Consider the following 525,540-nt stretch of genomic DNA (forward strand, 5'->3'; position numbering starts at 1 on the left):
TTAAGTTGTGATGTGAGACCTGTGAAATGTTTCCAAGAGCTTTATACCTTCAACCTTAGAGGATGAAATGCATTTGAGAATATTCAAAAATTTCACAGTTGAGAACACTAAATTCGAAAATTTACATGCAGACTCTTAAGATTTTTTTATTGATACTAAAATTAGAGAACTTTTGTTTTATGAGCTTGCAGCTCATTCTCTTGAGACCCTTAATGATTTTTTTTTATAAATATGCTTTGTGAATGTGTTTATGTGTGGTGAAGGTGGTGAAGATATTTTTATGCTATCTTTTTAATTTTTTTTGTGTTTTTTCGAGAATTTTAGCTTCACAAAAATGTAGAAAAATCGAATAGGAAATGATACCTACACTTTTTCTTTTAAATATTCGTCCTAATTGAATTTAAAAATAATTCTTATTTTTTTCGAGAATGATATAAATAACATTTTTTTTATTATTATATTTTACTTTAATAAAAAGTTCTGTTTTATAAGTTTAGAGAAAATTTCTTTCTTTTCTGGTTCATTTTATGACCTCAAATTTAATTCATCCAATTTACTTTAATTACTAGAATCGCATCTTCAGCTTCAAATTTTAGTGAAACTTTTCATTATTTGACTTTTCAGTGAACTTTTGAGCAACCTACCTCTGTGAGTATGTGAAATTGCTCCACGTATTTCGTTTTCGTTTCATTTTTTGTTTGCGCTTCTGTGCACTGTTTTCTTGTTTGTCAAGGGGGTGTTTGTCGACTCGCTGAAGTTTCTCACAGAAATGCCTTCGGGACTATCTTCTTCACCACACAACCACCTCCCTCCCATCATATGCTTTGGCTGTTTTGCTGACTTTTTCTTTCTACCATCTCGCTTTACTCTTTTCAGCTCAATTTCCAGGTGACGGTTTAAGTCTTCCATTTCCTCGCATTTATGATGGCTTTCCTGCTGATATGCATAATGTAATGTTACAGCCTTCAAACGATAACGTCTTAATGGTCATTTATTTATCGTGCACAAAAATAAAGGATGGAAGAGAAATTGCATAAAATGCTTTGCAGTGGAGGCGCCGTGTTTAACAAAATTCGAGAATTATTTTCTTTTCGTTCAGTTAAACGATCTTAGGCAACGAAATAATAATTTAAATATCTATTATTGTGCTTCAACATAGGATATTATAATTATTTGTAATATCTGTCCTCATTTTTAGCATAATAGTATGATATACATATATGTACACGGAAAAAAATAAATAGCCAAGATAGACACAAAAAATATTTCTCCCAGCTATTTGGCGTTAGAATATAATAATGTCCAGGGTAGAAATGGATTATGTCTCTCCCGGACATTTATAATTTCTAGCTCAGAAATTTTAGAGAAAAATCAAAACATTCAAAAATTAGGTTATGGGATGGTGTTGTTGACTTTCACTGAAGAAGTGCAATTTTCCTGTGGACTCATTTACAATACCATCTCTTGATTTTTCGGAAAATCTCAGTTTTCCCGTGGATTTATGAAAATGACCATGTTTATGTGTGTATTGTGCATGTTCTGTTCATTGGTGGTTCCTTCTGTGGATTCATTCCCATTGTTTCTCAGATTCGCGACGATCTCAATGACCTTCCCACGGAATTTCCTAACATTTTCCTGGACATTTTCATCCCGGTTGGTTTCCTAGGAGTCACTGGAGGTTTTCCTGAGTGCTAAATTTAGTGAAATTGAGCATAATGAGAGCTTCCCAGACAGAGAATTTAATCATCAGAGAACTGAACTTTATTCCCTGATTTTTCAAGATTCTAGCTCCTACCATTCCTAAGGATCTGTCTAGGTAGTCTTACAGCTATTCCCTATAATCACATAAACCAATTCAATTCTCTATGGGAAGAAAAATGATAAAATTTGGCAGGTAGATAAAATTATTTTCTTCCTGACAATAGAACTCTAGTAAAAAATTATGCGTGGTAGAGACATATAAGAATTTCTGGCTTGGATATTTGTCAATTTCTGTACCGTACAACTTTTTTCTTTCCGTGTAGATACAACATACATATCCCTAACACAATACAGTTAATCAATCGAAAAAATGGCCGACTCTCGAATATATATTTCGTCGAAAGAGATATGCTCATCAAGTGGGGGCATAAATTTCAATCCTCTCATCTATAAAATAGTGACTGCGTGATTTTTTTTTATCAACGAGTGGGGTGTGTGCAAAAAATTCGCACAGAATCACCCACACGAGTGGATATAGAGCTATTATAATTTAATGAGTTGGTGCACATTTTTCGATTTATCGGTATAAAACCGCCAACAATTAAATACCATTTTATTCTGCATTATGTCGCGTCGTGGGTGAGTGCATTGTGCTTTTTTGCGATAACAATTGATCTCGGGGGTGGCCTAATTGGTGCATTGCTGGTGCGCCCTTAAGTGCACAACCTGCACACGCTGGGGGTATTCATGGTGCGCCGCAAATTTTATTGGACTTTCGTGATATGGTGCAATTATTCAGATATTCCGTGCGCTCGTGTCCCAATCAAAATTGCCCCATACTAAACCCCCATCTCCCCTCAACTTTCACAGCCGCACGCTTTACTCTCACTCTATGGTATTATGCTATATGATGGGAGAGAACTCAGAGGTAGTACAGAAAATGGTAGTCCTGAATAAAAAGATAAAATTCACTTAAGTGCAGCAACATAAATTCTAAAGCACTGTGTGAGTTCTTCTTATAAAGCTCACTAATAATTTCTGGAATTAATTTATAAATCTATATAGGGGGATTTTAAATTAAAATAGTTAACCGAAATGTGCGTGTCTGCTTGTTAGAAGCCTAACTAAATTTTTAAATTCCTATTTTCGAATTTCTTTAAGGCCTTCCTCAGGTTTACGATTTACAAACTAGATGTTTCAGATTCCGATCATCCATTTGTTTTATACATCATCAGTTAGATACCTACATCAACAACTATAGCGAGAATATTTTATATTATTTGTCAAAAATAAAACAATTACCTAACCATGATTACCATGGCCTTCGACGAAGCAAACTTTCAACGGGGGCAAGTCGGAAGTTAATTTTCTACTTATTGTATTTGGTGACCGAATCTCGCGTTGGAGCCTGAAACACTGCCATTAGTAATTCGATTCGGTTCACTGTGGCTGACACCACCCACCCTTGGCGTCACGGTGGAATTATTCGCTTGAGCTTTTCGCTTGGAGGGGTGACTTTCACCCCTTGTTGAGCTTGATGAGCCAAAGTGCCAGTGGTGTTCTGCTTGGTTATTGGCATGGAAAAGCCCGCCGGGCTTCCACAAGGGTTTGCGTGTGCCGCTCATTTGGGTGGTGGTGGTAGAGAGTATGCCGGTGGGAGTTTGAGTGAGGACACGCAAACTGGGTGATTTTGCCCAAGCTAATACAAACACGAAAATCCCCTCAAAATCTACCAAATGCTTTTCCATTTCCTCCCCACCCAACAGAGAATTTTCCGCCCAATTCGTGCCGTCTCACCATTTTCGGCACTCTGTGGCCTGTCGAAAATGACTTTTGGCTCAATTTGAGCGCCAATTTAGGAGGTATATAGGGAGGAGGGCGTATACCCCCAAACACTGCATACTGTTTGCCGAATTAGTGCTGAAAAGGCAACCTTTTCGCTTCAAAAAATGTTTTTAAAAATGCAAAGATACTTTCCATCAGTTTGAATTCATGGGTATATCTTTACCCTGTCTTCCAGGAAATTTTCTACAAAATTTTCCCTCGCATTGTTTTTCTTCCGGGCGAAATAGCACAACTGGGAGGCATTCGTCACCCACGCCCACATCACCCCATCCACCGACCACAGACAGAGCTTCCTGCAGGCATCCTCAGGGATCGCTACACACATCGCACAAGCACCCGAAGCACTCGAACCGTGTGTGTGTGCAAGCGTTGGGATTCCGAAAACGTGCAAAGTAGCAAATCCCCCATCATAGAGCTTCTCCAGCGTGACACGAGCACGCTCTGCAAGATACCCCCTTTGTGCTGCTCCAAAACGTCGCACACGTATTTTATTTGCTATGGGATTGCCACGTCTCCGGGTCGAGAGTGTTGCTGTGGGAATAGGAAATTGCCAGCTTAGCCATTTATAGCGCGCCAGTCAGATCCTCAACCAGGTGCTCTACCACACCACTCTCATCTTTGCCACCTTAAACGGGGATTGGTCTTCCTCACATGTTGCCACATGTGGCATCCTCCGTAGTACTTTGTTCTCTTTCCAGCTTGACTTTTACGGTATGTATTGTAAACGTGAACTTATAACAGTTCTTATTTAAAAAAATATTTTTCTTATTGCGGTTAAAGAAAGTATGTAAGTACTTATATCACCAAAAAACTTATAAGTAAAATTAACTACGGTTTTCCTATATTAAAGTAGCAAAAGAAAAGCAAGGAATAAGAATAAAGGATCAAAAATAGTATTTACATAGAATAAAATCGGAAAAATCACATAAATTCCACCCCCTTCATCAGCCCTTTCAAATCTCTAATCTTGTTTTTCATTTCCCTTGTTCCTACCAATTCTGCCCCGCCCCTCTCTGGATGGGTTATTAATTGCTTGAGCTTCTTCGCGGGCTTATTGAATGATATCCGGTCGCTGAAGAACCACAATTTCAGCTCGAGTCGACGAAATATCTGCCGGTGAAATTTCTGCGAGGCGCGTGCGACGATGGCAAGTGTTAAACGAACCATTTCACGTTTTGTGTAATGCCACCCATACAGGAGGTTGAGGAATGATGCCGCGTGCTGACAGACGGGGGTTGCTATAGTAGATGGTATGGGGGATGGCGCGTGCTAAAAAGGGGCGCTTCGAGGAAATTGGAGACAGTCACGTGCGGTCTGACAGTTTTGTAATTTGTGAGCAGAGGGGTGCTATTGGGGTGTGAGACTTTTTCCTCTTGCTTCACATAACTTCCTCGGCGCCTCGCATCCACTCAATTGGGAGAGTCAACTCTGCGGGTCTAATTTGAGCTCATAATTCAATATTTGTCTCATGGAATTCCACCCCCGGCGGCACCCATTCAGGCGCAAACCAACTGTGAAATAAATGACAATTATTATTTCGACCGCCCCCATGCCAAAGTGCGCTAAATCAAACTTTCACAGTGCATGGATATATGTTATATATGTAGGTAGGTTGGTACATATAAAAAAATTCAATAAAATTTTCATTAAAGTATTTTTATCTCATAGTTCATAACAATGACGACATTTTCAGGCTTGAAAATATTTCAAAAGTTTTTTGACAAAATTCTCTGAATATCATTTATAAATAAAAATTATGTAGGATGATGCTTACAAGTTCACTTAATTGAATTCTAATAATATCGCATCGAATTAATATGTAATAATTTAAAAAAAAATTACAACGAAAACGACAATAATAAATTTTCTTACAATACAAAAAATTAATTTCATTATGAGCAAAAGTGAAAAAAAAAAATCAACGAATTTCAATCTCTGCAAGGGTAATAAACAGAAGCCATTGATTGAATTTGCTGATTAAAATTTTTAAAATATATATAGTGAAAAAGAGTGGTAAGCATTCGTTAACTATATAAGTGGGATCTACTGAAGGAAAATGATTGGAAAATATATACGTAATACGTATTTGTCGGACAAAAACGTGCTGTCTTCGGATTTCACCCCAAAGCATTGAGGGTGTGTTGGAAAACTTTTATCTGTGGCGGGGGTGGTAAAAAAAGTCAAAAAATCAATTCTTGCCCTCGAGACTGTGGCACGAGCGAAGGATGCTGATAAGGAGACCAAACAAGTGTTCCGGAAAATGGCTTTTACTCTCGGCGCACAAGAATCTGCCCGGGAATATTTCTCCAGGGGTAGATCATATTTTTAGTGGAGATTTATGGGAGTGGTATGGCGGAGAATTTGCACCCGACTCGCCCCCAGTGGCCCTCGGTGGAGGCCACCTTTTGTAAGCCACCCACAAAACCCCCACTCAAGCTGTGGGAGACAACGATTTAAACACGCCACGAGATACCACACACAGAGCACCCCCTCCTCACAATTCGCCTTTTGCCTCTCCGGACTAGGAGATGGCTATCGCAAGCAGGGAGTATTCCGGCCGAGCCCTGGCTATTGTTATAGAGTGTGTGTTTGATATATAAAGTAGACGAGTGGATGATGGCGTACTGTTGACCCTGTAGATAGCTTTAGCACGCGTTGCTAATGCCGAGCGCGTTCAGTGGGGATTTCCACCGACGATAGAATGCCGGGAGTTAGTAATATCACCACGGCATACCTCAAAGTGAAGTGAACCTTTAACGACTAAAGAAAAATTTGTAAATTATTTTTTCAAATCGAATTAATTTCCTTAGAGTTATAAAGCAGAATTGAAAAAAAAATTAATTTGAAGATATATCCCAGAAACTGAATGATCTAAAAATTCCTCGAATTTTTGTAAAATGATTTAATTCTTGGTCTTTTCTTAGGGAATAGAATGTAGGCCCAGCCATTCATATTAAAAAAAAATTAAGGAGATTGTAGAAAAGCATGTTTGTTTAGAGAAATTTTTAAATTCATACATAGTTTTACGTAGATTTTGGCATTGAATAATTAAGTATCAAATATGCAATGGAATGTGAATGGATAAACTATATAATAATATGCATAGGTTACCATGTGAAGATATAAAATCCGGAAAGGACAAACTGTGAACTCCCAACTCTCGGTGTTGTGGCTTTAATGCCTCAGCTCTACACCCCCAGTGTGAGTGTGAGCACGGAGAGTGGGCGGCGATTTGTGGGGGTTTGGGGTGAAAACAGCAAAGTTCCACTGGGTGCTGTCGCTCCGAACTGATGCCAGGGATATAGTATGTATGTACGGCTATAAGTGTGCTCTTGTGGAGAGTATTATCTAGAGCGGATGGATGGAAGGACGAGGGCACAATTTCACGAGCACACCAGTGTCGCACAGAGCAAATTCCACACAGTTCCACTTCAGAGAATTAGAAGCAATTGCAAAATTTAAATTTATAGCTTAGTAATCACTACGCGGTATTGAAATTATTTCAAAGCGATTTAATCAGAAGGTTAGCTTTGAACAAATCGTTTAAATTAATGTTCCACAGGAGAAATCGTTAAAAGTACAAAATTTTTGCTAGTCATGTGGGTGGAGATTATTGAAGATTTTTTTTAAAATCTTTGTTGAGAAGAAAAAGGGAAATTTCGAACATATACCATGAAGGTATTGGAGGTCCTAAAAATCCTCCATTTAAAAACTCTTTGAAAATACTGCTGCTTTTGCTTTGAAAATCATGAACTGTAGCATCCGCACCCGTAATAAGTGTACATAGTTCACATACATATACGACCGGATGGTGGATGGAAGTGGGCGTCCGGAGTGCGGGTAGAGCCAAATTGGGGGCGTCTATTTGGCATGGTTGGCAAGCGGAGTGTGGTGCCTCATGGTGAGGAAGAGTACCGGGGGGAAAATGGAATGCTCGTCGCCACCACCTCGTTTATGCCTCATCCGCACATGGTGAGGGAGCATGGAATGAAATCCCAACCACAGTCTATACATGTGCCACTAAATCCACAGTCATAGATAATACATAAATATGCTGTGCGCGCCCGAGGCGAGAGGCAAACGTGAATATTGTGCGGCAATGGGAGAACACCCCCCAACCACACCACCACGATATTTTCGCTGACGTACACTCTGCAGGGGCAGCTCGCAGCCGATGGTCAGATCATGGTGAATGAATGTGTGTCAGAGTGGTGTGTGTGTTGCCTCCGCGCTTTTGCCATTGCGAAGCCGATGACGGAAAAAATTGGCGGGGATGCTACTGCACAGCATTCTCCTCGACCACATGCATTCATATAATAATATGCATACCAGACAAAGCGCCGACCGTCAAATTTTCCATTTGATCATATAGTTTTGAAATGTCGACAGTTGGGCAAAGCCCAAGTCCGTAAATTAGAACATATTTGTAGAATGAATATGATGCATACCTTATCTTATTATTTGCTGCTAGAAATAAACGGACTTAGGAATAATATTACTCAACTGATTGAAGAATAATGACGTCATTTTTCATATTTTTGGTTAAATATTTGGTGACTTCTCCCAGAAGATCGCATTAGAAAATGAGCAGTTTCCTTGGAAATTTCTTCTAATTCTTTTTCATTTCAATGCTCCACAAAAAAAATACGCGCATCCAGTTTACTTACTCAAGTGAACCGTTTTCCCATACAAGAACAGATAAACTCCTTTTATGTATTCAGTATGGTTTCAGTCGATATCATGGGTTAGTGTGCTTAGTGTTAAAAATTCCATTTTAGCACAAAGCTTATGCATGCTCAACTTTTGCCTCAGCGTGAGATTGGATTAGGTATTGAATTGCCGTGGATTTTCCCCATTCACTGAGGTTATATGTGGACAAGCGAAAATTCACATAGAACCCCAAATATGTTGGGTGTATGAAATTGTGGGTACGCCAAACTAAGTCGCTGTAATTGAAGAGTTGTATGCAATTGATGTGAAAATCCAACTAACTTATCCGATGCGCATCGATTGGAGTGCGAGCACTGCTGGGACGTTTTGAGAGATTTTCCCGTGGAAATCCACTAAAGTCAATTTCCAGATCCACCTTTTTTCTACTACCCACCTCCATCCACAACATATCCCCCACTTAGGCTCCATTGGCTGCAAAAGTTGCTCCATGCACAAAACTTTCCTTCGTCTGCAATTTAATTTGCAGTTTCACCCGCACGAGGATTTTCTGAATTCGACTTGGCGGAGGGCAGGGATATTGATACAATTGTGGAGATTCTCTCCAACCCTAAGGAAAGGGAGTTTATACTTGAGAAATATAAGACATATCAATACTGGATTACAGGAGAAAGGATTTTGTGTGTGAGAACATTCCAGCTCGATACGGCCTTATGTGGAAATATTTAAACAGTCTGACATAATCTACGATTCCTTTAGGATTGCAAAGAGATTTTAAGGAAATCTCAATAATTTGTTTGAGTGCTTTTGGATATCACCTAAAATATCCTACCCAGAAGTTCTTGAGATATCTTAATATCAAAAGATGAAAGTTTTCGATTTGAATAATAAATCATTATATGGGAAATTTTCGAATCAATTTCCACTATTATCTGTATAGAATATAAAAATTAATTAGAAAATTTTCGATTTTATAAAATTAGATAGTCTATTTTTAACATTTAAGAAATGTGATGTATTTTCCAACCCTGTTCAAATACATCTGATTTCGAAAAAAAACTAGAGTTACATTTTAAATTTTAAAATTTCAAATTTTTATTCTTTAACATTTCTAAAAAATTTCTGCAGTGAAAAGAGAGTTTTCCAATGTTTTTGTAGCTTTTGAGAATAAATCTGCAACCCCATTTTCACCCAACGTTCCCACTGAAACGCGCGTGGGGCGAGGTTGGATGATTCAAAAAGAGTGTGGAGCTTTATGCGCTGTGCTATTCTCGCAGCAAACATGGAAAGGGATGATGAAACTTGGGGGTAGAACGTGAAGCCGTAAAGTACCATGTGAAAGTACCGAGAAGTCTGAACAGAATAAAAGCACAAGAGATGAAAAAAATTCAACTCAGGTGTTGGCAACCATTCATTAGGAATTCCATGAGATTTCCACCCACACAGAGTGTGAAAAAATGACGAGAGAAATCTCGGGGGATTTTTTGAGAGGCTCTGGGGGTGCATAGAAGATGAAAAATTAAAGAAAATGCTGAGAAATTGTATGCGAAAAATTGATTTCTTGAAAAAGTTAAGAATTAAAAATTATTATAATAGAATTCACGTGAAAAGTGTAAAGAAACATTTTTACAAAAAAATATCTATCAATGTATAGACGTCAGTAAGGTAATGCTCTTAAAAAATTACTAATATGATTTTAAATTTTTTCAATATTTTTTGAACTCCTGGATCTCATAAAACTCCTATAAGAGCTAGAAGAATGCGATAAAAATTGTCGCGAGAGCTTTTGCAAGAATGCATCTGGGCGTAAAGGTAAAGCGTTAAGTTCGGGGATGTCAGACGTCTGATTTAGCACCCGAGTGCACTCCTCAAATGGCCATATAGACGCATTTTCTTAATTGCCACAGAGAGTGGCGCATGTGTTGTGGCCCAACTTGACGGTATGAGGAGCATAATTCAGCATGAAATTATACGTCTGGTGCCATCGTTTGGGAACTTAAATGCTTTCTGTATCGCACAGAAAGCCACCAGCAACATCAGGTGTTTCAAGAATTCCAATTTATCTCTCTCTCTTCCTTCCTGTTCTCGACATCAAACAGAAGTGAGCGCATTTTCCAGACGTGTGTACTGCAATCAAATAGGGTGTTTTCTACCCTTTCGGGTCTTCTGTGATTAACAATTTTGAGAGTGAGTGAAAACTAAAATAAGAGTTTTGGACCAAAAAAAGAAATTGTCATATAACAATTGGGCAATATTTTGAGGTCTCTAATTTGAAAATTGGGATAGTAATGACGTCATAGTTTACATTTTAGAACAAATATTTCCCCGCTTTTCTTGCAGTAGATCCAATTGGAAAATTAAAAGCCTCTTTTGCGAATCAGTGTCCTTTCAATTCTCTACTACACGTATTCCAATTATTAAATCCTTTACATTTTTTTTTCAGTCTTCATTCTCGGAATAATTCTTATTTTCATCGAACGAAGTTGATTAAGGAAATTAAATTATTATAGAATCTCTCCTTTTGCAACCTCTCATAGAGAGGTTCAATGGGGCGCGAAAACTCTGCATTAGATGGCCCCTACGATGAAATCACGCTGACTATATGGCCTCGATAATAAATCAATTCCTCTGGTGAGCGTCGGATTTATTAGCCCGCAGCTACAAATTTCATCACTCTGGCACACATACAGCCGGGTGCAAAAAGTGGGCCGGGAGTTGATGCCGTGCAGAGAGTCGAATGAGGGAGCGTGTGCCGGGTGAATTGGAGGGTGGTTCTGCGAGCTGGAGATACGAAGCGAGGGACGCTCAAGGGGAATAAATGATGCTGGGCGGCTATTTCATCGCCCACCAGACAAGAGCAGCTCTCGGAGGAAAGACCGTGAAGCTCATGGGGAGGAATAAATGGAGTGGGTGACCCTAAAAAGGGTTCCTCATATTGAATTTCTTTTGCCCATGTTGTGATAGATTCTTTTAAATAAAAAATATGCAAGAGTTTTTGAAATTATTTCTAAAAATAAAATGACAAATCTTTTGGATAGTCTTTGGACTAAGTTTTCTCACCAAAAATCTACCCTTAAGTTTGCCTTTTTAATTGCGATAAGTTTTCTAATCCGTTTAAGATCAAAGTTCTTAGAAGAAATTTAGTAACTCCAAAAAATATCTGTTAACTGCTTGATGTAATGCTAAACTATAACATTCTTTCACTTCAATACCAGACCCCTTGGATTGTGCTTTGTGTGGTCGTTGCCAGAGTTTCATGTTAAGGGATGGGGTAAGGGTAGGTGATGCTCGGTCGGAGGGCTTCAACCACTGACACAACGCAGAGCAGTGAAGGTGACTGGCAAAGGGTAGTGGCGAGGGGTAGGAAAGGAGATATAACAAGGCGAAACAGTGGATGAGGTGGAAAAAGTCGGGAAAAGAATCCACAGTGGATGGCCTCGGGGGGATGGGATGGCGCAAAATGTGTCGGGTGGGAGTGCTATTTTTCAGCATGGAAGATTTATATCGTGTGGGCGGGCGGGTAAACGCTCTCGCTCCGTGCTTGGGAGATGGATTGTGAGACGTCACTCCTGATGGGTGAGTGCTCCGGGGCGATTTCCCGGCCACACACAGTGCTCAATTGGTAAACCTCACCATCGCCTGCCAATACATCCAAATGCGATGATGCTTCCTTAATGACGATCAACTTCTCGACGAGCAACTTCTTGCACCTCGCACCCCCGCGCGTACAACGGAACAAAGACAGACAGTTATTAATAATATCTCATTGCAATGTGGAAATCCTCACCCTGTAGGCGCTTTTGCGTAGCATAGGGGGTTAGAAATGGCAGAAACTCAATTGAGGAATCTAGTATCCCGGATGTGCGAGTGGGTGACACCCCACAATTGTCTACAAGACCCAATTTGTAGCCAATCTGTTGGACGATGACGAGACACACATGAGTCAACTAATCCCAATGTGGCTGCTTGAAACTACCACCCACCTATCCATTTGGTGGCAAGTCAAGTGGCAAGATTATGATAATGGAGTTAGAGGGGAGAAAATACATGTTTGGTATGCCAGAAGCTATTACAATATTGGAAATAATTTTTCACAACTGTAACATCGGGTAAAAATCAGGATTTTTTTACACTTTAGAGAAAGGTGTAAAATATTCGCTGTACTAGGAATTCGTTTGAAAAATCATGATTTTTTCAGAAGTTTTAGGAAAAATTTGAAACTGCAATTGGGACTTTCAGATGCTGTGTACCCATTAACGACATTAGACGTTTATTCTGAGTAGAAAATTTCTTGTTAAACTCTATGTCCACCCCAGGTTTTGGATTTTCCTAAAACATGAAAATTTTCTCGTTAATCCCCGACACTTCCCAGCACATTCTTCCCACATATTGAATGTAGGAACAGCCATACAGGAGTTTTCTGGGGCATCTCGAAATAATTTGTGTGATCATAGGCGAAAGCCATGAGGAAACTGTTAGCATGAAATGCCGGTGTGGTGACTGGTGAGAGAGCCCCTAAGAGTTTGGGTGGGTGGGCAAAAGTTTCCCTTCTAGAAATGTGTTACCTAACTTTCGTCGCCAAGTTGGAGACTCCTTTTCTGCTTAACCACTCTCTCTCTGGCTTCTTGGGATGCCGATGAAGTTGTCGAGAAGATTTACACGTGAACGGGTGGCCTTCTTCCTTCATCTGTAAGCTCCCGTCTTCGCATCGTATGTTTTTCAAGATAAAATCGTCAATCTTATACATCGATATTTTCCCACTATACCAGCACATATGTATAACATTAAGCAACACCATGTGCTTTTGATTACATAATATGATTTGAAGGGTTAAAATATTGAAAAAAAGATAGATCCCTGTATACATAAATATGTAATACATTTATAAAGCATTTTAATCTTGTAATTAGAAAATCTTAAATTTTCGTTACATTTTTTTTGCTCACAAAATTACACAAAAAGTTTTCTTTTGTGTAAAGAGTTAGACTAGCTTATAAGAAAGTCCTTTCGTTTTGGGGACTCTGAATGGCGTGATGCGGATAATATTTGTCTGTCATCTCAAGGAGAATTCCATTCATCGCCATCTTTCCCAAAATACCCCTTCATCATCATCACGAGAGCAAACTTTGAAGTGGATGTGGCTCTTCAGGGCGAGATCATTGCCTGTAACCGGAACTCTGACAAAAATCCCCCACCTTCGGGGTAACGTTTTGTGGGTGAAAAAGCGCCCATTCATCCATTATGGTGTGCTTTTATATACCAAATATATACCACATTTCAGCCCCATCTCTCATCTTCCGGGCCTTCGCAGGCAAAAGATTGGGAATCAGATAGCACATGTACGCTGAACAAATATTCATGAAGAAGGATGTGAAGATGGGACAAAGGAAGAAAAATTCTCGTGACGCACACGCTCGATTGGCGTTTAGATCACGCTCTTTGTACCAAAATACGTACCTATTGCCAATGTTATAAGGGCCATTGAGAATAAATTCGTGTTGCTATAATATTTTTTGTATAATTATTTTAAAAAAAGTCTAATTTTAAAAATATACATATATTTCGTGCAAACAAATAAGAGTTTATGATTTAGAATAATTCCTTTTTGAGTATTTTATTACTCTACTTCTTAGCATTTAGCATTCAATATAAATATTTGATAAACACATTTTTCCTGAATTTTTGAAATTGATTGATCTTCCCATAACTCGTTAGTGTACAATTTTTCTTTCCAAATGTTCCAAATCTTCCAAATAGATAAAAGTTCTTAGAAGAAAAACTTTTTAGTCAACTACACATTCGGAAAGAGCGAGGGATGAAGCACCTCTTTTCTGTGTGGAAGAGGGTTAACAGAGTTCTGCTGAAAAAGTTGGTGTTAAATCGACGCAGAGTCCATGGTTTGGTGTGCAGAAAATTGGGCAAAGAGTGGAAAATTCAGTAGAAAAGTTTGATGTCATGTGTTGGGGTTGGGCAACATGCAAAAAGTCTTACATATTTGCAACACTGCGAGAAAGTTGTGCAGCTGGGGAGTTCTGTGTGAATGGGTAATTAAAAAAAATACCCAACTTCCTCGTCTGCTGCCCGCGTAATTTAATCCTTGGTCTCCTCGTCAGCGTAGCCAGGCCACCGCACTGAGTGGGTACAGTGTGGGTGTCTGTTGGAGCCTCACTGTGTGGAATAGTGCACGGTCTATGGAAGCTTGGGTGGCAGGATCTATTATAGATGCATATTTCATGGTAGCGGAAGAGTGAGTGCTCCCGCATAAATAATGCAAGGCTGCCGCATGGTACTCTCTGTCTTTCATCCCACCTAGCCGCAATTGTGCTGCCAGTTCCCTTAGCAATGGGTGGGTGGCAAAAAAGCACCAGCGCTGAGGGAGAGAATCACGGGAGCTCTTAATGGATGGCGGAGGACGGAGATTTGAGCACAAAAAAGGCACCTGGGTGGCGGGAACTGCCGCGAGACAGAGTGTCGACTTACCCTCCCGTGCCATTTTCAGGCAACGCCAAACAAAGCGAGGATGAACTATGTAAGTGTGGGAGTTGCACAAAAGCTCTGGAAGACTCGCTTGCAGAGGCGACAACAAATTCACTTCTTCCTCCGCAGCTGCAAGTAGGAAAACAGCCCCATCCCACTGCATCCCGTCGACAACAATGACGCCAAGCTCCTATAGGATGAGGAGGGCTATACACAGAAAATTCCCCAGCAATGTGATAAATGAAACTTTCCACTATCTCGGTTCACATCAAAGTGCACGACTTCAGACAGAGAATCTCACAAATCTGAGATGCAGCTTTTTCTCTTCTTGTGACTTTCTGTCGCCTCACCCTCAACCCACAAACTTTTGGCGGCTCCTCAATCAATCATCGACCGATTGAGACGTGCTTTCTTCGGTCATCCGGAAAATGCTTTCCTCCTTACAATTTGGAAGATATCCAGGGTGGATAATCGAGTGGCTTAAACTAACTTCTCCAAATTTTTCTTTAAAATAGCCAACATAGTGCCAAAATCAATTTATTGTAATTTTCTTTATTAGATCTCAAATCATAAAATTTTTAAAATTTATTAACCAAATACTTTACCTATAATATAACGTCTAAGAACGTCAAGGTTCAACCATATTCGCTATCCCCCTTCTGCCCCTTTTCTCAATGGATAGTGTTCTTTAGCGGTAAGTCAAAGCTTAATTTATGGAGGTCCTTCTCAGTTGTGGTTTACTTCATAAATTAAAACAACAAAAGGAAATAGAAGGACCATAACTCAATAATATTGAGGACAAAGAAAGACAAGAAATCTTCAAAAGAAATTCACGGCAGACAAGCAATACTTTATAGAAGCGGGGCAAATAGAAGTGATGACTTTTTTCATCGCGAGAACAAGCAATTTTTTTTAGGGGTGACCCTCAATGAAAATTGATGTCGCACAAAGGGGAGCAATTTCAGTTGACGGTGTAATTTGAATTAAATTTGCCGCAGAGGAGCGTTGTCTCAGGAGAAACACATCAGTCCCACCCTCACAAGTTAATTGTGTGTCTTCACGGGCAAAGTAGATGGTAAATCTTCCCCATGGGAGAGTCACTTCTTTCCAAATAAATCACACAGCATCCGTGAGGTGGTACTTACTTTCATTTTCAACCCCTCCAGCTAGCCCGAGAGATCCCCACACCCTCTGGTCCATTTGCCGAATTAATAGACAAAAACTGGCGCCACAGACGACTTTTCTGCGTCACCCTTCTTGTGTGTTTGTTTCTTTTGGTTGGAATTTTTAATTAATTGCCACCTCAGGCAAAATTAGATGGGAGAGATGGCTCGATAATTCTGACTCTTGCTCCTTTTCCTGCAAAAATAAGAGACAATTACTTGAATATTGGATGTCAAAGGAGACTTTTCCTCCACTACCTTATTTTCAGTTATTTTTTTGTTTTCCTTTTACACTCTTTTCCATTGACAAAAAAATTAATCAGTCTAACAAACTTTTCTTGACTTGAAACATTTCAACTGGTTCAAAAATCCCTTTAGATTTCGAACCAAATAATAATTTAAAAATGAAAAATTATTCATTAATTAATAGTAATCAAGGTGCAAGCTTCCATAATAGAAAATATTTTCTGGGAGTAATCGATAAGAAAGGTAAAATAAAGAGAAGAGAATGATAAGAAAGTAAATCTGAAAATCGAGAGATCTCCTTTACAACGCTCTGTCTCAAATATTCCAAAAGAAACTCAATCCTTTTCAAGAAGAGGAAATGAAATGCCGTGAAAATCTTCTTTTTTGTGTCACTTTAAAATCTCCGCAAATCTCGTGGCAACGCGGCAACGCGGCAAACAGGCGATGGGATGGGAAACAAAGCGCGCCAAGAAGCAATGAAAAGAACCCCTCAGTGGGTGGCATGGGAGAAAGGGAAATAATCAATATGTAAATATATGTGAACGATGCCGGATGCGTCGAGATGCCACCCCGTCGATTTCTATCTCATCACAGTCCCCCCCGTGCGCCCCATCAATATCTCGTTGTGCCGCACAATTTCGCTGTACTCGGCACGCCAAGTCGAATTCCGTGTGCAGGGTGGCGAATAATAATGAAGATTTTGGTACGGTGCGGAATGGGGTCTGTGTGTTTTCCTTTAATACCCCCATAGCGATGGAATAATAAAATTTCGTGCCAGTACGCCGCAATGGCATTAAGAGTGGCACCGAATCACTCGACGGCTGATCTTGGGGAGAGTGTCGTAAAAAATTTCACTGCCGCAGAAATCCCCACACGGCTGCCGAGGCACGTCCTCCGCAGAAGTTGACGGGGATGAGTGGGTGGGTGGTGTTCTGAAAAGCACCGAGCACGCAGGGTGGATTTGAGGCCTGACAGTGGATTTGTGGTGTCGACAAGTGCAAAAGCGGGAGAAAAGTTGAGCTTTAAGCCAATTAAACTCAAATCAAACTTTCACACCAACGCATCCATGACAATAGACTGCGTCTATTTATTCGCATTGGCATTGGGGCTCATCCGCCCATCTTTCAGTTCGCCCCTATTCAGACACTTTTGCGTCGGTTGGAGGGATCACTCTCTAAGTGGTATGACTCCCAAGTTTTGCCCTAAGAAATTTCCATTCTATCCTTTATTGCGTTTCGAGCTCTGTTTCCGCCTGAAAACCATCCGCATCAGCTGCAGTCATGCAGCCAAAGCCATTCAGCAAGAAGATTGAGAAAAAATTCTCAAGTAGGAACGACGAAGAAGATTTTGAACATACCATACCCCCTGCCTTGCTATTCATGCAGATATAAGATAAAAAGTAGAAATAGAATGATGTGAAAAATTGGAAAATGATGTATGAGTTTTGAATTTTATTGTTAACCGTTTATTTTTCCAAAAAAATAGAAAGTATATTGCGTCCTTAAACACATTCGATCTTCGGTTTAATTGCCCAAGAAAACATTTAAACTTGACCGACATTTAGGCTTTAGTCTAATCGAATGCAAATCATCAAATATTCTACAAATTTCGCAACTTAGTGATTTCAATGGGGTATGGAGGGAAAATGCAATAGAAGGAGAATGAGAATGTGTGGAAACTTCAAGTCCGCCCCAAGAGTTCCGTATTGACATTCTTGAGAACATCATCTGAGACGCCCAGAGCGAAAGTTGAACTCATCCCTCATGAAACCGCACAAATCCGACCACCAGACCAAGCAGCTCTTCCTATCCAGTGGAAAATCCTTTCTACCCGCACTCGCATGGTAGCAATTCACCCACCTTCTTCCGCCCCCCTGCAAGGGAATCATGTGCAAGCGCCGCACATTGCAGAAACTTTTGCTCTCGAGTTGAACTTTAAAGATTTTTTTTAGCTTAAAAAAAAACTTGCTGTTAAATTGTTTTATACAAAATGATAGAATCTAAATTATGAATTATTTAGAAGAAATGAGAGATATGTTGTACCTTTAGGAATAATATTATGTTTTCTTTTTCGACTATAGAAATATCCCAAAATCTCTCTCTAAAATCTACGCGAAGAATGCATTTGAATATTTTAACTCTGATATTTGAGAGATGCATCTTGAGGTGCGGCATGGGGGAGGCGCTTTGCCGTACATAGGGTAGTCATCAGTCGCCTCTGGAAGTAACTTTTCCCACCCTCAGCAAACAAGTCGGCACGATGGTTTGCCGAGATAATGGGTGGGTGAGGAACGTTCCGCGAAATTCTGTGAACTAGTATTTTCACATTGAAGTGGTAGCGACACTCCATTCCCATCGCAATGGCTTGTGGATCCAGAAAACTTTTCGGAGACAATTTCATCCTGCAACTTGTAAATATTTTATTTTTAATATGGCTTGTCTGTGAAAAGCAATTTCCCACTTCCAAACATTTTTGACGGTAATAATCAAGTTAATTTCAGCATTTTTAGAGCATTAAAAACATATTACTAGATTTTCTTTTTAAACCAAACTTTGAGCTTTTGAATTAACTGTCCCCAGTTAGGACCATTTAGATATTATTTTCTCATAAAATTCGCATTAATATTTCAATAAGATTTTTTTCGTACAGAAATGTATTTTTAAAATTTCTTAAAATTCTATGACGACAAAATATATTATCAAGGACTCACAGGATCGTTAAGATCGTCAAGATGCTAAAGTAATATGATAGGAAAAATGCCGCTTAAACCGCTTAAAGATTAAAAAGAATCGCTTAAAGATTAAAAGAAAAGAAAAGAGACATTGAAAAAAATCCAGATCACTAATTTGCGAAGTTGTAAATACTGAAAGGATACTTTCAGCACCACATAAAGAACCTATGGTATTTTACAATTAGTTTTCTCAAGTTCCATGCTATACTTTTAGGTGCGATTTTCGTGTGGCTGGAAAAAAACCATGAAAAACATTTCCATGAATTTTATTTAATTCGCCCCTCTGTGCATGAAAATTGTATTTGGGCTGAGCTTTTCGGGGGAACTAAAAGCGGATGGGTGTGGACTTGTGCTCAATAATTCAGTAATTACCACAAATATAAAATGGCTCATAGAGATTCCGTCGATAAAAGTTTTATGACGACGGAAGATGTGTCGAATGTGGCGGAGGACAAAAAGCACTTGAGTGCCGTGCTATATGGTCAGGGGGTGAAACATATCAAAATCATAAATATTCCATAACTGTGAATTGGACTCGGTGGAATTGAAATGTTTCCGTCACTTCCAACCAATTCAACTTTATGGCTTTGTACCCACTACCACCGCATATTATATAAACCCCAGGCGATATTGTGCTATATGTGTTCGCTGAAATTGTGCATGTCACCATCACGGAATGGAGAGAATTTTCCACCATTCCCATGGCTAAAAGTACACGCTTTTGTGCGTCTTCGCTGCTGTGTGTCGTTTCCAGCCAAGCCATCCGCAGCACGAAAAGAGATGAATGGATGAGGAATGTATGTACGTTATGTTGGGATTAATTTCCATAGATTCCCATTTGACTTTTCTAAAGCGCTTCGCGACAGCACTAAAAATTCAAAACAACCAGCATTTCCCATCGATGTCATCCATAAAGTTTAAAAATATTTAAGCACCCTTTAGGATACCAGGTACTTTAGTCAAAAACTGACTCTAACATATCCTCCTTGTTGACCCAGTTGACCCGCCATTAGCTCTTCATACATATCGAAATATTTCTTTGAAGGACTAAAAGAGCCGAAATTCTTTGTCTCTAATCAACTTTTGCACATAATCATCAATATGGAGGGCTATATGGCTTATGCTTGACCGGCAGAAAGCGAGTAAAACGGGCCACAACATAGCACGCTTGATGCTTTCAGAATCACCATGTGGGTGTTATAAGCTCACTCAGTTTGCAAGTGAGGAAGAAAATTTCACTCAAACCCATGGCGTTCCATTTACTGACCAATAATCCCGATCCCAAATGTTTCCGTAAAGGGTTGTAAAGTACAGTAGAATATGAAATTCAAAATTATTCAATTAAAAAAAAATAAAATCTTGCATAAAATGGGATTTTTTTCATTTTATGTAAATCCTCTTGGAAATAGAATTTCAAATTAAATAGGTAAATAATTTCTGTGAGAAAAATATAATGGTAATATAGCTAGTATAACCGAGGAGCAAGACTTTATCTACAATCACTTAGCTGAAAAAGCTGACAGTGCTGAATACAGAAACCAAAATTGTATTTGACTTCTTTTGGAAAAATTACTAACCCTTTTTGGGTGGGATTCCTCTCTCAACCACATTTATTACACCCTCGTTTCCCCACAGATGGTCTAAGAGAGGCCGAAGCTATACATTCAGTACATATCTGTATAACTCATCAGAAGTCCTTGTGCAGGATGTTGTACCATAACCATCATCCTCATTCTCATGAACAGCATCGTCGACTTTATCCCACCCACGCAATCGTCTTTCCGAAAAGAGGAAACTCAAATATTTGCCAACGACTGCCATGAGGAATCTATTGTCCAGTCACCGAAGAAAATCGAAAGAATTCATTGTCCTGGCATTTCTTCCGTGACTTTAGTTACTTTACACATACACACAATTCCGGAAGTCAATTTCATGTCCTTTGGAAGAGTGGAAGGATTAGAAAGAAGAGAAAAAACTAATCCTATAATTAAATAGATTAACTGAGGTGGTGAGACTGAATTGAAGTATATCAGTAACAAATGATTTTTATTGTTGTGATTGGGATATGTATTGCAACCTTTCTAGACAATTTTTCCACAAGTTCTTTTTGTAAATTCGTTGGTGTTGCGTGAAAACATTGTTAACGCCCTTATGAAATTCACTGAATCCCTCAAACGTGAAAAAAAAATTGTAGGAAAATCAAGAAAATCGTATAGGAAGATGGCATTCCACACTAGAATTTATCCACAATTCCTCAATTATGTTTTATTTTAAAATATATCACTTTAAAGAATATTTAATCTAAACTAGACAATTTTCTCCCATTTTACACTACCTCCACAAAAATGAGGAGATACAAATTGCGCCACTTTTCCACTTCATCTTCCGGAAGGTGACACAAAGTGTGTGGGGAAAATTTGGAAATCCTCACCTCCCTGGGGCTTCAATATTCTCAATCGGCAGCTCTCTCTGGCTCTGGCATGTAAGAAAAATTGAGTGGGTGGGCCTAGCCCAACACAGAGAAGCTGTGCCAAAAAAGAAGATGGGATGGAAGACATTCAAGGACGGCTTTTTTTAAGCGCACAGAAAGAGAGCAGAAAGGGAGAGAGAATGAATTCCTGATGGAGCTTCCCATTCTTCCGGGGGGTATGGAGAATATTTTGTGCTTAGGTATACCAAAAAAGCAACACCTCTTCAATTTGGCGCCTGGGGATGTGATTATTTCGAGATTTTAGATTTCATCGCGAGCTCGTTCGCCTTTTATTTCACATCCCCGCGTACCATTTGGGATCCCACACCCCCGTACCCGTGGGTCCCATGTGGGTGGTGAGGAATGTCACAATGTCAATTGCGACACTCGAGGGAGTGCGCGTGGGTTCACCACCACAGCGCGGGCGAGACAAAGAGGCACGTACCGAGAACAAATATAAAATGTATTATGTTTCGAGGCGGAAAAAAGCGTGTGCTCCCGAGAGGGTGGGTGGGTGGTAATACCGCAAGACAATAAAAATAATACGACAACCGAGCGAGGGGGTGGCATGGGTGGGTGAGAGTGACGGAGCTGTTTATCATTGCTCATATCGTGGTGATGAATGAGGTGGAAATGTGAAAGTCGTGATGGAAAAATTGTTTCTGGAAATTGGATGGAAGGAGCGCGCACACGAGAAATTCCCACCCCACCATTCTGTGTAGAGTACCCATCCGTAGCACCAATCCTAAAATTCACGCGAAGAGAAAAGTATTTTGATGTGAATTGAAAGTCATCGTTGCTTGTTTAAATTCTGTAAATATTTTTCGGGAAATTCGTGTAAAAAGGTGAATAGAAAATTTTAGAAAAGCTTTTAAAAAATAAATGTTTATAATTTGTACTGTAGTAACGGGTGGGAACCAAGCAATTTTTATAAAATCCTGAACTTTAGGTTTTGGTTTTTGGATAAAAAATCAATCTTGAGATCTCAAATTGTTCCATTTCTTCTTACGAATTTAACAAACTGATTTGTCAAATTAGATAAAGTTAGATCAGACAGACTTTCAAGTTACATAACTTTTTTTTATGTGAACCTCTAACCACTCCCTAATCATTAAATTAAATGTGATTTATTGTTTCGGGCGTTGGAGCACTTCTTCACGTGTAATTTCATGAGTTCGTTTACTCAACTTGCCACCCCGCCCGAAATTGTGTGCGTGGGACTTTTGGAGGACGCCTAAATTTACGATGGCGACACTAAAAGTGGCCATCAAGTGCTGAATGGGTCAATGTCGTGTGACTGTTGATTGTCAATCTGAATGTATGTACCCATTGCCCACTATACATAGTATATAGGATTTTGTAATATAGGTATACATATACAATAGTATAGGCAATGGTATGTCGGACCCAAATTACGGCTTTCGACCATCCCCTCACGTGAGTGGACTTTTGGGGCGCTGATGGCCTGACACTTAATGCCTTCACCTTTTCCCCATGGGGCTTGCCTCAAGCTGTCACAAAAGCCCACCCACATGCCAGAACCATCGCCCCACTGAGCCATTATCCGCACTGCCGCACGAAATTTCCATCCTCCGGAAAAAGCTCTCTGAATGACACAAAGCCTTGACCAAACCACCCCCTCGGGTAAATCCCAAAATGCCACCACAACTGGAGGTAAGTCCTTTAGCTTTCCCATACCCTCTTATAGAAGTTTTCTTCTTCTGCGTATAGCTTTTCTCAGTCGAAGTTTTTTATTCTCTCAGAAAGTTAGAATGTTACAGAAGAGAGGCAATGATAAGACGCTGAAACAACTGAAACCCATCTGAAGATACAGATAAAAATTTTACAATACAAAAAAAAATCAACTTTTAGGGAAAATGGTGAAAATTGGAACATTACAAAATGAAGTAAAGCTATATTTTAATTGAACAAAAGAAAATTTACATAAACTAAACTAATCCTTCAGTGTTTTTTCACTCAAAAGCATGCTTTTAAGAAAATTTCGACAGTTTTCAATTTTACAAATTATTATAAAGAAATCGGTTAAGGTAGACACTAACACAATAGAATAGAAACACAAAATCCTCCCAGTTCATTCGTATGAATAAAAATTTCAAAAATTATCCATATCATTTCCGTAAAATTTTTCAAAAACCATAAAACGAGGAGACATTCTTTTACAGAGACGTTAAGAAAAATTTCAACATCCTGAAAAGCTCAATACACCGGATTTTGCAACCAAATGCAGCGGAGGAATCATTAAATAGAATTCCGCAATAATTTTCTCAGCTGCATGAAAATGCATGGGGCAATGGGTGCAAGAGAGGTTTCCGCATTGAAATCCCGAGGGCAAAAGTGGGAGGACGCATGGTGCAAAAAGTGCCTTCCGTACTGGGTGGGGGTGAATGTGTGGCGTATGGGTTAAATTGGCGCTCGGTGAAGAAGGGCAAACCTCATGGTGTTGGTGTACTTTGGGGGAGAAACTGCTTAAGTTACCACACTGTGGAGCAATATACATACATTCAGCTATGGTGCTTATATGTAGCAGACTATAACCCTCAGCATATCTCCGGAGCTCACCCCCAAACACACCAGCTCTGCTGAAAGAGCTTAAAGCTCATGCCACAGTGGAATGGGTGGAAGGCACTCTGACTCTCTGACATACCCAGAAAGCACTCCGAGGCGCTCGACCCTCTTCCGCCCCGCACAATTCATTCTGGGTTGCTTGCGGGTTGCCTCTTTTGTCGTTGGGAGTTTGGGGTAGAGGGAGGGCTCCGTATGGATGAGTTTTCCTTTCCGATGTGACTACGGATGGGGCGGGTCGAGGGACGAGATGGGTCGTGCGGGAAATCGCCCTCAACTCCAACTCGAATGTCTATATACGCCCGTGTTTCTGGGGTACAATTCAGACCAAGCATTTCTCCGACCTCCTCATACCACTCTCGAGAGACTTTCCACACAGAATGTGTGCTCCAACATCCTTCCAACTGTGCCATGTATGCTGTGTATATGACTGGCAGAGTTGGCAAGAAGCAATGATGAGTTTTTACAAGATTCAAGAAGAAAAGTTGATTTTATGCTTTTTATGCAAAACAGATTTTTTTTAAAATAATTTATGTATGTTATTGTATAAATATGCTTAAAATCTATGCAAAACCGACGACAGTCTCAAGAAGAAATAAAAGAATGAAAAAAATGGTAATAAATGTTTTTATATCTATCAATTTTAGAATAAATTATATTAAACTTTATATATTTTACAGATAATAAGTTTTCAATCTTTAATCTTACATTGCACAGAAGTATTCAACTCTAATGGCGGTAGAATGTGCGAAGGCGAGGCAAAGAATACGGAGCAAACAGAAGTGAATGCTGCTGAACGGAGAGTGTGCCAAATGGGGGGAATGACGAGGGTGGCTCTGATGGTTGGATTTTCCTCGAGTGCTATGTGCTATGTTCGGGGGACCTATGTATTTGCACCCCACCGCCCTCAGAGCTTCCCATCTATGTATAAACACAGTACATTTCCGCCTGTGAAAGTTGAATTGGCGGCAGAGTGTGATTTTCTCGGGAATGGAATGAGAGTGGGTTGGGTTATGCTGAAATTCTCCGTGGTGAGGGATGAAATTGCTGTAGTGGTGTACTTTCTAATGGTTGGCTCGTCGTTGGCAATCCACTGGATTTTCCGAGGAATCCTCTTTTCTCATCCTGCTTCAGTAAACCTCCACCAAACCTCTCACCCTCCTTGGTAAAAGTTGAGAAAAGACCTTGCAGCATAGACACGACTTTACCGCGCGCACATTTTATTATTGAGTTTTCCCGAAAGACACAGCACAATTCTCTCGATAGAGTGTGAAATGGGTGTTGAGGGGGTGGTGTATGTGGGGGAATAAACAGTTCGGGAGAAATTCCTCCTGAATCTTCTCACACAACTCGCAACCCTGCCGTCACGAAAAAGGCGTCTATGCGGGGGAAGTGAGCGTGAGTAAATAATCATCAGAAATTGCTCACTTTCAACATTAAACAATTAAGGTAATTAAGAATGTGTATGGATGGAAGGAAGGAAAAAACGATAAACAATTCCTTCTTCTTGATGTTTTATATTGCCATCTTCTACAATTAAATGCAATTTTCATCGAGGGTACAAAGCTACTATACCCTCTTCCTTCCCAGCCTCAGGGAAAATGATGAAAAATTCAATTTGCACACACAACTCTAAAGCGCACTCCAGGCTTCGTGATGACTTTCACACCGAGAAGCTAAAAGAATAATTAATTTTATTCATATCACCCCTCATTCTATCGTTTTGTCGCTTTGGTAGTTTTATGAAAGTGAACAATTCAAATTGCTAATTTAATTTTTAAATGATCTTTTTCATGTCTGGAAGAGAAAAAATCAAATTAATAAAATTTTCTTTTTTTTATTTTTCGTAAAGCTTAATGTTATTTTGAGCGAAACAAAATTAAATTTTTATATAGACTAATTCAAAAGGTTCAAAATATGCATTCTCTTAAAAACCTGCTGATAGGTATTTAATTCACAATGAAGTTTTTTCTTTTAGTCGCGAATTTTTTTATTTTGTCTTAAATGATATACTCTCGAATGTGAATAGATCACACCTTTTATATCATAAATCATAATTTTGAGATGGTGTCACACCTTGACAATGAATTTTCACGCATTTCGCGAAATAAATGAGGCAATCAACTTTCATTTAGAATTTTCTAAGGGATTTTCTGCGGATAGAGAGAAAATATGAAGGAAGCAATCTATACCCAAAAGGAAGCTTGTGGGTGGCATAGTATCTACTACAAGCATCAATGAGATTTTCAGGTATGATATCAAAGTGTTAAAACAATGGTATATCATCTCTATGTTCCTCTTAGTTGGGTGTCTCCCTTTGAAATGTGTTCCACGCCACATGGTTGAGATTGAATCTCACACATCCGATTCCTTCCAAATGTTGTAATTGAATGAATGCGGTTGAATCGTCTCTGAGTATTCCTTGGAATAGAGCTATAAGACATTTCACTACTTAATTGGTCGCATCGAGTCGCTACCATTTTGTGGGGTGAAAGCGGAGAAGACAGGAGATTGTGGTGTATATGTACATGTGTAGTGTACATTCTGTGAAATTATATATATACCATTTATACATATCTTTCCTCCCTCTGGGACACTGTATGTAATTACAGAGATGTCGTCGACGACTCATCAACCCTCAACTTTATGGACACACACAGCTCTCAGGACAATAAAATATCTTGAAAGAGAGTACTCTGGGAGTCACCCGAAACCTCTTTTCCCTTCTGCACCGCATCCAGGACACTCAGCAAAAACTCTGGCACAAGGATATATGGAGCACTTGAGTGCAGGGGAGTGTATCGTGTGAAATGATGTCTATGTCACAAAACTACAACCCATTTCGCCCACTGAATCTTTTCAGCTGCAGACGTTGTAGTGTGTATTGAGCATTAAGCTCCTTTTTGGAGCTTCCCCGGGCGAATGTTCAGAAAGATTCGGGGATTTTAAATTACTCCACAACACAACCACAGCACTTTATATTTACAATTTCAATTCGTTAGTGATTATGGGAACCAGAGGAAATCACTTCAAACTTCTCCATTTTATTTATCTATCCGTTCAGTGAAATTTCCCACTATTTCACTAAAAGAAATGAATTTAATGCTTTTGGCCTTTCATGAATCTTTTAACTAATTCAGGATTGAATTTTATATAGACTTTTATTGATTCTAAAAGCTAAATTACTTTTAAAATTAATGTACCCCTAGATATAGTCTTTACATGCGTGTCTTCCTACCAGAAGTTTAGTTTTTTAGCATTAATCCGTTAAAAGAATCATTCTTCTTTTCATTTTCTTTAATCGTATTTTTCCACCCACTCCCAGGCAAATTCTCTTATACAAATTGCTGCACTTTTAGAAGATATTTGCATTCGTTGGCTTGTTAAAAATTCTTGTTATTTTTGCAAAGTGCATCTTCCATACGGATGAGTTTGAGAAGTGGCTCACCCGAAATATTTCTGCTCATCTCCATCACATGAATATTCTAGAGGTCAATGAGTTCGAGGGGAAAGTGAAACGGTCCCTGATGGAAATCGAGCACATTTACAGCACGGTGTGTTGTCTTAATTACTCCCGAGGCGCTCGTGAATGTCTGTCTGGCGTGGGTGGCATAAATTTCATCAATTCGATTTTGATTGAGTTCCATTGCGCTAAAATGGGAGCGGGTCATAGAATTATGTGTGTGACACGCTCTACCGCACTGTGAGTGAATCTCAAAACCAACCCTATAGTGGGTGTGCGGATATACCCTCTACCCTCGGAAAACCCATCCATTGTCTCAGCGACGCTCATTGTTTACAGACGGGATGACGTGTCACGAATACAGGAAAAATTGCCACCGAGAGGCGAATGGAATTAAACTTTCCCATCATTTATCATTTGAGCCGGTGGTCGGTGCGACAAACGAGCTCGACTTTTCCAACATGAGAAGATGGGTAGGAGGATATACTCACCCCGGGTAAGAACTACAGGTCACTCGATGGCACACCCTACTCGTCTTTCACCAAGCACGCGATATAAAATCCTCCCTTTTGGTTACTTGTTCATTGGAGTTGATTGACAAGAAGTTTCATAGATAAAAATATTCAAAATAATAATACACACCCTCAAGACTTTACTCGTAAAAGTTAATGATGTTTTTTAGTAAAATATCAGTAGAATATATTTTATGTAAAAAAAAAGTTTGTAGTTAATGTCAGTCGACAATATTTTGCATTAAATAATTTCTCTGCATTCCCTTTCTTCGCGAACTTCATTTAGGAAAAAACTGAATTTTTTATCCGAGTTGAAAATATATAAATTCATTCAACTCTGTGTGTGCGGGCGTGACCCTTCCAAAGTTCCTCGATTGTGCCTCGCGCCTTTTGATATCTGATGGTCGAACTGTGAGTGCAAAAAGCAAACAGGGGGTAGCTTCATTAAATCACCCCGAAGGGCAAACCGCATGCCTCATTCCACGTTAATCACTCCCCCAGACTCGTGCATGCTAATTCCAAACATTTCCAGCGGAAAGAGGGACATACTGCTCTTACATCAACCCTTCACTACAATCCCTCAATCACATTGTACCCTTCTTGATTTATCTGATTGCACAGACTGCATAATTGAACTGCTTCGATTGTGGTTTGGATTGAATTCAAAAATTGTCACAACTTCGATGTTTTTCTTTTAAATTAGAATCTAAAAGTCCATGAAAACCTTGGTGGAAAGTAAATTATAATAGAATTTTCAAAATCAATTTAGACCTTTTGGACACTTAAAAGTTATGAATTGGGAAAAATCAATTTTTATTCTCTTAATTCACTTCAATACCAGTGAATCAATATTTCCACCCCCAGAACTGAGAGTTTTAATTTCATATGGAACATTGAGTGTTGAATGACAATTTGTCTGTCAACACAATCCTCTTTCGAAGTCTGACCGAATTTAGTCAGAAGGGAGCTCCGCATTAATCCCTAGAAGCCGAAATTTCGTTCTAAGGATTTGGCTTTTGGTTGTTTTCCTCCTATAAGCTTCCTATTGTGCTCTCAACGAAAAGAAAATCTAATTTTGATTTATCGGTTGAGAATGCAATCGCCACGTGAAACTATTATCCGATGAACGTGCTACATGTGAAATGTCGAATTGTAGGGTCAAAATTTAACCTTCAGTGTATGGCAGGGCTGTTGGCTCCTGTTGGGTCTTCATCAGGTCAGGCGCTCATTGAAAAATTTAAATATGGAAAATACGCAAAAATAATTTTTTGAGAAACTCCAATTCATTTGATTTAATCTAAATTTCTTCATTTTTCAATTTGTATCTAAAACATTCTAAGGCAATGAATGTTTTTTTTTGCACCCAGTTCTTGCTCAGTGATTGACTTTTAAATAACTCAAGAAAATACTTTGGGATTATTCTGAATGAGGAGCAAATTGGAAACTAATAATTATGAAAAAATCCTTAAGATTTTGTTAAGTTTTATGTGGTCTGTGCCAGAAAAATAATTTCAAACTAATTTGCACTCCCAATCGGCCACCCCTAAAGTCTCAATGATGAAAATCTCATATTGTCTTCATCATGTCACCAACCCTGATTTTCCATCTCAGGCATATAGTCTACCTCACACCTCTTACCCTGCCATGTGGTAAATGGTCCCACATTGAGTTGACAAAGAGCTCCGGACGTCGTGTGCCACAAGAAGTGGAAACGGAGGGTTCCAGAGATGATTTATGCTGATACACACGACACTCATACAAATTTAATGGCCGATCCAAGGAAAAATGCTGTAATTGTGTCTATATCTTTTTACTGTAACATGCGAAAGAACACACTCACAGATTCCAAAAGGGAGGATAATTTCCCAGAAAAATTCTAAAATATGTAGGTGTAAAATTCTTATTTATTATGTATTTATTTAATAGGGGATCCCTGGTGATCCCTCTAAAAGTTGTTAAAGAACAAAAAAAGCTCTGATGAATTTCTTTAAAAATCAGAACTTTTAACTGCTTTTTACTACAGCGCAAAGGTTTGATAGGGTCCTTTTAAACTAAGAAAAAGTTTTTATATAAAAAAAAATTCTACCCTTCAAAATACCTATTTGAAAGCCTCTCGAATGTAAATATACTTCTTAGAGAGGTTGGGGAATCAAGCAATTGGTGTGACACGTGGCTGGCGTGAAAAGCAAAGCCTGAATTATTGAATAGTGCGAGTGAGGGAAAAACATGAGATTTTCTGCCCTCTGATTCCAAATATCAGTCAATGGATGAGCCACCAAGACATTTTCACCCTCTCACGTCTTAAGCATATTTTATCACTTGTGAAATCGGGTGTTTTTTGTGTCCCATTCTTGACTCTCATCCCACTCCGCTTAAGCGGAATATTATGCACACCGAGGGTACATAATGGATTACCATCGTTACGCTGTAGTGCGCCAATATGCTGAGAAAAAAAATCAATTTGCAAAATAGCCATACTGTGATACTCTTTTCTGAGGGGTTTTGGCTGCCACTAAAGTTTCCACTCATTTTCACTCCTTTTTGTGTTTTCCATCATACCTAATTTGTACGTTATATTTTCTTTTCATCCATAAGACGTTGCTTTACCAACAATTAGTCACAACATTAAGGTTTTCGATATATGTACAATATAATAAAAGGATATCTTTTCTTTAACCGAATAGCTAAAAAACAAAGTTAAATTAAATTAAAGTAAAAGAAATACCAACTAATAAGAAGATATTACATTAAATCACAATATATGAAATTAAATAACCACCCACATTCATTTTAGAATCTCCCCATCTTGATTTTTCCATATAGTTGTTCTTGTTCTTACATTGCGTATAACCTTTTAAGAACAGAGCAAGTGGTCGGTTTACCTAGCTTTTTTTTTCTTATTCAATTTTACACTCCATTGCCATAAATTGGGGATGAAAAGAGCCCTCATGCTGGTTTTCCGAGAGACTTTCAACCCCTTTTATACCCTTTCAAAACTGCTTTACTGTTTAGAAGAAAAACCACACGAGAAATTGTAGCTAAGAACCACACTGACGAAGAAGGTAATTTTTTAAATTATTTGTCGTCATCATACAACGCTCCAAAGAAAAGGGTGCTTAAGGGCTTGTGTCTAAATGAACTCTCTATCAATTTTCTCCCTCCCTGAATGACTGTGTTGAGAAAAAATCCGTGAAATATTCACGAAATTAGCTGGCCAAGGGTGAAAATTACAAAATACATCAAATTGATTTTCATGCGGGGGGTTACTAAACCCCAACCCCAACCCCGTTTGGTATGTGAATACTTTAGATGGCAGAAGAAATCCTGTGGGAAAAACGATGTGCTTCATTTACGCTCGACAAATTAATTTGGTGGCCGTGCGTCCACCCTGGAATTCCATTAATAACACGGAGAATCACCCCGGTACACCCACCCTCCAATCCCAAACCCCATGGCGCCATGATGACTAATTGAGAGTCACAGAGTGTGACTGAATTGTGGTGTCGTGGTGCTAGTGTGGGCGGAACTCACTTCACTACGGTGCAATATATCATCAGCCATTCAGCAACTTCCGGTGCAATGTTGGAATGCACCGAAATCGACCGACACTAAATGGTCTCGACCAGTGTGTGCACTGCAAATGGACGCGATATGCGTGCAACTAATGTTGTGTTTGCACTTGAGCCCAAAATATAGCACAATCATATGATAATAAATCTCCCATGAGAATTGATGAGAGTCGCATGATGCCAATGATGGTTGGAATTGTAAGTCATCTGAAAATATGAAATTAAAGTTATACATATATTACTTAAGTTCATAATGTAGAAAATTTCAAGACTGCTTGACCGATTGGATCTCTTCGTTTCTGTCCTTTATTGTAGAACTATTTTTTTAAAAAAGAAAAGTCTGATGGCATTTAAATGGAAAACTCTTTCCCATCATGGCAAATTGAACACCTTAATATAGTAATTTATTGAATTTCTAAAGACGTCTCTATTTAAAAGAGAGCCTCCCAGGGCTTTCTTACTTTCAAACAACTGCGTTCCTTTCAGAAAGCTATCAGTAAATCGGTGGCGTGTTATTAAATTACTTTCCACTCCTTCCATCAACGATTATTCTAAACGTCCATACGAGTCAGTATATCCTTGAGCTCCCTATCGATCAGAGACAAAGGGTGGTGGGTGATGAGATTAACGAGAAAATTTCTTACAGCTCAATTGAGGATGAGTGAGACTCGAATATCGTGTTTGTCACATACTCAATCACTCTAACTCATCTAGCTGATAGTTGTAGGATGTAACCTTCTATTTCTAAATATGGGAAAAAATGGGAAGAATATATTTTACTTGACTAGTCTGATCTTCTTTGAATATTTCTGAAAATTTAAAAGAAAAAAATTGCATTCTCTAGATTTTAATATGGTGATGAAAATTAGATTTTTGATCAATTTTTTTTTTCGCAACGAATTAAAATTTTTGATAGGACCTTTTTCCACCAATCTTCAAACGATCGCTTGTCTTACTAAATATAAAATTCAACCTGCACTGCATTAAATTTACAGGATGATTGAGCAATTTCCTAAATGATTTTTCCCACCTTTAAAGTTATTATATTACATACAATACCTGTATAAGTACTAATGGAAAATAAGTGCTGGGCCCATTCTGTATCATGTTATTTTGATGACTGCGAAAAGATGGGGTTTGGAAGCCACAGAAGAACCCCACTGATGGTTATTCGAGTGTGTACATAAAATGCTAATGCATCCCGTGGAAGAGGGAGCCTCAAGTCACATACCCTGTCCAGTGGTGGAGAAGGAGTAATTCCCATAAGCCGATTACTCACAGAGGTGTTCTCCCCGAAGCAAAATTTGCCGGGCATGGTGCTTTGCTGGGGAAAAGCGGAACTCCGGGGTTTGGGGAAATGATGTCGCTGTGACCAAGAAGTGGGTGGAATATACTGTGGCTTCGTAAAATGGAAATGGGGACATTTTGTCACCAATTGTTTCCACTGTCTTTGTCCTCTGTCTTCATGGTGAGTGCCTGAGACACACCACAGGAGATTTATCACCTCCTTCTCCATTTGCTGTCCCACGGAGGACCGAAAGAGGCGACAAATGACATCATTATCTGCCTTCTTGACTTTCATATCCATCCCCCTAAATTTAGTCCGCCACAGAGCTTAAGAGATGAGATGCCTTTTTCACATGATTAAATGGATTTGTCAAAATTCCATTTGGAACCACAAGGACTCACTAATGAGAGCTCAATTCGATTATTTCGCCTCAATTTCACCGCAGAATAAGCCGCGCCAATGGAAATTGGATACGTGAGTGTGCCTTTTTGTGTGCCACCCTCTCACAAATACGGGGGGGAGGACGTGATGGCAAGTCGAGGTAAAAAGCATCGTTTGCTCGGTGGCACCCCCATATTCCCAGATCCAAATGGAAATTCTCCTTCTGGCGCAACCACAAGTGGAGTGAAAGTGCCTTTAAAAATTCATGCGGTGAATGATTTTGGCAGCAGTGCTCAAAGACGATGGGCGGGAAGGTCGAGTTAGTTAGCTAATGATGTACCTACATATAGGAAAAGACATTGATGAAATTAATTAAATGTTTGATACCAAAAAAACTCTAATATTTTAATTATAACAGGTATTGTTCCTTTACAACAATTACCTACCTATAGAGCATTTTATTAAAGGCCCTATCTACTTTTGCTCTCTTTTAAGATTTTTTTAGAATTTCTTCTTTTTTTCAGTATAAACCACCTACATAAAATGCCACACATCATTTGCTATCTCAACCTTCCCTGTGGTCTTTCACCTTACTTGGGGTGAGCCACGAATGCGATATTTGTGCAAAGTGTCAGATTTTCTGTGATATTTCCATGGAAAGGCCACTTCCATGGGGTGAGGGTTGTCAGCAAAGGGTAGCCCTGTGAGTCCCATGACCGGCCAAATGAGCGCCACACTGGGGAGTTGCTTGTGTGACGAGGGTAAGCTCGGACAGTCATCGACGTCACTGCTGTCGTGCCATGGCTAAACGAGGAGGCGACTTCTGACCAACACACATAGTGTGCGGATGTTGGGGCGATTTGTGCCACATAAAGAGTGAGAGAGAGAGAGCTTGGCGCATTGTGTGTCCTCGAGCGCTCACCCATCCCACCATACCACCGGATCTCGGGATTTGAGGCGCACACGAGCACATTTCGAGAGCTCCGGGGTCGATGTGGCTTCACCCTCATGGTTGCTACGAGATTTTCCCACCCGTTCTCGCCCCCATTGATATGCCAAGAGTGGATTCTCATGCGAGAAATAGGGCCTCATAAGCTGATTGTGTAGAGATTTTCTCCTACCCCCAAGTCAGGAAGAGATGGGATAGGATTTTCGTCAATATTTTCCATCCCGAGCTGTGCATGACTTTCACGACAGAAAAGTGGCTGAGGCGAACTGAATGGTGTGAGTAGTATGGAGGAAAAATCGAGAGATTTGAGATGCTACAGAGGAAGTTTACGATGTGGATATGAGAAATGATCTTAGGACTCTTTTGAAGTTCAGTGGTGCAAATATAGAAAAGTAACTAAAATTAAAAATTAAAAAGTTAGGAGATAAGTTAGAAAATAATCCTTCTTTTATATTAATAAAATATAATAAAAATAATTTAACTAACAAACTGTAGTGTATTCTAGTCATGTATTTTACAGTGTAAATAGTTGTAACGGATTTTGTCACTTTTGAAATATATATCGTGAAGTACAGACGTGTGTTTTGGGGCTCCTGAGCAACGAGGCTGGGATTCTAATAAATACATATAATTACAGGTACCTAGAATAGACGGTACACATGGCGACGAGGATGGGATTCTAATAAATACATATAATTACAGGTACCTAGAATAGACGGTACACATGGCGACGGAGGAGAACAATGAGGTTAAGGCCACCCAGCGCAAAAGCCGCGATGGACCCAATTTGGGGCCATATGACCCCAAGAGATCATGGGAAAGCTACCGTGAGAGGCTAGAGATTTGGTTTGAGATGAATGATATCACCAAGGACTCCAAGAAGAGAGGATATTTGCTTACGGAGATTGGTGATGATGTCTACGAGACTCTGAAAGGACTTGTGATGCCAAAGAAGATCCTGGACAAAACCTACGAGGCATTGGTCGCAGTGATAAATGAGCATTATGGGCCAGAAAAGAATGTAATTATGGAGAGATACAACTTTATGAAGAGAGTTCAAAAGCCCGGAGAAAGCGTATCTGAGTTTATTGCCGAAATTTCCAAACTCAGTCAGCATTGCCAATTCCAGGAATTGGAAAATATGCTACGCGATCGTATTGTTTGTGGGGTATTAAACGAGGGATTGAGAAAGAAGTTGCTCTCTGAGAAGAAGCTTACCTACAAGACGGCATGTGAGATGGCACGCGCTGATGAAACCGCGACCAAAGGTGTTGAAGAAATGAAAGCGGAAGTTCCTACAGCAAATGAGGGACCTGTAGTAGCCAAGATTTCTCAAAAGACGTGTTATAGATGCAAGAAGAAGCATGATGCAGCTGACTGTTGGTTCAAAGATAAGGATTGCCGGAAGTGTGGCAAGATTGGACACAGTGCGGCAGCTTGTCGTAGCAAGGAGACAAAGCAAAAGAAGGTAAATGCCGTGGAAGAACCTGAAGAGTCAACTGAAGGGGAATTGGCCTCAATTAATCTGATTGGAAAGGCTGGCCATAAAGTGGAATTGCAGATTGAAGGGCGGAAGATCTGCATGGAGATAGACTCTGGCGCATCGAACACAGTGATGTGCTGGGATCAATGGAAGACCCTCAAGGTTCCAGCAAAGTTGAAGTCTTCAAATCTCAAATTGCAGACTTGGCTAAAGAGAGGAGTGGAGATTGTAGGACAAGCGGTGGTTCTTGTGAAGTTGGCGGATAAGACTGTAAATTTGCCACTAATAATCACCAAGTCCGGCGGAAACTCTCTTTTGGGCCGAAATTGGTTCCAACCGTTGGGAATTTTCATTCATATTCCAATGATTAATGCGATTGAGGAAAATAAAGTAGAGGGGTTGTTGCAAAAGTATCAAAGCGTTTTCCGGGATGAATTGGGATCACACTCTGAGATGAAAGTCAGTCTTCAATTGATTGAGGGGACCCAACCGGTGTTTTTGAAGCAACGAACCGTGCCTTTTGCTCGACGAGAAGCGGTTGAAGAAGAGATTGACCGGCTTGTTAGCCAAGGAGTGCTGGAGCCAGTGCAATTCTCTGAATGGGCTACTCCAATTGTCACAGTACGAAAGCCAGATGGATCGATCAGGATTTGTGGGGATTATAGGGCTACTGTAAATCCAGCTACCAAGACGAATGCATACCCACTACCCACAGTAGATGAATTGTTGGCAGGAGCTTCGGGTAAGATTTTCTCTAAAATTGATTTGACACAGGCTTACCAACAATTGCTGGTTGATGATAAGACAGCAGAAATTCTCACGATAAACACACACAAGGGCCTGTTTCGAGTGAAGAGAATGCCATTCGGTATATCTGCTGCTCCAGGGATTTTCCAGAAGTTTATGGAGACTTTGTTGGCAGGTATACCGGGCACGCAAGTGTATCTCGATGATATCCTTGTGGTGGCCCAGAATGAAAAGGAGCACAGTGAAAGGATTGAAAAGGTCCTACAGAAGTTGCAGAAGGCAAATCTGACGGTAAAGAAGGAAAAGTGTCGGTTTGGTGTCAAAGAACTCGAGTTTGTGGGGTACAAAATCGATGATCAAGGAATTCATCCCACACGAGATCATGTGAAGGACATAGTTCAGACACCACCACCTCAGAATAAGACAGAGCTGAAAGCATTTCTGGGCATCATAAATTTCTATGGGAGGTTTATAAAAGACAGGGCGTCAGTGGCAGAATGTCTGCATCGGCTACTGGATGATGGAGCCGAATGGAAGTGGAAAGTTGAACATCAACGAGCCATGGATGAGTTGAAGAAAGAGCTAAGGTCAGAGGCCGTATTGATACATTATCGTATGGATCTACCACTGATCTTGTGTTGTGATAGCTCACCTTACGGCGTAGGTGCAGTCTTGGGTCATGAGACACCAGAAGGAGAGAAGCCAATTGCCTACTTTTCACGAACGATGAACGACACCCAGAGAAGATATGGACAGATAGACAAAGAGGCGCTTTCAATCATCACCGCAGTGAAACATTTCCACCAGTATATTAGTGGCAGAAAAGTGAAGATTTATACTGATCATCGCCCATTGTTGGGAGTTTTCAATCCTAAGAAGCCCATTCAAAGTACATTATCCCCTAGGATGACAAGATGGTGCTTGACGTTGGCATCATATGATTACGAAATAGAATACAGGCCCGGAGAGAAACACCAAAATGCTGATGCACTCAGTAGAGTTCCAGTGAGAGAAAGCTTGAAACTCGCGGAGGAAGAAGAATCTCGTGGGGAGATTCTAATGCTACAAGATGACGTCATCCCTGTTTCAGCCGTGGAAATTCAGGAACACACGAAGAAGGACAAGACACTGATGCGTGTGAAGAGGTGGATTTTGGAAGGATGGCCCGACAGATGTCCTGACCCTGAGTTGAAACCCTTCTTTATGGTTCGTAAAGAATTGTCAATCATGCGAGATGTCCTGCTGAGGGGGAATCAAGTCGTAGTTCCAAAGACGCTCCAAGAGAGACTGCTGAATTCACTTCATGCTACACACTGGGGCATGGTGAACATGAAAGCGATAGCTAGAAGCTACATGTGGTGGCCTGGTATTGATGCGCAAATAGAGACCAAGGTCAAGCAATGTGAGCGGTGCCAAGTGGTCCGAAACAGTCCGCCAAGAGCACCACTGTGTTCAGATGAAGAACTGCATAAACCATGGGAGAGGCTACATTTGGATTTTGCGGGACCTGTGAAAGGAGTGACTTATCTCATAGTAGTGGATGCCATGTCAAAGTGGTTGGAAGTGAAGATTGTTCGATCACAATCCAGCAAGGAGGTCATACGCATTCTCAGAGAACTTTTCGCGACACATGGTGTACCCTCTGAGATATACACAGATAATGGTACGGCGTTTGTGTCTGAAGAGATGAAGAAGTTTCACAAACAAAACAACATCCGTGGTATTACAATATCTCCTTGGCATCCTGCGAGCAATGGACAAGCAGAGATTATGGTACAGAAGGCGAAAAAGGCTCTGGCGAAAATTGAAGGGAATGATATTAATTTGAAGTTGGCACGTTATCTATTTGCTCAGCACACAACACCAAGTAACGCAACAGGAAAAACCCCTTGTGAGCTATTGATGGGAAGAAAGCTGAAGTCATGTTTGAGCAGGATACACCCGGAGGAAATCAAAGGGGAAGGAAAAGAGAAGAAACAGCCAAGGAAGTTCCGTGTGGGAGATGCAGTGTATGTGAGAAATTACTCTGAGGGCAATCAATGGGTTCCAGCTTGGGTGGCAGAGGTCACTGGACCTGTCTCATATAAAGTTCAGACTGAAAATGGAACAGTGTGGAGACGCCATGTAAACCAGATGATTGAGCGCCTTGTGAAGAATACACCACCACCGGAAGACTTCGGAGCGACTTCAGGACAGCAGAATGTAGAAGATGAGCCTGACGATGGAGAACCATTATCAGAGGAGGAAAACGATTTTGAGAGTGCCTCTGAGAGTATTGTAAATACTACAGCAGAGTCACCGGAACCGGAACCACGACCCCAACGAGAGCGTCGTCTTCCGGCATACTTGAGAGATTATGTTTTGAGTTAAAGGGGGAAGAGGTGTAGTGTATTCTAGTCATGTATTTTACAGTGTAAATAGTTGTAACGGATTTTGTCACTTTTGAAATATATATCGTGAAGTACAGACGTGTGTTTTGGGGCTCCTGAGCAACGAGGCTGGGATTCTAATAAATACATATAATTACAGGTACCTAGAATAGACGGTACACAAACTTTCAAAAAAAATCCTTTTTAGTAAAAGATCGAAAATATTAAAGATTAAAATTGAATAAAAGGATTATTAGCAATGTACAAATCGCGTCGTCAGAAGATGATATTTCACTTATGGATATTCTGTATGGCATTAGATCTCATAAAAGGTCACTCTTATCAGGTCCTCCCTTCCCTAGAGGTTTAAAGATGTGCAAAAAGATGATGAATGCTTGTAGGTATAAGAAGGTCGTCAATAGAGATCTCGGGTGAATTTTCAATCTTCCAGAGTGGGTGGATAGAAATTTTTCATGTGAGAAAAGAGCTGACGGGCCTAACTCAACTGTGTGTGAGGACGATTAGGTGTCGGGGAGAAATTTCTCATTTGAACCACGTGGACTAGGATGAGGGAATGTGAAAGTAAGGGAATTGACCACTCTCTGTGCCCTGGAGCACCACCTCACACGAAGTAGAAATCAGAAGCAGAGCTGGGAACTCCCCTACCTTTCAGAGGACGTGCACATAAATCTCACTTGTGGGATGTGTTTGTGTGTCCCTCAATGGCTGCTCCGGAGAAGGGTCACACGAGATGCCCAAACATGGGACAGCTCACAGAAACCATTTCCATTCTCGGAGTTTGTTGCTTATGGCCAGAATTGTTAGAAACATAGAATATGGATGTTAAAAAAGCTTTTTCAAGTTCCGATTAATTTTTTTTAAAAGCTCTGTAAGGAAGGTCAAGTTCAAGACATCAATATGGAAGCAAGATATTGAGGTCTTTAACAATCAAACTCAACAATTTCAAAATCACAATCTCTGAATATTTTAGGATTTTGATGTGGAATTTATATATTCTCAACTCTGTCCTAAACTATCTCCCTATGTGAATGAGGGTGTGTAGTAAGAGGAGCCGAGAATAGCCCCAGGGGAGAATGACAACGACATTCCACCCCACATCATCCCCAAAACGCCACTCCCTGCGGGTTCAAGAAGGTCCGGAGCGTGTGTTTTGTGTATTACATGGGCATCACCACTAGAATTTCATCCACTTACCACCGTACGATCCCCTCCCTGGGGTGGCTCCCACCCATTGTGCCCATATTTATGTCGAACTCAACTTGACAGCATCGTGCCCACAGACCTCGACAACCCAGAATCCACTCGGCAACCATGAAAATCTTTACAGTCAATCTGGGGCATGAAATTGTTCTGAATGCACTCGATGCCATGGCAAAGTGTATTCAGAGGGGTGAGATTAATAATTACACGGATATCGTTCTGGGTGCAATGATAGTTTGGTTTTGGCAGCAAGCAACAAAATTGTGCCAAAAGCATGAATAATTTGCCTTAAAGTCATTCAATTTGAACTGCTTCAGCTTTGTTGGATGCTGCTGAAATTAATACATCGATATGTATTAAAGTATTAACTCACAAAACCTTTGATTTGACTTTTAGTTCTTCAAATACATTTTGTCGGTTAGCATTACACAGACAGATAGTTGATTTTCATTAATATTTCCACTATATTTGTCGACAATCGAATATATTTGGTTGCCTTTTGATGCCGCAATTGCTTGCAGGATATACCACCCGTTGCTACACAAAGCTCTATAATTTGCTATATGCACGTTCTATCAGTAGCGGTAGATCCTTCATCAGTATTCGTCCTTCCATGCCATTCACATCGACTGACACGGACAAGTGGCCCTGATAAGTAGCATGTGGACATTGGAGTGTACACACGAGGGTTGCCCGCAAACTCCGGCCATTGTCGATGCTGCAGCACATGGAGCACCGGAGCAGCATGAGACGACATTAAACCCATCAAAGCACATCAGCATCAGGGTTGATGTGTGTACTCCCAACCCCCAAAATGGACACCCCGAGAGAGCTTGTCGGCCTGTCTTTTGCGTCCGCACCATGCGAATCATCCATCCGTGTACTCGCTCCATTCAGCACGATGAGCACGCCGAAATGCTTTACGCTTGCCTGGCTTCAGTGGCACAATTCGGGCCACTCAGACCCCCCAAACCACTACCCAAATGGGGTAGGGTTTGGGGTGGAGAGAAAACCCACACGATGGTTTCGACAGAGAGTTTGGACAGAATTTTCCACACTGCAATCTCACACGAGCCAGTTCACATCTCCGCAGAACAAAGGGAATGCCATGCCAACAAAGCACAGATGTGACTCCTCTGTGCTTTGTCTTCCTGGGTGAGATGATATTCTTCATACATAACTATATACATCCATGTAGTTAGAAGAAATGGCAATATAATTTAATGATTAGCTTTTTCTTATTTTATCTAATCTAATGCATGTTGATAAACCTTCAATCAGGTTGAAGGACAATTTTCTGTTTATGTATAGGTTGAAACTAATGTTGACGCAAATTTACCTACTTGCGACTCAGAAAAAGACTAATCGTGACTCAAGTGTCTTTTCGCGACTCAATTTTTGCCTAATGTAGACTCAGTCTTTACCTAATGTAGACTCAGTCTTTGCCTAATGTAGACTCAGTCTTTGCCTAAAGATGACTCAGTTTTTATCTACTGTTGACTCAGTCTTTGCCTAATGGTAACTCAATTTCTTACTTATCTGTACTATAAAATGCCTAATGTAGCCGCGAGTTTTAACTTAAGGGCACGTTAAAAAAATAAGACAACGAATATTTTAAGCGAGCAGAATCTTATTAGTGGAATCTTGATCTATTAAAGAAAGTCTTTTTATTTGTTTGTGGTACATTAATTCCTCCGCAACGGCTGGGCCAATCTCGATGAAATTTGGTATGGGGGTAGAGGGGACAATACGAGTTGCAAGCGCTATATGGGATTTAATGATCACATCCGAATCGCTTAATTATATAGATACATCAATTCTCTTTTTTTAAGAAAATTTTATTGTGAATAATATATTTGTATAATACATATTGATTGAGTTAAAAATTTTTAAGCTCAATCAGAAATGAATAAAGGGAGTTGGTGATATGATTTATGAACTACAGCCGACGGCATTCCCTCTTTGTATTGATTTGGTAGGTAATTGTACAAATATACAAAAAGGTCTGGAGACAATCTTGAAGTATAGGTAAGGTGATGCAATATTGCACTCTGCCAGGGTTATGGAGTGTTATTCCACGAAAATGAAAAAATAAAATGAGGAACTTTAATAAAATAAATATGTGATGTACCTAAAGAAACGAATAATTGGAACACTTTCAGCCTAATAATTGATTTGACAAATATTATAGGTACTAATTTTATTAATTAATTTTTTTTTCAGTTATAAGTCAATCATAATGCGTTTTAAATAAAAAATTCATACTTTTTTGCGAAGTTTTGAGTTTTGCGCTCTAAATGTTGTGTGAAATTGATAAGTGGCAATAAGTCCCTTAGAAGTCCAATCGTTCTCTTAATAATTTTTTATTCTTATCAAACTTGGTCTTTTTTGGTTAATATAATGTGTTCCTATTTATTAAAGTATTTTTCCATGGAAAATGAATTTTGAATATATCTTTATATTTATACCTAAATTTACATATGTATATAGTTCGAATATTACAATGTAGAGCACTGAAGTGTTCAAGGAGAACAAAAATGTGAAATAGTTTTGGGGGTTTAGATTTGGAAATTCCGACCATTAGTCTGGTAAATGGTGCCAGATAGGGGAGACCGGGGTAAAAATAGTCAATTTGCATAAATCCTTATCTGCAGGATTCCTCAAGGGCAAGAAAATTTCCTCGATACGTCATTCTTATAGGAAATTTCCTGGCCTACAACTTTGTCTCAGACCACTTTTCTCTATCTCCACGGGAAATATGAGTTTTCGAGCTTTTCCTAAACCCTTCCGCTTCTGACTATTTTTAAACGCGGCGGGTAAATATAGTCACCAGTAGGCTAAATAAAGTCGGCCGAATTTTCCGACATTTCCAATGATTTTCCACCTGAGAGATTGATAGTAGTTGATAGCTAAACTTCTCACCTTTTGATCCGCGACAAGGAATTTCACTTTTATACGCACTAAAACAGAGAATTTTGCGATTTTCTCAAACACGCCATTTTGCAACAAATGAATAGAAAATATGCCAAAAATTTCGATCTCCCATATGATTTACATGGGATGACTAGATCTACCCCAAGGGGTATGTTTTGATTCAAAAAATTGTAGAGAAAAATCATTAAAAGTTATTGAAAAATACACCTTGGCAACGTTTTCTGCACTAACCCAGCTAGTGAGAAAAAATATCAGATTGGAAAATTGCTGAAGGAAAACTTCGGAAAACGCGTTTTTCTCAATACGCAAAAGTTTGGGAAATGAGCCAAAAATCTATTTTCATTTTTAACTCCTAAAGTACTGATCGCATAACCTCCAAATAACTGTCAAAAATTATAGGTTGGTAGGGCTTTCCACCAGAATTTTTTCCGATTTTTCCGATTAATAACTTCGGAGAAATTGGCATTTGAAAATTCGAAAATGACTATTTTTACCCCGGTCTCCCCTATCCTTTTGCAGTTTGAGGCAGGGAAAAAAGGTTTGAAAATCTTTTCAAAGGTTAAATTTACCTGAAAATAAGGCAGAACACTTTGTATGTCATTACATATCGACGCTCCCGAAGATTATGAACCATACTCCTGTATTGTTTAAAAGATATGAATATGGTACATAATCTTCGGGCACGTCGATATATTTTGTATGTATTACATATCTACATAGAAACTATTATTTACAAGTTCCATCTCTTTATACCAAGCTGACAGTGGAGTTTTTCTTCTCCCATGCCCCCTCGGCTCATCTTGATGCTGTACTTTTTGGTGTCGTGTCATTTGAGGAGGTGTCATTCGGGTACCTGCAAAAATTCGTAAACTTTGGGGAAGTGTAGGGTCAAAAAGAAATCGCAGGTAGGCAGTCCCTCAGGACCGAGTCTTTTGAGTAACTAAAGATTTTCACACAGTGTCTTTTGGGGAAGTATGGGTTAGGGATTAATGTCCCAGGCAGCAACTCATTATTAAGTACTTAAGCAAAGTCATTAAGAAATGTTATAAATTCAATTCTTTTTTTAATTTTTCGGTTATTATCTCACACAGATCTGTAGGATTTTTTTTTAATTTTCGCGAAATCTGTTAAAAAATAAAGTCAATTCTCAAAAAAAATTCTTAATATTTCATACAAAAAATTGTGAAATTTTTCCTTCAATCAACTCATCTCTTTTTTCGGAAATAATTTCTTTGTCCCAAAAAATTTTTAGTTGCACATTTTTAAACTTTGAATTTTTCAACATCAATCATGTTTAGTGTTAGAAATTTTGTTCAGCGAGAAAAGTCGGAAAATATTTGAAAAATGGTACCTACCTTTAAATAAATTTAAGAATGAAAACAACTGAATTCAGTAAAAAATATCACAATTTTAATTTTGAGAAAATTTTCAGGAATTTTTGAATAGCACGATCAATAAAAAAATTAATTCATAACATTGAATTTATTGTGATTAGAGTCCCGGTGACATTATTTTAGTAACAATAAAATGTTTATTTTATTAATATAAAAAACATCACAGCTAAAAAAAGTTAAAATATTTCTCGGGAATCGGTCGAGATTGATCGAGATTCGAGAAATTCCTAATACATTTTGTTTAACAAAATGTGACTTTATTCACAAAATAGAGGTTACTAGTCAACTCGAGCCCCCAATCACGTGTGAACAAACTCCATTTTAAGATATAAAATGGTGGCGTAAATTAGTAGGGGGGTGAATAGTAAGGTACCCCGAAAAATGTTTAAAATAAAAAGTACCCGTTATCTGACCCTTCAGCAGGTAGAAAATCGGAAAATATCAATTTTTCTGTGGGGGCGCTATGAAGGGGGGGGAAGGGTGGGGCGGAATCCCATATAGCGCTTGCAACTCGTATTGACCCCTCTACCCCCATACTAAATTTCATCGAGATTGGCCCAGCCGTTGCGGAGGAATTAATGTACCACAATCAAACAAAAGGACTTTCTTTAATAGATCAAGATTCCACTAATAAGATTCTGCTCGCTTAAAATATTCGTTGTCTTATTTTTTTTAACGTGCCCTTAAGTTAAAACTCGCGGCTACATTAGGCATTTTATAGTACAGATAAGTAAGAAATTGAGTCACCATTAGGCAAAGACTGAGTCAACAGTAGATAAAAACTGAGTCATCTTTAGGCAAAGACTGAGTCTACATTAGGCAAAGACTGAGTCTACATTAGGTAAAGACTGAGTCTACATTAGGCAAAAATTGAGTCGCGAAAAGACACTTGAGTCACGATTAGTCTTTTTCTGAGTCGCAATTAGATGGAGCCTTTATGTATAGCAATACATATATAGTATTTTATCAATATCCTTTCAACTCCCTCAAACATTCAACTTCTAAATTGAGTCACTGACCGCAGGTGGGTTATAGTTACACTATACCAAAAGTTAAGTTTATTCCTCTTCCGGTTCGCAGCAAGTGCAAACTTTCCAAGATGATTTTCTTCCTTTGCAAGATTAATTTCCTACCCAAACTGCGACTGAATGAAGTTCGAGAAAAGTTTTCTCGGAGAAAATTGTAAAATTGTCCCTTTAGTCACTTCCTGACCTCCTTTCCGGTCGGCAGATGCTGGGGCGGGGACTTTTTTGAAAAATTGCAACCACAGACGCGCCTCTCGACGTCGTTGGAGTAGTAGAGGCAATAAAATTCCACCCCAAAGCACCCGACCCGGAGCTGCCTCCACCCACGCTCACGAATAAATATTCCCCAGAGTCACTTTTTTCCTGCCATGGTGATTTTCACATGCTCAATTTTCATAAAGTCTCTGCGGCACAGAGAAGTTGGTCGACGACGGGAGCACCGAGTCGGAAAGTTTTCACACGGACTCGTGTGCGAAAATGAGAATGAATGTGCTTTTAGTGCGGGACGAGTGGGTGGCTTTTAGGAGCGAAAGTGTGCGCCAATTGCAAAATTAGTGGTGCGAAAGTGTTGAATGTCTAACCACAAATTTCACATGTGCTTAACTTCCTTGCCACCCTCACCAAAATGTTCCCGAAGCCATATATGAGGTGCCAAGAATTTTAAGGAGAGGTAGAGCGAATGGGGTGGAGGAGGAGCTTTGAGGAAGACGCATCTATACACCGTCGGGGTGTCTTCATTAGGAGCATTTCTCGGATCCATCGTGTGACTATCCCGGATCTCAGTAGCGCATTTTCACCCTTGTTGTGTGCTGCGACGGCAGCACAGGATTTTCTCGACACGCTCGCACATTTCTGTGCTGATTCTTTCCGGTGTGGTGGAGCTTTATACCCAACCATTCCACAGATTTCGTACCAAATGCGCGACGACAGAGACGTCGTCATGTGGGGAGCCTGTGCCACCCATCCGACCCCGAAACCACCCCCGCGGGTAAAGCACTTTGCCGTGAATATTGCATGACTCGCTTCCCACTTTGCAGACGTCGCTCGTTCCGTGCTGGAAATTATACGTATAGCTCGAGGGTGGCCACCACACCCCAACCCAACGTGCTTGAAGTTCAGAAGGGAGCACTCGAAGCACTCGCACCACACCTCGACTTTTCCGCCACAATTGCTCTTTTACTACGCGTAATCAAAATTCAGGGGTTAGAAAATTTAAATTAAACAAAATTAAAAGCTTTGTTGCACACCCCCTCAATCAGGAATTAATTGAAAGCTACAAGCATAACTAGGGGAACGTGGCCCAATTCGGACCCCCTAAATTCTGTTTCAGAAGGATTGAAAAAAGTCATATTAAAATGAATTAAATCTTCCCAAGTTTGGTACCATTGGAAAGGTCATTTAATAGGCTAACTTTGTTCCATAGATGCAAACATTCTAACTCTTACCTGTTCTGAGAAATAATGTAATTAAAAAAAGTTGCTAAAATTGCACTTTTTCACCACGGTGTTCTAATTGCGACCCCCCGAGTGTTCCAATTGCGACCCCCTGTTTTTGCCGTAATTTGTGGGTTTTTCACTAGTAGATCACTTTTATCACTACTATAAATAGGAAAAACACCATGAATTACCCGGAAAAGCTGGAAAATCAAGAATTTATTTTCAATTTTCCCCACATTTGTTTTGACATTTCGCCCTCGAGGTGACTACACACACTTTCACACACACCGACAATTGCGCACTCACTGACGTAATTCGCAGAAAATCCACGAAAATTCTTCTGAGGAATGCGTAAATTACACTAACTATACTCCCCTTTGGCTATAGGAACATTTTCACCGCGAAAAAACTTTCAATAAACGTGAAAAAATATTGATTTTCCCGAAATCAAAACACAGCGCGGTCTGTGTGAGAGAGACACTTCCACACCACTACACGCATGCGCGACTGCTTTACCGTGGTGAATGGTGGAAATAGACGGTCCGAATTGAAACATTTTGGGGGTCGCAATTAGACCATTCTGCATGTATTACATTTTCACTTAATTACTTAAAATACCTAAAATCTTTCAAAAAATTGTAAATCAAGTAATAAACTAGACCCTCTAAGCTACAGAAACGCGGCATAATATGAGACATAATAGTGGGAAAAAAACTCATATCAACTTAGTTTCTAAAATCAGAAAATGTCGGCCAAGTGCTGAAAATGAATTTTGATTTTTAATTCGTCCTGTTGTGTACCAAATTAATTTATTTTAGGCGCTAACATTACCTTACTATAATATCTTCATAATGTAGTGAAACTAATTTTATAATATTTCGTCATTTACGAGAAAAAGGGGCGGTCGCAATTGGGCGGCGGTCCGATTTGGGCCACGTTCCCCTATATATTCTAACTTATTAGTGACTCCATGTTCGTTCTTTTAATAAGTTCCTAGAAACTTTTTTTTCTTATTAATTGGGATTTTTTTCAAGTTCTAAGGTATTTTATTTGGCTTTTTATAAGTTTCAGAAGTTTTAAAAATTTTAAGCTTTTTTTTCTTCGAAAATTAGCATATTAATACCTATACCTAAGTATCAGCCTATACAAACTGGATCTTTCAGACTTGAAAAAAAACCTTACGGGGTTATCACACTACAGCATTAAAGGCTTACATTAAATTCTGAGCAAATGGCTCAGTCTGTGATCTTAAATTATTTAAAAAATTGTAATTATTGATTAGCAGTAGGAAACAAATTTTATACAGAAAAAAGACTTCCTTTCGCAGTTTTTGAAGAAGAAAATCTGATGAAAGATAAAAAAAAAATATAATTCGAGCTTTTAAGCCTCTTCTAGCAATCAAATTAAAACCTACGCTTCTTTCTAATCGTAAAGTCAACAATTTCACTTATTTAATATTTTACATTAATTGAATTCAATATTTAAGAACTCTTCTGGATCATAAAAGCTCTCTGGGTTTTATGGTTCTCTCCGTGGCAGCCTCCATCTTCAAATATTAATCCCGGGAGCTTTAAAGCTATACCTTCTGCGACTGTGACGATGAGCGCGGGAATCGCTGCAAGAATGCATTCCGAGAGGGAAAGAAGTGCGCCGTAAAAGGGCTATCAACACCATTTTCAGAAGCATCAAAAGGTCATAAAAGTGTGTGAGTGGTGTAGAAAAATGGCGTGAAATTCGCTGCGACGCCTCGTGAGTTCACTAATGGGCGTAATTCAGCAGCACCAGCAATTACCACGAACAGTCTGAATGTGGGAGAGGGGGATGAGTGGGTGATCCTGTGTGGGTGGCAAAAGTACACACGCCAAGTGCCTCGCTGTGCCATAAATCGCGCGCTCGAATTCCGACTGTCTGAGAATTATAATTCATGGCTTCGAGGCGCCACCGCCGTTTATAGAGCTGCTCATCTCTATTCAAATAGACGCCCCATGTGATGAGGCGGGTGACTTTTCCCACTTTTCCTCACACAAAAACGTAAATTTTGGCAGCACGAGGTGCCTAATTTGTGAACTTTATTCGTTATTCCGATGGTTTCAAATATAAATTCTTTTGAATTATGATGCAAAAATTTTACCTTTTTGGAAAATAATATTTTATTAAATTATGTTTCTTTTATAAGGAAATTATTATACCTACCCTATATACTTAATTATACACTTCTAGAATTATTTTAAGTTATTTTTAAAACATTTTAAACACAAATATTTTTCAATTTTTTCTGCGAAGAGAAAATCCTCCTGCGTAAGAAAAACGGAAAACCATCAAATTGCTTGAAGATCCTTGATCTATTTTTTTTTTCAAATTGAGAGAGGATTTGTTCGTGTAATACTGGTGAGAAGTTTGAGCTGATGTAAAAATTCCACGAATTTTCCTAAATGTAGCAAATGAAAGGGAACCAGAATGATTCATGAAGAATACGCCATGGGTGGGCGTTGTGGCACGTGTTCTTATCATCGCAATGACATTTCACCCACCTATCGCACGGGTGGGTGACACGCCTGTCTATTCTGTGAGACTGCCTTAGAAGCTAAACCACGGAAAATGCCTCAAGGAAAATTTTTGCACAAGGGGCTCACCAGTTCCAGAATAAAAAGAAGGGAAAACACTCCGTATATAAAACGAAATTGAAGTTTATTAGCCACATATCAAAATTAAGTATTAGGAATTAAAAACGAAAGAATCACAGCTAAAAATTAAATACAATAAGGTACAATTTGAAGTGATCAGTACCTAAAAATTTAAAAATTATAATAAAAAAAATTGTCTCTTATCTGGAAATACATCAATCTTTGAAATTAATGTAGTCTGCATTGCCATAAATGCATCATAATGAATGTAGAATTTTGGCATATCATCATGAGGCAGATTCACAAGGAATTTCCAATAAGTTCGAAATGCGTCTGATTATTTGCAGATTAATTGGAATACGCTGGTGGCATTTTCCAGCACAGAACAACTCTCATTTCTGCACGACGGAAACAGTTTGATTCTGTATTTGAGCCCGTCACCCCAATTTCCGTCCCCGCGGGTGGTTCTCCAAATGCGCTCTTTGGGATTCTGGTATATTGTAGATGTGAAATTGGGCGGGGGTGCGCTGAATGAAAAGGACGGGAGAGCATTTCGGTGTTTGCTGCTTTCGAAAGTTCATCACGTCATGGCGACATCCGGCGTCTCGTGCACCGAGCTTTCTCGTTTGGGAACAAAGAGATCTTCACTAATCCGCGAATTCAACAATTGGTCCATATATCACATCTCTCATGGTCGTACTCGAATGATAAATTGGGAATATTCTCGGGGGATTTCGTTATGAGCAACGCGAATCTTTTTCGCTTTCATAATGCTGAAAAGCATCCCCCTTGGTGCAAAATCAATAATCTCACCCTCGATTGACTTTCTACACAGCATGAGGGGAGTTCCTTTAGAGACCATTAACTCCATGCATTTTGGACAGAGATACTTTTTGTGGACATTGCCAGATTGTTTATTCCAAGAGCACAAAGTTTCTCAATAGAAGAAAACTGCACTTAGGAAGCTCTTGAGAAATTGAGACGGTATCCGTAAAGTCATAAAATCTTCAAGATTTGGTTGAATCTTGCTCATTGCTTAAATAATTAGTTGGTGTTCCACTTCGTGGCCAACACCAAGTATTGTAATCGTCGGATTTTCCGACCACCTCAGATCGGGCTCAAATTTGGTATGAGCACGTTTTAGACATCCCACATTCCAAAAATGGTGGTGGAAAATTTTTGATCCGGCCGGCCGGCCTGCCGGCCTCTGCGCCAAACTTTGCTTTATAACTCGAGAACGGCAATAGATAGAGACTTCCGGTTTGAAGTTTTCTATAGAAATGTGGGTGTAAATTTTCATTTTTTCGCATTTTCAAAATCCAAGATGGCCGCCGTCCGCCATTTTGAACTATCATCAATGACTTCCCTTATAGCTAGAAGTCTGAAATTTTAGTATGTTGTAGAGCTCAGTGAGACGTTTTCATCGATAATTCATACTTGACAATCGGTCAAGCCGTTTAGCAAATATGGCGGCCTAAAGCAAAAAGTGTTTTTTTGATATAACTTGAGAACGGCTTAACCGATTTTGACCATCTTGGTATCAAATGAAAGGTATTGAGAAGCCCTACAACTGTCTAGAACATTCCAAGTTCCAAAAACAGCCGCAAGAGGCGCTAAAATCAAAAACAAAAATTGCCTAACTTTAAGGGGCAATATCTCCCAACATCTGTTATCGTTTTCCTTTAAATTTTGATATGTTGTGGCCTGACTCAATATCTTTCACCAGTCCGAAAATGAAGAAAATCTATGTCGCCGTTTAGAAGATATCGCAGTTTGAAAAATTCTTGAATTTGAAAAGTTCTAAGAGCCATATCTCCTGCACTGCTTGGCCGATTTTGCTCATCTTAGTATCAAATTAAAGATTTTGCAAAACTCTATAACTTTCTAGAACATCAGAAACCTCTAGAACTATTCCTTCGGAACAAAAAATGCCAAAAACTGTTTTCGCAAAACAAAAATCTGCCATTTTGTGTTCTGGAGGTGACCTTGAAAATTATTGAAATTTATGTTAGTTTATAGTCTGTTTTAATGCCTTTCCAAAACTAGTCAAGAAATTTCTGTAGGTCTTATAGAACCAGAGATATGACCATTTTTATCCATCAAATTGTCGAATTTTACAAAAAAATCAAATTTGTCTGCTAATTCTGCTCACAAATCGCATTACAACGCATAAACAAACTTCTACACGTTGTGGGACACCAACTCTTATAACTGGACGCGTTATGATTGACTTTTTAAAATTCTGATCGTACTTCCTAATTTTTGCATTCTCTCTCAAAATTATAAATATAAATATTGCTTACTTAAAGTAGAGTGAATCCCCATTTTACTTCCTCTTTTTTAGACAAATCAGTCAGTTTTGAATCTATTTAGCCTATCAAGCTTCAAATTGAACATTCCGCTTTATTGATAACTTTCAACAACAACAAACAACACCCACACTAACCAATGCCACCCTTATTGCATCATTATGCCAAATAATAATTAAAATATTCTGAATCATGTGATCAATTCATGCACTTCATGCATGACATACCACTTATGCGTAAAAAATATTGAAATATGTATTGCATTAACTTCAAATATATACATAGGTACACTACAGGTGACATAGGTGATAGTTCAAAATTTTGTGATTTTCATTATTCATTGTTATTTTTATTACACGATTAAAATATGTATATAAATTTATTTAAAAGACACTTTTATATTAAAAGTTTTCCATACAAATTTTCCATTTTTTTGTTAATTTCTTTGAAATTACAAAACTTTTCGATTTAACTAAACTTTAAAATTGTTCTTATGATTTTTATACCATCAATTAGTTGAATTTTTGGCTATATGGATCCGGAAGGAATCCAACAGCCGTACAAAATTAAAGTGGAGAAGAAGAAGAATTAGTTGAATTTAAAAAAAAAGAAAAGTGTACACAATTTTTACAAAATTAATTGCACTAAACTATAAAATTCAACAAATTATATAATAGCTCACAGATCTAATGTGTCCCACGCGTTTGCCTTTCCATGGGTTTACTAAAAATTTTCATGCGGTATGAGAGGGTTGGTCGGGATGCTAAAAACCCCAAATAAAATTCTATTGTCTGACAAAATGCGAGCTGTATACGGGGGCGGTTTTTGTGAAAATTGTATGCGCTCCACAAATGGGGTCGGAGAGCTCATCAGGGGGTAAATTACCCTAAATTTCTCATAATAGGTCTTAAAGCATTGATATGATTGATTATAAGGTTTAAAATTTAATTAAAAATTAGACTTTATCAAATTATAGTATTATCTTACTATCGATCAAAACTTGAAAAGTTTTTACAATCGAAAATTCCTTAGCTTCAGCATTACCATGTTACAGTATGAGGTCCAAGGAAAAATTATAGTTACCTGCATAGGGTGAGAGTGGTTTAAATTAAATAAAATAAATGAAAAATTCACCACAAAACGAAAAAAATGAAAAGTGAAAATGCACAAAGCTTTATTGGCCCCTCGGCATGTGCAGAGAACGCGAATTGCGCAAAATTACAGTGAGAGTCGGGTGTGTCGGGGTGGAATTTAACACCCACTTAATTTTTCCCACCCAGCTGGTGCTGTGATATTATAAAACACTGCACACTGACCACAATCCGTCGGAAATGTTTCTGCTCGCCCACCCATCCTGAAACCAATCCACTCGTGAACAACAATTCACGTGCCAGCAAGCTCAAAGCCATTTCGTTGCCACAGGGGCAATTGCGTCAATAAACAGCCACGGTTATTCCACCGAAAAGAAATCGCTCAGGTGACACAGCTCACTCGTGTTATTTACACCATTTCCAGCTGAAAAGGGGGCCACTTTAAAAGGATTCACATTTCAGTGTGAGCTTTATATAAAAATGACTTTTCCTATTAATCACACAACACGAAAGTTTTCAATAAATTTTCTTTTCTATCACTTTTAGGAAATGTCTTAACTATTATGATTTCTCACATGCAATTTCTGCACGTCTCTTGAAAATAGAATAAACGTTTGATTTTTACACTGTTTACACGTAAAAAAAATGTTCTAACAAGCCAAATGAAATATCATTAACAATTCAGTATAAAAACTTTTCAAATATACGCTATATGCTAAAAAAAACAATTCCCTTTCCCTGGCTAGAACATTTGAACCCGAAATCTATAATAATTTAATAGAAAAAATATTAAAAAAAATATGAAAAAATAGCAATTTTGTATAGAGCCTCAAAATAGGAATAAGGAGGAACTGATCTCATATGCATTTTGCAATTGATAATGGTCCTCTCTAGATCCGTATAAAGATTCATACGATCGGTCCAACCGTTTCGCATATCTACCCTTGCAACAAGCAGACAACTTCCTTTTCTAATTTCAATTGTCGATAAACAATTTAAACTACATTTTTGATGATATTTTGAAAATTATTTTTTTCGTTTAATTTAGTAAAACTTCTACAATTCTGAAAAAAAATTATTGAGCACAAAACGCAAAAGTTGAGTACAACACAATCGGGGAAATTAGCAAAATGCAAGGCAAGGGAGTGGAAAGAATAAAAATCCCACGGAGAGAGAGGATAAAAATTTAATCATAATACCACAAACATTTCCATTTCTGGTTCTCATGGCACTTTTCTCGGGGAAAATGCCGCACTGTGATGGAGAATGGCGCAGAGTTATAAGGCGCTACTGGTGCGAGCTCTCTATCTGCGAGAGCTTTTCGGTGTGGCATGAAAATGGTGGAATGGGTTTTGGATGCCACCCAATTTCGGCAAAGCGGGGGTGCTTCGTGACAGTGTAGTTAAGCTGGAACGGATGCCGGCAGCCATGCGATGAACGTGTCGATTGAGTGGCTCCGAGTGTGGGAGCTTTTGGGGGAAGCAACATCAACAGAGGCACACCCGCACAGCAAATCCACCCCCGAAACACCCCCCACTCGACCAAGTTTCGCAGTCAGAGGCACTGTGGCACAAGTGTGCTTCTGTGTTGCGCCATATGTACACGCTATCTGCGGGGGATTGTGTGTGGGTTGGAGCCACTGGAGCTTTTCCACCGAGGGAGGTGATTTGGCGTAACGTGACGGGCTTTGTGCTTCCATCCCTCACACGATGGGAGCATCATCCCTCGGTGTCTGATTTGTTCATTAGATGAATTCAAATTTTATAGATAAAATCATGCATTACGATGAAAATTGTAATAAAAAAATCCTTTCCGTTTTTTCCATAATCTTTCATATTAGCAATAATTTACAAGAAAAATCTATAAAATAACAAAGTCAAAATTTTATAAGATGAAAAATCAAAAAATCACAATTATTAATCTATTCTTATAACCACAAAAGCAACTCTGTTGTTGAAGTGCCAGATATGCCTGGGTTATGGGGTCGAACATACCGCCACACATTCCCATTGTAAAGCACATCAAACTGGGGGTGAGTGAATTTCCACAACCATCCACAATATATGTATGTATACAGATATATAATCTATACGTATAAAACCACGACGATATAGGATGTCGTCGCTGTGAGCTCTGAATAGTCGTGCTTGTTTACGGTGCCACATGCACGGAAAACCCCAATGACGGCGACATTCTCGAGAGCACCCTACAAAGTCTATTCACACCGGAGGTTTCCATCAATGTGACTTTTTCCTCAACCCATTACATATCTACGAGGGTAGTACCGACTTTTATTCTTACACCTGAGAGGTAAGTTTAGAGAAATTGAGAAAATTACACATACAATCGCTAACAAATAGCACAGGGTTGAAAAATTTACATTTCAACAAATTTATAGGTGTTTTTGAATATTGCAAATTTCCTATCATAAGAAAAGGAATCTACAATTTAATACAACTAGTCATTAATCTCGTGAACCATCAAAGTTCAAAATTCAACACTTGGTTCAACCAAGAAAATTTGTATTTATAACGCTAGATTTTTCACATTTTTAATGATCTTAGAATGAATTCTAAATGAATGAATTATAGTTTTTCCGAAATTGCGTGAAGGACCTTTTAACATGCTTGGTACAATGTTCAGAGTGCATGAGTAATACAGGAGGAGAGATGACAAAGGGTCCCTTGTAAACCTCCCGCAGATTTATTCACCCCCCTTACCCCGGGTGGTTCTGTGAATAAATAGAACACTTTGGGGGTGGAAAATTGGTGCTGCCACGTGTAGAATCGGATGTGTGGGGCGTTTGATGCCATGTCAGATTGTCGTTTATATACCTACATATACCTTTTGGTGTGCTGTACGTGTACACGGATGTGCATTCAGTATTCCAGAGGATAAATGACAAGCATATACGGATTGGTATTGATTTGTAATTTGATTTTGGGACAAAGGTGAGTAAATATCTTGTGTCGTGTCTTGCATCAATTCAAATAATAATTGAGCGAACTTCTATCTAACTTTAAGAATATCAATTGATTGCCATAATTTTATTATATGTATGTAATAAATAAATATCACAAAAATTAAATTTTGTCCATATACACAATTTCTTAAATTAAAAAAGGGAATATCTAGCTAATTATTATCTATAGCTTACTGTCCGACGTCCACCCATTAAATCCAAAGAATCCCACAGGAAGTTATATGTTCATCTCACCGGTGGTTATAGTCTCTTCGTTGCAGGCTTTGAAAGCAAGGAATTGAGATTTCCTGACTGAAGATTTCTATGAAATTTATTTTATCACAAAATATGTTTCAAGATTTTCCTTAAATGATTTAAAATTCAAAAGTAAGATCACCTATTTTCAATTACCTTTACTTACTAAAATTCCCTAGAAGGGTTATCTTTTCACACTTAATATCATCCATAGTGTATTTTTTTACGATGATGTATTGTAGCTTTTCAACAAAATATGTGTGATCTTTCCTAAAACTTGCAGTTAATTTTTTTTATGAAAAAAGTATTCAACGCTATTTTCAAATATCCCTTCGGTTATTGTGAAAATTATGCAATTAACTCTCATTATATGTTACCTTTCTTTACCGACTTTTCCTTTCCGTCAAATTAACTTGCAACACCTCGCTAGTTTCTGCGTGAATGCAAAATCAAGAAAAAAAACTAAAGTAAATATCAAACCTATTTTTTTTTTTTTTAGTTTTTCCAGAAACTATGTTGAAAACTTTTTTATGTGAACTATAAAGTTTCCATCCTGAAATTTTCTACAGCACCCTCCTTGGAGAGTGTGTTGAACAAACTCCTTGTCGGGCAGTTGGGGTAGGAGAGCACGTCTGAAATGATTTTTTTCCAGACACTCGAAGCGTGTTGTTGTCACAGAAGTAGAATATCTGTGTGAAAGGACGTGGCATGCGAAAATAGATCCATCCGAGGAGAGCAACAAAAGCAACAAAAGGGAGCAAGATTGGCTCTCGCTCTGCCAGGAATTGCGACCCTCGGGGTTCCACAGCAAGGACTTCTTGTGTTCTCCATAAAAGAGACGAATGGCACTCCGAGTGGGACAATAAATCGATTCCGGGGAGACTAAAGTGGTCAGAGCACGAGGAAGGACACAAAAAAAATTGAAAATGGACAGAGGTGGGAGGACGCACCCCACTCTTTGGGGCAGAATCTGCTGCTCTGGCTCCACTTTTTTTCGTGCCATACTCTGGCCTGTGCTACGAGAAGTGGCGTCTGGCAGTATGAGCAAACATTTTTTAATGCGGACTTCCGTCCAAGAGGGTGGTGAACCCACCCACTTTGCTCTGGCACGAAGGACAAGCAGGTTTGAGTGGCTATAGCATTTGGGTTTGCTTGGAAATTTGCTCCTACCCCTGGGTACACCATAGCAGCCTTCCTAGCAGCATATTCGTCGCCTCTGTGCACAGCTCTGCTATGGTCTTCCCTCTAGCACGGTACAATTTTAATTTATGGCGAACAATCACCGCACAAAAAAATCCGAGAAATTCAAATTTCTCCGCATGTTGAATTGCGAGCACCCTGAATTTCACTCTGTGAGAGTTCAAGAGAAGGAGGAAAAAAGCAAAATATATATAATGAAAAAGCACATAGAGAGGTTTCTCAATCTCTACTTTCTAATGACGATAAACAACAACAAAAATTATTCCTATTTTAAGGAATGAAAGTGAGCTTTACGAATGAGAATGTACAACAGAAATCCCCAATGAAATTGTTAAATTCCATTAAAATTAAAAATTAAAAGACACCAATTGAGGATTGATTAAAGTTTGAAAAAAAATTAGGAATTTCAACTTAAAAAATGTCGCAATATAGAAAAGGCCAGAATGTAAATTGTTTTTGGTTAAATCGCGTGAAAGGGCGAAAAAGTGGTTGGTCAATTTTGCACACAGCAATGTATTTTGTAGGATAACACATAAATATTTATTAATACTAAAATATTCACCGAAAAGTGTACTAATTGAAAACACACTGACAACCCCAACATTCTATGCAAAATTCCTAAAACGCTAAATTGTATTAAATTACATGGCACATTGTGGTGGATAGAGGAAAACAAATGAGTGTGTTCAAAAATTTATGGGAATCTGCGAACGTTGCGGGGGAGAGAATAAATGTTTAGGCATGTTGGTCACTTTTAGCATGAAACAGTGAACCCCTCGTCAGGTTGGTGCGGGAAAATGCACTAATGGTCGGCAGGTTTTTTTTTAACTATACATGCACATGGTGCAAATTTCTCTACACCGCGTCGTGCGGCTTGATTGATCGGGCGAAAATCAGTGCCAACCCCACATAAATGGGAATGGGGTATAGCGAACAAAAATCCGATCCATGTAATCCAATCCAATCAGCGAAATCAGTGATCAGTTTTGCCTCTGACGCTCCCATTACTGCAAATTAAGCAACAGGGGATGAGTTGTTAGGACCATGCGAGGTATTTTAGAATAATTTTTTTGGAAAATAAATTTTATTGCATTCACTCGTTGAATTGTGGGAATTATTTATGTAATTAATTTTGAGTGCTTATTACAGAATTCATCAGGTCCCTAAAAAATTGAAAAATGGAATGGGGTAGGTTCAAAGACATTAATTAAGTAGGTAATAACTTCAGTCTTTTAAACTCTATTTTCATTAGTTGACGGGTGGAAATTTCAATTTTTTTATAAATTAAAAAAAAGTGGATCAAATGTATTAGCTAAAATCTATAGCTTCATCTAAAATCTTTAGATTATTTTAACCCTGATTTAACCCTTTTATTATTAACCTTTTAGAAAATATTCGCCGTTCTGCTGGTCGTTAGGGATTTTTTTTCACTTCTTAACCCATCCATAGCCGCGCTAAAGCGGCAAACGCTCCGAAACGAAACAATGGCAATTCCGATTGCCACTTGAGTCGGCAATCTGTGTGTACTGTACACCCCTTGATTTTGGGGCGGTAGAGATGGAAGTTAGCGAGGGTTGATTTGGCGAGTGGCCTCAAGTGCGGAATTTCCACTCACCCCCCAATGACGAGCATTCACTGGAAAAATATACGTCTCCCGTGCGCACACTTTCACCCATAGCTAAATCCAATGATTGATGATGGTGTTGGATGGTGTGGCGAGTAATGTTCACCAAACCCAATACGAACCCCTCCCCCTACTAATATAGCCTCGTCCCCACAAAGAGTGAGTCTCACTATTTCATGGTCCCATTTTGGCACTCTTTGCTGCCTCTGCTGATGATAATGTGTGCATAGAGAGTACTTTTGTGTCCTCCAAAAACACACGCCACACAGACTACAAACAAAATTCCACCCACACTTGACCTCGTTTGTGGTAGGGGGTTGTTGTGGGGGTGGTGAATACACCAACTAAAATGGGAAAACGGGAAGTACACCCACTTTCAGGAAAATAAGGGGTGAAAAGTCGTGATTGATTCCACTTATTTCTCCCACCCTCGTAGCTCGTTTGCCGCCGTGTCGCAAATCACGAGTAATTATTTTCCACCAAACAATTCTATTCAGAAATTCGCGAGTTAGAACGGTTAAAACAGTGAGAGGGAAATTGCACAGAAGAGTGAGTTTTAATAAAAATCTAACATTAAAAATACACTAAATTCATTATAACTTGTAAACGAAATACCTATGACCTAGGTAATGTGAGTATTCACTTTAAAATAGAGCCCACGTGCATTCTTGGTATGAAAAGAATATTTGAAAACCTATTTTTTACCTTTGCAAAACTTAAATTTTTCTAACTTTTAAGTTCCAAAGCCTTTTGCTTAAAAAAATTTCGCTAACTACAAACTCTAATCATTCAACAACACGAGACGACCAAGACGCCAAATAAATTAATGCATGAATGCCTACGAGCTCTATGCACCTTCCACAGTTTGCTTCCTATTAATTTGCAGAAACAAACAAAAAGACCATTTGATTGCTTAGAACGATAAGAATGGCGGAGAAGCCAAAGGGAGACAGATATAATTTATGCTGATGGTGACACGTGGTGTGGGTTAATTGTGAATATTATTAAATTACTCTTGCGAAGTGAAATGAAATGGTGCGGTGTAGTGAGAGATGAATGAAAGTCTTTTCAGAGGGAACATGAAAATTCAACCCCATGAATCCTCGCGCCAGAATATTCATAGCGTAGTACCTATGCTGCTGCTTTGAGGCTCCACCAGCAATTCGCGTGGTTTGTTTTACCCTCGTGGGTAGCATACCTCTTGTAGCACCCACACCTCAATGTTCGCACCATGATGCGAAAGTTCTATTTAGTATAGTACCTACTGTGAGAGAACTGAGAGTAAAATTGTAGGTTCGCTAAAATCTTTCCAACATTTTACTTTAAAATTATTTTTCCGTTCACAAGAAAAATACTTAAAAATCATTTTATTCCAGATTTTTTTTTAAAGAACGTGCATAATTGTTAAACTATTTTCCAATTTTGTCAAATTCCAAAGACCAAAATTGAAGAAAAAAAAATTAAAAGCTCTAATAATAAATCTTTTTAATTATTAATTTTTTTTAATTAACGCAGCTTGAATTTATCTTAAGTAAAATAATTTTCATTGCATCTCACTTTGGACGATTGCCTCAAAAAATAACGTTCAAACAGAATGCCGCCAGCTAGACTCACAATTTCACAGCAAGAAAGGACCTCCATGCTCATCCCCCGCGGGTAGTGCGTCATTTGACTTGACGTTATGTCTCCCGTCTCAGGATCAGTGCGACAAATAACATCTGAAGTGGCAAAATGCTCTCCATTCCAACCCCGTGATTCATTATTGAGCGCAGTTTTCCCAGCATTAAATGGAAATAATTTACGGGCGCATTCACTGGAAGCACTCAGCACTGAGATTTCGTGAATATTTGATGGGTGAGTGGCTAGAAATTCACTGGGAGTGTCACTTGTTTTCCCCACAATATGTGGTTGCTGAAGATGAAATCATGCGGTGAGAGAATTCCACGATCTTTGCTACTCCTCCCTAACAATTTTCCCAAGAAAATTATCTTGCATGCATTTAGCATTTACTCGTGATTTTTTTGTGATAGCACGAGATGTTGCAAATTTAATTAACATGGGATTAGTTTTTTGTGTCCAACGGAAGAATTTTAGTTATTGACTTTATTTGTTTGAGATAATAAAGTAAAGACAAATCTGGTACAATTTTAGGATAGTTCATCTCTCTTTCATCAGGTATGCAAAATAATTTTACGTAAAAAATTGTTGGATAGACATCAGAAACGAGATTACATTTTTATTATGAAAAATTTTCTAAAATTATTTCATTGGGAAGAACCTTTTAATGAAAAAAATTACCAGCTGATTTCCGGTAACGAGTTATATTTTCAATTCGCAAACGAACAAAAATTATTTTGATTCACTTTGCACGCAAGAAAATACAAGACATTCAGCTTTAATTGATTTAAAATTTTCAATTAAATGTGATAAATTTCTGGTCGTGAGCTTCGGCTTCCAAGTACCATGCGGAGTGATTTCAATTGCACCGTTAAATCCTTCTTTTCCCTCTTGCATTTTCCACAACGAGAGTTTGGAGTGTTTGGGGGGTAGGTTAGGTAGGTAGTTTGGGGCGGAGAATGCTGAAGCACCGAATCCAAATTTATAGTGCATAACAATTCCCAGGAATGGCAAGGAAAAATGAGAGCAAACTCTTCCACACAGTTGGGATGCCCCCACACCATCGTCCCACAATCATCACGGTTTCGGAGCGAAAGCGAGAAGCACCCACCGGGGGCAACAAAAAGCGACGCCCGGGTGCGAGAGTGTGGGACAAATTGTGCAGAGAACGACGACAACGACGGTGCTTGAATAAGTGAACGGATGACGACCACCACCCCAAACCCGGGTCTCACCCTCGGGCCCACATAGAAAACGTTCGCAGACACTCTGGGTGTGCTCCACATGCACTCCATGATGCAGCAGCAGACATGCCGTGCGCTTCAGGGGATGGATGCCATATACAGCTTTGTTGGACCCACACCATTGCACATTCAACTGATGGAGTTCCGAGATTTTCCCCGGAGGATTGAGAATCGATCTTTGGGACGACTTTCCACCACCTCTCCCTATGTCTGTGGCATCTCAAGGGATGTCCGGACTGTGGGCGGACAATTGCAATTGTTGCCACTTCCCGATGAATTGAACCCTTTCGTTTCGCTTTAAAGCACTCAATTGTCTCTCTCTCCCTTTGACTTCCTGAGTGATTTTTTTTTCTTAAAAATGGAAATAGATTAATATCTTTTTTAAATGTAGTATTTCAAGACTTTTTTTTGTTGTACCGTTAAATCCGTTAAATAGAGCATAAATATTATATACATTATGTAAGTAATATATTCTGGATCTCAAAAAATCATCAAAATTTTATAAAATTCTAAAAAAAAAACAAAAAAAACACTTGATTTTAAAATTCTGTACTTGTTTGTAGGAAAATTCCTAAAACTTAAGGTCTCAGTGATTTTGTATTTTATGGACTTTTCTGGCAGTTTGTTGATTTTTTTCAAAAAGAGCACAAATATTTTTTCTTTCCAGAAACGCCTCTTCAAATTAAAACTCATCATCAGGCTCTAAAAAGAAACTAATGTTAAAAAAATCTCAAATCTATTATTTTACAGCTTTTACAGTAAGTACCTAACTATCTACATTTTTTAAGAATTTTCAATCACAACGTGTCTATAGTAGAAACGATCAAAAAGTCTAACTATTTTAAAACACATTAAAAGACTGCAATTTTCTAATTCGCATTCTAATAATGTTAATACTTGAGTTCATGAGACAAAATCCTTATAGTTTGGTGACAGAACAGAATTAACCCCAACCAAATAATTTCACTCGCCTTTGCATAAAAACTTCCCCGAATTGTTTGTGATTTGGCCGAGAGATTAAATTCATTCTGCCCCTCTCCATTTACCCAGACGCACGATTGTTCGATTTTGATAAACTTTTAATTATTTTGCGGAGAATATTTTTCCCCGGGCATCTGGGCATTCGAAAAATGTTACTCTGCTGGAGGATGAAGGTCCGCAAATTGTCCCTCGTGCTGGGACTTTTTAATCTGACCCCTTTGGACGGGTTCAGGACCTTTTGTCCCTTTTTCATCTGCAAAAACACTCACAGGCACCCCCAAGCAGACCCCCGCACTGTGAGAGATATGGCAGAGCATTTTGGGTATGAAGAGTGTCTCTACAGCGTATAATATGGCCACATACCCATAAAACATCCTCGACATGGTTACCTCAGGAGCAAGGAGGTGGCGGGAACTGACGGGGATGACCTCCCTTGCTGCTGACAATTTGGTCAGGTGCAGGGTGAGAGGGGCAGAGGCCGTAAGAGTGTCGAGACACAAATTGCACAAACCCTATGGGGCCGGGGAGTCAGCTAGAGGGAAAGTTGGGTGAAGTATGGAATGGGAGGCATGTGTGCTGGTGCCGAGGGGTTAGTATCCTACCCACAATTTACTCTCATACCATTAATATATGTAATACAATAAGCTACTTTTAGAAGCTTTAAAAAAACTGATACAAAAACTTAATTTCAATGAATTAAGCGCTTTTAAAAGCCTTTAAAAAAATCACATTGTTGCATAAAAAAATGAATAGGTTCAAAGGCAATCTTAAGAGTTTCCTATCAAAGATAATATATCCAGAGAAAAGTTTTAGCATTGTGCAGTAAATGGGATTGAAAAATGCTGATGAAAAACTACAATTTGTCGAAAGCTTATGAGAAAATGTAAAAAATATTTTTTTTTCATTCATCAGAAATATTTTCAATTTTTTTAAACTCTGGGGTAATTTTTCTTCTCAGATTTTTTTTTTAGAAATGTGATATTTCTAAAAATATTTTTGATTTGAACACCCCTTGGATGGTAAACCTGGATCGTGTGTGCCACTAACAACACACTCGGTGCTATGTATATGCTTTTGAATCCACAGCAACTTCCCTTCAGCAAAGCGAACTCGTTGGTCCCATGAGGGCTTCCCTCTCTAGAGGGTTGGGGGGGGTGTTTTATGCGCATCATGAACGTGTCGTCTCCCACGTTCACACACAGCTCTCGATATATCGACGGCAACCCATTGATGGGCGAGACGAAGTATTTCTCCCTCAATTTCATTTCCCACCCATTTCAGTACACACGGGGGTGGAAATGACGACAACGAACACGACAAAGGTGGACGGATGGATAATTCCTTTTTTATTTCTCCCACCCGCTACCCGATATCCTCTCTCTGATTTGGACGTGATGGACTGGAACACATTTCCATCTGTGGTAATTCCCAAACAGAAAAAAATGCGTGGTGCCTAAAAGGGGTTGCTCGCTCGAAAATTCCCAGCGCATCTTCTACTGAGGCGGGGAGACCACTATGCTCCGTCTGTGTATAGACTGGGATTCCCTTCATAGGATTACGCCTCTGATGATCATTCTGAAGGGTTATTTAGCATATTTTTTGTAGAATGAAAATTTTCAGCACAATATTTTTGGGGTTGGTTCAATTTGGCTTAGGTTTGCTTGTAAATCATCCACGTGGAAGAAATTTAGATGATTTGGAACTCAATATAGGATTTAAGGTCTGTAATTATTCTTAGAGAGGGCAAGATTAAAGTTCGTAAAAGACTATTCGAGTTAAGATATTTTTTTTAAGTTTTATGCATAAATCCTTAAGGTCGTCCCTTTGTCTATTTAATACAGAGCTTTTAGAAATCCCATAAAACGACTGATTAGCCCCTCCAAGAGGGGAGCAATGGACAACACCGAAGTGCTATGGGAGAAGGTGGGTGAAATAGCGTATTTGCCGGAGTCCATAGTGACACCCTCAGAAATTGCTTCTGTGCTCGTGGAGAAAAAGTCCCTCCAATTTCGTGTACATGCCAGGCAAACTTCTCTATGCTGCCACTTTACCCAAATTGAACTTGATGTGATTTGATTAATTATTTCGAAGACGTATCGGGTGAATAATTAAATCTTATCTCACGCTTCCAACATTTTTTGCTCTCGCATATACTTTTTCACACAATATGAGCAAAAAAGGGGTATACGTGAAAACTTGTCCAAATGGCCATCCGTGTGCAAGAAACCCCCGAGGGGATCACATCGTTTGCCATCATTAGTGTGGAGCTACTTAGTGCACAAATTTGGCAATTTTGTCAATCACAGTCAATGTCGCACGATTATGAGGTTCTTCGCCAATTTTCGATGTAATTTCATGTAAACGATCCTCGTTATGAATATTGCTCATCGCGGCACCGAAGGCACATATCTCAGCGGAAGGTGAATGGAAAAGGCGAGCCCATATACCCATCAAGTGGAGCACTTTTGGGGATAAAAACAAGATCACGCTTTCCACATTCCCAGAAATTACTCAGATCTCAATTATAACTTTTCTGTACTAGATTAATTACATATTCATTTTTTATCTGCAAGAATCCGAATCAATTTTTAAAAATTAAGATCAACATTATCTCCTCAACTTTTGGGGTGAAAAGCTACACCCGCTACACCCCATAAGAAATAAAATTTAAAATTGTCTTTTGACCAAAAATAAAGCTCATGATAGATAGTTAAGAACAGGGCCCATGCGAAAAAGGATATCTGTGTGCAAAATACCTCGCGCAAGTTAAGTAGATTGAAAAAGACACGAAACAACCCGCCACTCGATACCCTCATCCCAGCCGCTGAGTTATTAAATTGCAATCAAAAACCCTAATGGATCGTAATGGATGAGCCTCAGCTCAGCATTGCGCCCTAATTATTGGGTGTGTGGCGTGTTTTCTTCTGCGATGCCGCGCACTAACAAGCCCTCAAATCGGGGAGTCTCTCAGAAGCAGCGCGGACGACAGTGCTGTCCAAATTAGCCTCAACCGCGCGGAGCATCCTCCCAATTGCATTTCAGCCCATCCAATATCATTAGCAATGGCCACAAATTTGCCCTCATCTCGTCAAAGAGCTATGGCAATCTTTGTACCATGCCGCCCCGAAATGCACGCGAATACAGCTTGCAGCATCTTGGCAGTCAGTTTTGCATGCGCCCAATTGAGCTCCTCGCGTATGGCAAAAAAAAACGCCAAAATTTCACACCACACTCGAGGAAGCGAAAATTGCAGCGATCCTCGGAGTGAGAATGACCGCGAGAGCTGCGCACCGAAGTACTTGTGAGCACTTTTTGCCTTGTTAACATTCCCTGGCATGCGCTTTTTTTCCATCTCTCCTCCAGAAGAGCACTCAAATGCATCTTTCACGATTTTTCTTCAACCAATTACATTATAATAAACTCATTAGCAAAAAATCGCGAATACATTAAAATACCAACAAATCAAAAAATGGTAATTTTTTTTACAGAATTTTTTGGTTGAAAATTTGTTTTGCAAATTGAAAATTATTTTATAGTTTTAATGGGGAAAAAAGTTCTTTTCCAAACAAAATATAATATAAGAAGTAAAAAGCCAAGTATCATAAAAGTAAGTCGTAAAAGGCAGATGGATGCGTGGAGGGAAATAAAGCAATTTTTTAAAGTTATTCCACGCTAATTACTTTACGATCCAATATTGGCCAGTTATCTTAAAAATTGGCCTTAGTTTACATAAATGCTTCTTGAGCTTTGGAGTAATTAAAATTAAATGTTTCGAATTATTTTGATTTTAAAAAAAATTTCCGATTTTTTTTTGTTGCAGTCAAGATTGCAAATTTTTTAATCGAAAAATGTGTAGTTTTAAGACTTTTTACAAAATTGTTCAAAAGAAGATTTAAATTCTTAATTTGATAACTGCTTCACATTTAGAATTTCTTACGCATTCTCTGTGTACAAGATGTACATAGAATATATCTAAAATCTTGAAGATTTCTCATAAAAGAGCCCTTTATAAATTACAATAAATGCCAAAATATATGTATGCAATCTCAAAAAAAATCTCTCGCAGGCAGATCTTGGATATATCGCAGTAATTTCCCTTCAAATATTCACAAAGAAGCGTGCATATAGTAAAAGCTCCTCAAAATAAATGCAGAGGCTGCACTAAAAATCGCATAAAGCCGCTTCTGCACACTCAGAATACAAATTCACCGAGAAGGCATCATCATCCCACCCCATCCAACCCAGTCGCGTGGGTGAAATCCGCTTGGATTTGGTAAAGCCGAGAGAGAGAGGGTGCCATGCGGCTGAGGGGTGTGAGTCCACCATGGAAGCATGGCAATGCGCGATTCCTCATCCCCTTTGCGCGCCCGGAACTCAGTGGCGCGAGAAGAAGCACAGACAAATTTGTGTGGATGCGAGGAATTACACGCGCGTCCTCCCGCTCTTGCAACTCGGAGCGGCACGGCGAAAATTGATGGTTTCCCCACGCTGCGCACTCGAACTGCCTCGACGGCCCCATTATTATCATCATTTTCGCGTTCACGAAGCTGCCAAGTGTTGGGTCCCGAGACGGCGGGTGCAGGGCGGCAGGTCCTCGCTGCGATGCCACCATCTCACTGCGGCAGAATGAGCATAATTTCGAGGCAAACGAATGAATGGATCCAAAAAGGGCTAATAAATTTTTTACATTGACGCTTTTCCATTTTTTTTCTTAATACTCTTTAGATCTTTAGAAATCTCAGTTCATCTGATTTGATTCAATATTCATCTTTTGAGCATTAAATTAAATTGAATCAAACATTTTAAAAGGGAAAAATCGTTATGAACATTTATGAAACGGCTGAACCGATCCTGGTATTATTTCGCATGAGTTAACGGGGCAAAATTTCTTTTCTTCCTCTCCTTAAGACTTCATACAAATTTTTTATCGGGGAGGTACATTTTATCTTTATTTACTCCTAAAATTTTATAAAATTCATCAAAACTCAACGGATGTACCTAAAAATATGTACTGACAACCCCTTCATTGTCTCTACTTCTCTACCTTCTTTTTGCCTTCTTTTGTGTCCACTTTGCGTCTTTCGAGGCCAAAATCTCGCGGCACGAAAGACGCAGCTTGAAAAAAAGACCATGACTGTCGCACAGATCAAGGGAAGATAAATGAAAATAGAAGTCCGACCGCACAGAGAAGTTCAGAAATTAATTATCCCAGCAATTTATAATTTGAATATCTCTGTTAAGAGCAAAAAATTTACATGATGCCCAATACCGCGGGGATTTTTATTCGTGTCCCTCCAATTAATTTATTCCAACCAGCAGTTCTCCTCCTGCTTTCTGGGCTACTCTTAAACCGCATGAGATTAATTAACACATTATGTATACACAGGATTTCGAGCAGCTCGTCGAATATGTGATTGATTAAATTTCCCAAGTATAGACAGTTACGCAGTGCTTTTGCATTTTCGAAAAAGCACCACACATCCTCATGGAATAACATAAATCTTCAATTTAGGGGTCAAGAGGTGGTGTGAATAAACAATAAAAATCTTACTGACTTTCGTTTAAATGCCTTAAATGTATTCTCGAGGAAACTTCTCCTGCAGTTAATTCTCCAAGAATGAAACAAAATCAGTGAGTTTTTGCAATTGATCTTCGCAGCTGGTGTAAGCAATCTTCTCAATGGCTGGTTTCTTGGGGATAATTAGGCGAGGAAAGGAACCATCGATGATTTCCCAATTGAGACTCTTGCAGGTTTCAGTGACAGCATCCGGGCTGTGATTTGTCATCTCCGCAAAAACATTCTCGAAGATTGAGCTATATGCCCTCCCAATGAGATTTATCGTTTCCACCTGAACCTTCTCCTTGAGCTCACCCATTACCTTCGCAATGGGCTTAGACCACTCGAATGTGATAGCTCTGTAGAATTCAACATTCTTATTGGACCACAGGCATTGGAGGACTGTAAACATACGTTCAAGCTCTGCATTTCCAGATTTGATATTCTGCGGGATACGCTTCCATAAGAATCTGGCTTGACTCCTGAAATAAAGAGGAACATCCTCAATGTCTTTTAATCCTTCAAAATATTAAGAACATTTTCACTTACAGCTCATTCTTGTACAAATAGGCAGCAAATAGTTCTGTGTACAACTGGAGGGAAGCCACACCATTGGGAGCCTGCAAAATCCACTAAAATGTTTAGTAAACAGCCTTAATTTGCCCAAATAGATCAACAAACCTCCAATTCTTGTCTCTCCAGGGCAGCTATTTGCTGATCTATGTTTTCCGGTAGCATTTTTCACTTTTCTTAGCGTAATTTTTCCTAAAATTGACTTCACACAAATTTTCTTGGAGGTTTTGTTGATGTCTCCCCAGAAAAATGACAATTCCGAAATGATTTTCCGAAAATATGCAGATTTCTGAAAGCGGCAACCCGAAGTTTGAGATAAATGCAAACTCTTCTAAATTGTAATTGTGATTCTTAGATGAACTATGCAATCAAAAGTAATCCACTATCCTTTATTTCACCAGATTATGCGATTAAAAAGATAATAATTAGTTGGTTTGGTATATTAATAATTGAGATTATTTTTTATGATTTTTTCCAACGAAAGATTTAAATACGATATACTTTTCTAATGGTAGGAATGTGAAATTTTTTTCATCAAAATCATTACAGCATAATGTTAACGGGCTTTCAGCATATTTTTTCAATATAAAAAGAAATAAATATAATCTAAAATCCCAGATTTTAGATTACATTACACAGATTAGGATCTGAACTGAGCATTGCAAATTCTAAAGCAAATTCATTGATTACAATAGCAGTGACATATTACTTCGACAGTCTCCCAGCTAAAAATGTCAAAATAAGAAAAGCGTTCCCCGTCAGTGTCCAAAAAATTGCAATTTTTGCCCATAAATAGGCCAAAAAATAATAAAATTGTATGTGTAATCGCATCTTGGGGGCTCAGGGCATCGTTTAGTGTATCATACGTGTGGGTAGTCCGTGGTTGTGGGCAGAAAAATGACCGTGAATTTTTCCGGCACATTACAACAACAAAAACAATAGTGTGGGGCATTTTTTTGTACGCTCGCAATCCGAATGATTTATGAATGAAATAATATAGGACATTGCTGAAAATCAATCGTCGAGACCTGTGTTCACCAGTAAACGGGAGGAATGTCCACGAAATGCGATGAAGAGTCCGAGAAAGACGCTGAGAAACACAATGACAGCGATATTGGCGAGGAGGACGAGGTTAGAGGGCATTTTTATTTGCAAAATCGCCTCTTATTCGCGGGGACTCGCGGTGGCACGCTAAAGCTCTTTATTCCATTTTCCAGAAGGAAGAGACGCGCTCACTTGTGCCATTTAGCAACAGCAATGGAGCCGTGCTGGGGCGCACAGTCACCCTGCAGATGCTCCTCGCTGCAAAGATTCTGCAGCCTGGCAAGTCCGCAATGACCATTGAATATCTCGTAAGTTTGTCTCCCGTTTTTTTTCTTCTTTTCATTTTCTCAATAATGGATAAGCTATAACCTCCTTTCTTGCATTTACACACAAAAACAGGGTCAAAAGTTTGTGGGCGACCTGCTGCCGGATGGTAAAATAAAGTCCCAGGAAACGGAGACGGTGTTCTGTTCTCCTAGCGCCTGGGCCATCCACTGCAAAAGGATTATAAATCCAGATAAAAAGTCAGGATGTGGATGGGCGTCTGTGAAGTATAAAGGGAAGAAATTGGACGCCTACAAAGCTGCCTGGGTGCGGAAATGTCAATTAAAGAGAGGCACTTCACCGTGTCCAGGTAAGTCCTCTATTACTTACTTTCTATTAATTTGCATTTTTATAAACCAAAAAAAATATGAATCAGTAGAAAGTTTAAGGATTGGAAGAAATTACTGCAATTAAAGTGTTTTACAAAGCACGAAAAATTAATTGAAACCCCACATAGACGATAGAATTGATACAAAAAAAAACTTGATGAAAAACGAATCTTTAATTACCAATCAATTAATCTAAAAGAAAGGATGAAATATATTAGAAATAGACAATTCAGGAGAATTAACTTCTAAGGTTCGATTTGTGGTGTAGATCCTACATTTTCAATTAAAGCGAAAACTGTTCATCCATTTCATTTGACCACGGAATTGCTCTTGCAGATAAAGAACTAAGAATAGTTGTCAAAGAGAGGTTTTAAATCAATGGACCAACTAATTTTACCACCAATTGATTCAATAAATTAGGACACTAGTTGTATGTTTTTTTGTTTAATAGCTCACAAGGCGCGATTTTAATTATCGTGGCTGAGACCGAAGCATATTGCAGAACACGTATCATTTCAATCTCAATTTGTAAAAATTTTAATAAAAAATGAAGGAAAGAGAAAACGAGGCGTAGTTAAATAACAAAAAAAGGTTTTTTTGAATGTCAGAAGTTGAGATCTTATGAGATCTTATTTATGAAGGATTTCCAACGATGCTATTAGAACCAATAAAAAACTTCTGTAATATTTTTTTGTATTTATTAAAATTAAGATTTTTCGAAAACAAAATTTTCGTTTTTCAATTAATTTATATAACATTCAATTTCGCTATCAGAAGCATCAGAATGAATCACATTTCATCAAAACGGCCCAATACCATTACACTGGAGTTTATATTTTTATTGATAAATATTTTTTTTATCATTCTTTTTGTTCATTTTTTATCTCAAAAGTAATACAAACTAATTTTCAAAAACGTTTCGAAACATTTCAAAGAAATGAAAAGAGAGCAATAAAATGATTTTTAGGATTGACAGATACCAATGAAAAGCGAGAATTTCATCTTGGGTGTGTTTATTTATGTAATTATGAATGTCTTCATAAAAATTCTCGAGCATGAAAGGTGAATACGTGGTGGTGGAGATGAGTTGCGATGTGTGCTGAAGAAAACGTGCGAGAAGAATGCAATCATTCATGCGAATAATTTGAGCGAATTCACTTTGTCAATTTCATTTCCACATCGCTTTGGTGGATTTTTAAGTGGATATTCCAGCCCCATTCTGTGGTCTTGTTCGTGAATATTTTAGGTGTGTAGTTTAGGGAATAATTTCTCACAGACTATTTCTCACAGACTAGATGCCGTGTCTGGGGGTGGGTACACGTATGTATGTATATGCACGTGGGGAAATATTTAATTGAATGAATGTGATTTAGTAGAGAGAGCTTTTTTTTCGGGGGAAGGAGAACGAAGGGAATGTGAGAGTGGGGAATTGGAGGTAACCATTAGTCAGTGGTGTAATTGATAAATTGATTCTGTTCAATAAATAATTCAAAATTTCACATTTAAAAAATATTCTCCAATATAAATGAATGATTTACAAGAGCGTAGGGTAATTAGGGGAAAATATTATTTATTTATTTAATTTTATTTCATTAGGTGCTTTTTTTCATTTCACACCGTATAATTCTTGGTCAGTTCACTGGTTGAGTTTTTTAACAGAGAGAGTTATATACATAGAAAAATGAAAATATATACAAAAAAAAAAAATTAGATTTCATCAATTAGTTCAAGAGATTCCAAGAATTTTATAATTTTCATAGATTCCACATTTGAGTAATTCAGTGCTTTAATAATATTTTTTGTGGTATTTTTTGATCCAAAAATTTGTTTACGAACTTTGTCTAATTTATGACAATAACTCTTTACAGATTGACAATGCAGTTTCTTTTGAGATAATGTTGTCAGTAATTGAGGGGAGGAGTGAAGCGGCCTTGGATTCCAAGTCTGCTCTTTCATTCCCTAAGACGCCCTTATGACCAGGTACCCACAGGAGAGTAACATAGCCATTGAGTTCTATTAGAAGATTTCTAATTTTCCTTACTGTAGTTGACCTGTTTCCTATATTTTGGACTGCCAAAATCACGCTCAAGGAATCTGAGGCGATTATATGATGAGGAAAAATATTTATAGATGAATGAAAGGTTTCTTTAATTATTGAGAGTGCTGCAAGTATAGCTTTGGCTTCCAATAGATAGACTGAGGTTTTACTGTGACATTTGGAACTAAGAACTAGATCATCAGAGGTAGTGACTGCAAAACCTCTATTTGGACCAGATGCTGATCCATCGCTGTACAAAACGATAGGGTCATGAGAAATGTCCTTACAGATTCTATCAAAATATGTGTTAATTTCATCAGGAACCATGTCCTTGTATGGGGTTGAAACGAAAGAGAGATTAATGGATTTATTATCCAATAGCCATGGTGGATTGCTTTCTATAAAATTATGTTCAAAGGTGTTGAAATCCTCAAAGACCCGCTTGCAAAGATTACCTCCTACTGCGAAAAAGCTTCTATTGCTATTTTTTTCATCGAAATTGATCAGATCATTATGACCTGGGATTTCAGGAGAACACAAAGTTCTTATTGCATTTTTTGTGCAGATAAACTCAAAACGTTGTCTTAAAGGGGGAACTCCAGCTTCACATAAGATGCTATTTGTAGGTGATGTTACAAACGCTCCTATGCTGAGCCTATACCCTGCATTGTAGACACTGTTGAGTGAGTTGAGGTATGTTTTAGCAGCAGCCGATGAATAAATTTCACATCCATAGAACATCTTTGAAAGAACCGTGGCTTCATGGACTGTTAATAAGGCATCTCTTTGAGAGCCCCATGTGACTCCAGAAAGACATTTAAGGACATTTAGTCTTTTAGAACAATTTGTTTTCAATTCCTGAATATAATCTTTGAACGATAATTTTTTATCAAGAGTAATTCCTAGGAACTTGTATTTGTCAGTTGATTTAAGAACATCTCCATTTAGGGTAAGAGTTAGCTGAGGACATTTATGTTTCTTGCAGAAATGCATCGTCATGGTTTTGCTGGTGGAAAATTTAAAACCGTTTTCGTTGGCCCAAGTACTCATTTTGTAAAGACATTTTTGAATTTCAATGAGGCGTGTAAAATTGTCTAATGTGGAATTGTAAATGACTATATCGTCTGCGTAGACCAGAATTTTAGTAGGATCATCTTGTGGAAATAGTTCGAATACGCTGTTTATGGCAACTAAAAAGAGTGTGACCGATAGCACTCCTCCTTGGGGAACGCCGTTGGATACCTCAAATTCATTTGATGTTATACCATTTGCTCTAACTTTTATTTTTCTAGCTTGAAGATAGAATTTAATAAATTCAAGGAGATGCCCCTGAATTCCCCACTTGATGAGCTGTCGGATGATAACTCCATCCCATACGCGATCATACGCTTTCTCAAGATCGAAAAATACTGCAGTGACATGTGAACGTTTATCAATTGATTCAAAAATATCTCCTGTTAACTTAGCAATAGAGTTACTTGTAGATCGGTTTTGCCGGAAACCCAATTGATTTTTGTTTAATAGATTATGTTGTTCTAAATACCAAATGAGGCGAAAGTTGAGCATGCGCTCAAAAACTTTCATATCGCAGTCACTTAAAGCAATTGGGCGATAGTCAATGGTTCCTTTACTACTTTGTTTTGGAATAGGAATAACGAAAGCAGAATGCCATTCCAGTGGGTAGCATCCTTCTTTCCACATACGATTAAATAGGTTTAATAGAAAGCTTAATTTACGATCTGGGATGTTTTTTAGCATTCCGTAAGTGACCTGGTTTGGACCACAAGACTTTCCTTTGCTATGGTTTATTGCGCGTTTCAGCTCATCAAGTGAATAGTCTAAATTGAGTTCAAGACATGGTGGATATAAAGGTACAATTTCCTCTATTGAATTTATTATTTTTGTTTTTTGGGCTAGCTCTTTATCACTGAGAGACTCATTAGATGAAACGCTGGAAAATTTCTTACAAAGCAAGTTAGGTATAACCTCTGGATCCGATGATTTTCCGAAACTGCAATCTACTTGGCGGATTGGAGGACTATGAGATCCTCGCATCGCTCTAATTTTGTTCCACATTTCTTTGGAGGTAGTGTGTATACTAATAGTAGAAACATAAGATCGCCAAGACTCAGTTTTAGCTTCCTGGATTTTATTTTTTAACAGTTCTACTTGAGAGAAGTAATTATTTTTATTTTCAGTAGAAGGATGCCTACGGAAGCATCTCAGGGCCTTTATTCTGCTTTTTCTTAGGTTTTTTATTTCTGCATTCCACCAGGGGACAGATTTTTTGATGGAGTTAGGATTTGTTTTAGGAATCGACTCATTTGCCGCATCATTAACGTTTTGAATAAACGAGTTATAATCACTTAAGACTGAATTGGTTTCACAGAGATCATTGGTTTGAAGAATTGTTTGGAATTTGTCCCAATCTGCAGAACTTTCAACCCATTTTTGATTTTTTGTTATTTTATTAGGAGGAGAGTCTATATCTGTTATAAATATCGGGAAATGGTCACTAGCATGTAGGTCCTGAGATACTTCCCAAATAAGCCTGGAGGCCAAGGAAGGATCGCATAGGGTTACATCGACAGCATTAAATGTTCCGTGAGCAACTGATAAGTTTGTAGCCGATCCGTCATTAAGTAAGACCAAATTGTTACTAGTTATTATGTCTTCTAACATATGTCCACGGTAGTCAACTTTATTACTGCCCCAAAGAGAGTGGCTAGCGTTAAAGTCCCCCATGATCAAGTAGGGGGGAGGAATTTGGTTAAATAGGTGTAAAAGTTTTTCTTTAGGAATAAAAGTACTTGGGCTAATGTAAATTGAAACTAATGAAATTGGGATATGCCATGATATACGAACAGCGATAGCTTCAATTTTGGTTTTAAGGGGGATCCTGTGAGAATTCCAACCATTTTGTATGAATATAGAAACTCCTCCACTCATCTTAGGATTACTGGAGGTGTTAGAATGATAGGCTGTGTAACCATTTAAATGTGGATAATGAGGATCTTTCGGGTTAATTTTTAAATGTGTTTCTTGAAGAGCAATTGCAGTCGGGGATTTTGATTTTGAAATTAAATCGAGTTCTGATTTCCGAGGCCAAAAACCTCGACAGTTCCATTGCAAAAAAGAGCAGATCGGGACTGGAGTAGGATGTTGACTATTTGAGACGGAATTCGATTGAGAATTGTGTGCAATATTTCTTGAATTATTGGCCATAAAGTGTTTTACATAGACGAATCACTGTGAGACGGTGAATCGTCGCCAGGAGATTTATTTTCAGGTGAGGGGGATGAATAGTCCATGTCGTCGTCGAGTTCGGAGTCCGGTGGGGAGGGACAGTATTGGGGGTCAGGGGGGTCTGAGGTGTGGGGAAGGGAAAGGGAAGAGGAAGGAATGGGGGAGGGATGGGAAAGGGGAAAAGTGATTTGGGAGGGGGGAGTGAGATTAAGTTCTGTTTCGGCAAAGCCGGTAAAGCCAGTGGCTTGATCTTGTGGGTTGTGTGAGTTGTTGTCATTCTTGAATGAATTGTAGTTTTGGCTAATTTGATGGTGGTTTGGTTCAGTAGATGGTGTAATGTTGGCGTTTGAAAGGGAGTTTTGATTGTTTGAGTTTTGAGAAGGAGATTGTGAGTATGAGCTGATTTGTGAACTTGAAAGTTCTTCTGCCATGATTTTCTTGAAAGCTTTGGGTGTGATTTTCTTTTGACGTTGAGGCTTCGATACCGAATTAACATTTAACTTCTCCTTAGATTTAGAGATCATTTTGGAGTTTGGGTTTGTACTTGTCAGGGTATTGCTTGATGAAGTTGATGGTTGCTGTGAACGGATGACTATTTGGGAAAAGGTAGATTTTTCGGCAGATCTCCCCGAAGAAAGGGAATTATGGGTTGGCTTAGGAGCATTGATTGGGGAAGAAGAAGGAAAAGTTCCTTTCCTCCTCTGTAGTTCTTCTCTGGCGAGATTATACGGGATTCTCATCGTCACCCTGATTGCATTTATCTCCCTTTCTTCAATGAATTTGGGGCACAATTTGTAGGAACTTGGGTGTTCACCGCGGCAGTTCACACATTTCGGAGGAAGACAAGGGCCGTACATGTGGTATTCTTCGGCACAAAAGCCGCAAGTAGGTTTGTTTTGTTTCGAATTGCAGCGCTTTTTAGTGTGACCAAGCTTCTGACACACTGCACAGCGGAAGGGAGATGGAATATAAATTTCTGTTTTCACTGTGAGAAATCCTACTTTCATTTCGGCGGGAATTGTGGGAGAGTCAAAAGTGAGCACGTGCGTAGCCGTGTCCACCCAGGAATTGCCAACTTTTCTCTTCAACCTTTGAACATTCACAACCTTTTGTGCTGATAATCCCTCAATTATTCTCTTTATCTCGAGTTTCATTATTTCTTTGCATCGTATTATTGCATGGGATTGGTTTAGAACCCCATTCTCGGAAACACTGACTGGTTTATTATCAGACCCGATTGTAGACAAATTTTTGAGAGCATTCAATTGTTGTGCGTCACGAGTTTGCAAGAGAACATCTCCGCTTGAGAGCCTTATAGAGACCTTGAAATCATTTTTAGAGATCTTTTCGAGCTCATTTTGGATGTCGAAGACGTCCAATTCCCTGATCGTGTCCCCGCCAAGGACGAAATATTTCTCCGTATCAGACGGATGGGTGAAAAATGAATGTTTTAGAGCTTTATATCCCTTTTTCTGCGATTCTTGGAGAGTCGGCATTTCGCCACGATGTAGCACGTTGTAGATATTAAAGTCTGGTGGAGGGCCGGGGCCCCCCGATGTCTCACTCATCTTCTCACTATCAAATGAACTACCACTAAAGAGTTAACTTATCTAATGAAATGAATTTAATTTGAACTTTTAATAAAGAAAAAAAAATGTGATCAAAAGAGTCACTTGGAAAAAAAATCGCTCTGTGTAATCTCGCACGTCTGTATAGCTTGAGAGTCAGCACAGTACTGGGGGAAAATATTGAATATGGGGAATATATGGTATTTTGGCCACAATGCTAATTTGATATTGAAATTGCAATACATATTAATGTTGCGGAAAATGAACATATTGAACAATTATATTTAGGTCAAAGTCTCTAAATTCATACCCAGCGTCAATTGATTGCATATTGAAAATTGGATGCGTTGTCTCTCTGACAAAAGTTCTACAGCAAATATAAATACGGCATATGAGCAAAATGAATCGCTTTTTGCTTCTCCTCATATGCACAGAGCATGATGACCTTTTTGTGCCTCAAATGGAAAATATCTTCTCTCCATAAATTATTTCACCGTTCTTTTGTCACCAGAAATAAATGATATATGTTGAGAACGAGAAAGAAAGAAAGAGTCACTCCCTCTACGTATGTACAAACTATTTAACTTGTGAAATGACTTTGCAAGAAAAAAAATCATACCTCAAGTTTTATTGTAAAATTTCCATGCGAAAAAGGAATTTGAATTTTCTAAATAATTAAATTCCTTTTTGATTTAACGGTTATTTATTTTTCAGATCCTGACCCAGAACCGGAGAAAAAGGAAGAAGTTCCAGAGCCAATAAAAAGAATCCCAGTCACATTTAATACAATAAGTGATCGAAATATCGTACAGTAAGTTCCTTAATTTATTAAAGGAGTTTATATGTTTCTGTATGGGAAAACCCATCATCCGTTCTTTTTTTTTTAACATCTTTAGCCAAATCAATAATTTTCAATTTTTTTTAGCGATGGCAATACCCTCGTGGAAGTTGTTCCATTCTCCATACTCGGACGCCCACAGCCCTTCCTTGTGTCCGTGTCTACGTCTGCCGTACTCCTGCTGGACTTCCACTGTCACCTAACCAACCGTGAGGTTTGCGGCTACCTCGGCGGTACATGGGATCCCCAGGCACAGCGTCTCTCCATTACGCACACCTTCCCTTGCCGAAATTCTCGGCATGATCGAGAAAAGTCCGGAGATGTGGAGATTAGCATACAGAAGGCAATGTTGGAGAAGAATGTGAGTCTCGTTGGGTGGTATCATTCACATCCAAAATGCGGCCCCTATCCCAGTCTCCGTGACTGTGATGCCCAAATGGATTATGAAATTCGCATGAGGGGTCCCACTGAAGCATCCTATGCCCCGATAATTGGAATTATTTGCTGTGAGTACATGAAAATTTTCTAGCTCTTTAGTGTGAAAAGTTAAATTTAATACTTTTATCGCATAGCTCCCTACAACGAAGATAATCCAACAATGGAGTCTGCAATCGTGATGTATTGGGTCATCCCGCCGCCAGAGAATAAGACCTCAGAGTACGGACGCCCAATGCAAATGTCGTATTCCGTGACACAAGATGAGGAGATGACAGAAGACATGAAGAATGAAATGCTACAATGCATTGAGTACTATGGACAGTTTGACAATGAATTAATACGATTTAGTGATATCTATCGCGATGAAGTGACGTACATTGAGAAGATGAAGGTGACACTGTATCCGAAGTTTGCGAGAAAGCAGGATAATCGGGAGTTTTGGAATTGGGTGCGAGTGAAGGTGGGCCTAGAGGAGGAGAAGGAATTTGTTGTGCCGAAAACGGTGATTGATCAGATGCTTGAGAAGCACCAGGAGATGCTGCGGAATGAGCAGCTAAGGCGAGAGGCTGAACTAAAGTCAAAGGATGAGGGTATGGAGAAGAATTCACATGAGGAGAGTGAAATGAAGGGAGATGGAGAGAAGGAGGAGAATAAACAAGGTGGCCTCAATGCCACAGATAAGACTGAGATGGATCCCAAGTTGGACACAAAAGCTGACAGGGATGATAAGCAAACGCCACTTTTGTCGCAAATATCGAGTCTGCAGGAACAACTCAATCTACCAAGTGGACTAAATATGAACCCTTCAACATTGGCTACAGCCTTGGTTATTCCTCATGTTGCCGGGAATAGTAATATGTCCAGCAATGCAAGTTCGGCCACAAATACCAACTCCTCCCCACGCGATAGTCCCATTACAATCCCATCGAGCTCAGCGAGTCCGGCAAAGTTTGAAATACCAATACGAGCAAGTCCCTCGCCAGCTAAATCTGATGCTTCATCCTCCAGGACACGCAATTCCCCAGCACAGAGTCCTGCCAAGTTTAATGTGAACGATGTTCTCCGGAATAGCCCTTGTCGGACGCCAAACAACCAACACGTACCACCCGTATCAACTCCAGTATCCTCTTCAACTTCCTTGAGGCACGACAACAATCCTCCAGCCGGAACGAGCTCTCTCAAATACGACAGTGGAGGTCCTGCTGCAGCTGCTGCCAATATGAATGAACTCTTTGCAGCGAGTCTAGCACAATTGGCCAAGACTTTACCTCCTGGTTTACTAACCAATGACTACGCAGCTCTCTTCCAGCAGACACCGGCCAAGATGGCCAATGACTACTACTCCATGGCTGCAGCAGCAGCCGCCGCAGCTGCCATGGGGAATGGCAAGGGTTCCGGAAGTTCCCGCTCCAATAGCAATCTCAAGGACCTCATGCAGCAATTCAATAAGAATGATCTCAGCAGCTACATGATGCAGTCACAGTACAATCCTATGTTGGGCATGACACCACCGAGGCAAGAGCCCAAGGCGAACTCTGCTGCATCCACATCTTCCAGGAGCAATAGCAAATCATCACGATCGAATCAATCAGCCAGAACAAGTAAATATCTCGATTCTCAGGCTATTCCGGCAACGAGTAAGAGTCAACAGCAACAACAGCAGAGATTAGCAGCTGGGTATGAGTCTCTAAGAGCAGCTGAGGCCAATCGGCAATTGGCGGACTTTATGAAGTCTACGGAATACGCTTCGCTGCTCCTCCAACAATCCGGAGCTTTAGGTTTTAATCCAGCCCCCACGCCACCTACAACGTCATCAGGGAAAAAGTCTCGCTCAAAGGCACAATCAACAGCTTCCGCAATGCCATCAATGGCTGATCTGAGCTCCCTCCTTCAGGCAACGAGCAAAATTCCCGATCTAAGTAGCTTCTTCGGAGCTACAGGAGCTACGAAGCAGTCAGACTTTACGCAATTTCTGCAACAAACTGTTGCGCCTCCCGTGACCTCAATGGCAAGTAGCTCAGCAGCTAGTAGGAAGGCTGCAGCGGATTTGTCAAGTTTTTACGGGAGTAAACTTCCGGATTTGACGACCATCACACCAGTATCGTTGCCATCGACAAGTACAGCAAATAATCTCACGAATTTACCCCATCTGCCCTCAATGGCGGATTTTTCGGCTCTTTTCGCGCCAGTTTTGGGTGCAGGATCATCCGGCAAGAAGGGAGGAGGCTCAAGTAACTCTATGCCAACGAATGACATGCTGGGTACTCTCCTACAGGCGGGAAAGATGAATGATATCAATTCACTGCTATTTCCAGCGAGCAATGGTAGTGGAAAGATGACAAATATGTCTAATTTATCAAGTTACTTCTCTACACCGCTGGGTGCTGGAAAATCAGATGCAATGTCTCTGTATCCGAATATCTCAGCCACAGCTACGACATCCACGGCAACGTCGTCAAGGCGTCAAAAGCAGGAGCAACGGCAGCAGGAACAGCGACAGCAGGAACAGCGGCAACAGGAGCAAAGACAGCAAGAACAGGAACTGGCGGCTCTGTATCAACACATGAAGTACCCAGGACTTCCGGATCCACTGTCAAAGAGCACCTTGGCTGCCAATAACATGTACATGAGCCCCTCGGCGGCACTGCTGAAAATGCAGCAGGAAGCTCTCAGTGCCATGATGATGAAACCCCCCAAGAGCACCTCAACGTCGTCATCAACATCCTCAACGGCCACCTCACGAACACCAGATATTCTTAGCATTCCACCATCAATGTCACCCATTCCTGAGAGACTCCTCACGGCTACCCCGTCAAAATCATCGGCATCATCATCCTCTAGCCGCGGCAATAGCCCTCATATGTCCCCCAATCCCACCAAGTACAACTTCAGTGCCGTGGATTTGGCAATATCTGCTGTACCATCATCCACTGGGGCACCCATGAGGACCCCAACATCCTCACCGCTCATGGCTACGGATCTATCTGCTAAGAAGCTGTACAACCCATCAAATTCATACGGTACTGCACCAGTGAAGAAGCGCATGGAGTTCTCATCAATTGCCGATCTCGTGGCGCCGCCACCGACAAAAATGCAAAAGATGGATGAACAAGGACTCTCGGACGCAGATGATTCGGGAATCCTCAATTTATCCAGCAACTGTAAGTGAACTGCTTTCCTACTAACAATTTAGTTCAATCAACATTCCACACTACAATTTTGCACACGATACCTAATGTTGCCAACAATGATATTTTTGATGATTTCAAGATGGCGGCATTTATTTGACATAACCTCTGTTTTTTATTTTCAAAATCGAGGATATTTTTCAGACTTATTTTCATTTTTCTGGCAAAAAAATAACAGTTAAGAGGATTAAATGCACAAGAAAGTTAGAGAAAATAAAAATCTTTAAAAAGAAATGAAAATTTTGTAAGAAAATTTAATTTTTTTCTTCAATTTAAAATAAATTGTTGGTGGAAAATGTGGTGTGGTTTGTTAGAAAAACTATCAAAGGAGAATCACCTTAAAAGTATTATTCAACAGGATTTAATGGCAGAATTAATGAGACAATTGAAAAGATTGAAATGAAAAGCCTAAATAAGATCAAGACAGTATGTTTTCTAATGTTTAGCAATTCAACTAACATTTTCCTATGTATTTTTTTTGTTTAATTTAATCCCACAACTAAACATAATGAGAATAGAATTGAGATTTTACTATTTTTTATACGAATTGTGTTTGAGAAACGAATAATTGTGATTTTTATTTTTTAATTTGTGCTTTTTATGGTTTTTTGTAGCCTTAGTTCCTTCCTATTTTTTTGTATTAGAATACTTTAGAAGTACCTACTATTTTTTTTAACATAAAAAAAGAAAAGCATGATAAGATGAAACTATTGCACAACCAAGTGACTGCGAAAAATAAATATATTTATTAGTATAACGATACTAAAAAAGAAAAATCTGCATTCATTCAGTCTGAAAAGTTAGAAATTATCTGAATATTAAAACAAAAAAATAGTTTTATGTAAAATAGAGATTTAGATGAAGAATAAAAAAAAACTTTGCCATAACTCGAGAAAAAAAAAGATTTTAAAACTCAAGACGGATTTAAAAACAATAAATGCGAAATAGTTTATCCATCGTATAATCCTTTATTTTATTAAGTTTTTTTAATACAAATAGCATTACTAAATCGACTTACACGGTACATTATGTATCTTCTTCACAATTTTTACCGTGAAGAATCCTATTATAGACAATGGTGTGAAAACCAGATAAAAAAAGCCTGAATGGTTTTATTAAAAAATCTCTAATTTATTAACCTAAAAAATAGAAAGAAGAAGGAAAAAGAAAAAAACATTTATTTGACAATTTACTTTAGAATAAAATGAAGAATTAGCATTTTACAGTGCAGTGTAATGAATTAGGAAAAAGAAGATTTAAAAAAAGTGACAGAAAATGTTAGAAAAAGAAATGCAGCTCTTAAAGAAAAAAAAAAGATGAAAAAATTGATTTAAGAAAACAAATATAATTATATATTTAATAATATACATTTTAATGTGTGTATTAGCAGAAGAAAAAAATTTGCTGCCTGTAGCAAATTTTAGAAATTATTAATTCGTTACGAAATAAGATTCAATCTACAATTAAATAATGCATTATAATTTTAATCAATTTGACTAATAAAAAAGAAATAACATTTAGAAAAGTATGTAAAAAAAATATATAAAAAATGAAATTTGAAAATTAAAAAAAAAGAGTAAGAAAAGCTCTAGAAATAAAAGAAATGACAAGAACACAACTAATAAATTAAAAAAAAGAATAAAAAGAGAACATTAGGATCATATTTAGTTTAAAAAATAAAGTATCTATACTACTAGTTGATAAAAGGGAATAGAAAGTGAAACGGACGAACAGAATTTACATTTTAAAAGGAAGAAAGAAAAAAAAACATTGACGTTTCTTTGAGCTAAAAAGAAAAGAATAGATTATCGAAAAGAAAATTGGAAAAAGAAATGACAAAAATTGATGAAAAAAGAAAAGATATCTTGAAGAGTTTTATTTATTGATGACTGTATGTAAACGATAGTATAATGTATACTGAATGTATCTCTTTTATTTGATTTTTTTTTAATTTTTACATATTGTAGAATGATGAGACGAAAAAAAATGAACTACTCTTGCTATTTATCTTAATATATAAAGCTGAAATGTTTGTCTGTCTGTGGCACATGAACTCCTCCTAAACAGCTGGGCCGATCTTGATGAAATTTGGTATGGGGGTAGAGGGGGTCAATACGAGTTGCAAGCGCTATATGGGATTTCGCCCCGACCTCCCTTTATAGCGCCCCCACAGAAAAATTGATTTTTTCCCACTTTCTACCTGCTGAAGGGTCAGATAACGGGATTTTTTATTTTAAAAATTTTTCGGGGTACCGTATTATTCATCCCCCCTACTAATATACGCCCCCTTTTAATAGCTTAAAATGGAGTTTGCTCACACGTGATTGGGGGCTCGGGTTGACTAGTGTATTATATATTTTTAAAAAAAAAAGTATTTTATTTAAGAATTGGCACATTTTCATGAAAAGCAATTAAATCTTCCCAAAATTGATCTTTTTTGTTTCTTTCCCAGTTAAATAAAAACTTCTCAGTGATAAAATTCTCAAGAATTTCTTTAATTTTATTTAATGAAACATACAATAAAATGCCAATTTGCTTGAAAATAGAAAAAAAATTAGATTATTACAAAATGAAGCAACAATAAAAAACGGAGACTTTTTTCTCACAGAGCATAAAAAAAAGTTTATTTTGCAAAATGAGAAATGAAATTATATTTAAAAAAAAATAATAGAAAATTCTTTCGTTTAAAAGAGGTAAATTACGAAGAGAAGCAAGAAATAGGGGAAATCAAATAGGAAGAAAAAATGGAACTTATAAAATGAAGAAAAAATGAAACATTTTTATCATAAAGAATATTTACGAATAATTAAATTTATTTTTTGTAAACATGTATTGATTGATTGATATTATTATTATTGAAATATATAATTATCAATAATTAATATGAAGAAAAATATCACCATGTTTTAATTTTTTTGGAGATAATGGGCAACTAGGCTAAAGCTTTTTTGCCCCCCCCCCCTCCCCGTTTGATATAAATTTTCTAACGTTTGACATTTATTATGTTAGTAAAAAATGTCAAAAGGAACGTCAAATTTTAAATGACATCAAAGGTTAGAAATTAACGTCAATCGTTAGAAATGTCAAATAATCTTTTTGAATCTATTGTAGTTCCTTCGACTATTTTTTCTTATTTTGATATAACACCTTCTGAATGGCTACATATCTGCGTACCTGCGAAATAAGATCCCAAATAAGATGCGGCCGCGGTTGCCAGGGGATAGCAGCCGTCACAGTAACCGCCGATTTACGCGTTCTCACATCAAGAGCAGATTAACATTTGCTGGATTATAAGTCGAGCGCTAAATTAAATATTTTTTTACTTCAATTTCAAAGCATAAAATCAGCATTAAATTGACGAAACACATTTGAAAATTTATTAATTATGTAAAATATCAATCACAAAAATCAGGACAGATGCAAGGCAAGAATTTTGAGTGATGTGGAATGCTGCTTCTCACTTGGACGGTGTGTAGCGAGGATGGAGATTGTTGCTTTCAGTCAGACATTTTTTCGGCCCGGTCGACTGCCTCCGGTGGAGTAGTTTAGCAGGAGCCAACTGATCAGGAGGCAGCTTCAATTGGGGCGTCGATGAATCCACAGGCTTGCGAAAGCCCACCTTTGGGGTGCTCGTGGTGACGAGAGAGCGCCTCTTCTTTGCCCCACGCTCCGGTGGTGTCACATTTTCATCCACATTGATCTTCGGTGTTGGCCTAAGAGCCTTTAAGGGTCCAACTGTTGTTCGGGGTTTTACATCACCCCCACGAATCTTTAATGGTTGTCCACGGAAGTTAGGCGATGGGAGAACACGGCCCACGGGGTACTTCCACTCGCGAGCTCCTGGAGTAGCTACCGTGGTTACGGATCGACGCCTCCTGCTTCCAGAATCATCCTTAACTGAGAGCGTAGCACGTGGAATATCGCTGGAGAAGGAGTTGCGACGCTTCAATTGACCACCCTCAGTCTTGGAGGAGTCCTCCTTGTTGACATACACAACAATCATTGATTGATTCTTCTTCTCCATCTGCGAGGCATCCTGGACAATGCTGACATTGTGCTCACCGCACATTACCATTAGTTTCTCCATGAAAGACTCATCAGCCGGGGCAGAAGTTTTCTTTTCCGGCATCGCAGTGTCTTCTGCTAATTTCTTCTGCCCTTTATCGATGCTAAATGTATCTTGACGTAGAATTCCTCCTCGGTCATTCATAGATTTTTCCTCGGATTTTCCCGTAATGTCGAGATCATTCGATGTGATTCTCATATTAAGGACATCCTTCATGCGCCGTCTGAGATCTTCGACTACAGCTGAGGTCTCCAGGACACTGTTGCAAGTTGGGAGTTTTTCTGGGGACGAGGACACCTCGGTGTTTTGTGGTTGTTCCTCTGCGGCATTTATTTGCTCCAGAATAGGTATTTTTAGATTTTCCAGACTATCTTCGTCATTCTCTTCAAACAGTGGTGGTGGGGCGAGAGACATGAGATCCTCCTGCACCTCAGAAGCAATTGAGTGCCACAGAGATGGTTCCGGGCTTTTCATCTTGATTTTTTCCACAGTCACAGACCGACTTTTTCTCTCATCGCTCCCCTTTTCCGTGGCCACGGGTGCAGATTCCGTACGTTTCCTGATGGTTGGTTTCGATGACATCCCCGGTAGCTTTGAGGACATATGCACAAAGGCATTGTTGAGCACAGAAGCTGGTTCAATCTCGGATGTATTCGTAATTGGGGAAATGTCACAAAACATGAAGGTGTGATTGATGCTACCGGGACTCACAGAGTTTGCGGATTCCTGCAGGAAGATCTCCAAATCACTCAAGTTCGTTGTCAGGGATATTGCGGATGTTGTATGCCGCAGACACTCAAATGGATCACTGTGCAATTTTGCTTCTGTTAGCATCTTCTCGAATGGGTCTCCGCCGATACTCATGCGACCTGAAAAGATAAGAAACGGGGCCCCTTTGTGAATTTCAGGGACTTTTTTTTCAAATAGCGAGGAAACCGTTACCTTCGAAATTTTCCACAGGGGGCAAAAGTGGTGCTGGCATGCTCTTGGGAGCTGCAGCATTCTCCTCACTCGAATTTGTTAAATCAATAAAGTCCATTCTCTCTTTGCATTCACTCGAAATCACAATTAAAAGGAATTTTCTTAAGTTTTTTTTACAATTTACAATTTTTTTCCAACAAGCTCCTCGAATAAGCGCCGTTTTCTGATATGATTTGACTTTTCGAAAAATTATGACATTTCCTCGACATTTCCAGCCATTCCATACGTTGAATGGTTTCGTACGAAAGAACAAATACTTTAAAAGGTTTCTTGTTTTAAAAATAATGTTTGTTTTTGATGAAAAATCCAATCAAAATTCCTTAATTTCTAAGGAAATTCAACAGTTATTTTATGATTCTTCCTCAAACGCTCCTTACAGTGAAAATGTAGAATTTATTAATGAAAATTTAACGTTTAATTGGCAAAAAATAGCGAAGTTATGCGATCCAACAGGTGAAAAGGATTTTGATCAAACAATTTTTTTTTTATCTAAAACTGTTTTCTATTTTAGATTTATCCTACGAAAACTGCAAAAGGATCATTCCTCTGTACAGAGAAGTATGGAGAGAAGCTGAACAAACCCTAATCCAAAGAATTTCACAAAAATCACCCACACTCATCCCGCCAAAGCAGTATTCTTGGACAGGCCGGAGTGATTTTATTGAAAGAATTCTTCATGATTTCGTGGAAGGATCATCCTCACGCACTTCCACAGTCGAAGCAACTCTTGTCCTTTCTTCAGTCATTGAGTTTGCACTGGGAAATGTATTTTTCACGGTGTCCGGAAAAATGCCACCTCATTTACTGCGAGATGTTCTCACAATGAAGGAATTGGATGAGGTGTTTGGTAAGGAAAAACTTTTCTTCCTGCAAATCCTCATGGGAACACCGAATGGGATAAATTTACGAAATATCGTTTGGCATGGATTTCCAGCACCACAAGAAATACCACCCTACTACCTCTGTGTTCTTCTTATGCTTATTTTCTCACTGGGAAATATTCTTATTGAGAAAAATCTTCAAGTAGTCCCGAGGAAAATCCCGTACAATCCTATAGAAATGGCCAATCGAGATATTGTTCTCGAAGTACCTTGGAAATGCTACAAAAATGAGGAAATCCTAAATTTCTTGAGAGTATCCGATCTCATTTCTATGCAACACATTGTTTTCTGGGAAGAAATCCTAGAGAACTTTCACAGAGGAAACTACGCTTCTGGAATAATTCTCATCTTGCCGCAATTTGAGCTTATTCTCAGGAAAATCTATGGAGAAGTCAATGATGTGGATATTATGGCTCGAATTGGATCATATTACATCATCCTGGATACATTCATGGAGGAATTCCTTCCAGGAAATGAGAAAGTTAATCAAATTCATGAAATTTTTTGCCCAGGAACTCTACATCTTATTCATGACCTCTTCATGGCGCCCAAAGGACCCAGGATACGCGATAAAATTAGCCATGGAGAATTGTCTTTGGAAGAAATCAATGATAGAGATATCCTGGATAAACTAATTACGCTGGGACTTGGAGTTTTATCCCACATTCACGTGATAAAGGGAATACAGCATCCAATGAATAATCTTTTCACATTCTTGCGAGACTACCGAAGTCAATTTCATCCCAACGGGCGACTTTTGATTGACTTAAACAACATCCCATTGAAGTTAAAGGAGATGAAATGCATCAAAGTTCCGGAAGATTTGGATTTTGAACTCTCCTTTGGGCAACAACCTGTTCCAGAAAACAGTCTAAGCGCAGAGGAGTTGAAAATATTCTTTCGTCCTCCTGAAGAGATTGAAATTGTTGGAATACTCTCAAAAATTCTCACAAATGCCCTCTGTGCTGCTACAAATTTCCACGAAGGACTCCAAGAGCGTCTTTTGATGTTCAACGCCAAACTTTTGCGATCCAAAAGGAGAGAAACTCTCATTAAGTGCCTTAAACTTGCACCTAAAATCTACAGTTGGCTCCTAGATCTTCACCAAATGGTTGAGAAAGTCTTCCTCATGCTGCAGAAATATTCAGCAAGTTCTGAAAGTCCCAATGAGATTCTCCAGGACAATAAGCTAAAGAGGTAAGATGTCTATTATGTATAATTTATTACATTATTATATTTAATATAATTCAATATTACAATTTAAAATCTCCTCACTCACCAGACTCTTACGCAAAATACAGAAATATTCTGAAAATCTCACACAAACCACGCAAGTGTCCACCAATGACTGGATTAAATCATCCACAGCAGTAGACAGGTCCGTGGAAATGTTTGGAAAAGTAATTGTCCTTCTTAATCGGTAATGTTACGCAGAAAGGAATTGTGTGGTGGATAAAATCACTTATTATGGGGTCTCAAGTGGGGGCTCTGTGGGGAATGCACTTACGAGCCCACCTGTCCAGCACATTAAAGTATCTATGATCGTCATTCAGCCTTTAGGCGTTTGTGCGTCGGCGGAGGATTCTCCTCACTACCCTGAGAATTGGAGTCCTCAGAGAATGGCATGCTGGACACAAACTCCTGAGAATCACTGACCATCGAGAAGCCTTATTGTAGTGAAAAAGCAATAAATTAGCAATTTTCTAAGGAATTCAGCTTGAACAGGCAAGAAAGTCGAAAGAAACCAACTCACAAGTGTTTGAATCTTCCCCAAAGCCTCTGTGCTCAATTGCCTTGAGATTCTCCTTATTTTCTCCCTTTGTAATCTTCTTCTTCTGCTCACTACTGGAGATGGGTACCCATTTGAAGATCTTCATTGTTGTTTCACCAATTGTGACCCATTTTTTCTCCCTACCCCCAAAAAAAGATGAAATGGTAAAAAAAGGAAAAGACACGCCATTGTCTTTCTGAAAAATAAATGTATTTTACCAGTGCCTAACTTTATCCACAGCCTGCATAACACGCTTAATGTCATCTTTGGCCCGGCTCCTGGTCTCGGCGCGCACAGAACGAGACATTTTCGCCACTCTAGATTATTAATAAACGGGCGACTTTTCAACAAACAGCAAAAATGTCAGAAAACTTCTTCCAATACAATCTTCTTCTTCTTCTTCTATATAATAAAGAAAGGATTTCTACACCGTTGGTCCGATCGTGATGAAATTTGGTACAGAGACTACTGATACCAGGCGGTTTTTACCAACGACATTCATTTCCCCCCCAGAGCCCCCCTTCGTAGCGCCCCCATATAAAATTCATGCTTTTTTGACTACTTTTTGAAATTGGCGCGGTAAAAATTTAGTTCCAAAAGCCACCACTACTATTTTTGGTACATTTTGTATAAGAGAAAACGAGACAGTGCACGTCACTGATACTGTCTCCCTCCCACATTCAGTTTTTCGCAGTTTTCTCGCGTTTTCCACCGAATTTCCCAGCGAAAGTACGTTTTTTGTGACCAGGAAGCGACGCCGCGTCGATTGGCGTCCCCAGTTCAAAACTCTCAAAATCCGCGCCAGAAAAAGTCGTGCAAATTCCCTAAAAAAATCCGGCGAGTTGCGCCACCAAATTTTTACTGAACGTACTTTGGGCCCCCCTGAGCCACCCGCCAACTTTTGGCGCCCCAAAAATGAGTTTTTCCATGGAAATTTAATTTTTTAAAATTTTTCCGCACAACTACAAACAAACGTCACGCACACACTCAAAAAAAACTCACCTACACAAAAATGCCAGAGTGAGAGGAAAGTATTTTTCTCATGCCATCTCGTAACTATCGAAGTGTCCAAATGATACCATCCCACTCTTGGAGTGCACTACATTGTAGTTGTGTAGTTGCGCTAGGACCCATCGATAGACTGCAAGAAGGAAATCCAGAAGAATTCCACGGACAATATTCAATATTCCTCATTGAGTTCCATGATTTGTGATGAAAATGTAGAAAAAATTGTAAAGAATATTCTTTGTAATTTTATCCAAGAAATTGGAAGATTATTTTCAATTTTCAAGTGAATAGTTTGAAAACTTTATTTTGTAGACCGATTCACCACGCTGACTGAGCCGGACAGAGCAGTCCATGAGAGTTCCGCGGAAATTTCTCCACAGTGAAAGTCATGCGTCACTGGGTGACTAGTTTCCACGAATTGCTAATGAAGTCGACGCGAATGTTGTGAAAAATCACTAATTTTTCAAACTATTTGTGGAGTTTTTTAAGTCTATTTGGTGATTGTGGCTTTCCTGGTGACTGTGGTGCAAGAAAGGACTCATTAGCACAATGCCGAAATGCGATCTCAAAACAAAATACATCCCGGCCGTGTTGGCTTGGGCGGTTTTATTGAGCACAACTTTCGTGTTTTTCTACTATCCGTAAGTTTCCCTGCTGCCAGCCAATTTCCCTTCATTTCAATAATTTCATTCACAATCTTCGCGATTATCTACTCACTGGGCGCATAAACCGTAACCATTGATTCTCTCCGTGTGTGCACCACCTCAATCGGGTGCAATCTCATCGTTTGAAGCACACACTTTTCTGCCCATCATGCAGCAAAAAGGGGAAAATTCCCCTGAAGAAAAGCGTCCGGCAGTACCCGTGGAGCCACATGGCGTAGAGATTTTTCACGGAAATGCTAAAGAATTGGTGGAGAAATGTCTTAAGCCCTCGACTCCGGGGGTTCAAATTGACGGATGGCGGTGACCTTGTGACTCTCCGGAGAGTTTGACATGGAGCGACGAGAGAACCCTTTCGTGTCCTCAAATCACCAGCATCTTGGCATCCGGATGATGAATAACACGCACGCAACGAGTAATCGATAGCCATAAAAATTCCCACACCATGATAATTTTCATGAGTTTCCCACGAAAAGAGAGATAAATGCCATTGGTTGCGGCTGTCTGACAATTTTCCCTACAAAATCCAATTAAAATAAAATTCAATTGGCCAGATTAAAGGAGCCACCTCCACTTCCATGGGGGGCTTCTCGTCTTATTACCCATTTATTACAACATCTCTATCAATTTATGATTTCATTGAGAAATCACTTCAAGACTCTGTTGATCCTGAAGTGATGTAGTACTGTTTGCTAGCTTTTGAAGAGCTCAATTTCTCCAAAAATATTCTTTTTTTGCATAAATCCCCTTAGAAGAAATTAAAAGGAATTAAGGAATTAAAATTAAAATTAAAATTCACGTCCTGCAATTTTATATTCATTTATTTATTCTTTCATGAGTTGTCCTAAAAGTTCTCGTGGCTATTGGTCACTTTTGCATTCCTATAATCTCGCCTATAGTGACTCACCGTGTTGATAAGAAATGTATAACATAGAATTCCTTTGATACATGCATTAAATTCAATCAAAATGTATAAAATTTATTAAATTAATATTATTTTGTGATAAAAAAATAAAATCTACCAATTGAATCCTTAAACCCTTTAAAGAAACCTTAAAATAGATGCAATGCGTAGAGGACATTATGTAGTACCTAAATGCATCATCCAGGGATTTTATGTCAGTATCAAAACAACCAAACATTTGGGAGCACTAAACTTTAACCCTGAAATCGTGCAATCAAAAATGATTTTGCAAAATCTACACGCGGCTATACAAAATAGTTTATTCAACAATTTTCCGCTTCTAGAACCCTTAATCACTACACCCAGGAAGCTCAGTTCAAAACATGTTCCAAATAATACTTTCTCATGCTCACTGACACTGAAAAAGTTCACTAAAATAGACAATTTGAGTTATATTGAGAAATCATACGTAATTTGAGCACTAAAGCAGCATGAATAGCATTTTGTAATAATTCCTGAAAATTCCTCTTCAACACTTTCGCTATATGTTAGTGTTTCCATTGTTTTTCTCGTCACAGGTGTATTGTGAAAGAGTTTTTTTTTTAAGTAGGTACATCTCACAACTGCGGAGCGAAAAGTAAACACACTACAAAGAGAAAATCATAACTCCATATCAAATGTTAGGATTGAAAGGAATTTGTTGGACATAAGAGAGCATTCCTAATGTTCGCATAATTGCATGTGAGAGAATTTGCATCGGTGGGAGCTAAATTAACTTTAGGCGCATTCTTTTTCGCAACTTCATCTCCATTGTCGTTGGGAGAAAATAATAATTTTATGAATTCTTTTGGTGAAATTATCCTCTAAAGCATATTTTCTTTATTGATGAATTTTATTTAATTTTTTGGAAGTTATATAAAAAAGCAAAGAAACATCAAAGTTAGGAAAAACGAACGGCAAACGATTGAAAAGTATTATCAGTCATTATGTAGTTAAAAAAAAACTTTTGAAATTTTTAATTATGTTTTAGTAACATCAATTCCCATAAAACCTCAATTCATAAGTCGTTCTTGACCCTTCCTAAAAATTATAATTTTTTTTAATTGATAATATTATTTTCCTAATTCCAACTTTACAACAATTTGAATTCAATTCAATTCAATAAAATTATTGGATTAAATTCGTATCGCAGAAGTAGGTACTTTTAATTTCGGTTAAAGAACACAGTTTCAATGTTTCTTTTCCTTCAGCATAGAATGATGAATGCTCTACTGAAAATGAAAGTTCTGTAAGAAATATTTTTCACAGTCAGAAATTAGACATGAAATTTTGGGTTGAACAGAAATTATGATTAATTAAATATATCGAGAGGAATAATCTTAAAATTACATCTCATAAATGATTCACTTCTTGACTTTTTAAAGTATAATCTCAGAATTTCCCCATCACTTTCTCAACAATATCAAAAGCGCCAGCACAGTGAGATTTTTTTTCTTCTTCAAAACAGATTGTATGGCGTGGTGTATTAATATTTTGTTGTTTCTATTTTTGGTTGTCTTTCAACAACGTGCGCGCAACCTGAATCGTTGAAAATGATCAATTAAGTTGCCAGTACTATGTGTCTCGATTTCCGTGGGTGCCAGCTTATCAGGGAGTCATCACATTCTTCGTGATCGCCAACTTTACGCTGGCATCATTCATGGATCCGGGAGTGATACCAAAAGGTGAGTGACCTCTTTAGGGAAATACAAAAAAAATTGAATTATATTTATAATATGTAAATATTGCACCAAGATCATCAAAACATAACACAAGTAAGTCAGTTCATTAAGATGGGATTTTATTGGGACCTGTGTGTCTTTCCCCTTCAATCTAATTTTATATAGCAACGCATTTTCCCCTTGGAAATGATCCGAGAATTTCTTCTGTCTATACAGTGTCTGTACATTTCCCTTTTTCCAGCTCTTCCCGACGAAGACAGAGAGGATGAATTTCGTGCGCCACTCTACAAGAATGCCGATATTAATGGAATCACCGTCCGGATGAAGTGGTGTGTCACCTGTAAATTCTACCGACCACCCAGATGCTCTCATTGTTCTGTGTGCAATCAATGTATAGAGGTGAGTGAAATTTTCGGCTTTACAATCTGCTCCTCTGCAGGGTCGTGTACCTATATAATTTTCTATTAATAATACATAAATTTTGTCAGGTGATTCATTCACACCATCAAAATTAATCTATTAAACATTTTGTGTTTAGTACAGTCGCTCATATGAGAAGCACACTTCCAGACATATTTATGGCAACACCCAATTCATGTCATCATATAGACATGACAATTTAATAGCCTATAAAATTCGTTAGTCGACATGGTCTAATGCTATTATCGAAATATCCAATAAATATCTCGGCAATCAATTGGATGTTTACTTCAATTGACCATATTGGAGGGTGTTGGGAAAGGGTCAATTGAGATTGTTTCGAAATTTGATTTGTTGTCTCATTGTCGGCGTAATATTGATTTCCCCTGAAAGATTTGTTAATATAAATTAATAGACATAAAATAGAGAGTAATCTAACTCAAAGCTACAAGTGAAAGTGATTAAAAAATGTCTGTGGACAATATTTTTCTTTCTTGAACTCATTGTATTCAAAATAGAATAGAATTTTTAGACGTCGATTTAAAAGCAATTTATTAATATTAATGTGTAAAAGCACAAAGACAAGATTGGCCTTATTTATGGGGTGAGTGATAGTCTGTAACCTTGTTTAGGATTATGCGTCCGATAAGAAATTTGCAAGCTAAAAATTCAGATAAAACCTTCGTTGTTTACTTTATTTATTTTATGCTGTTTTATGTAGGAATTTGAAGCGTTTTAAATTCTCATTAATCGTCATCATGTAGGTATATTTAATTTACATTTTGCACGCACATAAAATGTTATTATCCACTACGTGCTTTAACCTATATTTTTTTCCCAAAAGGTATCTACCTATAAAAATTGATTTCAAAAGGATGAATTATATTAAATTTCAAATTAAATTTTTGAATTTATTTGGGGCTTCAATGTTATTATGATTAATTTAGCGAGAGAGAGAGAAAATATTTCGTGAGAATTTTGAAATTGGCTTAACAGGATTACATGTAACCATCTCACTGAAAATGTTAAAATTGCTTTTCAGAAAATGGATCATCACTGTCCATGGGTCAATTCGTGCATAGGTAAGAAAGAAATCAATAAAATTATATTGGAGGGGGTTTCGGTCAATTCGAGAGATGATTCGATTGGGAGTCAAGGTTGTATTGGGGTATCGATGAAAGTGGAGGTTATCACAATACACCGAGAGATGAATTGATAAGGAGCCCCCTCTTGTAAAGAAATGGATGCGGCGGCTATAAATATTTGTGCCCGCCCTTTGCAACCAATATTTACCAAATTGAATGTTTTTCTTTTTTTTTATTTGTGCTATCTCAAAATATTAGGTCGCAGGAATTACCGGTTTTTCTTCTTCTTCCTAATATCACTATCCATCCATATGTTGAGCATCTTTACACTGTGTCTCATTTTTGTACTGCACAATAAGGAGAGACTGGCACAGGTGGATGTGATTGTTGCCCTCGTGCTTATTGCCATAATCATTGTGCTGGCAATTCCTGTGTTTGGTCTCACGGGATTTCACATGGTGCTCGTATCACGGGGACGGACAACTAATGAACAAGTGACGGGGAAATTTAAAGGTGGCTACAATCCTTTCTCCCAAGGATGCTGGCACAATTGCTGCTATACTCTCTGCGGACCTCAATATCCCAGGTGACTCTCTAATTATCTCTTTGTATAAATTATTACAGGAAAACTCTCTCCCATGTGTCACATAAACTGATTGCATTTGCCCAGAAGAATTCATTTTTGCTATATAACATACATATTTTCTGCTAAAACGAACATGAATTGTTTGTTTCCACTTTTTAATTCGACATAATAGAAAAATTTGTTATGGGCAATACGAATCTCATGCACTCACTTTACTGTATTTTTCACATTTTACACTATGATTTTTACATCTCATAGAGAAGCAATACAAGCAAAAATAAAGTGAAGTTGCATTTTGAGCAATAGAAAAGCAAATTGTAGAGAAAGGATAAAATTTCCTGCGCGAGAGAAAATGTACGTATTGTGCTCTATTGTATGAAATTCCGACGAAATCATCGTGCTTTCCAAGAACTTTACAAAGAGTGGATGATGGTAAATAGGTGGATGGGGGAGAAATTGTATACGACAGTCTGTAGCTTTTTTTGCAGTACTTGTCAGTGTTGTTGCGATACCTCCCCTGACTTTGTGTTGTGAACTGTGAAAATTTAAAGCAAATATGAAAATTGATTTGTGGTTTTTCCTCATTTACTATGTTTTTGGGTCGATGGGCATTCGCGAGATTGCTCCGTACGTACAGTGTGTGGGGGAGAAATCATTTTAATGAATTTGTTGATATGTATAATCGTATTTTGTATGCTATCTATTACATTAGGTATTTGTCTCTTATAAAGTATTTTTTTTCTCATGATAATATTTCGTTTTGCATTTATCGAAATTAAACAAATTAATAAACATTTTAAGGAGCTTCGTCGCTTTCGTCACTTTCCAAAGGAAAATCTCTCATTCTGTAAAGGATGCAAAAATATGTAATGTCGACGTTTTTTTTTCACGAGATATAAAACACAATGGTGACGTCATTGTTTGTATTTTTCGATAAATTTTGCAGTTTTTCCGAGCTGATACTAGAAGAAGTAATTGGGACGTTTATTTTATTGTTCTTCATCCTTTAGAAAATTATTTTATAGTATCCTGATTATTTCTTCAAATAAAGAGTTCCCTCTCTTTCCAAAGATTAATTAAAGTTCACACTTTATATTATCGATTGATTAAAGCATACAAACAAAGACTGAGAAGCTTCCAAACTTTAAAATAAATTGCGACCGATTATTTGCTGTAAAATTTTGTACCAAGAAAATCTTTCTTTCTCAAAATTGTGCCCAAAGATAAAATCAATAGATAAAAGTATCGTAGTTCAAAAAACCACGATATGCCACTCTTGTCATACGAAAAAAAAATTATCATAAGTTGATTAATATCGCATTTTGTGGATTTTATGATGGAAGACGAGAAAATAAAGTGCTCTAATGGGAGCAAAAAAAAAATGAAATTTCAATGAAATTTCGGTGTTTTGTCACTCTTCTCGTATTCCACATAATAGTAATTCAATTAACACGGACACTTTTCCGAGAAAAAAAAAATTATCTAGATAATGGAAAAACTCACGTGTTTTTTGCTCTTTGTGTTTCTTTTTTCATGAATAATTCTTTTCGTGAAGCTTGATGAAGCCGCACAAATATGCAGCGAGGCGATCGAATAAGGAGAATCAGATGATCAGTACAATAACGAGCGATGGTCAGGCAAGAGGCGGTGGTGGTGGCCAGGGTGCTAGCGGCGCAGGATCGCTGCAACAGCAACAGCAGCACCTCTATGAGAGGGATAATCGACATACACAGGTAAAAACCTATACGGACCATGGAAATGGGCATGGGATGCGTTCTGGTGGAACTACACAGTACAGCAAGGTGCGTAATTAGCTAGAGTTTTCTCGCTTTTGCGCGAACATTTTTCCTCCCTTTTCTGTGTAATGTGGCTTTCATTTTTCTTTCTATTTCACTGCATTTTTCGAATCGTTCGGACTTTGCAATGCTCGCTCCTGTTTTTTTTTTGTTACTTACTTTTTCCAGCTTTTTTTCTTCTCTTTATGACTCTGTGATATCCCTCTGTACATGTTGCGTGTTCCTTTCCATTTGTAACTAATGCGCCAGGTTAATATTTAATATGGCTTTGGGCTTTGATTACTACTTTCTTGCCATCACCCCCATTGGTTTTACCCCAATGCAAATTAACTCCACAATACTGACTAGAATCACATTCACTGGCAATTTACTCAAATTATTGTCATGTAGGGCTTTTCTGTACTTAAACTGTAGGGATTTTATTTTTCTTTATTCACAAAACTCATTTATGCTGCTGGTTAGAAATGCTGCTGCCGAAGAGCTTACAAGGGCTTATATAGATAGTTGAAGTTTCTTGCAAAAGTTTTTTTTTTTGAAAGTTCACTGAAAAAAAATCTGTTAGCGCAGACAAGGGATTTAGATTTCATAATAATGTATTTGAAGACGCGAGCTACAAAAGTAGATTTGTTGCTTCTTTCGCATTATATTCTTTTGCTGCCACAGAGCTTTCCATTGAGAGTTTTTTTCTCTGCGATTTTACCCACAGACTTCTTGACACTATTTTTAATTGGATGAAAGTGTGGGTGAGAAAAAACTACTCATAGGGAACTGCTGTATATTATATATTTTTTTCGATTCTGCTTCAGCCGCTTGTCTCTGACACCTTTTCATTTTCTAGTGCCATAAATTAGTTCACACTATCGAGAAAAAAAAAGCGTACAGAGCTATATAATAAATTGAAAATATTTTTTACACACACAAAAAATCTCACCAAGCGTAAGGTAAAAAATTTCACGAAATTTTTATAATTTATTATAAGCTTTACTATTTTTATTACTCTTGGTATATAAGTATAAGATATAAATTTTTTCTCAATATGAAATTAGAGATAAAAAGAAATAATCTCTTTTGTACAGAACTGAAAAAAAAATCACAAAATTTTATTATTTTTACTATTTTTGAATCTATTTTTCTTCTTATTTCAATTTGTCTCTGTGGAGAAGGTTCTTTTTTGTGTTTTTATTCATTTTGTATTTTTTTTTTACTTTTTGTATTTTGTTTGTTTTGTTTTTCTATAATGTATATAAAAAAAAGTTTGTCATTTTATGTTGCACTTTGTGATTTATAATAAAAGGTGTGCATGAAGAATCATCCTTCTAATGGATTATCTCCGTGTTCTTCGAAAAATCTACAGTTGTCACCCGGAAGGGAGTGCTCAGACACGGATATGGAGCCGCAGGCGTCACAAAGTCAAGATTGCGAACCGACACCACCGCTACAGAGACACGGATCCAAAAGCAATTTCTTCCTTCCGCCCATTGATGGTGGGGAATCCCCTCGACACATTAGGATGTATCATCCACGGCATAGTCCCCATCCCAGACAGAGGTGAGTACTTTTTTTTTACTCACATGCCTCCCCCTTTTTTACATACATACATACCTACCCCCCACACAGCTTGTGGTTGTTTGAACTGGCGCAGTGATTTCTCGGTGGACTTTTTGTCGTGGTTTCCCATGGGGTTTCCTCCTGTGGAAAGCAATGATGGGTCTTCTATTTTTAGAGACGGGTTTTTTTGCATAAAGTTTTAGTGCTTTTTTGCGTTAAAACTCTCGGTATGCAAATTCATTAACATTAGAAAAGTTCCAACATTTTCGGCTTTTTTTGGGACTTTTGAATTTTTCTCCAGTAAGAGTTTTTTTGTGAGAAGATTCTCCGAAAAATAAAACAGTCAAAATAGGATGATAATAACAAAATTAATTAGTATCTGAATTTAAATTCAAAATAAATTAAATGAAAAATCGAAGAATTATAATTTCCCTTACTCAAACAAGAAAAGGATTTTTTAAATATTTTATAGAGGTTTTATTGACAAAGAATTTATATACTAATATTCTGCTTCCTTCCTTCCTTTATTCTAAATTCTTGTAAGCTCAGGGCGATGAGAAAAAGGTTATGATGTCTTCACATAAATAATTTCTTTGAGGTCCTTACACAATATACCAAAACAGAATTTATTCTTGTAGAAAAATATTTCTTCAATACCACGTTGGCGCATGATACTAAATAATTCACAAAAAAATGGATAAAAATGCCATATTTTTTTTTGTAAATGAATTTTCCAATCAGTGGAAAATCAATCAATTTCAAAGTGTGGGCGTATTTAATGCCTGAGTCCATGAAAACTATAGAAGGAAAATATAGAGTTCATGGGGCAATGTCAAATGAAGAGGAAACGAGCGTAATTTGATCTCTTCACGCCTCTTTCGCAATACAATCGAAACTTTGTTACGCTCTTCCACCACCATATCAATTCAATCAGAGAGAAATTTTGTGTTAAAATAGAGATGAGAATTGTAAGGAGTGGAATTGAAAGTCACACGAGAAAGTTTTCTACATACAAACACACACAAAAAGTTTCTTCCTAAATTAATAAAATTTTCCCAGAGAAAATCATCAGTCTGGGGGTCTATGATAAAGTATATCTGGTGGGTATTTGTACAATGTAAATAATCCCTTTTGCCTTGTGCCGGGAATGGTAAATAAATTTTCAAACTATTTACCGGAATTCTGTTTTCTGAACTGAATACTTTATTGACCAATAGATTCTACTATAGCCCAAGTAAGGAACTCACAGGGATCTTATGTTAAAGTATTCATTTACCCACTCCGCATGGATTGATTGAGTTACGTGTACAAAATTAATTATTGCGGGGTGCTAATCAAATTTCAAATACAGTGGCAGATGTCAATTTAATCTTGGTCTACAATGAAGTGAGATAATTTAGCTTTGAAATAAGGCTAATATGGGAATCATTTGTGATTGATCAGAGGAAGGGATTTGTTTACACCTATTCCAATTAAATTTGGTATTACTTTTGATAATCCATGCATAAAAAATTGAGGAAAACTTCACCTGAATATGCAATCAATCTTCTTATCAACAATATTTACTTTTAAATACTCTTCAAGTGTTTCGAACTTTATTAACTTTATCTCAATAACTTTTCATGCAAACAAGTTGTAAACAATCATGGAGTTATTATTATTTATTCCATAGATAATTAGGCACTTTTTTGCATATCGCGCCGTATAATTTGACAATGAATTTTACAATATATTGTAATTTCACAGATCTCTTTCATACAAAAGAGATTAATTAACAATTTTTTTTTAATTTTAACTCAAAATGTCTTAAAAATTAAGACATGAGAGATTATGATTTTACATATAACCTGTGGTTTCTGAATCTGAGGAGGCGTCAGATATATCAATATCTGGCGGCTCTGCATCTTCTTCGGGCGGTGGAGGGGTAATGGAGATGGGAGATGGGATAAAGGAGCATGAAGGGGATGACTTTGATGAAGAAGAAAAGCCCATGAATGGGTCTGCAACATGATGATCGGATTTAACCGGCTGAATTTTCGACTGTTCTGATGTGGCTAACTGGTTAGTGGAGTTTTCCTTGTGTTGAATGGATGAGCTGTTTCTGAGCGTATAATTGGGGTTTGTTGAGAATACCTTTTTCAGGTTGTTGACTGTAGCGGTGTGAATGTTTCGTTTAAACTCTTTCTTCGTCACTTTGGGTTTTTGTCCTTCTCGTGATTTTCTCTCTCGGTTGTTTGTAACGAACATACGTCCATCAATGTCCTTTGCATGATTTTCAGTATCGATGTCTATTGGTTCCGCCGAAGATTCAACTGTCTCAGCATAAGATTTTGGTTTCAAATCATGGAGTTAAATACTGGTTTAAAATAAGTAATTGCGATATTTTTCTTTAAATTGCAACAAAATTGCTAAAAATATTATGTTCTTGTCTAAAAGTTATGTTGAAAAGAAAAACGGGAAGAAAAATAATCAAACAACATATACGGGGAAGATGTTTTGGTGCAGCCAAAGTCCCAAAAGGGTCGCGTCGTAAATCTTCATTTAAACTTTACCATAAAAGTCGTGCAAAAGTTTTATATATAATAGATATTGGAAAGATGCTAGGATTTGCATCAGCACAACAACATTACATGATATACATCAACTTTTTCAATATCTCCGGAACCAACGTTGATTTACATAGTAATATATAATATTATACTTGGAAGAGATAATCGTAAAAGTGAAGCACACAAAATGCTACATATTCCCAAGTAAAATGATCATTTTGCCGTAATGTTTGTGGGTGCCTTTCGCACAGAGGAACTAAGTTGGGTAGGTGCGATGATGAGATGAAAGTGAAAGGGATTGGGAGTTTTATAGAAAGAGAGAAGAGACAATGAATTATGCATAAGTTCTCTCTCTAGACACGCAGAATATTTTGATACATAAAACTTAATTTATTTTCTCTCATGAAAAATGGAAAGATGAGAAAAAAGCTTTTCCGTTGAATTTATTTATTATTCTTTTTGGGATTCACTTTCTACCCCCAGGGGGCTTGATCCATCACGAGGCTATACACCGGATAGCTTGTCGCCGGAACAACAACCGGGACAGATGATGGCGGGGATGCAAATGCAACCGGTGAGTCAGCAACAGCAGCAGCAGCAGCAACAAATGGGGCCACGAGGGACGTCTGCCACACCAACGATGCAACAACGAATAAAGGCATTGGGGGTTGCAACCCCTTTAGCTATGTCTAGTCCAGTGAGGAGGTGAGTGGACAATTCTTTACGCTCCCAGGGTGAAAATAACCACCCCAAAGAACCTGTGGTGTGTGTATGTCTCACTTTCTATCTCCAAATATATCTCCTCGAATATCCCAAGGTGGACATATTGTAAATTTGATGACAATGTGGAGAATGAGGTGCGGGGAAATACCTCAAAATATCTCAACTGAAATGTTCAAAATGGACCACACTATTGATTTCTTTCTCCTTGGGTAAACTAAATATTTAACTAAGCCTCTCCTATGCACACCCACACAAAATCTCCTTTCCAAAGTCTTTCAAATAATATGCTAATTGTAGGTGGAAGAACTTTTGCTATATAGGTAGCCTCTTTGTAAGTCAGCAGTAGATATACATACATAGTTTATATTATTCCCTGTAGGATAAGAGATTGGTATAATTCCCAGGAGGTTACCAAAGAGATTCGTTGACTAGTTTTTCCTCTAATGTCGCTACGTATTGCGTATGTTTTTGTAAACATGAGAAGCAGGTTCAGACAATGTTAGAAAGTAATATTTTATTAAAAAATAAATTGTGGAGTACTTAAATTAAATTACATTTGAAAATGTTCTTCATAAAAAATTTATATGTGAAATAGGGAATAATTGATGCTAAATGAAATTAAATTACGGTTGGAGCCCAGAGAATTTGTGCATTTTAAGTAGTTTTGAGTAGCCTATCAAGGGTTACTTTAAAGTATCTAAATAAGGTGGTAAATTAAGCTTGAATTGAAGGGTCATATGCTACAACAAAGTAAATCTGCTTTTTATATGATGCTAAATATTATTAGAAACTAATAAATTGTTCTTTTGCATTATCCAAAGATTTTTAATAAGGAAACTTTATTTGTGATTACAATTTAGATCAAATCCGGGTACACCAACCCAGCCCCGTCGTCCTGATTTTATCAGTGTGAATTCCTCAATGTCCAATCAAGTGGGCGCCACATACTATGACTTCCCGATGCAACAGCAGCCGCCACACCATCAGAGTCTTCCGCCGCCGCCCGTGACGCAGCAGCAGTCCTATCAGATGGTCCAGCAGCACCACAATAATGGCCAAATACGTGCACAGCCAGTATATGGGAGTCCACAGAGGAGATTCCTCTCTGAGGGTGAGCTTGTGCGACAGGGGGCTGAGCTCTCATATGCTCGCACAAATAATACTGTGGATAATATTCGCGAGTTGGCGGGAAGTCCACAAAGGGGTGAGTTTTTTTTTATTCCTCCAAAATATCCAGCAAAATAAAGCAACAAGTTATTCATAAAAATTTTTATTTTTTTAATTATTAATTCTGCAGGAGTCTACATGTGGAAGGATACAAGTCCAGGGTATGGCAACTCATCGAATCCACCTGGATTCCCAGGTGTTCAGGCGACACAGATGAATATGCTGAGGCAGCAACAGAGTAACCAGCAAATGATGCAAATGGAGCATCATCGATCGAATCCAACAAGCCCGACGCAGCAGCAACAGATGCAGTATGCATCTGGGCAGAGGTATCCACAGACAATGCCAAATAACATTCAACCCACTTCCGGTGGCTACCATCCAGCACTACGGGGTGGTGTTCCTGTTTTCCCGCCACAGCCATCGCCGCAGGTGAAGCGAAAAGCCACCCCAACGCGCCCAATGTCCTTTGTGCGTGCCCTCGAGATGACGGACGCCATGGAGATGGCCCAGAATACGAGTGATATTCAGCAGCAGCAACCAAATCAAAATGCAAGTAGAAACAATGGACCCATCCCCCATACGGGCAATCAGCAGCGCTCAACAACACCCACACCCGATCGCGCAAGTGTCTACGATATGAATTATGAGATCTCTGTATAACACAACGTACCGGGGCGATCTTATCACGGCACAACCACCAGCGTTCCCAGTGGCAGCCAAATGCCAGCATGTGAATTCACGACATTTGGCTACACTAAGAAGAAGTACTAAACATCCTCGTCCCTTTCCCTTCTCGCATCAACCATTTATGTGTGAAAACAATGTGCACCTGTTGTTGACCTCCTAGGTGAGTCTTTGATTTCTCTAATATTTTATTTTCAACACAACAAAATGTGAGATTTGGAGTAAAGAAAGCTCCTTAAAAATTTATTTAAGGAACAAAATGAAGTTTTTCAGTTGAGTACTCAGAGAAATAAAAGTGTTTTGATTCTCCATTTGATTTTGAATGCAAAATGTGCAATGAAACATCTACTTTTAATAGTTGAATCCTAAAAGTAACAGCAACAACCATAAAAATAGAAAATTTGCTCTATAAAAAAATGCTAACCAGTTGACAATCTCCTGTGCTCAACAATGATGAATTAAAGTGTAGCATTTCATACGGAAACACTCAACATTCACGACAATCAATGCATTTTAATAAAGAAAGCCATGAAAGGGAGTACAAAGGAATTTACCCTATTTTGTATGGGAAAATAATTCATTTGTTTAAACAATCGGGACGTAATTTTGTAGAGGAAAAAAAGATAATAAGAAATTCCCAAAGAGTCCTCCTATTTGCTAATGAGACAAGCTGAGGAAAGCAGGGAAAGTTTTGCCCAAAAATACGAATAAAGACGTCACAATTGCAATTTTTGTATCTTTTAATGCATAAAACATAAAAATAATTTGTCAAGAATCTTAGACGAAGCAGTAGTACGAATGCTTCAGGAATTGAAAGAGATTAAAATTAAAGTGGTTACGTCATTGTTTGAATTTTTAAGCAAATGTTTGCCAATTTTTCTCATCCAGTCTCAGTGAATAGTCACCTTGGTAATTTATTTATTTTTTATTCTCTACACGTCTCAATTGATTCATACAAACTCGGGTTAACTTCTTTTTATTATTATTCTACATTAAAATCGTTAGAAATTAGATGCTGCATTTTTAGTATTTTTAATATTCTCATTTTTCTTGCTTTACTTTGATAAACGATGGGGGGAAATTTTAATGAATATTAGGTAATATCAAATCAAAGACTCATCCTGTTAAGAAAAAAAATGGTACATCAGAGAAAAGGAAAGATAAAATGCTAGGAAAAAAATGAAAAAGTGAAAAGGTTGCTCCTGTTGAAAAGAAGAAATTTTTTGTAGCTACTTAGGTTTAATAATATACATATATATTTTTTAATTGATTGAAAAGAAATGAAGTTAAAAACATTTTAGAAATGAAAAGAAAATATAGCAAGAAGTTTTTTTTTTCTTTTTCTTTTAGATAGAACCTTTAGGCAATATACAGTGTTTAATTTTTTTTAAATAATAATTTATACAATTTAGATAAACAAAAAAAAAGATAAATGTAAATGATGGCAAAATTGTATATGTAATTAATTATATAATTTTTATAAAATCGGGAGAATATGTGGGTAAATCGCGAAAAATGCTATATAGGCAGAAGATGAAGAAGAAATTGTAGATTAATTGAATAGTTTAAAAAAAAGAAATAATTCTGCATTTAAATGTGAAAAAAGGGAGAAAATAATTATTATAAAAAGATGTATTTAAGGTGGGAAATTTTCTCATAAAAAAGGGGAATGAGAACTTCGATAGAAATTTATTGTATACCCACTTTGTGGATTTTTTTTTGAAGAATACTTTATATGAAGAAGAAGAAAAAGTAGGTAGAAAATCACAGTGAAGAACAATTTGTAGGAAAATTAATTTGCTGATGAGAAGGTAAAGAAAAGTGAAGAAAACAAAAGGGGGTAAAAATTAAACGTATAGCATTTTCGTGTTTGTTAACACTGATTGTTTTATATGGATTCGTGACTACTTAATTAACACACTACATGTGAAAGAGGAGAGAACGAAAAATGTAAGCAAAAGAGCGTTAAAAAGTGAAGAAGGTTTTTAGTGATTTTATTTTTTTAGGGTGCATAGGGGAAAGAAGGAAAATTTTTAATAAACCTATTAATAATATCTTTTTTTTTAAAATAATATATTAGTATAATCAAATGACTGACATCACAATTTATGTGACGAGTGTGAGGGATTTTTTTTCTCTGATAAATAGGGAATGAAGAAGTAAGAATATGGGTTAAAAAGGAAATTGAGGAAAATGCGAATTTCTTAGAATCCAATACATAATACCGAAAAATCACATTTTTCTCTCATACTAATAGAGAAAAAATAAAATCATTCTTCATAGAACACGGTTCAGATTGTTCTTTTTTTTTTAATTTTCTTTATTTGAACAATATTTTTATTTTACAACATAAAAATATTTTTTAGACGCTCATATAGAATATAATAGAATTTATATTTTCATCATTCCGTTAATAAAATGCAAATTACAACTCTGAAATTAAAAAAAATACGGCAGCAACATAAACACAACTAAAACTGTAATGAATTGAACGAATTAATATTGATAAAAACAAAGTAAATTTAACATGATTTTAGATAAGCTTTTTTAGTCATTTTTTGACAAAAGCTTCTCTCGCAAAGGACTTAACTTTCAAGTCTAAAAGGGAATGCAAAATAGATGAAATAAAATCGTAAAAAATAACAGAATTTTTTTCTTTGATAAAATATTCGTTTTTGTAAATATACATATATTAAAGAAAAATTAATTAATTCCATCCTTAATTTCTTTATTGAATTCGTTCTTAATGAAATCAATTAAAATATTGGAAAAATTCTAATTCTAAAATATTTCTCATTGTTTTTTTTTTTCAAATTAAAAATATTCTCTAACTAAAACAAAAAGAACTAAAAAGCATACAAAGCTTGAATCTTTGAATGCTTTTTAGTTAAAATTTTTCTAGTCTTATTCTTTGAGATGATGTTAAAGTGGATGATGAATGTGGTTATTTTATGTCACTAAAAAAATTAATTTGTTTGTAATATTATATCTTATGATTTTGTTGAAAAATAAAGAAACAAAAGGTAAAACAGATACAGACCTCATTAAAAATATATTCCTTATCCGCCCTCCAAAGTTAGAAAATCTATATAGGCATTCACATAATTGATATTTTTCATTTTTTATTCTTTTGTTGTTACAAAGATTTATTTTCTTTTGTGTAAATAAAAAAAAATCACACGAGCACTAATAAAAAAGTATATTAGGATTTATATAAAATTAAAAGTGACTTTAAGTGGAAATAACATTAAAAAAAAATTATAGAGAATAGTTGAAAATTTTTCTCGTGAATTTTTGTTGTTTGTTGTGCTTCAAAATGAGAAAAAGGGAAATATTGTTAAAGAGAAGATTTCGCAAGAAAAAGAAAAATAAGAAATGCGAGAATATTCACTGCCACTTTGTGTGTTTGGAAGAAGAAGAAGAACAAGAATGTGTAATGGAGATGAAAATGTAATCACGTGAGGAAAAGGCAAAGAGTAGAGTCAGACAAAATCGTAAATCATTGCGCCCAAAAAATTCTCCCAATTTCTGCCAACACACAAAATGTGAAAAAAAATGTAAAAGAAACCAAGAAAAAAATTCATGAAAATAAATGTACAAGTTAAGCAAATTGAAGTCTTAGTAAATCATTAATTTTTTCCATCCCAAACAGAGTACACGACTAACTAAATGGATTTATTAAACAAAAAAAAATATAAAAGGAATAAACTTAGAAATTAAAGTCATTTTATGAATCATCTCATGAATATTCTCTTGTAAATATTTTTCCCAAAACTAAATGTTATTTTCCACACAAAAAAAATCTCCTTTTTTGTATAAAGATGAAATCATTATAAAGAATATACAATATACATTATAGGATATTTATTGAAAGAAAATTTCATTGAAATACACCGAAAGGGAGTGGATAAGATTTATGATTATAATATTAAAAAGAAAGAAAAAGAAAATGAAAACACAACCCCAATTTTAAACAATTTTCACAAAAAAAAATCATTAACTAAGTGTAAATTAACATTTCAATAAATCATTGATGAAAAGATCTATTCAGAATGTTTGGAAATAATTCCTCAGGATGTTCGTGGTGAATCCACTTTGCGAAGAATTTTTTTCATCAATAAATACATCGGTCTTGACCTTTTTCGAGGAAACAATCTGGATAATGCGTATCTTGTAAAGAATAAATAAAAACAATAAAAACTCTATAAAGGAGAGACCCAAGCCGCACAAAGTATCGGCTGCTGCAGCTTAAAAAAATAATAAGCGGCGGCTGACTCAAGCCGCTTAAAAATTTGGCGGCTGGGGGCTCTGGGACTCACAGAATCAGGAAAGACGAAAAATTTCCCAGTTAAGATTTTTTGCTCAAAAATGTATTTCAGCTCAAGGAGGCAGCGGCGGTGGCTTAAAAAAATAATAATTTTCAAGTTTTGACAGCGGCGACTAGGAAAATTAGCTCTGCGGCTGGCTCAAGCAGCTTAATATTTTAGCGGCTCTCCCAGCCTGCAGGGTTCTGCTCTATAGAAACTGATCTTATCACTTTCGACTAGATTCAGCTGAGAAAAGCTAGCAAAGATTTACTAAAATAAATGCACATAATGATGTCACTATTGGCTGATGCTTCAACTTAGAAATTCTTGATTAACACTACATACAATTTTAATGGTCAAGGATTATCCAAACTCCTAAAGTTTCATTTTATTAGTCAAAAATTCTAGGATTTGGCAGGGATAGTTGAAGCAAGGGTAGTTGAAAAAAAAAACTTTCATGAGTTCAACTAATTTTCTTTTGCAAATCTCTTCAAGTGGAAGTTAAAAAAATGAGAATACTCCAATTAAAGCTGCTAAAACTTTTATGCGCTATTCATACCATTTAAATAGAAAGATAATAGGTAACGTTTTTTTTTGTTAAGAAGAAGATTCTTTCAATTTATAGCGCCTCAACTTGAAGGGAAAGTTTTTCAATTGCAATTGTGCGCTCGATGGCAATGCCACCCTCTCACTTCATCGTACCTTCACAGCTTCATTCGTTGAAAATTATTTCCAAAGAAGGATTGAATTTCAAAGGAGTACTGTTCTCATGTCTCCCTCGTTTGACTTCCTCCTCGCTCCCTATGTCCTGGGGTTTCCTTTTGTGCATATCATTTCACTCCACGCTGTGTCACTATAGAGAGTTTTCAATTTCTCAAAGTGTCCTCCACAAAGGAAAAGAGTGGAAAAGAAAAAGGATACACACCATCACTTAAAAATTCTACTTTGACTTTATTTTCCAGATTTTCTTTTTCTATAATAATATTCTAATGTTTTCTGCGTGACAAGAATATCGTAATTTTATGAGGAAACAAAAAGAATACAAATGAAATATTAAAAAAAAAGTTTTGGTTTATCGAATGTGATTTTTTTTTTGGATTTCTCGTGACAAATATAATTTATTTTTTGTTTGGATGAAAAATACAAAAATTATAATATAATTCTAATGAGGAATACCTAGAATATGAATACATTTTTTTCACTGGTTTTAGCCATCATTAAATAAATGATTCACCTATAAATGTAATATTTTTACGTCTTCTATTGATGAGTTTTCTTCAATTTATTTTCTTTTCTTTTTTTTCAAAAGATATATCGCCTGTCTATATACGCAATGTTCATGTCTATTATAGTGGAGGATAGAAGCCTATAAGAAAAATTCTCTAACTTAATATTTACTATTTTTATGAATAAATTATTGTTTCTTCTACATACTTCCTTTTAAATGTATTTCGAAATTTTATTCGTAAAAAACTGCATTTTCAAGTCCATTCCCATCTTGTTTTTTTGCCCAAAAAAACAGCAGCAGCTCTTATTATGGATTTTAAGGGATTGAGAGTATTCTCGAAAATTTTCCTGCTTCACTGAAAGGCTCTAAATTCTCAAAAGAATAGCCTCCAAAAAGGAAACAGAAAATGTTTCGAAAAAAAAATTAAGATTGTATCTCAAAAACTATTGGATAAATTCGTGGATTATTTTAAAAAAAATTGAGAAAGTCAGCAAGATAAAAATTACTCGGAATTCGTATTAATGTTCCATTAAATGGGGCATTTTCTTAAATACAATTTCCCTTTCATCAATTATTTTCAAAGAAAGTAAGACGAACACATTTTTTTCACTCCATTCCAAATCCCTTGTTTGTGTATTAAAGAAAAAAAAACAAACAGCGGGGAAAGAGTGAGAAATCCACGAGAAAATGTTCACATAATTATTTATAATTATATTATGTATACTTCACTTGGGCTGATCCATTATGCACCTTTCATTTCTCACTCTTAAGGATTCATTTTTTTTGTTTGTTTAGCGCTACAGTAAAAGAAAACGATTTATACGATTAAAATAATAAAGAATGATCCCCAAAAAAATCATTGGAGATTGATGTTGAATTTTAGACCCGAAGAATTTCGCAGGCTTTATTGTAGCAAATTGCAATCCAGTCTGGTTGCGTTGCGCCCCACTGAATTTGATTTACCTCCCCCTCGGCAGCTGTATACGCGAGAATGGGGTCCTCAATTGCACGTGGCATCTGCTGGATGTCCCAGATTAGTGCTTGATGGTCATCACCAGCAGTACAAATGTGGCAGGAGCTGTAAAAAAAAAAAATGAAAATTTAATTTCATAAAATTTGGGCACGTCTATTTCATGCGTCATCTGCCTCGTACGTTTCGATTTTGTTAATTAGGTGCTAATTTCTAATCAAATGCTTTTGTGAACCATTTGATGCTTCCCGGCTTCGCACCAAAAAAAATCACCACCCACAAGCATTGCAATGACGCAAAATTAATTTCCAATTTTGTCCCATAATAAACACCCACACTCGGACGAGAAGAAATCACTTCAAATTAATGGAACCTCCCTCAATTTTTTTTGATCTTTTCGTTTGTCTCATTTCATATAAATGCTTTCAATGCGTAATAGAATAAAGTTGTTATCTAGTAGTGACAATTCTTCTTCATAACACATCTCTGTGGCCCTCAAAGTATTTGCGTGCTATTTATAGAGCTAAAATGATGAATTTCTTTTTTTTCCCGCAGCAACATTTTATTGTTGACCCCATTTTGTGGTGTCTTCACTGCGATTTCTCAAGAAACTGCGACGTCCCAAAAAAGCGTAGAAGACAAAGAAACAAAAAAAAAGAATTACCCACCTGTGGGGCGCCCATGCAATTCCATTGACACACGCTCGATGGTTACTTAGCCGTGCGACAGGGGTGCAGGGTACACGTACGTCCAGGATTATCACTTCGCATGAGTCCATGGCAACGGTGGCCAAGTAGTTAGGGTCCTGTTTATTCCAGGCCAGTCTCAGAAGAGGTGTATGTGCTGGATCCTGCAAAAGATCCAAAGAAAAGGTAAATAAAGTATAGCTTGCGTGTAAAATTGCGAACAGGTACTGTAGGTAAAAATTCTCAAGATAATTCGTGCAATCAATATTAATTGATTACTTGGCAAAAAAAAATATCCCTCCACCACATCTAACTCACCTCGTAGATGATTGTAGAGTGCTCCAGATGCCTCAGATCGAACATCCTCACTGATCCATCAGCTCCAACGGATGCAAACATATCCCTGCCACCTCCTGCTCGGGAGAATGCAATGTCATAGACCTCCTTGTCGTGGGCAATAAGTTGTGTCTTCACATGCCCCGTGACCATGTTAACGCGTCCAATTGGTTGCCCCGTTTCGAGGCCCCAAATTGTGCAGGTTGTGTCAATGGATGATGTACCAACGAGATTGGGATCCACTTCGTTCCAGTCAAAAGACGTAAGTGGTGCACAAAAATCGCTATTTTTGTTATTATTTAGAACACACTCGAGCCTCGAATCGGGTTCTCCGGCACGCCAGACGCGCAAATAGTCCCCACTTGTTGCCAACAAATCCGGATAGATACCCTTTGAGTCGGGTATCCACATGATTTTTGTTGTGGGATAGGGATGATCGAAGATACTCTTGGCCGTAAATTCACTCGTCTCCTCGTCAAGACTTATTATTTGCACTTTGTTGTTGTATTCTTCAACAAAACTCCCCAGAGCCAGTCGAAAACGCTTATCCGGCCGTACGCTCCAATTCATGGAGTAGAGAGGCCATGGGGCGACATATTTGTAGATTTCTTTTCGCTTTCCCGATGTCGACGTCATCTTAGTGAGTCCCTGGAAGGAAGAATGTAACCCAGAACTTAGGGAATTCATTCCTTTTTTCAGCGCACCCAAATCTTCCTGCGAAAATCTTTGGTTAGATCCCCGCATTCATCCCCAAAACAAAACACCCATTGAATTCCCAAAATTCAATCTCAATTGCAAGCAATACTTACCTTATATTACTAATTAGTGGAGATTAATTATATTTTCGTGGAATTTCCGTGTGAAAAGAACGCAGAAAGGGAGAATTTTCACGCTAGGGTTTGTTTTGTTGCCATATTTTCTCGGCAACACCAAAACACACACTTTTCACACTTTCAACCCGCAATTTTGTCCAAAGTGCTCATGCAAATCCACACACCGGACACCGGGGGCCACATTAACGAGGATTTTCTTTTCTTTTCTGTACAATTTACGTGATTTTTTTCAATTTTTCCACACAAAAGAAAACAATCACAAAAAGATTGACTTCCCATTAAACGAATGCTTAGGAAAATTTGATAAATCTCCCATGGACATGACATAGGATATTGTATGTTCAAAAAGTTTTATTCTTTTTCATGTTTTTCAAACATTTTACTAAAAAAAACAAATGAACTTATGTTTCACCTAAAACATATTAATGATAAGAATTTATAGAATTTATGCTTTCTGTATTAGTTGATGCGATTTAATTAGTATTTTTTTTTAGATTTGAGTTCAGGAGAGAAATTCTTACGACATATTTCGTACGAGAAACTCCGCAGAACAATAAGGAATCATCATTTAGTGGGTTTGATACTAATAGGAAGAAAAAGAAGAAATTGCCAGCGCCATTTCACTTCATTGTCACAGTTCATCTGGTCAGTTCTTCATCAGTGCGAATTTGTGCGATCGTGAGAAAAGAGAAGCTGAAAAGTGTAATAAAAAGTGATATTCTTAGTGAGGAGGTCTTCAACTTGTAGTCCTCCATTGAAATTCTGTGTTTTCTAAGGTGTAGCAGCACCAAAATCCATCAATAATCCAATTTCTTGCGTATGGCAAATTTGGTGGTAAGTGGACATTTTTTCACATTCCATTTTGCACCCATTTTGTCGCATAAATCGAGAATTTTCTTCGAAATTCTACATTTTAAGCGTCATGGCCACGCATTGGGATGCTTTTTAAATAAATTCAGAAACCCCTATTAAGGGAAAAATGCCTCAATGGCCAAGGTTTCTTTGTGTCCCGGAGACGTCACGAGGGCTTGGCTTCCCACACAAATTTTCGGGGAGTCTCTTGTCTCGCATCGCATTTTCAGCCCGAGGCACTTCCTGTTGCCATGGGTTGAACTTTAACCGCACACTTGAGCGTGTTTCCACCTGATAAAATACCTCCGGTTTGACGTCAGTCTGCTGTGAATCCAATTAAAAAAAATGTGCCTCTCCCCTATGGCAGAGAGAGAGCTTGTTGAATGCTCCCGGAAAGTCTACAGGGGGCGTGCACCACTCAAGATATCGTACTTTTAGAGGGGTAGAGAAAACGACAAAGAATGAAGGTTTTCGGTAAGGAGGGGTGGGGGGCTTCCGGGAGTTCTAAATTTAAGCCATTGGCCTCCATGGAGCGTGCTAAAAATGGAAGACAGCAGCAGACTTACAGACAGAAATTGGCAAAAAGACGCCGCTGATGTAGTGGAGAGGAGGTGGCCAAAGAGTGGCATGAGGAGACAGCAAGACGATACCCAATCCATGAGTATGGTGTTAGAAGAAGAGGCCAAAGAGAAAGAGTGGAGAAAAAAAGCGTGCGTGGAAAGTTGTTTCATCGCCACAAATCGATTTTAAGCATCATTTGAGGGCAACTTCTCTCACTTATACTCTCTCTTTGCTTGCCCGAGAGAGACGGAGAGAGTGGAAAACCCCAACAAGGAAAATCCCATGAATTGGATAACGTTGTGAAATCCTTTGATGGTTTTTTTAAGACTGCCAGCCTGCTGGAGGACAACGCACCGTGAGTCATTGAAATCTAGGATGAAGGAGAAAAAAAAATTGAAAAGCAGACAAGAGGGATCGCGGAATCCGGTATTTGGGCACATGAAGAGAGGAAAAGGCGTGCGAGGGATCGCAAGAATGTCGGTGTGAGATGAGAAAAACCCGTTCATAAGGCCAGACGGTGAATAACCCTCTCAATGCTCAACCCATCATCCCAAGACGAAGAACAAGAAATTCAGCAACAAAAGGTTCGGCAGTCGCCAAACTCTGCTCTCCATCAATTATTCTTCTTCTGTGTATTCTCCGCTGATTTGGGGCCCTTAACCTTTCCTATACAAATGCTACTGAAATACATCCACGCGCTCTCGATTGGACCCACCCTGTTGAGTCTCCCTCTGGCAACTTGGAGATGGAGGAAAAAAAATAGTTTGGCCATCGGAGAGGCAGTGTAAAAAAAAAATATAATACAATGGGAAAACCCTCTTGAGGCCGTCACTTAGGGTGTGTCGTGTGAGGAAAATTGAAAAGCAACAAACCTTCTTTTCTTCTATCGAGGGCGTCCTCCAAACTACTGTAAATCAATATTACTTCGTAATCTTTCTCACATAATCAAAATCAAAATTGGCGCTTTGAAGAGATAAGACATTGGTGCACAGTATCATTTCAAGCAGCCATTGGATGATTTTACAAAAAAAAAAAAAATAAATAAATAACCCCTTGCCGGACTTCTTAGGCTCCCTATTATCTTTAACAAGAGTCTTAAGAATTCTCTGCTATATTTTACAAATCCCTTAATTCTTTGACGATTAGGGTTTTTTTTTTAACTTGACAATTAGGTTAAAGTCAGTTTTAGCACATGAAGCCAACATAGGAGGTTGCTTTTTCCTTTGTACGAAAGTGTATAAAAAGAAAAGTTTTAAAATTTGTCAAAGATACTTCCCATATTCCATTGGGATCACAGATATTTTTTAAGCATAATAAGTACAAAGGTATTGCCAAATTTTCAGTTGGATCTGCTAAAGAAATAATTCCAAAAGTGCTTAAATTTGTTGCTAAAATTAATTCTTCACGATAGCATTCGCAGTTTATGATGTCATTTTAACTTCGTTTAGGAGTTTAAAATGCGGAGAAAACAAGTTTTTGAGCTATTTTTTCTTTGGACTATTGTTGCCGAGAGAAGTTTCTTCCATATCTTTCCGCATAGAATTTGCGGTGTGACGTAAAAAGCACTGGTATTCATACACACTATCTTATCTATACCAGAAAATTTTACGTTCCTCTTGAGAACTTGTGTTGATCGTTGCAATTATCGCGACAAGTTCTTTTTTTTGGAAAATTTTTATACTTGACGTGCAAAATTCTGGGACGCAATTCCACTCGGATTAATTTACTAGCTCCTCATGAAATACAAAACTATCCAAAAATATTCAATGGCAAAAGATAGAATAAAGACTTTGTATTATGTGTGTGTTTAGCATTTCGTTTTTTTTTTTTCTTCTTTTTATGTGCCTTGGCAAGTAAAGATTTTTGGGGGAGATTAGTAAATACTCAAAATTCTTAAACAAGCTTTGAGTTTCTTGGAATATTCTGGCAAAAAAAATGCGATTGTTCTCATTAGTTGTGAAAGAAAAAAAATTTGGCAGTACTTAATGGCTCTCAATGTCAGAGTAAAATGTGATGAGAATTATTTATATGAGTTTAGGGGTTTGGATAATTTAATGAATGAGCAAACTGAAGAACAAAAAAAAAACATAATGAAACATTTTAATGAAATTGTCACAAGCTATGACGACCAGAAGCGTCTGTGTTGGAAGAAAATGAAGGAAAAATTATATTTTGCCTTGTATGTGTTAATAAATAATTTTATTGCACAAGAAATTGTAATTAGATTGGCTCTGTAGCTATATACATGCATATACCAGAGACGCCTATGTATACAGGCTATATACGATGAGAAGCCAAACTAATTAATTCACTTTTATAGATTTATTAATGCCACATAATAATTAATCAAGAAACATGGTAATAGCATTATATTCCATTGAAAACTCCTCACAGCAACATGATGGAAAATGAGAAGAATTGTCGCTTGTCGTGCAAACATATTCATCAAAATTAATTACTGGAAGCGCTCTTTTATATTTCCTTTCATATAAAAATAATATTTCTATCCAAAAAAAAACTGTCTTCTGTGACCTTCCAAGGTGATACAAATATTTATTTAAATACTATGTATTTTGTATTATAGGAAAAAAACAATATAACTACAAGACATTTTAAAGCTGCATACCAAAAAACTAAATAAATTGCCTTGAAATGTTTAAAGATCGCTTAAGTAGTAGATAATGCGTAATGAAAAGAAATTGAATGTGAATGTAAAGAGTAAGGTGTGTTGGAAAATGTCTATTCATTGTCACGAAAATCAATGAATTTCTGAGAAATATTGTATATTATGTAGTTTTTAATATTCTGTTTCTTTTTCCTTACACTTCACATTATATATAAAGGATGATTCACGAAAAATTATAGAACATTTGAGAATAGCAATGAATTCTTCGAAAATAGTCGCACATAGAGAATCCTGAGAAATGTGGGCAATGAAAATGTGCACGTTCTTTGCATGGTATATGAAAGTAATTTTAATGGTTTTTTACGCAACTTTCATTGATAAAATCATCGTGCATGTGTGCTGATAAAGGCAACCAAGCAAATGGGTGGAAAGTTATCAGCATGGAAAATGTTTAGGCTATCAATAGAGTCTCCATTGATGAACACACGAGGAAAATTCCTAAAGCTTCCAACATTGATTTACAGCATAGAGAAATGTCGCCTTTAAAATTGTTGCTCTCATTCTCGGAGTTTCTGGGGCGTTTATACTGATTTTCTCCTTCTCTCACATATTTTCCGTCGTTTACACCCTTAACTTGTTATAAAAATTTTTCAGGGACATCCAAAAACTTTTCGTGATGTTGCTGTTTAAATTGCAAGTTTCTTATTCATAAAATATTTGTAAGGGTGAATCGGGGGTATTTAATATGCACGTAGAGAAACTTTTACAAAGAGAGTTTGTACTAAATTAAAATTAAAATTAATTTTAATTAATTAAAATTTTCGTTGGAACAGAAATTAATATTCTTTATAGCGCTAAAGAATATAACAAATGAACAGGAAATTGATGCCAATAAAGTGTATATAATTGGAATACTTAAATCCTCATTAAATGATTTAATTGATATTTTGTTTATATACATTGAGATTGGGTTTTAAACACTAAAGTGGATGATGGGGCTTTTTGAGGCTATGGCATCATTTCTAAAATAATTTCTTATTAGCTCGGAATAATAAATTATATTGGTATATTTAATTGTTTTTAGCTTTGCTTTTTTATATAAATATAAAATATACAGAGATTTCAGTGTTCATATTATAAAATTTTAAGAAATCTGGATTCTATTTTTATCCTGATAGCCTTAAACGAATTATTTTGCTATTTATAGTATATACGATTTAAAGTCAATTGCTTTACCTCCACATATTACTTTTCTTGGAATTTCTTCGTCCTTATGTGTGGGAGTTCTTCAAAGACGTTGTTGGTGGGTGACTCTAACGTAAAGTAAAATAAATTTTGAATTTATCAAGTTATAATGTTAAATTTTACGATATTTCCAAAAGCGGGTGTGTATTCCTCAAAACATTGCATAGACTGATATCATTTTATCATTAATTTCATTTTCGTAAAGTTAAAATTATTATGTTCTACGGAAAATAAATATTATCTCGCAACCTAATGTACCTACCTACTGTAAATGTTATTGATAATGTGTGGTAGTATTTAGCCAACACGTCGTAAAATGTTAGATATTGCAAGTAAAATCTTTTAAAGTTCAATTAGCATAATTATCATCATAGGTGACACATATTTCGTATATAGAATGTATTGAATTGGGGGTGAGATATAAATTTGCGTCATTATAGATGGAGAAGGAAATTTCTCGTCTTTCAGTCATCAAGTGCATCCTTTCAAATGTAATCCAAGGGATCACGAGGCACAGCGTATACCTATATAAAGAAAGACATTTTTCGTTTTGAATAGTTGATGAAGTGAACAACGCAAATTGTTGAAGGATATTAATAGATAAAATGTTTCTATATATAATTTAGAAAAGTGGTTTATATACGTTCTATTTGTGTGTGATATGGTAATTACGTATTTATTCTGTAGTCATGTATAATTATATTGCAGCAGACAACAGCATTATGTGGAAAGTTGTCGGATCAAAATTCACACCACAAGTTTAATATAAATTGATGTATGTATGTATCTATATTACGTTGAATGAGTGATGTACAATTTTTGTTGAAAATAAAAAGAAGTTACATTTCAGACAACAAACCACTTCATTCAAGTTTAATGTTGTGAGTGTGATGAAACAAGAATAATTATTAGAATGTGTCATATAGTTTAGCAGGAAATGTGGTATGAAATTTGTTAATGGATAGTAGAATTTTCCTATAATAAATATCACATTCCCTTTCACAGATCTTTTGATTCTATAAAATGATTTTCTTGTGACGGGAAGTGTCTCTCATGACTCAATTTGAGAGATATCACCTTGTTCATGAACTTATCTCGTGATGGTTTACCATTTTCACTTCACACATAACACATCACTCACTGTAAATTGAGACACAAACCCAAAGTGACGACTGGCAATTCAATTGAATTAACATTCCATCAAATTATTGTATACATACTGCATTTTATTCTTATAGCAATCATCAAGTATTTTCTTGTGTCCTTCAAACTAATAAATAATGAAGTCAACTCAGAGAATTTAATCCAAAAATATTTTTATTATTAATTGGAAGAGTGAATTTGTTTAATATCGCTTTTTTTGCCAAAATGGATCTCAATAAATTAATTTAGACGATTCTTTGACTTCAAAATTGAAATTATTATTCTTTTTTTGTTTCTTATGTCTTAAACTGTTTGTTAAGTAGAGTTTTGGTAAGGTAACAAAAAATGAGAGCAACAGATTAAAAGAATAATATAATTTATTTTGTGATTATGTGTGGTACGTGATAAAATTGGCAATGCGAGAGAAGAGCGAATGTAAAATGCACGTATATTCCATTAAAAATTCACACCTTTTCAATGTGAAGTTATATGTACCTACCTACATTGAGAATCTACTGTCTGGGTGAGAGGTTGTGCTATATGGGAAAAATTTATTGCCTTTAAATTGATTACCCATGCTGTGCAAGATAAAATACATACGCATTCAAGTCAGTTGGTGGATACACGCTATGCTTGGTCCGAAAAAAAAAGCTTTTAAAATGTTTTAAAAATTTTAATTCCAATTTTATCATAAATTTTACATCCTTTTGCAGATTTACTTTCCTGATTTTATCAGATATGAAAAAAATGTTTACTTATTTACATAAATATTTAATCGAATCTTATCAAAATGATAATTGGATTCCTATTTACACAATTAGAGAATTTTAATTGTAAAGTACCTATATGCAACAATGTAAAATTCATTCATGCAGTTCGTATAATTTGTAGTAAAACAAAATTTATACGTACATAGAGAAATTCATTGAGATTAATTACGATGAGAAAACAAAATTATTTTTGTTTGTAAAATAAATACTAATTCATTAAGAGATTTAAGGTTTTTAGAATAAATTATTCATAATACAAAATGTTCAATTAAATTGTTAGGCAAAGTTGCTAGGTATCAACGTGAACTTTTGCCCTATATTAAGCATAGTATTAGAAATAAGGTTAATACGAATTATTGTCTCGTGCAAACAATGTTTTGTAGTAATAGTCCTTAATTTTCCAATTCGTTTATTTAATCATCTCACAATAATATCATCAAATTAAATTGTCAACTCTGATGAACTATCAAGAAAAGTAATTTTACTTTTATCTTTTTGGCAGATGTTTCTCAACCAATTTTCGTGAGTTGAATGAATTTTGTCGCAAGTTCAGCATGAAAAAATATATATCCTTCCGTGGCAGGTATTCGATTCGTGCAAAAAGTGTAACGCAGAACAGTCATAAACAGAAAACACGAAAAATTGAATTGGTTTTGATGTACTTTATTCATATTATATTAACTTTTGTATAAGACTTTCTTCTTTCTTTTTTTGTGTATAATACATACTACTTCGAACGTTTATGCAAATGACACGTGGAAGCAATTCAGCAATACTTGAATCTGATTAACCTCGAAGAAGGGTTTTTTTTTCCTTTATGTGTCTTCCTCGTGTATTTAATCAAACATGATATAGGTACTCTTACAATGTGAGGTCTATGATGTGTGGCGTTTAAAGTTCTGTCTTGTTGTGAGATAAAAATAAAGCATAACTGAAATTTAATCCATTTTCAGGCACGATTTCTGTATCAAATGAAACATACTACCACTACTAACTGTGTATATCCTCAGCATAATAAAACATTGCAAATTAAGAGATAAGATTATATTGTTCAAGGGAAATCCCCGACGTTTTCGCATAACGCTGACCTAGTGAGTTGTGTGGAGAGTAGATGGACAAGAAGACGCTGAAAGTGTTTCTGAAGTGTGTCATACAATCATACCATAAGCAACATCGCGAAAGTTAAACATTTGAGACGTCAATATTTAAAAAAAAAAGGAGATGAAACAAAAAATATATTAGGCAGCAATATAATCATGTGATAATGTGTATTTTGCATGGCGCCAACATTTTTATTTATGTGTGTGTTGTCTTTAGAAACAAAATATAATGGTTTATATACATATATTTATTTATTACAATATATATGGCTAAAGGGTGAATCATACAGATGTGGAAGAATTTGTGAAAAGTAACAATATGTACACACAGACAGAACTATCCACAAAATAATATTTCATGATGGTTTAATTATTATCAGTCAGCAAATATTTTCCATTGAAAATATAGCTTTATCGCAATTTCTAGATCTCTTGCACTACATAACTTTCGTTTCTTCCTTCACATTCTTTAACAAATAGATAGTGTCGCTCTTTGTTTATGTCTACTCGTCAACCAAAAGTGCTTGTTTATGTACTGAACATTTACTCCTTCGTGTCTCACAAAACTTCTTGCAGAATGCAATTTTCTTCATTTCGAGAAAGAAGGTCATAATTCCCACTGCGACAAAACATGAAATGCAAAAATTGATTTTAAAAATATCCAGGGCATGGTTACAATGTTGAACCTACAATTTTTTGCGATAGTATCAAAAAAGCTCAAATACAAAATAAATTATTAACCTATAGTTCCCAGAAAGCTACAATTAATTCCCTTAGATTATTGACTTGGGCTGACATTGAAATATGATCAAAGAACGTTACAATATTGGAAAAAAATCAATTGTCTATACATACTTGTAATTGTTTTGACGTGATAATATGATGTGTCGTTGTTTTTATTTATAAAAAAATCTTTTTATAGTTTATTTTTATTACTAGTTAATTAGGGATCTTGAATAGACTAAAATGTGCAAGATAGTAGAGTAAAGAGTTAAATATTTTGTACCTTTGAACCAATTTGCCAAATATTTATAATATTGCAATTTTTCATTTAATTTTAATTCCATCGTAATTAGAATTGTGCTTTTGATCTTAAAACGCTACAAGAATATTTTTCATTAAGTCCCATTTTACCATTATACATATTTTGTATTAGAAACAATGTAGAAAACAACAAGCCAAGTACAGAGACAAGTTGAAAGATGATAAATCATTGTCAAAAATCATTCAGCTAGATTAATCCAAATTAAGCTTGACCGATTGTTAATTTGTTAACAAAGATGATATATTCTGGCACAGTGTCTGAGATAAATATATACATATGTATGTAATATCCCATCCCTATACAAGGCACGTAAATAGTCGATATATTTTGACGAGAGTCTCGATGCTTATTAGTGGAAAAAGCACTGACTATTTAGCTATTCTAAGAAGAAAAATATCGTGTTGATATGTGTAGTTGATTTAAGGAGAGAAGATATGTGTCACACCATGTTCAGTCTCTCTTGTCAAGTAGCACTGAAAAGTCCTTCCAAGTATTCACTCAAGCTCTAAAAAATATTAGTTGTTAATCTTGTGGCTTTTACAATTGTTGATTTGTTTATGCAAACGATTTATTTATTATCGTGTCATTTGGATACAATCAAGAGGTATAATATGATTGTTTTCCTGCATCAACTGCAGTGACGGTGTGTTTATTCTATAAAATAGCATTCTCTGTAGCATATATACATAATGCTTGTGTGTATGTAGTAGATGATAAAATGCACATAACAAACTTATACTATTGAGAATGATTTTCTATTAATAAGAACTAGTGGGAAATAAGTGGTCGATCACTGAATATTCTGAGAAGTGATTTTTGTGTATATTACATACATACACTGAGCATAGTGAAATATTTAGCATAAAGTCAGAGAAGAGATCCACACACAAGGTCAAGGGTAGATAAAACACCACTGCTGTCTCATAGAAGCAGTGTGTGAAGCTTTTACTCACAAATTCATCTCTATGATATGGACACTATATAGAGATTTTTCATTTTATGTACTGATCACTGAGTTGTTTAGATACCTAGATTGAGATTGCAAGGAGAGGTGTACTATTGTGGTTTTATATTCTCACAGAGCAACAATATAACTTCTTACCGCCTCCTCCATGAAGGTGGTTTTGTGATGTGAGCTGAAAATATTGCAAAGTGTGTGTCTGTTGCTGAAGGAGAATTGGGGGGTTTGTTTCAATGTTAATTGAGTGACCTAAAGTTGTTTTCTCATCAGGTGGAACAAGAAAAGTCGTAAAAGTCACTTATTGCCAGTGTTTTCTCTCAACTGGACGCGCTCTAAGAAAATTAATATTGTGTACGATTGCTTTCAACAAATTGTACAAAAAGCAGTAAGAAATATTCAAATAAACATAATGTTTGTATTTTTAACAAAAAAAAAAAAAAACTTTTCCACCGTGGGGATTTACTTATTTTGCGAAAAATACTGAAATGTTGAAAATAGTGAAAATAAAATGATAAAGGAATGGTAATAAGTGTTAAAAAAAAACTTCTTGACATTTGTGAGTGTTGTGATAAGGCAAAACAAAATTTATTCCTAACATTAACAGTGTTCAAATAAAATACTTTGTTAAACCGCAAAGTTGCAGCAAAGAGTACTTAAATAAAATATACATATATTGCATTAAATCATGTAAATAAGGTAGAAAAAAGATTCAGAGTAAAGATTATAATTATTTAAAAGTCATTTAGGATATTCTTGGCTCATGTTTAAGTCGCAAAAGCAAACCATTAGCCATAGACTTTATTTATTTTCTTGGTTCACAGAAGTATTGCTGTGCCAAAAATGCCACAAGTCTCACAGTGGCAATGTATGAGAGACACTTCTTTGGTGAAAAAGAAAAAAAAAGAGAATATTTAGAGTCTCGCAAGTGACAGATAAAGATTAAAAACGAACCAAATTTCAAAAGATATACAACATTTTCTTGTTTGGGGGGAAAAAACGAAATAAAAAATATATAAAAAAAATTAAAATAAAACAACTCACATTGAGTAATTTACAGTGGTTGTGTGATAAGCAAAAAGCCAAATCTTCAAACACCCACACTATACATTTAGCTCTCACCTCTCTTACTCTCTGTTTACGCGTTTATTATTTATTAGTATTTTGATTTGATACACACAACATATTTTGGACTGCACCACACCAACTGTTGAGGGAGTTGCGAAGTTAGATACACACAGATAAGAGATGCTGACAGGCTATCTTATCTCATATTTGATGATTTCACAGGTGAATCAGCTTAATTGGGGGGCTTCGGTCTATTAGTTGCACTGCAACTCTTCCTCATTGCGGATGTTACGTGTTGACTTGTGCAAAAGTGATCAGTGTGTTGAGTTCCTTTAATTAATTAAAAATACTATCTAAAGTACCTACCGGATTCAATGGAGACATACGAATGTACAAAATGCTAAAGTTAAATTTTCTTTCCAATGTAGCGAAATATTGCTCGTTGAAAATTAATCATTGTTACATTCTCTTCAGGCTTCACATTTTGTAATTCATTTAATGGAGAACCACAAAAGACGCAAATACATGACGTCTGACTATTAAATAAAATTCTTCTATAAAAGAATGTGATGACAATATGATGCAAATCTATTCATAAATTATTTCCAGTTTGATTCAAAAATTATCAGTAATAACTACCAAGTTAAATGATATAAATCTTTGTCTATTTCTTTTTCTTGAAAGGAAATTCTCAATTTATGCTATGAAATAGTCAATTTGATTGAAATGTATTGTTAAATGAGTTAAATACTTATATTTAAGTAATGTCTCTTTTTTCATTGCAGTCAGTTCGAGTAGTCCCTACATCTATGGAGTTTCAATTAGATAGCGGCGAATACTGCCAGGCCCAGCACAAATAAAAAGGATTGAAGAAAAAACATCATTAAAACATTTATTAAATTGTCTAGTGACGTAATTCGATAGACACAAAAGAAAACGTAGCGTTGTGTAAAGTGGAGCAAGCAAAAATATTAAGGGTGTGATCTTGAAAAATAGAAGAAGAAAAAAAAAACTTGCGCCACGCAGAGATTTTTTGTTATTGTAAGGAAAAAGAAAAGAAAAAGTGATAGTGTTATTTTGTGTATTAAACGAAAGAAAGGTCGTGTTTTATTTCTCCAAGAACCTGCAGTATGTCAAGGAAATAAAGAGAAGATAAGACGAAATTATTTGGTGCATATCAGAGGATAAAACAAGGATTAAAAAAAAAGAGTAATTTCTTCTCACATCCTCATTATTTTGGAAACGAGAAAAAGAAATTGAAACATCAAGAAGTCACAAAATTCGGTAAGTTATCATGTCTATAAATAATTTTTTCTCCCTCCCCCTTTCCATGCAAACACGTCCAATTTTATAATTTTGCAAAAATAAGAAATATGTATTGATGGCAGATTGAAAGCCAAAAGAGATTGAGTGATGAAAATATTTTTTGACACGCATTTTATTCTGTATATTTTTGGGGCAAAATTTATATTTTTCCTTGAATGTACAAAAAAAAAGATGTGAAGGAAAGGAAAATGGGAAAATCTGCAAATTTTTATTCAATCTGCTATCACATTATTTACTTTAATTTTCATCTCTTTCATTACTACATAAGACTATTTATGTGATGTAGATTTGAAAATTAGCACTGTTTTTTTTTAATGTTTGCTTTTTTAATAGAAGGTCATTGGAATATTATATTCTATATTGTGCAAACAAGAACATTCATAAAACAAAACTTTTATTTATTGAAAAATCATTTGGTCTTTTAAATATATTTTCTATTATTCTGATTATCCCAAAAGACACCGACTTTTGAAAGCCCATAATATCGCAACTTTAGGTATTCTTCTTAAACAAGTTGTAAAAAGTATTAGATTAACTTCTAAAATCATTTTAAAGAAAATTAATAAATTGTCAAAGATATTAAATTAAATTATATTTTCCAGTGTTTGCCTCTTAACAAATAATTAATTTTTACCCATTTTCTCTTTCTCCAAAAGGTTCACCGTTTAAACAGACTTCTTGTGGACTATAAAATGCGGTATATATTTTTAGTAGAAACGGATTGAGAGAGAAAAATTCAATTGAAAAGAAAACGAAGATAGGAGATTGTTCATTTATTTGCGCAAGAAAGGCAGTTTCTTTTGTGAACTCCTAAATACACTAGAACAAGCATAGAACATAGAATCGCAAACACAATTCATATTTAAACATTTCTAGAGTTTTCTTTCTTAATATTTTTTTTGTAATTGTGTATTACTTGTGATAGGTTTTTTTTTTTCGTATATCCTTTATCGCTGTAATTTTATATAATTCTCTCTATACAATTTTCATCTTTTCTCTTATTTAATACAAGAAAAATTAATTGTACATAAAAAGAATTTTTTTTAGGTAGACAATTTTTAATGACGTCCCATTAATTGCAAAGAAGAAAAGAATATATTATTTTTAAATTTAAATCTTTATATAAAAGTGCAAGCCAGGGATTTTTTTTAAGTTAGAATATACAATTGAAGGAGTCTTTTTTATATATATAAATAATAATTTCTCAAGTCAACAGAGTGAAACATTTTCCGTGTCACTCCTTTTTTTCTCTATAAGAAATCTATTGTGAAAAAAAAACAAACCATTAGAAATCTTTATTGGTGGAAAAGCAAGATATAGAGTTATATTTTTTTTGAGAGAAAGATATTTCCCACGAGAGTGTCTCTGAAAATAGATAAAGGCACATACATACAGGCAAATTATTCGCGAATTTCCTGGGGTTTAGTGGAATGAGCAGCATCATGCGTCAGAAGGATATTAGACCAGCACCAGCCCGGATTGAGTTCAAGGGCATGAAATTTCTCATCACAGATCGACCATCGGATCATACAATTCACTCCTATATTCTTGTAAGTATTTCTTTTTTTCCTTTTTTTGTTTGAAAAAGAAAAAAACACATTTTTGTCTTTCACATAACATTTCTTCTATTTTTTCCCCTTGTGTGTTCTTTATTGCCCGTGGTTTGCGTGAGAAAATGTGTTTTGGTGCCAAATTGGCGGTAAATCTCATTCACATTTCTTTTCTGTTTACTAAAAGCCATCACTTCAACGCGCGCGTACATTGACAATTTTAATGGGAAATTATTGGATGGAGTCAGAAAACAATAACATTCTTCCTGGGAAAATGATAATTGTTGGCAAAATGAAACATCCATTATATCATTCTTGCTTCCAAGAAATGATAATAAAGATCTCTCTCACAGTTTGTCTTCATTGGGCTATGTTTATTTTGAAATCTTGTTTCCTGATATTTGAGAGTGGTGTTTAAAATTAAATTCCTAGTAGTTTATATCTTAATTGTATTTCAATTGTGTAGAATTAAATTTTCACCTAGGTGTATCTTAGCATTGAATTTAATACTTGAAATAACAGTGGCGTAGCCAGGGGGTGTTTGGCTGTCTGAGTACCCAAAAAGTTCAAGCAGATAAGATTTTCATTGTTAAAATTCAAAGAGACTAGGTAGGTATTTCCAGACAAAAAATTAAACTAACAAGAAAAATTAAATGAAACTTTCAAGTGTTATTCAAAATGGTAAACGTTAGAAAAGTAATGTCAAATTTTAGAATTTGATAAATACAGTCAACTACATCTAATTTCAATACAACAGTTTTACTTTAGTAACCTGAATCTTGATAAACTTCGACTTGTTAGTCCGTCTTCTAAGCAATTTTTAGTTTCTTTTTAATAAAAAAAAAGAAAAATTATTTTCTTAAAATACCCTTTTATATAAATTTCTAATCACGCCTTTAGGGTTAAGTATGTTAATTTGCATAAAATAATTATTACATTATATGAGGTAATTTTATAAATAAATCTGATTTATTGGAAATTTACCGCCCTGTTAATTTTATGTTAAAGGAAAATGCGTTTAAAAATGAGTCTTCTACACAGAAATACTTTGAAAATACCCTACTTTAATCTTTAAGCTTAATTCTCTCGCCTTTGACTTCATTAGTCAATTCATTTAATGAAAAATTCTTAGGAAAATTGTTTATTAAAAGTTATCAATATTTTTGAAAACAAAAAAAAACTTCAATTTCCTGCCAAAATTCAGAATATCTCATGCCAAGCTCAGATTAAGTTCTATTGTTGTTATATCGTAGTAAAAAACTTATTGTAATACATTTTATGTAGGTACCTAAACAATTTAAAATGAATAAAATCTTGTGCCATCTTATGTTTCACAACATTAAAATGGATTAATTAATCAAAATCCTTTTGTTGTTTGATGTTTCTTGGCTTGTAAAATGAATTTTTATTTTGTTTGTATGAATGAAGGGTGTGTCTAATATGAAGGTCTCTGATAATTTCAAACTTAAATTAAGAGTATAATAATAATGAAGAAGAATGGTAGAGGTCAAAGATCCCATATGGGTGGATTTCCTTGAGAAAATTAATGACCTGTGTTTATTTTATTTGTTTTACATGTAGGAACTGAAGAAGCACGATGTTAGCACGGTGGTGAGAGTATGTGAGCCATCTTACAAGATAGACGAGCTCAAAACACAAGGAATTGTGGTGCGAGATTTGGCTTTTGAGGATGGAACATTCCCGCCACAGAATGTCGTGGATGAGTGGTTCGAAATTCTCCGGCAAAAGTGAGTTTATCTTCTTTTTTTTTTTATTTTCCTCTTGCAAATATTTGAATAATTTAGAGAATTTGATTTATGATAATTTAAAAATCTTTCCCTACTAAAGATATCAAGAGAATCCCGAAGCATGCGTCGCTGTACATTGTGTGGCTGGACTCGGAAGGGCTCCGGTACTTGTGGCTCTGGCATTGATTGAATTAGGTCTCAAATATGAAGCAGCTGTTGAATTAATTCGAGAGTAAGTATTTACATTTCTAATATTTCTTTGAAGAATTTGATTTTAATTCATTATTGATGTGTTCCTTTTTTGGCATATTTAGTAAACGCCGTGGTGCTATTAACTCCAAGCAGTTATCCTATTTGGAGAAATACAAGCCCAAGTCTCGTCTAAAGCACAAGAATGGCCACAAGAATTCGTGCAGCGTGCAATAAATATCATAAAAACCCACCAGGCAAAGTGTTCATTTTTTAAACTGATTAACTTACTACTTTAAAAGAAAAAGAGAAAAAAATGAAGATGGAAAAAGAAGATGAGAATTCTAATTGAAATCTATCTCAGTAGAGCAGAGAGAATATAACTAAAATACAAAAAGGAAAAAATCATATTGGAGTTTGAGAAACAAAAAGCAAAGATAGAGGATAAATTAAACATTGAAAGGAAAATAATTTTGCCGACCTTTTTAGAGAGAAATTTTCAATTTATACGTTTACTATATACTGTTCTTGTACTACGAAAGAAATTGTCTATAAATTGTAAAGCCTCCTTCTTAAATATTATAACGAAGAACATTAAAGAGAAAAAAAAGAAACAAGACGACAGTCATGCCAGAATATTTTTAAATAAAAATTGTATTTCTTTATTGCAAAACTGAATAATAAAACAACAACAAAAAAACAAGTAATCATAATGCAGAAGAAATGAAAACAGTGCAAAATAAAAAATATATATTTTCTACTCATTTTGAGTGCATCTCGTTGTATATGAACATTTCTTTTTTTTTTAACTTTCAGAGAAAAAAAATCATTTCACACCAAAAATATATCTTTTAAAAAAATGAATGCATTTGTCGAATAAAAAAAAACTATGAGTTAATGAGTTGTAGAGAAGGGAAAACGAGAAGAGAAAGGTGGAAAATTCAGCAAAAATTACATGGCCATTGCACTTTTTGCAACAAAGAATAATCAATAATATTTTTTTTAATTTAAAAATTCAGTGAAATAATGCGAAAGTAAAATAAATTAATAAACATAGGAAAAAAAGATATCTCACTAAAAGATGAAGAAAATAAATTATCACCTAAAATAGAGAAAGAAAAAATAATGAACTAAAAATAGAAAGTGAGAATTTTTTCAGTGTTTTTTTTAATCAATTCTTGAAAATAAGTATAGTCAAACCCCTTAAATAGAATAATTGCTACATTTTTTTTTATTATTTAAAAATCCATATTATATAGAAAGTTTTAAATGCTATTTTTTATAATAGACACAATGAAACGAATAACAGATGAAAAAATATCAAGATGAAACCAAAAAAAGATCATCACCACTTATAGTTGAATTTTCGCCGCAATACAAAGAAAAAAAAATAGAAAAATAAAGTCTTAAAGTGAAAGCAAAAAAAAAAAGAAGAAAACTTCTCAGAAAAAATATGTTTTCTTAGAATGAAATTTTTTAAAAAATATAATTTTGATCTCTTTTCGTAGAAATTTTCGTGAAATTGCAAAAAAATTGCTTTAAAAAAATTCTTACGCTTTTCCTGAAAATAGAATTAAATTGGAAGTTATTTTTTATTGTATTTCTCCCCCCAAAAAAATAAAAGTATATAAAATTATAAAATAAACAAAAACAAGCTTAATAACGTGAGATTTAAAAAAAAAATGATTTTATAAATTTAAGTGCAGAAAAAAATCTATTTGCTAATTAAAAGAAAAAAGAAATCTTGTGGTCATAAATTGAACGACTTTTTATATGACTAAGCAAACAAAAAAAAATGAAAGGAAACTCTATGAAGAAATCTTTAAAAAAAATAATAAAATTAATAGTAAAGTGACTGACTGTATTGCTGTATTGTAAATTTGTTAGTCCAATTTTTATTTATATAAAAAAGGAAGAAATGAAGGAAAAGAGATAAAAAGTATGGAAAGGTTTACAATAAAAGAACTTGCAAACATCAAAGGAAAGATGGAAGAATTGTTTGGAAAGACGGATAAAATGAAATCTCATCAACTCACTAAAGTGCTTTTTGTGGGTATTTTTAAGTAAAAAAAAAAAGTTTTAATGAAAAACATTCTAATAAAATGCTAAAATAGAAGAAGAGATAAAAAAGGATGAAGATAATGCTGAGGATTTTTGTGTTAAACTTTTATCTCTCTAACTTTTTTATGCCTCATGCCATCCTTCATTTTTTTGAACAATATCTACATTATAATATATATATTTCTACTAAACATATTGAAGAGAAAAAAATTGAGGTATAAAAAACTTCTGCTTGAGCACGATCTTTGCAAAAATTCGCCGTCTTTCTTAACAATGAGTTTTTCTCTCATCATTCAAAGGAAAAACAACCACAATAGGCAATTTTATGAATTAATTGTAATAAAATAAATACTAATAAATATATACCAAACCATGAAAATATTCTTTGGTTTTTTATTTAACGTGAATTGACTTTATTCAGTAAAGTTTTTGAAGGTCTAAGCTTGTCCATTAAAACGAAGCTCCATAAAAGTTCTATCCTGCCAGTATTCACTTAGCAGAAGTAATGGAGAACGTGGGAAACTTTTGTATATTCCAGAGGAAGATCCTCCAGAGGATCTTTGGTCTAGTATGCACGGCAGGACGATTCCGCAACAGCATTAGATGGACAAGCAATGTCTAGGAGTAAATGTCGACAAGCGAAACCTCGCAGTAATCGGTCATAGGAGTGGGTGAAAACAACCCAGACCATGGAACAAAGCAATAAGAAGACCTGCTTCAGATCAATCGATGGTGTGGACCAGGAAACCAAGACAATATGAGTACCGAATACGATAGAAACAGTTATGAGGACATCCTACATTAGAACAAGATTAAAAAAAAGTACATAAAGAGATAATTTTAATTTTGTGTATTCAACTCAAATATGAAGCAAAAAATTAACTGCTTAACCCGTTAATAAAATCGTTTCAAATGATTGACTCCGAAACTTTAATGATGATTTAAAAAAAATTTCAGGACACTTTTACATACCTATCTTATAAACTTCTAATACTTACCGTTGTTTTAAAACTTTTCGAATTCCAAAATTTAATCAAAGCAGAAGAAATCCAAAAACTGAGAATAAAAACAACTCAATACACTGACCATCTCTTGACCAACATTTATTTAAATTTAAAGATTTTCATCAAAAAAACCGGCGGACACGGAATATACGAATTTGAAGCTCATTTCTTGTTTCTTTTCTTGTTCTCCTGATAAACTATTGCCACAAATTCATTGCTAAAATTCACAAAATTTGTTTTGTTTTATTGTTATGTAATATTGAACTTTACTTTCATGTTTTTATTATTATTATTAATTTATATATTTTCCTGTGGAGTTGGCTGGAATACCATGTCCATAAAACATCCTTTGATTAACATACATGTTTTTTTGTTTGTTTTTTAATTATAGGTATATTTTATTGTATGTGCTATAAATCAATTTCTCAAATTTTCATTCTAGGGCACAACAAGAACAACATTTCTAAACGTTTATTTATTTCTATAGAAGTTGACTAGCTTATTTTTATATATATTTCATATATAATAATTGGAATTAAATGTTTCAAAGAACTTGTCTTATGCACTACAACAATATTTTTTTATATCATATTAAACTAATTATCTATAGAAAAAATGACTCGAATGAACCCTCTACGAATGCTTTATGGGTGATCTTAATATTTTCTATTATATCCCTATACAATTGAATGGAGATTCACACAATGTGTTCTAAAAAAAATGTGATATTTTTCTTGAATGAAAATATTTTGTGAGGCATGGTGCTTTTCACGTTTATAATTAAATTTTACTTATAAATACAAAGGAGGACAAATTAGAGAAATGGATTGTTTTTCCATTTCTCCTTTTTTTCATTTCCGCAAAGAAAAAAAATTATAAAACCTTCATGAATCGTAAGAAAAATCTGCACAAAGTCTCTCGCTATAATAATGGATTTTCTCATTACTCATCATGTTCATTGGTACGATGCATTTTTTTTTATTACAAAGTAAACATTAACAAACATTTTTAAGAACAATACTGTTTGTATTAAAATTGGGACGGAGGTAGATTTATAAAGTAAATATAATAATATCCTAAATTCATTTTTTAGGTACAAAAGGAAAGAGTAAAAAAAAATGAACAATTTTGATTCCCATTCAATTGAACATGTTCACACGGTTGTCTCGCGAAATATCATTGCCTGCCCATTGAGCAGAACATCACCATCATCTCCGGAATTAATTTGAATGTAGGAGTGCCTCTTCACATCCAATTGCTTTGCAAATTCATTCTCAATCATATCATTAATCGCTGCGATTATTTCACCAATCTCACGAGAGCTCTCCATTGTTCCTGTGTGTGTGTTTGATTACCAAATAAATTTGATCCAATATTTTTGTTTTGAGAGCACAAAAGACACAGAGAAAGGAAACGTTATAGCATGAGGAGAAATGTACATTTTTCAACAATTTATTCATTATAATTTTAATTAAAAAAATATATAAATCTGCATGGAAATTAGAAACATCGATTTGACGGATTAAATGCCATGCATTTGAATGCATTTTTTTTCTAAAAGAATTTCTTATTTTCTCTACAATGAGAGTATCAATCAATTTATGAACTCAACTTAATGATTTTGAAAGTCATCTCAATCTTAAAGAATTTTTAAGTTTTGCTTAATTTTTAACCTTATATGTACATAGAAATTAGAAATTACTCTGCAAGAGGAAATTATTATTAAAAGGATTTGGAGACTTTCTTTTAAGATTTTTAAAGAGAATGAGAGCCCTACTTTTATCTTACAAATATTGATGACTATTATTACAACGAGAATGTCCATACAAATAAGGATTATTAGATAAATGTCCCTAATTTAATAAAATTAATTGCCGTTAAAGCTGTAATCTTCTTCTTCTTTTCTTCTCCCATTCGGAGAGGACAGGAACCTTCTTAGTCTGACTTCTAACTAAAGCCCTCCCAAAATGGGTAACCCTTAGTTGGTGTAGCCTTAACCCTTAAACAAGGCACTGAAGTCCAAAACTAATTACGGAATCTAATTACAGAACACGAAAAAGCTGAATTTTAATAACTAAACGCCTTAATTAATCCCGTGAAAACCTACAAAATCTGCTTTGGTTTATTTAATGACTTTCAAATAATATTTTCTTACAATTAGTGAATCCTTCATAAAAGACCAATTTACTGGCAAATTGATTTGATACTCTCAAGAAGAATTTTTTCCAATATAATACACAGATTAAACTATATAATGAGATAAACATTAACCATTGAACCAAAAGTGCTGAAAAGGTGGTGGAATAAAATTTAGCAGATAAACCATCGAATAGCAAAGGTGTCCAAGGGAAACTTGAAAAAAAAACTTAAAATGGCAAAATTAAAAAAATTGAATAAAAATTGCTTTAGATGAAAATTGCAATTCTAAAGAACTTTTCTCTCTTTTTTCTTTAATTTTTCAATGTAATTGAAGATTAAGGAATTGCAATTTTCATTTCATATTTATGCAAATTTACAGATAAAATTAAAAATAAAAAGAATCAGTGATGATAGTTCAGGTGATAATACAAGAGCAACAATTGTTTTGTCTTTGGAGAAAGTCATCGCAATCATCGTCACTGCGACTCTTCCGCTGTAATCGTTCAAGGCGAGATTTCAGTTGATTCGGATTAACTCCACCACTCGCAACACTACTCTGCTCATTTGTCGCCCCATCGCTTCGGGTGTGTGACCTCGAAACCTCTTCCCCAAACTCAGGGGCACTTCGATCGATAACAGGCGATCGAGATTCGGCACTTTCGGGTGTATATGGGTCAGGACGCGCCCCAATTGCCGCACTACTGTATGTATTGAGAAGTTGCGTATCTATCCGATTGACAATCACATCATTAGCCAACATGAGACGTTGCGAGATGAGGGCACGTCGATGCTCCATTGGTTGCTGACTTATTATATTCCGGCACCGTGGACAGATGCTATTCTCCTCAAGGCGCTCCATTGTGCCTGTGGGTGCCGCCCCGGGGTCCTCGTAGAAGGCACACATGCACACATTGAGATTATTCTCCGTGTCCGTAACGTTAATTTGAATATTATTGAGTGGTGGAGCAATGGGCTCAGGTTGCTTCTTCAGCAACGTATTGTATGGGATATTATCTAATTTTTGCCACTCTACAAGAATTTGTGCAAAACGCCTACTACACGACAAGCAACTCAACGATGATGAATTTTTCATTAGCACATGCGGGGAGCAACTACACTGAATCGTACCTTGGTTTGGCTTCAGTTCGAATTGCAGGTAGACTGGCTGCAAGAGGATGCGAAATTATTTGAATTAGAGAGATAAATAATCTTTTTTTTTCTGCATGTTTACTCTTTAAATTCCCACATTTCTCTCTAAAAGAGATTTCGAAAGTCTTTTTTTTAAAATATGTTATCATTTTATGCAAAACACTTCCTCACAAATTATTGTGATCACACAGATAAAAAAAATAATTAGAAGATTTATACAATTTCTAATGACAACTTGTTTATAAATCTATACATTATATATTTTCCAGCTCGCGTGCAAACTCTTCTATTCTTTAATTATTTTTTTATCCATTATAAATTCCCACAATCTAATCTAGATTAATAGATCCGCATTCCTGTAGAAGGTGACTGAGTGAGCACATACTAATTTTACATTTACATATTTGAGACAAGTTTTACATAAATTAACAATTTTTTTTTGTTGTTCAAAGTGACCATAAAATTATGCACGATAGTGTTTAAACGGATTTTCTCTTTTCTGAGTAAATATTTAATTTTCACACCAAAATTTATTACCTCAAAACGCAGTGCAAATTCCATAAAAAAGTAGGTAATAAAATAAATTTAGAGCAATTAAAACTCACCTTATGATCTCCCATGCAAGAACCCTCCCCGATGAGTGAGTACTTGATGTTTTCATTGGCAATCAATTGTTTAGCTGAAGGACTCATGAGAATCCTATCACACCATCCCGGGCAGCGGGAATTCATGTAGTTTTGCGGCATTTCTGGATCCTCCTCAAATGGGTAGGACGGTGGGAATGCAATCTACAACGAGAAAACATGTTTACTACTACCTAAAACTAAGACAGGGAAGATTAAAAGGACCTACAGGATACTCAAAAAGAATTTCCTGAAGTGGATCCAGTTCTCGGTCAAACTTTCGCAGCCATTCTCCCTTGAACTGCGTCTGGTGATCAGCATGGGTAAACTCCTTCTTGCCCACTGTAAGTACATTTTGCCCATCTGCATCGCGATACTGCATTTTAACACTGTCAGTGCTCTTTGAATTTGCCACCCTGTGGGCCGTGAGGGCTTCCGTGAGCTTCTTCACGACCCCCTCAGTATCACAGCGGAAATTAAAGTCACCAAAGACAAAGTATGGAGCTCGTGTATTAGCAGTGTCCTTCTCAAAACGCTCCAGGGTATGAACAAGTGCCCTTCTGCGACTCTTGCAGTAAACCGATGGGAATTCCTCACATGCCGCCAAGTTGGAGGCATCGTGAAATAGGTGAATGTTGACAAAATCCATTACTGTTCCCTCAATATCCCAGCGTGTACGAAGGAAGCCCTTGCGTGACCATTTACATTCTGGGAAGAAATTTTGTGGGAATTTGGCCTTCTCTTTTGTGGGAATGCTCTCAATACTGCCCGTGTGGATACTTTTTCCCACAACATCTTCCCACTCGTGAATAAGGAAGTTCCAGATTTTAATGGATTTTATAGTGTTGCGTGCAAAGTATAGATTTCCAAGTGCCTGAAAAAAGTAAATGAAAAAAAAAGTTCATTATATTCTATTGTTGTTTAAAGATAAAAAAAAGAAAATCCCTATGTGAGATGCTCACGGTAAAATGTTCAGCTGATTGATAGTCCTCATCGAGGTATATCCGAATCCTATCGTAGCTGGCCAACTCACTAGCTTCGCAGAGAATCTTAATAAATTCCTGCACATACTCCATAGATTTTTCATAGGTCTTCCCACCGACTTCTTGCATGTGAACAGCCAGAAATACCGGCTCCCACTTTTGGATGACATCCATAAACTCCCTGACCCATGTTTTGAGCAATTTCGATGGCTGTTGGCCAAAATAGAAGGTCATTTGTATTGAGGTAAATTTTCAATGGGGGAAAATCGATTTTCCCAGAGCTATGTGCGGGGACCAAGGGGCTTACATCTTCAAAGACACTCCCAACGTTGGCTGTTATGAGAAGAATCGGCAGTGAGTCCGACGTCATTGTGATGTGTCCTCCAATCCTCCGCCCACGCAGAGGATTTATATATCCGCAAAGCAAATGTGAGAGACGCAGAAAGTAATATTATCGCAGGAAAATCTTCAACCAGTTAACTTTTCCTTCCTCTTTGAGGTTATCTCACTCATTATTCCTCAAATTACCTCACTTTTCCACCCAATCCACGCCTTTTCTGCACTTTTTGCACAAATCTACTGCCACAAACAGACCACCGTGGCATACATTTTTATCACCAACAGCACTGTTGTTTGGTAAACAGAGGAAAATTTGGCAGGGAGATTGAATAAAATCCCCCCAGGCAGATTTTTCCTTGCGAACCACTTTTCATGCGCAAGCTGTCACTTCTGTCAGTCATGTCAACTTTTCCGCAAGACTTTTCCTCTTTCTGAAATCACCATCACCCCTTTCCCATTCACACTTGTGCCAATTTCCACTATTTTCCTAATTAAATTAGCTAACAATGAATAATTAATTTCCTCCCCCACGCTCGTTACATTTCACGCCCGCCGAATCACGAGGAAAATCCGGCGATTTCGTGCCGCACACGTCAAATATTTGGCCAAGGCTCTTTCGGCCACAAAAACGGCATCGTGATTTATTGCAATGGGCAATTAGCGTTGGAGATTGGCTTTCTTCGCTATTTATAGTTGCCACTTGCGGAAAAACAATAAAATTCTCCAACTTTGAGAAAAGTTGTAAGTGATGTTTACAAATTGCAATGAAAATTGTTTCATGTGCTCTATAGTCAACATTACCCAGTAAACAATATTGAGTCAAACTATATACAATGTTCAACACACTCAAAACCGTCTCAAACTAATTGAGCAAAATTTGTTTTAATTTAATTGATCAAATTTTAATCGAAATTGGACTGATTTTTCCTGATTGCCAGCTGGATGGCCTTTCTAGGTCAAGTAGAATTACTAAGAATTAGTAGGTTGATGATGAAGCAGTAAGAAGGATAGACCTGGTAATAATCTCTGGTTCTAGAAGACCTGAACGATCAATTTGAGATTTTTAATTAATTTGTACATTGATATTCTTGTTGATATTATATTTATTTATTACCAAAAGTCCTATATAATATTACATTATTACTTTGAATTCAAGTTGGGGGATATCATTAACAATACCATGTCTTGTAGTTGAAGTAGAAGAGCTCCTCAATTTTTCATGACGATCACAACAGAAGATGGAACAAGACCTAAAAATATATTTCAGAATAACTTTAAGCTCATAATTTTGGGGATTTTGTTTTAAGCTCATCAAATAATTAAACGAATAATCAGTTTTTCCCAGAGTACACGCCTGTGAGCATTTTGATGAGTGTGTTGTCTGGCTTTCTCACCCGAAAGCTCTTATCACACCAATTGAGCATCTCCGCATCCCGCACAATATACCCCCATATCTGAATTGTCTTATTACTTATTGGCTAAAAGATTACAATTTTTGCCCGGCAGTAACATTCGTCTTGTGATCTCTATCGTACACGGTCAAGATGCATTTTGGAATTTTGGGTGGTGGTGTTGTGGGGCTCACTACAGCATTGGAGCTGCAGAGCCAATTCCGAGATGCACGAGTGACAATTGTGGCAGAAAAATGGTCAACGGACACAACTTCGGCTGTTGCAGCTGGAATTTTCCGTCCAGCAAACTCCTTTGCTGGTCCCAATGAGAAAATTACACAGCAGTGGATTGAGGATGCCTACGCCCATTGGGATGGACTGCGAAAAAAGGAAGGTAGTGCCAAGGTGGGCATTTGCAGTCTCTCAGGGTACATGTTCTCATCAATTAGTCCTGAAATTGTGCGCAATTATCGCATTGAGAAGATCCTACCAATGTATCGTCGTACTACGGAGGCAGAATTGAAGCTCTGCCCCGGTGATTGGAAGTACGGATCATTCTTCTCAACACTCCTGACGGAATTTCGAACATTCCAACCATGGGCTGAGAAGAAATTTCGCGAGAATGGCGGGAGCTTCGTGACGCAATATGTGAAAAATTTGAAGGAGCTAGAAAAGGACTTTGACTTGGTGTTCAACTGTACGGGATTGGGATCCAAACGGCTTCTTGGAGACAATAAATTGGTACCCATTCGAGGTCAAATCATCAAGGTCAAGGCACCATGGGTGAAGACAGCCTTCTACGGAGACTACGATACATACATTATACCCGGGTTTGAAGGGGTTACTCTCGGAGGAACGCGTCAGTTTGATTCCTTCAACCTTAACATTTGCAAGTATGATTCAACGTCTATACGTGAACGGTGCCAAGACCTTCTCCCAAGTCTCCGGGGTGCTCCGGTTATTCGCGAATCAGTGGGATTGCGACCCCATCGGGATCCAGTTCGTGTTGAAGTGGAATTCTTGGAAACTTCCTACGGAAAACCCATGCGTGTGATTCACAACTACGGCCATGGAGCATCAGGGGTCACAACATCTCCAGGCACTGCTAAATATGCCGTTAAACTTGTCCGGGATGCCATCAGTGGGCGTAGTCATTTGTAGTGAGATTGAATAAATAAAAAGGAAATAACTTACCGAGTACTTCCAGTGGTTTTTCAAAATCCTCCTCATCGAACACCTTGCGCGGGAAGTTAGTCATGAGACGGAAGGGCACCTCCATTCCCTGCTTGAGCTGAATGAAGAGACGCACAGCTGAGAGTTGCTCCTTGGCATCGAATGTTTCCACCACGGAACTTCCATCAGGCAAACGGATTTGGATCTTTGTGCTAGAGTACTTCTTCTGTGGATTACTCACAGATGTGGAGGATGATGGTGTAGCTTGCTGTGTTACTGGTTCAGCAGCACGTTCAGCAAGAGCAGCTCCAGTTTCACCAGCCATTTTTGCCTTCCTGGCTTCTTTGTCTGCGGCAATTTGTGCCCTAACTCTCTCCTTGGCTAATTTCTCCTCAATCTTTTCTCGTTTGCGCGTTTCAATTATCTTAGCCATTTCGATATCCTCCAACTTACGACGTGCCTCAAGGAGATCTTTTCCAGATTGAATACGAACCTTTTCCTTGTCTAGTGCTTCTTGTTTTTCCTTTTCCTCCCTTTCCATGCGCTTCAATCGGAGTTTCTCTTCCAGCTGTGCAAGTTGTGCTTTTTTCTCTTCCTCCGTCAGAGGTTTCTTCTCTTCTGTCGATTCAGAGAAGCTCGAATGTCCAGACTTAACAGCATGATACTCAACTTCGACCGAGGAACGGAATTGTCGGCCACATTCATCACATTTTATGGATTTCGCCACTTCATCTTCCTTACTCTGCTCTTCTGTCGTTGGCTGAGTCTCTGGAACACCTGCAGCACCTGCTGGAGGTTGCTCGGGCACCTCTCCAGATGTACCGGTTGTCACAACTTCACTCGGAAGATCATCGTCAGCATGGGCAAGGAGCCACTCCATTGCAGGTTCCACTCCTTTGTGGTTCGTCACTGCAAGGGCTCGTTCACTGCACAAGGCAATTTCCACAAAGAGATGAAAAAAGAACGATAAAAGAAGAAAATATAAACAGAAGCATAACCTCAACCGTAACTTACATCCTCTCCCGGGTGAATCCCATGTCCAGGAGTGTCTGTACATCTGACATTATGCCCTCTGGATACACTACTACTTCCTGTATGGGTGGATATGGAAATTTTTGGGGTATTTCGCAGAAATTTCAGCGGTTTTTTCCTCTCGCTGGGATGATTTTTACTAAATGCGAAAAGTAACACTGTGCAACAAATTTTCGTAGCGTGGAATAAAAAAATTAAGCTCACATAATTTCTTTCAAAAACCTTTATAAATTAATCAAAAAAATGAATTTGTTCCAATTTTATTATTATTATTTTTAATTAAAAGGCATATTTTTAATAATATTCATTCGTATAATAAAAAAAAATGAATTGGAAACATTGGAAAATACGCAATTTTATTTGAAAAAATTTGTTCCCAAGTTCGGATTCGAAATTCGGAAATCTGCGGCTGTTCGGAGGGAATGTTTCATGTTTCTCGATGAAGTGGCCTTTGAAAATGTTTTGGCGCAGGATTTTAAAGTGACGTGTAAAATGTTGTGAAAAACAGTGAGGAAAAACGCGAAAATACGAGAAAATTGGGACACTTTTCCACAACGGTACTATGGATTTCTTCCAGAGGGGACTCAAGAGTGTCTTGGGCACACCAGAGATTGGACAGCAGGACAGTGGAGCTGAAACTGTAAGTTTCCTTGCCGCGGAAAATGGGGGTGGCTAATCTTTGGGGCGCTTCTTGACATGTTTGCTCTGGCTGTATTGCATTCCAGGTGGAGAGACTCGTGGATCGAGTGTCTTCATCAACTCTCCTGGAGGACCGTCGAGATGCCTGTCGACACTTGAAGGCCCTCTCACGGAAGTACCGGATAGAAGTTGGGGCTCAGGGAATGCCGGCACTTGTTCAGATTCTCGAAAGTGACCGAGCCGACTGTGAGATCATTGGATATGCCCTCGACACACTGTGCAACATTATAGCTCCAGGGCAGTTTGATGAGGAAATGGATAATCCCGCAGTGTCGGTGAATGTGGGTGAGCAATTCACGGAGATGTTCATAAAGAACCCAGAAAATGTGGGACTTGTGCTCTCCTACCTGGAGGAATATGATTTCCGTGTACGATGGCCTTCGATAAAATTTCTCACAAATCTAATTGGGTACCGACCTAAGGATTTGCAGGAGATTGTGCTCGTAAGTCCAATGGGAGTGTCTAAATTGATGGACTTGCTAAGCGACAGCCGGGAAGTTGTACGAAATGATGCCTTGTTGCTGTTGATTCAGCTCACAAAGGGGAATGCCAATATTCAAAAAATTGTTGCATTTGAGAATGCTTTTGATCGGCTATTTGATGTAATTCGAGAGGAGGGATGTTCAGATGGTGGTATTGTCGTTGAGGACTGCCTCATCTTGATGCTAAATCTCTTGAAGAACAATTCCAGCAATCAGCAGTTCTTCAAGGAAGGCAGCTACATTCAACGCCTGGCACCAATGTTCACAATGCCTCCGGAACTCGAGGAGACCGGCTGGACACCGCAGAAAGTCTCGAACATCCATTGTATGCTGCAAGTAGTACGATCTCTCGTCTCTCCGGGGAATTCCCATCAAGTGATTGCTTCGTGTCAGAAGACAATGAGAAATTGTGGCCTTCTGGAGGCACTCTGTGGGGTCCTCATGGGTAGTGGAGTCCCAGCGGATATCCTAACTGAAACAATCAACACTGTTGGGGAAGTTGTACGTGGTGATATGAACAACCAGGAATTTCTTAGCATGGTTATGGCACCCAGCAATCCCCCACGACCGGCAATTGTTGTCCTCCTCATGTCTATGGTGAATGAGAAGCAGCCTCTACCGCTAAGATGTGCAGTTCTCTACTGCTTTGAATGCTATCTATATCGCAATGAGATTGGTCAGACGAGTCTCGTACAGACCCTTCTGCCATCATCCACAGAAGTGAGCAGCTTAACGCAGGGGCAACTTCTCTGTGATGGACTGTTCAGTACGGACGCCCTTGCCAATTGGTTTAGCGCTGTGGCTCTCATGCATGGCCTCATTGAGAATCCAGCTCAAAAGGAACAGCTTCTTCGGGTACTTTTAGCCACAGCTGTGGGTAGTCCACCGGTCTCCCTTCTTCAGCAGTGCACAACCCTCTTACTGCAGGGAAATTATCGTGTGCAAAGCAAAATTGGTCTGCTAATGCTAATCTGCACATGGCTCTGCCACTGCCAGCTAGCTGTCAAGGGATTCCTCTCTGCTCCGAATAGTGTGGCCTTCCTCATTGCTCAAATCAGTGCCAATGAACATGATGAAAATGAGTACCTCATCCAGGGACTCTGTGCCTTCCTCATGGGCATTTGCATTCAATTCAATGACAACACCGTCTCCAACTACCGCCGCGAAGATCTCTGCCAATTGGTCGTAAAACGCATCAGTTGCGAGACCTTCGTCACCAAATTAGGGGAAGTTTCCAAGCACGAAAGCTACAGCAAGGCAGCAAAGCAGCCACAGATTCGTTTCCGTGCACCCACAGACGTCCTCCTTGATCATGAATTCTGCAAACTCTTCAAAGCTCTCGAAGCAGTCATCGTGAAGACTATTACATCAATTGGCAATGAAGGAAGTAACATCACAGAGCTCACCCTAAGCCAGGAAGCATCGGGTATTGTGAGTCAGTACAAGGATATCATCCGGGAGCAAGATACAAAAATAGCCGAACTCCATGCCATGGTAAAAAGGAATGTGAATGAAATGGAAGACATTAGACGACAATTGGGTGAAGCACAAGCATCCAATTCCCAATTATCTGATGCAAATATCCTGCTGAAGGCTCAACTGGCTGCTGCTACGGAAACTAGTCAAGTCAATCACATTGGGAATCACGTGGCTGCACTCAATATCACCGGGAATGGAATACCGAATCACCATGGACACGATGGACAACAAATTCAGGCGTACCAAATGGAAAATGCCCGACTGCAGCAGGAAGTGGAGCGACTATCAATGGCTCTCAGGGAATTTCAGGTTAAATTTACTGAGAAGTCTCTTGAAATGGAAAAGCTGAGGAAGGACGAAGAGGACCTACTTGAATTACTGACTGATCAGGTAATTTAGTCAAGCATCCTCCTCAATTTCTCAAATTAGATTAAAACTCTTTAAAACAGTTTCTCTTGTACATTTAATATTCAATTAATCAATTTTATAATGCATGAATGTTGGGAACAGAAGAAAAAAAAAGACAAAATCTATATTTAAATGCCCTGTCTCATATATATTTTTTTGTTTCTCTCTGCAGGACACCAAAATCAAGCAGTATCGGCAACAGCTCCGAGATTTGGGTGCACAATTGGAGGACCCATCTGATGAGGATGATTCCGATGAAAATCCAAATGGAGCAGCAGACAATGGGCTCAAGTAGAGCGCCTTTATTTCTTTTGCCAAGAGACTCTGTTTTATTGTTTTGCAATTTATCAAATTATCTCTCATTCCTATCAAAGGTATTGATATTTTCTTATACAGCTGTGTTTTGCTCTACTTTTGCGCTAGCGACAGAGTGTAGCATCGATTTTCGTGAGGGAGGTTATTGCCAATTTGAGCTTCGTGCGGTACTGCACATCAGAAGCAATGGGATTGCGCTCAAGATAGATTGTTGCCAATTTTTTGTTTCCCGATAGATGATTTACACAATTCCAATCAGACACGGAATTATCATTGAGCTGGAAAAAATAAGAGAGAAAAAAGGTTAAAAGAAAAAAAGGATTTGCAGGGATGTTTCAGGTAATACCCAAAATTCCTCAAGTTCTGTGAGATGACTCAAGTTCTCAATCTTGCTGATCATATTCTGGGCTAAATCGAGAGTTTCAATTGCTGTATTTTTCTCCAAATTCTCAATCTTCTCAATCCCATTCTCAGACATGTAGAGCTCTGTGAGGGCTGTAAGATTCTCCAGGTTCTCCAATTTTGTTATACGATTAGCCTGGAGACTTAAGCAGGTTAAATTGGTCAGCTTGTCGAGATTCTCAATCCGGGTTATCTTATTCTTGCCCAGATAGAGCTGCTTGAGATTGACTAAGGCATCGAGGTTCTCAATCTTCCGGAGTTTGTTGTCACCCAATTCCAGCATTGTGAGATTCACGAGAGAATCCAAATTTTCAATGCGTGGAATTTTATTGGCGCACAGAAAGAGCTTTTCCAGATTTGTTAGCATCCCAATATTTTCAATCTTCCCCAGACGGTTGAAACTTACATCAAGAATCTCCAGGTTAACGAGAGTATCGAGATTTTCCAGCTGGGTAATCTGATTGTCGTAGAACTCCAACTCTTTCAGTGTAGTGAGAGTTTCCAGATTCTCAATTTTCTTTATTAAATTCCATCGGAAGCAAAGGCGCTCAATGCGCACGAGGGGCTCCAAATTCTCAATTTTACCTATCCGCTGATGATTCAGATCCAGTTCGTACGTTTCCGGATCAATTGTTATGATGTCTTCGATCTTCTGCATGGTCGGTCCATCACCTTCGGGATTTGTTGACTCATCATTTGACGGTACCACTTCAACCACCGCTGCTTTCTCTGCAAATATAATTAAACTATTGTTACTTCTGCACACTTTACAATGTCCTCAGAGGGAAATTACTTTCATTTTCCGACATTATTTCAGGAAATCCAACAAATTTTCCTTCAACAAGCAACAAATAATAAAAACGCCTAAAACAAAACAAAGTAACGTTTCACTTGGGTTTTTCCAGTATGTGAAACATCGCTCCCACACCTCATGAAACATAAAGAGTACGGGAAAATTGTCTGATTTTAACCGTTTTAACTGCCAAAATATTAATTCATTTTACCCCTTTTACCCCCCCCCCCCTTCGATCAAAAAGCTTATAAAAAAAAAACAAAAAAGGCATTGTCTACTTGAAAAAAAAACCTAAGAAAAAACAATGGACAAAAGTAGAATTCGTATCCTTTTCTTTAATGAATATTTTATTAGTTTATTTAACAAATCTTACAGATAATTCCAAAGAATCCTACAATTTCATTATTTTTTTTCCTTCATATCAGCATTTTATAGCTGCTAAATATTCGATGCTTTTCGCTGATATAGAAAAATTCAATGAGATGCAGGCAACGTTGTTTGATGATTGCGTCTGCACGGATGCATCGCTTTTGGTTGTAGCTCCAACAGGATGTGGAAAAACTACAGTTTTCCTTCTTGCCATGCTGCGAGAGCTTATGAAGGAGAATTCTCCAGACACGAAGATTACAATCCGAATGGTTTACAGTAGGAAAAAATATATTTTCCATTTTCAGGATTTCTTCAATTTAAATTCCTCTCATTGCAGTCGCCCCAACACGAGCCCTCTGTTCGGAAGTATTTGATAAATGGGAGGAAAAGTTCTCCCAAGTAAATATACGTTGCTGCGAGGTTACTGGGGAAACAAATACCACGACGGATCTGGTAGAATTGGAGAGGTACCACGTTATTTTGACTACACCGGAAAAATGGGATTCGCTAACGCGTCGATGGCGGGAGAATATCAATTTCCTCACGTCCATGAGGCTCGTGATGATTGACGAGATCCACCTTCTCAATGAGGCACGTCGTGGCGCTGCCCTGGAGGCCACAATTTGCCGCATGAAGATTGGCGCCCTCAAGAGTGGCACGGCCATACGGCTTATTGGCATTTCGGCAACATTGGTAAATGTGCAAGATGTTGCAAAGTGGTTTGGTGAGGCAAACACGAAAGCTTATACAATATCCACTCATTCACACGGTAGTAAAGTGAAGGAGAAGATAATCAGTGTGCCCCTGGAAGAGGAGGAATCATTCTTCAAAGTGGACGCGATCATGAATAGTTGGCTACCGAATATTGTGATCAGATACTGGGAATGTCAGCCCACCCTTGTGTTCTGTGGCACGAGAATGAGTGCTGAGGCGACAGCTCAGTACCTCGTGACTAATTTCCGTGTCAATCTACTGGAAGATCAGGTGAATTTGTTGTGTAGCATTGGCGAGCGGATCAACTATGGGACGCTAAGGGAATGCATCAGGATGGGGATTGGATTTCACCATGGAGGACTCACACTGGAGGATCGTCTTATTGTTGAGAATCTCTATCGTAGTACAAATCTGCCCATACTCGTGTGCACCCAAACACTAGCAATGGGAGTTAATTTTCCAGCCCACTTGGTCATTGTTAAGGCGCCCAGCCCCATATCCCCCACTGAGATGCTTCAAATGCTCGGACGAGCAGGTCGCGTTGGTCTCACGAGCAACGATGGAATTGCTGTAATTCTTACAAGGACGTGTCACGCCGTAAGTTTACTACACACACATTTCTTGTTCATCTCTTTAATTATTGCATTTATGATTATATACATAAAAGGTAATATCTCATCTCCATCGAATGGCGTTCATCAATTACAAAATAACTTAAGACTCCTCTATATCATTTATAAGTTTTTTTTACTGAAAAAAATAAGAATCTCCACTGAAAGATCTATAAAGATGTACGTCGCGCTAATTATCCAGAAAATGGGTTGGCATTATCTTGGAATGATATTTTTGGCACGAATCCCGATTCACCATCCACTGAGTAAGACACAGTCATGAGCCGATTGTCAGGCAGCAGGACGGAGTATTGTCCTGTAACCTTGCCGGCTGCATCTCCGATTTCATTCTTATCGAAAAATAGATTTTGTTCCGGATCCTTCACTTCATACTGATACTCATACTGCAATATTAAATTGAAAAAAAAAAATAAATACACTGCTAGGAATCCTTTAAAAAAATGTAGGATAAACTACCGGTTCAGGCCTCTCATCGGGACCCTGAGGCCGTGAGATCACAAGGGTCACAAATGCACACAAAGTAAAAAGGATCTTCCACATTTTCTCTTTTTCTTTCTTTATACAAAATCAGTCCTTTGTCACTATGTTATATACTCCACTCTTAAGACACCACTGGTAGCGTTTCCTTTTTAGCGATAGATAATATGCAAGAGACAAAAAGCAACTAATGACAAGGTGCTGACTTTTCGTGCTTTTTATACCGCATGGCGCTCTATTGTCTCTCTTTTTCGCAGTGCGATCTGCCCGTGTGCATGCTGGGGGGATAAGATGAAATGTTGGGTCAAAGGTAGTTTTCTTAGTTCTCTTTCAGAGGCATAACTCCCCACTTGGAAAAATTCTCAGGAGAAGGGGAGTTGATATGCTTCTCCTTCCGCAAATGTATAATATCATCACAAGATGATCCTGAAAATTATTTTTTTTGTCTATAGATTAAAGATAAAATTTCTGTATAAAAATTTTACTTTTAAGAAGATCAATCATAAAAAAATATTCAGGTATCTATATCCTGATAAATAAATTGATTTCTTAAAGATTTAGGGAGCAATTTTGGACAAAATAAAATATATTTTGTCTTTTGTGAAGTCTACAAAAGACATTTTATGAAGAGCAATTTTGAATAAAATATCTTTTGGGAGACTTTTGATATATTTTGTCGTCTTTTGTGACGTGTTTTTCTTTCGAGTGGAGAGTTTCAGATGGAAAAAATAAGAAGAAGATAACATTCCTATTAGGTTATGTTTACGATTGGGGCAATTGAACAATCTGAACTGAATTAATTTTTAGGGAAATTAAGTCAAACATGCGTGTTGTCTATTAGGTACCCCAAGGATGTTGGGAAAACCAAAAAAACCATCTAGTTTTTAGCTCATCAGTTCGATTTTCATTACACCAAGAAAATGTTAATGAGTCACTCTGATATGATTCTCTTTTACATGAATTGATTGACTCATATTTTATTGCATTAATTAGCCCTACATATTTCGTTTTTGCACATAAGAAGTCGCATCGGGAACATAGGGAAGGGATCTCTGATCCAAAATCCTGATTATATAGGGTTAGAACTTGTCAGCGATCTCCCAAATTTTTGCCGGAAAGACAGAGAAATTCTCCATAACATTTTTGCCCAACACCGCTAAAAGGGAAAATGGACACAGCTAAATTGGCTGAATTTCATATCATTCCACAAATTCTCTTTGCACAAAGCTTCACAATTACCCGAAATTGCATTATTATCCCTATTTCGAGAAACATGACAGAAAACTTCTAAAAAATGCAACGCGTAAACACCAGTTTGACAAAAGATTTTGATTTTATAAAAGCACCTCGACGAGATGCTTGTAAAACACAAAATATTTCTTGTGTAATGTACAAATTATTTTGTGCAAAATTACAATTCTCCTATAAAAATCTTTTGTGGAGACGTTCTCACAAGATTGTCAAAAGATTGACACAAAAAATCTTTTGTCTTTTGTCTAAAATTGCATTAAACGTCAAAATTTTTCAGTTTTTCAAAATATTTCACCTATTATTGTACCTAAAATTGCAAAAATTTCTTTTGTGGAGAGATTGACAAAAGTTTTAGAGAAATATTTTGTGCAAAATTACATTTAATGTCAAAATATTTTGTATTTTCAAAATATTTTGTCTTTTATTTTGTCCAAAATTGCTCCCTTATTTTTGATTTTGGACTCAATTTTATTTATATTTCTCTCTGATTTTTTTTCATCCTCCTCCCACAATCCAAGGACAATTTCTGAATATATTTTATAAAAAAATATTCATAGGTCCAAAAAAAAAACACTTAATTTCCTCAAGTCAGATATCTAGAAATAAAATTAATCTAGGAAAATTTTCTTTTTAACAAAATTCCAACTCTGGTATTAATTTGCGAAAAAATTCACTTTCTATGTGTAAAGTGGACAAAACAAAAAAAAACGAGGATCTTGTTATATAAATAATTTATTAATTAAGTTAATAAAGTGGGGGAATTACCAAGAATTGTCGAGGTATAACCTTGCTGAGAATATTTTTCTCCTATATTAAAAATTCTAATTTATGATTTATTGTATCAATTTTTTGTGCTTTACAAAGTGTACACATATTTTTTAGAGATTTCCTACACGTGCAAAGGGAACGAGTGAAAGAGAAACATAGAGGGACGGAGACAATGGTGCTCCTAATTGAGTAACATTTTCCACAAAACATTTTGGTTTCCATAAAATTTTAATTTTAATTAATGGTCAAGGTATTGAGATTAAATTGTCTCTCTTCCACTTTGGCGGGAAACGATGGCAATGTCTTGTTCTGGAGGAGAAATATCGTGCGAATTTTGCGTTCTTTCAAATTTAGAGTGGCAAATTATTCTATATAATACGCTCTGCAATTAATTAAATTATTTTTTTAACGTGGTAATCGGTGTCGTTTAGTTTTAACACCTACAAAATGTGGTGCTCCTTTGTTCACTATATGGGAATAATGCGATATGATGCCCCAGTGGGGCTTTGTTGAGCATTTTGCTCTAAAATGAATGCGGTGTGTTGTATCGTCTGGGGAACTCTCGCATATGATTTCGTGAAGATTGTTGAATTTATCCCATCAATTTTGTGCAATTTGATAAACAACTTTAAATGGTAATTGAAATACTTATATTTCACAAAATAGTTGCATTTTGGGTATTCCCAGGTGACTTGCTGAATTAATTCATATAGGTACATATACCTATGTGCAGTGCATGCATATATAGTTGTTCAAAATGCAAATTTCAATCGAATTCTCTCGCGTGTTAAAATGTGATCTTCTCATTCTATTGTATGGAGTCCGTGGTGAGTTATTTTCATGACATTTGATCAATCACGATTGCCATATATATTTGAGACCATCCACTATTGGTGCATTAAATGCACACACTGTGTGCAGCCGTTTAGTGGCGGCATGCTTGCTTTGGAATGACTGCGAAGAGTATACATGGGAGAGTGCATTGGTTAACCTATTTGGGCTGATGATGGGCAAAATGTGTGATCTTCTCGTATTTTATCTTCCACTTCATAGTTCTTGGTCACACACCCAAAGAGAATTCCAGTGTTCGGAACATCTTGCATTATACAGACAATTTTTGCGAGCTGCTCCTTTTCGTACTTGGCAATAGAATTAATCGTGAGATTGATGCCAAAGTACATCAATGTATACCTTGTATTGTACTCATAAAATATGCTTTTAAATACCTGTACGTTATTTTACACACGTGAAATGGGTGGGTGGAATTAATTTTTCTCCTAAAGGAAATCTGCTGATTATATTTTTCAAATTTTATTTGTATTAAAATTAGGCCAAATGTCCTTAAATTAATTTAATAAAAAAAAGAGTTATCAACGCAATAATTCTAGATCGTACCACGATTACCAGAACGTTTCAGTAGATCATTAATTATATTTTTCAATATTCTCAAGATTTCAAATAAGTCGAAACATCGCTGAAAAATACATAATTATTATGCTTAAAAATTTAGACTACCTACCTGTAGAACAGTGCAAAAGAAAAACTCATTTAAGCGCAGTCTTTCAAATCATTAACGTGAATGTCAAGTTTGTGTTATAATAATGTAAATTAATAATATCTCGAGGTATTTTATTACCATATTTATACCCGTTTTTATGCCTATTTATAATCCAATATTGTACAGAAAATTCTTTCCAACATAATACAAGAAGAGGACATAAAATGAATTTTCAGATAAATTTTCATAAGCAGGACAGGGACGGTAGGAGCGAATAGTAAAACTTCGTGTAATATTATTCGAGAGAATAATCTAATGAAATAAATCAAACAGAAGATGTACTGTGAGGCAGATGGAGAGGAAAAATCTTGTTGACATTAAATGTTAATACAATCGCATGATATTTATGGGACTGCACATAAATTATTAATGAGTAATCCTCATTTTATTCATTGTAAATCGTATAGGAATATGTACCTATTTAAAAACATAATAACATAATATTCCGTGAATTAGATGAAAATGCTATATATAATATACAATTTATACAATTAGATATTATATTGGATAATGTTAATGGAAACTACCTTTTCGATTTAAATCTTTGTCATGCTGAATTCTCTGTATCTGAGAGGTTGAATTGCATTTTTATAAAAATTATTATTTGATGATTTATTGTGATTTTATAAAAACTGTTAAAACAATTAATGATGATAATGAAGAGAAGAATCATTGGGGTTAATTTTCACTGGGCGTTCCTTTTTGAATGTTGATTTTCTCAATTTCATTGCATTTAAAATAATGAAGATTTCAGTGGACAAGAGCGCATTGACTCTTTTGCCTAAATATCAACAAATTGCTAAAGAAATTTGCAGTAAATTATCTTGTGGGTTTTCTTAAGTATGTTTTATGTACAAATAACTTGCCTTTTTTGCATTGAGTGTCATTTTATTGGCATTACAACGAAAACGGCAATTTTTCACATTGTGCCGCGCTACCACGTCGATTACAGCATAGCTTTTGCAAAATAAACGTTCGCGGTGAGAGTGAGAGAGAGAAAAGGAGATGCAATAGAAGAAGCAGAGTTTTAATGTAAACTCCATTATGCAATTTATATGCGATATTATTATTTGAATGTACATCTGAGAGTGACACTGACCCTTATATGTAGAAGCATCTGTGCGGTGTGTGATGAAAAGTGATACATAAATTTCCTCTCTCAAATGCAGGTGATTTACCAGAATTTGCGAGAAAAGATTGGGCCAATTGAGTCAAATCTTCATAATAATTTGGAGGAGTACATTAATGCGGAGATTTTCACGGGAAATATTGTGAAGCTTGAGAGTGCAATTCAGTGGATAAAAACAACACTATTCTACGTTCGTCTTCACATCAATCCCACCCACTATGGCTTTCAAGAGGACGCCGTAGAAAATCAATTATCAGGTAATACATTTATGAGCAAAATATTATTTTTTGTATGTATTTTTTAAATTAATTTTAAACATTGTGTGTTCTTAAGCAAAAATTTTTAATTGTTATTTTACCGCATGATACCGAATGCATATGACAAGGAGATTAAATGTACTGGTAAGCTGACCAAGCTTACGAGAGCTGTGTTTCTTTCAGTGTACCAATTTTGTGCTAGCAAACTAGAACGCGAATTAGTTTAAATACGCGCAAAGTCGGGAAAAGTAGAAAAGTCATACCCTAAGAAATGTTTGGAAGGCCATATCTCGAGAACGGATCCATAGATTTTTATAAATTTTTTTTTGTTTGAAAGGTCTTGAAGTCAGCTATAACATATCGAAAAATGAGAAAAATTTATGTCGCCATTTTCGAAAAATTCGAGTTCGAAATTTTTGAAAACTTTGTTTTTGATTTTAGCGCCTCTTGCGGTCATTTCTCGAAGTTGCAATGTTCTAGACATTTATAGAGTTTCACGAAACCTTTCATTTGCGCTTGAGTTGATCAAAATCGGACTTGTAGAACCCGAGATATGACATGCCAACTTTGGAAGGCTATATCTCGAGAACGGCGACATAGATTTTCTTCATTTTTGGCATGAAGCTAGATAATATAGTCAGCTATAACATATCAAAAAATGAAGCAAATCGATAATAGCGTTTTCGAGATATTCATCGAAAACTCATCGAAAATTTTGTTTTTGATTTTTGGCCCTCTAGCGGTCACTTTTGAAACTTCGGATGTTCTAGAGAGTTGTAGGGTTTGTTGAGAGCTTTCATTTGAGCCTGGGTTGATCAAAATCGGTTAAGCCGTTCTCGAGTTATGGTCGATTTTCGATGAAAAATTGTGGCGGCCATATTGACTAAACGGCTTGACCGATTTTCGAAAATGAGGTATCGTTGGAAAGCTCTTGATGGCCCCTACAACATATCAAATTTTCAGCCCTCTAGCTATAATAGCGGCTGAGATATAGCGAAAACAAAATTTTGAGGTTATTCAAAATGGCGGACGGAGGGGTGGGGGGTAAAATTTGACCTCATAATCGGACGTCTTCCAGTCGATATTTAAACTTTGCCGTTTACCGCAAGTCTCTATCTATTACCGTTCTCTTGCAATTTAGGTTTGTACTACGGCCGGACGGCCGGCCGGACGGCCGGCCGGAAAAAAAAATTTTTGGCGCATACGTTTTTTGGAATGTGGGGACCCTAATTCGTGCTCATCCCAAGTTTGAGCCCGATCTGACGACTTTCGATTTTGCTCGGTACACAAAAGCTGTGTCTGAAAGAAACACAGCTAAAAAATCATAGGTAATGACGTAAAATTAAATTGTGACTCAATTTGAGCATTTATTTAAACATTTTTGTAAAAAAAATATTTTTTTTTATGATCCATATGTGAATTTTTTAAAAGAACATCCTGTAATACATACAAAAAAAAATGCATAAATAAACTTGAATAAAGATTAATAATTAATAAATTATTAAAAGGATGTTAAAGGAAATTTAAAATAAGTTAGTTGGATAAAAATTCTCAATCTTTGCTTAAATTTAATTTAATTCATACGTATCGATTTCAATCTACCTATTATTTTCACACAAATCTTCTCATATGTGTGTGGTGCATTTTGTGTGAAGAAATATGAGCATTATTAATGATAATATATTGGATATTCAGCTATTTGTTTAAAGCACTTTGCCAGATGTGCAAATATTCACCTTTCTACAGGTGACTTTTGCGCACTGCAAGATTCACTTGTATTTTTTTTTGCAAAATAATTTTATGGAATGTGTCGATAAGGTACGGCTATGGAAAATGCGGTGGACAGGTTGATTATTGTTCTGTCATTTCAATGTTGGCTTTTTCATGTGAAAATTGAAATTGAAGTAATTATTGTAATTGATGATTTAACTGATTTGTTTATTCTTCGGTCTACTGCACATTCTAACTTACCATGATTCGTGTTTGTTTTTATTTTATCTCCAAGCAAATGACTAAAAAAAATTCCTTAAGCACATGTTCTGCCATGCTGGGGATGAGCAATTTGCGAAGCAATTGCCGCTAAATTATCACCTATATGTGATTGTATGCACCTATATAAAATAAGACTGTATGTATTTTTTTAGATCTCTGCCAGACAACAATTGAGAGTCTCAAACGACGAGGGCTTATTAGTGAAAATGTTGGAACTTGTGCAACCAGTGAGTCGATTAACGCGATTAATTCCCCCGATAATACCCTTTCATCCACAATTTATGGTTCACTGGCGGTAAGATACTTTCTTCACCTGAAAACTGTGAATACCCTCCAAAAGGTAAATTAAAAAAAAAATTTTTAATCATTATTTAATAATTTTTTATGCATTATTTTCTACACAAGATTACTGGCAGGGAAAAAATATTCCAACTCTTCGACATTGTATGCAAATGTTCGGAGTTTGAGCATCAATTTGTACTCCGTAATAGCGACAAGAAAATTTTGAATAAATGGAATGAAGGGAACGAATCATATGATACCATTGAGGATGATGAATTTGGCACCGGAAAGAGCAAAGATACTCTTCGCTTTCCAATATCTGGGAAGATTAATTCGATAGCAGCGAAAGTTTCTTGGTACGTCATTAATAAATGTTATCCTTCCTCTAGTCCTGCTGTCTGCGACCTCTCTATGACCTCTGTGATTTGCTATGCTCTGGTTTTTCTTAACCCCAAATCATTCTTTTTTCTGTTAGTTTGCTTCAGGCAATGTTGGGGAAGTTCAATGTAAAAAACACCCATTTGCACGACGAGGGTGATAAAATGATGAAATTGGCCAATCATCTCACCAAGTGCATCATAGAAATGCTGAAGATTGTTCCAGGCGAAAAGTTTTGTGCTTTTCTCAGTGCTCTGAGGCTTCTGAAATGCTTCACAGCTGAATTGTGGGAAGATTCGCCGTATGTTTCTATTCAATTGCCAGAAATTGATGAGAGGATGGCACAAAAATTGGCCAACTGTGGGAAATGTACATTTGAGGCTCTAAGAGTAATCCATAGTTGGACTTTGCGGAAGGTAAAAAAATAAAATTCAGTATTTTGGAACTTTTGCCTGTATTTTATGTTGATTTTCTTTTTTTTTTCAAATAGCTTTTCCCAGAGATCTCAGACATAGGAAGGATAATTGAGGGGGGCTTAGCAGGAATCCCTCAATACTCGGTGAACTATTGCTGGATAGGAAGTACAAAGATTTCCGTGAAAGTGCACCACCGAGTCAAAGCGCATTGTGATAATGAAAGAGCAACTGTTGCACTTATAGTGGGAGACGCAAAAAGCAATTCTTTGTTGTTCTACAGTGAGAACGTGTAAAATGATATGGCAAAATTGTGCCGGTATGGATCATGAAGTTCTTGGGTTTATTTACAGATTCGAGAAAGGAAATAGCTACGAGGCTAAAATTGATATTGCGATCAATTTCACCAGCATCCATATTCACTTGATTCATCTTTCCCTTGGTGAGTTTTTTTTTCAATTATATCTACTCTTAAAAAAATTCAATTTAATTTTTTAGAATCGATGATTTTTTTAAAGTAAAATTATTAGAAAAGAAAGTTCGCTGCTGACATTTTTTTTTACCAAGTTAACAAGTAATTTTAATTTTTGTGTCCCGATCATAGTTGGCGTTGATGTTCACATTGAATTATCGGACAAAGACAGATATTCCCTGAATGCATCCAAGTTGAACAGTCAAACTGAATTTGTGAACAAGTCGCAAAAAAATCATAAAGATCAGGAGAATATTCCATCTGAACCACGCAGTCTGAAGATTTTGAAAATGGATCAAGACAATGAGGCAGCAAAGGATGGAAAAACTGAAGCACTTGTGATGGAAATGTACAAGAAGTCACTGGATCACGTTGAAAATGATAATCCTGAAGATCCCTTTGCTCTAGGGTGAGTTGAGGTGATTTCCTGTAAAGTATGAAATTATTATCTGTAATAATTTTACAGTGTTGAGGACTTCTTCAAACAGTTGGAATCTAATATGCAACAGCGGAATACTGAAATGGAAATTAATGCTCATGGCAATTCCAAGGTCAATTTGGGAAGTAGTGCAGGCAATAAGGATTTTAAATCAATCTATGAGCACGAGATGACGTCGATACTGAAGAAGCCGTATCAGGTTTCGTCTTCACGCAATCTCAAAAGTGAATTTTACAAGAAAGTCGAGAAGATTGTAGAAGAAGATACTAATGACCACCATTAATCCCTCTAGAAAATTGTATATTATTCTTCCCTTTTATAAAAAAGATGAAAAATACTTTTTAGTAATAAAATGTGCTATGGCACACGACTTTTTCCTCGGGAAGACCATCAACTTCACTTTTCTCTGATATCTCTTTTGTAATCCCTCCAGATGGTGGTGGTGTCTCCTCGACAAGACGCTTTCTGGATGCCAAATCATCTAGGAGCGATGCAGCACGTGGGAATTTGAATTTCGACAGACTCCTAAATAGTTTTCTCTCCTCATTTTGGGATTTTCCACCAACTTCAGGCATAGATTTGGTCATCCTACGGCTATAGATGCGCTTCATGCGATTCTTGATGGAACTTCTGTGTGAGCCCCATCTTTTGCGAAATTCAGCTAAGGATGTTGAAAATGGATGCGGCTCCGAGGTACTCTCTTCACGTCTTCGGTGCCTCCGTGTGAAATCCGTAAAGTTTTCCATGTTTATGCGACTGGAAAAGTACTTCCACATCCCATTGCGTCCTTCTCTGCTATCATAGGACATATCACTCGCGATTTCAATCTAAAGAAGATAGAAAATAATTAAAAGGTAAAATAAAGGAAATTTTTAAATCTTCTCAACTATATTATCAAGAACATATTTAAGATTCTTAAATTTATATATTTTTTATCCTTACAGGTTCATAGATGTTATCCTCTTCATCGGATTCGGTACTTTTTCTCATTTTTTCGCAATTTTCCGGCAATGTGGGCAAGTTGACAATCTGTTCGTGAGTAAACATTATGTAAATGCCGAGGGATGTGATAAAAGAGATAAGTGGTGTATTAATAATGAATAAGGGTGTTGAACTTGATGTCATATTTGTGGTATATACCATACCTCTTCGTAATCACTGGAAATGTTTTTCCCCCTTTCTTGTTCTTCTTTTATTTTAGCCCTCCTTGCATATTTATCTCTGAGGTCGACTGCAGCATAAATAGGCTCCTCATTTTTTAATGTATTTCCCTCATTTGAAATTTCACTTTCATCCTCATCACATGCTAGGGAAATTTTATCGTCCAGCGTTATGCACAGAGTTTGCTCTTCAGTGTCACTTGGGCTACAATGAATGAATGAATGGCAAAAAGAAACATTTTATTAATATTTAATTTTATGAAAAGAAAAGGAAAGTTTTAAATATGCTTGAGTAATGAATTTTAGAGAACTCACTAATCTTGTTTACTTCCAGCTAATGCCTCCGCACTTTCCTCGAGAATGTCTTCGTCAATTTTCTCTTCAATGTAGTTCCGGAGGTGGGACACACTACATGCTGTTGCACTCATAGTGCATGAAAACATCTTGCCACTGCGATGGTATTCGAGACACTGATTCACTGCATTTCCCCTACTTGGGTTGCTTCCCTCATACAATCCAGAATCCCTATATTCGGTGTTTGGTATATTCCACAGCACACGCAGCAGCAGTGGTGAAAGAAAAACAACAAAATATTGGTGAGAAAGTATAATCACAATTTCCTTTTATCCACACACTGTTCATTGCATGCAAGAAAAATGATTTTGGTGTTTTTGCTGAGAAAATCTCTTTGGTTTCTTTTTATATACATACATAGAAATCTGATAAATTCGTGCGCAAAGTTTCCACAATAGAAGATATTTTCTTATGAGAACGTATTCTCTTTTTAAATTCTTTTGAGTTCATTATGAAAGTTCTAAGCAAAAAAAAATACATATCATGTCAATTATGCCGATTATGCCTTAATTTAAATTTGTTACATAAGTAATAGACTATTTACCTCTAAAGTCATGAGGTGGTTTATTTATCGAATAGGATGATTAATTGATAAATTCTCCGTAGGGCCCAACTAATAGTGTTAAAGTTTCTATTATAAGCTTTTTTATGATTTCAAAGACTTTTTATCAAGAAATATTTTGTATTAGAGAATTCCCGAAAAGTTAAAGAAGGGGATGATTCATTTAATAAAAATATTTTGCTTCCTCTTTGATCCATAAAAGTTTATTTTAAGATGGATATGGACTGACTTGTAGACTATATGAGCCCGTTTCCATTTATTACATTTTATTTGTATACAATGTTAGGTATACTTAATAAATTCTGTGTTTTCCGGCATCACTGGTCAATTTCATAAAGAAATATCCTAGAAAGTCTGATATTGATAATTTTTAATTTAATATGATTATATAAGATATATTCTAGATAATCTCTAAAGAAATAACTGTTCTATTGTGCAAAATAACTTAGCAAAAAATAATACTAATTTAAAATAAATTATCCGATATGAGCGTGATATTCTTAGTAGAGAAGAGAGAAAAAAATAATAATCTGAACCAGAAGCAATTAAATTCGTGATAAATTTTAAGATTTCTCAATGGGGTTAGTCATTAACATAACCGTGGTTACTTCATCACAAGTAAATTGGAGAAATATAAGTAATAAAAAGAGACTTGCATGTTGTTCCGAAGAAAAAAACAGATCTTATAAAAATCACCCAGCCGATATTTCACGGTCTTTTGGGATTCAGTTTAAAAAGAATAAAAAAAAGCGCACAAAAACTCGTGTCTAAACTGAATTTCATTGAGCTTCATCAAAATTCTCATTCATTCCGTAATATAGAAATTTCGCTGTATAAAGAGTTTTTAAAGAGTAGGTATGTTATTATATACATTTAATTTTTGTGAAAAGAATTTCATTGAGTGCATTTTTGGCAAAATAATTTCTTTGGCAATATTTCGTGTGGGCAACATTTTCAGTAGGTATACAACAAACATACGAGGGGGCATGCAAATGAATTTAATTCTCGTGGTATTTGGGTGTTTTTGTGAAAATATCATTTGTGTTCCAGCATTTGAGCATTTCGTTGAGCCCACCGTTTTAAAGGCTAATTTTAGAAGTAGATTTATTTTTAAAAATAAAACATTTTACGTGAGGAGTAAAAGAGCATCACAGAGCACATTTTAATGTCGAAATCGACGAAGGGGAAGAATTTATCAAGATGAGTAAAATAAAATACTTTGGGAAGAGTGAGATTTTTTTCTATTAAATGTACAAAAGAAGGTTAAAAAACTCACTGAATAACGGCATTCACGTATTCTGTGATTTCAGTTTCTTCATTTTCCTCGTCGTCTGTGTAGGTCTCATCGTCAAAGTCGCGATATTTGAGAATACGTGCTGTATTTTTAATTATTGGCAACTTTGGCAGTCTTACGCATTTTTCCACTGATGTGGAAAGTAATGCTAAGCCCGCCCTTGCATTTCCGCTGTGCTGTTGATTGAGACTATCCACAATTGAACTGATCCACTGAGAGCATTCTTTGGTGTCGTTGCAACGCTGAAAATGTCCCCAATAAAAAATTTATGTTACACCACAATGCTTCTTCCGGAAAGGAAAATTACACCGTGTCCCAATGAATTTACAAAATACAATTTTTTTTCTACACTTTTGATCAATTTTTCTATCTCAATGGAAACTTTAAGAAAGAGGTCGATTCTGATAAAAATCTTTTCTTTCCTATTCTAACAACAAGTTGTTAAAAGATTTTGACAAATGGTTGTTTTTTAAATCATTATATTACCGTTCTATAAAAGAAAAAAAAACATGATCCACAAAAAAAGTAATTTTCCTTCAAAAATCCGATTAAAGAAACAAATAAAATGTAAAAATCTTACTTTTAAATTTTTTTTCCAAAATACCAAGAATCTTGCAACTGATGAATTTCAAGAAAAAAAAGATAAGATTTATATGAAAATTTCGAAAATTTAACCCAAAGTCTAGCGATTTCTTATTATCTTTAAAGTTTTACAGGACGCATTTTTTGAAATTGTTGCCAATTCTTTTGGCAATGAGTTTTTCTTCTTGCTTGGCTTATTTCCCTGGTAATTCAAAGAATATGTAATTAACTTCCTCGTTGAAAATATTAGCAGATTAATTGAGACACCGTGTAACAATTCTTTTGTATTATTCATAAAAAAAATAATGAGTTTTCATACAAATGTATAGACTATGTTTGAGGTTGATTCAATTGTGAAACGAATCCTTGATGCAGGACGAATTACAGTGCCTGGGACAAGATTGAGGACATCACGAAAGGGGGCAAGTTTCTTTTCATAATCCTCACGTGATTTGTATGAAAGAAGTAATTGATTTTGCAGAATAAACCATAATTTTTGCCAACCACCCACTCGCTAAAAAAAAATATGAGATTCTATGAGCAATAAGAATATTTTCGTGGGAGTGTGGTGAATCTTTATGCAGCAAATGACTAACATTTCTTTTCTTTTTCAGATAGCCACACATTTTAATCACAGGAACTTCTTCGAATGACTTTACTCTGTCCAAGGATGAGACTTTCTGCGATGATGATGGTGCGTCCTGCTCCAATTCACGCGGTGACTTCTTCACCACCATGAATTTATGCATTTTTCGGTGCTAAAACTTTCACTTCTTTTCTTGCAAAATATGTTCATTTGAACATCAGCAACATGAACAGCAATAAATTATTTTCTGATGAGCTATCACACGATTTTTTTGTTGATTTTTTTTGCAACTTTTCTTCATCACTAACAAAATAAGGCATTTTCGCGCCAAAAATTCTTCACATAAATCTACATTTTGCACAAAACATTCTTTTTTTATTGCACTTTTGATCACAAATTGTTCACAGACGACAACTCCTGTAGATGTGCTTTCCGGGTTTACTGCCTTAAGAGAAATAACGAGCTAAAATAACTTTATACTGATTGGTAACTCTCTTGGGGGATTAGAGGAAGAGCCCAGAAAGGTATATACAACTTTGTCAAAATCCAGAATAGCACTATAGCCTCTAATTGCGTCTCCCACTTTTGAGACACCTCTTTACACACATTTTCCGAGCACAATGGACAGAAAATTTACACTAAAATGAATTAAACACAAAAAGTCATACAATGTACTCCTCTGTACGTTCAGCTCGGATATACAGAAGGTGGGGAATTGCGGTCTGTTGGGCACAATCTTTTTTCTCGCTCTCTTCTCCACCACTCTCCAGCATGGAGTTTCTGGATATGTACACTATGTAGTACAGTCATTACAATTGGATTTCGTTCACTTATGTTGCTGATAAGAGTTGGCAAAAGAAAAAGCTTAAATCTAAGCTCAACTTCTTTTAAGATAGGTCTCACAAATTTTTTTTTTCAAACTAAAACTATCAAGACTAGGCTAACTTTTGAAACTAGAATTTATTGAAATAAACTCAGAATATTCAAATTGAGCTTCAAGAACATTGGAGAGAGAGAGACTAGAGAATCCCTTATGGGGGATGAGTTAAATTAGTTTTTCTTTTCAAAAAGTCCCTGATGAAAGTGCAGTAGTGGCCGAAAGCTCAAGAAAATTCTATTATTTTTTTCCAAAAGAGCTTTCTTTGGAAAATAATTACAAAAGTCTCATGAAGCAATACTTCTTACGAGTACTGTATGTGGCGTTAAAATTTTCTGTGATCACTCAAATGCGAGTGACGTAATTGAATTTATACCTGACTTTTCGGCAATAATTTTTTTCACAATTTCACAGTTGCAAATGGGGAAAAAGGTGTATCGCATACACAAGTTGCGAAACAGAGTAAAAGACGCTGTTGTCTGTTTTTTTAGGGAAATTTTTCAAATTTTTATTCAGTGTTTTTTTCTTTCATAAAATTGCAGCACCATTATTATTACAAATCCTTATCATATCGGCAAATAAAATTATTCTATCTAAAAGTGAGGAAGTTTCGCGATTTTTGTTGTCTTTATACAAATTTTGGCAAGTCTTTAGAAAACTTTGGGGATTTACAAAAAAAAGCAATTTTAAAATTTCTTTTTAATAAAAAAGGAGCCAATAATTTAATTTTAATAGCAAAATCTCGTAAAAAATCTCATTCCTCTTTTGTCAAATATTTCATTATCATACATAATAAATATATAAGTAGGTATATAAATTTTTTCTATTAGTTTATATTGCAAAATTCTTTTTTTTTAAGTGTGTTAAAAGATCAGGGAATGGATAATTTGATAATATTTTTTCATCACTTCAGGGAAGGATTTTACCTACAAATTATCACAAAAAAGAATTCCTTTTTGCGTAAATATTTCAATTTACATAATAGCATAAAAGAGGATCTTTCGAGTACTCGGAAAGGAAAAGAATAAAATTAAGTATCTATTACAAATTATTAAGTGAAATTATGGTGTACCCCTTAAAGCTTAAAAATTCACTGTATACCCTTAAAATTAAGTGTTTTTTTTTATTTAAATAGTTTCCTTCACTATTCACGTCATTATTTCTTTTATTATCATTGACAAATAAATATAATTTATATAATTGTAGGTAATAAAAAGGTAAAAATACTTATTACTTTTTTCCACCTTATCGTTGCTTGACAATTTCAATTTATTGTTTTTCGTTTTTTTTTGCAATATTACCACATTCTTTTTCCTCATTACGTCCAACTTTACCAATGAATACTCTTTCGCGCGTGTAATTGAATAAAATTCACCTTTATTTACTCTTTTCCTGTCTTTATCAATTTATTTTGTTTGTTAATTGACATTGGCTATAGGCTGTATCCCCTTTGCCTCTCAGAAGGAGTACTCATTGCACTGAATCCTCCTCTTGTAATTACATACATTTCTTTTATACAATTTAATTTTCCCTAATAAATCCCATAATATGGTATCACAAGATCAACGTGTGATGGAAGAAGAATCACTAATTTTGTTTTCTTCTTTTAGAAGGGATTACTCTGCACGGAAAGATTCAAACTTTGAAGACTCTCATTGCAATTAGTGCGTGAAAGAGGCTGATTTATTCTTGGAGGACTTTCGTCCGAACGAGAGGAAGAGTTTTCGTCGACGCTTCTTGAACTCATCATCAACAGTCGATGAGTCCGTAGACGGTGGCGTGACATCCTCGTTGTCATGCTGCTGCTGCTGGGTGTTGTGTGAAGTGGAGGAAAGCTCGCTGACTGTGGATGTGATAGTGCTGCTCGATGAGACCAGAGAGCTCGTCGATGTTGGGGACTCCACGGGGACCATGTCTGTACTTTGAGACCTCTTAATAAAGGAACTGCTGAGACTGCAACAGACACCATTATGCCATATAAAAATCAACTTACTGTTTCGTTTTCTTTTCTTAGCTTTGCTATGAGTGTTTTTCTACAAAATCTTCAGCAAAAACTCAAAAAAAACTTTTGTTGTAATCTTGAGATTGTCGAGTTTTTTTCTTTTAATATAAAAACATTACTCAATTATGTACTGTGATCATTATTTCGATTTTAAATGAAAATAAAATAATTCTATGTTGTTTTTTTTATATGCTTTTAAAGTAAAGCAGTACAAAATTGTTGGGCGTTTAAAAAAATCCTAGATCGCTTTTAGAATCAGGAAAATTCTAGTAAATCTATTTGAAAAGTTTGCTCTTTTAATTCAATTAAATTTAAGGAAAATTACAGTGGAAAATACCAAAATTACAATGAATGACGTGTGTTACAATAAAAAAAAATTAAAAGCTTTTTGTAGAGTATAAATTTTGTACATATGTATGTCTATCTCTAGAGTATAAATGTTGCTTAGAAAATTTTAATAGATAGTTACGGATATTTTCCATTGTCATGACAGCACAAATTGATTCTATTGCGAGATAGTTCTTCAGTCTTAAAATGAACATTGAGGATTAAAGAAGTTTTAGTGTGTCGAAAGAGCTTTATACTGATTTATAGTGAAATATTTTAAATCCGTTTTAGTGATATCTTAAAGTTCTTTACTTTTGATTTGTTTTGTCAAATTGATTTGCTTATTTCTTTTTAAAAAGGATTTTGTTTTGTTACTTCTTCCGTGAACTAAAAATGAATATTTATTAAAAAAAATTTCTTATACGAGAATTAAAAAAAAAAAAAAGCAAAAATACGTTCAATTAAACACAATTTAAGAGTGCCAACCTTCGCGATAACTTTCAATAAATTCTAACTAAGCCAATTCGGGACTATAATTAAAAACAAGCTTTCCTTCTCACATAATATTTTAATGTAGTGCTTACACAGATCTTTTTAAAAGTATAATTATCTTCGAAGCTGCTAATCAATTAATCAAAAAAAAATACAGCTAATAGTTGGCAGTTACAACTACTTACTTCCCACATTTTGTAAGACACAAAATCATGATTGAGCCATTTTTGCGAATGGACAAAAGCAAGTCATTTATAGGAAAAAACTCTACCGCCAATTCACTTTAACAACTTCATTTTGTAGAGAAAAACTTCTGCTTAGTGAGAGAAAGCACTATTTTAGCGACAATTAATGTGTTCATTGTCACATTTCCACGATAAATTATAATTACACGTGAGGAAAAGTTTTATTGCGTACTTGTATGGAGTACTTTAAGGAAATATTTCATATTAATGGGTCTATCTCCGATTCTATCCGAGTTTTTGCTGAAGTTGTTTTGCTGCATTTTATACTGTACGTATATGTATGCAACAATTCTACATTCTATTCTACAATTATTTTAGTCTACATGGAGAACTTTTTAGGAATTGAGCACATTTCTATTAAATCCATATCCGAGATTTATCAGGATTGTAGGGTATCATTTCAATATTAAGTAAGTTAATGAGAATATAGTAGGTCTTACATTTTATGGACACACCCTAACACCCTTTTAAAGGAAAAAAAATACATAAATAAGACAGAAAAAATAAATTTAATAAAAAAAAATATGAAAAATGGAAAGACATGCAAACGACCATTGCAAAAGGCATCTCAAATCAGAGGGGCTAAACGAAAAATTGCAAATAAAAATGCCATGCTTGTACAAACCTTCTCCTTGGCGGTGGCATTGGGGCCTTTCCGGTGATAAAAGTTGGTGGTGGCGGTGGTGGTGGAACCTGACTGGGAATCAACTTTTTCCCCACACGTGGTAAATCACGTGGAAGAATTCTCTCGCATGAATGTCGATGTGCTGTATCTTCAAATGATGCTAACGATCCCAAGCTAGAAAAGCACATTTTTCATGTTTTTTTTTCGTCTCTATATGTCTGTGTCTAAAAAGCGCAAAGCACATTGGCGTAGTAATTTGTATTAAACACCATTGAGAAAAAAAAGCTCTACACCCTCTGTCTCAAGTGAGGCAAAAGCTTCCCATCCCATGTATACACGTATATATGTAAAAGAACTGACATGAAAGAAAAAGGATAATAATATTTCATTCAGTAATACCTATCTGCATTTTTTATGATATTGTGGAGAGAGTTGAGTCCCGATGTTTGTGGTGTGGGTGATCCAGAACCGACAATAAATTTAACTGGGTTCACTGGAGGATTCACATCTCCGTCCTCACTGGCTGAAGAATCATCGAACATGCGATCGAAACTGTCCATTCGTCCTGTTTTTTATCCCAATAATTTTTTTTGTCACAAAATATATTCGAATTGATGCAAGGAGAGACGCAATTTGAAGAATCCATAGATTTTTTTTTCATTCATTTTGGTTTCGAACAGAAAAGCGAAAAAGGAAAAAAAGAGAGAGAAAGAGAAGAATTTTAGAATTCACGTGTAAATCCCATTATATGCCTTCATTTAATTTAATTCATTCATTAAATAAAAATGTATAGGAAACCCCAATCACCAATTGTTCAAAAAATCCCGATTTTAACTTTTATAAAATATTTAAAATTTATACCTAGAGGTTTTATAGGTCTACATTACACCTCAAAAAAATGAAATGAAATAATTTTATTCTTCTCTACTAAAACATTATTGATGGAATATTGAAATAAAAATAAAATCATGCGAAAAATCAGTAAAATTCGTTTAAAAATTAATAAAAAACCTTCACAAAATAGTGCTGAAAAAAAATACATAAGGTAGGTACTTAATATTACAGCGAAAAACCCAAAATAAATCTACCAAAATAAAATCCTTAAAAATACAATCTTTTCAATAAAAGTGTGCGATTGGTAGCTATTGTATTGAGTATTTTATATTGTAGGTATATTTGGTATGTAGGATTTCATAGAATAATAAATCTTTGCTTAGTGAATAGCTATTTTTTTTAAGTTTTATTAATTAGTGTCAAAGGGATTATGGTACTAATTTGCAAATCTCCATGAATTCCATTGTATTCCAAATTTCAGAAAAGAAAAAAAATTCTTTAGCTAATAAGCAAAATGTTTTGAAACTTTTTTGAGAATCAAACATCCTTCTAATGCTTCTAATTCCATCTACATGGAATATATCTAATGTACATATATACGATTTTTTTAAATGTTTATCCATGATATTTTCTAAAGTTTCTAGAGAAACTAAGTTTTTATTAATTTTTTTTGATTCGTACAAAGCTGCTATTTGCAAAAGGTATGAAGTTAGAAGCTCCAAAAATAAACATAGACAACTTTACCGACCCTTCAGCTGCTTTCCAGCCCTTACTTGGTCTCCCTCTTTTTTTCCCCAAATAATTCACAAATTAACGCGTTTTTGATGCAATTGTTTAAAAAAATATTCAAATTTCAAAGTTACAGCCATAAATAAACCTGTAATAACATTTTTTTACAAATTTTTAAAATAAAAATATATTGAATGACTTATGATAAAATTAATAATTAAAGTCTCGCACACTTTTATGGAGCTGACTGTACATTTTCTTTATTTTTGAAAAAAAAAAGAAAGGTAAACTTGCGGGGGAACAGAATGTGAAAAAGGACACAATGGACGACAAAACACACATTCCAATGAGGAGGAAGAAAAAGTCAAAGAAAAAAACACAGATAATTCATAATAACAACTTATTATTGTGATGAAAAATAGCAATGAAAGTCAACAATAAATAATACACAAGTCTTTTTTTTATTATTATTACTATTTTCTACTTGATTTTTTCTTGTGATTCCACATTATAATTATCTTTTCCATAATTGTCACTTTTGCAACAAATTAAAAATCAGATAGCTTCATTTTTTTTCGTTTTATATATCATAGGAAGATCTCTCAATGTGACAATTTTTGCTATTTATATTCTTATGCATATAAAATATACAATCAGGAAGAGAGAGAGAGATTGTGAAAAAATAGTAGAAAATATGTTGTGCAATTAAAGCAAAATAAAATCATTCTTCATTCAGTAACACTTGGAGGAAGGTGCATTTCTCAGACAGAGAGAGTTTATTTATTTAAATAAAAAAAAACTCAAAATAAATATTAGTGGGTGTTAGTGTGTCTCTTAAATTTTATGAAGATATAAAAAATAAATTGCATCTCATTATAAAAAATCACTTTTTTTTTGCATAAAGTTGGGATTTATGATTATATACTAATATAAGTACAAACATCTAAAAGAGATTTTATTTTGTTCTTATTGTTTTTTTTAATAGTTGGGGAGTTTTTTAATTCAATTTGTAAATAATTATGATTTTCTTTGAGAATGATAAATGATTTAATGGTTGTTTTTTTTTCATTAGGATTTCTCCATGAAAAGTAATTGCTGTGAATTTTTCTTTAATCTTTTATGTGTGTAAAATCTTCCAAAGTGATTAGAAAAGATTATAATAATGTAAAGGTTTTGCTATATATTATAGAAGAAGGAAGAAAATTGAGAGAAAGCAAAAGCTATATGTACAATTTTTCTCTTAACATTATCACCTGTATGGGGTTTATCAATTCCTTATAGTCACTAGGATATTCTTTAAAACTACTTCAATTATTTTTTTTTAATGATTTTTCAAAACAAAAGGAAAAAAATCAACACAATAAGTAAAAGATTATCTCTATTATATAACTAATTTTTATATAGAGGTTAATTCACCTAATTAATCATTATTTACTATTAATATACAGCCAACTAAGTAGCATTTTTTACACTGGATCTAGGTATTGTAAAAGAGTTAATGCATTCACTGTGTGATTGATTAGGATAAGTTTCTTGAAAGGATATTATTACTTAATGAAAAAAATATTAAGACCTTTAATAAATGTATAAAAAAAACAGTATAACCTTAATTCCTAAATAAAATTGCAATTGACTCGTTTTTTTTTTACATATCTCTTGGTAAAAATATTTATGAAAAAAGTCAACAATAGAGTGATGGTTTCTTTTAAATAGGATAAATGTAATTTAGTAATATAAAAAAAATTGTCACAAAAGATTCACTATTCTGAGGAGAAAACGGAAAAGTTGTCAAATGGGATGACCTTACCTTGTGTGGAATCATCATCTAAATCATCTTGACTGTTTGTGACACGTCCTGGAAATAAAAGAAAAATAATTAAATTAATTATTTTGAACCCCTTTTTTTTTCAAGACTCATTCAACAAAACAATGACGACATATTACACTGCATTCTTTATACATTTTTTTTACTTGTAATCAATTTCAGTGTAAAACCATAAGTAATTAAAATACGTGTCTCAATGATGAAAGATTAACACCTAAACTATATATAAAAAATCTTATTTTGTACTATTAAAGTATAGATAAAAAAAATGTAAAACACAAAGGTGTGAAGAGAAGAATAAATTGAGATAAAAGATAGAGATTCTCACAAAAAGCCTGCACGTAGAATGTATAAACTAAGGTATTTAAACTATACCACACCTGAATTTTTTCTTAAAACAAATTGTTCATATACCATTTAGAATATTTTAGCTCTGTTTCTTTTTTTTATTTCTAGTTAACACTAAACACAAAAGATGTTCCATAAGAACTCCAGCTAATTTTCAGAAAATCAATTTTATGTTTTTTTTCTTTTAATATAATTTATTCAGGTTATTCATAAAATCTTTTCATAAAACTGATTAATTACCATGAATAATGTTTAGTTCTCTTATTAACCATAACATCCACGATTAATTCTGTATCACTATCCCCTTTGAAACGTATAACCTTCAGCACGCACATCTATAGTTTTGGAATGTATGGGAATATCATTTAAAAAAAAAATTACTCAAATCATTGTTTAATCGAATGTAAAATTCTCATTGAAGAAGGTATAAGATGGAATGAAAATTTAAAGTTTCTAAAAAAAAATGAAGAAGTTACCGCGATATAAAAAAAAAACTTTCAAAGAAAATAATTCTTTTGATTTTGAAGAGAAAGCAAAAATCCAAAAATGAATAAATCCAAACATTTTGTTGAAATTTTAATTTCTTTTCTTAAAAATGCATTCAAGGGGTTTTTTTATTCTTATCAGAAAATATTTGCAAAAAAAACATTAAATCATGACTCATTACTATAAATAAAATAAAATCATTTGGAACTGTCTTTTTAAATTTCCTAATCAAATTATATAAGTTCAATTTGATTCTATTTTTCTTGATTTTTCGAATGAATTTTATTTTAAAATTATTCTGATTATTTTTCCCTAAACATTTTAAAATTATAGGGGAGGGCGGGGCTAATAAAGTCACTTAAGGGTTTGGAAAAAGCTTAAAATATCATATTTCCTAGTTAGATAGAACAAAATGATCTGAGAAAGAGTTGTAGGGCAGTAAATTTCCTAAAGAAATGAGCTATAATTTCGCTTTATCTGTTTGGGAAATATGATATTTTGAGCTTTTTCTAAACCCTTAAGTGACTTTATTAGCCCCGGTCTCCCCTACTAATAATCTAATTCTAAAACTCATTTTTTATATAAAAATATCCCTTTTTCAATAAGAAAAAAAAAACATTAATATTAAAACTCTATATAGGTAAGTAAAATCTCTTCATTTTATATTGAAGTTTTCTACCTTAGCACAGTGGTCGTCAGTTTAAATAGAAAATTAATAGAATAATTAATTCTTAATTGGCATCAATTTGCTTTTTTCATTGCCGAATAAAATGTGTTAATAGTTGCATTCACTACGGCACGGTATTTCACTGTAAATGCTTTTTTTTGTTCTCTTCTTTACATTTCACCGATTAATAATTGCAGGTATATAGGTAGGTATGTGTTAGAACAACTTCCAAGAAAATTACAATACCTCGCGCTTGATTGAAATGTTGATCGAGATTGATAACAAAAAAAAAAGAAATGTATGTTTTGTAGCAATGAGCAAAAATAAATTATATATTTTTGGAGGGTCATCAAGTGTCCTCACCTCTGCCAGTTTTGGTGGTAATTCCCCCGTTGCGGGCATAGAGGATACTCTCGAGGTATGGTAGGCCATTATTATTGACAATACTAAACCCAAGAAGTTGTTCAATTTGTTTCCACCTATGCATTCGCTCCTGAAGTTCATTGGTGACCTCACCGAGGGCATTTCGTGCCTCAACGATACTCCTGTCTACATCATCGATACTCTTCCCGTGTGTAGATACAAAAGCACCCACTAAACTTGTGCGCTTCCTTTTCAGCTTCTCGCACGCCTCTCGTGCCGCCTGGAGTTGCTTTTCAGCCGAACGGCGCTTTACGAGGTGATTCTTACTCTCTAGCTCATAGGTGAGCTGAAGCCATGTCTGTAGACCCTGCGGTGGTGACCAACAGTGGTCAACAAGTTCAATTTCTGCCCTCGACAGCTCCGTCCTAAGCATTTCAATCTCCTGCTTTAGTGCCTGCACTTCGAGATCCGAGCTTGATGATGTAAGGGATGGAGTCTCCTTGAGACGACGCTCCAGATCCATCTTCTCCGTCGCTACATTCTCCTGTTCCATTCGGGCACGCTCGAGCTCCTTTTTTTTTGAGTAAAAAGGATTTTTATTTATTACAAATAAAGAAAAGAGAATTTATATCCAATTAAATTTATCATACTTTCTGCATCTCAAGAAGTGCTTGTTCAGCCTTTTGAAGTCCTTCCATATCCTTCGCCATGCGCCGGAGGTGAGTCTTTGAATTCTTATTCTGCTGATAACCGTACCAACATCCAAAAATCACACTCAACAGTAGTGTCACGAGAATATAGTCTTTCCACCGTGTTCCAGTCTCTGGCGACAGAAGAAACCACACAATTTGCATTGAGTCACACGTTGCCAGAGCAAAATCACACTTTAATCACACATTTAAATATACCTCTTGGTGGACCAAAGAGCACCACATCCATTGCCTTTAGGGCAATTTTCTGTTTGTGAATTGGATCTTTGATACCCAGCACATTTCCCACGTAGTGCATGTTATTCACTGCCAAGCTATCGAGCGCCACAGCAAGTTCGAAGCCAAGGGAGAGAGATGCGAGTACGATTGAAAATGTACATATGTGGAAAATGAAGACAATAGGATTTTTATTACATAAGTTTTTTTTTTCATTCCCGCATCCAGCGAAAAAATTGCATGTCCAGCCGTGGTTTATACATAGATAAAACATCGTACATGGGAAAAAGAGAGAGTAGCAAAAAGAGATGTACGTTGCCTATGTTTTTTTTTTAGCAAAATTGTAGTATAGAGAGAAAAAAACTCTAATTCAATGTTGAATGATTAGGTACACAGAGAGTGAGAGAATATTCTGTGAGTAAATAAATGAGGTGGCTTTATTGGAACAAGGAGATTGTACCAAAAAAAAAACATCAAATTGAGATCATTTAGAATGAATCACAGTGTCTACTTTTTTGGAAGAAGTAGTAAAATGACTCTGCTACAAAGTATACCGGAAAAGTGTCGTGTGGGATTTTCCATTGTGAAAATCATACAGGAACTTTCATGTGAGATATCTCGATAAGACGTACCAGGCAGATAAAATGCTGAGAAAATTATTGAGAGATATCTACAGAAATGTGATCTAGTTAAGAAATACTACTGATATTTTCTATAAATTAAAATGATCCGAATTCTAACAGAACTTTATCAATGTTTTTGCAAGTTTTTTTTTGTAGTTATTAGCACTTGAAAATTCTCTGTCTATCTCTGTAATCGAACTGTTTTAGCTACCTACGACTAATCAAAGTTTAAATTAAATCAAACAAAATTAAATAAAATAAAGAAAACTAACAGCAAACATTTACTTCCTCTTTAGAAAGAGGGCTAGTCATTTAAGTATGAATCAGTCCCCAAGGAGATAACCAATTTTTGTTTTTAAATTATCGTAGGGCATTACTAAAGACTCAAGAAAAGCATGGTCATTTCCCGGAAAAGCGCTGGGAAATATACGAATTTTCACATTTTATGTCAAATCGGGTGCAAACTTCTTTGATTTTTTTTCTTAATTTCTAGTTATTCTAGAAAATTCCTTTCTGTGCCATATGAAAGCTATTTAAAGGCCTAACAATATATATTTAAACCATTTTCCCACGGTGGAAAACTCGCGAGATTTTCCAGCATTGAACTTTTCTTTTGCTTCCCATTTCTCCAATATTGTTCGTGACCAATTTTAAAATATCTCATTTTGTAGCATTTTTAATTATCTTTCATTTGGTATAACACTTGCAGGGGAAATCCGCTGGGAAAACTCGCTACAGAATGATTTTCCAAAATTAAGCACGTTTTCGCGTTGGAGAAAAAGAGATAGGCAATTTTTTTCTAGAGGAATTCTTAGAACATTCTAGAAACATCAAAGAGAAAAAATTGCCTATCTCTTTTTCTCCAACGCGAAAACGTGCTTAATTTTGGAAAATCATTCTGTAGCGAGTTTTCTCAGCGGATTTCCCCTGCAAGTGTTATACCAAATGAAAGATAATTAAAAATGCTACAAAATGAGATATTTTAAAATTGGTCACGAACAATATTGGAGAAATGGGAAGCAAAAGAAAAGTTCAATGCTGGAAAATCTCGCGAGTTTTCCACCGTGGGAAAATGGTTTAAATATATATTGTTAGGCCTTTAAATAGCTTTCATATGGCACAGAAAGGAATTTTCTAGAATAACTAGAAATTAAGAAAAAAATCAAAGAAGTTTGCACCCGATTTGACATAAAATGTGAAAATTCGTATATTTCCCAGCGCTTTTCCGGGAAATGACCATGCTTTTCTTGAGTCTTTAGTAATGCCCTACGATAATTTAAAAACAAAAATTGGTTATCTCCTTGGGGACTGATTCATACTTAAATGACTAGCCCTCTTTCTATCGCCATGCAAAAGCAGAATTTACTGTATTATATGTGATTTAATATAAACTAAAATACACACAAAGTTGTTCTCATATAAATGAGTAATTTATTAACCATGTTTGCGATATATTTTATGTGATAAGCAAACTAAATATTTTTGGCAACAAATTCATGTATTCATATTTCAATAAAATATCTCACGCAAAAATCAAATTATCTCATCCCCATGCAGTTTTTCAATGATTCCCTCTCCGAGTTACTTTTCAAATTCATTCATGACTTTTATCTCTCTCTAAAGCTAAATGTACATGTTTTTCCCTCTAATACACTTTACTGATTGCAGTGCTAATTTCGTGATCGTGGCACGTGAAAATGGAATAAATTTTATATATGAAAAAAAATTGTAAATGTAGAAAAAAATAGACGAATCTATGAAAATACTGCAATTGCAGGGAAATTAACGAGTAATTTAGTGGATTTTTAGCATATTTTCTCACTGAATGCATTTATCTCTTTCCCGTTATGGAAAATCTGTATTTTTCTTGTTCTAATGCTACACATTAAGCTTTTTTACTACTTTAATCTTACCGCGGCAATGTAGCTCCAGCAACTTTGTGATGCTTAAACAAATCCACATACTGTGGCAATTGAACACTCTGGGCAAGCCATTCGCTTGTTTGTTCCACTGTCCAATTGTGCACTTCAGACCTCAGCCATGCTTCCCAAAGCTCCTTCACAGAAATGTGCATATCATCGTTGTAATGAAAAGCTCTGTGGCGTTTCTCATATCCCGAATCGTATTTTAGTTCCTCACGCAGAAACTAATCAAAAAAAATACAGATGGTTAATGAAGGCAAACAATGCTGTATATATTCTATCATAACCAATAAATTGATGATAAATTTGAGGTGAAAAAAAATGTGGGGGAAATTCTCTTACATCATCGGATTCGGCAATGTCAATATTCCCATTGTCATCATCATCCAATTGCTGATGCAGTGATCTTATAGCCTCCATTTCCAGTCGATCGTGAACAGTACCAAAGCAATCAAGATCATCAGCATGACATGACCCATCGGAGGATCCACTTCCAGAAATACCTTGAATAAAAAAATACATACAGAGAAAACATGAGAATTAGAGTTTGCACATTGTATATGCGTTGAATTCCATTGAAATGGCTCATAATGCTCATAAGTGAATTATTTCGTTTCATTTTGCTTCTTTTTATTCCAAATTTCATCATTCAATTAGAATTCGTATGAAGCTATTTTCGTAAAATAATTATTCAAAATAGGCTCCAAATTTTAAGAAAAAAAAACAACCTGATAAGTCCATGATTCATTTCATTCGAAAGGCACTTTGATAAAAGAAACAACTGGCAACTTGAAATGAAAAAAAATGTCATTTATGAATTTTATTCTTAATCCGTAGACATAAAATTTTATTAAAAAATAAATAAACTAAAAAATTAAAATTTTACATCGTTGATCTTCACCCGACCGTTTTCAAATAAATCAAATATTTGAGGGTAAAAGAAATTTTTTTTCTAAAGAAAAGACTTCCAAAAATAAACAATTTTAAATTTGGCATAAAGTGTAAAACTAGATTTATTAGTAATTGATTTTAAGTTTCATTATAAATTGATTAATATTAATCCAAATACTTCACACTATATTTTGCGATATTAAAATTTCTATAAAAAAAGTTATAGCACTATCACTTTCAATGATCGTTAGAATAATATTTTTCATTCCCTATCACATTTTAATCCACAACATATTTCTTAATTATTGCTTTCTTGTATTACATGAAGTGAATCTATTAAATTGAACATTGGATATTGGGCAAAATTAATTGATGAGAGAAATGTTGAGAATTTGCAATGAAATTACTAAAAAAAAATACAAAATATAGCAATGTTAGACTGCCTATGTTCTACCTTTATCTTTCTTAGGCAGTAAAGCATCAATTTTCATTAAACTATGTGCTAAATAGGTTGTTAATTATTATTGCAAGTTTGTGGTTTTGGTAAAAATCAATTTTTATTTTCACAAACAATACAATACTCTTATGAAATGTTATTTGTAAACACAAGGAAAAATGCTTTTTGTGCAGTTTAATCAGTTTAATCCAGAAATTGGTGAATGAAACATGTTTTTCATGTCTTTACCAAGACAATTTTTCCTCTATCTATATTTCATAATATGTATACCATGTATACACATCACAACATTATAAATTTTGCAATTATTTAGCATTCAATTAACCCATTTGGAAGTGCTGATTCTATAAATATTTCACGTATACCTTCAAAATATTAATTGACTCGGCCAAATTGATCGGCACAACATACAAATTTGTGTGAAATTGATCATAAGAATTCAATTGACGCGAGAAATTTTTTAAAGGAAATAATATTATAAAATGTATTCTTCCTATAGGCACAAAACTCTATGTGACAAACACTTAGGATTTATTATTATTTTATCAATAAAAAAATAAAATTATTTCCCATTACGTAACGCCCTTACTTCACGATCCACTAAGCGCGCGAATCTTGTATATGAAGAGTTTTTAATCAAGTGAGATGGAGGAAAATTGAAAGCATGAAGAAGTGATTGATTTACATGACTTTTGTCATTCCATTAAACAATTGAGTAGTTAACATAATAAAATTACATGGCACACATACAGACTTACCATCTAAATCAATATTGGTCCTAGAATGTTAATTTTTTTTCGTCTCTTCTCTTCTTTTGTGAATAAAATGAAGCAAAGATCGCCTCATTATTGGTAAATTCAATTTATTAAATTTATGGGAAATATATATTCGACAGAAAAAAGAAACGATAGGTAGGTAGAAAAAAAATACTATTTGCACACTTTTGCGTTAATATACGCTAAACAGATTCTAGTGGCACGAAGAGAAAAATATTTGTTAATTATCACATGAAAAGTTCTATTCAATTCGTTTTCGAGGTTTAACAATTAATAAAAAAAAATAAGAAGAAATCCATCAATTTACCTCTCTTTAAAGACCTCCAACTATATTGTGTGATAGGAAGATTCTTAAAATCTAAGAATTATAAATAAAATTTTGTTGAAGGTTAAACTACGAGACAGAAATTAAAGAATCTAAAAAGTTTTATTTTTAACTACAAAATTGATTTTCTTGGGCAAAATTTAATTAGAAAAAATATTTTAAACTCTTTATTTTATTATGTAAAGCTTTTGGTTTTAATTTATGGGTTTTTTTTAAAGTACATATATAATTAGTTGGTTTTGTCAATGAAATTATTTTTTATTGTCTTAATATTTCGTCTATTTCGTTATATGATTTGTGCTTGTCTACAAAAACAGAAAAAAAAACTTTACGTTATATTGACCTCAACATAGAATATAATCATATCAGTTGTTTAAATATTTGATTATCAGTACGATTCTAATCGACTTTAAAGTATTATCACAAACAATTTTGTTTTATTTTGCGCTTTTTGACCCACAATGTGATATATTTTGGTATTTTAAAAGTTCCATTTCATCTTTCACTGTGCATGACCTTAAACGTATAAAAAATACGAAAAAGGTTAAAGTTTGATAGTCAGAGGGTGTCTGCGAAATGCTATTTCTGCTTCTCTTTGAATATATTTTGGCTGAAAAACGTAACTTTAGTGTAGTAAAAAAAAAGAAAAAAAATTAAATGAATTGCACGTGTTAATACGACCAAAAATGACCAAAACTAAAAGGAATTTAATACTTTTCTTTTGAAAATATCTCTACAGCAGGTAAGTATAAGTTGAATCATTTTGTATAATTGTGCGTTTGCAAAAATTCACAATGATAAAATCTATACTAGATAAAAAATTAAATGAATCAACATTGTTATCATGAGGAACAACAACATATGTAGCAAGAAAAGGCATAAAGGTGAGTAAATATTTCTCTAGAGATTTAGTGATAAAAACAGAGAAACACCGCGCGACAGACTCCAGTGGAAGAAAACAATAAATTACCGAAGTAAAGAGAAGAAATCCAGTTTATCGCGCCTTTGCCTTCCTTTTTTATGCACCATAAAAGCAATAACAATTGCTTAGCACTGTAATATCTCACTGGTGGGCAATTGGGTGTTGTATTGAAGTGATATAATGAGTGTCGTTGCATATTGAAATTTTCAAGTTCGACAAACGTCCTTAGAACTTGGCTTTCAAATGACTCGCACCCGATGCAATGTGGTGTGTATGTTGTGTCTACCTCGATAGAGCTTTAGGGAAGCACATTTTTTTCATGTTGCACTAAATACTAGAAGGAAATTATTGTATGATAGAAGGCAGGTGCGAAAAAGAGAATGAGTACGGGGCGGATGCTCAATTGTATGCAAAATGCCGTTGACGACAGATCAAATCATGAGAAAATCTATTTTTAATTTTTCATAATCTTCCTCGAGACTCACAGCGGAATTGCCTCTCTTCCCTAATAATTCTCTTCTTATTTTGCCTCTTTTACAACAAGTGAAAGTTTCTCATCTCGCAACACCTCCATCATTCATTGATTCTCATTCCTCTCGTTGATTTGTTTTATTTTTCTTTCTGCCTCTCCTCGCTGAATTATTGCCCTAAATTGCGCCCACAGTATTGTACGAATCACAGGCTATATAAGAAGCATGGGTAGTGGCGGGATTGATGACAATATAACGCCTAATTCATGACAAACTGCTGAATAAATTACATATATTAACTGTGAGAAACTCATCATAGGATTTTGTCATTTACTTATGTAATGAGAATTTAGATAAAAATAAAAAGAAATAAAGAATTTGTGTTGAAAGCAATAAAAAAAAATGAGAAAAAGAATAAAAAGACTTTTTTAATACCCAACACCACACAAACATTGTGCACGTGGAGGATCTCCTTCTAAAGTGTAGAGTCAATTCAACCAATTATGTTATTTCCTACAGAATTTTGTGGTTGATTAAAACTTAAAAATACTTTTTCTTTAACCTCCAGAACACAATGACAATTAACATTAATTTTGAACGTTTCCGGATGTAAATAGGTATACGTACTTACTGTACGACTACATTCTTGGGTGATTTTGCTAAAATCTTTTTCTACCGGTCGTTAAAGGAGTTTATCGTTTCTCTATAGAAAAATCATATTAAATAATATTTATAGGAAAATGAGAAACCACTGGGAAATTTTGACATATTTTTGTTAAAAAATTCACAGAATGATGTCATTATATCGGTCAAATTCTTGCCGGCTTTTTTCAGCTTATTTTTACAATTTATTTTATACTCAAATTACAACTTCAAAGATAGATTATTTGCAAATTCCTAATGAGCTGAAAATTCCTCTAATTAAATGCTCGAAGTTTAATGGATAAAGTTCTTTCCTCATATTAAAATAACCTTCGGTTTGAGCACAATCTACTACAAAACAGATTTTTTATCCAATTGATCCTAATTAATTAATAAAGTATTATAAAAGATTTATTTGTACTGGACTTTCTTCATTTTTTTTTTGCAAAAAAAGTTAAATAATTTCCTTGCAGATTGTCTACAAAAACATCAGATTGTCTACATGACGGTAGCCCATCGTTGCACGTACGCGAGAGGAGGAAAAATATTTCGTGTACTTACTGCTGAACTCATGGCTAACCGCCTTTGACATTGCCTGGCTTAGCATTGCATACGAGCTGCGAGATTCCCCGACAGCTGGATTCGGTGGTGCTGGCCCGAAGTGGGGCGGTGGACTCCCCGGTGACACCTGACCACCACCCATGACCCCGCCACTGCCTGTTGTTTCGGCAGGGTTGAATTTTGTCGGGGGTGTGGGCGTGTGGGAACGCTGATGTCCATCTAGGTCCTCCTGAATGTGGTCGCCACTCGTCTCGAGGGCATCGACAGTGATTTGGATTAGGGCAGAGAAGAAAAGCCACAAAATTGTGGTGTTGCCCTTCTGTAGCCAACGCATTTTTGTGCTTCCTCCTTGACTCCTTCACCAGCACCCACACGGAGCACTTTTCACACCAAACACCCACAAGAAATATCCGGTTATCCTGTGGGAAGCACTCACGTCACCACTTTTTTTTTTTTCACAAAATCAGATAAATTTAACGTGCCAGGGGGCAACAAAAAGGTATAATAAGAAAAATAATAATGTGAAAAGTAAACTAAAAATGAAAAAAAAAAAGAAAAGATTCCACTGATGCGCGTCAGAGATTGGGACGAAATGGCTGTGGACAGCAAACACAGAAGACACGCAAATTCCTCTTCCGGTGCACTCTCAACATTTGTCCCACGGCACTGCAGACACTGTAAGTAGCCCCGTGAGTTCCACTCCGTGCAAAGAATTATGCGAAATACCCAGGCAATTGGGGGGCTCACTGAGGAACACTTTTCTCACCGCGGGTCAAGTTCATTTTCCACGCCACACACACTCACACAAGGTGAATTAGAAAATTTCCTATTGGATTTTCTGATTCTTCTGGACAATTTCACAAACATCGACACCACCTTCACTACCACTGACTCTGTACTGGGCTATAACGATACGAGGAAGTGAAAAAAAGACGATGAATAGGGAAGAAATTGGGGAATTGTGATTTTCCCAAGGATTTTCTTCGCTCACTGGTGGCGAAAATGTTTTACCTGACAGCAGTGGTGAAACATTTTTGCATGAAACATTGCCACGCACACAGCAACAAGTTAGACACGCACACAAGTAAACTTCTGCGTACGAACAGAGAAAAATGTTTCATTCCGGAACAGAAGAAAACATTCAGTGTTGCAACATTTTTTCGCCACAAATGACCATTTGAACTTTAACGAACTTTTTTTTTGTTTTTCCAAAAATCTTTTTCCCGAAACTGATTTTAAGAACTTTTTAACGTCAATTGACGCGGTGTCGCTTCCTGGTCATGAAAAACACAATTTCGCTAGAAAATTCAACGGAAAACGCGAGAAAATTTTGAAAAACTAAATGTGTGAGGGAGACGGACTGTGCTGAAACGCGTCTGACTCATTTTAGTGCCAAAATAGTGGCTGCTTTTGGAACTACATTTAGAGCGCCAAGTTCAAAAAGTAGTCAAAAATACATGAAATTTATATGGGGGCGCTACATGAAAGGGAGCTCCGAGGGGAAATGAATATCATTGGTATGAAAATCGCCTGGTGTCAGTTACTCCTGCACCGAACATCGCATCAAGCAAACGGTGTAGGAATGCATGGCTGTAGTCGCTGTAGTAAAGGAACGAAATCCTTTATTTATAGATTAAACATTTCAACTAAATATCCATTTACTATGCTCCTATGCTGGTCTCCCTTCCACCATGGGGAACACTTGCACCTTGGACACCTTATTGACCTCCCGGCTATCATCGGGCATCATCTGAAAGCAGTAAAGTGTTATAAAATATAAATACTGGAATCACTATAGGAGTAATCTCACCTTATCCGCAACGTGTTTTATGATGAGACCATCATTTCCGATGTAAAATGTGGAAAATCCATCGTACCACCTGAAAAAAAAATTTAACATTTCAGGATGTCTCTCGGACCGTGTTAGAAAAAATAAAAACTCACGAATCCATGTTCTCAAAGGTCTCCTTAAGCTTCCAGAGTTTGTACTTCCAGAACATGAACATCACTTTGAATGCAGAAATTCCACGAATGCGCCATCTCACCCGTACTGTGTTGTCTTCCGGATGTTGGGTTATTTTGATGACTTCAAAATTCACATACGCATACTTGAGATGTCCAACTGTTCTCAAAAGAGCCACTTGCTTCACATAGTGATAGAGTCCCCTGCAAAAGGATTACATTATGTAAAATTTCTCTTTGCTTCACATCCGGGAGTTCCTTGTAACTCACACTGTCCTCTTTCCTGTGATATTATTCTCAAATATCAAATTTGGACTGTAGATTGAGTAATCCATGGGTTTAACGAAGAGCTTGGGTAGGGTTGTGCGCAGCACATTGAAGACTTTTGCGAGATCCTCACTATTAGGACGGGGATCACCAGATGATTGGGACTTTTCCCCACCTGAGTGATCATTTGCAAATTTATGAATAGGATTTGGTGTGCAATACTTGTAGAAGCTCTCATCCTTAAATCTCTTGTCAACTATTCGCAGAATCTCATCTCGTGAGCTCTCCAGGGGAATAACATTAACCGGTGACCTCTGGAAATATGTGAGGTTATTATGATGAAATCCTAAATTTTCATTTTCAAGCCTATCCCATCACAGAATGAACTAAAGTCAACTCTAAATAAGGATAATATTTAAGGAATCCTCAACTTACAGCCTGGATATGCTGGTCCTTCCGCTTCTGGACATTCTGTGTCAAATGTGTTGGTTTTGTTGTGCAAATAATTGCATTAATTGGAACATAACGTGCGGGCAGACTCTTGAGACACAATGCCATGGTTCACAACACTTTCTGTACAATTTAGCACCCAAAATTACTATGCAACTTCCGACATTCTCCAGTAACTTACAAATTTTTTTCTGGAGTAACTAACCTCACAATTTAATTAATGTTTTGTAACTTTTCAAATTTTTCATATTTTTCATTGAAAAAACAATGAAATTTTTTTCGAAATGTATTTTTTCAAAATTAGTGTAGCTATAATAGATTTAAAAATAAAATGATTTCTTTATTTTTGCTCTATTTTCTTTATACCTGAGAGACAGCTAAGCATCGAAATCGAGATCAAAACTAAAAAATAAATGTATTGTTCTGAGCTATTTTTCCTGTAAACATTTTCATTTTCATTGAAATTTTCAAGTACTAAGATTTGGTTAAAAATAATACAAAGATTTTATTTTTCCCGAATTTCCTGGGGCAGGACATGCAGGGATTCAATCACAGGACCCATCTAGCCACCCATCTCTCCACCTCTCATTGACTTTGGTACAATCAAACTCCTTCTTTCCCAGCTTCACGTTGACTTTGTTGTGTAGCCTACAGAGCCACTGGGTCAGCTCATGCTGGGATTTTGCTTGAGGGGGATCAAATTTGAGCCTAAAACCCAGAAATATGCATGAGATAACATTTCCCACATGCTTACTCATTGAAAGCCTTACTCATCCCTGAGATCCTTGGCACAGTATTCGCAAGGATAGAAGTTGGACAGGTGCGTGAAGAAGTTCTTCATGTCGTGTACTTGATCCTGACTCGGAGAATCTGGATAATGTGCTGCCATGGTGTGGAGGAACCCCCATGTGGAGCGTCCTAATTCATTCTTATCAAGGGGACATTCAACTTTGTGTTGTTTCTGAACTCCCGATGACTAGGAAATAAAGATTGTAGCACAAATTCCTTTGGACGACCAAACAGTGCTACTTACCTTGGTGTTGACGAAAGGATTGCTCTTGCTCCAATCTTTGAATTCCGTGCAAGTCCTGCAAGGACCATTAGCACCACTTCTAGACTCACTCTTTGACATTCTCACCGGTGCATTATAGTAGGTCTTTGTGGTCAGGAATGATCTCTCTGCACTTCCAGCAGTGATGCAACATAGAATTTTTGTTACTTTAGCCAGGTTTTTTTGGAGGTTAGCTTATATTTAAAAATTTTGACCGTTGAATTCTCTCAACACTCCGAGATAATTTCACGGATTTTAGGAAGTTTATTTCCGGGAAAGAAAACTCTCGAGAATCTTTTCACTTAATAATTTTATTTCTCTCCTGCGAAATTACCATGCCTACTGTGACTTGTCACACGAACGGGAAATAGTGACTGCTGTTTTGTGTTTGAATAACTTTCTTTTTTAAATTCTTCCAGGGAACGTACCCTCAGCCCTCTGACCATCCCATCTCTCTACCCATGAATTGGGGCAGATGGACGAAAAGACCTTCTTGAAGTAATTGCACGGCTCATACTTCTCACCACGCAGCTTCTGGCACCGATGGTAGTCCAGGTAGCTTTGGTAGCAGTAGCGTGTTTGATTCTGGTTCGGGAACCGTGGATCGAAGGGGGCTGTCCCAAATGTTTCCGGAATATGAATTTCAGGCATTTTTTTGCTTCTCTCCCAATTTAATTCACAAACCAATGTTTTAAATCCAGAAAACGAGGTGATTCCTCAGGTGTGCGAGAAAAGGAGATAAATCTACGAACAAAAGGGGGTATTCCTAACGATAAATCTTTAGAAAAAAGTAAACGGATTTTATAATAAGTATGAGAAGCCCTATGTAGCTACCCTTAGAAAGCTATTAAATATCAAGAGACAATCGCTAGAGAATGAATTTGATATTATGCAGAGTATGTCTGCACGTGGCGGGAACATGTGCTGTGTGTTCACTTGACAAGCGGCCGAGAGTTGTTGTCGATATCACATGAGAAGTTCTTGTATTTCTTCACCTCCATCATGTAGAGGGACCAGGCATCTGTGGAACCCGGAGGTGGTGTAACCTCCTCAGTTGGTTTTTTCTTCTCAACGATGCCGGTCTTGAGGATTTTACCACCGCGACGTTTTCCAAAGAGCGGTGCTGGAGGTTTCTTTGTTTCTGACTGTGCTCCACTGCTCGTGGATGGCTTTTGTTGCTCCTGCATTCGCTTGAACATCTCCATGAAGGAACCATCATTGGCAAACATCGTTGTCTGTTGAGGTTCAGGCTTTGGGGGTGGATAAACTTTCCCCTGAGCTGCTAGATGCTGCCTCAGGCGCTCCTCCATGGCTTGATGAATCTTCTCCTTATTTGCCTCAATATCCCCAAAGTATTCCTCACTTAGCTCAAGCCCATTGGTATCTTCGCTGTAACTCTTTACTGACTGCCCAGAGTTTTCGGCTGCATTATCGTCGCTACTGTCGGAATTATTTCTTCCAGGAGAGCTCATCCGCGGGAATTTGGGCGGTGACGGAGGGCATTCCTCAACACTTGAACTCCTCCGCCGTTCTACACTGCCACGACGATGTCGCCGACGATCACGTGGTGATCTGGACCTGGAGCGAGAGTCACTGTATCGATGCCTATCGCGAGATCTTTCCCGTGAATAGCTCCGACGACGTCTGTCGCGGTAATCATCATAGTAGCGATCATCGTATCTATCAGATGATGGAGATCTCCTTCTGATGCTGGCGTATCTACCCCTTCGCTCTTCATAGGGCTGATACTTCTCACTTCTGCGGCTCTCGTGCCGGCGATAGCTGTCACGCTCATCACGTTCCCGGTAGCGCGATCCAGAGGATCGTCTGTAGCTTGATGCCTCATACGACATCTTCGTTCCCACTCACCCAACTCAATCCGTGTCTAAAATCTGCAACAGTGGGATTAGCACAATCAGAATAAACCATCCATTCTTTCCACCACGGGCAGAAACACAAGAGATAAGAAAACTCCAACCTTCCGCAAGCAGTTAACAACCTTTTCGTGTCCGGAAAACTATCCCGGAAACAGGGTTTACTGCAATTGCGAAAGGTGAGCAAGCAAAGAGATAAATCTTGTGAAAAAAAATAAGTAATGAGTAAAAATGTGCTACATTACGTTTACCCGCCGGAAAGATCGCTTTTTTAGCGGGCAGAGATGCTGACCAAGTATGTTGGATCGATGGCACTTCCGCGCGAGGGATTATTTTTGTCACACCTTTTGGGAAGCTTCCTACAAAAATAACTTGAGAAGGTATAATAGCAGCCACATCAACCTTATCATGTTAAAATCATCATTATTATTTTCTCTCGCTACACAAATCAAAGAGAAGAGAAAATTTTTGTGAGAACGTCAGTTTTTTTCTCGGAGCAGTGTCTTCAGGAACGCCATTATGTAATTTTTGGGGTGAAATTTTCATTGGGTGGTTCGAGACCTTTTGCAACCTATCAAATCCATTTCTAGCGATTGTTTCATAATCTTTAGCAAGAAGGGTAACATGAGCTACAAAATTATGCAAAAATTGAAGCTTTTTTACCTGCAATTAGCACGAAAAATTCCACTTTTACGCACCAAATCTTTTCTGCCTGCCAACCAAAAAGTATACCAATAATGGCTGCCTTTGTCTCCACATCCCCGTAAAAAATTCCTCCATGAACATTTGAATGGTTTTTCCGGATGTTTATGAAAAACACGAGATAAATAATAAAATTTGAACTAAACGAACTTTTTTCCTCCATTTCGACAAAATTCGTGATTTCCGTGTTTTTTCCTAAATTTGTGGGCATAAAACGCATTTTTTGGGCTCCTGTGGCACTTACGGGTGCTCCGGGAGCCTCGGGGAGCTCCTCCGTGCGGAATTTGGGGCCCGCGGAAATTTTGACGGTTGGATTTAAACATTCGAAATTTTGACGGTTGGGGATTTTACCCCCATAAAGAGTGTCCATGGACAATCCAATGGATTGTCCATGGATTCGTCCCATGTGTCCCATGGAAATTTCTTGTTTTTTTCTTATATTCTGTCCTACGACAAAATAAGACATCCTCAAAGACATTTTCATGACTTCCGAGTCTTGCTTTCGTACGACAGATTTTGGACAGATCATAGGACTTGTCACTTATTTCCGGTTAGGATTTGTCCAATGTTTACAAAATTTTTTATTGGACACGTCAGGGGACAGTCCATGGACAGCCTATACAAAGAACATAGGACATATCCAGTGTTTAGAAAATTTTTAGAAGACGAGTCAGTGGACAATCCATATGAATAGCATAGGACAGATCCGTGTAGAGTAAAAATCTAGCAGACACCTCAGAGGACAATCCATGGGACAGTCTATACAAAGAGCATAAGACATATCCAGTGTGCAAAATTTTCAGTGGATACATCAATGGACAGTCCATACGAATAGCATAGGACAGGTCCGTATTTAGAAAAGTTCTAGCGGACGCGTCGTAGGACATTTCATACGAATAGCTTAGGATATGTCCAATTTTTTTCTATTTTTTTTTTTTACTAAAAAACGCTTTGAATTAATTTTTTATTTTTTTATTTAAAAATTATATATATAAATCTTACATGTATGATACTTTGTCCTTCGGCGGTTGAACTCTGACGTCCTGGGTCTTTGAGATGTTCTGCAACTCCTGTATTCCAAGACACGGGATGCTCTGCAATTTCTGTTTTCCAAGACACGGGATGCTCTCCTACTTCTGTTTTCCAAGGCACGGTCTGAAAAGACAAATAATTTTATGAATATTAAGTAAAATCTTCAAAATAAAATGAGATATAATCAATCAATGATAAGTACCTTTTCTTTTCTCCATTCCCTTCGTCATAAATGCTGATAGTTCTCTTTGGCGAGCTTTTGTAACGTGGGAGTATCCGTAAGATAGTTGTCCGGGAACGCCGGGAACATGTAGCTGTAAGAATATTACAGAATATAAGAAAAAAACAAGAAAAGTCCATGGGACACATGGGACGAATCCATTGACAATCCATTGGGTTGTCCATGGACACTCTTTTTGGGGAGCCTGGGAGAGTCCGGAGAATAGAAGTTGTCCGGGAACACGTAGCATGAAAAGACAAATCAATGAATAATAATGGAATAATAGAAAAATTTGTCAAATATTACATACATAATATTTACTACTACTACCCCGACTACTTCTACTACATACTACTGCTACTACTACTGCTATTACTACTACTACTACTACTATTTACAGAAGAGCGCTCTTTAATTAAAATACTTCTCTTTTTACCTGCTTTTATTCGAAAAAAATCTCTCACCTGGACTTGTCGAAACACGTAACCTGTAAAAAAGAAAATTTCTATTTTCGCGTACAATTATATAAATTGCAACTTAATTTCTTATACACATCGTTTAACTATATCCTAATTAGTGTATAATGTACTTACTTTGCTATTTTTCCGGATATTTTTCCCATTTTTCCATTTTCCAACGCTGCTACACACGCACTCTTCACAGAACAAAGACATTTGAACAAACGTAAGACATATCGATGGAAGCATATGTCGAAAGTCCAATGAAAATAGTTGGACTGGCATTAGATATATGAAATTTTAACGTCCTATGATATTCCTTTGGATTAGCTTTGGACGTCTGAATTAGACGTCTTAAGAGATATCGTAGTACAAGATATTATACAATCGTGGGATATATCCCAATCGAATGTTCAATGATGAACTAATGGACTGGCATTGGATACGTCTAACGTAAACTTTCCTCTGAAATTCCTTTGGACTAGCATAGGACGTTTGAATTAGATGTGCTAAGATAAATCGTAAGATTAAACGTTCGACCATCGTTGGACATATCTCAAACAAATGTCCAATAATAAACCAATGGACTGGCATTGGATATGTCCAATTAGAATGTCCTATAAATTTTCCTTCGACTAGCATTGGATGTCTGATTAAAGTGTCCTGAGGTAAACTGTAGGATTAAACATTAGACTATGGTTGAATATATCTCAATCGAATGTCCAATGGTAATCTATTGGACTGGCATTAGATACGTCCAATTAGAATGTCCTATGAAATTACCTTGGAGTAGCATTGGACGTTTGATTATGGTGTCCTAACATACATCGTAGGATTAAACATTAAACTACTGTTAGACATATCACAATCGAATGTCCAATGATAATCCATTGGACTGGCATTGGAAACGTTCAATTAGAATGTCCTATGAAATTACCTTGGAGTAGCATTGGACGTTTGATTATGGTGTCCTAACATAAATCGTAGGATTAAACATTAAACTACTGTTAGACATATCACAATCGAATGTCCAATGATAATCCATTGGACTGGCATTGGAAACGTTCAATTAGAATGTCCTATGAAATTACCTTGGAGTAGCATTGGACGTCTGATTATGGTGTCCTAACATAAATCGTAGGATTAAACATTAGACTACTGTTAGACATATCACAATCGAATGTCCAATGATAATCCATTGGACTGGCATTGGAAACGTTCAATGTAAACGGAAATTGGACTCATATAGGACAAGTGAAGGACACGTCCCAAGAAAAATCATTAGACTAGATATAAGACTGTAATTGGACATATCCCAAACGAATGTCCAATGATAATCCTTTGGACTTTCATTGGATATGTTCGCTGAAAAAAGATCACATTGGATTGCTGTTAGACATGTCCATAGACATGTCTACAATAATAGGACAACTCTTTATGGGGACACGCACTTTTTCCTGGAAATGCATTTTCGCGAACTTATTTCAAACCAATTATGCCATTCGACGCGGCGTCGCTTTCTGATTGCAAAAACTTACTTCCGGCCGGAAAATTCGGCGGAAAACGCGAGAAAATTGCGAAAAACTGAAAGTGTGAGGGAGACGGATAGCGGTAAAATGCATCCATCTCACTTTCTCTTCAACAAAATGTACCAAAAAAGGCGCCAATTTCAAAAAGTAGTCAAAAAAGCATGAATTTTATATGGGGGCGCTATGAAGGGGAGCTTTGGGGGGAAAATGAATGTCGTTGGTGAAAACCGCCTGGTATCAGTAGTCTCTGTACCAAATTTCATCACAATCGAACCAACGGTGTAGAAATGCATACTGTATCCGTGTTTTCATTGCAGATTTTTTTTTCAATTTCAATCTGTTTTTTAGCTTTTTCGTTTTTATCAATATTTTGATTAAGAAATATCAGAAATATAGAAGATTAAAGAAAAATGCTGAAAAAAATTGTTTAACTGATACTTCTTACTCACAAGGGAAGGTTATACATTTAAGAGTACGGAATGGCTTGAAATTTTCACCAAATATTCTTTACAATGTATAAAAACCCTGTGCCAAGGGTTTTTTTCTACAGATCCGTAGTTTAATAGTTATAATTAATTAAATTTTCCCATATAAAATTCATTTTGGGAGAGCAAAGCGCTGGAGAGAAACGCAAGAGAGAGAACTGCGCGCGCGTCTGTGTGAGTGAGTAGTGGTAAGTAGCGAGCGCACGGGCAAAGAACTGCTCACCACTACTCACTCACACAGACGCGCGCGCAGTTCTCTCTCTTGCGTTTCTCTCCAGCGCTTTGCTTTCCCAAAATGAATTTTATATGGGAAAATTTAATTAATTATAACTATTAAACTACGGATCTGTAGAAAAAAATCCTTGGCACAGGGTTTTTATACATTGTAAAGAATATTTGGTGAAAATTTCAAGCCATTCCGTACTCTTAAATGTATAACCTTCCCTTGTCAGCAGTAAAAATTCTCCGAGGAAATTTTCCAATCTTTACACAATTTTCCTAAAAAAATAAAGTTTTTCTTAATTTTTTAAAATTATTGTAATTTTTATTTACTCATCTTTATCTGCCTCTCACTCAATACATCATTTTTGTTATTTGAATATCACACTAATTATACACTGTTTTCATTTTTTATTTTAAATTTTATTCAGTTAAACAGAGACGAAGGAAAAACTTAAAATTACATCCTACTATCGTTCTAAAATATTCTTTCTTTTACTCTGTGTGATTAAATATTGTCCTAAAATCCAAATTCTTTTATAGTGCATCAATTATTATTTGATTCAAGATCTGTTTTCTTTCATTCACAAAATCTCGATACTTTGAAAAAATTGAGAAATTTTTGTTGTTGAAATTTTTAATGGAAATTTTTCTTTTTCACTTTCTCTGCAATAAAATCCTTCAATAATTGTGATTTTGCCATTATACCAGCAGCCGTTGAACACAAAATTTCACGCACACACAGAGATTTTCATTAAACAACATTTCATTTTTTCTTTTCATTTAGTTGAGATGGAATCCCTTCTCCTTGGTGGCAGTCAGGAGTCTCTCTTTTAGAATCTCCTCCGTGGGATAATCAGGTAGCTTGAGGTAGTGGACGCAAGTATTGACAGACGGATAGCTTCCCTCGCCAGCATCCACTTTCCGGACAATTGTGAGGCGAGGCATGAGATTTGCCAAACCACCAGGTGGTAAGCTGCTGCATCCGGTTGTGAATTGCAAGAAGGCTTTCCTTTCTGGTCCCGTGAGACTCATCAGTACATTCACGAAGCGCAAGAAACCAGGACTGCAAAAAATATTTTTTTTTAATAAACAATCCACGCAAAAAGCAATTTTTATTCCCACTCACCTGTCTTTGCTGTAACCCAATTTTGGTTCTGTGTAATTTAGGAGATCATCCCTTGTCCATTCGGGATTTTGTTCACCGCATATCATAATGCGTGCCTCCTCGGGCGTAAAGGCAGCCAATTTATTGAGCGGAAACACCTGACTGAAACCCTCGTGGAAGGCCTGAAGTTGCTTCGCAATGCCATCTTGGAGGCAGAAATTCATCGTGAGATCACAGTACTCCTCCACATTCATCACCGTCACATCCACCTGACTACCATTCGGGATGAGCTCTGCACTCGGGAACCCGTACACCTTCGAGCTGGGCAGGTAGGTGAATGTGAGAGCCAAATCCTCAAGATTAACCTCCATGGACTTTGTAATGAGCTTCAATTCCCCAATCATTTGGGCTTTGGTTTCGGGTGTTAAGCTTGCATTCTGCTCAATATTCTGCTTTTGCCCCACAAGTTCTTGCAGCTCCTGCATAAATTCCGCACGAATAGGATCAATTTCAGCCAATTGATCCCACCCCAGGACACCATCGTACCACGACGAAGCTGGAAATCGTGCTCCCAACATACGGGAATACGTATCAATGGCTTCGCGATCACTCTCCTCCGACATAATGCTTGACATCATGATGTCCTCATTGGACTTTAGCCCAGATCCCGCGGAGATATTGCGGGATTTTGTGCTCTTTGTGTGACACAGCAACTGGAGGAATGGTGTCGATAGCGGTAGATCAACAATACGCCCATCCTGTAGGACTTTGGCAAGGAAGACACCCAAAAACCAAAAGTACTTTGCAACACGTTCACAAATTTCCGAATCTTGCGGCAAGGGTGCCGGGAAAAGTCCCGCAGGGCGTCTCACATAGTACCCCGCTGGCTTTGCACCCTCACCCAGATCAATCTCCACTTCGTTATCCCTCTTGTAATCCACCTCATCGTCACACAGCCACATCCCCAGATCACTTCGTTGCAATTCCGCCGCGACAAGAGCATAAAATTCCAACGTTGGACCCAATCCTGTACCCTCTTCCCCGACAAATTCTACCTCTAGCACGGATTTTCGTGTACAGTGCGTCTTCATCACTTGCACAGCCCATTCAATGAGATTCTCACTCCGTGGCACTTTAACGCGATCATGCTTGAGGCGGCCAACGCGGAATTCATGCTGCTCATCACGACGCGGACTCGATCCCGGTATACGTCTATCCAATGTCACATCGCGCTGCGATTGAAGCCACACAATACTCCTTGATGCCCCAAAGGCAGTTGAGCTGAAGTACAACTGACGCGTCTCGAAGGGAAAGAGGAAGGGACACGATTGATTGAGATCCTCACACCACGATGGCAAACTATTGCTACTGAGCACAAGGGGATCTTGAATTTGCTGCACAAGCTTATTTGTGATTTTCTTGCTCATAAATAGATCACCACTGAGTGCTGAGGTACTACTACTACTACTACCCTCCGTATCACCTCCCGTCATCTGACCATTGATGGCATTGAGTTGTGACAGAAGTTGCAGGACATCGTCAACGGAGCAGTGGAGTGTTGATGGTGTCACTAAAATGGAGAATTTTTCAGTATAAAATTTGCCACAATTTCCTTGCCTTCTCTAGCTCTTGTAATGGATACTTACTTGGAAGTGGTGAGCTTGGCGAAAGGGTTGATCCTCCACTTCGTCCTGAACTGAAGACAGATACCACAGGGGTTGTTCTCCCTTCACCGCTACTTCCATTATTGTCTTCCCTACTCGTGGCTTCACGGTAGATTATGGTGTAAGTAGGTTCCCAGATTTTTCGTAATTTCTCCTAAAAATATTTTTAAAAAAATTCAAAATAAGCTCATAAGAAAAAAAAAATTTAAAAAAAAAATCATTTTCTAACCGTTTTAATCATATTTGTCATCTGCATGAGCTCCTGGACGGCCCTGAAGATTGTCCAATCGGGATTTGTTAGGGGAATCTCCACATCTGGCACACCAGTCAAATTGGGTCCCTTGAGTACCAAATGCAGTGATGGTTGCGGAATTAGTGTTACATCGACCGATTGAGATTGACTCTCGGAACCAGGTGGTGGTATATCGAGATCTGTTGTCTGATTAACATTCGTACGTCCTGGACGTGGATCAAAGGCGGGAATAAGAGCTGAAAATTGCCTCTTAAGCACATACTCATCATCCCAGGATTTTCTCTTTCCCGCTGCCACAAGACGATTCTCCAGTGTCTCCTCATCCATGAATGATAACAAATTCCTTGATACCATCACTTGAAGGAGTGTACTACCAACTTCCTCATATTCATCCTCATTCTCCTCATCATCATTATCCTCCTCCATGTCCTCATCATCCTCGAGATCCCCAAGAAGTGTTGGAGCACGACAACTCTCGAGGAAATCCTCCAGAGACACCTGCTCGCTGTCGCTACTCGTTGATGTGAGACTCATGGTGAAGGCAGGATTGAGGGCTGGTGATGGACTCGTAGCTGCCTGCCCACTACTTGCAGATGTCGTAATACCAGCTGTGGTCCCAGAATTCGTCGTTGTTGGAATATTGGCTGAACTCGTGAGACTTGGATAACTCTGAGCCGTGCTGAGGAGACCAGTGTGGAAATTACTTGATAGTGCCAACTTCACGAGACTAGTAACAGAATTTGGACCACGCGGGAAGAATCCTGATGTACTCTGATTGTTGGTACTATTTGCCGTATTCATTGCTTGATTGTTTGCCTGGAAAGCTCCACCACCACCATTACCCTGGGATGTTCTGCGTCTTGCCATGGCGGCAAATGTCTCAAGGAGCCCATGTGGTGTTGCTGGTTCAATGGGATTAGTCACTTCATTGGTGGACGTCGTTAAATTGGGTACAGATACACTCATGGGATTTGCTACGACTACGGCATCAGCACTAGTACTCGTTGAAGATGGTGCACCAGCTTGGGCGAGTGTCTCAGTGGCTGTAGCTGTTCCTTGGGTTACAACAGACGTAGCTACAAGATTATTCTTCAAATTGTTCGTTGTATCGCGTTCCTTGGCCACAGACGGTGGTAGTGGTAAGTAGATATCTTCAGGTTGTTGCTGAATCTGCAGGAGCTTCTCTACTCTGTGCAGAGGTTTCCTCATCTTGAAATTCTGCTCTTCAGCTGTTGCTTGAATTTTCTCACTACTTGGTGTTGTTGTTGTATTGGCAATCGTTGACTTTTGTAGCGTCATCCTTACAGCAGGTGTTAGCATGTTTGCCGTTGAAATGGATAGAATGTCCGAAGAGAGAATATTGCTGGCATTGTTGCGGAACGTATCGACTCCCTGACTAACTGTTGTTGTCATCTTTGTTACACCACCCGACTGTGAACGTAGGGTACTCAGGAGTCCCTTGGAAGCAATGCTGTTTGTTGAATTGCTCGCATTTATCTTGTTATTGGCTTCGTTGAGAATCTTACTGTCTTCAGGATAGCTCTGTTGGCGTACAAAACAAGGATTTCCCGTGCTACTGGATGCAGGTTCCGGAGTCCCAAGTGTCAGATTCTCCGTTATTGTAGCCAAATCCGATGCAATTGTCTGTGTTGAATTGTTAATTGCAGACAAATCTGGATGATGATCCCGAAGGGTGTGCACAACAACAGACACCTCTGTTTGATTGGGATGAATCTCACCCGGATTGACAATGTCACTCTTAGCTGATGATAAAACATTCTCAGCAATTGCCTCAACAGCTTGCTTCCATGTCAAATTGTCCGCAGATGAAGCTTGATCTGTGGATGCAACAGAACCCCTACTATCTGTTGTAGCCTCAGGGAGACTTGGGGTTGAGCTGGATTTTCTACTTGTAAGCACACTAGTCTTATCTGTGGACCTTTTCGTTGACAATGGGATAAGGGAGTTGCCGGGTTCCATCAGTAGACTATCACAATTAGCCAGTTTAAGATCGTACTTCCCTTCGGCGCCCATTCTGTAGGAATTCCTCACACCATGATCCCACTTTACATCAATCCATCCATTGTGAATCTCCCCCGTGACTGTACCCTCACACGGTGGATGCCCATCTTGATCATCCCAGCGCCAATCAACACCACGCACTACTCTTGCACCGGATGTGATGTGCTTCAACTGTGCCCGTATCTGACGTCTCTCACGACGAATCTTCGCTTCAATCTCCTTAGCAGCTGTCTTCCCCAAATCCTCACATACTGACACCACACGTCCATAGATTTCAAAACCCGAAAGACTGAGGTAGTGTGTCTGCCCCGAAGCATTGCGCCCATTCTGCTGGATACGCACATGCCGGAAACCAATTGTCTCATCTGGGGAGCATTCAATTGTCCACGTGCACGTACTACCAGGTTCAACGAGACTTTTATCATCGCTATGCGTATACAGGGTCTGCCATGTGAGACCATCCTTTGACATTTGGAACATCCAATTCCTCAGTGCTGATCGTCCATAGCCTCTTGCATGGCGTAGTGTGTAGGCCGTTGGGATTAGGAAGAGCCCCAGATCAATGGCAAACCACGCTTTCTTGTTATCCTTTGTGTGGCAATTTATTGAAATGCTATCCCGCGAGAGAATATCCTCCAGTTTTCCATAAGGAAGCTGCTTCCCTTCGGAACTTGTAACTGTAACAAGGCCATATTGCGCTGGATTTACCCACTCGGTAGTCTTTCCATTTGTGCCAATAAAATAAATCAGTCCATTCTCATCGAAATCATATTGATGCTTGAAGACAATTTGCTTTCCGCACTCCTTGAGCTTCTTTAGGTAGAAATAAGTTGATCTATCCATGTCGTACCACTGCTTTGCCACCATCTTTAGCAAATACTTGGCCAATTGACCCACAGTGGCGAGTGGTTCCATCTTCAAATGCCTCCCCGTACGATCAAATAGTGTTGTTTCACACGATGCTCTCTCGAGACGAAAACGTAGTCGTTTGGTGAGAATTTGCAACCCATACCCCGTACCAGGTGACTCATAGAGGTACACCGGAAGTTTCTCAATACTCTCCAGGACTGCCACTAATTTACCTACAAGGATACTTGCTGTACTCTTCCCCTTTGCCCCATCAATTGTCTCATTGTTTGATCCCACTTGGATGCATTGATTGAATATGGCAATTCGCTGCTTTTGTAACTTATTCGCCTTATTCCGCGTGAGTCCAGATTCCCAGTAATTCTTCGATAGCAATGCCACAAGTGCCTGCACAAGTCCCGAACTGTGCATTTCGTATGCACTCACAACACCATCCACGTGAAGAAGTGTGGCGAGATTGTTGAGTGCCGATCTGAGTCTCTCCTGCCATGTAATCTTCTCGCAACAACCACCCTCAGCTGCCACACTACCACCATCCACCACAGCCTGTCGTGCCAATGTTAGTGAATATTGCTCCTCGAGAGCTGTCTCAATTTCGCGCACAATCACCGCCAACGTGGCCACAGCACCACGCGGTACTGCTTGTGCGGCCTTGAAGTGACGATTGTAGATGTCACGTGCCATATTCTTCACCTGGCACTTTTGCGCCTCAGCCTTGGAACGCATCTTCTTCTTCCTACTACTCGACCATCCAGATGCAAAGTCCGGACCGAGGGTTGTTTCAGCTGTAAATGTATGCTTCGTACCGCGATTGCTCTCAAAGACAAACCCAGGTAGGTCATCTTGCAAAATCGTCACCTGAAAAATGAAAAAAAAAAAAGACAATTTTTATAAGATTCTCTTATTTAGAGTTTTTTCTCCATGAAATTTTGTTTCGGGTCTTAAAAAAATTTATTGTAGCGTAAAAAAGATCAGATTCATACGATTTTTTCAGCTTTGCTCTTGATATTCTTATCAATTTTGATTTATCAGTACATATTTGCGAATTATTTGATTCAAGGTCCCCCAAAAGCCAAAAAAAAAGTTTTTGTTTTTAATTTTAAATGGGCTCTTTAGCAAAAAAAAAAAAAAAAAACTTTAGCATTGAGTTTATAACATACAGAGAAAAACTCAATGAAGAGTGAAAAAAAAAAAAGATTGCCATCCACGAAAATTTTCACACGATCATGGGAAAGATCAATTTACACCAACAATGGAGAATTGTTTACCATTATTTCATTTAAAAACGAAAAATTCATTCAATTTACAGCGATTTTATCATAATTTGTGCAATAAATTGACGCTTCTCAGCGAGACGCATAAAATGCAAATATAATTTTACTTTGTACTTACTTGATGGCCTTCAGAATTGTGGATATGCAGTTGATTGTCCTTTTGATTTTGCAACACCCAATTCCCCACCATTAGCCGTGCAGACGTCGATGTGGATAAAATTGGTTGCGATATCGATCCTTGCCGGACAGCAGCGCGAGCTCTCTGCAATTTCTCCAAAAATTCTCCACGATTCTCTGTAAATATTTCCAAAAAAAAACAAAAAATAAATTAAGCATTTATTAATTTAAACTTTCATTAATAAAAAATAAATAATAATAATTAACTTTCACGAAACATGAGAAAAATTTTGGAGGAAAAATGAGTAAAAATATTTTCTGGAAAGAAGTAAATGGGAAAAAGTAAAGTTTCAAACACAAACCTTTGAAAGCATTGGAAATTATTTGCACAAAAAGAAACCATAATAAACAAAAGAAAAAATGAATTATTTTTTTATGAATTAAAAAATGAAAAATGAAAATTTAAACAAGACAGAGAATGGAGTAAAAAGAATTGTATTTTATGTGTAATTATTGTTATAATGAGGAAAAATGGCCTCACCTTCGCTAGAAATAGAATCCACGAAGTCTTTTTTGCCTATAAAACAGAAAATTAACACAAAATGTCTCTGATGAGTTTGTATGATTAATAAAAAAAAGAGAGAAGTCTCATTGATTTTGAGCGAAATTTTAATTTGCAAAAATTTCTCATACAAATCTTGTGCTGAGAGTTTGTTTGGAGAAAAATAATTCTGTCCCTTTCTCCCTTACTACATCACACCACACTCTGGCATTAAAAAGAAACTACTTTATACAATTTTTAAAGCTATAAATGATTTGTAGGCGTTAAAAATGAATTTTGATTAGAAAGGAGGGTGTGAAAGAGAGAAAAAATTCAAATATAATGTGTGCCAAAGTACCGAATCATTCAAAGACTGAGAAAAGAAATATTTATTACACATTAAATTAAAAATAAATTTTTACCTGAGCTATCACTTCCATTTTCGGGACTCCCACTGGAATACATTGTAGCCAATTTCCCATCCAAGATAAATCGGAACCATCCATTGGAGCCATTTGATAGCTCCAAGGCAGCTGAATCTGACCACACGTATAGGCAATCACGTCCACGGCAGATACTCCAATCTCTCCAGTGGTACGCCTTTCCCGGTAGAATTTCTTTGGCATCCTCCAGCACATTGTCACTACTTAATTCCACTGCACCCGATGTATTGCCCACCTTTTGCTGCCGGCTCGTCGATGCGGCTCCCTCCTCTTGGGACTTTATCACATCCGTTTCAGCACCTTCACTCCCAATAGCCGATGGACCCATGAGTGCTTGCACCTTTGAGAATACACCCAAACGTGCAAAATGATCGAGAAATTCATCGTGAGTCTTTGACATTAATTCCTCAATTATTGTCAAAACCACCAAATGTCCATCCTCATCGTCCTGCAAAAACACATTATGTGGAGAAAAAAATATCTTCATTACTTCTATTGTCAAATTACAAATATATTTAACTTTTTTTTTCAACATTTAGTATATCAACGGTGCAACAACAAATATACACCAAAAAACGCATTTTTTTCTTCTATTCTTTTCTTACTAATAAAAAAAGGAAAAAAAACAGAAACTTTTTTTTAATGCAGCAGACAAAATTCATACAAAGTGATAAAAAAAACTACATTGCATTGCAATTAGGAAGGGAAAATTATCTCATTAGAAAAAAATAAACACGAGAAGGGGCGTCGATTTCCATGATTGCACACTTCTTTGTAATTTTTTTCTTGCAAAACTTCAAGCGGTGGCTTTATAGAAAATTTATTTTCTTAAGGTTTCTTTTTTTCTCTCTCTCTCTCTCTCTCTCTCTCTCTCTCTATATGAAGACTTCCAAGCATAGTTTGTTCGTTCTGAGAAAAACTTCAATAGAAAAAAAAATAGAAAAAGCTTGTTCTATGTGATAATTTAATACCTTCAACTTTGAATTAAAATAACTCTGAGTTTTCAAGCTGTTTGAAGAAAAGAAGGTTTAATTTTTTTTAGACTAAATAAACTCATCTTGGAGTATTTTTTTTTAGTTTAAAAAAGTCTGCAAATCTCTTCAAGCTGCTATTGTTTAATAACCTTTCTTAATTCCCAAAATTAATAATGAATTAAGTAAATGGTATTGGAAGCTTTCCAATAGAAACAATTCTGATTTAATTTTTAATACATTAAGGTCAGCAATATTCTGGCGACAACGGCGACAGATAACTTCTCTTTTTTTGTTATTATAAATATGAATTATATTTCCAAGAAAACGAACTAACTCTTCTTTAGTAGAAGATGAGTTTTTAAATAACTCGGGACATTTCTTTTAATTCCCTCAAATTGTATACAGTATGACAGTAATAAAAAGTTAACTCGTTTTTTTTCCAATAAAAAAAGCTTCAAAATGTAAACAATGACGTCACTTTTGCGCTTTTCTTATCTTTTAAAATAATTCCTGAAATATTTATAATAATCCTTTGTCACAAACACAGAGAAAAATAGAATTTATTATTTCTGTCTGTGTCTCCAAATAAGGACTCTAACTATCTAATAGAAACAAACATAGACTTTTATTCTTTAACATTTTAATAATAATCTATCTTATTCGTACTATTTTAAAACCTGACCATGAAAATTGACACACCCTATAGACGCATAGGTAAAAGAAAAACTACAGCATTTTTTTTAAATTTAATTTGAGATTCCTTTCACTTGCTATCAACACAACGTTTTTAGAGGGGAATCAATTGAAAAAAAAATGTAAAAATAAAAACATTAGCAGAATGAAAAAAAAAAAGAAAAACTAAAAGGAAAATAGTGTTAGAAACACATCAATAAGATAATAGAAAAAATAAATAAAATTCAAAATACGCACGCGGTTGAATTTATAACGAAAAGATAGACACAATTGAAAGAAATAAGAAGAAAAAAAAACAAGTGAAAACTGTATTAAGAATGTTAAAGAAAAAAAATAATGGAAATAAAATAAAACATTAACACAATGCAATGTAGATAATGAAAGAAACAATTTTCTTGTTATTCATTTTTCTTTCTCTCATTTTTTTTTGTTCATTTCTATTGACTCTCGCAGAGAAATATTATTAAAAACAAAAAAATTTCTTTGCGCCTTTTTTATGATCTTAAAACAAAATTATTACTCTTTGTGTATGAATTTTACCGCCACTTGATTATTCGATGGTGGCTGTGGTGGAATAATATAGAGGTGATAGTGCTGATGCTGTTTTAGGTTGTTCACTAATGTGCCAACTTTTCCCTTACGAAGGGGATGTTGAAAATTTAATGTGGGCCAACTGTAGCTTATCTGAAAATTCCGCATTCACTTCATTTTATAACCCATGGTACTCTTTCATCACCACAATTATTTTATTTTATTTTTATATTAATATTGCAACCATAATCTAAGCTCAGCACTAATTATAATATATTCTTTTTTTTGTCTTTTAGAAAAATAAAACTCCCACCCCCTCATTGGTTTTTATTTTCATTAGTGTGTGCCGAGAGACTATAATAATTGCATTATTCAGTCACTTACCTCATTATCCAACACACTGGCAACCACCTCCACCAGCAATGTACCCAAATTTTGGTCATTCTGTGTCGAGCAGAGTGTTGAGAGCAATTCAGGTTGGGTATATTGGACCATCTTCTTAATGAGTCCTGAAAATGGGGACAGCAAACGATATGGGAAACTTCATTAACTATAACCCTTTTTGGGATCAAAAACGTGACATAATTGCTGAATATACAATAAAGAAGAGGAGAATCACACCACATAGGTACTATTGCTTCTATATTTAGAGAAAATTGTTTGAAATTATGTATGCAAAAAGGAAAGGACTCTTACCTAAACTTGATTTCCGCACACTCGCCAACATTGTGCTCTGGAAAGTTTTACAGAAGACCGGTAGAAAGAATTTGAGATAGATTGGTGCCATTTCGGGATCACCACGTGGCTCATTTGACTCATCCCCATCCAATTTGGCATCTGGTCGTATGGCCGACATCCAGTCACCAGGCGACTGCAGTATTGACGTCACCTCCCTGTGTCCCTCATCGAGACGCTCACGTGCCTTATCAAGCGGTGTCTTTCCATCTTCATCCCTCAAATCCGGATTGGCACCATACTTTAGGAGCACCTTTGCAATCCCTGGGCGCCCAAAACATGCAGCATAGTGCAATGATGAGCTCCGCTGTCCTTTGTTTACATCCGCTCCCTTCTCACACAAATACTCCACCATTTCGAGCGTCCCAAATGCAGACGCCCAATTAAGTAGAGTTTGACCCACGTCATCCATGCAGTTGACATCAATCCCACATGATTCAATAGCTTCCAGTAGTGCCTCTGTATCTTTACTTCGAATGCAGTCAATTAGCTGCCTGTGTGTCCTTTCTGCGCTTGAGTCCGCCCTGCGAACGCGCGGTACCAACTGCCCCTGGGCACATCCCACACGATTTAGTGCCTGGCGTCCCTCGAAAAGGAGCAACAGCAACAAATCTGCCAGACGCATGCAATCCAGCACACATCGTTCATCACCCTTAAGTGCCCGTTCAATTGCCTCTGGCAGCTTCGAACGTAGCAAATCCTGCAAGCAACCACCCACATTGATCAACTATATTATCCTTTTTAGTTTTATTACTCATACACCGTTCCCCCTCCTTTATGCTATTTCCATCTAAGGGATGGTCACGTTATTTTGGAAACTCTACAGGAACAAAATGGCCAAAATGTGAGAATTTCAAATAATTTTTTTGAGCACAAAAATTAATTTTCTAAATTGAAAATACTGAATTCTTATCAATATTTGGCCATTTAACAAGAGTGCAAGCAAATTTCGAATTTTTGGTTTCAAAATTAGCTTGAAAATCGCTCTTGAAAGTCCCCGAGTTTCCAAAATAACGTGACCATCCCTTATGTAGAAACTTTTCATTCTTCCTCTTACTCATTTATTATGCTACACACGCAATATACCTTTGGAAAAGGTTTTATAATTTTCAATTTTCATGAAAATAAAATTTTAAACTTTTGTTTCTTAAATGGAAAGAATCGCTTTAATAATTTTCTCGAATCTATTTATAGAGAAATATTTGAATTAAAATAAAGAAGAAAACTTACATGAGTGATAGTTGGTGACCCCCTGCAGAGGGTAGAAAGTAGTGAGATCGTCGTTGAAATAGATTGACTCGAACGTGTTGTGTCTGCTGCCTGAGATTTTGGAACAGCAGAAGCATGTCCCCCCTCTTGGAGGGTCTGTCCTGAGGTGGATGTCGACGCTACGGGTCCTGCAGCGTTACTCAGTCGATTGAGGAGCTCCGAGACGAGCCCGTATTCAGCAAGTGGTGCTGGATCTACACCCTTGCGTGTAAAACGATCCGCCACTGAGGCGAAACACTTTAGCGCCCCATCGGCAACAAGGGGATCCTCGTGCTGTAGCAGCGTACTCAGACTCTCAACGCACGTTTGAATGGTCGGACTGAGTGGTTCGACTTTTGTGCATAAACGCGACACAACTGCCATGGCAGAGTGAAGGGTATCTTTGTGCACCTGCGATCCACAATCTCGAATGAACGAGAGGACACAGTTGAGGCCACCACCCTCGAAGACAGCCCCAGCTTCACGGGTGCAAATCAGTTCGAGCACTTTTATACATTGCTCCGCCAAATCACGCGATGTACGACTCGTCAAATCGGCCACAACAAGACGATTGCAAATCGCCTTGATGGCTCCTTCAATGGCGACAATACGCCTCGTGCACTCTGCTGAGACATCAAGATAGTAGGTGATGGCACGTGCCGTCACTTCCAGCACATTTTCCGGTGCTAATTCATCAAGGAATATTTTACAGAGTGCCGGGAGAAAGGTTCGCGGTGGACAACTCTCAAAGCATCTGTCAACATTGTCTGACATCAAGAGCAGCATACATAGCTGCTCAAGTGCAATCAATTGCATATCACGTTCATCTCCCTGCCCCATGGATAGCCATTCCAGGAGCGTCTCTGGATCGACATCTCCCATCTGGAAGATACACAAACATCCCCAACATATGGGTTCCATTAGGAGCTCATTGCAAACAACTTTTGTATATACAGTAGGTATAAACATGAATACAGTCATTCATACTTCATGAAGAAATTCAAAAGAATTTTATCACAAAAATGCAAATATTTCTTACTTAAAGTTAATAAGTGTGCAAATATTTCTCGTGAAATGTAAGCAGTATTTGAGGCAAAGTGAAAAAGAATGTTTTGAAAATATTTTTGCAAATAATGCTAACAATAATAATGATTGCGAAGCGAGAGAGAAATGAACTTAATTCAAAAAGCTCTTGACATTTAATGTAATTCTCAATTTATTCAATACTTATATCTGATAAATAATCTAATCTAATGTGAGATAAAAAAAAACTTGGAAGCTTGAAGCTTTCAAATTTATAGGAATAAGAAAGCGTCCTGGTTCAGGAGCGTAGTAAGAAATCTATTCTAGGGGATGGTTAAAAAAATATTTGTTGTTCATTAAAATTTATTTTGAAAAGATGGGTTGTCGGTCGGATATTTGGATAATTAATTTTTATTAAAGCCGACGTTTCGATACATACATATAAGTCCTTCATCAGGGCATTAAATGAATATATTTTAACCAACTCAAAATTAAATCACAACAAAGAAAACACGACTTGTCTCTTTTTCTTTCATCGTATGTTGCAAAAAAAATTTCTAACGTTTGACGTTCCATTTTGAAATCTGATTAAACTTTTAAGGTTTCAATTTTAGACACTCAAACATTCTTCCTGGCTACGACACTGCCTTGATTTTCAAATATGTTGTAGGTATAATGTATTTTCCAAAAAAAAAATAAATGTAATTATAAACCTCTCCATATCCTCTTGGATATTTTTCTCTTCACATTTTTAGAATTATATTTCCCAACTTATTATATAACATGAGGCAATGCGAAATTCTCAAACAACCACCCATCGTCTTCGACGCACAACTTGCGTGAATTGATTGAGTGTTCGTGAAAGGTTTCATTTCTCATGCGTCAAGTTAAAGACACTAATGGCAAAGTATTTCATAATAATGTACAAAAGTTGTGCTTTAATCTACTTTAATGGACATTTTCGACGCTTGATGGCTTTTCGCTTCATCTTCGTTGGTCACCACCACAACTATTCCACACAACATATTCCTCAATACTCAATGCATTGATATTTTTTTCTCGTCTCGCATATGCATGTAAATTACATCTCAAAGGCAACATTAATAAATTAATTCAGCTGCCAAAATTCAATCAACAGCATTTTTAACTTTTTCCGTCTCTCTTACACACGGTCTTAAAGAGAATTTTTTTTCCTCACACTGGTACATAAAATAAACGTAAATTTTTTTTCTTCATCTGTGCGATTGCGCTTTGCATGTTTGTTGTGTGGCAATTTTTCTGTCTCACATCACGCCACATCAGTTGACTACATATTTCTCTTTCGCTCCGTCGCAGCATAGTTTATTTTCAAACAAAATATATTATGTTCAACCATAAGAGATATACAACACAAACTCAATAAATGGATAAACTTTCTAAATTTTGTGCTTTTTTTTCTCTTCTTCACGAATAGCAAATTGCTCAAGAATTATACTGACTGTGTGAGAGAAAGAGATTAAACACATTTTAGAAGTTGCACGATTCTCTAAAGGAATACATACCTACAATAAAACTGTTGTGATTAATTGTACCTATTTTTGTTTCTATGTGAATGCAAATTATATTATGAATGAATTAACAAAGATGCGAAAATTTTTTTCAAACTTCACTTGATATTTTAATTTGTTAAGGTAAAAGCTAAATTTCTAGAGCGATTGACCAATCTAATAAGCAATATTTGATTAACTTTATTGTCGGGCAATTTACATCACGCAAAATATATAGCTTCGTGATTTAATACAAATATAAAATCACAAATCTGATTCGCAATACAATATAGTAGCATAAAGTTTGTTGAAAATTTATGAATAAATGTTATACATATTATGTTACGAGGTAAATTGTCGCTTCGCTCCAATTTACCTCGCCCCGCTTCGCGGGGATTTGTTGCGCTTTGCGCAAATTTTAGAGAGAAAATAAATTGTGATGGTTTAAAGGCAGATTTGGGCCACTTATCAAACCCAAAAGAAAAAATTTGCAAAGAGAAGAAATCATTTTCATACAACACTTTAGGCGCCAAATTCAAAAATTTGCAAAAACTACATGAAATCCCTATGGGGGCTACCTGAAGGGGGGCTTTGGGGGGAAAATGAATACGGCCATCTGAAACGGCCTGTTATAAGGGGCCTCTGTACCAAATTTCATCGCGATCAGTCAAACGGTGTGGATTTGTATAGAAAAGTCGGAACGACGATTACCAACAAACAGGCCTTTCTTTATTATATAGAAGATGGGAAGCTCTCATCGAACGAAAAAGAAAAAAAATTTGCAAAGAGAAGAAATCATTTTCATACAACATTTCAGGCGCCAAATTCAAAAATTTGCAAAAACTGCATGAAATCTCTATGGGGGCTACCTGAAGGGGGGCTTTGGGGGGAAAATGAATACGGCCATCTGAAACGGCCTGTTATAAGGGGCCTCTGTACCAAATTTCATCGCGATCAGTCAAACGGTGTGGATTTGTATAAAAAAGTCGGAACTACGATTACCAACAAACAGGCCTTTCTTTATTATATAGATGGGAAGCTCTCATCGAACGAAAAAGAAAAAAAATTTGCAAAGAGAAGAAATCATTTTCATACAACATTTCAGGCGCCAAATTCAAAAATTTGCAAAAACTGCATGAAATCTCTATGGGGGCTACCTGAAGGGGGGCTTTGGGGGGAAAATGAATACGGCCATCTGAAACGGCCTGTTATAAGGGGCCTCTGTACCAAATTTCATCGCGATCAGTCAAACGGTGTGGATTTGTATAAAAAAGTCGGAACTACGATTACCAACAAACAGGCCTTTCTTTATTATATAGATTATAACTGCCTGCTATAAAATACCTTTTCAATAAGAACAAAATTATAAGAATTAGCCTATTTACATAGACATTTTTCAGCTTTCTGTCAATCTTATTTTTCACCGTAGTCTATTCAAATGAATTAAATACAGCCGTAACAATATTTTTAAGTTAAGAAAATTAGTGTCAAATAAAGGTCACGCAGTGTCTTAGCACAACCATGCCAGTCAGGGCAGTAACGTGGTCTCGTCACTCGGATCATTAAAGAAAAACTTATGCAGCTAATGCTTATTCGACTCTCCGAGTGCGTGTGGATAAACTTTGATTACTTTCCTATGTATGTATACATAAATACATTTGAGACATAAATGCCAGCATGCAAATGTCAAAAGTTTCTTTTACTTCTGAAAAAGTTACTGAAATACTTTTGAACATAATTAACTAGGTAGTACACAAACTTTTTTTTTTAACTTTACGTTACGTAAGTCAAATCTAATGAAAAATCAATACGGACGGATATTTCTTGAGCATGAACTTTTCGTTCCTTCAAAAGGAGTTTTCTCTTTGATCTTTTTCTCCTTCAATCATCAATCGGGCGTATGGGATATTAAATTCCCCAATTGAAATACTTTACAAAATGGAATCAAAATAAAAAGAACGAAGATAAAGCTTTTGCGGCAAGTCATGCGTTTTTTTTTTTTTTTGAGAACAAAATAGTATATAGGTACTGTCTCTTGTACAATAGCGTGGGCGTTTCTAGCAGAAAAAAATACAGCAGTCCTCAAGGTTGAATCGCTTAAGTAGACATCACTCCGTGCGAGAGCAATAAAAAAAGCTTGCAAATTCGCAAATAAAATCCAATTACTGCGTATTTTATGTCTTCCATAGTTCACTTTCAATTATAAATTATATTTTTCAGAAGCTCATTTTGCGTTTCGTTTTTATTTTTTCATTCTTTTTCTTTCCTCATTTCACAGTGCTGTGGTCTGTACTAAATCTCACTTTGGTATTTGTAATGCATCAATTACAATTAAATATGGATTTCATGTGAAATACTATATAAAACTTTTTTTTTTTCTTTTAGAAGAGAATTTTAAGCTATTAAACAGTATCTAGTTGGTTGTTATATAAACACTTTTGAGAAAATTTATGCTTACACATCAGGGATATATTAATTTTTTTTAATTTTAGTATACGGAAACAAGCTGGTCTTATCGTCCTATTTTCACTCACAAATGCGATGATACTGTGAGGTCTCTTGCGTTTACCACATTAAAAAATTTATAATTCATGTGATAAGATTAAAATTTTTATTAATTTTTTTCTCACATTGTTCGCACTTTATAGGATATTCTAGACGTCACTGCATAATTATACAAATATAATGATTTTTTCTATATTAATTTTTATTCTCATCTGTTTAGAAACTTTAGGATATTAAATTATTAACCAGTCAATCAATTATTTGATAGTGTCTTGGCATGAAAATTAATTTTAATATTCACGAGGAAAATCGATACAGAAACTAAAAATGTTAAGAAAAAAAGGCAGTACATAGTGGAGAATTATTATGTGAAATATTTACATATTATTGCAAAATGCTACAGAAAACCCTGTATTACATATTATATGAATCAGCATGAGTCATTTTTTTTTCGTTGTAGAATATTCTGCGTCGCTTCATCAATTTTTCAAATGGTACACATTTTGTTGATGGAAGTGTGTGAAATTGATAGTGTTGTGTGATTAAATACGTGATATAGGACTAGATGTGTTTGCCGTCGCACCATACAAGTATAATTTTTTAATGAGGTAAAAAAAAATGTCTCATGATAAGACACCACACGAGAGCACATTGAGAGATGCAAAAGAACGCTGACAGAGGTTAAAGCCTTTTGAAGATCTCTACTTGCAAAATTTCCGGATGGAAAAGTTTTAATGAGTTTAACATTATAACAGACATGAAAGTAATAATTTTGTTATCTAATGTATTAAAAATTTTTGTTGTTAATATTGAATTTGTGGAGAAGGGTAGATTTTTTTAGATACAACTATATCGGAGCCTTATTTTGGATAGGAATCAATAAGTTTCTTGATCAAATCGATCTATAACATGATATAATTACACGTTGGCGGTGTATCATCTGCTGACCATAAAAACGTACCTTTAGTTATTTGCTAATTCAATTTTTATTTTACAAATTTCCATGTTGGTCTTGCAAAAACTCATCTTTAACATGAGGTGAAAAGAGCTTTCTTAGCATACTTACCATTCAAATATGAAATTATGTATGTATTGATTTTAAAATTGAATTAATTATGATTATCTACGCCATGAAAAACATATTTCTTTTGTATAATTTTTTTTTAAAGTAATTTCATTAAAACATTGTGAAATAAAACACGTGTTTTCGTGCTTCTAACTCGAAAAAAATAATATCATTTCAGTGTTCTTTTACGCCATACATAATACAATTTTTATTTTATGTTTCATTTTATAATTTCGAACGACTAAAGCACGAGACTCAAAAAAAGAATAGTAAAAAAAAACAGATGCCATACCTTGACTGGTGGGTGGAAAACTTGATGTTCACTTTGTAGATTATTCCGTCGTATTTATTTCGTTGGACAGTGAAGTGAAGAAAAAAGCGCACACTGTGCGGCAAAGAATGAAAAATCCAAAAGATGATGGTTTATATCCTGCTGCTGTCTCACTTGTTTTTTTTTCTCTTCACCGTTTCACTTTAAAGCACAATTTTCTTTTTTTTATCTCTTGCCTCTCTCCCACAAACTCCACTTACACAATGAAGAAGAAAAAGTGAAAAAAGGAAAAGAAGAAAAACTTAAGAAGAAAAAATAACTAAATAAAAATCACTCTCTCAAAACTCTGCGTGGCGATGTTGAAGGTAAGATACCTAAACGCTTTTGAAAAGCGTGTTAAGTTTGAGCAGCAATTTCTCTCAGTCCTCACTGCAATGAAATTGAAAGTATATGTTAGGAAGAAAAATTAATTAATGTCACGAAAATGTCAAGTGAAGAGAAGAAGGAAAAGACAATGCAATTGGCATAATGCCCAATTGAATCTTCTTCTCCTGCAGCATTCAATTACGCAAAAATAGCAAAACATCAGAGGTGATATCAGTACGAGAGGAGGAGAAACCTTTTAATTCCATCACACTTCCATGCCATTCTTCCCATTCTTTCCCATATCTCAGTGAAGGTTTTATCTATACCTACTAAACGCCACATGTACACCCGTATTAATTATTTGATTATACGATAATGACACTGGAATGAAAATATGTTGTGCACCTCACATGATCGACTTAATAAGCAACGTGAAAAGAGCTTGCAAAGAAAACCGGAACGGTTTAATTGAGATGTATATGAATTAGAAACAGTAAAAAGAAGTTTCATTAATTGCTTCACGTCGTTTTGTCTTCCATTTTCACCTCAAAGTTTTCCACGCAAATCTTTTAACCCATTAACAATTTTAATTTTTCTTTTAAAATCCACATTAATATGAAGATAGTATCTAATTGTGAGTCTTAAAGCGTTCAACTTATTGCAATTTTAATGCAAAATATGTCTCCAAGCTATTTGGGAACTTTTTTTTCACTATATTAGTTAAAATATTTATTTATTTTGTTATTTTATATTGTAACAAAAAGACCACAATGGGTTAACAACAGCAAAGTTCACATAGAATCATTTCCACGTGAACCTATTTCGAAATGAAGTAAGAAAAAAAACTGTAGCGCAATAAATATTCATGGTAGTTTCTATTTCACCTTTTCCATCCATTTCAAATGATCCAACAAAAGGGTTAAATGCCTTACCAATTTGATTGTTATTTACTGCAAGAGGAAATTCACGGAAACTTTCTTTCACAACATAAACTTCCGCCGCCATCGCATTTAAGCTAACAGAAATCATTTTTCATATTCTTTCAAATTACCTTAAATCTAATTATTATGGATGTATGTATTACGAAAGAAGAAACAGCAAATTTATAATGAAATTGTTTCAATGGTTTTGACTAAAAAATAACGAAAAATATTTAACTGAATTAGTGAACTTTAAGAACCTTTCCAACCTTTTTTTTGAAAAAATTAAAAGATTTTAATAAGTAGGTTTCTAACTAACTAAGATAGGTTTATCGGTATTGAACCTAAAGAAAAGGATATACACAAATCACACAAGTAGACTTAAAAATATATTTTTTTAAATAAAAAAACATAAAAATCATAATCTAGCTACAGATACGGCGAAGACACTTACATTTATATTGTAAATAAATATAATTTTTTGAGGTACATTAAGTTGTGTATCGTTAAAACTGGATGAATGACCAAGTTTTGTATTTCTTCATTATATTGTATATTGTCTCTTTTCCACCTTTAATTTTTTAACACTTTGCTTCTTCTGAGAGACAAAAGAATATATGAAAAGCGAAAAAAACACACAAACATTACGAAACTTCTTCAACCATAGAGCACTGAATTTTTCACTTTATTTCTTTGTGAGGTGCTTTTGAGCAAAAATTATTTTTATGTAACTCCCTATCTTGTTGCTATTATTGTGAATTTTTATTATACCTATTTAATTATATTATACATTTTTTTTCATCGTCTCTAAATTATTTGTTTAGCCATGCGTAAGTTTTCAATTGTGTGAAGTATTTTTTTAACGTCTTGTTTTAATTTCTTTTTCTTCTCTCTCCTTCATCAATAATTTTTTTTTGTTGCATATCAATGAAAAATATCAAATTCACTCGGAACAATGTTAATTTCACTTTTTCTCTTTTCACCATCATAAACACTTGTATACTTCAAGGAAAAAAAAATCTCGAAATTTTCTCTACGAATCTGATTGATCAAATTGAATGAATGAGTTGGAATTTAACCGAAAAACAAATTATCTGCATCTCTGAATGGAAAATAATATCTATAACTAATACATTTCTTTTCTTTATTGAAGTTAAATTTAAAAGAAAACTGGAAAGCGTTATCTAAATAGTAAAAAAAAAGTGTTATTAAACAATAACTTATATGTATTAAAAAAATCCAGGAAGAATAAAACGTAAAATTGCTGTTTTCGGGGCAGATTCTGATATAAATCCTTTCCTTTCTATTCTTATAATTCATCATTTATAAGATTTTTGCTATTCTGGGAAAATTTCAAAATTTTGGCATTTTATTTGTTTCTTTATTAGGGATTTTGAAGGAAAATTACTTTTCCAGATCTTTCTGAATGTTTTATGGAGCAACCATTTTTTTGTTTTTTTTTTATAGAACGACAATAGAACAATGTTAGAAAAGAAAAGATTTTTACCAGAATCAACTCCATTGTTTAAGATTATAAAAATAATATTTTTGTTCATTAGTGTTTAATGACTAAACAAAAAAAATTAAATCATTTTAATGAAGCTCTTATTTTTTTTTTAAATTATTTACCTATCTACAGATTTTGTACAGAAAATCGATACAGATTAATCGGTTGAGATTTTAATTGATTTTATTTTTGTAATTTTATCCTTGATATTTGGTCCTACATGAGTTCAATGACTTGAATAACTGAACGCCTAAACTATATACCTCTCTAGGCTATCTATTTAGGGCATTACGATTTGGCATTATTGTTTTTCTCGTTTTATCTGTGTTTTGCTCTTCTGGTGCGACACCAAAAGAATTTACAGAGAATTTTTATCTCATGAATCTCTTAGCGTAAGTATATGTAACCCACAAATCTAACAGTAAGTTTTGAGGAAATTGGCTAGCACCACTGGCACTACAAGGCCGTAAATTACTGAATTTTTTTTTATATAACAAATTCATTTTGATAACTTTCAACTATATGAAAGATAGCAATCAAGTGCCATGAAATATTTTCAGCTGAAAATTTAGAGGGTAATTTTGAGAGAGTGCAGGGGGTGGTTGTTTGGAAAAATCAATATCACCTTGATAATCCCTCAAGGTCAGCTCTATGCCATCTATGTAGAATCAATCTATTTGGTAACCATCGACTTTTCCGCGGCAACCAAGCCCTTCCGGGCTTTTATTACTGATTCCACCGAAGGTGGGGGGTTGAAGCAATACGTGCCAGGGCTCCTCCAAATCCTCCAAATCTATATAATTTATTTAATGCACATTTCTGTCCATCACGCACGAGTCCTTCACCTTGAGAAAATCTCCACCCTCGGGTGGAATTTAAAAATGAAAAGAGCAAAAAACCTCTCATTGGGCCCTCGCGTGCGTGAGATGAATCAGAATGAATACTGGCATGGGGGAAATAGTGAAGGGGGCCCCGTGAGGCAGCTGATGCCGAAATGTGCCAAGAAACTCGCACTTTCTTTGTTTGAAAATAAACAACACCCGAGGTGCCAAAAAATCCAAATCACCATCCATTTTGCCCACCACTGCAATTTGGTACGTTTCAACTACGATTCATTTTTTTTTTTCATTCATAGATCCCCACAGTGCTATTGCGATGGTAGATGATTGATTCCCTCAAACTCCTCGTGCTCCACAAAATCCCTCTCCCGGAATTGAGGTAATCGCCCACACTCCCGGAAAATTCACAATCATTCCTCCTTTTCGATCGATCACAACCACACAACCCCACGCATAATTACCTCAAAATCCATCATAAGAGTAATCCGTGAAAACGGGGGCACACATTGCAAGCTGTTTTCACTGTGAAAATTGGGATAAAACAGCAAGAAAGTACGATGGAAAAGTTGTCCAAAAATAGTGTGTAATGGCGAGCACTGCGCAAAAATTGCAAATGGGGACGAGAGAAGTGTGACGAAAAAAAAAAAGTCCCGTTTCACACCATACCACACAGAACACAATAAACTCACCATTTAATTTACATTTCCAAGCTTTTATGAAACCAAAAAAGGGGTCCAATTTAATTTTCCAGGAGGATTTTTAGTGTTTTCCGACACTTTTTTTCCACGAAATGAAATTCAATTTTCACCTACTTCCCAACAAAACACAAGTGTCGATTTTCTACCGAATTCTACAGAAATATCTTCTAGCGCCTCTGACGAGTTGTCAAGAAAATAAAACTTGTCAATGTTTCATGTTTCTGTGAAACATTCCGGAAAAATGGGATGATTTCGAATATCCAACGGACGTCATTTTGCAAAAATTGTGAGGTTGTGTTGCAAAAAATTTTGTGTCCGTTTTTGTGTGAAAATTTTCCCATTTTCCGGTTTTCAAAAACCTTTTTTTATTATATTTGTGCATACATTGCGTGGAGGATTGCAAAATGTCTCAGGAAGAGAATAATGCGCTTGATGATTCCAGTGTTACGATGTTGGATGTTTTGAATGAGGAGCAGAAGCTTGAGGAAGAGAGCTTGGCTGTTCTTGGAGGATCAGATGATAAATTCTGCACGTATTCGAAGGTAAATTGACCATCTTGCCAATGAAGAATATCAAATTGATCAATTTAAAATGCTTTTTACAGGGATATGTGAAACGTCAGGCATTGTATTCGTGTCTGACATGCTCTCCGGAATCAGCGACGGATGCTTCAAAATGCGCTGGAGTTTGCCTGGCCTGTAGCTACCACTGTCACGAAGGGCATGAGCTTGTGGAGCTCTATACCAAGCGAAACTTCCGCTGTGACTGCGGGGGTGTCCGTATGCCTGGGGTGAAGTGCTCCTTGGAACAAGATAAATCCGGGGAAAATACAGAGAATCGCTACAATCAGAACTTCTCTGGGCTCTATTGCTCCTGTCATCGTCCCTACCCAGATCCCGACGATCCTATTGAGGATGAGATGATTCAATGTATCATTTGCGAAGATTGGCTTCACTGCCGACACTTGGAAGCAGCTGTCCCTACAGGGCAGGCATTTTTTGAGATGATTTGCGCAGAATGCAGCGAGAAGAATGATGTTCTGCACTACTATCTTGGTTTAGCAGTGGGCAGAGTGGAGAATGAGCCTGACACCGTGCCGGCGAATGTGGATGTTACAGAAGCTCAAGAGGAAAAGACAGTGGATGAGAAGGTTGATAAAGAAGTGACTCAGGGACCTTCAAATGTTGATGAATCCATGGAATTGACGGAAGCTCCTAAAGCGGCTTCAGAAGCTTCAGAATCTAAAGAGTCTCAGGATGTTGACCAACCGAGTAGTTCTGTGGCAGAAGATAAAGAACCAGAGGCCAAAAAGGCTAAATTGGATACAGATGTACCCACTGAAAAGGATGAATCTCAAATGGAGCCCTGCAAGAGACCAAGTGTGAAACTTACACATAAACGAGGAGCAACATTTTGGCCAGAAAATTGGCGGGAACAGCTCTGCAAATGCAGCGAATGCCAGAAGGCATACAAAGAGCTAAAGGTGGAATTCCTTCTGGAACTTGATGATACTGTGCAGAGCTATGAAGAGCATGGGAAGAATAAAATCAAGGAAAGTGACTACGAGAGAGGCATGAGAGCACTCTCCTCTATGGACCACACCAAGCAAATTGATGCCATCTCGGCGTACAATCGCATGCGAGAGAAACTCAAGGAGTACCTTCATACATTTGTGGCTAATCGTCAAGTGGTCACCGAAGAGGATGTTCGACGATTTTTCCGCATGATGAAGAATGAGAAGAATGAGAATCTTGGTCAGCCCCATTTCTGTCGCTAAATCTATCATCGCAGAACTATTTATTTCCTTTTTTCCACAGTATATACTTATATGAATATTCCAGTGAAGTTTAAATTCCGGGTTTCAATAAAAACCACTTAATGTGAAATAATCGCTGATTTATTACTGCGCTTCCACCAATTCTCGGTAAGTCTATTGAAATTTATTTATTTCTTACTTCCTTGAAAGGATATTCTATTCACTGTGGGAGATTTCCTTGAACGGAAACTCTATGCTCTGCAACAGTTCTTAGAAATAAAAAGAAACGAGGGAGGAGGGAGTTTTCGGGTAATCCTAACAATGTGGGTGCCTTTATCAACTTTCTCGACTTTCACCAACACTCTGTATCAAATTCAAAGTAATCTACATTTCAACGGAATAACATGCTGTGAGCATCTTTTTCTTTGAAAGATTTTTTTTTAATTTATAATTTTCTGATGCAAAGACTTTCCAAGAATTTTATATAACTTCCATTCAATTTATTTCAATTTTGAAAAGTATTTCCAGGCAATGTTTTTTTTTGGAAATAGTGAAATAAAAGGAGTTTATTCATTTCTATTTGGGAAAACTCCCAATAAGGATAAACAATCAAGACATGTATAGATAACTTTCTGTAGAGGGTCAAATAGAAAAAAAAAACAAACAGAATTTCCATTATCCATTGTGGAAATCACATAATGAACAGACGGGAAAAATTGGTTCAAAAATGTTTATAATGACGTCACCACTGTGGTTTTTGAAGCATTTTAGTTCGTTTTTGACTTATTTACAAAAATAAAAAGAAAAAATGGTGACGTCAATAGCTTAATTTTTTAGCAAAACTATTTTCAGCTGATTCAAGAGAAAATCATAAAATCTATTCAGATGATTTCTTTTTGATCATTACACTTCTCTTAATTGTTTCCTTAAATAAAATCTTTTCCTATATAGAAACAAATAAATTCCTTTTTTAGAATTAGAATATTTTAGCAGTGCTTCTTGTTTATTGACTTATTAGCATTGGAGTTGTAAATTAAAGATCGATAATTTATGATAAATTTATTGTTGATGCGAACCTGCGTAGTTTCCATCATAAAGCACAAATACTCGATTTCCTACCTGTATAGGATCACAAATCTTTAATAAGAAATCCACAAACTTAACGAAATAGTAAAAAGAGACATTATTATTTAATAATTACGAGGTAAATTGTCGCTTCGCTCCAATTTACCTCGCCCCGCTTCGCGGGGATTTGTTGCGCTTCGCGCAAATTTTATATAGAAAAAATAATTGAGATGAAAAAAGTCTATTAGAAAATGTATTCGTTGGTAACAATCGCCTGGTATCAGGAGTCTCTGTACCAAATTTCATCACGATCGGACCAACGGTGTAGAAATGCATAGATGAACAGGAACGAAATTTTAGAGAGACCTTTCTTTATTATATAGATGGGCCACGCAAAAACTTTCAACAGATATTTCAAAGGGAAAAAGTGAATTTCACACACCATTTATGGCGCCAATTTCAAAAAGTAGCCAAAAAAACATGAATTTTATATGGGGGCTATATGAAGGGGGGCTCTGGGGGGAAAATGAATGTCGTTGGTAAAAACCGCCTGGTATCAGGAGTCTCTATACCAAATTTCATCACGATCGGACCAACGGTGTAGAAATGCATAGATGAACAGGAACGAAATTTTAGAGAGACCTTTCTTTATTATATAGATGGGCCACGCAAAAACTTTCAACAGATATTTCAAAGGGAAAAAGTGAATTTCACACACCATTTATGGCGCCAATTTCAAAAAGTAGCCAAAAAAACATGAATTTTATATGGGGGCTATATGAAGGGGGGCTCTGGGGGGAAAATGAATGTCGTTGGTAAAAACCGCCTGGTATCAGGAGTCTCTGTACCAAATTTCATCACGATCGGACCAACGGTGTAGAAATGCATAGATGAACAGGAACGAAATTTTAGAGAGACCTTTCTTTATTATATAGATTATAAAATTATTTTTAAAATAAAAAAAAGACATTATGTCATTGCGTTCACATAAGTTTTTGTTCTCGGGCGATTGGGAGGGGGATGTTAATTATTGGTCCTATTGTACATATTGCCAAGATTGGTGATCTCATTGATCGTGTCTGTTGTCAGTTTCGTGAAACTATCAGTCATGTTCTCTTGCTCAGCTTGCATCCGTGCAGCAGCTTCCTGCTTTACGGCAAGAGCAGCCTCAGGTGCTGAGGCACCCTCGAGGAAGGAGAGCGAGAGACCCGATAGTTCGGCCGAGTTGAGCTGAGTGAGTTGCTGACTGTCCATGTCCATTAATAGATTGCTAACGAGGTTCGTAGCAGAGTCACCGTTGTATTGTGTAACAGGCTCAGCACCCTGGGGAGCAGGTGTTATGTGGCTGAAGTTGTTGAGTTGACTTGGAGGTGGTGCCTTAGTTGAACTCAGCAAATTCCATTGCTGGAAGGGCGGCGGCTGTGCTGGTGGGAAGGCGCCGGGATTTTGGAAGTGTCCTGGGTAGTTACCTGTAAAGTCTATCCCATAGTTTTCATGTGGTGATTGGTGTACAAATGGAGGATTTGTGTTGGGCACCGGACATGCTGGCGTACTTGGTGTAGCCGGTGACACGGGTTGGGGTGATGGCGTTGTTTGGGGATTCCTGTACGTACCCGGAAACATGCATATTCCCGGCGAAGGATCTATCCGGAGATTAGATCAATGCGAGAAAAAGTTAGTGATGGGCCGGATTCACGTGGTAGATGCGATTCTTACCCCGCGGTTCCTTCTTTATCGTATCCGCCAGAGGGATATTGAGAAAGCCCGCATTTTGCCCTATGAAATGATGATAGACAAACACACATGTTTTAATTAGTAATGGCAATCAATTGCAAATTCACAGAGAATTATAGGTATGTTAGTCAAATAAAATGAAAATTAATATGATTAACAAAATATTTCTTCTAAAACATTCTATAGAAACCATAAATATTAGATACTTGTATGATTCAAAAAGCATATTATTTTTTTTTTATCAATTAATGTTTTATCTTTAATAAAGTAAACTTATCAACTCTGACTACACAAAGAAAAATATTTCACACACAACACCAAAGACTTACTGAAAAGCCCACCTTTAGTTTTTTCCTATAGTCTCTTCAATAAAACTTTTTTAACTTCGATAGAATTGAAAGAAATTTAAATAAAAAGAAAACTAAATCATAACAATTAAAACTTCTAAAGTATGTTTTTATATTTTAATCGTTAATATCTTTAATCATAATCATTTCGTCTAATTTTTTTTAACATTTAATAACACTATAAAATTGCTTCCATTTTTTTCTTTAATATTAATAAATTCTTTATAATTCTCTTTTTTTTCTAAATACAAATATTTTCTCATCTGCCAAGAAAAACAATTTTTTATCGTTTTTAAAAATTCATCAACAAATAACTTTCCACAAATGGAGGGAAATATATAAATAACGATCTAAACTTGTTCAATTTTACAAAGTTACAGATCATTTTTTCTTCCAATTAATATTCGATTTAAATCGCACAAATAGATTTTTTTTCATTATTTCAAATTCCAAGATATGATTGCAAAGTTGATTTATTTAAAAATATCTTTTTCATATCAATTATTTTGTGTTATAAAAAATACTATTTTGGTTTTTCAATTTTCTTAAATATCATTATTAAGATTAAATATTTCTTTTATAGATTTTCTAATCAAAATTTATTATTTTTTTTTTACTAATTTTTGTCACCAGGACAAAGTCGAACGATAAAAATAGTCGATTGAGTTTTTTTGGAGCTTGGGAGAAGCTAATATAAATTTTGGAATATGTTTAAAATTCCTCTTAACATAATATTTTTTATCATGTTTTTATTCAAATGCTTTCTATGGATGATCTTCATTTGATTTTAATGTTTTTTTTTCAAAATCTTTTGTTTTTAAAAATACCCCATTAATAAAAATTGGTGTTTTATTTATTATTTTTCTTTAATTTCACAATTCAAAAAAGTTCAGTAATGCAAGTTTATGCAAATTTGTATCTAATTAATAAAATTTGTTTTTCGATATTCTCCCAAACTTCTTAAAAACTCTTCTTTTTTTTTTTTAAATCTTTTTGCTAAAATATGAGAAAATGCACAAAAATATGAAGAATATTTTCCCAAAAATACATTTCGAAAAATGCAAGGTTTTATTTAATATATAGCAAAAGAAAATTGTCCGTTTTTCAACATTTTTTTTTTAAATAAAAATTAAAAATCTTATTTTTGACAACTTTCCTTTGGAATATATGTATATCAAACCTTGGATCGACTGCGACTGAAGGAGCGAAACACATTTTTTTTTATCATATGATCCTAAAATCCACCACCAAATATTTAAGTTACTCCACCACCGTTTGCAAAAAAAATGTTTGAGAAAATGGGGACAGAAACACACCCTCAAGCCCAGATAAAATGGAGGAGAGAACAAAAAAAAAGAGGAAACTTACTACCATCCTGTCTAGGGGGAGCTGGCTGGGAATTCCTGGGCAAATTGTGTTCTTGTGTTCGTCTGTAAAGCATGTCCCTGTTCTCAATTTTTGGTCGCTTATGTTTAAGTACTACAAAAAACGTGAAAAAGAAAAAAAAATATGAATTTAAATAATATGATTCCTATGTTCCCATGTGATATGACTTCCAGGAAGGAGTAGGTCCTAAAATTTATTCGATAAAAAAAAAACAGAAAGCCCTAGGAGTGATCATAGTGAAAGATTTGTGCTAAACTGGCAGTTTTAGGATGTGTTTAAAAACTATAATCTAGAATTATTAAAAAAAATATAATAAATAAATTGAAACAATAATTAATTCTTAAATTTTTTTTGAAGAATTTTCGAAAATATTTGAACTTATTTTTTTTCAATTCAGAACGTTGATCCTTATAAAGATAAAGTCTGTTCTAGGATCACTGTCTGTCTATGATCACCTAGGATGCTTTCGATCAAAAAACAAAATATTTGTATAGGTAACAAAATTGATAGTCAATTGTATGGCAAAAAAGTTTTTATGCAAAATTGAGCACTTTAGAGGTTGTTTGTTAGCCTCTGTGCTACTTCAGCTGGCGTGAGGATTTCACCCCCCTCAACGGGTGCATAGTATGCTGATGTTTCATCAAATTCACTTTGAGTAGCATGTGGAGCAACGGATGTGTAGAGAGCATAGTGTTCAGCTTCAGTGAGATCAACACTGGGATCAAGCTGAACCCCATATTGCCCTTCACACAAATTCCGTAAGCTCTGTGCGTCCGCGATAGCAATCAACTCCATATTCCCGTCCTGCAGGGGTAAATCAGCCAGTTGGAGGGCTGACATGGTCTTGCGATCGTTATTATTAAGTGTAACCGTGGACGCACGCTCATAGAGGTCATTGCCAGGGAAGGAGAGATGAGTTCCACTGCCACTGCGGAAATTAAGTGAATTTGATGATTCTCCCTTGAGGGGGATGTGGATGATATCTGGGGTAAGATGGGGCCTCTTGCCGGACACTGAACTTGCACTCCGGGCTACGGGTTTGCCAGTTTTTCGTGTAGCTGAGGGCACTTTTAGGGAGCGGACGGAAGATCGATTGGGATCGCTTGAGCTGAAATTCGTAAGACTGGGTTCACGTGATAAATTTGGGGAGGCTCTATCGCTTGATGGAGAAGCCGTACTATCCTTGCTTTTGCGTCGCGAAAAGAGCTTGGAGAAGAAGCCTGGCTTCTTCTGTTTTGGGAGAGTATTGGACTGTGTAGCGGGACTAGTGGGTCTCTGACCCGGTTCTGGGGTTTTCATAATTATAATTTGGGATGGTGGTCGCGGTGTAAGAGATCGCGTTGAGCTACGTCGACTATTGGAGAAACTACTGAGCCCACTCTCGAGATCTGAACCAAAGAGTTTGCTCGAATCATTCTCCTTGTCTTGCTGATCGTGAACTGGAGTGTTGCCCGGAGTTTTTTTCACTCGCTTAGGTGGAAGGGGAGGGAGTTTTTCACCCTCATCCCTGTCCCCCTTCGACGGACTCACGTCAATCACGGGAGCTGGTGGATTAATAATCACCGGTTCAACTTGATCGTAAAAATTTGGCGAATGGGGTGGGCGCGGTGGAGGCACAGGGTAATCATCCATGGGAATCGTAATGGGATTTTTAAAGGCTTTCTGGAGGCTTGTGTATGTGGCGGCATCATCAAAAATATCATCAATATCCATTGATTCTTCTTTCCCAGACAACTTTGGCAAGGAATTATCCAAGCAAGACAATTCATTCTCAATGAGACTGTGCTGCCGCAATTGATGATCAGTGTAGATCTCATCGAGCTCTGCCACTTGATCTAAAAGCTCATTGAGTGTCTTATCTTCCTCTCGCTCATATTCATTCCTCTGCCCTGTTGCTTCTATAAATTCATTAGACTTCATCCATTCATTTATCTTGTCATTTGCCATCTGCTGCTGTTCCAAATTAATTGGTGGATCAACATGCTTTTCCAATGGTGTTTCCACTATAATTGGTGCATCCACAGTGACAACATCTTCAACACCACCATTTGATGCTTTATCCCCAAACATCTCTCGATCCGCGGCGAGAATTTGCTGAAAAGTTTCCTCAAGGGAGGTTGTGGTCTTTCTCTTGTTGAGATTCAGACCCTGACGCAGTGACCAGAATGTTTTCCTACCTGAATCCAGTGGTAAATAGTCAAATGGCAGAGGATCACTTGTTGCACCGTCTGATGGTCGCTTCAATTGGATAAATCCCTGAAAATATCATAGATTTTTTTAAATCAACCTTTGCATAAAAAACTTCATTTCCCGTACCTTAACTATTTGATCCACTTCTAGTGTCCGATACCGTGGTGTCCGGAACGAGATCGCTACTTGCTTGTGTACGTTGGTATGCTGAAAATCTCCATACGCTTCCCAAACCACCTGGGCATCCTTTTCTTCATAGAAGCGTACCTGAATATCCTCCTTGGCGACTTTCTCACAGAGAAGGATCATCTCCTGTCCACCGGCCACGCTACACGAGCAATGACTGAGTTTGCAAATAACGAGATCAGACATGGCTTTTTTATCATAAATTGGATCCGATACTTCCGGTGGTAGGGGCACATAAGAGCTATTCTTATCTTGCTGCACAAACACCTGGAAGCATAGTCTCACTGAGTTTAAGTCGATGCTTGAGGGTTGGTCCCTATGGCTGAATCCAGCTGGAAGAGAAAATTTCAAATTAATCTCTTTTCTTAGGCTTGAAATTATTTTTTAGTTGTAAAAGGTTCTTTTTCTCAACTCACTTTTGTAGGGATCCACTTTAATTTCCTGACGCACCCGGAGAGCTTCTTCAATGTCTTTCTTTTTAACACACTGGATCCCTAAATTGCTGAAGGTGACACTCATTGTTTCCTCATTAATATTCACTGTACAAACACCCTGTTTGCACCCATCCTTTCCCACGAGATTGTGTGGATGTGGCTTGTAGGGCCTGTCTTTTGTGACGCACGACACCACAACTACGGCCCTGCCAGTAAATCCTACCACTTGTATGCTGGGAAATGTCTTATTTTCGGGTGTACTATGGACACCCGGAATCGATCCCGCCGACCTGCCTTCACATTCATAACGGAACCTCAGTGCCTTTGGGGCTGGCTGTTCCGTGATCTTAACATACGCATTTGGCCGCCCATGACTGGCATTTGTACTTTTTCCAGTTTGGGATGATCCTTCTCCGTTCCCAAACATTCTTGCTGATGTAGGATCTGTTGTCTGAATAACTTCAACTGTTGAAGAGAAAAAAAAGAAAATTCATTAATCCAACCACTTTTCCTCTTTCGTGCGGGATTTTTCTCTTTTGGAAAAATGCCATGAAAAGTGTGTCATCCACAGAGTTTTCAATATTTATACATCCTTTGTCATTTTCACTGACTTCACACACATCTTCCCCAGAAGAAACCTCATACTTCCTCAGCCCTCTGGCACCATGATAATTACTTTAGCGACACTTTTCTCAAGAAAAACCAACGAGTATGACTCAAAGATCGTGAAAAAGAGATCAACATATAGGTATATACATAATAATTTAAAATGAACCTTTATGAGTGTCAACTGCCTGGGCAACAGTGCACAGAATTGAGAGGAAAATGGGAAAACGGAGAAAATTTAGATCCTTCCACGAGTAAAATATGAAAATTAACTAAATTTGTGTCTTGAGATCATTTTGTGGTGTTCACAACTATGAGCTACACAGTGTCTATTTATAAAATTTCAATTTTGCGTAACCAGCACTTTTCCTGTGTGTGTTCTCACCACCCAAAAGATTGAAAATCACTAAGAGGGAGCTTCATACTTCCATTACAATGTCCACGATCGCAAGAATCCGATCATTTCTCTATATTAAGAAGTTTATTTTATTTAGTAAAATTCTTCCGCAAACTATTGTATTAATTTTAAAGTTATATTATTATTGTTTTGTTGATTCTAATCTATTGATAGTGACCTTCCAAATTACTTTAGACTGCGACCTTAAACTTCAGACGATATTTTTATTATATCAAATTATATCATTAGGATCGCTTTTTGTAGGCGGATAATTTTGATGCAATTGATAAAAAATAATTAATTGAATTTATTACGATTTCCGTAGAGAGCGAAAAAAGCAAAAAAAAACTAAACCTTGAAGTTTCGAGACGCATTGTAGCACATGGCTGCCTAAGCTGCGGTCCTAAAGGTTTAGTGACGATAAGGAAGTGTAATAAGATTTTTTTTAGATTGTAATCTGATGTATTATTTTGATAGCTTATCATTAATTGACCTCGCTAAAAGTCCTGGAAAAACAAGAAGTTTTTTTTTCTTATGTTTATTTAATTACTATTTCCACGTAATATAAACAAAAAAATCAGGTAATAATGTTTTTATATGCTTTTTTTTATATAAAAATTCATAAAATATTTAAAGGGAAATACAATTTAAATTGATAACCCCCTATGAATTGTAAATTCGATGCCAGTGAAAATCGAGTGAAAATGTAGTGGAGCCGCCTGGTGAATTTAATGTTTTCTGTTGCTATATTTCTCTTTTCTTTCCACCATACACAAACAGCGTGTATTTTCAAATGGTCTCGCGTATATAATTGTTCTGTACTTTACAATTGATTTGAAAGTGGAAAATATCTTTGGGAGTTAATTTCTCACACTGAAAAATTGGTTTTTCTTCTTCGCGCCTCTATAGACACTAATTGACATCTAAATCGGCACGAGAATCAAATATTGCGAGCATTCCCAAATCTTCGAATAACTTGCTATGTATGTACCATTTGTTGGGGAGGATGGTCCAATGTGGACCTCTGAAATGCTCTTTTATTAATCTTATATTTATTACTCAAACGTGCTAAGTCTTTTAAACAATTTTAGATAATATTAGGGTTTAAATGGACATTAAAATACCCATTAAATTAAAAAATGTTGATTTTTACCGTTTTCTGTCCAAATTAGGCTGCCCTCCTCTACTATGTACTCTTTGCCAATTTTAATTTTTTCTCTCCAAATTTAATCTATCTGCTTTACATTCTGTTCATTTCGGAAATTTAATTAATGTAATGTTTATGACAAAAACATTCCTTTTTGGAGAAATTGCACATGAATACATATTTTACTACAATTACCATTACGTGACACTCGCGGGGTAATTCAATAACAAAATTGTTAGCATGTTCTTTAAGCATTATTTTCATATGTATATGTTTTCCTAATTCACTTTTCACAAGAGAGGCTGTATGATGACGTAAATTGAATTAAATATGTTAAAGCAACTTATAAATTAATATTTTTGAAGTTTCCTATTCATTTAAAATACACAATCATTTTCGAAAAGAGGAAAAAAATATTCTTGGATTTAGTTTCTAAAATAGGGTACGGACTAAAAGTAAAATTTTATTATATTCTTTACAAATAAATATCTAAAGATAAATTAACACCTTTCACTTTATTTTATTTATCTCAAATACTACACAAACTATCCTTTTTTTGTAGCCGGAAAATACTATTTTCATTCTTTTCCTGGTGTTCTGTCTGATTCATAAGTTTGATGAGAAAAGGGGCTAAATGTTTCGTCAATGTTAAGAAAAAAATTATTCATGGCTTTTCTTTTTCTTGACTTTATTTTTTTCTGTCTGCAAAAAACAAAGAATTATGACTTGTTTCGTCTCTGTGAGGCTTTCTTGGCCTTTTTGTCCTCTCTGACGCAAATTGCGAATCACAGGAAAGAAGCGTAAGATAAAAAAGGGAATAAAATGATGAAGAAATCACAAAAGTGAGAAAACTATAAGAGAGTTCACACACAGTGTGAAGCATTTAGAAAAATAGCTCAGTCAGAGTAAAAGAAGAAAATCCTTGAGAATCGTCTGCATGTGAGAAATCATAATGTTTGACCACTATGTATGTATTTGATGAAATCTAATTTCTCATTCACTGCTGGTGAGTTTTTTTCTATATAAACTACACACGCTATATATATTTTAATTCTTCTCAATTATCCACTTTGTTCCACTTGATAGTATCTTTGACGAAATATCCAATGGCTTCGGTAATTCCCCGCAAAAATTGGGTGATTTACATCCACTTTTGCGATCTTTCGCACCCATAAAAAACGTCAGAAGCATGATCGCGATTTGCGATTGAGCGCCTCAATCGCGACCTTTAAATTACAGTTGCGATTGAACAAGACAGATGCTAGCGCAGAAGAAATCGCCATCCAACATTATTCTCTCATCATGATCTGTGAGCTATTTTTGCCTCCTTGTCACCGGTTTCCAAGTTTTCCCGTCTTTTTTCTGTTTCATGATTTCCCTCACTACATACATACATATGTACATAATATACCCATGTCCACATGGTATGGTACCGGTTGATGGTCTGTCAGCATCGAAGCCAAGTTTCCCGGTGAATTGAGAAAAAAAATCATGGATTTCCCACTGCGATAAGAAAATCCGAAATATTTACCACGTGTTTCTCACGGAGTCTATCTCACAAAGTTATGACTCAATCGTAAAAATCAATCAATTTTAGACAATGATGGGCCATTTTTGAACTTTTTTTTTGCTAAATTCTGTTGCGTATTTTCTTTATTGTTTCTTTAACAAAGAATATGGAGTTTTTTTTTAAGATATGAGTAAAAATTTTCCTCTAAAATTTGCGGATATAGTAAATAAGATGCTTCCAAAAAACTATGTTGGTAATTTATGTTGTGGTCATTGACTGCATGATGCTATCAATGCCATGCGCTATCGATTTTTACATGATTGAGTGAACAATCTATAAAGTTCTCATACAAAATGGAAAGATATAATTTTCGATTAATTTGTCAGCCATGAATTCTCTATAAAGTTCAATTCTAATTCTTGTTTTTGTTCTTTTTATAATGGAGAGATTTGAAAAAAAATTTTCATGATCATATTGACTTCTTTTTTACACATTATTAAAATTTTGTGGAATATTCCAAAATTGTTTTGTTCAAAAATGGCAAAAGAAAATCTGCAACGAAATATTTCTTTTTGCATATTTTGAACAATTTATAAAATTTTCTCTTTGTTAAATTTAACTGAATGATACATCAAAAGGTTAACTAAAAAAAAATTAACAAAAATATCAATTTAAATATCCATAAAAAACGACAAGTTCGCAAATCAACATTAAGCCTCTGTTGAGAGAACAAACAATTTTTTTCTGAAATAACAAGACTGAATTCTTGACGAAAAATATTTGTGCATTTTGCTGTAACCTAAAGCAACATTTTTCGAAGAAATACATCTTTTGGTGTGTTGTTTTCATTTTCAAGACATGACGAGAAAATCATAATCTAAATTATGCATGAAAATGGATTTTTGAATGGGTCGATTAAATATTTCAGAGGAAAAGCTATATTTGAACTATTCACACACAAATATATTTACTTTAGCTGACAAAATGGTAAATTTATACCCAGTGCTACAGAAAATTATACGAATCTCATTAAAATTTCATTGATATTCCTCTGTCCCTTATCTTTTTGTCATAAATGAAGCATCTGCGTGTGAGAGAAAATCTCGCATGATTCTGGAGCTCCAAATTTTGTGCCCTTTTCATTTCTCTTTGACTCTCATCTTTCTGGTTAAAAGTCAATTGATGAATATTCTGTGGCATTATATTTTGTGATGAGAAAGTCTTCTATAATCTCTAAAATAGAACCCTTCCTGAGAGGCATCGCCATTGAAGTCTCGAGGCTAAATTTTGTGGTGCTCCATCGAGTGGAAAAGACATAAGCCTGCCAGATATGCTCAAGATATCACTCCCAGTGTTTGTTTTTATCATCATTTTAATTGCATTTCTATAAATAGACCAATTGTTTTTCACACGCGCTTTTCACTCAAGAAAAACCACAAATTTCTTATACAGCCCCAGCATCTCGCTGTATACCACAAATCCTCAACACCTCCGACCTCACTTGGGTACCAAAAAGATGAAGAAGTAAAAAAAAAACTGGTGATGTATTTGTGGATCTGATGACGTCAAACAATTGATATCGAGACCAACGCAGAGAAAAGCTGGGACACGAAGAAGAAAATGAGAGATGTGAATGCCTCGAGGAAAATGTGGGGAAAAACGAAAGGAGAACACCAGAATTACATCGTTTGCCCAAATAAACCTTCTTCCCTGCCCTCACCATTTAACTACATATACCTCGCCGTCATCGCATTTACATTCCTTCTCACATGTTTCTGTAAATTATTTTACATACACATACAGTTTTGCTATGAGTGCGAATTTATTTTTCATCTCCCATGTGTGATAAACTTTTGTGAACAAATTTTTGGAAAATATTGCTTATCGTTGGGGCTATTTTGAGATGGGTTTCTCTCAGAGTCAGTGACCATTCTCAATGGGAAATCCCTCTCCCACGTTTGTCAAGTCCAAAATTTATTAACGATGGTAGGCACACTTTATTGATTGATCTATCTATACGATGCGAGATTGGTAAACCCGAGTAATGTTATGAAAAAAGAAGAAAAAAACAGAAAAAGCTCATTCTAAAAAAAAACGTAATGTCGAATTCAAACAGTTGTGGAAATACGGGTCTTTTATGTATATTCCTCTTTTGCTATATTTGCAATTTCCAAATTAATATCGTTGTGAGTTTCGGTTGATTTCAGTTAATAAGCACTCAATCAACTTTTTGATGTATAATAAATCACGTTTTCTCATAATGAATATTTTGCATTAGACGCGAATATTCCAAATTCTCGCAGTAACATTATGTATGTATTCTTTTTGCATTTCCAAAAATAACCACGGAATTATTTATTTTTGATTCAATTAGCAAATATTTTAAAATTCATATGATTTTTGGTGAAATATTTGTTTATTTACAATGGCAAATAGCATAAATGCTATGACCTAATTCCATCACGTAAATATTCCACTTGACAAATTGATCTTCAATCACCCACTGATCGAAAGCTCCATCCGGTCTGTCTTTCAGAAGTTTTTTTTTGTTCTTCCGTCAATTCTTGGTATTCTTGGTATAATCTATAAATCCGAAAAAACACGTGGAAGCAGTCAACAGGGAAATGGAGATGTGTTTTGCTAATTACCCATCAATTCCATTTCCAACACCCGAAAACTAAATTGTTTCACATGAAAAATTTTGCATTTGATTATTTCCTTCGTGTTAGCTTCTTATCTCCCTATCGACAATAAAAAGAAGTTAAATTAACGTCGGTTAACCAATCGCCATGGAGACAAAGAATCGCACGCGAAAAGCACTTGTGGAAGGAAATGAAGGTGCAAAATTCCCAATTGCCACGCTAGGCACATACAATTCAAGATGGTAAAGGTGCTAATTAATTTTCAGCTAGTAGAGGTATCTGGCAATCTCTTCCTACATATTTTACACATAGTCATGAAGAAAAATCAATATACTCACTGACATCACTTATATTGATTTGTGAATTCTCATCTTGGAGGCACACTGCATTGTCCAAGTCAAGTGGGATGTCTCCTGCAAAAACAAGAAGAGATGAATTAGGTCAATTTAAGTGCAAATAAATATCCCGTATGTGCTTTTACATCAACACCCCCTTCGAAAACGAAGAACATTCACATCTTAGGGATAGTGACCCATTGGGAGAGTGAAGGGTCCTTATTGAAGAAGCTCATGCACAGGAAAGTGGGTGTGATTCTTTTTTCGAGAATCCATTCGAGTACACAGAAAGAACACAAATCGCCTTTAGCGTTCAAATAGAGACACCACAGCATCTGTGTCCTTGGGAGTTAATGTTTTTGGGATAAAGGTGTGGGTGGTAAGAGAATATGTATTCATAAGAGGCTTCTTTTAAAGTTAAATTTCACAAAAATTAAGCTTTATTAAAGTTGTTTTTTTTTCATTTCAAATAGAATATCTACGAAGGTTTGATATGGTTACAAATTATGTTTAAATAAATTTAGCAGAAAAAATACTTGAATATTGAAAAAAAAAATCAATATGTACACTTTTGACAAAAGGCAAACAAAATATTTAATCAAGAAGTATTATATAATATTCTAATGTTTTTATTTTCCATTAACTTTGGAATGGCTGGAATAGAGTGATAATATTAAAGACCTTATTACCAAGAATTGCAGTAGCGTAAAGTTGTAAATCTAATATCTAACATACATAATATCAAATTTTTAAGATAGATAGGTATACTGAAAATATTATATAATTAAATAAACACTTCACATTTTCCCATTTGTTTTTTTTTCCTTATTATATGTACAAACAGGTAATTTAAAATCTTCAAAATAACTTCTTTATTGGGTATACTTAAGGAAGTAGAATACTGTTAATCACTTCTTATCACATCCATACAGAGTTAATTGCATTATAAAACCGCTACCGTTTTTTCCTTCTATCAGCTTGACACAATTTATCTAGATTGTTTTTTCACATTTTAGTACCTTTTTTGTTAAAACATAAATAAAATGTACTGGTAAGCTGACCAAGCTTACGAGAGCTGTGTTTCTTTCAGTGTACCAATTTTGTGAGAGCAAACTAGAACGCGAATCAGTTTAAATACGCGCAAAGTCGGGAAAAGTTGAAAAGTCATCCCCCAATAAATCTTTAAAATGCCATATCTCGGGAACGGATCCATAGATTTTCGAGTTTGAGCTATCGTTGGAAAGGTCTTAACCTCAACTATAACATATTAAAATATGAAGTAAATCGATAATGGCATTTTCGAAATATTCGAGTTCGAAATTTTCGAAAATTTTGATTTTGACTTTAGCGCCTCTCGCGGTCATTTCTCGAACTTGCAATGTTCTAAACATTTGTAGGGCTTCACGAAACCTTTCATTTGCACTTGAGTTGATCAAAATCGGACTTGTAGAAACCAAGATATGACATGCCAACTTTGGAAGGCTATATCTCGAGAACGGAGACATAGATTTTCTTCATTTTTGGCATGGAGCTAGATAATATGGTCAGCTATAACATATCCAAAAATGAAGCAAATCGATAATGGCGTTTTCGAGATATTCATCGAAAACTAATCGAAAATTTTGTTTTTGATTTTTGGCCCCCTAGCGGTCACTTTTGAAACTTCGGATGTTCTAGAGAGTTGTAGGTTTTGTTGAGATCTTTCATTTGACCCCGGGTTGATCAAAATCGGTCAAGCCGTTTTCGAGTTATGGTCGATTTTCGATGAAAAATTGTGGCGGCCATATTGACTAAACGGCTTGACCGATTTTCGAAAATGAGGTATCGTTGGAAAGCTCTTGATGTCCCCTACAACATATAAAAATTTCAGATTTTTAGCTATAATAGCGGCTGAGATATAGCGAAAACAAAATTTTGAGGTTATCCAAAATGGCGGACGCGGGGGTGGGGGGTAAAATTTGACATCATAATCGGATGTCTTCCAGTCGATATTTAAACTTTGCCGTTTACCGCAAGTCTCTATCTATTACCGTTCTCTTGCAATTTAGCTCTGAACTCCGGACGGACGGCCGGACGGACGGCCGGCCGGAAAAAACTTATTTTTGGCGCATACGTTTTTTGGAATGTGGGGACCCTAATTCGTGCTCATCCCAAGTTTGAGCCCGATCTGACGACTTTCGATTTTGCTCGGTACACAAAAGCTGTGTCTGAAAGAAACACAGCTAATAACCATTACAGGGAGTTGCTTATAATACGATAAGACGAATTTTTATGTCCCTACAGGTGGTGCACTTCAAGTTTAGGAACTTATCACATTTGCGACTTCTCATTCAAAATTTAGAATTCAAAAGAATAAAAATTAAATACTGAAAAATATTCTGAGAAAGAAAATTCCAAATCAATAAAGGTTTTCGTTGAAGCAATATGATATAGAAAAGTTCCCCGTAAGCTCCGATTATTTCATGAAAATACTTCAACCCTCACCGGAAATGAATATGGTGTGAGAAAAATGCCAGGAATGTGTGCTGAAGAGGGTGGGTTTCGTGGAGCAATGGACATTCTAACGACTACGGTAAACATTCTGTTTTCCCACCCACATTGATTACTACATTGCTATAAGTAATGTGTGTTGTCTTTAGAGTAAAATGCATTCTTGAAATTCCACAGCCATTAGTCATATTTAAAATTGAGAAGTAAAAGTGTCACTTTTCCGCTCATTTTTCACTTTTTTTCACCAAAAAGAAGAGAAAAAAATACATCATCAATTAGTCTCGAGGAATGTGGTAGAATAGAATAATCCAAAAAACTCGAAGAAAATCAATAGGAATTCTGCGAATTAAAGGATAATTGCTCGCTACACAATATAATTTTTCCAGGAATTAATGCATTTTCTATCGTTGAGCACCTTAGCTCTTGCAATTGAAAGGAGGATATTATACTGATTTTCTTGTCAAAATTGTATTCTTCAAGATATATGGATATATGTATGTATCACCTTGGAATAAATTAATGATTTTCGAGTAAAAGAAGCGACTCAGCTTTATTCTGTGTGTGGGATGGATTGTGATGGATGTGGGGGACGAAAAAGAGCCATCCTTTTTGTTGATACCCCCAGAGGCAAAATTTAATTTATTATACATTTTAAAGAGCACATTTTTTGGTGGAAAATACAGAAGGGCAAAGGGTATGCTGTTTTTATCCATCACCCTTCCATTCAACATAGAGAGCCGTTGTGGGATAATATAGTCTGGCAAATCCTTGTTCATGAGTTAATTCGCTGGGTTAGATGGAACGGGGGTATGTAGGTCAATCTGAAAGCACTAGTGTATGCAATGTTATAATTAGAAACTGTTGGGTTTGATCAAATTGAGGTAGGGAGAATCATGGAATTATATGACATCCCACACCCATATATTTAATTCAAAATAGTATCAAATACTTTCAGGAATGTACGCTCTTAACATATTTTACGAAAAGAGAATATCCAATTGGTGAAATGATAAAATTCTTATCATCTTACCACCCACACACTCGAGTGGATTGCCTGCGAGAAAATGTTTTTGCAACAATAGCGCAAGACACACCAGGCGCCTCCATCGAAAGACATTTAGAGTCTCCCTCCGAGCACCGTGAAAATTGTTTACACTCCATGGGGGTGTTGCGAAAACGGTGTTTGTTGGCTTTTCCTATTTGTTAAATTTCCCCCAAGTTAAAAAAAAAAAACATCTCCTTGCGCTAGAAATTATCTCGCCTCTCCTGGCGCCTCCATTGACGCAGTATCTTCTCAAAGTGATTTCCCATATAATACATTCAGGAATCGATCCCCATCTACCATTTTTATTCTTTCTCCTTGGCTTAACTTAAACGTATGTATATATTGTACATATAGCTTTTCCTGTACCTCCAAGCATGTGTTTCCGATGGTGAAAATCAACAAAAACACCATTGCGATGGAATGCGGATTCTTATGACAGGGATTGTGTTTAAAAGAACGCACAAAAGTATATAGCGGAGCACATTAAATTTTTGAATGTGATCCAAAAAGAAAACCGAATGAAATCATCAAGAATATTTTGCTTGAGGAATGTTTCTTATGTTCTCACTTTTCACGTGGAAAATGAGTAAATTTGCGTGATTCTCTCAACCACTGATATGGGAGAGTTCATGTTTTGGATTTACAGACAAAAAAAATTTGCTTGTTCAAAATCGCTATATTGCTGAATTTCCACAATTTTGAGTATTCGGTTGTATTCTGGATTCTGGTATATTCAAGAATGTGGAAACTACTGTGTGGGTGGCGTACAAGGATGATGAAAATTGTAGACACTGAATTGAATTCCCAAAATGTGAATGAAAGAACTTAGAACTGAATTGGAGAATTATAATTGAATATGTAACCGCTTTTTTAACTTTGTTCAATTGTCATAATGCAAATTATTAAAAGAGATTAATCTTGAAATATTATATAGCAAAGAAATGACGTTTTATTTAAAGGAAAATCTAAATAAAATTTATCTTCTATACCTTTTCAAATTGTCGTTATTTTACAATTTTCTTTACATTCACCTTCGCTAAATGCCAAATGGATTTTTCTCTATATTTCGAAAGATATATATCAAGGGAAAACATTGATTTCCTTCTTTTATTTCTCTAGATTGTGAGTGATTTGTAAGGGTACGAGGACGTGACACCACTTTGAGGCTTTTTTTCTCACACACATCCCATTTTGAGCTACCGTATTCTCCTAACTTGGATAAAATTGAACCGAATATCTCGAAATTGCGTAGGTGTTTTAGTCTATGGAAAAGCACGTGAAATTCGTATTGATGTGTGCAAGAAAAAATTTACTCAAACACTTGCCTCCAATTACAATTCCCTCCACGTACATTTTAAATATAACCACGAAGCAGAGGCATAATTTACAATCGTTCAGCACAAAAGACCCCCTTTTCCCGCCAATCAATGGTTATATACAGAAGGTTAAAAATAATACCTCAGGCTGGACAGATCGTCAGTAAATTCCCCCCATGTAAAGTCCCCTTTACTTGGGTCGATGATTTAAAATTGACTATGGCAGAATAATGAAATATTAATCGATCAATTTGTCCGACATTAAATTGTCAGCAGTGTGTATTTCACACCACGAGAATTTCTATATCTATTTCAAGACTAACAGACATACAGAGGATTTTCCTCGTTACTTATCCTGACAGTCATAAAATCATAAATCGCATACACATGTTGAAATTTATCTCATTGGAAATCTCATGCACTATTTCAGCTAGAATATTTTGAAGTAAAAGCACTCATTTGTGAGTCTTTAGTGCAGAGAAATTGATGAAAATTGACTGAGAAATAAAATGAAAATTGATTTGATACAGTTTTCCGTGCCACAGAAACGTTTACGCAGTGTGTTGAGATCTAAATAGTAAGGAGAAAAGAGAAGATAATAGAATAATTTTCTTATTGCGGTTTCCAACATTTTTCCGCAATTGATTGGGATTCCATTAAAACTGTTGTGAGAAGGAAAATTGAACAACATAATCTGATTTTCTGTGTATTTAACTGACTTAGAAATATCAGTTATTTTTTTTAATTGAAAAGTATGACGTAGCACAGCGAGAGACTTAAGACAAATGCAATGTAAAAGTTATATAATTTGTTCTAATGCAAGTATGATAATTCTGCGTAACAGTATGATAATCTTTTCAGGTTAATTTAAATAATAAAATTAATATTCTTTAAATTTAATTTTAAATTTATTTATGAAATTATGCTGTTGTCGATTTAGGATTTCTTGACTTTACTACAATTCACATCGACTAGGAAGTAGGTATTTACTATATGTGTATTTTAGTATAACCTACGGTAATACACCGAATTCTCTACCTGGACTTAAAAGGTTTTTTTTCTTTTGGGAAAAGCGAACATTCGACAGTCGACAATCAGCTGTGAATTTTTCACAAAGGAACCATAATATTTCAGGTGAAAAGCTACCAAAACATTTTTCATATCTACGACACATTTTCACCCTTGTGTGGTTTTTTTGTGTGAAAAAGCTCCCTTGTAATTTCTACGAATCGATTTCCCCCCGCTCAGACCATTCAATTTTCATCGATTCCCAACAATAAAAGAAAAAATCAGTGACGATATAGCATTCCTTATTCCACTTGAAAAGTTCTATTTTGTGAAGGGGAGAAATTCGCAGCATCTGCAAATCATCAAATGGACTCCAAAACAATCTTTCTCAAACTGTTTATACCATTGCGTTCATTATTTCCACAGCAGGTGCAGATATTGCGTATGAAAATAAACTCACCACAGAAACTAATTATAGTTTGGACAAGTTGAATGTCTTTTGCAAAAGACGAGCGCAATTGGTTGGGGGGAAAATGCGACAAAGAGGTTAAAATGATATGCGGTGAGCGGTTGGAAAACATGTGTGATTTGTTATTAAATGTATACACACAATTCATAGGAATTCTTCCTTCAATGTGTCACCCGCAACATATCAACGAGAATCTTGGTATGTAAGTTCAAGATGTACCATACACACAAACCTTTTGTCTGGATTTTCATCAAAGGTTTTTTTTTTGAAAATGCTAATCTATAAATCTACATATCTTTTAATCGGTAAAAAAAAATATAATATAATCAATTTTCATATATTAGGAGTCTTTACATTATAAACATAAACATGTTATATTTCTTGAATATCTTGGCACAGTGTTTTTTTGGTAGGAAAATAAACTGGCAGGAGAATGATTTTGCACAAGATAGAAGGCAAAAGGGAATTAATGCTTTGAATGTGCGAAAGAAAGGCAATTTGAATAACGTCCTATTCGTATATAAAAAGCCAGTGGCACGTTTCAATTGGAAATCGTGCCAATTTCTTCACCAACTCACACGCAGAATGATTGATTGGCGACACTGAAGGTCTTTCTTTCACTATACACTGTCCTGACTTTTCTCCAACATCACTGACGAGAATAAATTTCTCGAGAATATTCTCCTATGACCGCAGAGTATTTCGGATTACACTTTCTCTTTCCTTCGTCACCACATACAATTGGAAATCTTCCATCTAGAAATACTGACCAAATCCAGAAATACTGGATGAAAGACAACACTTTAAATTCCTCATTGTTGGGTAAAAAAAATAAGTTGAGTGGATGAACATAAAAAAGTGGGAGCTATAATAATGTCTTTGACACACTCACTGATAGAGTCATTAACATTTTATTATTAATAAATAAATGTGTGAAGATTTTTTTTTGCTTCAATGTGATGGAAGATATAATTAATTACATTATATGATTTACTTGAAAAGCTCATTTCGTATATTAGTTAATATTGCAAAGACATTGTATATAGTCAGAAGCAAATATTGTACGACTAGGTCGTAAGTTGACTAGCTGAATTTAAGAGCACAAAGAGGAAAGAATGTTCTTTGAAAGCTTCTAATTAGTTTCTTTCTTTATCTAATAAAATTCTCTTATGAATTACTAGTCTGAACTATGAACTACTATGAAAACTATTTTTTTAACACCTAATAACCCTAATAATGATACAATTCCATATGAAGAGTTTAATGAAAAGTAAACAAACAATTTGGTTTGGGTTATCTTGTTTAAAATTCTGTAAACAAAAATACCTATATAACAGAATTAACTTCATAAAATCGAAGAAAAATAACTTTCCATCTCAAAATGATGAATTTAATTCCTTTTTTCCAGCGTAAATAAACCTACAGACCCACTGTGTGCAATAAATGTAATAATCGGAATCGTAAAAGTTGGATAATAATATACTTTAAGCTGTAAAAATATATATACATACAAACGTGCTGTAAAATATAGGTATCAGGAAAGGGGCCATTTTGTGAGTATCTTTGAATAGTCCCAATAAATGTGACTGTATAAAATGAGTAAAAAAGAGAACTTCCCGTCTTCTGTAGAGGTAATGCTTATTATTTTATCATTGAAGAGATTGAAAATAATAAGGACAAAATACAATTTCAAAAGCTTCATTAAAAAAAAATGTAAAATTGACAAACTTATTTTTCTCAAATGATTTTACATTTTTTTCTATATTCTTTAGTGACGAACTAAAATATTTCTTATCGCTCTAATAAAATCTAATGTAGGTACTTTCATATGAAAGAAAAATATTTCATTATTTAGCTTCATTCCTTGAGTCCACTAATGGACTCATTCTCTTTTATGCTATATACCTATATTTTTTTTTCTAAGGACTTTCCGAGACGCTTTGTATATGAATTTGCTTTCTTGAATGAGAAATCATCCCTTGATAATTAATCTTAGTATTCAGTATAACGTTCATGGTGGCCCAGAGGGATTGAATTAATGAAATACACGAAATGAAAACACGAAAATGTTCTTCTACAACGTATTCCTTCACGCAGTGTGGATATAATAATTTTGTGAACGCTGCTGAAATATTGAATTTTCAAAATAAGCAACAATTTAGCGGACAAATTGGCAATATGCGTATACTTTCGCTTCCAGACTCCTTCGCGTGGTGTTTTCACAAAATTGCCTCCCCCATGTGACACCCTCTCGACCCATTTAACCCCGTGATTAATCGCACCGTTTTCCGTTCTATGCTTCTATGCTCTAAAACGCTTTTCTCATAAATTGCCACGTCTCGAGCAGCTGCTCAGATGCATCATTCGCGAGCTAACTCGCCTGTATATGCATGGCGCTATCGGAATCTTCCGTGAAAATGCTGTACGAGTAATTAAATCATAACAAAACAACATTTACGTGCACTCACGCCAACATTTTTCCTTTTATTCTAGACATTTTTTTTCCTTTGACGACGTCACAGTTTGATACTAACATTTTCCCACAATTGCTGATGCTTCCGAAACGCACAAAAACTTTCTGTTGAATTCATTGAAGAAAAATCATAAATTTTTTACATGATCTCTTCTTGTATATGCTATTGGGTATAAAAGAGATTTCGTCAGTACAATGCAAAAGGAGCATTCAATAAAATGAGATTTTTCTTTTATCATAACATTTAATATCTTTAAAAAAATAGGTTTAAAATATTATACGCGGAATTATAATAAATAACAAGAAACATTGTTGAAAGTTTGTTGTTGAATGTTAAATGGATGTACAGTACATACTGGTAGACTAGGGGTCATAAAGTCATAGAAGAGCTTTAATAAGATATAACCTTGGAGATTTCTTGAATTGCATTTTCTTGGAATTGTTATTATTAAATAAGAAATAAAAATTTTGCATTCAAGATTCCCAGAAAGCACGATTTTATGATTTTTTTTTGCATATTTGTCTTGTTTGATGTTTTCGGTGTTAAAAAATAAGTTCTTTGACACGATGGTGTTAAGTTTGTTTTTTAAAGTGATAATTGTCGTTAGCCAAAATTTATTTTTACAATCAGACTATTCGACTAGATATTAATAATTTTTGCTATTAAATTTTCAAAGAAAAAAAAATTAGAGGATATAAAAACGGAAACGTCGCTAAAATGAAAACATATTCCCTATACTTTATACTTTATACATGGAGGATCCGCATATATCTTTTAAAACGATATAATTAAATTATTAAACGATAAAAAAAAAGTATTATAGGTAAGTTACTTTACAAAGAGAAAGGGATTGTTGTATGTTGGTATATATAATAAATTAATTAATTTCAACCACCTCAGCACATCTTTTGCACACGCACAAATAATGAATTATAAAGAGTTATTAATTTAACTGTAAATATTTTCCGCGAAAACCTTCTTATTTTATCTTAATTCTCGTGAAAATTCGCAACAAGTTTCGTGGTATGAGGAAACAACAACAACAAAAAATTAAAACTCAATGAAAATTCACTTGATAAAAACTCATCCTTGAGCCACGAGAATACACTAGACAGAGGCACGCGAAGAGATGGATAAAGCAACGAGAATGGCCGGCTGCAGATGAATCACACCGATAATTTTTAGCTAAATGAGCTACTCTTGGGGAAAAATCAAAAGTGGACAGCACCTCATGTGTGTCTCTCACCTAAATGTTGCTCCACCAGAAAGGTGAATCACACTGAATTCTCCAAGACGCGATCGCTGCCATAGCGTAAAAAAAAGCACTTGCGTGAAACGCTTTGACCATTTTATGTGTATAAATATCATGTATTTCCCATCAATTTTCTATCGATGGCGTCATGAATGCAAAAAACACGTCTATAAAGTCACACTTTTATACGATTTCTTGCCTCTCTGGCCAAACCATGTTTACGTATCTGGTCTTTCAATGGGGAATACCCCGATCTTCGGTAATTTTTCACTGATTTCAGTGACTCTGATATGCTAATTTATTCCTCCACGCATAATTTTCTCCACAAAAGACGTAAGAAATATATGTGAGAGGAACAAAAGAAAGACCGTTTTTCGTCATTTGCTAATACCACGAGCTACAAAAAAATTATCCATATTATTCTTTTTTATTTTATAGGTATACCTATATATTTATTCTACTATTTATGGAACGGCTCTTGAGCAGAAAGGCGCAAAATTGTGCGTATTTTGGAACGAAAAGCAATAATTAATTTGTTTGTTTATATTTTCATCTCTTGTGTGCATCAAAATGGATAAAATTTTGATTTTTGAATGTATATTTCCGCCTCGTGTTGAACATAATATAAAAGATTAATGAATGCGGGAGAGTCACGTGTGAGGTAGGCGACTGTCTCTAAATGTCACCCATGAAACGTGTATTGTATAAGCATTAATTTTATTAGTTAGATGCCCCAGAATGATCTTGATCTCATAAATATTTTCAAAATGCTGTGAAATTTTTAAAATTCAAATTTCAGAGACGATTTTTTTATTCTAATCACTTGGGGGGGATTCACCATTTTTTTTAACAGTGATATTTTAAACTAATAAAACATATAATACATAGAAGAATAGGTAATGTTTATGATAACAATTTTTTATTCCTTTATACTTAATTATTAAAGTATCTACTAATATTAAATAAAAACATAAGAGACAACATTGAGCTTTTAATGATAAAATTTAAGTACATAGAAGTGATTGTGCATAAAAGTTAACTAAAGAAAAGCTCCAACTAATTTGTTTTACTCCGTCTTTGCTTTTGCAATGAGATGAAACTGATACACATGACTCCTTTCTTTTATATGAAGTGTTAAGTACATAAATATTTTAATTAATTTTAATTTTATTTAAACTCTTTAATTATTTTAATATTTTGAATTTTGACAAATGGATTAAAATCGTAATGCTGCTAGATCGATCTATAGAACTATGTAATATAGTTACTTTGAAGAAAATTCTTTATTTTCGTGAAAAACTTTGTTATTATTGTACAAAGTTGCTTTCATGCGTTATGAAAACATACGGCAATATTATAAAAATGTGAAGGTGGTGCAGACGTTGTATATGAAATTAAAAAAAATTTATGTAATTCCAGGAATTTACACAGTAGAGTAAAAGAGATAGATACATGCAAAAAGCAATAAAATGGGCTTGTATTTAATCTTTTATATGTCTCACAAGCAGCTTCGCAATATAAACAGTTTATGCAAATATATCAAATTTGCATTTTCTAAAGGAATATTAAGGTGAGAATATTACATACATTATAGAGTTTGTAATAACAATTTTATAGATAGATTGAAAAGGGCACCAATTGTGTTAAATCATGCGTATAATGTTTTTAGAGGAATAATATTCTAACTGATATGTAATTTTTAGTCACAGTACCTATTTCATCTTGATCCATGATTTGTGCTGTAGAAGTAGATGATGTCGGAAATTCTGATGATTTCTTACGACAGTGAAAGAGCAGCTTTCAACAATCGACAAAATGAGAAACTTTCAATCCCCCAACAAAGCTCCAACAAATTGGGCAATTTTTTTTTCTTTGCTTCTTTCCTGCTAATGCTGTCTTCCGCAAGTATCACGAATAAACTTTTCTCGAAGCAACATCACAAATTAACACACATATTGTTTTGCCTCATCACCCTCTAAATTTGATGGCAAATTAGAGGTAAGAGCTACAATGTACAAATGGAATAAAAACATTTGGGAACACACGTTAAAATGGCACTTTTGACTAACAAACTCCTCGTGTTTTTTTTTTTTACTTTGTTTCTTAAAACTCCTTATATGCCTTCACGATAACAATAGTATTCAACATTATAAGCACCACCACCAAAAATAAAATGTCTAATTTTCTCGACGATCTCTCGAAGAGTATCAGTGGCTGGAAGAATTTTTTGAGATAAATTTACATTGTAGCATTCATAGAGATATGTATATTGTATATAAATACATACATATATGTATGTAAAACAACATGACAAGAATTTAATACAACACAACAAAAAAACCACACACAGAAGCGTCATTAAAACTAGTATGAATACAAAACAAGAGACAAAGCACGGTTTTGCAAAAAAAAAACACGACAAAATAAATATATGTAATTAAAAGGTATAAATATTAACTAGCTCTATTCGATTTCAGCATGATTGGATAATACATTTATGATAGTGTTGTATATACCTACATATATGTATATAATTTAAAAAATAATATGGTATAGAACGCGGCAAAAATATTCACAGATGAGAGGTAAAAAAAAATACAGCAAGGTTATTTGCTGAAGTTGTGCCCGAATGACGAGTAAAACGAATAAGTTCATCAATGTTACTGGCGATTTTTATTTAATCTGCCTCACTATTTAATTCTTTAATTTTTTGCACTCTGTCTCTCTTTCTACCTCCATTTCAAGAAGAAAAAAAAACACTCGTTTTTTTTTTGTTTAACTTTAAATGAAAAAAAGTACTGCAAGAATGATTTCCAAGAAATTCAACTTGGCGAAGCAAAAGGGCATAAAAAGCTTGATAAAAGGCTTTTTGACTCTTTGAATTGCGAATCCACCCATTTTTTTTTCTAATAATCTAATGGAGAATCTATCACCACTTTGCAGAATAAGGCACGTGTCATCGTTTAACATAGCTTCAGCGGATTTTAATTTTACTAAGGTGTCGATATTTTAACGAGGGGTGAATATCTTTTGAAATTTAAACATAGTGCAAATATTGTAATTATTTAGAACAAAAATAAATCATAATATTCAATGCATTGAGCATAAGTGTCACTCTAGAGTTCTTATTAGTCTCATTAAAATCAATTCATGGTGATCTTATGTGTCAAAATGTAAATTTACTGGCCCATGAAGACAAGTTTTTCCTCTCAGCATGTCGAGATTAAAACAAGAGGCGCAATATATAACATTCTACATATATAATGTAGACCTCAAACGTTAAAGCTTCTGTGGTTCATAAGAGTATGCTCCACAACATTCTGTCATTACATATTCAAAGTTTTCTAATGATTCGTGTCTTCTTATGTGATTAAAAACTCTCAATAATGAGGACTTAATGTTCCCACAGATACAAAAATTACAATTTTTGATTTTATTTAATCGCGCTACTAATCTTCAGGTGCTAATAAAGCAATTCATTTTGTACCAATAAAATTTTTAAAACTGTTCCAAAGAATCCAGGAAAAAAATAAAAATTGTATGTTCAAAAACATTTTAATGAAAGTAAAGAAAATCAAAAGAACACTTTTAGAATTTTGTGTCATTTGACAAATATTTATATTTCACCCTTTATCAGGTCCTTCACAAGAATATATTTAATTCAGAAATATTTCAGTATAAAATTAGCACCTACATATTTCTATAAGAAAAATATTTGCTAAATTTTTCTCGATTTCTCTATGTGAGTACACGCACGTTTTTCGAAAAAAAAATGCTGTACCTACATATTAATAATAGTCTGAGTTCACACAATTTTCAAACATTGCATGTTATTCGCCTCTAAGTAAAGCAAATTATGATGAATAAAATAGTATGGGAATAAAAGTCAGAGTTAATCAAACATAGATGGTTTGCAGGTTGGATTTTTTGTTAACTCAGGGGAAAGAAAAAAAATGAAAATGGGAAAAATATCGTTGCATCTATCCACGAGTACAATCTTTGAGGTTTTTCCAAAAAAAAGTTTCCGAAAATTCCAAATTTAGTCTGTTACTGATTTGAGGTAATAATTCTCAATCTGGAGATGGCGGGAATATCCCAGATTGTGTAAAAAAAAGAGTAGAGCGCTTATCATTCGGCTTGACCAATTTTTTGCACATGGGGTCAATTTACAGCACTGCTTTCGCGATATATATATTTATATCGAGTCTCTGGTTTTACAGCTGCCGATGGGTATTTCCAGAAATGTGAATGGAGAAATGTTGGGGTTTTTGTCCATTTATTTTATCTTTTTTTCTTTCTTTGGTCAAAACTATACGCCATGCCGGCAGGCCGGCAAGAAGCTAAAGAAATACTATTTCGTTGAAGATTAAAATAAAATTAAATAAAGTGGTAAGTGATTTTATTATCATACGTAAACTTTTGGGTATTTGCCTTTGAACTTTGGCGTAATAAACAAAATGTAATTTTGAAGAAGAATGTGACATTCCTCACAGGTAGTTTTCATAAAATTGCACCCTTTGCAATCCACTCCACAGGTATGCAAATAGTCTCTTCGAATACCTTTGTATATTTTGCAGTTTGAGTGGGTCTCTGCGGAATGCACAGAAGTTACTAAATTAAAAGTTCACTGCCACCATTTGAGTGCAAATAGTTTTTTGGCGCCACTCATAAAATCTGCTTTGAGAATTTTGTTTTAGTTTTATTTTTTACTTTATTCAACTGTACGGGGAGACACTTTTAGTTGTCCTTTTGCATGTGAAATTTTGTACAAAAAAATAATAAGACTTCGATGCAACATTATTCTGCAGATTGCAAGTGGAAGCAAGAGAGGTATGTATATGTGTGGAGTGGATTGGAAAGTGAAATGGTTGAGAGAGCACAGGTGAATATTTTTCGAAATATTGGGAGAAATTTTGCACAAGTTGAACAGGTACACAAAGAGAGAAAGAGAGACTATGGAGTAGTATAGGAGAGTGCACTTTAGAAATATTATGTCCTTGTGGTAAGCTATTCACCCTTTTGCTGTCCACCCCCAAAGTTCCCTTATTGAAAATTGATTCTATTCATTTGACTCTGAATATTAAATGCTAACACGGTAAGGGTGGAGAAAATGAAGAAAATAAGTTGAACAAGCATGTGGTTTATAAATAGAAAATATCCTTAGAAGCCTATCCATTGGACAATGTGGTGTACGGAGGTCTCGTCGAGAGGTCAGAGAGAAAAAAAGAATTGATTTAACTTTCAACACACTCGTGTATGATAAACTTTTGTCCCCTTTATTTCGTCACATCACATTATTTTTTCCTTTTTCTTTTCCCACTCTCAGGAGAAAAACCTCCCCAGGAGAGTTTGCACACTTTCACAGAAGACACTTGTCAGAAAAAAAAAATGAAAACTAAAACACTTACAAGGTGTGAGGCTCGTTTAAATTCAATATCTAACCGCACGAGTTGACTAATTTGAGTAATGAAAATAGAATTTTCGCACAGCAAATATATCAGTAGAGTGCATTACTGAAAAGGCAACACAAAGTATGGAAAAGTAAAACAAAATTGTAATGAAAGAAACTTTTCAATAAATGAGAGAAAACTTTGTTGAGAAATCAAGACTTGAAAAATTGACTCGTCACTGATCGTCACATCGCAACTGACTAAACTACCAGGCACACATCGATATTATAAACATATTAATTGGAGAAGAAAAAAATTTCATACCACAGCCAACTCACACGGAGGCACATGCACTGCCCCAGAGTGGAGGATGTGTGTGCGAGATATTGCCATTTAAAACAATCACAACTCACCTCTTTGCCTCCAAAACTTTCAGCGATATTCTCGTTCAACTGGATTTTATGCGGCTCCCCTGTGCAACAAACACAACGCTGGGGCACTTCTCCCACCTTTCTCGTAGGTGTTGTCTTAAATCGGTGTGGAGAATCCAATTCCACGGTGTGTGCGTAGCTTAAGCCTCTGACGTAGGTCACTTGGGGAACTTTTGATCTGGGCGATTGTAACACTCTGACTGGGTACTGTTGAGCACCCAATACAGCTGCACGAGTTTGCTATTTACTCAAGCAGCCTCTTCATTAAGCCTAGCCCGGCCAATTACATAGGTCATTAGGCGAAAAGTCTCCAATACCACTCCCCTGCAACCAAAGCACCCTACCACGGTTCTTGGTAGTCACCAATTTGATTCAACCTCTTGAACCCTATACGATTGCCACGGTGAGATGGGGACACGAGGCAATTACTGGAGCACTAATCAGTACGTCACAGAGTATCGTGCCGTTACCGAAAAGTCGTGGATAATGCTTTCTCTTATCAAAACAACACAAATTCACCCGAGAAAGCACACTAGTGTGTTGGTGGCTAAGTTGTCTCTACAGTGATAGTCACACGAAGGAGAAAAACTGTGAGCAATAGCTTGAGAATTGTTAACTCTATATACCCGTCAAGGTTGATATTTATTTTTTTTCGTATAGCAATAAGCTCGTCAACAGAAACACACAGAGTTTTCTGATTGATATGTTCGACGGAGATGAAGTAATAGTGACGTATTTAATGCTGCAAAATTCCCAACCGGAATTTTACCGCCCGAAAAAAAAAGAACAATAATCTCGCACAATATTCTTCAATTTAAACTCAACAGGTCTTCAGGTGAGACCATTGGCACAATATATATTTATTAAATTTACAAATTTAACGTATCAATGCACTGGCACACACAGATTATATTTTTTGGAGAAGGACAATCTTGCAGTATGATTCTGCCTTCTTTGCAAAACAACGGAAAGACGTTTGAAATTATAAATGAGAGACTCCACGAAAAAGGAGACGTCCAAACACTTTGACTATCCACGAGCTTTCTGTGCTATTCTGCTCGTATGGCTCACAAACTTCCCAACATTTTACTTCTCTGACTCTCTGGAAATCCACACTCTCACACATACACACAGCAATGGTGGAATCACATGTTATCTAACACTGAGCAGAGGAATACACTTGCGCCAAAATAAAACCCACACAAAACGATCAGCTTGATTGAATCATCGAGAGAGCCGTAAAGAAAATTTTCTCATTGTGAAGAAGCAACTCCGAAAACTCCAAACTTATTGCCTGGTACCAGGCGGCTCCATTAAAAAATACGTTACAATGGAGCTTGATCACTAGGCGTCCCCACTGACTAAAGCTCTCTCAAAGCATTTTCCAACATTTCTTCACTCTACATTACACACACACACTAATTTTTCTCACTCTCACTGAAATTTCTCCCACAAATACTCCTATAAAATTTTGTGAGAGGAAAATGAGCGAGGAGTTTAAAAGAGAAAGAGAGTAGCATGTGAGAAATACGAAGAAAAGCAGTGAAAAGTCTGAATAAATTCGAAAAATGATTCATTCAGGGCGATGCCTTCACCTAACTCCCCAAAATTAGATTTCACGACACTTTTCACTCTTTCGCGGCATGATTTAAAAAAATATTTTTTCACGGAAAATATAGAAATTAATCTGAAATTAATAAAAAAAACTAGATTTGTTTTAAAGATTTCCATGACGCGGTTCAACTGGTACAACAAACATATTAAATTCATTTCGATTAGTGAATTCAAGGATATTTGTAATTCAACGATGCTTTTGAAATCGTCGTTTACAACTTTGAATGAAGTGCTAATTGAGTTATCGTGTGATGCGTATCTAAACATACCTCTTGAGTATAAAATAATAATTCAACAGAATCAGTCTGAATTTGATTCAAAGAGCTTTGATATTTAAATTATTCAATTTATTGTATGATTGCTTTAAATCTCGTCTATGCATTTTATTTGAATATTAATTCTTTAACTCTTTCATTCTTTGTAATTTGAGAGACTGATCTTGGAAATTTTATTTGAAATAATTAATCCGGATTTGCCCATTGTACTATGTATTGTCCGTTTGACAATAATTTTGCTTTGTTTATCGAGGCAATGGCAAAAATTTTTATTTTTATGAAACTCAAATTGATTCGAGGAAAAGGGAAATTTTATTTTTTCCCGAAATATCTCTGAATTGACTTTTATAGTAAATTTTGAAATAATATTTTTCTGAAAATGTGAAAAAGCATCTAGGCATTTAGGTTCATTTTAGGATTAAAGTTGTATCATAATTCTTTTTTTTTTGTCAAATTTTTGTTCAATTCAATTAAGTTTTATGAAAGAAAGTTTAATTTTCAGAAAAGAATGGAATTAGATGAATTTATGAGAAATGGCATATTAGTTAAAAATTAACTTCAAAATGATAAATCGCGATATTTTTTTTTACCATGAATTGAATTAATGTCAATGCTTAGTGGAAAAAAATTATTCATTGCAGCTGTTTAAACAGGAAATGACTATCACTACCAAAATTATACGATAAAAAATTTAATTTTTTTCATAATCTGAGTTGGGTAAAACCTAGATTGATGGTGTAAAATCCAAAAAATGGCTATAATAGAATCTATGAAAAATTTACTGAAATTTTCAAATATTTCAAATCCTTGTCAAGCAAACTTTAAAACTCATAAATTCAATGTAAAGGAAAGAAAAAACGTTTCCCATGTCAAGTACTGTAATTTAGGAAAAATTGTCGCAATTTTCTTTAATTTCTCTCAAATTGAGTCATTTTTCTATAATTTTCGCGCTATTTTGCGATGCGAAAATTCTCTCTCTCTCTCTCTTTTATGTTGGGATTCGTTCGAACGAATAAGTGCGAAGAACAGTCAGATTGTCGCCCCAATTTTTACCTCAAGCCTCTTCAAACATATTGTTTGGCGCCAAGGAGCTCGTAGCAGACTGGGTGAGTCAGGTATAGAAGAACAACCCTCTTCAACAATGTGACACTGAAGAGAGGGTTAATGACAATCATTACGTAGTACACACAAAGTTATCATGTGGTTTTAATTACGTTTTAATATCCACAATTTTTTTTTCAAAATCCATGATGAGAATTTTCAGAGATTCACATTTTTTTATTCACTTTTTCTTCCTCTTATTCACTCAAATATAATTTTGAATTTTCATGTTGTCCAATTTTGTTTTATAGGAGGAATTCCAACAAAGAGCATGACCGGGGCAAATTCTTATACATTTTTTACCCTCTGCCATTCGTTATAATTTTCTACACCCTCCGGCATGAATCATTCCTGCATTAAATAAGAATTTAGGTGGCTTTAGATTTCTGTGAGGAATGTATATATTATATAGAGCTGGACAACAGTAACGAATATTAATGTTGGTGGTATAGTACAAAAAAAATGCGTGGCATGATGTCATCTTTGTGAAGCTTTGAAAGCTCATTTGTTGGAAAATTCTTTTCTTTCATGACATTTTAAGCGGACTTACGAAGAATTTATTCAAATGTACCTCATACCACTTTTTGATTAATTTTTTATCAGTTTGGCTGTTTCATTAACATACATATATGCATCATTAATTTTTCTGTACATATCATAAAAAAATTCATGCTTTTGTTATTGAATTAAATTATTGTTTCATTGAATTTAGAGATCAAAATTTTTGATCAGCATTAAATTAATTTCTTCTGTGGAAGCTCATTCAATATTATATAGTTTGGTGCGTTTGGTTATTAAGGGCGTCATTTTGTATAATGTATGTACATAGATGACTCACAAACCACTGACTGGGCTTTTTTACTTGGAAAAACAAATCACCCCCATCATGGAGAACATTCTCAAAGTATCACACCACCTCAAATGGCATGATTCTTCTTCAAACACCCCCAACAGAATTCACTCGTTCCGGCACGAATCGAATTGTGAAGCCACTTCCATCAACTTGAATACCAATGAACGTGTGTAGAGCGAAGGGTGATTCTGAGGGGTTGCTTCTCTCGGAATTTTTCCTGAAAAATAATTTTACCCAGAAATCCCATAGGATTTTCGGGGAACACGGGAAACACCCATTTCCGCATTCATACACCCATATTGAATTATAAACTTTAATGTGTGCTGCAACCAACCCAGCTTGTGGTAGGATTAAAAGCATTAAAAGCTTCCTCAAAATTCGAGGTAAAATTTCAAAAAGAAAGAAAATAACAATTTAAAAAATTCATAGAATTTTCCATGAAATATTTTCAATTGCAAACCGGTATTCGCGTGAAAATTCGCAAATTATTTCCCAAAAAAAAATCCGAGAGAATTCCCCTGGTTGCGCTTAAGGAAGCAGGTGTAGAAGGGAAGGAAGTGAAAAGGAACAACATTAGGCATTTCTCGGAACCTTCTCCGTGACTCATTCACTAATTGAAGGACTACAAGACGACGAGAGCTCTGGCAAAGCACTTTAAGGGATATGTGTAAAGGAGGCAACATACCACCCCATTAAACTTCCACATTCTTCGTCCTTACACAAGTTTTGGTAGGTCAAATAGTGATGGCAGGCAGGTGATGTTCATTGATGTGAACACCAATTCTCTCTTCCTCTCATGTGAATCGTATCGCAGAAATGTCCTGGAAAATCAAACCACTTTCGTGCGAAGGATGAAAATCAATGTTTCTAGGAAATAAATTTCCAACCAGCAATGGTTGCATCCATTTTCAGTGAGATAGGAGTAAATTCTCGGGAGACCAGTAGACAATTCCACGAAGTAAAAGTGGTGTACTCTCGATTTTTTGGTACAATAAATTTCCCCGGAATTCAATTGGAAGCAGGCATTTTGTGTCACTTTTCATACTGATTGTTTTTCCTTGGAATTCTTGCGTGACTTTCACGTAAATTGCCCCCCTATATTGGGGATGGGGAACGGCTGGTGAGGGCACTTTGGGGTGAAATGTGGCACCAATATTTTGTGTGAAAATTAATCATATTTGCCAACAATGCGAGGAGAAGGAATTCGAAAGAGCTTTCGCCGAAACACTTGTTATTTATTGATTTTTTTCCGTCGTCTAATGGCAAGTTCAATGTTTAACCTTGACCTCATGGGGTGCCCCGGGTGACCGACCACGGGCAAACAAGGAATAGGTACGTGTCAAACATAAAGGAATCATCCATTATATTGTTATGTTGGTTGGAAAATGCGGTGGGTTTTATATAATACAAATGCCTAATTAACATTCTTATACGGATTTGTAAAGATGAATTTGAATTAAGGGATGGTCACGTTATTTTGGAAACTCTACAGGAACAAAATGGCCAAAATGTGAGAATTTCACATAATTTTTTTGAGCACAAAAATTTCTTTTTCTAAATCGAAATTACTGAAATCTCATCAATATTTGGCCATTTAACAAGAGTACAAGCAAATTTCGAATTTTTGGTTTCAAAATTAGCTTGAAAATCGCTTTTGAAAGTCCCCGAGTTTCCAAAATAACGTGACCATCCCTTACATGTTCATAATACGAAAAATTGGAAAAATTCATGATGTGTTATATCATAAAAATTTTAGTATTAAAACAAAATTAATAGAAGGCTAAAAAAAGTTATTCCGCAATTTACTAAAGAAAGTAGGAAAAAAAAATTTTTCAAGCAGAGAACGAGCTTAAAAATTAAAATTAAAATACTCAGGATTTCTTTTTTTAAACAAAAAATTAAATGTTTTTAATCAACAATTTCGCAAATTCATTAATTTTATGCAATATTTTTTTACGAAAAAAATCAAACTAAATTCCAAAAGTAAAGCTTTATTATGAATAAACGGAATAAACTATCAGTAGGGGTAATTTGCAGTTGCCCACTCAGGTTGAACTTTTACTGGAATTCCTTTATCATGCTTACCTTTCATATAACAGGGGGGTATTGATCGTCTCTTTCGTGGAAATGCCTGAAATCATAAACACGGCCATCCCACCTTGATTGAGGGGTGTCGAAATGTTGGGATAAAATGTAAAGTAATTTCACAAAATTCCTTTTATCGCGATTCAACAATATTTTATTTGAGTAATTTCTCTCTTTCGTTCTCTCAATAAATATTTCACTACATTCTAATATTGTATAATTTATAATTCTCATCAATATAGGGAGAAGGAAATTTATTTCTTTTTTTTATTTTCTTCTTTAATCTCATCGAGAAAGTCAATAAGTGATTTTCATTTCTGTATTTTGTTGTGAATTGTATCTTTTTTTCATTTTGATAATATCACAGAGAATAATCTTCGTGGTTTGTTTTTCACTTTTTCTTCCTCTTTTATTTTAAAGAGTTCGTGGATGATATTGCCTGATTAAATGAAATGTATCGGGTGTTCTATCTTTCCTGACTTTTTTTGGTGTCTCTAATGATGAAAGTTAAGGCAATTCTACTATTTCTAGGCAGTTCAAATGAGTTAGTGTTTCTGTTTATCGCTGAAACAATTGTTTTTTTTCTTAATCTTTCCTCTCAAATACTTCACGCAATTTATTGCTACATGAAAAGTCATTCGGAATGTTACCATCTTAAAAAAGCCAAAAAAATCCTACTGTTCTAAAATTTTTAATTTCTACGATTAAATTTGCGATTGAAACGCTAAAAGGGGACCAAAAAATTATGTGGCAACTTTTTCTTCGCTCCTCAATTCGCAATCTCTCAACCACATTCTTGTATATCTCTAAATTAAACCATTCCAAAACCTTCGGTACCCTCACTAATTGCAATGAGAAGAGCACGCTCAAAGTGCTCATAGCTTTCGTAGTCTGGCAAACAGAGTTGATTGAAACATGTGTGTGCCGTAGGGAGGTTTCCAAACGTTGGCGCTGCTGTTATTTGAAAGCGAGGATTCAATTCCTGCAAGAATAAATACAGAGCTTTGGTGAGCTTTCACTGAGCTTTTCGTATTCTGTGAATTAAGTAGATAGGGGTGGAATATGTATATGTACCTGAAAACCTCCAGGTGGAAGTTGAGAACAGCCAGTTGTGAACTGCAGCAAACGAGCCATTTCAGTTTGATTCCAGTTACTAATTGCAGCCCAAAACCAACCCAGGACACGGCGGAATTCTGCAGAATTTCCATTCACAATATGATGAGCACGGAAGTCAGCAATTGAGTATTCTCCTGTTCCGCAGAGGAGAAGCTACAATTTTTTTAAATTTTGTATTATTTTTTTTAAATGTGTAATAATTAAAATTTTAAAAATATACCTCCAATTCATTCTCATCGAATATGCTTAGCAGATTATCGGGAATAATCCCATTGAGACCCTTGAGAAAACTATCAACCTCCTCACGTACATTATTGCAGAGACGCTGCTGCGCTAGGGCATCCAAATATTGACACTTTGTGGCATTTGTCACACGCACTTTGGCACCATTCGGAATCAATTCCACGGTTTTGCTCAATTGGCCTGAGGAGTCGTAGACCTCCTCCACAAAATACAACTCCAAACTATCGCTATGATCCAAATCCGTATCCAAGATGTATTTTATCTTTGATAAATAGAGATCTGGATCGTCTTGCTCAAAATACTGCAAAAAAAAAGAAAATCATTCATCAAAAAATCATGAATTAAAAAAAAATCAACGAAAACATAAAGCTGTGTTTGTGAAAAGTTCTTTGGAAATTGGTGATATTCTCAATTTAAACTAATATTGTACCTTGTAATGAACTCTGAGTCCTATAAGTTGAGCTAGGAAGCTTCTACTGAATCTGGCACGCACAAGCTGGCGGTAGGATCCTCCGAGAGCGCTCTCATAGAGGCACTTTCCTACAACTTTACCAGCAAATTCGAAATGTTTCAGCTTAAGATTGGGTGGTCGGTTGGGATTGGGATGAACTAAAGCTTGGCGTTTATCGTGGAATGCACAGAAGAGGCCTCCGCGTGGATCAAAAAGGGCACTGCAGATCAATTCAAACCATTCTCGTCGCAAGCCACCCCAATCGATACCTTGCTCACCTTGGAATGTTACTTCAAAATTACCACACCAATCAGACACGGAAAATCCTTTGGTAGCCTTCATTGAGGACTCCAGTATCTTATCTCGTTGCACCTTGAGTGCCAATTTCTCGTGATAGTAGTGAGAATGGAATTTACGAACTTCGTGGTAGAAGAAGTCCTGCTTATCTTTGAATGTCTCCGATCCGCCGATATTCTTGAGGAGGAAATGAGTAAAGGTAGCTGCTATGACATTCCTATCGCGCGATGCTAATTCAATCTTTGGCTGAGAGCCATCATCAATAATAAACACCGATCCGTGATTTTGACCAGCAGTTTGTGGCAGAAAATGGAACTGTTGAATTTGAGAGAAAAAATGAGAATTTTTAAATGTGTCTTAAAGAAAATTTCAGCATAAAAAAAGAATAACTTTGGAGCTAATTCTGGCAAAAATATTTTCTTTTCTTTTCTTACAATTCGTGAGTTATAAGGTTTTATGGCATTCTCACAAAAAAAACTTATAAATTTGTAAGATCTAAAAAGTTTCACAGTTCAACTTTTAGACCACGTCGCGAGAAACATTTTTGCTATAATAGAAAAGAAAAGGTTTTGGTATTCCGGCCGAATTTTTTCTTATAACTTGTAAGAAAATCTTACAAAATCATATGTTTTATAAGGACCTGCAGAGGTGCTTTTTCAATCTTTTTGCGAGTTTTGTGTCTATAGAAACATGATTCATCGTCATTGTTGGCAGCAATTGACTACTTTGACGATTATTCTACATGAATCTGAGTGTTTAGAATTGTTTTAGGTTTTTTTTAACACAAAAATAATGTGAATTATGTGGAAAAAAATTGACCATTTTTCGTCATTTACGGCAATAAACGTAATTACTTTCTAGAGATATTTCCGTTTCATTTATATATTCCGTTTCACTGCCAATTGATGATTTATTGGATTTAGTGGATGAACATGAGGCATATGCCGTATCTTCACATGCATTAAAGGACATTTTCCAAACAATAAAAATCAAATTGTTAGAGTATGAAAAAGAACTTTATTTCAGGAGGCTCTGAATTTGGCTCGAAGAATTTAAATTTCCGCAAACAGACGTCAGAATCCGAAACGAGTGCCCCTGTATTCATTCTGCCTAGGAGTAGTCCGGGTATATCCTTCCCGGAAGCTCCAGATGATTTTAATTTATAACAATTTTTTTCACCGAAATCTAGAATAAAAACGAAAAAAACTTCCTTTTATTTTACTTTGTAAAAAAAGAAATAGCAATATGCGGGGAAACATAAAATATTACCAAAATTCCAGAATAATCGATTGTTTTGTGTTGATAAATTCACTTAATTTTAACCTCTTTTTCTTTATTTACATAAACTTATTTCACTTCGTCTATCTTCGGTTTCACTTCGTTTGATAAAACTTAAATTTTAACAGCGACATCTGTTTTCGTGTTCTAATTTCGGAGGTTTGTGTATGTGTTACTATAAAAGAATGAAAAAGAAATTTTTGTGGGAATGCCAAATCTTACAAAATCCCTTGTAAGACGAAATAGATAGAAAAGAAAATATTTTTGTCAGAATAAGCTCCTTTATTACCTTCGTGGATGGGCAAAGTCGAAAAGTGGCAATTCTTTTAGGGATGAATTTCAAAATCAATTCCTTAATTGTAATCTAAAAATGAACATAAAAAATATTTTAAATTTACTTCAAAGATCCTCTATACTATTAAAAATATTTTCTTTATGTTCAGAAGTTAAAAATTTTTATTACAAAAATTATTTACTTACTTGCTTTGGACCGATGTAGCACAATACTTTCCGTGGTTTTGTTTTAATTTGCCCATAAATACTTATTAATTTTGCTTCATAGCAGATATTGTGCTTCCTGGACGCAATGTTTTTGTGCACAAGGGTGGTATCGCTACCTAGAATTGAATATATGTTAATTATTATTTAATTCCTTATTTCTTTTGCTCTATATAAGTTTGAAAATTAAACATAACGTGCTGTTTTTAAATTAATGAAAGCTTTTGAAGCGTTTTTATTTTTTAATTTGTACATTGGGCCTAATTCAGCGACCAAGAAACCCTTAAAATCTTTGAATTTTGTACTGAAATTTCAAGATTTCAAGCGAATTTCAAGGGTTTCTTGGTCGCTGAATAAGGCCCATTATCTAGTTTTTTTTTTGTTTTTGGACCAAACTTGAATTTTTATTAAACTCGTAATTTTATATTAAAAATTAATGCCTTATTGATAATTTAATTTAAAAAAAAACGACAAACGTTATTGAGATAACTACTTAATAACCAAAATAACATAAAAATTAAATGCATTTTTGATCATAACTTTTCAGTATCAGATTAGGCAATTGTAGAACTAATAAAACTTTCATTATTGAATTTGCAATTTAATAAAAGTTATCTTTTTTAATGTTATGATACAACCTCAAAAATATATTTAAAATAAAATAAAAATATATATATAAGTATTATTAACTCACTGCTCAATACAATGATATCAAAGTCCCCATTGGGTAGTTTCTGGTCCTCATAATTGAATATTGCTTTTAGGCATATGGGTTCCGGAAAGAGGGCCGTAACTGTGACGCGTGAATTGACCTTATCGTAGGCCATGGTGAGGGCACTGCTTAACTTTTCTGCCGGTTGACCACTGAGGTCAAATATGTCGATCCGATAGCCTTTTACCGGATCGTCGTCATTGCCAAATGTACATGCATTCCCGTATTCATCTCGTGGTTCAATGTGCAATAGGGTAGGTGCTCCAGCTGAGCACACCACCGTATTGGCAGGTCGAATGAGCCTAGAACGGCGAGCATCCATCTTTCCGGGGATGAAGGTCTTGAGGAATGGACTGCCAGCAATGTGGCTGGAGCCGATGAGAACGGAAATCTTGTACTGTCCCGCAGTACGTACGGTGAATTTAACTTTGGCGATATTGGCGTTGTTGGGATCCGTCCCCCCTAGGGAGTTGAGAGTCACAACCTTTCTTGTTCCCTGGCACACTTCAACGAAGAATTGATCTGTATCGCAGATCGGGTATGGTTGCCCATTGCGTTGGTAGAAACGCACAGTGAAGCACATAGTTTCGCCCACAACATGCGGATCAGTCCAGTCGAACTGAACTTTGCAATTAGCCGGCAGCAGGTACTTTCCCGTGACATACTGCAGGAGTGAGTGGCGTGCTTCTGGTGCCAATGAGGGTTGTGTCATTGCAGCAAGTGTAACGAGACCCGCCACGGAGACGGACACCACCAACATCCCACCCCATGTCCATGCATCCTGATGCTGAGACGATTTTACAACTGTCGACCATAGATTGGCTTTCAGTGTCTCCAACTGGGGCTTTGATGTTGGCAAACTCTGCCGTGCTTCGGACCACACGGACCAATCTTTGCCAAGAATTTGACGAGCACGTGGGTCCTCGAGCCAATATACATCTTCCAGTGACACCACCTCAACGCCCACCAATCTGCAATTGAATAATAAATTGTATTAGAGGACTATCCAATTCTTGCAACTCTGCAACGTGACACAAAAATAATGGAGGTGCGAAATAAAAATTTTACTCTTTCGGAGCTTTATATAATTTTTATATCGAAAAGGATACTCCTCTCGTAGCATTAAATATAAAATATCCTAAAGCTTTTTTTTTTTATTCTATAGAAAGGATCTTTTTGTAGTGGAATGTAAATCATGATGAAAATATGTTGGTGGCTTTTTATGTTTTTTTTTGCCTAATTTAATAAATTTAATATACTTATTGAAAATCTATTAACATAATTCTGTTGCCATAAAGATATCAGCTCAGTCATTCTGTTTGTTGTTTGAAAACACATTAAAATTATAATATAAGCTCTGTGTTGAGGTGAATTTCTCATGTTTGGTACGATTAGATAAAGAAATGCGCAACAAAATACGAAATATTATGCTTGTAAATTAGACTGTGAATCATATAATGAAGAAATTTTAATTTAATGTATTAAATTTTTATTTCTGCATTGACATCATTTTTCGCCACATGTTTGGCATTTTTCCCTTACTAAATTTTCCTATAATAGTATTTTATATATGAAAAGTTTTGTAGATCATCTGGAACTCCGTGTTCGACATCGTTTATCGAATGGAGCTATTTCAAGCACCCATTAGTTGGTGCTAAAAGTGCTAAAAGCATGCTTAGCCCAACAGAGTGTGTTCTTTGGGGTAGTTGGGAATCTTGTAGAAAACTTTCCTCTCTTGGGTTTCTTTTGGTGTATTAGAAGTAATGGCCAAGTCGTGCAATTGTACTGCCGTTTCATCAATTATTATTGATTTTCCTTTTGGTAAATGAATGGTCAGGAGTTTGCTCTGAGAGTGAGTGCCTAACGACTCTGTCAATTTTCACCATGTAGTAAAAAATTTGTTTGGTGTGAACATAAAAAGGCAATTTATAGACTCTGTGGGACTAATTGTGCGGAAAATTAAATAATAATGCACTCCTGCTACGAGCTTATGAATTTTTGTGGATGGATCCCCATTTACCATACTACTCCCAATCACTCCATATGAAAAGTTATTCAGGGGTAATCATGTGTGAGGAATAAGATTATCGAATTAGTTACACTTTACATACCTGGAATAGTGATGTTGCAGTCTATGTTCCTTGAGCCATTCCCTCAATATTAATTTCTGCTGCAAACTCAATGCGGCTCTCTGCAATCTTTTCTCATCGCCTGGCGGCAATTCGGGTAGCCTATCTGGGTCACCACAGCTCGACAACGATGATATTCCTGTGAGGATATTGTAAAAGAGAATTAAATAAACTAACTTATATATATGTATTGATTTCCCAATGAATTTTGGGTACTGGATTTTTGCTATAAATGTATCTCAATTTGCCCTAAATGTAACCCCCGGCACTGATTTCAATGCTTTGTCCAAAATTTTCACCATAAACGACCAAAACAGATCAATTTTGGCTATCGAACATGACACAATATAAATGAATAGTCCCAATTTCTCTTTCAATTCTCCATTGCATATTTGGAAAATAAATTATCGCATGAGAATCAATATTTGGGAGCCAATTCACATATGCATATATAGTTCGAATGCTACCATTTAAGCAAATCTGGCATAGTGTAAAAATGTAAAATTAATCGACGCCTCCTCGCCAGCAATCTGCTGCTATAATGGACATATTAAATTGATATTAAAATCATCTCAAAAATACTTTATGTGTATGTGAGAAAAAACTCAATTGATGAGAAAATAATGACAATGTGTGTTTGGGAATACAAACTGAACCCCTACCCTTTCTTTGCAGGATGTGTGGGTGGTAAATTGATGTAATTTTCCCCCTTGACATTTGACTTTTAAATGTTACTCACTATCGCAAGGTCATTTTGAATTTTTAGATTGTAAAATACATTCCACCCCCAAGAAAAATGTTATGTATAGTAAAGAAAATTATATGGGTAACATAAATTTTTAAAACAGCTTGGATAAAACCTTAATAATTGCTACAGTTTTTTTTATCATAGAGATCTCTAACTCCATGGAGCATATAACTTTAAAGTAAGTATACGGTATCCTTGTGCTAGGTGAAATTATAAATTAATTTTCGCTTTATGTTGAAAAGACATTTAAATTCAATTTTATGTTTTTTTCTTTATTTCTTTTTTTTCCATAAACAAATAAATTGAGTTTCATAAAATATTGCTCCCTTATTTGATTTTCAGATTTAAAAAAAAATGCACAAGAACTTCCTTCTCACATTTCCTTTTTGGCATGTGATGCATACATGTTGAAAAAAAAATCGCGAGGCAATAAAAACCGGCGCTTTTGTTGCTTTTATTGTTATTAGCAAATGGATTTCGATTCACTTGAATACGATACCGATGGAAGGAGAAGTGTGGAAAAGGAATCCCCAACACGCAATATTTTCCACAAACATGAAAATCCAACCGAGTGATGGTGAATCCTTGAATAAATCCATCTTCCTTCCGCTTCAATTTTTTTCTGTTTCATTTTCGTTTTCACTGTTCTGAGACTTGGTGGTGCCTTTCAAAAGAAATCTGTCGTCGTCACAATGTTGAATGCTTCACCATGTCTATGTATATAGTATGTATGTATGTTCAGACGTAAATTAATAATTTGGCAAAAGGGAAAATGAGGCACACACGCCAAATAAACAAAGCAAAAAACAAAATTGTAAGGTCAAAAAATTCCACATGCTGGGAAAATAAGTTAAAGCTGGGGGTATAATCTGATGAGCTTCAGCGTGTGTCTCATAGCATTTGGAGAGAAACGAGACAGCGAGATCTGTGGTGTCACAGAATCAACAAACACAATTTTGAATTTGCATATATGGTACATAATGCAGGATATACTAGCTCAAATATTTCCAAACAAACTGAATAAGCAAATTCTCATTTCTCTGAACGTATTATTAGCCATTCCATTATATCTAACACGATATAGGTCTTGCCGACTAGGCTATGTCTAATTTGATTAATTGTGAGACGCTTTTCCCACTTTATTCAACTAGCAAACAACGCGAAAGCTCTGAACCTCGCTATTATGGTTTCGTGTTGAGTGAAAGGCAACAGTGTGCAACTTAATGAGTAACTGGAGAAGAAAATCCTTTTTAACTACTTGAGCTACAAGAAAATAGTCCAAATTACAAATTTCCATCTGTTTCTACTTCTCGACAACTTTTCCTCCTATAAGCTTGTTCTTGGTGACACATAAAGTTTGTAAACGTTTATTTCGTTTTCAAGGAAAATACTTTTATGTTCTAAATGCGACTTTAAATTAGTGTTCACCACTTGTATCGTAATCCAAAATGCTTCAGTGTAAAAGTTGTTTCATATATTGGATAAAGTGGTGCTTTTTATTAAATGGAACACTTCAAACTACAAGAGGACGATTCTGCAAGAAATAGCAACGTGTTAGCAATCAAGCTTTAACATTTTCTTAGTGATAAAAAGTAACTAAATATATTTTTTAAAGGTTAAAACATTATTTATTACCTTCATTTTCATAGAAAAATTAGAAAAAATTCTAGATGGAGACGCCTGGTGGCTACGTGGCGCCATTAAAGTTCATATCCCATTAGTATACCTACATACGTCTTATGTAAAGAAATGTTTCAAGAATTCCATGAAGAATAACTCTGGGTGCTCTTAACATTAAAATTTCGTATTATTGCGCGAAAAAGTTATAAATTTGTCCCATTAATAAATCATTTTTACAGCGTGAAGAATGACTCTTGAGCACTTTCATGAGGAAGAGTGCACCATATGGCCTTTTGGTACATTGTCATTGAGAATTACTTGAGCTTAATTATTCACAGGTGAAAAAGCTAACGTGAATATCAGCATTTTCCATCGGTACAGTTCTTCCCTTATATAGAAACACCCTTCAAGGACAATTCCGATAAATTTTTCACACGCCATCCACGACAGTGGTATAACTCCCACGAGAGTATGGGGTACGACTACCCTGCTTTTACCTTGCTCGCACAACAAGCGGTACATCAGCAATTGAATCATCTAATAAATTTATCAATAGAAAGTAATTTGTCTTTACAAATGGCTATAGAATACCTCACACCCCACTGCTGTGGACACTGAATAACTATATATAGATTCATTAGAAGAAAAACTTTCGCCTACATTAAACTTTGTGAAAAACTAAAAGTATTTAGACGAAGGAAAATTAAATTGTCAAGTTTGAGCAAAAAAAAGGAAATGGAAAGAAACTAAATGCGGGAGTAAATGAGATTAAGATGGGACCTATATTAAGGAATTTCCATCAAATAAATAAGAAGATAAGAGTTTTCTATATAAGTTTGACATGATAAAAGTATAAACTCTGGAAAGTTTTAAATCTCATTTTCACAAACTTTTATCTACCTTTTCTTCATATAGAAAAATTATAGGGCGGGAACTGTTTTTTTGAATGTTTTTTTTAATAAGTCATTACTTAAAACCGGTAAGACTTTAAAATTAGGAATATTAATTGTTTTCATACCATAACTAAAATGTATATTTTCTCATACTATATAAAACATTTTTTGTGTGTAACATAAATAAAGAATTGTCATAAAGAGAATGTTTTTATTTATTATCCTCCATCAAATTCCAGATAAGAATTTATTTGTTTTTTTTTTAGTTAATTATAGTTGTTAAAACAAATTAGGTTTATAATACTACTTGATAAAAATTTTACAAGTGGTCTACTTTCTCCAAAATCTTATATTTTAGCAAGTCATAAATTAATAAAGAAAAATTAGGGTCATTAAAATAAATTAGTTCAAGTCAATACACAACGTTTCAAATTTGATACGATTTTCTTCCTGGTAAGTACATATGGCACATCCATGGCACCTGTTGTTAAGAAGTGAAGTAATGTTTTCCAATAAAATTTTAAGAATTTTCTCTGAGAATTTGCAGAAATGATTGACGATTTGGGGTAGAAGGCGCGTGGCCAAGTGGAAAATTGTGGTTTGCAGTTTAAACATTTTCGTGTGCTTTTGCAACATAAAATTGCAGAATTGTGTCCTATTACATGGCACTGGCCTCATAAATAACTTGTACGTTAGGTTCAGGTGGTGCCCATAAATACATTTGTAAAGTAACACACAGTCACATTAATGTTGTTTAGTTCATATGCATCAGACTATTATTTATCATTTTTCGTTTGCACTACCAAATTGCAGCCCAAAATGCTTTCGAGAGATTGTGTAGGAGTATTAAATTCGCCGCAATGTGAATTGCAACTTAATAATAATTAAATTAAATTTATAAGAGTATTATACGGTTATATAATTTAGATAAAGTAGAATATTTAGTATTTGCATACATATAGCCAAGTGGTGCATTGAAATTAAAATCATTGAGATGGTGAGCAGAATCTATACAAGAAAAACAATTATATATGCTCAATGCGACATTTTTTCCTCTTGCCACGATTTTTATGCACCAACTTTGTGCTGCAATGCCCATTTCGATGGTAAGGAGGATAAATCAATGCACAAAAGAAACCTTTTAACTTTCTGGGTGCCAACAATGGGAGCATTCCGCATTGCATGAATTTAAGTATATAGAAAAAAAATAGCCAAGAATTCCACAAGCCAGGATTCATTCTCTGATTGATAGTGTTTCCTTCATGCCTTATGTCCGTTATGTTCTCTGCATCTAAATAGCCCCAGTGATGACCTCAAAAAGTGGTAAAGTTAGCAATTTTTGCATATAACTCCTTTCAGTAACAAGAGAGAACAATGTGAGGGTGGTTTGCCAGCACAACTTTTGGCACGGTAGAATTTCCTTTTAGGAAACAGACATAAACGAAGAACATTGAACACCATAATGGGCGATAACCACTATATATTAAGCAAAATCCACATAATAAGTCCACCTTAATTTATTATTATGTTCCTTATGTTCTTATATTCCCCCAACACTATTGTATCATAAATTATGTTGGATATTTTGTATTTTCTTATGCAACAACATCCCAATTTGGCATTTTCAGTTAGCAAAAATCGAAAAAAAACTCCGAATTTTAACCATTAAAATAAATAAAACTAGCAAAGCTTCGTTGTATGTACTTGACCAAAATCTTGTGACTAATTTTAGAATATCAGGTACAAATCGTAAAAATTTTGGATTTAATAACATTAATTGAAATATTACGCGAGGAAACAATTAAATAGGTAAGTACTTAATTGTCTGAAGTATTTCTAGTTGTTGAGTTAATCCAGTGATTTTGGAACAAGTGCTTTTAGTAAGTTCATGTGTTCTTATGTGCGCAAAATATTATTTTGTATGTCATAAATTCTTTACGTTCACGACGGAATTTATAGTAAATTGATCTATATTCTATATTTTTAAATAATTATTTAATTATACATTTATCTTATCATGTTGCGGAAGAAATACAAATTAAATAAGATATGGTTTGAATTGTATTCAATGTAGGAATGAAAAATATATAGCAACCATGCTTGAGGACAGAAGAAATAGTGAAAAAAAATATTATCATACCTGACGAAGATGAAATGGAATTTCTCATCATTGTCATTCCAATTGAATTTATTTCCGATTCCATTTCGCTGATTTTCAAATTTGTCACGGGTAGATGAACTTTATGGATGGAACTTTAATGGGAATCTCCTTCTTCGTGGACGGTATGAAGGAGTGCATTAACGAAATATAAATTTTCTTCAAAAATTCGATGATTTTCTCTCTATTTTAGCTTTTGGTGATATGCGATGAGGATCACGGCACTGAATTAGTGGAATTACAACCTTTGCTTTTTACATCAAATATTGTAGGTACCTATTTTAGATTGGGCTATATGGCATTTTATTTTTTTCACTTGAATTTATTTCATTTATTGATTTATATTCTTCACGTGGGAGTTTTTAGTTCAAAATAGATTTTTTTGTATCAGTGCTTGTGCGATTATTTTACCAATCAATGTTATTTACTAATTTATTATTAAAATTATTCAGTATATAATTTATTGAAGAGAAAATGACAGAAATGTTCAAAGAAGGAACGTGGAATTTATTGATTTTAAATTAATAAAAATATATAATTTCTCATTGACGGTGGAGATTTGAAAAGGTATATAATATACAATATTTATCACTCAAGAATAAATTGAGTGTAGTGTTGCACGAATTTTCACTTGAATTAATATTGAGGATGGTGACTGTTCACGTCGTTCTGGCTCCCTGCTGTGAGGAGATGCCTCTGTGCTCGTGCTCTTGTGTAAGCTTTCGAGTGTCACATCAAAAGCTCTTCACTCCACAACAAAGGGAACAATATAAAGCTTTTACCATATTGAGAAGGAAAACAACACAATTTTCTCTACCCTTTGTGTTAGTTCACGCATTTTTTTTCATCTATTTTTTTTTCGTTCTTCTTTCTTGCGTGATGAGTCTCTTTGTCTTTGTATCACATAATTCAGTTTTGCACGAAAATTGTTGGACTTCGTTTCGTAATAAAAATTTTCACTGGATGAGAGTGCACGATGGGAAAAAATCCCGGAAATACATGGAGAATAAAAAAAAAGCGAAAAAACTGTCGCGAACTCAGGTCAGACACACAATTGAAAGGTGAACTGAGGTGATGCCCGTCTTTGTGGAAAAAGGGGGGCGCTAGAGGGAATGTGATGTAAACGAATTGAAAACGGAACAATTGCTAAGGGGGAATGTTCATCCGTAGCCAAGGAGCAATGTCTCACGACTGAAACAGCAAGTACTTCGTGCACGGGTCGAGTGGGATTTCATCAATTCCCCTGGCAATCCTCCCCAGGTTTTTATTTGTATGGCGGGAAATACGAGACGCGCAACGTGCTTATCGGATATCTGTGTCACTGTTTAGTTTAGAAACAATTCAAGACGTTGTTCCCATTTTGAATCTTATCATGTGGACGACGTCTTGATAAGATTCTTCACAATAAATCCACAATCACTCATCTTGGCATTATTCAAATAGATAATTTCACATTATACCTCTGCAATTATTCCATGAGCATTCATGTCAACATTTTCCTGCGCATGAGCTTTCTCACTGGTCAATTGATTTCTTCCCCTCGCGCGTGTAGGACGCCAACCGAGGGGTCCATCCATTCACTAAAATTTATACAGACTTCCTTACTCTTCAAGCCACTGTTAATGGAAATCCCTTTGATATACAAAGTGGTAAAGTTAAACACAAACTAATATACATAATGCAAAGGTATTTGTCTTTCCCAATTTGGTTTCATTAACTGATCAATTGGAATTAATTTATGAATTCGATTTTCCATTATTGAAATGTATTAGTCGTATTTTACACACGTAGGCAAGTGATGGAAAATGCTTACTTTAACACATCATTAAACAAAATTACGTTATTGCGGCTAAATAAGGTGCTCAACAGCCAAATCTTTGGTGAAGAAAAATTTAAAAAAATGCGAATATAAAAAATGATTATTTGTATTTTTGAGTACCTACTATACTGTATTTCACAATTTATGTATATTCTTATTATAGTTGCCTGGCTACATAGAAGTAAACATCTAAAAAAAAACAATTTTTCTTAAATTAAAAATTAAAAATTTAAGATTCATCTAAATAAAATATTATATTTCATCGATCTGGAGAGAAGAAAACTTTGTAAATATTTTATAGCTGCAAAAATAAACTTTATAAGTCCAGCTACGTAAAACCACAGAGCAGAGATTTTCGTTCATTTCCTATTCCGGTTAGCTTGTAGTGTTGGAATACGCGGGATCATTAAAATGAATAGCCCTCCTGAGGATTTGTTCTATCCTTGTTGGATACCAACTTTCTCCAAAGTAATTTTTCTTTGCTTAAAAAAAAATTATGTATAGTCCCCCACTGTGAGCATATTGCGATATGAATGTCTATTTACTTTTTTGCTATGTAGAGTAGATATGCCAAGTTTATTACTACACGCAGTTTTGAAAGTTAAATTTACTTCTCACATCCTTTCTTGTTGTTGACCAACCTGTCGGATTCCATGAGTCAGTTTGTATGTTTTTTTTTTCATTTACATATTCAACCAAACCCTCATAATTACAAATTACTTTGTAGCGTGCTTCTAATGGTCATCTAATTAGTCCGCCTCATGCTAAAGAATCTCAGCAATGACGGAACTCGGAAGGATTCATGGATTTTTATTTATTTGAATAAAGTTATCTGTATAGGCAATGGGAAAAAACATTCATGAGCTCATGAGACTTACCTTTCTGTCGGAAAAGGTCCTTGTACTGCCCCAAATCATTCTGATCGAGCCAAGTGTCAACATCGAGGGCAAAATCCCCTTCGGTAGTGTAAAATTTATCCCAAAGACACAAAACAAATTTTCCAAGAGAGAAGGTAAAGAGGAAACTTAGGAGAATTGCACAGCAAATCTTCATGCACCGTATTATCATAATATCTTATCACTTTTGCATTTTATCACTCAACCACTCATTTATGCAGGTAAAAGATATTATTTTGCACGACAGATAGAAAGCACGTCAAGTCTTATCAGAGTATGTGATGATTTGCTCAAATTGTCATCTGCAAATGGTGAGTGTGTTGGAGAGTGCCCATTGGAATAACAACAAATGAGCTTTCCAGCTTTTAACACCCACACATTTTCCAGTTTGGTTTGAATATTCAATAAAGTACGTGAAAAATCATTTTGCATGAAAGCTCCCAAGTAGTGCTGCTTTTATTATCAAAAGCTTCTGATGAAGCTTTTAGATAAAAAGGTTTTTCTTAGGTTTGGATAAAATCCGGATGAAATTGTATTTATAAGAGCTTGAAAGCTTTTAACTGATATCACAACTCTCACTCAAACTGCAAGTTTTTCGTTATTTTTCACGAATCCCCTATTTAGCTATTTAGTACGTAAAAACATGCATCATCTTAGCATTTATCTTCTAAAAGTTATGTGCTTCATTTAATTATAGAAATATTCTAATATAATCATTTAGAATACTGAAAGTTCTAAAAGAAAAATGGATTTTTCCAGTTGAGTACCAGATAAATTGCCAATGTCCTAGAAAAGGCAGAAAAGATCCCTAAATTCCTTTATATTATTTCCTAAATCATTAATTAGACCCATTGATAATAATAATCTTTATTTACGCCACACAAACTAGTGTATGATGGACTATGGAGGTTAGATCCATTGATATTTAGTGTCAAATAAGAAAATGTGTGAAAGAGAGAAATATGTATGTATGTACATATGTATGGGCCTGAGGATTAAAGTAATATAACACAATCACCCTGTTAAAATTAAATTAATAAATAAACTTCTTTGCAATGTAATAAACATATACATATATGTCTATTTTTTTTTAACGTAGTGTGGTGTATTTTCCTGCTGAGTAGTAAAATGTAACATACAGGAGAAATTCCTGGAAACAACACTCACAATATCTTGTTAAAATTTCAGCACCACATTACATATTGATTAAAAGTTAAGCAAGAATTTTCCTGCCTTATTGAATAGTTGCACTACATAACTTTCTCGTCTGTTTGCTTTCATAAACAATTGATAACAATTTAATTGTACACCGCCTGTGAATCGCTTAGTTTCTTATTTTGTTGCACCAAAACCAACACGGAAGTGTTGCTCCAATCCAAAAACTATAGTGCTGCAAGTCGCTTTACTATAGTAGAGTTGGTTGGAGAGGAAAAAAGTTCTATAGGAAAAACCGGAAGCAAGTTTCACGAAGAGAATTAGGTAGCAGAGATTAAAATGCAAAGACAGTTGCAGATCTTTTTGTTTCTCAGCTTGGTGACGACGTTGAAAATGGAGCAAAAACTTTAAAAAGAAACTTACTGAAAATGCATTTTCCTGTTGATATAAAAGAAACGTCGTTAAAGACATTATTGTTGCACGAAGAGTTTTCCATTTAAGATAAAACTCAAAGATTTTCACGGAACTCAGAAAAATCTCTCAGTAAGGAATCGGTGGTAAAAGAAATGTGTTCCCCAAAAAGGTAGAATTGAATGAAATGCAAAAAAATAAGAAAATCCTGTAGGAGCATTCATCTCTCTTATATTACTTCAAGATTGATTACATGTAAGGCTAAGATCCTATACATTTTTTTTTGTTCACAGTGACTATCTAAATGAAATTTCAAACTATATTTACCAAATCCTTAATAATACATTTTTTATTACAATAGAATATGGGGGCGTGTAGTTCACAAAAAAGCGACGATTTATGCAACGACAACATGATGCGGGGTTTTTCTTCTTTACTAATTCAAGTGACACAAGGCGTAGTTGAGGAAAAAGATGATGAGGGATGAGGCCAGACGATTGGTGGAGGCTTTTGATATTCCATGACTATGTGTACTGAATTCCTTTGGGTCGGTATATTCACTCAACCCAGCTAGGTTTCTACTTGCCACTCGCACGATGTATCGCGTATGAGGCTCTAGGTGCGTTATAAGGTAGGTGAAATTATCTTCGACAGGAAAATCAATTTGTCGTGCCAAAGTCCAATCCTGATCGTGCTCTTCAAATACATTTACTGGCATGATTTGGAAGCGATACCCAATTGTATCCATTTCCGTGGGTTCCCTTTGCTTTGCAGCACCCACATCAACATCAAGGATATCATAGCTAACACCACGTAAGATAAACTTAGCTGGTGGTTCGGGCTTGACGCCCTCCTTAAGTAGGATCTCATGATCAACATTTCCCAATGGATTGGATGCTTTGCACCGATACTGCCCTAGAATCGATGCATCCGTTAGAGTTATTTCCAATTGAGAAATATCCTTGGCTGTATGAATTGTTTGCTGTCGAGGATTAATTTTTTTTCCATGGCGAAACCAAGAAAAGTTGGCAGGTGGCTCAGCCTCAGCCTCACATGTGAGATTTACTGTTCCATTCGCATAGACATACTGAATATTATCTTCAGACAAAAGGGTGGGTTTATCTGCAAAAAAAATCCATCTGTTTAGAACTTTCAATTAAGCTAAATGTTGCAACTTTTCATTACATTGGACATTAAGGCGAATACGCTGCTCCTTGCTGTTCACTATCGATGGTGAAACCTGAATATAGAGAAGTAAAATATGTATAAGTTGTTATGCAAAAATTTGCAAAAAAGGACTTTATTAATAAAGTTTGCATTTAATGGATTCTTTTGTACGTGCTTCTTTGGAAAGTACTTCTTTAAAGATTTATCAAGTTTCTTCATTAAAAATTTTCCGTGGTTTCTCCAACTGTTCATTTTCGAAAAAAACTCCAAGAAACTATTCGTACGGAAATTCATTAAATGGATAATTTATATTTTCTCCTTATATCCTTGCAAGAAGTTGCACAAATAACAAATTAGTGAAGTTTAAATTTTAAGTGAATCGGGAGAAATTCAATTTAATTCTTAAAAATCTATTGTTTTATATTGAATTATCTAATTTATCATTTCTCTTCTATATTATATTTAGCTAAGATTTATGGGTACACTACCTATATACATTGTATGTATTAAACGCATACAGCTTCTCTTTATATACCAAAAAAATTGCTCAAGCATAAATGAGTAAGTTTTGTTCTTGTGTCTTTTTTTCTTCACTCACCTGAAATCCTCTGCAGGTGTATTCTCCGCTATCATTCCTGTGCACCCTCTTGATGAAGAGCCCATCCGCCAATTTTATATACTTTTCGTGTGGAACTGGAGAAACAAAGCAGAATACAAATCAGTGAAATAAATTTTGGAGGTAAAATAATTGAAAGGGCTCTTAATTCGATGCATGTGTAAACGACAGGGATAATAAATTTGAATCTCTCCCACGTGGGGGGAATATTTTAAAAACGCCCTCTTCATATAATTGGAGCTAATTCAATGCTCCTCCATAAACTTTTAGCATCGTCTGATACATATAACATACACCTACAGAGTACCTGAAAAATTGTCAAAGCAACCCAACCAATTAATTACTCACTCTTTAAATGAGACCCCTAGCAAAATGAGCAAATTTATATTGAGCGTAATTAATTGCAAGTACTCATTCTCTATGAAATCTTATCCATTTATTTTCCTTATTTCCACACTCGTGAAATTAAGCCCACCCCATGCACACACTGAAAATGAACTTGAATGAAATTTTAGTTTAGTCTTCTTGCACATACAGGATTCGTAGAATTTTCATGTGACTGCTAGAGCAAAAATGGATAAATTTACACGAAGAATTAATCATTTATGAAGTGCACCAAGCTTGCTTGCTTCTCAAGAAGATATATGGGACGAACGATTGTATCGGAATTTCAATTTTCCACAGAATTTACCCCCAATATTTTTATGCTTTTCGCTGAAAATCTTTCAATTGTTTATAACTCGATCTCACCCATATTGACATGGAATTATTGATTGAGTTGAAATTGAATTTTTACAAATTAAACTGCATAGTTGAGTTATGAACTCTTCCAATTAAATACCTAATATGTGTGCATTTATGAAGATTTTCATCATCAGTTTTACATTTTGAATATTATTTACCATTGAACTGGAGCTAATTAATTTTTCCCGTTTCAAATAAAATATGTAGGTACCTACTTCCCATCTGGTACATAAATTTACATTTTCAATACATTTCCCTGTTTTTTTTTTACACGGAGGTGAACCAAAGGGAAAATTTATTTGCATGGAAAACGAGTCAGCGACAAAAACTGAATTTCACGGTCAGAAAATTCTCTGTGAAATATCTTTCTGTGCAGAAAATAAATTTACTCCGTGCTACAAATCTGAGTACATAGGGTACATGGGTTGGAAAAAAGTGCTTTTGAAATTTATATCAATTGCAGGGGAGTGATAAGATTGGTGTTCTACCCCCATGAGATTTTTTTGCTATAAAATGTGTCGCGCGCGTTCCCCCTTTCGAATACACCCCCCGAAATGTAAGATGATTTATATGCTCTATATGCCTTACATTGTAAGGATTTTCCGTTGTAATCCCATGAAATGACAGGCTCAGGATCACCTTTGACCTCACATCGTATTGTAGCGTCTCGATGTTCACGTGCTAGCTGAACAATTGGCGTATCGACGAAGCTCATTTCCTCTGTAAAAAAAAGTACCAACAGCTGGATTACTTTTCAATTTTCTCACCCTAAAGAATTTTCCACAAAAAAGAATTTTTCCACATCCTGTAGAAACACCCAAATATGCCAAAATAAAATCTAAAGAACTTCCATCTACGAAGAAAATTTCTCAATGAAAATTTTATATTTTTATTTACTTGAATAAATTTTGAATAGAACCTTGATGATGTAGTGCGAAGGAGTTCTTGTGCTCATTACGAATTCATTCACTTCAAACGCGCTTCAAAACAATTCGAGGAAAACCCTTAAAAATGAATGAAAAACAACCTCATGAAAAGTCATTAAGAAATTATACGAAGAAAATGCCAAAGGTTTTTTTGTATGCGCATCCTGAATTTTCTGCGTATTTTCTCTTTAGGAATAATATAGGTATGATATTGTATAGAATCATGTGGTGAATTTTAAAAATACCACAAATATATTTGGATTAGATTTCTTCCAAGAAAATACTCTTACTTCCTGAAGAATGATGAAGAAATCGTTATAAAAATTTCATCGTGGGCTTATTTGTTGCCTTTCTATTCTATTTTATTTGTATTTTTGGATTTTTTTAATCAAATAAAAATTATAAACTTGGGTAGGGAAAGAAATAAAATTGTGGCATTACCAATAATTTTTTTTATGTTAAAGTTATAAAAGAATATTTATTGTAAAAAATAGTCCAGTTATTATGTAAACTCTAGGAGTTTTAAAAAATGATTTTCGCGTCAATTTTGAAACAAATAAAAATTTCACCTTAAAAAACGTTTTTCTTAAAAAAAAACTTTTTCTTAAAAAATATATTTTTTTAACATTTTGAACATTTTATATTCTCTTGAATTTCCGAACATATTGCACTAATTCCTAATTTTAAATAAAAAGGAAAATGTAGAAATCAGTCAAGAATTTATAATTTAAGAAACTAAATAAAAACTATTTAGAAAATTTTAGTGCAAAACTTTGTCAACATATCAAAACAAATTTCCTTTAAAGTGCGATAAATTTAAATTGTCCATCAAAAGCGATTACTTTAATAGCAATATTCTGCACACAAAATTGTCGTATAAATGGAGCTTGCTTGTCGTGCAACTTAAAGCTTCATCAGCTGTAGCACGGAATAGACAATACAGCTAACTATCTAAATCTTCTATTAAAATTCACATCATGTTTATGTATTTTTCACTTTTTCCACCCATCATAGAAAGTTGTGTCATGTACTGTGGAAGACTTTTGTATTTGAACATGGAGCGAGAAGGGAAGAAAGGTAATTGTGTTATCGCAAATTGTGTTGTTAGTTTTTGCATACAAGAAGAGTATTCGTTTGCGGTGCAGAAAGCTTTCGCATGTGCCGTGGTGACAGGCTTGATATAGAGAGAAATAGAGAGAAAATGACACAAAATATCTTTGGAATTTCTCTCACCATTTACAATCATCCTAAAGGAGCTTTTTGTGTCCTCAGCATCGTCACCCAAGCAACTCCATTCGCCTCGATCTGCTAGGGTGATGTGCTCAAATACGAGTGCGAGGGAATCTGCAAATAGAAGAGATTTGTATGGACTCAAATGCTATATAGTAGAGCATTTAATTGAAAATTCCACCACCACCTCAACTCACCCCTAATATCTTCAGTGTGAACGCGCCCCCGACGCTCCTTTATGGAGCCTTTCTTTGGATTCTGCCATCGAACGGCCATGGCATTATTTTGTGCGTTGCACGTCACAATGTAGGAATCGTTGACGGATCTCACCACTTCACGAAGCGGTGGCTGAAGACTAATTTTCTCCCGATGAGATTCCACCCCACACATGAAAGCTGCAAATGAAGAGAGAAAGCATCTCATAAACATCCCGGTGCCAATTTAATTTTCTCACTTCGACTGAATTATGGTATTTTAAATGTGTTCCCAAAATGAAGCACCAAAACGAGTAGAAGATTCAATGACAAAATCTCGTCACATTTCCACGTGTTTCCCTTTGGGAATTTTCTGTCATAAACTTTTCACATTCATTATCTTCACCTTGGAGTCCTTTTCCATCAGAGCATATTTCAACTTTCACCTTAAATACTCCCATCAATTTATATACAGAAAATACAACCAACTCTATTTGCACAGAATTATTGTCTGTCTGTGCCAAAGCAAATTCTTCCCCCTTCAGACGATTCCAACAACATAAAATGGATACATGTGGGGGTGCGATATTAAATTTCCTTGGTTCTCAATAAGTCTCAAGAGCTTACATAAGCATCCTTCTAAATTTTAAATAACAAATAGGAGAGGATTATGTTACCCTGAAATACCAAATTTTGCTCAAAAAAAAATATTAAAGAAAACTCCCTGTTGCGTTTTAACTTTTATGTCACCAAATTGTTTATTCTTACTCTGGATTTTTTGCCTATTTTATTATATTTAACACACACGCGAAATTTTTATTGCTGACTTAGGGTGCATAAAAATGTCATAAAAAGTTTTTATTTTCATACAAATTATTCGGTTAAAGGGAGAGATTTATAACTTCTTGTGTTACACAAGAATATTGGTTGAAAATTGAATTTTCCGAAAGATTTTGATATCAAACAGTACTTAATCATGGACATTATAGGTTAATTAATTTTTAAATTAAAAAATCCTATCTATAAAATTTTGATCTTAAATACCCTTAGCGATTCGAAAGATTCCACTCACTTTCTTGAATATCAAAGTATTATTTTACTATACAGTCCTCATCTTATATCTTCCCTAATATGTAGGTATTAAAAAATAATCTTCTTACAATGTAATCATCCTGCATACTGCCACCATGAAAACCCTCATATTTTTTTGACCAAAAGTTCATTTTGACTTTAATATGATTATTATTTATTCATGAGGAGTTGATTTGAATTTATCCATCATAGTCTTATGAATAAATTCATACCAAAAATTGGCATTTGCTTCATTTATATGCGACAAAAAAATATTGTTCAATAACGAGAGGAATCTCAATATACATAGATAGAATAGAAGAATGTTAGTAATAGTAGTAGTAGCAGAAAATAGGATAAGTAAAAATATCACTGATACCAAAAAATCCAATTCCAGCTCTTCCTCATTATATTTACTTTTGATTTACAGTTAATTAGAATTCATATAGAAAGCTTTCAGTAGGATACTACGTCTTGTTTTGCCTACCTTTTTCATTTCCTTTTATGAAAAATCTAATCGAGATTTAAATAAATACCTACTATCCTCTGCAATGTATAATTTGCGAGGCCTGGGTCAAACATTTAAAGCAAACGGATCGAATTATCTTTCGGATTAAAATGCCTCTCACAGGAGCTTTTTTCACTCAATGAAATGTTATGTGGAGAAGGATAAAAAAAAGGATATATTTTTGATCCGATTAATTTACAAGCTCAATCTCTCACCACGCCTGAAGCGTCTATTCACCATGTATTTGATGGTCTCTGTGATTTTGGGAGCTTTTTTTAAGTGGCAGTGAAGCGCAATTTTAGGTTGAGCACGGTCCTTGCGTATAGGATGTTCGTGGAGGACAGTGTTTTCTGGGCGTGAAGCTTGCCAAGAGCGTGAAAATTTCACACTTGAGGGATTGTGTTAAATACATTCTGGGGAAAATTTAGCTAGACATATTTTCATTATAATTTCCCATTATGTTGCTAACATTCTTCCCATTTTCTTTCACATTCTTCTCGTATTTTATCATCTCATGCTAAAACTTGACGGTCGGTGGGCGGAATGAAAAGTTTAGGGGTTGCCTTGGAGTGTATATATATCTATCCTCGAAAATGGGGGCCTTTCAAGGGACACGGTTTGTATGTTTGGAGGGTAAAAATTTAAATCAATTTATTATTTCACGTTTCACCACCACTTTCCCTTTGCCACCCCTCTACTTTTCTCTTAATTGAAGAAGACATTGTGGGTGAATGGAACACTTTATGACATCTTCCTTCCACTTCAGTTCCCACATCTTTCCCACCCCCAATTGTACGATTGTGGCGACAAAAATAAAAGTTCACACAGATTATAAACTTTTTACAGCTTTTCTAACACCTTTTTCTCCATCTTTCTCATTTAAACATGGCAGTAGACAAAAATACACAGATTATTTATTATTGTGCTTATGTTGAGGGCAATTTTATGATTTTTTTTGTGTGTTCTTTGACATGCAAAAGGAAAAGATTTTTATCCCCCTGACCTCGATTAAGGCTTTAAAAAATTCTGACCACGTTCTGGGTGTGCACCACCCAAAAATGGTAATAATTTCTTCTTATAGAGGTTCCCTCTGTATAAGCACAAAGTTTCCCTCCAAAGATTTTTTTTTAAATCTCGTCCTGTGTGCAACATGAAATCCCCTTTTGCTGTTGAGATTTCATATCCTTGTGCAAATTTTATGGGGATTTTATTGATGTTGGAAGATGTAGGGAGACTCGTGTTATCCTCTTTTATTACAAAGAAAGCACTATGATTAAAAATGAGCAAAAAAAGAAATTTATATGTTAAGCAAGTTTATCTTAAAAGCAGTTTAAATTATGTGTTTGCGGTTAAATGGAAATTTAGGAGAATTGTATGCAATAGGCAAGAGAGAATTAAACCATAAATACCATGAATAAGGATTTAATATAAAATGTAGAGACATTATACTGAATAGCTGTAGTTCTCAGCATTCTCGGTAAAATGGGTAAAATGTTAAAATTTCATAAAGATAATAATATGTGGCCTAAATAATGTAGGAGGCTAAAGAATTTACAATGGATGTTACCTACTTCGCATATAAATGGGTAAAACTTTGAATGCCATATAGCTTTTTATGCTGAAAGCTCTTAATTTAGAAGTAAAGAGTAAATAATAGAGAAAAGTATATAATAAAGGTTAATATATCGATTAGGATGTTCCTTGCCGAATTGAAGGACAGGGAGTATGAGCAATAAAAACTACTTGTTCCTTCCATTCCACCTCTATCGTCTGTCGCACTTGGAAATAATACATTAAGATTCTCACACTTTATGTGCATTTTTCCCGGTCTCTATCGGTGTGTCACGTAACCATGATAACCCAAAAGCATGTTTAGACGACCGGAGGGTGGAATATTGAAGGGAAGTGGCAAACATCGTCAGTGAAGGAGAGTCAATTACGGTTTGTTCCCTCATAAAATGAGATTCTGCGAGTACCCCATAAGACGGAGAAATCACAACATGTATGAGAAAAAGCTCTTAATATGAAACTTTTGTATATGTACCAGTAACATTTCATTAAATTATTTCGTGCTGTTCCCCAAATCCAGGATAAATTTTCCTTCAGCGTGTAAGATATTATCATACAGAATTAGTATGGCTTTTATTTCTCTCACATGTTGTACGGATTTATTATTGCAATTTCTCCTTGTTATCACGTAATTTTTCTCACAGACGCAATGGTACTTCCACAAGGATTATATATACATAATATTATTATCATTATTATGTAGAGACAATCCGACAAACCAACAAGAATTCTTTTTTCTCTAACATTTTGTGCTAATGTCTTACTTAAACAAGTAATTTCTACTGCCTTAAAAATATATACATAATATTGAGACACGGATAGGCATATCCGAATTGTTCTCTCGAATAAAGGATATTCCCACACAAAATCGGTAAACTACTTTAGGTTGAATTAAGGTTCTTTAGGTAATGTAATGCGTCACCTTGTTTTCTCCAAATATTTATCTTATTGGCACAACAACCCTTCCCGAAGGCTTCCTACCATTATGACCTATTTTTAGTCAAAAAAAATTCCTTATTTTATGTCAACATGAAAATGTTGTCCAGTTGTAATCCTACTCATGTGAATAAACAAGAGAAAGTAAACGATTTCTCTGCGCTCAAAATCGCCAAATATTTGTCAAGAATCATCAATGTTTGGCGAATATCCAAACTATATAGGTAGGTTCATAGTGTACAGTGCTGAAAGACCCAGAAGAATTTCCTTTGCTCAGCAATATCAATGCGGGGGCGGTGATTTGATTATCCCTATATCCCACCAAACGCTTTAATAGGTATATAGATATACAATGCGGTGCATCCATTATCTCATGGCAATTGGGCTTTTCCTCTCCTGAATTATTGATTACATTCCCATACATTTTCAATGACTCAGTGAACCATTACACTGCGTTCTGCCGGTTCTGCCTTTTTTTTCCAGCACCCAGCTCAATTTGGAAACTTTTCTATCTCTATTAAATTACATTTTATACAGTGGAAATGTTAATTGAAAATTTAAATGGAAATTTTATTGCTGATTGGTACTGATTGCAAAATGCTAAATGCGCAATAATACTATATAACCAATTATGTGTTGAGTGGATTTTCATAGGAAATTGAAAAAAAAAATGATATGACCCGGTCATTTTTTTAGTTGGCAATAGAAAAAAAAAAAGAAAATGTCTATAAGTGATGTAAGGGGTCGAGGGAAAAAATGTGAAAATGAATAGCACGGTATGAGATTTATTGAATTGTTGTTGAAAAATAGCAAAGGGGATTTATTTACGAGGCTTGTCATCAATTTTAATGGACATTATCAATCAACCGAGGAAAAGTCTGTGCAATCGCACGTGCAAAAGTTAACTGACCCGCTCAAAATATCGGCTTATTCGATGCAGAGGTTTGAAAATATACTCCTGCTGACGCTCTATGTTTGGAAAATGTAATGGAAATTCCTGAGTTAAATGGAAAATATTTCTCTGCATGCGACGAATACACCACACTCATCCCCCTCCTTTAGAGTTTTTTTTTTGCATCAAATGGAAAAGTTCACAGAAACTTCACCCAAAAGGTACTATATGACTTTTTTATTCAGGACCCATAGCTTACAAGCACACACAGGAAAGTATTTTAGCATTGTGCGGAAAAACTATTAGGGGAAATGAAGTGGAAGAGGAAAAAAATGAGAAAATCCGGATATGCGAAGCCCATGAGTAAATACAATGACTTTCTACGGAGGATAAACTTTTTCCCTCAGCCTCCTAAATTTTCGGCACACTTTGCTATGTATTGCAACACTGAGGGGGTGACAAGAAAACTATTGATCACCGGGAAATCTTCGGGATTTTCCACCCCAAGCCTGGTGAAAATTTGCGTCGTTCTTCTTTTCTGGTAAATCAATTTCAAAAGTGGCGTCTCGATGACTCTGAAAAAAATCTTCACTCTCACGATGAGTGCTTTTTTATTGATTTGATGTCAGCGAAAAAAAATCATCTATTTCAAACCGCACATTCGCTTTTGCACGATACTTTAGAGAAAACACCATCCCTCGCAATGGGGGCTTTTCGAATTACGATGAAACTTTACTGATTTGCAGGAAATACTTTACAATGAAATTTCCGTATACAAACACTACTACTGCATCTACGTATATGTATGTAGGATATGAATTCAATTTAGAGCGAAATAATAAAAGTGGCAAATTCAGTTAGAGCGACGAGACAATTTAATTTAGACACCATGAGAAGATGCTACATTGTGCATAGCTGGAGTGCATTTAACGAACTTTTAGGAAAGCCACATGAAAGTGCAGAAATTATCTAAACATTAGACAGTGAAGTTGATGCTGTGATGGAGTAATGTACAAGAAACTAGTCAGACACTTCATAAGCAAAAACTTTGTTGTGATAAGAATGAGAAAACCAAAGTGTGACAAAAGAGCGAGTTTAAATTATAAATTAATTAAATGACAATATATAGAGAAAAGTGGGGTAAGTTGGAAGTCTAGCATATTCTTAAGCAATCTATATTTTCACTTCTCACTCGCTACCCCTATCCCCTTCTCTCCCAACTTATTCCTTATATAGCTCCCATACAAATTTACTATTTTTTCGCGTAAAATTTGCTCGTTTTGTCTGAAATGTTCGTTTATTTCTAAACTCTTAATAAATAATTTTCTTTTACATTCTTTTCTTTAGTAAAAAGCTAATAAAAGCACTACCTAAATTACAGCTTTAAAGGCAATTTACTCACATTCAATCGGAGGGTTGAGTTAACTAGTAGTTTATAAATAAATTTTCAGAACATGTTTTTTCAACACTTCATCAAAATATTTGCACCCTATTCATGAACTATAAATTACACGGTCATACTATAAATTCATTTCGGTACAATATTATCTGCAATTATTCGCGAAATGACTATGGAATTGAGTGCTCTCTATGTGCTATTAAAATCACTAAAATATACCATTGAATAAATATGTTGTGTATCATTTATGTAAAATGCTTTAGGGAAAATGGAATGAAAAAAAAACTTGCCTCTGTGAAAAAAAAAATAATGGGGGATATAAAGCTGCACAAAAGCTAAATACTTTGCATGTGAGATATGAAAACAAATTTATATGCGGATGCTTTTTTATATGCCCCTCCCTTCCTCAATTATGGCTGTTTTTTATCATATGTATTACGTATATTTTATGGTAAAACATAAGAGTCATGTCCTTATTAACTTCTAAAGAGGTTTGTTCTAAATTTCTTTTCATCGCAATGAAACTTTAATGTGGAACCAGCTATTATCGTCTTGGTACATGGAGTAAAATTTTGTGAAAGTTCATGTTATATAGGTACCTCTATCTTGAAGATTCATTTCGCTAACCACTCACCCTTAATGGACTCTAAATAGTTTCTTGTGCGAATATTGCTGTTGCTATAGTGGAGAAGAAAAGGTGAATTTATGGGCAAAAGCCAGTGTGTGTTTATCTTTCCTCCTTTTAACTCTCCCCCAACATAGAGTGAGGCGATGACCTAGCAGGTGCGTTGAGCGAGATATTTAGGGACTAAATTCGATAAGCAATCAGGAAATGCCTCAAAATAAGCAATCAGGATAAATTGGTCCGAGACCTAAATAAATCGCCAATAGTTACCCAAGAGTTATATTGTGCCTACTTTTAGATTCGCAATTCCAAATGGACGAGATCTTTAATGATTTTTCCACCCCCATCCTATTTTGTCCCTCTGTGTGCAATACACAAACATATATAGGAAATTTTTTCGCACACCACATACCCCCAGAGACATTTCGGGGCGAGGGTTGTTCGAAGACACAAAAGGAAGACCCCGCATAGATTTGTATGTGGGATGAGTCGGACGGCGTCTGCATGTCGTGTCGTCTACACAAAATTGAGATCAGCTGCTGCTCCGACGCTGTAGCCCCACCATAAATGGAAGAGGAAGTTGATGCCAGAGAAATAGTGGATTCACCATATACTTTTTCACCAAATGACGCACTCATTCACCATATCTCTCTTCTTCAGAACTTTAATATTATACCACGGGAAGATGCGAGCGCAAATTTACGAGTTTGTTAACATTCTTCGCGAGTGAGTTCCCCATTTCATTGATTTTTTTCTCTTGATATATTCCACCAATCCCCCTACCCTATATCCCATGCCAAAAATTCAGCTCCCCCAAAGAAAAGCCACATCCTCTCCGCAGTTAGGTACTCTGTATTCCATCAGGGAAGAAATCTGACGAGGGAAGCTTCTTGGGTGTACAACACATAAAAAAATTGATTAAATCGTTAAACATTCATGTAAAGTTTGCTAATAAAACTTTCGTAATCATTATAATAGACTCCTTTCATCTTATCACGTATTTTCGCACCGAACGCAACAGAGTTGATTTCTCGTCACAGTCAATTCGAGTTCTTCCTTTGTGGATGGAATCACACAAAAGCTCACCATGCCGTAGCGTGGTTAAAAACATTAATAAGCAGCTTTAATTAAGAATAAAAATGCATTATTCCAATGAATTTAATTAAATTTCTATGAATGAGGTATTGTTTATCATTTATTTATAACTTTTTATGGTTTATTATGAAACTTTCACAAAATTCTATTGAATTAACTGGGGTGCTACACAAGAATAAATGTAATATAGTACTCGCAGCACATCACGAGAAGCTTTTATTTTATTAACCGCACAAAATGCAAAATTTCCATTGAAATTTTGCTATAAACGAGGTTGAATAGTTTTATCAATTAACTTACGGGAGTAGAATAAAATGAATGATTGGTGGTTTAATTTGTGGAAAAGTTTTTAATGATTTTCCGAAACTCCTGAAACTTTTTAAAAAGCCAAATATAGAGCTTAGAAATTAGTTCTACGTGTTCACCCGGTTTTGCATAGGGGAACTCTTTAGTTTATTCTCTAATATGTATTTAAAATGGTACAAAAACTGGATATTTAATCAATTTTTATAAAATAAATTTTTTTATACAAGCATTTATTTTTATGAGAGAAAGATAACTTTATTAGCTAATGAACATAAGTTGATTAATTAAACAATTTTTTTTTTGCAAAGACCTGATTCACTATAATATTTAACAAAATATTCTTGTTTTAACATTAAAGTAAAAGAATTATTCTGGTTGAAAAATTTTCCTTGACTAACGAAAGTTCGAAAACTTCAAAGGAAAAAAAGGGAATTATTAACAATGGAAAAAAAACAGGACAACTTCCTTGTATTGTAACTTTTCTCTCAGAACATTACAATATTTGTGTTTTATCTGATTATGGAGGAACATAATGAAGCATTTCCCAGAGATAGAGAAATTGCCAAAGTGTTGACAATTGTCCCTTAATTAAATGTGCCAGGGGTTGATTTAATCTCACGCAAAATCTCCCATCTATTGGTCTGTCAACTCGTCACCCACATCTGGTGGGAAGTTAAGTGACCAAGTGTATGTGTTTGGGGCATTAATGCGGCTTCCCTTTTTCCCCATTGATTGGGCACCAGTGTGTTTTGTCTGAAAGGCGGCAAATAATTAATTGAATGATGAAATATTTTCTCGCTTTGTCTGAACACACAAAAACGAAGCTACCATCTTCAGCACCCCTATTGAATGTGGATTATTTTTCATTCGCTCCCGGTGGATGCAATTAATTGCGGAGGATATTGTGGTACTACAACTTAAGTTAATTGTTTTGTCATCCTTTCTGTTTATTCACCATAAAATTTGATACCCAATTGCGCGCCCAGAATATTGCACCCCCTTCTCTCTAACGGGGTAATTTTATCTTTGGTGCGGCTTTATGTGTATTTGGGGATGGCAAATGAAAATGTCGAGGGTTGCGACGGTGAAAATTGATGGGATTGCACTTTGTATGACACTCACCGGCAAGAAATACGACAATCATCCCAAATCCCATTGTGGATGTGCAATTCCGATATGTGTCCTTCATTGTTTTACCGAACATCTATTTTGTGGTTGCGCTATGTATAATGCTTTCCTTGGTATGTGAATCCCTCCTCACAAGTGGAACATCATGATTGGAGTGGACACTTTTGGAACAATTGGGCTGTCTCACTTTGAATATTGATGACTTTCCGCACCCTTGGGCACAACAAAATTCACTGATCAACACCAAACACTTCCTGGCAACCAACCACCATCGTGGACACTCAAGGAAAGACTGAGGGTTGCTTTTGGGGGTTGAATTGGATGGAAACAAACGTACACACTCTGATGAAAATCTGCCATGCGCATTACTTTTAGTTGCAATGGAAAACTCATGCAATTCTGGCGCCAATTTTCCACACATCAAATTACTCCAAAGCAACTCCTACATGAGGAAATATTCAAGAAAATCTCAGAAATATCTCTACATTCTGTATGTGTGGGTAGTGGGTGGAAGATAAGCCACATACTTCTTTTCTTCCTGAATCATTGATAGAATGAGCACATTATATACATTATGTACAGTGTATTGTACATAATATATAGTTGGGTGATTTGCATGAGAAAATCATAGGATTTTGTGGTCCTCGCTAGTACGTATACTCTGCAATTCCCTTTGGTGCCACATTGATCCCCCAATAACTCGGGAATAATTCATTTATGTTCTCTTCTCGCTCTCACTTGTTCGTTTGCGATAAACAGCAAATTTAGCGGGTACGAGGAATATTCACCAGAATGGAAATCACTATATAGGTCGTTTTATCGTGTCAGCCCCCAATTTTCATATCCTAATATCAAAAAAAGATGGGGTGCCGAAAATAATATCAATACCGATCACCACAAAACATGTGCACAGTCTCATCCTTTTTTTTACTAAATTCGCACGTCTATCAAAAATCATCATTCAAGCCCCGACACAGACCAATTATTGCCTCTTGTTCCGCGCGCCTTACCACGATGGGGGTGGTATATTTGGGAGTGCACATCAGTGTGACCTGAATGTCAATTGGCTTACACCATGGATGGGGTTTGGCATCTTTTGACGCCACAGCTGCGGAGAAAAGTGCCACATTGAGGCTCCCATCATTATATGGTACGGTGCCATCGTGCTATCTTTTCAAGAAAGATTCCCGTCAGACTTTATTTACTTTGCCCAAACACTAACAAGAATCCCATATTCTATATTATGGCGTTCCTGGAAAATTCCTCGAGCGCCCCTTTGCAATAACAATCGTAGTGAGGGGGGTGTCAAGTCGTTTCTAGTGAAGCGAGAAAATCGAGGGCTCACTGAGGGAAGGGGAACGTGACCCCAAGGATTGTTTTTATTAACCCTTCACAGAGGATGCGAGGTGTTCAGAGGTTCCACGGGTTTGCATGAATTCATCAAACTTACTAGTACACTTTACTTTAAGTAAACACTTAATATTAAAGTTATTAATTCCTGATTTTTTTTTATAAGGCATATTTAAATTTTTCTTATTCTGTGTTATTTCTTAGCAGAATAAATCAGAAGTAATTCATAATTATTCATTTCTTATTGCAATCAATTTTTTGAGCATAATTATTATTGTTTTTCTTTAATGACCCATCAAGAAAAACCATTCATCACAAAAAAGTTATATAACTTATTTATAAATTCGATAAATTCAGTAAAACTCAAATTAGTCATAAAACCCATAAAACAAATTGACTAATATGTTGAAAAAAATGATCCAAACGCAATGGATAAGTTAAAAAAAATCGCGAAATAAACCTCTGATTGTTCATAGGGAAAATTCCACAAGAAATTCATTTTATTGCTTCGTCAATGAGTTTTGACAAAATATTTTTACGCTTAAATTATTAAATTATTATTACAAAAAAAATTATTACGTTATTGTTTTTATTTTGGATAAATCGTTATCGGCTTTCCCAGCGAATGAGGGGTTTTACCATTCAAGAACGGGTAAACTCCATTACGAGTATGTAATTACAAATAACAGCTTAATTCTTATAGATTTTTATGCAATTATTACAAAAAAAAAAATGAATAATGTTCTTAAAAAATCACTTTCAATTTTAATTCAAAATTATAGATTACATTACATTGAAGGCTACATTTAATATCAGAGTAGAGTAGAGAGGAGTGTTATGGAGAGTCCTCAAATATGTAAAGGAAATTCTGTCTATTTTGCTGGAGAAGGCGCAAAGGGTGGAAAATCATCGTCACCTCCTGGAGACGGCGCAAATGGTGGAAAATCATCGTCTTGTTCTGGAGACGGCGCAAAGGGTGGAAAATTGTCATTATCTTTAGTCGTTTCCGTTTGTGTTGGTATCATGTTCTGTGAAGGCTTAGAGGCTTGAGGTAGAGATTGAGCAGGAGGAGGTGACGGGGTAAGCAGAGATTCATCAGACAACACCATAACGCTCATCTGCGATGGTACAAAGATCACAGTTGAATTAGTAGAAATGGAATCGCTAGAATCTGAAGATGATCCATCATTTTCACAACGAGAATCTTTCTTTTTAGCCATGAAAAGCTTTCGGGGACACATGTTGCTCCCTACTTCATTATTTCCTTCAGCTTTCTTCCGCTTATTCTTTGATGAGTGGTTTGATTGGGCACTTTGAACAAGAAGATTACTTCTCACTTCTGCTGTATTATCCAGACTTTCTTCTACTTCTCCCTTTATTGAAATTTTCGGGATTGCCTGCACATTACGAGGTCGTGTCACCATCTTCTCTAGTAGATCCCAAGCTTGAGTTATTTCATCGTCCGAATTATCTTTTAATCTTCGGTTCTTTATTGTCTGAAATTCATTCTCTTTTCCTTTCTGTAGTCTTAGGAGTGGGAGAATTTTCAACATTTTTGATATGTATACCTCTTTATCTTTAGGCGACACACTGCTCTGCGTATCACCCTGTTGGATTTTCTTCCGCCTTAGATTTTCGAAACATTCTGCAACCGGTACCCATTTTTCAGCAGCTTCTCCGCTTTGATTAGGAATGACATCTGGTGATATACTGGACACGCTTGGATTTACACTCATCTGAGCACTTGGTGAGTAGTTACTGACTTCTCCAATATCTTGTGACTCACTCAGCAATTCTTCTTGAACATTTTTCTGACCATCACTGTGCTTGTCTTTTTGCATATCCTTGAAAATGAATTGAAAAAAAAATTTCCAGTCAACTTAAATTTTCAATTAATTTTTTTTTAATTTTACCTGGGCCTCAGATTCTTTTTCATTTGCTTCACTTTCTATTGTATTTTCCAGAAGTTCCTCAGTGCTGTCTTCATTAATTAAATGGACCTCTGACGATTGTTCACCAGAAAACATTTCACTTTGCTGTAACAAATTATTTGCAATTTCTTCCTCTGCATTATGTGCATCCCTTCCTTCCATTTCCTGTAATCCTTCATCTTCCCACCCTTCCTTAGAGGACTTTTCAGCTGTTAATTCAGCAATCGAAGTTTCTCCTTGTGCAAAATTCTGTTCTTGTTCCTGGAGAATCTCTGGTTCTGATCCTTCCTGACTTTTTAAGGCATCGTCCATGGTCTAAAATTGTAAAACATAATAAATTTGTATATCTACTGAATAATGTTTTTTCTCAAATTATACCGTCTCAGTATCTGGCTCCAGTTGTGTCTGTCCTTCCTTTAGAAGTTCTTCCGAAGTTTCCTGTTCTGTGTCTCCTAGATCTATAGGTGTATCAGTCTCCGAGAAATAAGTTAAAGAAAGCTGAGTATCTCTTGAGCTCCTATGTATCAGAGATTTTTCCAGTGCACCCCTTTCAGCAATTTCCACATCATTCTCTGGTGTCTTCTTTTCATAAACAATCAGGGCGTCTTGGAGAATCGACGTAGGTTCTGTGGTACTCTCATTTTCTTGGATAATTGGCTCTTCTGAAGTGCCGGCAGTTCCCATCTGTAAATCAATCCCTTCTGGCGTTCCTTCTGTCACTTCTTTTGCTACCACTTCTTCTATACTACCATCCTCTGAGTATATGATATCATCTACGAAAGATAGTGCAATATTTTGACTTCCAGACGACCTCACTACTCTTCTCAATTCTTCTCTCTCGCGACTGAGCGAGCTATTGCCACTTCCACGCAACATATATTCCAAAGGTCGACTGCTGCTTGATGGGGGATCCTGAACAAAAGGCTCTTCCTGGCTCCGGAAATTCATTTCCTCAGCCATAGCTGGAAAAATTTTAAGGTTATGTTACATGGAGGGAAAAAATATTTTCTTTTATTTTTGCACCTTGCACTCTACCTGTTGTTTTTTTTCTTGGTTAACAGAAAAAATATTTTTAAAGCTCCTTTTAACTAAACTGTGTAAAGATATTAACAATTTCTAATGGAAAAATGAAAATAATGCAGAGAGCTCTAGACTAGACACAAAAATATGGATAACTCGGATAACTGTTTTTTATGCACTTTATCCAAGTACCGAAATTGCCACTAAAATTTATGTGGCGCTTCGATCAGTAAAGTGGGCGACATAATTTTGACAGATACAAAAAACGAAGATACACGCCGAAGAAAAGTTTTATCGCGAGTTTTTGCATAATTTACGCGTATCTTGCGCTAAAATTTACTCTATAATTTATCTTAAACGTATAGTGAACGTGTTGGTATAGAAATCTAATCAGCAACTTCGCAGAGGTAGGTGAAAAAATCAATTGAAAACTTCACGCAACGCCGGGGCGTATTTCATGGCCGCCTTCCATGTTTGTTTTTTATTTAGATCTTTCCGGAGGAGTGGATAAAAATGCGTCGCAAAACCAAAGCAAATGCCTCGAGTGAAAGTCCGGAAAAGGGGACAGCCACTCGACGTTCAACCCGACGTGGTCGAGTGTCTCCACCCGTGGAGGAAGTGCCAGTGGAGTACGATAAGTCCGAAGGGGACACAAGTTCGGAAAATGATGAAGAGTACTCCCCGAAGAAGCGTCGTGCTGTAGGGAGACGCAAGGGACGCTCCAAGGCATCCTCGGGCTCCGATCGTGAAGCTAAAGCGTCTAAAACACGCACACGGAGACGAGCTGCAGCGAAAAAGATTGAGGAGCATGTGGAAGAGGAGGAGGAGGAAGAAGAGCGGGAAGAACAGCGCGAGGAACAGGAAGCTGAGGTGCAGGAACCCATAGTGGAGGAAAGCACAGAAGCAGCAGAGAGTATTCTACCGGATGAAGGGAATGATGATGCGGATCAGGAAAATGGGGGCGAAAAGGTAAGCATTGAACTTGTTCCAGCGGAACCTGAGCCGCATGTAAGAGAGGATAGTGAAAGTGGTTTTCCACAACGAACCTCCAGTCCCGAACACTGTGAATACGATGAAGATGTCCATATGAAGACTCTAAGTCCCGAAGAACCGAAGAATGTCCGGGAAGAGGGTGAAGCCCAGAGTCCCCGCATAGAGCAGCGGGAGGAAGATGATGCAGAGGAGCAGCGTCCAGTGACGCCACCGGAGGAGCAGCAACAGAAGGAGAGTGAGGATGAGGATGAGAAGAGAGATGATGCCTCAAAGAGGTCAAGTTCCCCAGAGGAGGGTGAACTACCTGATCAGAGTAGTAAAGCCGGAGATTCAGCGGATGAACAGTCAAAGGAATCACTTGAGCACAATCATTCCAAATCGGGGCAAAATACCGACGATGAGGAACCTGCTGTTGTGAAGAAATCCCCTGTTAAGGAAGTCAAGAGCAGACCATTCATTGGGAAGCTCACACGGAATGATGGGAAGGCACATGTGGACGAGCAGGCGAAAAAGAAGCGTCGCTGGTTGTCGAGAAAACCCTCAGCTCAGAGTATTCTTGCCATTTCTACGGATTCGCTTAAACCATTGATTGCAGATGTGAAGCCAGTCCCACTTGTGGATGTTAAACTTGATCTAACATCGGATACGGAAGGGGTCATTGATGATGATGATGAGAATGGGAGTGAGGAAGAGACAGCAATGGCGTCTCCAAAGGAAAAACGAGATATCCCGATTTTGGTGGAAAAGAGCGTAGATGAATCAGTGAGAGTTACGACTGACGCCCATCCAATAGGGATAAATCGCAAAATTCTCCTCGTGAATGATGACGTGGGGAAAACAGTGAAGCCACCAAGTCCACCCAGGAATACCTCATCCTGTATTCTGTACATCACAAACCTTGTGAGACCCTTCACAGTACTCCAACTCAAGGGACTACTCGCTAGAACTGGGAGAATTGTAGAGAATGGCTTCTGGATTGATAAGATTAAGTCCAAATGCTACGTGCAGTACGAAACGGAAGAGTAAGTTTATTTTATTAAATTTATTTTTTTGAAACTATAGAACTTTCCTATTTTCGCTTTCTTGTTATCCCTTCCAGTCAAGCGGTAGAGACTCGTCATGCACTTCATGGTGTTCGGTGGCCAACATCGAATCCTAAATGCTTACATGTTGATTTTGGTTCGGATGTTGATATGATGAAAGCAATTGAGTCTACAGCTGAAGATCTCACCAAACACATTGATACTGGACGTGGTGAGAGGATCGTCGTGGGATGGGAAAGAGATCGCGTTGATGGAGGAGCTCGGGTAAGTTTTTCTATTTTTTTCTAAAGATTATCTTCAAAAGGCTAAACATGTGTGTTTGTTTTGTTAGGAGCAGACAACGAGACCCATTCGTGAATGGGATGTGGGAAAGAAGGATGATCGTGAAAAGGAAAAGGAGCGTGATCAACGTGGACGTCGTGAGCGGAGCAAGGAACGTGATCGTGAGGATGTAAAGAGGAACATCGAGGGAGGCTTTGGACGCGAAAGAAGACGATCACCATCACCATCGCCAGGTAAGAGATATTTCTCATCATCAAATCTGGATCAATTTATATTACTTTTAAAACAAACAAAAAAAACTTTTTCATTTCAGCTCGAAAGTTCAAAAAGGAGAATGAACCTCCAATTCGTCTATTGGATGATCTTTTCCGCAAGACTAAAGCAACACCAAGTATTTATTGGTTACCTTTGACACCAGAACAGGTAATAAACATTGTATTAATCAATTAAATTTAAATTGAAAGAACTACAAATTCTTTTTGATCTTGTTCATAGATTGCAGTAAAAGAGGAGACACGAAGGAAGAATATGCAAGAGCATCAGAGGCGTTTGGAGGAATTACGAAAAGAGCGTAATCGTGAGCGTGATCGCGATAGGGATCGCGATAGAGATCGTCCGGATCGCGATCGATCACGTCGTGATCGATCAAGAAGTCGCGATCGTCGGTATCGCTGAAGATTGGCAAAAAAAAACTCCCACACGTCGAAAAAAAAAACATTTCAAAGAGGGAAGTGACACTGATGTTTGAGGTGGACAGAGAGTAACGAAAGAGAAAATGGAAAAATTGGTTTTACCTCTTTTTTCATTTTCTCTTTCACATTTATCTCATTTTCATTATTTTTTTTTATCTCAATCAATTTTTCCCTTCGTCGCTGCCTTTTTTCATTTTTTTTTCTTTTCTAAAGATTACACATAGTCCCCCCCATTCAATAGTTGTGAAGTGCATAGATTTGAAAGAAAAAAATACTTTTAGTAGTTCTCCAGGAGCATCGTCAGGGTCTCATACAAAGCAAAACAAAAAGAGAAATTCAGGAATGCACAAAAATTTGTAAAATGTACGTACGGGGATTCTCTGTACACCAGCAATCCCCAGTATTTGAGGATTTTCCTGTATTTTTCCAGATTCCACGTGAATTTACTTCTTCTCCCATGAGATTGACAAGATTTTTTGCAGCAACCGTGTGTCCATATTGATAGAGTTGAATTAATTCTTTTCACATCTTTTGTATATAATATTGTTTGAGTGGAAAATACTTGTGGGTGGGGGGATACAAACTGAACTCATAAAATATCTCTCCCAAAGGGCTCTTTTTTCATCGCAACAGATGAGTATCGGGAAAACACGTGAAGGAGTCATCCTGCGCTGGAGTAAATCAATAGTTTCACAAATAAAAAGAAAAATAAACGAGAGCATAAATTACTTTTGTCAAAGCTCTCGTGGTAAAGAAAATTGAAAAATAAAAAGATTTAGAATTCACTTTGATTGTTCATTGTGATTGAAATGAGAACGAGCAGAGAGAGCGTCGACTTCAGCAATAATATTGACGTCAGGTAATTATTATTTGAAATAAATTTATTTAAAAAATAATTTTCAATCATAAATCACAATCTTTCACACTCCATGTCCTAATAAAATATAATCTCACGTTTTGTTTCAGTGGCAGTAGTTGCATCTGGAAAAGAACATTCAGCGGTTAGTTGAATTAAATTACACGCAAAATGTATTTGTAGGGATGATCTTACTGTGGATGGCACTTCTTGCTGTCAACGCCACATTTGCAGCCGGCTGAGGTGTCGCCTTTTCCTGCAGGACCCCAGCGTGGTCCACGAGTGACCCAGCATATTTCCGTTTTGCACATGGAACACTTTAGCCAATCGCAGCCCCACTTCTTCATCAAGATCACTTGGCATGTGGGACATTTCATGGCCTCACCCTTGTCCACCATCGTTTCCAGCATCATCTTTGTGCTCCGTGCTTCAGCATTACTGTCGCAGTCGCTATTCATCCGATCCTGGTATTGTTTGCAGTTGAGACCATCGTGAATTACCTATTTGGAATTTATTAAATTTTCTTTTGGTAAGTCTTGTATTTTTTTACTCATCTCAAAAAGTTAAGGGATTGTTTCAAAAACAAAAAGGACTTCAAGGTCTTGTTAATTTCACAATTTTCCAAATTTGTTCTCAAACAAATTCCATTGACTAATTACAACAACAAAAAAAAGTTAAACGTTTTCTTTAACAAAATTTGGCTCTCATCCAATTTGGCTGATCACCAAATGCAGAGTTTCGTAAACCTCACATCTAATTAGTTCAAGTACAGTAGAAATTTTCAGGGAAATACCAAAAAGTAGGTATTGCAGCTTTTTTCCTGGTTGAATGCATTGTTTAGAGAATCTATATTCATTTGAAAAGCTCACCTGGCACGTGAGGCAATTGGTTATTTTGCACACAGGACACTTGAAGAGATTCACATTGTCTTCGTAGATGCACCATCCTCTGCAATTGGGTGTTTTGCAATGAAAGGCATTCTCAATTTTATTTTCTGCCTGGCGAACGGACTTGGCTAGATACTTTTCGTACACTTCCCGCGTCACAACGGCCTTTATTTCGCGATCCTGCAGGACAGAATCGCAACTGTAGACGGCATCCATGAAGGGGCACTTGACTTCGGCATCCTCGCAGTACTCCACGGTGTGTCCTAGGCATTCCCGGCAAAAAGTGTGAAGACAGTCGCGTAGGATAGCCCCTTCTCCTGGTTGAAATTTCATAAAGCAAATGGGACACTCGAATGGTTCAATGTTAGCCACCAATTCTGCATTATCAAGACTGAGGAGTTCCTTATGGAGACTTGGTGGCTGTGGGGCGAGTTTCTTGGGCTCTTTGGGTGTTACTTGACTACATTGACTAGAAATTTGAGTATACTTCGTCTTGGGGTTGTAGTTGTAGACACCGCGGTACTTGTTCTTCGTTATATTGGGACTAGGAATTTGCAAACCGGGCGTCTTGAAGCGAATCTCCTCTTGGACGATGTTAAATAGTTCTGCAGACTTCCTGTTGGGATTCACACGATTGAGATCGTTCTTTCGTTCAAGTGGGCGCAACACAACGTTCTCGACCTTCTCTTTAACCTCCTCTTCTTGTGGTTTCTCGACTTTTTGATATCCCTGTGGAAGGATGTAGTCCAGGGGACGAGCTTCCGAACAAACCCCACATCCTAGCCGAGTGGGTGAATTAATTAGCGTACACAGAGGGCATGGCCATCCTTTTTCAAGAGTATCCGTTTTTTCTTTATCAACAACCAAAGCTATAGCTCCTACGTCCTCTACAGCATCTTCAGCAATTACTTTCTCATTCTGAATCTCTTCGTCCGAACCACAAATACTAAATTGATCTTCTTCCGCAAGGAAGTACTTCATTGGATCTTTGTGGCTGGGTTTCCTCGCTGGTGGAGTCACTAAGTAGAGGTAGACTGTTGCAGAACTATCTCTGATGCTAAAGTCGATAAGTTGCTTGTTCTCGTCTGTTGCTAGTTGATCGTTAAGGATCCATCGTTGAACATCAATGGGGATACTAAAGTCCTTTGAAACTTTCTCTTTGAGATCCTTGAGGGTCATTTGACTAGTTACGGATATTTGTAGAGGTCCCTTGTGAGCAACCTTATCCTCCACGTATAGATCAATCCTAAAAAAATATATTAAATTAAGTATGTAGCTAGAATGGTTAGAATTTCTATCAAAAGTAATTCTTACATGAATGGTTTCATGTCGATATCCGTGATGGAGAGTGGTCTCGTCTTCTGTCTCGTCACAGACAGGGAAACCTTCATCTTTGCCAAATCTTTAGCAAGTGTGGCTGCCAATTCGTGCTGACCTTCAACTATGGCCATCTCAAGGGATTTCATAATTTTGTTAATAGCCAGTGTGTTTGTATTTCCGGTTAGTTCAGAAAATTTAAGTGTTGCCTTAAATTCTTCGCGCCCTTTAACAGACTTTAGCTGTTCCGTGAGTTCTTCCACTTTGGCCTTTTCCACCTCTGAGAATTTTACATGATTCACTTGACAATTTAAATTAGCATAAATTGGTTCTGGGATACTCTTTTCCTTCCCATTTGATTGCTCTTCCTTCTCCGGACTGGATGTTTTCTTAACAATGGCACCAGTTTGAGCTGAAGTTGAAACTTTAGTTGATTTTTCGGTTTCTTTTTTAATTTCATCGGGGCTGTGATCAGTCTTTGGGTAGGTTTTCTTAATGGCCCCTTTGGATGGGGAAGAAGCTTCGTCGAGAGAAGCAGCTTTCTGAATTACTGGATATTTCTCTGCTAATGCTTTAGCATTCATGGCTCTTATCATTTCTCGAAGTCGCTTTTTCTCCTTCTCTAGGGAGTCTCTGTCTGTTAGGGGATTGACTGCTTTCTCAATTTTAAATCGATTCAATCGAACTTGCCGTAATTCTTCAATATCCGGTGTACCATCTCGTCCCTTGGTCAAAACTTCAAAGTTCTCCACATCACTGTCCTCTTCGTCGATGCCCTTTTCAATTTCAACTTTCTCAGGGGAGGATCGTTGAATTAAACCACGAAATGTGAATTTTGGCGATCCAATTAATCTACTTGGAGAATTCCGCTTTACTGGCATCCCAATGGATGTTTCCGATGCGGATTTAGCCAATGCATTCCCACCTTGACTAGGATTGAAATATCTTTTGACAATTTCAGCCTTTCTTTCCCAATTATCCTTTGGTGAGGAGGGCTTCTTGATAAATTGCTGTCTAGCTTGGTGATTTGGTTTTGTTTCTGGTTCCATTAGGTTTACAAGTCGCTTATCATACGGCTTAATCCTTTCACATGCCTCACAGAGAATTCTCCAATTGGGATTTTCAAGTGTACAATAGGGACACGTCCAGATCCCTATGGGCTTGAGACCTTCCTTATCATCCTTCCCTTGCTGCGATGATTCTTTGGGATTTTCCTGATTCACAACTTTTGCTGGTGAATTCGGTGGACTCTGAGTGTCACTAAAAATACGCCGTTTCTGTGCCATTGGAGAGTTCAGTCCATCCACTTTATTTATAGTCTCTTCATTTGCACTCACTCTCGTGCGGCTGTCGACAAAGTTATCTGTGCGCCCAATGAATGACGTGTTGAGTGTGATCCGAGCACCATTCGAGGAGGCCTCGAATTTGGAGATTAACTCCTTGGTTGACTTCCTCGGTCCATCTTCATCGTCATCATCCAGCGATGATTGGGGTGATGCAAACATCTGGGGCCTGAGAATAAGTGCTTGTGGTGGACTCAGACCGCGAGATTCTTTCTCTTGCTTCACAATTTCTGCTGCCTCACGATCGAGCTCACTTATGTTGGGAATTCCAATTCCTGATCGTCGTTTTGTCTCCTCGCGTGTATGATGACGGGAGAATAGGCCGAATTTGCTGCTATCGAAGAGGGATGAATTTCTTGAGTAGTTAACTTCGGGTAAAGCATCGTTCTCCTTCTCTTTTGGTTCCCGGCGCCTCTTGTCAACAGTTCGCAAGATAACTTCCTTTTTGAATGGTATAGATGTGTCACGGTTCCCACTGAGGGGTCTTTTGTACCATGGACGGGGTGAAATTGGTGAAGAGGGGGTTGCTATTTTAGCTTCTTCCTTCACTTCTGTTGGTTTAATGGGCTTAAGAACTCCCTTTTCTAGCTTTAAAGTGTCATTTGCGAGAACATCTTCTTTTATTTCCTCAACTACTGGTACTCGGATACGATCCATTGTTGATCCACAGTCTCTTGCAGGTCCTCCTCCAATAATTGCCTAGAATATTTAATTGAACTATTTGCATAATAAAATTCAAAGCATTTCAAGTTATTGAACATAATTAGTTTACCTGAATTTCTTTATCGTCCAAAAGACCACCATCAAGGATGGACTTTGGGGCATTTTCCACCACTTCCGGTGGTTGAGGTGCTCGTCGTTTTTTCCGCCCTAGTGTCGATGCTGGTGATACAGTTTCGTGAATCTGAAGATGATTCTGATTTTTTTCTCCTACGTTGGGTGGCTGTGGAGCTTTTCTCTTCCCTTTAACGTGTACTCGGGGCGCTTTTCCCTTCAGTACGGATTCGCTGTGTGTCCTACGGTGTGAACGCAAAGGTACATCTGGCGTAGGAAGGCTCAAATCAGAATATTCCAATCTCTCAGCATCCTCTCTTACAGATTTGAGTGTATCAGTTGCATAGAGTCCGTACTTTTTTGTTAAATTCAATTCAACCTGTCTGTTGCGTTTTTGCTCCAATATTCGCCTTCGGAAAGTATCCAAATCACTTCCAGAGCCCTTTGGCAGCTGCAAAATAGTTGGTCTTAGAAATTCGTTTATTTTTCAGCGATTTAATCACATACAGCACACAGTTAAAGATAAATTGGAAAAATTATGAATCATTAATCCCAAAATATTTTACAGCATTCATAAAACTTTTTTTTGTCTTCATATTGTTGGCAAAATTGGTACTATCTAACATTTTTTTTATCAGAAATGTGGTTTGCATGCAAAATCATTCATTGCATAAATTCCCATAAATTTTGTTGGTAAAAAGTACTTTTAAAATATTATTTCTCACCTGATTTTCACTTAATGTACCATTATGGTAGGACGTTGTTGCGGGCACAAATGCAAAACCTGTGGTTTCTGTGCTCAAAATACTATCGCAACTTGAACTTTGTGATCTGTATCCTCGACTGAGATTTGGGCTTTCAGGTGGGCTCAGTGTTTCTGAGCTATCAAACTTCTGCCGATTGTTCTCCTGGGGTTCTGAAAGGGGGTTTACTTTTGGCCTTACACGCTCATTTCGACGAAACCACCGGAATAGGGAGAATCCCGATGACGTTGACGAGGATGAGGAACGTGAATCCGCGATTGGTTTCGACTGGGTGGGATTTTTTTGGAAATAAAATGAAAAAAAAAAAAGAAAACGGCACACACAAAAAATAATTAAAATAAGCACAAGCTAAAAAAAATATAATAAAATCATACTTTGGCATCGAAATTAGGGTGATTCATGATAGTGGTGAGCCCATAAAGTCATTTTTCTCACTGTTCAATGACTCTTCACAGAGATTTTTGCCAACAAGCCTCCATTTTTTGCGCGGCCAAAGTGAAGACGGCGAATAAGAAGAAGAAAAAAAACGACAGAAAATCTATAAAAGAGACGAAATAAAACAAGAGGAGAAAATAAAAATTGAAACATTGGGATCACTAACAAAATACACAAGTTTATGATAAAAATGTAAAAGGGGTGTGAGGCACATGGGTTTCCTCGCAACACTGTGCCTTTGTGCCATGTGAGCTTACAGCGAAATATTCATGCGAAAATATGTATTGAGACGCATTCACCAATCTCGATGACAAAAACACCACGAAGTGAGATCTTGGAGACTTTTCGCATATTGTCGAAGAGGATGATGATGTTGTGAGAAAGAAAAAAAAGGCTCTGTGAAAATTGTCGGGAGACAAATAGATAAAGTCACTTTGGACTTGAGCCAGCACAACATTTCAAAGAGATGAAAAACAAGGGCGAGCAATTAAAGTAAGAAGTTGTACTCAATTAGCCTTCACTGGAAGTGTTTTCAATTATTTAGCGACATGATCTCATGATTTTATTTATTTGTAAAAAGACATTTTCAAATCATTTGCCAAAGTAGATTTCTTGTAAAATTAGTGTCATCTCATAAACTAGAAAATAGGCAAACTATTTGTTAGTTAGTCTCAATGAGATTATTTAGCAAGAATTTGGATATTTTTACTGTAATTTAATTCATAAAAATTCTCAAAATAACTCAGAAGAAGAATTAAGAGAAATGAATAATGATTCTCTTGAGTCATTGGAGCAAGTTCGTTTCAGGATCTGTTTGACTTTCAACGAATGAAACGAAATAAACAATAGAAAGAAATTTAAGGCGGTGACACAATGAAGCTAGACAGATTAGAGTGTCTAATCTAAATCCCCCTTAAATTTTAGGCAGTTTTACGCAAAAATAAATAATTTCTAGTCTAATAACGTCATACGTTAAAAAAAATATTGCCAAACGTTAGAAATAGAAAAAAAGAAGGTCAAATGTAAGAAGCGTCAAAAGAATATTAAACGTTAGAATATAGACATTAAACATTAGAATAATATAGAGATCGTAATAACGGTTTAAATATCTTCATAAACTTTAACCTAAGTCGATGCTCTTAATCCATTTTTAGTGAATTTAATTAATTTTTTTCTGAACACGCCCCTAATAAATAAGATAGTTGCAAAGAAAGATTCAGTAAATTTTCCCCAAATTCCTTTTGCTACAAATTACATCCAGATTTTCCATGAATACTTTCTGTGTAAAGAATCATGATCTTTAGAGCATTTCCTGTTGAACTAAAGCATGAAAAAGAGAATAATTGCGTCGAGATTAATGGTTTCACGCATAGAAGAATTTTCTTTTGCATGTACACAATTTTTCACAAGATACAAATTTGCACAACCTTGGATCTCCTCATAGTTAGTATGGAGCACCGCCAACAAGGAATTTCTGGCCTGAAATACGAGTGGCGCAGTGTGATGCACTTGAACGCATTTTCCGGAAAAAGACACCACAATTTTCATTTCATCTTGAAAATGCGGAGAGCTCAACAAAAAACAAACAACGCTGGAGCAATAAAATATCCAAAAATATTCCCTCACACAGTCAATTTTCATCCATAATTTTCCATCTAGTTTAGGTTTTCCAGCACAAGAGAGGATGTATTGGGGATGGGGAGGCTCAAGATAAATAAATTACGAGTTGTGAGACAATTTTCTTGGCGGCGGGATTGAGCAAAATTAGACGCTGAGGAATGCATTTATGTGAAATTTGAGGCAGAATCTCCGCGAGACTTTTTCGTGCTTTTTATTTTAATTTATTTTATTTTTAAAGAGGAAAAGGCTTCCATGTGTCTCGCTATAATGGGGAAAATGAGACCTTTCACTCTTCTTTCAGGTAAATAATGTGAAGAAGGCGTTAATGAGGAGGTGCCCCTTTGAGCTCTTTTTTTATGGATCACCCACGTGGGTTGGGGAGAAAAGGCAAAAATAGTCCCGCTCTTTATTGATTTATCGTAGGAAGACCTTTCGCAATGTGCCAATGGGTTATTTTTTTAATAGATTTTCTCGCCCAAGAGAAACATTCCTAAATCTCTGTGCAGGCAGTAATGAAAAAAAATTCACAAATTCACTAAATCACACACTCGAAAGAACTTTATTGGAAAATTTGCAATTTGGCAAAAGACCGGAAAGATGGAAAATGTATCGAGAGCACAAAATCTTGAGAGTATCTTTCGCAGAATGATATTTCAGTCAGTGGGAAGAAATTATTTTAATGAGGACACAACTCTTGAAAATTGTCTCTCACGCACACAATTGTCCAAGTCTATTTCTATCAGGCACACAAGAAATTAATTCAAAAACATAAAGGAGTGAAATGCGACTTACTGGGGAGAAATTGGATGAGATACTGAAGATTCATCGGCAGGAGAGATTTACATGCTGGCGCTTCTAATTTTGCAGGCTGTCGTGCAGCTTCGTGGTCTTCACGAGATTTTCATTCATTCACCAGCTGCTTTGTCTCAAGCTTTTTGGGGGATTTATTTTGACTCCTCCGGCTCACATTGAGCATCATATTCACATGCTGTAAAGGGGAGAGATTATTATCTGGTTAACTACTCCCAATTGGAAAAGATAGTTCAAAAGAATTCAATCCTTCAAATGCGTCTTGTCCAAGTCTCTCTGCTCATCAGGAACCTTCTTTGCATTATTTATTGTTATTTTATTCATTAAAATCAAAGATTTGATTCCTTATTATTAGCTGTGTTTCTTTCAGACATAGCATTTGTGTACCGAGCAAAATCGAAAGTCGTCAGATCGGGCTCAAACTTGGGATGAGCACGAATTTGGGTCCCCACATTCCAAAAAACGTATGCGCCAAAAAATTTTTTTCCGGCCGGCCGGCCGTCCGTACGGCCGTGGTTTATGACTGAATTGCGAAAGAACGGTAATAGATAGAGACTTGCGGTAAACGGCAAAGTTTAAATATCGACTGGAAGACGTCCGATTATGAGGTCAAATCCACCCCCCCACCCCCCCGTCCGCCATTTTGAATAACCTCAAAATTTTGTTTTCGCTATATCTCAGCCGCTATTATAGCTAGTGGGCTGAAATTTTTATATGTTGTAGGGGCCATCAAGAGCTTTCCAACGATACCTCATTTTCGAAAATCGGTCAAGCCGTTTAGTCAATATGGCCGCCACAATTTTTCATCGAAAATCGACCAAAACTCGAAAACGGCTTGACCGATTTTGATCAACCCGGGGTCAAATGAAAGATCTCAACAAACCCTACAACTCTCTAGAACATCCGAAGTTTCAAAAGTGACCGCTAGGGGGCCAAAAATTAAAAACAAAATTTTCGATGAGTTTTTGATGAATATCTCGAAAACGACGATATAATTTTTTTTTTAATTTTTTGATATGTTGTAGCTGACCATATTATCTAGCTTCATGCCAAAAATGAAGAAAATCTATGGATCCGTTCTCGAGATATAGCCTTCCAAAGTTGGCATGTCATATCTCGGGTTCTACAAGTCCGATCTTGATCAACTCAAGCGCAAATGAAAGGTTTCGAGAAACCCTACAAATGTCTAGAACATTGCAACTTCGAGAAATGACCGCAAGAGGCGCTAAAGTCAAAAACAAAGTTTTCGAAAATTTCGAACTCGAATTTTTCGAAAATGGCGACATAAATTTTTTTCATTTTTCGATATGTTATAGCTGACTTCAAGACCTTTCAAACAAAAAAAATTATGAAAATCTATGGATCCGTTCTCGAGATATGGCCTTCCAAACATTTCTTAGGGTATGACTTTTCTACTTTTCCCGACTTTGCACGTATTTAAACTAATTCGCGTTCTAGTTTGCTTCACAAAATTGGTACACTGAAAGAAACACAGCTCCCGTAAGCTTGGTCAGCTTACCAGTACATTTTTTTGATCACTTTTTCGTTAAACTTTACCTTTTGAATTTGGCGCCCTAAATGTAGTTCCCAAATCCGCCATTGGCTATTCTTGGCGCTGTTGGTTGAGAAGAAAATGAGACTGATGCATTTCACCGCTATCCGTCTCCCTCATACATTCAGTTTTTCGCAATTTTCTTGCGTTTTCCGCCAAATTTCCCGGTGAAATTGGGTTCAAATTGCTTAGAATGCGGCGCCGTGTTAATCGGCAAAAGCAGAAGATCAAAAAAATAATTCCGGGGAAAAAAGGTCGTGTAAAAACACCAAAACGAAAACTGCCGGCGGGTTTTCCCCCCAAAATCGCTCACAGAAAAACTCCAAAAACCTCTGGAACAGGTGCAGGGGGCCCCAAAGAAGCCCCCTGCGGTAGGAAAAGCTGGAAAATAGCGTAGAAGTGGAGAAAATTGAGTTTTTCCGTAGCCGCTAAATGTGTTCGGCGCAATGTCGCAGTGAGAGCCGAAAAGCACGTTAAATACATCATAAAAATCGTGTTTTTTCGACTTCACATCACCCCCAGAAGTTCCCTGAGGCTCTTCTAAGCATTTCCCACAACTCCCATTTCTCACAAAAATTGATTTTTCTTTGAAACATTAATTTTTTTTCCGCACAGCTATTGCAGAAACATAAGATTTGTCCTCCGAATTCTTATTTTCCTCCAAAATTGGTTACGGGGTAAATTGGATACATTTGAAGTGTTTCATAGGTGCGTTAACAATTGTCGTGTTTCCCAGGTTGTCTGCCAACCTCTTCAAGTGTTAAAAAGAATAATTTTAATTAATAAAAATATTCACGGAAAATCATGGCAGAACTGCTCATAGATCCACATATAAGAGGCTGGGTATTCCTACCCATTGTTGTGATAACATTTCTCGTGGGAATCATCCGGCACTACGTGTCCATGCTGATTTCTTCACAGAAAAAGGTGGAGCTGACGCAAATTCAGGATAGGTGAGCACGCTCTTTTAACCACTTTGTGGCTCTTTTGATGACTTTTTGTCCATTTCACAGTCAAGCAATGATCCGGGCACGCTTATTGCGTGAGAATGGGAAGTACCTGACAAGCCAGGCATTTGCAATGAGACGACACTACTTTAACAATGAGGAAACGGGATACTTTAAAACACAGAAGAGACCCCCAGTGAGTCCCAACTCCACAGCCATGCTGTCGGATCTTGTGAAAGGGAACTTTATAAACGTCCTGCCTATGGTGGTTATCGGAGGATGGATTAATTGGATGTTCTCGGGATTTGTGACGACAAAAGTCCCATTTCCATTGACATTGCGCTTCAAACCGATGCTCCAGCGAGGTGTTGAGTTGGCATCCCTTGATGCAGCTTGGGTATCATCTGCCTCGTGGTACTTCCTCAATGTCTTTGGCCTGAGGAGTATCTATACCCTTGTTTTGGGAGAGAATAATGCTGCTGATCAGACGCAGGCAATGCAGGATCAAATGTCCGGAGCAGCTGTGTCCATGCCTCAGGATCCCAAGGCTGCCTTCAAGGCCGAATGGGAGGCATTGGAGATCACAGAGTACCAGTTTGCCCTGCAGAATGTAGAAAATGAGCTGATGTCCAATCTCAATACACCAAATTCAATCTACCATCAGAATAAGGAGGATGGATATTCTAGGAATTAAAAAACTAGACAAATAAATTAAATGCGATTAAATAGCACTAAAATTAACACAGGGATTGATAATGTTTATGCATTCTGTTTTTCTTGATTCCTTGAAAATAATATTTCTATGAAAATCTACATTTCAGGAAGAGATACTGGGCCCTATTCAGCGACCAAGAAATCCTTGAAATCTTTGAAATTTGTACTGAAACGAGTGATCTTTTGGAAGGATCTTTAAAATTGGATAAAATATAAATTCTTATTAAATTCCTCTATCCAGAAAAAATCATCAGATGGAAAAGTCATTTTTTCTAGATGATATTTATGTGATGATTCTCAAGAAGAAGATAAGCTATACGTGTCGTACGAGGCAGTGTAAGAAGTTATCTAACCAAGAAAAATGAGACCCAACGCGAAATTCTGGCGTGAATCCGCAAGTTTATTGATCCTGGGACGGTCTCCACGTGTATCATCCTTCAACTACGAAGTGCTCGTGCTCAAGAGATCCGCTAAGGCGTCTTTCATGCCAAATGGCATTGTCTTTCCTGGTGGAGCAACTGAGGACAGTGACAGTTCTCACGAGTGGTTATCCCTTTATCGCGATCTGGGTGTTCCGGATGCTCGAATTGCAAAATTGAGCCAAATATCTGGTCATAGATCCTTCATCTTTGAACGTGATCGCCCTACTGATCTAGCCAGGGAGATTACATTGCGAATTGGTGCTATCCGGGAAACATTTGAGGAAGTTGGGATACTCATTGCTAAAAATGCTGAGCAATTTGCGACTGAATCCCCACTGGCGGACTCTGCAATGGGATTCGATGTGAAGAAGTGGCAGAAGGCAGTTCATGGGGATCACAGAGAGTTTATTCGGTTGTGCCGGGAATTGAATGTTGCTCCGGACATTTTTGCAGCATACGAAAGTGCAAATTGGCTCACACCTAGCACCTATGGCAAGAAGAGATTTAACACTGCTTTCTTCCTAGTTGCCCTCGCTGATAAACCCCAAATTGTTGCAGAGGAAAATGAAGTACAATCATCCAGGGTGAGTGGGTCTACTACTTATTTAATAGTTTTATAAAAAAAACTATAAATCAGATGCAATTTTTTTTTGCAACTTTTGGCGCGAATTATTGCAAAATGATGTAGATGTATGCAAAAGCTTTACTTTTTAGGGTACACTCGGGTGGTTTGAATCCTTTTTTTTTATCACTATTTTTATAATTTTAATTCTCTTATTATTTAATTTTTTTTTCAGTGGGAATCTCCAGCCAGTATTCTAAGCAAAGCAAGAAGTGGTGATTATTTCCTGCCTCCCCCGCAGCACTATGAAATTTCAAAGATTCAGCACAAGACGGAAATTGAGGATCTTGCAATCTTCATGCACAATCGTCAAAAACATGGCCTTACATTGATGTTTCCATACCAATTCTACCTCTCCAATGCTGTGCTGGACGTCTATCCAGGGGATTCTTTGTACCCCAAGGAAGTTTCTTTTACCCACCCTAATCATGATATTGATGAGTATAAGGACAAGACAGCAGATGAGATGCGAAAGCTTTTCCCACAACATCATCGGAATGAACTGTTAGGACCACATGCAAGCGTATGTTGCAATCTTTTAGTGAATATTCCACCGCTCAATGAGCAGCTCTGCCCCGTTCGGGGAGACACTAAAGCGAAGCTATAGGTATAAGATTAAGGATTTAAGTCTCCATGCATCTTAGGAAAATCGATCCTTATTAGTTGATGGCCCCATTTTATGTAGATAGGGGCTTAGGGAGGGTTAAGGTAAATAAGGGGAATGTGGAGGAAGACAGTAAAACAATTGTTGCATTTAATTTTAGACGATTCTTTAATGTGGGAAGAGTGTATGATACACAAATAAATAAATACGTTTTTCAGCGTAAGATTAAAAAAAAATACTTAAAACAGCATGGAAGGAATTTGTCACTAAAAAAAACTCCTAAAGTCACCCCTAAATAAACCCAGATTCTTTTCCATTGCAGTTGCAAAGAAAAAATAAAAATAATTATGAAAGAGGTAGGTTGAAAATCCTTTCGTGATTTTCCTTTTTTTTTACAAAGAATTTCGCTTCTTTATTAAATTAATTTTGCAATCATTTTTCGCTCGCTTTTTATTTGTTTTTTTTAAGAGAAATCAGTCTTTGTGGTTGCAATGTATACAAAAATTCTCAATATTTCGTCAAATAATCTCCCACTGGAAGATCTCGCGTTTTTTTTTTAAATAAATAAGTTATTATAATTTTACAAACTGCATCGAAAGCACTCAAAAATGCACACAATCGCTCAACTTAAGCCTAACAATATTGGTGCCCCTTATGGGGCGGAGTTTCTCAGCTGGAGCTGGGGAAGAGGCTTCAGATCTTGGGGCTGGAGGTCTCCTCGAAGTGATGGTAGTGATGATGGATGTGTTCGTGCACATACCGGTGCACCGTTGAGGAGTCCCCAGTCTTGGGATCATCTCCATCGGACACGGGGCTCTTGAGGAGATTCTCACATTCGGCGGGATCGGCATTTACGGGGATTGTTGCATACTCCATGAGCAATCCCTTTGTGGGACTTTTTGCCTGATTAATGGGACTCTTGAGTGCCCTCTTGACAACATTCTTCCGCGGGGATTCAACGCACTTCTCCGCCACTTCCTCGGTGATTTTTAATTTATCGAGAAACACCTCCGCATTGAGGATGTCTTCGATCTTTGCTGTGGTGTCGCGACTCGTAAACAACTCCTCCTTGCTCTTGGAGCGCTGGAGTCGTCCTACGCGTGCTTTTGTCTTCCCCTTCATGGCGTGGGAGTCACTGGAGATGAGTTTCTTACTCTCAACACCCTTGTTGTTGGCCATCTTCGGTGTTGCCGTATTGGTAGTTTTCGTTGGTGCCTGGAGGCGCATATAGCCCATGGGATTTGCCGCCCTGGACACATCGTGCTGCCTCAGAGCACGATTCCTCGCCATTCGTGCACTATTGTTCCTCACAGGCGTCACCCCAGCTAAATTAATCGCTGCTGTGGGCACCACGGTGGGTGTAAATTTGAGATTGTTGTTGAGATTGGAGCATATTGTGGCGTGGAGAAAGGAATCGTACCCACAGAGATTTGTGGGCACAATATCCGGAGAGATTGCTGGTGAATTTTCCAATCTTGTTGGTGCGCCAACGTCGCCACACTGATCATTAGCCGTATGAGATCGGTGACGATACCGAGGACTATCTATTGTGGGTTTCCTGTAAATAATAATAATAAATTTTCTATAAGTAAAAAAATTGTCAGGAAGCTTTTTTTAACTTTTAAAAGTTTTCATTTAATAAGCAAAAAATCTTTTCGAGAAATATTTTAACAAAATTGACCCCCCCTCCTTAACTTTCGACCTAACAAAAACTAGTGGGGTGTTTTCAAAGAGAACCATTTGATAGAAATAGCAATGGGTGAAAAACAAGTGGAAAAAAGTGGGAATGAAAACTGGGAATTGGAAGGTAAGCGGAAACTTGAAAATAATCCCCCAAAGCGTCCTTTAAAAAAACAAGCAAAAACAACATCAGGGACGAGAAACTGCATCACCTGCTGCCGAAGGCTCTCATTGTCGATTAGTGCAAATGGAGTCACGAATGAGGGGCACGGTAGAGTGGTTTTAGTTTAAAGCTTTTTTTTTACTCACCTATTTCCCTGAAAACACAAGCGATTTTTTTCCATACTCTCCCGAATAATCTCAATCAATTCCCGGCGCCGCAGGGAACTCTTCCAGCACTCCTCTTCACTCTTTTCACGATTTATTAGGCAATTTTCATTTCCCACAGATAGGCTACGTACTCGTGAGGCTCCTTCAACCTGTACAAAATATTACAATAAAAAAAAATAATTTAAAATTTTGCCTTAATTAATTTAAAAAAAAATCTATATTTCCTATCAAGTCTATTTTACCTTTTGCTTCCGTGAACGAGATTTTCTAAGAACCCTTCTTCTTTGCTTCGTCACAGGCATCCCCCCTTCGAGGTTGTACCGTTCTGTGAGGGTGCATTCCCTGCAGAACACCTCACATTCGTTGTTACCATCATTTTCTGCGAGTTTATTGTCCAGTATTTCTAGGCAATTTGTGGATTTCTTTGCTGTTGGATTATTGTTGTTCCCCTGCTGCAGGAGATTATTTGCCTTTGAGCACCACTTGAGGTTGTTTATGCTCTCATAGAGATGTGGTTGCTCTTCAGCAAATGTGGTCTTGGGTACATGTTGCTCCGGTCCGGAGTCCGTTGTTGAACAGTCTTTCGGTTGATTATTTGTCTCCTTGGTGAGTTTCTGCGGCGGTTGCGGCTGATGATTATGGTGGGAACAGTGGCTCTTACTCCTCGCATTCGTTGTCTTTGGGCTCAACTTAATTGGCACATTGTCGTGCGAAGTGTCACTACCTTCGTCGTCCGATAGAAGCTTCCGTGGTCTGTATCGTCTTCGCGAATTGATAAGAGCTGCCTTCTTCGTGGGTGTCTTAATTTTTGCATCTGGCGATACGGTGAGGCGAACATTAATGGTTTTGCTACCATAGTGCGGGACCACTATACTCTTCCCTAAGCTCTCGTAGATGGTCGAAACGATGCCAGCTATGTCGTCTTTGGTGATCTTGCCATGCCCATCGAGGTCGTAGAGGGTGAAGGAGAATTGGACAGGTTGTGGCACCTTCCCTTGATGCTCCAACGATACGTCACAGTGGAATTCCTATGGAAGAATCACAATATCAATCATCCTTGTCTCATCTTCTGCATCCACGTGTCACATTTCATCGCGATTTCTTTCTGTGATACATACTTCCCTCCCCCTGCCTATTTTTTTCTCTTGATGTGTCTTTAAATATTTGCCGTGTCGACAAAAAAGTGAGAGATATTCAAAGAGAATACAAATTTCACGCTTTTGATTGATTGCTCTTCCTCCTCAATGTCTCACTTTTTTTCTTACTACATATGCATATATGTATAATATGCTTTTATACAGTCTTTCTCCATTCTCACTTCTTTTGTATGGTACTCCGAATCAGAAGAAGTGGAATGAAATTTGTCAATTGGACAGGATGATCATTGTAATTAGATAATTTGCCACCTTTTTTCGCAATCAACTCCTAATGCAAAAAAACTGGATTTGCCGAAGAAGAAAAAAAAATATTCCATAGACTCAACAGACGGTGATTTGTTGAAATGTCCATGGGGGTCTGATAAGCCAGGAATTTGGGCCACGTGGCTCCCCGGAGCGGCTTCTCCAGACATTTCACATACTAGGTATGTACCTCATTACATATGTGATATATCCTTCTTTTTTTATTAAAACACCTTCTTCTTAGACTACTTCTTTATTCCACGTGTTACTTCTTCGATCGTCATCCCGAGAATGAATACATTATGGCAATGTGGGGGAGGGCGACCTCTATGGAATGATATTTGAATATTGACCGTTACAACAATATGTATATATGAGCTCACTAGTCGAAAAGGGAAAATCCGACTGAGCGCCTTCCATTAACCCTTCTATAATCCCAAAATACTATGTGAGGGGTTTTATCGGAATCTCTATTTGGGTAAATATTTGCCAATCTTCCAAAGGGGATTAATTGATTGATAGCATTGTGCTCAAGTGACAGGTCTTATGGAGTATCCCCCCTCATCCCCCTTTGCATGTGATTTATTACAGAAGCATTCAATATTGCAAATATTGTGTGATTTGTTGGACGAAAAATCGCAAACATATCAACACTAATTGTTTGATATTGTGTGCAAACACTTTTTGCCAATATTTTGCTCAAGCTAAATATTATGTGATAATTGCAATGGATTTACCTACTGAATTTTACATTAATATTTTGCATAAAAAAAATAAGAAAATGTCTTTCTTCGTTTGTCTTGGACAAAAGAAGTGATATTTAAGCGCCAAAGAATGACTCTTTTTTTTTAATTACGCTGGCAAAGATACTTCATTATAATTTAGTATCATTCAATTCTATTTAATTCATGTAATTCTAAAAACCAATAAGGACAAGTTTTGTAAAATTGTGAATTTTTAAATTAACCAATTTATCAATTTTATTGAGATAATAAGAACCCAAAGCTCTTTGTGAGTAAATTAACGAAACGCCGTATTTACTGTCCAAAATCAAGCGCCAAGTAATTTTTCATAAAATTCATTTTTGTGTTGTTAATCGACCGATCACGCAAAGGGCTAACGAAATTCTCACTTTCAAGTGGGGAACTTTTACTTTGGGTAGTAGGTACAGGCGGCAGTGATTAATTGATGCTGAACTGCGGTGTGTGCAACAGCAGTGTGGAAGCAAGAGGGAGAGAGAGGTGGGCGGGAAACTTAAAAGGAAAGCTCACCTCGAGATGAACGCGGTCATCTTCGGCGGATTTTGAGACGGACGGTGGCGGTGCCTTCTGATGATTCTTGTGACTCCCACCGACTGCGACTGAGGCGACATTGGCCGGCGACGATTCCCGTCGATTTGTCATCTTGAGTGACTGTTGCTGAGTCGTTGATATGTGGTGATTTGGTGTGGATGCCATTAGGCCACTGGCGATCGGTTCACGATCACTCGTGAGCAGCAAGTCCGGTGGGGCACTGCATGAGGACGGTGCCCTCATGGGGTAGATCAACTCCTCAGAATCCGTTGCACTCTCTTGGAGAACTTGAGTGTGTTAACATGGAAGAGAGATAAAAGAGGGAAAGGGAGAAAATCACTACATTTTCTTATCCATTCAATATGGCTGTGTGGAATGACTTTAAGAGAAGAAAAGAAAAAAGCTCGGCTCCATGCCGCGACTATTGTTGTTGCCGATGCAGCAGTAAAAGGCGCGCACCACTCTTGAGTGGGGGCCTCTTCGGAGCCACAAAGCGATAAATGAAATCAATCGGGGAGAGAGATACAAAATAACTCCGCGATGAGGTCGGCAAATGGCTTAAAGAGAGTGGAAATTCTAATTTTGAAATTTTCTCATTTTGTGCGGCTCCGCGTCCTTTGATGCTTTTTGAAAATGTTTAACGGCACATTTAATATTTATAAAATGGGGATAAAAATAAATATTAGAAGATGTTTCAATGCGATTAAGTGGTATTTAATGTTTCTCCTTCCTCTATTTTTTTTTCCTTCATCGTCTTCTTTTTTTTTCTCGCTCTCTCTCTCTCGTATACATAATACCTATATATAATAGATACATAGCTTTTTTTTTCCTTCAGCCGAAACAAGAAAAACACGCTATTGAACTAGAACCGCTGTTTTTTTTTCTTAAAAGCATTAGCTGAAATAATAATTTTCTTGGACGAGAAGCTTTTCAAATTAGTCGCGAAAAATTGATCAATTTTTCACATGGGTGATGAGAACAAGAAAAAAACACAAGAAGCGAACATATTTTAGTAATTTTGTAGTATATTTTGGTTTTAAAAATATAGATAAAAGTGCTTCTGTCTGAAAGGGGAAGTGACGTGATTTATATCGGTTGCAATAGATCAAAAGGAAAAAAAAATCACAGCTGAAAAAGGCTGACTCTTTATCACCATTCAATGGGAATGTGACAATTTAATGTGAAAATCATGTAAAATGTTTCGGTGTGGTCAAACAACAAGGAGGAATACTAAAAGTGCTCTGCGCACACATAAAAGTGTTAGAGCAAAGACGCAAAGATATATACCGCACGAAGGCATATATGAGGCGCGTTTGTGCTTCAATTATTGAATAGCGGTACTTACAATAGTAAATAAATTTTATATAACAATTTTCTTCTCCTCTCCACACACACTTTATTTCTTGCCGACACAGTGGTTTTTCTTATGGTCTCTCCTCAAAGCGCGAGATTCTTTTGAGCTCTTTGAATTTTACGCTGCGCCCCGAGATCGTCTTTGATCACTTTAGACATTTCTTTTGTGTCACTATTGGCTCACTATTCAAAGGCTTTTCACATTAGAGGAGAAAATCACGGATCAGCGAGAGATTGTGTTTAATGGTGGGGCACTCTTATGGGGAGGAAATTGGTAATAAATCTAAATTTATGAAGAATCTTCATTCTTGAGTGTTTGTGAAATTCAATCTTATTGAGATCACTTTTTTTTAATCTTTGAAGTAGAAGATCACTTGGAGGTCACAGAGTTGATCTGGGTGTATTGAGAAATGAGAAATTATGTAGGTGCTTATTGTTTTAAAAAAAATCTACAGACTAGAGGAAATTCACCAAAAGGAATCCTTTTATTCTAAAGTTAAGCCAATTTGTTTCTCTTAAGGAACGAAATTTAACAGGTGACAATCACGATCATATTTCTATCGTCAAGAACCTTAAGAAATAATTACATTACTTTTTGAACAACTCTTTTTTTTTTACATAAAGTAAGAAAAAAAATACGGGTGATGCAAATACACATAAATGTACAATATTTATATGTATAGCTTTTGTATCGCAATAGTTCGTGATCTTTCAGCCCTTCCGACACTGTAAAGATCACGGGAATTGTCTTTGAAATTGATAGACAGATGATCCTGTTGTGTATTTCTTGTCATGCCTTTTTTGGAAGAGAGGCGTATGTTGTGTAATTTGATGAAAAGACCAAGATAAGCCCTTTTTCTTCTTTCCTCCGTCTTCCCTTTTGGCTCGGGGAGACGGATGCGAGATATAGAGGAGTGACTTCTTCTCCATTAAGATTGAGGTATAGGACGGGAGAAACGGCGAGTCTTTAGTATCTGAAATCGGCATCTTCTTGTTGTTATTTTCCTTCACATTTAGCTTCTATCATTTTCTCTCGTGTTTCTTTTATTATCATCCTCTCCCGCTCTTTCCACCATTATTTCTTTCGGGTTTTTCTGTTGTGGTTACAATAGTCGATCGCGAGATCCGAGGGCATGGGGTTTGGGGGTAAAGGAACGTACGTTGTGCGCGCTGTGTGTCTCTTTGCCGCTTTGTCGCTACTTTTTATTGTCCATCGGAAAGGTGATCAAGAGAATATATACCTACATATACAACATGTATATAATGTATGTACATTTATATCCCATCTCTGCCTTATGCCTATGGCAAGAAGAACACACTTGCAATGCAACAGAGGTTATACCACGAGGGAGAGTGAGGCCCTTTTTTTCCGAAGGCACTTTTGACCGATGACTCGAAATGGGCTCTTGAAGTGCAAGGAGGACAGGAGAGGTATCACTCAGCGGTGTGTAAGAGCGAGTAAGGTGAAATCCCAAGAAGAGCCTACAGTGAATGGCTTCCACCATATGCGATCGCTACATTATTTACTCTCAAGATCGGAAGAAGTACATAAGATGAAGAAGAGAGATCGTCGGCAAAATATTCTTTTGGACTTTGGCGTTTCTCCGTTGTGTCGGACGGCGGTGCGTTTCATGGTGTTTTATAAAAGAGAAGACGACGACGACGAAAAGGAGATCTCTTAAGATTTTTATACATTCTTCTTTTCTCTGCCATATATAAGAGGAACCGCTTTTCATGGCCTGTTGGCTCCATATGTTTTTACACTCGGCGGGATAAGAGATGTAACAGAAAAAAAGAGCAGAAGAAAAGAAAGATGAATAGAGAGAAAATTTAAATCATCATCTTAGACATATTTTTTCTCCGCAACATTCGACTTATACGATTTGAAGGAGAAAAGCCAAATCTCAACTTCTTCTTCTTCAAGTATCAAAAGAAGAAAATTGAGCAGAAATTGATTGCCTCGCCACAAAACTCTAAAAGTGAACTTTGATTTAAGAGAAAACAAATGCGAGAGAGAGAGAGCAATAAATTAAATATTACACAATATGAATGAAATTATATACAAAACGCTCAATCAAGATAGAATATTTCAAAATAAACTTCTCCCAGTTTTGAAAATGATTCCATCATTTTGTGAATTGAGGATTGCATGTAGCATTATATAGCAATGAAATTGAGCTTTGAGTGGGAGCCATGAGGATGGGAAGAATTAAAAATCATCTCGCCAAGTGGTCAGAAATTAATTAAGGAGTTCATGAGAAAGAGAAATAAAAAAAAGATTTATATGGTTGGATGAAACCTCACAAAAAAGACCCTTGCCTAGGAATTCTTCATAGTGAGATTTCCGAGAAAATTAAATAAAATACCCAATGCTGGAAATTGGCCATTCCTGACAAAACCCTCACATTCCCCGCTGACACATCTGGATTTTTCGTCTTCTCCACATCATTTTGTTGTCTATTCTCTATCCCCTTCGCAGCAATTGACAGGCATCGCTTCTTCCTCGTGCCCTCTACGCGTCCAAATGATTCCCTCATTTTCTCTCCACAAGGCACAAAATCAATTCCATTTGATTTGCCTCTTTCGCTCAATCTCTTTGACGTTATACTAAAGGGAGGAAAAAATTTGGAGAACCATTGAATTACCCCCCATTACCCGTCCATATACTTTTTCCCCCTTCAAACACCCCTCAAAATGTCATAAAATCTCCCATGAAATTTTCTTCCATTTTCCCATAAGCCCTATACACACATTATGTATATACTATTTTACGCAAGGCAAAGCAAAAGGGTGTTGTTGGGGTTTAATTTTCCAGCATTTTTCTTTCCTAAACATCAAACATTTCGTAATTGGCAAAATTTTGGAGCGGCTAGGCAATTAAACGATGTTTTAATATGTACTTAAAATTAATTTTCACAATTTTGAACTTTTAGGAATGGTTGTGTGTAATGTTTTTTTTTTGGGGGGGAAAACTTTTTAATTGCAATGTCAGTGAAAACACTGAGGGGTTGTTAAATTCATTTAATCTAGCATATAACCCTTTATGTAGTTTTATATGTTAAAGCTGGGAAAATAGTTTATTTTTCCTAATCGATCAAAAAATCTTTCAGAACATTTTCTTATTATTTTAAGTTTGAGCTTGATCTACAAGTATAGTAGATAAAAGGTTTATTCTGTGAATTCTTTACAGAACCATACGTTAGGTTTTATATAGTTCAATTAATACAGGTAAGTAACTATTTTCTTTATAGTAAGAACTGACCATAAGTCAGCGCCGTGGCATTTAAAGCCGCACAAATCAGGCAGTTTGTTAGCATATATGCTGCGTTTCAAGAATGAGATTAACGATGAAAGTCTCTTGGGGGCATAGGTTTTTAACCTCTCTTGAGCAATTTGGATTTCCTGCATTGAAAGTGTTTCAGTGTGCATTTCAACAATGTCATTGAGCTTTTAAAATGCAAATGGAAATTGTGAAAATGTCTGTTGGTGTATACCTACCAACCTACCTACAATACCCTCTCCTCTAACCAATTTGCATTTTACCTCACTTTTGCGGGTTTTTCTGTCTCGGATGTGATTTTATGTAGTTAGGTATGTGTGCGTGGCTTTGGGGTGAAAAGTTTTCAAATTATCTCTGCTGACTGTTCTGAAATGCTTTTTCGCAAGTGATTTTGCATTTGAGTTTCTTGTGCTCAATATCTGCACTTTGCCCAGTCATTCAACTTTTCGCATGCAGACGTATTTTCTTGAGGCGGACAGCTTTGAAGAGAGATCTAATCGATTAAATTACTCTGTCGGGAGGATGGCTTTTGAGAGATAAAATGGGGAATTTGTGCGGGGAAAAAGGTTTAAAACCACTGTTGCTGGGTTTTGGTTGGGAGTCCAAGGCATCACACATTGTATTGCGGCGGCGAGTATTATTGACGAGAGAGACTGACTTCTTCTCTAAAAAACATCCCAATGGACACAGGTCTTTCAATAGACAGACAATCATGGGGGAATTCATCCTCATTGCATCGCCCAAGTCAAATGTCTGTAATGAACATAATTATGGAGTGTTACGTGTATCTGTGTGTTGCAGTGTTGCGAGGTGTTTTTCTTCTTCAATCGTGCCTTTTCTCCCTATGTTCTCTCCTTCGTTTTCAATTCACTTTACTATGTGTATATAAAACGACGATGTATGAAAAACACCAAAAGCAAAAGCGAACGCGCGAGAGAATGATTGGAAGGAGGCACACAGCAATGAGGCAAATAATAATGAAGATTCCATAGCGAGAAAGAAAATTGTACGAAAGAGACGGGGAAATGAATTAAAGAAGGGGGGCAGAAAGGAATTAAAGAGAAGAAATAAAAGGAGGCAAAAAAAGCTTGATGCCTCTCAAAGATTTGCCGCACTTGAGTGTTTCATTCCATCTCTTTCATGCACAGCATTAGGTGGAATAATAATAAAATCTCGTGTATCTTTTATACATAATAATAATAATAAAATTCCTAAGCTGTCGCTCTTTGTTGGCAGCGACTCTAAGTGAATGGACACAGCATCTGACCGCGCGCACTTTTCAAGAGATTATTTCCCTTCTCTTTGAGCACTAACTCAATAGATCTCACCGCGGTCTTCATGCCACATAGGGATGGGCCAATTATTGACCAAAGTCACCGTGAAATTAACATTTTTTCACAGTTGGATCAAGAATATTTTCAACTTATTGAAATTCTGATTACAAACTCTGCCGACTGTTTTTTTTTCTGGTTAGAGGTAAGCAGGGGTGTTGGCCCACGTTCACACTTAATTTTCATTAATTTTTGATGGTATAAAACTACCCATGTCGGATTAATTATGTGTGAAGATTAAAGAAATTTTAATACAAAAAGTTAGAAATCTATTCTGATTACATATTCGAAGCACAGACTAAAATTTTGGAACTTGAGACCCAAATTATGTATTACATAGTTTACTTGAATTAATTTAATTCTTTTTTTCCAAGATTGGACAAAAATTTTACCACACCTAAAGCATGTTTACTTAATTTTCCAGTTTTATGAGCTTTCGTAGATCTTTGAATCAAACTTATTATTTGGGTTCTTTGGTTTTTTTGTGATTCCTGTTCGTCAACTAAATAATGATCTGTTTGATCTTTTTATAATTTCTTTAAAAGAATAAAATTTTAATCAATTTTGAGCCTCTATGCTGTTTACTGCTTTAAATGTAGATCTCCACATACTTTTTAATTTTTTTTCTTTATCATGTGCAATTTTTTTTTACATATTAAACATACTTTTTCATAACGTCCTTCTGCTAATATATATATATATGTAGGTACTTGTGAACAATTGCATCACATGGATCAACTGAAGGATTGTATGAGCGAGCAATATTGTGCCAAAAGAATAAACATTTTATTTTTATTTTGATAGACCCTAAAAGAGATTTAACGATAGGTTGTTTTCAGGAAAGAATGCTCGTTGTTGGATGAAGGGACCAACAAAAAAAAAAGATTGTGCAAATCTCTCAAGCAGCAGGAAGAGAAAAAAGAAAGATTCCAAGAAGACTTTGTTCTGCTTTGATGATTTTCCTCCAAGAAATGACATAATACTATCAGTAGATCGTTTTCGTTTTTTGGAATGTCTGGTGCATTTTTTTTCATGTTCATCTACTTGTGTTCCCTTTCTTTTTCTTTGAATCTCCCCCACCAGAGTGGTGTGGGACTCTGAAGAATGTCGTGAACATGGGTAGAAAATAGAATATAAGGAGACGGGAAAAAATACGTAAAAAGTCCCCCAAAGAGAATAATATTGAAACCCGGATACTCCGGGTATGGTTGAGAGAAGAGGGCGTTTTTTTGAATGAGGCTGAATGTGTCTGCATTTTCTGATTGTAAATTTGAGTCTCTTGTTTGTCTCCCTCACCCTTGGCATCTTACCCGCGTGAATGCAGGAGGTATAAGAAAAGGAATGAGCCGAGTTTGGAACCGATGAGAAGCAACCAAAAAAAAAAAAGAAGCCGCATTGTCGGGACATTACTTTTGTAAAGGGCCACATAGAGAGGAAACTTACCTGAAAATTGTTTGTAGCCTCCCAAGATTTTATGCCGCCACCATTTCATCAAGTTTCCCGCCATTTTGTATGTGTGTTTGGTGTCTGTTTTCCTCCAAAGGTGGTGTATATTTGTTTTTGGTGATGCCGTTGGATGTTAATACATATATTGAGAACGTGATCTATTGAAATTGGTCCCGTATCAGTTCCTCATTGCTGCTTCCATCGAAATTCTTCGTCTATTTTATATACACATTCATATTTATTATCATTTTTCTTCTCCTTCTGTTTCTCTGTTCTTTCCATAAATATTTTCTCCACACACTTTGAAAAATATTTTTCTTTTTTTCACGTCGAAAAGTCTCTTCTAAATACTATAGATTCAAAAGTCAAGCGTGAGTATTTTTTTTCTTCACCAAGTCACACAAGTATTTTTCCAAAGTTAGTAATGTATATATCCACCGATATGTATATTATTATATATATTAAAAGATATATTTCGCTTAAGAGAGTAAATACACAATCTGTCAAAAACCTCTCCGACACAGATAGTGTGGGTGAGTGAGATGGATGTGAGATAGAAACTCAATCAAAAATAAGAGATGAAATTGAATGTGAAAATAGAAATGGGCAGAAATAGGTCACAACATTCCACACACAATATAAAACGCGTGGCAAATAAAGTTTTTCATTTAAAAAATGTAACACACTATCAATTTTATCAGAAATATATTTTCACCAAGACTTTCTACTTTTTCGTCCATTGAATACATAAAAAAGTGTAGCTCCTCAAAATTTTGTGGCAGTAGATTCGACTTGAAGCCGCAAAGACACAAAAATTTACGGTGAATTTCTTACAATAAACTTGTGAGTTTTTGAGCTATTTTGCTCGCTGTATCTCATTTTTAGCCTTCACTTGACACATTTATACAAAAAAAAATACACACATGTATTTATGATAGAATCACACCGAAGAAATTTTCTCAGTTTTTCCTCTATATATTTCCTTCTTTTTCCGTCCGTCGTCGTACAATATTACTTGTATGAAGGAATATTATTGAACACACAACTCTCCCGTCGAAAATGCTCGTAAATGGGCAAGCAAATGCCGAAAATCAATGAATGTTTTCTGTTGCGAAGAGAGAAAAAAAAATGTTTACACGGGAGGGCGAAAATGCACGGAAAAACACTATTTCGAGGGTTAAACCAACGTAAATAAAGGAAGACGACTAAGGTTCACATAGGAGTTTCGTTCTCACTTATAATGAACAAAACCTTCGGAGCGAACCGAATGGATGCCGTTTCATCCGACTACTTGTGGAGGAATGAAAAATCGACTGGGAATTGCGCTCTTCCAACCATCCAAACAACATACCAACTCAACAACAGAGTCGTATTCATCACAGGTCTCAGTCAGTTTTTAAATACTCAATTTTAAGACGAAGCCACAAAAATGCCTCATTCCTGAATATTGTAGAATTTTTATTGAAAAAAAATGTAGAAATAGTAGGCTGTATCAGGCCTATGTCGGCCTATGTATTTACAAATTGATGTGCCTACTACCCCCAGTAACCTCGACTCTCAGCTTCACCGCTAAAACGTGCTGTGATCACATACGCTCTCACATATCTGCTCTGTTAAATTTTCACTGGTAACAAGATTTTTTGCTGCATCATTCAACAAATCTTTGCCGAATTTCCCATTTAATTTCTGTTTGACTATCTTTGATTCTGTACTGACCCATATTGGCTTCAAGTACTTTCTTAATGTTTCGTAAAAGTTTGATTAAAAATAGATACTAAAATACTTCTTAGTTCATCTTATAATACAAAATTATTGGAAAAAAATTTAAACTTTGACCTAATACTGTCCTGAAATGTTCATACATATAAACATACATTCATACACACATCCATAGATACATACATACATATCCAAGACTGCAGTACTAGATGTGTGGAGAATATTTATACAGAAAAAAACGCGGGATAAAGATTAAAATGTTCTACTCTGAGCCGGGACAATATTCAATTAAAAAAATAATTTGTTTATATAGAATGTACTGTGTAAGAGTAGCCCAAATTGACCTGAATGTGTACTAATAAAATTACTTAACTTTTTCTCTCAAATGACCCGAATAATGATAATTTGTTAGATGGGCAACAAAGAGATGTACGAATGGGTAAAAATTTCAATTAAAATGTTCACAAGAGTGTAAAAGAATTATTTTCACTCTTGGAAATTGTTGGCATTCAATTGAAAACTTGCCCATTAGTCTCTCAGTGGCATTCTACCATTAAGATTTTGGCGGACAGTTCAAAGTGATTCAAAAGAGTGCGCACATTTCAAAAGAAATCAACAAAATGCGTAAGAGAGAGGGAGATGCACACATATTACAAATTACAGTGGCGGTATTTTTTTCCTTTACCTTCGTCTGCACATTTTTTTTCTTATTTATTTTTTTTTATTTATTTATTACTATGGAACCCCGCAGTATAGTTTGAAAAAAAAATGGGACAACTTCGATTTACGGGCCATGTAGTTTTGTAACCTTCACAGGGGGGATCCATCAGGGATCATGTGGAAATTTGATTAAGGATAGTTTTTAAAATCCATTTTGAAAATCTTAATTCTTTTTTTTATTAACGGTTTTCAACTAAATACGAAAATTTATAACTAACGCAAAAAAATAATAAAAAAAAGAAATTTAATTTAAAATTAACTACTTCTTTAAAATATGGTTTCTTTATCAATACAGGACAGATCGTTTTGATCAAAAATGCAAAAATATCTAAAACCAAAAAATACAGCGAGTTCAAAAGAAAAAAAATCTAGGGAATGTTGGTTTTTGTTAGTATGTAAATGCAATGAATTTATAAAGGAAAAATGGGTTATATTTTCTCTGAGAGTTCTGAAGAAATGGTTGAGCGACAATGGAGGCAAAAGAAGTTAGGAAAGATAAAATGAGATATTCACGATTTTAACACCCTGGTGTTACAGTATAGAGGAGCTTGTGATTCTTTTGAAGAACTATCGAGAGCGGAGGAGTTTGTTTTTGAAGAATTTCTTTTTCATAAATGTGTCGGAATTCATGTGGTGCCAGGTTTCACGGTGGGTGGGTTAAAAGGAATGAAAGGAGAAAAAATTAATGATGAGTCTCACTGTGTTCGCATGGCACAAAATTGCAATTGCGATTCAGGTGTTGGTTTCTACGGTGTTTTTCCTCATTAATTTAAATTTACATTCATTATGTCGATTTCCCTCGGCCGGCAACACTGCGCATCGATTGATGTGGAGCGGCGAGATGAGAAAGATCAAACAAGTTCCGGCAGACTAACACTCTTCGCGAAAGAACATCTCCCTCCTTTTTTATGATTTTCAAGTTGATTGTGCGACTCTGTGGAGATGATAAAGTCTCTCTCTCACTCTCAAGCTGGGGCCTTGTGAATCACCCAGAGGCGTTTACCGGCAAGATCAAAGGGAGAAAGAGGAGACGCGAAAGCCAAAGTGAAGAGTCCAAATGGTACGGGAATACATAATAGAACTCCTCTCTGTGTGCTAAATACTGCGCTAAACATCATACAAAATTCCCAACATCATCATCATTTGAGCGACGGAGTCTGTCATTTTCATTGTTTGGCGCTCATCATCCAAAAGTGCCGCCGTATATCGAATTGTCTCTATTAGACTGAATGAATAAGGGAGGGCAGGGAGGTTTGAGAATGAGTCGGAAGCTTTTGTTCTTTTCATGTCCACCTGGTGGTATAATATACCATCCGAAACCCCTCTGGTATAGTTCTTTCTTACAATAACGTCGTATTTCAATTTTTTTTCTAATCGTGTGGGATAATGTGTGAAAATTGGACCATACCGTGCGACCTCTTTGGTCCCTTTGATTTCTAGCGGCGCTATCCATCAAAGGGACATGCAGAGGCTTTATGTTTCTATTGAAGGTAATAATTGTTCTAATTGAATTCTATCATCAAGCACGTGTTTGTTTCGGATGAAGAAATAATTTACAACACTAAGGTATGGGTCAATAATTATGGAAACTTTACAGAAATATTCTTTTGTTTGTCTTTTGTCTTGTATTAAAAATTTTCCTTATTCATTTTCGAGTACAAGTTTATTTTTACAAATCCGAAAACTCTAAATTCCCTAAAGTTTAAACTTGGACATTAATAGATGAAGGAATTTTTAAGGATTCTAAATTGATTAAAAATCCCTAGATGCTGCATTAAAAAGTTTCCATACCATCATTTATATTGTTTTTTTGGTTCTGAAAAAGAAAATGAAGAAAATTTAATTTATAACTTAAATCTGGAAATAACGTAAAAAAAGGATGGTTCAAATGCAACATTTAGAAACCATATTACTTTTGTTTTTTATGCCACAAAAGAATAAAGAATATAGACATTATCTGTGCTGTATCGAGACATTCAAAGAATTCGTAATCTTTATAAGGATAATCTTAATATATACGCCCCCCTTTTATAGCTTAAAATGGAGTTTGCTCACACGTGATTGGGGGCTCGGGTTGACTAGTCTTAATTATATAAAGCTGAAAAGTCTGTCTGTCTGTTTGTGGCACATGAACTCCTCCGAAACGGCTTGGCCGATTTTGATGAAATTTGGTATGGGGGTAGAGGGGGTCAATACGAGTTGCAAGCGCTATATAGGATTCCGCCCCAACCCCCCTTTATAGCGCCCCCACAGAAAAATTGTTTTTTTCCCATTTTCTACCTGTTGAAGGGTCAGATATCGGGATATTTTTATTTTTAGAATTTTTCAGGGTACCGTATTATTCATCCCCCCTATTAATATACGCCCCCTTTTATAGCTTAAAATAGAATTTGCTCACACGTGATTGGGGGCTCGGGTTGACTAGTAGTATATAAAATCATAAACTTTTAGAATTCACCAAAACAGGTATTTATTGAAGATGTGGGTCCTATTTGACTTTTAAGCTTCTTTAATCTATTAACCATTTTTTTAACAGTATCTATCTAGAAGACTACATTTAATCAGAAAAAAAATAAAATAAATATACAAAAATTACAAAGCGTGTGAATTGGGATTTTCTTTTCCTCTCTACTGGGAAAATAAATTGAATGAAACCAAAATGCTTGCCAAAATCATTAAATCCATTTCATAAACATCTTATATAGTTGATATAGCTAAATTAAGCTATGTAGTTGCTTGAAACGGTTGTAACACAGAAAAAAATAGCATTAAAGTCTATTTTTAACAAAAGACTCATATCCATTCTGCTAATAAAAAAATTCTATGCCGTAAAATTACAATTATACTTCTTCTTGGGTAAACCCCAAAATTTTTAGAAATAAAATGAATTCAGAACATTAAATTCAAAACACATGGGAAATATTGAAAATTTTTATTTATATAAGTAAACTTTAGCTTTCCTTTTCTCATTGCACAGTGATAGTTCATCAATAAATTGCTTCACAAATAAAGTCATATAATAATTTAATTGTGAGACCGAAGAAAAATTATAATGTAGACAGAGAGATTGAAAATTAAAAGATATTACATAACTTAATTTCTTTTAATACGGAAAGAAATAATTTATACGAGGAAATTTGAGCGGTACATTTTTTATTTATTTTCGATGATTTTCCATGTTGTTTTTTATAAACAAAGAGAAATAGGAGTTTGATAGGGAAAAAAGAGTTTTCTTTTTTTTTTCACTTGACCTAGATGTGAAGGTAGTATTTATTCCTCTTCTTCCTCCTCTTCCTCTTCCTCCTCTTCCTCCTCTTCTTCCTCCTCTTCCTCTTCTTCCTCAACAACTTCCTCCTCAACTTCCTCAATTGCCACCTCCTCAACTTCATCCTCTTCGATCTCATCCACTTTGCCCTCTTCCTCTCCTTCGGGGGTTTCAGCGTCTCCGGGTTTCTTTCCTGGTCGCTCTCCGAACCACTTGGGTAGCTTGGCTGTAATTTTTTTTATACATAAAAAAATCTCATTTAATTTATGTTTTAATAGAAAATATATAAAAATTATTATATACTATAGGTACAGTGTAGTCTCAAATGGAAAAATAGTTTTAGTGCAAGTGACAAAAAAAGATAGTTTTCTCAAAAAGGAAAAAAACAGAAAAATAGGAAATTAGATAAATTGAAACAGATGATTGTGACAAAATGCAAAATACTTTGAAATATTTGAAAAATGAAATTCGAATATGAAGAATGGTGAGACAAAAGGCAACTTACACTTCTGACGACCACCGAATTCAGATTTCTTATCATGCCAAGTTTTCTCAAGATACTCCTTGTTGAGGGTTTCAAATCCCTATTTTTTTATTTTATGTCAAAGGATGATTGTGGTAATTTGTGATGTGAAGGGTTGATATGTGCAAGACGAGGGCAGACAGACAGATAGACATAGAAATAAAAGACAATAGGATCAATTAATAGTATACATGCTCTCAAAATACTGATATCCTTCTGTAATAAATTGATTTGCATTGGACAGACAGAAATTAACAATATGTGGGGAATATAGATACTATGTAGAACATTTGAGCTAGCTGATCAATTGAAATTTTTTGAAATTAATTTTATTCTTTTTATTTGCGAGATTTCAATTTCGCTCTTTTTTATCATTCCAATAGTTTTGTCACATTTTAGCTTACTAGCTCAAATGTTCGTGAGGATTTTTTTTTAAATTTTTATTTGCTGACATATTTGCACCAACAAAAGTGATGGATAGAAATGACTGTAATGATGACAATTTTCACAAGACACAGTTGAAGGATGGAAAAATATCAATTTTCCTTACGTCGTCTGCGCTTTGTGAATCTATCGTTTCTCTTTTGCCATAGCTCATTTCTCAGTTCATCCACCATCGAGATGTACCCCTTTGAATGTCCAATTAAATTTGTTTGACACATTAAAGCAAGAATATCTCTTAACATTAATATACTCCCACATAATTATCACTATCAATCAATTATTTTGATAATCTCCCAACATGACACTTTTCTCTTTTAAATAATTTGTTTTTATATATTTTCTGCTTGAGCTAGCCAATGTTGCAAAATTTCTTTGAGCCAATGAAAATACAAAATGGGAGATTTCAATGCGATTACTTTCATTTACGCATCATCATTTAGGAAAATTAATTGGGTGGAAAATTAAATCTTTGTTTTGTATACTTACACCCTCAAAGAGTTTCTTCTTATCGTCATAGGAGCGGGTGTCAACGCGTCGTTCATATTTGGAGGCGACTTGAATTTTGGGCTGAAAAAGAAAGGAAAAACTTTAATTTTCTTATGCCCCAATGTTGAATGTAACACTTAATTTGGTGAGATAATTACTGGGTATTTTCCTGTAAGAGCCTCTGGATCGAGACCCTTCTTCAGAGCTTTGTGTCGGAGTTGTTGCTTCTGTCTTTCCTTCAATTCTTTCAACTAGATCAGAAAAGGGATTAACATGTAGTTTATTAGATCTCCTTTTTTTGTTAAGCAAATTATGAACTATTAGAAAGATATTTACATCGTAATCCTGACGCTTTTGCCTTTCTTCCAAGTCATACTTCTCAGTTTCGAGCTTGACAATGGTCTCCCAGAGTTCCTGAGCCTTAGTACGCAGCTTGCTCTCATTCAGTCCCGCCAGGTCCAAGGGTTTGATGCGGAAAGACAGGGAAATCTTCTTTTCCTCCTCAAGCTGCTCTTTGGACTTGTTGCGATCCATCTGAGCAGACATGTTTATCTATTTTTGAAAAAGAAAAATGTTTAGTATAATTTTGAATATTTTTCTACAAAATATAATTACTATTTTTTTTTTACTTTTGAAATTATTCGTTTTTTTTTTAATATCATTCATTTTGAACACATTTTAGAGAAAATGAACACGAACTAAACAGTCACGTGTAATATTCTTTAATAAAGATAAATTTAAATTATTGAATAAGTTTTTTTTAATTTAAGGGGATATGAAAAGTATGATGATTTATTTAGAAAATCTTGAGAGATATTTCCATTTTTATTTAATTCATAGGACTCTTTAAAATTTCATTTTTATTGTTTTGTTTATCGAGAGTAATTAACACATAAAATGTGAAATAGCTTTTGGTTTTAATGTATAGATTTGAGGTTTGGCAAAGAAACACTTAAAAAAAGACGGACGAAAAAAAGAAAAAGTCAAAAGACACTTTTCTAGCTTTTAGATTTAGATAGGTAATGGCTTTAGGTTGGCTTTTTTAGAGGTGCCTTAGTTCTTAGGGTTTAAAGTTTTTACTTTTTTTTGTTTATTTTAATGAGATTTGGAGGAAAGCTTTGGGAACAAAATGATACCAAAATTTGTTTTACGTACGCGACATTTACTTAAAAGCTCTTGTTGGCCAAACTTTTTTTTCACTTATACTTACATCTCCGATGGTTTTCTGCATTAAAAAATGGTAAAAAACAAGTTACAAAAATATATTCTTTTTTTTAATCTTGCGTCTCTGAGACGTTAAAGGAACTGCGTGTGGTATTTTGTTTTCTTTCAATTAAAGGTTCGTCAAAAATATCCTTTTCTTTGAATATACCGATTTTTTTAAAATTATTTCTACAATTTCAAGTTTCACTACTTTTTTTGGGCATTATACAAATTCTTCTGGGTCAAAATTTTACTGTTTTTCTGTATATCCGAATCTTAATTTGTTGTGTAGAAAGCACAATATTGAATTTTAAAATAAATACTTACGCTGCTTGTGTCGCGTTTGGTGATGGTAAAGTTGGGTCCCTTCTTATCCTTGTCCTTCATGGCTTGCACCATAGCTTGGCGTTTCTTTTCTGCCTCCTCAAGGCGCTGTCGCTTCTCTTCGATCTCACGTTGTTTCTTCTCCTCAATCTCACGAACGCGACGCTCCTCTTCTTCCTTCTTGCGCTGAGCCATCCTTTGCTCCTCCTCAGCGCGAGTAACCTGTATTATCGGCATTATTGTTAGTGAGCTCATTACTTATTTACTTAATTTTTATTGCTAGTAGGTGCCTAACCTTGCGCTTGGCTTGTTTCTCCTTTAATTTCTTCAACTCATCCTCTTCCTTTGCTCTCTGCTTGCGCCACTCATTGATGTACTCTTTCAATTGCTCATCCAATTCAGAACGCTTTTGATCCTGGCGCTATTGTCGTAATAATTTTAAAAAATATTATTTTTTAAAACTTCTTAATATATGTAATGTTAAGTTTTTCAGTACGGTATTATTACCTTAACGAACTCCGGATCTCCAGCCTCTCCCCTTTTTCAGTTAATTTTTGTTTATTATGTTTGTGGAGAAAAAAAAATTGGGAAGAAATAGAAATAATACTAATTTTAAAATATGAATGCTTCAATATTAAAAAGAATTAATCGGTATATTTTTTTTAATAAAATTACAAGCATTTAAGTAGGTAGGTACTACAAAGAATTAGAGTAGAAATACTTTTGACGATGTACAAGAGAGCGTAAATTTCTCAACATGCTGAAAATGTTATAATATAATATTTTAATATTGATTTTATATTTATATTTTTTATTTTACATATTTTATGCTTCAACATTCCTTTGTTTAGACTCCAATTTCCAGCTGTGGAAATTTTATTTATTATCTTTTTATTGTTGTTTTGTTTATCTGTGTTATAATAAATAATATAGAAGTTTCGCGGCAATTTTGCATAGAGACATTGCCATTTTGGTTTAGCTTACGCAAGCATTTCAAAATTATGTTTAATGCTTTCATCGTTAAAGGTAAAATAAAAAAGGCACATCGCTTATTGTCGCATTATCGAGTTATGCGTTGTTGATTTTTTTCACAGGTAATTTTATTTATTTTTTAATTTTTATCTTTTTATCAAGAAGCCAGAAGCTTATTTGCTCAAAAATCAGAATAATAACAAAAAATATAAGTTTAAGTAGAAAATTAGAAAAAAAGCTATTTTTCATTAACAAAAAAATGCCTTTCCCCACATTAGGGAGATCGCGTTGTTTAGTTGTTTCTTGGTTTATCAACTTACTCGGACTTGGCAGCTGGCCTATGATTTTGTTTTCATTTTTAACAGATTTTTTTGCCACGACAAAAAAGTTGTGATCCGCATCGTGTTTTAAGTATGTTGAGTAATTTTGGATCATATTCAAAAAAAAAATTTTCGTCGGATGATTTTTGATTTTTTTTGCGCCAAAATAAACAAAAAGTAAAATATTTGTGTTAACAAAATATTTTTCATAAACATATATAGTCACATAAATTGGCAATTATTGCATTACTATAATATACATAAATTGAAGACAAATCTATAATACATTTTTTTTTAATTCTATAGTAAAACGTTTTATCATCTTTTTGAAAAGTTGTAAGAAAAAAATGCATTTTCGATAAAATAAAAAGTTTTTAACCACCAAAGCTAAATATTTTTCGAACAATTTATTAAAGCAGATGATGGTTTTGTGACAAAAATAAGTTGTATTTAATTTTCATATTGTTCTTGATTTTCTTTTATTTTTGTCACATAACCATCTTTTGTAATATTAGTTGCGAAGATTTTGAGAAATATTAAATTTAGAAGATTTTATTTCTTAAGAAAACGATGCGCTAAAAAACTCTCTTTATGAAAAAAAAAAACAAAATGGAAAAAATGCATAGAAGCCAAGACATTTTTAATTTGTCTATAAACTATGTGGTAAAAAAATGAAAAGATGAAATCTTAAGAGATTGCTCAGTAAAATTTGATCATGCCTCAATTGGTTTATCTAATTTTGCCCAAATTATTTTTTTTTGTATAATAAAAAAAATAAATTTACAAGAAAATAAACAATCTCTTATCGTGATAAAAAAACAAATTTGATTTTCACAAAAAAACTATAAACAAAAATTAATTTTATCAGTATTTTATGAAGGTAATGATAGTAGTTGGGAATGCTGACAATAAAAAAATTTGTACAATAACATAATTATTTGGGGATGAACAATAAAAAAAAATATATTTAAAAAATATATATAAAAATCATCTACCATATACACTACCAAAAAAGTCTTGTCTATTTGGGCTTTTACTTTTTTTTGTTCTACAATTAAGAGGGTTTTTGACTACTTACTTCCTGCAAAAAGAAAAAGAAAGAAAAACATCTACTTTAGTTCAATGCAAACCTTTGATCATACTCAATGTTCAGTATTTACAAATTAAGAAAACTATGCACATTTTTTCATAAAACAGTGACCAATACATTACTATAAGTGCAATACAAAATATAGTTACACACATTAAATGAGAATTTATTTTGGTTCTTATACTACTGTGTGAACTTTCATCTCTAATTTATTTTTAGTAAATCTAACTTTCTTTTAATTTTCGTATTAAAAGAAAAAAAAATACTCCAAAAAATCATTAAAAGGTTAAGAGAAATTTGCTCTGGTTTTTTTCCTCTTTTTGGTATTGGTATAATATCTACTGATTTCATTCCATAAATTTCTCATTAAACTAATTAAATTTACTTTAAAATGCTTGCAAGTGTTACAGATAATAATAATAGTAGATAAAAGAGTTAGCAAAATTAAGCATTATTATTAAAAGAAAAAGATATATTGCAAAAGATGTATAGAAAAAGATTTTTGTATAGAATACCCTTTAATTAATTCTATATAGTAGGTATTAGAAAACATTAAAAGATAAATCTATTACATATTCCTCAAATAGACGTTAATATTATAATATTACTTTTCTTGTTGTCTCTTGTCTAACTTCTAAAGATTTTTTAAAATCTGATTTAAAGAAATTTTCTAACGTGAAGAAACCTCATCATACTATTATATAGCAAAAAATAAAAAGCTTTTATTTCTTTAGCTAAAGAGCTTGAGCGATGAACTTACTGCTCATGAGTCTCCTCGACGACCTCCTCTTCTTCAGAACTACAAAAGGGGGTGAGAGAAGGGGATTAGGATAACAGAGAAGAACCGAAATATTGATTAACTTTGCGAGCTTTCTCAATTACATAGATCCCTTTGATGTCCGTTCATTCACCTAAATTTTCTCTATATGTGAAGAAATTTCCATCGTTGATTGTGAAAACTCCCCGGAATTTTTTCTCGACAAAAAATTTCACACGTATCGGTACTCTGAAGTTTTTTTTTTAAATTCTCATATAAGAAGGTGAGGAAAAAAGGTATATTGGATGGGTAGAAACATCCACTTTTCATTCAAAACACGTTCTCATGTCAGAAAAAAAGTAATCAAACAACAAGAAAATAGGAAAAAGTTGCATGACAAATTTTCAATTCGTTGTTTAATGTGAACACGGGCATAAAATAAATTGGGATATCAATATTAAATAAAAAAAAACGATGGAGGGAAATTTCACAGAACTTTGAGAAAATTTAGTTTGTCTGCCTTATCATTCCTTAAGGAAAATCTTTCCAAAAAAAGGAATACAAAAAATGAAAAAAATATATAAAGAAAATAATACTCACGAGTATTCCTCATCATCGGACATTTTGAGAGGGTTGTAGGGTTATATAAACCTGAAAAGACATATGATATGTGTGAATATTTAATCTTTTTAAAATTATTAGATAATCCAATATTATTCTGGATTGAAACCCATAAGAAAAAAATCAAAATAAGACTACCCAGTTGTTATCTTATTACTCAAAATTAACTGATCGCTGTATAGAATAAAAGTTCCGCATTGTAAGTTTATTTTTGGTTCACCCTTGACATGGGTAGCTTAGCTTGAAGAACACCTTCAGAAACTTCTCTTTTACCTTGGAATTTAACTTTTTTTGTTATAGACATTTGCTCTATATTTTTGCTTATTTTCATTTGACAAAAGAATGCATTGATAACATAAATATATCAATAAACATTTTTTTTGATAATTTCTTAAGAAAAAAATAAGTTAAGCTTTCAGTAATCCTAGCTAAGAAATGGATATGAGCTTTAATTTTCTTTCCAAAAATCCTTAAATCCAAAAGGTTTAATGATTTATTTTACATAGACCTTTTCTCCTCGCCCACTCCTGTGGATTTTTTTTTGCCATTTCGTCATCCATTACGTAGGTGTGAAGAAAAAAAAAGAATTACTGGGTAGCAAAAGAATGTGCTTCTCGACGTGTGTGCGAGAGAATTGTTTAATGGCTGGGATTCTGGCAGAAAAAAAACGATCTAAACGATCCTACTGGCTCCCCTAACATATATGGCCAGTGTGCCAAACACACTGTACATTCTTCGGTTGGGAAAATGTGACAGAAATAGTGCGAGAGCGAGATCGAGGATCTACTGTGAATTTTCGTTGATACGAAATTAGAAAAATTTTCCTTCATCTTCGCCTATGTATATTCTACACTGTGATATTTTGAAAAACTTCTAAAATTAGCGCTCTTCGTGCGATCTTTCTTTCCTTTTCGCTCGTATGGCGTCTCCTTTGGGGATTATGAACGATGCAGTCGCGAAATGTGTACGATTGGGGATTCGTGGGATATTTGGGTGGTAATTTCTGGAGGCACCATGCCAAAATGGGAGACACATCTGAATAAATTTTCACGACTATGAGAGAGGGAGCGAGAGGGATGCTGAAAACTCAACGAATGCGTACGATCGCAAAATAATTTATAAATAGACTTTTACCACGGACGAGGTATTGGATTACTTTTGCCAAAGACTCCTCATCACACCCTAACTCCTCGATCTTATACATCTTTCAAGATCCCATATGAATATTTCAAATACGAAATTTGGGTTGAAGATCACCAAGAAGATCATCGAAGATCACCACGCGAGTGGATTGCACTATTTTTGGCACACCAGGGCGTTTTTTTTCTTCTAAGGACGTGTGTCTGGTGGTTCTCAAGGATTCATTGAGAAAATATTTATTTTCAATCAATTGATTAATGATCATTCCATCTCTCAATAGGATCCCTCATTGGAATTGATGAATGGGTTACGTAATTTCTATTCTGGCGCCCATTTCACAGCTATATTTTTCACTCTCACTGTAATCCTCGATCGTCCTGAGTTGTGAGAAATTTCCCAATTCGCTTTTCAGCAAATCCACGAAACCACTTTTACTTTTTTTCTAAACACTTTCTATTAATTTTTAAACACTTAAATTTTTTTGAAAATAATTTTCTTATTCATATTGTAGTATTCTAAGAATTTTTTTTAGACTTTTCCTGAATGTATTAATCACTTCTATAAGAACATTCAAGATTGAAAGAGAATTTTTTGCAGTAAAATTCCAACAATAGGAAAAAAAATTGAATAATTTTTTTTTTGTAAGATGGAAAACTTACTCTAAGAAATTAAGGAAAAATCAAGTCCGGCAGCTGACGGCGTTGAAGTTGTGCTGCTGCGGGTAGACTGAAATCACGATGTGAAAATTCTTATGGATGACCGTAGCGAACCCACAGGATGGATGATCTTCTTCTGTGTTTGTCGATTCTACATGTATATTATATTTGCTCTGAGCATGCGGGAAAACTATTTTCCCTCAAGTATGTGCGAGAAGATCATTCTCTCGCGGTGAGCAAGTGAGAAAATTGGGTGTGATGAAAAGAAATGCCTTGTCACACATTAAGATTTTTCAATTGAGAAATATCCTCCTACGTCTCCTCGTCATTTCCTCCCAAACGCTTTCACTCACGGGGTAATGGAGCAGAGCGCCGCGAGAGCATTTATTTCTGTTCCAATTCACTTTTTTCCTGTGTGGAGTGGATCGTTCGTTATGTGAAAATTCCTTTTCTCGTGCCTTTGGAGAGATTTTCTTCCACACAGCTAGAGCTTCTCATATACACATTTTTCTTCTAGTTTGTTTGTGGGTGGTGAATCTTCCAACTTGCAAATATTTTCACGCTTTTGAGATATATTTTAATTCTAAAAATATTCCATCCATGCAAGAATCGTATTTCATAGATTTCATATTATATTTTAACTGTGGGTTCATACTGAATTTTTCATCGACCATTGCTTTCTATATGATTGAGTTTCTTCTTGGAATGAAATTCTAAAATTATGCTCATAATCAAAATAATGTTTATTTTTGGTTCATATTTTTTTTAAAGATTTTATTAAAAAGAAAACTACAGATTTTCATATCATGTAAGATTCAAGAGAGGCGGAATCTGCAAGAGCTTTTAAATTCGGATTCATATTTCATTGTCTTGTTTTCATCATTTTACCTCCACTTTTATTTTTAGAATCGTCTTGGGAATTTTCCTAATTTTTGTTTTTTTATTACATTGATATCTAAAATTTTTTCTCATTTTTTCAAAGAATGTAAAAGTTTAGGCATATTTTATTTTCACATTTTGAAACTTTAATTTTATTAAGAACTCCATTATTTCTTTATAACCTTGTCAATTCATCTTTAAAATTTCATACAATCTTGTATAGCACGTATTTTTACAACCATTTTTCTCATCGTAATTTCATTTTCTTATCTTCCAAATTTTTTGAATTTACAACATTTTTAATCATCAAAAATCTTTTTTGAACTGATTTCTTTTTTAACCCTTGGGGGGCTTTTTCCTCGGACTTGGAATATCTCTCATAGAATGTGCTCCACGTAGTATGCTGGAGCTTCTGCAGCTCATCCCAAAATGTCTCAGGAATTGAAAATTTGTCCTGCCTTCATTTTCACGACGACTTTTCCAAATGCGGGTTTTTTTGCGCCAAAATAATAGTTCCAAAAGTCGCCACCGCTATGTTTTGGCACTGTTGACTGAGGAGGAAATGAGACGGATGATGTTGCTATTCCACGGCGATTCCTCTCCTCGCACGTCATTGATACTATTTCACTCGCACAAAAGGTTTTTCACAGTTTTCTCGCGTTTTCCGCCAAATTTTCCAGCAAAATTATCTTTTTTGAGACCAGGAAGCGACGCCGCGTCGATTGGCGTCCCCAATTCAAAACTCTCAAAATCCGCGCCAGAAAAAGTCGTGCAAATTCCACAAAAAAATCCGGCGAGTTGCGCCCTCAAATTTTTACTGGAAACACTTGGAGCCCCCCTGAGCATTCCCGGCAACTTTTAAAGCCCCAAAAATGAGTTTTTCGTGGAAAAATTATTTTTAAAAATTTTAGAACAAAAAAGGGGGGTCGAAAATCCCGCAAGTGTTAACGTATTTTCTTTTGAGCTGTAACGGACAACAAAATTGCTTTTCAACAAATTCATGATTTACTTCCTTTTTCCCCAATTCTTAGGCACAACACTCCATTTTTGGGGCTTCAGAAGTTTGCTGAGAATGCTTCGTGAGCTCCCAGGGGAGCTTTTGTGCAGAAAATCAGGCTCGCAATTTGTTTGACCGTTGAAAAAAATTTTAAACGACACTTCCGGAACAGGAATTTTCTTTCATTCAAACTGGCGACGTCAATCGACGCGGCGTCGCTTCCTGAGCGCGTAAAAACGAATTTCGCTGGAAAATTTTGCAGAAAATGCATGAAAATTGTGAAAAACCTTCCTTGCGAAGGAGACAACAATAGCGACGTGCGAGTGAGAGAGAATTAAAAAAAACCTAGTGGTCAATAGAAGAATTAAAATAAACAAATAATTTTTTAGGTTATATTTTCAGAAACATAACCTGAATAAAAATCTAAAAAAAAGTAAAAAATGCGTGAGAAAATTCTAACAAACGTCGAAAAAACCTTTGTAAATAAATGCATAAGTCAAAAGTTGGTAAGTTTTTCTAACTGGAGGAATTAAAGTGCAATTTATTTGATTTTAATAATTTTTCCAGCGAATCGATGGAAGGCGCATGAATGATTTCCGGAAGATTAAATTGTCATTTGGTAGTGAATGGGGCAGTGCTCACGTGGCCCTTGGAGAAACTCGAGTTCTCGTGCAGGTATCATGCGTAGTGACACAACCCAAATCTGTGCGTCCCCAGGAGGGATTACTGTCCATTGCTGTGGAAATTGGTTCAATGGCAGCGGCACATTTTGAAGGTGGTCGCTCATCGGATGAAGCAATACAGATTAATCGGATTCTAGAACGTGCCTTCAAGGATTCCAGATGTGTCGATCTTGAATCACTATGCCTGGTGGCCGAGGAGAAAGTTTGGAGTGTGCGAGTGGACGTTAATGTGTTGAATCATGATGGAAACATCATTGATTGCGCTTCTGTGGGTGTTCTGGCGGCTCTCCTGCATTTCCGGAGGCCCGATGTTACATGGACAGGAACAGAATTCACCATACACACATCAGCAGAAAAGGATCCCATACCTCTGGTGCTGCATCACTTCCCAGTTTGTGTATCATACGTCATATTCCAGGATGGCTCAGTGGCTTGTGCTGATCCCACCGATCTTGAAGAACGTGTGGCACAAGCAAATATGGTGTTTGGTCTTAATTCTTATCAAGAGCTTTGTGGACTCCATCTGGGTGGTGTGACTCTCCTTTCGGCGGGATTTGTGATTGATTTAGCAAGTCGTGGTGTAAAACATGCTAAGAATCACATAGAAATGGTGAAAAGATGCATTGAGGAGGACACCAGAGCCCGTCAAGGAGGTGCACGTGTTAGTTTCGTTAAATGCCTCGATGAGGGTGGTATAAAGTCATCTTTTGAAGAACGAATACCCATTAAAATACCATCGAGAGAGCCTAGGGAGAGGCGAAAGCCGAAGGAAACAGTCAATGATAGCACTGAAGGAGTGAAAATGGAGGAAGAATCTTTTGAAATTCATCGTGTAAATTCAGAAAGTGCCACATTGATGGAGGTGGATAATTTCGGTCTTGGAGGGCCCAACAAATGGATTCCCGACGATAATAATGCTTCCACGGATGAAAGTGATGAGGAAGAAGAGAAAAAGCCACAAGTGAAAGTAAAACGAGATTCCGGGAGTGAAGAGGAGGATACAGTGATGGTTTGAAGTAGATCAAGGAGCTATTTCGTCGATCTCGTCATAGTTTTAATTACTCACAGACCACAATAAATACACAAAAGATTGTCCGGAAAACATTCAAGTGCCTTCATTTCCAATTCCATTCTTTTGGTCCAGTTTATTGGAGTTTGATTTGACCATGTAGATGAAGTATGTGAGAATTTCCTTCTCCTTGATGGGAATCGTCTTGAAGTGCTTCATGATGGTCTGTAAGATTGAGCAAGAGAAAGAGAACAGCTTTGTCAGGTAGGGCTTCCGAATGAAATTAAAATATATGTTCATAAGTGTGTGTAGTGTACTCACGTCTGCTAGTTGGGCTTTATTCATTCCCGGACGCGTGGAAACTTTGTAGTGTCTTTTGTAGCGTCTGAGGGTATTTACTTGGAGTTGATAAAGATCAACTTCTGGAAGATCAGTGTCTGTCTCATTGCTGTCCTCTTCACTGTCTTTACGGCGTCTCTTTGTCCGTGCGCACTGTATCCGTGTTTTGTGGAAGTCACAGATGTAGATATGGTGGGCATGGCTATCGATATTGAGTTTTAGACGTCTCTGGGTGACGGTTTTCTGGATTCTTTTGTTGTATGAGGCATTTCCAGCTGGATTACGGCACCTCTCACCATCGTCCACAAGACAACAGATCTGATCCGAGGGACCCCGTGAGTCCTCTTCCCCCGTACTGAAGCCGTTGTTCATGGCGTACTTGTTATCTATGCACACACTCTTTGATCCCTCTCACGGTTTTTTAAGCGTCAGCCTCGAAGAAAAAAGTCTTGCACAGCAATCTTTATGAAGAAGCTTCACAAAAAAAAATTCACCCACCAAACCCAGTAGCCCTAAATCAATGGAAACCTGTATGGAATTCCATGGAGCTTCTAAAAATTCTCATCATTCTCATAATGATTTATCGTTGTTTTTTTCAAGAAAATTGTTTTAGCAGTTTTACCACGAAGTTTTTTATGCAGTCATATTTTACAATTTATTAAATTTTTCTTGCAACGAGTAAGAAATCGTAACATGAAATGTACAATGAAGAAAAACCCGGAAAACCATAAGGAATGTCCATTGATACTTCTTGTATTTTTCCTATTTATTAAAAGGTACTCCTGAATTTACCATCACTTTCTTCCACACACAACAGACGCGAGAGTTTAGGCGGATTATGTGGGACATCTCAACTTGAGGAGAATTTTTTTATTGGGCCACCACTAGGTTTTGTTGCGGTCACAAAGCCGATGTTTTCGCAGTAAATTCTTCGTCTGCAAGTAAATTCCTCGTGTTTTAATCCTTTTATTGCTTCCCCAAGTGACTAAAGTTGCAAGTAACATTCCCCCGGAAGCGTGCAGTAATCGATATATTCCATTTATTGAGACTGTGAAGTGTATTTTCGGTGTTGACACAATAATAATGGCAAATAACCTCAAGGGATTGTCCCCTGACGAGAGACTGGAGATCCGTGAGACATTCACAGAGGTACGGATGCTGATAATTTACAATTCTCAATGCCACTCATGTGTGCTTCGGTGTACAAAGAAGCATTTTGCAAGGATTATTTGGGAGAAAAACCTTGGGAAATGCGACTAAACAGCCAATTCTTGGTGGATAGAAGTTACACTATACAGGTCGTGTGGATGGGGAGGTGCTACGCCCAGTTTTGCGTTATTTGAATTCCATCGTCACGAATAAATATATTTGGCTAAAATCCGCAGGTATATTCGCAAAGAATAATCTCGGCAAATATTTACTCAGGTTGATAAAATATATACCTGTACGTATCCAAAAAAAAAACCCAATCATCTCAAGCATTTTCCACCAAATTGGAGATGATTCAGCAAGACAAGTGGAAATTGTCTGCTGGAGATGCGCCCAAAAGGAACTTAAGTTTTCGTCTCAAGAAGACGACACTCCGTGTGAACTTCATTGAAATTCCTAAAGTAGCTAAAAGAGGTAGATTAAAGAGGTGTAGTAGTATTAATTTATTGCAGAAATGAAGTAGAGATATGCGTGTAAATTTTTTCGGTTGAGCGACGACCAAAAAGAGTTGCTTTTCTCGGCTCAAAAAAAAATTCATTTGGTCTCTTGAACACTTAATTGTTCGGCTAATGAGTGAATTTTACGACATGCGAAAATTTATAAACTTATACTCAAAATAGAGATTTATTACTTGAATCATTCAATTTACTATTTTTTGTGTAACTATTTTGACTTACAATAAGATCAAATAATAAACACTCATTCATTGATTTTTTAGATCATTTGCAACATAATTCATTGAATTTTCCTGACTTTGCGTATTTATTTCTGAAAATTCCTACTCTTATTAATTTTTTTTTCAATGGAAAAGCTCTTAAAAATTGTGCTAATCATACCCCAGTTTGCAAAGAGCCCGATTATTCATTTTTGCGGAAAGGTGCGCACTTCTCATAAGTTGCATGATTCGTCATGCAAAGTGACTCAATTAGTAATCAATAGTGATATTTTCACTATAAACTCTCTCAGTTTAGTTTCTTCTATATGACCACACATTTTTTTCTTCTCTGTCTCTCTCAAGTTATGCTTGGGGCTGACGTCATCATTTTGCAATGCTTAAGGTATTTTTCTTCTCTCCGTGTGAGCATTGTGGGTGAGAATCGTGCTGGAATTGGTGGCAAACATCCAATCTTTCCAGTTCATCTGTATAGTGTGGAATATATTTCGTAAAAAAAAACTCCAACATTCTGTGGTATTTCTCTGATGCAACGTATGCAACATATCTAAGGCCCTGTAAAAATTTTATCCATGGGGGAAGTCAAATCTCCGGTCATTCGCTGAGGTTTTACCCGGTAAAATTGACGGCAAATGAGCGGAAATGTTTTATAGGGGGGTTTTGCGGTTCCTTTTTGGATTCAGTTCAAGTTCAACTGCACGATAAATTACTGGGATATTGGTTTAAGACGGAATACTAATCGCATGCGATAAGATTTCCACATGGTATCGTACAAATTGAATGGAATAGAGAGATAAATATGTGTATTATGTGTCCAAGTTGTGGACAATATATTGGCGCTATATTTTCACGTGCAATAAAAAATAAACGATTACTTTACGAGCTTTTCAATTTCCATTTTCCTGTATGCTCTTTAGGGCCATTTAGTACACATTGTAAATACATAATAAAAATTATTGCCATAATGCCACCTATATTTTTACCATTTTTCTTTACAATTCATCTTCATATTTTTAGTTTTTTAGTTGATTTTTTAGTAAAAATTTTACCAGTATACAAAATTTCTATTTACTTGAAATTAAATTTCTTATTTTTTTGATAGTTTGCTCGAATGAGGTGTTTTTCCATTAAAACAGGTACACTCCTCTATAGGAGTTGAAGAATAGATAAACTAAAAACTTCCTTTATATAAAAATAACTATTTTTGGCAACATCCCACATTGTTTTTTGTTTAAAATATAGAAATTATGTAAAAGTCCACTCATACTATAAAATGTGCTTTTAGTGATTAATAAAAGTCATTGGTGTGATATTAAAACTCCCAGTTAATTGCAATTTACGCACAAGACTTGATTGTGAGAATTTTGCAGAGAAAAATGAAAAAAAAATGAAGATGTGAGGAGACACAGAGTATACAACAGAAATTGAAAAAGACAGACACTCCATGAATACGCCCCATTCATCAAAATGAAGAGCGGAGTCATGTAAAAAGTTACAATTATAAATAAAATCAAGAAAAGAGATTTCTTCATAGAGTACGATGGAAGTAGAGAAGGGGGAAAATAATTACTTTAAATTGGTCAAGAGGAAGAGGCAAAAATAGCAATAAAGTACGTGGCGACGATGAATTAGTGGCGGTATCTGTCTTTTCTCTCTTTTTTCCCTCCTTCTTAATTCAAAGAACTGTGGGAGTTCCTAACAATCCACTCTCCCGCAAGAAGTGACACCTAAAGTTGGAAATTCACCAAAAATTTCTTTTTCTCAATGTCGCTCTAGCATTGTGTGTGGATTTTTTTTTCAAGAAACTCGTTTGATATGTTCGTGCTTGCATGTGATTTTTTATTTCTCACTATAAGTTTGTATTTGTGATTTTCTTCTCAAAATTTATCTTTTAGCTGTGATTCTTTCTTAAAAGAAGCACAGCTTCTGTGTACACTCTAAAATGCAAAGTCGTCAGATCGGGCTCAAACTTGGGATGAGCACGAATTAGGGTCCCCACATTCCAAAAAATGGTGGCGCCAAAAATTTTTCCGGCCGGCCGTCCGTCCGTCCGTCCGTCCGGCCGTCCGGCCGGCCGGAACCTTTCTCTAAATTGCAAGAGAACGGTAATAGATAGAGACTTGCGGTCAACGGCAAAGTTCATATATCAGGTGGAAGACATCCGATTATGAAGTCAAATCCAACCCCCCACCCCCGCGTCCGCCATTTTGAATAACCTCAAAATTTTGTTTTCGCTATATCTCAGCCCCTGTAATAGCTAAAAATCTGAAATTTTTATATGTTGTAGGGGCCATCAAGACCTTTCCAACGATACCTCATTTTCGAAAATCGGCCAAGCCGTTTAGCCAATATGGCCGCCACAATTTTTCATCGAAAATCGGCCATAACTCGAGAACGGCTTGACCGATTTTGATCAACTCGGGCTCAAATGAAAGATAATAATGAGCCCTACAACTCCTCGGAACATTGCAAGTTCAAGAAATGACCGCAAGTGGCGCTAAAATCGAAAACAAAATTTTCGATGAGTTTTCGATGAATATCTCGAGCACCGCTTTATAGAATTGCTTCAAATTTTGATATGTAATAGTTGACTATAGTATCTAGCTCCATGCCAAAAATGAAGAAAATCTATGTAGCCGTTCCGGAGATATCGCGTTTTAAAGTTTACATGTCATATCTTGAGTTGCATAAGTCCAACGCCCCGCGAAGCGGGGCGTTTTATATACACATATAAAATAAAATAAAATAAATATATATAAATGCATAGATATATACATTATATATATACATATAAAAATGCAAAGATAAATATATATAAACTGCAAAGATAAAAATTAAATATAGCATGGATGGAACAGTATAAAGCGAAAGAACGGTAAGTAAAACTTACGGGCTGTGATTCTTTCTTTGTCAGTGAAATGTGAAATTGACGGAAAATTGAGGATGGGCAAATTTTGAGGAAGGCTTTCTCGCGTACCGAATCACAGCCAACGCCCACGATTAAGGCTTCTCACAAATTATCTGCGCGTTGGCTGTGATTCGGTGCGCGAGAAAGCCTTCCTCAAAATTTGCCCATCCTCAATTTTCCGTCAATTTCACATTTCACTGACAAAGAAAGAATCACAGCCCGTAAGTTTTACTTACCGTTCTTTCGCTTTATACTGTTCCATCCATGCTATATTTAATTTTTATCTTTGCAGTTTATATATATTTATCTTTGCATTTTTATATGTATATATATAATGTATATATCTATGCATTTATATATATTTATTTTATTTTATTTTATATGTGTATATTTTATTTCTCTCCATCCCATAAGAGTAATGTCTTTAGCAAAAGAGTTGAGTATATTTAATAGAGTTTGTATTTTTTTGTTTAATAGTGTGGTTTGTTTTAAACACGACAGAAGCACACTCTTAAACCAGTTACTTGGTCGATATTAATGACTTTTTTTTTTCTTATTCTCTCATTCACAATATTTACATTTTTTTCCACTAATATGTGGATGCTTATATGTATGTATGAAGAGAGTTGGGAGAAGATCAAGACATTTCGTGTCTTTTATGCTCTTTTTGTTAATTTTCTAATTGTGTGCTGATTATGCATAAAAATATGCCATAAAGATGTGCGCAATGCATGAGAAATTGTAAAAATTGCATTCAAGCGCAAAAAGATGGAAAAAAAATTTTCATGAAAATCTCTTTTCTGATTCTTCTATAATTTTTCCACGTCATCAGAAAGAAAACATATTTTTCCAAGTATTTTCCGACTAAAAAAATTTAACTTTATGTGATGTTTGCCATTTCAACAATTCCCTTGCCAGAATTGTTTACCAACACTGTCCTTCACTGTGAATTTGATCCGAGTGCACGATTTGAATAATTTATCGTCATTTACTCAAGTTAAAAGCAGCTGAAGTTAAAATTAATAACATGATCTTTAAAGTTGATAAACATCTAGATTGATGATTGCAACATGAAAAGTATATAAGGTCAATGCATCTTACAATGATAATTTTTGCTTTTGCAGTTTTTTCGATTTTGAAATAAAGTAAAGTATTTAAATGTCCAAATGGAACTTTGCACGAGCTTTTAATAACTTTTTATAGTTTTGTAATTTAATAATTTATGGATACTCTCAACATCATTTATCTATTTTAATGTTTTTCAACTCTGGCTTATACATGTACATACTACTACTTACCTATAAAAGATCATACGGAATGTTCATGAGTTGCGTTGAGGTAAAAGAAGGGGGACAAACTGTTCAAGGATTTTACTTCGCACCGAGAGAAAACATTAAGCAAAATAAGAAAATGTCCCTCTAAAAAAGGCAAAAATCACATAAAGTTGCTTCATTGTTGAGAAGAATGTGGAATGGCAGTAAAATGCATCAAATTTGAGATGATTGAGTATAACAAATGTGATAGACAAGCGTGAAAACTGATCATTTTAATGACACATTTTAATATGGAAATCAATATGTTGATCCATGAATTCCATTGCATCTCCTATTTCAATGCATTTACATTGTTGTAATTTGAGATTCTTTATTCTATTGTGGTAAAGGGAAAGAGGTTGAAAATTGTCTCCATTAGTCAAGTTTTTCATATATAAAATGTTATATGATATGGCATTAAAGAAGAAAAAAATTATATGTAGAAAATTCATTATCAAACACAGCAGAAAGTAAAGTGATTGATATATAAATTTTTAAAAAATCGACAACACTTGTGATGATTTCAATGTCACCAATATTCTTATCAGAGAATGTCTCCTCTTCATTGAATTATCCATTTATGAGCTCGTCGGTGATTTCTCCATGAAAATAATAATGATAAAGTCATTTTTGAAGCCTCGGTCAGCTTTTTTTTTTGCTATTTTGAAATGAAAATTAAATTTTGAAGCATCTGATTTAGATAAAGCAATTTGAAACAAACAACTTCCGAAAGAATTGGAGAATTTTAACATTTTTTACACATTTTGACTGAATTTTGTTAAGTGAATGCTTTCAGTCAATGAAGAAGAAAAGTAGTACATAAAAGAGATCTTGGGGATTTTTTTTATCTCGCTACTTCCGGTAAATTCATTGCACAACAAATTGTAGTGTATGTTTTGTCTATTTACTTAATGTGAGAAAAAAAAGAAAAATATATATTATAGGAATGAATATAAATCTTATCAGTTATTATTACAGTTTCTATTTTCAATGAAGATGTCGAAGAGGAAAAAATTCTCCCACTGAGAATAACTCCGGGAGATTGACTCTTTTGTTTGCTCTTTGCATGCGCCTTCCACGTATGAAATGTGAGCATATATAGTAGATTTTAATTTTTCCCCTAATCGAATAAATCAAAAGACTTTGCTTTATTTGTTAGTGAAATTTTTTTGGCATAATTTAAATATTTTTGTACAAGAAAACTGTAGCTAATTAATTCATGAGGTTAATCTCATACTTTCTTCGCTTGTCAACTTAACTTAGTTTTGTTGGAATATTTTTGCGGAAAGAGTGAAAATATTTTTAACGGGTTTTCCGAATGTGTGGAAAGGATTTCCATTTAAATGAGCCCTTCAAAACCTACATTCAAAAATGAATTTTAATCTATCGAAATATGTAGCAAGTTTGGCAGAAAGAAACGTATAAAGACAAGTATTTCTGCTTTTCCTATCTTTACGAAAAACTATTTCATTGCACAATAAAAACTCAACTTTAATGATAAAACAAATTATGTCAAAAAATGTAGTATATTTACAAACTCTATCATTGTTCCGTCAAATACGGAAAAAATCAATAATATTTCCCCATCACATAGATTAAAAGAGTTTCTTTGAACAGGCGACATGGAGATAATTTCTTAATGGTTGAACAAGTGCATAAAAATTATATTGAGGGGAAGACGATATGAATTTACTGCAAGGGGTGCGCAATTTAAAATGCTCAACTGAAGCACTGTGCTCGCTCCATTCACATCTTCTTGCCATTTCCATTTCATCAACTGCTTCTAAACGGTTAGAGAACAACATAATGAAATGGAAATGAGTGAGAAATATTTCCTAAAATAAACCATGGAGAAATCAATAATACAAATAAATGAGGAGTAAATGGGTTGTTGAATTATGACGAAAGAGTTTGAAAAAAATAGACAGAGAGAAATATTTATTTACATAGGGGAGACCGGGGTAAAAATAGTCAATTTGCATAAATCCTTATCTGCAGGATTCCCCAAGGGCAAGAAAATTTCCTCGATAGGTCATTCTTATAGGAAATTTCCTGGCCTACAACTTTGTCTCAGACCACTTTTCTCTATCTCCACGGGAAATATGAGTTTTCGAGCTTTTCCTAAACCCTTCCTCTTCTGACTTTTTTTGGACGCGGCGGGTAAATATAGTCACCAGTAGGCTAAATAAAGTCAGTCGAATTTTCCGACATTTCCAATGATTTTCCACCTGAGAGATTGATAGTAGTTGATAGCTAAACTTCTCACCTTTTGATTCACGACAAGGAATTTCACTTTTATACGCACTAAAACAGAGAATTTTGCGATTTTCTCAAACACGACATTTTGCAACAAATGAATAGAAAATATGCCAAAAATTTCGATCTCCCATATGATTTACATGGGATGACTAGATCTACCCCAAGGGGTATGTTTTGATTCAAAAAATTGTAGAGAAAAATCATTAAAAGTTAATGAAAAATACACCTTGGCAACGTTTTCTGAAGTAACCCAGCTAGTGAGAAAAATTATCAGATTGGAAAATTGCTGAAGGAAAACTTCGGAAAACGCGTTTTTCTCAATACGCAAAAGTTTGGGAAATGGGCCAAAAATCTATTTTTATTTTTAACTCCTAAAGTACTGATCGGATAACCTCCAAATTACTGTCAAAAATTATAGGTTGGTAGGGCTTTGCACCCTAATTTTTTTCGATTTTTCCGATTTATATTTTGGGAGAAATTGGCATTTGAAAATTCCAAAATGACTATTTTTACCCCGGTCTCCCCTACAGTTTTTTCACATTTATGTTTTGCCTGCATTTATACATGCTGTATAACTATTTATTCTCTTTCCGAGATCATTGCCTTGTTGACATTGCAGAAGACGAAAGTTTACCAATGGATTTGTATGAGGTTGTAAAAGTATGATTATTCTAGTGTTGAATTGTTTTTGATATAATCTTTAGTGTCACATACTTATCTGTTTAAAAGAGGTTTAATAGAAATTTCTTTATTTGTTTAAAGTTTATTGTTTACGATTTATTATTATTAGTATTTTCTAATTCATTTTATAAAACAATATTAGTAAAAGGAAAATCTAGTTTATTAACCATACTCTACCTCAAAAAATGTTGTACCTGATGAAAGAATCTATTTTGGTGTCAGTGCTACGTATCTAACAAATCAAGAATCTCAATCTGAGGTGATCTCATGCAAACTACAATTATTAAGAAAATCAAGTGCAGAAAGTCTTTAACACTGTGTAGATACTATGTCTTCTGAAGATTTAATTTATCTTATCAATTAAATAAACACTGATTATGAAATTACAAGATTACAATCTGAATTAAACTATATATTTGACGCATTAAACGCGACATGGAAATAAAAATGTTTAGAAATTTTCACTAAAGCTGAATTTTCTCTCGTGCTTAAAAAAATCATGCAAACTTTAAACAAAGTCGATTAAAAAAGCTTATTTATTTTATTGTCTCACACATCAGCAATGCAAAAATCCTTAAGATTCTCCGACAAATTAAACATCAACCAATGTCATTGTCTTTCATTGGAAAATGAAATGGGCATCTCTTGGACAAAAATCGCGTTTTTGGCATAATGTGAAGTGTGAAATTCACCTTGTTTCAATAAAAGTGAAAATGTTAAAATTCGCGTGGCATTGTATATAGATTTATTTATCAGTCTTGATTATTCATTGTGTCTTTATTATTTAAATATACATACATACAAGCTTAGGTTAAACTTTCCCGTTAACTAGGAGGTGGAACTTTTTCTTTTGAAAAAATTCTCAGAATTTTTTTTTGTTCTTGGAAAACTTTTTTAATAAATCACTCTACAGTAAAATTCATTGACAGTGGTCAGATTTTGTTGTATGAAGAACACGAAGGGATGTTGATAACAAAGAATGACGCGATTTGAAAGAAAAAAAAAACCGTGTCAAGCAACGAACATGAGTACGTATGATGAATAATTTTCTTATCAATTTGAAGAATTTATGATTTACACTCTTTTTAATCATCACAATGTGTCTCTGTGTTGAAATTGATAAATCCACGTGTGGAAAATGTACTTTTTTTTGGCAGAGTGTTGGGTTTTTCTTGATATGTTTGTAGAGAGTTCTTTTTCGCTCATATATGGATTTTGGGAAATGAGCAGGGGCTGTATCTACGATAAATGGGGTGCGAAAGTCAAAACCGCGATAAGAATGGCGTAAATGTATGTGGATGAGATGATGGTATAGTGAAGAAGAGCTCTTAGCAAGGAAGGGCGATGCGGTGGAGGAGGAAGCTCTAACAGTGGGAGAAAAAGAGGGAAATTTTCATTTCACTTTCAGTTGCTTCGTGACTCTCTATGTGGTATCATTTCGATGTAAATTCGTCTTAGGCACAAGGTTGAAATTTTTCTCATCTCTCCAAATTTCTGTGTAAAAACTATTTTTTCGCATTCCTAGTGAGTGAAAAAATCTTACAGTTTAGTAAATCCTTTTGGGGATTCTTTTGTGCAAAAGAAAGTGCTGAGAAAAGGATAATAAAAAAGGAAAAAATGGATATCCTAACGGTCGATCAACATGAAATTATGAAGGAATTTCAAGTTAATCTTGAACACGAACTGTGGCCGGAAGTAAGTGTGTTTATTGTGTATCCTCATTGCGGAAAGAGAACCTTTTTCAAGTCACCTGCCCTACGGGGTGTGACGAATTCTATACCTAGTGTTGTTACATAACATTCTTATTGGTATATTCCTTATCAATTTCTACTTATCGGGGGTTTGCTAAAAAAAATTCTCAATATCGATCTCACAGCACAAACTGCCATAAAGTATATTTTGTTATCAGTACCTATACCTGACGGAGGCAAAAGGATTTCAACCGAAAGATTATGAATTTTATCAATTTAAAGTGTTTATTGGATCTTCTCCTGGAATTTCAATTATTTTTTTTTTTTCATAAAAGACTTCTACTCTACTTTGTGATGTATTGCTTAACAATTCATTCACATTATTCTTTTTTACAAGAAAAAAATGCATTTAATGTGGAAAATATATATCTTTATTTATTTCTTTGGAATTAAACAATGTAATATGGAGTGTGTGGGAGGTAAATGATCCCCTTGGCCTAGAGACGGTGTCAATTAAAAAAAAACTGCCACAATTATGCATCAGAGTTAACATGATTGTAAATGCGCCCCGAGGATACGTTCCCTCTGCATCAATATGCAAATTAAACCGATGACTTCAAAGTGTTTTCTAGGGCGTTTGCGTACAATTTCCTGAATGAGTCAGACTTGTTGTTTTCTCATGCTTGAGATTGTTTTGGAGCATTATAAGATATGAAAAAAAATTGAGAATCATTTTACTCCACTGGGGGGAGGGAAAACATGTAAATAACATGATGAAGAAATTATAACAATTTCTCACGATGAAAAGTGTTAGACACAGCAATTTATCATAATTATAATGTAGCATGGAATTTAATAAAATGCAATAATAATATTGCTATTAATATGTCAAAAATATACATACACCAAACTATTCATTATTTTACCCCCCATTATCTTCCCAGCAGTTTTTAATATTCACTTATCGTCATGTTGCGTGATTAAATAGATATTGAATTTTATACTAAATTATTCTATTTTGTAAAAATTACTGGCATTGAATTTTTAGCACCTTCTCAGCTGATTGAATATTAAATTGCAATGAAACACATCATTAATTGGATGAAATAATATACATAAATAGTGTTGCAGAACCTTTCATCTTTCTGAACTGATCTTGCAACTTTCTTGTCGATCTTCAATTTATTTGAAAATGTTGCAAAGTTTGTTATACCTATACTCATACTTAAAAAAAAAGAGAGAAATGCTTGCATAACAACAAATGAAGCACGAAGAAAGAGCAAAAATTGCATTTTTATTCATCACACCATCTTCGTAGTCACAAAAAGTGAAAATTTGAATAAATCCTCAATAGCTCACGTTGGGGTACTTTATATGTTAATTTTTGTGTGCGATTTAATAAAAATTGTATAGAATTGGTTCCATATTAAATTGTTACACTTTCCACAAGAAGAAAATTTCCGTAACAAAAGATCACGAAGAGATACATCGAATCAATTTTGCAAGATTTTGCATATCGAAAAATTATCATTTCGACATACAGTAGTACCTCAAATTACGTTAATAAGAGCACGATTTATAAATATAATTTTGTAACGAAACAACCCATTTACAACATTAGTGTAGACAGGAAAAATATTTGGGAGTTTTTTTAAGCATCCTAAAATATCAGCCATTAGTTTAGAAATTTTCAAACGTTTAAAAAAATCAAATGTTAGAAAACAATATGTAGTCAAATGTCAAAATTTGGAAAAAAAAATCTCAGATTAAAAAAATGAATCTTCAACGCAAGAAAAAAAATCTAACGTTGCACAAATAACTTGTCAAGTTTTATTAATTTGAATTCAGCAGTAATTAGGAGACTTTAATTACTTCAAATTTCATTAACCTTGACACCTGTTTATGTCCTTTTTTATAATCAATTTTTAACGCATTTTAAGTAATTTAAAATAAAGAAAAAAAATTATTTTCTAAAGTCAGTTTGTCCCTACCTTACAACAAATTTTCCTTAGAATAAATATTTATTTTTGGGCATGATTTGAAAGAAACGCAAAAAGGTACAGTCACTTTTTGAAGCATCACTGTAAATTATATTACTTTGTGATTAATAAATTGGATACTTTGAGGGAAATTTCAAAGATTTTTATTATGTCGGTCAATTTGTATGATTGTTTAATTTTACAAAATGTAAAGCATGATGATTCATATGGGTGAAGTTATTTATGACGAAACAATCAAGAAAAAATAGGAAAAACAACATAAAATTCCTATCTTGTGCATAAAAATAGGAATTTTGTGAACAAGTGGCCACAGGGTGAATTCAATGGCTTTATCTCTAATGTATTACATAAGCCTAGCGCATAGATATCGAATCAGCGCTAATCGAAAACTTCTATCTTCTTTGCAGATTGACAAAAATAATTATGGTTTCATTGAGCTCAAAGACCTTCGTGAGGCTCTGGATCAGGTGGGATTCAAATTACCCGGGTACAAAATACGTGAAATGGTGAATGAATACAGTCAACGACAGGAGATAAAGAGTAAGGATCGGTTGTCGTATGATGAATTTGAATCGCTGTGTATGGACCTCAAGGCAAAGGATGTGGGGAGTAAATTTAAGACGGTTGTGTCGAAGAAGGAGAACCTCGAGACACTTGGTGGGATGTCGAGTATCTCGGCTGAGGGGACAACGCATAGTGTTCGTTTGGAAGAACAATTGGCATTTTCCGATTGGATCAATTCAAATTTGGGTCATGATCCCGACCTGAGGCATTTGCTACCCATTGATCAGGAAGGCAAGACACTTTATTTGAAAATTAAGGATGGTATCCTCCTGTGTAAGATCATCAATCACTCCTGTCCGGATACAATTGACGAGCGTGCAATTAACAAGAAGAACCTCACGGTGTACACGGAATTTGAGAATTTAACCCTCGGTTTGGTGTCAGCTCAGGCCATTGGATGCAATATTGTCAACATTGATGCTCATGATTTGGCAAAAGGGAAGCCACACCTTGTCCTTGGGCTCCTCTGGCAAATTATCAGGATTGGGTTGTTCAGTCAAATTACCCTCGATCACTGTCCGGGGCTTGTGGCGCTAGTCAATGAGGGTGAAAATCTCGAGGACCTCATGAAGCTCTCACCGGAGGCAATTCTCCTACGTTGGGTGAATTACCACCTCGAACGTGCTGGTATTCAGCGACGATGCACAAATTTCCAGAGTGACATTGCCGATTCGGAGGTCTACACGTACTTGCTGAAGCAGATTGCACCAAACACCGCTGGTGTTACCCTTGAAGCTCTCAGGGAGTCGGATCACACTCAAAGGGCTGAGGTGATGCTCCAGCAGGCGGCAAAACTCAATTGCCGTAGCTTTGTGACACCTCAAGATGTTGTGGGTGGTGTCTACAAACTCAATCTCGCCTTCGTGGCGAATCTCTTCAACAATCATCCGGGACTCGATGAACCGGAACAGATTGAGGGGCTGGAATCGATTGAGGAAACACGAGAGGAGAAGAGTAAGTACAATATAAATATAGTCTCATTATCTCATCTGCTCTGTTTATACATATTTTTGCTTCAACACCTGCACTACACAAGTGAGTTTCCTCCCCTCCCTCCTCACACTACCATGCTGATGGGAATATTCCCATGAACACGATGGGTTGGAAGAGTATCAGAGAAGGCAAATCACTTTAAGACGCTCACTTCTTGGCTTTTGTCTCACTTTTCTCTATATAATCCCGACCTTTCTCAGCATACCGGAACTGGATGAATTCAATGGGAGTGGCACCACATGTTAATTGGCTGTACTCCGATTTAGCCGATGGTCTAGTCATCTTCCAATTGTGTGACATCATTAAACCGGGTATTGTTAATTGGAATCGGGTGCACAAGAAGTTTGCACCGCTCACCAAGTTTATGGAAAAGCTGGAAAATTGCAATTATGCCGTTGAATTGGGGAAACAACTCAAATTCTCCCTGGTTGGCATAGCTGGACAAGATATCAGTGATGGAAATGCAACACTAACACTCGGTGAGTATTTTCTACTTCTTCTACTTCTTGTGATTTGTGAAAAGCTCACGTTGATGAGCTGTAAAAGTTGCTTTTGCTAAGAAATTGTGTTGAAATCCACTTTCAAACTAAATCTCTTTAACTTGTTTGGAAGCTGTGAGCCATATAATTTTACGTACAACAACAACAAAAATTGATTAAAAAATCCAAATTATTGTCTGCTGGTTGATCATTTTGTGAAATTTTGAAATTTGATTAAGGGCCGTCACAGAGATACCTACATAATTACTTTCTTATACCTTCACTTTATAGTCATCACATTGTCTCACATCAATTTTCTTGTTTTCCTGTAAATTGTAATGTGTGATTGGCGAATTGAAAATTATTGCTGATTAATTATGCATTTCTCACTGAAAAAAAAAACGCAAAACATGTATTTTCAGCAACGTGATGAATGTGAATAAGGAGAGACGCGAAAGATATTAAGATGAGTGGTGGATGGTTTGAGAGAAAATTGTTTGTTTTAACAATCAATGACTCATTTGAATGTCAAGAAATTTTTGCATAAATTCATTTTAACTAATTCTTCACACTGTATGTGCGAGTGAGTAACATGTAAACAGAGTTTTTCCTCACTGATGCCAAGCTCTTGCAGAGAAGAAAGATTTTTATAAAGCTTTTAGGCAGGAAGTTTTGTTATTTTTCTTCCTGTTTCCCCTCTTGCGTCTCCATCTCATCATACATATATAGGAGGAAGATAAAAGAAGCGCGGAAAGGTGTAAAAGAAATGAGACTTTTTTTTGTTCATCAACATTAAACACATGTTTTTTTTTTTCAAAGTTAATTCATCAGCTTCTTGCGATAAATATTTATCTCTCTGCGAAGAGATGATTTTGCCTCTATACGCGCGTCGGAAAATCATTTCATTGCGCGAGTCTGTGATTAGTATGTAGTACATATAGTAGTATGATGGGAAGTGAGTCATGGTGCGAGTTATAAACTGAACTGATGTACTATCTCTTCCTCCCTTGCAGCTCTCATCTGGCAACTTATGCGAGCCTACACGTTGTCCATTCTATCGCGGCTGGCAAATACGGGAAATCCCATTATTGAGCGAGAGATTGTTCAGTGGGTGAATCAGAAGCTCGAGGGTGCTGGAAAGAGTTCGAGCCTCAAGAATTTCCAGGATTCCAAGATATCCGATGGAATTATTGTCATTGATCTCATTGATGCCATCAAGAGGGGTAGCATCAATTATGATTTGGTCAAACGCGGTGGTGGAGAAGAGGTAAGAATTAAAAATTAAAAATTGTAAATATATTTCTTTTAGAATCAAATCTTAGGGGAAAAATAAGAAAAGAGCTCAAAATAGGGGCATATTCGGCGTAAAAATTTCTTTACTTTTTATGTTAAAAGGTCATTTTGGTATTCACCATAAAAAACTAGTCTCCAAACTTTTATATCCATAAATAAAAAATAAAATAGAATTGGTATTCAGGGTAAAAGTTTTTATCGAGTTTTTTATGATAAGTGAATTTTGGAGGTCCTTCTATGAGCGTTTAAAGCTATTTTATGCCGTTTGATGATGTGAAAAATTATGAATCTGACAGAAATTGATCTCAAACTAAAATTATGAAGGCAAAATCATGTTTTTATTTAGTTTTTGCTGATTATTAACTTAATTATTTATTTATTAAAAATAATCGATTGATTAGAAAAAAAAACCAATTCTACTCATCATGCATTTGATAAATTCCTCACAATTTTGTGGAATAATTTGTAATGCCAATTTTAACAGTTTTACATACTGATAAAAAAATTTTAAAAATCGGTATTCTGCGTAAAACATTTTTTATCTTATCAAAGATTCTTTTGACGACTTTTACGGTAAAAGTTCATAAAATAAAAGTAAAAGATTTTTTACGCTGAATATGGCCCTAATATAATATTTTTTATAGCTAAAGAGAAGAAAATGATCTGAAATAGAGTTGTAAGGCATAAAATGTCCTATATACATTTCGCTTTATCTGTTTGAAAAATATTATATTTTGAAGTCTTTTCAAACCCTTAAGTGACTTTTTTTGCCCCGCTCTCCCATTTTTTTACACAATTTAATTATTTTTAATTCCTACAGGATAACTTGGCCAATGCGAAGTATGCAATTTCAATGGCAAGAAAAATTGGCGCTCGTGTGTACGCCCTGCCAGAGGATATCACAGAAGTAAAGCCGAAGATGGTCATGACAGTATTCGCCTGCCTCATGGCGATGGATTACATTCCCAATATGGACAGCGTTGAAACCAATTCCCATTAGGATGTTTAATTTTTGTTTTATCAATTTAAGGAATCGCCCTTAGCATTTTCTTTTCGCTTTAGAAAAAAAAACAAAAATTCGTAATTCGTAAATTAATTGTAATTTTAGGTGCTTCTCATGGAGAAATTAATTATTGTTTTTCCCCCTTTTCTTCGTGTCCCTGACACGGATTCTAAGCTTTTCTTTTTTTTTGGAAAATCTCTGGAAGCATGTCAGAGAAATATTTTTTTTTGTTGAAAATCTTTATTTTGTAGAATATATTTTTCAAGAAAACTTGTAATATTTTTTTATTACTCTAATTTTAGGCACTATATTTCCATTTATTCGAAATTGAGTGATTCCATTTTTGTAATTTAAAAAAATTCTTTTTCAATTAACGCAGTATTCGTAAATTGTGCGGTGAAGCAACGTTGTAAAGGTTTATATAAATATTCTTTACAAAATTAAAACAAATATAATGTGTAGATTAATATATCGATCCTACATTCTTTTTTTTTAGTAAGTTTAGCATGACGAAAAGTATGTTTACGTAGAAGAAGTTGCATCCTTTGGAAATTTTCTTTGAAAACTATCATTGCTTCTGAATGCTAAGAAATTCAATATAGAAAGATGTACAAGGTTTCTGCGTGTGCAACAAATTAAAAGAAGAAAAAAGTGAGGTTTTTATCAATGGAAGAGCAAAAAAGTGCCATCGCGAGATAATTAGAGGAAGAGAGTGAAAAAAAATTGGGGTGAAAGTTGATTTTTGGGAGATTCAATTATTGTGCAATTATACATAGAATGGCACTGGACATTTTTATATAAGTATTTTTTAATTATTTAAATAAAAAACAAAATGAAGAGATAATAAAAGTAAGCACTAAGCTATATTTAATGAAAATATTTCACGACAAAACAGCATTAACCATTTTTTACCAAAATAATATACAGTAACTTATAAGAATTATAAATATTAAATATGCAGTGTAATGTGTAATGATTTGGAATGGTTTACTACTCTATTTTAATAATAATAATAATATTATGTAAGAACAACATTTTTCTTTTATTCTCCTAAGAAGTTGAAAATATGCGGGAACGGAGTGAAAATCAATCCTTGCAAGTCTAAATTCTCATAAATATGAAGTTCCTCGAAATTTTAGAAAATCGAGTAGATTCTGATAAAAATCTTTTCTAACTTAAAAGTTTATACCAACAATTTTATAACTGACGAATTGTATGGAAAGGAAAGGTATATATCAGAATCTACCCCGATGATTCAAATTTTCGATCTTCGATAATGACGTTTTCGTCTCATGACTTGATTATGAAAATGCTTAATTTTGGATAGTTAATTTTTATTTATTGAGCTAAAACCAATGCAATACGATATCTTTTTGGTCCCTGAACATTTTGAGAATACAAAGGATTTCTTCAAGGACTCACAGGATCAGGAAAGATGAAAAACCAAAAATTAAAAAATCGATGTTTTGCCAAAAATGTTTTATTTGAGCGTAATGAAACCTTTAAAAATTATTTTCACGTCATTCGGATTTTTTATGTCCTTAAGGACGATAAAAATCTGTCTTTTTCTGACTTACCCTCGGTTAGAGAATTAAACATTGGAACTTTTTACCCAATCAAAGAAGAACTTTACCTATAAAATGAATGTTAATACCATTAAAAAAAAACAATTTTTTTCACAAACTACGAAAGTTTCGTAGCTTTACTTTATTTTTCATGGATGCTACAATTTATTTTTTTGTTTTACTATAACATTGACCATTTCTAGCATGATAGATTATATTATTTAAAGTTTAAAACATGATACGTGAAAAGACAATATAATTTTTTTTCTTTAACTTTCCTCAGTGTTGCGTTAAATTTATATAAAATAGAGCTGAAAAGAAAGAAATATTCCATTAGAATGATTCCCTTTTAAAGATAATTAAAAAAAAAAAACTTACTTGTCCTACTAGTGAGAAAATGGAAACAAGTTGAATGGCAAATTATATGGTACTGATTTTTTTTTGGGGGATGAGCCTTCTCTTGTGGAAGACGCGTCACGTGCCTCCACCCAGGAGCCACCTAAATGTGAATTGCCACGTGTGCAAAGAGATCTTCCTGTGTGAGGAACATGGATGAACACATTTCACACTTAAACTCAGTAGCATTGCTCTTTGTGGCCCCAATATCATCAATGTCACCCGTGATGATCTCACTATCCTTGTCCATGCCCCCGAGAATGTCTTCCTTGCTATCTTCTACCTCCTTGCCGGATTTTTTGGCTGCAATTGCCAATTGACGCTTCGTGAGGTGCCCAATGTTTGATGTAATTGTCTCAGGTTGCTGCGGACGCTTCTTACCCGGTGTTGTAATCCGTCTTCTGCTCTTGCTACTTCCACCAACACTACCACTACTGCTACCCTTTGCATTCTGTTCACTCAGTAGTGACTGAAATTGTGAAAAAGAATTAAATTTTGATGAATAAGTGGAATTAAAAATAATTTTGGCTTATCACCAAACTTACCTGATTGAGATCCCTCTTCGGTGAAGGTGATTGCTTAATGGGTGACCGTAGGATGGCCTCTAAATCATTAACAATGTCCATACTGTACTTGTTGTACGTCTTCTTCGACAGACCACTACCATCGTGCTCCAGCACCGTGGCTGTTGCTGTCATCTCCATCGGCTCTTGCTTCACACTAACTTCCTGTGCAATCTGATCTGGTACATCGGAGAATGTAGCCGGACTCATAATTCTATCTGTGTAGTGATAGCTCACATTCTTTATCCTTGCCCTTAAGGTCTTCTGCCCACGGGCAGTTGGTCCACTAGTTCCAGCTACGTCTGTTGGTGCTGTACGTGTAATCAATGTCTTTGTCCGTCTCTTTCCATCCTCCACGGCAACGCGTGTCTTTTGCGTTCGAATCATTTTAGGACGCGACTGCGGTGGCAATGCCACCATGGCTGATGACAGTGACAATGCTACAGCATTCTTCTTGCGTGACGCTGCCCCCTTGTTTAAATCAAACTTCGCCACGGACGTCTCAAAGTCCGTTGAGGCTCGCAGTAAATTCTGATCATCCAACCCATCAATGTTGAATGTATTCTGCCCACGACGTGTGTTACTTCCACGTGCTCCACCACCCTGACGGCCAGTCTGCACAACTGGTGATGCTTGATAGCGTTCCTGGGCATCCGATTGCGAGGGATCCTCATCTGATAAATCTGAGGAATTTTTGCTACGTTGCGTACGTAGACGTTCCAATTCGTGCGGTTTCAGCTTGCGACGTCGTTGATATTTCCTTGGGCCACTCTGAGGAAGAAAACCAAATAATAGATTAATTTTAACTCAGAGATCCTTTGCTCTAGCCTAGAGAAGCTATAAATTGCAACATTTTTACTCACAGGAGGTTGTCTCTTAGCCAATGTATTCATATCGCTGTGCTGAATGAGATGCTGTATCAGCTCCGTAGGTAGGGCAAACATCTCAGAGCAGACTTCGCAGTAGTACGGTGTTACGGAGGTGCCACGCTGTGAATCAGCACCTGAGTGATGTGATCTAATGTGTTCTCGCAGAACAACGCGTTGATTGAAGGCACGCGGGCACACGGAACATGCGTATGGCTTCTCACCCGTGTGGATACGTTCGTGCTTCCGCAGTGTACCACCATCGGCGAATGCCTTCCAGCAGTATTTGCACCCATAGGGACGCTCTCCTGTGTGGATACGAATATGTATCTGCTGCGAACTACGCGATCCGAATGTTTTGCCACACTCTCGGCAGGGAAATTGCCTCCCGGAGACATTTGTATGCGAATGCCGGTGATTCATGAGGCTTCGTCCATCGGGAAAACGATCCCCGCACACATCACACGTGACACACTTATCCCGATGTGACATCATGTGGCGCTTGAGACGCGCCTTATTGTGAAATGTCTTGGCACACTTGGAGCAGGAATGCTTCTTCTCCCTGGAGTGATCCCAAGCATGCTTCATGAGGGATTTGCTGTCACGGCACACCTTTCCGCACAGTCGGCACGAATGTGTCGTGAGCTCGTCCGCATGTGTCGTATCGATGTGCTCCTTGATTGTTGGCTCATCGAGGAATGTCTCACCGCACAGCATGCACTTGTATGGCTGGAAGCGTGCATGTACTTCGGCGTGTGCAAGGAGATCAAGAGCCTCGGCGAATGTTTCACCGCACACATTGCAACAATGCCGGGAGATATCGGTCTCAACTATCTCCTTCTTTGCATGCGAACGCGAATGACGCTTCAGTAGAGCCTGACGATGGAAGCACATCCCGCAGACTTCGCAGTAAAAATTCCCATATTTCTCATCACCCTCCCCCGAATCTGTTTCCGTCTCCTCATCCATGAGGGAACTATCAAAGTCAGCAGTGCTCTTCGGATCCATGCGATGTAAGAGCTGATGATCACGCAGGCGCGTTGCATCCCAGAACATTTCACCGCATGTCTCACATTCAAACGGTGAATCCCCACCGTGCATCCTTGCGTGCGACGCAAGAGCCTTTTCACGTGCAAATGACACACCACAGTGTTGACAGACAAAGGGCTTCTTTGGATCGGTCACCGGGTATTGCTCCACCATTGGATAGATCTCTCCATGCTGCTGTTGCTGTGACGAATCACTAAGGAGCTTCATATCTTCATTTATATAGTCAAATTTGGGTATCTCACGAACACTATTTGTCATCTTGAGTGTTGTTCTCTTTCGTGGTGTAATCTGCTGCTGTGCCTTCTTCCGTGGACTCGGTGATACGCCGTAGTTTATAAAGGACTTCTTTATCGAAATATCTTCATCATCCTCCTCCTCTTCCTCCTCATTCTGCCCAGTTATGTATTCCGTACCACCGAGATCATGATCTGTGGGCGCATACGCGTGAATCTTGAAGTGATTGTGTAGATCACAGCGCCTAATGTACCGGGCACCGCAGAGATTACACACATGGGGTCGATCTGTCTGATGCGCCACCATGTGGTTCATTAGATTGGCCTTCTTCCGGAAGCGACGACTGCAGAAGTCACACGGATACGGACGCGATGATGTGTACTCATCCTGGGGTGGTAGTGGAACAACTTCCTCATCCTCCTGCACTTCCTGCACAACAGCCCCATTGCTGTCAATTAGTATCTCCATCTTTCCCTCAGGCACGCCACTCTCATCGATAACCACTTCCTCGCACACCTGCCCGTCAAAGTGCTGCTGTTCCGTGTACTCCTCAATCTCCGTCTCCTGAACATGCTCCTCAATGATATCGCCCATATTCTGCCCATCTTGCGTCATGTACACGAGATTTGCCGTTGAGGTGTGCCCCAGGTGATCCGACATTGCCGCCAGGTACTCCTCATCGTCAACTTCTTCAATGATATCATCCTCATTTATGGTGCTTGGATCAATGTCCACACCATCATCCTCGTGCACTTCCTGAATTATATCATTCTCCTCCAGGCACTCCCCCTCATCTCCACTACCCTGAATCCACTCAATCTGGTACGCTTCATCCTCATCCATGGCATCAGTTGCGTCTCAACGTCCTGAGCTAGCTTCTGCAAACACAAAAAACATTGATTTGTATTCAATACCTACAAAGTATCCCATCCCCAAAAGACCCCCCGAAAAGTGCGGAAAGCCCCTCAAGAATCTGCAACAGACGGACTTTTTTTGGTATGCCTCCCTCCCTGACAGCTAGGCGAAGCATTGGAACTTTTTGAACAGACCTTGAAACAAGGGGGAGGGGGAACGCAGCCATCGCTCTAATGGCGGTCATTTTTGTGAAAGGAATTTGTGTGAGGTTATGGGAAAATGAGGTTATCCCAAGGAAAAAGGGCAATTTCCCACCGGAAAAACCACTGTCACTGCCTGCAAAAACAATTGAGGTCAGATTTTCTCGCACCCACGCCCCGGAAGTGGCCAAAAACCCATATCGCTGTGTACTTTGTTCGCCATTTGCTTGAGCAAATTCTCTCTTCCCAACCAACAAAATTCGACGCAACTTTTACCCGATTCAAAACATCTTTCCCCCCTGAATTTCGCTCGTAAAGTTCACACTGATACACAAAGAAAATGTTTATTTAGCAATAATCACCTCAATATGCGGGGAAAAGCACTTTTTCGGGGTAGTTTTTCACAAATTTCACGAAAATAAAATGCACTCAAAAAAGGAGTACATTTTGTCATGAGCTTACGAAGTCACCGCAATGAGCGCTCAAATCGTCAAGAATGTAGGTGAGAGCGGGATATAGCATATTGCTTTCTCGCTCATGTTAATGTACTTTTTTCTCACTTTTCGGTGCTTTTTCCGAAATTTTCGGAAACATGATGCGCGCCAAAAATGAAACTTCAAAATGCACTAACGGACAAATTGCTTTCTCACAATTTGTTTTTCCCTCAATTTTTAAGCATAAAACACATTTTCAGGCTTTTCAGGGCTCCTGGAGCACTTGGGGGTGTTCCTGGGGCCCCCAAAGGAAGTTTTTTTTGCAGAAATTGGAGCTCACAATTCGTTTGTTTGTTGGGAATTTTATATAAAACGTATAAAACTGAAAAATACAATAAATGATTAAAAATCATTAAAATAAAAGAAGATTAATTACATTTTCAATTAATATCCCTTTATTTAGTTAATATCTCTCTTGGTGTTTTGCCACACGAAAAAATGTAATTGCATAATTGAAGATTTATTATATTCAATTATAGTATTAAATCCTTTCACCTCAAATTCTTCACATTCCCAAATGACTTTTTTTTAATCTTTTGTCCGATATTTATAGAAGAACTTAATATATTTTTAATTTCTTTTTTTTCTTTTCAAATATCCCACAAAAAAGTCTATCAAGTTAATAAAAAAATCTTACATCTCAATGAAGGTGTTTTAAAATTTCCTCATTTTATTAAAAATTGGGTAACATACGGTAAAAGTAATAATATTATCGGCATTTTATTACACTATTTTGTAATAAAATCTCCATGTTTGTGTGATTGTTATATTCATGGCTTTTTTCTTGTTAGAAAAGAAAGGATTGGGTTTTTTCTTCCTTATTACAATTTCTTCTTCTTTTTTTTTTTAATTAAAATCCTGATTAAAATACTTTTTATAGCTACAGCACCTACTTCTTCTCCACTACTTTCTTATAAAATGTCTCTCGATCTATATTTTTTTCTGTATTATTTTACGACTTTGTTTTAAAATGTAATTAATTTAAATTCTTAAAATCTGCAATCACGAGGATTTTTCTTCTTTAATTGGATTATTTTGGTGTTTTGCTGTGAAAAAGTTTCATTTTTTCGTGATATATATTTTTGCAACATACCTAATAATGACTAAATTGTGAGAAAATATAATGTTGAGCTCCGTGAATTAATATTTTCTTTTAGTCCCTTAACTTTCTTTTCCTTGCAAACAAATGTTTTACAAAGGATAAAAGTTAATTGTAATTCATATTTTTTCTTCTTTATATTTTCTCACAATTTACATTTCGACAATTCGGCAATTCCATATTATTTTGATAGAATAACTAATTTAATTGAAAAATAAGAAAAAAGAATATCAATTCATTGCCGTAAAAAATCTTTCAGAAAAAATGAAAGAGTTTCGTATATAGTTAGTAGTTTGTCAAAAAAGAGTCTTAATAGGTTGCATACTATATTCTTTTTTTTTGTTTTATAAATTTAACTCTTGTAAAATGTATATAGAATTTTAATTAGATGCTGCGTCCTTTTTTATAATAATTATTCATTAAATTTATCGTAATTATAAAAACTATTTTACTGAGTTAAAGTTTTTCCTTCTTCCTCCAAAACTTTTTCATTTAATTAATATGTTCAAGTTATTTTTTGTCTTATTGTTTCATCAATAATTCCTTCCTTTTTTTCAATATAATTCTTTTCTTATTTCTCGTCTCCTTCTAATTAATTATACGTTAGTTTTCTTTAACTTGAAATCTTGTTTTTCTTTTTTTTTGTTAGTACACTCCGCACGTGCCTGCCTCCGTTTTTCACTAGATCACAATGTGTCAATAATGGTAAAATTTTTTATCGATTTCTATCTCTATCAATATCTCTAAAAATTTTCTTCGCTAGATAACTCTTTTGTGAAGTGATGGATTCCTTTTCTCACTGAAGATTTTCCATTTTGGTACTTTCTTCATCAAACAATAATGATTTTATCCTCTCTAAAAATTTCGTTTTGCATTTTATTTTTCTTTTGTTCATATGAAAATCCTTCTTTGTTTTTTTACCTTCTCAGTGATATATTTGTAAAATTATTTTTTTCTCAATAAAAACACTTAATACAAAAGAAAAAAAACATACAAAATTTTTTTTGCCTTTGTGCAACCAAAATTTGTTATTTCCAATTTTTTGCATTTTTATAATTTGTTGATGATGTTTTTTTTTACTGGGAGAAAATTCATGGAAGGATATTTTTTGTGATAAATAGAGAAACAAGAGGGTTAATTCAATAAAGGAACATTTTCGAATGGGAAACACAAAAAAATCATTTATGAAAAAATGTACGTGAATGCTTTGGCATGTTAAATGAGAGCAAATTTATGTATTGTTGGTTTTTTTTTCTTTAATTCTCTGCATTATCAATCGCTATTATCACTTTTATATTTTATTTTATTAAATTTTCACATAAATTCAATTAAGGACAATGAAAAACAAATTATGTTTAATTTCAAAATTTTACCCAAATCCTGTGCGAGAGTGTTTTTTTGTATTTTGTATTCATTTTCGATTGATGGTCTTTTTTTTAAATTTTTATTTAATAATTTTGGTTCAATATTACATTTTCGCAATTTCTTTCTATATAAGTGTATTCAAGCGAGAGAGAAAGAGAAATTAATTAATTTATTTTTTTCATTTCCCAAACAATATAAATTAAATAAAATAAATTCAGCAGATCAGCCAGATTTTAAAATTTTTAAATCAGATTGAAAAAAATCTCGTCCACTAGTTTTAGTTTAGTAATTAATAGTTTTCGCTATGACGTTTTTACGCTTTACTTTTCCATTTTAGTCTGAACGTGATATAGGAGGAAAATATATCCGAAAAAGTTAAAGAACTAAAAAATAAAATATATAGGCGAAAAAAAGTCAGGAATAAAGTCAACTTATATACTACTTTAAATTTTAAAAAAAAAGCCACAAGTCTTAAAATGGGCTTGTATTGTACCCATTTTAACTACCAGAAACCATAATATAGAGGATAATTTACATTGTAGGATATAGCTGATCTTTCTGTGCTTGAAAAAAAATTGAAACTTAATTATTGGTCAATTGAATTTATACAAACTTTTACCTATAATAAAGAAAATCAATTATTAAATAAAATATATTTGAGTTTTCCTTTTCTACGGTTTTAGCATTCAAATTAATCTTCTTAAATATTACTTGCAAGAGTTCTTAAATTATACGCGTAGATTTAAAATTAAAATTAAATTTTATCTTTTCCTTCTATACAATATTAACAAAATGATAAGACAAAATTAGGGATAGATAATTTGGATGATATTTCTTACTTTGTCTCCAGCTTGCCTCTACAATTTTTAAACCTTTCTGTATTACACTCATGTTTTTTTTTCAGTACATTTATATATCTATTTTAATCGTGACACTGAATATTTATATCTTCAATTTTTTTCGTGGTTTTTTTTTCTTGCTTCAAATGTTTCTTGTTTTTACTCGGTCATGAAAATGAAATGGTTTTCCTTCTCAAAGGATAACTGGCTATACTTTCTTTTTTCTTTTTCTTGAAAATGAATGAGTTTTCCTTTTTTTTTTGCTTTATTTTACAATCAAAAATAATTAAAAAAAAAACTCATCAAACACTAAAATAAAAACATGTTGTGAAAAAAAAATTTAGTAAAAACTGAAATTGGTAAATAAAAAGATGTATGATACTTCTCTGATGATGCTTGATGTAATTAAAACATGTCTAGAGAACGACATCCGGCAGGGCGTGCGGCCTGGCCTAGGCTCGCATCTGAGATTCATGAACGATTTTCCGTTCTTTGTAGTAAATTTCTTCTGATTCCTTGTCGCACAGAAGAAGGACAACGGCTCCAAATAAGAAAATGGCAGCACCCCAGCCAACGCCATACGCCCACCCAAATTCCCATATTGGACGATTACCCAAGTTCAGTTCGGCTGCGAAGCAAACTGGATACAAGATCAAGGCGATCAGGATCGAGATTACTGAAATGTTTTTAATGAAAAATATTCATTTTTTATGCAATTGTAATAATAGAGAAATTCTTCTCAAATTCTTCCCAACTCACATGCTACGAGCATTACAAGTACGGCAATTCGGTAGTACTTGTATTTCATATTATGATCCTGTGTCCTCAGCCCGAGCCCTGTGAGCAGCGTGGCAATTGCATCTGTGATGAGTGTAATGATGCAGAGAGCTGCTGTGGCTTTAATGTAAGCAGCATCTCGACTCGGATAGCATCCTGGTGGATCTTGCAGATTGAATGGAAGCGGTGGCACCACATCCTCTTCAATGCAGTGCACAAAAAGCCCCTGACGCCATCCCTCAGCCATTAGCCAGTCCGTAGATGCAAGAGCCATGATCATGAGAATTATAACAATCACGCCGCAGATGAATGCAATCACCTAAAAGGTAGATGGCAAAGAGATGTTGGAGTGAAAATTAAGAGGTATTTCATGCAATTCTCCATCTCTTCTTCGTCTCTCTCTCTCACTTTGTAGTATCTGTGGGAAAACCACAAAAAGTACCCACACCACACCCTATCACTGACGACTGACCTCTGGAATTCGATGTGAGGAAACTTTTCCTCAAACATCTTCTTTTTTTTTACCTCAAATGCATACCACATGAATGGGGTAACATTCCTCATGAAGCCTGAAGCTAAACTTTTATTCAACTCATACTGATTCATACATTTCCCAAAATGAAATTAATTCTGCGGAGACTCTATCTCGTTATCACTTGTCATGGAGCTATAGCTACAAAATCACCCACCAAAATTTTCTCATCTCATTTTTCAAGTCATTTCTTCCGGCTTTTTATCCCTCCCCCTCGCACTCACACGTGCCTGTACCTGGAATGGCGGGTGAAAAGAGCGAATTTCCTGATGACAGGAAACTTCTTCCGCTCATTAAAATTTCCTTGTTTAGTATCCCCCCACATCTACACGCCCCTTAAGTATTTTTGTGTCAAATTTATATCATGAATTCAACTCAACTTTTGAGAAAATTCTCCATTTTCTCTCTCACTCTGTAATTTATAAAGTCAATTACAGGATTTGCTGTTGGTTCTTCTCTCTTTTCCCATAGTCTATAAGAACTTTTTCTTGTATGTTTTATATATAAATTTATGTATATTTATATTAAGTTTAGTGAGAACTCGAGAAACTTCGCCAACCATTGGTGAGAGCTAACAGAAACTCAACACCCGAAGCATAATTTATGTATAATGAGGAAAGGAAAACTATACTCTAATTTTCAGAACTCTTTCAATTTTGCACCAAACACTTTTCAAGTGTGAAATTTTATAAGAAAAAAAAACTTTTCTCCCCCAAATGCTTTTTATCAGTTAAGAAATTAGCGCACAAGACCCAATGAATTGTTGTGTTTGGAAAAGGCGTATAGTTTTGAGTTTGATTTACTTAATTGAAATTTAAATGAACAAAACTCAATTTAAATGAAGCTCAACTGAATTTAAATTAAGCTTTTTGTTGTCAATTAGAGTTAGAACAAAAAGGAGTTTAGCTAAACGCAAACAAAATAATTTAGTCCCTTATTATCCAACTAGACGATTAAAGTAAAATTAGTTGGTCATATAAAAAAAATCCAGCGCAAAAACCACTTCCAAATGGAGCACTTCACCGAGAGTGCAAGAAGGAAGAGCGCCAGTAGTACCTATATTATGTAGGTACATAATTTTCAACTATACATAAACCAACTGAAATTTAATTAAAAACTTCAAAACCAATCAGTTTGTATTTTCACTCATTGCGCACAAATATTGTTGAATTGCAATATCCTGATTAGTATTTGCTTTCCAACTAGTTAATAAACCAACAATTTACATTTATGCATTTGGTAGGAATGTGTGATCCTGACGTCGAGAATGGCCATTAATGTTATATGTAGGATATAAGAAAAACAGTGTGAACTGCAAATTGAATGTAATCAATGGATTTATTAATTAAATGCGCAATTACCAGCCTAAATTTATGTAGGTACACACAACCATTCAGTAAATCAATATTCAGGATTATTAATCGAATTAATGTTGCATCATTGCAATTATGATATACATACATTAAATTTTACAATAACATAAAAAAAAAGTTTTAAAAAATTGAGAACATTAAAAATAAAACTATAAATTAAATAATTAAAATCATTCGTTGAAAAATTAACAGAGAGAAAATTGTAGTTCAAAACATTAGGGCTAATTATGTTTAAGAAATTGTATAATAGAAGGTGCATTTTAACAATAAAAACTTTTCAAAAGAGAATTTGCTGACATTTACTTCTCAATTATATTTTTTTAAAGTTTTCTTCTGGGAGTTTGAGAAAAACTCAATTAAAACAATTAAAAAAAGAACTAAAAGAAGGATGGTAAATTAATTTTCTTCAACACTTGAAAAGCTTTTTCTTGAATTAAATTTCTTTTGACGTTGTGGATAGGAAAGTTGCGGAAAGTTGATTATAACATTTATGTTGACTATATTGGGACCAATGCGGTTATCATATTTCTGTTAACGATAACATATTCATTCCGCCTCAATTAAGGAGATTCGTATATTAAATTGGGTGAAAATTCAAATTTGTTCAGAGCATTCACAAGTTGGTGTGATGAAATAGTATTTTGTGATGATGAGATAGGGGTGAGGATATAATAACAAAACTTTCTCATCAACTTTGAATTTCAAATATATTCCATTGATTGCATATGAATAAATTTGCAGAACAAATTTTGCCGGTCAATTAAAAATAAATTTTGATCAATAAAACTTTAAAAAATTAAATTGACTTGTCGCGATTAAATTAATAGATAAATACTTTATCTCTAAATTGTATTATTTAGCTAAAATATAAAAAAATATGAAGTATTTTTTTGCTACATAATACGTATTTGTAAGAATTATAGAAAATAAATTTAATTAAGAACGATAAAATAATTTTAAAAAAAGAAGGTGAGCGAATTTTGCAAACCTGGGCAATTTGATTGGCCCCCATAAGGTTCTGTGATTTTAGTCTGTCTCTCTCTCACGCTTTTCCAGGAGTTTTCCTTTTGCTGAAACTGGTTTATTCCTTTTGCAATTTTACAAATATTTCTGTGTTATATACACAAAAAGACCAGAAATTCCATTCAATTGATTTCCACTGCGGAATGTCCTTTTAGATTTCTGCACGCATACGCATTTCTTCCTTTTTTTTATTCCTTCCTCACACCCGCTTAATGGTGAGGTTTTTCCTTTCTACAATTTCACCCACTAATTTTCACACCTCGACACAAAGAGAAAATTTATATTATTTTGTGCTATATACCAGTCTTTGGGCTTCTCAAGCGAGGAGGTGGATGACTCTTTGCTAGTGCGGAGGTGGAGTGTGGGAGATTTTATCGAGGGTGAAAAAAAGGAAAAAATTGGGCGAAGAAGGAAATTTGGGATATACCTCCCTCGTACTCTTATAAATTGCACACAGTTTTTTGCCACTAATATTACTTTAGAACTTTTTCAGCACAGTACTTTCGGTCTTCCTTTGTGAAAATTGCCATTTTGATTACATTCTCTTCGGGTCCACACTTTAATTCGCACACTCCTAGTGTGTCGCGTCCTTTTTTTTCTTCTCTACCCTGCTGACGGGGTGAAACTTTAGTTGGGAGAAGTCCTTCCTGTGTAAGCGTCCTTTGCGTGACTAACAAAAACGTATATATGAGGTCCCCTATTTCCTCGTGGAAAAGCTCTATCAAGACAGGAAGGGGTTGGTAATTTTCCGAGTACTGTCGCAATTTCAATCAACACTCTTTCTATCATTCACTTTGCCTTTAGCGCAGCACGAAAATTGAGCCAAAAAATCCACCTTCATTTACTCTGGCTTTTCAACAATCCCCCCGATGAAAATGCTTCCTTAACATTTCTCATTTCTTCACCACACACACCCCCACACCAATGGGTCACTTTTGACCATTTTTCTCCATGTTTTTTCACTTTCCTACAACTTTTCTAGCACGATGTAAAATTATTTTCCACCAATAATTTCACCCGAGACTTCACTTGTGGTGAAAGTATACAACAACAAAAATGTTCAATGATGAAAATTTAGATGGATATTTCCTTCTTGTGCCACCATTTAGAAAAGACCACCCTCACTAACAACAATTTACTGTCTGTTCGTCTGGCGAGAGCTATTTTCCACACCAGATCAAATTTCCCACTGAGTCACCCTTCGTCTCACTCATCCCCACAGCTCATGGCACAGGGAAACTTGCGAAAGAGGGTGATGATTTTTCCAAATGATTTCCACCAAGCTGTGCGGGTGGAAAAATTATAGGCCAGAGTGAGAAACAAGTCCCGCCGAGAAAAAGGGTGTCCAACTGAAACTCTGGCATTCGACGCATGCGTTCATCCCCCAAAAAGTATTTTCTATCATTTTCATTATTGTATTGCTTCTTGCATACATAGAATTTTCCCAAAAGAATTTTCCCGCCCTTGTATGACAATTCTAAACCACTCACCTTCAATGGGCGCGTTATGGTAACAGTCTCAATCGTTGTAGTCGGTGCCATTTTTGAGGCGGACGGTCTCCGAGAGCTACAAAAAAAAAGACAAATAAAAATACAAATTTAGAATACATTTAACTACGCAGCATAACGTTGCATAAATAAAACGACATAAACCTCGGATATCGAAGGTATCCAATATTTTCTAAAAATCCACACATGGCACTTTAAACGCTATAAAATCAAAATTGAATCAATCTGATTTAGTGGGTCGAATTTTGATTGTATCACAGTGTCTTACTTCAATGCAGGGAAATGATAATGGATAGTGATAAAAGAAAATTGATATTGGGATTGGTAGCACTTCTATAATGGTAAGAAATGTCGTCAAACCGTGACGAAAATCTTGTATCTTATCGTTTTTCGTGTAAGATATCAATGTTCCTATATTGAATAGTAAATCTGTTGATCATATTTGAAGGGAAAAGAGTTAAAAATTGTTCTAAAATCTTCAGTCAAGTTTTTTAAAATCGAATTTAAAGATACGAAAAAAAAGAATTTAAATATCCCAATATTTGATCAATTTTACACCTTATCTTCAGTCAACAATTTAATCATTTCTTCTATGTAAAATCTCGCACTGAATAAATATTGATAGTGTTATGGTGATAAGAACGAGTAGATTGGATTTATATAGCTCTTAGCGGAACTTCTGGAAATTGTCAGGTGGAATCAATTATTGTAAGAAAGAAACTCAAGAAGATTTTACGTATGAATGGAAAGAAAAAAATTATTTTGCCATTGCTCCTGTCCTTCAGAGTCTCATCTTCTGTCTGACATCACCATTGTGTGGGTTTATTTTCTCACTAAACAACTACCATATATGAATTAATTCAATTCATGCATGAAGAAGGTGAATAAAGCAAATCAACCGATACTTACTCAATTGAATTCTCTCTCTGCAGATTTCTCCTGAGATTCCTATTTCACTTTTTCACTTTATCAATTTGATTTATATATAAAGCAATTTAGTGTCACTCTCTAATCACTCCAATCAATTTGATAAGGACTGTTTATGTTTGTTTTTTTATGAGAGTCTCTCTACTGGTGAGCCTTTGGAAGCACTCTCGTGTCGTGTCACACTGTTCAGTGAGAGTTGTTTTGAGGGAGATGTTTTTTTTTAGCTGAAAATTGAATGCTTGTGTGAAGAAAATAAAAAAGAATGCCACTCACAAAAAAAATATTCATGCGATTAATGAGCTTCCACAGCAAAATGGGAAAATGTTTAGCTTTTCACATGTTAATTGCTGCGCTGTCTCATTGTTTGGGGACTTCCGGCCAAGCTATCCGGACATCGCGGTGAGAGTACGGCACTAGACTGCAGAAACTGAGTCACGCAACGTTTTGGCTGCTATTTTTTCTGGATGTACAATAGGAAATCACCCGCGAGATTCCTCTGTCATCGTGGCGCCTCACAATCTCACGCGTAAAAATCCCGACCAAAGTGCTGATCAGTCAGCCAGCATAGCCACGCTTCGAGTGCTCTATTTTTAGCCATTAATAATCGAGCTCAATATGAATATTTTTTCCTTTTGGCATTTGCCAGCCTCCGCGAGACTCAATCTCTGTGTTAGTGCGTCTCCCACCTCCGGACGTGACACGGATTTACCTTTCTTTGAAGTAGTCCAATGTCACGGATTCACTGCAAGAGACAAAGTCCATTTAGTACAGCACCCATTTGGTATGGAAATTCAGTATTTTCACCAAAATTTACCTATCGAATTCACTAAAATCCAAATCCTCCTCGCCTTCAAAGGAGCTGAATGAGCTCAAAACAGTTTGGTTGTGCAACTGCAGAATACTTCTCTTGCTATCTTTGGTGCTGCTGCCATAGATATTCGACATTATTTGTATTGTGGCTCTCCCCGGGCTCCCAAACTATCCTTTCACTTCCTTTTTAAACCGATTTCCTTTCAGTTTTCCACACTTTTTCACCTTTTTCTGGGAGAGCACAAAATAAAACTTTTTTTACCATTAAGAAATTAGTCGACTGCTTCACCAAATGTCATAACTTCTCAGAGGATGTGATTGCGGCTGGATTACAGTCAATTTTGAAAACAAAAATCGTTTTCTTTGTACGTACACAGTAAAGATTTATACGAACTATTCCTTTTTCCTGATCCTATGCATTTTATTAAAGTTTTTTTTTATAAGAAATAGATCGCATTGCTTTACGCATAATTTAGGAGCAAAACCTAAAAAAAATTAGAGTAAAGTTTAACATTCCGTTTATGACAAACATTTTTTTTAGTGTTTAAAAATATTTTGACGATGGACGCAGAGGATTTGCCGGAATTACTCTTTTTCGATACTTTTTCCCATGAAATAAATGAGGTAAGTGTTTTTAATTGAATCGCTGGCTATTTAGCTATAAAATTATGTTGAAATTCTCAAGAAAGATGTCTAGAATTTTTTGATAATTGTAAAAATGTAATCTAACCTCAATGTTTGTTTACAATTGGGAATGTCCAGGAGATAAATCTGGATTTAGTCCAGTTCCCCCGTCCTGTTAACGTCAAGGAGATCCGCATTATACCCTTGGGGGCTCGAGTGGAAGCAGACTTCCCGGGAGGAGTGCGTTTGGGTGCGACAAACCCTTCGAAATTCTCCATTGACTTTTTCGTCAATGATTTGAGCCGACCGGGGGCGTCGACCTTTGAGATTCTGGGAAGTTTTGAGTATAACCAAAATGACTCCATCCACGTTGACTGTCATCCCACAGAGCCTGGGGGTCGTTTGATTCCTACAGATGGACTGGTACTCCGTGGATGGTACACAACGATAACTTTGGCAGTTTATGGGAGTGAAACGAAAAATATTACAGAACAGATTGCTTCTCCGCCTACGAGTGCTATTTCGGCAACAACAGGGGTTGTTCAGACTCCTTTGGAGGATGAAGTAAAGAAAGAGTGGCCAGTTGAGACTGCAGTAGCAAGTGTCCCGACTGTAGAGCAGCCATTCAGCCATCCTGAAATACCTGAAGAGAAGGGAAAATATCATGAAAATCAGCCTGAGAATTATCAAACTTCCGTTGATGCAGAGGAGAAAACGGAACAGCCAAAAGATCCACGATCGTATAGTGATGAAGGGAAGAGAGATGATGGAGATTCAAGTGGAAGGAAAGTAAAATCAGCCCTTGAGTATGATCGAGAAAGATCTTATGAGAGATTTGAGGATAGCCGTAAACGCCCTAAGAGTCCTCCGAGAGATTCACCTCGAAGACCAAGATCCCCGGAACCCTTATCTGCCAGCCCTAATGATTCTGAAGAAGACACGTGCAAAGGACATCCTATTAGAGTTCTTGATCACGGGAGTACTGTAGATGAGAGGCCAAAGGCACAAAGGAGGACACAGAGCCCAAGTTCTACGACTGGGACACCACTGGAATCCCCAGCGGCAATTGAGGAAGACATTTGTAGCTCTGGAGAGCAGTTTGAGCCAATTCTCAGCGACGAAGACATCGGAGACGATGACTCTGCCGATAGTCAATTTGACATGGACTTTGAATGCGAAGAGTATGCAGAAGAGTTTACAAAGACTCTCAATCCATTCACAGTTGAACTTCAGGCGTATACTCCGCGCACCAATAAGCAGCTAACAAAGGAATTCGATGCCATCTCCTGGATCATTGACAAATTCCACAGTCGCTTCTCTGATGAACTTTCTTGGAAAAGATTCCCAGAAATGAGTTACGACTGCAAGGAAAATTGGGTTTACTCCACCGAGAAGATTATTCAGTACCTCACATCCAGCTATCAGTGGGATCGCATCACTGTGACTCCCTATATGAAGGCACTACTTGAGGATGAAAAGAAAGCTGAATGTATCTCAGAATGGATTGTTGCAGGACTCAGCTATGAGGCGGCAATGTCCCAGCAGACTTACAAAGTTCGCCATTTAAAGGCTGGAGTTAGATTGACGGAATTCCTCGGATGCTATGAGAACATTTTCATTATGCTTGTGAAGAAGCGAAAATTTGATGTTTTTGGCGCTCTCTTTAGTCTTCTTAAGCAGGATTTTATGGCGATGTCACTGCAATTGCTTATTCTTAGGGCAATCTCCTCACTTGTGGATACCAAATTCGGTGTTGAGTACTTTCTAGGCGAAGGAGACAATCCAACAAATCGCTACTGTGAGCTCCTAAAGCTAATAGAGGAAAATCCCAAAATTTGTGTAAAATTTGCTCTCAAATCACTTGTTAAGAAGATTAATCTCTACGAATCACTGCTCCTAATTCGAGATACCACCGCAAAACTATTCACTGAATCTTCAGGAGAATCCCTAGAAGATGATACAAGTCTTCTTTCATCGTGTCTTGGAGAAGTCATCAACGCCTACACATGGGATGATAAAAACTACGCCCAGCCCAAAGGACTTTATCCGATCGTCAAGAAAATCGAACATGTTCATGATCCAATAGTGCATCGTGGAACATCTCATGGATTTCATTCCTACTTCCGCATTCATTCCTTCCTGGAATCCCTAGTTCTTCTTGTGACCAACTCTCATGCCATTTCAGTCGGTCTTATGGCTAAAGCTTTGAAGATGATTGTAGCGCTTGTAAGGAATTCCAGCGGATTAAATTACATGGCTGAGAGAATTACCACAACTAATCTCTTGCATCGATGTTTGTTGCACGAGGGAGCCGCCGGAGAGGATACGTATCCCAATCCTGGGCGAGAGATTAAATCCCACAGAATTGCTTTGGAGATAATCTACCGTATGCAAACAAAATACCATTTGGATGCTATTGCGTATGTTAAAGGAAATGAAGATGAGCTCGTTGAGCAACTCCTTGGACTTCATGCGCTCCTAATGACACCTGGAAGATGTTTTGTAGTGAGTTACCTTACAATGGATAGCAATATCGACGTTATTCTTTCGCTGATTAATGCACAAAAGAAACGTTATGCTGAACATCCCGAGAGTGGAAAATGCAAATCGCCTGTTCTCAATTATGCCGTGGATATCCTTGACTGTGTAATCAGAAATTGCACAAATGTGGCTTTTCTCGTGGATGCGGGACAATCTATTGTAAATGTTGTAAAGAGCCATGAAATATTTGAGTCTTCTGTCTCAGCAATGCTGCAGGAGATGGCTATCTACATGAAACCCCTCGAGATTGCCACAATCTTTTCCTATAATGATGTTCAGTCGCTATGCGAAGTGATTAAGAGGAGTTTTGATTTCTTCACCACATTCCCTGGAGATCTTATCACAGCATTGCGAATAACTCGCTTTCTGGCCATTCCGGAAACCCATGGGGAGGAGATAGAAAAATCTAATGAAATGGAAGACGACACGCTAGAGTTGCGGTACAAATTTTTCGTAATGCAGTTCTATTCAGCTGATGGATTATCCTTATTGGTGTCAATCCTTGAGAAAATGGTAAACTTCTATCAACAGCCTAGCGTCCATGTTGCTGCACTAGCCTCAAATCAGGGTCTTCTCACAATGAACATCCTTCTGCCAACACTACAGGTCATTCGTCGTGTTCTAACATGCGTTATTATGGCTAGAAATACTCATTTCCGGGATACAACTGCCATAGAACTTCTACTGCAAACTTACAACATTACACATTGCGTCCCAAGAATAGGGGCAGCTTACGCTGATGCCCAAATGGCTCAAGAGGAGATCATTAAAACGCTCCTGGTCTACACGCAACCCACGCCCGAAGAAGGAGTCGACACGGAATCCGTACGCAAAAGTTTGTGGACACATCTTGTCGGAGAACTTATTAAATTCACTCTCAAGGGTCCTTCAACTTTTCTTCCTGGACTGTTGGTCTTCTCGGAGCTTCTCCCACTTCCGCTGCCAATACCGACAAAAGACTTCCTCAGTGAAAGTGAAGCTCAAAAAATTGTTACAGAACGTCAACTATGGTCAGCGCATTTGCACTCACAATCCACAAATCTGGTGGAACTAATCCAGAGTCTCTGTACATCGAGCTACCCACAATTAATCCTCCTTCTCAGTCGTGTGTGTCTGCAGCTGGCGGATTTGGCACCAAATATGAGTCTCATGGTGTCCAAAACTATCATTAATCTTCTGCTGGCTGAACCTCTTACAAATGGAATCGCAACAAGTCACCAGAGTCGCTTGATTAACTTCTTCGCCAGCCTCGTTAGCCATCCTTCAGTCAAGGTGTCCGTCCTTTCAATCCTGCCGGGGAAATTGATGGATTTCTTCATTGCGATACTGTCCACGGAGAATTCTTCAGCAGCTCATATTCAAGCACAGGAGAATGTCTATGAAGCTCTTCAGGCGCTCTTGGACTCGGAGATTACAATGATTGCCCCCAAGAATGCAAAAAGTCGAGAACTAGCGCTTGCTTGTGCTTTTCCCAGCAAGGAGCTTCTTCTACCCATTGTTAACTGCGTTCTTGACAACTTTACAATGGATTCCATGCCTTGCCCCCTGACATCGCTAAGGACGATGCTTCTTATGTCAGAACATGAGTGAGTATTCTTTTTATTATTATTATTATTACCTATTTTTTAATTTAAAAATTTATGCATTCGTTTTTTTTTTTTAATTTCAGTGTCATGATTAACTTGCTATATAGCGAATTTGTCAAAAGAAAATATGCCGTAAGTAATATTCTCAAGAAACTTGTGGTTAACTTTACTGAAAATGTAGACCAAAATAGAGGGATAATCGAAACGCTCATAGACTTCCTGCGGACGCTATTCATCATTGAAGTTGTTGAAGGAAACGAAAATCAATTGATACCCCCACGAACGCTTACGCTGTCAGGAAATCAACTAGCAACGATGATAAATTCGAAAATGGATGGTACAGAGAGGGAAAAGGAGGAGGATTCGCAGGAAGTGCACGCTCTCGTGGCTCTACAAAAATTCCTGGAGCAGGAGGAAGTATGCGAGAAGCATCAACTTGAAGGAATGTTGGAAAATACACGGCAAATCGTTGATTTTATTGGGAAAGAAAAAGATGCCGCAGCTACAGATCCAATTTTGGAGGTCAATATTGATGCAGCTTTGCCGCAAGCAGAAGGAATTGTAACGCAATACGCATCAAGGATTATCTTTGATGTTTCCGAAGGTATCGGAGAACGTTTGACGGTGAATTATTGGCTCAATTCTCCAGTTTGTTCAAAAGACATTGTCGATGAGATGGAGCAAATTCCGTGTGACTTGGCAGAAATGATTCGTGTTTGCTTACCGGCTGAAACGAACATTGTGGCTGATTGCAAGAGACTCCTGCATTTGGTTGTGTCTCCACAGACAACCCGGGAGCGCCCCATAGCGGCGCCGTGTTTTAGGACGCGTCGTGTTGAGGTGGAACCATCAACTGGACGACCAGAGAAAAAAATATTTGGTAAGTTTATTTTCTTTTGCTTTTACTGGTTTTATTCTATAAACTTTTTTTTAAATCATTATAAGATAATCATTAATGTTTTATGCATAAATTTCCCAAATGACTTTGACCTTCACTTTGTATCTTCATTATTTAGTATCAATGACTTTTTCATCTTATTTTTAACAAAATCATGTTAATTAGCAAGTTTTTATACAATTAGAACAAACTTTACTATTCTACTTAACAAAATAAACTTAAACAAAACATAATGAAATTTTCCATTTGAGTGAAATTTAACTTTTAAGTAATTAAATTTTATAACGAATTTATTTAGCACTGTAATTAAAAAAAGGATTGAAACGGTTTTAATACATTTTAAAAGAATAATTTTCTTCTTATATTGTTTATCATAAGATTAGTTTTTAAAAAAATGAGAAAATTCATAAATAAGATTTTTGTTTTATTTTAGTAACTCCTATGAGGGGTAGAGGTTTCCCGAGGACACCCCAAGCACGTGGAGACTTATTCAGATCTCGCCCACCGAACACATCTCGTCCGCCTTCCCTACATGTGGACGATTTCCTTGCGCTGGAGACGTGTGGCGCCCAACCAACCGGTCCGACAGGGTACAACAAGCTCTCGCGTGATATGATTAATATTCGGGGAAGTCGTGGCGGTCGGGGACGGGGTGGTTTCGCGTCAGATCGTGGCCGTGTAAGTCTAGGATCCAATGGATCAGGCGGGGGTGTTTATCGGGCGAGCAATTCACCCACTACGTGGACAAATCCCCATCTAACGAGTCACATGATGGTGGATACGGGTCAAACACAATCAAGTGGGCATTTCCGAACAGGTGATGGGGCGTCATCGAGTGGTATCATCTATGGTGGGGATTACCGGGAGTCACAGAGTCACTTTGGTGGCGCTTCCACGAGGGCAAGGATGACACGAGGCTTCGTAAGATCTACCGCGAGAAATTTTACACGGTAATTGAGATTTTTATTATACAACACAACTCATGACTTTCTTGCTGATTTTTTTTTTATGTGAGTTTCGTCGTATTGCCGGCATTGAAATCACTCTGTACTCTTGGTCATTTTGATTAATTACACTATCATTGTGCATGGTCCTTGTTTGAGAGAAAAAGACGGTTATTTTGTTCTTTCATTATTAATTTCGACAGTATTTCTATCAACACACAGTGAGGGTGAGATGCAAAATCAGCAAGAATTTTATTTTATTTCAAATATGGAATTCCGGAAACGGTTAACTTCCGTTTCCCATTCCATTGGATTTTACATACATTTTTTCTACATGTCGCTTTTTGCCACCACTACCTCAATTCCGCAGTTCATCACGTGAATTTTCTCCGATAGAGAACTTTTTGCTTTTTTTTGCTGTGTAGGTGGAAAAAGTTCACTTTTTTTCTCTGGTATATTTTTGTACAATTTCTATTGCCCCTTCAGCAGTGCAGCATTTTTTTTGTTTAAATTCAGAAGGCAACATAGAAGAAGATGGGGGAAAAAAAGAAGTTACAGTGATTTTCTGTGACGCTTGTAGTTGTGTCATCTTCGTTCGACGACCTTTTGCTAAGCGCATACTTTTATATTAAAAAAAAACTCGGCAAGTGCCAGGTGTGTACTAGGGTTAGTCATTGATGAAGGGGGAGGACTGATGCGAACCGCTCTGTGAATTGCTAATCAAAGGTAATTCGCAATCAATTAATTCGCACCCATAAGGCGAGCAAGATGAATATACGTTCCGCGCACTTATCGGTATCTTTTACGGAGCCTCACGGAGAATGGTGTCCCCTTTTAATGAATAAATAAGTAGGTATATTCACGAAATTGCCCAAAAGATTTATTGGGTTAGCAACAACGTGTATGTAGCATTTCTTCAGCCAGCATTTTGTGACTTTGTAGGAAATTTGTATAATAAAAAAAATGTCACAAGAAAATTGCATATTAAGAAAAGAAAAGTGAATTGAATGTTGTAAATAGTGATTTTGGTGGCAAAGAGAGATAGAGAGAGAGATGAATAATGAAATAAGATGCGGCTCGGGAGATGGAGAAAATGGGGCCCATAACTTTATATAATTTTCTCATATTAAAATAAATCAGGGTGTTATTTTCTTAAAATTGATATTTCCGGACACTTTAACTTCATTTAAATTCTCTCTCTCTTGCTTCTATACTGCTTCTCCGGCATAGCCAGTCATTCTATATAACAAATACATTTCTATATTCTATGAGAATTGTCTACGATAGCATAGAACTTGTGGGTCGGTCTGATTCTCTGTGAGAGATGGCCAACAAAATGTGAGAATAATGTTGTGGCAAAATAACAACACTCAACTATATCCGAATAAATGAAATAAAACCACATTGGAAAGTTTGTGTATTCTATACAACGATTTGGTATATCCTTGTGCACCAAAAGCTTGTGAAGGATGTAGCCGATTTGTGATAAATTCTCCCATCGAGGGACGTTTCACTCATTCACAGAATCACGCGCTTTTATTTTCCTTTATACTGTCAATAAATTTAGATCTCTTGAACAACATTGACCTCATTTATCTGTCGCGTGGAATTAGAGTGGCTATGTAAATGTTCTGAATTGCATTCTTAATCAGTCAAGGTATTCACCATGTGCGACACAATATGGTGCGGATTAAATTGCGTTCTCTGCTACCTAAAGAATGATTTGAAAAATACAATATTAAAATGGATATATTTCAGAACGAAACTGATTATTTATTTAATTTATTTAATTTTATTTCATTAGGTGCTTTTTTTCATTTCACACCGTATAATTCTTGGTCAGTTCACTGGTTGAGTTTTTTAACAGAGAGAGTTATATACATAGAAAAATGAAAATATATACAAAAAAAATTAGATTTCATCAATTAGTTCAAGAGATTCCAAGAATTTTATAATTTTCATAGATTCCACATTTGAGTAATTCAGTGCTTTAATAATATTTTTTGTGGTATTTTTTGATCCAAAAATTTGTTTACGAACTTTGTCTAATTTATGACAATCCGTAAGGATGTGCTCAATGGATAGTATTTTTTTACATGATGGGCATAGAGGTTGAGGTGTTCTGGTTAGTTTATAAGATTGAGTAAAACGGGAGTGGCCAATTCTTAGACGGGCAATAATAGAACCTTCTTTTCTAGTGAGAGTATTAGGGAGTTTTGGGCGAATTGGGTGAGATATTGTTTTCTTGATGAATCCTACTACCTCATACTTGAACCACTTCAGTTTTACATCATAGTAAAACTCTTTACAGATTGACAATGCAGTTTCTTTTGAGATAATGTTGTCAGTAATTGAGGGGAGGAGTGAAGCGGCCTTGGATTCCAAGTCTGCTCTTTCATTCCCTAAGACGCCCTTATGACCAGGTACCCACAGGAGAGTAACATAGCCATTGAGTTCTATTAGAAGATTTCTAATTTTCCTTACTGTAGTTGACCTGTTTCCTATATTTTGGACTGCCAAAATCACGCTCAAGGAATCTGAGGCGATTATATGATGAGGAAAAATATTTATAGATGAATGAAAGGTTTCTTTAATTATTGAGAGTGCTGCAAGTATAGCTTTGGCTTCCAATAGATAGACTGAGGTTTTACTGTGACATTTGGAACTAAGAACTAGATCTTCAGAGGTAGTGACTGCAAAACCTCTATTTGGACCAGATGCTGATCCATCGCTGTACAAAACGATAGGGTCATGAGAAATGTCCTTACAGATTCTATCAAAATATGTGTTAATTTCATCAGGGACCATGTCCTTGTATGGGGTTGAAACGAAAGAGAGATTAATGGATTTATTATCCAATAGCCATGGTGGATTGCTTTCTATAAAATTATGTTCAAAGGTGTTGAAATCCTCAAAGACCCGCTTGCAAAGATTACCTCCTACTGCGAAAAAGCTTCTATTGCTATTTTTTTCATCGAAATTGATCAGATCATTATGACCTGGGATTTCAGGAGAACACAAAGTTCTTATTGCATTTTTTGTGCAGATAAACTCAAAACGTTGTCTTAAAGGGGGAACTCCAGCTTCACATAAGATGCTATTTGTAGGTGATGTTACAAACGCTCCTATGCTGAGCCTATACCCTGCATTGTAGACACTGTTGAGTGAGTTGAGGTATGTTTTAGCAGCAGCCGATGAATAAATTTCACATCCATAGAACATCTTTGAAAGAACCGTGGCTTCATGGACTGTTAATAAGGCATCTCTTTGAGAGCCCCATGTGACTCCAGAAAGACATTTAAGGACATTTAGTCTTTTAGAACAATTTGTTTTCAATTCCTGAATATAATCTTTGAACGATAATTTTTTATCAAGAGTAATTCCTAGGAACTTGTATTTGTCAGTTGATTTAAGAACATCTCCATTTAGGGTAAGAGTTAGCTGAGGACATTTATGTTTCTTGCAGAAATGCATCGTCATGGTTTTGCTGGTGGAAAATTTAAAACCGTTTTCGTTGGCCCAAGTACTCATTTTGTAAAGACATTTTTGAATTTCAATGAGGCGTGTAAAATTGTCTAATGTGGAATTGTAAATGACTATATCGTCTGCGTAGACCAGAATTTTAGTAGGATCATCTTGTGGAAATAGTTCGAATACGCTGTTTATGGCAACTAAAAAGAGTGTGACCGATAGCACTCCTCCTTGGGGAACGCCGTTGGATACCTCAAATTCATTTGATGTTATACCATTTGCTCTAACTTTTATTTTTCTAGCTTGAAGATAGAATTTAATAAATTCAAGGAGATGCCCCTGAATTCCCCACTTGATGAGCTGTCGGATGATAACTCCATCCCATACGCGATCATACGCTTTCTCAAGATCGAAAAATACTGCAGTGACATGTGAACGTTTATCAATTGATTCAAAAATATCTCCTGTTAACTTAGCAATAGAGTTACTTGTAGATCGGTTTTGCCGGAAACCCAATTGATTTTTGTTTAATAGATTATGTTGTTCTAAATACCAAATGAGGCGAAAGTTGAGCATGCGCTCAAAAACTTTCATATCGCAGTCACTTAAAGCAATTGGGCGATAGTCAATGGTTCCTTTACTACTTTGTTTTGGAATAGGAATAACGAAAGCAGAATGCCATTCCAGCGGGTAGCATCCTTCTTTCCACATACGATTAAAAAGGTTTAATAGAAAGCTTAATTTACGATCTGGGATGTTTTTTAGCATTCCGTAAGTGACCTGGTTTGGACCACAAGACTTTCCTTTGCTATGGTTTATTGCGCGTTTCAGCTCATCAAGTGAATAGTCTAAATTGAGTTCAAGACATGGTGGATATAAAGGTACAATTTCCTCTATTGAATTTATTATTTTTGTTTTTTGGGCTAGCTCTTTATCACTGAGAGACTCATTAGATGAGACGCTGGAAAATTTCTTACAAAGCAAGTTAGGTATAACCTCTGGATCCGATGATTTTCCGAAACTGCAATCTACTTGGCGGATTGGAGGACTATGAGATCCTCGCATCGCTCTAATTTTGTTCCACATTTCTTTGGAGGTAGTGTGTATACTAATAGTAGAAACATAAGATCGCCAAGACTCAGTTTTAGCTTCCTGGATTTTATTTTTTAACAGTTCTACTTGAGAGAAGTAATTATTTTTATTTTCAGTAGAAGGATGCCTACGGAAGCATCTCAGGGCCTTTATTCTGCTTTTTCTTAGGTTTTTTATTTCTGCATTCCACCAGGGGACAGATTTTTTGATGGAGTTAGGATTTGTTTTAGGAATCGACTCATTTGCCGCATCATTAACGTTTTGAATAAACGAATTATAATCACTTAAGACTGAATTGGTTTCACAGAGATCATTGGTTTGAAGAATTGTTTGGAATTTGTCCCAATCTGCAGAACTTTCAACCCATTTTTGATTTTTTGTTATTTTATTAGGAGGAGAGTCTATATCTGTTATAAATATCGGGAAATGGTCACTAGCATGTAGGTCCTGAGATACTTCCCAAATAAGCCTGGAGGCCAAGGAAGGATCGCATAGGGTTACATCGACAGCATTAAATGTTCCGTGAGCAACTGATAAGTTTGTAGCCGATCCGTCATTAAGTAAGACCAAATTGTTACTAGTTATTATGTCTTCTAACATATGTCCACGGTAGTCAACTTTATTACTGCCCCAAAGAGAGTGGCTAGCGTTAAAATCCCCCATGATCAAGTAGGGGGGAGGAATTTGGTTAAATAGGTGTAAAAGTTTTTCTTTAGGAATAAAAGTACTTGGGCTAATGTAAATTGAAACTAATGAAATTGGGATATGCCATGATATACGAACAGCGATAGCTTCAATTTTGGTTTTAAGGGGGATCCTGTGAGAATTCCAACCATTTTGTATGAATATAGAAACTCCTCCACTCATCTTAGGATTACTGGAGGTGTTAGAATGATAGGCTGTGTAACCATTTAAATGTGGATAATGAGGATCTTTCGGGTTAATTTTTAAATGTGTTTCTTGAAGAGCAATTGCAGTCGGGGATTTTGATTTTGAAATTAAATCGAGTTCTGATTTCCGAGGCCAAAAACCTCGACAGTTCCATTGCAAAAAAGAGCAGATCGGGACTGGAGTAGGATGTTGACTATTTGAGACGGAATTCGATTGAGAATTGTGTGCAATATTTCTTGAATTATTGGCCATAAAGTGTTTTACATAGACGAATCACTGTGAGACGGTGAATCGTCGCCAGGAGATTTATTTTCAGGTGAGGGGGATGAATAGTCCATGTCGTCGTCGAGTTCGGAGTCCGGTGGGGAGGGACAGTATTGGGGGTCAGGGGGGTCTGAGGTGTGGGGAAGGGAAAGGGAAGAGGAAGGAATGGGGGAGGGATGGGAAAGGGGAAAAGTGATTTGGGAGGGGGGAGTGAGATTAAGTTCTGTTTCGGCAAAGCCGGTAAAGCCAGTGGCTTGATCTTGTGGGTTGTGTGAGTTGTTGTCATTCTTGAATGAATTGTAGTTTTGGCTAATTTGATGGTGGTTTGGTTCAGTAGATGGTGTAATGTTGGCGTTTGAAAGGGAGTTTTGATTGTTTGAGTTTTGAGAAGGAGATTGTGAGTATGAGCTGATTTGTGAACTTGAAAGTTCTTCTGCCATGATTTTCTTGAAAGCTTTGGGTGTGATTTTCTTTTGACGTTGAGGCTTCGATACCGAATTAACATTTAACTTCTCCTTAGATTTAGAGATCATTTTGGTGTTTGGGTTTGTACTTGTCAGGGTATTGCTTGATGAAGTTGATGGTTGCTGTGAACGGATGACTATTTGGGAAAAGGTAGATTTTTCGGCAGATCTCCCCGAAGAAAGGGAATTATGGGTTGGCTTAGGAGCATTGATTGGGGAAGAAGAAGGAAAAGTTCCTTTCCTCCTCTGTAGTTCTTCTCTGGCGAGATTATACGGGATTCTCATCGTCACCCTGATTGCATTTATCTCCCTTTCTTCAATGAATTTGGGGCACAATTTGTAGGAACTTGGGTGTTCACCGCGGCAGTTCACACATTTCGGAGGAAGACAAGGGCCGTACATGTGGTATTCTTCGGCACAAAAGCCGCAAGTAGGTTTGTTTTGTTTCGAATTGCAGCGCTTTTTAGTGTGACCAAGCTTCTGACACACTGCACAGCGGAAGGGAGATGGAATATAAATTTCTGTTTTCACTGTGAGAAATCCTACTTTCATTTCGGCGGGAATTGTGGGAGAGTCAAAAGTGAGCACGTGCGTAGCCGTGTCCACCCAGGAATTGCCAACTTTTCTCTTCAACCTTTGAACATTCACAACCTTTTGTGCTGATAATCCCTCAATTATTCTCTTTATCTCGAGTTTCATTATTTCTTTGCATCGTATTATTGCATGGGATTGGTTTAGAACCCCATTCTCGGAAACACTGACTGGTTTATTATCAGGCCCGAATGTAGACAAATTTTTGAGGGCATTCAATTGTTGTGCGTCACGAGTTTGCAAGAGAACATCTCCGCTTGAGAGCCTTATAGAGACCTTGAAATCATTTTTAGAGATCTTTTCGAGCTCATTTTGGATGTCGAAGACGTCCAATTCCCTGATCGTGTCCCCGCCAAGGACGAAATATTTCTCCGTATCAGACGGATGGGTGAAAAATGAATGTTTTAGAGCTTTATATCCCTTTTTCTGCGATTCTTGGAGAGTCGGCATTTCGCCACGATGTAGCACGTTGTAGATATTAAAGTCTGGTGGAGGGCCGGGGCCCCCCGATGTCTCACTCATCTTCTCACTATCAAATGAACTACCACTAAAGAGTTAACTTATCTAATGAAATGAATTTAATTTGAACTTTTAATAAAGAAAAAAAAATGTGATCAAAAGAGTCACTTGGAAAAAAAAATCGCTCTGTGTAATCTCGCACGTCTGTATAGCTTGAGAGTCAGCACAGTACTCGAACGAAACTGAAATGCTTAGAAAGTTAAAAAAAAAAAAAAAAAAAAAAAAAAAAAAAAAAAAAAAAAACGTTTTCTATGAAGAAAGAAAACTATCAAAATTTAAATTTATGTAGTTATTTTTTTTAGTCAATCAATTTGAGTTTTTCTTGAAATAAAATGTGATTGTTTGCTACATATTTTCATCAACTAGGTATATATTATGAATTTCATTCGTTTTATGAAACAAAACTTTTTTTTAATGTATAATTAATTAAATTATTTATTTTAATTTTCATTACACGCCAACGAGGTAGTTGCAACTTTGCAAAATAACAGAAATTTTTATTTAATGTTATTTTTTTAATATTAAAAATTTCCTTCATTTATGGTGTATATGAGCATAAAAAATAAAGCTGTAAACGAATGGGGAAGTGCAAAAAAATGCAAAATTTAATGTTTTAAATGTCGCCAAACAATATGTATTTACATAATCCGCTGTGCAGATTCAATTAATCCTTATAGCCCGGGTGTTGTCCCTCGCGCTGTTTCACCATTGAAAACATAATTTATTGACACAATTCGTTTTCTTCTCGTGCTCTCCCTTTAAAATCTTTTTTTTCTGCAATGTGGGTTGGCAAATTGCGACAAATATTAATTGGTCATTCATTGCACGAAGGCAGACACAAATGAAAATTGCGTGAAGATTAAAGATTTTCTCATGTGCAATTTGCTGTATATGTATTCACTAAATTTCTTCGGAGAAATAGGGAAAATCGTCCACAAAATTGAGCCCATTATGAGAGACAAATTATTATCTTTTTTAAACATCTAAATGACAAAATTTATGATTTTAGCTGTGTTTCTTTCAGACACAGCTTTTGTGTACCGAGCAAAATCGAAAGTCGTCAGATCGGTCTCAAACTTGGTATGAGCACGAATTAGGGTCCCCACATTCCAAAAAACGTATGCGCCAAAAAAAAATTTTTCCGGCCGGCCGTCCGGCCGGCCGTCCGGCCGGAATCAATCGCTAAATTGCAAGAGAACGGTGATAGATAGAGACTTGCGGTAAACGGCAAAGTTTAAATATCGACCGGAAGACATCCGATTATGAGGTCAAATCCACCCCCCCACCCCCCCGTCCGCCATTTTGTATAACCTCAAAATTTTGTTTTCGCTATATCTCAGCCGCTATTATAGCTAGAGAGCTGAAATTTTGATATGTTGTAGGGGCCATCAATACCTTTCCAACGATACCTCATTTACGAAAATCGGTCAAGCCGTTTAGCCAATATGGCCGCCACAATTTTTCATCGAAAATCGACCATAACTCGAAAACGGCTTGATCGATTTTGATCAACCTGGGGTCAAATTAAAGATCTCAACAAACCCTACAACTCTCTAGAACATCCGAAGTTTCAAAAGTAACCGCTAGGGGGCCAAAAATCGAAAACAAAATTTTCGAATAGTTTTCGATGAATATCTCGAAAACGGCGACATAATTTTTTTTCATTTTTTGATATGTTGTAGCTGACCATATTATCTAGCTTCATGCCAAAAATGAAGAAAATCTATGGATCCGTTCTCGAGATATAGCCTTCCAAAGTTGGCATGTCACATCTCGGGTTCTACAAATCCGATCTTGATCAACTCAAGCGCAAATGAAAGGTTTCGTGAAACCCTACAAATGTCTAGAACATTGCAACTTCGAGAAATGACCGCAAGAGGCGCTAAAATCGAAAACAAAGTTTTCGAAAATTTCGAACTCGAATTTTTCGAAAATGGCGACATAAATTTTTTTCATTTTTCGATATGTTATAGCTGACTTCAAGACCTTTCAAACAAAAAAAAATTTATGAAAATCTATGGATCCGTTCTCGAGATATGGCCTTCCAAACATTTCTTAGGGTATGACTTTTCAACTTTTCCCGACTTTGCGCGTATTTAAATTAATTCGCGTTCTAGTTTGCTCTCACAAAATTGGTACACTGAAAGAAACACAGCTCCCGTAAGCTTGGTCAGCTTACCAGTACATTTTTTACTCATTTTTGCTTTAGGCGGTAATGGCCAAAATTTTCATTTTCAACCTTTTGCTTGTTCTTCGGCGTATTGCCTTTTTCATGCAATAGTGAGTTTCAGAGAGTCATGCAGAAAGTGCACTCGAAAGTCCAATCAAAAATCTATGAACTTGAACTCGGTTCAACTCAGGATATCCACCGATGTGTGGCAATAAAGCAATATGTTGATTTTCTTCTCTCTTTCCTCTCACTCACTCCACATTCAATGATTAAGAAGCTAAATTATTATTTTTATTATAAATTGAATGCGTAACATTTTTTTTCCAGTATTCGTGCCCCATTCAAAATTAAGTAGATGAGGAAATTTTTATTATTAACCAAAATATCATGAAATAAAAAGTTTTTTTTTTATTTATTTACCTGTTCAAAATTAAAATGATTTTTTGTGATCTATCATGAATCATACCGTTTTGTTCTTATGAGTTAAAAACAAAAGTAAACTTTTCGCCTTCGACTGTAAATAATTCTAAAGAAATTGAGGGATAGATGGACAGGACACCTTCTGAACTCTGTAAGTATGTAACAGTTTTAGAGATTACAAACGAGTGAGAATATTTACCAAAAGGATCAGTTTTTTCTATATAGTGAAACATTCCTACATTTAAGTGGTGCTTTGTTTTGATGGAGAGCGTGTGATGAATGAAAGAAATTAATCACGTCCACGTGAAAAGGATATCAATGAAGGTGTGAGATTATCTCTCCGTAGAGAGAGAAACAGAGTGAGAGAGACTCCTTGATTTGCAATGTGGGAGAGAAATGAGATAAAAAGGAATTTTCGAAAGAGTGGGAAAGAGAAGTAACATAAAATACTACGATGATTTGGATAAAATGGTGAATGAGTGTGTGAAGTGGAAAGGAAGTATCGTTGCTTTCAAAATAGAGAAGATGGGGGCAAGGTGGTGCAAGATGAACTGATAAAGGAAAAAGGTAAAGAAACATAAAAAGTTGTTAAAATCTTTTTTTATTATTTTGAAAATCTTTATATTAATTTGAATTATTACCAAAATCTCCATATAGTGGCTCAATTTAGCCCCAACTTTCCCTATACACGTACAAATTGTATGGAATGCTTCGTAATGGAGAGAAGCAGAGAGAGAGAAAATTGTCCGATGGACAGAGATACAATATAAGCAAATATTCCCAGTTTGAGTGAGAAGAAAAGTATAAGGGGGAAAACGGTGTTCAAATCCGCACACTAGTCAGCAGTTGCTCTTTGGAATTCGATGGGAGCGGTTGCTGAATCGTCGATATAGGCAGCATTAAGTGTACCCCCCCCCCACTTCGTGAGCAAAGAGAAAAAGAAGAAGAAACGGAAAGAAGTTGAAGACGTAGAGAAGGGAAAAATCTCTTTTATTTTTTCCTTTTAGTTGGACATTTTTTTCATATTCTTACCATCATTTAATTTCACGAATGAGATAGACTTTGTGCGGAGGCGGACAACACTAAGGTAGACTCCAGAAGTGAGATTTTATGTGAAGGAGATTAATACCTGGTGAAGAGTGTGTGCAATTCAGGTGTGGAAAAATTTTCTCTTTGCCAGTGTTTAAATCTTCCATCAGAGGCGGAAAAGGATTATAATATATTGACCAAATTTGCAATTAGACGCATTTTCTCAGGCATTCCTCTTGAGAAATACACCCAATGGTGTAAAACTAAAAATTGTGGATTTTTCGCATCTATCTTCTTTGCACAAGAGTGTGTGAAAAGTGGATGGAAAAGAGGTGGTGAAGTGTAGTTTAAGAGAGAGAAGCAATTTTTTGCTCCGCAGATCACAGAGAATCCTCGTGATCACCTGCTTGAGTGGGTGCTGTGGGGGAGAAAGGTGAAAAGCATTGATTAGGTGTTCCCTCCCCTCTTGAAAAAAAAAATCATCTTAAAAAGTGGTGCAAATTCGTAAGAAATATAGGCATAATATTACTCGTTTTTAGGGGGAGAAGAAGAAGAAGGGACCTGTGGAAAAGAAGTTGACGTGGACTTGTTGCTTCTTTTATCTTCTTTTTTTATTATATCCACACTCTTCTACGTCTCCAACCTTACCATCATTTTCTTGTGTGCTTCTTGTGCAAACTGTGTGTTGGGATTTTATAAACACAAATACACAAATCACACGAGAGTTTAATTGGAGAAATTTTCTACGATTTCTGCTGATATTTTATCCATCTCATGGATTTTTTTTACATCCACTGCTGCGGTCCAAAATGAAAGAACGTTATTCACTATACATACAGTAAGTCCCCCGCATACAACCAAAATTGGGTTTTAAATTATTGTAGGGGATCATTAAAGGTTCAAAATAAGCGTGGTCATTTCCCGGAAAAGCGCTGGGAAACCTACGAATTTTCCGATTTTCTGTTTAACCTATGTTGATTTATTTCTCAATTTATAGCAATCGTAGGATATTGCGATTGGTGTCAAATTAAAGCTATATCAATGCTTAATATTATATATTAAAACCATTTTCCAAAATGCACTAGAAGGTGAAAATTCGGAAAGATTTTCCGAACACGCATTTTTCTTTCGTCTCCCATTTCCACAATATTGCATGGGACCACCTGGATCATCCCTTATTTTGTAGTTTTTTTAATCCCCTTTCATTTGGTATAGCACTTGGTGGGGAAATCCACTGGGAAAACACGCTACAGAATGATTTTCCAAAGTTAAGCACGTTTTCGCGTTGGAAGAAAAGAGATAAACGATTTCTCCTCTTTGATGTTTCTAGAATGTTCCCCTAGAAAAAAATTGTCCATCTCTTTTTCTCCAATGCGAAAATGTGCTTAATTTTGGAAAATCATTCTGTAGCGTGTTTTCCCAGTGGATTTCCCCACCAAGTGCTATACCAAATGAAAGGGGATTAAAAAAACTACAAAATAAGGGATATTCCAGGTGGTCCCATGCAATATTGTGGAAATGGGAGGTGAAAGAAAAATGCGTGTTCGGAAAATCTTTCCGAATTTTCACCTTCTAGTGCATTTTGGAAAATGGTTTTAATATATAATATTAAGCATTAATATAGCTTTAATTTGACACCAATCGCAATATTCTACAATTGCTATAAATTGAGAAATAAATCAACATAGGTTAAACAGAAAATCGGAAAATTCGTAGGTTTCCCAGCGCTTTTCCGGGAAATGACCACGCTTATTTTGAACCTTTAATGATCCCCTACAATAATTTAAAACCCAATTTTGGTTACATGCGGGGGACTTATTGTATGTATAGTGAATAACGTTCTTTCTGAGCAGTGAAATGTAAATAAATTCACCTATTTATTGAACCAATATTTCATTATACATATTGTTTTTTTTTATCTCTCTTATTAATTGCTGCATTATGGAATTTTATGCTGCAATATCTCATTATTAAAGTAGACTGGAAGGATTTGTCGCGAAAAGGGGTGAAGAGGTGTCACATAATAATTCAATAGTATAAGTATTGCAAATCCTTAATTTATTTTAATGAATTTATACGGTATGGCAGAAAGGATTAGTTTCAATGCGAATGGTGCAAATATTCTATTATATAGGCAGATGTTTATTTAATATTTTCAAATAATTTGTCTTTTGGGCAATGTACATAACGCAGCATAAGAAATTTTGGTGGAATGATTATTGCATATCAAATCAAAATTCTCCTTCTATTCCTTCTTTTACACGGTAATCAAAATAAATTAATAGGTCTTTTTAAATAAAAATGTGACAGAACCTTAAATTGCAAGCTAAATACGTGTGCCCAGGAATGTTTTCAAATCGATCCACTTTGTGCAACAAATCCCTTTAATTTATCAATTACATTCGCTGCTGTGATACATTTTCCCATTGATTGAGGTATTTTGTGAACCACTAAACCACACACTAAATGAATTTCAATCATGCAAGTGGATTGCATTGTGAAATCTCTCTCGAGGGGATTTGTGTTTGAAAATTGCAAAGAAAAAGTTCCAATTGTGGGTTAATTTGATACGTATTGTGTGTCGTCTAAAAAAGTTTTAAAATTTTTCGGTGCACTTTGCGAATCCAGTTGCGGTGTTATTTGCTGGGAATGCAAATGAATAAAATAATAAATGTGTGCACGTCTCTAATATCCCAAGAGAGACACAAGTTAGTTGCTATAAAAGCTGTATGTGATCAAAGGTAATTGGGTTTTTTCCAAGTTGCTCAGGTGGGCACCTGGTGGCAGCACCCGCCAACAGGTATTGGAGGAGAGACGCTCCTCGATTGTGCACACATACACATACCACGAAATTTCCAGTGAAGATCACTTTAAAATGTATGCGAGAATTATCATTTTATATGAGGAGACGCAGATGATCGCGTGTGGTGGTACGGAATTGCCTGACTTAATGGGCACCTAAGTAATCACACCTAGATCACAGGGGATCTCTGGGAAGCCGGAGAAGAGGTAACAAGTCGAGAATGTGTGGGGATTACTTAGAGATCATCTGTCTCTGTGTGCCATCTTTTTCCAGTCTCTCTTGCAAGCAGACATTTGTATGTAATGTACCAACATACAAAATGTGAAGATCATTCTGCGGTTAGCGTTCATAGTAGTGTTGAAATACTTCACTACTCACACGCGCAGCACTAATGAATTGAAATAGGTCTCGAAACATGTTACAATTGAGTGCAATTTTCCCTGGAATTTTCATCACAGAGATCTTTACAAAAAAAAGCACACAAAAAAGATCAACTTGCATCCCCTTTTCGTGAGAAAATCCACCATCTTTCCATAAATCGATACATACCTATAGTTGATTTTTTTCCACATTCAATCTTCAATGTTATCTAACTCCTTAACTATTTATATATTTATGCAAAAGATGATTAATTGTTTTCTCACATATTTTTTCACTTCATCTTTTTTCCCATCACAGATCAAATTGAGTGTGAATACACAAGAAGATCCCAGTGAATAGTGTGTGCGGTTGTTCTAACTAAAGAGATATAAAGAAATCATATAACTACATAAGTGAACGTATATAGCATTTTATTTTCATTACTTGGCACTAGAAGTGTTAAAAGAATTCATCTCTAAAATAATCTTAGTGAAGGAGTTGTGTGAGAAGAGAAAGGAATTAAGTGAATTGAGTGGATAAGTGATGTTACCGGCGATTAACCATTTGGATTACTCAATTTGTTCCTGATTTGCCACGCACTCTTAATACACACGCCCTCGACGGTTTGTCCCCAGAGCTGATTGACGGAATGGAGGAGACGTCATTGAAGCGAATATCGCGATGGAAATGGAGAAAATTGCTTCACACGGCGGCTTTTGTCAATTGGACAGCTGTAGTTCTACTGCTGTTTTTTGGCAGTATTCAAGGACAATATGTATCCACAGAAACTGCACCAGGACAAACAGGTGAGTCTAAGAATATTGTTTTATCATTAAACACCTTAAGCACCCAAGATGATCATTTAAACAGAAACGAATGTTTATTTTTGGATCATCACAAATATTACCAACAATGTTGCTTATTTGCTTCTTATTAAGATGGAAATATTCTGGATTTGAAAAATTCCCAGAAATACATATGAGTCATATCATTTCTTGTCCCAAGTGATACGAAAAATTGTGTTTGTCGAAAAAATCTAATTAATATTGCATAATTTATGTAGGACAAATTATAAAAGTTTAAAAGTGCGGCCATAATAGTGCTGAAAGCACTAATAGAATGAGAAAACTTTATTCTTACAAAAAAAAAGATTTTTTTGCGCTATCTATGGGAAGGATAGGGAGAAAAGAATAAGGGTAAGAGAAAAAAAATGAAATGGTAATAGAAGAAAGTCAATTTTAAATGAAGTCAATATTGTGAAGTGGGATGATTGGGAAAATTGTGTGAATATAGAAAAGGATTGTGCCAATGTCATCGTGAAATTAAATAGAAAAGGATATCTCTTGTGTACTTTGTTGTGAATGAAAGCAGTGAGAAATAAGGTGAAAGAGTTCTATATGAGAAAGAGAGAAAAAGGCGGGAAAAAATGAGGAAATAATCTCTTCATTTAAATGCACTCAAGTAGAATCTTCCGGTATTCTGTGCTGTGGCGTCTTTTCTGATTCTTCGTTGCTTTGGGTTTTACTGAGGTTTACATATTGGGGGTGTGTGGGAAGCGTGGGGGGGGGGGGGTGAGAGATTTCCCGCGGGGGAAATAATTACAGTGGCGCTGACAATTCCATTGCGGTGTACGTGGGTGACGTTCCCCGAAGTTGGGTTGAATTGTGTGAAGCAATGAATTTTATGTTAGAAATTTCACTTCCCCCATCCAACTGTGTTCTTTCATACATTGAGAAGAAAGTATTGGATTCGGGAAATCCTTAAACATTTATGTATATAGTCACTGAAATTGGTTATCAGTGTTAAAATACACTAAAACAGCTATAATTACACCATACTGTATATAAAGATAATAAAGATAATAATTCAGACATTCTGTTTTGATTGTACTGTACATAGTAAAATAATATACACACATATATTACAGAGATTACGTATTGTTTTTCTAATAAAATTAAACAATAAAATCTTGTATTTCGTTTTCTAATATGTATTTCGATACGCGTAAAATAATATAAGGGATGTTGCGATAAGGCTGATTGAGGGACCGCGAACTTGAAATAAGGAGGGTGGCATTTTGAATAAAGCACCAAAGTGAAAGTTGCTTCCAAAGTAATTGTGGGATTTAAATGGAAAATGAAAGATCGCTAAAGATTTTTCTTGGTGACAGAGCGCAAAAGTTTTCTCATCTTCTCTCCTTTATCCTTTTCTACTTTCTTCTACACGCCATTGAACCATCTTGTGAACCATCCCCATCCATTGAAAATTTCTTCCGCTTTTCCTATCATTGAATCCATACAGAAATTATACGAGAAGGAGTAAAAGGAGCACGATAGATGAGGGAAAGAGATTCAATTAATAATAAGTCATTTGATTGTCTTCATCTCTTTTTCTATTATATCTATTATAATCCTCTTTCTGTCAAGGAATCACAACATTTAATCTTTTATCATCTTCCATTTAATTGAGACACTGTAATATATTGGTGTGAGAAAATGGGGAATTTTCTTAATTAATTAAAAAACGCGTTTTTTGCTTTTTCTTATCGTTAATATGGTATAAAACAGTGAATTGTTTTTCTTCGAATAACCATTTGGAGTTTCACTCACTTGTTCCAATTGAGTTGGATTTTGTAGTGGAAAAAATTATATATTATATTACAGAAGATTAAAGAAGATGTTTCAATGTTAATTACCTTCAAAAGAGTCCTCTATTCAAGGTAATTTTTTTTTTTAATTTTTCTCCGTCACCCATTTTGTGACATTTTGCGGTTATACAAGTTAATTTCTTTACATTCAGATTTATAAAAGAAGAAAAAATCATTTAACTTCAAAGGAGCTTTTTATGCATTAATTTTCCATTTAATCGAAAAGGGGATTTTGTGTGGATTTTTATCATTTTACTCTATCTGAACTGCACGTTTGAGGAAGGAAAATCTACCCATTTGTTGAATAATCTATAAAATGGAAAAGAAAATGAGGAAGAAAATTCCATTAGACTTTAAATCTCATTCATATACGAGAAAACTTCGCCAATGCTTATTTGAGTTGGTTTTTTGAAATTGCATTTCAAAGTCATAAAAAACATTTTTTTTGCATTTGAGGAAGAATGAAGCTCAAAGATCTATAGAAGGATATGAAGAAAAAGGTTTTTTTTCTATTTAAATAAAAATATAAAGTTCAAATATTTTTCTCTTTACTGTATACTTCATTTTTCATACATTAATTTTAATTTGTGAAGAACTAAAATTCTTTGCAATTTATTTATTTGATTGTAAATTTCCAATTTGCCTATATACACTTCATGTTATCCTTCATTGCAATATGTACATAATGTATGTATAGCTGATTATGCACTCTGTACCTCATTTCATTTCAATATACAAAAACATTTCTTGTTTAAATTCTTTGTCATGTCTATTGAAGAAAGTGCTTTTGTCACGTTTTCATGCGAAAATTGTGACATATTGACACGTTCCCCAAGAGAAGGTATAAGAATTTTGAATCTTATGATGATACCTTCTTCCAAATAAAGTCAGCTAATTCACGTTTTTTTTTTTGTAAGCAACATAAAAAGATGTTTAACAAAAAAGATATTTTTTTATCTCTCTTGACTTTTCATTTACTTCAATAACTTTCACTCTGAGGTGACAATTTCTTCTTATTCATTTCCTCATTTTATCCCACTTTATTCATTGTGATTCAGTGAGATTGAGAGCGAGAAAGAGCATGAATAATAAATTTACGTGTACCTATATGTATTTTTCATTAAAAAAAAAAGATATTCGCGGTTTAAAAAAGAGACTTCCAAGAGCCGATCAGTAGGTCAATATTTGACCTAGAAAATCAAAGCTATAAGCGCCGAGTCTTTTCCTCCTTCTTCTTTTCTCACTGTACGAATAAATTTTCAACAGCGGTCAGCAAAAATATTCAAACTTCTTTGTTACATTTTTTTTCGGACATATGTGACTTATTTCTTACACAATTCATACAGGCATATTCTAGGTCATAACTCTCTTTCGTCTCTCTTATCTAGTATATAACATACCCAGGTGAGAATTGGGAATAATTATTAATAATGGATAATTTGGAGATGCGTATTGTAAATGAAATGTAATTAATAAAATATATTCTCACACCCATAAGTCTATAAATTAGCTATCTAATTTAACAGAATACAGTAATAATTTTATTGAAGCATAAAAGGACATAAGGCATGTGGCACGCAAATAAATTTTATTAATTTATCAATTTGTTTATTCTATTTGAAATATCATCAAAGTATATGAATTAAAATGGTAAATATTCAGGAAATAGAACTATACCTATATTCCGATTTTATAATAAAAAAAGCAAACGATACATATTTGTGTATTAGCTCGTTCTGATCTTTCTGTGGGGAACCTTTTATACACAACATATCAAAGATTTGTAAAAATATGCGTTTTAACATGTAATATACATTGGTAGGTATATATTATACTTTCAAGATTGCGAGAAAAGTTGTCTGCAACTTTTTAGTTGTTTTTAGTTACAATGTCTGCTGTCGCATATGAATTTAATTTTTATCTAACCTGTAATTTCACTGGTTTAACGTCTTAATCTACCACAGAAGTTTTAAATATCTTTAAAGGAGTAGGTATTAAAAAAAATAAACTGAAAAGACTCTTGGTGTCCGAAAAAAAGATAATATTTAATTTTCATGAGCTTATGCGTGTTTTGGTGTTTAAATGAGTGAGAAGAGTAGGGAAAAAAAGAGAAAGACCATTCAGCGAACAGTGAATAATAATTAAATTGACGTGCAAAATGAAATAAAGTAGGTACAAAAAAAATGTTGGAGAAAAAAGAATTTTTTTTTATAAAAAGATAACCCACATAAATAATGCTGAAATGTGCAAACAATTGCCATTTAGTTTGTTGTTGCATTCTCATATATACATACATATTAGTGAAAGAGAAGTAGTAAGGGAACTACAAAAAAAGGTAGGACCGAGGTATAAAAAATGCAATTGCTAAACACTGTGTTTTTCTCTTGTACATTCTACAATATTAGTGTTTGCGGCATAAAATATGTGGAGTCGTGGTGGCAAAAAAATAGGGAAATTCCATACGTCAGTCCTTCCCTGTCTGTGTCAGTCTTGCCTTTTATGTGCTGTGTATCACAGTGTATGTATCACTAAATTCACTCTCAGAAATAATACTAAATTGTTGACAATGTGCAACAATTGCAAGAACAACCAACAATCTGGCGGCTAATATTTTTCTTACTTCATTTTTTTTCACCTCATATGAGTCTTTTGTAACACTATTCTCCCATAGATTGAGTTCTGTTGTGCTTTAATTTTTGCTAAAAAGGGGCGTTTGGTAATTTTATTTGGAGTGCTTGGGGAACGCCGTTTAGTTGTGCAAGAAGAGTCTCTTGTACATGGATTTAGGTGTTAAAGAAGATTTCTGGAGAGAAAAATTTATATGTGAGGATGGGAGCTAAACTGAAAAGAGCATTTCCAATTCACTCAAATGACCTTTAAATATTCGCCAATAGATTCAATTATCACGGCGCAACGTACCTCACGTTTTCCCTATATCTCCCGGGGCAATTAATTTTTTTTTCTTTATCCAATTTAAATAATCACTAATTCGTTTATAAGCTTCCATCACGCAGAAGCTTTAGCATCGGCATTATGATATTTTTTAACTATCACTATATATGATACATAAATACCTAGATATATCGACTATGTTGTGGACATTTTTTTCTCTATGTAATACGATTAGTTGGGAAAAAAATTGAAAAGGGTGAGATGAATGTTGTTAGTAAAATAAAACAACTCAAACTGATTGCAAAATAAAATGCAACCAGAGTTGCCAATGGCAAAATTTGAAGTAGCAGAAGAGAAATTGAGGCACTTTCCTCAAACCCACTTTAAATCTGCTGTAATTGACATCTCGTGTTCAAGTGCTCAGATGAATCAATTGATTTTCAATACAGGGAGAGGAAGACGCGGATGCTTTTAAGTACATAATTTCAGTATAGACATTATAGAGATCCATCAGCTTAATCTGTAGTCTTTTGACAATATTATAAACTTTTATTGAATAAGTTTTCTTGTTTTATAATCTGCTGAAGTCACTTTGTAAGTTTTTCTTAAGAAGTCTGCGCTTCTCTTAAAAGCAACCTGAATATAAAAACGCTTAATTATAAAATTCATTCTATTCTAGCGTCAGGTAGAAAAACTCGGAAATTGTTTGAAACACTGCATTTCATTTGCGAAGAGATGGCCACTGAACTTCTAATGAAAATTTAACAGATAAAAAACTCTGACTTTACATGTCTTCAAAATTTCAGAGAATTCCTTCAATAGATTCATGAGCAATGGAATGTTTTGAATGAACCACTTACTTCTTACTTTCAAGTTCACAAAACAACAGAATGTAATTAACAAATCTAAAATTAAATTCAATTCATTACTTCATTCATAAACCCATCGTGTATCCTCACGTATTTTTAAACCAATTAAAAGTATTACGTACAGTTTTAATAATCCACTGAAAGTAAACTTTTCCGCGTTCATTTGCTTGGTTTTTAAAACAACTTCCACCTAAGTGATAAAATTGCTTTTAAAATGGTGTTGATAACAATGAATATTTATAGAAGATTTTGCATTATAGTCTTTCTATTTGGAGGTCGTAGAATAGTTTTATAATAAACAAGTGTACAGCATAGATAAAGATATTCTAAATAAAAAGAATTGTATATTTGATTCAAAGAAATTGGCAATAAAGATTTTATATTATTCCTTATTTATCTACGTCAACTTGAATTTTATTCGCTTCTTGTTCACCTTACCGGCGTCAATTTATATATGTGCAAAATCACATATTCTATCTCCTTCAGCCCATTGTTTGTACTGCTGGGGCTTAATGATGATAATTGAAATGAAGTAGTTGTAGAAGTAGTAGCGACTAAGCATTTACAAAATGCTACACCGAGAGTGCCTTTTTGGGAGAATGGCTATGTGAGTATAAAAGTTAGGAGAACTGCTTCTAACAATTATAAGGGGTAGGTGGGTACAGACGATGATGAGAATTCTCGAGAATTTATTTTATTATACCTTACCATTTCACTGTGCTTATAACATATTTTATTCCATAAAGGTGTTAACATGTGTGTGTACACAACAATAAAAGGTACATTACATTTTATTTTATAAGATTGAAAAGGATAAGAGATGTGATCATGATGTAAATTTCTTTCGTAGGAAGGTACAAAGTTTTCCTTTTCCTTCTTTACTACTCCGCAAAGTGGGATAAAAATGCTGAAAATATTTCAATTCTTTATAGTTTTGAAGTGGGAAAATGCGCAAAATTTTCTACAAATTTTGAGAATCATTCAGTTTCTCCATGTTAAAATTCATTACTCAAGACATGATTTGTTGATTTTTAGACATCTTAGCGAACGTTGAAAATTCAATTTTGCTAATAGTTTCAAAATTGTTAAATTCTCTCTAGTCTTTCTTGTCTTTTAATTAATAACAATAATAATAATTAATTTCTCTATTTTTTTTTAAATTTAGTTATAGTGTGGTTTATTGATTTTAGTGATATTGCAGAAGCAAGCATTTATTTACGTATGTATATATGTATACACGTTCTGTACAGCACAAAAAGTTTTAATATATTATGGGTTTCTTTTGTGGGTTTACCATTCAAACTTGTGTAGATTGGGTGGGTCTATAAAAAACAATATTAGGCCAAGTTTTCTTCAAACCAAATAATTTACTCTATTGGGTATAGTATAGGAGACATATAAAGAACTATACGAGGAGTAGAGAACTACTCAGGGTAAAGTTGTGCGTTGAAACTTTTCTCCATCAAATCTTAATTTACAATTCAGAAAAGTTTTTTTGAGTAAAATTTATCTCAATTCTGCTTATTTCCTTCTCACAAAAAGAGACCACTGCATGGGATGGGTAAATGTTTTCTGTTTTGAAATTTAATTTAATTTAATTATTTAGCATAACATATACTTATATACTTAAGTTATTTAATTGCAAAAAGCCATTAGGAGGCAAGTTTTGCACTCAAAAGTCATGTTAGCAATATAGGAATGATGATACAAACTAAAGGGGAACTTCCTCATCCATTTGACGTGCGTCCTTTAAAATTACATTTTACGTACAAAGTCCATTTATTTTATAACTTCTCTATGAGGCAGTATCTAACTCCTCAGTGTGTATGCAAAATCGTGACTTCCCAGATTTAAAACATCATTTGTTAACCTTTAGCTGGGATGGTAATATGTATAGAAAAAAAATCATTCAATGAGAAAGAAGATCGAGTGATATCATCCTCTCGTTTCACTTTATTGATTTAAACAAAAGGTACTGTGTAACATTTAAATACATTCCTGACATAAAAATAATGTCGCTTCGTTGTCTATTCGAACTAATAAAAAAATACTTTTTATTTTTTTAAATCTACGAATCATAGATATTATGTTTAACAATTTTTTGTCATCATACGCGCCGTTATTTTTGATATAGGTACCAATCACAGGGATTTTAGCTAAAAAGATGTCTTTTGTTGTGCAAATTGATTTTTTCCATATATTAATTTCTTTGAATTCAACAAACGAAACGGGGAATTGAAAAATAAAAGAGCTTACAAAAAAGGTGTTTGATTGAGATGAACGAAAAACATTCCGCGACCGAGCTAGAAATTAAATTGATGAATTGAGGTACCTACATAATACCTTGTTGAATACTTTTCGTTTTATATTGCTGTCTGACAAACCAGCTATATAATGATGATCGCTATATACTATAAAGTGGGAGAATATAAATAATTTATAATAAAATTTATATTGAAGACCCATCCTCGACTGATGTATATTCAATACATTTTTTTCCGTGTGTGTGTGTGTGTGTGTAAAAAAAAGCTCAGAAGTAGAAAAAAAGACGAGCTTTGGCATTGAATTTTCTCTCTGTTATGCTCAGACACTGAAACGACTTGTTTGTTGGTGTTGAACGATGAAAAAATAAATATCGTGATTTTAATGTGAGTGTTGCAATTTTCAATGTCAATGACAATTAAGCATTATGGTGTTGCAAAAGAAAAGTTTTTCCTTGGCATTATAATTATTTTGTAGTGTGCTAATTATTAGGTCAAAGTAGAACTACCTAAGATTTCTTTAATAAGAGTGCTACTTCTCGATTATTCTATATACATATCTTCATTACATTATGGAAAGCTTTTAGACAACTAAAAGCGATTATGGAATGTTTTTTAAGAAAGACATTTTAGAATTTATATCTTCATATTTCATTGTCATTGAAAGACTTTAACAAAAGTTAATTACAATGAAATGCCTAAGAAATCCATTGTCAGAGCTATTAAACTGATTTATTAGGTATCCACAAGTAAGAACTCAACTGCGAATGACTTCGCGCTCTCCTTTGCTTTTATTTTTATTTTACTGATCATATACACTCACAGAATCGTTCTAAACAAGTAGAATCTTACAAAGCAGGTTATACACAATTTTGGGTGTTTCTTTTTTTTCATATATCAAATATGGGGGATTTTAGTCACAAGATCATTTTATGGGAAATCCCCCAGAGATGTCTTTCTTAGAAGATGTTTTTGCGGTAAGGTGCCACGAAAGAAAGAGACAAGAATGTAAAAAGATAATAAAAATAGCGTGAAACGACCGGTTTCTCAATATTTGCTGACGTTAATTTCCACCTTTTAAAATCAAATGAATTCAAATAAAGAACCTCATGCAAATATCTAAATGCACACACATGAGAATATTAAAAAACAACATACGCTAAGGAATTCTTCATTTCGGTGAAGAAAAATATTTGATGGTCTTATATGAATTTTCTGTGAGCTTTACTATATTTGCAAAAAAAATATAACTTACCAAAAATCTTACTATGTTGCGTGTACCTATTTCATAAAGAATATTTTATTTCCTCTAAAACTGACTCAAACACATAACTTTATGTAAACTATGAGGAAGATATTACTTACCTTCATTTTAACTACATACACTTAGGTACTCACCTCTACTAAATTGAAAATTATGTGAGAGGCATGATAAGCAGTCTTATACGTGTTTGCCATCCCAAGATTAATATGCCACTAAATGCTGCAAACATTAAGAAATAATGAGTCATATTGAATGCGAAATCTGTCGATTAAAAAGAAATATATGAAAATAATAGATAAAGACATGTAGTTAGATGAAAAGCAAAAACAAATTCAGGTGTATAAATATTTTCAATTTAAAAGAAAAAATGACTAAAAGAAATATTTAAATAATGATTTACGATTAGTAGGTACATAGAGCGCTTAGAGCATTACCCGCATTGCCAGATGAAGCACCTTCTTTTAATATATAGAGATAATTAATAACAAGCATTGACGTAATTAATTACCTTATCTTATTACAAACTACTTAAAATAATAATTTTGACATTTATTTTGTTCTTCAATAAATAATTACATAAATTTTTAATGTGGTTTAATTGCCCATTTCATTAATTCTCAATCAATTAATTCTTTTATTTATCAATGTATAAAATTAGTTAGTAATTACTCATGAAGCTTGATTTTTCAATTTACCTTTCAATTTTAGTTTTTAACAAGCATTCATATTTTTTTTAAGATTGAAAAGTTTTCAAAGTAGTTAATGAATTATGCGATTTTGATTTGTGTACAATTTCATTTTAATTTCTACGATGATTTATAGTAGGAAAGGTGTGACAAGCATACGAAATTTCAGACATATTTCTAGAAATTCTAAATAAGCAAGTTGACAAAGAATTCATAACATTTCTACAGAAGCATTTTGTAACATTATAGAAAATACAGGTAGTGCGTAGAATAACTTCCTTATACGTTGTTGACAAAGCGGAATGGTTTGATTTATGGCGGAATCTTAACACTCTGTTCAACTTCCAAGTATCTCGAATCTCCTACGCCTTCCATCTTCATTTTATTGCTTGTTTATTAATTGTCATCGTGAACTTTCCAAGTTATTCAAATACATGGCAAAAGCTGCCGGGTACTGGGTGCTAAATGGCAAAAATATTTCCATAGTTTAAATAAGTGAGAAACAGAGATGAAAATATTATCTTTCACAGCTCTAAAAGAGATTCCTAAAAAGTTAATGTTTAATTCAATACCATAATACGAAAAAAAAATCTGAAATTAGGTGATTTTTTAATGTGAACTTTATGTTTTTATGGGTTCCATCTCGTGAAAAATTCTTCTGGGGGGGGGGGGTTCGGCAACTTTTTTAGTGAAATCTCTGGGATTTGCTTTATTATTAAGTATTTTTCTTTACGACGTGCTATATTTTTGTGTTTCATTTGAAATCTTAATGGATTATTGCATTAAAATCTAATCAAATTACCAATCTTTCCTTATTTTTCTCTTTTTCTCACATCACCCCAAATGCGCTGTTGGGATTTTTTCTTCAATGTAATTTGCTTGGTTTTATATGAGTTTCACGAAATTAAATCAGCAACAATTATTTTCAGCATTTTCCAATTTTAGGTTTCAAAAATTAAATTTCACTGGCAATTTAATGTTTGACAAAAACGGAAATCATCCAAAAAACCTCTCTGGAAGGAGAGAAGAGAAAAATTATATTGTATTTTGAATTTGTGATGTAGACCAAGAACAAAGGAATATTAGAGTTTTTCTAAAAGTTTTGTGTCTCTCCTAGTTTGTTTCAGTTTTTTTTTATAGTTATTGTTTAAAAAAAAATAGTTGCAAACAACTGTAAGAGACACAACACAGACGAGGTTTTCTTTCTTTTTTCCTTTTAATTAAAATGTGACCCACTTGACAATGTCACGATTTTATTTTATTTTCTCATACTCATCTCCCTCTCCTGTGGCATTCTTCTTGGGTTTATACTGAATGAGATTACGAAAAAGGAGATGAGAAAGAACAAATACATGTTATATCTTTTCTTTATCAGCGTTTTACGATCTGCAAGTGTTTCCAAATTGCAAATATTGCAATAAAAATTTACATATTATTGGGGTTGCTTGGCGAGAACTCGCACAGTACAATTACTTTCAATTAAGCTTATTTGTCTGGCAAGTGCCGGGATGTTATTGCTCTCCCCTAATGGGGTTTTTCTTTTCTATATACCTGTCCGCAAATGGATTTTGCTTTAGGTACACCTCATAGCAAATTAACCGATACTTTCCAAAAAAAAAAAATCTCCAACTTCCGTTGTGTGACTATGAAGGGAAAATGACTTGGAGAATGATAATTTGCTGAAAGAAAGGCAAAGAGAGTGAAAATCATTAGCTCAAATGAGAGACAAAATGGTTTAGAGAGAAGTTTTTCTTCCGTCATCATTTTCACTTTTGTACAAATTCACTTCTCTCATTTTTTTATAACATTTTCATTCTTTTAAAATGAATATCAATAAAATTGACAGCATATAAGAAGGAAATTGAATTTTTGTGTGGCGAAATGGAAAAAGTTTTCAAGTGGTTTCCCGCACAACTCTGCATAATCATTTTCCAATGTGACTCTTTTGTCTATATATATTTCACTGTTGTCTACTTTTATATTTTGCAAAAACATCCAAAATGCCATAAATAATAATTTGTATTAAATTGCGACACAGTGTAGCGTGTCGTCCTCTCAATATGTGCCATATTGGATGATTTTTCACAATAATAATGATAACGGAAAGTCATCACGTTTCACATTAGACTGATTTCCATTGTGATGGGGGAGAGTGAGATATCTGTGAGCAAGCGGAAAGAGTAGGATGGATTGTCAGATGATAATATGTACAAAAAATATAATAATACATTGTAAGTAATCAGTCAGCTAATATATAGGTAAATCACTTCCGATTTTATGTCAGTGGATCATTATCATTCAACGTTTTGAGGTTTCTCATTTTGAATTCTAAAGCATTTATATAAAATTTGGTTTTATGAATGCTAGTTCAATATTATTTTCGACACGCTTGTGGTGCATTAGTTTTTTTTAAAGATTCTTATTTTTCTTTTACAGAATAGCTTTTTTTTAAAATTCTTGAAAAATACCTACATACAATTTCTTATTTGCGGTTATAAAAATTCCAAGAGCGAGAAAAAAATTATTCCACGAAGTAACATGCAAAACATTGTCAACATTAGTTGATAGGAATTTAAAATGAGTTTAAGCATTTTTTTCTCACTCTTTTACATCACTTCAAAGTTCAAGTTTAACACATAAAAAGCCCACTGATTTCATGAAGCGTGAAAACCCCTTGAAGTGACTTTCATGTGCTTCAATATATGTATATCAATTTGTAGTGAAATATTGCAAGCTCAATTGATGGAGAGGAGGGTACGCCCGGTCACCAGGCGTCTCCATTTGATTTAATATTTTACATTACATGAACTCAATTGTGCACGGTGCATCATGATTTACGACCACATAGAGAGGGATTTTGGGGGGCAAGATCGATTGTGATAAAATAAAATCCCATGGGATTAAAGAGAAAAAAAATGTTAAAACATTTTCAATTTCCAGTCATTTTGATGTCGTCAGCTGTGCAAGAATTCGATTTTTGTGCTTGCACTCTCGGCAGCAAATCGCGTGTACTTGCAATAAAATGCAAATGATTTTGAAAATGCCGAATGCACTTCTGTCTCACACAGCACAATTGTGTTGAGATTTATTCTTCACGTACATTTTGCTCAATGGGTGGGTGGAATGATTAAATAAATTACCTATTTTGGTCAATGATTGCCAATTCAGATTTGCTCTTTTTTTTTTCAAAAGACGAAATCCCAGTGGAAAACTACATACACTAGATACATATTTATATGTATTAGTTATATAGTTTATCTATTTTTCGTTAATTTAGCTAATATTTTACTCCATACAGAGGGTGGCTTGGGATGAAAATAGATTTGATGAAAATTGGAGAAGGATAGTGGAGCGGAATTAAAATGATTGATAGTTGGGGAACAATGAAATATCCCACCCAAATTTCTCATGTTTCCTTTTATCAGTTTGCCGCTGAAAATTAAATTTTGATGTACATAAATATAGAGAATTTATGCTTGTCTATGGCTTTCGTCAAATGAACATTTCATGCCATTCCATCGTTATTGCGGGAGACTAAGGAAAGAGGCCCTTTGGAGAGGGTGCGGAAACACGTTAAATTAATTTAGTGAGGGTGGAAATGCGTTGTACAGAAGGAGGAAAGTTGTAATAATAAAGTCATATACCACCCTATCGATATTTTCTCTCTTGCTTTTTGGAGTACCTACCTATATACTTCTTGTGGAAAACAGCGTGAAAATTAATTACAATCGGAAATTGTTCATTCGAAATCGCTTTTAAGGAATTTTCTTATTGACAACGTATCGCGTATCATAATGTATATAAATATTTATTTAGTATACACGTTATGTACCTACATATTCAGTTTTTCTTCGTTTTACCACGCAATTAGTAGGTATTAGATACATTTTTTTTCGTTTTCAACACAGCTCATGGGGAACATGAAGCATTCCAGTGAGATGGAAAAATTTCACTAAATTGCTTCTTATTTTCTTATGTTACGTACATGTACGTACATATCAATAATTCACATATTCGAGTAAATTGTACAAATGAAACATAATTTTTTCATAACTGCACTCAACTTCAACACACACGGGGTTTGGTAGAGCTTTTTAAACACAAATGGTGTATCCATTTAGAGCAATTACAATAGATGTGATTCACCAGTAGCATAGTAAATATTGCAACTTTACTTATTCTATTGAGACAACACTTTCTTTCTTAAATAACAATCTTTCTTATCTTTCTATTTATTTAAATATTCATGTAGGTACATAGAACGTTATATAGATAGTATAAAAAGCATATTATACAATAAATTTTCTGATATTGTCCTTGGTTTCGTATTTTACTTTGAAGTTCCTTCAATAGGTATCAATCAAAGCTTTTCAACTATTAAAGTTCCTCTTTGGTTATTTGTATGTAATAAAAACCCTGGGTGTAAAATGTGTGTGTGTTTGTGATCAATTAGTGTAAATGATAGATAAAAAAAGCGTGCAATTTAATAGCTCTTGGCTTAAATTTTCACTCTCAAATGGACAGCAATTGAGTGATTTTTTGCTCTCATTTTCTCTCCTTCTTTCACTGACTCGAGTGCAATTTTCTTTATCATATAACATCTATCTCCTTTCCCTTCATACACTGCCTACACTCAAAGAAATCCCTTTCTCGAGAAAAAAAAACAAATCAGTGAAATCTATGTAGGTATTTCCTGTTGTAAAAAAAATACATCTCAAGAAATAACTCTTGGAATTACTTTTACATTCTCGAGAGTCTGAAAAGTCATGAAAGAAACGATATGAGTCAAGCAATCTTCTGAATGGAACCTCGATGGAACCAATGAAATATCTCTATTTAAATGGAAATCAGCTATTGTATTGCCCAAATATTTCAAGTGGGTTTTAGTCTTCTTCGTCATTGTTTTTCTTTTTCTTCAATATAAATTAAATTTACCTTCCCAAAAGTTTTTTCTTTGCTAAGCTTTTTATTGCTGAAAAATATGTGTATTTTTTGTGTTCTTAATTTAGTAATGAAGACGAACTTATTGTGAATGTACCACGATTTCTGTAGGCAGGAAATTACAATCAATTTTTCATTACATGAATTCTAATTCTTTATTTGTTTGAAGATGAATTTGAGAAATAATTTATAAAATTTTCACTTTTGGTACAGGATAATTTATTATTGTGTACATTTACTAAATTTAGTTAAGCATAATCTATGCTGTAAATTACATAATATAGCTAGTAACTATTTATAAGAAATTATCTTTAAAAATGCTTTAATAATATCGTTTGATTGCAGAATTTTTATAAAGCGACTTCTCGTCAAAATCTACAGGGAAAAATTTCCACACCTCATTTATTAATTTAATATTATTTGGTTCAAAAACGATCATTCATTCATGTGCAACTTCTAAATATAAGTAACCTAAAGTTTGTAAACTGAAAGTTTAAAACAAGAATTCTAAATTCTACCTACACACCTATCACGTGTTTTCTTAGCTTTCAATATAAATTTTAAATATTAATTTTATATCAGTTATGTATAGCAAAGTTTATACACAATTTTCTTTGCTTATGTTCCCGAAAGTCTTTCTACTCTGACTTTCTTCTTCTTTTGCTTTTCATTTTCTGCAAGAGAATTTTATCAAGCATCACAAATTTCTTGTAGTGTGTATTGTGCCTCTTCGTGAATAAAATTTGGTTCGATAGTACTTTCTTCTGTTCTTATGGTATATTAACTATATTCCATTGTTTTACCATCCTCCTTTCTTATATATGTACATATATATATTTTTAATTCACTGCCAAGAGACGGTGTGGATTGTATGCAGAAATTGCAATTCATTAGAATGAGACAGTATGGAAAGGGTTTTTGCCGGCTTAGAGTGAAAAAGAGAATGAAAGAAATATACAAGAGATGTGTATGAAAATGGAAAAGAGGCCGTGGGAATCGTAACTTTCTATGATCATCTCTCTTGTCCTCTTCATCATCATCATCATCGAGCGCACACGCTCTTTTTTAACACCCAAGACCAACCATAAGATGCCAAAGATCATATACACGATGCGCTTCTTCGCAAACTCTATCTGTGAGTTTTTTTGTGCCCTTCTATGGTTGGGGTTTCACTTACAAATGCCACCTCTTGACTTTTATTGTCTCATACAATGGTGTGTGTGGACAAATCTATCAACAAATTTTACACTGCTATATGACTCTCCTCCTGGGGTGAAGTGTAGCGGAATAAAGTTGAGTGGAGTAAGAAATTAAGTGTGAAAAGGCAAAAAAGTTGAGATAGAAAATTATGTGTCCAAGATGTTTAAGAATATTAATTGCCTTGGGAAGTGTGAATTTCGTCTCATTCACCCTGCACTGTACCACACCATGGTGAAAAACTTTTATGGTGTTCCTCTCAAACTAAAATCACGTTTGGGACATTAATATTTAAGTTTAATTTTATTTGCAACACAACACGATAATTTCTCGCTTGTGTCTTGTTCACTTGGGTACTTTTGTGCATAGTCTCTACTAAATGATATTGTGGTGCTTCTGGGGCATTTGAAACTTTAACGCTTTTGCTTGTAAATGGGAATGGGAGAAAATTAAGGTGGACAGAAAGTGTTTGGGCAAAAAGATGGTATTTATATCTGAAAATTAAGCTATGGTAATGACTTAAAAATCCCCCAACTTGCATTACACAGAGATTAATTAACTCACTAATGGCCTTTTTGAGAACAAAGGATATGGAGGAAAATTTTAATTTGAAATTAATGAAAATGTCCGCGTGCTTTGCTTAATGGTGAAAATCTCATAAATATTTCAACGTGATAGCCTTATGGAAGTGATAGGCAAAGAAAATATAACAAAAGCAAGCTTTTCACCATGATATGCTCTACATTAGCATAAAAGTTATCAATGCAGAAATATAGGTACATTGCCAAAGGACAGATTAAATTAAGAATTGACATTATAATCTAAAAAATTTAATAGGGTTCTGAAATTAAGAAAAAAATGGTTAAAAGCAATATATTGTTAATCATATCCTAAAATAATTTATCCCTAATAATTCTTTCTTCTACTAAAATAGATATGCTTTTATTAAATTTACCTATTTAACTATTTACCATAGTTCTTCTAGAGGTAAACCTATAACTGATTTAAATAATTAGTCTATAATAGAGGAGAAGCAATATCTATTCCTTTTCGTTTACACCATAGAAAACTTTTGTGATTTCAACACGTGACTCGCGAAAAAGACAGAACGAAGATTTCATGCTGTAATAATCATTCGTAACATGTTTCTGTCATTTCTTTTCCATTTTATTGGAGTTTGAGACTCTTTATCGTTATTCTTCTTTTCAGACTTCCACGTGAAAAGCCCACTCAATTATTGTGTCTCTTTCACTTACTGTGACAAAATTGACGACGAAGAAATTGATGATAGCAATAGACGCATCCGTGCTTCTCACAAAAAAGGGGGAAAACTTTTCAATTTTATTGAGTAAAGTTGGAATGGGGAAAGTGATTAAATTGTCACACACCTTATTTAGGATAGAAAAATAAGACACGTTTCAAGTCATGCGTAATTTATGCTGTAATCTTATAAAAGATATATATGTATGTACCTATGTCTGTATTATGTAGGTATGTGTAAGATATATAACTTTCTTAATATTGTGAATCAGATCCCAATAAGATTTACTCAATTCCTTTAATCAAGAGTTTTTTTATACATATTTTTCAATAAATTTAAAATTTCAGACGTGAAATTATAAATATGTTGATTAAGAACAAACGCTAGAGAGCTTCAATTTGGTTGAATTGAAATGCTTTTCTTGGCTAAGCAAATCTTCAACAAAACTTATCATTCTATTAAGTTCATATTATTAAATTACATCGACATTTGACTATGCCTAATTTGCAGCACACACTGAGCAATAAATATACTATTTTTATCTTCACTAATAAATACCAATTCAATGCAAATTACCTATTACTACTTTTTTTTCAATAGATTTAGCACTAACTTAAAGGTAATCTATGTTTTTTTTAATAATTCAATTTTTGCAACACGCAACACTTTAATGAGGTCTCTGATGGATATTGTTGAAATTTTTTTTTAAAATTGTTTACAATTTTCACTTTCCATTATGTATTAGTTTGATGGTATCCTAGTTTTCATCGTATAAAGCTAAGAATATTTGTTTTTATAAAATTCTTTTTATTTTAAAGACTATAACCACACGTATGGGTGCTATTGTTGTCTACATGAGATAAAAAAATATTTTTCATATGAAGATTAAGAACTCTTTCTATCTTGAGAAAATAAAAGTCATACTCTTAAAGCTTAACCATACTTCAGCGTCAAAAGACGCTGTTCGTTGTTTTTTCTCACTTGCTCCTTGTCAAATTGTATCGCGCTGTCACTGTCACACAAGAAAGGCGGTTATATAACATAGAAACCGCGTTTCTTGTTTGACAGTGACAGCGCAATACAATTTGACAAAGAGCAAGTGAGAAAAAACAACGAACAACGTCTTTTGACGCTGTTGCTTGGTTAGGCCTTTAAGCTGTACCCAAGCAACAGCGTCAAAAGACGTTGTTCGTTGTTTTTTCTCACTTGCGCCTTGTCAAATTGTATTGCGCTGTCACTGTCAAACAAGAAACGCGGTTTCTATGTTATATAACCGCCTTTCTTGTTTGACAGTGACAGCGCAATACATTTTGACAAAGAGCAAGTGAGAAAAAACAACGAACAACGTCTTTTGACGCTGTCGTATGGCCAGGTCTTTACAGTACTTACATAAAAAAAACGATACAATTCTAAAATGATTTAAGGTTGATTATTTGCCAACTTAAGTGAGTCTTTCACTTCATTCTCGTTGATTTTCTGCACAATTTGTGAGATAATTATATTTATATGCAAAGAGAGGGTTTTGAGACAATAACTTAATCCATGTCTCTCACGCGAAGTAGAATACTAAATGAGATAAAATTCAATATGACTTTCAGTGTGAATTTTTCTCAAAGTCTTCTCCTTTCTTGACATTTTACTAAACCAACAAGAGCGAAGATTAAGAAATTGTTTGCAATTCTTTGCGATGCGTCTCTATGATATGAAAAAGGTATAAATTGAGAATAAAGTGAAACACTGCAGACAAGAATTTTCATAATATACATATGTTCCTACATACATAATGCATGGATAGTAAGTACAGTGCAAATTGTTGTAGTTTTCGACATTCTAATAATGACTCTCATACGTATGTATATATAGAGGTGATCTTGTGAGGTATTTAAGGCAAGGCAGCAATGTTTGTACATTCAACAATTTTCTTACAATGGGCAACAGTCACGTCACAGAGAAACAGTTAAGTCTTGGCACGGCTTAATGAAGAATAAATGAATGAGGTGGCGGTTTTGCCATGGAGGGAATTACATATCACCAAGAAATGATCGTCTGTATATAATCGTGTAGGGGAAAATTCCATATTTTCCCCACCATACAATGTATTTAATAGTACAGAGAGACAACTTGTATCATCCTAAATATGCAAATTGTATTAAAATTATGATCATGTGCCGATATCATGTGATCCCGCATTGATCTTATGTGATCTCGTACCGGAAAAATTCCTCCACTCTTGCTTCTTTTTACCCATGAATGAAGCACGTTGACTATACCTTTGACTCAATTCAACTATAGTGCTTTTTTATGTACATATATAGACACCTTTTTTTCTCTGATTGTATAGTGAAATAAATCTCTCTTTTTCTCCTGCATTTGACTTTCACACTCTCATAGTGCGCCTGTGTTGTGCGTCAAAGAATGAGGTGAGAGACCGACAAGCTATACGATCGCTGTATGTATGGTGATCATGTTCCAATCGACAGCTCCAAGAGTTCATTGCCTCTTTTCTCACAGTGTTTTATTTTTTTATTCAATTTAATTCATTTACAACTCTCGGTCGCTGAGGTAATTGTTGACTTTCATAAAAATTTTTCGTCATCTTTCACTCAACTGGTTTGTTTATATGACTGTTTGGTACTTTCCTTGTCGTAACTTTAGTATTCACCGCATATTAAGACACATTATTCCACACATTTTCCACGTGCAATAGTGTTAAGGGTGCTAAATGAAAATATGCTATAAAAAGTAGTATTATTTAGAATGACTATATATAGGTTTTGCAAACTTAACACCTAAACAGGGTGAATAATCTTTTACAATTAGCATTGCTTTGCAAAATAGCATTTATTTATTGGTCTAATACCGGTATCAATAAAATTGACGTTAAACAATTTAAAAAAAAATGAAATATATTAGAAAATTCATAATTTAGGGTAAGGTCATAACAGACGACAAAATAATATAATTTTAATTATTTTATTCTGTCGATCATTAAAATGGATTTAGATAATCTAATTAAAATTGAACTATCCATTGTTCTGTGTAGTTCTAGTTCAAAGTTATTGTACATAAAATATACATTAAATGCGTTAAAAACTCAAAAGTCGACATTGCATAGGTGTAATGAATAAAAATTACGCCGATTTTTGTAAACATTTTGTCCAACTTTTGCAAAATTTCTGTCTTCCACTCTCTTCTTCATTCGCTCTCTCGGGAAGAATAAAATCTGGGGTATAGCACAAAGAGGTTCACAAACATCATATTGAACCATGACAATTAACATTGAGCATGTAATTTTGTTCACCAATTTTCTCAATTAATTTGCAAATGTGACACGTGCTACAAACATCAAGTTTCTCTTTAACAACTTTTGTACGTATAGCTACTTTTTCCCTACAATGTGGCTCTTTCACACAAAAATGGTGTAGAAGAAGGGTTTTTTTTTATCCATCAGATAGGGCGGTGAATGAAAGTGTGTAATTTTCACGTGAGGACACTCTTATTGAAATTCTTAAGAGTTATAATACTGCGCTTATAGTGATATTGAAAATTCCTTTATACCTTTTCATGGGCCATTCTTTTCTTTGCATCTCTTGTTGCTCGAACAGAAGGAGTACTGGGCATGACATTGTTGAAAAATGCGAAAGAAAAATTGAGGAAAAATTTAATACGAAAATTTCATATAATTTTTGTACGCCACTAAATTTATTCCACCTCGATGAGCGTCTCCGTTTTCATTCCTATAGGTTCCAGGTGGAAAAATTTCTATACCTATCCTCTCTGTGTGCCGTGTATGCTATTGGTAGGTATGTATGTATATATTGTTGGATATGGAATAAGAGACGATAGAACTTTATTCAGGGGAGAGTAGTCAATGAAGACTGTTAGGTAATGGCTTTGAGGCTGGAAATTCCACTTGTAGAAGTAAAAGGGACTAATCGATTGAATTTGGAGATTATTGGCACACAGTGGACATGAAGGGAGAACTTTTTCATCTGAAATGAAGAAAATCGATTTTGCTAATGAGGGTGTAACTTGATATCTACTTTTGCTCGAAAATTCACATCAAAGCTATACGGTTGAAGGTGAATTATAATGAATATGGGGGAGTATCCTTACTCATCCAACATCAGTGTGGGTCACAATTAAAATATATTCATTGAGTACCCTGGATGGGAGGTGTTGAACAGATGTAAATCTCTCTCCATCAAATGTATCTCATGTACATTATGTACATACATTTCATACGAAAATATGTATACATATCTATAAGTTAGGGTAAAAGTTTCTTCTCTAAACACAAATACCCACAAATTTGTGGAGATAAAACAAGGGGAAAAATTTTAAAATGAAAAATTAAGGAACTTCATTAAAAGTTTCCCATTTTCAATTTACATAAAACACTCTCATCTATTCCGCATCTTTTTCTCTGGAACAATTTCACCTTTTTTCTGCTACTCATGCAGCCAAAAGAAGGACATGCGATACCCGAGAAAACCAGAGAAAAATGACATGAAACATTATGGGAAATGCGTGAGACAAGAAGGAATTTGGGATGTGTTTAGTGTGAAGAAAAAAAAAGAAAGAAAGCGAAAAGCCATTCGCAATATTGCTCTTACTTGTGGGTGTCGGCTCTTAGCTCAGAGTGTAGATTTATTATGCGTTTCGTTTTTTTTTAAATTTATTTTCAAATCAATAGAGGAAAAAAATTAATTAAAATTTATTGAAAATCGAAAAGCTAAATTTTACATATAATGCAATTAAATTTTCTTAACCAAGAAACCCCTTTAAAATTGAAAAGGAAAAAGATGAAGCTTTTTGTATGGTGAAATTTGATACTTTAGAGAGCATCTCTAATCCCATGGAATTATAATTACAGAGCTCTCGTATTTCCACAAATATGAGCTATATTAAAAGAACGATAACATGATAGAGGAAAATTTTCCTCATACCTTTCCTGTCCTATCCATATTAAAATAAACAGACACCACGGAGAAGAACAAAAAAGAGAGAGAAGAGAACGAGTAACAGATGAATGTGTGAAAATGAAAAAAAATTGTATTCGGTAAATATACAACACAGGACGACAAAAATCTGTGGAATTTGCAGAATTTAATTTAACTCTCTGTGGTTGAGGAAGCATGTTTGAGAAATTTCAATGTTTTTAGAAAGTCATTCATCCCTTGCGAATATACTATTACTCCCCATGAGTATGTCTTATCGAGCCAAAGTTTTTGTGCTATCAAGAAAGGAAGTATTTTGCACTCTAATGCACATTTTTCACGAATTAAGAATGCATGAAGGGAAGATTTCACACATAAATTGATTTAAAGAAGGTTCTAATAACATTTTAGGAGACTTGAATAAATGTATGAAAGTACAAAAAAAAAACATTTTTAGGAATATTATAAATGTAAAATTATATCCATTGAGAAACTCTAAAAACATCTGGCTACAGAGGAGTTCGCTAATTGAAGCCCCTCTGCATTCTCAATCCATTTTTAACGACTATTCATACAAAAAATTCCAAATAGAATTTTGATGGTGGTTTATAACAACTTATCACATGGGTTTGGATGTTCATGGTGCGCTGTTCGATGCCATTGGAGTTTTCATTTTAATGGAAATATAATGGGATTCAATTTTTTATGCCATAAATTTCGCGGAAATTAACAAAACTTATCTCTTGATTTCCAATACATAGCCTAATGTAGAAATTTTCTTCGCATTTTATAGCAAATTAGAAAAAAAAAAGATAAACACTTGATTCTAATATATCCTTTTTCATCCATAAAACTTTCTTAATGTTTTTCGAAATACCTTTTAACATTATGTACTGGTAAAGCTTTCCTACATGTAGAGAAACCTTTTGAGAAATCTTTTAAAGCTTTTTAAGCATACAAGCAAAGAGTTGTTATATCAACGAAATGATAAAAAGTCAAAACGTATTTTAAGGTTTTTACACAAATAGCAGAAAAATCACCAGTGCTTTTTCCACAATTTTCTCGGAAACCCCTAAAGATTTGGATTTGGAATACATATACCTACTATACATTACATACATATGTTATTTCCTTTTTCCCCATTTTATTCCACTCATTCATCTTTTTATCTTTTTCCAAATTGGAAATTCTGAATAAATGACTTCTCTCATGAATTCACATTACATAGATTTATTTCGTTCAAAACATGAATTTTCCCATTCAGAATGGAATCTTGTACAAGATATTCAAGACTAATTTGAATCTTTCAACGATTATAATATAAATTGTAACTTATATGCGAAATTAGCTAATGCTCAGTCTTTAATTTATTTTATGAAGAGGCGAAAGTTGTTATAGTTTTTCAAGGAAATTAAGCTGACAAGATAAACAAAATCCACCTTGGACATCTTGGAAAGTTCTCTTGTGTTTGATACTTAAGGGTAGTTTCCTTATACACATATGTACATATGTATGTCTTTATTTATGATTTATCCTCAAATGTCTAAAATATTATGAATTTACTTACCTAACTATTTGATCTTTGTTAATGAATAAATGTTTAAGGATACATCTGGGCTTACATCTTCTCTAAATATGTATATAAGTTATGGGTACACATTAGAAGAAAGTATTCAAAGTTGTATTTACCTTTTCCCATTATTCATAATATTTCAGCAAAGAGAGAATTATTAATAGATTCTTATGGACAGAAATACTTTTAGTGCGCCTCAAAGTAATTTCCAAGTATGACTTTTCCATCCTTGAAGGTGAAGTTTAATTAATCCGCTGCGTATAGAAGATGAAAAGTAAATGTTGTGTGCCAAAGTGGTCAGTCAGTGGTGGCTAAATCAATATATGAGAGGGACTTTATTTTATTTTCCCTCCATCACCTGTGCTATGTGTTTCGATTGAAAATGTGTTAAATCATTCGGAGAATTGTGTTATATTTATTGTTCTCTTTTGTTTCTCTTTATTTTCAGGTGTGCCAGAAGTGCCATGTCCAACAGGAATGTTTCGATGTTCCGAGGGCAAATGTATACCATCGCTGTGGGTGTGTAACTATCAAAAAGACTGTGAAAAGGGGGAGGATGAATTTCAATCGTGTCGTAAGTCTCTTTTATCTTATATACCCTCATCCCCCACTAAATTTGTTTCCCTCTATTTGCCAAAAATAGCACTGACAATAAGACAAAAAAAATGTGTCAAACGGTCAAACGAGTGGAAATACTCTGACTCCCTCGCAGATATTTCCTCCTTTCATGATACAAAACTACTGGTGGGATAGAGTGGGTGGGATTTTGGGTGGAAAATTTATGTTTCATACACGACAAGGTCCATTCGCAATGGTTTGATAAATTGCTTTAGGATTTTGCAAAATTCATGATGGCGATTTGAACTGATTCTAGAGGATAAAGATAATATTTTTTTCTTTAGGAAGTTTAACCTTTCGACAGGACTCTTTTTGAGAACATGATTTTTGGGACGTTCTATGCAGTTTGGGTGAATGTAAGAAAAAATCGTGATTTGAAGTCAATTCGTCTTATATTTTTCAAAACTATTTATTGAAAGCCCTTGTTCAGTCTTGTTCTAAAAATTAAATTATTTCTCCTAATAAAAATCATTTTTTAATATAAGAAAGAATAAAATATTATATGGGAATGATTGTGAATGAATCTTTATTTTTCTCTTCCTTCCTCACTTTTTATTTTCTTTCCTTCCCAGCCCCACCTGAATGTGAGCCGCAGCAGTTTAGCTGTAATCAGTATGTCTTCAACAAGACCTACTGCATCCCGCCACATTACAAATGCGACATGACCATTGACTGTGTGGATGGATCTGATGAATCAGATTGTCGTAAGTGTCTCCCTCGATTTTTCCTTCTCTCTCTCTTACACCCTGCGGAATTGTATTATGTTGCTCAATTTTAAAAACCTAATTTTAATTATTAAATTAAAAAGAAGAGGATGTTTTTGAGATGAATTTTAAAAGAAAAACTAAAGTGAAAAGCTAAATGAGTTTTCGAAAAAGTTTCGCATGAGATACTTAATGAAAAACTCTGAAAAGTTTTAAATATAATCTTTAAACAACAAAGTTTAATTCTTCTTTAACAATGCATTCTTTTCTCAAATAACATTTATTATTTTACATTGCAAGATAATTCCTTGAACTCGTTAGAATTTTTTCTTCTTGGAAAGTTCTCTTGATTATTTTCATTTTCTTTTAATGGTTGTACTTGGCAAACTATTAGTTGTGTTTTTTTTACGATGGTATATACAATTAATTTTCTTGGAGAGTAACAAAGAAGTTGAATCATAGTCAAAGCTACATATTGGTTCGATAATGAAAGATTCTCAAATATGTAGACAATTACAGAAGAAATTTATAATAAAACCCATCTCTCTGGGTACAAGAAGAAAACAGAGCATTTACCTCGTTGACTTTTGCCATTGACCTCATGGTAATTTATTTTTACATACATATACATATGTATTTATGAAGAAAAGGCATAAAGTGGGTGTATATAGGAGAGAGAAAGAGAGAAATAAGAATTTTGTCAAAATTGAAGTATAATGAATTAAATTGAACTTCCTGCAATCTCGCACTGTGCGTTTGCTGGAAAATCCTACAAAAAAATAGCATATCGGAAGTGTCTGCAGGACGATATTCACTGTGGGCCAGCGCCAGAGGGTCAACAGGCTACAGTGAGTGGGAGCCATGTGACGGATTTGTGTGTGCCAAAGGAGAAGAAGTGCGACGGATACTTGGACTGCCGGAGTGGGCGGGACGAGGAAGGGTGTCCGGGGGTGTCGTGTCGATTGGACCAATTCCGATGTGCCAATGGGCAGCGGTGTCTCGATCTTCAATTAAAATGTGATCACAAAAATGACTGTGGAGATAATTCCGATGAACAAGGATGCAGTAAGTATTGTTCAAATACATAATACGTGTCCCGCAGTATCCACGGATAAACCACTGGGATTGCCAAATTCATTGTGGCTTTTTTTCATGCAGGCTTTCCCCCATGCCATAGCGGGCAGTTCCGGTGCACAAATGAGGTGTGCATCCCAAGCAAATTCCACTGTGATGGCTACAATGATTGTTTCGACAAGAGTGATGAGACGAATTGCACAGTGATTGCGTGTCCAGATAACAAATTCCTATGCCCACAGGGTGGACCAGGTGGCACACCCAAATGCATCCCAAAGTCACAGCTGTGCGATGGCAAGAGAAATTGCGAGGATGGGGCGGATGAGGAAACAGCATGCTGTAAGTAGAAGATATTGCATTCTTTCCCCCCATTTAGCTCTCACTCTTATGTGCTTTCCAAGTCATTGTGCACACAGCTTCCAATCAATCTTAAATTAATTGCTGTAAATAATTTGCTCAGGAGTTCATAACTGTCTGATTTAATTGGCATTATTTTTTTAAATTGCTCTATGAATAATTATTTTATTTTTAAAAATTTATGCAATATCCAGCCCCATAATGATGTGTTATTGCTGATGAAATTAATTTATTGTCCATATCACCTTTCGTTTGGCTATTAATTCGGAAAAAAATCAATTATTGCTGTTTGTTTCTACAAATTGAATTTAATTGAGTTTTCCGTGTAGAAATTGATTTAAATGCACAAAAATAATCAATTAAATAAATAGTGAAGATTTAAAAGTCTGACTTCACATGCGGAAAATAAAGATGTTAAAGACTTTATTTGTGAGACAACTTTTGATATTATTACTTTTGGGAATAAAGGATTCTTCAGACTTCGGTCTTGATTCATAAAGAAAAAGAACAATTCAGCCATAAAAACAAACGAATAAAGTGAAAGAAATTTATTTTAAGGAGAATATAAAAATTTAAATTTAATTGGATTATTAAAAATTAAAGTTCGCACACTTCTTTTATGACCCTACGTCATTTCTATATTTTATCTATCTTTTTTACGGTAATTATCTGTCTTTTTGTTGTTCAGCAACGGCATCCTGTCCAGCACTTAATTGTGAGCACAAGTGTGGGCCATCGTTAACTGGTGGCACGTGCTACTGTCCACCAGGTCGGGCTCTCGCAGCAGACAATCGCTCATGCACGGATCTCGATGAGTGTGCTGAATGGGGACACTGTGACCAACTATGTGCCAACACAGATGGATCCTATTCCTGCTCCTGCACCGTTGGCTATACACTAACCGAGAGGAGTCGATGCATAGCACCAAATGCCGCCAGTTTAGAGCTAATTTTTGCCCACGATCGTGCTGTGGTGAGAATGTCCTCGCATGGACAAGAGTCAAAGAACGTGGCGAATGCAACTGGAGCGAGTGGGGTGGCATTTCACTACACGCGAAACTTGCTCTTCTGGTCAGACATTAAGACGCGAAAGGTTCAGTCACAGCCACTGAATGACGGGGGTTTTGGTGGGTCAGACTTAACTCTACCAGGCACGTGGGCTCCCGTAGCGCTGGCTGTTGACTGGATTGGGGACAAACTCTACGTAGCGGATTTTGTGGGACAGAAAGTGGATGTCTTTGAACTCGATGGTCGATGGCATGCTGTTGTGTTGGGTTCAAATTTAACCAGTCCCGCTGATTTGGCTCTGGATCCAATGTCAGGATTGATGTTTGTTGCGGATGGTGGACAAGTTCTGCGTGCTCACATGGATGGTACTCATGCACGATCAATTGTCTCCGAGGCAGCATACAAAGCTTCTGGAGTTGCGGTTGATGTCTTCTCAAAGAGAGTCTTTTGGTGTGATTCCCTTTTGGATTACATTGAAACAGTAGACTACGATGGAGGGTACCGCGTGATGATTCTCCGTGGGCAGCAAGTTCCCAGTCCATCGCGGTTGGCACTCTTCGAGAATAGAGTCTTCTGGACGGATGCCACAAAGCAGGGAATCATGTCGGTAGATCGCTATGAGGGCGGTTCCAGCATTCAAGCCATTTACAAATCCAAAGAGATCCGTGAACCGAAAGCCATTGTGACTGTGCATGCCCTCGCCCAGCCCAGAGTTTCCAGCCCTTGTGGGAATAACAATGGAGGATGTGCGCAAATGTGCATTGTAACGGCAGTCAAAGGAGCTCCTACTGGTTTGGGATATCGTTGTGCATGTCACACAGGATGGCAATTGGCGGGTGATTTGAGGAATTGTCATCTCGTTCAGCAATTCCTTATGTACTCGCAGCAGAGATTCATCAAAGGTAAAGTTCTGGATCCAGTGATTGAGGGTTTCAGTGATGCTATCTTGCCCGTGGTCTCGCGGAGGGCTCGATTTGTGGGGTTGGACTTTGATGCAAGAGATGAACACATTTACTACTCAGATGTGCTACAGGATGTCATCTACAGGGTGCACAGAAATGGAACTGGCCGAGAAATTGTGCTAGCTTCACAGAATGAAGGTGTGGAAGGATTGGGAGTTGATTGGGCTTCCAAGAATCTTTACTATATAGACAGTCGCAAAGGAACTCTCAATGTCCTTTCAACTCGAAATATAACCCACCGCCGTACCCTATTGAAGAATCTCAAAAGACCCAGAGCTATTGTAGTGCATCCCAATAAGGGATACATCTACTTTTCGGAATGGGATCGTCCAGCAAATATCACACGTGCCAATGCTGATGGATCGGGACTGTTGGTATTCAAAAATGTGACCCTTGGCTGGCCGAATGGTCTATCGATTGACTTTAAGAAAGATCGAGTTTACTGGTGTGATGCCTTGCTGGATCACGTGCAACACGCCAATCTCGATGGAACGGACATTAAGACAGTGAATTCCAGGCTTATCAGACATCCCTTCTCAATTGTTATCCACGATGAATGGATGTACATCACCGATTGGCGTCTTGATGCCATCGTGCGAATGCACAAACTCACTGGGGAGCAAGAAGAAATTATGGTCAGGGAACCACAAACAAATCGCCTGTATGGTGTTAAAGTTTATAGCCATACAGTTCAGTCAATTGATTCAACACAACCATGCGCCATCAACAATGGAGGATGTGAAAAGCTCTGCTTTGCCGTACCTAAAAATGACTCCACGGGTTTGCAAGTTAAATGTGCCTGCCCGTATGGAGAGAGAATCAACACAGATGACCGAACTTGCATTGCTGATCCAAATGCTGAGCCTCCTGTCCAGGCATGTCCTAATTCGTGGGACTTCACCTGCAACAATCAACGCTGCATTCCCAAATCATGGCTCTGTGACGGCGATGACGATTGTCTGGATAACAGTGACGAAGAACAAAATTGCACAAAACCCACATGTGGTACTAATGAATTTCAATGCAAATCCGGACGGTGTATTCCCCTCAATTTCCGATGCGATCAGGAGAACGATTGTGGCGATCACAGCGATGAAGCAGACTGTGGCAATGTCACGTGTGCAGCTTCACAATTTGCATGTGAAAATGGAAGATGCATCCCAAGCATTTGGAAATGTGATTCTGAAAATGATTGTGGTGATGGCAGCGATGAAGGAGATTTCTGTGCTGAGAAAACTTGTGCCTACTTTCAGTTCACTTGTCCCCGAACAGGGCACTGTATCCCACAGTCATGGGTGTGTGACGGTGACGATGATTGTTTCGACAAGCAAGATGAGAAGGATTGTCCACCGATCACGTGTTTGGCTAATCAATTCAAATGTGCAGATTTGCGGCAATGCGTTGAAGAGTCCTACAAATGTGATGCAATACCGGATTGCAATGATGGAAGCGATGAACTGGGATGCCCATCTGTGGGACCAAATCAATGCAATATGGAGAAACACTTCCAGTGCAGATCCAGTGGAATTTGTATTCCTGCTTCATGGCATTGCGATGGTTCCAAGGATTGCGATGATCACTCTGACGAGGAAGACTGTGGAGCCATTTCTTGCCCCAATAACTTCTACAAGTGCAACAACTCACACTGTGTCTTCAAAGCCTACATTTGCGATGGGAAAGATGACTGTGGCGATGGAAGTGATGAAAGTGCTGAACATGCCTGTGTTGCACCTCCTTTCCGCTGTCCTACTGGCCAGTGGTTGTGTCCAGAAGTAACAGGACGATGTGTTAACATCTCTTCTGTGTGCGATGGTGTTCCGGATTGTCCAAATGGTGCAGATGAGGGGGAAGGTTGTGATCTCGCAGAATGCCAACATCAAGGTGGGCTCTGTTCGAATGGGTGTCAGAAAACTCCTCTGGGAGCAATGTGTATCTGTCCACCGGGAGAAGAACTCGCTCCTGATGGTTTCACATGTCAAGATCTCGACGAATGCATTCCAGCAGGATTGTGCTCCCAGAAATGCACAAACACAAAAGGCAGCTACTTCTGCTCCTGCACAGATGGGTACATTCTTGAACCGAACAAGCACACGTGCAAAGCAGTAAACCACACAGCAGCATTCCTCATAATTTCCAATCGTCATTCAATCCTCGTGGCAGATCTCAAGGAGCAAGGACTCGAGAGGGTGCCAATCATTGTGGAGAATGTTGTGGCCACAGCATCAAATATGCACACTGGAACAATCTTCTGGAGTGACATGAAACTAAAGAAGATCTCAAGGCTAGATCGTGGCATGGAACCCCGAGAAATTATATCAACTGGCTTAGATCTCGTTGAGGGACTCGCATACGATTGGATTGGAAAGAATCTCTATTGGTTGGACAGCAAACTCAATACCATTGAGGTTTCATCGGAGAATGGATCTAACCGACTCGTCCTGGCTCGAGAAAATATCACTCAACCACGAGGAATGTGTTTAGATCCGAGTCCCGGAACTCGATGGATATTCTGGACAGACTGGGGTGAGAATCCAAGAATTGAGCGAATGGGTATGGATGGCACAATGAGGGAAACAATTATTAATACAAAAATTTACTGGCCAAATGGGCTGACGCTTGACATTGCCACCCAGAGGGTTTATTTTGCTGATTCAAAGCTAGATTTCATTGATTTCTGCTACTACAATGGAAGCGGTAGGCAACAAGTCCTAGCGGGGAGTCACTATCTCCTCCATCCGCACTCACTATCACTCTTCGAAGATACGCTTTACTGGACAGATCGGCAACTTAATCGAGTTCTATCAGCGCACAAGTTTAAGGGAAATAATCAAACTGTTGTGAGCCACTTGATCTCACAGCCTCTCTCCATTCACGTCCACCATCCATCACTGCAACCCATTACAGACAATCCTTGTGCAAGAGCTACCTGTGCGCACATGTGCCTTCTAAGTCCGTCATCCTCTACAGGATTCACCTGCAAGTGCAAACCAGGGTATCGCCTGGAGACAGATGGACGGTGTATTGAGGAGGAGAATCCATATCTTATGGTTCTCAAAGGAACACAGATTGTTGATGTTCCAATTAATGGAGGAGACGTCAGGGCAGGTGCCCTTGTTCCCGTTGTTGGTATCGAAAGTGGTACAGGAATTGACTTTGATCGGAAAGGAGAGACCCTCTTCTGGGTGCAAGGACGCGAAGATGACGATGAGAATTGCACAATCTTCACAACACCATATGGCGGTGGGAATAAAACAGAATTCTTGGGAATGGACTCTGGAATTATTGGAGCTCCCTATGTTATTGCCTTTGATTGGTTGGGTAGGAATCTCTATATTGGCAATCGAATGGCCAGCAATTTTGAAGTGGTGAGAGTTGATGGGAAGATCCGACACAGGAGTGTTATTCTCGCCAATGATGGGAACAAGACTTCCGTATCGAAGCCCAAGAGTATTGCCTTGGATCCGACAGATGGGAAACTATTCTGGACAGATGAAGGTGGCTTCGGAGTACCCGCAAAGATTGGTAGAGTGAACATGGATGGGTCAAATCCAATGGTACTCCATGAGGATGTGGACAACCCCGAGTCTATAACAGTAGACATTGAGAGGAAGATTGTGTATTTCAGTACGACGCATCCACCTTCAATCATGGCCATGAGAACCGATGGAACAAATAGGCAAACTATTCTTTCTGAGAAAGACGACATATCCCGACCAAAGTCCCTAGCAGTGCTAGATTCCCGACTGTACTACCTTGATCCTGTTTATGAGAAGATTATGCGAGTAGACTTACCCAATGGTGACAATGCCAAAGTTATTCTAGAAAATGAATCCGATCTCAGGAGTATGACAATCTTCAAGAAGCGCTCAATGCTTCTACATCCTTGTCAATCAAATAATGGCGGATGCGAGCACATCTGTGTACCCTACGAGAGTGGCTCTCGCGTGTGTGCCTGTGGTGTTGGATATCGAAAAGAAAATGAAGTTAGTTGCACCCCGTACAAACAATTTGCGGTTGTTGGGCAACTCGACATTACGAGGGGTTTCAGTCTCAAAGACAGTACGGAAGCAATGGTTCCAATTGCTGGAAGTGGTCATCACATTCTCCATGTGGATGTTGTGTACCGAGATTCTTGGATCTATTGGGCAGAGTACAATCGTGGGCATTGGAATGGAATATTCAGAGTTCGTCCCAATGGTACAGAGTTGCAGCACGTCATTAAGGATGGAATCGGTAGCAATGGTATTCGAGGATTGACAATTGATTGGGTAGCAGGCAATTTGTACTTCACAAATGTCTTCCCGCATGAGAACTACGTGGAAGTTTGTTGGCTTGACGGTACAAATCGTAGGGTTTTGGTTAAAACTACAACCGACGCTCCACGAGAGTTGGCTGTGAATCCCATTAAGAGACTCCTGTATTGGATTGACTACGGTCAGTATCCACGTATTGGGAAGTCCTACCTCGATGGAAGCAACTGGACACCCGTTGTAACGTCGGGAATATCCAATCCTCGTGATCTTACGGTTGATATGCTTACTCATGATGTTTACTGGGTAGATTCCAAGCTTGATATGATTCAGAAGGTATCCTACAGCGGAGGAAATCGTCAGGTTATTCGAAGGAATTTACCCAACCCCATGGGAATTGCCGTACATCTTAGTGATGTCTACTGGGTTGATCGAAACCTGATGACTGTATTCAGAGCTTCCAAACTACCAGGAAATACCTCATTGCCCGAGAAAGTACGAACAAATCTACAGAAACTACGTGATATTGTAATTTACGACGTAACCAATCAACCTCCAGATGATAGTAATCCTTGCTTGAGACTTGGCAATGGTGGTTGTGATCAACTTTGCTTCAGCTTCCCTCCAGAGAACTTTGGAAGCAATCCAGGTGGCCGATTAAACTTCCGTTGTGAATGTGCAACCGGGAAATTGAGTGCAGATGGTAGAAAATGCGATCTTGTTAAGGAGTTCGTTGTATTCTCTACTCGAACGGAAATTCGGGGTATTAATTTGGATCCTAGATCAACAGGTGTTCCCTTCAAGACTTTGGGTAATCTCACCAATGTTGTAGGACTTGATTTTGACTATGCCGACAATAAACTCTTCTTCACACAAATTCGACCATGGTCAAAGATTGCTTCAACTGTTGCGGACAATCCAACAGCAACGGAAGTTAAAACTATCCTAATGAAGGGAATAAATCCCGAAGGAATAGCCTACGATTGGACACAAAAGAAAATCTACTGGACTGATAGTTTGAACAATTCAATCTACGCCATGAATGTTGATGGATCGTCACTAGTGATGATTTCACGGGTAGAACGACCTCGAGCAATTGTCCTTGATCCCTGCAACGGTACTCTCTACTACACAGATTGGGGAAGATTTGGGACATCGGGAAAGATCTTTAGAACAACCATGGCGGGATCACTGAAGAAAGCAATTGTCGACAAGGAACTATCACAACCAAGTGGTTTGGCAATTGACTACGACGATCGCATGCTGTACTGGACTGATGCTGTACGTGAAAAGATTGAGCGATCGCAACTCGATGGAAAGGGTCGAGAAGTCTTGGTGGCAGCCACAATATATCCATTTGCAATAACAGTTCATCGGAATTACATCTACTGGACGGATCTTCAGCTGCGAGGTGTCTATCGTGCTGAGAAGCATACTGGGGCAAATATGTTTGAGATGGTTAAACGTCTCGAGGATTCCCCGAGAGACATTCACATCTACAGTGAATCCCGACAAGAATGTCAGGCAAATCCTTGTCTCCAAAATAACGGTGGGTGTGCCCAGAGTTGCCATCCGGGACCAAATGGTACAGCTGAGTGTAAATGTGACGATAATTCCAAGTTGGTGAATGAGGGCAGAATGTGCGTACCTAAGAATCATACCTGCGATCCTAGTAAATTCTACTGTCGCAACGGGAAGTGTATTTCGAGGATGTGGGCATGCGATGGAGATGACGATTGCGGGGATAATAGTGATGAAGATACTAACTACTGTGCCTTCCATTCGTGTTCACCTAATGAGTTCCGCTGCAACAATGGACGTTGTATTTTCAAATCGTGGAAATGCGATCATGAGAACGATTGCAAGGATAACAGCGATGAAGAGGGTTGCACATATCCACCCTGTGTCGATGGTGAGTTTACCTGCCTCAATGGGCGATGCATCCCACAGTCACAGGTGTGCAATGGCATTAATGACTGCAAGGACAATGGTACATCAGATGAAACTCACGAACGCTGTCCCAAGAACACAACTTGTCCGCCAAATCATCTCAAATGCGAGAAGACCAACATCTGCGTGGAACCCTATTGGCTGTGTGATGGTGACAATGACTGCGGAGACAATAGTGATGAAGATGCACTTCATTGTGCCCAGAGAACATGCCCACAGAATAGTTTTAGGTGTCCCAATCATCGATGCATTCCAGCAACGTGGTATTGCGATGGGGATGATGATTGCGGGGATGGAGCTGACGAACCACCGGAGTACTGCAAATCCGAAGGAAGAACCTGCTTTGGGGATCTCTTCACATGTGACAATGGCAACTGTATTCCCAGGATTTACATTTGCGACGGTGACAATGATTGCCTGGACAACAGTGATGAGGATAATCGACATCAATGCAGTAAGTAATGTTTTCCCTTTTATTAAACAGACTGTGTGCTAAAGGGGTTGCCTTTCTGATCACATTCATCCTTAATAAATACCTACATGCATAAGGATGATACAAGGCTAATGGCACATGTTATGCTCTATTTATCTCTCTGTTGAAACTAAACATCACTGCTCAAATCTCTCTCGCTCTAAAATACTATGTGTATATATTTGTAGACGACCGAAAGTGCGATGAAGAGACAGAATTTACGTGTGAGGAGAATAAATCATGGGGTAGGTCACAATGTATTCCCAAGAAGTGGATTTGCGATGGTGACCCCGACTGTGTGGATGGTGCCGATGAGAATACAACCCTCCACAATTGCCCCAAACCCCAACCATGTGGTGAGGATCAGTTTACGTGTGAGAATGGTCGATGCATAAATCGGGTGAGTGATTCCTTCAAAAAGACAATTTCCCGTCAACAAGAGTGTGCAAGTATAAAAGTTTATTGTTTATTTCCCAGGGATGGCTCTGTGATCACGATAATGATTGCGGCGATGGCACGGATGAGGGGAAATTCTGCAATTCGCAGTACAAGACGTGCTCAACGAGTGAATTTACATGCCAAAACTTTAAATGTGTGAGGAATCAATATCGTTGCGACGGCGAGGACGATTGCGGCGATAAGTCCGATGAGGTTGGATGCACAAAGGAGAATGTCACATGCCCCGCTGGCCAATTTACATGCACCAATGGTCAGTGCATTGATTACCATTTGGTGTGCAACAAAGTGTCAGATTGCTCCGACGACTCGGACGAGCCGCTGCACTGCAATGTTGATGAGTGCGCTAAAGTTGAGATACATCAGTGCGGTCATAAGTGTGTGGATACTCTCACGGGCTACTATTGCGACTGCAACCAAGGCTACAAGTGAGTGTTTCTCTTTTTTTATTTCTTCTTTTAATTTCATTATTTTACATTTTCTATTGCTCTCTCATTCACTTAATAATGATGCTAAAGTGGTTGGACTTGAAATTATGATGAAGTTCAATAGGTTTTGTGGCAATTAATATTCTAATTTATTGGTGACAATACCAGAATTTTATATACCCACTTAAGTCTTTTTGAGCCATAATTTAATTTTGAAATTATTAAATTAATTTTTAAGCTGAAATATTGTTAAAATAACTCTTAAAAAAAGGAGCTGCGCTTAAGAACTTTTTCAGTAATTTTAATCTCAACTCGGTGAGACTAATAAGTGATTAATTGTTTTCCTTAAAGACTCCTTTCTGACGGAAAAGCTTGTACGGACATCGATGAGTGCATCGAAACGCCGGGAGTTTGTTCTCAACACTGCTCAAATACTCCCGGAGGGTACTACTGCAAATGCGATGATCGGTACTATGAACGCCAAGTTGATGAGCACACGTGCAAGAGGAAGGATAAAATTGAGCCATGGTTGATCTTTACCAATAAATACTACGTACGCAATATGTCAGTCGATGGACGCAGATACAATCTCCTGCATCAAGATCTAATGAATGTTGTTGCGCTTGATTTTGATTCTCGCGATCAGTACATGTACTTCTGCGATGTTACGGCAAAGACAATCTACCGTTCGCACTATGGGGATGACGAGATGTATGAGAAAGTTGAGAAGGAACCTGTAATTAGGCATGATTCGCACGGATTGGAAGGACTGGCTATCGATTGGGTGGGTAGGAAGCTCTACTGGCTCGATAGGCACTCAAAGAATCTCGATGTTTCCGAAATGGATGGAACGAAGAGAAAGACCCTCCGGAGTGGAGTTGTAGATCCCAGAGCAATTGTTGTGCATCCAGGAATTGGTTATTTGTACTTCACATCGTGGCACCTACAGGCGTACATTGCCAAAATGGGAATGGATGGATCGAATTTCAGTCGAATCCTCACATGGGAGGATGATATTGCCTGGCCAAATGCCCTCACAATTGACTACTTCACCGACAGAATTTACTGGGCTGATGCTCATCTCGACTACATTGCTTTTGCCGATCTCGAAGGGCGTCACAGGCATATTGTATTGTCGGGCAATCAAGTTCCCCACGTTTTCGCTCTGACTCTCTTCGATGATTGGCTCTACTGGAGCGATTGGAATCTCAAGGCGATCAGGCGTGCTAATAAATTCACAGGACAGAACCTTCAGACTATCAGAAATACAACCCATAGGCCATATGATCTCCACATTAACCACCCACTGCGACAGATTCCATTCCCCAATCCCTGTGGGGAAAACAATGGTGGTTGTTCACATCTGTGTCTCCTGTCACCTCCACCAGAGTCCACGTACCTCAACATTGAGGGATACATTGAAGAGGGTGCACCGAGCTACAAATGTGCTTGCCCCAATCAATTCTACCTGGCCAGGGATACAAAGACGTGCATTGCAAACTGCACAGCCGGCCAGCATCGTTGTGGTGGTTCCGATGAAAAGTGCATCCCATGGTTCTGGAAATGTGACGGTGAGAAGGATTGCAAAGATGGTAGTGATGAACCAGCTTCGTGTCCAGCTAGACATTGTCGCGCAGGTACATTCCAGTGCCGCAACACTAACTGCACACCTTCAGCCACAATTTGTGACGGTACTGACGACTGTGGTGATGGAAGTGACGAACAGAATTGCGATCTTCCCTGTCCCGAGTCCGACTTTAAATGCCGATCAAGTGGAAGATGCATTCTCGAGAGTTGGAAGTGTGACGGCGATGCAGACTGCAAGGATGGCAGTGATGAAGATCCAGCCATTTGCCGTAAGTTTTTTTTTGTCATAATTTTATTACCAAAATGTACAATCTATGATTGCAATTTGTCCCACAGATAAGCGATCTTGCGATCCAGAGACAGAGTTTAGTTGCAAAAATGGACGATGCATCCCGAAATTGTGGATGTGTGACTTTGACAATGATTGCGGCGATGATTCCGATGAGCCAGCCTATATGTGCCGTCAAAGGAATTGCACAACAGGATGGCAGAGGTGTCCTGGTCAATCCAACTACCGCTGCATCCCGAAATGGTTGTTCTGCGATGGGAAGGATGACTGTAGGGATAATAGTGATGAAATGCCCGAGAATTGCCCACTATGCCAATCAGAGACGGACTTTAAGTGCGCCAATAACAGATGCATTCCCAAGTAGGATTCCACGAAAAAAAAAGACCACAGATGGATTGGAATAATGTTGAATTCTCTTTTTTTTAGGCAATGGATGTGTGACTTTGCTGACGATTGCGGCGATGGGAGTGACGAAACGGAGCAACAGTGCAAAGGAAAGTACAGAGATTGTTCAGAATCGGAATTCCGGTGCACAAATGGCAAATGCATCTCAACACGTTGGCGATGTGATCACGAAGACGATTGCGGTGATTCGAGTGATGAGCTCAACTGTGAGGGCTTCCAGTGCAAGAATGGGACATTCCAATGCGCATCTGGACATTGCATTGCCGCCTACTTCCGGTGCGATGGTGACCGAGATTGTAGAGATATGTCCGATGAGGCAGATTGTCCACCACGATTCCCCGGGGGACGGTACTGCCCCGAATCGAGACATCAATGCGACAACAATCTCTGTGTTTCACCATCCGATTTGTGCGATGGCACCGATGATTGTGGTGATAATTCCGACGAAGCACCAGCTGTATGCTCCAACTTCAATTGCGACACACTGAGACGCTTCCAGTGTGCAAACCATCGATGCGTGGCACGGTATCAGATATGCGATGGTGTTGACAATTGCGGCGATGGATCAGATGAGAATAACATGACCCTCTGTGCCACACGCCAGAAGCCATGTGATCTGTATCGGCAGTACCAGTGTGCCAATCGTAAATGCATCGAGAGGCATCAGGTGTGTGACTATGCGGATGATTGTGGCGATGGAAGCGACGAGCTGGGATGTCATCGCCAAAATACATGCTCAGATCTCACGCGAGGTGGATGTGAGCATCACTGTCTAAATATCACTGATGGTGGGTACATCTGTGCCTGCTATCCGGGCTACATTATTATGTCTGAGAATCGAAAGCAGTGCAGCGATGTTGATGAATGTGCCACAGGAATACACACATGCTCTCACATTTGCCACAATCTCAATGGAACCTACAGTTGTTCCTGCCACGCTGGATTCCGCCTCTCCGATGGAATGTCCGGTGTGTGCAAGGCTGAGAAAGAGGATGTGCTTCTTGTGTACTCAAACGGGCCTGAAATACGAGGATATGACCTTCAGGTATGTTCTTCATTTTACCTTTCTGAGTGTTCTGAGTGTAATGTTTGTTTTTTTTTAATCTTTAGGCTAAGGATCAAATTGATGTGGTAGCAGCAGAGAAACGTATTGAAGCCATTGACTACCACCCAACGGCACAAATGATCTTCTGGGCTGACAGCTATGATAAGACAATAAAGAGGAGCTACATGGTGAATGCACAAAATGGTCAGGTGAAGATTGGCTATGCGCAAGATCTCAACATGAAGGGTGGCTCGAAACCAACGTCAATTGCCGTGGATTGGCTGGCGGATAATCTCTACTGGACGGAAGTTGATCGAACAAACACCAAGCCCCGCGGGAAGGTAATGGTAGCGAAGACAGATGGACGCTACAGAAGGGCTCTCATCAATGCTGGCCTCGAAATTCCCACATCGGTTGCCGTTGACCCCGAACGTGGACGTATGTTCTGGGCTGATGCGGGATCTGCACCGAAAATTGAAGTTTCCTGGATGGATGGCTCAAAGAGACGTCCCCTTATCACTGAAGAAATCCGCCATCCTGCAGGAATTGCCATTGACTACGCCATGGATCATACATTATACTGGGTGGATACAAAGCTCAACACCATTGAATCTATGCGACAAGATGGAAGTCTTCGAAAAGTAATTATTCGTGGTGAAGCATTGCGGCATCCTGTCTCTCTTGATGTTTTTGAATCCAATTTGTATTGGGTGACAAAGGAGACGGGTGAACTTATACGACAGGATAAATTTGGACGAGGTGTTCAAGTAGTGGTCCAGAGGAATCTTCTCAATCCATCAGGAATTAAAGGTATGAGGGGGGAGATTCAATCGCAATGCCTTTTGAAGCATCCTGAATCTTTGAATAATCTTTTTTTCATTGATTTACTTTTAGTCTACCATGATATGCGGTACAATACTTCTCTGGAAAATAAATGCCATTCAAGCCCATGCTCACATCTTTGTCTGCTCGTTCCTGGCGGTCATCACTGTGCCTGCCCCGACAATACAGCTCCAATCTCTCATCGAAGCACCGCTGAAGTCATCTGTGACGCCGGTAAGACTTTATTTTTGGGCACCTCTTTAGGAAAGCATTCTCTGACCAACTTTTCTTCTTGTTTGGTAGCTGCTGAACGTCCTCGGCCATCCCCAAGGATCTGCCCATGTGAAAATAGCGGGTTGTGTCGCGAAGATGAGAAAGGCGAGCTTGAATGTGAATGCCTATCGGAATTCGGTGGGACACACTGTGAGAAACTACTTGGGCACTCACATTCACACACACCCGGCAATACAGCTGCCATTGTGGTACCAATCACAGTGATACTGCTGGTTCTCTTGGCAGCTGGTGGTGTGTGGTATGTGATCAGGAAGCGTCCATTTGGCAAGATGGCACGCCTGAGTAATCTCTCGTCATCCCAGAGTGTCTCCTTCCGCCATGGAACGAATGTAGAGTTCAATGCACCGGGTTTCCCACCCAATGGACCAACTCCAGCACCAAATGTTGCACCTCTCGATGGGTACAATCTCGAGACGGTGACGACGAAATCGAGGGATTTCAGCAATCCCATGTACGATGCCGTTCAATCGGGCACTACAACGGAGCCCAATATGGAGAATGGCTCAGGTGAGTTCTTTTTTTTCTTCGATTTATCAAAGATCTCTTATTACAATTGAAAAAATGTGCGTGTATTTCAGGGATTTACGAGGTGCCTGGGAATCCCAAACCCAAAGCTGATGGAGGTCACTTCACAGAGCCAGTTTCGGCGATTTTAGCACCCAGCAGCATCACCCATCGGACGTCTCCGCAGCTACAGCTGCGTCCGCGTGAGCTTGACCCATCGGCGGATACGGGCAAGGATACGCAACAACTGGTGGAGGAGGACAAGTCTGACTGCTGATACATGTGACATCTCCCCCCGATTGTCCTCAATTGTAGGCATCTCTGACGTAGCAGCAGTGTGCAGGGAATGCCGGGAGGAATTTCGCGCGTGAATGTGTGTGCGTGTGGAGCTAAGCTCAAATTCACGAAGAGTGTGTCCTTCTCTTCGTGCACTTGCAATACGATTCCCATGAAATTTCTGTATTTTATTTTAACTGTATTTTACTTGAACATTCCTTCCCGGATGAGTATTTTTGACCCTCAATTTGATTTATAATTTTATTTTTTTTGTTGTCTGTATTACTATTTTATTTTATTTTGTGTATAGGCTGAGATGTGAAAGATTTCTATTTTTATTGTATTTGCGTATATAATGCATATTTTTTTTTTGAAATAAATATTATGATGAATTTTGATTTAAATTCACAAGAAAGTTCACTCACACACATGTTAGATGACGATATCGTGAAATGATAAGAAAAAGGGTTTTAATGTGAAATTTTTTCACACAGAAAATAATGCTTAGACTTAGGGAAAACAATTTTAAAAAAAATAAAATGTATAGGAAGAAAGAATGTGGAGTAAGAGGAAAATAAAAGTGCAGGCGAAAGGTGACAAAAGGACCTTTTAGAATCTACATATGTGTCAATAGGCGATTTATATATTTTTATACTTGACGGTTTTGGTGACAAATAATGTAGGAGGAAGTTTTTTTCTGTGAAGAAAATATGATATCATCCTAAATGAAATTTATAAAAGATTGAGTGAGAAAAAAAAAACATTCCGTTAAAAACTCTTTGAGAGTTTAGAAAAACAAAACATTCCATTTGAATAAAAAGAGAAATAAAAAAGAAAAGAATATATTGTTGTTTTTAAAGAAAAAAAAGTATTTGAAGAAGTAAATGCAAAATGTTCCAGTATAGAGAGAGAAAAGAAATATATTAATTTAACTAATAAAAGAAAGGAAATCTTGTAAATAGTGTTAAGGATGAGGAAAATCTTTATCAATATATATTGTATAAGAATGAAGAGATTGAGAGAAAAAAACAGTTAAAAATGGAATTCAATTCAATTTATCTATATTGTAAGAGAGGGTGGTGACAAAAAAAAAAGAATTTTCTTTAATTTCCGCATGGAACGGAAAATTTTTATATTTTCTGTAGAGATGTTTTTTTTTAATGATGAATTAATGTAAATTTGTTTTTATTTTCTTGTTTTAGTGCAAGCGTACGACAATATTTAAAAGTAAAAAAAAAGAAACTAAGAAAAAAAATATATAAACGCAAAATCAGCGATTGAAACAAAAATTTGTTGAAGATGGTTTTAGTGTTAAGGAAGAGAAAAGAGCAATACCCACTTCTAACTACATGCAATTCACACACAGATATCATTCAATTAATAACCGTCCAACTGCGATAAATAAAAATAAATTAATAAATAGGCAAAAATAATATTATTCTCTGAATTTTCTTCCTGGTCCCGCGGTTGTTTCTTTTTTCTTGTGGAAAAAGGTAGGTATACTCATGCAAAGCTGACACTAAAGTGAGGGGAAACGAGTAAAAAAGTTACCTATATGTTAGAAATGGCTCAAAAATTTTTATGATTGATTTTTTGAATCAATTTTGAAATCAAAAAATTCTCAATATTTTTTTCGCATTCTCATTAAATGATCAAAAATTCTCCGGCTGTGGTCAACCGATTTTCAAAAATTTACCAGTTTTGGAAAGATACATTTCTCACCTTTCCAAAACTGGTAAATATTATTACGTTATTTCTTTGCAGCCATTTGGGTAAACCTAGGCAAAAGTATTTTTTTTCACAATTTCACAAATTTTCATTTCACCTTTTGCATCTCACTCACTAGTGCACCGATTTTGATAAATAGAGTATCGTTGGAAAGGTAATTTAATTCGCTTTCCAAATCTGGTTAATTTTTAAAAATCGGTCAAACGGTTCGGTCGTGGCAGCCATTTTAGTGAACCATAATGAAAAAATAGGTACACTTTTGACTATATCCTTGCCTGTGGTTGACCGATTTGAACAAACTTGGATTAAATCCATTAAATGGTTGCCCTGTAATGTGATTTTATGTGAAGTTATGACAGTTTAAAAAAAATATGTTTCTGAAAGAAACACATCCTAAAAACCTGAGATAACTCCACATAAATTATATATAATTATCTAATTTCAAATAATTTTTAAACACATTAAATAGTGTTTGCAACACTAACGTGCAATAATTCAACGATTGTTTTTCAAAAATTACCAAATTGTATAAAGAAAATAGAAAAATTAATGAACTTGTTGAGCCTCATGTACACCTTCATAAAAGTAATATTTATAGTATGGTTTACGTACATGTAGATAAAATGTATATTATATATTTTTTATTATGGTAAGATGTAAAAACTGAAAAAGGTGAAAAAGAGAGCACAACCGTACGAATATATGAGAACAAAAAAAACTTTATACACATAAATCCGCAGCATATTACTTGAACTCTAACTGTTAAGTTGTGCTCTTCGCATATAAGTTCAACGTGTCGTTACACCTTTGTCTTACTCATCATTGCCGCAAATCTTCTCGATATGGCATTGCATTTTGGCGGTGCAAGGCTGGATGTTTATCAGAGTGCTCGTGTCGTGTGTGTGTGATTACTCAATTGGAGAGTTTTTTTTTATTGTTCATTCGATCATTCGTATGTATGAAAAGCAATGAAATCCATAACTCGCGCCCCACCGTGTATTTTTCCACGTTTGAGGGAATTCTGAGCTATTGCTCAGTTGGATTTGCCTCGCAGTTGATTTGGCGCGTTGGTAGTGAACGGTAGCGCGTTTGAGAATACTACGAGGTGTGCGCGCCTTTGACCCCCCCCTCTATTCACCTAAACTCTGCTGGCTAATTTGTCACCTGACGCGGCCTATAATTTTAATTTAATCTCATTTTATTCTATGTATTCTCTCTCTCTCTATAGAAGTAGTGGCCTCGTCACTCAGTGCTCGCTATGTGAGAAAAAAAAGAGTCGAGAGAGTGAGAGAGAGTAGCGAACATTTTGCTTCGTACACGAAATAAAGCGCAAGCGTTCCGGATGTCAATAAGCAGGAGAGTCGGAGTGTTGTTGCGCCGCATTCAATTTCGATTCAACTCCCCCACAGTTTGCCACACAATTCCATCGGTCCCATCAACAATCTCACAGTGAAATAGTATCACACACAGGATTTTTTCTCTCTCACATTTCTTTCATATAACAATTTTGTGTGCAAGGAATAAGTTCTATTTTAGTGAATTGTGTCCAGGAGGTCCAGGAGTGAATACCTTAAAGGAAAAATCATCACTGCCCCAAAGGGATTACCTCATAGAGAGCACCAAAAAAAAGTGAATTCAGTCACAAAATTGACTCATACTTCTCTGAACGTTCTCAACGTTCCAGGTGTGGTTTTCAAAATAATATTACACCTTATCAGAGTAATTTACAGTGAAAAGAAAGAAAAGGCACCCATAGGTATGATAAATATAAATTTTCTGCGTCCATAAAATACTCCACAATATCCAAACAACCAAGAGAGTAAATGACCAAGAAATAATTAATATTTTCGCTCAAGTGTTGAGGAGTTTTGTGTGATGGAAAAAAAAGTAAAAGTTCAATGGGATTTCTCAAAAAAATATATATAACAACTCATACACAAGAGCTCTTTTTATATCTTTCTCTCTCACTTTTGTGAAAGTTCTCTCTTGGCAAAAATTCACGCACTAAATGTTTAAAAAAAATATATTTTTGCCTCTCAATCGACTAATTTCGTTTTACTTTTTTTTTATATAATACCATCACACCTCATTAAAATTACCACCAACCTTCGAGAATGAAATCTTAATTGAATTTCTCACACGATATTATACGGTCCTCTGCCGCTTCTCCAAAAAAAAGCCCGCATATAGCACATGCAAATCCCACACCTCTCTGATGGTGTGATGTCATATTATATTAAAAACGATAAGTGGGAGGTTTTCTTATAATCAAATTTGCTCCTCAGCTTGTACACCTAATTACTTCGTGTGTACCTACATATAGCTAAAGAGACACAGGAAAATATAGACCGCACAGAAGATTATGGAAACACAAATAAACAACTAAATTTATCTGATTAATTCTTCAAAAAATTCATATCTGATTAAATCTTTTTATTTTAGTCAAGTTCATTTATAACAAGAACTGAAAAATTAATTTATGATTCAACAACTTCAACAATATTATGAAAACTTGAAGACTTTTATAAACAATTCCTGAATCAATTTCATAACAAAAAAATAACGAGGGCCAAATATTAATTAAAAATTGAAATTTTCATTTTTGAAAATATTATAGCTCATTATAGGTCATTTTTCTCTATGCTACCAATAAAAAATGGATTTGGGAATACAAAAATTTCTTGTAGAATTAAAAAAGGGGTTAAAAAAGTCACTTAAGGGTTTAGAAAAAGCTCAAAATATCATATTTCCCAAACACATAAAGCGAAATGTATAGCTCATTTCTTTAGGAAATTTACTGCCCTACAACTCTTTCTCAGATCATTTTGTTCTATCTAGCTAGGAAATATGATATTTTAGGCTTTTTCCAAACCCTTAAGTGACTTTATTAGCCCCGCTCTCCCCTAATTATTTTTTTTACCATAGAAGATACGTAAAATAAAACAAGGCTGATATCCTTAGAGTAGAAAAATGTTCTTTCCTAATTTTAATTGCATAAGAATAGCATATAGAGCTTTACTTTTCATAAAATTAAAATGTTTTCGATTAAAGGAAGAGTTTTATAATATTTTGTGTCAATTTCCAGAATTTTGGTTGAGAAATTATTTTTCTACAAAATTTTGAATTTACCCTTAGCGAAAATTTCAAAATATTTCTGGGATTTCCATAATTTTCAGCATGTTCTGCATTCTGTGTACCTTCCATCTAATTCTCTCCGCTTCTATGTCATTGATTAATTCCGTTCCACCTCTACATTTAGACCATTTAGAAAATAAGTAAGATCATATTTAAAGGCAATGCAAATATAATAAATTTTATCAAACACCACACCCCTTTAGGAAATGACCAAACCCAATGAAGGCAATCATTGAGGATGGATAAAGTGCCACAGAGATATCTTCAATAAACATTCCTGCAATACTCTGTGGGAGTACAACGTTTTTTTCACTACTGCCAGCCTTTGGGTGAGTTTTCAGTTTTTTTTTTATTTTAATTGTGCACGCTGTAATTAATTTGACCATATTAATTGATTGTCCACAGAAAAGGTTACGGATTATTGAAAAGAATTTATTTTGTATTTTATCATAAAGTTAAAAATAAATCGACAATCATTTTGACCATTTCATTGAAATGAAAAAAAAATCATTGGAGATTTCGATAAATAAAATTTTAGTTTTACAATTCATTTAGTTAGTAGAGCATGACGCATAAAATAGGCAAAAAAAATTACTAAAATTTTACTATCAATGAAAGTGAAAGTCCTTTGAGGAATATTTTCCGTTTTGTCTATCCCCTTTCACTCATGACCACATATTTTTATCACTCTGTAGATTTCTTACTTTATTGTTAATTATTTAGTTAAAAAAAAACGCAAGAAATGTAAGCAAAAACCCAAAATTCAATATCTATTCAAAAAATCCAAATTCCATCATCCTCGTATTTTTAAAACTCTTGCAGATTTCTGATGCAAGTGAGAGAGAGCTCTACTCCCTGGAATTGTATAAAGTGTTTCTTTTTATAATATTTAGAATGAACAAATACCAATAATGTCAACCAAATACTTGAGAAGGAAATTTCAACATATTTTGGCAAAGTTCCTTCGCAGTAGCATATAAATCTCAATTTCACTGTAAATTCTTCCTTTATTTCATGGTGACAACCCCGAACCCCTTTCAAATGACCTCATAAAATGAACAACTTTCAGCGTGTAAACTTTAGCATCAATAAGTGTTATGTGAAATAGTTTTGGATGAAAGACAAACAGTCTTTTGAATGGGCAGATTTTCCGGCTCCAGCACTTTCAATTTCACCCCCCCCCCCCCTTTTGCCATGGAATGAATTTACAAGTAGAGGAAACCCCTTCCCCTTTATGATTTTTCAGAGATTATTGATTTCTTCTCGTGAATATTTCTCAAGTTGGCCAATTTTTTTTTGGCGCAAAAGGAAAAGCCATCCTCCCCGACCGAAAAGTGAAATATAATACCACCGCTGAATACATTTTGCAGACATTCCATTACCCAATCCATTGAGAGACACGCAAATCCTCTATACTACAGCTCTTGAATTTTGTTTTCCTGTGGCATGAAAAAATTCGTTGGACGTTTTTGCTATTTGTTATTTGAACAGCGGGACAATAATATAGGGGGGGTGGGGAGCATTGGTTATCAAATGTCCTCGCATTACATTAATATTCCCAATAGGGTATCCCCTTTCTCATTTAATATGCAAATGTGAGATAGAACGAATATAAAATTGGAAAAAATGGTATATTCTCTTATAGAGCTGTTGAAGGGTGGAAATTTTTCTCAATATTCTCACGAATTGTATCTGTAACACGATGAAACTGCATCATCTTGTCCTTGTGAATTTTCTCCTGCTGATTCTTCAGGAATGTCTCGACAATGAGATGAAATTCTTTTACCTGCAACAAATTTTCTTCATTAGTTTTTTTTTCAAATTTGTTTTAGGTGTTAAAATTGATAAGAAAACTTTTTTCTTACCGTTAAATTATCTTCCTTCTTATTAATCTTTACGAATTGGCACTGAGGTGCATGCTTTTTATGTTCCACCCACGGATTATCCTCCTCTTCCCATCCATCGAGTTCTTTTCCACAAACAAAACAAGCCGCCTCATCACCTCCAATGCAGTAAAATCCTGCCTCTGCCATCTAAGGGAGTGGATGGAGGAAGAACGAAAACAATTAAGATTTATTCTATTTTACAAAACTGTGCCGATGACGATAATAGTCCTCTGGCCAGTAAGATAAGTCTCTCGTGGATTGGGGAGAAACCGGCGTTTTACCTTTTCTGAATTGCATGATGTATTTTTCTTGAATGGCCAATTTTTGAAACTCTCTAATCTCTGCTTCTCAAAAATATAACTGCTATTCTCCAGATTCTTCACACCTATTGCCATATTATCAATATTTTCTACACAATTTCAATGCAAAAACTCACAGAAATTGATCACAAAATCACGAAAATGAACTCTCGAAGAAACAAAAACAATGCAAAGCGATCTTTGTTCAAAAGTAATTTTTGACAACCCGTTTATCGACAAACTGATCGACAAAAATTCAAAATTCGCGTCTCGCCAACGGTCAAATGAGAATAATTTTTATTTTCATATAAAACTTTTCATACAGACTATGAAATTGCAATGGACTACAAATTCCTCTTCAAAGTAGTCCTAGTGGGAAACGCAGGAGTGGGCAAGACGTGCCTAGTGCGTCGCTTCACACAGGGCCTCTTTCCACCCGGACAGGGTGCAACAATCGGTGTGGATTTCATGATAAAAACCGTTGAGGTGGACAATGAGAAAATAAAACTGCAAATATGGGATACCGCTGGCCAGGAACGGTTCCGATCAATTACACAGAGCTACTATAGATCAGCGCATGCCTTAATTCTGGTCTATGACATAAGTTGCCAGGTACGTGAGCAATATTGCGTGAAGAGGCGGAAGCATAATAAGCATTTTAATACTTACAAACACAATTAATATTCCTCCATTTTAGCCCACCTTTGATTGCCTTCCGGATTGGTTGAGGGAAATCCAGGAGTACGCAAACGCCAAAGTTCTCAAAATTCTCGTGGGTAAGTTGTGTGCTGTTGCTGCTAATCAAACAATCTGTAGGTCAATTTGCTAAAAAAAAATTATGTCAATTGAGTAGGAAATAAAACTGATCGCGATGATCGCGAAGTACCAACATCGATCGGTGAGGAATTTGCAAAGCAACACGGGATGTACTTCCTGGAAACTTCAGCCAAGCAAGCGGATAACGTGGAGAGGCTATTCTATGAGATTGCAGCTGAACTAATTGAGCAAGCGCGCAACAAGGAGATGCCACCACGCAGCGAAACTGGCGGTCTGGCCAATTTGGGAAACAAATCCAACTACTTTAGTCAAAGCAACTGCTGTGCAAGTCTCAATGTGGGCATCAGCGGAAGCAGTGGTAGCAATTAAGTGGAAATATAGGAAGAAAAATACCAAAATCAAATTTTAGAACAGGAACAAAAACTGTTGAATGTGTGATCATTTTGTAATATTGTTTTAATTTATTATCAATGTTTATTTTTTTTATAATAAGAAAATCAATGTGTTGCCGTTGAGTTTTCTATTATACATACATACCTACCGTATCGATGTTGCGTGGGAAAATGCCTCAAGTTTTTTTTTCTACATAAAATAAGCCTTTGTTGAATAAATCCACTGAACATTTTGGACAAGAGCTTTGGACTGGTTACAGTCACAAGATTAACTCGATTTTATTATGTACATATCGAGGTGTTTTTGAGTTCAAGAATGATAAAATACGATCTTTACAAAAGAAAATAATATCTCATACTATTGTCAGAGATCTCTTGTATAGTTAAGTTCTTCATTTGTAAGCCCAAAAGTTTTTTTTTTCTAGAAAATGAATTGAATAAATTAATCCAACGAGGTGTCTTGCACTCGTATTGTGAGTTTAACGTCAGTCCAGCACAATGACATCATCATCAGGATGTGGACGTCGCGGTGCATTGGCTGCTTTTGTAGTTTGTTTATTCTCATTGAGTGATGCATTGGCCTTTTGACGTTCAGCCAGCTTTTGCTGCAGTGTCTTCGTGGGAGAATTCACAATTGGCGGCGTGAGGGGGATTTGGGGTGATTTGGAGGGTGAAATAGAGAGTGCCGGAGATGTTGGCAGTGGCGGAAGGGAGAAATTCGGGAGTGATGTCTTGGGAATGTCCACCTTTGACTGACTAATCTTACTCGAGGTGATCAAATTCTGCGTTGAAATCACCTGAGTTGTCTCCCTTGAGCGTGGCGTTGATGTCTTCTTGGTGGGAACAGCTGGTGTTGGTGAGAAAGTTTCCTTTGGATTGCTGAGGAAGGCCAGGTAAGAATCTCGGTATGTCTGCAGTCTCAACATCTCAGACTGACTCGCCATGCTTAGCCCTTTAAAGTCAGCCGAACTTAAACCCCACTGGCTCATTGCAGAGATTGACGGTATTGATGACGATGGTGGTCTAGCATAGGGATTAGGATTAGCACGAGAACGCTTCTTTGCTGACTTGGCTTTTGGCGTTTGACTCGCCGGGAGTGCGGTAAAAGTATCCCCCCCTCGCGATCCATCGAGACTAGCTGATCGCTTCAAGGGATCAACTGATGGGGTGATTGTGAGAGATTTTGGCAATTCAGCTGGGAGTGATAGACGAGATCCCATTGAGGGCATTTTAATCTTATTAGCAACCGAATTGATGACTTCTTGTGCGTAACTTGGCTTTGATGCTCCTTTGCTAGACTCCGCCACTTTGAGGGGCTCCTTTGTGAGACACTGCTGTGTCGGAGTGATCGTTAACTGCCCGCCACCGAGATTAATTGTGCTTGAAGTAGATTTTCCGCTTGATGCAACCATACTTGCTGCCGAAGCAATGATGCTCTTCATGTCGACTTGAGGTATTTGCGGAGATGACGCGGATTTGGAAGTTTTTGTCGTCATCTGCGGTTGAAGTGTCGTCCCAGATGGAAGTTTCGATGCGAGTGAATTCATCTTCATTCCACCCATACCCATAAGAGGATTCGGTAAAGACGGGAGTCCGGGCAACATGCCAATCGGTGGTGAGAGCACCATCTTGTAGTATTCAGCTAAAAATGAATTTACAGCTGGCTCAGCGCTGGATCCAAAGCCAGCAGATGTGAAAATGGCCGGATTGGTGTACATTGCCATCAATGTGGCTACTTGAGGGTCCAACAGGGGATTCACCATTGACGTGGACGTTGATGGTGATGATGTATTTTTGCTGCCTGCAGGCCGTCCTCGAGGTCTCGACACGCCTGGAATGTAAGTTGATTTGGGAGTCGAGGTTGTAACTGACGTAGTCACCATAGTTGCCGTAATCTTTGTCGAGGTTGTACCAGATGGAAGAGAACTATCCCTACCATCACCAGATTCAGCAGCAGCTGCCACAGGTGGTGCCGCGGGTAATGCCGTCTGTTTCTCCTGAGCCCTCCTGTGATTAATCTCATGCACACACAGCTTTATAGCTAAATCACTCAAACTGACATTTTCCGGTAGTTTAGCAATCTTATCCTGAATGTAGCACTTGTATGCATCCACAAGTACCCCTAGGAAGATACTTTCCTTCTGTTGCATGTGCTTTATGCATTTTCGATGTGTTGTGTAGATTTCAATGATGAGATCCAGCAACTTTCCATCATTCCTCTCGTCCGTTCCATGCTTCTTCAGCAGACTCCTGAATGATTGAACACAGAAGGATACTGCTTGCTGAAACAATTCCTTCCTTTCCGTATCTTTGATATACTTCTTATCCGCTTCTGGGGATCGTTGCAGCTGCAACGCCAATTCAAAAAGAATCTTGTGATCGCAAATCGCCTTGAGGACATCCATAAGAACAATGATACATTTCGACAAGTGTGTGGCAAAGCTTCCAGGGCGATCAATTTCCGACGACGGAATCCTCCAGATACCATTGAAGAAATTATTTGCTTTGCGATCCACAAAGAGCCCTTGAATTCGATTTCCAAGTGTTGTTGTGTACGTACCAAGAAGGAGTTGTTTGGCCTTTTCCATGGAGCGCAATTTCTCCGGAGCAGTTAGAAAGTGATGCACCAGCCGATGGACTGATTTGAAGTGCTCAGGAAAACGTGCAAGACACTCCTCGAAATTCTTCACACAACCTCTGTAGATGACTTCAAGTTGCTCATCCGTAAGTGGCGTATTTTTCTTTTGTTCATCATCAGTAGATGATTCAGAATCCGATTCAGAGTCACTACTTCCGGATTCAGAGGAAGAACTAGAAGATGAACTTGAAGTTCCCGTTGTTCCTGTTGTTGTGGTTGTCGTCACCGATGTTGCGGTTGATTCTTGCGAACTCCTTCTGATATGAGTTGCAGGGATGTCTTCTTTATTGGCAACTTCCTTCGAGATATTTTCATCTGAAGCTGATTCCTTCTGTTTATTCCCTTCAACACTCTCTTGCTTTGGTGTACTACACACATCAGTTGCCTCATCTTTTGCCCCATTTTCCTCCGCTGTTGATTCTTTTGACTTCACTTCAACTGCGGATTGCTCCTTTGGCTCCTCAGAGGTAACTTCCATTGGTGTTGATGCCTCAAGAGCTGCATCACCAGCAGGAGTTTCATCTAATTTTTGTCGTTTTGCATTCTCATTGCCAGCTGCAGTAGCAATTTTCTGCCGTTTTAATGCATTCAAGCTACTATTGTCCAATTTTGCCTGATTGAACATAAAGGGGCTATTTGCCAGCTGCTTCAGAACTTTATTGAATAGCTTCCCAACTTCTCGCGTTACTGTTCGATGCTGCTCCAGATACTTAATGATTGCTGCTGTGATTCGATAGAATATCTCCAGGGCTTCAATGGACAAATTTTGTGGATTGCTGTGGCTGATGCGAATTGGATATGTTGCATTGCTATCATAGAGATATTTTGATGATTTGAGGTAGTGTTCGAGGTAGACATTCGGTGGTTCCTTCCGTTTCTCTGCCACCTTCCCCAGCATGTAGTGATAGAGCCACTTTTCGTCGTGTGACTCCTCCGAATTGCCCTTCATTTCATCAACATGTTTCAGCATTTCAACCGTATGAAAGCAGTCATACGATATCTTAATGCATTGCTCTTTGCGATCTTCAACAAATGCAAATCCCTCCATGGACAGCGTCTCACTGGCCTGTTTCAGATTACGCGAACAGTACGAGTGCAGTGTGTAGGCAAAGGATCCATATTCAATCCAAACAGCTATGTGTGTTTCATTCAATTTTATGCATTGTTGAAAGCATCGCAATGTATCGGCTGATTGAGTCAAAAACTCTTTTGTGCTGAAAGACAAAAATAATTTAATCTAAAAATTATGTTTCTATTTTTTTTACATTATGCTAAACGATAATCTTTTGACATAGAGTGTCACATTTTCATAATATAATTGAGATGTGTTTGCCCCAAAATTAAATTTCATGTTTGGGTCATTATCATACAAATAAAAGACGCGAAAGAATTGAACTGACTTTCTTTCCGTTTCGCAGTTCTGTCCATTTATAAATATTTTTTTTTATAAATCTAAAAATACTTTCCAAAAGAAAATTAATTGTTTATTTTTTTAATAGAATGCTAATCATTTTGTGATAAAAATATTTTCATTCATTTCATTTGTTTTCATAGTATTTTCTTATCAAAAATTGTTTATTTAGAAAAAATTGTTTTTTTTTAATCAATAATTGTTTTGCGAATGATGTTTTAAAGGAGTCAATTCGTTACTATATGGGGCAATAACTCATCACTCAGAGAAACAATTGGGACATGAGTATAGAGTAATGTTGTAAAAAATCCAAAAAGAAAAAGAAATTTTTTATTGTGGGATCAGCTCTTCAATTATTTGACCTAAAATGATAATGTTCATGTATTGAAAGAGCTAAAAACTCAATTGTGACGTCATTATATGCATCTTTGGGTAAATCTTTGAAACCTTTTCCCAGGTGATCCGTAAGAAAAACTCTTTGACGATTGCTTTATTATTACGTGTATGCATTCCGATTGTTAATTGATTTAATAAAGGTCTTTTTTTACGTACAAAAGCGTATAAATTTCTATAACCCTTTAAGGACTAATGGGAAGTTTTCGACCCATAGCTCGATTTTTAATTGATTAATTTTGGATATATAGTTTATTTTAAATTTTATTGAATAAAACCCAATGCAGAATTATGCCTTTATGGTCCCTGAAGTTTTCGAGATCATAAAAGGACTCACAGGACCAGGAAGATTAAAAAATCAAAAATTAAAAAAAAAAAAAACTAGAAATCGGATTTTTGACAAAAATGTCTTATTTAAGCTCAAAGAAACCCTAAAAATGCCTCGGTCCTTAAGGGGTTATACATTTTTTATACAATAGTTATCAAAATTCATTCATGATGACCTAAATTTATTGAATTACATAGTTGTTAGGGTAGGGCTATATCAAAATAAGTACATAACATATAATTTTAACACATATTTGGTGAAAATAAGTAAATGGGTAAAAGCAGATTATGATGCGTTGTACTAGAATTTCATTTATACTATTTATTCAGATAATTCTGCGTGGTCAGTTTAGTTAAGTGAGTGCTCTCAAAGTGAATGCAACAAGATCTAATATTTACTTCGCAATGTCTTTTGACAATGCAAAAGCATATTTGGAAGGGAATACGTATACAATGAGCTATACGAAAGTTCTCATGGAAAACTACGGTGGATGGATAGAATGGTGCGAAGATGGAAGAGATTCCCTTCTTGACATTGGAAGTGGACCCGGAAGTGCAATAAAAGAAGCAGTTTATCCACTTTTGCCAGCAAACTTTTCAAAATGCGTCCTTTCAGACATATCACCCTTAATGGTGGAAATGCAGAAAAAAGTTTTCAGTGGCCTAAGTGGGGTTTCATGTGAAATTCTCGATATTGGGAATGAAATAAGTGAGAAACAATTGCACAGGATCGGAACTTTTGATCACATAACATCCTTCTTCTGCCTCATGTGGGTAGCAGATCAGCAGAAAGCAATGGATAACATTTACAAATTACTCAAACCCGGTGGTGATTGCTTTCTTGTTATCATGGCAGACTCTCTCATTATTGATGTTCTCCTTTCGGTGTGCATAAAACCCCGCTGGAGAGATTGCTTAGCTGGATGGGAGAACTTTTATGTCTATCCATACACACAAATTGATAATGCAAAAGCAAAAGCTCTGCAATTTATGAAGAATGCCGGATTTGTGGAAACAAAAGCAGAACTAATTCGGAAACCTTTTGACTTTTCTACTGATAAGGAAATGGAAAAATTTCTCAGAGGCTTTCCAACGAAATTTTCCAGAGATGTGACTGAAAATGAAAAGGAAGAAATATTCCAGGAACGCCTAAAATATATGGACAAATACGTAGTTGGGAATTTTCGTGACAACGAGGGAAGAATTCATAAACCAAATGTCGATCTTGTGCTATATGGGAAGAAGAATAAATTTTCAGCTGCTTCGAGAACACAGAGGGCATAATTTGTAAAAAGTAATGAAATAAAATTAGAGAAATTATTGACTTACTTGAATGGATTGCAGGAATTGAGTTTTGTTTCCAGCTTAGTGGCTTTCGAAAGTGCCAATCCAGCCCATGCATCGAAGCGACACGGGTTAAGTGCCAAATCCTGAACGTAGAACCGGACTGATTTCGAAAAGTCACGATTTTTGAAGTAATAATCCGCAATGAGGTAGAAAATTGAGGAGATTCGCTGAGGAAAGGCCGGTATGAGGGAGTATTCTGGTAAACTCGTAGAATCACTACTAATAAAATCCCTGATTTTGTTCGTGGCTGATGAGAAGTTAAAGTCCTTTGGGGTCAGTGAGAGAATCTTCTGAAAGAGTTGCTCTAGGTCCGCAGTAACAGAGTCCACCCTGTAGAAGAATATTTCATTAGATTACAATTTTTCTTTACATAAATCAAAGAGAAAAGTATTACTTGTAAGAATCAAATTCTGGTAGAAAATCAGGACGATAGATCTCAAAGAGTTGCATAGCACGTTCCCAGGTTAGCTCACATTGCGTAGACTCGTGCTCTTCAATATGTCGCGATCGAACCCTCTTTAGTGGATAACCATAGAGGCAGTAAGTCATTTGTTCCACATACTCCATTATCAGATCGCGAAAAGGCTCCAGCATTGGGGCTCTAAGGATTGGTGTGACAATATTGAGTGTGAAGATCATCAATTGCCCACCATCCTTGGTACACCAGAATTTTCTACCCAGGAATTCATGGGCTGTGAAGAAGATTAAAATGGAATTTGGCATGGTTTCCTCTTCATCTTCCTGATCTGATGCCTCACTGGAGGATTTTGTCTTTTTAGCAACAACATGTTGACGATCTTCTTCACGCTGAATAAAGGCATGAAGAAGGATCCAGGGAATCTTGAAATTGATCGCGTGTACTTGAGTATTGTTTTTCTCAAATGGTGTATCCAATTGATTGGCCACAATCTTCACAAGACTCTGCACCAATCTTGCTTCGTACTGTTCAAGGCAGCAGAGGATGTCAATGCCCTCTTGCTTCAGAAGGGCTTCCAAGTATATCAGAATAAAATTTACAGAGTCTCCCCACTCTTTCAAGCGATACGAGTTTTCCGGAATTGTCAGAAAGAAATCAACTGCATACTTGAGACATTTCTCTGACCATCGGAAGCATTCTTCAAAATCCTCAAGATTCCACAGTGATTCGAGAAGAACCTCAAATTGTGTTGTAATCTTCATGATGGTGTTATCAGAATTCTTGACCTCGGTACAATTGATGAGGCTGTCTTTGAGAATTACTGTAAGCTCACGGAATTTGTTATCTTTGTACAGATTTGCCACATTGTTGAGTTTTATTGTGCGCAGCAGCGATGAAATGAGATCCTTCACGACTACGATGTCAATGTGATTCTCCACAGTTTTATTGGGAAAATCTACGACTAGATTGAGTCGTTTCTCTTCCTCCTGGAATAGCTCATTGATCTTGTAGACGAAATCAATTGCAACTTCAAGGTTATTCTCGTACTTTGACACAATATAGTTGAGCCAGAAGAGTCGCATGAGATTGAGGCAGTGCTGATCCTCATCCTCCAGCATATAGAATCCACTGTGAAACATGAGATGTAGCAAAAGACGTCGATATTCCCCACTAAACTCTTCCTTGTTGAGCTTCTTCACGGCAATTCTCTCATGTTCTTGCTCCAGGTAGAAAAGAGTCATTTCATAGACTGTCTGGAATTCCGTGTACTCCAACTGATTCCAGGCCATAAGATCATAATGATTGAGGTAATACTTGTAAATCTTGAGGTATTGCTCGCAAATTGGACGGGGGATTGATTGTGTCCAGAACTTGGCAATATACTCAAGCCATTTGCTGAGTAAGAGAATCAAATCAAATTTCTCAAGCTCCCCTACGAATTTATCGAATTCCTTGGTAGTTCTCTTCTGAAAATCATCCTCTGTGGCAGTGGAGGGAGTTTTAAAATCACAATTTCTCTCCCTTTTACCATCTCCAATGCTTTCCGCGGAATCCTTCTTTGGTAGCTTTGTCTCCACAAAGGGCGACTCATTTGTATCAAACGACTCACAGTAGAACTTGGCCAAGATCCTTTTGAGATAGCCTGTGCAGGATTTATCAATTTGTTCCACAGGAGCAACTGTTGATGTTCTCTTTCTAGCTCGACTTTTATGCCATCCCCACTGTTCCAGATGCTTGAGATCACTCCCCCTTCGTTTTTTGGGTTTATCTGCTGAGTCATCGCTCTTTACTGGATTTGAACTGTTGTCACTTGATACAGGCACCGGAGGAGGTTCCATAGCATCATTTCGACCTTCTTGCGTTTCATCAGTCTCTGACACTACAATAACACAGTCCTCGTCCATTTTTTCTGTACGATCTTCTGGCTGTGGTCCCGTGGAGTCTCCATCACCATTAATCCCATTTATATGGCACTCCTCAACAACTTTTAGATCACTCCATGTGTATCCATTGAGGAAGTTATCTACATCTTGATTCAGTAACTCGTACAAATTGATAATGAGATCACCTACAGAGAGCCAGGTAAACTCTGTCACTTTGTACTGTGATAAATCTGGCTTTTCTCGCTCAACTTCCTCCTCCTTGTCCATATCAGTGGTCGGTGGGAGAAATACACTGCCGGTGTTGCTTCTCTTGCCAACATAGGCATCATAATCAAAAGATCCCATCCAGACACTGTAATAATTAAATATTGAAATGGATTTTGGTAAATTATTTAGCAATTTTACTTACTCTTCAAAGAAGGGGATGCATCCTTTGAATCTCTCGTGTATTTCAACCAGAACATCAATGGCTCTCTGATAGTTTGGGTCCCGTTTGTGCCATTGCAGTGCCCATCCGTAGGCATTAAGGAAGCTCTCACTGCGGCAGTAGACTTCCAAAAGTCCATCGGCAGCTGACCAGTGATTGGGATTCACTTCCAGACATTTCTGAAATGCAATGCTGGCAAGATCGATATTGTTGAGACTCAGTGCTAGTCTTCCAAGGCGAACAGATGTGTACACATCGGTGCCATCGAGTTCGAAGGCCGACACAAGGTACCGCAGGGCTTCTTGTTTTTCTCCCTTTTCCTCATAGATAAATCCAATGTTCCGGAAACAGTTATACTTGACTGAGAAGAGTTTGTCGTTATTATTATCCGGCGACACATCGCACAAAACTTGTGTTTCCAGTAGTTCAAGGAGCAGCTTAAGAGCAATATCAACGGAACCCTTGTGCTTCAACTCCAAGGCTCGTGTGTATTCCGAAACAGCTATTGTTTCCTGCGGGGAGTGAAAAATGCACGTCTGGAAAACTTTCTTTTGAAGCTTTTCCTACCGGCATAATACTCACTTCAGCTTCTCGTGTAACTTGTGGTTCAGCATCTTCACTACTTGTACTGTGAGAATCCTCATTTAGGGCCACAATTCGCATCATTTTTCACTCGCAAAAAGAGACCGGAAAATGACAGGAAATTTATCAACACAGGGATGCAAACACTATCGATATTTCTTATCGATAGTATCACTAGCATCAGCTATCGAAAACTATCGATAGAAAAAATACTATCGGGACTAACAGAATATTTCACTTCTGCATTTTTTAGCTGTGATTCTTTCGAAGAAAAGAATAGCACAGCTTCTGTGTACGACCTAAAATGCAATGTTGTCCGATCGGGCTCAAACTTGGTATTTTTAATTCCGCACGTATTTTTAATTCATGCTTCACGTCTTGCATATCTCTCGTACAACCGGAAAACTATCTTTTTTTCACGACTTTTGGACGCACGACTTAACTATTGCATTTGGCGCCAAAATTTAGTTCAAAAAAACACCGCTGAGGTTTTGGTGCTGCCGGTATGCAGGAAGCGAGACAATGTTATATGTTCTCATGCTATCTCACCTCGTTCTCTCTCTCGCACGTTACTGTTACAGTTTCATTCGCACGGAACGTTTTTTGCAATTTTATCGCGTTTTTCGGCGACTTTTCCAACAAAATCGAATATTTTGTGCTCAGACGACGACGCTGCGTCGATTAATATCGCCAGTTTAAAATTTTTGAAATTCTCGATAAAAAAAAAACAATTTTTAAAATTCGTTTTTCGAAAGGATCGAAAGAAATTATCGATTGCAGCAATGTAGCATATGCATCTTACTTTCAAAGACATCAAATATCATGGACAATTGCCGCGCGCTTTTTAAATTATTTGCAAAACTTTACTAAATGAACCATAAAATTAAAAAAAAAAACAATAAATTCGTGTAGCCTATAGGATGCAAAATGTAATTTTGTGCAATATTTTTTATATGAGATAAAATCGATTAAACTTTTTTTTTTAATATCATTCAATGTGTCGAAAAAATTGGAAATGCATAAACTCCTTTACGCTACAAAGAGCGCCCTCACTGTTCATAGTGGTTTTAGTGGTGACTGTCGTAAGCTTGTGACGTCCATAGTTCGACTGGGAAATTGACACAAAATTTGAGCAAAAGGAGTGAAATTGATGAAAATTTTACCTGGATGTGTTTTCCTGGAGTTAGAATTTGATGGAAAAGGTGGTTCAGACTATCGTGTATTATGTGAACAAGTGAACTTTTCCGTAGGAGATCCCTAAAGTTCAAATTGAAGTGATTCCCACGTAAGTAGCACAGTTTTACTTCAGAAATTTTCTCATCAATCTTTGCCAAAATTCCATTAAAATCCTTGTCTCAATCCACTCAATCCTATTGGGAATTTCAATCCTACCACTTGCCGGACACAGAAGGGTAGTTCCAGGAAGCGCCCGTGGGCGCCCAAGTTGCTTTTTTGGCGCCTCTTACAAACAGACGAGTTGATCGATTTTGATTTTATGAAGAAAAATGATCTATGCTTGAAAGTTCAGAGGAATGCATATTATTTTCTTCTAACGTTAAAAGAAAATATCTCAAGTGAACAGTAAGAAGCAAAGTTATAAAAATCAGATTAAATTCGTAGCTTCGTCAACTCGGATTTGATTAAAAAACACCCATAAAAATCTCTGACTCATGACGAAACCACAATCCATTGTAAAAGACGCCATATTTGATCCGATTTGAATAACACGGATAACAAAATGTGTATGGGATGATTTGGATAACTTTATTTTTGTCCTATCCAAGGCTTGCATCCTTGATTCCCTTGAAGTAATTATAGCCTAGCAAAAACCAGTTTACAAAAGGCAATAAAAGCCTTTGAAAATTGGTCTCATTTCCATTATTAAACTAGTCAACCCGAGCCCTCAATCACGTGTGAGCAAATTCTATTTGAATAAAACCCGTTAACTGACCATTCAGCAAGTAAAAAGAGTTGTAAAAAATCACTTTTATGTGGGGGCGCTCTGACGTGGAAAGGAGCGGAATACCATATAGCGTTTTCGACTCGTATTGACCATCTCTACTTTCATACCAAAAAAGAAAGGATCGGCTTAGCCGTTTCGGAGGAGTTCATTTATCACAAACGGAAAGACGGATAAAATTATGAAAAGATTACACACAGCAAAATTTCAACCAAAAATGGGAGTGAAACTGTCAATTTCTGCGAGTGACAGTATAAGTGAAGCCTGCGAGTCGGCTAGGTTAGGCGTTCCGATCGTCACGACTCAAAAGAATGTTAACCTGCTCATAGAGAGAGTACTTTGAAAGTAAAAATGGTTGCTATCCTCTGGCTACGGCCAATAACTATATGAGTCTTTAGGATTATTAAGGTTTAATGAGCAGTTCATTAATAATTCGTTATGTTTTTTTATGAAAGAACAAGGCGCGTCAGTTTGAAGACCAAATAAAGAACTCGTTAAAAGATCTAGGAACTGTGTTGTTAAAATGAAGAAGTGGAAGAAGTTGATGTTAATGAGGTCCAGAGAGTTCTTTTAGCTTGGAAATTCCACATTTTTCAAATAAAAGTCGCCAATATATTCCAAAACTTATCCAATTAAAAAAAAAGTTTTATTACAATTTCCAAAAAACATCCATATATTTACTTTTTTATTTAATAAAAGTAGGCATGATAGAAACAATGAATACATAGGTACTAAAGGTTACTAAAAAATATGTTTTCTAAAGCTTCAACGTTGAATTTGAACGTTATTTCGCTCTAGTCTCAGTCGTGGAAAATTCCAATACCGACACAATCAACCCCAAAACTTTTTTTCTTCTGTTAAAGTCCATAAATCCATCTCAAACAAAACCTCACACTCCGGTCGTGGGTATGCTGTTGCAGGAGGATAAAAGTGCACGGTGAAGAAAATATTTTTGGTGTATCATTTCAGGCAGCCATAGTGATACGTCTATATCATTAAGCAATCCCCACAATACGACGTTCACAGGCGAAATGCCGCCTGTTCACATTGGGAATGAAGGCGGTGATCAGGATAAAAGTGGATGCCAGAATATGGTGTCCAACCTACCGCTCCTTTTTGCTGGTGGCTATCCAACAACTCTGGATAAGATGACTGAAAATCAAATTGAGAACTTCATTCCGTTCATGGTTCAGTGTTCTCTGGGTTATATCCAGTTGCAGTCAAATCGTGGTGAATACAGAGAACCCGAATGGTGGCCGGATGATGTGCCCTTTGTCATACCCCTCATGAGGCCTAAAGATTTCTCTGGTGTAAGTTGATGCGCAATCACAATGCAACGTCGTGGGGCAACACAAAGACATTCTTTTTGATGTTTTCTTCTTCTCCGCAGGACTGGCGTGCAAAACTGAGAGAAATTGTGGTAACATGCTATTCGTTCCACAAAAATATATTTCTCTTGCGATTTTGCAAGGAATTGGCAACTTATGAACCAGAATGTCTTCGTTTTATCAATAACTATAATTCCACAACCTCCTTGTTCGATAGGACAAATAATAAGTTATTAGTCACATTTAGAAATGAAAATATGGTTAGTATATTTTTTTTTTATTAAAAAAAAGTCTTATTTTTTTAATAATTTATTCACGTTATTTTTTTTTCTTAATTTTAGCTCTATGATCAGCAACAAATTTCTAACAAAAAAACGCTTCTACCACGAAACAACAGCTCCCAGTCTCTTGATAGCTGTCAGCAAATGGTGGAACCAGCTCTCTTCGATATTTATCTCTGTGATAACTGTGACGCCGAGTTGTACTCCATGGAAGCATTCATGGTGAGTGTTTATACATATTATATTGCAGTTTTCTCCCGCAATGTGATGGAGGAATGTGGAGAGTGTATCTCTGAGGTGCGCATTGGGGTTTCCATTTGTATATAAACGACTCAAAATCGTAAACGCTTATCCAAAAATGCTTATCTCTCTTCGGCTAGAAGTAAGATCAATATGTAGTAACGTAGCATGTAGTGTGGTATCCAAGAATTTAACAGAATTATACTTGGCTGCCTATGCCTTTTTATCCTAGAAAATAATTTAGAAAGGGTACAAAAATAGGCATTGAAATTAAAGATGGTGGCTAATAAAAGTTAGTTTGTACCTATGTATCAAAAATCGTTTGCTTCATTGAAAGGATGAACGCATCAAAACGTAATTGACTTAAGTTTTTTTTTACATTTTGACATTTTTTTTAACATATTTTATGATTTAAATAGAGTAAGAAAATCACTTTCTGCAAACTTGTGATTTTCCTCAAAACACAAAGGTAAGTTTTTCTCAGGATCTACTGGATGGACTTTGATGGGGTAAAAAGCAAATGAAAAAGGAAATATCAATGTAGATTTTTATGTACCAGAATTTTGAATTTCTATTCTGGAACTGAGAAAAGTGGAAAAATGTGATTTTTGTTGAGATATTTTAACGTTTTTCTACTTTTCTCAGCCTCAGAATGGAAATTCAAAATTCTGGTACATGAAAATCTGCATTGGTATTTCCTCTTCCATTTGCTTTTTACCCCATCAAAATCCATCCAGTAAATCCTGAGAAAAACCTACCTTTATGTTTTGAAGAAAATTACAAGATAGCGTCGCACATCAGCTTAAGTGGCGGAAAGTGATTTTCTTATTCTTCAATAACAACTTGAAAACCAAGTTTAAGAAAAACCCCAAGAAATATAAAAACATTTAATTTCACCTAATTCTAATTCAAAAGAGACCCCCTTAAAATTAAATAAAATTTTTTTTCTAAAGAACTGTTTTTAATACGTAACATTTTTTTATCATTGTAATATCGTAAAATGTGAGGGTAGACAAAACGCTGCTAAAAAGGGCATTGAGGTTTCACCCTGAATAAAAATGAATACCTATCTTAATGTTATGTAGGTATACTTTATTTGGTGTTTTTGACCAGCATGCGCCATCATTGCCACGCAATGTAATATTACGCCGAGTGTCGCTACGAAAGTTCTTCTCTGTGAGGTAGAGAACCCACGAAGGCACACTCTGAGAGCTGCTAAATGTACACTTTAGCATCTCTCGATGCTGCTTGAAAACTTAAACGCAATTCAGCAGGGGAATTTTTTTTTCAATGCCCCCTGCGATAATGACTAAATATTTCTCTATAGATAAAATTTTTATTTAAAGAAAATTTCATTTTTGACTTTGATATGCATTTTTTAAGCTTTCAGCTGTGATTTTTTCCATTCGTTGCATCTCAGACAAATTAAGTTTTGATGTCGTAAAAAGCATTCCTTTGTTCTGTTAATAAAGGCGAAGGGGGAAAAAAGAAAAAAAAAAAGATACATCGTTAGGTGCAAACATTCAGCAAAGTTGTTTTGCCTTGAGTGTGTTATACATTTAAGGAATTCACGCTGCAAACTTTGCAACAGGGTAAATATGCAATTTACTTAATAAAAAAATTTCCATAGAATGTGAAAATTTTTTAGTGTTGAAGATCGCGCGAGTCAACTTCCACCATTTTCTACACCATACCGTTCCATGGTGTATATACCCAAAGGTGTATACTGGGTGTAAATGAGCAGCTCTCGGAGGGAGATTGACCTTCTGAGTGTGCCTACAGAGTCTCGAATTTTTATTTGCCCTCCTTTTACCAATTTTAGGGGGAGTTCGTTCCACAACAGATTTTTCTTCGAATATAAATTATGATAAATTTTTATTTGCCTTATATGAAAATTTGTAACCTAAATTGAATGAAATATCCTTGGAATATCATTAAAATTTCAAGATCTAATGATTGTTCGTTTTGTAATTATCAATTGATTTTTAAACCACCGAGATTTTTGGAATTTTTTTTTTTAAATATTTGAACATGTGAGGAACGTACACCTTCTTTTTCTTGCAGTCTTTTGCTGAAAATTAAAAAAAAAATCACAAGAAATTTAATTCTTTAAGTTTTTTTTTTCAATCAATGAGTTTGCTCTTTGGGATTTTCTCCAAGAGAAAAGCCAGATAACTCCTTATTTACCATCACTCCTTTGCGAATTCGTGCTTCTTTTCTTTAATTTTATAAACCTTTTCCTTGATTTCTTGGTCAGTATTTTGTTGATGGCAATAATAAATTAGTTGATGTACCTACTTATTATTATTTATGAATTTTCAGTAAATCTATTATGTTATGTATAAAAAACTGAATTTCCATAATTCATTTATCCTAATTTATTGATATTTTATCATTTTTGCAATATTTTATTATGCTCGTTATATAACAATGATATTACCTATAGGTACAGTTTTGTTCATTATGGTCCGACAATTTTTTTTCTATATGTATTCATAGTTCAATAAAAATGCTATAAAACCTTTTTAAATATATTATCTAATATTCCAAATTTAGGAAATCCGAACTATATTTTATTCGTCCACATTCAAAGTAGTTGTGAGTTTCCCTGAAAATAGTTATTTATGATTTGACAATCTCTGTGTGTATTAGTATGTATAAAAATAGGTATTTTACTCGAATTAAGAAATATTCGTATATATATTTTTATGGACCTCTACTATATGGATTAAGATCATTAAGATATTTATGATCAGTTTCAAAAATTATCTGTAGGTATTAATATGAAAAAAAACGTTCTTATAATAATACGATAGCACTAGTTATCCCTATCTCCAATTACGTATGATCAAATTTCATTTGATCAGCGATGAGATTTTCATCCTATCCTTTTATCTATTTTATGTTTCTATTAAATTATAATAAACAATTATGATTATGAAAGCGCTGACTCCATACAAATATGTAGTCTGATTGTGAGATATTTTATTTGATCTACATTTAAATATTGACCTTTTTATTTTTTGAATTTTTTTGGTTTAAGAGCATAAAAAAATGAAAGTTTAAAATAAGTTTTGTATGAAATTGTTCCTTTTTGAGATTTCTTGCTCAAAATGTGTAAAAAGAAAAAAGTTATTTGAAGAAAATGTATCAAACATGTTTTGCTAAATTTTTCATTTAATAATTTTCATTTCAGGAACACGAAAAAATTTGTCAACCAAATGAGGAGGAAGGTGAGGATGATGATGTGATATTCTGCGAGTCTGAGGCTGAAGAGCCCGTAGATGAGGATCAGCAGCAGATGTCTGCATTCCTCATGTCACTGGGGCTACAGAGTACAGAGAATGTCGGTGGTAGTCAGCAGAGTCGAGGCGGAAGTGGTAGAGATATGGTGTCTACGTATTCTGCCTATGCGTTCTCATCGCCAGATAAACATCGGAATTTTCAGCGCAGGACGCGTGGACGTTTGGCGTATAATAAATGCCAAGCAATCCCAATCTCTTCTCCTGCAGGTCAGCTTCTGCTGAACACATCCAAGACTGTCATGAGTTGTGAGTACTTGGAGGAGCGACTTGATCGTCAGGAGCGATTTTGTATTGCTCAACCACTCGGTGGGGAGACGTTCTCCCGGCGACGGTGGTTGGATAGTCGGAGAAATTTACAATTCTCCTCATTTCCCGTCACATATCGCAAATTGTCGGATCACCAGTCATCGAATGAGTGGCACACCTTCAAATTTCCTAAACGTCAATTCTCCACGGAGCACAGAAGGCAGAATCTAGAGAGGTACAATGCCGTAATTCTGAAGCAGTGCAAGCCGTGCGTTGTGCGAGTCGAAAAGCTAACGCGCGAGAAAATTGAGGCGTACCTCTTTGATGCCAATCTCAAGGTAATGAATAAGAAATTGATGAAGCATCGTGACAAAGTGCACAAAAGAGATAATCCAAAAGTGGTGGAGATCATTGATCTCTGCTCATCGGATGAGAGTGGGGATGAGGAGGAGCGAAAGGCAATAAGTGAAGAGCCTGCAGAGCAGAGGCCAGATGCTGCAAAGGAATCATCTGATATGAGTCCAAAGTATGATGGGAATTTTATCTCAATGCCTGTGCAGACGGTGGGATTGCCGGCGGAACCATTGAAGCCATCGGTATTTCTCTTCTCCAACAACACAGCAACCTCCATTGATGATATCCACAGTACGCAAATCTATCGATTGCCAACGAAGATTCATCAGAATCAGGAGAATATCATGTCGCGCAACTTCTGGCACACCTCATCCAAGGCTTCCTGTCACTTTTCCCCCTATCCCACGGGTAGGAGCTCATCAGTGGGATCAGATCGGAAGGATTCTCAGCGCTCGGGCGTTGTCACTGGTAGACTAATGCCACCACTCATACGATTGGCGGCAACATCAGGTGCCAAATCAATTACGGCAAATGTCAGCATCTAGAACTAGATCAGACACAGTGCTGTTAAAAGAATTGTCATCGTGTGAAGGAGGCTCAACATATTGGCTCTTGGACAACAATCACGTGAGTAGATCATCCAAAGGTTTTTGCTATACAAAAGAGAAAAACAAAATAACCCACGTGAAGTTTCAAGAATCAATGCTGTAACCTGCCTTCCCAAAATTCTATTTAAGCATTAGATGTTCTTATAATTAAATAAAAAAAAACATAAACATATTTCATGGAAATACATTTTTTATCCCTACTGTACATAAATTATTTCATACGTCAATGCAATTTAATTATTATTATTATTATTATTTCGAAAAATTAATGAAAACTATAAAAAAAAACATTTAAAAAATTCTGAAAAAATTATAGAATAACATGAAAAGAAATAGTGAAAAAAAGATCACAATCATTGAAAGCATAAATACCCAGAAAAAAAGACATAATTGGGTTTATTAATGTAAATACTAGCATTTAAGATTTAACTATTCTATACCGAAAAAAATTACGAGCGAGTTTTAAAGCGAGAAGTGTCCAATGTAGATTCGGAAAAGAAATAAAACAATACTTAGAGTTCAAAAGATATTTTTTCCTTACGGAACTGAATGCTCAGTCAGTTTTTTTAAAAGTTGATTAATGACTTTTGTTGTGTAGTCAGCCAAAAAATATAACTTATTTCGAGTTGTTGGTTTAATTTGGTAAATTAGAATGAAGAATTAGCCGAATTAGCACTTTTAGGAGGTTCTCTAAGTATTCTAAACAAGTTTTCTTCGTCTGGTGAGTTTTAAGAGAGAAAAATAGAAAAATATTCAAAATATTAAAAAAAAAAACAAATTATAAGAAGCTTACACGGTATAAAAAAAATCGGCCCGTCAAACTTAAGTTTAATTAATAAAAACTCTTGGAAGCTGTCAAAATCGAAAAAAATCAGGCTCTATAGGTTTCGATTTTTATTAAAATTTTGTCTTTCACCGACAAAGAACCTCTGAATTTCTCTGTAATCCACCCATCTTTGTTAGCAGGCAGTTCTTAACCCTTTTAGGTCCATTGGGTCATACGCTTACCCAAAGACTCGATTTTGAAAATGTTTCATTTTTTATAGTTATTTTATGAATATTGAGTTCAAATTAGTACAAAACTATGTCTTTACAATCCCTGATCATTTTATGATCACAAAATGACATCCCCAAGGACTCACAGGATCAAGAAGGACGAAAAACCGAAAACTTTTGAGTTGAGATTTTTTGCTAAAAATGTTTTGTTTGAGCCCAAATGAACCCATAAAAATTATTTCTAGTTCAATCAGCTCGCTAGATTGATCGCGGACCTGAAAGGGTTAATTAGTCAGAAAAAATGCATACCTATAATGTAATGTAGATGACACTATATTGACCTTTTTTATTACATCCAATCGACATTGATACAAATATGATTTTAAAACATTTGCAATTCATGTGATTCGGAATGAGAAAAAAAAACATTTTTTTATGGACAATTTAAAATGTGAATCGGCGGCATGAATTAAGATTTGTTTCAAATAGAGAAGTTTGGATCTAAAATTAGGCAATGCCTGTTGCAAATTAAAAAAAAAAAGCATCCAATGTGGAGATACCGCGCACTAAAAAGAAGAATCGGTGTGATAAAGTTTCACTATAGTAGAGTCACATTCAGTAATTCACGTGGGGACTCGAGTCTAGTTTATCAATTTGCTTTTCCCACCATTCCTGAATGCTATCTGCCATGCGTTTCCGACGGAAGCGCATTGATTCATTGATGCACATCTGGACAAAGTTGAACTTTGTCTCAAAGTTCCCCTTAACGAGGTTAAGGTGCTCCAGAAGGAGACTATAGTCCCGACCCGGACGTCTGATATCACGGAATACCATCGTTCGCGTCTCGAGGTTCGCTTGCCGTATATTTTCCTTTTGCTCCTCATCCATCTCTTGTGGTTCAACCTTTGTTGACTCAATTTTTTCCTCTACTTCAACAGGCTCAGTTTTGTGATTTACGAATGTTATTTCCTGCGTTCGGGATGTCTCAATTTCGGGTGGTATATTACTCAGGCGATCGTGGAAGATGGAGCGCGAATCGCTACCACCATTGTGACATTGCTGCAGAATCTTGGAGATCTCCTGGGCATCGTTGATGTCATTGTGGTGGACGGTGTGAATTTGTGGCGCTACCGGGGCAATAGGGGGTGGGACTCCAGGAAGCGATGGCGGTAGAACGTTCACCCCATTCGCCGGAACAGGTGGTATAATACCCATAATGGGTACTCCAACTTCTTCCGTATCCTCCATTTCTCCATTAATAAAGTCCTGTACATGGCCATTGATGGGGAAATCCTCGGTGGGTGGTTCATTGAATTCAAAGTCTACAACAAGTGGATTATCATCGGGATCGTCTGTGGAGAACCCACTCTCGGATGCCGTTTCATCCTCCGTGTCTGACATCACACTCCCACCGGGACTCGATGGCGTAGATGGTCGTGATCCCCCAGATGACATTCGTCGGAATTTGTAGTCCTTCGAAATGGGTCCTGCCTTACGTTTTCGCGTCATCTTCCCATCAATCTTCTTTGTTGTGGGTGTATTGGGCTTCATGGGTGCCACATCACCCAAATCTGCCTCATCCACCATCACCATGTGTTTGTCCTTCTTGTATGGATTGCCAAACATGTGTTGTCGCACATTAGTTGGCTCAATCTCCCTCAGGGGTGTTTCTTTATTCTTCAAATACTCCTGATAATTACCCATTTCGGAGATTGGCAAACAGTGCCCGGCATCCTTTGTGTACACATTAATCCCCGTTGTTGGGAGCTTGAAGAAGTTCTCACGCATTCGTGCAATCTCATCAATTAGCTCTCGACGTGGTATATCGAATGGGTTACGATAGTTCTTGGGAGAATTCGGGGCATATGCCGTTGGTACGACAATCGTGTAATTCTCATAAACACTAATCTCACTGTGAACCTTTGTGAATGTCTCCTTGAGCATTGGATGTGACACAAGATCCCGCTTCATTGGTTGCCCGCAATTCAATTTGATTGTCTCCATTTGATGGTACGCCGGTTTGGGTTGCTTCAGCTGCTTAAACACCCTCACACAGAGATTCTCCTGATCCTGCTTGGCGGTATTCTTTAAATTCTTCAAGTAATTCGCCACCGTCGGACTGAGATAGCTATCCAAGTTCTCCGGAATGATGTACTGCAGCAGCTGGTAGGGAACACTGGCACTGCCGAGTGCCCGTCGCAGAAATGGGCAGTAGTACTGGGGGATGTTGCGAACGTAATTGGAGAATTTGTATATCCAATCATTTGGTGGACTTGAGTTGTGTTTGTGAAAGAGATCCCCGAGTAGGGGCAGCAATACCGGATAATTATATGGCAGTACCATCAGGTAAACTTGGGTGAAAGTTGCATTGGCTTTTATGTACCCAAAGGGTGCGTCTGAGTTGTGCATTCCCGATACAACGACAGACCAGCATTTGCTAGCCTCACGCTTCGACAGAATTTGCAGTGTTAGTGGACTTGCTTCCAATTCGTATTTATCAATCGGGAAGTTCCTCACCTATTTGCAACAAAAAGAAAAAAAAAACAAAAACAACGAAAATCAATTTAGAATGCAAATGAATAAAGGAAAAGAAAGAAAAATCTCACCATTTGTGGTTCATCGATGCACGGTGTGACAATTCTTATTTTAGGATGAGCATCCCTGGGTGGTAGCGAAGGGGCCTTAGGGTCAGGCCAGTAGGGTTCTGGGATGGGCCAGTATCCCACGGGGTAGGTTTTTTGCGATGGATGCTTCTGTACGTAAATCATCTTTTTCGTCGTTTGAAATGCAATGTCCTGCACCTCACCATCCTTGAGATCCTTCGGCGCCAGCTGATCAAAGTGCACCACCACGCCGGGCTGTACCTTCTGTACGAGACTCTCAATGCACTGATTGAGAACATAGTGGGATTTTACGCGATACGATCGTCCTCCCGTAACTTCGCACATCTTCTCAATGGGACTATCATCGTGAGGCACTTTCCCATCCACGCGCTCATCCATCTTATTCCCTGCCATCCGGAGGACAAGTGAGAAGAGTCTCTGATCCCACCGAAAGGGCTCCTTTGTCAGCTTCGTGCCGGGAATCTGGGCATGTAGGGGTAGAACAATCTCATTGTGCACTCCATTCCGCGATGAATACTTCCCCCCATCCGTAATCACAATTATAACGGATGTCTCAAGGTAGAAGGGACACCTTCCTTGTCCGTATGTATCAATACCCGATTGCATCCGATTGAGATTGAGCAGATCGAAGGCATTCTTTAGTGCCTCACCCATGGACGTGAGTCCGGTGCTCTGCAAATTTTTGAGTTCATTCATAAATGTGGCGTGATTCTCTTTCCATCCCGCCTTCACGTTTGCCGGTGGATCCTCGAATGTGAGCAACATATACCGATCCCCCATACAATCCTGACTCCTCTGTCTGTACTTGAGGAATGTCTCCACCGCCCCCTTGGCGATGTCCAAGTAGCTCTTTTGTACACCATTCACATGCGCACGCTGGCACATGGAGGCGGATGTGTCAATGAGGAAGAGGATTATTGTCATAGCTCACCCACAGTATTGCCACGGATCTCGAACCAGGACATTTTCGATGGGTAATGCAAATGAACAGAGATGAAGGATAACAAAATGAATCCTCCTACTCCTTGCAACTATTCTCCACTGTTTTTTTCCTGATAATTTCTCTGAGAAATCCGCTTCCAAGAAGCACTTTTACCTCTATCTGACCTGCAAAGAAATGCCACAAATACAAGGAATTAGAAAATATCCTGGGGAATATTTTGTTCAAGGAAGTTCTCGTTTTTCAGTGGACGATGGCCGCAGGGAGAGATTCAAAAATTACCAAAATACTTTCTATGTGAATACTACGTGGTGACCCCCTGGGTATGTAGCTGGTTTTGGGGTGAATACCCCGGAAAAAGGACTCAGAAAACTGAGTTTGTAAATAAAAAGCACCAAACGCCCCAACTTGTCATACACACACTGAAGCAAGATCACACACACGCATACAGGAAAACTGCCATCATATACATATAGGGAAAAATGCGAGAAACGTCAAAATGTTGAGGAAAAATAATAATAGTGAATGAATTACTCTTTTACCGCAGTTCAGCTCTTTTGTACAACTCCCAGACTTTAGAGACTCTTAGAAAATGGCGATCTGAGGGTTTAATTTCCTCAAAAGGCTCCGCACACAACCTTCCCAGTCGAATTATGGACGTGGTTTGATTCTCGTTGCTGAATGTCGAGACAAATTCGCTCAATGTGGTCACTGGCATATGGTCATATTTCCCCATTCGGCACACTTCGTCTTTGAGTGCCGAATGGCAATAATTAAATTTGAAAATAATCCCGCGCTTTATTGCAATTTTAATTTATTTGCTGGAGGATTCCTTGTTTAATGAGAGGTTCCACTTGAATGCGTGGCAGGTAGTGTTGACTGTTGCGCTTGAAGAAGACAACCTCACCGTCTTCCAGCTCAAACTTTCCATAATCCTCAAGGCAGCGTACTTCAATGAAGAGAGATTTTGGTGGCTCCATGTCGCAGGTTAAATCAATTCCTTGACCATCTCCGATGGATTTCATGTACTTGGCCAGGAGTTTGTTATAGCTGTTGAACCACTGAATCTCAGGTTCACACAGGCTCACCTTTACGTGTTCCGGGATTGTCGGTCCAGTCTCCCATCGAATATTTCTGATTCTCTCCAGGCGATTGTACAAGTATGCCAAAAGACACCGTTTATTGCGTTCTAGAGCTGCATGACGGAAGCTCAGAATTGGCAGGAGTTGTTGATTATTTGTTGTTGAGCAAATTCTCCTGAAAAATTAGGAAAATCATCAAAAAAAACTCCCATACATTTCATGATTTTTTAGGTTATCTGACGTTAAAACTTACGCATCGCGAGAATTTGCATTAAAAATCTCTTGTGTCTCTACCAGCACTTCGCGAATCGTATCATCCTTGAATGTGGGTATACTGTCTGGATTTCTACTGAGATCCTTTATCAATTCAAGTGATTTTATTCCCAACATTTTTTCAGCTTTTTCCCGCAAAACATAAACACAAAACACACGAATGAGCACGAAGACAAAGCGATACGTCACGAAGTGTGAGAACGTCAAAAATTGCGCCTATTTTTTTATTGCCTAACCTAACAATTAGAGATTGCGAAATTATTCCTGGAAAAGTGTTAGTGAAAAACGTGCAAGAAAATTAATGAAAAGCAATGCCGCAGTACTTCATTGCGGGTTATCCGGTGGACTTTCCTTTTGAGCCCTATCAGGTGCAAAAAGATTACATGGCCAAGGTGATTCAGAGCTTGGAAAATTCGCAAAATGCAATGCTGGAAAGTCCTACCGGAACGGGTAAAACATTGAGTCTCCTTTGTTCATCGCTTGCTTGGTTGCTGGTGAAAAAGGCTGAGGTGAGTTAGAAACTTAATAGACTAATCGTTGTAATGTGATTTTACGAATTGTCATTGTTTTCAGCACGAATCCACCAAACCTAAGCTTCAAGATGAGGATGACTTGTTTAAGGCTCTTTTAGAGGATAGCAATCGCCCACCAAAGATTATTTATGCTTCCCGGACACACACACAGCTGGCTCAGGCCATGCAGGAGATGAAACGATCCGGTTATTCGCATTTGAGAGCCGTTGTTATTGGATCAAGGAGTCAAATGTGCATCCATCCGGAAATCTCCAAGGAGACTAATCCATCGGCGCAGATAAACCAGTGCAAGTATGCTGTAAAGCGGAAACAATGTTCCTATCATACTAGTGTGGAGCATACAAAGAATCATGAAGCCTTTAGAAGTGGTGGAGTCATTGATATTGAGGATCTCGTAACCAAAGGCAGGGAGCTCAAAACGTGCCCCTACTTCATGTCGAAGGAGCTCTACAAGGAAGCAGACGTTGTTTTCATGCCATACAACTATATTCTCGATCCAAAGTCACGTCGAGCTAATCAGATTGAGGTCGCGAATACCGCTGTGATCCTCGATGAAGCTCACAATGTTGAGAAAATGTGTGAGGAGTCTATGTCACTGGAGATCACGTCCACAGATGTTGCTTCGGCAATTGCAGATGTAACATGGGCAATGGAAAAGTTGGCAGATCAGCAGGATAAGCACGATATGGAGGGATATGAAGAGCGCAAAGATATCTCCCTTGACGACCTGGCTACATTCAAGGAGATCCTCCTGGCGCTGGAGAAGACAATTGATGTGATCAGATTGGATTTGAAGAAGGGTGTAACCTTTGGTGGGGAGTATGTCTATGAATTCCTCTCGCAGGCCAGTATTACATTCCAGAACTTCAAGGCAATTCTCTCCCTGATTGAAAATACATTGCAATACTTTGCTGTGATCGCCAACACGAAAGCCTTTGGAACAAAAGGTGCTAGTCTGCAGAAATTGTCTGATCTCCTTGTGATTGTCTTTGCGCAGAACAACAGTCAGTACATGGAGAAAGTTACAAAGTGCTACCGTGTCCATGTGGACGTTGAGGAACAGAACACCTATGCGAAGAAAGATGGATGGTTGTCCACAGTACCCAGCACCACACAAGCAAAATCATTCAATTTTTGGTGCTTCAGTCCTGGCTTTGCCATGTCCTACCTCAACGATGTACGCAGTGTGATCCTCACGAGTGGCACCCTTGCACCCATGAGGCCCCTGATCAGTGAAATGGGCATTGATATACCCATTCTACTTGAGAACCCTCACATTGTCTCACAGGAGCAGGTCTGTGTGAAGGTGATTAGTCAGGGATCGGATAAAGAGCCCTTGATCTCAAATTACAACAACCGGGACAATCCGAAATACATCACATCGCTGGGAAGGACGATTCTTTCCTTTACACCCGTCATACCCGGTGGTGTCCTTATCTTCTTTCCATCCTACACAATGCTGAACAAATGCCAAACTTCATGGCAAGATTCCGGGCTTTGGAGTCAAATATCTAATATCAAACCGATATTTGTGGAGGCTCGCAACAAAAATGATTTCCAGGTAAGATTTTATTTTTTAAATTAATTTTCCTAAATAGTTGAGATCTTAGAAGAGAAATCTCTTTTGCAGGATACAATGGTTGAATACTATGCACGAATTCAAGAGCCTGGAAGCCGTGGGGCAATTTTTATGGCTGTCTGCCGTGGCAAAGTGTCCGAGGGATTGGATTTTGCTGACCTGAATGGTCGAGCGGTCTTTATTCCGGGCCTTCCATTTCCGCCACTTTTCGATCCGCGAGTTGTGCTGAAGAAGCAATATCTCGATGAGAATAAACGCAATGCCAAGGACCTGGTGTCCGGCAATGATTGGTACTCCCTCGAAGCATCACGTGCTGTGAATCAAGCAATTGGGCGAGTAATACGTCACAAGAACGACTACGGAGCCATTCTACTGTGTGACTCGCGCTTCCAGAGCCCACAGCAAAAGAATCAGCTGTCCAGGTGGGTACAGGGACATCTGAATACCCCAGGGGCGAATGGAACGAGTTTTGGGCCACTTATTGGGGAGGTGTCGCGCTTCTTTCGAAATGCCGAGAAGAAATTTGGTAATCCTGAGAATCAGATTAAGAGGCACGACTACGGACAAGATGGATTTTCATCGGCAAAAGCCTTATCGGCTTCTGATAAATCAAATACGTGGGTGGAAAAATTCACTGAGGCTATGCGTGCAAAAGCATCTCCCCAGAAGTCTGTGATAGACACATACAGAGATACAGCTCCGGAAACGAGCTCTCTTCATGGGGATGTGAAATCAATTGACTTCAATGATGTCGTTACCCCGTACGAGGGGGCTTCAAGCAGCAAGATTCCCCCACAATCAATGGCAGAGAATGCAGGAGGTACACGAAAGAGGAAGTACAAGCTTGTGGAAAATGATAAACCCGAAATAATTGATTTGGTGGATGATAATGAACCCATTGAGGTACCTGAAAATTCACCACGTGTTGATATTCTGAAATTGGTAAGTTTCACATTATTTTTCTTTTTTTTAAACCATGTGTGTTCTGAATGTTTTAAAAATAAAATTTTGTTCTTCACCAGGTGAAACAGAAGTTGAACATCATGGACTACAAGGCATTCATGAAGTGCCTCAATGATTACAATCAACAAGGTAATTTTGTTCAATTCTTTCAAACGCTCTCCACGATTTTACATGCAGCTAAATATCGGAATATTTTGCGTGCCATGAAGCGTTTTGCAAAAGGCGAGCACAAGGACTTGTTTGAGAGAGAACTAAGCCGTGTTGTGTAGAAGAATATTTTCCATAAAACTTTATTCACTTGGTATTTAATACATTTTCTGTTTTTTCTTTTAAATTCACACGAAAAACACATGAATACACGTTTTTTTCTCATCTATATTTTACGTTATCTTATCACTGCAAGAACACTGCAAAATTGCAATCTACTGTTTAAGAAGAAGTTGTGTCAATTTTTGTTAGCATCTCCTGATAAACCTCCCCATAGACAGAATAGTTGTATGATGTGAGTGATTTGAATGAATTACTCACGGCCTCAAGTTCATTGGCGAACTCCATAAAGCCCGGTGGGGTAGGTGGAAGAGATTTGCTGTAGAGACACATCCTCAAGTAGGTGGTGAAGCGCTTCCAGATTAGCCCACGTACTGGAGAATCCTTCCGGGCTGCCTGGAGAATTTGCGTCTTGAGTGTGTCTTCAGTGGCGGATTCAAGTGGTGCTCTCTGATGCTTCTCAATTACACCCTTCATATGGAGCCAAATATTCTCCATGGAATCCACAAGGTGTCCCTCATCGTGGACATCTTGCAGGAGAATCTCCACTTCACGTGCAAAGGCACCCTTCATGTTGGGATTCTGTGCAAATGAGGGTACACCTGAAGCGAGAGCCATGACCGTTGTACACGCACACAGTCGATTTATGCGCTTCTGCAGTGTCTCAATGCGTTCTTTGTCCATTAAGAGTAATTCAGGGAATTCATTGTCCACCTGCCAGTCAAGTAATTCGAGATAGGCATTGACAATTGTGTGCTTTGTCGGGGTGCCTGTAGTTGCTTCACCCGCGGGTGCAGAGGATGTTGTGGTGATATTCCTCTTGAGCCATCCTTCAGTGGCAGGGAATCCAGCTGAAAGGATATTTTTTTACAGTTTCTTTAGCTTTTCTTTTACAAATCTTCCGCTAAAGCAAGGCAAAAACTTAATAAAATATTATTATTTTAGTGTCTCAATAAAAATGCTTAACTATGCGTATCATAAATCCTCTGTGCAATACACATAGAGAAGGAAAATTAATAAAAGAGAAACGTATTGTTACGCATTTTCCTTCCATCCAATGCAAAAACGCATTGTTAAACATAAACTAAAAGCCAGATAAAATTGCTGCAAAAGTGAATTCTATCGATCGGAAGAGTGAAATTTTGCGTGAAAGTGGCGCGCACAGTAAAAACTCACCAGTGTAGACTTTGAGGTATTCCTTAAATTTCTGCTTCTCATACTCCACGGAATTTGCAATGACATCCCCACGTGCTGCCTGCAGGAGGCAATTGGCTACATCGAGACGCATTACTGTGAGGGTTTCCATGATGCCACGGAAGAGGTCTACAACGTCCTCGATGTCCTTGAGTTTGGCAACTTGTTCATCTCGCACGGGAGCACAGGATTTTGCCATAATGTCAATGAGGAAGTTTGCATATGATCGGAAATCCAGGATACCCTGTTCTGCTTGCTGTCGTATGAGATTGGCGTCCAGCACCTCACTGATACGCTGTAGGATGCGCACATTATTCTGCAGGAAGATGTGCTCAAAGTAATCCTTAATGTCCGTTAGGAGGTGAATGGCGCGATCGTAGCACGGTGGATCGCTGGATAGCTCCTCACGTAGAACATCCCAGAATGCACGATGAACCATATCCTTCACACGACGCTCCAGACTATTTTCTGGTGGCTCAAATGGTTCCAATTTAAATTCCGGATTAATGGCAATCTCATGAGCCAGTGTCATATTTTGAATGTTCTTCATGCAATCCACAACTTCGTTCATTGTGAGCACCTTTGGGGGACTTCCTGCCATTCCCGGAAGCACAAAGCGCGCTTGTCTGTTTTAAAGTTTTTTTTTTAATTAAGTCAATTTAATTGGTTTAAAATAAGGGAATTTGTCTTACTTGTCGGAACTTTCACTATCTGTTCTCTCTCTGGACATGGTTGAAGATGCTCCAGGAGATGAGCTGAAATTGTCGCTGCTATTCCCATCAGATCCCGAGGAATGCATCCTAAATGAAGCAACAAAGAAAATTAAAATTAAGAGAATAATTAAAATATTAAATTAATTAAAATCTAGAAAAAAAAATCAACCTGGATACGGAATCAGATGGCATTTCTGCTAATTTTAGTCACTTCCCCCCAGAAAAAATGCAATTTATCCACAAAATGCGGTAGGGCAGTCCTCTATTTCTGAAATTAGGTTGCGCTCTCACATAAAAAAAACCTCGCGAGTCTTGTTATTTAATTTGGCTCAGCGCCACATTGGGTTTGTTGTGAAAGTGTGATGATGATTTTTACCCACAGCACTTTAATTTGTCTATTTTGTAATATTTTTCGAATTGTCTATTTCACTAAAGATTTTTTTATTTTGTGTTTACTTTCTCTTTCACTTGGGCTTCCACGGAAGTTTTTTTTATCTTATTAAATAATTTCATGGACAATTTTTTTTAAAGAAAATTATTTAATAAGAAGATAACTCAATGAAATAACTTTTGAGATTATCACAGAAACTTCACAGAATAATCCTTCAACAAAGGATTGGAAATTGCTAAATGATGAATTCTCAGTGGATTTATCTCCTCCACAAAAGTGAACTGACTTCTCTTTCGTTTCCGAAGCAACTGAGACTTTTTTGCAATGCTATGAGCGGAAAAAGAGCTCTAGTGGTATTCACAGACACAGACTATGCATGATATAATTCGCAGGGTCATTTGCAGTAGAGGGGATTCTCTTAGTTTAGCTCTTATATTAAATAAAAATACGAAAGCCCGAGCGTACCATCGATAGTCCAATATAGAAAATTTATTACAATTTTTCTTTCAATATATCTTGCAACATTTCACATAATAACTGCCTCCAGAATGTCGTGACTAAGTTCTGGCGCGAGAACAAAGAAGTTCCTGAACTCGAAAAAAATGAAGCGTCATTGTAAGACATTCATTGTGTTTGAATTTCTTTTTTTCTTCAAATATTGAAGATCTTCTTCTTAAGATTTTCCTGATTTGTAAACTTCCTTCATTTAAATAAGGGATGATCAAGGCTCTTATAAAGTCAAGCTGACGTGTTATAGAAAAACTCAAAAGTGGTCACCAAACCTTTGGCTGATTTTTTATTAGTTCAAATCTTTCCTTAATTTTTTTAAACAATTTACACTATTTTCATGGAAAATATGTACTTTATTCTGAAAAATGAATAAGGCATAAAATAGCTAAAGATGAAAAATTGAATTGAAGATGAGACTAATTAGCTTATCAAAAAGAAGTCATCTAATGTCTCGTTCAAAGAACTACAGCAGAAATTTTTTATCAACACGAATGTTTTATTGAAAAATTCATCACGTATAGAATTTTCAGAAAGTCTGATTTTATAATTTCTAAAGAAGTTAGTTCTTTAAATTTTGTGCAAAAACTTATACAACTCTTCCTTTATTCGAATTTATTGATTTTTTATGATAAAAAAAAAGAATTAAGGATTTGACCTAATTTTTTGCATTTTCCTATATAATTTTCTTTAGCAGATAAGCAATAGAGGTTGGGCATTTTATGTATGTAGTTTCTTATCATTTTGTATAAACAATTAACTATCTTGCAAATTTTTTTTTCCAAAGTGTCGTCATTCCCAAATTGCGTTTCTAGAATAATCCAGAGATTTTTTGCGATTCAATCAATATTAACTTGATGGAAAGTTTTCATGTGAAGGAGGAGCTCTCAATGAAGTACATAACATTCGCGCGTTGCTCGTTCTACAATTTATGGGAAAATAAAAAAAATCCACCTGAAGCAGCCAGAACAAAGAAAAGTCATTGAGAAGACCATTTTTGGCTGGAGCAAGTTCAAGAGAATCCTGTTCTCTCTGTGCTTTATCTCCTGCACTTCTTTATGCTTATTTCCGCAAGAAAAGTACAGATAATTTTCCTCTCCAGTTTTCCAGTTTATTATTCTACTTTTTCTTATGAATAGAAGAAAAAATGTTAATTAGTCCTTACTTGCGCAATTTGTTGCAAACACCTCAATCACTTTTAATTTTCACAATTTTACAAATACAATATTTTATTTGTAATTTTGTCACTCTGAATTTGGTGTGTTTGGGAAGATTTTTGCGAAATTAACATGAATTTTTGGCCAAAAACTAATTCGCAATTTACACATTAAACTGTTTGGGTCACATAAACAAACACCACTGAAGTGAAATGTCAAAAACAGCTGGGTCTTTGTTTTGGATTCCGCATCCCACGCAATTTCTCGAAGAATCCAAAAAGAATTTTTTTTTTCAATCAAAGAAGGTGAGTCATAAAATAGTTTATTTTTATTTATTGAGGATTAATTGTAAATTAATAATTTATTTATTAAATAAAGGATTTCGTGTCTGTACAGCTACACCGTTGGTCCGATTGTGCTGAAATTTGGTACAGAGACTACTGGCACCAGTCGGATTTCACCAACGATATTCATTTCCCCCCCCAGAGCCCCCCTTCGTAGCGCCCCCATATAATTTTCATGCTTTTTTGACTACTTTTTGAATTTGGCGCCCAAATTGTAATTCCAAAAGCAACCACTGCTTTTTTGGCACTGTTTGCTCAAAAGAAAATGAGACGGATGCATTTCTGCGCTATCCGTCTCCCTCACAATCTCAGTTTTTCGCAATTTTCTCGCGTTTTCAGCCGAATTTTCCGGGAAAATTGCGTTTTTTTGTGACCAGGAAGAAACTTTGGAATTTTTGGCATCAAAAATTCCAAAAGTCACGAAAATCCATTTCCGGGAAAAAAAGTGCGTGTAAAATCCCCAACCGTCAAAATTTCCACGGGCCCCAAATTCCGCACGGAGAAGCTCCCCGGGGGTCCTGGAGCACCCGTAAGTGTCCCAGGAGCTCAAAAAATGCGTTTTATGCCCCTCAAATTTGGGGAAAAACAAGAAAATCACGAATTTTATCAAAATGCAAAAAAAGTTCGTTAAAGTTAAAATTTTATTATTTGGACCAGACGTTATATGGCGCTGTTTAGTTCGTTTTTTCCGCACTACTACAAACATTTCACGACACACTCAAAAAAACTCACCTACACAAAATGCCAGAGTGAGAGGAAAGTATTTTTCTGAATGAAAAAAAAATATTCCGTAATTTCCAAGACAATTCCGAGGAATTTCCGTGGATACAAATAGTAGGCTGGAATTTCCAGTCATTCCAGTTCATTCATAAAACATTTTGAAAATTAACGATAAGAAAAACGAATAAAATAAACTTGAAAATTACTATTAAATTAAAAAAAAATGTATAATTTTTAAACGACACGTGATTTATTTTATTTTTTTATGCAACTATTACAGTCTTCACATCATTAGTTGGTATACCACAATCGTGGCATACCAAGTATTGTAATCGTCTGAAAAACCGACCACCTCAGATCGGGCTCAAACTTGGTATGAGCACGTTTTAGACATCCCACATTACGAAAATGGTGGTGGAAAATTTTTGATCCGGCCGGCCTGCCGGCCGGCCTTCCGGCCGGCCTTCCGGTGGTCCAAACTTTGCCTTATAACTCGAGAACAGTAACAGATAGAGACTTCCGGTTTGAAATTTTCTATAGAAATGTGGGTGTAAAATTTCATTTTTTCGCATTTTCAAAATCCAAGATGGCCGCCGTCCGCCATTTTGAAATACCGTCAACCACTTCCCTTATAGCTAGAGGTCTGAAATTTTATTATGTTGTAGAGCTCAGTGAGATATTTTCATCAACAATTCATACTTGACAATCGGTCAAGCCGTTTAGCAAATATGGCGGTCTAAAGCAAAAAGTGTTTTTTCGATATATCTCGAGAACGGCTTGACCGATTTTGACCATCTTGGTATCAAATGAAAGGTATTGAGAAGCCCTACAACTGTTTAGAACATTTCAAGTTTCAAAAACATCCGCAAGAGGCGCTAAAAACAAAAACAAAAATTGCCTAACTTTAAGGGGCAATATCTTCGAATTCCGATCATAGATTTCCTTGAATTTTTGATATGTTGTAGCCTGACTCAATATCTTTCACCAGTCCGAAAATGAAGAAAATCTATGACGCCGTTTAGAAGATATGGCCATTTGAAAAATTCTTGTATTTGAAAAGTTCTAAGAGCCATATCTCTTGAACGGCTTGACCGATTTTGCTCATCTTAGTATCAAATTGAAGGTTTTACAAAACTCTACAACTTTCTGGAACATCAGAAACCTCTAGAACCATTCCTTGAGGACAAAAAGTGCAAAATACTGTTTTGGTGAAACAAAAATCCGCCATTTTGTGTTCTGGAGGTGACCTTGAAATGTATCGAAATATATGTTAGATTATAGCTTATTTCAATACCTTTCCAGAACTAGTCAAGAAATTTCTGTAGGTCTATTAGAACTTAAGATATAAGCATTTTAATCTGTCAAATTGCTAAATTTTACAAAAAATCGACCTTGCCTACTAATACTACTCACAAATTAAATTACAACGCATAGACTGACCCATCCGCGTTGTGGTATACCAACTCTAATAACTGGACGCGTTATGATTGACTTTTCCTTCTGAAAAAGACACAAAAACATTATAATATAATAATATTCTTTCTCTAAAAATCAACAATATGTTAAATTATAAAATAAAAATTACATATTTCTTTAAAAAATGATTAAATAATAATCCAGGAGATGGAGAGAAGGCATCAAAATATTGCATATAAAACTTGTTAACTTGGAAATTTCGCAAGAATCTGTATAGAAGAATTAAAAATTAATTCATAAGGCCATCTCAGACTTGTTGCGTGCACCCCAAAACTCCTTAAAAATCCCATTCAATAAAATGTGTTGTTTTTTTGTTTCTACTCTCGAAAAAATAGTCAAATGTTTTGCTGCCGTTGGGAAATAGTGATGGGAACTTTTTTTCTGAATTCTCTACAAATAGTTATTAGAATCATTCTTTTATCACATTGAAAAGGTGTCTACGTACTAATAAGGGAGAAAAAAAATGTTACAAACAGTAGCAGAAAAGAATAATGTGAGCGATCCACCCTGAAAATTCTCCCAAAAAGTAGTAAATATAGCTAAAAAAAAAAGATAACTTTGGTACAACATTTAAAGCTTTTTTGTCGTTCTCATGAGTTGGATGGAATTAATAATATATTTAGGAGGGAATTATATTTGAAAATACCACTTAGGAACTAATAAAAAAAAATCAAATGACTCCACTGAAAGAAAAATTATATTTTCAGAGCGGATCTTCTATGTAGGTAGATAATTTTGAGCACGATTGTACCTCTCACCTGACCTAGCAGATGGAGTTGTGATGTGCAAATAAGTATGGAATAACCAATTTTTATGTATTTTATGCTGGTATATGTATATCTAAAAATCTAATTGTCATCTTTGACCAATTTGGGCTGTGTTGACCACACAGCTGAGCCAGCATGCAGACACTTGTCTGGCATATATTGAGCTTGGTACCAAAGGGAAAAGTTTAGGATTAGCGACCACGTTCTTAGTGGGCTGAGAATGAGCGCTAGAAACCCGTAGGATGCCCAGTGGAAGTACAATAAGATAAATTCCACAGTGATGATGGTGAGGAAAGGCAGATGCTGCAGGAATTTCCTCAGACGTCCTTTTGGGCGATTCGGCGGGCTAAGTATGTGCCTGTAGCGTCGATCGAGGATACTGGCGTACACGTAGATGAGTGGCAACTGACACAGGAGTAGCTGAAAGAATCCATATAGGTATGTGAGAGAACCCGGCAGGATGATTCCATCTACAATAATGCCCCACATGAAGACAACTCCAAAATGACCATCAATAACATCAGCCACTGACCACGGTCCCACGAGGAGGTAAATGAAGAAAATCAAGAGTGGGTAGAAGATGCGATTGACAGACGAGAGGAGCCACAACTTTCTCACCCAACATCGCACAAAGGTCCACTGAATACGGGGACGTTTTGCTTTTCCACGCACTACCGCCATGTGCCAAATGCGGAAGATGACTAAGGGTAGGAGGCAGATGATGAGCATTGTTCCAAAGAATGCTTGGAATATGTGGCAAGCATCCGACATTAGGACAAGCCGAGCTTTTAGGGCAAAACTCAAGGGTGTCCCATCGAGGGAGAAAGCCTGCCGCACACCCTTTTCCCTTCCATCAGCATCCTTGACGATTACCTCCACATGGTGAACGCCATACCAGAACTTTCGTGGTTCCCATTTTGTTGCAAAAACCGAATCTGTGATCCTCTCACATGCAACAAAAGGTTCTGAATCCACACGAATGCGACACTCAACAATTGGTGCCAAACTAAATGCAAGTAAACGGATGTGGGTGGATTCAGCCTGAAGACGAATGTCCTCACGTAGGGGATTGTTAAAGAGGGCATCTTTGGGATTTGTTATCAAAACAATGGGCCACTCATTGTGATGAACATCAACGAAGGAGAACATCCCATGATCAATTGCTGCCAGTCTAAAGAGTCGATTGTCTTTCCAATCTCCCAGCTCTAGCTCGAGGAATCCCGCTTTCTGCACCGTATACATGTGCTTCACCATCCCACCCATTGTGTGTAGATGCCCACAGAGGTACACAAGACTATCCGGATGCTTTCCAATCACATCCCGAATACCCCCACTGCCTGCAGATGGAGTCAAAATGCATGATGTGGGATAGTGTCCAAACCACACGGTGTATTTACTTCCAGACTCCCTGGCGTCCTCCATTAGGTGTTGAATGTTCTCAAGCTCATCCCCCGTAATCATCCCAATAAAATTGTATGGACGCTTTGGACCTGGCTCCAAGCAAGCATCTACCGCAATAAAGGTGTACTTGTCTCCAGCTACAGTCACTTGATGCATGTACGATTTGGAATGCTTTGCCCCCTGCACGGAATACTTTTGGAATAAATTGCTGGACGAGTTCCTTCCGGCAACGTTGAAATTATCGTGATTCCCCCGCAGATCCAGCCACACAGTCTTCCGTGTGACATTGTGCTCATGCAAGAGGTTCCGATAGATCTCCCATTCACCTTCAAATTGCTCAGACCCAATGTGATTGAGACTCCTTGCATCTGTTAGATCTCCACTCACCACCACGACTGCAGGTTGCACAGCCGCCAGCGTACGGTGCATGAAATCTCCCAAATTCTTGACCCTTTCCTCATCTCTGAACATACTAATGTGAAGGTCAGATATCTAAAAATAAATTAAAACAAGAATTTTGAGGATTTGCAGATGATACATAAATGCTAAAAAGTAATGACAGGAAAATCATAAAAAAAATTAAAATTACATCATGAGATTAAATGGAGAGATTAGAAAAAAAAAGTCAGCCTCACCTGCAGAAACCACATCAGGTGTTCCGTTCTATTGCCAACTTTGGGATTATCTTGCTGCTTAGATTCCTCCCTCAGCTGCCACTCCTCAGCAGTACTCCGGCTGGCGAAATTCCCATTCACATTTATCAAATTGGTCACTTTAGCAACATAAACGGAGCAGAAAATGATAAGGATTAGGAACAAAACAGCTGACTTTGTGTAACCCATTTTCACACGACTTTTCCACGTATTTTACTCTTCTCTGCAATACACCTCACATTATTTACATCCCTTTGACCCTTTTTAACTGAATATACGCAATAATATTTGGGTATTTCATGAGAGAAGCATCGCAAATGAAGATTTCACACGGAAAAACAATAATTACGACAAAATACCATGATCTTGAAAATGTCTTTTATGATGAATGGAAGGGGAACCCTTTAAATTTTATCCCCTGTTGTTAAAAACTTCCACTGATTTTCCTAGGACTCTTGCAAAAAAGTCTGATCTTCGCTATCCTTTTTATCGTCATGAAGTACAATCTTATTACAATCGTATGGAAAAGTTGTTAGTTTTCCATGAGGCGAATCCCGTTTATCCGTTTTTAATGGGAAATCGCTTAGTATCAAATTAAGAAAAATGGGAAAATTATTGTTTTGTCTTATGACTCATTCCAAAAATTTCGTTGACTTTCGTCAGTGGTGCCTGTCAAAATATTAGTGCAAAACGTCAAATTGCTCACATATTTTGGATTTTTGCAGAAGTTTTTGTGCAAAAATTAGTGAAAAAGCAGGTAAATATACGTGTTTTTGCAACTAGAGCTATTTTTATAACTACCAAGGAGACTTTTAAAATACAAGAGACAAATGAAAAGTTTATTACATCCAAGAAATGCATGTGCTTTCAAAAAGTGGGCCAACACACCAAATTTCTTTGCACACCTTTATTTTTTCTTTTCCATTTCGGCTTTTAATAATTTATTCTCAAATGTATTTTCTAATAACATAATTACCCAGGATGGCGAACATTAAAACGGAAAATTTGACTGAACGCATGGAGAGGATTCGGCTGAAGAATGAGGAAATTGAGAAGAAGCACAGAGAAGCAATGGAGGATAGACTTGCAGCAGTTAAGAACAACGCAATGGTGGCAATAAAACCACCCAGCGATGATGATTGGCCTCGCCAGCACAAGTACGACACACTGGACTTCACATATGATGCCACTGAGTCACAGAGTGCAGAAAAAAATCGCCCCGGGCAGGCACAGGTTGTCCGTCCGGGAAAGGAGCACAAGAAATTTGCTGATGGTCAGGGACCACCACCAGATCCTGTGTATAATTTCCTCGCAGACGCAGAGCGTGATGGTACGCCACAGCAAACGAATACCCCAAGAATGGGGAATCAGGAGGGCGGCAAGGGGGCACAGTGGAAGCAAGCAAATGGTCAGAGGAATCGAAATGGGGTAGCTGGTGGGAGTTTTAGGCAGAATCGAGGTAAACCTCGGGAACAGCGATATGCATTTGAGAGGCAGAAATCCAGCGGGGATGCTAAATGGAAGGGAACACCACAGCAGCGCCCTATGAATGTACCGAATAAAATGTCTCAAAATCCAGGGGAGCTCGTAACGGAAAAGAGAGGCAATATCACCATTTCTGTGTCGCAGGATGGAGAGATTAAGAGTGTCAAATGTGAGTAAACATGCATTAAATATTATTTATTCAAAAATGAACACAACGGATGCACATGAAAATGTCCATGAGCTTTCAATATTCGTGTGTTTCGTTTTATTTTGCTCAAATAATGTGTTTCTAATGTGCACTATTGACGACCAAATACGGCAAAGAGAGGTCATGAATTTCCTTATACTAGCTCTCTTTGCACGCGTCATTGTATTTAATTGGGGTAATATAGAGAATATTAAAAATGCAAAATTGCCACACAAATGAATTTTAAAAAAGTTGAGTGACTTTTAAATCAAGATTAATATGAATGGATCTATTGCAAATTTCCGTTAATCATGATTTTCAATTCATAACTCTGTTCATACCGTTCATGTTTAATTTTTTTTTTACAAAAATATCCATAAAAACTACTGTAGCATATTTCTTTAAAGTAAAGAAAATTATATCTGGAATAATTGTGATGCCATTTATTGCATTTTCGATCAAATTCTGTAAATTACTATTATTTCCTTCAATGAGAATAATCCATAAAAAAGCATGAAGAAAAAAAGCTTTTTTTTTCATTTCAGTGGCTTCGCCACCTGCAGTTCCTGGCTCTGGTCGCATTGGGATTCGTCCTGTGAGCATGCCAAAGGGGCAGCCGCACTTTACTAATTCATCGCCACCCCACAATAAAAATTCTAGTCATCAGCATTTTCATCAGCCTGCAAATTCACACCACCATCTCGATCATCATCATATGATCAAGACGAGTGGCGTTCAAAGTCGCTTAGAGCGGAACCGTCAAATTGCTGCGGAAACCATCGCTGCTGAAAATTGAGAATACTTCTTGGGCTCTTGATCATGGAGCATTGCGTCGATTTTCCTAAGAAAAAAATAATACAGCTTCACTTCTTATTAATTCACACACATACTCCTCAGTATATAGTTACTGTATATAATTATTTTATTCACCATAATATTCTGAGCACATCATATTTATTTTATGTTTTTTTGTTCTTGAAAAAAAAAATGAGGAAGTTTTGCTTATTTTTTTTTAGTTATCATGTCTATTGTTCATGTATAATTTTATATTTATAAAGAATGTCCCATTTTATTTTAAATGCTACCTGCGCAAATATTAGTTAATTAATTTTTATTTATTTTTTGGTTACCCAAACAGCAATATATTGATATTTTACTATTTGGATAAAGTATTTTTGAGAATATTTGATTTTCATTTATCGTAACATTTTTGATATTTTTTCTTTTTACTTTTTTTTTATCATTATAGCAGAAATTACAAGAAGATTTTGTATTTCAGCAGATTTTTCTTTTATTTTCATTAAAAACATAGACACTAAATTAATGCATTTCCGCTAATAGATTTCTTTTTATGGTCATTATGCCATTCGCACTTGTAGTTCATTGCACGGATTCAATGATAGGATTTTAGTGCGAAGAGATCAATAGCGCAATTTCGGAAGAAAGTACATTTCATAATGATTCTCATTTTATCCAATTCTTCCTTTCAAATGAAAGAAAGTAAAGTTGTGTAAAGTTTTATTTTGTCTGACAAATCATGTTAATAAATCCCCTAAATAAATAAAATAATCCAACTCATACAATACAATGGATATTTTTTATTTTTGCTGAAATACTTATCTCCTTGTTGATGTCTCAGTGAATTTATTTTTTTTTTATAATTATAAAGAGAACATAAACACACAATTTTTAAAATATTTCTCGCATTTTTTTTCCTGAGACACACGCAGAAAATCGCCAAATTTTAGCAACTCACAATACATTTTTACATCACTCGGGAATGAGTTTTTTTTCCTTCATTTCAAGCATTTTAGAAAAATAGTTCTCCCAAATGTGTATTTAAAATCCTTTTTTACGATATTTTTACTATTTGTTTCACTTTTTTTTTGTTAATGTACTACTATTCTCAATAAAAATGTACTACCATGAAAATTACTAGCAATAAATTTATAATATCTTATTGGATTTGCTATTTTTTCTTCTACAATTTATTTTTTGTTATTTCTTCAGAGAAATATTAATTCTTCTTTACTTTAATTTTCATTCCAGATTTTAAAAATTCTATCCTTTCTATTGCATAAGATTTATGTTTTGTTCAGTTTGATATTTAGGGCTTCCCGGACTTTCTCATTTTCATGAGAGGAAAGACAATAAATGCGTTTCTTTGGCTATGAGAGATTGCTCCCGTTTTGTTGGATTTTTTTTCATTAAATCGGTTTAAAAGTAAAATAGGTTTCCTATAAAAACAATTTACTAAATCATACGTTGAATTTATTGTTATTAATGCGAGGTTCTTTTTATGCACACAATTGCACAATAAAGCCCATAAAAATTCTCTCTTTTTTTTTAATACGTCACGCTGTACACAATTTAGGAACTATTTGCTGCGGCATATACAGCTGTTTTTTTTTTTTAATTTTTAAGTATTAGTGTTATAGTTTTTTTTTCACAATAAATATTCTTAAACTAATGTACCTTATCCGGAATGTTTTAGCGAGTTTTTTTGTTCTCTCCAAATTAATTTAAAATCCTTATGACTATAAAAATATCTTTCATAGAAAAATATAAAAATTAATAATTAAAAAAACAGTTGCAGTGAAGATGAAAAAGATATTTCATTTTCCAATTATTTAATTTTTTCGGTAAGTTTGATATGCCTAAATTCCATCAAAAAGATAAAATATAATTCGAGGGTTGGAAAATATACTATACTAACTCATTTTTGTTGATTTTCAGGAGAGCGGTTTGAAGTTTGAGATTTACATTGCTTCTTATGTAAAATTTTTTACAGTTTTCGCTGTAACTTTGTAGGTAACAAATATTCGAATTTGTCCTTTTGAGGGAAGATGAAGGACATCAAAAGCTATCGAAAAATGCGTTAAAAATATACTATACTAACTCGACTTAGTATAGTGTATTTTCCAACCCTCGAATTATTTTTTAGTTAAGGATTTGTTTACAAAATTCTTTTAGATTGTTTTCATGTATCTGAATCGTTTTTTTTAATAAACGAGACATTATTTTCTTCAGGATAAAATTATTTTTTTAATTGAATTTTTTGCTATTTAGGGAAGGGGAAGATTGTAATGCAAACCTATCAATGGACCTTCACTGCACTGTTTCATTTGTAGCTGTATGAAGATATTTAATAAACGTAAAGAAAACTAGCAAATGATCTATCCTTCCCTCACGCTAAAGGAAGGGCTTCAAAGCGAATTACAAAAACACATTAAGAGTAAAATGTTGTAAAATGTATTCGATAAAAATTTTAATTAAAAGGACAGTAAATTGTATACTCGAAATCTAAAATTTTAACAGTACCTCGCAAAATTATCACTACTTTTTTAGGAACTTTATGTATTCGATTATTCTTAGGAAAAGTTTAATGCATTGTTTGCATGATGGTCATGCAATTTTCATTTTCTTTCTTTCTCTTGACCCTTCTAATGAGTCTTGAAACGCATCTTGAATTTTCACTGCTTTTCTCTTCCTTTGCCAAAAGATTTTGTCTTTTTTTTTTTGCACTAAATATTGCGTATTTTGTCAACGACTTTTTTCGCAACTTATTTCATTATTATCTTGAGAAAACTATCGCAAGATCTACCATCATGCACTTCACCTATAGGAACATTCAATATGGGTATCCCCAAACATGAATTTCAGGACCACATGCAAAGATGACATCTGTACCTGTGGGATGGACTGCAATGGAGTGAACAACTTTGTTACCAATGGGGATTCTTCGGATCTCCTTCCCCTGCACTAGCTCCCATATAACTGCTACCCCTTCGGCAGATCCCGATACAACGTGAGAGTCCGAACAGATGATACCGCATTCCACTTTATAGTTCATCATTGTGTGACCACGGTAATTGGCCAAAATATCTCCTGAGTCGTTGTCCATGAGTCTCATGATCCCATCGTGGCATGAAAGTAGCAAACATTGCCCATCGCGTGTTCTAGCAATGCTTACAATGGCACAGTCGAGGCTGTCGGTGATCACTTCCCCCGCCCGGATATCGTATTGGCGCACAGATCCATCAATACTGGCCGCAATGATGCGATGATTGGCCACAATCACTTCAATTACAGAATCTTTGGCCTCATTCATCACCTGCACAGGTTCCATCTTAGGCACCCGCATATCCCAGCACATCACTGTATTATCTCTGGACCCTGAAACTGCAACTGTGGATTCCTCATTCAGTTTCACAGAGTTCACAGCACCGGCATGGTGTCTTAGTCTCCGAATAACTTGTCCCGTGGAAACATCCCAATATATCAGACTCTTGTCCATACTTCCGGAAAGAATCCGCGAACTATCGCAGCTACCCACGACATCCAATACTTCATCTCCATGACCCCCATATGTTTTGAGAAGGGTCTCGGTGAGGGGATTCAGCAATTTGATCTTCTTATCTGACCCACAGGTCATAGCGTATGCCCCGTCAGCTGCAAAATAAGAATCGAATTAGAATAATTTTAGCTTCCCGGCTACTTTCAACGCGTCGTCACTTGAGGGCGTATGTGCTTTGAGGTGCAAATTTTTGCAAATAAGATTTCTCACAAACTACAGTAATTACGCTAAAACCTCCAACTTACCATTGTACCGGACGGCTCTAATTGCACCTTGATTGCAATTGATGGACTTTTTTCGCACTAATTCCATTAAAAAAAGCAATTTTATGCTAATCAAAACATAACCATAATAATGCAAAAAATCTTCTTCTTTTTATTGTCAAAATTATTTGGGAAGGTATGGTGGAAGGGGAAGTGCCTGAAAATTATATAGGTACCCAGTAAACATGTGATCGAGTCAAATATTGTTCAATTACATTGTGTGAAATTTGACTCAAATACAGGTAAGTAAGTTTGACTTCAAAAAGTTTAATTAGGAATTTCTTTCAATGAGAAGTAAATGTTTATAGAAAGGGTAAAAAGGAAAGTACAGTAATTAATTAATTTAATGTTTTCTAAGTTTTCTTTGACAGATGGAGGAGGATCCTGCTGAGACCACCTGTAGAGCCGGTTAAGTAAGTTTTCTTAGTTAAGGAAGTGAAAATGACCTTATTACTGCCCTACTAAAATTTTAAGGATAATCTCTCAAAAGTTTTTATTATGTAAAATTACTTAAATTGCCAAAAAAACAAAATCCAAAGTTTCCGTTGCAAAACATTTAAATTCCTTTTTCTCAGTGAGCCTATTTATGTAAAATTCAACGGGTAAACACAATGAGGGACCATTGAACCTCCCTAAATCAAGCCATCCCCTTAAGGACCGTAAGGAATCCAGGGGGTGGAATGACGCGAAAATATTTCTTTTGGGGATCCTTTATTTTTCCAGAGAAAAATGAAAATTAACTATTCAAAATTAAGCACTTTCATAGGTCGTTAAGAGATTGATACCAAACTTTATAAACCAAGATTTCTTTAAATACCCTTCAATATATTTTTTTTTTAATTTTGGTACGTTTGATACCTGTATGATTGTTTATAAATAGACTTGTTGACTAAACCTATTAATTTTATTACTTTTACTCATTCTATAAATTCATGCTATCATTCTAATATTAATTTTGAAGATGCTTTTTTTAAAATATATTTTTTAAATTCAGTTTTGTAAAGAATTTATTAAAATTAATATGTATCTTCTTCTTAGTAACGTGGCTACATAGGAACACATACAATTTATTAAGCACGTGCCATAGAGAAGATTAACCTCTAGGCCGCCAAGCGGGGTCGTTGAACGACCCCAGCCCTATATTTCGTGCTATAACTTAATAAATATGAAAGATACCATTCCCATCTTTTGGAAATAAGTTCTTTGGTTATCTGAGGAGGTTGTGTAAAAATTTCAGCTCAATCCGTCCACCACAAGAAAAGTTATTAAGGAAAATGTAGAAGAAGGGAATTCAAAAACTGGTGTAACGGCCATGCTGCGGAAAATTTCTTAGAATGAAGTTAGTCACATCATAAATCATATGGTTAAAGGGGGTTGAAGGGTTGTGTTTACTTTCTCACTTTACCTTCTCAGTGTCAGAATTATCGCGAATAAGTAGCATAAACAACATAAAACATAATTAGAAGCATATAAATGTGCAAAACAATAAAGAATATTCGAGAAATATTGCCATTTATCACGGTGCGGGAAGTGAGGGGAATGTGGGGAAGTAGTGAAAAAAAATAGCAGTTGCGGTCAACTTCGTGGCAAATTTCTCACGAAGAAAGTGTGAAAAATGAGTGAAAAATGTTTTTCCCTAATATCTTCTTCTGCGTGTTTCCGGGTGGCGAATTTGTGATGCAAGGGGCAAGAGAACTATATAAGGAGTCTAAAGGTAGTGACCCGACAGTTCTCGGTTTTATAGTTTATGAGAAAATCGACTTCCTTCTTGGGGTCGTTCAACGACCCCACCTTGGCGCTCTAAGGAAGCTCCAAGGTCTTGGCGGCCAGCAGGTTAAAGGAAATGATCATGCTTTCAGATGAGAAGTTCTATGTTCTTTAGATTGTGATTTCTGTATGTAGAAAAATTAGAACAAAAAAGATATGAAAATTATAATTTTTTTAAGCTAAAAATAATTCTAAAAAACTATCTATAAAAAAAATAAAAAAGCACGTGTTCTTTCCCCAAATGATATTAAATTGATCTCATGAGTCACCTTTAACCATACTAAATTATTTTTCTGAGCTCTTGATTGGTCTGAGAGAGCTGGTTTAGTAGGTCCAGATGTGTGTGATTGGTGTGATCGAATGTTTGTTCTTAAAAAAAAGTATCTTTTTTTTTCTAAAAAGTGCAGAAAAGTAAATCTCTGAACTGCCGGATGAACAAACTGGGGTCGAAAATGTGATTTGTGGCTGGAGAAGGCCATCATATAGAGAGAAGACAATGCAAAGCGGTGATGAAGAATCGGTTACAAAGTATAATATGATTAGAACAAGGGGGCATGGTATTGAGTGCAGTGTTTTAATAATTAATTGACCTCTAATCTGTCGTTCAGTTGAAGATTTCTTCTCACACGGATCACATCGTTCTCGATACTCCTCCTTGCTAAATCGTCAGATATTGGAGAATTTTTAGCGAAGTGATTCTCATATTTCCACAATTCCTGGATCTTCTTCTTTTTCGTTAATTAACTTTGGTGTATGTTTTTTCTGTGAAGATACTTTTTTATTCAAAAGAATTATTTGATCGACATTTGTGGGGCACGTTCAATTTTTTCTGTCTCTGTGTTGGATTGTGTATAGAAAAGTGTCGCCGCATTGGGAATCAACCTCCAGCCAGAGAGTTCTTCTTCAGTAGCACAGACAAAGTCCAGTGCGAAAGGCAGAAAAACTCTTACTTTCAATTCAGCATCATTTTTTTCTACAAATTTTCGTTTAATGTGGTTTTTGATAAAAGTGTGATTTCTTGTGATCATCCAGGATGGCACGACCTAAGATGTCTGGCCTTCCGGTAATTCTTCTAATAATTGTGATAATTTATGGAGGAACCATTGGCATGGTGGATGCCAAGGAGTGCTACAACTTGGACATTCGGAACCATATTGGTCAATTTGAGCAACTCAGGAATTGTACCGTTGTGATTGGTTACCTCAATATTGTCCTCATGGAACGAGTTCGACCGGAGCTTTATGAGAATCTCTCCTTTCCCGAACTCAGGTAAGTCTCACACAAGCCATTTCAGCTGATCACGTACGATTGCGCCACAAATATTTGATATTATATTACTATCAAATTCATATGGGAAAATACATACTATATTGCAGCATTATGTCTCTGTAATTTGATAATCCTCGCATTAAGTTGAAATGCAATTTAGTATGTTACCATTTATGTTATAATTTCTCAGAATTTTGTGATTTAAAATATTTCACGTGTAGCAAAAAATAATAAATTGATATTGATCGCATATAGGGGTAATCAACAGAATATTTAAGATATAATTATGTTATCTTTGAGGATAGAATGCAACATTTAATAAAGAAAAAAAAAAAAATTTTGAATAGAAATTCATAAAATTTTTTTAAGTTTAAGCTTTTTATGATCACGACTTCGTCTATTTGAGTCCTTTGTTTAACTCATTTCTGCCGGCTTCTAGAATTTTTGACAGAATTCAGTGAACTTTCATGAATGATAAATTCCTGGCCCTACCTGGAAAGTTTGTGAAACTGTAGGAATTTTTAGAAAAAGTAATTTTTGAGAAATCTTGAATTTATTTCGTTGACTTTTGTTCAATTTTAAAGAAATTTAATCTATTTAGAGCAAAGTCAGTTTGTCAATTTTCTTTGCTCGATAAAATTTTTTTTATACATAAAATGTAAATTATAGTCAAGGTCGTTTGGAATAATTTTTTGGCGCCATTTCTTTAAACATTTTGAATCAATTAAATTCTTTAAAAAATAAGTTTCTGTCTGATTGAAATGGATTAACAAGAATTTTTAATTAAGAAAATGAATTTATACAGATTAAAAAAGATTTATTAAAAAAAAATTATCCCAAGTGTGTCTCAGAAATGCGACAAATGTAAAAAATGGGTTAAGGGCAAAAACAAGTTCATTTACGAGAATTAACGAGAAAAAAAGGGTTAAAAATACAATTAGGAAATCTATTTTATGTACATTAATCAATAGGTATATGCGAATAAAAAATACATATATAGCATAAGCTTAAGTTTATAGGTATTAATTGAAATTTGTGTCAGTATCTCTACATAATTGTTGAAATAATTTGTTTACGCACAATCATTCTTTGCACGGCACACAGAGTTTGAGATTTAATGAAGTATAATTATTTGATTCTTCTTCACATTAATTGGAAACATCAAATGTATATACAATGAAAATGTAATGTGACAAGAAGGAGCAAAAGAGGGGAGATGTTGTCTTATTCCTTTTTGTAATTCATTAAATTTTATATTACGCCATTTCCTCACCTAGTTACCCTACATTGCGTCTCATTATGGGTTGCACCTGCTTCTTCTGAGTGATCTGGATTTAAATGGGCCTTGATTTGTTCTCGTAGTAATTGCACTTTTGTATGCTTATGCCACCTCAATGCTGTGCAAAAATTCAAAGAAGTCATCACAGAGATGTTTATTGTATTAATACCTGCCATTAATATTATACCAATAAGATAATTAGCAACATTTTATTCGCTTTAATTATTATGTTTTATCTTGATTCCAAATGATACAAAAAAAAACGCCAAGAAAAAAAAACTGGAAATAACTTGAAAATAATTTTGAATGCGACTATTGGATTGAATGATTTTATGCAAATAAAATTGCATTTTAATTAATTGGCGTTGATTTTAATAGACATAATAATTAATTAAAGAGAGATTAAAAAGCATAAAATAAAATTAATAATAAACTTTGTCCTTTTAAGAGAGATCACTGGCATGATGGTCGTCTTTCGTGTATTTGGATTGAAGAGCTTCCGTACACTCTTCCCCAATTTAACCGTAATTCGTGGGCAGTATCTTCTCGCCAATTATGCACTAGTTGTGTACGAGATGCCTCAACTTGAGAATTTAGGCTTTAAATCTCTCCTTACAATTCAACGTGGATATGTGCGTATTGAGAAATGCATAAGACTCTGCTATGCTAACACAATAGACTGGGATAGGATCACAGGGACACGAATTGGGGCAAATTACATTCAAAAGGACATACGGAGTGATTGCCCAAATACAACAAGTTGTGTAGGATGTGACCCAGAATTGTGCTGGAGTCAACATAACTGCCAAAGATTCGAAGGTCCGAATTCTATGTTCCGTAAGCATATTTTTTAATATGTTGTCCCTTATGTTATTTTTTTGTCAAACGAACGATATGAATAAATATTTAACTTTTAGCTCATCACTATAAGAATTGCGATCCAAAATGTCTTGGAGGTTGCAGAAATGGCGCGTGCTTTATTTGCCGCGGAATTACAGATGATGACAATTGCGTTGAGAGTTGTGAACCACCAAAGTAAGAATATTTTTTTTTTATTTTGAATATTTCTGCGAATGTATTATAATTTATTTTAATTTCATTTCATGTCAAGGTTACTGAATACGTTATCAGTTCGTTGTGTCACTGAAGCGGCATGTCGTGAGGAGCGTAGAATTGTTCATGATGGAAAATGTCTTAGTGAATGTCCTATTGGTTTTATGGTAAAAGAATATTGTTTATGATTAATTTGAACAAGACATTAATGAGAAAACTTTTATATTCTCACAGAACGTTACTAATAAATGCCATAGATGTAAGGATAGTAGTTGCCCGAAAACCTGCTATGGAATGCAGATAGATTTCATTGAGAATGCTGAAAAGCTCAGAGGATGCACTGTAATTAATGGTTCGCTGCAAATTAAACTCAACACCGATTTGGCTGATCTGTATGAGGAACTCGAGGAGAATCTTCGTGAGATTCGAGAAATTCGTGGTTTCTTGAAAATCTACAGATCATCCCCAATATCATCACTGTCCTTCATGAAGAAACTCAAAGTAATTCACGGTGATGTCTTGGAAAACAACCAATTTGCCCTGGCTGTTTATGAGAACAGCAATTTGCAGAAACTCTTCAATTTTGACTACAACCGTGATGAATTGAAAATCATGAATGGTGGCATGATGTTTCACTACAATCAGAAATTGTGCTTTTCGGAAATTCAGTATCTTCAAAGCAATACTCGCTACAATAAATCATTGGACTATATAAGCAAAGAATCAAATGGCTACAAGCATGCATGCAATATGGAAAGCATTAAGACTGAATTTGAGGTGAGATATTTTTGTATTTAAATTTGAGAAAAAAAATGATTAAAGTATAAATAATTTTGTATAGATTCTTTCAACAACAAATGTATCAATTACCTGGGAAAGATACAATTTAACTGAAGGTAACACAGTGAAGGGATATCTTATCTATTATATCGAAGCACCAAATGAGAATGAAGTAGAGACGTATTTCGGAAGGGATTCTTGTTCACGGTACGAAATCTGTTTTACTCTTAAGGCAATAAAATGATAATAATTAATTTTATTTTTAGGCATAGCTGGAGATCCGAGTTACTTACATTAGATGACTTGCTATATGATGTAACGCAGGCACAGTATTCATATACATTAACGAATCTACACCCGAGCACCCGGTATGCGTACTACGTGCGCAGTTTTCTAGCAACCGAAGGTATCAATGCGCAGAGTATCGTAAAGTACATAAGGATGCCTATCGATAAGCCCTCTCCGCCAGTTGTTCATACGTTAATGAAGACAAGTGATTCAGTAACACTGGGATGGGTTATTCAATCGTCTCAAGCATCTGCAATTACTCAATACAATATTGAAGTACACCCACGACCATACTCAAAACCCACCCTCGATATGCGCAACTACTGCGATCATCCACGTACAGATGAAACAGTTGAGGATGATGAGGTGAAACATTGTTGTTCTGAACATGATGAAGAGACCTATGAGATTTTAAGATTACACACGAGCTACGAAACAAATCTCAATTGCGATGAGGATCCCTTCCAGCCTGGATGCCATTTGTTCGAATACGATCGCTTTAAGCGGGAGTTGGAGCTCCTCGTACTGCAGTGCCACCTCTACCATGGTCACAATAGCCCCATATGCCGCACGAATACTAGATGGTCGGGAAAGAGGGATGGTACTGCTAGCGACAGTTCAAGCTCTCTATATCGTCTCGAGAGAAATGTATCCAACTTTACCGTTCCCAATCTAGCGCCGTATACACTCTACACCTTCCAGGTGTTTGCATGCATTGATGATTTCACCTGTAGCCCGTATTATTCACACAATGAACGTACTGCAGTTGATATTGTTGCAGATCTTCCAAGGAATGTCAGTATTATTTCTGAACCAGATAGTGAGGATTCATCGGTGGCATTTCATTTTATTGAACCATTAAAACCAAATGGATTTACAGTAGCGTATAAAGTGGAAGTTCGACGCATGGGAACTCCAAACTGTGAGACTATTTGTATAACTCGTCTTGAGCATGAGATGAACAACAACATGTTAGTACAATATAGAAAGGTGGAGTCCTTCTTCAAGATTTCTTACAATTTTCAATATTTCTTTCTTTCAGCTCTAGACATTCTACTTTTGATTTAAGTCCTGGACTCTATGGATTCCGTGTGCGGGCAATTTCTTTAGCAATGGATGGCCCTTGGAGTGAATTTGTATTCTATCAAGCAGAAGAGAAACATATGAGTACAGCAGTGCAAGTTACGATATCCGTAATATGTGTTGGTATGGTGACATTAGCTATCTCTTGTGGTGTTTTCTGGTGGATGAGGCATCACCAACAGGATTTACCAAAGCAGGACGATACCACTGGGTTGATGTCGGACGTTGATGAACCACCACAAGCCGAGGATGATGAACTCCTAGAGATGCACGAGTTGATCAGAGAAAGGCAACAGGAGGAAGAAATGAGTCGTGCCGTATTGGATACCGAAAACAGCAGGGTCACATTTCATGCTGAAAGAAGCCCAGCGAAAAGTACTGAAAGTAGTAGTTCAATGAAGAGTACTCAAAGTAGTCCTATGAAGAGTACACAAAGTAGTCCTGCTAGAAGAGATTTTGAAAGTAGTCCTGTGATGAGTGCTCAAAGTAGCCCAGGGATGAGTACTCAAGGTAGCCCCGCTAGAAGAGAGTTTGAAAGTAGTCCCGGGAAAAGTACACAAAGTAGTCCTGCTAGAAGAGACTTTGAAAGTAGTCCCGGGAAAAGTACACAAAGTAGTCCTGCTAGAAGAGATTTTGAAAGTAGTCCAGGGATGAGTACTCAAAGTAGTCCTCCTACAAGAGATTTTCATGCAAGTTCTTCCAAATCTGCTGAAATTAGTCCTACAAGGACGGATGTGGAAAGTAGCACTGCTAGGATGACTACTGAAAGTAGCCCTGCTAAGACGGATGCTGAGAGCAAAAGTGCTGAGGAAGAAGATGAAGATATTGATGCCGGTGAACCTGGTCCATGGAAACCTATAATGGGAGAAGTGAAAATAGTGCAACTAACACCAAAACAACAAACACGTACTCTACCAAAACAGTTCTCAAAATTTGACGGTACCTGGCGTCCAGAAGCCAAAAAGATTATGAAATTCCACCTGGATAAGAACTCTGGTGAAGACGATCTGGCTAAGATTGTTTTTGACTAAAACCTGTTTGAATTCTCACAGTCAAATTTTATTTCCTTTTTATGATTAATTTTATTGCTTGCATTGTCATTCCAATAATTTGATACGTCCTACGCATCCCACATAAATGTTAAAAAAAGATAAATCCAATATGTAAAATAAGAAAACAAATATGATGTAAATATTATTATGTAAATTCTATAAGAATATAAAAATTGCTTTTATGAAAGAATTAGAAAAAAATCATTGATAAAAAATTTTCTTATATTTTTTGGACTCTCAATTTTGAATGAATGGATTTTCATTGATGCTGTCGTAAGGGTTTTTTTTTGTTTTTCTAAACTACTCTACGGGAATGTTGTCCTGTATCCATTGATAGAAGAATGATATGGAGGTGTAGACACTAGGAACTTTGGGACTTCCACAGCTATCGGAACCAAAGGACATGATCCCAATTTGATTGTAAACATTATCATCACGAATTACCAGGGGAGCCCCTCCAAATCCTTGACATGCATCACGACTTTCTCCCCCAGCACAAAGCCATTGACCCTCAATGGATTTTGGGGATTCTAGGGCTCCTGTTGTACTGTAGACTTTTAGGCAGAGATCCCATGGGGCAAGCGGAACATCTAGAAATTGCATCTCTGAGCTCTTTACACCCACCGATGATAATTTTCCCCATCCAACGATTGTTCCGCGTTTTCCCACAATTAGATTAGTTCGATCAGGGTAAAGGCAAAGGGGTTGAGCAGCAACAGTGAAGTTAATTGGTGTTCGTAAAATTAAAAGGGCTATGTCATGGTGATACTTTCCGGCCTCATAATCTGGATGAACAACTACGTGACTTATTGCGTGATTCAGGGCCGGTGGAGCACAAAAACCAGATCCAGCACAGTCTGGATCACGAGATGCATCATATTCACCAATTCGCACTGAAGATCTATCAGAGAGAAAATTCTCATACAATATAATATGCTTTGTTCTGAATTCACAATTTGAATTGTGTTAAAGGGAGGCAATGGAGTCAAAAAAAATATATAACTTACAGTCTGTGACCATCGGCTTTTGCTAGAGCACAATGAGCAGCAGTGAGGATTACTCTTCTCGTGATAATTGAACCAGTACATGGGTAAGCCATACTTCCAGAATTTAAATCTTAAGAAATAAAAGTATTATATCAAATATATTCTGTAAAAAAAATCATCCTTAAAAAATTACTTTTAAATCCAACTCGAGCAACAAACGGAAATGCTCCCAATCCTTTATAGAATTGCCCTCTCACTAGACTTTTTCCACAATCTATATTAATGGGTGCAGATACGTCGGGATTAGTATCTGGGTTTTCACCAACTCTGGGACAACAGATCATGGGCTCAGATCCGGAAGAGCCACAGAAAAATGATTTGTCGCCAAAGTAGCATGCTTTTGCAGCATCATAGTGCAAATCTGGGCACTTTGAGAGTGGCACGCAATTTTGAAAACCAACACACGTGGTCTGATAGTAGGAGCGCTGATGCTCATGAGTAGGTCCATCTGAATCCTCAAGGGATCCAACGAAAAGGTCTGTATCGGATTCCTCTAATGAAATTCCACTTGTAATCCTCACACAGATCACAAAAAGTCCAAAAAGGTATTGAAAAAGAGCCATAATATTTTTTTTTCAATAAATTTTCCCTCACGATTTGCACAGAATCACGTATGGATTGCAACTGATGACAACTCTGGATGTTTCTGCTGTTTTTCATCTATCCACATCCGGCCTATATTCGAATTTACAGGAAAAATGTCCGTGTATTGTGCAAAACTTCGTTAGAATTTGTGGCAGATTTTAATCGAGCCCATTATATAGTATGTGTGCTAATATCATAAAATATTGATTCAAAATTTCAATGATTCTTTTGAAAATTTCAATGCTCAATGATAATTCACAATTTACCTGTTCTCATATCGAGGGTTGGAAAATACACTATACTAAGTCGAGTTAGTATAGTATATTTTTAACGCATTTTTCGATTGCTTTTGATGTCCCTCATCTTCCCTCAAAAGGACAAATTCGAATATTTGTTCCCTACAAAGTTACAGCGAAAACTGTAAAAAATTTTACATAAGAAGCAATGTAAATCTCAAACTTCAAATCGCTCTCCTGAAAATCAACAAAAATGAGTTAGTATAGTATATTTTCCAACCCTCGATATATAGTTTATTGTTACAGTAAAATTATGAACGATTTTCCTACAATTTTAAATAAAAAAAAAACTTTTAAAAGTTGAGGAATAAATTTTTTTTTAACTGAATTAAGTCTGTAAAATTAGATATATGTACATACTTAACATCTTACATGCCTTGCATCTACATCCCCAGTCGTTCTAAATCAATTTTACTGAGATATGATAAATTTACAATGAAATTTTCACAATAAACTATTAAATTCAATAAATATTTTAAATAAATTTCAATACTCACGTAACTTAACTGCTTTATGCATTGCTTCACAATTTTTTCAAAATCATTTCTTCACCTCCCCCGCGTGGACATTAAAATTGCTACTATTATCCAGAGGCACACACGGTATTTTGTGCATGACACGAGCATCATCATTTTGCCGTATATAATGCGCCATGGATGAGTGCTTTTGGTGGATTTTTTTTATCGCGACAGATGACCAAAACCACTCTCGATCTTTAGGCTAAACGCCACGATTAGCGACTCATCTGCGTGAGTCTAAACTGGTTAATCTGCGAAAGTGAAAGCGTTTTTGGGAGATCCCTCTTATCTGGGAGGAAAATGTGGAAAACTCTTTGATATTTGAATTTGGCGAAAGTGAAGATTTTTATCTGTGTTCGAGGTTTAAAGACTGATTTTCGGACAATTACCTAGAGTGATTTGCAAAAGAGGATAAATTACAATGTGAGGAAAACACATTTTTTGCATTCTTTTTTTTCTCTATATTTTTGTCTTTGTTTTTTTTTACTATTATAATCTTTTAGTTTTGTTTTAGGGTTAAGTTTTCTACTTTTTTTCTCTTATAACTTTCTCTCTATTTTTTTACTCATCGGGGGTTTCTCTAATATTGATTTTAAATAAAAAAAAACTATTTTGCTGTAGTGAAACACATACAAAGATTTTCAGAATTTTCCTTATAAGGAGTATCCCATTGTAAATTCGATTTTTTTTTTCATAAAATGTTTTCATCGTGAAATACATTGTGCGAAAATGTACGTAGAATTTGGCAAAAATTACTTAATTTTGTTTTTTTTTTATAAAAGCTCTTTCACATACAAAACCCCTCGATTTTTATTTCTTTTTGGGAAAATTGTTTTCCTTTCTAAAATTTATTCGGTTGTTCGCAGGTTCAGTGGATAAGTTTTTTTTCAGGATTATTTCGGTGGTGAATTTTCAACTATATTTTTTTTTCTTATTATTATTCATTGAATATTAAGTAGCAAGGAGTGACGGCCTTTTTTTTCTTGGAAAATGAACTTTTCATTGAAAAAAAAATACATTATTCCCTTCATCATTCGTGCCATAAATATGATTTTATGACTTTTGTCACTACGTGCTAAATAATCCCCATTGAATCTATAAATATAACTTGTCGACACATTAATTCTATAATTTATTTACTATTCTAGAAGATGTTTCGCAAAATTATCACTAATTTGAAGAAATTTTCAAATATTCCCTTTTCAATTTGCTCCTTTGTTGGTTTGTTTTTCACGTCCAAATTCATTGATGGAGGAAAAAATGTACAAAAATAGCTTATTGAGAGAGCATAAAATGTGGTTTGTAAATAATAAAGTCCCATATATCGTGATGAATTTTATAAATCCCGATATATGTATGTGAAAATTTCTATCAATAAGTAATTAAAGCCTTTTTGATCTTTTATGATCTTTACAAATTGCGTGTATTTTGTGTATGTGTGTGTGTGTGTGTGGAAAGTGGAGGGAAGTTTGTGAAGACTAAAGAAATATTTTAGAGACTACATAATTTTATAATCCTAATCCTTAAATATTTTCTTCATAACATCACCATTATTAAGAATTAATTCGAAGGCTAAAAATTGAGTCATTCTCATATTAATACGCTCATCAACGTTATCTGAACAAGAGTCTGCTAAAAAAATCGCCATATTATATTAATTTTCTAATTAAAAATTATTTGTTAAGATCTAAAAATGCATTCAAAAAATTTTTTATACAATTCATAAAATATTTGCTTTTCTAGGAAGAAAATTAAATTTTTAATCAAAATTTCTTGTGCAAAAGACATAAGAAAGAGATTTTTAAGATCCAAAAATTATTCGAAAATTTCAAAATTTAAAAAAAATATGCTTTCGATACAATTTTTTAAAGTCACACTGTAGTAAAAAAAAAGGTAGGTATCATTTCATTTATCATGGATGGTGAAAATGAACAGAAAATATCATCAATAGGATATTGATTGTTCCATACATTGGTTCACTTTACTCACTAATAACTACCTCTCCTTCCTATGTGTCACCCTGCTTTATGATGGTCTTATTGGTGTCTGTTAGCAGAGGCGTCCTAGCGTCTGGTTCGAGATTTTCCTCTTCGGACGTTGCTGAATTTAATATATTGCTAAGTATCTCCCTCGGTTGAGTGTCATCTTCTTTGATGGCATTGGCTACTTTGGGTCCCTCAGTGTCGGGTTTCTCCGCAGTCTCGGTCACTTCCACGGTCACATTATCGGGCTGCGTGGGTGGAGGTGCCACGAAGCCATTTGTGAGTTCAACAGGTGTTGCAGTGGGTCTGGTAGACTTGCCTTGGAGATAGTATGTCATTAACTGACCTTTACCCTTCACAGCAACAAGGCCACGCTGCTCAAAGGTGTAACCAAACATCTGAAGGATATGCGTGGTCTCTTCCGTTATTTGTATTGCTCCAGCTTTTCCAGTGCTCTCCATTCTGGATGCAACGTTAACCGTATTGCCCCAGATATCGTAATGTGGCTTCCTGGCGCCAATTACACCAGCCGTTATAGGTCCATGATTCACTCCCATTTTAAGAACGAAATGATTGAAAGATTGCTCATTGATGCCCTGTAAGCGCAATTAATTTTCAATGAATTAAAATATACCCAGTAAGTTCAATAAATAAAATTTTACCTGTAAGGTCTTCTTCAGTTCTAGGGCAAATTCTACCAGCAGACCAAAGTGAGCCCATCGTACGACAATTGGATCATCAGGTTGCACCTGACGTTGTGGATTAAGTCCACTGGCTGCCATGTAAGTGGATCCGATTGTTTTAATTTTGATGATATCTTGAAACTGTGGCAATTCTAATAGGGCGTCAAAATCTGATATGACTTCATTGAGGAAGCGAAGACACTCGAGGCCCTGATTGTTGACCGTCTCCTCAGAGTAGAAATCCGAAAAATTGGGAATGCTGGCAAATAAAACACCCACTTCGGCATAACTCTGGGAGTAGAGATCATCATGAGAGCGCTTCCGATTCCCCATGAAATGAGCTGCTACGTGAACAGGGAGGATGTTGTACACAAGTTGCTCATTTCGTTGTCTCATGTCGCTGGCTTTCTCCTTGGCTTCTTCAACTTCGATCTTCCACATAAATATTACGCGATCCTCACGATCAAAGTGTCTCGCCAAAATTGCCAAACTTACCGCAATTGCAGTCAATTGTGCGGAGATCACAAACCGCAATGGAAGTTCGCTGCATTGAATGAAAACCAAAAATGAAATAAACCATTCACTAGAATCTCCTTTTAACGTATTTTTAAATGTTAAATAATTTATTTAGACTTGATAAAATTAAATTATCAAAACAATTTCATATTTCATTTCAATCAATGAAAAAGAGCGTTGGAGGCATCATCATTACCAAAATGGTATCGCATCAATTGGAAATTCCTTGGAAAATTCAATACGGATAGTTGTGCTTTATCCTACTTCACTTAATTACTTCCTCAGGCACCTCTCACTTTGATTAAATAAATTGAGTATACATAGTACAAGAAGTTATTGCTTTTCGTGAATTCTTTGTAAAGATTGCAAAGCAATAATTTTCCAGGGAAGTTGATTTTTAGGTCAACTCTGGAAATATCCCTGATAACATTTTCAAACTATATACATGATAGTTTCCTTGGGAATATACATATATACTCACACTGTCCATGATGTAGTCTGTTCTCTCTGGAATTCTGTCTCCATAATAAATATATTTGTAGAGCAGAAGAGAGCTGGAATATGAGAAAATTTTGTACCTCTCGGGGTATTTATGAATTGCATAACTCAAAATCTCACCTGTACTTGCAATTACCAGCAATATTTTGATAACATGGGAGATTTGTGCTAATATAGATGTACCGATGAGTATTAAGACGGCATAGTTTGTGAAGTAGGATGGAAAGTTTGCTTCTTCATCTTGATTACTTTGGTGGAGAGTTTCATTTAGAAAATTGTTGTTATTATCCGTGCACGTTAGGAAAACCTAAGAATGTTTTTTTTCAATATTAATCAGTGATTTTAATTGTATCATAGCACATAGAAACATACCATGTCAAGAAAATTCATGAGTACAATGATGAGTACAACAAGGATTGCTGCAGTTCTCCGTAGCCATATTTGATCATTGAATTTTCTGCTGATATTCACAATCCACTCGGGGAAAATCTGAAAGTTCAGCATTATATGATTTTTCAGCTCCATCCTGATGCTTCAGTGAATATTTTAAATGAGAGAAAAACTTACAAGGAAAAAGCTCTCCCCCACGGAAATGAAGACTAATGGGAAGATGAGGGGGAATGGCGCCAGAGTTAGTGTAAAATGGAGAGCAGTTCTGAAAGTTTGAGAGGAATTTCAATTAAATTTAGGTGGAAGTGGCAATCGGGGGAATGGGGTTCCATTACTAACTTTGGAAGCACCACGGGATAATAAGTAATGCCTAAAAAGTACACGACAAGGCATGCAAGAAGTGGCACTGCTGAATATGGTTCTCTGTACGCTGAATATGCTGCCTCATGGTTCTTATTGCGAAATGTTAACAAAAAATTCGTGTGCTTAGACAAATCCCTGGAAAATAAAAGTTGAGGAATAATTAAATGGAATTTTTGGGTAATTTACCCATGATGATAGCTTACCCATGTCCATCGCGACTAACTAACTCCTTCTGTAGCCTGGACTTGTAATCCTCTTCCTTCTGCTTGTCCTCCGATATGGGTGACACATCGTGACTATCTTGTGCAACGTTAGCCTGATAATATTCAGTTTGAAAACATAATGCAATTAAAATATATTCCATTTGAATTATTATATTTACGTCTGGGTACCTTGGTCTGGTCATCTTCCTGAAGTGTATCTGAGAGTGCATCCGATTCCAGAGACATTTGTTTCATATCGCCTAATTTCGTTGTTCCATTCTTCTCTTCGCTGATCGTAGGAACGAACTATATGAAGCGAGAATATAGAGAGAATATAAACATGAGAAACTTTGACTGTTTATAATACGTTGATAAACTCACGGGTTTCAGAACTTTAGTTATGAAATACGTTTTTAGTCCTGCAATCCTCAATGCTTCTTCTCTCTTCTCCCCATAAGCTGGCTCCACTTCAAACTCCCCGTTGAGGAATTTAAAAGTTTTCTCACTGATGTGAACTCGACTGTAAATAAAAAAATATCATTGAATGCACGGAAAATAAAGTAAGATTAACTTATAAGTGCTCTTCATTCACTTCTGTAAGAATTCTTTCAGCTCTGTAATATTGTAAGTATTTTACTTAATTTTATTGAAATAGGTATTTAAAATTGAATGTTAAACGAAGTTATGTTTTTTATATGAAAGTGTTATAAATCAACATCAACTTCTAAAATCGCATTAAAAAGTTGAACACATGGTGATTGAGGAGGAAATTAAATTACTCACTTTCTGTTTATTAAAGGAATTATTAAATGAAAAAAAAATTCTCATTTTAAAAAACTACTTTTTTTTTAGCTACGTGCATGCTAAACTGCGGTGTATTTATGTAACAGTAGAAAAATATTTGGTCAGTGATTTGGGAATAATCAATGATTTTTTGTATACGATAAGTTTGAACTGAAAGCGGATAACAATAAATATTCATAAAAATGCATAACTGCGAAACATGTTTTTTTTGTTAAAATTGTCTCTTTAAAAATTACAGAGGAGAAATTTTTAAATTTTAATTGATCATTCGAATTTTTGGTTTTATTTTTAATTAATTAAGAGATAAAAATCAGTTGAATCATATCTTTTAAATTTTTATTAGGAATCAATTCCAATACTTTTATGCTATATTCATATGAAAGCTTTTATTTATAAAATTGTTTTCATTTTAGTGCTTTGTAATAAAAAATACACATCTAAAAATAGTTGAATTTACAATAGGAAAAAAACATCGAAGTACATTTAAACCAGAATTTCAAAGAGTTTAATAAAAAATCATACCTATGTACGTGTTTTTCATTTTCATTGAATAAATTAATGAATACAAGCCATTTTATTTTAGCTCACTTTGTAATATTTGAAGTGAATGAGATTTAATTATTTTATTAATTAATAAAATAAGTGAGGGATGATTTAACGAATTTTTAAGACACGAAAGACAACATTTGAGAGTAAATAAAAATAAATGTTATTATTCCTAAATCTATTTCACAGATGATTTTCGATTGAGTAAATGTTGGAAAGTTACGCTTAAGAGGCCATAGAATAGAGAATATTGTTCACACGTCACAGAACTCGCAATAAAGACGATGAAAAAGATATTTTATGAAAAATTGCTTTTTCTTTTTTTTGTGCATGAAATTGTCCCCTAACAAATATGGGTCTTCTTGTGTGGATAAGATAGTCAAGAGGGCAAGAGTGGGAGTGGTTGAAAAATGAGAGACACTCACCCAGCCATTCCACTGGATTCCATTTTATTGGCCAATTCAACATCCTTCGAATACACATCGAACTGCCACTGACGCTGACCCAGGATACCAGCAAGAACAGCTCCAGTGTGAATGCCTACTCTCATGTCCACGGGCGATTGTGTTTTCTGCTGAACGTATCTGCAATATGGAAAAGTCCCCCGAGTGGGCCATTGTGATATTTGGGCACGGTTGTCCAATAAAACGACAAAGCAATTCAATACACGCTTAATATCGATAATTGCACCACTCACTTTATGGCTTTCACCATGGACAGCCCCATGTAGACGCACAGTTGGGCATGATTGGCAATTTCCTCGGGGGCCCCGCAGATGCAATAGTAACAATCACCCAGAATTTTAATTCGAAGCTGCTGGTATTTCTAAGAAGAGAAAAAAGAACAACTCAGCAACCCCACTAAAGAGTAATAGGGTGTGAAAAAATTCATCTTTACATCTGCCAGCCGATCAAATCGTGCAAAAAGCTCATTGAGCATTTTTACGAGATCCTGAGCTGAGTACGTTGAGGAAATCGCCGTGAAACCCACGATGTCGGCATACAAAATGCTACATGGGGGTGAGACAGAAAATGCGTAAGAAAAACACCTTCCATCAGCATCCTTCCTAATTAATTCAATTTACCTCACATTTTCATGGCGACTCATATAAATTTTCTTGAATTGCTCCGAATCTGTGCATCCCAAATCCTGCCTAAATTCAATTTGTTTTACATAAGCAAAAAAGGAAGTAAAATACCTCTCCGTACAAGGGAAAGAGTGTAAAGATCTGTTCGGGAGTGAAATTCTTTCTTGGGGGGTGTTTAATTAACCATTTTGTATTATGGTAGTAGACTTTATTTTTGCTGAATTAAGAAACAAATGAGTAAATATATTCAAGAATTATAATCCCTCAAATATTGGGATTATATTGTTTTCTCCTTTTAAATCCACTTTAATCCTTTTATTGTATATGCTCACATGCAAAAATAGCATGTAAGTTAAAATATAAGAAATATATCATTTATTTTATAAATCAGTCGTCCTTAACTTTATAGAAAAATAGATAAGTTTTTTTTTATTCTTTACGATATTTTAGCTGTGTTTCTTTTAAATTAATTTACGCTCTAGTTTGCTCTCACAAAATTGGTATACACTGAAAGAAACACGGCTCTCGTAAGCTTGGTCAGCTTACCAGTACATTTAATATTTAAAAACTGAGAACTCTCACTTCTACGCTATTCAATATTTTCAATTAAAAATAATAACAAAATGTCTAATTTAAAACTAATTTTTTTTGTGTCTGTTTATATTGTGGATTGAATACATTAATGCATAAAATTATCGTATTGTTGTGCAGTAATTCGCTTACAATACACTATAATTGCGTAACGTTTTTTTTAAGATAACTCTGCCATAAAATTGCTTTGCTGGTATTGAACTGATTAAGAATTTAGCACATATCTGTAGTATATAATACCGCATGTGTAGGTGATATAAATGTAAAACATATATGTACATATGTACATATATACGTATTATGTACTCATTCATCAACTTTATGAATAATTTATCAAAACAAATATATATTTATTTAAAAACAAAAGGAAGTATATAGCAGAATTATATGGATTTGTCCCAGAATTCATCTCTATTATTTAGAGATGCCACAGCATCATTCTGTTAATAATGAATTTAGAGTTAAAATAAAAGTTTGTGTATTTTTCATTACGCGCAGGAGTGAATGAAAAGGAAAATATATTGACCCATTTTCACTTGCTAGGATCTCTTTTTTAATGAATGCTAATACATAATGTTCATACATACATACGTACGTGGTTAATTGTGTCCTGAAAGCTCATTACTGAGAGCTTGAGATGATAAAATTAATCAGGTTTTCCTAAGTTGTTTGTGTAAATATTTGAAGAAAACTTTAAATTTAGTCATTCTAGATTAAACTTTTAGTCAACGAAGAATATTTGCAATTTTTTTTAATTCTTATGTACATTTAGTTTGTTTGCTGGGTAACTTAGGAATAAAGAATGCAAGGAGAAAATCTATTTTTTGATCATGTTTTAAAATTTTTAACTCGAACTTTAATTTCAATTTTGAAAGTTAACATAAATTATATAAAGGTATATCAACATAAAAAAGTGTGTTTTTTTGTATAGAGCAAAATGCAAATTTTATTCTCTATTCAGAGGAAAATTTCATTTCCATGAAAGCACCACAGAATATTATTCAAAGGTGCTTTTCTCACAGACTGAGAGAGAGCCAAAATAGTAATCCCCGTGAAAGAATTTCATCTCGATTGTGAGGCAAAGGGGGGAGGAAGAAAATAATTGAATTTGTACCTCATTTTCACTGCCACGTGAGAAGGAAGAACGGAAAGAAGGAGTCGCTCCTATTTTTGCGTGAGTCCCCACAATGCAAAAGAAATAATCCAATGACGAATGATTGAATTAATTGAGTGGCATTATTTACTGTTTATCGATTTTACCTGCTCAGCGGACTCCTCCTCAATAAGCATCTTCACTTCGAGGCTTTTCTTGGCCTCCAAGAAGGCGCGTCGTTGCTTGATTTCACCTAAATGGTAGCACAAGAGTCCCACAAGTGTGGCGCCAACAATAAATATCATATTAACCAATTGCTGAAAAGATACATAAATAAGATTTTAACTTTACAAAGTTTGTGAAAATTTAAAATAAAAATATTCCTAATTAAAAAAAAAACCTAATATTTTTTATAAAATTAATTGGCCTTAATTTGTTAAAAGTAGATACATTAAGAAAATTTGATGTTGATCTGAGATGATTTTTTTCTTAAATTTACATCCACTTGTCTGCCAATTAATAATAGTGGAGATATTTTATTTGTATAGATGTATTTTATATAGCTTTAACTATGTGTGGATTTTTTTAAAATGATTGTGCATATAAAACAGGAATATACTTAGAATAAATAAATAGAGAAGAAATTCAGACTATCACAGGAGGAATCATCAATTCGCAGATACAATATTCCCACCACAAACCATGTAATTGCGCTCGAGTGAACTTTATCAAATCTTTAATAGGTGTAATAAATGGTGAATGATATTTATTTTGATAGTGCTTGTCTATGTAGAAAGAAGATTTAAAGTTCTCACGCCAAATTGCGTTTTGCTCTCATAAATCTTAATTTGTGGCTCTCAATTGATAAATAACCGGGATGTTTGGTATATTTTGCATGCTTCCCAGCTAACACGTTAGAGCTTTGTAACCCTCTTTGTATGCTTTGTATGTAATTAAATTTGTAATAAATTACCCAACTGACCGATGCAACTCTAACGCGTTCTTTTAAGTGCAAGATCATAAGTTTAAATAGAATTAGGTGCTTTAGTTGTAGGGTGTTATTCGCATATGTTTTATGAATATCAACATTCCATTGGTAACAACAGGAAGTTTAGACGTAGGTTTTTTATTTCCTTAAATGATAGGTAGCCCAGTTTTTATTGGGATTATATAAAAATCAAACAGTTTTATTCGTTACTTTAAAAGGTACGTTTAAATTCTCTCCCTTTAGCAAACATAACTTTGTAGTAAAAAAAAATATTTTTATGTTAAGGAAAACAATAAAAATATGATTATAACACAAAATTTTTGGGGTCTAGAGTTCTTACTATCTACTCTCTCGTCCTATTAATCAAAAAAGAGATTTGTGAAATTTATCGATTTTCTTCCACGTGAAGTTGTTGAGAATATTTTTAGTTCATTCCAAGCACGTTTGTTGGCCACAATTCTCTTAACTTTCACACAATTCAGAATTCAAATAGCACAATTTAAATCACAGGGATTAACAGACATCTCCCGGCAGAAGGTGAAATTTGAGCTACAACGCAAAAATGAAAAATGAGCCAAAAAATGTGACTTCAGATAGCAAAAAGGGAGTTTATATACAGAAAAAAAATCAATGTCCAGTCAGCCGTGATGAGTGTTGTGGGGCCTTTTTATGATCCCACAGGGCAGTTTGTTTTAATTACAATTTGCATCATTTCACAAAGCAAAGAGTGAATTACGTGCTCCGCCTAGTGTGACGTGACTACCAATCGATTAAGGTTCTAATTAATTCACAGTATTCACGTTGACCGGTACTGATGAGCCCAACCCCCATTCACTGGCCACCGTGTCAGTAGATGTACATGGGTAGAGTTACAATCTTCTTTTTCATGTAACTTGCATTTTCTTTCACTTATTTTGTCATTTCTATTTAAAATAGCCAAAATAGAGTATCGTATTTCCTCTACTTCCTCTATTTATTAATTCATTTCTATATCAATAATTAAAAGTAATTTAAAAAAAAAAAAATTTTAATATTGGAGAAAAAAAAGCTTTTTATTTCAGTTTTGAAGAAAATTTGTAAAATTTTCAAAGACATACCTGCTTCCAGAAGAAGGAATCCACTTGTGCCAAACCCATAATTATTCCAATATACATGAAGAAGGTAGCAATACCAAAAAAGATTAGGTGATATTTCATGGGCACCGGTAGGATGATATAGACGAGGAAATTGAGGAGCATCACCCATCCCAGACAATCCCTGAAAGCACCGCAGAAAGCACAAGATTTAGTATTCAGTCCACATTATTCTTAGTCTCCGCTGAGGCATGTGGTGTGGGATGATGGAAAGTACACGCGATATAGAATCTCATTGATTATTGATTTTGCCATTAGAGATGGTATATATACAAAGGAAAGTCTCACGGTATATTGTCACTCTTTAGAATTAGCAATGGAGATCATAAATCGAGATTAGGCGTTATCATGGGGGGAGTGGACTTTTTGGAAAACTTACTTAGGTATAAGGTTATCTTTGAGTATTAGATGAAGGGCGAGTTGGAGGAAGGCAAAAGTCCATCCGAGATATGGCGCGACTTTCCAAATGTTATCCTTGAATTTCCCACCGAGTACCAGCACCACAAGGAGAATCACATTTGAAATGAGGAACAGACAGATACATCCTGTATGTGAAAAGGAGAGAAATGGGATAAAATTCAACGTCCCAACCAACTGACAAAATCCAAATTGGTTCGCTTTACCTAAACTCCCGTAGGTCTGCCCCTGTGGTATTGCTATGGCCCACAGGTCAAATAGGATTGACGTAAAGAGGAAGCAAATGAGTCCACTGCGTTTCTGCTTGATGGAATAATTCTGGTACAATTTGTCAAGAACACTATCCGGTAGCAAAATATCCGACGCAATGTTCTGCTGACTCTTCGCCTCCATTGGCGATTTACCATGTTCATCCCCCATTGCCTTACCCATAGCTATCCCCTGACCAATGTCACTTCTTGCACTCACTTTTGCACTCCACACGATTCTCCATTATCATCATCTACTTTTTTATAGATCTTCGTGACACCACCTCATTTATCCATCTCCATTCACTGACAGAGATGAGTCCAATATTCTACTACACAGTTTTCTCGCTGAATCCTTCTCTGTGTGGCGGATCAAAAAAAAAAAATAATGTGAAAAGACATAATAATATCGCATCACTGTGGAGAGTTTCTTTTTTTAAAAATAGAAATTTATTTTGATTTAGGGACAACAAATGTAGATCAAGTTGATTTAAGATGGAAAAAATATAAATTGCGGATTTTTTTTTAAACTCATGACCCTCGTGACATTAAATTTGATGAGATTTTTGTATAATTCTCTAAAAAATATACGTAGGGGGACCAGAAAAAAATTCTCATTCCTTAATCATTAAGAGTGGCATAAATGTTTGATATGTATATGTTAGTATAGTTATATAGAATAAGCCTAACATAATTAAAAAAAATAAGAATATTTCATTCCATCATTAAATAACGTTGGTAGGTATCCATATAAAAAAAAATTAATAATATAAGATGTGGGTGGATACTTTCATAGTAAAGTATTTGGTTTTTATTGTCAAGAATTTTTCTTTCCATTTCAAAGTCTACATTGCTATAAAATGTGTTAGCTTGCTTATCAAGAACAAAAATTCTCCCCTTCGTTCTCTCTCTCTCTCATCCTTTACAAAACTTAATTAAAGAAAATTTCTCTACAAAAAAATCATGATTAATGCTTAAGTAAACTTGTCTAACTTATTGAGAACATTTAAAAGCTGACATTAATCTCAAAAACGCTTTTATAAAGGAAAAAGGAAATTTTATTACACGAGATATCCTATTTTATTCTTTTATGTCTTCCGGGATATGTAGGAAAAATTTACAATTCTTGTCATGATGTACCTATATACTATCTACATCTTGTTTCCGCAATTCGTAAAGTATATTTTTTCATTTCATTTTATATAGAAAATGCATCCTGGGGGGATACAAAAAAAATAATATGCATCCTTCCTAGATGGAAGTTTCAAAAGACAAGTGTGACACGAAATGGGATAATGTATCATATCTAAGCCACAGGAGAACACTAGAAGTAAGAACTATGACACAACCTTGACCAAATCGATTTAAAGAGGAATAGGCTACCATGGAAATCATGGAAATACAGAAGGTGAGATGAAAGCCCTTTACAAAATTTGATTGATATGTATTGCGGTGAAATATTTCGCGCGAGATTATTGGATAATGAATTTATGTATATATTTTGTAATTTTAATATTCCCAAATTTGATCAATTTACGGAGGTGTTTGGAGCATGAAAATACGGGAACTGCGAGGGAGGTGGGTAGATGAGGTACGTGTTTGCTCCCTTCTGTCTGCCTCCCCATCCAAATTCTTCAACTTTCTTTTGCACCCTCTTTCCACCCTAAATACATTCCATGCAGGTGAATAACAGAGCGACGAACTTTTCCCACCCAAATGGGGAGACGGGAAATTTTCACCCGCCCCGAAGAAAGAAAAGCGACATCGCTGTGACGTATGTAGATAGGTGGCGCTATAGGCGCCACATCCTTGTCATTATAATAAAGATAGTTGAACTTGAAACATGTGTCTCTACATGGTGGCAGCGTTTTGGAGATAAATTCAATAAAATTAGCAAAGTTATTAAAGGAATAAGTCAAGAAGAGCATAAATCATGGCAGAGCATAAAGTTATTGGAGTGAAGCAGCCAGGGCATCTTGTAGTGGGCAAAGATATGCACATAACCTGGATGGACTTTGAATCAGATTTTTACTGGTACGGCCAGGCTATTGAGATTGATAAAATGCCCAAGCCCGTGCAAGCAGCAATCCTAATGTCAACATTGGGTCCTGGCGTGAGGAAAATTTTCGAGACGTTCGATTTGAGCAAGTCCCAAAAGGAGGACAAAAACGCCATTTTGGAGAAGTTTCGAAGATATTTTGTGCCGCAGGCTAATGAAATTTTTGAGTCCAACCAATTCTTCCGTATGCGTCAAGAAGCCGGGGAGACATTTGATGGGTTCCTCACGAGAGTCAGAGTACAAGTAAAGAAGTGTGACTATCCATCAGCAGTTGTAGACAGGCTCATTCGCGATAAGATTGTTTCCGGATTGCATTCTGAAAAACTCAAGGAAAAACTTCTTGCGGCACGTAATCCCACTTTGCAGGAGACTATCAGCACCTGCCAAGCTTTTGAACAAGCTACGCGCCAGGTTAAAGAAATGGATTCGATGAAGGATGAGAGCCAGCAGATTGACGCAATCGCTTCCGGCACTTCCGGCCCCAAGCCAAAAGACAAAAAGGAGGAAGAGTTTGATTGCCGCAGATGCCTCACGAAACATGGCCCGAAGAAATGTCCCGCTTTTAACAAGAAGTGTGCAAAATGTGGATTCCGAGGTCACGTTAAGGATGCTTGTAGGTCGCGGCGAAAGATTAATGAGATAACGGAGGAAGATCCTAAAGAAGAAGTCAATGTGGAGGAGTTGAAAATCTTCTCAATCAGTGGCATCAACTCGCAAGATTGGATGGAAGAATTGGCATACAATGGGAAGAAATTCAGTGTCAAGATTGATACAGGAGCGGAGTGTTGTGTTTTGCCATGGAAAGTAGTGAGAAGTCTTGGAATTTCGAAATTGGATAAATCACAAGTGAAGAGACTCATATCATACGACGGAGGCACCATTGATGTCATCGGAAAAGTGAAGCTGAGTTGCTCCGTCCGAGACAAATCTGTGAACATCATTTTCCAAGTGATAGACAAGAACTGCACGCCAGTTATCGACGGCAACACATCAATGAGAGCAAACATCATCAAAAAAGTGAGTGAGGTTAAAGAAGAAATTTTCAAAGGGCTTGGGTGTTTGAAGAATTTTGTGTATGATGTTGATCTCTGTGAAAAACCTACCTGGCAGATTCACAAGCCAAGGAACATTCCTCATGCAGCAAGAGAAGATGTAAAGGCAGAGATTGACAAGATGGTGCGAATGGAAGTGATCCGCCCTTGCACAGAGGCCCGCGAAATGGTGTCACCGCTTGTGATAGTCAAGAAAGATGGCAAGTATCGAGTTTGCATTGATTTGGTTGATGTGAATAAGAATATTAAGAGAAGACATTACCCACTAAGAACTCTTGATGAAATTGTAGCTAGAATCTCCGGAAGCAAATGTTTCACCAAACTGGATTGCACCAAGGGGTTTTGGCAATTGAAGGTTTCAGAGAAAACGACCAAGATTCTCACATTCACCACTCCGTGGGGCCGATATGAATGCCTGCGACTTCCATTTGGGCTAGCCTCGGCTCCAGAAATATACCAGCAAATTATGGAAAACATGTTGGGTCATCTGAATGGAGTGGAAGTTTCAATGGATGATGTTCTAATTCACACAGAAACTCCCGAACAGCTGGCGGATCTCACCAAAACAGTCGTGCAAATTCTGGCCAGCAATGGGTTGAAGCTAAACAAAGATAAATGTGAATTCAACCAGCCCAAAGTCAAGTTTCTGGGTCACTTGTTCTCGGAGAGAGGTTTGGAGATTGATCCAGATAAAGTGGAGGCCATCAAAAATCTCCGGGTTCCGCAGGACAAAGAAACTTTGCAGAGACTCCTGGGAGCTGTGAACTATTTGGGGAAATTTATTCCAAATCTCGCAGAAATTACGAGCCCTTTGCGGGAACTACTGAAGAAGGATGTCGTGTGGCACTGGGAACATGAGCAGAAAGAGGCTTTTAGAAAAGTGATAGAATGCCTTGTCAGTGCACCAGTGTTGCAATATTACGATGTGAATCAGGACGTGACCCTATCGGTGGACAGCTCGTCAAAAGCGTTCGGGGCAGTGTTGTTGCAGAATGGTCACCCAATAGCATATGCTTCAAAGTCTCTGACAGCCAGTCAGCAAAACTGGCCACAAATCGAAAAGGAAGCTGGAGCCATAAGATTTGCATGTACAAAATTCCATGATATGGTGTGGGGAAAGAAGCTGATGATTGAATCTGATCACAAACCACTGGAGAGCATCTTCAAGAAATCCCTCAGTCAAGCCCCACCGAGACTGCGCAGAATCATCTACGATGTGAAGCCATATAATCCAACAGTGATATACAAGAGGGGTAAGGATATTCCTCTGGCGGATGCTTTGAGTAGGGATTCGGAGAACTTACCAGATGACAGTCCGGAAGAATGCGAAGTGCTTCTCACATTGTGTTTGCAGGGTGATGCAAAAGCTAGGTTCCAAAAAGCGACAGAAACTGATGTAGAAATGCAAGTGCTGTGGAAGTGCGTTCTCAGGGGCTGGCCAGAGAATCAGAAAGAAGTCCCAAAAGTGATTCGTCCATATTTTGCTTGCAGAGATGAGATTTCGCTTGCGGAAGGATTGATTTTCAAAGGCGATAGATGCATAGTTCCACCCTCAGAGAGACAAACTGTGCTTAAGCAGATACACAATGGACATTGGGGAATTCAGAATTGTCTTCGCAGGGCCCGAGAGTTTGTGTACTGGCCAAGAATGAACGAAGAAGTCTCGGAGATGGTAAGCAAATGCCCTATTTGTCAAAAATATCAAAATTTGCCCCCCAGGGAAGAATTGAAAATGAAGGAAGTGCCACAAGTCCCTTTCCAAATCGTGGCTACTGATCTCTTTGTGCTGGACGGAGTGGATTATGTGCTTTTGGCAGATTCGTTCAGTGGATATTTTGATTTTCGAAAACTGAGCACAACGTCATCGGAAGCAGTCATAGCATTCCTCAAAGAGAAGTTTTCCGATTGGGGTATTCCCGAGCAAGTGCATTCCGATGGAGGACCACAATATTCCTCCAGAGAGTTTAGCCAATTTGCATCAGAGTGGGGATTTACTCATGTGATTTCAAGTCCGTATTACCCTCGATCCAACGGATTGGCTGAAAGGTATGTGCAAACCGCGAAAAAGATGATTAAAAAGTGCAAGGAGGATCGACAAGATATTCGTATGGCGTTGCTAATGTCAAGAGTTACCCCAGGAAATGAACTCAAATCGGTGGGAGAACGTCTATGCGGAAGAAAGTTGCGGAATCCCCTCTCTTTTCAGAGATGCACGTCAAAGGAATGTGATGATCAAAACAAGGTGTTGCAGGAAGCTCGACAAAAGCAGAAGATGAATTCAGACCGTGGAACCGCTGCAAGAGCTCACAAACCTTTCAATCCGGGAGAGCGTGTACGTGTAAAAGAAATATCTGGTTCCTGGAAGTTTGGGAAGATTTATCAGAAGTTTACGGACCGATCGTATCACATTGATCTTGATGATGGGAGAAGAATTCGAAGGAATGCAAAGTACATTCATCCTACCAAAGTTGAAGAGAAAATGGACACAGAGGATGGTGGAGGTTGCCTTATTGAAATAGTTCCTGTTCCGGAAGCTACAGCACCTCAGTCAGATGGGAGTCCTATTCATCAACAAGCAGCAGAGGCGCCAGGAACACCTCGTTCAAGATATGGAAGACCAATTAGGAGGCCAGTGAGATTGGATCTATGAGTCATTATGAAGTTTATTTATTTTTTCATGTAGAAAGCAATTCTTTTATTCTTTTTTTTATTTTATGGGAAAGGAAGAAGGAAAGAAGAAGCTTGAAGGGGGAGATGTGACGTATGTAGATAGGTGGCGCTATAGGCGCCACATCCTTGTCATTATAATAAAGATAGTTGAACTTGAAACATGTGTCTCTACAATCGCGTCTTGGAGGAAAAAGCTGGAAATTTGTGGGGAAAGTTTTTCCATTCTGCACACCACTTTCTGATTGAAAATTGTGCAGGCAACTCCACCAATACACATGTCATTAACTTTTCCAACCAATCACCATTTTTAGTGCACTTTTTGGGGTCAAAAAATCGCACCGGTGAAGCTAAAAATCCAAATTATTTCTTCACTTTTTTGCCCCAAATGGCAGCCACTTAATTTCACTCCACACGTCTGTCCGATAGAAAAAAAACGCAACTTTCTCCGTGAGCTTTTCCTGTCGATCTACTACAAATTTTTTTTTCTATACACTTTTGCACTCGTACTTCTCTCTACAACACTGAGGAGGTGCAGGGAACAATTGGGGTCACACACTGATATTTCGTGGGTACATGAAATAGAGGTGAAAAGTTATTGGAGGTTTGCGGAAGGAACATAAAAAGGAAAACTTTGCAGTAATCTATGTGTAACTTTGCATGGGAAATCTTATGGTTTGTTGCACACTGAAAGGAGCTCACAGAAGCTTTTCACAGGACACTCTCTCACTGACTGATTTCGAGGGGCTTTTCTCACGACAAAATGGGTCTCGTAGTGAGTTTTCTCTCACACTGCACGAGTTTCCTCTCAGGGAGATTTGAGAGTGCAGAGAGGACTCGAGAGAAAATTAAGCTTTCCCGCGTGAGTAAAAAGAGGGGAAATTGATTTTCCATTTACTTGAGAAAATTGCCATACAAACTATTGTTGGTAATAGTGATGCATATATTTTTTTTTAGCTTTGTTCTTTAAAATTAGAAAAGATTCTAAAGATTTTTTTTTCATATTCAACGACAAATTTTTGAAAGAATTTCTAAATGTAACAAACAAGGATGTTAAAAAAAATCTCTTTCTGAATACATTCAAGAGATTTTAAAATTAAATTTAAAAATTCTGAATTGCTTTTTCACGTGAGTGAAAATGTATAGTGTAAGTAATTTTCATCTATAGAGAAGAACAAATAAATGTGTGAAAAATTGATGATAAATGGAGAGTGTTACGGAGAATTCATAGAGCGAGAGAAAATAGAGATAAATGAAAACTCACGAGTACTTGCAGAGTAGATTGACTTTTGAGTGAAAAACTCATTAATTGATCAATTGATGCACCACTGACGCCTGAAAAATTGATGAGAATCATATTGAGAGGCGTGAAATCAATACGAATAATCCCACTCAGTCAGTCAGAAAAACGCCACAATATTGCTCATAGAAAATATATTTATCTTCTTCATCTCAATAGCAAGAAAATGTAAAGATAAAAGAATTTTTTTTGCACTTTCAGTTTGAGTGTAAGGTCGCTATTTTGCACAATTGATTTAAATATTCACGCGATTTCCACTCTCGTATATATCTTTGTTGATAATTTCTCGATGAATTTTCTCAACATTTCCACTCGCTTCTTGCATTTTGTGCCGATAACAATTAACTCCCGCCCCCCATAGCCGCCTCAAGCTCAGCTCCACTTCACTGTAACGCTATTGCAATTGTTTGGCGTCACGATTGAAGCGAAAAAAATAGCACGATTGCGTGCGATTTCCAGGTAAAAGCTCAAGTATAAAAATTGGCGGAGTTTGCAATTGGTTTAGTGAATTGGACAATATTTTAGCAGTGGAACACGATACCATAAAAAATCGTTTTAGAGTGTCAATTTCTCACTGCTGCTGGGTGGATCATCCAGGAAATATGTGGCATCCTCAAATTCACTGTCTTCCGTTTCATCGTCAAAATCTTCAACAGCTTGCTCATACATATGCGAACACACCTCAATCTTGCTTGTAGAATTATCCTCCTGGATTTGATAATTTTCCAGATTTTTGTAATATACCTCGTCATTGAGGATTTGCTGGCGCCACATGGTGTTGTCGAAAGGCGGCTGAAGGCCTCCATATTCCGCCGGAAGGATTTCTTGTGGAATAAATCGATAGAGTGACGCCAAATCGCTGCCATGTAAGAAAATCTGCCGAGCAACGGAAATTTATTACACAAACAATCCCATACAAAAAAATGAGGATAATATTCTTTGATGAATCGAAATATTGCTGTACTTAAATGTAAGGATTATCTTTTACAACGAAGCAGATTTTCATACATTTTCGTCTTATGGATATGAATATGAGACTCTTAGCGTAAAAACTCACCCTTTTTCGGATCTTTTCTCGCAAGAATGGCTTCAGAACAGCGAGAATTGCATCAAAGTAGAAAGGCTCATGAAGAATATGAAATGCCTTAAAACGTAGAGGGAAGGCATCTTGGACCACTTCTACGGTGTATCGAGCAAATTGTGGTGATAGGAAGCGACTGTGACTTAAGCTCACTCCGGCCATATCCAGTAGAACGACAATGCCCGCTATTTGTGTTTCTGAGCTCTTTACGACACTCTCGAGACTCAAAACATTTGTGCGGAAGACATTTTCAACTGAACACCGATATGGATCACATTTGTCTGCATAAATTTTAATAAAAAATGTACAAATGAATAATTTAATAAAAGGTTACATTTATGTAACTTTCTCACCTACACGGAAGATGAATACTTGTCTACCACAGGGATCCCTCAAGGGAATCATATACTGCATTTGCATTTCAAGAATGTGTCGTACATCTGAAGGCGGAAACACCCTAAAGATCTGTGGTGACTGTTGCTTCATCCGGAAGTACTTTAGAGTCTACAAAAAATAATAAAAAATAAACCCATGCAATTCTCATCATAATAAAGAGCACAATTTGTCGAAGCTTTTACCATGCGATATGCCTTGTCGACGTCAAACTTTTTGGCGCGCAGAAAACGCAGCAGGAACGCATCATCACGCCATCCAAATGGTACATTCTCCCGATTTATCCTCAGTAAGTGTCTGAATTGTTTTATTGCATTTTGGGAGATCTCATGTGATTCTCCCAGTTCTTTTTCAGCCTTTTCACGCCATTCCATTTCTGTGAATAAAGTAGGTATTTTTATGAAAGACACTGTGAGTCTTTATTGTTGTGGGTGGTGGGTTAGTTATTTTTTTTTTAAATAAATATCAATTGCATGTGGGATGTGTTTGTAAAATATAAACTAAATTAAAGCACATGGTACCGTTGAGTATAAGATTTTTTTCACACAAAAAATTCTTTAAGAATTTCAAAGGGTTATGTAGATAAGAATTAACGACCGTAAATGTTGATGTGAAGGAAAATCGTTTTCTGCATTCAGCGACGTTTCGAATAGTTTGTATTCATCCTCAGGCTCTAGGAAAAAGTTGCGTTTTTCTTGCCCCCTTTTCCCGACCGCTATTCCGACGATTTTCCTTCACTTCAAAGGGTTATTTTTTGTATTTCTCAATTTTATTATACTTGTGCTTGATGAATCAATTGTTAATTCAATCGATAAAAACCTTAATAAAATGTATGAGAGATTTTCTAAGTTTGAATGCTAAAAATTCATTAAAATTGTGATTAAAAGAGAATTCATGAATTTAAGGAGAAATTAAAAGTTTTAATTTCTCCGTGAGTTTTTTAATTTTTAAGGATCATATGTATACTTACCCAAATTATTATTTGCTGGCAAGTCATTTAAGATGCCTGTTTGAGGGAGACTGGTGGGGAACATTTGGTCGGAGGCACTGTGAAGCATCTTGGACGACGTTGCCGAAGGATTCGACACCATATTTTTAAGCACTATTTACCTCCTCTCACATCCATTGAAGAGGTATATATTGTAAAGTAAACTATCGCAATTTATTGCACTTTCTCTCACAGAGAGTAAGAATTGTACACAGAATTTGATTATTTATTTGACTGCGTCTACAACAAAACTCCTTCTCACTTTAGCGTCTATTTATATCAAAAATTCGTGAATTTGCCTCACCTTCAATTCTATTGACTCGCCTCGAATTTCACGATGTACGTACAGATTGGTTCACGGAGGAACAACGTAGGTTAGGGCGGAGGAGTTTAAATTGTTAATTTCCCAATCAATTCCCATCAGGAAGATTCTCCAACGTGCATGGCGTATTTACGAAATTAGTCTGAGAGTATTATAGATAGAGAATGGGATTATAGAGATATGTAAGTACAGTCGTGCTCTCGTGGTAGGACCGTCGTCAAAATGACTTCTCCGCGGTAAAACGGCTTCAGAATGAGGAATTTTGCCTTTGCAGTGGGACAATTAGTACTATTGGAAAGGTAGGATACTAATTGTCCCACTGCGAAGGCAAAATTCCTCATTCTGAAGCCGTTTTACCGCGGAGAAGTCATTTTGACGACGGTCCTACCACGAGAGCACGACTGTAAGAGATAGAGATTTTTTAGAAAGACTGGCCATATGCCAAATTAACTTATGTCTCTGCAACCATATTACTTTCTTGTATTTTTTTTTTGTTAATTTATTTTTCAACATGAATTATAAATAAAAATGTTGATACATGATTGTAATTCTCTATTGAGAAAAATTAATTCCATTCATCTCAATTAAAAACCCTTTTGCGTGCAAACATTGAAAGTCAAGCGTCAAAGGATTTTCCCTGTGGGGGAAAATCAAAGAGAGCAAAAAACATATATTTTCAAGGCAAATTTACGAACATTTATTCCACCAGAATAACCATCGTCATCGAGTATACGAAGAGGAGTTTTTTTTTTTTCAATAAAAAAATTATGTATATTTTTTAATTTTTTTTTCTCACAAAGAATGATATTTTCACTATAAAAGCACTCTATTGGCAAAACTGAAGAATTTTCTTATTACTTTTCTTGTGTGACGAGAACGGGAAATAGAGACAGAACACAATGGGATGGGAAAATTGAGGAAAAATCGTGAGAAAACCCGAGAGAGCTGCAGTGGTTGCCGCGTCTGAAGTAGCACTAGCTGAGAGACACAGAGGAAAAATTTTTCTTGTTGCCGGCTATCGATTGAGCAGGGCCATCCTCGTGAAAAGTGGGAAAACTCTCTCCTCTCACAGTCACTTCACATGTGAAAATACTAATTGAGCGCAAGCGCATGGCAAACAGAGACATTCAATCCCGCATTATGAGTTTTATGATCCAGGAGTGGAGGTGATTGATGACAAATTGCACACTATCGTGCCACATCACAGAGCTGATGATCCCAATTTTCCGGTTCAGGATCTACGAAGCCATGCGTCATGTACTCCAAGAGGAAGTCCTCTCGGTCGTAGAGGAGCCGCCTGAGATTCTCATAGTCCAACTCTTTCGTGCCACCGTATTCGGGTGGTAGAGTTTCCGGATCGATGAACTTGTGCAATGAAGGCCAATCGTCATAGTGGAAGAATACACGTTCGCGTGTTTCAGGTGACATGAATTGAAAGATCACGGGCATAATCACCTTCATAAGTCCAGACGAATTAACCACATGGTAGTAGATGGCTAAAGGAGCTACATCTGCTTTTCTTGTCATTACGCTCGAATGTTTCGGCGTTAACCACTTGAGAAGAGAAAGTGGCATTCTAAAAGAAAAACAAAAACATTTTATTATTAAAAAAATTAAAAACGTTTAGTAAAATCATTCATTGAATTAAAAAAGCGATGATTCTTGGTAGTATTGTAATTCTTATTTTACGCTTGTACATAATCTCGATTTAGCACGTTCATCAAGATGAGACTTCAGTTAATAAGTATTATTTAATTTTCTAAGAGATCTAAAGATGACCTTGGAAGGTTTATGTCATCGTGGAATGCATAATGATTTTTTTCCTTAGAAATTTAGAATAAATTTGAATTTTACTGATTTTATTCAACAAAAAAAATATACTAATCATTGATATAGTGCCCCATTGAGTAAAATAAAAAAAAATTAAAGACTAAAAGTGTTACATGATATGATAATTAGAAATGATGTACATATGGTGTAGTTATGAAATTAGAATGAAAATGAGTTATTTTTGCGTGAGGTGAATCAGCAGGGGAATGGAAAATCATGTTGCGGTAGTTATATATAATTTTGGTGTTATCTTGATATGAATAAAATTCACCCTTTAACATCCATAATAACAGATACGCCATTCTTTTGAGTTTCAGGTTCATCGAGAACACACTCAAACCACAGATCATCTAAATGCGACACCTCGTATATACTCCTCGCCATCAAGTATCGTGCTGTGAGAGACAAAAAAAAAGTAAGCAATCACCTTCAACTGGTGATGATCATGTTTGCATACGAGATTAGAACTAACCAATACGGCAGATGTAGACTCTACGGCCATTGCGATCCCTCTGGTCCAGCATTACTAAACAATTGCTCTTGATGAAGTTCTCATAGTCGGAGAGTGGAGCAAAGGGGGTGTACTTTGCATTTTCTTTGCGAAACTTGTAGAATGTTAGCATTTTCTCGAAAGCCTTGTCCACATTCCAGCCACTCCAATTGAGGAAGCGCGCCAGGAAGTTATCATCTAAGCGAATCACAAGGAGGGGATATGCTGAAGAGAAAATTATTATTTTTTTTCTATCAAATGAATGATCAGAGTAAGAAAGAAAAATTTCTGGTAACTTACTTCTTATTAATTTCCTCATATGATCGATACATTCCAGCTCAATACGTGTGAATGGAATATCAAATTCCATCCCATAAATATTAGTCTTGCCCTTAAATGGTATCAAACTTTCTTCAGGCATTTTCTTTAAAAAAAAATTCAATTACACAGCTTCACAAAAGTTTTATAACTCTACGTTCACGCTGAGAGATTCTTGGACACTGTCATACTCCTCACTCAATGGCAAGCGATCACCTGCGATTACAGCACGGAACAGGTGAGCGAACAAACAGCAAAAAACTACGATTTTACTCTCAACACAGAGAGAGAGAGTAGGCAAACAGAGAGTTAAGAATGAAAAATTAAACTGCGATCGTGTAACTGGCAGTGCTTAAAGTTCCCAGCTTGTTTTCCATTATAATAGCATTCAATCCGAAGGACTCACATAATCAACATGCTTCACTGTGCTATGTAATTTATAAATGTAGGTAGATAGATACTTGCACTGGAAAATATCGCATTTCTGCGCGAGTTTCATCTACCTACCTATGTACATATATTTTTTTTCTCTCTCCCAATCTCTCTCATTAAACATTATACCAACTTTTTTGTGCTTTGAGCAAGTTGAGAAATTGTTAATTGTATTTTGTGTTTGCAATGTGCGGTAGATGTGGATTTAGGCGTACTAGGTGTACGTTTGAACGTGGTTATTTGATTAAAGCTCATTTAAATAAATTTGCTTTAACTTTTGTGAGATTTTTGTACCTGTTCATTATTTAATGATCCATGCCGAATACCCCTTTACCACTTTTCAGGTGCGATATGTCGATTTATGCTAATTTTCCGCGATAAGAGGTAGAAAACAATGTGTATGGGCAGAAAAGGCAGAACCAACTATCACTATGTCGTGTAACACGCTCTTCATGCTGATATGCAAATAAATAGAGTAACATTGAATTTTCGTCAAATAAACTGGAATTTGCAGATGTAATTATTGGTTAATTTTGTAATTAATTTTGTATGATGGTGCGTAATGGAAATTTAATATTCACTTAGAATCTGTAGGTATATATCTACTTACATATACTTATTGGTTTTTATGCTCACACTGCTCACAATAAAGTGTATGGTATGAATGAAAAGCTTTAAAGCTCTCAATAAGTACCATAAGACACTAAAATAAAAATTTCTCTACGTATAAATGTTGTAATAAAATGTTACTTAAATGTTCAAATAAATAAAGTTAGGATACAATAAAATATTTTACAATAAGACTTTAATAAATAGTCCTTAATGGACGTTAGAATTGTTTAAAGAAATCCCTCTTATAAATAAAACTTTCGACATCAGTACACAGAGTGAAGAATGTAAAATAATTCAAACTGAGTGTTATGTGTAATTGGCAAAAGAAAGTAAATGTTTTTGCCTTAAAAAAACAAAGAAATTAAGTAAGTACATATATGTATATGTATGTATTAAAATTTGACTTGCATAATAAAAGTTAGCAAAGCAAAAAAGCATTTCATGGAATTTGTAAGAGTGTAGAAAAGCACGAAAGCCCAGAAAGTGGAGTTCAACATTAACTTTGTTTGATATAGTTCTTGTTTTCTTTGTATCACATTCTTTAGATTTTGTAACCCCACTCTTTCTTAAAGAATTCTTCATCTTCATTAATAAATCAATTGAAACTGCTATATGACTTAAAACACGTCTCATTAAATGCTTCAACACAAAGGAGACATTTAATCATTCTTGAATTTTAAAATTTCAAAGCACCCAACAACTACTATAGAACAACACAATGAATGTACAAAATGATTTATAATAATTTTAAAATAAATTACGGAAGGAAAGCGGTTTTAGTATACAGCCCATCTAAAATTAAAAAGTAAACATTTCCCCATCAAACAGCTCTATACACCTTCCCCCAATGGAATTCAGAAAAAAGATTAGCTAAAAAAAAGCAAATAATCCACAAGAGAAAATCCCCCATGGGAAAGAAAGGGCAGGTGCTTGTAGAAAAGATTTCGTAAAGACAAATAAAATAAAATGGACTTTTATTGTATGAAAAACAAATTCCGAACAAATCTCTGAGGAATTCTTTGCAGCTCCTTCGGCATAAATGGCATCACGAGCATCTGTTATCCCAATTCTCAGGTTCAGGATCCACAAAGCCATGTGTCATATTTTCGAGTATTTTATCCTCATTGTTATAAATCTTTTCCCTTAGCTTTTCATAGTCCAATTGTGTTACAACACCTCCGTACTCCACTGGGAGGACTTCTTTTCCAATCCATTGGTGTAGCGAATCCCAGTCCGAGTAATGAAAGTGAATCGTCTTTTTGGCATCGGCCGAAAGAAAAGGGAATACCAATTTAACACCAATATTCAGAGCTTTCGATGAATTCACAATGTGATATGTGATACGAAGAGGTGCAATCTCGGATTTTTGTGACATTATTTTCGAATGCTTTGGTGTTATCCATGAAACCAATCTCAGAGGGACACTGCAAGAATTTAAGGAAAGTATTTGAAATATTATTCTTCATTTAATTACATATATTTAAGATGGAAAATGGTTATACTCTTTGGCATCAATTAAGACGGATACGCCATTCTTAATCGTATTTGGATGATCGATAATTGCAGAAAACCACAAATCGTCCAATTGTGCTATTTCATAGACATTATTTGCACCCACGTATCGTGCTGTACAAAATTTAAGATCAACAAATTAATGTCTGTTCCAGCTTCTTTTTAGAGCTTTTCAACTCACCAACTTTTATAACGTAGACCCATCGTCCATATCTATCAGGTTTATCGAGAAGAAATTTAGCATTTGTCTTTATCATCTTTTCCAGGAGACTAATTGGGCCAAAGAGGAAGTACTTTGCATTATCTTTCTGTGATTTTAATTTAAAAAAAATTAAAGAAAAATTCTTTTCAAAACCAAAATCTCCCAATTAAAAAAAATTACCCTAAATTTGTAAAATGCTACAATTCGCTCGAATGTTTTCTCAATATCCCAATTCATGAGACAGAGGAATTTATATAGGAATTCATTGTCAGTGCGAATTACGAGTAGGGGGCAATCTAGAATTGATAAGAATATATTATTGTGTATTAGAAGTTTTGTCAACAGATTTGCAAAAAAAAATGTCGCTTTTCGTTGTGCTCTCAAACCTTGAAGCTTCAATCGCAACTCATCGAAACATTTCAATTGATCCACACTCAACGTGATCACTTTTTCCAGCATCTTTCTGCTCCACAAACGGGAAGATTGAAAAAAAAAAAATATTTTTTCCACGCACACAAAAAAGCAGGAAGTAAAATTTGCATTCAACACACTCCTACTGACGAGTCCGTAGATAGACAAAATTTTTCCCACTTTTCCTTTTAGCAATTAAAACTTCCTCATGCGATCCACAATTTTCCACAAAGAACTTCACAAGCACACATTTCACGAGGACTGTGATTTTGTGACTAATCCGTGGCAGCTGAGCTGAGAGTTGATGTTGAGAATATTGTTTCACAGCAATCCAGAAGGAAAAATTTTCCCGCCTTTTTTTCTTAAGATTATCTCTCTCATGTATGTGTTGTAATAATTTAATTCGCTGGAAAATCTTAATTAATCTCCCCATACATATGAAATTGACAGTTAATCTGTTCTATGGGTAATTTTTATTGTATTTCCTTGCAAGATCGAAGAACAATGTAAAATTATTATAGTTGAAGTACTAAAAAAAAACATTAAAGATTAAAAATATTTCCGATTTATGTTGGGAATGTATTCTATTCAATTGAGAAAATGTAAAAGTTTTTATTATAAATTTAGAAATCAAATCGGTAATCAATGGAAAATGTTGAATAAATTATAAGAAGGATTTTCTGAAATAAAAGGGTTGAAATTCCTGAAAAAAAAAAATATTTTAAGTAGCTCCTATATTTTCTTTCTTGTTGAAGCTATTTGCGTCACACATTTTGACTTACTAGCCTTGTTTTGTTAATAAGAATTCATATTAAATTAAAAAATGTTTTATGTGTGATAAAAATTTGAGGTTTCCTTTGTTTTTAAGCCAAGGATTTTTTTTCTCTAAATTTGTATTTTTATAGTTGAATGTCGAGAGTTCCAAAGTTCTTTTTTATTTAATTGAAGTTTGGACAAATAAAAAAATGATAATATTAAAAAACAGACAGATGTAATTTTTTTACCTAATTTTTGGGAAATTAATTAGACTAAAATTATTTTTTAATGAACTTTGGGCACGTTGTATCTGTATTTTGGTAATCTCATGATTCTTGATAGTTTTGCTAATTGCCATAATGTACATATTTGTGAACAAGAGGGCAATAAACACTATATTCTATTTCTTATCAGTTAAACCTTGAAACGTGCCTAAAAACATTCCGTATGTGTGGAATAAATCAAGGTCAAATACTTTTTACTCCCCCCCCCACAGTTTAAACAACAAGAAATTTTACTTTATTTTATGAGAATTCGGGAATAACAATTTTTAAAGTCTTATCAGAGTTTTAATCTTTATAAATAAATTTCACACTGTGTTTACATAAAGTTCAGTGAATTTATTTTGTAAATGAGATTAGTATTTTACAATCTTCTACGGGGAGATAGTCCAAAGTAAATCAGTTGCAGTATATAATCGCTGGTTGCACACAAAAAAAAATCCAACACTCTGTGTGACATATTTTCATGAATGATTTCGTATTTTATTTAGGAAGTTTGCTGAAAGCACAGCAATAAAATTGGCAATAAGAGATAAAATTATCATAAGAAATGCGATTATTTAAGCAGTGTGTTTATGGGAAGTCAATAAAATTGTAATAAATACACTCTGATTTGATAATATTTTATTACCGATGATGGTTCATTTTGAAAACAACGTGGCTATTTTGCATGCTTTTCAAAAATGCGAAAAAATAGTACAAAACTTCTTAAGAATGTTATATTTTAAATTTTAATATTTCGCGTCTTACGCTAGAGGAAGAATTTTTCCCAATTTGGTCCCGTTGTAGTTTAAAAAAAATAAAAGAAAAGCCTTGCTTGTATTTTCATTCATTTATCTCTTTATTTTTTTCCTCTTGTAATCTGTATCCTTCTGTTGTGGAAGATGTGAAATTATTTTAAATCCTATATCATCCTAGACTAATTTCTATTTCATTTTATGCTTTCTTGTATTTTTTTTCCATCTTGCTTATCCTTTCACAAAACTAACTACAAATATTACAATCATTGTTTTTTTTATTTCAATGGAAAGAAATGATTATACAAAATAATTTAAATATGTGTCATTAAATGATCTTTTAATCCGTCTTAACGGAATTAAACAGAGAAAATGAAAACTTTACAAAAATATGAGACAAAATGACACTTGGGGGTATTTTCCTTTTTTTATGCAAAACAATAATTCATTTTCAAATTGACACTTTCCAAGCAGTCTCATGTCTTTTTCCTGGACATGCATATAGTCCAATTTATGAATTTTGATTCATTCGTCGTTTCCTTCCATCTTCTTTCTCCCACCACAAAATCCTTCACATTTATATAATATTTTTTATCTCACTTTTTTTTCCTTAATTCTCTCTCAATATAAAAATTGAAAAAATTTTACATGCAAAATTCTTTTTAAAGATTCTCCATCCTTCTCCATCATATAATCAATACACATGTAATTCACTAGTGTTACTTTGGTACTTATAGATTTATTCTTCTTTTTTTTTTCTTTATCCTTCAATTAGCCGATCGTGCTCCTTCGTATATGCATATTGATTTATGGACTTTCTCGAAGTTTTGCGAAAAACAATCAAGTTTTTTTTCTTTATATTTCTGAAATGCAAAACGGGAAAAAGATTTATGCATGGGATCCCTTTTTTAGGCATATGTTAATGCAAAGACAATATTTTTAGAAATTGGACAGCATCACCATTTTTTAATGATACATCATAAATAGCAGCAAAATCTATGCGCGATAAAATGCACATTGTCTGTGGGTTTAAAAAATGAACCATAATGAACGTAAAGTTCCACATTAGATTTAAACTTTTCAGTACATTCTTGAGAGATTTGATAAGACTTTGATTCACATAAACCATTGAAAAATAAAAAAAAAGTTTCTGACTATATGATTCACTTCCTAAAATGATAAAAATATTATCATAAAAAGGCAATCTCAAAATTTTTCTTAAAATTATTTCTTTCACTAGAAAATGATTGATTTTCTTCTCTGCAATGAAATTTAATCATTATTAATTTTCTAAGAAATACGGAGATATAAATTCCTATTCATTCAAAGTTTTCATAAATCGGAAAAAAGACTTCACTTAAAACAAGAAAGTCAAGCTTATTTTTAAAAAAAAAGTACTTTTAGGTAAATTCGAAAAAAATATTTGAACTTGCGGAATTAAAGACGATGGTAAAGTATTTACCGAACAAAATTGTACCTCTTCTGAATAAGCACTTGAACACCATATGCAGTCAACGCAGTAAACAAAATGTTTTATAAGAATTGAACAAAAAAATTTGCAGTTAAACTTTCCTTTTGAGGCGTTCGCAGACAAAAGAGACCGCGATAAAATTCCCACAGCAACGTTTGCCTTTCGCGCAGGGCAAGCAATAAAAATTCAAATTTGTTTTTTTTATTGCAAAAACCATCTTTTGTAGCAGAAAAAATGTTGCTGAACAATTTTATGCATCCATCTGTCGGCACATTCTACAAAAAATGTTCTGCTGCTTTAAACTTTTCCTTTTTTTTTTAATATCAAACTTCGAGGAATGCTAATGCAATTGTGATAAATCTATTAAATATAGTATAAGAAGATTTCTTTTTTTACGGTATCAATGAATCATAATCACGTTAAGTTTTTTTCTCTCTCTCTTTCACTTTAGCATCCTCTATTTTGCGCTCGTAAGTAAGGCAATTGCCAGAGAATGCATGAAAAAAGGCTGTACCTGGGTTACATTGAGGAATCACGACAGAATCGCAACACTCCGGCGTGCTCCACCTTGTCCTTGACTGTTAATGTTATCCATTGATGACCACTTCTTTATGCCATTCTTGAGGGCCTCCGCAGTTACTTTGTCCTGCATCACGCGGGACATTGCTTCGAGCTTCTGGGCACGTTCCTTTGAGAGCGGTTCAGAGGGGAAGGATAAGTCATTCGCCTCAGCCAGTGTTCGCAAGTCAAAGTAGTACTTGGCGTACACAGACGATGGGACGTTAATGTTGAACTGAAGAAGCTCTAAAAATTCACGCTCAAGTTCATTCATGTCCTCCACTGTAATATCTTTGAGAATTTGGCAGTAGTCTACATTCCACACCGCCTGATCGTCCCACACTTTACTCGCGAGCATTATCGCTCCCAGGACTATTCGTTTCCAATTGCACGGAGCAATGTCGAGTTCAGCGTACGTGAGGAGGCGCTCCAAGTACACCAACGTGATGATGGCACACTCTGCTGTAAGTTGAGCAGCATTAAAAAGTGTCCGTACAAATTTATATATCTGACGGTGTTCGGGTATGTGCATATCATAATTCTCTGATACGGGATCTCTCGTCAATGGATGTAGTCTTTCATCGAAAATATCCAGTCGTCTCTCCGACTGCCTATTCTTAATGTGATAGTAAATCGCAAGGGAGACGCACTTTACAGTATTCTTGAGATTTGGCTGCGATACTGTACTGTCGTCGAGGTAGATCGTGGAACACGAGCTACTTTTTTTTAATCCTCCAGTCTACAAATGAGAACAAAAATTGAGTTAGCAAAAACTGTTCCGGAAATAAAAAGAAAGAAAATTCAGCAGTACCTGTGGAGCAATTTGATGTTGAGACTTTTTGCGTGTGATCCCATTTTCCAGGCACTGTTTCGATCGTTCAAGAAACATTGTGGCTGCCGATGGATCCACCGAGGGATCCACATCCCCATCTCCTGTTTCCCGCTCTGAGATATGGGGCAGATTGGGTTCGCTGTTTGGGATATTGCAGTCAAATTGTGGCGTCTCCGGATCAGCCTGTGTCTTTCTTGCGGGCGTTGGACTAGCGTAGCTGCAGCACGAATTCTTATTCCCCATCTTATCACGAGTGCTCACACAAATCACTACTCACTCCACACACTTCCGACCCCCACCTTTTGGACTTCCTGCACTTGATTTCCTTCACTTTCCCTTTTTGGCACTCAATTCATGGCGCGAGATGATTCGCATTCACTTCACACACTGTGCTTACCACAGAAGTCACAGCTGGAATGGCAAACAGGCGAGGATTAGTTTGCGAATCAGATAAGGTGTCTTATCTGCGATCTCTTGTAACTTCATTTACTTTCCCAGAACCCAAACTCCCCATTGAGATCATCCGCTGTTGTAGTCCACCCACCCAGCTTCCGCAACTCTCTCTGTTTGCTTACCAAATCAGTATGCAACGCATGCAAATATTAGTCCACAGCCAAATTGCCTCCTCTTTCATCCAGCACAATCTCTGTCGGTATTTTTTATCTATCCAAAATTGTGTATTTTTTTCTCATTTTTCCCAGATTTTTTTTAAGCCTTTTTTGCCCGGACTACGCCTAAGCCGGGTTCCGTCTGCTCTTCATCCTCTCTTTTAGCCCACCCACATAAAATATTTTATGAATAATCAGTTAAAAACTTACCATTTGTAAGATAAATATTCGCATAGATAGAAGTTTTCCAGATTGGAAATGGATTTTCACAGAGAAAAGTTGACAAATTTCTTCACTCCTCTATTATTTTTATTTTATCTCTTGATTTTTTGACATTTCGAATTATTTCGAAGATTTCGGAAAAGTCATTCGAATTTCTCTTCTTCTTATTCATTTTATCCGGGCCGGACGTCATTTCGTTTCGGCCACAAACAGTTTTCGGAATTTCTCTACCTTCAAAAAATGATAAAAATGCATTCGTTCGATAACGCATATCAGCATTCAGCAGGTTGGTCAGTCCGGGTCAGTCAGCTGGGATGTGCAGCCGAAAGCAAAAAAAGTGACACGCAAACAATTTTTATTATTAATTAATTTATTATTTATTTAAATCAACCAAACTAAAACTGTAAAAAAAATTCTGGAAAAAGTGCATTTTCATCCACTCAAAGTTCTCTACACATCCGGTATTAAGGTCTGCATAAAGGGATTGTTCGTATCTATTGGGACTGTCCTTGATATTTGCAAAAAAAAAACTTTCCACTTTTTGTGAAAATTGAAGAAATTGAATAATGACTGAACGGAAGGATTCGCAGATGTCCCCTCAGGATCGTGAGCGCGATAGAGATCGCAGCCGGCGTCAAAGTCGCTTTTCGGATGCAAATTCCGGGGGCGATGCCAATGACCGGGACCGGAGTCGTGAGCGCAGAAGTGAATCTAATCGCATTTATGTGTCCAACATTCCGTACGAGTATCGCTGGCAGGATCTTAGGGATCTCTGCCAAGACATTGTGGGGGATGTGAATTTCGTTGAGCTTTTTAATGATGAGAATAGTAAGCCGCGTGGGTGCGGTATCGTGGAATTCAAGACTAACGACTGTGTGTCCAAGGCTCTAAAGAAGCTCAATCAGTATGAGATTAGCGGTAGGCACTTGATAGTCAAGGAGGACTACGGGGATGAGCGTGATGAGTATGGGCGGGTCGTTCGTCCGGGTGGTAGTGTCAGCAAAAGCGGCACCGCAAGAGGCGGAGATGGTGGCGGAAACGATCATCATCGAGATCGTGACAATGACAGGTAATTTGATGAAATGAAAAATCACACTTTACACTTTTCCCCCTTGAAAATTGCCTGCTTCTCGTGGTGCTCTCTTCTATGGGATTGTTGAACTTCTGCTGACCAGAAAACTCCATCTTGTTGGTGTTAACTGGATGTTTTTAATCTTTTTTATGTAAAAAAAAAGAAATGATCCGTATGTGCAAATCATACCTAAATCCTCCCATTTCAACTTGATCAAATCTTTTTGTAAATCACTGATGAACGGCTCTTTGTCCAAAATCTAGACCTCGTCACAGTAGCAGCCACGGCAACAATTACGACGGGTCCTACAACACGTATGGATTGAGCACGTCTTTCTTGGAAGGTTTGGGAATATTTGGACCTCTCCATACTAAAGTCTTTGTTACCAATGTGAGTATTATTCGTCTATATTTTCTTCCACGCTGTCTTTTAGTGGTTTTAAAAAATCTGGCGTTTGAGATTTTTAGTGGATTTGTTTGTCTCGTCCACTGGAATTGTTTAATTTCATTAAAGTCTCAAAATCTGCTGCTTTTTTCCGAGATATTGCAGTTTTCTTTCATAAAATTATTTCAGGGCTACAGAATGGCGGAATTATTTATTTTTAATTTGGATGCTTTCAGTTCTCGATAGGATTGAGAGTTTTGAATGACAATATCCTGTTTGACAACAGTTGATTAAAAAATTGGTGTTAGATGTTTTTTAAATGTTTAGTTTAGTGTGTTTTAACATATCAATTCTCTGAATCCAGACTACAAAGCCAGGAATTAATTTCCGTAATAATAGAGATTTGATGCTTATGCAATTTCCTTACATGAGACTTTGAATATTTAGCAGTATCATACAGAAAGATAGAAAAAGACAACCTTTCGCTACTATTTTGTATTTTGCTCTTTTTCCATCTTTTCTTTTGCAGTTGGACGACAAGGTTGACGGGAAGAAATTGGAGCAGGTGTTCAAGCTCGCTGGTCGCGTTGTAAGTGTTGATTTGTCAAAAGATGAAGATGGTAACAGTCGTGGTTTTGCTGTTGTCGAATACGATCATCCTGTTGAAGCGGTCCAGGCTATTTCCATGTTGGATCACCAGATGTTGTATGGTCGTAAGATGACTGTTCGCTTGGATCGTATACCGGATAAGAATGAGACTATCAAATTGCCCGAAGGTCTCGAGGGTCTTGGGATTGGTTTGGGTTTCAATGGGGAACCACTGCGGGATGTTGCGAGGAATTTTCCAAGTTTGCAGCAGGAGCAGAATCAGTTGCAACAAAATAATCTTTCGGTACCCGTTACACCGCCAAATAGTCTCAATGGGCCTTCGTACAGGTTCCTGTGTCTAGTAATAATTTCAGTAGTTTCAACTCGAATGTTGAGTTATCTGTT

At 36.2% G+C, this 525,540-nt stretch overlaps 58 protein-coding genes and 1 long non-coding RNA gene across 123 annotated transcripts in view; 22 read left to right on the forward strand and 37 right to left on the reverse strand.

The window, feature by feature from the left end:
- Positions 1-34,550: 34,550 nt before the first annotated feature.
- On the forward strand, positions 34,551-38,646 carry LOC129791245 (uncharacterized protein K02A2.6-like). The gene is made up of 2 exons (XM_055829314.1): positions 34,551-34,683; positions 34,749-38,646. Exon 2 carries the CDS (start codon positions 34,771-34,773, stop codon positions 38,644-38,646), a length of 3,876 nt encoding a protein of 1,291 aa, XP_055685289.1. The 5' UTR covers positions 34,551-34,683; positions 34,749-34,770.
- A 29,471-nt stretch (positions 38,647-68,117) lies between these two features.
- LOC129790012 (COP9 signalosome complex subunit 8) lies at positions 68,118-68,948 on the reverse strand. The gene is made up of 3 exons (XM_055827164.1): positions 68,801-68,948; positions 68,669-68,739; positions 68,118-68,601 (listed from the first exon to the last, which is right to left on the reverse strand). Exons 1-3 carry the CDS (start codon positions 68,855-68,857, stop codon positions 68,166-68,168), a joined length of 564 nt encoding a protein of 187 aa, XP_055683139.1. The 5' UTR covers positions 68,858-68,948; the 3' UTR covers positions 68,118-68,165.
- A 456-nt stretch (positions 68,949-69,404) lies between these two features.
- LOC129790014 (MPN domain-containing protein CG4751) lies at positions 69,405-83,696 on the forward strand. Of its 2 annotated transcripts, XM_055827166.1 has the most exons (7): positions 69,405-69,823; positions 69,910-70,044; positions 70,136-70,370; positions 77,956-78,052; positions 78,167-78,585; positions 78,652-81,678; positions 82,064-83,696. In XM_055827166.1, coding segments are annotated over exons 1-7 (3,993 nt in total). In that variant the 5' UTR covers positions 69,405-69,745; the 3' UTR covers positions 82,066-83,696. The 2 variants fall into 2 exon arrangements, with proteins under 2 accessions (XP_055683141.1, XP_055683140.1); XM_055827165.1 differs by having other exon boundaries at positions 78,652-82,996.
- Positions 83,697-85,054: 1,358 nt separating this feature from the next.
- LOC129790016 (uncharacterized) lies at positions 85,055-86,980 on the reverse strand. The gene is made up of 2 exons (XM_055827168.1): positions 86,714-86,980; positions 85,055-86,640 (listed from the first exon to the last, which is right to left on the reverse strand). Exons 1-2 carry the CDS (start codon positions 86,808-86,810, stop codon positions 85,163-85,165), a joined length of 1,575 nt encoding a protein of 524 aa, XP_055683143.1. The 5' UTR covers positions 86,811-86,980; the 3' UTR covers positions 85,055-85,162.
- Positions 86,944-89,381, forward strand: LOC129790015 (endoplasmic reticulum membrane-associated RNA degradation protein-like). Its single transcript, XM_055827167.1, has 3 exons — positions 86,944-87,205; positions 87,264-88,830; positions 88,916-89,381. Exons 1-3 carry the CDS (start codon positions 86,944-86,946, stop codon positions 89,055-89,057), a joined length of 1,971 nt encoding a protein of 656 aa, XP_055683142.1. The 3' UTR covers positions 89,058-89,381.
- LOC129790017 (B-cell CLL/lymphoma 7 protein family member B) lies at positions 88,832-89,797 on the reverse strand. Its single transcript, XM_055827170.1, has 3 exons — positions 89,623-89,797; positions 89,387-89,544; positions 88,832-89,300 (listed from the first exon to the last, which is right to left on the reverse strand). Exons 1-3 carry the CDS (start codon positions 89,709-89,711, stop codon positions 89,179-89,181), a joined length of 369 nt encoding a protein of 122 aa, XP_055683145.1. The 5' UTR covers positions 89,712-89,797; the 3' UTR covers positions 88,832-89,178.
- A 1,009-nt stretch (positions 89,798-90,806) lies between these two features.
- On the forward strand, positions 90,807-108,306 carry LOC129790018 (palmitoyltransferase ZDHHC8). 3 transcript variants are annotated; one of them, XR_008750523.1, is made up of 11 exons: positions 90,807-91,053; positions 93,584-93,702; positions 93,941-94,098; positions 95,162-95,201; positions 95,463-95,790; positions 97,346-97,592; positions 98,941-99,134; positions 102,167-102,388; positions 103,267-103,610; positions 103,704-104,423; positions 105,611-108,306. XR_008750523.1 is itself a non-coding variant. In XM_055827171.1 (10 exons), exons 1-10 carry the CDS (start codon positions 90,962-90,964, stop codon positions 104,234-104,236), a joined length of 2,277 nt encoding a protein of 758 aa, XP_055683146.1. In that variant the 5' UTR covers positions 90,807-90,961; the 3' UTR covers positions 104,237-104,569. The 3 variants fall into 3 exon arrangements, 2 of the variants coding, with proteins under 2 accessions (XP_055683146.1, XP_055683147.1); XM_055827171.1 differs by lacking the exon at positions 105,611-108,306 and having other exon boundaries at positions 103,704-104,569; XM_055827172.1 differs by lacking the exon at positions 105,611-108,306 and having other exon boundaries at positions 97,346-97,523; positions 103,704-104,569.
- Positions 108,307-109,498: 1,192 nt separating this feature from the next.
- LOC129790019 (DDB1- and CUL4-associated factor 7) lies at positions 109,499-112,922 on the reverse strand. Of its 2 annotated transcripts, none has more exons than XM_055827173.1 (4): positions 112,597-112,922; positions 111,770-112,435; positions 111,434-111,615; positions 109,499-110,873 (listed from the first exon to the last, which is right to left on the reverse strand). In XM_055827173.1, exons 2-4 carry the CDS (start codon positions 112,421-112,423, stop codon positions 110,675-110,677), a joined length of 1,035 nt encoding a protein of 344 aa, XP_055683148.1. In that variant the 5' UTR covers positions 112,424-112,435; positions 112,597-112,922; the 3' UTR covers positions 109,499-110,674. The 2 variants fall into 2 exon arrangements, with proteins under 2 accessions (XP_055683148.1, XP_055683149.1); XM_055827174.1 differs by having other exon boundaries at positions 111,770-112,501.
- A 192-nt stretch (positions 112,923-113,114) lies between these two features.
- On the forward strand, positions 113,115-131,241 carry LOC129790025 (PRL-1 phosphatase). Of its 6 annotated transcripts, none has more exons than XM_055827183.1 (7): positions 113,234-113,454; positions 120,320-120,339; positions 124,774-125,272; positions 125,971-126,864; positions 128,446-128,612; positions 128,713-128,844; positions 128,927-131,241. In XM_055827183.1, the coding sequence occupies exons 4-7, from the start codon at positions 126,745-126,747 to the stop codon at positions 129,036-129,038; spliced, it is 531 nt and encodes a 176-aa protein (XP_055683158.1). In that variant the 5' UTR covers positions 113,234-113,454; positions 120,320-120,339; positions 124,774-125,272; positions 125,971-126,744; the 3' UTR covers positions 129,039-131,241. The 6 variants fall into 6 exon arrangements, with proteins under 6 accessions (XP_055683162.1, XP_055683158.1, XP_055683159.1 ...); XM_055827186.1 differs by lacking the exons at positions 113,234-113,454; positions 120,320-120,339 and adding exons at positions 122,880-123,114; positions 123,194-123,308; XM_055827187.1 differs by lacking the exon at positions 120,320-120,339 and having other exon boundaries at positions 113,115-113,454.
- Positions 131,242-131,939: 698 nt separating this feature from the next.
- LOC129790021 (inositol polyphosphate-5-phosphatase A) lies at positions 131,940-137,360 on the reverse strand. Of its 2 annotated transcripts, XM_055827177.1 has the most exons (6): positions 137,068-137,360; positions 136,740-136,970; positions 136,007-136,651; positions 135,760-135,942; positions 135,134-135,170; positions 131,940-133,201 (listed from the first exon to the last, which is right to left on the reverse strand). In XM_055827177.1, exons 1-6 carry the CDS (start codon positions 137,128-137,130, stop codon positions 133,020-133,022), a joined length of 1,341 nt encoding a protein of 446 aa, XP_055683152.1. In that variant the 5' UTR covers positions 137,131-137,360; the 3' UTR covers positions 131,940-133,019. The 2 variants fall into 2 exon arrangements, with proteins under 2 accessions (XP_055683152.1, XP_055683151.1); XM_055827176.1 differs by lacking the exon at positions 131,940-133,201 and having other exon boundaries at positions 133,303-135,170.
- Positions 137,361-138,184: 824 nt separating this feature from the next.
- On the reverse strand, positions 138,185-140,857 carry LOC129790023 (UBX domain-containing protein 1). Of its 2 annotated transcripts, XM_055827179.1 has the most exons (3): positions 140,678-140,789; positions 139,685-140,589; positions 138,185-138,349 (listed from the first exon to the last, which is right to left on the reverse strand). In XM_055827179.1, the coding sequence occupies exons 1-3, from the start codon at positions 140,725-140,727 to the stop codon at positions 138,309-138,311; spliced, it is 996 nt and encodes a 331-aa protein (XP_055683154.1). In that variant the 5' UTR covers positions 140,728-140,789; the 3' UTR covers positions 138,185-138,308. The 2 variants fall into 2 exon arrangements, with proteins under 2 accessions (XP_055683154.1, XP_055683153.1); XM_055827178.1 differs by having other exon boundaries at positions 138,185-140,589; positions 140,678-140,857.
- Positions 140,858-141,050: 193 nt separating this feature from the next.
- Positions 141,051-144,154, forward strand: LOC129790020 (general vesicular transport factor p115). Its single transcript, XM_055827175.1, has 3 exons — positions 141,051-141,335; positions 141,421-143,745; positions 143,936-144,154. Exons 1-3 carry the CDS (start codon positions 141,258-141,260, stop codon positions 144,056-144,058), a joined length of 2,526 nt encoding a protein of 841 aa, XP_055683150.1. The 5' UTR covers positions 141,051-141,257; the 3' UTR covers positions 144,059-144,154.
- Positions 143,800-145,390, reverse strand: LOC129790024 (protein phosphatase 1 regulatory subunit 7). The gene is made up of 3 exons (XM_055827180.1): positions 145,274-145,390; positions 144,425-145,209; positions 143,800-144,356 (listed from the first exon to the last, which is right to left on the reverse strand). Exons 1-3 carry the CDS (start codon positions 145,287-145,289, stop codon positions 144,183-144,185), a joined length of 975 nt encoding a protein of 324 aa, XP_055683155.1. The 5' UTR covers positions 145,290-145,390; the 3' UTR covers positions 143,800-144,182.
- A 314-nt stretch (positions 145,391-145,704) lies between these two features.
- Positions 145,705-156,700, forward strand: LOC129790026 (probable ATP-dependent DNA helicase HFM1). Its single transcript, XM_055827188.1, has 10 exons — positions 145,705-145,918; positions 145,980-146,953; positions 152,212-152,428; positions 154,573-154,760; positions 154,826-155,058; positions 155,178-155,496; positions 155,571-155,785; positions 155,847-155,935; positions 156,098-156,374; positions 156,432-156,700. Exons 1-10 carry the CDS (start codon positions 145,723-145,725, stop codon positions 156,685-156,687), a joined length of 2,964 nt encoding a protein of 987 aa, XP_055683163.1. The 5' UTR covers positions 145,705-145,722; the 3' UTR covers positions 156,688-156,700.
- LOC129790029 (pro-resilin-like) lies at positions 146,974-147,729 on the reverse strand. The gene is made up of 2 exons (XM_055827190.1): positions 147,445-147,729; positions 146,974-147,371 (listed from the first exon to the last, which is right to left on the reverse strand). The coding sequence occupies exons 1-2, from the start codon at positions 147,526-147,528 to the stop codon at positions 147,162-147,164; spliced, it is 294 nt and encodes a 97-aa protein (XP_055683165.1). The 5' UTR covers positions 147,529-147,729; the 3' UTR covers positions 146,974-147,161.
- LOC129790027 (uncharacterized) lies at positions 156,688-161,582 on the reverse strand. Its single transcript, XM_055827189.1, has 7 exons — positions 160,953-161,582; positions 160,676-160,870; positions 159,757-160,016; positions 157,880-158,089; positions 157,550-157,769; positions 157,347-157,433; positions 156,688-157,231 (listed from the first exon to the last, which is right to left on the reverse strand). The coding sequence occupies exons 1-7, from the start codon at positions 161,103-161,105 to the stop codon at positions 156,746-156,748; spliced, it is 1,611 nt and encodes a 536-aa protein (XP_055683164.1). The 5' UTR covers positions 161,106-161,582; the 3' UTR covers positions 156,688-156,745.
- Positions 161,583-162,294: 712 nt separating this feature from the next.
- LOC129790030 (stromal interaction molecule homolog) lies at positions 162,295-180,317 on the reverse strand. 3 transcript variants are annotated; one of them, XM_055827191.1, is made up of 10 exons: positions 179,278-180,317; positions 174,576-174,736; positions 174,225-174,457; positions 171,671-171,786; positions 171,413-171,585; positions 170,763-171,333; positions 168,881-168,928; positions 165,910-166,075; positions 165,511-165,684; positions 162,295-163,772 (listed from the first exon to the last, which is right to left on the reverse strand). In XM_055827191.1, the coding sequence occupies exons 1-10, from the start codon at positions 179,609-179,611 to the stop codon at positions 163,481-163,483; spliced, it is 2,268 nt and encodes a 755-aa protein (XP_055683166.1). In that variant the 5' UTR covers positions 179,612-180,317; the 3' UTR covers positions 162,295-163,480. The 3 variants fall into 3 exon arrangements, with proteins under 3 accessions (XP_055683166.1, XP_055683167.1, XP_055683168.1); XM_055827192.1 differs by lacking the exon at positions 165,511-165,684 and having other exon boundaries at positions 179,278-180,299; XM_055827193.1 differs by lacking the exons at positions 162,295-163,772; positions 165,511-165,684; positions 165,910-166,075 and having other exon boundaries at positions 167,460-168,928; positions 179,278-180,312.
- A 565-nt stretch (positions 180,318-180,882) lies between these two features.
- LOC129790031 (uncharacterized protein C6orf136 homolog) lies at positions 180,883-182,183 on the reverse strand. The gene is made up of 5 exons (XM_055827195.1): positions 181,942-182,183; positions 181,510-181,820; positions 181,222-181,443; positions 181,088-181,157; positions 180,883-181,027 (listed from the first exon to the last, which is right to left on the reverse strand). Exons 1-5 carry the CDS (start codon positions 182,062-182,064, stop codon positions 180,947-180,949), a joined length of 807 nt encoding a protein of 268 aa, XP_055683170.1. The 5' UTR covers positions 182,065-182,183; the 3' UTR covers positions 180,883-180,946.
- Positions 182,184-182,501: 318 nt separating this feature from the next.
- On the reverse strand, positions 182,502-183,088 carry LOC129791246 (FAD-linked sulfhydryl oxidase ALR). The gene is made up of 3 exons (XM_055829315.1): positions 182,990-183,088; positions 182,727-182,932; positions 182,502-182,664 (listed from the first exon to the last, which is right to left on the reverse strand). The coding sequence occupies exons 1-3, from the start codon at positions 183,086-183,088 to the stop codon at positions 182,502-182,504; spliced, it is 468 nt and encodes a 155-aa protein (XP_055685290.1).
- A 211-nt stretch (positions 183,089-183,299) lies between these two features.
- Positions 183,300-185,638, reverse strand: LOC129790032 (uncharacterized). 3 transcript variants are annotated; one of them, XM_055827196.1, is made up of 3 exons: positions 185,545-185,638; positions 185,127-185,240; positions 183,300-184,899 (listed from the first exon to the last, which is right to left on the reverse strand). In XM_055827196.1, exon 3 carries the CDS (start codon positions 184,858-184,860, stop codon positions 183,940-183,942), a length of 921 nt encoding a protein of 306 aa, XP_055683171.1. In that variant the 5' UTR covers positions 184,861-184,899; positions 185,127-185,240; positions 185,545-185,638; the 3' UTR covers positions 183,300-183,939. The 3 variants fall into 3 exon arrangements, with proteins under 3 accessions (XP_055683171.1, XP_055683172.1, XP_055683173.1); XM_055827197.1 differs by having other exon boundaries at positions 185,122-185,240; XM_055827198.1 differs by having other exon boundaries at positions 183,792-184,899; positions 185,133-185,240.
- Positions 185,639-186,539: 901 nt separating this feature from the next.
- On the reverse strand, positions 186,540-188,736 carry LOC129790033 (uncharacterized). The gene is made up of 2 exons (XR_008750524.1): positions 186,818-188,736; positions 186,540-186,738 (listed from the first exon to the last, which is right to left on the reverse strand). It is a non-coding gene; the product is annotated as an uncharacterized LOC129790033 (long non-coding RNA).
- A 1,083-nt stretch (positions 188,737-189,819) lies between these two features.
- Positions 189,820-212,823, reverse strand: LOC129790034 (E3 ubiquitin-protein ligase Ufd4). 6 transcript variants are annotated; one of them, XM_055827199.1, is made up of 13 exons: positions 212,709-212,823; positions 208,409-208,816; positions 201,979-202,878; positions 200,710-201,448; positions 200,398-200,522; positions 200,023-200,166; positions 197,795-198,263; positions 197,373-197,408; positions 196,833-197,008; positions 192,528-196,298; positions 192,281-192,452; positions 190,656-192,204; positions 189,820-190,592 (listed from the first exon to the last, which is right to left on the reverse strand). In XM_055827199.1, the coding sequence occupies exons 3-13, from the start codon at positions 202,876-202,878 to the stop codon at positions 190,310-190,312; spliced, it is 8,364 nt and encodes a 2,787-aa protein (XP_055683174.1). In that variant the 5' UTR covers positions 208,409-208,816; positions 212,709-212,823; the 3' UTR covers positions 189,820-190,309. The 6 variants fall into 6 exon arrangements, with proteins under 6 accessions (XP_055683174.1, XP_055683175.1, XP_055683177.1 ...); XM_055827200.1 differs by having other exon boundaries at positions 212,481-212,709; XM_055827202.1 differs by lacking the exon at positions 200,023-200,166.
- Positions 212,824-213,002: 179 nt separating this feature from the next.
- Positions 213,003-214,603, forward strand: LOC129790038 (putative E3 ubiquitin-protein ligase UBR7). Its single transcript, XM_055827212.1, has 2 exons — positions 213,003-213,259; positions 213,322-214,603. The coding sequence occupies exons 1-2, from the start codon at positions 213,122-213,124 to the stop codon at positions 214,492-214,494; spliced, it is 1,311 nt and encodes a 436-aa protein (XP_055683187.1). The 5' UTR covers positions 213,003-213,121; the 3' UTR covers positions 214,495-214,603.
- A 1,841-nt stretch (positions 214,604-216,444) lies between these two features.
- Positions 216,445-245,969, reverse strand: LOC129790037 (embryonic polarity protein dorsal). 6 transcript variants are annotated; one of them, XM_055827206.1, is made up of 9 exons: positions 244,310-245,969; positions 240,219-240,720; positions 228,456-228,530; positions 221,798-222,280; positions 221,322-221,713; positions 221,183-221,261; positions 218,988-219,098; positions 217,255-217,314; positions 216,445-217,181 (listed from the first exon to the last, which is right to left on the reverse strand). In XM_055827206.1, exons 2-9 carry the CDS (start codon positions 240,235-240,237, stop codon positions 216,562-216,564), a joined length of 1,839 nt encoding a protein of 612 aa, XP_055683181.1. In that variant the 5' UTR covers positions 240,238-240,720; positions 244,310-245,969; the 3' UTR covers positions 216,445-216,561. The 6 variants fall into 6 exon arrangements, with proteins under 6 accessions (XP_055683181.1, XP_055683180.1, XP_055683185.1 ...); XM_055827205.1 differs by lacking the exon at positions 244,310-245,969 and adding an exon at positions 243,915-244,153; XM_055827210.1 differs by lacking the exon at positions 240,219-240,720 and having other exon boundaries at positions 244,310-245,486.
- Positions 245,970-250,386: 4,417 nt separating this feature from the next.
- Positions 250,387-265,366, reverse strand: LOC129790045 (apoptosis-resistant E3 ubiquitin protein ligase 1). Of its 2 annotated transcripts, none has more exons than XM_055827223.1 (9): positions 265,096-265,366; positions 256,962-257,118; positions 254,833-255,821; positions 254,121-254,257; positions 253,930-254,004; positions 252,045-252,677; positions 251,592-251,915; positions 251,330-251,524; positions 250,387-251,237 (listed from the first exon to the last, which is right to left on the reverse strand). In XM_055827223.1, exons 1-9 carry the CDS (start codon positions 265,283-265,285, stop codon positions 251,067-251,069), a joined length of 2,871 nt encoding a protein of 956 aa, XP_055683198.1. In that variant the 5' UTR covers positions 265,286-265,366; the 3' UTR covers positions 250,387-251,066. The 2 variants fall into 2 exon arrangements, with proteins under 2 accessions (XP_055683198.1, XP_055683199.1); XM_055827224.1 differs by lacking the exon at positions 265,096-265,366 and adding an exon at positions 262,381-263,793.
- Positions 265,367-266,890: 1,524 nt separating this feature from the next.
- LOC129790051 (neural cell adhesion molecule 1-A-like) lies at positions 266,891-281,379 on the reverse strand. Its single transcript, XM_055827234.1, has 7 exons — positions 281,080-281,379; positions 271,560-271,757; positions 271,366-271,476; positions 269,795-269,926; positions 268,445-268,539; positions 267,865-267,919; positions 266,891-267,801 (listed from the first exon to the last, which is right to left on the reverse strand). The coding sequence occupies exons 1-7, from the start codon at positions 281,159-281,161 to the stop codon at positions 267,116-267,118; spliced, it is 1,359 nt and encodes a 452-aa protein (XP_055683209.1). The 5' UTR covers positions 281,162-281,379; the 3' UTR covers positions 266,891-267,115.
- Positions 281,380-283,172: 1,793 nt separating this feature from the next.
- Positions 283,173-285,591, reverse strand: LOC129790050 (uncharacterized). 2 transcript variants are annotated; one of them, XM_055827231.1, is made up of 4 exons: positions 285,402-285,591; positions 284,745-285,328; positions 284,349-284,681; positions 283,173-284,279 (listed from the first exon to the last, which is right to left on the reverse strand). In XM_055827231.1, the coding sequence occupies exons 2-4, from the start codon at positions 285,324-285,326 to the stop codon at positions 283,308-283,310; spliced, it is 1,887 nt and encodes a 628-aa protein (XP_055683206.1). In that variant the 5' UTR covers positions 285,327-285,328; positions 285,402-285,591; the 3' UTR covers positions 283,173-283,307. The 2 variants fall into 2 exon arrangements, with proteins under 2 accessions (XP_055683206.1, XP_055683208.1); XM_055827233.1 differs by having other exon boundaries at positions 285,390-285,563.
- Positions 285,592-285,614: 23 nt separating this feature from the next.
- Positions 285,615-289,181, forward strand: LOC129790047 (apoptotic chromatin condensation inducer in the nucleus). 5 transcript variants are annotated; one of them, XR_008750526.1, is made up of 8 exons: positions 285,615-285,793; positions 285,876-287,401; positions 287,479-287,686; positions 287,754-287,937; positions 288,018-288,127; positions 288,200-288,453; positions 288,610-288,759; positions 288,827-289,181. XR_008750526.1 is itself a non-coding variant. In XM_055827228.1 (7 exons), exons 2-7 carry the CDS (start codon positions 286,312-286,314, stop codon positions 288,377-288,379), a joined length of 1,689 nt encoding a protein of 562 aa, XP_055683203.1. In that variant the 5' UTR covers positions 285,615-285,793; positions 285,876-286,311; the 3' UTR covers positions 288,380-289,181. The 5 variants fall into 5 exon arrangements, 2 of the variants coding, with proteins under 2 accessions (XP_055683203.1, XP_055683202.1); XR_008750527.1 differs by having other exon boundaries at positions 285,876-286,355; positions 286,439-287,401; positions 288,200-288,759; XR_008750525.1 differs by having other exon boundaries at positions 288,200-288,759.
- A 78-nt stretch (positions 289,182-289,259) lies between these two features.
- On the reverse strand, positions 289,260-297,232 carry LOC129790043 (uncharacterized). The gene is made up of 8 exons (XM_055827220.1): positions 297,185-297,232; positions 294,712-294,875; positions 294,299-294,604; positions 293,572-294,024; positions 291,454-293,498; positions 290,122-291,385; positions 289,448-289,752; positions 289,260-289,377 (listed from the first exon to the last, which is right to left on the reverse strand). Exons 2-8 carry the CDS (start codon positions 294,736-294,738, stop codon positions 289,359-289,361), a joined length of 4,419 nt encoding a protein of 1,472 aa, XP_055683195.1. The 5' UTR covers positions 294,739-294,875; positions 297,185-297,232; the 3' UTR covers positions 289,260-289,358.
- Positions 297,233-299,459: 2,227 nt separating this feature from the next.
- On the forward strand, positions 299,460-300,450 carry LOC129790058 (ER membrane protein complex subunit 3). Its single transcript, XM_055827252.1, has 2 exons — positions 299,460-299,707; positions 299,768-300,450. Exons 1-2 carry the CDS (start codon positions 299,559-299,561, stop codon positions 300,393-300,395), a joined length of 777 nt encoding a protein of 258 aa, XP_055683227.1. The 5' UTR covers positions 299,460-299,558; the 3' UTR covers positions 300,396-300,450.
- Positions 300,451-300,702: 252 nt separating this feature from the next.
- Positions 300,703-302,299, forward strand: LOC129790054 (acyl-coenzyme A diphosphatase NUDT19-like). Its single transcript, XM_055827247.1, has 2 exons — positions 300,703-301,421; positions 301,635-302,299. Exons 1-2 carry the CDS (start codon positions 300,777-300,779, stop codon positions 302,064-302,066), a joined length of 1,077 nt encoding a protein of 358 aa, XP_055683222.1. The 5' UTR covers positions 300,703-300,776; the 3' UTR covers positions 302,067-302,299.
- LOC129790046 (protein naked cuticle) lies at positions 302,213-315,492 on the reverse strand. 2 transcript variants are annotated; one of them, XM_055827226.1, is made up of 6 exons: positions 315,010-315,487; positions 314,173-314,525; positions 306,745-307,052; positions 304,316-305,101; positions 304,053-304,222; positions 302,213-303,621 (listed from the first exon to the last, which is right to left on the reverse strand). In XM_055827226.1, exons 2-6 carry the CDS (start codon positions 314,234-314,236, stop codon positions 302,757-302,759), a joined length of 2,193 nt encoding a protein of 730 aa, XP_055683201.1. In that variant the 5' UTR covers positions 314,237-314,525; positions 315,010-315,487; the 3' UTR covers positions 302,213-302,756. The 2 variants fall into 2 exon arrangements, with proteins under 2 accessions (XP_055683201.1, XP_055683200.1); XM_055827225.1 differs by having other exon boundaries at positions 314,173-315,492.
- A 4,040-nt stretch (positions 315,493-319,532) lies between these two features.
- Positions 319,533-328,925, reverse strand: LOC129790053 (troponin T, skeletal muscle). 10 transcript variants are annotated; one of them, XM_055827236.1, is made up of 13 exons: positions 328,419-328,550; positions 326,599-326,649; positions 326,002-326,040; positions 324,152-324,169; positions 323,367-323,397; positions 323,155-323,280; positions 322,863-323,081; positions 322,543-322,557; positions 321,669-321,884; positions 321,491-321,583; positions 321,333-321,413; positions 320,385-320,463; positions 319,533-320,105 (listed from the first exon to the last, which is right to left on the reverse strand). In XM_055827236.1, the coding sequence occupies exons 2-13, from the start codon at positions 326,619-326,621 to the stop codon at positions 319,885-319,887; spliced, it is 1,161 nt and encodes a 386-aa protein (XP_055683211.1). In that variant the 5' UTR covers positions 326,622-326,649; positions 328,419-328,550; the 3' UTR covers positions 319,533-319,884. The 10 variants fall into 10 exon arrangements, with proteins under 10 accessions (XP_055683211.1, XP_055683212.1, XP_055683216.1 ...); XM_055827237.1 differs by lacking the exon at positions 320,385-320,463 and adding an exon at positions 320,953-321,031; XM_055827241.1 differs by lacking the exon at positions 322,543-322,557 and having other exon boundaries at positions 325,998-326,040; positions 328,419-328,925.
- Positions 328,926-330,674: 1,749 nt separating this feature from the next.
- Positions 330,675-332,078, forward strand: LOC129790052 (uncharacterized). The gene is made up of 2 exons (XM_055827235.1): positions 330,675-330,797; positions 330,859-332,078. The coding sequence occupies exons 1-2, from the start codon at positions 330,732-330,734 to the stop codon at positions 331,987-331,989; spliced, it is 1,197 nt and encodes a 398-aa protein (XP_055683210.1). The 5' UTR covers positions 330,675-330,731; the 3' UTR covers positions 331,990-332,078.
- On the reverse strand, positions 332,007-332,834 carry LOC129790060 (histone deacetylase complex subunit SAP30 homolog). The gene is made up of 2 exons (XM_055827256.1): positions 332,305-332,834; positions 332,007-332,208 (listed from the first exon to the last, which is right to left on the reverse strand). Exons 1-2 carry the CDS (start codon positions 332,692-332,694, stop codon positions 332,080-332,082), a joined length of 519 nt encoding a protein of 172 aa, XP_055683231.1. The 5' UTR covers positions 332,695-332,834; the 3' UTR covers positions 332,007-332,079.
- Positions 332,835-333,179: 345 nt separating this feature from the next.
- Positions 333,180-350,420, forward strand: LOC129790049 (plastin-1). 2 transcript variants are annotated; one of them, XM_055827230.1, is made up of 5 exons: positions 333,180-333,471; positions 345,464-346,574; positions 346,814-347,092; positions 348,106-348,359; positions 349,206-350,420. In XM_055827230.1, the coding sequence occupies exons 1-5, from the start codon at positions 333,406-333,408 to the stop codon at positions 349,383-349,385; spliced, it is 1,890 nt and encodes a 629-aa protein (XP_055683205.1). In that variant the 5' UTR covers positions 333,180-333,405; the 3' UTR covers positions 349,386-350,420. The 2 variants fall into 2 exon arrangements, with proteins under 2 accessions (XP_055683205.1, XP_055683204.1); XM_055827229.1 differs by lacking the exon at positions 333,180-333,471 and adding an exon at positions 341,629-343,060.
- A 674-nt stretch (positions 350,421-351,094) lies between these two features.
- Positions 351,095-355,611, reverse strand: LOC129790044 (zinc finger protein 16). The gene is made up of 5 exons (XM_055827222.1): positions 355,480-355,611; positions 352,776-354,940; positions 351,895-352,683; positions 351,332-351,818; positions 351,095-351,264 (listed from the first exon to the last, which is right to left on the reverse strand). Exons 2-4 carry the CDS (start codon positions 354,903-354,905, stop codon positions 351,453-351,455), a joined length of 3,285 nt encoding a protein of 1,094 aa, XP_055683197.1. The 5' UTR covers positions 354,906-354,940; positions 355,480-355,611; the 3' UTR covers positions 351,095-351,264; positions 351,332-351,452.
- Positions 355,612-355,983: 372 nt separating this feature from the next.
- Positions 355,984-366,147, reverse strand: LOC129790056 (transmembrane protein 47). Of its 3 annotated transcripts, XM_055827251.1 has the most exons (6): positions 365,869-365,948; positions 365,764-365,796; positions 365,037-365,278; positions 364,110-364,185; positions 359,674-360,010; positions 355,984-359,590 (listed from the first exon to the last, which is right to left on the reverse strand). In XM_055827251.1, the coding sequence occupies exons 4-6, from the start codon at positions 364,158-364,160 to the stop codon at positions 359,367-359,369; spliced, it is 612 nt and encodes a 203-aa protein (XP_055683226.1). In that variant the 5' UTR covers positions 364,161-364,185; positions 365,037-365,278; positions 365,764-365,796; positions 365,869-365,948; the 3' UTR covers positions 355,984-359,366. The 3 variants fall into 3 exon arrangements, with proteins under 3 accessions (XP_055683226.1, XP_055683224.1, XP_055683225.1); XM_055827249.1 differs by lacking the exon at positions 365,037-365,278 and having other exon boundaries at positions 365,869-366,147; XM_055827250.1 differs by lacking the exons at positions 365,037-365,278; positions 365,764-365,796; positions 365,869-365,948 and adding an exon at positions 364,272-364,845.
- LOC129790042 (protein virilizer) lies at positions 364,980-377,662 on the forward strand. Of its 2 annotated transcripts, XM_055827218.1 has the most exons (6): positions 364,980-365,007; positions 366,406-366,488; positions 366,627-370,615; positions 370,699-371,495; positions 371,947-372,463; positions 377,413-377,662. In XM_055827218.1, exons 1-6 carry the CDS (start codon positions 364,995-364,997, stop codon positions 377,462-377,464), a joined length of 5,451 nt encoding a protein of 1,816 aa, XP_055683193.1. In that variant the 5' UTR covers positions 364,980-364,994; the 3' UTR covers positions 377,465-377,662. The 2 variants fall into 2 exon arrangements, with proteins under 2 accessions (XP_055683193.1, XP_055683194.1); XM_055827219.1 differs by lacking the exon at positions 377,413-377,662 and having other exon boundaries at positions 371,947-373,861.
- Positions 377,663-383,181: 5,519 nt separating this feature from the next.
- LOC129790039 (low-density lipoprotein receptor-related protein 2) lies at positions 383,182-429,995 on the forward strand. Of its 4 annotated transcripts, none has more exons than XM_055827213.1 (16): positions 383,182-383,872; positions 386,850-387,337; positions 411,511-411,636; positions 412,253-412,384; positions 413,168-413,449; positions 413,543-413,797; positions 414,504-422,438; positions 422,645-422,856; positions 422,934-423,340; positions 423,692-425,196; positions 425,264-425,576; positions 425,643-426,666; positions 426,732-427,476; positions 427,561-427,722; positions 427,792-428,289; positions 428,361-429,995. In XM_055827213.1, exons 2-16 carry the CDS (start codon positions 387,181-387,183, stop codon positions 428,561-428,563), a joined length of 13,956 nt encoding a protein of 4,651 aa, XP_055683188.1. In that variant the 5' UTR covers positions 383,182-383,872; positions 386,850-387,180; the 3' UTR covers positions 428,564-429,995. The 4 variants fall into 4 exon arrangements, with proteins under 4 accessions (XP_055683188.1, XP_055683189.1, XP_055683190.1 ...); XM_055827214.1 differs by having other exon boundaries at positions 383,182-383,801; XM_055827215.1 differs by having other exon boundaries at positions 383,182-383,493.
- Positions 429,996-430,946: 951 nt separating this feature from the next.
- On the forward strand, positions 430,947-437,250 carry LOC129790059 (ras-related protein Rab-30). 2 transcript variants are annotated; one of them, XM_055827254.1, is made up of 6 exons: positions 430,947-431,395; positions 431,519-432,046; positions 433,629-433,754; positions 435,936-436,222; positions 436,308-436,386; positions 436,464-437,250. In XM_055827254.1, exons 4-6 carry the CDS (start codon positions 435,950-435,952, stop codon positions 436,754-436,756), a joined length of 645 nt encoding a protein of 214 aa, XP_055683229.1. In that variant the 5' UTR covers positions 430,947-431,395; positions 431,519-432,046; positions 433,629-433,754; positions 435,936-435,949; the 3' UTR covers positions 436,757-437,250. The 2 variants fall into 2 exon arrangements, with proteins under 2 accessions (XP_055683229.1, XP_055683228.1); XM_055827253.1 differs by lacking the exon at positions 430,947-431,395 and having other exon boundaries at positions 431,423-431,976.
- LOC129790061 (baculoviral IAP repeat-containing protein 5-like) lies at positions 434,975-435,806 on the reverse strand. Its single transcript, XM_055827257.1, has 3 exons — positions 435,593-435,806; positions 435,291-435,458; positions 434,975-435,211 (listed from the first exon to the last, which is right to left on the reverse strand). The coding sequence occupies exons 1-3, from the start codon at positions 435,704-435,706 to the stop codon at positions 435,065-435,067; spliced, it is 429 nt and encodes a 142-aa protein (XP_055683232.1). The 5' UTR covers positions 435,707-435,806; the 3' UTR covers positions 434,975-435,064.
- Positions 436,819-446,350, reverse strand: LOC129790041 (calcineurin-binding protein cabin-1-like). The gene is made up of 5 exons (XM_055827217.1): positions 446,206-446,350; positions 445,606-446,135; positions 443,290-445,548; positions 442,878-443,225; positions 436,819-440,631 (listed from the first exon to the last, which is right to left on the reverse strand). The coding sequence occupies exons 1-5, from the start codon at positions 446,287-446,289 to the stop codon at positions 437,265-437,267; spliced, it is 6,588 nt and encodes a 2,195-aa protein (XP_055683192.1). The 5' UTR covers positions 446,290-446,350; the 3' UTR covers positions 436,819-437,264.
- On the forward strand, positions 441,871-442,834 carry LOC129790055 (juvenile hormone acid O-methyltransferase-like). The gene has a single exon (XM_055827248.1). The coding sequence runs from the start codon at positions 441,954-441,956 to the stop codon at positions 442,830-442,832; it is 879 nt and encodes a 292-aa protein (XP_055683223.1). The 5' UTR covers positions 441,871-441,953; the 3' UTR covers positions 442,833-442,834.
- An 898-nt stretch (positions 446,351-447,248) lies between the features above and the next one.
- Positions 447,249-455,052, forward strand: LOC129790064 (uncharacterized). 2 transcript variants are annotated; one of them, XM_055827263.1, is made up of 5 exons: positions 447,249-447,490; positions 449,139-449,475; positions 449,556-449,753; positions 449,835-449,996; positions 453,211-455,052. In XM_055827263.1, exons 2-5 carry the CDS (start codon positions 449,197-449,199, stop codon positions 454,462-454,464), a joined length of 1,893 nt encoding a protein of 630 aa, XP_055683238.1. In that variant the 5' UTR covers positions 447,249-447,490; positions 449,139-449,196; the 3' UTR covers positions 454,465-455,052. The 2 variants fall into 2 exon arrangements, with proteins under 2 accessions (XP_055683238.1, XP_055683237.1); XM_055827262.1 differs by having other exon boundaries at positions 447,272-447,490; positions 449,135-449,475.
- A 783-nt stretch (positions 455,053-455,835) lies between these two features.
- Positions 455,836-459,800, reverse strand: LOC129790062 (integrator complex subunit 6). Of its 3 annotated transcripts, none has more exons than XM_055827259.1 (3): positions 459,622-459,800; positions 458,130-459,254; positions 455,836-458,040 (listed from the first exon to the last, which is right to left on the reverse strand). In XM_055827259.1, exons 2-3 carry the CDS (start codon positions 459,069-459,071, stop codon positions 456,139-456,141), a joined length of 2,844 nt encoding a protein of 947 aa, XP_055683234.1. In that variant the 5' UTR covers positions 459,072-459,254; positions 459,622-459,800; the 3' UTR covers positions 455,836-456,138. The 3 variants fall into 3 exon arrangements, with proteins under 3 accessions (XP_055683234.1, XP_055683233.1, XP_055683235.1); XM_055827258.1 differs by having other exon boundaries at positions 459,630-459,786; XM_055827260.1 differs by lacking the exon at positions 459,622-459,800 and adding an exon at positions 459,370-459,514.
- A 71-nt stretch (positions 459,801-459,871) lies between these two features.
- Positions 459,872-460,619, reverse strand: LOC129790067 (DNA replication complex GINS protein PSF1-like). The gene is made up of 2 exons (XM_055827266.1): positions 460,423-460,619; positions 459,872-460,344 (listed from the first exon to the last, which is right to left on the reverse strand). Exons 1-2 carry the CDS (start codon positions 460,557-460,559, stop codon positions 459,897-459,899), a joined length of 585 nt encoding a protein of 194 aa, XP_055683241.1. The 5' UTR covers positions 460,560-460,619; the 3' UTR covers positions 459,872-459,896.
- Positions 460,620-460,667: 48 nt separating this feature from the next.
- On the forward strand, positions 460,668-463,895 carry LOC129790063 (regulator of telomere elongation helicase 1 homolog). Its single transcript, XM_055827261.1, has 4 exons — positions 460,668-460,951; positions 461,016-462,536; positions 462,606-463,496; positions 463,577-463,895. Exons 1-4 carry the CDS (start codon positions 460,754-460,756, stop codon positions 463,784-463,786), a joined length of 2,820 nt encoding a protein of 939 aa, XP_055683236.1. The 5' UTR covers positions 460,668-460,753; the 3' UTR covers positions 463,787-463,895.
- Positions 463,779-467,760, reverse strand: LOC129790066 (T-complex protein 11-like protein 1). 2 transcript variants are annotated; one of them, XM_055827265.1, is made up of 4 exons: positions 467,755-467,760; positions 465,671-465,778; positions 464,961-465,604; positions 463,779-464,635 (listed from the first exon to the last, which is right to left on the reverse strand). In XM_055827265.1, the coding sequence occupies exons 2-4, from the start codon at positions 465,775-465,777 to the stop codon at positions 463,947-463,949; spliced, it is 1,440 nt and encodes a 479-aa protein (XP_055683240.1). In that variant the 5' UTR covers position 465,778; positions 467,755-467,760; the 3' UTR covers positions 463,779-463,946. The 2 variants fall into 2 exon arrangements, with proteins under 2 accessions (XP_055683240.1, XP_055683239.1); XM_055827264.1 differs by lacking the exon at positions 467,755-467,760 and adding an exon at positions 465,861-466,403.
- A 3,205-nt stretch (positions 467,761-470,965) lies between these two features.
- LOC129790068 (transmembrane protein 62-like) lies at positions 470,966-473,508 on the reverse strand. Its single transcript, XM_055827268.1, has 2 exons — positions 473,090-473,508; positions 470,966-472,946 (listed from the first exon to the last, which is right to left on the reverse strand). Exons 1-2 carry the CDS (start codon positions 473,294-473,296, stop codon positions 471,135-471,137), a joined length of 2,019 nt encoding a protein of 672 aa, XP_055683243.1. The 5' UTR covers positions 473,297-473,508; the 3' UTR covers positions 470,966-471,134.
- A 254-nt stretch (positions 473,509-473,762) lies between these two features.
- Positions 473,763-476,744, forward strand: LOC129790069 (uncharacterized). The gene is made up of 3 exons (XM_055827269.1): positions 473,763-473,864; positions 474,088-474,761; positions 475,325-476,744. The coding sequence occupies exons 2-3, from the start codon at positions 474,089-474,091 to the stop codon at positions 475,573-475,575; spliced, it is 924 nt and encodes a 307-aa protein (XP_055683244.1). The 5' UTR covers positions 473,763-473,864; position 474,088; the 3' UTR covers positions 475,576-476,744.
- Positions 476,745-478,008: 1,264 nt separating this feature from the next.
- On the reverse strand, positions 478,009-479,518 carry LOC129790070 (WD repeat domain-containing protein 83). Its single transcript, XM_055827270.1, has 2 exons — positions 479,382-479,518; positions 478,009-479,231 (listed from the first exon to the last, which is right to left on the reverse strand). The coding sequence occupies exons 1-2, from the start codon at positions 479,446-479,448 to the stop codon at positions 478,411-478,413; spliced, it is 888 nt and encodes a 295-aa protein (XP_055683245.1). The 5' UTR covers positions 479,449-479,518; the 3' UTR covers positions 478,009-478,410.
- A 2,212-nt stretch (positions 479,519-481,730) lies between these two features.
- LOC129790071 (insulin receptor-like) lies at positions 481,731-488,113 on the forward strand. 2 transcript variants are annotated; one of them, XM_055827272.1, is made up of 8 exons: positions 481,731-482,435; positions 484,163-484,533; positions 484,632-484,749; positions 484,826-484,934; positions 485,002-485,544; positions 485,609-485,754; positions 485,814-486,806; positions 486,878-488,113. In XM_055827272.1, exons 1-8 carry the CDS (start codon positions 482,200-482,202, stop codon positions 487,947-487,949), a joined length of 3,588 nt encoding a protein of 1,195 aa, XP_055683247.1. In that variant the 5' UTR covers positions 481,731-482,199; the 3' UTR covers positions 487,950-488,113. The 2 variants fall into 2 exon arrangements, with proteins under 2 accessions (XP_055683247.1, XP_055683246.1); XM_055827271.1 differs by having other exon boundaries at positions 481,761-482,435; positions 484,163-484,551.
- On the reverse strand, positions 487,936-489,678 carry LOC129790079 (venom protease-like). Its single transcript, XM_055827290.1, has 3 exons — positions 489,150-489,678; positions 488,978-489,086; positions 487,936-488,871 (listed from the first exon to the last, which is right to left on the reverse strand). Exons 1-3 carry the CDS (start codon positions 489,577-489,579, stop codon positions 488,271-488,273), a joined length of 1,140 nt encoding a protein of 379 aa, XP_055683265.1. The 5' UTR covers positions 489,580-489,678; the 3' UTR covers positions 487,936-488,270.
- A 1,240-nt stretch (positions 489,679-490,918) lies between these two features.
- Positions 490,919-508,487, reverse strand: LOC129790072 (adenylate cyclase type 3). Of its 10 annotated transcripts, XM_055827278.1 has the most exons (21): positions 508,246-508,446; positions 507,971-508,153; positions 501,916-502,317; positions 501,672-501,837; positions 501,257-501,416; positions 499,339-499,488; positions 499,193-499,242; positions 497,485-497,553; positions 497,298-497,409; positions 497,098-497,225; positions 496,826-496,984; positions 495,432-495,570; positions 495,240-495,356; positions 495,051-495,163; positions 494,824-494,982; positions 494,662-494,749; positions 494,467-494,583; positions 494,215-494,401; positions 494,078-494,150; positions 493,060-493,624; positions 490,919-492,993 (listed from the first exon to the last, which is right to left on the reverse strand). In XM_055827278.1, exons 3-21 carry the CDS (start codon positions 502,139-502,141, stop codon positions 492,424-492,426), a joined length of 3,348 nt encoding a protein of 1,115 aa, XP_055683253.1. In that variant the 5' UTR covers positions 502,142-502,317; positions 507,971-508,153; positions 508,246-508,446; the 3' UTR covers positions 490,919-492,423. The 10 variants fall into 10 exon arrangements, with proteins under 10 accessions (XP_055683253.1, XP_055683252.1, XP_055683251.1 ...); XM_055827277.1 differs by lacking the exon at positions 507,971-508,153 and having other exon boundaries at positions 508,438-508,487; XM_055827276.1 differs by having other exon boundaries at positions 508,078-508,470.
- Positions 508,488-509,590: 1,103 nt separating this feature from the next.
- LOC129791247 (alpha-tocopherol transfer protein-like) lies at positions 509,591-510,883 on the reverse strand. Its single transcript, XM_055829316.1, has 4 exons — positions 510,695-510,883; positions 510,470-510,620; positions 510,093-510,397; positions 509,591-509,911 (listed from the first exon to the last, which is right to left on the reverse strand). The coding sequence occupies exons 1-4, from the start codon at positions 510,881-510,883 to the stop codon at positions 509,591-509,593; spliced, it is 966 nt and encodes a 321-aa protein (XP_055685291.1).
- A 735-nt stretch (positions 510,884-511,618) lies between these two features.
- Positions 511,619-518,203, reverse strand: LOC129791250 (uncharacterized). Its single transcript, XM_055829317.1, has 11 exons — positions 517,602-518,203; positions 517,396-517,511; positions 517,195-517,321; positions 517,004-517,127; positions 516,550-516,925; positions 514,440-514,572; positions 514,122-514,364; positions 513,921-514,044; positions 512,515-513,395; positions 511,802-511,961; positions 511,619-511,737 (listed from the first exon to the last, which is right to left on the reverse strand). Exons 1-9 carry the CDS (start codon positions 517,672-517,674, stop codon positions 513,008-513,010), a joined length of 1,704 nt encoding a protein of 567 aa, XP_055685292.1. The 5' UTR covers positions 517,675-518,203; the 3' UTR covers positions 511,619-511,737; positions 511,802-511,961; positions 512,515-513,007.
- Positions 518,204-519,480: 1,277 nt separating this feature from the next.
- Positions 519,481-523,257, reverse strand: LOC129790082 (cyclin-Y-like protein 1). 2 transcript variants are annotated; one of them, XM_055827296.1, is made up of 4 exons: positions 523,080-523,257; positions 522,241-522,672; positions 521,386-522,168; positions 519,481-520,263 (listed from the first exon to the last, which is right to left on the reverse strand). In XM_055827296.1, exons 2-3 carry the CDS (start codon positions 522,502-522,504, stop codon positions 521,404-521,406), a joined length of 1,029 nt encoding a protein of 342 aa, XP_055683271.1. In that variant the 5' UTR covers positions 522,505-522,672; positions 523,080-523,257; the 3' UTR covers positions 519,481-520,263; positions 521,386-521,403. The 2 variants fall into 2 exon arrangements, with proteins under 2 accessions (XP_055683271.1, XP_055683272.1); XM_055827297.1 differs by having other exon boundaries at positions 519,481-522,168; positions 523,080-523,218.
- A 98-nt stretch (positions 523,258-523,355) lies between these two features.
- LOC129791251 (myelin expression factor 2-like) overlaps positions 523,356-525,540 on the forward strand; it is a 2,776-nt gene continuing 591 nt past the window's right edge. The window contains exons 1-3 of the mRNA XM_055829318.1: positions 523,356-524,160; positions 524,427-524,553; positions 525,077-525,537. Coding sequence (XP_055685293.1) covers positions 523,658-524,160; positions 524,427-524,553; positions 525,077-525,537 — 1,091 coding nt within the window. The 5' untranslated portion in view covers positions 523,356-523,657. The remainder of the gene's footprint in view (positions 524,161-524,426; positions 524,554-525,076; positions 525,538-525,540) is intronic.

This window comes from Lutzomyia longipalpis, chromosome 2, assembly GCF_024334085.1.
Source record: "Lutzomyia longipalpis isolate SR_M1_2022 chromosome 2, ASM2433408v1".
NCBI lineage: Eukaryota > Metazoa > Arthropoda > Insecta > Diptera > Psychodidae > Lutzomyia > Lutzomyia longipalpis.

Coding starts and splice junctions, on each gene's coding strand:
- LOC129790041 (XM_055827217.1), bottom strand. CDS start 446,289: ATGATGCGAATTGTGGCCCTAAATGAGGATTCTCACAGTACAAGTAGT. Junction 445,549..445,605: donor TGCATCCCCTTCTTTGAAGA/GTAAGTAAAATT, acceptor TAATTATTACAG/TGTCTGGATGGGATCTTTTG. Junction 440,632..442,877: donor AATTCCTGCAATCCATTCAA/GTAAGTCAATAA, acceptor TTTGTCTTTCAG/CACAAAAGAGTTTTTGACTC.
- LOC129790029 (XM_055827190.1), bottom strand. CDS start 147,528: ATGTGGAAGATCCTTTTTACTTTGTGTGCATTTGTGACCCTTGTGATC. Junction 147,372..147,444: donor CCGATGAGAGGCCTGAACCG/GTAGTTTATCCT, acceptor TTAATATTGCAG/TATGAGTATCAGTATGAAGT.
- LOC129790066 (XM_055827264.1), bottom strand. CDS start 465,883: ATGCCATCTGATTCCGTATCCAG. Junction 465,779..465,860: donor CCATCTGATTCCGTATCCAG/GTTGATTTTTTT, acceptor TGCTTCATTTAG/GATGCATTCCTCGGGATCTG. Junction 464,636..464,960: donor ATACCTCAAAGTCTACACTG/GTGAGTTTTTAC, acceptor ATATCCTTTCAG/CTGGATTCCCTGCCACTGAA.
- LOC129790050 (XM_055827231.1), bottom strand. CDS start 285,326: ATGGCTGAGGAAATGAATTTCCGGAGCCAGGAAGAGCCTTTTGTTCAG. Junction 284,682..284,744: donor TGGAGCCAGATACTGAGACG/GTATAATTTGAG, acceptor TTACAATTTTAG/ACCATGGACGATGCCTTAAA. Junction 284,280..284,348: donor AAAAAGAATCTGAGGCCCAG/GTAAAATTAAAA, acceptor TTCATTTTCAAG/GATATGCAAAAAGACAAGCA.
- LOC129790018 (XM_055827171.1), top strand. CDS start 90,962: ATGCCGAAATGCGATCTCAAAACAAAATACATCCCGGCCGTGTTGGCT. Junction 91,054..93,583: donor TTCGTGTTTTTCTACTATCC/GTAAGTTTCCCT, acceptor TGATCAATTAAG/TTGCCAGTACTATGTGTCTC. Junction 103,611..103,703: donor GGCGGGAAGTCCACAAAGGG/GTGAGTTTTTTT, acceptor TTAATTCTGCAG/GAGTCTACATGTGGAAGGAT.
- LOC129790025 (XM_055827187.1), top strand. CDS start 126,745: ATGAGCAGCATCATGCGTCAGAAGGATATTAGACCAGCACCAGCCCGG. Junction 126,865..128,445: donor CAATTCACTCCTATATTCTT/GTAAGTATTTCT, acceptor TTTTACATGTAG/GAACTGAAGAAGCACGATGT. Junction 128,845..128,926: donor GCTGTTGAATTAATTCGAGA/GTAAGTATTTAC, acceptor TGGCATATTTAG/TAAACGCCGTGGTGCTATTA.
- LOC129790082 (XM_055827296.1), bottom strand. CDS start 522,504: ATGGGGAATAAGAATTCGTGCTGCAGCTACGCTAGTCCAACGCCCGCA. Junction 522,169..522,240: donor AACATCAAATTGCTCCACAG/GTACTGCTGAAT, acceptor TCTCATTTGTAG/ACTGGAGGATTAAAAAAAAG.
- LOC129790058 (XM_055827252.1), top strand. CDS start 299,559: ATGGCAGAACTGCTCATAGATCCACATATAAGAGGCTGGGTATTCCTA. Junction 299,708..299,767: donor CTGACGCAAATTCAGGATAG/GTGAGCACGCTC, acceptor TCCATTTCACAG/TCAAGCAATGATCCGGGCAC.
- LOC129790067 (XM_055827266.1), bottom strand. CDS start 460,559: ATGTTGGGAATAAAATCACTTGAATTGATAAAGGATCTCAGTAGAAAT. Junction 460,345..460,422: donor AATGCAAATTCTCGCGATGC/GTAAGTTTTAAC, acceptor CTAATTTTTCAG/GAGAATTTGCTCAACAACAA.
- LOC129790070 (XM_055827270.1), bottom strand. CDS start 479,448: ATGGAATTAGTGCGAAAAAAGTCCATCAATTGCAATCAAGGTGCAATT. Junction 479,232..479,381: donor TAGAGCCGTCCGGTACAATG/GTAAGTTGGAGG, acceptor CTTATTTTGCAG/CTGACGGGGCATACGCTATG.
- LOC129790079 (XM_055827290.1), bottom strand. CDS start 489,579: ATGGCTCTTTTTCAATACCTTTTTGGACTTTTTGTGATCTGTGTGAGG. Junction 489,087..489,149: donor TGCTCGAGTTGGATTTAAAA/GTAATTTTTTAA, acceptor TTATTTCTTAAG/ATTTAAATTCTGGAAGTATG. Junction 488,872..488,977: donor AAAGCCGATGGTCACAGACT/GTAAGTTATATA, acceptor TCTCTCTGATAG/ATCTTCAGTGCGAATTGGTG.
- LOC129790069 (XM_055827269.1), top strand. CDS start 474,089: ATGGCGAACATTAAAACGGAAAATTTGACTGAACGCATGGAGAGGATT. Junction 474,762..475,324: donor AGAGATTAAGAGTGTCAAAT/GTGAGTAAACAT, acceptor TTTTCATTTCAG/TGGCTTCGCCACCTGCAGTT.
- LOC129790042 (XM_055827218.1), top strand. Junction 370,616..370,698: donor CTTCTTATGTCAGAACATGA/GTGAGTATTCTT, acceptor TTTTAATTTCAG/TGTCATGATTAACTTGCTAT. Junction 371,496..371,946: donor ACCAGAGAAAAAAATATTTG/GTAAGTTTATTT, acceptor GTTTTATTTTAG/TAACTCCTATGAGGGGTAGA.
- LOC129790020 (XM_055827175.1), top strand. CDS start 141,258: ATGGATTTCTTCCAGAGGGGACTCAAGAGTGTCTTGGGCACACCAGAG. Junction 141,336..141,420: donor AGGACAGTGGAGCTGAAACT/GTAAGTTTCCTT, acceptor ATTGCATTCCAG/GTGGAGAGACTCGTGGATCG. Junction 143,746..143,935: donor TTGAATTACTGACTGATCAG/GTAATTTAGTCA, acceptor TTCTCTCTGCAG/GACACCAAAATCAAGCAGTA.
- LOC129790045 (XM_055827223.1), bottom strand. CDS start 265,285: ATGATAATACGGTGCATGAAGATTTGCTGTGCAATTCTCCTAAGTTTC. Junction 254,005..254,120: donor GCTACATCGGTCCAAAGCAA/GTAAGTAAATAA, acceptor GTTCATTTTTAG/ATTACAATTAAGGAATTGAT. Junction 251,525..251,591: donor TCGATGAGAATGAATTGGAG/GTATATTTTTAA, acceptor AAAAAATTGTAG/CTTCTCCTCTGCGGAACAGG.
- LOC129791250 (XM_055829317.1), bottom strand. CDS start 517,674: ATGCTGGAAAAAGTGATCACGTTGAGTGTGGATCAATTGAAATGTTTC. Junction 517,128..517,194: donor GGTCTACGTTATAAAAGTTG/GTGAGTTGAAAA, acceptor AATTTTGTACAG/CACGATACGTGGGTGCAAAT. Junction 514,045..514,121: donor AGTCTACATCTGCCGTATTG/GTTAGTTCTAAT, acceptor TGTCTCTCACAG/CACGATACTTGATGGCGAGG.
- LOC129790030 (XM_055827191.1), bottom strand. CDS start 179,611: ATGCGTTGGCTACAGAAGGGCAACACCACAATTTTGTGGCTTTTCTTC. Junction 171,334..171,412: donor CACTTCTTGAGATGCAGAAA/GTATGATAAATT, acceptor TCAAAAAAAAAG/GAGCTCGAGCGTGCCCGAAT. Junction 163,773..165,510: donor ATGCCACCGCCAAGGAGAAG/GTTTGTACAAGC, acceptor TGTCTGTTGCAG/TCTCAGCAGTTCCTTTATTA.
- LOC129791245 (XM_055829314.1), top strand. CDS start 34,771: ATGGCGACGGAGGAGAACAATGAGGTTAAGGCCACCCAGCGCAAAAGC.
- LOC129790063 (XM_055827261.1), top strand. CDS start 460,754: ATGCCGCAGTACTTCATTGCGGGTTATCCGGTGGACTTTCCTTTTGAG. Junction 460,952..461,015: donor TGCTGGTGAAAAAGGCTGAG/GTGAGTTAGAAA, acceptor CATTGTTTTCAG/CACGAATCCACCAAACCTAA. Junction 463,497..463,576: donor GTGTTGATATTCTGAAATTG/GTAAGTTTCACA, acceptor GTTCTTCACCAG/GTGAAACAGAAGTTGAACAT.
- LOC129790062 (XM_055827259.1), bottom strand. CDS start 459,071: ATGACAATAATCCTCTTCCTCATTGACACATCCGCCTCCATGTGCCAG. Junction 458,041..458,129: donor GCATCGATGAACCACAAATG/GTGAGATTTTTC, acceptor TGTTGCAAATAG/GTGAGGAACTTCCCGATTGA.
- LOC129790015 (XM_055827167.1), top strand. CDS start 86,944: ATGACATTTCCTCGACATTTCCAGCCATTCCATACGTTGAATGGTTTC. Junction 87,206..87,263: donor GAAGTTATGCGATCCAACAG/GTGAAAAGGATT, acceptor TTTCTATTTTAG/ATTTATCCTACGAAAACTGC. Junction 88,831..88,915: donor CAGGACAATAAGCTAAAGAG/GTAAGATGTCTA, acceptor CTCACTCACCAG/ACTCTTACGCAAAATACAGA.
- LOC129790052 (XM_055827235.1), top strand. CDS start 330,732: ATGCGTGAGAAAATTCTAACAAACGTCGAAAAAACCTTTGTAAATAAA. Junction 330,798..330,858: donor AATGCATAAGTCAAAAGTTG/GTAAGTTTTTCT, acceptor TAATTTTTCCAG/CGAATCGATGGAAGGCGCAT.
- LOC129790046 (XM_055827225.1), bottom strand. CDS start 314,236: ATGGCGGGAAACTTGATGAAATGGTGGCGGCATAAAATCTTGGGAGGC. Junction 304,223..304,315: donor CTCGTTCACGGAAGCAAAAG/GTAAAATAGACT, acceptor TATTTTGTACAG/GTTGAAGGAGCCTCACGAGT. Junction 303,622..304,052: donor TTGTGTTTTCAGGGAAATAG/GTGAGTAAAAAA, acceptor TATTATTTACAG/GAAACCCACAATAGATAGTC.
- LOC129790026 (XM_055827188.1), top strand. CDS start 145,723: ATGCTTTTCGCTGATATAGAAAAATTCAATGAGATGCAGGCAACGTTG. Junction 152,429..154,572: donor CGTAGAAAATCAATTATCAG/GTAATACATTTA, acceptor GTATTTTTTTAG/ATCTCTGCCAGACAACAATT. Junction 154,761..154,825: donor CTGTGAATACCCTCCAAAAG/GTAAATTAAAAA, acceptor TTTCTACACAAG/ATTACTGGCAGGGAAAAAAT.
- LOC129790031 (XM_055827195.1), bottom strand. CDS start 182,064: ATGGCATTGTGTCTCAAGAGTCTGCCCGCACGTTATGTTCCAATTAAT. Junction 181,821..181,941: donor AGGACCAGCATATCCAGGCT/GTAAGTTGAGGA, acceptor ACATATTTCCAG/AGGTCACCGGTTAATGTTAT. Junction 181,028..181,087: donor TAAAACACGTTGCGGATAAG/GTGAGATTACTC, acceptor TACTGCTTTCAG/ATGATGCCCGATGATAGCCG.
- LOC129790017 (XM_055827170.1), bottom strand. CDS start 89,711: ATGTCTCGTTCTGTGCGCGCCGAGACCAGGAGCCGGGCCAAAGATGAC. Junction 89,545..89,622: donor GTGGATAAAGTTAGGCACTG/GTAAAATACATT, acceptor TTTTGGGGGTAG/GGAGAAAAAATGGGTCACAA. Junction 89,301..89,386: donor TGGGGAAGATTCAAACACTT/GTGAGTTGGTTT, acceptor CACTACAATAAG/GCTTCTCGATGGTCAGTGAT.
- LOC129790019 (XM_055827174.1), bottom strand. CDS start 112,474: ATGAATTCCCTAAGTTCTGGGTTACATTCTTCCTTCCAGGGACTCACT. Junction 111,616..111,769: donor ACTCTACAATCATCTACGAG/GTGAGTTAGATG, acceptor GATCTTTTGCAG/GATCCAGCACATACACCTCT. Junction 110,874..111,433: donor ATTGCATGGGCGCCCCACAG/GTGGGTAATTCT, acceptor TTTTTTTTACAG/CTCCTGCCACATTTGTACTG.
- LOC129790016 (XM_055827168.1), bottom strand. CDS start 86,810: ATGGACTTTATTGATTTAACAAATTCGAGTGAGGAGAATGCTGCAGCT. Junction 86,641..86,713: donor CCCTGTGGAAAATTTCGAAG/GTAACGGTTTCC, acceptor TTATCTTTTCAG/GTCGCATGAGTATCGGCGGA.
- LOC129791247 (XM_055829316.1), bottom strand. CDS start 510,883: ATGGAATGGCGTGAAAAGGCTGAAAAAGAACTGGGAGAATCACATGAG. Junction 510,621..510,694: donor TCGACAAGGCATATCGCATG/GTAAAAGCTTCG, acceptor TATTTTTTGTAG/ACTCTAAAGTACTTCCGGAT. Junction 510,398..510,469: donor AGTATTCATCTTCCGTGTAG/GTGAGAAAGTTA, acceptor AAATTTATGCAG/ACAAATGTGATCCATATCGG.
- LOC129790051 (XM_055827234.1), bottom strand. CDS start 281,161: ATGTTCGGTAAAACAATGAAGGACACATATCGGAATTGCACATCCACA. Junction 271,758..281,079: donor GATTGTCGTATTTCTTGCCG/GTGAGTGTCATA, acceptor CTTCATTTGCAG/CTTTCATGTGTGGGGTGGAA. Junction 269,927..271,365: donor CTTTAGGATGATTGTAAATG/GTGAGAGAAATT, acceptor TTTTTTTTACAG/AGGAAATGAGCTTCGTCGAT.
- LOC129790038 (XM_055827212.1), top strand. CDS start 213,122: ATGTCTCAGGAAGAGAATAATGCGCTTGATGATTCCAGTGTTACGATG. Junction 213,260..213,321: donor AATTCTGCACGTATTCGAAG/GTAAATTGACCA, acceptor TGCTTTTTACAG/GGATATGTGAAACGTCAGGC.
- LOC129790034 (XM_055827199.1), bottom strand. CDS start 202,878: ATGGGAGATGTCGATCCAGAGACGCTCCTGGAATGGCTATCCATGGGG. Junction 201,449..201,978: donor GGTCACCAACTATCACTCAT/GTAAGTTTTCTT, acceptor GGTTGCTTGCAG/GATTTGCTACGTTCGAAGCT. Junction 192,205..192,280: donor GCCAAGCTCACCACTTCCAA/GTAAGTATCCAT, acceptor TCTCCATTTTAG/TGACACCATCAACACTCCAC.
- LOC129790014 (XM_055827165.1), top strand. CDS start 69,746: ATGTCCACGAAATGCGATGAAGAGTCCGAGAAAGACGCTGAGAAACAC. Junction 69,824..69,909: donor ATATTGGCGAGGAGGACGAG/GTTAGAGGGCAT, acceptor TCCATTTTCCAG/AAGGAAGAGACGCGCTCACT. Junction 70,045..70,135: donor CAATGACCATTGAATATCTC/GTAAGTTTGTCT, acceptor ACACAAAAACAG/GGTCAAAAGTTTGTGGGCGA.
- LOC129790023 (XM_055827178.1), bottom strand. CDS start 140,727: ATGTCAGATGTACAGACACTCCTGGACATGGGATTCACCCGGGAGAGG. Junction 140,590..140,677: donor GGATTCACCCGGGAGAGGAT/GTAAGTTACGGT, acceptor TGCCTTGTGCAG/TGAACGAGCCCTTGCAGTGA.
- LOC129790047 (XM_055827227.1), top strand. CDS start 285,900: ATGCGTCGCAAAACCAAAGCAAATGCCTCGAGTGAAAGTCCGGAAAAG. Junction 287,687..287,753: donor GCGTTGATGGAGGAGCTCGG/GTAAGTTTTTCT, acceptor TTGTTTTGTTAG/GAGCAGACAACGAGACCCAT. Junction 288,128..288,199: donor TACCTTTGACACCAGAACAG/GTAATAAACATT, acceptor TCTTGTTCATAG/ATTGCAGTAAAAGAGGAGAC.
- LOC129790072 (XM_055827277.1), bottom strand. CDS start 502,141: ATGGGTAAGGCAATGGGGGATGAACATGGTAAATCGCCAATGGAGGCG. Junction 495,164..495,239: donor AGGAAGATGACCAGACCAAG/GTACCCAGACGT, acceptor GAATATTATCAG/GCTAACGTTGCACAAGATAG. Junction 494,151..494,214: donor GCTGGTAATTGCAAGTACAG/GTGAGATTTTGA, acceptor CTCATATTCCAG/CTCTCTTCTGCTCTACAAAT.
- LOC129790053 (XM_055827236.1), bottom strand. CDS start 326,621: ATGTCCGATGATGAGGAATACTC. Junction 323,082..323,154: donor AGAAACAAGCCAAGCGCAAG/GTTAGGCACCTA, acceptor CCGATAATACAG/GTTACTCGCGCTGAGGAGGA. Junction 320,106..320,384: donor ATTCGGTGGTCGTCAGAAGT/GTAAGTTGCCTT, acceptor AAAAAATTACAG/CCAAGCTACCCAAGTGGTTC.
- LOC129790055 (XM_055827248.1), top strand. CDS start 441,954: ATGTCTTTTGACAATGCAAAAGCATATTTGGAAGGGAATACGTATACA.
- LOC129790027 (XM_055827189.1), bottom strand. CDS start 161,105: ATGCATAAATTCATGGTGGTGAAGAAGTCACCGCGTGAATTGGAGCAG. Junction 160,017..160,675: donor CAAACATAGTCTATACATTT/GTATGAAAACTC, acceptor GGACATTTTCAG/CGTTGCAACGACACCAAAGA. Junction 157,434..157,549: donor TTTCCAGTGATTACGAAGAG/GTATGGTATATA, acceptor ACTCACGAACAG/ATTGTCAACTTGCCCACATT.
- LOC129790049 (XM_055827229.1), top strand. CDS start 342,983: ATGGATATCCTAACGGTCGATCAACATGAAATTATGAAGGAATTTCAA. Junction 347,093..348,105: donor AAATGCAACACTAACACTCG/GTGAGTATTTTC, acceptor CCTCCCTTGCAG/CTCTCATCTGGCAACTTATG. Junction 348,360..349,205: donor AACGCGGTGGTGGAGAAGAG/GTAAGAATTAAA, acceptor TAATTCCTACAG/GATAACTTGGCCAATGCGAA.
- LOC129790044 (XM_055827222.1), bottom strand. CDS start 354,905: ATGGATGAGGATGAAGCGTACCAGATTGAGTGGATTCAGGGTAGTGGA. Junction 352,684..352,775: donor TGGCTAAGAGACAACCTCCT/GTGAGTAAAAAT, acceptor TTTCTTCCTCAG/AGTGGCCCAAGGAAATATCA. Junction 351,819..351,894: donor CGAAGAGGGATCTCAATCAG/GTAAGTTTGGTG, acceptor TCACAATTTCAG/TCACTACTGAGTGAACAGAA.
- LOC129790061 (XM_055827257.1), bottom strand. CDS start 435,706: ATGGCAATAGGTGTGAAGAATCTGGAGAATAGCAGTTATATTTTTGAG. Junction 435,459..435,592: donor CATCATGCAATTCAGAAAAG/GTAAAACGCCGG, acceptor CCACTCCCTTAG/ATGGCAGAGGCAGGATTTTA. Junction 435,212..435,290: donor AGAAGGAAGATAATTTAACG/GTAAGAAAAAAG, acceptor AATTTGTTGCAG/GTAAAAGAATTTCATCTCAT.
- LOC129790056 (XM_055827249.1), bottom strand. CDS start 365,999: ATGTCGAATATCTATGGCAGCAGCACCAAAGATAGCAAGAGAAGTATT. Junction 360,011..364,109: donor CCATAACGCGCCCATTGAAG/GTGAGTGGTTTA, acceptor TCTACCTTTTAG/GTGATTGCATTCATCTGCGG. Junction 359,591..359,673: donor ACTTGTAATGCTCGTAGCAT/GTGAGTTGGGAA, acceptor AAAACATTTCAG/TAATCTCGATCCTGATCGCC.
- LOC129790054 (XM_055827247.1), top strand. CDS start 300,777: ATGAGACCCAACGCGAAATTCTGGCGTGAATCCGCAAGTTTATTGATC. Junction 301,422..301,634: donor ATGAAGTACAATCATCCAGG/GTGAGTGGGTCT, acceptor TTTTTTTTTCAG/TGGGAATCTCCAGCCAGTAT.
- LOC129790060 (XM_055827256.1), bottom strand. CDS start 332,694: ATGAACAACGGCTTCAGTACGGGGGAAGAGGACTCACGGGGTCCCTCG. Junction 332,209..332,304: donor ATAAAGCCCAACTAGCAGAC/GTGAGTACACTA, acceptor TCAATCTTACAG/ACCATCATGAAGCACTTCAA.
- LOC129790068 (XM_055827268.1), bottom strand. CDS start 473,296: ATGGGTTACACAAAGTCAGCTGTTTTGTTCCTAATCCTTATCATTTTC. Junction 472,947..473,089: donor ACCTGATGTGGTTTCTGCAG/GTGAGGCTGACT, acceptor ATTTATTTTTAG/ATATCTGACCTTCACATTAG.
- LOC129790032 (XM_055827196.1), bottom strand. CDS start 184,860: ATGTCGTATGAGGCATCAAGCTACAGACGATCCTCTGGATCGCGCTAC.
- LOC129790037 (XM_055827206.1), bottom strand. Junction 221,714..221,797: donor TAAAGTGGATCCCTACAAAA/GTGAGTTGAGAA, acceptor TTTCTCTTCCAG/CTGGATTCAGCCATAGGGAC. Junction 217,315..218,987: donor TCCCCCTAGACAGGATGGTA/GTAAGTTTCCTC, acceptor ATCATTTCATAG/GGCAAAATGCGGGCTTTCTC.
- LOC129790039 (XM_055827213.1), top strand. CDS start 387,181: ATGGAGGAGACGTCATTGAAGCGAATATCGCGATGGAAATGGAGAAAA. Junction 413,450..413,542: donor TTCCGATGAACAAGGATGCA/GTAAGTATTGTT, acceptor TTTTTCATGCAG/GCTTTCCCCCATGCCATAGC. Junction 413,798..414,503: donor GGATGAGGAAACAGCATGCT/GTAAGTAGAAGA, acceptor TTTGTTGTTCAG/CAACGGCATCCTGTCCAGCA.
- LOC129790024 (XM_055827180.1), bottom strand. Junction 144,357..144,424: donor CAGAACTTGAGGAATTTTGG/GTATTACCTGAA, acceptor TATTTTTTCCAG/CTCAATGATAATTCCGTGTC.
- LOC129790059 (XM_055827254.1), top strand. CDS start 435,950: ATGGACTACAAATTCCTCTTCAAAGTAGTCCTAGTGGGAAACGCAGGA. Junction 436,223..436,307: donor TCTATGACATAAGTTGCCAG/GTACGTGAGCAA, acceptor CCTCCATTTTAG/CCCACCTTTGATTGCCTTCC. Junction 436,387..436,463: donor AGTTCTCAAAATTCTCGTGG/GTAAGTTGTGTG, acceptor TCAATTGAGTAG/GAAATAAAACTGATCGCGAT.
- LOC129790021 (XM_055827176.1), bottom strand. CDS start 137,130: ATGACGTCGGACTCACTGCCGATTCTTCTCATAACAGCCAACGTTGGG. Junction 136,652..136,739: donor AATCAGCTGAACATTTTACC/GTGAGCATCTCA, acceptor TACTTTTTTCAG/GCACTTGGAAATCTATACTT. Junction 135,943..136,006: donor AAATTCTTTTTGAGTATCCT/GTAGGTCCTTTT, acceptor TTCTCGTTGTAG/ATTGCATTCCCACCGTCCTA.
- LOC129790071 (XM_055827271.1), top strand. CDS start 482,200: ATGGCACGACCTAAGATGTCTGGCCTTCCGGTAATTCTTCTAATAATT. Junction 484,750..484,825: donor GAGAGTTGTGAACCACCAAA/GTAAGAATATTT, acceptor TTTCATGTCAAG/GTTACTGAATACGTTATCAG. Junction 485,545..485,608: donor GCATTAAGACTGAATTTGAG/GTGAGATATTTT, acceptor AATTTTGTATAG/ATTCTTTCAACAACAAATGT.
- LOC129790043 (XM_055827220.1), bottom strand. CDS start 294,738: ATGAATCACCCTAATTTCGATGCCAAA. Junction 294,025..294,298: donor GTACATTAAGTGAAAATCAG/GTGAGAAATAAT, acceptor ACTATTTTGCAG/CTGCCAAAGGGCTCTGGAAG. Junction 293,499..293,571: donor TGGACGATAAAGAAATTCAG/GTAAACTAATTA, acceptor TAAATATTCTAG/GCAATTATTGGAGGAGGACC.
- LOC129790012 (XM_055827164.1), bottom strand. CDS start 68,857: ATGCTACCGGAAAACATAGATCAGCAAATAGCTGCCCTGGAGAGACAA. Junction 68,740..68,800: donor TGGAGAGACAAGAATTGGAG/GTTTGTTGATCT, acceptor TGGATTTTGCAG/GCTCCCAATGGTGTGGCTTC. Junction 68,602..68,668: donor TATTTGTACAAGAATGAGCT/GTAAGTGAAAAT, acceptor TCTTTATTTCAG/GAGTCAAGCCAGATTCTTAT.
- LOC129791246 (XM_055829315.1), bottom strand. CDS start 183,088: ATGTCAAAGAGTGAGTCTAGAAGTGGTGCTAATGGTCCTTGCAGGACT. Junction 182,933..182,989: donor ATCCTTTCGTCAACACCAAG/GTAAGTAGCACT, acceptor TTTATTTCCTAG/TCATCGGGAGTTCAGAAACA. Junction 182,665..182,726: donor GCCAAGGATCTCAGGGATGA/GTAAGGCTTTCA, acceptor TCTGGGTTTTAG/GCTCAAATTTGATCCCCCTC.
- LOC129790064 (XM_055827263.1), top strand. CDS start 449,197: ATGCCGCCTGTTCACATTGGGAATGAAGGCGGTGATCAGGATAAAAGT. Junction 449,754..449,834: donor CATTTAGAAATGAAAATATG/GTTAGTATATTT, acceptor TCTTAATTTTAG/CTCTATGATCAGCAACAAAT. Junction 449,997..453,210: donor ACTCCATGGAAGCATTCATG/GTGAGTGTTTAT, acceptor TTTTCATTTCAG/GAACACGAAAAAATTTGTCA.